Raw genomic sequence first — 531,331 nt, 5'->3', positions numbered from 1 at the left:
TCTCCTCAGAGACTGTAAACACTGCATCTCAATAAATGGGAGTTTATCTTTTATGCAGGAATCCCTAAGGAATCATAGAAACATAGAAAAACTACAGCACAAAACAGGCCCTTCGGCCCCACAAGTTGTGCTGAACATATCCTTATGTGCAAACTCCACACAGACAGTAGCCGAGGGTGGAATTGAACCTGGGTCCCTGGAGCCGTGAAGCAGCAGTGCTAACCACTGTGCCACCGCGGCGCCCAGTTCTGATTTACAGTTTTGAGCTAATGATGAAGGAGTGATGAGAAAAGTGAGCCAATGGGAAATGTTATATAAAATACCCAATATCATCAGAAGAGATTCTGCCCACTTTGCCTCCTTGCCTACCTATAACCCTCCATCCTATTAAGTCCCATGTACTCATCCAGGAGTCTCTTAAAAGACCCTATTGAGTTTGCCTCCACCACCACTGACGGCAGCCGATTCCCCTCGCCCACCACCCTCTGTGTGAAAAACTTCCCCCTAACATTTCCCCTGTACCTACCCCCCAGCACCTTAAACCTGTGTCCTCTTGTAGCAGCCATTTCCACCCTGGGAAAAAGCCTCTGAGAGTCCACCCGATCTATGCCTCTCAACATCTTATATACCTCTATTAGGTCTCCTCTCATCCTACGTCTCTCCAAGGAGAAAAGACGGAGCTCCCTCAGCCTATCCTCATAAGGCATGCCACTCAATCCAGGCAACATCCTTGTAAATCTCCTCTGCACCCTTTCAATCTTTTCCACATCCTTCCTGTAATGCCAGTTCCATTCTCTCCTTCATCTTCCATATCTGTCTGCAGTGATTCAGTTATCAGGTGGGGAGGTAATCGCAGTTTGCAAGGAGGCAAAGTGGGCAGAATCTCTTCTGATGATATTGGGTGTTTTATATAACATTTCCCATTGGCTCACTTTTCTCATCACTCCTTCATCATTGGCTCAAAACTGTAAATCAGAACTGGGCGCCACGGTGGCACAGTGGTTAGCACTGCTGCTTCACAGCTCCAGGGACCCAGGTTCAATTCCGCCGTCAGCTACTGTCTGTGTGGAGTTTGCACATTCTCCCTGTGTCTGCGTGGGTTTCCTCCGAGTGCTCCGGTTTCCTCCCACAGTCCTAAGATGTGCGGGTTAGGTTGATTGGCCATGTTAACTTGACCCTAGTGCGTGGGGGATTAGCAGGGTAAATGTGTGCAGTTATGGGGATAGGGCCTGGGTGGAATTGTAGTCGGTACAAATTCGATAGGCCAAATGGCTCCTTCTGTACTGTAGGGATTCTATGAACTAACTGAATAGGTGGGAAACATGGATCAAAAAAAGGGGAATAAGGCCAGAAATCTGCCAATGAAACATTACTAAAGACTTATGAAAACAACTAATTCAGACTCTGTCCTAAGTAATCTCAGACCCTAGGATCTGCATCAAATGTTCTGTGAAGCGCAGTGTTCTTAGACCCCCTCAAAGCACTAAAACCCCTTAGTGTGTATTTCCAAATCCCAGACCCCTTTTCAGTGCTGCCCAATACCAGAACCATCTCCACTGCTGATAAATCAATTTCCCTGGTAATAAACATTGCTGAACATGCCCCTGTCTACATCAACGGTGATGAAGTGGAAATGGCCGAGAGCTTCAAGTTTCTAAGTGTCCAGACCACCAACAATCTGTCCTATTGTTAAGAAAGTCCACCAACACCTCTACTTTCTCAGGAGGCTAAGGAAATTTGGCATGTCCGCGACTATTCTCACCAATTTTTACAGATGCATCATAGAAAGCATCCTTTCTGGATGTATCCCCGCTTGGTATAGCTCCTGCTCTGACCAAGACTGCAAGAAACTACAAAGGGTTGTGAACATGGCCCAGTCCATCACGCAAACCAGTCTTCCAACCATTGATTTTGTCTACACTTCCCACTGCCTCGGAAAAGCAGCCAGCATAATCAAAGGCCCCACGTACTCTGGACATACGTCTTCCTTCGGGAAAAAGATACAACAGCCTGAGTTCACGTACCAATTGACTCAAGGACAGCTTCTTCCTGCTGCCATCATACCTTGAATGGACACACCATATATTAAACTGATCTTTCTCTACACCCTAGCTATGACTGTAACACTATATTCTGCACCCTCTCCTTTCCTTCTCCCCTTTGTAGTCTATGAACAGTATGTTTTGGTGCGCAAGAAACAATACTTTTCACTGTATCCCAGTGCATGTGACAATAATAAATCAAATGAACTCATTGTTACAAACAGTGACAATGCCACGCACCATCGACTAATTATGTATGTAAAAGGTCAGTGGCATATGTGGATAACAGAAAAACATTTCTGTGTAGGAGTTTCTGACTAATATTGTATGCATTCTGCTTGCTATTTTGCTGCGGTTTCGTATTAGTCACCAATCTGGATGAGAGTCAGGGCATTGTTACCACAGATCGGGAGCTGGGTGGATACATGGTAAGATGAAAAGACGGTGGAAATGATGAGTGTACGCGTCATTCAATGAAGTGTACAACTGATTCACTAGGAACATTTACATATTTATCTGGATGATTTACTGACTGCTTGGAAACAAAGTACAAACATGTCTCAGTTTGCAGACATGAGAAGCAGTGCCAGAGGTTGGAATGTGTAATTTTGTCATCTGTGTCTGGTTTTGTCAATGGTGAAATGAAGATCGACTTCTTTGGTTTTTTTCCTCATTAGACCCCTTTACCTCCCATTAAAAAATAACATTCTCCAAATGTTCTTTTCACTGACTGTCCCTCTTGAAGAGTTGCAGTGTGGTATTCAGAGTTTGCATACGCACTGTGGTTTGTGGGTTGTGGTTTTGGAATCCACGCAATGTACCTGGGGTAGAATCCACTGTATTGGGCTCAACCGGACATTTTAAGGGATTACAGGACAGTTTCTTGTTGATCCGGCATGAACAGGACTTGGAGGGTGTGTTTCACAGGAAATCCCAGATGTGAAACCAATGGTTTTTCATGGAAAATCATAGACCGCACACCAGCAATTTCCATCAGCATGCTCGCTATGAGAGTTACTCACTAAATGGAAGTGTCACATCAATGCATTATCCCTATAATGAGGGCATTGATTGAAAGCCTTAAGTGTTGCTGAAGGACAGAGCATTAGAATTCTAACGTGGAGTACCACAAAGTGGTAGCATGTGCATCAATCACAGTAAAATCAAGACTTTGCTGAACCAGGAAGCAATGTAGGTCAGCGGGCACAGAACAGGTGTGTGTTAGGATAAGGGCAGCAGAGTTTTGGATCAGCTCAGGTTAATCATGGGGCAGCATGGTAGCACAGTGGTTAGCACTGCTGCTTCACAGCTCCAGGGACCTGGGTTCGATTCCCGGCTTGGGTCACTGTCTGTGTGGAGTTTGCACATTCTCCTTGTGTCTGCGTGGGTTTCCTCCGGGTGCTCCGGTTTCCTCCCACAGTCCAAAGATGTGCGGGTTAGGTTGATTGGCCATGCTAAAAATTGCCCCTGAGTGTCCTGGGATGCATAGATTAGAGGGATTAGCGGGTAAAATATGTAGGGATATGGGGGTAGGGCCTGGGTGGGATTGTGGTCGGTGCACACTCGATGGGCCGAATGGCCTCCTTCTGTACTGTAGGGTTTCTATGATTTCTATGATTTCTATGAATCAAGTTAAGTGGGGGAGTGGTCTGCCAGGAAAGCTTTAAAATAGTTGAACATTGAGGCAACAAAAGCATGGATGTGCTTTCAACATCTGAGGAATGGGGAGAGACGGGCGATGTTCTGGACATGGGAATAAGTGTCTTCATGATAGAGAGGATATGGTGTCAAAAGCTTAGCTCTATCAAATAGGACAATAATGTGATAGTGTTGTGAACAGTGGTGAGGAAAGAAAATGTGGTGATGGCCAAAGGCAATGCCTTTAGTCTTCCCAATCTTTAATTGGAGAAAATTGGGGCTCATCTAGGACTGGATAGTGGACAACCTGACAACACAAAGGCACTGGAGAGGCTGAGGGAAGTAGTGATGTGGTAGAGTTGAGTATTGTCAACCCTGGCATCACACATTTAGATGATGTCACAGAAATGCAGCATTCAGATGAGAAATAGGGGGGGGAGCCAAGCTCTCCAGAGGTAACAGTGTGGGAAAGAAAGCGATTGCTTGAGATTCTCTGGCTATGACTGGATAGATAGGGAGGGAGTGAGGAGAGGGCAGACTCACTCAGCTGGACAATGGAGAAGAGGTGTTGGAGAAGGATGGTCTGGTCAATCATGTCAAAGGCTGAAGAGAGCTAAGAGAAGAATGAGGAGACATGGTACAGCACTATCAATGTCGTAGATGTAACTGATGACTGCAAAGGGCTGTTTGGATGTTGTGGCAGGGTTGGAAACCTAATTGAAGGGGTCCAAACATGGAGAAAAGATGGACATTCATTTGGGAGGTGACCTTGAGAGGAAATAATGTTTGAGATGGGTGTTGGTTTGCAGACGGAAGGGTCAAGGGTACTTTATTTTGGAAAAGGTGATAGCAGAATTGAAAGGGAGGGCGGGCAGTACCTGGTGGGAGGGGCAGAAAGGAAAATTGCATTCTCAGCTGTTCAGTGAGAATAGATTCAAGGCGGCAGGATATGGGTCACATGACCAAGATAAGCTTGGAGAGGGCACATGGATAGATAGGAGAGAAACTAGAGAAGATAAGAGAAGAACCAGGTCAAGAGAAGGGTGCAGCAGAGAAAGCTAAATGACCAGTCTCAATCTTAGTGACCGTTAAGTCCATGGGATGTTGAAGACCTCCCAGTCTGCCAACTTCCACTCTTATGCTATTGGTTTGCCTGTAAAGACTCTTGCAAAGGTTACACCTTGTTGAATGAGGTGTAACTGGCGCAGAGCAGGGATAAATGGGTCTTTTTCAGATTGACAAGCTGTAACTGTGCAGTGCCACAGGCATCAGTGCTGGGTCCTCAACTATTTAAATCTACATCAATAATTTGGACGAAGGGATTGAATATACAGAAGCTAATGTCAGAGAAACAATCCTGGGTGAGAAGGATGCTTTTGGTAGAGGCAAATCCAGCGTATATATATGCAAAGTGCATGGTGCATGTTGAGTATACACCCGGTATTCAGGTACCGTCAATGTATAATGCATTCCAGCAAGCTGGAATGTGGAATGTGTTTAATGGTTTTTAAAGTAAAGTTTATTTATTAGTCACAAGTAGGCTTACATTAACACTGCAATCAAGTTACTGTGAAAATCCCCTAGCCGCCACATTCCGGCGCCTGTTTGGGTACACTGAGGGAGAATTTAGCACGGCCAATGCACCTAACCAACATGTCTTTCGGACTGTGGGAGGAAACCAGAGCACCCGATGGAAACCCACGCAGGCACGGGGAGAACGTGCAGACTCTGCACAGACAGTGACCCAAGCCAGGAATCGAACCCGGGTCGCTGGCACTGTGAAGCAGCAGTGCTAACCAGCGTGCCACCGTGCCACCCCATGGTTTGGTTACCATGTTATAAGATTTTTGTTTAACCATCAGTGGTGAACTTTTCCTGGGTCACTCCATTCTTTCTGCCCTTCTCTTTTCATAGAAACCCTACAGTGCAGAAGGAGGCCATTCGGCCCATCGAGTCTGCACCGACCACAATCCCACCCAGGCCCTACCCCCACATATTTTACCCACTAATCCCTCTAACCTACGCATCTCAGGACTCTAAGGGGCAATTTTTAACCTGGCCAATCAACCTAACCCGCACATCTTTGGACTGTGGGAGGAAACCGGAGCACCCGGAGGAAACCCACGCAGACACGAGGAGAATGTGCAAACTCCACACAGACAGTGACCCGAGCCGGGAATCGAACCCGGGACCCTGGAGCTGTGAAGCAGCAGTGCTAACCACTGTGCTACCGTGCCGCCCCTTTATAATACACCATGTCTCAGGGCTTAAAACTGTGGCCTGATGGGTATTGATAAAGGCACCAGCAAAGCCTGATGGTTAAAGGGGCCTAACTCTGTATCAGGCTAAGGACTGTGGGAGAAGCAAAGAACAGCTTGTGTAACTATGGAACAAACATGGGAGTTGACAGGGGTTGATTGGACAGTGGCTGTTGCTATGTCTTGAACAAACAGGGATTGAACACAAACCCCTGTGTGTCATGTTCCTGAGAGAATTATGATCCCTGACAGAGGCACGAATCTTCAGCATTGGTGATCAAAAATACAGTGATTAATTAGTGCCTGTCCTGTGAGTACATGACTGGAAGCATGATCAGTGCTAATAGGATCTGTATAAGAAGAAGCAGGGAAACATTGGCAGCAGCAACCCAGGATTAACCACTGCAGAAGAAGCAGAAGTCTGGGACTTAGAAACATTGGAACAAAGACCATCGGGAGGAAGTCTGATCAGTTTGCCTCACCTCAGGTAGTATCTTTCAGTCTAAGTCATGAGTTTGGATATTTTGTAAAGTTTTGATACCTTTCGAATACTTTATGTATAATGAAGTAGGTCAGAGGTTAGTTACTGTGTGTATAACAAAGTAAATCAGAGGTTAAATACTTTCTGTACGATGACGTTTGATGCCTGGTGTAATAAGGTTTTGTAATAGAGTTTGCTAATTTTGTGATAACTCAGTGGAGTACAATAAAAGAGATTTGGTGTGCAATAATTCGAGGGTTTGAGTGTCTTTGTTCACAGCATCAGCTGACCCGAGTTAGAGGGCAACAAAAGTAATCTACAACATCCTGTTTCGATATCCCAAAGCTCTCCTGATTTTTTTTTTCTGAAACCTCCACCTTAATAAATGCTCCTTGGATACATAACATTGTTAAAAATACCTTGGATTCCTGCCATAAACTAATTAATAAGGACTGTAGTCCCCAACCATCTGGAGCGTGTTTTTTGCATGTACTGCCCACACTAGAGCACTTGCCAATTTACAAGTTGACTGGTCAGCTAATAACTTTTGGAGCATTTTGTCAATCATGGTATGATTTCTCACGTATCCCATTGCTAAAAGGGACTTGCGACTCCAGTGTGCATTGGAACGACATTCAGATTTTTACACATACTCCCAAATTCCTCATTGCCAAATTCTCCATCGTCTGTTAAGAATTTAGCTGGTGCTCCCAGCCCCGTCCCTATATGTCCATGATTTTATCAGCAATTACTTTTTTGTCTTTACTAAAAGTTACCATTGACAGACTAAAGCTACTTGCTAGGTCTACAAAATGTAGAAGGATTTTTTTAAATCTCGTACTTTTGAGGTCTATCGTTAGAGTTTTATCAAGTCTCTCGCCAATGGAAGACTTACTACAAGTCACGATGACGTTCTCTTGTACTTATTACAAATATCACATTTTTCACTAATATCCTTGACAAGTCTAGTGTATTCCTCATTCAGTACGCCTGCATCCTATAACAGAATCTTCAACCTATGGCCAGAGGAATGTACAAATTATCAATGTAGTTAGGTAACAATTTGTTTTTTCTCTTTTAAGTCCCTTTCCTTAGCTATTATTAATATCTTTTTAACATTCTGCCAATAGGACTTAAAGGAACTTAAAGGGGCAGCACGGCAGCACTGTGGTTAGGACTGCTGCCTCAACAGCGCCAGGGACCCGGGTTCAATTCCGGCTGAGGATGACAGTCTGTGTGGAGTTTGCACATTCTCTCTGTGTCTGTGTAGATTTCCTCTGGGTGCTCCGGTTTCCTCCCACACTCCAAAGATGTGCAGGGTAGGTGGATTGGCCATGTTAGATTGCCCCTTAGTGTCAGGGAGATTAGCAGGGTAAATATGTGGGGTTACTGGGATGGGACCTGGGTGGGATTGTGATCAGTGCAGACTCAATGGACCAAGTGCCTCCTTCTACACTGTAGGGATTCTATGATTCAATGAACACAATAATATCCTGACTGTGTACATTGCAAATCGATAAATCTCCCAAAAACAATCGCTTTATCATGCTCCATGTCCAACTTCATTTGAGCCTATTTCATTGAAGGCTTACTTAGCAGATCACTCCCGATAAAGTGATTCACCTCTGCTATTTTACACAGAATTACTATTCTTTTTATTGATTTCAACATGCTGCAATCACTGAACACAATGAAGAATTTGGGAGAATGTGTGAAAATTTGAATATTGTACCAATGCACACAGGATTTGCAAGATCTTTTTAGCAATGGGATATGAACCTCAAACAAGTCGACCTGACATATTCTTTGACTTTACTTCAGTCTTCCTTGCTTAAAAGAATCCAAGTAATATTTTAGCCAGTCCAGTCCACATATTGTGGATATACATCCACCATCTAGAACTTATAGAACTGTGCAATTAAACAAATCTGTGACTAGGATATTCATGACCGGACTGAAACTTCTGGTGACTAATAGGATTCATTCTGATTTGTCAGTATTGTCCTCCTCGCATAATGTATCTTCCATATCACGTGTTGTCTCAAAAACCCTGTTTTCATTTTCGGGCAATGACCACACAATGATTAGAGTTGTATTTGAAACACCTGTAGACCACCCCTTGCTTATTCCTGGGGTTCAACCATCTTCCTGCCACCTGTCTATAGCTCCCAAATAGGGTCTCTGTCCTCATAGTGCTAACGTTTCAAGTCTGGATGACCCTCCACAGATGCTGTCAGACCCGCTGAGATTTTCCAGCATTTTCTGTTTTTGTTTCACATTCTAGCATCCGCAGTATTTCATTTTTATTTCTCACCTCATGCTTTGTTTGTAATTCTTTTGTACAGAAGCTTGGGCCCTATATTCAATCAGAATTGCATCCACCAAATTTGGAGTCACTTCTGAAGAACACACTTGTGTCATAAAGCTGCTGAAAATGAAAGCTTTCCCAGAAATCCATTAAGGCTTTGGACATTTGATCAATTAATGTTTCTTCCTCTTTGAAAGAAACTTCAGTTAAAACCAAGAGCCAATCCATGTTTGGTTTCCTCGCATGGTCCAATATTTTAAATGCAAGTACTGATTTCAGAATTTCCAAGTGCAATCTCTTATATGGTCAGTTAGACTCTCCTATGGAAGAACAATCCTTTTTCTAAATTTATCAAAGTCTGACCAAGCCTCTTATACATTCATAAATCACTTTTCATATAAATTTTATTCATTAATTTTACGAGAGTTTCCCAACCCTTCATCATTGTTCATTATGAGTGTTTAGTTCTGAGAACACTTTGTGAGGGATCTTGCTACCAGCAGAAAGTGGAAGTACCAGACCTATTTCTTGCTTTTGGTTCAGCAGACTCGTAACTCATGTCCATGTCTCAACTTAAATTTCCATTGATCATAAGGTTCTGTGTCACAAAATAATGATGGAAAATCAGATCCTGCCACCTCATAACCAGTTTCACTCATCTTTCTTTAAAGAGAATCCAATGCAGATTTCTCTCTCAAAAAAAAATTAATTACAATTCTAATCTGTCTGGAAGTAAATCTCAGTCTGCAATCTTCGCTTTCTGACAAACATCCTCTGCTACAATGGCAGGGAAACTCCCGACCCTGGCTATGAAGAAGTCACCAAGGGCGGGATTTTCTGGTCGTGCTCACCCCAAGACTGGAAAATCCCGCCCAAGATCAACGGGCTTTGCATGCTTCGCCCCCGCCCACGGCGATTCTTGTGGCGGGCGGGACGGGAAAATTCAGCCCTGAGACTAGGATGCTTTTGATAGAGTCTGCTTATTGTAGCGTTTATTTCCTCCATTCTAATGCAATCCCCCTCAGCACTGGCTGACTCTTCTTTATACACACACCTCAGTATAATTAATTAAAAAATCCCCAACACCTGTTAACATTATTACCTTAAACTGCTCGGAATTTAACACCCATCAATATAACCATTTAACAGCTAAATTTGTCAATGACACCAAGATGGGTAGGAAAGAAAGCCATCAAGAGGAGGTAGAGAGTCTGCAAAAGGATACAGACAAGGTGAGTGGGCAAACATTTGGCAGATGGAGTACAACATGGGTAAATGTGAATTTGTTCTCTTTGGCAGGAAGAATTGGAAAGCAGTATGTTATTTAAATGGAGAAAGATTGCAGAACTGAGTGGTACAGAGAGATCTAGGTGTCCTGGTACATGAATCACAATATTAGTGTGCAGGTACAGCAAGTGATTAGGAAGGCAAATGGAATATTGGGGTTTTCACTGCAAGATGAATGGAATACAAAAATAGGGAAGTTTTACTGCAGCTGTAACGAGCCGTAGTGAGACCACATCTGGAATACTATATGCAGTTTTTGTCTCCTTGGAGGGGTTGTCTTACAAAGAAATTAACAGGATAGACCCATACCCATAGGAGTTTAGAAGAATTTGAGGTGATCTTATTAAAACATACAAGACCTTAGGGAATTTGATAGGGTGGATACCCGAAGGATGTTTTCTCTTGTAGAAGAGACTAAAACTCAGGGATATAGTTTAAAAATAAGAGGTCTCCCTTTTAAGATAGAAATGAGGAGAAACATTTTTCTCCCAAAAAGTATTTGGTGTGTGGAATGGGGGCTTGGTCTTTGAAGTTTTTCAAGGCAGAGTTAGATAGATTTTTGATAAACAAGGGAGTAAAGGGTCAAATGACTTATCCCTGCTCCTGTTTCTATGGATTTTTAACAACCTACTAACTTCGTAATTACTATTGAACAATTTAATTGGCCCAGGAAAACTCATTTTATATTTATGAAATGCCAAATTTCTCCATGTGATAAAATATTTGGATATATTTAAAGTAATTTTTAAATTAGAGAATTCTTTATGAGAATTCAACTTCTATCTTCATTTCATGTGTGTATAAACTATTTTAAAATCTGTAAAATATTAATTAGAAGTGAAAATTTAAGTGCATTTGACTTCTGTTTTGCTGTATTGTGAGAATATTTCAATCTTTTTATTTATCCTTTGATAGGATGTGGGCGTCGCTCGCTGGGCCAACATTTATTGCCTGTCCATAATTGTCCCTGAGATTCTGATTGGCTGCTTACTCTGCCTGATGACATCATGGATGTCTGGAGAACCCCCTTGATTTGGCATCCGTTTCAAACTGATATCGAGCAAGGGGAATTCCACGTCTCAGCGATCATACTAGACGTTTGTGGGTAACTTTCTTTGAGGTCAATGATGAGTAGTGTAGCTTCACTATTGAGCATGAGGTCATTGTGTCAGATACGTGGCAAAGGTTGCTTTTTAAAGGGGCGGCATGGTGGCACAGTGGTTAGCACTGCTGCCTCACTGCGCCAAGGACTTGGGTTTGAATCCCGGCTTGGGTCACTGTCTGTGCGGAGTCTGCACGTTCTCCCTGTGTCAGTGTGGGTTTCCTCCAGGTGCTCCGGTTTCCTCCCACAGTCTGAAAGATGTGCAGGTTAGGTGCATTAGCCATGCTCAATTGCCCTTTATCATCAGGGGGTCAGGCTAAAGTAATGCATGGGGTTATGGGGATAGGGCCTGGGTGGGATTGTGGTCGGTGCAGACTTGATGGGCCTCCTTCTGCATTGTAGGCATTCTATGGTTTCTATGGTTAATGTTCTGTAACCACATGTGACTCCACGTGTCACCCAAGGCCGGAATTGAACCCGGGTCCCTGGCACTGCGAGGCAGCAGAGCTAACTACTGTTCTGTAACATAGACATAAATATATACTAAAAAGAGGTTACGTCTAGGGTGTTTTTTCACAGGATAATGATTTGTGCAACATTTATTTTGTAAGTGTAACTAAACACTTGGGTGGCACAGTAGTTAGCTCTGCTGCCTCACAGTGCCAGGGACCCGGGTTCAATTCCGACCTTGGGTGACATGTGGAGTTTGCACGTTCTCCCCGTGTCTGTGTGGGTTTTGTCCGGGTGCTTTGGTTTCCTCCCACAGTCCAAAGATGTGCAGGTTAGGTGGACTGGCCATGCTAAATTTCCCCTTATTGTTCCAAGATGTGTAGATTAGGTGGATTAGCCATGGGTTACAGGGATAGGGCAGGGGAGGGGGCCTGGGTAAGATACTCTGTCAGAGAGTCGGTGCAGACTCGATGGGTCGAATGGCCTCCTTGAGCACTGTAGGGATTCAATGATTCGATGGTAAACATCAGATCGAATCAGCTCTGGCTATGTGGTCCACTCCTGATAATGTGAAGTCACGTTCTGTTTTTTTAAAAAGTTGATTTTGAAATAATACACACAAAGTGGGGAATTGGTGAGTCCCTTGAATGAAGTAACTTCTCGTTAATGGTACAAAGGTAAAATACTGCAGATGCAGGAAATCTGAGATAACTGGAGAAAATACTAGAAACGCACAGCAGGCCTGGCAGCATCTACAGGGAGAGAAACAGAGTTAATGGAGTGAATTTTCCCGTTCCACCCGCCACGGGAATCATAGCAGGCAAGGGGCTGAACATGGAAATATCCGTTGCCCTCGGGCGGGATTTTCCGGTTTTGGGATGAGCATGGCCGGAAAATCCTGCCCAATGTTTCAGGTCAATGAACTTTAGAAGTTCTGATCAAAAGTCACTGACCTGAAGTGTAAACCATTTCTCTCTCCACAACTGCTGAATATCGCCAATATTTTCTCTTTTTAAGTTCTAATAGCAGATTGTCGATTCTTCTACGATTAAGCTGATTAACACCCAAACTGATATCTGTGCTCTCTGGGTGCTGCTCTCCTTCTAACATAGTTATAAATGCAAGTTCTTTCCAAGGATACAAATCAAATGCTTGACAGAGGACACTTTGCAACATGGATCTCTGCTTTGCCAGGAGAGGTTGCTGCCATGAAAGCATTTCAAATGTTCGAATTTGTTTTTAAAATGATTAATTCTAAATAGCATCTAGCTACTTTGTTCAGGCTATTCTCTGGTTTAACTTGTCAATAGCTAAAGAATAAATCATTACCGATATTTTAATAAAGAATCACATCATTTTGTCTGCAAAGGGGATGACCATTCTGAAGGCAGCTTGCAAAACATCATTAAACCTGGGTTTCGCTATGATACTGGAGTTCAAGGCTGCATCGTTCAAATTTGCCAAGGATGGCCAAAATAGAAACAGATAATGTTAGATAAAGTCAGCAAATCTGGCAGCATCTATGGAGAGAGAAACGGGCCCAATTCTCCCATCCTGATGCGCACGTTTTTTTGGCACATCAGGTTGGGTGATGCATGTGTCGGCCATTTAGCGTGATTCGCACATGCGTTCCCCACACATGCGCGTCTCCCACAGCTGGAGAGCAGGTGCAGTCGGGATTGCGCTGGAAACCAGCGGGAAGACAGGTAAGTGAATTAAATCTGTTTACAGTGCAATTTAAATGTCATTATCGAGCCCGGCACGGAATTCTCCAGACCCAATAGCATCTTCCACCCTGCCAGGAATATTCCACTTGCGTGAACTAGCGTGAGACCTCACCGGAGTGAAGGGGGGCAATCAGGGCCCCCCCAGAGGGTTGGGCGATGGGGGGTGGAGCCCCCTGGGCATGGGCACCCTGGCAGAGCCAGCCTCTGCTCCCTGGCACTGCCCAAGAGACAAAGTGCCCATGCCCAGGGAGCAAGGGGATGGAGCCAAGGGCGCGGGGTCAAGGGGATGCAGCCTCGGGGTGGGCACAATGATGCGGGGCCTGTTGAGGGTGGGGCCAAAGGGGTGGGGCCTATTGTGAGCAAGGCCTAAGGGGAGAGTGGGGGTCCCTAAGGTCGGTGAGAGTGGGGATCCCGCTGCCACTCTGTAGATAAGATCAGTTGGGGCTGGAGGAAGGCCAGCGATCAGGGTGGGCGTCTGTTTCCTGGGGGTGGGGTCAGCAGGGGGGGGGGGGGGGGGCTGGGGTGTAAGGTCTGCCAGTGGGGGGTGGGGGGAATCCTCACTGCTGGGGTGGGGGAGGTGCTAGAGATCGGGGCGCTCCGGGACTAGGACTGGAGTTGTGGCTGGCCCGGGAATACGTGTGGGGCTGTGCCCGGGCCCTGAGGGGGGGGGGCAGAACTGTGGGGTCCCGGGCTGGCCAGCGATTGAGCTGGCCAGCAAACTGCAAGCTAACAGTTGGGGGCCACTGCACATGCGCCGAGTTCCGGAACTGTCAGACTCCGGCGGAATAGGCCCCACCTCCCGAGCTTTTAATGATATTCATGATTGTGACCTCTGCAGTGCACAGAGTGTGGGAGATTCGAGTCTGAACTCCCACTGAAAAAACAATCGTGATTTCCACCATTTGTCCTGCCGATTCAGCACTTAGAATTTTTTTGGGAGAATCAGGCCCAGAGTCAATGTTTCGAGTCCATTTCAACACAAAACATTGGGGGGGATTCTCCGGCCGTTCATGCCAGTGGGATTCTCTGGTCCCGCCAGCATCACACCCCTGCCTGTGGGTTTCCCAGTGGCATGTGGTGGCTTCAGTGGGAAATCCCATTGACTGCGGCGAGACCAGAGTATCCCGCCAACTGTGAACAGTGTGCCACCTCCCGCCACCAAGAAACACACAGCTGGGAGGCTGGAGAACCCTGCCCATTAACTATGTTTCTCCCCCACAGATGCTACCAGACTTGCTGAGTTTATCCAGCATTTTCTAGGTGGGATTTTCTCAAAAAATGGCAAAGCGTCAACTTCTGATTGAAAACCGGCATGTTTCTCCTCAGAGACAAACCCAGGTTTAGTTTCCAGATCTTCTGATATTTTGTCAGAAAAATCAGGGGAGCATGTTTTGCATCATCATTCTTGAGGGGCAGGGCATAAAGATGAAAGAAGGTATCCCCAATCTCCAACTTAAGAGACAACCATTCCCCCCCCTCAACTCCATCCATTAATGCTGGCAATCTCCCCCACCCCCCCTATCCATTATTGGTGGCAATCTCCCCCCATTGTCGTCCCATCCCTGGCCCCACCCCTAGTAGTGCCAACCTGGCAGTGCCAAGCTGCCAGGGGACAATGCCAAAGCATTGCCTTGCCACCTGAGGACTGCACTGGCCTCTGTGCCCCAGCCTGGTTATCTCGACTGCTGGAGTGCAGTAACGATTCCTGCCAGCATGACATCATGCCAGCAGGGATAACATCTGACATTCCTGGAAGGTACGGCGTTACTCCATTTATTTAAATCCATGCAGGTGGATGGCAGGTTTATGATGCAGGTTTACAATGGGCATGAACCTGATTACATTGCCAGCGTGGAGGAGGACTGCAGGAAAGATCTCATTCTGAGATCTCTCTGGTGAAAATCCCTTAATGGCCCTCTTGTGAGAACAGCCATAACGTGATTTGTGCCCACAGCAGATATGCGCTGAGAATCGCAGCCTCTTTTTGTTTCAGCGTCTGCAGAATTTTGCTTGTACTTGTAGGATTTGGAGGCAAGTGGCCACAGTGTGGAAACAAAGCAATCAGATTGTAGATTTGAACAGATTGTTGTACTTTTTTAGCTCTGTTATCTAAAGTTAATTCTTCCTTCTGACATTTTCAAAACTGAAACTGTGGGGTTTCCAGTGTTGCAAACAGAATGTCTCTGGAGTTGGTCATTATCTCCTGAAACAGGGCAGCAGCATAGAAACATAGAATCCCTACAGTGCAGAAGGAGGCCATGCAGCCCATCGAGTCTGCACCGACCACAATCCCTCCCATGCCCTATTCCTGTAACCCCTCATATTTACGCTGCTAATCCACTTGGCACTAGAGTTAACTTAGCACGACCAGTCAACCTAGCCCGCACATCTTTGGATTGAGAGAGGAAACCGGAGCACCCGGAGGAAACCCACGCAGACACGGGAGAATGTGCAAACTTCACACAGACAGTGACCCGAGGCTGGAATTGAATCCGGGATCCTGGTGCTGTGTGGCAGCAGTGCTAACCACTGTGCCGCCCACGATGATCAGACTGATCATCTCACCAGCTTACTCCAACAGCAGTGGCCAGGTTGTGAATTATTTCATAAAGCTGGGTTATTTTGTTCCTTTTCTCTTTAACACTAAAGCAATCATTTACCAGCTATCAACGGCACTGCAGACAGTTCTGCTTGGTGTGATTCTTATCAAAGTGAACTTTGTGCTCTACACTTTCCCAAGTATAATCTTACAGCCCAGCTCCAAGAGGTGACAAGAACGCATACCAGGGGAAACAGAAACCACTCAGTAGGGGGTGAGTAGTATAATTTCTTTGTTGGGAATATTGAATTATATCTGGTCTACCTTGCCCAGCCTCAGGAATACTTTTCTTTCAGTAGACAGCAACACCAATAAGAAGGTATTACAAAGTGCAATTTAGAAATAGAATAACTAACCAAAGGAATTCCAGTAACTGACTTTCCATTGTGCAAATGTGTGTACCTGAGGTGAATTATTACAATAGTAACACTTTGCAATCAGGATTCTCAACACAAACTATTGTAATGGCGCTGAACTAACTTTCCATTTCATTCAACTGCATCAACTATTAACAGCTGACCATAATAATGTTGCATATATCTTGTCTGATTGACACGTACAAATCTTCATTCCAGACTTCAGTTTTTAAAACACAACTACTTAAACCAGGTTTTAGGCATTTCTTGGAACGACCCAGATTTCTCAGTCAAGAGAGTCAGCAAGTAGCCATCTCCTCGATATCCTGTCGATATCTCTCCAGAGCTCGCAGCCTACAAGACAAATTAACCGGGCAAGGAACCTTCCCTTCATTTTTCCCTCAGGAAATGGCAAACTTCTGCACCAAACCCTGACGGCTTAGGAAATCGTCTTGTGACGAACCATAGGTGTGAACACACAATCTGTCACTTACAAGACAACACATTGATATACCAATATTGTTTACTAAAGCTATAATCTAAATCATTAAGTACCTCACATTTGCTGATCTAAAATAATGCTTTCTTTTGGTAGGAGCAGCAGTTACTTGCAAACATAGGTACTTAGTAGTAGGCAGGTGAGCATCAATAAAGCTTATTTGAGTGACAGCCAAGCTAAGAATAGCAAACTCGCTTTGTAAGCCTTCTGGTTTTGTAGAATCATTGATTACTTACCAATTATCTTGCTCATGTTAAAAATCGCACAAAACATTCTACTTACGGCAAAAAGATCTTCACAGTGTCGAGGTCCTGGCAAGGTACTCGACTGCAGAACAAACGGTTCCTCCCACCTTGCTAAGAGGCGCAACCACAAGAGAGGCAGAGCCAGGGAGAGAAGGAAACAAGGAAGTAAATGTCTTCAGGAAATGAATGGAAATAAATGACCTGCTTTAGATTAACTCTTCAAGAACCTACACTATTGAGAGAATTTGGAAATAGTTACTAACTCTCCTTTGCTTTTCACAGCAGGCAATTAGACTCTATTAGATGTTGTGGAAAATTGAAGTTTCCTGCATTTTTGTAATGTATTGGAAAAAATGTAAATTACTTAAGGCTGAAAAAAGCTACATTACGATTGATACAATATTAGTATGGCCAAAGTCATGCATTGTTTTTCTAATAAAGTCACTCAGTAGGTTATTAAGTAACTGATTAGGGTGAGGCAAATATTTTTCAGACTCATGAATACTAATTTTTACTTGGCATTAGGGACAATATTGACATAGTGACAAGAAAGGTATCAGGCTCGCTCCAACTTGCCAACATGGGGTGTGGGCAATTTTAACCCCTAGGACTTGTTTAAGTAGACCAAGTCCAAATCCTGCTCCAACCTGATGCCAATAACGTGACTATCGATAAACCCTCCATAGGTGGTCTGATAAAGCAGGGTCAAAAAGGGAACTCCGGAACAAAGGAATGGATTTGAGGAGTCAATCAGGGTGGTGGGAGATTTAAAAAAAACAGGCAATTGTGGTTAGGGGACGGAAGGGGACACTTAGCTTTGGGTGACCTGAAGATTTCCTTCTGATGCCCAGAAAACTCTGTTCTGGAAGTTCCCAGGCCCACAAAGAAACCATGAAGAAATATAATCTCACTTTCTCAAATTTTTTCCGTTCCTTTTTTGCTGGCTTTCCCTGGCAAAGCCGGTACCACTGAAAACTTGTTACAATGGCTTCAGAGTCTGAATGACATTATCAGACCTTGATTTCTGCGGTTCAATGGGGTCTGATGTGAGGAACTGACAGCTGCCTGAAACATGTCTGTCAAAATGGTTTTGGGTGCAAACATGTTGTAGAGAAAGTGAACGTCACACTGCCAATAATTGATCCCTTCCTCGAGTGGTGGGGGGTGGCGGTGTTTGGGTGGGGGGTGGCAGCAGGGATGAGGGTGCATTAAAATCATTATAATTTACAGAACGGCAATTTGATACTTCATGCTGGTTTCTGAAAGTTATCCACACACCCATTCCCGAGACCTTTCCCCATATCTCTTTTTTTTTCATTTTGAAATATTTATCCATTTTCCCCTGAAAGGTCAATGCAAATTGTACACCCTCTGTTGTCTCGGGGGAAAGGCTTCTAACGATTGCTTGCTTCAAAAAATTCCCCATAACACTCCGTTCATTCTTTGTCTGATCTTAAATTTTGCACTTTAGCTCCTGACTATCAGTGAGCACTGAGTATGGGAATTGATTCTTTGACTCCTGATCCTAATCATGCAGTGTCTACTGACTTCTTTATAATTTTCAGTCATTGTGCAAAAAAGCATAGCACAAACAGAATAACACTATTCAATTTTGAAGATCTCTCAACTCTCTTGTACCTCTCTTCAGTCAAGAAGTTCCCTTCAGTCAAACATTAATGCATACGGCGCATATCAATCAATTTCACATTGCCTCTACAGTTTGAAATAAGCTGACGGCAATACATATGTATTTTAGATGCATACAATTTTAACCAGGCTAACATACCAATAAATGCACACACACTCACAGATTGACTCCAACGAAAAGAGATGCACAAGAGATACCTGGCGCACACACACACACACACACACACACACACACACACTTCATTATTATAACGACAATTTAAACAAAAAAATCTTACTGGAACAAAACAAGATCACACACAAATTATTGTAACACCAGAAACCAAAGCCTTTTCAAATCCTCTTTCAGATGCGACACAACATATGCATTTGCGACAAATTGCAGAGGGAAAAAGAAACTGACTGTGCAGCCAAAACAGTCGATTCCATTTTTAAAACCCTTTCTTCAAAATGCAAGTATTTTCATATCTGTCTTCATTCGAACCATTTAAGAATCACGCAGACAGATACACAAAAACGCACCTTATTTTTACCTTTTAAATAATAATCCTCCTTACCAAACCCAGTCATGCAGAATAATGCCAGAATTCAAAGCCTCCTGTAAGCCCTGCTGAGAAATTAAAGCACCCACACAGTGCTGTCAGCCTATCTGCTGTGCTTCAGTCAGGTTCCTATAATTGTACCATGGACTAGACTGTGCTTGAGATTGCCTGCACTGGGCAGCTTTTACTCACATTTTAACCCAGAGCTGTGGGGTGAAATACTGTCCTTTTTAAATTTCTGTTTGAAATATGTGCATTTATTAAATTATTTTATCTGACCATTGAAATGTAATCTAATTCCATCAATGTTTAAAACGCAGCATTGTAATTATTCTCATTTTTAATTTTATTGAATTTTTTCCTTCTTTATATATCTGGGGATAGATTTCCTTGGAGTGTTCTCCTGGTCTCCCACCATAACCTTTCTGGAAGATTGGGGAAATTCTTAAAGAAATTGGGTATTTGAATGTTCCTGTCTCCTAATGTTCCACCCAAGTTAGGGTAGGGCATTAGGCGAACTTCCATGGAACCTCTTTCCTCTAAATTCTCAAAGTCATTCCTGATCAGCTTTTACTGATTTTCACTATCTTGTAATTCATGGAACCTCCTGAAACCTAGCAACCTTTGATAACCTCATGAGATTTAGTTCCATGCAAATCTGCCACTTCCCAATCCTGGAAGTGGTGACTTACTCTGGGATACAAGTCTTATTAATGTGGGCAAACCTTTCATAAGGGCAGATATAGTTGATCTCTAAAATAACACAATAATTTGCATTTATTTGGCACCTTTAATATAGAAACATCCAAAAGTCCATCATAGAATCACAGAATCATAGAGTGCAGAAGAGGCCCGTTGGCCCATTGAGTCTGTACCAACACGTGAGCAATATCTGACCTCCCACCTAATTCTTTTTACCTGCACTTTGCCCATAGCCTTGAATGTTATGATGTGCCAAGTGCTTATCCAGGTACTTTTTAATGGATGTTAGTCAACTCGCCTCTACCACCCTCCCAGACAGCGAATTCCAGACCATCACCACCCTCTGGACAAGAAGGTTTTTCCTCACATCCCCCCTAAACCTCCTGCCCCTCACCTTGAACTTGTGTTGCCTTGTGACTGACCCTTCAACTAAGGGAAACAGCAGCTCCCTATCCACTCTGTCTATGTCCCTCATAATCTTGTACACCTCAATCAGGTTACTCCTCAATCTTCGATCAGCCGTGATCATAATAAATGGCGGAGCAAAGGGTCAAATGGCCTCCTCCTGCTCCTAAATTCCATGTTTCTATGTTTCTTTGTTCCAATGAAAACAACCCAAGTCTATCCAACCTCTCTTCATAACTTAAACGTTCCATCCCAGGCAGCATCCTGGTGATCCATAATCAGACAAAATGGGTGGTAAGCCAGAGAATGAGATGTTAAGAGTGATGACCAGAAGCTTTGTCAAAGAAGTATGGAAGTAGATTTTAGGATGGCCTTAAACAAGAAGAGGGTGGTAGAGATGTTTGGCATGGGAAGCCCAGGGCAAGGAACATGGACTGGTTGTCAATGGTGTGGCGAATTTAGTGTCAGTGGAACGGGAATATTGGGTTTATTTTACTTAAAAAAACTAAAATTTCCCAGTGATTTAAAAAGGTAGTTTAGTCAGTTTATGCAATCTTGAGTATCTCTGCCTCAGTCGGATATTATTAGTGTCTCAACCTCATTATTACACTGTAAGCTAATGTCATGCCAGGATAATGTTGCAATGTTGGAAATGGTAGAAAAACACTTTACTAATTAAAGTAACAGCCAAAATATGTTTTTTCCCACCACTGTTTGGTGATAGAGAAGTCATGGATTTAAATGCAACAGTTAATAATAGAAAGACAAATATGATTTGACATCCACAGCAATGGCTCAATTTTATGAGGCAACATTTTCAAGTCTCTTTAACAGAATTTGGTTTAGTACCTCTACGGCAAAGGCTATCAAATTGAGATTTGTAAGCCCCAGTAGGCTTGCAAAGGAGTTTACAAGGCCATCCATTGACTATGAGTGGGGGCTGAACCATAACAAAGGGTGAGCCATTCAGAAGTGCATTGACTTTGGTGGGACTGTAAAAAACCTTTGGCCTGAAATTCCGCTCGATGGCTTTGTTTTCTGTTTACTTATTGGCATCTCATTAATGTTTCTTGAAGCCTATTCAAATTCCTATTTGAGTGAAATAATACAAAAAGAATGATAACATTTGGGTTGCTGGCAAGTGTATCAGATGTTAGTTCATAGGGTTCTCAGGACTGAACCAATATTTACAGGAGGTTTCCAAACAGAGAAGTCATCATTCTGTTATCAAAAAAGAAAGAAATTTGCTCCGGAGAAAATTTAAATTGCAATAATCATCACCTCTTGAAGATTAGTCAATTCTGTTTTCCACATTTTTATACTATATTTAAAGGTAAAGTCACCATAGGCCCAGATGACCATAGACTGCTCTCCCCTTTGAGAGGGAGAGCTGACTGGGTGTGATTTAACCTGAGGTTCACCACACCTCAGGCGAGGGGTATGGTCGAAGAGGCTTCATGAATAACCTCAGCCGGGAGAGGAATCAAACGTGCGTTGTTGGTGTCACTCTGCATCATTAACCAGCTGTCCATCCGTGGTTGATCTTCTACCCTATTCCACCTTCCTTCTCTATCCCCAGGTCTCTTGAATCCCTTGCTATCTATCTCAATTTATATGAGCCTGTCTACAGCCCTCTGAGGTAAAGAATTCCATAGATTTACCACTCCTTGAGTGAAGACATTTTGCCTTATCTCAGCCCTAAATGACCAGCCCCTTATTCTGAGACTTGGTGGCACAATGGTTAGCACTGCTGCCTCACAGCGCCAGGGATCTGGGTTCAATTCCCGGCTCGGGTCACTGTCTGTGCGGAGTTTGCACATTCTCCCTATGTCTGCGTGGGTTTCCTCCAGGTACTCTGCTTTCCTCCCACAGCCCAAAAATGTGCAGGTTAGGTGAATTGACCATGCTAAATGTTCCCTCAGTGTACCCAAACAGGCGCCAGAGTGTGGCGACTTGGGGATTTTCACAGTAACTTCATTGCTGTGTTAATGTAAGACTACTTGTGACTAATAAATAAACTTTAACTTTAGATGCCCCATCCAATGGAAACATCCTCTCCTCATCTGCCCCATCAAGCCCTTTAAGACTTTTATATGTCTCAATGCGATCACCTGTCATCCTTCTAAAAGTTCTGGGGGAGGGGGGTGATTCTCCCAGCCTGCTGTGCTGCTCTAGCATCTTCAGCAGTGCAACGGGCCAGGAGACATCAGGGGAGGCTGTGTAGTGGACTTCCTGCCGGGCGTCACGGCCTCTGTGCGACTCCGGCCGCCGGCGTTGTCAGCTCTGCATCAGAAATAGGCACGGAGCTGGCCACGCCCACAGATTTTCAGCATGAGTCACACTAGGACTCTCTGTGATGCACAGAATGTGGGAGATTCATTTTGAAAATCCTGCTGCAAAAAGCAACAGGGTTTACTCCAATTTTTATGCAAATTCAGGACTAGAATTCTTTTGGGAGAATCCCACCCTGATCTATTTAGAGAACTATCCCCTCATCCCAGGAATTAGCCTAGTAAACCTACTTTGCACTCCCTCTAAGAGAAGTATTTCCTTCCCGAGCTTAAGAGAGTAAAATACTTCCAAGTATGGTCTCACCAAGGCCATGTGTAATTAGAGTAAGTCTTTTTTTACTCTTCAATCTAATCTCTTTGTCAGAAAGGCTAACATGCTAGATACTTTCCTAATTGTTTGCTGTGTCTGCGAGGCAGATTTCTGTGATTCATGTGCATACCAACAATCTGCAATCTCCCACTATTTTTTAAAATTCCAGTTTTCTGCTCTTATTTTGCCAGTGTATAACTTCACACTTCTCCACATTATATTCCATGTTCTTGCCTACTCATTTAACCTGTTTACACATTTTTGTATCCTCCTTACAGCATAGGTTTCACAACTAACTTTGTATCATCAGTAAAAATGAATATATTACACTTCAGGGCCCAATTTTACCAAAACTTCGCGTCTGTTTTCGGGCGTGAAATCGCGGTAAAGTTGGGCGTTGGGCGTACCCGCGATCTGCACCTGATTCCGAGCAGATCGCGGCTTTACCAACACCCAATTCGGGTGCAGGTCCGGCCCGCACCTGAATCGGGCGGCCCGACGATTTAAATGCATTTGCATGCATTTAAATCGACTTAATGAACCGCGCGCCCAACTCTACCACCAAATCCCACTTTACTGTCTTCTGGCCCGTTCCGCATCCGCGCTGTAGGCGAAAGTCTGAAGTCGTTGCTGCAGCTTCTGAAGAGCGGGGTCAGGGCCTCCAACGGCTCTTTGACCCAGGTCATCCTCTGTTTGGGGGGGGGGGGGGGGGGTGGGGGTGGGACCCAGATCATCCTCTGGTCGGGGGGGTCCGCTGCCAGTCTGCGGCCGATCGGTGGGGAGGGAGGGGGCAGGGGGGTCCGCCGCCACTCTGCGGGCGATCCCTCCTCCCCACCGGAGGAACAAATCCCTCCTGCCGGAGTGGACGTGTGGCCATGCCATCCCACAAAACCTTCAGGATGGAGCGATTCCTCGCTAAGAAGATGAAGCAGAACCGGCCGATTCCACAGTGGATCCGCATGAAAACCGGCAACAAGATCAGTACAAGTCCAAGAGGAGACACTGGAGAAGGACCAAGCTGGGCCTGTAAAGGGATACACCATCACTGGTACACTACCAGCCACAGATTACTCTTCCCTGCAGGGGCAAAAGAGCGGGAGAGATTCCAGGCGCGGATCTATTTAATGCCCGGATTCGGCACTTAGACTCAAAATGGTAAAATCTGGCCCTCAGTCTGCTCATCTAAGTCATTGATATTTGTGGTAAATAACTGAGGCCAAAACACTTTGGACACTCCACTTCTTTCCTCTACAGATTGGGAAAATTAAGGACAGATACGCTCCAATGAAGTATATATCTCCAGTTAAAATGCAGCACTGGTACACATATGAAATGCCAAATGGCTTCATCCTGTTCATCCACACATTTTTTTGTGATTTTTTTTGTTGACAAGTGCACAAAAGAAGACATGTGAGCCCTTCATGTGTGATGGAAGTAACAAATAAAGTAACTATTTTTGAATTTTCTTTAAGTTACAATGAATCAAATCTATACTTTGTCTTTCTAAATAATCAAAACTGACCCAAAGGAAACAAAACAAGCACAAATTGATTTTCTGAAGATGACTGCTCTCTGTAAATTAATTTGTCCTGGTCTCAAACTTGTGAAACAGAGGTATTTATTTCTTACATGATGAGAAATAGGATTGGAAGAACAGCTCTGTTAATGATTTTTGCTGTAGTCTGGAGCAAATGCAGCCATTTGCAGATGTATCTGTTCCTTTCAGAGTATGAAATTTGATAGTTCTGCAAAATGCCACATTTTCTCCAAGACTATTATGGACTTCATTGCTCACTCGATGTTAAACAAAAGTAATGCTTTTGACTTCTAACTCTGCATAATGTTTCCAGATGAAACCATTCAATTTCACTGTCAGGTTAATCAGGAATGACTAGATATCAACCTACAGTACAGTACTACAGGCACGGTGGCAGTGGTTAGCATTGCTGCCTCACAGTGCTAGAAACCTAGGTTCGACTCCTGGCTTGGGTCACTGCCTGTGCGGAGTCTGCACGTTCACCCCATGTCTGTGTGGGTTTCCTCTGGGTGTTCTGGTTTCCTCCCATAGTCTAAAAGAAGTGCTGGTTAGGTGCATTGGCTATGCTAAATTCTCCCTCAGTGTACCCGAACAGGTGCCGGAGTGTGGTGATGAGGAGATTTTCACAGTAACTTCATTGCAGTATTAATGTAAGCCTACATGTGGCACTAATAAATAAACTTAAAACTAATATGTAAGACCTATGTTCCTTCATTGTGCATTGGTGTTTCTAAGTTTGAACAGTTCTAAATAGTGCTACAAGTGCCATTGAATAGATAGAATTCAGTTGACTGGATGGCAATTTGAATGGGAATTCAATAGATTCTCCCAATTAGGTTAACTGGAATTTAGGATTGAGAATGGAATTGCATTGAGTGATCCAATGTACATAAGGTGTTTTTGTTTGCTTCTTGGAGTAATTAAGTTTTCAAATTTTAAAAATGGGTACTCCGATAATTTTCCAAGTAAAGAAACTGAGTAATGTGGTAATGACTGTCACAGACTAGACAACTCAAATTCAATCCCTGATCAGTGCTGCATTTATTGATCTCAGAAAGAGTAACGGGAGTGGGGGAGGCAATGGTTGGGAGTTGGGGGGATGGGGGGGGCGGTGGGGGTGGGTGTGGTGGTTGGACTCAGTACCTTAAGCTTTGAAAAGGAAGATTCAGTTTAGGTTTCCTTTCTTGGTTGTTAGTTAACAGACCCGCTGAAAGTCCATACTGGCGGCAAAGTAAGGTAGCTCAAAAAGTATCAGTAATGCACTATCAATCAAGCAAAGACTAGTTTGTATGAAAGAAAAAATAGGCTTTTATTAGCAAAAGACTTGGAGCACACCCATGCCGATGAACTGGTCCAGAGACTGAGGCAGGGGGTGGGGAGCAGTCACCTTTATACCTGGACCAGGGGGGGAGGAGTCCCAGGCAGGGCCGGCAGGGGCATGTCCAGGCATGTCACACACACACACAGGCAATAAGCTAACAGTGGTTTACCACAATCAGCACGTTGGCAAGATGGTTAAAGATGGCTCTTTGCAAGTACTGTCAGAGTGGAGCAATGCAAAAATGCAGTACATTAAATGAAGAAGGCAATTTTTTGGTTTCTGTTAGCAAAACAGAACAATCTGTTGACCACTTCTTGCCCCCATTACAGCATGCTGTTGAAGCCTGCTGCAGCAAACTTATGCCTCCAAAGTGATGTGATTCCTCAGGAGGAGGTTGGGGTGTCTGCCCCACACATGTAAATGACCCCAAGGCTGGAAATATGGCCAGGGTCAGTGAGGCATCACCAGGATGGGCAGAATTCCTGTCCTGCCAGAAATGCAGTCTAATTAAGATGGGGGCAGCATAGGCCTCACTACCTAGATTTACATGAGGGTCAACTGGAGGGCAGCTGAAACCCATGCCATTGCATGCATTCATTTCTTCAAGGCAGAAAGAGAAAAAACAGAAAGAAAATTGGAAAATTATTTTGATTTCTGATCCCGAGGAGTCAGATGTTTGCAGTTTTAAAAAAACAAGCTAGTTTTGTAAAGCCATCGGCAGCCTCCCCCAATTAATGTCAGCAGCCTTCCACTAGCCTTGCTGCAGGTACTGAGGTGGCACTGTGTAAAAATACTGGGACCGGCAAATACATCAACAAGCTAGGCACTAAGGAAATGCACAAGGTGTATTATTTTCATGTTCTAATGGAATAATTTTTTGCTGATTGTGTCCTTTAGGCCAAAATCCTGAAAAAATGCAATGTATGGATCACAGCAGATGGCAGATAGACTGGAAGGGTGATCTGGGAGCATCCTCCACACCAGAGCACACATGGAATGTCACGGTGGTCTGCTATGTCCTCCATAACCTAGTTATCATGGGGGTACAGCCCTTACTACAGAGCCTACCTCTGAATAGAGGTCACCTCAGGACAAGGATAAGGAGGAAGCAGGGACGAGGTATCGTTTTTCATTATTCATGTTGGGATGTGGGCATCGCTGGCTGGGTCAGCATTTATTGTCCATCCCTAATTGCCCATGAGGGGGTATTTAAGAGTCAACCACATTGAATCCCTACAGTGCAGGCGGTACCATTTGCCCCATCGAGTCTGTACCGACAACAATCCCACTCAGGCCCTATCCCCGGAACCCCACATATTTACTCTGCTAATCCCCCTGAAACTAGGGTCAATTTAGCATGGCCAATCAAACTAATCCATGCATCTTTGGAGAGTGGGAGAAAACCGGAGCACCCGGAGGAAACCCACACAGACACATGGATAATGTGCAACTCCATTCAGACAGTCACCCGAGGCCGGAATTGAACCCAAGTCCCTGGCGCTGTGAGGCAACAGTGTTAACCACTGTGCCGCCCTTAAAGACCCCCTGGTGAGTAGAATCATCTGTTGAGATCCCTCCTCCTCCTCTTTCTCCCCGTGCATTGCTTTCCCTCTCTGTTGTCTGTAATCCACTTCTATGTAAGAAGTCTCACAACACCAGGTTAAAGTCCAACAGGTTTATTTGGTAGCAAATACCATAAGCGACGAAGATCGCGCATATCGACACAGACAGATCTCCAAGAAGATCGCGCATATCGACACAGACACTACCTCCATTTCTATACCATGCCACATCCCATGAGGGATACGACTAGCCCCTATTTCTCAAACAGGCTTTCTCCTGACAGACTTTCCAACTCCTCTTATCCCCTTGTCAGGATCCAGCATCACGAAAATCATAAAAATAAGCAGAATTCATCCTTAACACTAATTTTATGCCAGTAACAGTAAATCAAAAGCACCTGACCTGGAAGCTAAATAGTTAGCCCTTTAAATAATTCCAGGAATGGGGAAGTTGTGAGCTGGGGGGGATGATCCCTCGTGCAGCTGAACGAGAGGGCATTAACAGGACCTGCACAACCCAAAAAAGGCAGATTGTGTGCCAAGTCAGTTCTAGGTGCTGTTTGGCATCACAACCTGTCCATTCCTCATGTTCCTATAGTGCGCACACAGCATGCCTGCTCCTGTGTCCTGTCAGTGAAGGGGTGCATTAATTTACTTGTCTTCAAACAAAAGAAGCAAAGAGCAATCTAAAATGAATCCACTGGTGAGTCATCCTACCAATGGCTTGAAGATAACTGAGAATTTCTGCATTCATTAAAGCTTTCCAGAATTACAATAATTCCACTGCTTTAAAATTGAAATAACCTTCAGTTCATCTCCCCTGACAAGATAATATGGTACTTCAATCAAGTTGGTTGCTTCATGAAGGAATTTTATAATTAACTTACAATTATTATTCATGCAAAACATCACTTACATAAGGCCAAGATCCCAAATTTTACACCTTGTTCAAGTCAGTAATAGTGTCTCAAAATTCAATTTATTTTAATGATGTGAAAGCCTCTAAGACATGGAGCATCCTAACAGTTAACAACTGGCTTGCTTATTTCCTTGCATTCTGGGGATTAATTCTATTCTCAGATCACACAAAAGTTTTTATGAGGCAAATGTTTATCATTCCCTCTTTCACAATTTTTCGTTTCTTAATTCACGTAATAACACAAGATATTTGCACGGATTTTATGACAGTGAAGCTGCTAGCGTTTGGGGTCATTATTCCTTTGAGGTTGAAAGATCCTTCTGGAGTTTGGATATGTGCAGGATAATTTGGAAATCCATAAGTTGCTGCCGGTGATTCCCTGCTTTTTCAAAGGACGCGTCATTGTGGTCTCCAGCCACGCAACCAACTAGAAATCATTAAACTGATGAGAGCTTGCGTTCTTCCACTCACAGGGTGGAACTGACACCCCTCCCCACCGATGTGTTTGGAAGTGCCTGGGTGGAGTTTGTACACTCTCCCAGTGTCTGCATGGGTTTCCTCCGGGTGCTCCAGTTTCTTCCTACAGTCCAAAGATGCGCAGGCTAAATGGATTGGCCACAGTAAAATTGCCCCTTAGTGTCCCAAGATGTAGGTTAGCTGGATTAGTCATGGGAAATGTGTGGGGTGACTGGGATAGAGTAGGGGAGTGGGCCTGGGTAAGATGCTCTGTCAGAGAGGTGGTGCAGGCTCAATGGCCTCCTTCTGTACAGTAGAGATTCTAAGAAGATGAGTGAGAACAGGAGTTAGCAAGTGAGTGTTGAGGATAAGTTGCATGTAGCATCTTCCACTACATGCTGCCAAAAAGTGATCATTAATCTTGTATTAAAATTAAGTCTGCAATATACCCACCATTGCAACTTGATATTGGATGCTGGACCAGTGAACACAGCTTGCCTTACTTGATACAAACAGATAGATAGGGTCACCACGACAATATCTTCTTGAGAAATGTGATAAGAGAACGAACAGTAAGTCTCAAAATCTAATTTGTGTGAATGAATAACTATGGATCCTGAAAACAACTAGTCTCCTTAATCATTCAAACAATTCTGAATTTGGTGCAACGGCATTCAAGCATAGTTTTTATTGCTCAATTATCATACACCCTTGAGAATTATTAACCTTGTACACAATAGGGCCTGATAGTTAATCAGCCAGTACTTTTGAGGCAATAATAAATGTGCAGGGAATGAGAACAGAAGGAACTCCTGAGCAAATGCATGAAGGGAAAGATAAAAGTCGTGCAACTGCTTTCAGCTCTTCCAAAGACCAAATGGGGTATTCCAGAAAAAGACCTGATGTTAACAAAAACTAATCAACAACTAGTGACACAGGCATCGTTCTACTAGCATTTGAACTGATATAAATACACTTGCCTCCTCTGAAGGGGTAAAAGCTGATTGTCAATTTGACTTGTTTGTGCACCATAACATGGGACATATTGGAATAAGCAAGCACAAAGGAAAAGCAACAGTATGAATGTGACAGGTGAAGAAAATGCCATTCTGTTTCCCCAGGAGCAGGGTGGAGCAAATATTCCAAGCATGAGAATTCGAGGAATGTAACATTTATTCTGTTGCCCGGCAACCCATGTAAACCTCTCATGTGCTTCAGGGGAAAGTGATCTTACATACAACAAACTGGAATTCTCCAGAATAGGCTCCAATGTGAATGCAAGATACCAATTCTGAATTTCTAGCTTGTTTATTACCATTGGCACGATTGCTAATACTAGAATGTGGGAGCAATGGATCAGCATTCACAATGCCAGCACCCAGGCTTGCCCGGTGAAGCTAATGATCCTATCAGCAGACTAAAATCTAAAGGAAGCTTCATGAGAAGGATCCACATGAGGTATTGTTGTGGGAAAAATGCCACTAGTCGTCAGATCTCAAGGTTCCAAAAATACAGTTTATTCAACGTAGCTCCGTGGAGACAAGGCACAAGTCAGTAGCAATCCTTCTCTCAGTAAAATGATGGGAACAGTCCATCTTTATACTTTTTACACATTAGATGGACCGGTGATTTGACATTTTCACATCGTTATAGGCAGATACAAGCAGATACAAACATTTAACATAGTATTGTTCTTATGAATGGGTACATTTCCTATGTCTGTGGCTATCAATGGTTGGTTTCGGCTCATTCAGGTGCTAATCGGTTTTCCTGCATTCATATTTTCCCGCTCTTTCTATGACTAATCTACTCCCTTTCTCTCGGGTTTTCCCTTATCTAAAAGATGTCTCGATCCTTGGCTGGCTTCCTGAGGTGTTTGTTAACTTTAAATCACTGTCTGTGATTTAGAAATGGCTTGTTTGTTGGGTTTGATTTCAAGTGATCTTTGTCTAAGTGGAAGCCGGTGTCTGTTTTATGGTTCCTTTCCCAGTTAACTCTTTGTGTGCCAGGCAGTCATTTTAAAGTGTGCTTTCCTTACGTTTTTCCCCTTACAGTATTCTTGTCAAAGTCCAAAGCTAAAAGGAACAATGAAAATCTGTCCACTTGGACAAATGAATGTGAATCGTTGGACACAATAAACAAGTATCTGGTCTCAAACGCAACCCAGCAGCTGCCTGGGTGGCATGGTGCCTAACACTGCTGCCTCACAGCACCAGGAACCCAGCTTCGATTCCAGCCTCTTGTGACTGTCAGTATGGAGTTTGCACATTCTCCCCGTCTCTGCATGGGTTTCTTCCCACTGTCCAAAGATGTGCGGGCTAGGTTGATTGGGCATGATAAATTGCCCCTTAGTGTCAGGGTAAACTTGTAGGGTTACAGAGATAGGGCCTGGGTGGGATTGTTGTTGGTGCAGGTTCAATGGGCGAATGGTCTCCTTCTGCACTGTAGAGATTCTATGATTCTATTCTATAGTTTCAACCTCCCAAGGAAAGAGTGGTCCACCCTCAACAGGTTCATGACCCCTGTGAGGCCAGCCTCCACAGTTGGATCATTAGTACCAGCCCCCTATGTGCCTGTGGGCGAGAGCAAATTATGCACCACATCATAAAAGAGTGTTCAATCCACAGACTCAGCAGAAGCCTATCTGCACTGAACACAGCAGGACTGGAAGGAACAGCTTGCTTTAGGGACTTTGTATTCGTTGTAAGTAAATAAAAATGACTATGTCATGGTGCAAAAAGTGTTTTCATGATCAAAAGCACCACGAAGCATATAGGCGAACTGTTAGCTCATACTCCCAGCAATGTAGTGTCTGCTCTAGCCTGCGGCATGGAGGAGGAGATGGCTGCAAGTAATTGCCAGTAATGTGGGAGCCAAGCCCGATTCCCTCAGGTCTCATGTAGATGAGTCATAAGTTGTTTTATTACATAGTTTGGGGATTTCTATCCATTTGGGAACAGAAGTCTGTTCATCTCTAATTACTATGTTTTTCTAGTTAATTACAGAAAATATTTGGATGCACTGTTTCTAGTACCTACCACTGGCATATGCAGTCCCAGAAAAAATAGAATCCTGCTGTTGGCATTTGAAGTGCTTCACAGATAGATGTTGGTGCGTTGATCTAATGTCAACCTTAACTGACACAGCAAGAAGGTTTATTTCTTGTCTGTTGCTGAGCATTGTGGCGACCATTGTGAAGAAGAATACAATCCTGATCATTCTGTAATGTTGTGGAACCTTTAATATGTTATTAGTAATTATTTCATCAATAGCATTACTAAAAGCATCAAAAGCATTAACTTAATGATTATTTTTTATTTTAATTTGAAATTACTCCTTCATTCTCTTGTGAAATGATTTAGTGTGAACTGTAATAAAAGTCCCAGCTTAATTTTACTGAGTTAGATGCTTATCCCTCTGTTGTGCATGCCAAATGTCATACCTTGCTTGGTAATAAGTGATGTATTTTTTGTTTCTCTCACTGGATGCAGATAAAGCAGCTATTACTAAGCAAATACTCTGTGCAACTGTGACAGAGAAAGGAAAAGAGCAACTGATCCCTCAACCCAGGCCATCCTAATGGGGTTCAACCTACATTCATCATTAATTCAATGCTACCTTATCCATTCCCCTGCCTGCAACCGTACGGTCTCCTGAGAAACAAAAAAGACAGAGAAAAAGTATGCCCAATTTAGGGGAAACAGAACAAGAAGGATTTCACCTTGAGCTCCAAAGACAAGTACTTCAGGAGTCTATAGAACTTGATTTATAAATCACTGCTATCTTTTTTTGCTTTGAAACTCATGACATCTTCCACTTGCAACAACCCATCCACCTGGAGAAATATGAGACTCCACAAACAAGTTTTTGAGGGCCAGAGAGATTGTTCAGCAATAGTTATGAATTTATTATGCCATTATAAACTCAGTTAAACCACATGATGGAAACTCTTCAGCTTGATTAATAGCATTAAAGTGAAAATTCATATCAATTCACATAATTTCATCAGAATTTGTGACAACAACAATGAATCCTTTGGAGAAGCAGGGAATACATGATACCTACTTCTGGATTTTTGTGTTTAACTACACGTCAGCATTAAGGTAGACAAGACCTAACGGGATCTATCCCAGAATAGTGAGGAGACGAGGGAGGAAATTGCTGGGGCCTTGTACAAAATCTTTGTATCCTCTTTAGTCCCAGAGAGGTCCCAGAGGACTGGAAGATAGCCAGTGTTGTTCATTTGTTTAAGAAGGGGAGCAGGGATGATCTGGGAAATTACAGGCCGGTGAGCCTTACACCAGTGGTAGGGAGATAATTGGAAATGATACTTAGTGACAGGATTTAATGTCATTGAACAGTGACAGTTTAGCTGTAACTACAATTGTAATATCCGGGCCAATAAAAAACCTGCGAATATCTTTAATAAAATAAACAAACATTTAAATTATTTTTAGATTTTGAAATACTTGCATTTAGAGAATATCGCAACATTCGATAGAAATCCCTCAACCACTTTGCACCGTGAACGCTCTTTGAATTTCAATAATTCTTGTGGTTCAACTTGACAGCTATTTTGTACCAGTGTAATAACAATGGCAATCGGGTCATCTGTTTTCTGAATGGGGAAGTTGACTAAGAACTTTCTGCTCCTTAGTTATGGCATTCTTAGCATCCATCAGCTCAGCCAAATGGTGCATTTTAATTTCACATTTTGAGAATGGCTGATCCAACAGTGCAATGATCCTCAGTGTTGTAAGTGTCAATCTTATTTATGTGCTCACATCCTACTATGTGGCTTCAACCCATACAAATCTTTGGTCCAAAAGTGAGAGTACTATCAATTGCACAAAATCAACATTGAAATGCTTTCTCATGAAGGTTTCTTTAAAGTGTATTTTGAACTTAAGAACTAGGAGCAGGAGTAGGCCATCTGGCACCTTGAGCCTGCTCGACCATTCAATAAGATCATGGCTGATCTTTTTGTGGACTCCACTTACCATAACCCTTAATTCCTTTACTGTTCAAAAATGTATCTATCCTTGCCTTAAAAACATTCAATGAAGTAGCCTCAACTGTTTCACTGGGCAAGGAATTCCACAGATTCACAACCCTTTGTATGAAGAAGTTCCTCCTCAACTCAGTCCTAAATCTGCTCCCCCTTATTTTGAGGCCATGCCCCCTAGTTCTAGTTTCACGCCAGTGGAAACAACTTCCCTGCTTCTATCTTATCTATTCCCTTTATAATCTTACATGTTTCTATAAGATCTCCCCTCATTCTTCTGAATTCCAATGTATAGCCCCAGTCTACTCAGTCTCTTCTCATAAGCCAACCCTCTCAACTCCAGAATCAACCTAGTGAATCTCCTCTGCACCCCCTCCAGTGCCAATATATCCTTTCTCAAGTAAGGAGACTAAAACTGTACGCAGTACTCCAGGTGTGACTTTACCAGCACCTTATACAGCTGCAACATAATCTCCCTGTTTTTAAACACTGTCCCTCTAGCAATGAAGGGCAAAATTCCATTTGCCTTCTTAATTACCTGCTGCACCTGCAAACCAACTCCTTGAGATTCTTGCACAAGGATATCCAGGTCCCTCTGCACAGCAACATGCTGCAATTTTTTACCATTTAAATAATAGTCCATTTTGCTGTTATTCCTACCAAAATGGATGACCTCACATTTACCAACTGCCAGATTCTCGCCCACTCACTTAGACTATCTATATCCATATCGAGTAATAACAAGTTATTTATTTACCAGAAATTAATGATAGTCAGAAATAAAATGAATAAATCATCAGTTAATATTTATGCATTTATTCTTCGTATGCAATACCCTTTGCACTGTGATAATCTTATCAAACAAAAGCTTTATTTGCAATCTACATTGACCTCAGTTAATTGTGAATACCTATTTGAACACAGAAAATGATAGTCAGCCCCAAATGATATTCCAATAAGGATAGGTTCTCTGCCTTGGTCTATTGACTGCAATATATCAGCAAACATAGAGCCAGACAGACATTCGGCATGGTGGTGCAATGGTTAGCACCGCTGCCTCACAGCGCCAGGGACCTGGGTTTGATTCCCAGATTGGGTCACTGTACAGAATCTGCACGTTTTCCCGTGTTTGCGTGGGTTTCCTCCGGGTGCTCCGGGTTCCTCCCACAGTCCGAAAGACGTGCTGGTTTGGTGGATTGGCCATGCTAAATTCTCCCTCAGTGTACCCGAACAGGTGCCGGAGTGTGGTGACTAGGGGATTTTCACAGTAACTTCAAGCCTGCATGTGACACTAATAAATGAACTTCAACTTAAGCACATTCTTTACATGCAAATAAATTCATCAAGACAATCTTATCAGATCCTAACCTTCCTTCCTCGGCTCAACTGAAGAATTTTATTCAAATTATTTTTGAAATGGCAACTATTGGATTCCCTTCATCCAAGAGCTTAGTTATTTACTCAAAGAATTCCAATTCAAGGCATGAACTATTTTAAAACAATGTCTGTTCTGACAATAATATACTTCAAGTGTTCATTTCTACAATTCTATGAAATTCTTATATTTATTTTATTTTTACAGTGAACCTTAAGCTAATTGATCTGTAATTATTGGGTTTTGAAGATTGGAACTGTTTTTTCTAAATATCCTTATTTATGGAACTCTGAAAATGTCCTCATATAGTTCATTTAAGATTCTCGGATGCATTCCATCTCATTTAGGAAAATTTAATTCTGTTCATAACACTATCTTTATTAACTTATGAAAGTGACTTATTCGTCCATTCCATTTATTATTAATGGAATTTGTCTGCAGTCATCCTTTCTGTAGAGTGATGTGAGGAACTGATGAATATATTTACAATTATCTGTAATTGTTTTATCCAGTTTAACCTTTAACAGAATAATCTATTTTTTGATCTTCCTTTTAATTTTTAACATAATTGTAAACCTGCTGCCCTTTTGACTTGTCACTTCCTTTCTAATAATGTCTTTACCTGTCCTTAATTGCCTTTTGTGAGCATCTATATCCTCCCAATCTTTTCAAACATTTTGAATCATTTTTGATATATATTTAAGTGGTTGCATGATTGCTTTTAGAAATGATTTGATGGTGATGTCATTGGGGTGTTTCGCAGGCTCCTACTCTGCACAGGTAACAGCTCCTGTAATAAATCTGTTGTTGTTAGTTTGAATCTGTGTGTGCAAGCCACTTACTTTTTGTGTAAAATCCACACACCTAACAAAGTTAGGACATTGCAATTTTCCATATTTATTACAGAAATCTGTTACAACAAAGCAAGTAGGAGTATGAGAGCAGTGGCCATTTAGCCTGTCCAGCATTTTTCGTCAATGAGAATAGAGCGACACAGTGGCACAGTGGTTAGCACTGCTACCTCACAGTGCCAGGGACCCAGGTTCGATTCCGGGCTTGAGCACTGTTTGTGCGGAGTCTGCACGTTCTCCGGGTGCTCTGGTTTCCTCCCACACTCCAAAAGATGTACTGGTTAGGTGCATTGGCCATGCAAAATTCTCCTTCAGTGTACTTGGAACAGGCACTGGAGTGTGGTGACTAGGGGATTTTCAGAGTAACTTAATTGCAGTGTTAACGTAAGCCTACTCATGACTAATAAATAAACTTTAAAAGATGAAGGCTGATCTCTGATCTAACTCAGTATTAGCACCCTTGCCTATATCCCTCAATATATTAATTTTTTGTTAACCAAACTCAGATCTAGCATCAACTGTTTTTTGTGTACAAGAGTTCCAAACATCTAACACCCTTATTGTACAGAAGTGCTTCCTACATTACAATAGTGACTATACTCTAAAATGAATTCATTGATTGTAAAGCACTTTGAGATGTCCGTTTGTGGTGAAAGATGTTTTTAAATACAAATCTGTATTTTTTGGTTTCACTCCTTTAAGATCTGTCTTTAATTTTTAGGCCATATCTCCTGGTCCTAGACTCCCCAATGATTGGATATAGTTTCTCTCTAAATATCCTATCTGTCTTACTTAATATCTTGAATACTTCAATCAAATCATTCCTTAAATTTCTATATTCCAGGGGGTCCTTAATTATGCTGGCTGCTTTGCCGAGGCAGAGGGAAGTGTAGACAGAGTCAATGGAGGGGAGGCTGGTTTGCTGACATGCCAAATTTCCTTAGTCTTCTGAGAAAATAGAGGTGTTGGTGGGCTTTCTTAACTATGGTGTCAGCATGGGGGGAGCAGGACAGGTTGTGGTGATCTGGACACCTAAAAACTTGAACTCTTGTCCCTTTCTACTTCGCCTCCATTGATATAGATGAGCATGTTCTCCTTTACGCTTCCTGAAGTCGATGACAATTATTGTCGCCGCACCAGTTCACCAGATTCTCTATCTCATCCCTGTGCTCTGTCTCGTCATTGTTTGAGATCCGACCCACTATGGTGGTGTCGTCAGCAAACTTGAAAATCGAACTGGAGGAGAATTTGGCCATACACATTTCCTGGATAACTATCCAGGTAAAGTCCCATGGAACGGTGCAAAGTCTCTGACTCTTAGAGTTTGAGACATTCGCAGGGGAATTACCCATTGAAAGGTCAGACTTTCCAGACAATTCCCACGGAAGTCAGCAATGTGCATCTTTGGTCTTATTCCTGGTCTATGACGATCTGGAGACTGGAAGATCTGGGCCATCATATTTTATAGATTGGGTGTTGAGTACAATAAATATTATTTCCTTTTCTTTTAAAACTTACAGGAAAACCTATGTGTGTATTTTACAGTCACGGCACTTAAACAGTTAACCACTCGTTGAATTAGTAAGCAAATTTTTTTTAAATCACCTGTTGCAGTCAACCCAGATGTGGAAAGAGAGGGGAACCATTCTATCACTCCTCCCCTGGCCGTGACAGTACCCTCAGAAGTGAGAAAGGACATACATAGAACGTACATTTTGAAATGTAATTCAATGAGGCACTTATACCCTTCTATCAACCTGCTTAAAACCAATTCATTATAAATTAATCTTGACAGAAACTCAAGCAGGCAACCATGGAATGCTGGTAAGCAACCCAATTAAAGAAAAATGACTGTGAACTTACATAGCTCTTGAAGCAGTTTACATGAATAATCAAATCCCAGTAAGCTGCTGAAGTGAACAAACAGATTAAATTTCCTTCTGGCAAGTAGATTCTACACAAGGATCAAAATGGAAAATGTCTAGAATTAGCTTGATTTAAACGTCATCTAAAATGATCATAGTTCAATCTAACATGTTGTGCTTAATGAAAAATAGATTTTACTAACCTGTAGACAGGAATACCTTGGCATTTGCTGCCTTCAACCCAAGAGTGAGCAACACTTAGTTCTTAGTGAAGGTCAAAGACAAAAGAGATGCAAAGTAGTTAAACTGGTTTGCCAATGACACTTTAAGGATCACAGATCGGAAAGGGGAGAAAAGTTGAACAATTGATGAAAAAATGGCAGCAATGTATGGTATGCTACTTTTACTGTCTAGATCAAAGAAAAGGACACTCTGGTACAACCTGTTCTTTCTTTCAGCTGTTTACTGTTCCAATCACTATATATATAGTATGGAGAACAAGGCCTAAGGGAATTTGGTGTGTAACTATTTGGACAGATGATGAAGCAACATCTTTGGCATCTTTTTCAGTTTCTCCCGGAAGCATTCTACATTTTGCAAAATCATAGAAATCATAGAAACCCTACAGTGCAGAAAGAGGCCATTTGGCCCATCGAGTCTGCACCGACCACAAGCCCACCCAGGCCTTACCCCGTATCCCTACATATCTACCCGCTAATCCCTCTAATCTATGCATCTCAGGTCACGAAGGGGCAATTTTAGCCTGGCCAATCAACCTAACCCGCACATCTTTGGACTGTTGGAGGAAACCGGAGCACCCGGAGAAAACCCATGCAGACATGAGGAGAATGTGCAAACTCCACACAGACAGTAACCCAAGCTGGGAATCGAACCCAGGTCCCTGTGCGGCATGGTGGCACAGTGGTTTGCACTGCTGCCTCACAGCGCCAGGGACCCAGGTTCGATTCCCGGCTTGGGTCACTGTTGGTGTGGTGTTTGCATGTTCTCGTGGGTTTCCTCCAGGTGCCCCAGTTCTCGTGGGCTTGCGTGGGTTTCCTCCAGGTGCCCCAGTTTCCTCCCACATTCCAAAAGATGTGTTGGTTAGGTGCATTGGCCATGCTAAATTCTCCCTCAGTGTGCCCAAACAGGCGCTGGAGTGTGGCGACTCGGGGATTTTCATAGTAACTTCATTGCAGTGTTAATGTAAGCCTACTTGTGACTAATAACTAAACTTAAAACTTTAGAGAACAACAATCTCCAGAGTGTCAGCCACAGCTCAGTGAGCTTAGCACTCTACCATGTGCTTCTGAGAGTAATACATTCAAGTCCTAATCCACACGCCTCAGCACACAATCTAGGCTGGCACTTCAGTGCAGTACTGATGGAGTGCTGCACAGTTGGGGTATTTCATTTCAGATGAAAGGTCAAACTAAGGGCCTATTCGATCTCTCAGGTAGATATTAAAGATCCCGCGGTACTATTCAAAGAAGGGCGGTGGAGTTCCTCTCCCTTGTGTTCTAGCCAATATCTATCCCTCAGCAAACACCTTACACAAGTCAAACTAAAGCAAAATGCTGCAGATGCTGGAAATCTGACATAAAAACTGAAAATGCTGGAAACATCCAATAAGTCAGGCAGCATTTGTGGTATATATCCAGGACTGATACAAATTATCTGCTCATTTGCTTAATTTCTGTTTATGGGTTTATGTTTTACACAAGTTGGCTGCAATGTTTCCGATATTACAATACTGACGACACTTCAAACAATAAACTTAAATACTAGTAAGGTGGTTTGGGATGTCCTGAGGTTGAAAGGTGCTAGATAAATGCAAGTTCTTCCTTCCTTTTCATTCTAAATATAAGTGTATAAATTAATTTAACCGGTCACATGGCCCAAGACACACATGAGTTGGGCCTTAAGCCTCATTTGATTTGTAACCAAGGGCCCGCTCACTGGGGAAGAGGGTTTAAATTTTAGGCTGACATGTGAATGACAGTAGGCTTCGAGTAGGTCCTGACAGGGGATTTGAATAATTTAGGAAGCAAAGAGGTAGCAACCGGGAAGGAAGGAGGCAATTAGGAGAGAGAGAGGAGGGCAATCGGAAGGAGGAAAGTGAATGGGATGGGGCTGAGTAGAATCAGTAGCAGTCGTTGACGTTGCAGTGAATCTGTGAGGAACATTCATAGAATCCATACATTCGACCCATCAAATCGGCACTCACCATCTCAACCAGGCCCACCCCTCGAGCTTCTGCATTCAACTCGTTTGTTGGAGTCATCTTCTTCCCAGAAGGTTGACTGTCAAGATCGCCACCTCGATCTGTCTGTGCTGCTTTTGCACATTCCACATAGGCCAACTTGCATCATCCATTATATCCACCATCCATTTTCTCCTCTGCTTTCCTCGCCTAAGTTTTCCATCAATATTTCTTTCCAATAATTATTGCTGTCTGACGTCTAGTCTAAGGTTGTGATCTTTCTCTTTTTGATGTTATTCACTAATTTTGTCTTTTCTCCAGCCAATTCCAACATGAGGAATTCTTCAAATAAGCTTGCCTTATTGTAGGTGGTCTCCAGCAGTGAGTGCTGTTTTAATGAGCAGATATGTCAAATTTTCCAGAATACAGCTGGCCCATATCATTTTTATTTGTTTTTCAGTGTTGCTGGCTGGCCAGCATTTATTGCCCATCTCTAATTTCCCTTCACAAAAAGACGTCTCTAATTGCCCTTGAGAAGGTAGTGGTGAGCTGCCTTCTTGAATCATTGCAGTCCATGTGGTGTATCTCGATCCAAAGTGTTGTTCGGAAGGGAGTTCCAGGATTTTGGCACTGTGACAGTGAAGGAACGGCGATATATTTCCTAGTCAGGTTGGTGTGTGGCTTGGAGGGGAACCTTTAGATAATGGTGTTCCTATGCTGCTCTTTTCCTTCCAGGTAACAGAGGTCACGAGTTTGGAAAGTGCTGTTGAAGGAGTCTTGGTGAGTTGCTGCAGTGCATCTTGTAGATGGCCAGTGTGCATCAGTGGTGGAGGGTGTGAATGTTTAAGGTGGTGGATGGGATGCCAATCAAGCAAGTCGCTTTGTCCTGGATGGTGTTGAACTTCTTGAGTGTTGTTGGAGCTACACTGAGCAAGGCAAGTGGAGAATATCCCATCACACCCCTGACTTGTGCCTTGCAGGCAGTGGACAAGCATTGGGAAGTCAGGAGGTGAGTTACTCTCCACAGAATTCCCTGCTTCTTACCTGCTCTTGTAGCCACAGTATTTATGTAGCTTCAGTTCAGTGTCTGGTCAATGGTAACCCCTAGGATGTTGATAGTGGGAGTATCTGTGATGGTAATGCCATCGAATGTCAAGAGGAGATGGTTAGATTCTCTCTTGTTGGTGATGGTCAATGCCTAGCATTTGTGTGGTGTGAGTTTAAGTTGCCACTTATCAGCCCAAGCCTATTGTCCAGGTCTTGCTGCAGTTGGACATGGTCTGCTTCAGTATCTGAGGAGTCACGAATGGTGTGGAACAATCAGGAAACATCCTCACTTCCAATCTTCTGATGGAAAGAAGGTCAATGATGAAGCAGGTGAAGATGTTTGGGCCTAGGACACTACCCTGAGGTACTCCTGCAGCAATGTCACTGCGCTGATTAATCTCCAACAACCACAACCATCTTCCTTTGTGCTAGGTATGATCCCCCCAATTTCCATTGACTTCAGTTTTGCTAGGGTTCCTTGATGCCATACTCATTCAAATGCTGCCTTGATGTCAAGGGCAGTCACTCTCACCTCTTGAGTTCAACTCTTTTGTACATGTTTGAATCAAGGACAGCAGATTTCCTTCTGAAAAGACATTAGTTTATATTGACAATGGTTTCATGATCACCATTACTGAGATTAGCTTTTATTTCCAGATTTATTAATTGATTATAAATTCCAGCAGCTGCCAAGGTGGGATTTGAACCTGTGTCTGTAGAGCATTGGTCTAGATTGACAATACCACCATGCCACTGCTTCCCCCTATGTTCAAGGAAGCCCAACTTTGCAAAGGGTGCATAGGCATAGTGCCCAGAACTGCATATTCATATACCAATATTGTAGGTGGCGCTCTTCAACCTCAAAATGAGTGTGTGCGCGCCATCTAACATATTAGCCGAGATGGCAATTGTATGATAATTAAATGGCCATGACCCCATTGAATTTCCAAGCCAGTTTTTTTAAATTCTTGTTCACATCTTGTGCAGCACTTCCTTATTGTTAACTTTCTTACGGTGCAGTTCATGAAGCCTGAGTAAAATGGGAAATGAAAAACACCTTTTGAGAAATAAGTTTTGATGATAAAATAGTAAAACCTACAATTTTATTTTTGAAAGTTGGAAGTTAAGTAAAAGAATCTAGGACTTTTACTGAACGGAATTTCCCAATTGTTAATTTGACTGACAAAACTATTTCTTTAAATAGTACAGCAATAATCTCTTTTGGAATGCATTCTGCTGTAACTTAAACCTAGAGCTTCAGAAATAGAGTCATTGAGTCATAGAGGTTTACAGCATGGAAACAGGCCCTTCGGCCCAACTTGTCCATGCTGCCCTTATTTGTTTTTTAAAACCCCTAAGCCAATTCCAATTGCCCACATTTGGCCCATATCCCTCTATACCCATCGTACCCATGTAACTATCTAAATGCTTTTTAATATGCGTTTCACTCAGGCAACAGCCCTGACAAACAGAAAATTATTCTCTTAATCAGTTATCACAAGCCACTTTTGAACAAGATCACCTTGCTTTTGAGGAAAATATTGTTTAATTACACGGTGGCACACTGACACAGTGGTTAGCACTGCTGCCTCACAGCGTCAGGGACCCAGGTTCGATTTCCGGCTTGGGTCACTATCTATGTAGAGTTGCACATTCTCCGTGTCTGTGTGGTTTCCTCCGGGTGCTCCAGTTTCCTCCCACAGTCCGAAAGACGTGCTGGTTTAGAAGCATTGGCCATGCTAAATTCTCCCTCAGTGTACCTGAACAGGCACCAGAATGTGGCGCCTTGGGGATTTTCACAGTAACGTTGTTGCAGTGTTAATGTAAGCCTACTGGTGACACTAATAAATAAACTTAATAAGTGCTTGATAATAAATAATTTGTGCAGAAGACAGGTGCAATGGAGAGGATATGATGTCAGAAGCTCAACTCAAATAGGATAGTGAAGATTCTGCTTCAGCCTGAAGAGTGGCCAGAATCAATGGAAATAGCTGTAAACATGTGAAACGACATCTTGGATCCATACTGCCTTTAACATAGAAAAACACACCAAAGTTCTTTACAGAAAGGTTATCAAACAGTTGGTGAATAAATTCAAGATAGATTGATAGAGTTTTAGGCACTGGAATGGGAATAAACTGGGAAAGTGGAGTTAATGTGTATGTTCAGCCACAATCTTATTGAATGGCGCAGATGACCCAAGTGATTATTGGACTACTCCTATTCCTTATGTGTAGGATTGGAGTTATAGAACCAGGGAGCATTTTGAAAACAATAATAAGAATTTTAAAATATAGGCATTGTGCTATGTAATCTATTCATTTGATTTCTCTCTGTGCTATGTAAGCTTGTAGTCTGTGCAGATTGTAATTTTTAAAAAACTCATTCATGGGATGTAGGTGACGCTGGCTGGACCAGTATTTAATGCCCCTTCTTGATTATCCTTGAACTGAATGGCTTGCTAGGTCATTTCAGAGGGCACTTAAGAGTCAACCACATTGCTGTGTATTTGGAGTCACATGTCGGCAGACCAGGTAAGGATGGCAGACTTTCTTCCCAAAAGGACATTAGTGAACCAGATGGTTTTTTATGACAATTGATAATGCTTACATGGTCATCATTAGACTATAATTGCAGAATTTTATTGAATTCAAATTTCACCATCTGCCGTGGTGAGATTCAAAGAGAGCATTAACCTGGGTCTTTGGATTACCGATTCATTGAAAATATCACTGTGCCACCACTGCCCAAGATGTTCCACTGCTCATTCTGTTGGAGTGATGTGATAGGTCACCAGATCAATTCAAGGGTCAGTGAACAGCATTTCTTGAAAGGTCAGTTTTTAGTCAGTCTGCCAGCGAGCAAAGATCCCAGGTAAGAAACAATGGAGGTGGGTCAGGGAGAGGTCCCAGTTAAGAAAAATAGAGGAGCAGAGAAACAGGCTCCAATTAGGGAAAGGGCAGCAGGCAGCAAACTTTGAGGGAAGTGGGCTTGAGAGAAGCCCAGAAAAACCACAAAAGGCATCTAAAGATTAATAACTTTGTACTGGGGGCCATCGGGGCCAAGTACCCCACGGCTGAAGATCTGAAATTGTACTTGTTAGTTGATGCTGGAGTGTACTTGGAAATGAAATCCAGGGGAATATAATCTCAGAAAGAGGGATTGAAACCCCACAAGGTGGGTTGTCATTGAAATCACCTGAGTTGGGGTGACCTTTGGGCAGGAAGGTAAAACAAGTTACAATATCTACCTTACATTCTATCATGCATGGTACATATGAAGTACACGCGAATTAACAGGCAAACTGTAGTCGAACACAACACACTACACAATAAATGACAGATGCAACCAAAACAGATTCCGTGGATTTCTCAACAACCTGCCCAGACGTTAGCCACACTGTAATTAGAAAAGAGGAGGTAAAAGCACTTAGCTGCTTTGAGGTTGCCTGAGCTGTCAGGCAGAATTAGGAGGCTTATCAAGAGTGTGGTTAAGAACAATGAGAGGTACTTCAGATGTATTCAACTGTGAAGGGAAAGATCAATAAACAAATCTGAAGCATGCTGTGCAAAAACTATTACTGTCAATCAAAGGCTAGTTCAAGATATTGGACTGTGAAATTGAATGGGAACAAAGACTAGTGGACGCGAAAAGACTTCAAAGGCTGGCAATGGATTTGATCTGTCTAGGAAGGCTCTGAAACTTGAAACAAATTCAGTGTTACAAGAATGGGCCTGAGTGAACAGCTATGGGGAAGGGAATTTCCCCCCCCTCCCCCAATTAAAATGACTTCTCCTGTGAGTCGGAGGACTTTAAAGGGGGTCTTCTGACACCTGCAGCTACTTAGAGAGAGAAAGGGGAACCCTCCTGCAGAATGGAATGCTGTTGTGATTTGGAAGCCTGCAAAGTGTCCAAGCGCATGCAGATTAAATTGAGCAGGCCACTTCAAAGTTTTCACAGTACACAGAGCAGAATGAAGATGTTGACCAGTGAGCTACCTGAAATCAACATACCAAGAGTCATGTTCAAGTTTCCTAGGGCTAGAAGGGGCAATCAGCCACGAGACTCCCGTCCCTGGGGGAGAGTCCTGAGGTCAACCCCTTGCCCCTGCCTAAGCACCCCCAACACCCAGATCCCTCAGGGTCCTTCTCTCTGCAGGCTGGCAGCAGCAGAGGGACAGATGGGAACTATACTTACTTCCTTGAACCCCCCCTTTGGGGTCTACCATGCCAGGCCCACAAATGTCAGGACCATCACCAAAGCCCACACTCGTGCAGTTTCTGCTGGGGAGGTGGGTGCATCAGGGGAGGTTGCAGAATCAGGTTTCCAGCCTGCTAATGAAATACAAATCAGCGTGGATCAGGACTGGCACAGGGGTGAGGGCGGATGCAGGTGAATGGCGATGGTTTTGCCGCCCGGCGGGAATCTTGTTTTAACCCGATTTAGCGGGATGTCGGGATTCTCACCAGCAGCAAATGGGGCCAGTGAATCCGACCCACCCCCATACCTTCATTTACACTTCCTCCAGGGTCTCTGTGAATCCAGTGCACAACATACACTTTTAAAAATCACATTATTAGGCAGTATTTGTAACAGATGGTGAGCTGGACTCCAATCCTTAGCAGTGTAAAGGCGATGGCTAATATTGCCCTATTTATTGCACACTGTGTGGCTGATAAAGCTATCAAGGACTTTAACATTATAAATGGTTGGACAGGCTGAGAATATTTTCACTTCACTTTAGATCCAAAACTAAGAGCCAAAAAATGCAAGGGAGTGAACAATAAGGGAAAACTTCATTATTTGGAAGTGGTTGAGGCAAATAGCTTTGATCCTTTCAAAATGAAACTTGGTAAATGTATGAGACCGAAGGAAATGCTGACAGGCTCAGATGAGATAGGTAGCATGGAAGGAGACTCCTATGGAGTATAAACACCAGCACGGACACGTTGGGCTGAATGGCCTGTTTCTGTGCTATGGATTTTATGCAGTTCTGTATAAACATTGCAGAAGTTCCACCAAAAAGAAAAGCAATCTTTGTACCTCACTTCATCCTCAGATTGTGATAAAGTTGTTATACCAAAACAAAGTTCAAACAAAGATTCAACCAGAGTTTCTAAATGCTACTCTTATTATCGACTTATCTAAATGGGGACAGACTTCGGGGTGCTCCAGAGCAGAGGGATCTGGGTATCCTCATTCATGAGTCACAGAAAACTAGCATGCAGGTACATCAGATAATAAAGAAAGTGAATGCAATGTTGGCATTTATAGCTAAAGGAATATAATATATAGGTAAGGAAGTATTGTTGCAACTTTACAAGACATTGGCGAGGCTGTACCTGGAGTATTATGCACAGTTTTGGTCCCCTTATTTGAGGAAAGATGTAGTGGCATTGGAGGCAGTTCAGGAGGTTCACTAGATTGATTCCAGAGATGAGGGGTTTGTCGTATGAAGAGAGATCGAACAGTTTAGGTCTATACTCTCTGGAATTTAGAAGAATGAAGGAAGATCAAATTGAGGTATACAAGATGATAAAGTAGACGTGGAGCAGATGCTTCCTCTTGTGGGGCATTCCAGGACGAGAGGTCATAGTCTTAGGATAAGCGGTAGCAAATTTAAAACAGAGTTGAGGAGAAACTACTTCTCCCAAAGGGTTGTGAATCTGGGGAATTGGCTATCCCAAAGTGCAGTGGATGCTGGGACAATGAGTAAATTTAAGGAGGAGTTAGACAGATTTTTAATTGGTAATGCGTTGAAGGGTTATGAGGAGAAGGCAGGAAAATGGGGAGCACATCAGCCATGATCGAATGGCGGAGTGGACTCGATGGGCCAAATGGTCTAATTCTGTTCCTATATCTTATGAACTTGTGTTACCTGATATTCTAATTGAACCATAAAGCTAAAATTCCCATGATTTCAAAATTCTGTTTCGTCCTTAAGCTCACAGGTGCAGCAGGAACAAGGTACAACTTTTATTCACATTTTCAGATCATATATCGCAACATCCTTCTCTAAAAGCTCCCTCCAGATGGTTAATCAATACAGCTTCACAACTGTGCTAATCATAACACATTACAGATAACATGAAGGGGATATTTTAATAAAAGCAATATGATAATTGGCAAAACTCTAGATACCTGTGCATTAAATGGTTACTAAGCAACTGTCTCATAAATTGAAGTTTACATTCAATTTACATCGCAAGTTGCTTACCTTCCTCTTTAACCCCGTTCATGTCTAGTTGACGTTGTTTCAGTTTTTTTATGAAGAAGCCAAACCTTTGGTATTTTATTTGCCTGATTCAAATCTCCTCTTGTACAGAATGTTCAGGATGTCATTCTATTGAAAATAAGCCAATTGATGAGACTTCCTCGAAGCAGTGATGTTCACGAGGAGCAAAGAATATTAGTTGTAAAGCTCCCTTGGGTGAGTCACTTGATGTGTCTGATGGAATAATGAAACAGGGCTGTTGAGTTCCTGATCTATTTCTGCTTTCAGCCACATTTACCAGTATTTTCTCACTTAAAGCTTTAATCAAGAGTGCTACAGTGCTAGCTGGTAATAAATTATAAAACCTTTGGGAGCATTGGAAAGATAAAGGTAGTCATCTGCTCCTCATGAATCAGAAGGTACATTCCTGGGAATGCTTTTATTTAATTCACAAACTACAATCCACTTTTGTTACTACAAATCATGGATAAAAATCAGTGCACAGGTTACCATGGTAGACAGCTGACTGGAGGACTATGAACTAAAAGGATCAATGACCAATATAACTGGCACAGAGGGATAAATAATAAAACCAAAGCACTAAAAGTAGTATCCTTTTCATGTGACAAAATCAATGTGACTTCGCGTATAGGCTGCTCAGAAAGACTGATATATCAGAAGGGACTTCAGAGAGAAAAGTAAGGGTGACTCTTTGGTAAATAGATCAAAAACATGTTGCATCTTTTTAACCTACCCTCCAACACTGGACAGTTATAGGATTGAAAGAATACTTAATCAATTTCAAATTAACTACAATGATATTTATTATTTCTTTTGTATTTCAAATTGAAATTTGAACAGTTCAACAAATTTCTTGAGGGAGTATTTTGGATGAAGATGCACTCGGCTGATAAGTTATAAAATGTAATAACTCTGCCTACAACACCACAAGTGACTACTCTTCAAACGGAATTAGTTGGTTCAGAAGCATATTTGAACAGCTTGAGGACAGGAAAGATGTTACATAAATAAATACATAAATAAAAATTATTCCCATTCCCCCCTTCCTCTCCAAACGGCTCACTCCAAAACATGTTACTGCCCAGGAATGGTCAGGCAATAACCAGCAGAACTCATTCTGGGTTGAAGAATATCCATACTTAGTAATAATTTCACAAAACCTTCTTACAAAGCTAATATCTTCCTTTACTTTGGAAATGAATACTTAGCAAAACAACTGGAGTGCAAGAAAACAAATTCCATACCCTAGTCTTATTCAATAGTAACTAGAAATGTTTAAAATCAAACAAAATCTACGGATAGAATCTGAGTGAAACTATCCTAAAATTAAAGATACAAAACTGAAGATGTTGCAATGATACTTTGATTAAAGCAGTTAATGATTTAACACTGTAAAATGGCATTAGTAGTATACAAAACTATATTTCTTCTTGTTGGTTTATTTCAGTGCTGCATTATAACCAAAGTCCTTTGAAAAATACTCCACTATCTGCTTCACCATTCAATGCACTCCTGGCTGATGCCCTATGTTCCATTGACTTCAGTTCATCTAAAACTCTGCTGTTTGTTTTCTAACTCACACCATGTCCCAGTCACCAATTTCTCCTGTGCTTGCTGACCCACACTGACTCCCTGTTAAGTAATGCTCTGATCTTAAAATATTCAGCCTTGTTTTCAAAACCCTCAGGTGGCCTCGCACCTCACCATCTCTAAGCTCCTGCAGCCGTATATACCCTCCAAGATATCTGCGCTTTTCCAATTCTAGCCCCCTAGGCATTGCTGATTTTTAATCATCTGCCAAAGCTCAAAGCTCTGAAATTCCGACTTTAAACATCTCAGCTTCGATTCTTTTTCTACTTTAAGTTGTTAATTAAAACCTACCTCTATGATCAAGCTTTTGGCCATCTCCCCCATACCTCCTTAAGTTGTGTGACATTAAATTTTGTTTGAAAGTGCCCTGTGAAGTGTCTTGAGATGTTGTACTGTGTTAAAGGTGGTATGTACATACAGTTGTTGTTGTTGCTGCTGTTCATGAGGTAGTGAATGAATGAATTAGATAGTGTGGTGTTAGGGGATACTCTGGCGGGGGGGGGGGGGTGCATTAACCCCAACTCCAGTGTTCCTGAGTTTGGGAGGGGTCGAGATAAGGGTGAGACTGCTGTCTATTCCTGTCTTGACAACACTGCTGCTACATATTGAATTACAGTGTAAATCTGACAGGCCAAGGGCATCAATCACCAAGCCCACATGTCAACTCTTTACTTTGCAAGTCTGTGTTCCCAGCCTATCCACCCCTCTTGGAAACATTCCATGTAAGGCCTGTGTTCAAGTTCAGAATCATACTGCTTTTCCTTGTGGAGACTGTGCGCTTTCTCACGACCTCCTTCATTAACTCACCAGAGTGCCAGGTAAGTGCCATTTGAGCATTTCATTTGATCATTACTTATTATAACCAAGCATTTGAAAAGAACATGCGCCCTTCATCACATTATTTACATTGTCAACAGCCAGAGGTGGCATGAAACCTGCTTCAAGTCACAAGTAATAAATTTAAAGGAATTACAAGACAGATCAGACACAAACTCAAATAACAAAAATGGAAATGAAGGCCGCGATTCTCCCATCCGCGCCCCCGCCACTTTTCTGGTAGGTCTGGCTGGGAGATGTGCGTCTGCGGCCTTGAACGGGGATTTACGCATGTGCGGGGAATGCATGCACATCTCCCAGAGCCGGCGAGCAGTCGCCAGCCAGACCATGCTGGAAACCGGCGGGAAGGCAAGTACGTAGTTTAAATCATTTTAAAATCTATTTTAAATATGTAGATTAGTTCATTATTAGGATCTTTTAGGTCCCGATTGAATGTCCCACCCCGCCAGGAGTACTTCATTCTGGCGGAGTTCAGACTAGCTCCCCACATTCGGGGAACTAACTGGAGAACCCGCCGGAATGAAGGGGGGCAATCGGGACCCCCCAGGGGGTCGGGTGGCGGGAGGTGGTGCCCCGGGGCAACGTGCCTACGCCCAGGGGGTAATTTAGCAGTGCCCACCGGGGTGGGGCCTATTGTGGGTGGGGCCTAGGGAGAAACGGTGGGGGTGGGGGGTCCCGCTGCCAATCTGCAGTGGGGTCGGTCTGGGATGGAGGGAGGGCAGCAATTGGGATTGCTGGGGGTTGTGGTCTGCCGGGGGGGGGGGGCCTGCCTCCGTGGGGGTCTGACCCTGGGGGCGGATCAGCAGTGGGGGGGGGGCTTGGTCTGCCGGGGGGCTGCCTCTGGCAGGGGGGTGGAGATAACCACTGCTGGGGGGTGAGGCCTGGGCATCGGGGTGCTCCGGAGCAGTGGGGAGGGGGCCAGGGCTGGCCCGGGAATTGTTGTGGGGGTAGCAATCGGGCCATGGGGGTGCTGGAGGGGCAGCACTGTGGGGGCCCCGGGCTGGCCAGCTAACGGGAGTTTGACAGTTTGGGGCCACTGCGCATGCGTAGAGCTCCAGAACTGTCAAACTCCAGCGTGAATAGACCCCGTCCCCCCTAGGTTTTTAATGAGATTCACGACTGGGACCTCTGCATTGCACAGAGTGCGGAGATTCAGGTGAGAAGCTGACCTGTCAGAACAGTCGCGATCTAGAACAGTTTTGCCACCAATTCAGCACTTTTGGGAGAATTGCCCCCGAAGAGTCTTTTCTCACTGTTCATGTCTAACATAGGACAGCACATTATTCACATCTGTCGTTAGACTAAGACTTGAAAAATGATAGATTTCTATACCTATTGTTCAATGCGGTAGTGTGCACATTGTACACCGTCAGACACAATAAATAGTACAATTTGTCCAAACCATTTATGAAGATGTTCTAATTAATATGTTCCTAAATTAGTTATGGAAAATTTCTAACTCGCAATTGTGCTTGATTATACTGTTTGCAGCTGTGAGGGATCTAAAGAGTTAAACATTTTAAAAACTGCGCTTTCCACAGAGAATTGAAGTTTGATGATTTGGCACGAAATGTGGGCCTTGGGGTCACGTGGTTGGCAAATGGCATGAAAATTGAGCCAGCATGTCTGGGCTGAGATAGCCAGGCCTCCCATAATCAAGGCATATGAAAGTAGGGACTTTAAGGCCCTCGTCAAACAAGCAAAGGCATTCAGGCACACATTCAGCGTTGCCAGGAGAGGAGCCAGAGAAGGCAAGACATTGAAGAGACAACATCAATTGAGTCCAGACAGTGTAGACTGTGCATTTGTTCACATATTGCTAAATGACCTGTGCTCTGGTGACCTATACAATGTGGAGGAGGGTGCTGAAGGTTACTCCCGTGTAACTACAGGCACGGCATGTAAGAGCAATCAAGGACCTTTATAATAAACTCTTGAAATTATCACTTTTGTCATCATTGTCTCACACAACAATATGTGGTGTTAGACGCACTGATCTGCTTTCTTTTGATAATGTGATAGATTGAAGGTGCCTTGTTGTGGTTCAAGGCATTAAAGCATTTATTACCAATGATAAATAGTTATTTACGAACAAGGCTCTGATAGAACTAAAGGTGCAACTATTCTCCACTCCCTGGCTTCTGTTGAGGATCCTGGCAAAGGCCCTTGCACCCGATTGGCTCGGCTTCTCATCTTGACGTTCCATAGGGTCCAGCCCGCTCACGTGGCCCTCAGGGATCATCCCCTTAAAGGGGCTACGCAATCAGAGATGAGAACAATCGCTGACAGCTGGAAAACATTGGAGAAGGATTGGAGTTTCTACTGCTTTGCTGGTCTGCTTGACAAGTCAAAAACAGTCCAAGTCTATATACTGCTGAACCTTGGCAGTCCGGGAGTCTGTGGAGAAATCAGAATCCTTCACATTCCGGGAGAGGGATTAACAAGAAGACCCTGAGGTACTATTTAAAACATTGAACAAATCAGCACACCTGTAAAAAGTATAATCATGGTTAGACATACTTTCAACACTGCTAGTCAGAAACCCAATGAATTGATGCTATCCTTTGTCTCAACACTGAAAATTCTGGCAAAAAGATGTCAATTCGGTGCTCTCACTGACAAACATGTAAGAGGCAATGTAAGGTATGGAATACCCAACCACAGTGTGCGTAAGCAGCAGCTCTGCAAAGAAAACTTGACATTGGAATCTCTCATTTGCCATTAATATTTGCATGTTCAATGAACAGGCCGAGAGAAGCCCTAAAGAATTAAGTCTTTTCAGAATAAAACACACCCCGCACAAACTGCAACAGCTAACACCCACAAAAAAGAGCACACGCTTTGCATTTAACAAGCGCTGCGACAACTGTGGTGAATGGAATCACTTTGCCAAGTGTTGCAGATCAAAGCCACATCAACCAACTACGATCACAAGACATACTGCAGCCAGCTACCTCTCCAAAGCTCAGCATAAAAAAACAAAGTTTTTGAGCTGGAGATAAATCAAAACCATGAGCTTCTGGAAACACTCTACTGAAAAAGTGTTGACCTCATCACTGAAAAGGGTGAGCTATTCACAATACCCAACATTGCTGAAAACAGTGTCAAACTGAAAATCAAAACTGAGACTGAGGGACCCGATGCACAGCGGGTGAGGAAAATGCCCCTAGAAATTATGGGCTTGCATATTTTCTGTATTTGAGTTGTTTTGGGGTTTTAGAATCCTTGTGAAACTCCTGTTTATTGGTTTAATGTTCTTACAGGGCTTGAGAGGATCTTTGGTACAGCCTTAAGAATTCGATCCTTTGCATCTGTACTGCGTCTCCCAGACAAAAAGATCAGTAACACAAATGGGAAAAAGGCTGTACAACAGACTAACATTTGCAGATTAAGGAATATCCTTTGCTCATGGATTAGTGATAAGCCCCCCTCCAAATCAGAATTGGTATAAAATCTGGATAAAAGCAAATTACTGCGGATGCTGGAATCTGAAACCAAAAGAGAAAATGCTGGAAAATCTCAACAGGTCAGGCAGCATGTGTAAGGAGAGAAAAGAGCTGACATTGTGAGTCATTCCAGGTTAAACAGCGTTTCACTTGCACCTCTTTCAATTTGGTGTGTTGCATTCGCTGCTCCCAATGTGGTCTCCTCTATATCGGAGAGACCAAGCGTAGACAGGGTGATCGCTTTGCTGAGCACCTTCAGTCTGTGCGCAATCAGGACCCTGACCTTCCGGTTGCTTGCCATTTTAACACACGATCCTGGCCCCATGCCCACATGTCTGTCCTTGGCTTGCTGCAATGTTCCAGTGAAGCTCAATGCAAACTGGAGGAACAGCATCTCATCTTCCGGCTAGGCACTTTACAACCTTCCGGTCTCAACATCGAATTCAACAACTTCAGATGATTTGCTCTACCCCACCTCCACCCCTTTGTTTTCATTCTATTTTACTTTTAACTGTTTTCTATCTTTTATTTCTTTATTGTCTTTCTTCATTTTTCTTCCCCCCCCCCCACTCTTTCCCCCTACTTTATCCCCCTTCCCTTACCTTTTCTCCCCCTTTTCTAAATTTTACCTCTGTCCCATCCATTCTCCCCCCCACCACCACCCTACCCCCCCCCCCCCCCCCCCCAACATCTTCATCTGTCACAGCTTACCCTCTCATTTCAGCTTCCCTGCCATTTGGCCATTCAGACCCTTTATTCTCTCTGTGGACAGCCATTAGCAGTCTATTCCCCTGGTTTCTGTGGCTATGACTCATCTTTCATTCCCTCACCCTGCAGTATAAATGTCTCCCACTTTCTCTGCCTTTTTGTTTTGACAAAGGGTCGTCTGGACTCGAAACATCAGCTCTTTTCTCTCCTTACAGATACTGCCAGACCAGCTGAGATTTTCTCTTTTGGTATAAATGGAATGTACATCAATTGAATTTTTGGCTTGTTTACTTCAAGCTAAATTGGATAGATTTTGTAAGGTTTGGGACCCTTATCTTAAGATTCTGGGCTCCACATTGTCAAGGTTTTCCATAAGTTCTGTCACCTGTGAGCTTGGTTGTGCAGTGCTGAGGCAATTGTGGCTGTACCCTGTTATCCTGATAGACCCCCATCCTTCGATATATCCTTTTATTACTTGTGTGATGGGAGGCACTGGATACAATGAATAATCTGATCCAACTGTGTTGGTAATTCTTTTTCTCTCTTCCTACTTGTATTTGTTTGAAAATGACCCTGCTGTGCTATATCAATCTTTGAGTTTGTTGCATTTTTTGGTATAAAAAGCAAACATCTTTAATTAAAATATAATTTAAGAAAAATATTCAAAGTCTCTCCACCTTACCCTTTCCAGCATCAATTTTTTAAATGTTCTGCTTCCCACCCATTCTTTTCTTCCACTCTCCTTTCAGTCTTTACCCTTTTCTCCTGCTCCGTTCTCAGTCTCACCTTTTCTCCTGAAACAAAATACAACTTTTAATGAAGATTTTGCTTTGCGCTGCCGCACACACAATACTGTTATTTATAACTCCATTAATGCCCAAGGACTATACGCTTAAATTGTTAAATATCCACAGGGCCAAACAGCATTTTGCTTCCTCTCAAAAAGATGTTTGCATCTTGTATAATACTTTAAGATAATGAACTGCAAGTCCATTTGGCTTTTGTATCAGTTACAAGTAAAGAGATTAGACAAAGATACAGGATTTAAAAATAAACAGATTTATAAACTTTTGAGATACCTTTCTTACTTTCTCTACCCTTCAGCCAATAGAGTTATGCAAATATTCAACTGAAAGCATCTCTCATTAGTAAAATAGAATTGAAAACTCACTGGCATGTTGTTCTACACTCCAATACCAAATTCAAGTTTTGATCTATTGTTTGTTTTTGTGACCAAGGATGTCTGTGTTGGAACACCAACCAAGCATCCTTAAATACTTAATTCCCTATCATTCACTTGCACCACACACAAGCAGATCTTTCGATGTATTTTCCATTTCCACTTCTTGTGCACAATGTCCTTATGATCCATCTCAATAACCATCACTGAATCCTCCACTGTCAACATCCTTGGGGTTACCATTGACCAGAAACTCAACCGGACTCACCACGTAAACACGTTGACCTGCAGAGCAGGTCAGAGGCTAGGAATACTGCGGCGAGTAACTCACTTCCTGGCTCACCAGAGCCTATCCACCATCTACAAGGTACAAGTCTGGAGTGTGATGGAATATTCCCCAATTGCCTGGATGGGTGCAGCTGCAACAACACTGAAGAAGCTTGACACCCTGTTATCCTGATAGACCCCCATCCTTCGATATATCCTTTTATTACTTGTGTGATGGGAGGCACTGGATACAATGAATAATCTGACCCAACTGTGTTGGTAATGAAGATTGGGCGGCACGGTAGCACAGTGGTTAGCACTGCTGCTTCACAGCTCCAGGGTCCCGGGTTCGATTCCCGGCTCGGGTCACTGTCTGTGTGGAGTTTGCACATTCTCCTCATGTCTGCGTGGGTTTCCTCCGGGTGCTCCGGTTTCCTCCCACAGTCCAAAGATGTGCGGGTTAGGTTGATTGGCCAGGTTAAAAAGAAAATTGACCCTTAGAGTCCTGGGATGCGTAGGTTAGAGGGATTAGTGGTTAAATATGTGGGTGGGATTGTGGTCGGTGCAGACTCGATGGGCCGAATGGCCTCCTTCTGCACTGTAGGGTTTCTATGATTCTATTCTGTGATTCTACCATTCAGGACAAAGCAGCCCGCTTGATTGGCACGACATCTACAAACATCCACTCCCTCTACTACCAACGCTCAGTAGCAGGAGTTGGTACTACCTACAAGATGCACTGCAGCAATTCACCAAAGATCCTTAGACAGCACCTTCCAAACCCACGACCACTTCCATCTGGAAGGACAATGGCAGCAGATACATGGGAACACCACCACCTGCAAGTTCCTCTCCAAGCCACTCACCATTCTGACTTGGAAATATATCGCCATTCCTTCGCAGTCACTAGGTCAAAATCCCTTAATTCCCTTCCTAAAGGCGTTGTGGGTCACCCCACAGAACATGGACTGCAGCGATTCAAGAAGGTGGCTCACCACCCACCACCTTCTAAAGGGCAACTAGGGATGGGCAATAAATGCTGGCCAGCCAGCGACGTCCATGTCCCACGAATGAATAAAAAAAATAAGATTGCTGGTGCAAACTGGTTTATGTGGCGAATCCACTCAAAACATTTTCAGGAATGCTCCTATTCATCTCACACAGGACCTCTACAGACAGTGTGTTTGTATTTGCGTGTATTGAACATTAGGTCTGAGAGCTGGAAGGGCCATTTAAACCCATTGAGACTGCCAGTCCCAGATGCTTGTTTTTTCTTAATCATTATCCCTCAGGCATTTAGCTGGAACATCTATAATTCAATAAAATAATATGCGTGCATACTTCTAGTTCACGTCCTATCATCACATTTCGTCATTATGAATTTCTATACCCATACCTACAATGTAAATTGCCTATTATTACAACCAAGTCCAAAGGGGTGAATAACTTGCTCTCTTTGACTTCTGAGGTTGTTATAATAGAGTTTGAATTTTTAAAAAGTTGTGTTTTTTTTTCAATTTACGAAGTACTTGACCATATGTAAAGTTACATGAAGAAATAGGTCAGCCAGATTTCATGTGTTATCAAGCGGAAGAGTTGGTTTGATTGTTAAAAACCCACTCAGGTAAAAGTATTAAGACTTATTAAGTCCATATATATATATATATATATACACACACACACATACAAACAAACATCACAACACACATCTACTGTTGTCAAAGTTATCAAGATCTACATCGTAATAGATAGGGGTTCCTCAGCACCCTCCTTGTATAAAGAGGTTTGTTAGCCCTTCTTTGTTCTGGGTAGTTTCTGGAGGAAATCTGGTAACCTACTGTCTTCACGTTTTGCAGAGTTCAAACAATGGCAGGTGTAAAGTCCACTGTGAACTGCGTAGACAAGTCCCCTGGTAATCCACATCAGAGCCTTCGAGAAGTTTGGCCAATTTATAGGTCAAGTGACTTCTTGGGGGAAATGTTCCCATCCCACCCGCCACGCAAATCGTGACGGGGGGTGGGTGCTGACCATTTTAAGGTCCATTGACCTCAGGCCGATTTTCCGGTTTTGAAGCGAGCACAGCCGGTGTCTTTGCAGTTCTAGGTATTTCTTACCTAGAAAAAAATCCAATCCATTGCACTTGTTGCTGAAGCCAATGATCAATATTCCACATGGCACATGATATATCGTCGTGACACTATACAACCTAACGGTCCATTCACAACCTCCCATCAGTGATGACACTGCAGCCTCCAGTTGCTAGAGGATGGATCCTAATATGTCGTTTTCTCCTCAAAATGATAAGATTCATAGTGTGAGAGGCAGATATTTGTAGATTATTAAGTGTTGTAGTAATTATTATTGACATTAAGTAAAATATACTTAACAGCACTTGAGTCTTCCAGCTGCTCTTGAGAATCTAGGTTACACTTGGAGAGATTATTCGAAGTTGCATTAAACCAGGTAAAATGTTTGTGGTTATGATGGTGTCACTGGAAGCGGGAGCAACTTGAGATGAATTGCCATTGTGCAACAATAAAGCTAACTGTCAGCTTGGCTCAGTAGTAGCACTTTTGCCTGAGGCAGAGAGTTCTGGTTCAAGCTTGAAGATATAATGTAAGATAATGCTTCAGCAGTGTGGGACCCTTGCACCGTTGGGAGTGTTGTCTTTCAGATCGGATACTAAACCAAAGCCCTATCTCCCTGTTGAGGTAGATGTCAAAGGTCCAAAATATTCCTTCATTCCTCAATCAACAACTAAAGCAGATTAACTGCGCATTGACCTTGTTGTTTGTGGGATCTCACCATGTGCAGATAGAAACATAGAAACCCTACAGTGCAGAAGGAGGCCATTCGGCCCATCGAGTCTGCACCGACCCCAATCCCACCCAGGCCCTGCCCCCACATATTTTACCCGCTAATCCCTCTAACCTACGCATCCCAGGACTCTAAGGGACAATTTTTTTTTTTTTAACCTGGCCAATCAACCTAACCCGCACATCTTTGGACTGTGGGAGGAAACCGGAGCACCCGGAGGAAACCCACGCAGACACGAGGAGAATGTGCAAACTCCACACAGACAGTGACCCGAGCCGGGAATCGAACCCGGGACCCTGGAGCTGTGAAGCAGCAGTGCTAACCACTGTGCTACCGTGCCGCCCACTATAGTCTACTGTATTTGACTGGATAAAGACAATGATTACACTTCAACAGTAAATAATGCATTGTTTGCAAAGTATTGAGGCTACAAACAGTACTGTGTAATGGCAAGCTTTTTTATGTAGTTTTATTCCGACAGTGTCTGAGTATTAATACCATAAATACGTTTCATAACAGTACATCTATGAAGGTTTATCTAGTAGTGCTAGTTTTATTCAATAGACTATGGCACACATGTAAGTTATATTTAATCTGACTTCATAACGCAGATGTGACTGAGAACTTCAAAGATAAAAAAAAGTGAATTTGGTAACAGTCTACATATCCATCAAAAGGTAAGCATGGCTATTTCTCAAGATTTATCATAGAATCTACAGTGCAGAAGGAGGCCATTTGGCCCATCGAGCCTGCGCCGACAATAATCTCACTCAGATACTGTCCTATCCCCGTAATTCCACATATTTACCCTGCTGATCCCCCTGATATCAAGGGGCAATTTATCATGGCCAATCAACCTAACCTGCACATCTTTGGATCGTGGAAGGAAACCCACGAAGACACGGGGAGAATGTGCAATTCTCCACAAAGACAGCCACCTGAGGCCAGAATTGAACCCAGGTCCCTGGCGCTATGAGGCAGCAGAGCTAATCACTGCGCCACCATGCCACTCCGAACTCACTACCGGACACCACGTGTATAAGTTTAATTAGAAAACCTAATGAAGATTTGTGTGGAAAGCAATAGTTTTTGAAGAACATTGTTCATTTATGCAATTGTACAGGACAAGGACTTTCTTCAGATAACGAAACATAATTACCCACTTTTCCTACACCGGACCCCAGAACTGCACCCCTCACCCCCTCCCCCCCTCCTTTCACAGTCTTAGGACATCATAGCCATCATGGTTTCTCAAGGACATGTTACTTGGTTGCATCCTTAAAAGAAGGCAGAGCATAATTCTGAAAATGACAGTATCATGATCAATATCTGAAATGCAATGCGTTGAAGATGCTATACACAGGTCTTGCTGATGTTTTAGGATTTAAATGGAAATTACTAGTATACTAATTGCATTTGCAATGATCAGATTTGCACCAAAGCAAAAGTAAAGGAAGAAAAACACAGAGAAACAATATATACAGCAGGGATTTGCATCGGATTGGGCTTGGCTGTACATCCTGCTGAAATGTTCCATTGCTATGGTTTCAGATTGATTAGGTTGCTAGGAAACAGGGTTGAAGCTGTCTCATTTTAAAACTTTCTAAGACAGCTCTGCAGGATGTTAATATGAGTGGAGGATATTAATTTTGTGCAGCAATTATTATCAAGGTGTCAAAATATTACATAACATGATTGAAAAATAAATTATGCTGGGTTAATAGGAGCAGATTTGAATTCAAAATTACACAGAATATACACACTTTGCAGATTTTGCAACACATGTATGTTACAAGGGTTCATATTTGGAGCTACTTCTGGTCACCAAAAATACATTTAGCTAATTCGCAGACCAGAACATGTACTTAATGCAACATAAAAGACCCCTTGTTGTAACCAAGGTCTCTTTCGCTGGATCATCTTTTCACTTCCAGGCTTGTATCTCTTGTTAACAGTCACGAAGATGCTTTGAGAACTGATCTCAGTAGTAAATCAAACCTACTGTGTTTCCTAGCTGTATTCCTTTGTGTATGTGAAAGTGACTTTCTTCAACTACCTCAAAACACTTTCTGATCTGTGCTATCAGCTGACTCATTCCCAATTAGTTCCATCTATTACATTGCCAGACCGATCCCTTCATATTTTCAAAAGCCACTGGATAATGAAACCTCAGTCTATATGATTAATTCAATCATTGCCATTGTTAACCAGCAACATAAACGTAAAGAAATATTAAGTCAGACTAAGAATTAAAAAAAAAAATCAAGATATCAAATGAGATGATAGATAGCTTCTGCCCAAGAGTGAAAAATTGTGTTTTAGTTCTTTTTAAAGTATGTTCACAAATTATGCTTTGAATACCTACTCTCAACAAACTGCATGTGTTATCAGATGTAGAAAGCCTGAATGTAACAATTCTATGGCAGAGCCCAATACACGATCCACATTCTTGCCAGGTGCTGAAGAAAAGATACAGATATCTTGGACCAATATTTTATCAATTGTCATTTTGTATGCAACAAGTACATTAATATTTGTCATATCTTTGTGTGAAATTCAAATCTGCACAATTTTGGTGATGGGTAAAACACATTTAATCTGACTTCATTAAACAGATGTGACTGAGATATTCTTTAAAAATAGAGAAATGTGAATTTGGTAATAAGTTACATAAGCAAAGGTATTTCTCAAGATTTAACTAAGAAGCAGAAACTATTGGTTAAATGTTGAAACTTCTGGGATGTGATGGTCTGTGTCAGAGATACTGATTAAAGATATTCTTAAATCTTTCTCCTTGTTCTTTTATAATTTTAAACTGATGATGTCTGCTCATTGACTCCCCAGCCAGAAAAAAAAATGCCTTCACTTATTCCACCTTCCCCCACCCCCCCAAAATTATTTCCAGTGGCACGGTGGTTAGCACTGCTGTCTCACACCATCAAGGACCCAGGTTCAATTGCTGGCTTGGGTCACTGTCTGTGTGGAATCTGCGCATTCTCCCCATGTCTGCGTGGGTTCCTCCGGGTGTTCCGGTTTCCTCCCGCCATCCGAAAGATGTGCTGGTTAGGTGCATTGGCCATCCTAAATTCTCCTTCAGTGTACCCGAACAGGCGTTGGAGTGTGGCGACGAGGGGATTTTCACAATGACTTAATCGCAGTGTTAATGTGAGCCTACTTGTGACACTAATAAATAAACTTTAAAACTTTAGCAATAAAAATTTATGTTTTCTTTTCGTCTTTGTTGTGGCAGTGGAAATAGTCTCAGAATCTCTCAAATATAGTTCCACATTCCTGGCATCATCATGCTGAATCAACACTTTGTTTGTGTTATGGTTAACAGGTCTCACAACACATGCAGACATAGCTGAGTCATTAATGTTGCCCTCTTCTTGATGCCAGCATATTTTTTCCTGTATTGGACTCAGACATGAGCAATTTGGGTGATGCACAGTCTCTGTTGGACAACCTCCCTGGCAGCTCTACCCTCGCTTTTTATTGCAAGTTAGCACTTAGCACCAAATAGGCATAGTCTCATTTGACATACCTTCTGGGGAGGACATTCACTGTTCAGCATCAAAAAGAAATGCTGACAACGTGAGAGCAACTGGCCAACCTTCCTGCCACAGCAGCTTTCCGTTTAGCAGATTACTGCAGCCTTTCAAACATAGCATCTGTGACTGCACACTTCTTGCTGAAATGTACTGCAGGACAAATATTTCAGGTTCTAACAGTTTATTCAAGTTGGACAAGATAGTTCCATGGAAAATCCAGTGAGAGCCCTCCTTCTGTGAAGCTGTAGCATTAATCTGATCAACACATTTTTACCAGTATTGGAAAATAAGGAGAAGAATGTCAAATAGATATGGAAGCAGAGATATAAATCACAAGTATGGCATATGATAATTATCATTTCTGAAGCAACAACCAATTCTTGAAATAAAAAAGAGTTGGAAAATGAAAGTTAAAGAAAAATCTAATATTCCCATATTTGCAAATATATTGTAAAATACCAGCAGACCTCTTGTGGTATTGCTCTGAATGACCTGGAGAATAGTTTTATTCCATGTACACTAAAATCTTTATATCTTAATGTGAAATTATGTTTTCATCCAAAGTGTTGTGGAAGTAGGTCATGATATTTTTAGTGTGATGTTAAGATAGTTTTTTAAAAAATCATGATCTCTGGAGCTCTCAGTTTCAGTGTTTCTCATTGTTACTGAGCTGTCTACCAGATGTCCTTTTATTGCTCCTTAAGTGGCTTAAATGGGGGCCTCCGGTATTTTCTGAGATTAGTTTTATGACCCTACATTGTCAGGAGGAAAACTGGCTTGCAGGTCAGGTGACAGGAGCCCTTTCATTTTCAGTTCTGAGCTGCTGGTTTTAGTTTTAGAAAGGACATCAAGCTGGAAAGAAGCATCTCTCTCTCCCCCTGGTCTTGAGAGGTTCTGCTGGTTTAGCTGAAAGCCTTTCTAGAGTAGAAAATCTGCTGCTGGTGGCTTGACCAGAGAGTCTCCCTGGTCTGGGAAGCTGTTCTGACTCCAAACTGTTCTGATTGTTTCAATAGAATTGCATTCATCCAAATGACTCAGTTCTAGTATCATGCGAGCATTAGTCTTTGCTGTGGTAAACATGTGAAAAACATTTGGTCTAAAGAAAGTTTTGGGTTTGATTAGAACATCTTAGATATATTTGTTAAGGGTTATACATTATTGTGGCTGTTTTGTTTTTGTTTGTAATTGATAAAAGTTATCTCTAATTTTCTTTCCATACATGTTAACTATATTCTTAAATAAACTTTGTTTGATAAAAGCTCCCCAATGGGTCATTCGAATTATACCTGAGGTGAACCATATTAGCCAAATTCAAGGTGCAAAACCTATGATCCAAGTGGACTTCATAAAGCACTGTGGAGTTTCTGACCTGAACCATATTAGGTTGTAATTTAGTGACAGTCTTCCACAATGTTTATTTACCACACCACCAGTTGCCAGTCCTTCAGACATCTAAGCCTCTTTGAAATGCCCTCCCACAGCACTTGTGCCTTTCCTTCTTTAAGATGGTCCTTAAAGTATACCTTAATTAAAAAGACCAAACACCAGAATGGCCAACTTTTCAATGTTCTTGAAAAATGTACGTATATTGACAAAAACATTCTCAGGTATTCATGCAAATAATATTGAATTTAAGTCTCCCAGATTTCTGACAGGTTGTTTCCAGCTATTTGAAATCTGAATTATAGACTTATTCCTTCTCCTGTCACTCTTTCACATTCCCCAATCCCTTCTCATATTCCAGTTACAAAAGCTCCCTTTGATTCAAACCAACCCTACCGTTTTTCAGAAAAAGTATCACATTGTTTCCTCTCTCACGCTTCCTGAACCTTGAATGTTAGTGGTGCTTGGGCTTTCCATGGTTTAACCATACAATCTGGTAATCAAAAAAGAGAAAAATTCATTAATTAAATCCCACACTCAGCACAGAAGCAGTGCTTGAAAGGAGTGTGGGTGGAGATAAGGTTACCACATTCTTAAATTAATTCTCTGGCTTGCATCGTGAGAATGCAGCTTCCTGATGTGAGCATAGCGAATTGCTCACAAACCTTAGCACTCACATATCTTCTAGGCTTTATTAAATGACTGCCATATTTCCAACCTATCTTTCCTAACAGCCAACTATGTACTCACATCTTCAAAACCGGCTTCTTATTTCTCTGCCGTAGTCATTGTCAAAGACATTTCTGCTTGACTGCGGCTGTTTGTTGTTCTTCCTCCACTGTCTCCTTTGACAGTGTTTGAGAACTCTGCTCGCCTGCACTGCTTTTATGGGGGGGTTCATTTCCATCCATCCAATGTCGCCATCATGCTTACTCAGATAGCTCACTTTGCCACACATGTGGAATTTTCATCCTTGTCCCTCTCACTTCAGTGTTACATGCTACCCGTCAGCAATATTATCCACAGGCACATTCAAGAGACAGTTTTTACCTATCTGATGACAGCTAACACTACTCCAGGGATGATTTTGCCTGCCCTGGATAAGCTAAAACTTCCCTCAGCTCAACACAAGCCAAAGTCAACTTGTCAATTTTCATTTGTTTCTGTGTGTCTCTGGCTCCATCGATCTCTCCATTACTTACTTTGGATGAATCCATTGATCTGCACATTATTTAGATTCATGTAGAACCATTTCCTGCCAGCTGGGTCATTGTCAAAATTGTGAGTTCTTTGATTCTTGGATCACTGCACTCTTAAGCTACAAGCTCCTTTCGCAGCTACCCAATCAATAAACCACATATCATTATTGCTGATACTTTTTCTTCACCTCTTTTCACATTTGAAGCTTTAGACTTTGCCTCCACGAAATCCCATACACAGCTTTGCCGAGCTGTACTAGCTTCCAATACTCCTGGGAATGAACTTCAAAATCATTATCTTTTTTTCAGGAACAGTACCTTGAAAAATCAAGGTTGCCTTTGAGATTCACGAGACAAAATACCAAGTAAGAATATAAAGCAGCAGCTTTGAAATAACAACTAGGAAGTGAACAGTTAATACAGGCCTATAACCAAATAAATCATGAAGTCATTTCTGGTTCAGATGCAAGGAAGCAGCATGTTGGGATTCTAATAAGATCATAATCATTCACAGTTATGAGAGTTCCTGTTAAAAGTAAGGGTTTGGGGGAAGGGGGTGGTGGTACTATTTAAACTTAAATTCCAATTTTGTTCTTTGAGACTGTAAACATATAAACAAAAGGAGACAGTTTGGTGAAGTAACTCAGGAAATTTGAATAAGTTGAAAATTAATACTTTTCAAAAAAGGGCAGGGCTTTACAAGCATACTATGGTTCATGCTTGCCGATTTAGCCTTGGACACAGGTTGACCTTCGGGCTCCGATCTCTCCCCGTTACTTCTGCTTCCCTGTGGACAGCAGGCTTTGCAAGCTTCAGTTTCAAACTTGATTTAAGCCTTTATCAGTAAAAGCTGCTGCTTATTACCTTTTCAAACCACAAACCACACCGTGATCAATTATGTTACTGCATTATGATTGGCCTAAATGAGGTGAGGCGATCTCCTAATTAGCTTAAGGGGTATGTGATCAATCTGCGATTGGTCTGGGTTGTGCATTATCAGTTTCTAACCGCACGGAGGCCTTTCCTGTACAGGCTGCTGCTGCACACCTTCTACTACCATGTCCTCGCCCATCGTCCAGACACACCTTGGTGGGCTTTGTTGCTGCTGGGCGGCGTTGGTCCCTCTACAGAGGGATCTCCCCCCCGTCTATCTTGGGGACCTGGGGTGGAGGGTGCTGCACGCAGCAGTACCGTACAATCATAGGTTATACCAGTTCATGGGCTCCCAAGCGTGCCCTTTTTGCAACCTTGTGGAGTCCGTGGACCATGTCTATGTTGTGTGTCTTAGGCTGCACTCCCTTTATGTTTTCCTAAAGAACCTTTTGTTGATGTTTTGTCTGCACTTCAGTCCCACGCTCCTGATCTACGGACACCCGGTGCAGAGAGGGGAGGGTCGGGATGGCGACCTCCTCGTGAACCTGCTCCTGGGCCTGGCGAAACGCGCCATTTACCGGTCCAGGCAGCGGGCGATCGAGGGGGCCGTCCATCCTGACTGTCTTCCCCTCTACCGCGGCTACGTTCGCGGCCAGGTGTCCCTGGAGAGGGAGCATGCGGTGTCCACGGGCGCGGTTGACGCTTTCCGCGCCCGCTGGGCACCGCAGGGGTTGGGGTGCATTATTGACCCTAATAATCACATTTTAATTTGATGTTTTTAAGTTTCCTTTGTACTTTGATTTCTGTTCGGGCTGTTCCCCCTCCTTTTTGGAGAGCTGCCCCTTTTACTTTGTCCTGATTTAATCTGAGTTTGTTTATTTGGTTTGACCTAAAAAGAGGGCAACCTTGTGGAGTCCGTGGACCACGTCTATGTTATAGATTGCACAACCTTTTCAGTTTTCTCAAAAACCTTTTATTGATGTTTTGTTTGCACTTCAGCCCCTGATCTACGGGCACCCGGTGCGGAGGGGGATGAGGAAGGAGGAAGACTCCTCGTGATCCTGCTCCTGGGCCCGACAAGATGTTCCATCCACAGGTCCAGGCAGTGGGCGATCGAGGAGGTCGTCCAACCTGACTGCCTGCCCCTCTACTGCAGCTATATTTGTGGCCGGGAGTCCCTGGAAAGGGAGCATGCGGTGTCCGAGAGCACAGTTGATGCCTTCCGTGCCCGCTGGGCACCGCAGGGACTGGGGTGTATTACTGACCCCTTTAATCACATTTTAATTTGATGTTTTAAATTTTCTTTCCGCTTTGTTTTTTGTTTTAGGCGGTTCCCCTCCTTTTAGGGAGCTGCCCCTTTTGAGTTGTCCCTAAGTTAAGTTGATTTTGTTTATTTGGTTCAGCACAAAAAGATGCATGATCAGTTTCTAATTAGTTTCATGTGGGTGATGGTCAAATATTGATGTAATTTCCTATTGTCCACTTACTGGCCCCCTAAGATGTCAATTACTGATAGGACCAACCTCCTCCTTAGTTTGCTTCTGTAACTATTTACTATTTCTTGCTAACATGAAAAGATGTTTTATGATATCTTTCTTGTCCATTTATTTATGACTGGAGGAATATGCTGATATGCCCTTGTGATTGAGCCCATTGTCCCAATCTTTTCTTAGAATCATAGAATCCCTACAGTGCAGAAGGAGACTATTCGGCCCATCGAGTCTGCACTGACAGAGCATTCCATCCAGGCCCTATCCCCGTAACCCTATATGCTTTCCCTGCTAATTTCCCTAACCTACGTATCTTTGGGACACTAAGGATCAATTTAGCATGGCCAATCCATCTAAACTGCAGATCTAATTGTAAAGTTTATTTATCAGTCACAAATAGGCTTACATTAACACTGCAATGAAGTTACTGTGAAAATCCGGCACCTTTTCGGGTACACTGAAGAAGAATTTACCATGGCCAATGCACCTAACCAGCACATCTTTCAGACTGTGGGAGGAAACCGGAGCACCCGGAGGAAACCCACGCAGACACGGGGAGAACGTGCAGTCTCCACACAGACAGTGACCCAAGCCGGGAATCAAACCCGTATCCCTGGCGCTGTGAGCCAGCAATGCTAACCACTGTGTCACCGATGGTGTGAATTCCTCATTAAATCAGACCCCTATCAGTGTCTCTGTTTTTAAAGTCCATTTACTGGGTGATTTTTTTTCTGCGTGGTTACTTGGAATGAGTTACTTTACTTCTAAAACATAAGATAGAGTGGTAACGTTGTTTATGGTCTTAAAATTAATAAAGACAATTACAAAATGGGCAATACTTCAAAGGTATTTAAGGTATATGTAGAATATAAATGCATAGCCATAGTCAATGTTTAAAGTCTCTTTAGACTGATTTTGATGTCTGCTTTATTTGAAATAAAACAGCATGTGATATTTAGGTACCTGGATTCATTGGTCAAGATGTTTAATTGATCTATAGGTATCAGTATGTCCTGTCGAACTTCATTAAAACAGGCTCTTAACAATGTGCTTTTGGGAGCTGTTTTGTCATAGTATGTTTTTGTTGTATCTTTTTGTGCTTGGTATAAGCCAACTAAAAATACAGAATAGCTTCACAAAACTTACAGAAATTACACAAAGTCTATATAAAATACATAAAAACCAGTGCTTGAAAGTGCTGAGGTGTGCTAAATATAACACATTCAGATAATACATATAAGTAATGAAAGTTAAAAGAACTATAGAGTTACAAAAATTAATTACAGAATTTAATTTTAAATTTACAAAATCAAAGATTGTTACATAGGCAGCTCACCATCATCTTCTCAAGGGCAACTAGGGATGGGCAATAAATGCTGGCCAGCCAGTGACGCCCATGTCCCACGAATGAATAAAACATACTGTGAAAGGAAGTTAAACATCGCTAGTTAAACTGCACAAATTCCATGCACAAGGCTGAATGTTTTAACACCCGTTTTTCTTTGCACAATAGGTCTTTGAATTTTGGGAACACAAATGATAAGTTTTAATTGCTAGGGAGATTGATGTTCTCATCATGACATCTTGCAGCACTGGCTTAAGAGTCATAGGGTTTTTCTACCTTGTCAAGAGTGTGAGAGATGCAAAGACCAAGTTATAAGATAAGCAAATGTCCCAGAATTGGGTTGACATACTTCGATTATTTGACTAATGCCCATAACTACAAACTAATTGTAAATAAATATCAAACTTAAACTTTTATATGGGGGCGGGGGGCGGTACAGGATTGGGTGTAGAATCGGTATGTTTAAGGTGTGCTTTAGTACTAACTTGTTAGAAATGGTTGATACAATATGTGGAAAATTCTCTTGAAATGCAGATCATTCAGAAGCAGTAGAAGCATCAGTCTTTCTTAATCTCTCTGTGTTAATCAGAGCACTTTAATTTTTTCTTTTCGTCTTCTGAAAGAACTTTTATCAGCACATATAGGAGAATATTAACAGTAAAATATTATTTGAAGGACAGGGTGTTCAAAGCTAAATTGTGGCCACATTAACCATGACATGGAATCTAAGAATATCACTTAATTGCAAGTAGTCCAAAAGGTGAGAGGAAAAACCAGCTTGGATATTATCACTCCTGTGTAAGGTAGGTTCAGGAAGAACATCAGATCCAAGTGAAACACGTAACTTGGCTGTAAAAGGGTTGATTGAATCAACACTCCAGAATCTAAAAGGAAGAAACAATACTAAATAGCCAGCTTGTGTGGATGAGGTCATGCAAGCTGCAGATTGACTATTGAAAGCTATTAGCCTATCTGATCACCGCTATTATTAATATTCAGCATTGACAGCATTAGCTCTGATTCACATTGGTGCATGGAATTGCCTGTTTGTTGGGTAAAGTAACTCTATCCATTAATGATTTATTACTTAATACTACGTAACTCTGATTACATTTGTGTATGTCTAATAAGTGATTGTGAACTATTGTGATTGTGATTTATAACCAATAGTGCCCAATGCACAACTTGTGCTCTGGTGCCTTCCTTGATGATTTGCAAGAGTGAATTCACCCACTCAGCAGCTTAAATGTAACCTAATCGTAATCTAGTTAATTTTGCTTGGAACTGGTCAATGTTAGAGAATTGAGTCAGACCTCATTCACCCTAAATTTATAAAAAAGGTAAACCCCAGTCAAAGAAACCATTTAAGGAGGGAATTAAAAATTCATCTTGTTCTTAAGCATGCATTTGGTAGGATACAGAAGCATAGCTTTCGTAAGTTATTTTCAAATCCCATCATGATTTTGCTCTGTTCCATAGAGGTGATTTTTCTCTGCTCCTCTCACTGCATTTCTTCTTATTCTTCACCTCCTCCAATTGATCAGTTTTGGGAGATATTCCTGTTTGCTGACCAGTTGTAAATTTTTCAGGCACATATTATGTAGAGTATTGTACTAATATGAATTATTGCCGTTCTAGCAAAAGTCTGGGAGCAATACACTCATGATGCTGTGAGCACTTAAGTCTGCCACAAAGGAAAATAGATCACAGACAACTTTATAAGATATTCCATCATAGTTAAGAGAAATATGGTATTCTGATCAGTTGAACACTAGTTCAAGATGTAAATGCTAATAGGCAGCATTAAGGGGCAAGTCTTCTAACAGCAAGCACAAAAACCATGGAGTAGTCATCCTCCATCCTGCTGAGTTCCTTCTCAGACTTGTGGGCATCTACTTGTGATGGTAAGAATAATTCATACAAAGTCAAGTTGTCACAAGCTTACTCTTGCATTTTCCATTATCTAGTCAAAGACCATTACTGCTAGAGGTCTAAGAAAAAATGGTCCAGCCATTCTCCCAGCAGAACATGACACAAAGCCTATTTAGATGATATCAGTGTTTGAGAAAAATAAGCCAAATTGAAGATTCACTATACATAAAATTGACTGATACTATCATTCAGTTGGGCATTAAATGGAAACAGTGAAAAGATTGTATAATGCCAAGTCACAATAAAAATCCTTCTCATATTTCAAAAGCCCTACAATTCAATAACAGATCTCTATATATTCTTATAAGGAACAAGGATTGATAGCAACAACTTGTATTGAAATTGAATCTTTAATGGCATATAACATTCCAAGGTGCCTCGCAGCAACACTGAAAAATAAAATTTGACACCAAGTCCCATAATCAAGTATGGGGCTCCCAGCTGAAAGGGGACAGTGCGAGTTAGAACATGGGTAGCAGAGTTTTAGATGACTTCAAGTTTACAAAGAGTAGAATATGGGAGGACGGCCAATTGTGCATTGAAACAGTAAAATCTAGAGAGAACAATGACATAGATGAGGGCTTAATTGGCAGATGAGCTGAAACAGCAACAAATTTGAACAAAGTTAAAGTTTATTTCTTAGTCACAAGTAAGGCTTACATTAACACTGCAATGAAGTTAGGAAATTCCCCTAACAATCTTACGCAGGTGGAAGGAGGTAATCTTGGTGATGATAACAAGGTTGTGAATGATCTGGTTCAGCCTGAGAGGATTGCAAGGGAGAGGGATGGACCAAGTGGCCAGGGACTGGAGTTTGTTTTGGAGATGCAAGCCAATAGCTTTGGTCTTCCCAATAATTAACTGGAGGAAATTTCTGCTCACCCAATACTGGATGTTGGACAGGCAGTCATCAGATTCAGGGGTTGAGAGAGGTGGTGGTAAGGGAGAGCTCGATGTTGTCAGGATATTTGTGGAAACAAATACTGTGGTTCTAGATGATGTCACTGAGGGGTAGACTGGAGATGAAAAATATTAGGGAGCCAAGGATAGATCTTTGGGGGAATCATTTGAGTTAAGTCTTTGGGAGCTTGAAGAGAAACTACTGCAGGTGATGCTCTGCTTAAGACCGAAAATAACAGAACCAGGTGAATGGAGTGACACCCATCTGGATGATGATGGAGATGTTTAGAGGAGAATGTTATGATCAATAGTGTCAACGGCTGCAAATGAGTCAAGCAAAGTTAGGAGGGATAGATGGATTGTAGGATGAGACGATGCAGCCAAACAGTTGCTAATAAAAGTAACTCAGCTTCTGACATTGACTGATTTGTGGAATTTTGCTGAATGAAAGAACAGAGTTAGCCTAGTATTTAAATTTATTTAAAAACAAAATACAAAAAAAAACAGAATTTATGTAATCTTGAACACCTGCTCCAATATTAAAATACCTATTTATTTTCAAAGTGTAATGCTCAGAATTCACCAAAAAACAAGTCTTTTAAAGTCCATAGTATTTATATGAAGTGTTTAAACAAACACTTATGGTAAAAGTACTTAATGAGCAACTGCTTTCATTTAGCAATTGTACGATAAGTTTTTTCAATGTAAAATACTTTCCTCTCCACAATATAGGTTGGAGAAGGAAAAATGCTGCTTTGCTATTCACCTCATGCCCTGCTGCTATTCTAGTTTGGAACTCACCATGGAACCCCTTTCTATAACTAAAAACCATGAATTCAGTCAGGAAAGAGCTCCATACTGTAAACAGAGAACCTTTTCAAACCAGGGTGCTGATCAAGAGGTTTCAAAAGCTGTTATCATGCTTCCTACCTCCCCCTGAAACATAAGAGAGACGCTCTTCCTTTTCCTTTGAAGCCATGTTTCATGCAGTGAATGGTGCTGAGATGCAATCACCCTGCCTCTACCAAACCCATGAAACTCGCTAAATTATCTGAACCCTCCAAATTATGTTTGGTTCCCAAGTGTGCACAAACATAACAGCCCTAAATGCACTGAAGATTTCATGTATTTGCACCAATAAAGTATGCATTCTGCTGTCAAAGATAACAATAATTCAATAGAAATGCATATTGCAATCATTCGGAACCAAATTGAGTAGTTGCATCTGTGTCAAAGTACTTAGATATTACTGCTAGCACAGAATCATATAACAAAGGAGGCCATTCAGCCTATCACAGCTGTGCTGGATTTCTAAAAGAGCCACCAATTAGTCCCTCCCCTTGAAAATTTATCCTTTATAAACAGAGATCCAATTTCCTTCTAAAATTTGAAATGGCTTCCACCACCCTTTCAGGCAATACATTCCAGATCATCATAGATTGCTAAGTAAAATAATTCTCATTTCCTTCATGGTTTTTTGCTCATTATTTTAAATCTGTGACTTCTGCTTACCAGCTCTGATTTATTTCTCAAAAAATACCAGGTAGAAGGAATTTTCAGTTCTGTAACATGCCATACCGTTTCCCAGAAATATCCCAAATTAGCACATAACAATAGTGACCACTCCAGTAAATAATTTATGTAGAACAATTTGGTTTGTGGGTTATGACTGGTTATTATTAACCTAAAAACACCATTTCTTAAAAAGGTAAATAATTTAAAATGAAATGCCTCCTCCAGTCATTAGAGAATATAAAAAAGCTCAATGCAGTGTACTATTAACTGCACAATTTGAAATGAAAAGTACCATTGATTTTAAAAAATACCTGGCAAAAAACATTGTTAAAAATGAACGTAAAGCTGTCACCAGATTTCCTGCTTTCAAAAAAAATCGACCCAATTAAAATGCAAGTTCAACTGCTGTCAATTCTTTTGCATAAACACTTGTGGAATATTCTTGAGGTACAAAAATCCAAAAAACACAAATTCGTGGCAGTAGTTAGCAAAATTACAATGTTGCAATAAATTAAATTAAAAATTGAATACCACAGATCTATTGACATTTTCCCAAGTCATTTCGGGAATCATCCTTCTGACTGCAACAGACCACAGTGAAAACAGCTGTCCCATAACAGAGATCAAACTATGGGCCCGATTTTACCAACGGGCGCGAAATCGTGGTAAAGTTGGGCGTCGGGCCTATATCGCGATCTGCACCCGATTCCGAGCAGATCGCAGCTTTACCGACACCCGATTCTGCGCACGAATCGGGCGGCCTGACGATTTGCATGCATTTAAATCGACTTAATGAACTGCGCGCCCAACTCTACCGCCAAATCCCACTTTACCGTCTTCTGGCCCGATCCGTGTCCGCGCTCTAATCGACCTGCAAAATAAAAGTCTGAAGTCGTCGCTGCAGCTTCCGAAGAGCGGGGTCAGAGCCTCCAACGGCTCTCTGACCCAGGTCATTCTCTGGTTGGGGGTGGGAGGAGGAGGGGGGGCGGGATCCAGATCATCCTCTGGTTGGTGGGGGGGGGGGGGGGGGCGCTGCCAGTCTGTGGCCAGATCAGTGGGGAGGGAGGGGGCAAGGGGGTCCGCTGCCACTCTGCGGGCGATCCCTCCTCCCCACCGGAGGAACGAATCCCTTCTGCCAGAGTGGACGTGCGGCCATGCCATCCCACAAAACCTTCGGGATGAAGCGATTCCTCGCTAAGAAGATGAAGCAGAACCGGCCGATTCCACAGTGGATCCGCATGAAAACTGGCTACAAGATCAGTACAAGTGCAAGAGGAGACACTGAAGAAGGACCAAGCTGGGCTTGTAAAGGGATACACCATCACTGGTACACTACCAGCCACAGCCAACTCTCCCGCTCTCTTGCCCCTGCAGGGAAGAGTAATCTGTGGCTGGTAGTGTACCAGTGATGGTGTATCCTTTTAGAGGACCAGCTTGGTCCTTCTCCAGTGTCTCCTCTTGGACTTCTACTGATCTTGTAGCCAGTTTTCATGCGGATCCACTGTGGAATCGGCCGGTTCTGCTTCATCTTCTTAGCGAGGAATCGCTTCATCCTGAAGGTTTTGTGGGATGGCATGGCCGCACGTCCACTCCGGCAGGAGGGATTCATTCCTCCAGTGGGGAGGAGGGATCGCCCTCAGAGTGGCAGCGGACCCCCCTGCCCCCTCCCTCCCCACCGATCAGCCGCAGACTGGCAGCGGACTCCCCCACCCCCGACCAGAGGATGATCTGGGTTCCGACCCCCCTCCTCCTCCCACCACCAGCCCCGCCCCCCCACCCCCCGACCAGAGGATGATCGTCAGAGAGCCGCTCTCTCCGCTTTTTTTTTCTTTCGCGCCTGGGCGCGCTCTGTCAGATTTTTTTCGAACTGCGCATGCGCAGTTCAGAGCCCCGATCGGTCCGCCAGCGCTAAGCCCCGCCCACAGCGCGAATCGGACCGGAGCCGACAAAACACGTATGGGCGCGTTGGAAAGAGGATTCCAGGCGCGGATCTATTTGACGCCCAGATTCGGCACTTAGACTCAAAATGGTAAAATCAGGCCCTATGAGTTTGTTGAAGACAGGAAACAGAGTGAGCCTGGCCACATTTTTGTAATAGTTCAGTGTAAGTTATGGTTGTCACAGACTCAAAGGAAGCCTGGCCTTTCAGCTCCCTCCACCTCCAAAAATATTCCAACAGACTCAATCAGAATTCTGTCCAAGTGCAAAGGATTCTCTCTGTATCATTCCCATCAATTCTATTTCAAACGATGTACATCATTTTTTTGCCAAACAAGTAATCAGAATCCAATCATACATAAATATTCATTCTTTCACCTTCTGCTAGACTTTAACCACTGGTTTACAATCACTATTTATTCAGTTGTGGAGACTTTCCTGGTAGAAGTAGATTTTGTTTCACTTTCTTCAGAACCAAGTAACTGTAAACTCTTCTCCCACTAAAATAGACAAATTCTGCAAAGTCAGCACCTGAGGGAAAAATGGAAAATCAGATACATGATATGAACAGAGTCACCTAATCTGTTTCTGCGTTCTTGCTTACTATGGAAAATTTGAAAAGAATACTTTTTATAGACTTAGCAATATAGAAGTGAATTTAACTCTTTTGAAGACACTGAAGCAGATAAGTCATTCAATCCGTGCAGATCTCAGATTTACCATCATCTTCTCCCTTAGCCAAGTTATCTTATCTCAGCCAGAGCAGGGTTGGGCTGCAACCCAAGGTTCGCAAACTGAAATTAACCATGATTCTCACTCTGGATCACTGTGCCATGATTCCAGTGTAGGGTGAACTCAAGCCTAATAGTGATTTTCCCCATGAGCATATAGGCTGCCAAAATTCACCGTCTTAGGTCATGCATTGGAAGATGGGAACTTGGGTAATAAACCATGAAGTTCCAGAACCCATGACACTATATCTCAAGCAAGGAGTTCATTTTCAGGAGAAAGTAAATTTATTAGGATGAGGAATACATGCAAACATTTTTCAAATCTGAAAATATATTTTACTGGTCTTTATCAAGATGTTTAAAATGCTATTTAGACACAGCACATGTCCTCACCTTTGTGTCCGTCCTGTAGGAGAAGTCTGAGATCCAGAATCCATTCACAGAAACTTTTTGCGGAGCAGATGGAACTCCAAACACAAAGATGCCGCCCAGTTTGAGGCCATCTATCTGACTGTTCAAATGGATTATCTCACTGATCAGCACATTCTGAGAGAGGGAAAATTGCAGCTAAACAATTATCGTATACTATCAAATGTCCTCATAATTTGTCAATTTCTCAAGATATAGCAATGGAGGGAGCATTGCAACCCAGTAAAAGTGTGCGAATAACACAATATTACTACTTGGTAAAAAGTTGCCATTATTATAGTTACAACCACTCTGTGCCCTTTCCATTTAAAAAATCCAAAATGAACTTAAATATTGCAAAAGAAAATATCCAGAAAATGCCTGTTTAATTACAAGTTAGGATCAGGGAAATCTGAAGGGTTAGCTTTAACTTGGGAAATTTGCATTAATTTAAAGTCTATTTCCCCCTCAGGCTTCCCCAAGGAATCTTCTATCGCATGTTCCTTTTTCAGCTGAGGGGCTGGACGGTAAGTCATTGTTTTTTGGTGCTGATGCTGATTTTGCTTTGTGATCACACAACACAATACAAGCTGCGGGGCTACTGCAGGATTTGTCCATTTCATTTTGATGAAAGGACATCAATCTGAAAAGTTTACAGATTCTTTCAAAGATCCAGATCTAATATTTCAAGCATTTCCTGTTTTATTTCACATTTCCATCATCCACAGTGTTTTGTTATGTAATAGGTCAGTCAGCTTTTGTACTGGCTGCATGTGGCTTACACTGGTAACTCAAACTTACTTCCTTATGGGTTTATGGTTTCATGTACAAACAAAGCATTAGAAACTCGTTCATTCAAAGAGATCGCAGCTGCCATTTTATGAAATCTAATCAACACAAATAATGAAGTGTTTGAAACCAGTCATACTTACATTTTTTGCTAGGAAGATAATTTCAGTGTAATCCCCACTTTCATAACTCAGCAGGCTGTCACCATCATCCCAGAAGAGTTCTCCTCTAGCAATTCCCTGATCAGACAGTGCGACAATCAGACCAAATGGGTTTCCTCGAGAGGCAGCAGTTGTGGTGTTGGGCTCCTTGATTGAATGCAGATTGAGGTATAAATATCATTTGGAAACAGCATATATGAGAATTGGGAAAACACGCAAATAATACTAAGCTGTCACTTCTGAAGGTATTTTTATATTGATAATGACAGAAGTGAATTACTTGTATAGATGCTCTCAGGGCCAAGGGGAATCTGGTCCTAAAATGTGTGCAAAATATGGGCTTTGCTCTTTCATATTGTTGACCAACAGGATGAGGTGTGGGAAAACAAACACCGTTTCTCTTTATGCCTTCCATCACTTGTGATATGTTGCGAAGTGAAAAAAAAGTCGAGAACTTAGAGATCAACTGGATCTCACCACCAGTGCTGCTTCCCTGGAATCCTAATGCGCAATACAAATAAGTACATTGTGATCAACATGCTATGCTCACAGCAGGTGGCTTCTGAATCCCGGCTGGGGGAACTAAATTTAGAGAATAACAATCTCAATGTAACAGCTCTGATGAAGGGCCATCCAGACTTGAACCATTGGCTCTATTCTCTCTCCACTGTCAGACCTGCTACGATTTTCCAGCATTTTCTGTTTTTGTTTCAATATATAGTATGTATTGGATCTGTTATGCCTCTGGATGACAAAGAAATAAAACAATAAAATAAAACAGAAAAAGGAGGCAAAGAGTACAGTAGGAAACCAGGCAGTGCAGAGTTTGGGGGATACAGAGGCAGAGATTGTTAGAATGTAACCAATGACAAATTTGTATTGGATGTAATGTGACCAATGGGAACAAGATATAAGGGTCAGCTGACCCAGTAAAACTTGGAACCAATCACAGAGTGATGTAATAGGTGGGGGAGTGGGGGTGTGTGGGGGGGGGGGGGTGTGGCAGAGTTGGCAGGGGCGGGGTGGGGGAGGGGCGGCGGGGAGGGGCGGCGGCAGGGGGCGGCGGTGCAGGGGGGGGCGGCGGTGGGGGGTGGGGCGGCGGCGGCGGGGCGTGGGGAGGGGCGGCGGCAGGGGGGGGCGGCGCGGCAGGGGGGGGCGGCGCGGCGGGGGGGGCGGCGCGGCAGGGGGGGGCGGCGCGGCAGGGGGGGGCGGCGCGGCGGGGGGGGCGGCGCGGCAGGGGGGGGCGGCGCGGCAGGGGGGGGCGGCGCGGCAGGGGGGGGCGGCGCGGCAGGGGGGGGCGGCGCGGCAGGGGGGGGCGGCGCGGCAGGGGGGGGCGGCGCGGCAGGGGGGGGCGGCGCGGCGGGGGGGGCGGCGCGGCGGGGGGGGGGGCGGCGGCGGGGGTGGGTGGGGAGGTGGCGGGGCAAGTGGGGCGAGTGCCACATGATATAAGCACGGGAGCGACTGCGTTTTTGTGGCCCTGTCTCTTAATCCATTTCTTCTGGCAAGTAGGTCACAGGGATGGGCAATGAGTGTTGGCCTTGTTACGGTGCCAACATGCTGTGAATGATGAAACTAAAAAGTACCAAAAGTCATGGATTTAAAATAATTGACAGAAGAACTAGAGGGAAAATTAGGATTTTTTTTTTCACACAGCAGGTTAAGTTCTGGTCTGTGCTACCCAAAAGAGTGGTGGAATCAGAATCCATGGGAATCATTGAATCCCTACAGTGCAGCGGGAGGCCATTTGGCCCATCGAGTCTGCACCAACTCTCCGACAGAGCATCTTGTCCTGACTCTATCTCCATAACCCCACTGTTTACCTTGCTAATATACACACTGGGACACGAAGGGACAATTTAGCATGGCCAATCAACCCAACCTGTTCATCTTTGGACTGTGATAGGAAACCAGAGCACCCAGAAGAAACCCACGCAGTGTCGGGGAGAATGTGCAAATTCCACAGTCACCCAGGGCTGGAATGTACCCGGGTCCCTTGCACTGTTTAAAAGGCAACAGGACATGCAGTTGAAGACATGGGATTTGTAGGGTTAGAGAATACACTGGTTGTGGGACTACATTTGACAGCTCTTTCCAAGAGCCAGAAAAGGTGTGAAGGGTCAAATAACCTTCTGAACTTGGAATTCTGTGATTCTATAGCAGCAACAGATATCAAATATTTTTGACCCTGTGAACTGGATACCTCTTCTTTACCTTGACCAGTTAGGTTTTCAGCCAACCACTATTCTACAAAGGAATTGTTCAATTTTTTGTGTGGTCAGAATGGAAAATATTTATAATTTGCACGTGTGCAATTCTTTCCCTGTTGTGGTGTTATTTTTAATATGCTCCACAATGCAAATTTGATGAATTGCCACTGGAAGCCACAGCGTTTGGCAGATGTGTCCAGTTCTGTAATTTGGAGGCATATGGCAGTGTCACAACGTCTCGTGACAAAACTGTGCCTGCTTTTTGCAGAGAAAATGTAAATCTTTGAATAAGTTCCAATATACACCTTGCAAATAAGTTGAGGGTAAAATTCAACATTGGCAGAAAAACAAAATGAGGAAGGAAATCGGACGGGCTGTCTAATGGTTACTGGTGTGCTACCACCTGTTTTGTACTCCCGCACAATTTAAATTTCACCTCCATTGAAGTTACTTATATAATACTCTTACCTGTATAGGCAAAATACAGCCTCCTCGTATGTGAACATTTATTGTATCCAAGGGTGCCTGCAGTACAACGTACTGACCCTTACTATAAATAGAAGAACCCTAGACATTGAAACATACAAGATTAGAGAGGTACTAAATTCACAGCCTTACTCACACACACACATATTGTCCATGAGGAATAAATTTGTTGGCTTTAACTGATCTACATATGATTTCCACATTGAATTGGAGTAGATATTTACTTGGACCTATGGTGAAGTTAAAAGCTCCGGTTGCTGAATTATCATTTCAACTGGGCGGCACGGTAGCACAGTGGTTAGCACTGCTGCTTCACAGCTCCAGGCTCCTGGGTTCGATTCCCGGCTCGGGTCACTGTCTGTGTGGAGTTTGCACATTCTCCTCGTGTCTGCGTGGGTTTCCTCCGGGTGCTCCGGTTTCCTCCCACAGTCCAAAGATGTGCGGGTTAGGTTGATTGGCCAGGTTAAAAATTGCCCCTTAGAGTCCTGGGATGCATAGGTAAATATGTGGGGGTAGGGCCTGGGTGGGATTGTGGTCGGTGCAGACTCGATGGGCCGAATGGCCTCCTTCTGCACTGTAGGGTTTCTATGATATAACTGTTCTGTGCTTCACAAGACCAACACTGGAGTAAAGACTTTTTCGGAATCGTCTCAGATTCCACATAAGCAAATCAATTTGCATAATAGTTAAACTGGTGCGGCAATATTGCAGAGCATGCAAATGGAACTGGAACAGAGGGATAAATGAGACCACTACACAGACAACAATGAGCTGATCTAAATGGGATGTTACATAAAGCAATGGCACAAATGCAGATTCAGTGACCATATGAAGCACAGATGTAGTATTCTACCCAAGACTATAGTAAATGCAGGATCATGTTCAAGAATGAGAATAATATAACACTTACATTGTGTAGATTGTACCAGGTTGTGGTGGGAAAATAGCCAGAGACCTCCACTGTTTTAGGTTCCAATACTGGAGTGATGAGAAGTGCCTCCCCCCACATGAATTGGCGATCAATGTTTAGTGTGTTTGGATCTTGGGGGAATCTAAAGTCAAGAAAAGGCAGCATTTACCTATTGGTGCAACTCTAACATAGCTGACAGAAAAGGTCAGATTAAGCTATTTGAATATTCCTATTTTTAAAAATGTTAAAATGGAAGTTTTGATACCTTCTGACAAAAAGAAATTGCAATGATAGCCATATGTACATTTACAAACATATGATGCTCTCTGGTAATTGGTGCTTCAAGAGTTTCAATATCTCACTGTTGGGTTCCTAAACTCAAGTTAGTTTTGCTGCTGTAGGGTGATGTCGAACAAAGGCTTCTCCTTAAAGGGGAGATAAGCAAGAAAAATATTGATGGAAAAGTCAGCTCTCGGCCACTCCAGTCAGTTGGCTCTGAGAAACATCATTAATGTTTCAGAGTAGGCTTTCTATCTGCCCTCTCATCAGCGTGGGCGAAATATACTGAATTACAAAGTGCTGAAATACAATATACTCTCAGGCTACAAAGAAATCACTGCTGTTTGTAGTTGGACCAATGATCTTAGGAACCGGAGTAAACCATTCAGCACCTGAAGTCTGTTTCACCGTACAGTTCGGTTATGGCTCATGTCCTTTTGTACACCTTTCTTTTGTATGCCTTAATGCCCTAACAACAAAATTCTATTGATTGATCTTGAACATTCTGGCTTGATCCTTTTAGAGGAGCAATTTCCAGATTTCCCTAACCATTTTGTGAAAGAAGTTAAACCTGACTTCACTCCTAAATTTTAAGATTATGCCCTCTTGTTCTGCATTTCACCACTGGAGGGAATAGTTTTTTAAAAAATCTACCCTACCAATCCTCTTTAATATTTTAAATACTCTGTAGCACAACCCACGTTTGTGTAACCTGTCCTCAAGTAAGAAATCTTTAAGACTGAAATCATTCTTGTGAATCTGCAGTGTACATCTCCCAAGGTTAATATCTCTTTTCTGAGGTCCTGCCCCCAATAATACTCCAGATGCAGCCTGACCAAGGGTCTATACGGCTGAAGCACAGCTTTCTCCCCTTTGTAATCCATCCACTCTGTCCCTTGAAAAAAGATCAACAATGCATTTGATTTTCTGATTAGGTTTTTGCATGAACGTTTGGTGACTGTGCCTGTGTATGGGTACCTAAATCCCTATCTCCTCCACAGCTCTTACCATTGAGAATATACTCCAATTTGTCTGTCTCAGATCTAAAGTAAATAAGTTCACATTTCTTCACTTTGAACTCCATTTATTATAATTTTGCCCACTCACTCACTCTGTCTGTTGTGCTTTATTCTTCATTCTCCCATCACGCTATTTATTTTGCCTCCTAACTTAGTGTCATCTTCAAACTTGGATATAAAAGTCTATTCCTTTATCCAAGTCAATAGAATATGTGGTGAAAAGCTGGAGCCCCAGGATCACTGCCATCAGAAACCCTTTATTTTTACTTTACTTCTCCTACTTCCCAACAAATTACCAACGCAAATCACAAAGTTACCTCTGATTCCATGTGTTCTCACTTTATTTATAATCTCTTGTGAAGATTGGAATATCACATTAGTCAATCAGTCCAAGTCTGGGTGAACAGGCCTGGACAAATGGAACCTCATTACACTCAAAAAAAAGTAATCATCGTCCAATTCCAGATGTGACCAGACAAGGATCTGGAAATGGTTAAAAAGGAAGGTTTTGCTTCAGAAGTAATTTGAATGATAAAATATGAACACATTAGATACCAAATGACCTAACATTTAGTTGTGGAATCAGCCAACAGAGAGAGTTTGAAGTTCCAATTAAAATATGACTGGATTATCTGAAACAAATTCACAAGGAAAGAAAAGATTGAATTTAGTTTCCGGTTCCTCAGGTACAGCCACTATTTTTAAATTTTGTTTCAGATAGTACTAAAAAAGATAACATACTCAAATGACAGTGGCCGAACAACCATCTCTCCAGCAGAGTGGGCTTTGTGGAAAAGCGTGTAAAGGAAAGGGAGCAGCATGTATCTGGTGAAAAGAGCTTTCCGCATTGCTGATTGTGCTGACTCACTGAAGACATATGGTTCCTGAGACTGAAAGACAAAGTATAGAGTTTTTCCTTTACAAGTTGCAAACAAATAGAGTGGTAGATATTCACTTGTGCCAAAAATGGACACACTGGGAATGATCCCTGAGCCTGAATGAACAGGCCCAATATTGGACCTTGAGTCTCAAAATCATCAAACCAATGGGCCAGGGATGTACCCAAAGGGCATTCACATACAGATCGTCATAGACAAGGCCTTGATGTTTAGGTTACTGGGCATCAGCAGAAACCCTCAGACAAGTCCTTAATGTCAGTCAGGAGAGCGAGTTAATCGAGCTGTATGTTTTACCGTACACCAATACAGTGGCAGAGTGTCTGCTTCCTGTCCCATTATTGCAGAAGTACACATGTATTCAGCCTCCTGAGAAACTAACATGGTGCCAACAAATACCTAGGCACTTGATTTGGATCAAGACACTTTGTCTTGTTTCCTTCTAATGGCCTCTCCTTTCTGTGTATTTAAATTTATGGTATAGTGGGTCCATGAGACATCAAGTCTAGCCATGACTCCCAACACAAACACTTTAATAAAATTGAATATTTAGGTTAAAAACGAGTTATATTTAAAAATCCAAACACTCATCTAAAATTCAACTCCAAGCACCAATTCTTTTTTTCTCGTGCATCCTGAGCTTCTACCAACAACTTGTATTCATATAATGCCTTTAACTTAATAAAACAGTTCAAGATGCCTCACAGGAATATTATTAAACAAGAATTGATACTGAGCCATGCAAGGTAATGTTAGGGCAGATGGCCAGGGGTTGGCCAAATAGGTAGATTTTAAGGAGCACTTTAAAAGCAGAAAGAGACGTAGCAAGGTTTAAAAAAGGAATTCCAGAGCCTAAGGCCTGGCAGCTGAAGCATGGTCAACAGTGGTGAAGCAATTAAAATCAGCTGTTCAAGGAGCCATAGAACTACAGAAATCCTATAGTGCAGAAGGAGCCCATCAGGTCTGCATTAATTTGCAGATGATACAAAAATTGGAAGAGTAGCGGATAGTGAGGAGGTTTGTCAGAGGATACAGCAGGATATAAATCAACTGGAGACCTGGGCCAAAAGATGGCAGATGAAATTTAACCCAGATAAAAGTGAGGTGATGCAATTTGGAAGGTCTACTGCAGAAGGAAAGTAAAATGTAAATGGTGGAACTCTTAGAAATTTAGGCTTGCAGATCCACAGTTCCCTGAAGGTGGCAACTCAGGTGGACATGGTGATCAAGAAGGCATGCTGGCCTTCATCGGTCAGGGCATTGAGTGTAAGGATTGGAAAATCATGCTGCAGCTATATAGACTTTAGTTAGGCCGCATTTGGAGGATTATGTACATTTCTGGTGGCCATACTACCGGAAGGATGTTGATGCATTGGAAAGAGTGCAGAACAGATTTACCAGAACGTTGCCTGGTTTGGAGGATATGGACTATGAAAAAAGTTTGAACAAGCTTGGATTGTTTTCATTGGAGTGGAGGATGAGGGTGGGGGGGAACCTGATAGGGGTTTACAAATTTATGACAGACTTGGATAGCCAGGGTTTTTTTCCCAGGGTCAAAGGGTCAATTACTCGGGGACATAGGTTAAAAGTGAGAGAGGGAAAGTTTAAAAGAGATGTTAGAGGCAGGTTTTTCCCCCACAAAGGGTGGTGAATGCCTGGAACAGCGCTGCTGGAGGAGGAGGTGAAAGCAGATTCTATAAAAATGTTCGAGACATCTGGATAGATACATGAATAGGCAGGGAATAGAGGGATATGGACCACATAGAGGCATGAAAATATTACATTAGAGAGGTATCTGTGTTGGCACAGACTTGGTGGGCCAAAGGGTCTGTTCCTGTGCTGTACTATTCTTTGGAAGAGTGAGGCAGCAGTGCTAACCACTGTGCCACGGCGTCAGAATTAGATGAACCCAGATATTGTGGAGGTCGATGTGATTGAAACAGATCACAGAGTTAGAAAGAGGTGAGGGCATGGGGGAAGTTGAAAACAATAATGAGAATTTTAAAATTGAGGCTTTGCTTGACTGGAAGTCAGGTTGGCGAGCATGGGTGATAAGTGAATGGAACGTGGTGCAAGTAAGGACATAGGTAATCTCAGTTTATGGAGAAGGAATGTTGGAAGCACCCAGGAGTGCATGCCAAGTGGATTGGCCATGCTAAATTGCTCTGTGGTGTCCAAAGATATGTAGGATAGGTGGAATAACCATGGTAAATCAGTGGGATTATGGCGATAGGGCAGTGGGGTGGGCCTGGGTAAAATGCTCTTTTGGAGAGTCAGTTCGGATTTGATGGGTCGAATGGCTACCTTCTGCACTATAGAGATTCTATGGTAATAGTCATGTCTACAGGTAATAAAGCCATAATTGAGAATTTCAGCAGATAAGTCATGGCATGGGCAGAGTCGGGACATGTCACAGAACTGGAAATGGGTAGTGTGATGGCACAAATATGTGGTCAAAACCTATTTCACCTATTGTGAAGAATTCTTTCAGACCCAGACAGTTGCCAGGGAGGGGCACGAAGTTGATAGTTAAGGAAGGGAGCTTGGAGCATAGATCAAAGACAATGGCTCCAGTTTTCCAGATATTTACTTAGGGAAAATTTCTACACATTCAGTACCGGATGTCAGATAAATTGTCTGATAAATTAGCAACAGTGGAGGAATCAAGAGAGGTGACGGTGAGGTAGACTGGGAGTCATCAGTGTACATGTGAAAACTAACACAGTGCTTTTTGGATGGTGTCACTGAGGGGCAGCATGTAGATGAAAAATAGGAGAGGGGCGAGGATAGATTCTTGTGGGTCAAGAAGCGAAGTCATTTTAAGTGATACGGTGGCTACATTTAGAAATGTAAGAATGGAAACAGAAGAGTGCAATCCTACCCAGCTGGATGATAGTGGAGAAGCATTGGAGAAGAATGGTGTGGTCAACTGTGTCAATGTTTTCAAACAGGTCAAGATGGATAAGGGTATTGAAATCACTACCTCAATGAGGAGGAATCTTGAATTTGTTTTGCATAATTTGTGATGAGCAATGTTGCCAGGCATGATGCTGCCACTGATGGCTAAGAAAATGTTTGAGATAATGATGGCTTTCAGTGAACAATATTGCAGAAGCAAGAGCTGCTCAACCTCAAATAGCACTAAATAGTTGTATACATCAACACAGGAGCAGGAGGAAGCCATTCAGCCAGTCAAGTCTGCTTTACCACTCAAACAGAACACGGCTGATCATCAACCTCTATGCTATTTTCACTCGACTATCTCAATATCCCTTGATATCAATGATACCTAGAAATCTATTGATTTCTATCTTGAACCTGCTCAATGATTGAACTTTCACAGCCCTCTAGGGTAGGAAATTTCAAACATTCACCACCCTCAGTGAAGAAATTTCTCCTTGTCTCAGTCTTAAATGGCTTGCCCCCTTACTCTGAGACTGTATCCCCCTAGTTTTAGACTCGATGTGGAGATGCCGCGTTGGACTGGGGTAGGTACAGTAAGAAGTCTCACAACACCAGGGTAAAGTCCAACAGGTTTATTTGGTAGCACGAGCTTTCGGAGCGCTGCCCCTTCATCAGGTGAGTGGTGTGTTGGATTCACAAACAGGGCATACATAGACACAGATTCATTTGCAAGATAATGGTTGGAATACGAGTCTTAACAGGTAGTCAAGTCTTGACAGGTACAGACAACGCGAGTGGAGAGAGGGTTAAGCACAGGTTAAAGAGGTGTGAATTGTCTCAAGCCAGGACAGTTAGTCAGATTTTGCAAGCCCAGGCAAGTTGTGGCGGTTACAGGTAGTGTGACATGAACCCAAGATCCCGGTTGAGGCCATCTTCATGTGTGCGGAACCTAAACTCACCAGCCAGGGGCAACATCCTATCTACATCTACCCTGTCACATCCTGTAACTTCATGAGATCACCTCTTATTCTTTGAAACTCTAGAGAATACCGGCCCAGTTTCCACAATCTCTCCGAAGACAGTCCCACAATCAAACATTTTTTTTTAAAAAAGCAGCAAGAAGAATCATACCGACTCAAAACATTAACTCGCTTTCTCTCCCTCCATAGATGTTGCCTGACATGCTGAGTTTTTCCAGCATTTTTTTTGTTTTTACATCAAAAAATGTTTTTTGCTGATGTTTGATGTTTTCATGCAAAATAGTTGCACAAAAGTATACAAATATGCATATACATGCACAAAAAGCATACAAAAGTGCACAAATACATTCCAAATTGAAGGACAATATATGGTAAACTTCTACTTTTCAGGTAATGTTCTTTTCCATTAAAAAGGGCATAAATAACCATCTGAAAATGTTTTCACATATTCTACTGATAAATAGTAATTCAACAATCAATCTTTGAATTTCACAATTTTATGTATTCAATGCTTTAAAATAATGAACTATAATTGAATTCCTTAAGCCAACTTTAATATTTACTCATCTCTCAAGGACTAACCGGCTGTTTCAGGCCATTGTGATTCCGCATAAACGGGTAGAACGACCCAAGTTGTGTCCAGCGCACACAGAGTTCTTCAGTGGTGCCACACCGGAAACCACAGACATCCGCTCCAACAAGAGGAACCCCAAACATGTTAAACAGCATTATTGCTGTGAAATACACAAGACAATGCACAAGGAGTTTTATATGTTTTTATATGATCTTTCACAATGCCATTTGACATTTAAATTGGACAAATAATTACCAATAAATAGTATGATTACTCTCATGAAAAACATTAAAATCATAGGTTTACATATAAAGGCTTTGTTCTGTGCTGGCATTATACCCACAGGGTGTTACTTTATAATGTATTCAATTCCACATAGGTTTGTATTTTTAGTCTCCAGAAGTGATATATGATGAAGGACATAATTAAAGAAAAAATAATGAGAAACACCCTATACTTCAGTCACTGATATATTCATGATCAGGCAGAGGCTCTGAGCAGTTGCCTGCCTCATTGTAAGACAAAGACACAGTGGTAGCCATGTCTGCCACCTACAAGATACACTGCAGCAACTCAACAAGGCTCCTTTAACAGCACCTTCCAAACCTGCAATCTCGACCACCAAAGACAAGGGAAGTAAATGCATGAGAACACCACACCTGCAAGATACCCTTCAAGCCACACACCATCCTGACTTGGAACTATATCATCGTTCCTTCACTGTCAGTGATTCAAAATCCTGGAACTCCCTTCCAAACAACACTATGGGCGTACCTACACATGGACTGCAGCGGTTCAAGGTGGCGCATCACCATAGCTGCAGTAAGATTGTATTCTTACATTTCTATCTCTTTGTAACAAGGCTAAAGCTCCATTTGTTTTCCTAATTGCCCGTTATCCTTTCAAGTTAACAATTCATGTACAGGTCCCTCCGACTATCAAAAATTCTCAGTCTCTAACTAAAACTATTCTGCTTTTTTTATTCTGTCTACCAAACTTCACACTTCTCTATAATTCATCTGCTACTTTCTTGTCCATTCATATTACCTGTCTATATCTCTTTTCAGCTTCTTTGTCTCATTACACTTATCTTAGCCATTATATAGATTGCATATGTTGTTCATAGTTGAGGTGTCAGGAAAACAAAGGTAGTTTTAAGGGATCTATCTTTGTATTGTTAAATATTAGAAATAAGGCGCAGTTTTAAGTAGGTTTAATATTGTGTTTCTGTGTATGAAAGGATAAACTGATAGTCAGATTCGCATTAGACAAACGTATTTGCATCTGGAGGGTTTTGGTTTCAGATATAACTGTGTTTCTATTGTGCTTAGAGCGGGTTATGGTGTGAAAAGTAAACAAGCTGTGAGAAGTGTAAAGTTGTTGCTTAATAACCAGGGGCACCTTTAGGGTAGCAATGTTTTTTGAGTTTAGTTTTAGCTTGATTTATATCAGTTGGGTATAGGCAGCTAGATAGGAACCATCTCTGTGAGCTCTGCTAGAAGAAAAGCCATGCAAAGGCTAATGATTAAGCTAGTTCCAGGAAACTTAAACGAACAGCTGGTAAACTAGAGAAATGAAGAGATGTTTCCAAGAAGTCTGAGGTTAAAGGAACAGAGGAAACAGGTACCAGAACAGAGAACAGTTCATTAAAGACAGACAGAACTGTGCCACCCCTATATACTGCATCCTCAACAATCCTGCTAGTTGCAACATAAAAAAACTCATCATTAGTTTGTAAAACAATTTTTCTTCCGCAAATCTGTTTTGACTCTTCCCAATCATACGATTTTCTAAGTTATCAGTGCCAGGTCTCTAATTATTGATGATATGATTTTCTTTTTGTGTGCTATCAGATCAACTGGACTATAATTTCCTGTTTTCCCTCTTCCTAACTTTTTGAATAACGTTTGTTGCCTCCCAATCCGCGTGACCTTTCTAAAATCTAGGGAATATCTGCCATTTCCTCATTCTGCATTACAATGCTTTCTGTCTCTGACTAGATAATCTGTTTTTGTGATGTTGAATAATAAATATTGGCTAGGACATTGAGGCTAATTCCACTGTTCTTCTTCAAAATGTTGGCAAGGGATCTTTTACATCTGGAGAGTGCAGACCTGGTTTTGGTGTAATGATTCATCCAAAAGACAGTGTGGCTCGCCTTGAGTATTGGATTGGAGAGTCAGCCTTGATATTTATGCTCAACTCTGCGAGTGGAACTTCAACCCATACCGTTTTGACCCAAAAGTGATGGTGCTACCACTTGAGCCACACTGTTGGTCACAACACAACTATTGAGATGTAAAATTTCAGTGTAGCAATTATACATTTTGCAAAGGAAGCAAATCTATAAAGTTTAAGTTCTGGATATTAGGATAGGAAATAGTTAAGAGTCAACAAGTGAATAAGTTAGTAATTATAGGTTAATAGGTTAAGCATATCACTGGATGCATATAAAGGGGAAACAGATTTTTAATTGGCAATGGGTTGAAGGGTTATGGGGAGAAGGCAGGAAAATGGGGATGAGGAGCATATCAGCTATGATCGAATGGCAGAGCAGACTCGATGGGCCGAATGGCCTAATTCTGCACATATAACTTATGGATTTATGGACGTATGAAAACGATGACCTGGTGAAAATTTCATGTGATTTGGAATAAAACTTTGCCTGGAAGAAGTAAAGGCTTGTTTTCTTTTCTTACCAACTAGCCACTGGAGTTTTACACTGGAAACACTCAGCAATTCAGGCTAATGTTTTAGGTTGGTGTTGAAAAGCAATGTTTATTTCCTTACCTGGGATGGTATAATACATGTCATTCCAGCTGCTCGAGATGTCCCCAGTCCAGTGCCCAGCATAATGACCATGACTGGGGAAGGTAGACCGCGAAATCACAAATGGACGTTTTCCTATCACCTTGATCAAAGCACTAGACATAAGCAAACAAGCAATGTTAAACAAAGGATGTCTGAAAATATGCATCAACTACTTATTACCAAGATGCAACCCATTTTTATTTTTTCACATGATATTTGGTTTCTCCTGAAACCACTTTTGTACTTTTCTCTTGTCAACGATGCATCAATCCCAATTTTTAAAAAGTTGCACAAGCCAGTTAAGTAATGGACTTTTAAAATTATTAAGCAACACATAGTACCCATGGTTGCTCTGGCATCTCTGTCATATTTATCCAGCTGTTAAAAAGACAGAAACTGGTCATTGGGTCTTATTAGCACCAGTGTTTTTATATTCCTTCTGGCGCCTTCTTAACCTTAATTTTAGAACATTACTGCTACACCAATGGAGCATAGAATCCCTTCAGTGCAGAAAGAGGCCATTTGGTTCATCAAGTCTCCACCGACTTTCTGAAAGAGCATCCTACCCAGGTCCATCCCTCCGCCCTATCCCCATAACCCATTGCATTTACGATGGCTAATCCACCTAACCTACACATCTTTGGACACTAAGGGCAACTTAGCATGGTCAATCCAGCTAACCTGCACATCTTTGGACTGTGGGAGGAAACTGGAGCATCTGGAGGAAACCCACACAAACATGGGGAGAACATGCAAACTCCACACTTGTAATCATCACAAGCATGACAATATTATTGTGTACCTGCTATGAGGATACTGATGTTGGAGAAACCTGAAGCAGCCAGGGATTACTGGATACCAGGATCAGAGTCAATCAGAGGCGTCTTGCATCAAGTAAAGAAATGATAGATGCCGTCATCCAAAATGGATTCTGGGGCAGTGTGCTGGCTCTGGCCTTTAGGGTAGCTAATTCACAAGCAAGAAATCTCTCCACCCACCCCCCTTCCCAATGACGCGGTGACTTTGTCGAATGAGTAACTGAATCTCCGAGACTAAGAAGATCCTTATTTGGTTTCTGGTTTGTGTTGAGCCAACTGATCCGAGCCAAAGCAATGGTACACGTGCTACAATTGAAATTGGTGCCCGAGTTAAAAAAATTTGTCAAGTGTTTGTTTCCTCCTGCTATTCAGTGATTAATGCTGGGTGTACACCCTTGTGCGTATCACGCGGTGTCAGGTGCAGGCCTTTTGCAGTGGACAGCCTGAAAACATACATTTTGAAAGCTCACACAGAAAGAACAGTCATTAGCTTAATATAGTGAAGATCAATCAACAACATGGAACTGGATTTAAAACACGTTTTGAAATGTTTAAATATATTCTGCACAGTCTTCAAAAAGCATTGGCTTGCCATACAGAACGCCACACCTGTGCCTTGTAAATTTGTTGCATTGATGTTTCAATTGTCACTCACTCATGGGAAGCAATGGCCTCAGTCAACCCATACATGTTGTGCAGGTTATAATGTGATGATAGATACTGTTTCCCAGACATACAGAGTGTGCGAGACCTCAAATTTCCTCCAGTCACACCTATAACGGACAAACAGAAAACAGTAATTTTCATAATGAGATGCTCAAATTCTTTGTCACAAATATCAGAGATCCAAGCACAATGAAGCAAAACGGAGAACAAAACACCTTTCTTCCAATTGTTCATAGGGTGTGGGGATTAGTGGTGAGGCCTAATTCCCCTCAAGGTGATGAGCTGCCTTCTTGAACCGTTGCACGATTTGGTGTGGGTACACCCAAAGTGCTCTTAGTGAGTTCCAGGATTTTGACCCAGGGACAGGGAAAGAATGGCTATATGGTTCCAAGTCAGAATGATGACTTGGAGGGAAATTTGCAGGTGTTGGTATTCCTATGATGCTGCTACCCTTGTCCTTCTGGGAGTAGAGGTTATGAGTTTAGAAAGTGCTGTCCAAGAAGCCATGGTGAGATTCCTGCAGTGCATTTCAGAAATGGTATATACTTCTGCCACTGTACATCGGTGGTGGAGGGAGCAAATGTTGGTGGATGCGGTGCCAATCAAGCAGGCTACTTTGTCCTGGATGGTATAGTGTGTTGTTGGAGCTGTATTCATCCAGGGAAGCGGATAGTATTTCATCATACTCCTGACTTGTGCCTTATAAATGGTTGATAGATTGTCGGGAGTCAGGTGAGTTACTCATTCAGTCCTAAAGGGCTTGGCCATCTCTGCCTCTAGTGGTGTTACTGAGCCACTCCTCATAATGGGCATTGAAGTCTCCCACCCATGCCATCCTCGTGCTTCCTCCAAGTGATGGTCTACATTTCCCGCTGCCTCGGCAAAACAGCCAGCATAATTAAGACCCCACGCACCCAAACATTCTCTCTTTCACCTTCTTCCGTCGGGAAAAAGATACAAAAGTCTGAGGTCACGTACCAACCGACTCAAGAACAGCTTCTTCCCTCTTACTGTCAGACTTTTGAATGGACTTACCTTGCATTAAGTTGATCTTTCTCTGCACCCTAGCTATGACTGTAACACTACATTCTGCACTCGTTTCCTTCTTTATGAACGGTTTGTTTTGTCTGTATAGCGCACAAGAAACAATACGTTTCACTGTATACATACAATAATAAATCAAATCAAATCAAATTAAATCACATGGAAGAGCACTGAGTAGGTAGGTGGTAATCAGCAGGAGGTTTCCTCACCCATGATTGGCATGATGTCATGAGACTTCAGTTGTCTGCAGTCAATATTGAGGACTCCCAGCGAAACACTGTGCTGCCACCTCTGGTAGGTTTGAGCTGCCAATGGGATAGGACATACCCAGGGTGTGAGGTGGTGACTGGGACAGAGTCATATTCACTGAATCATAACTTGATAGACAATGTCAAGCTGTTGCTTGACTGGTCTGTGGCACCACTCTCCTAACTTCAACATAAGCCCCAAAATTAGTGGGGAGGACTTTGCAGCATTGATCGGGTTGGGTTTGCTGATGTCATTTCTGGTGCCTAGGTTGATGCGCAGTGGTTCATCTGTTTTCATTCCTTGCAAACTCTGTAGCAGTTTGATATAAGTACATGCAGTATAATGTGGATAAGTGTGAGGTTATCCACTTCGGTAGGAAAAATAGGAAGGCAGATTATTATTTGATTGGGTGAAAATTGAGAGAGGTGGAAACTCAGCGAGACCTTGGTGTCCTCCCGTATCAGTCACTGAAAGTAAGCGCGCAGTTACAGCAGGTAGTAAAGAAAGCAAATGGTATGTTGGCCTTCATAGCGAGAGGATTTGAGTATAGGAATATATAGGATGTTTTACTGCAGTTGTACAGGGTGAGGCCACACCTGGAGTATTGTGTGCGGTTTTGGTCTCCTTATCTGAGGAGGTCCTTGCTAGAGAGGGAGTGCAGTGAAGGTTCACCAGGCTCATTCCTGAGATGGCAGGTCTGTCATATGAGGAGAGACTAAGTCGATTGGGATTGTATTCATTGAATTTAGAAAAGCGAGAGGGGATCTCATAGACTCATAAAAGCTTATAAAATTCTAATTAGACAGGGTAGATATAGAAAGAATGTTCCCGATGGGGGAGTCCAGACTAGGGGTCATAGTTTGAGGATAAGGGGTCAACTTTTTAGGACTGAGATGGGAAGAAATTTCTTCAGAGTAGTCAATCTGTGGAATTCACTATCACAGAAAGTAATTGAGGCCAAAACATTGTGTGATTTCAAGAAGAAATTAGATATAGTTCTTGGGGCTAAAGGGATATGGAGGGAAGGCAGGATCAGGATATTGAATTTGTTGGTCATCCATGATCAAAATGAAGGGCAGAGCAGGCTCACAAGGGCCGAATGGCCTACTCCTGCTCCTATTTTTAATGTTTTTGTGTTTCTATGTAACTGAGTGGTCTGCGAGGCCATTTCTGAGGGCATTTAAGAGTGAAACACACGCTATGGGTTTAGAGTCACATGTAGGCCAGATCAGGCAAGGATGGCAGATTTCCTTCCTTGAAGGACGTTAGTAAACCAGATGGGTTTTGTGGTCACCATTACTGAGATGAGCTGTTAATTCCAGATTTATTAATTGAATTTAAATTCCATCAGCTTCTATAGAGGGATTTGAACTCAAGTCCTCAGAACATTAGCTTGGGCCTCTGGATTACCCCGTACAGTGACACTGCCACTACGCCACTGTCTCCCTCCTGAGCAATCATGTACAAAATGCAAACAAAACCTGAACCATTACGGCAAAGAAATGGTACAGAAAGGTTTGGTAGGAGGCAGTTGAAAAAGATTTCTTGCTGTTGCTAATGAATTGGCTTTTACCTGGCACGTAAGGAGAGTTTTCCAAACTGTTGTTTGGGCAGCCATTTATTGCTCCAGTAACAAAGTTGGATGGTTCATTCATATCCTGTGAAACAAACAGTTTATTTTTATTCTACTAATCCAATGTTGCAAGCTTAAATAAAAAATGTTCATTTCAGTCAGGCCAGACAGATGCATCCTTCCTTTGCATTTCTTAGATCATTCCAAACTGACTGCTAGCTTCTGGCACTCCTTCCATGTTGCATTCTCCGACTCCATACTTGATACATGCTAATTCCCTGTCTAAATCCACAGTTTGTGCCAGTTTTTATATGTACCTTTTCACAAATAAAGACAAACGAACTACAAAACACTGCCTTGTCCTGAATAAATCCTAATGTTGAACATTCCAATTGCCTTCTTCTGAAGTTTACACTTCATTGCAATTTGTGCATTATACAGAAGCTGATAGTTCTCGAGGTAATAAAACAGAGGTTTATGATAATCTACACTTGGAAGCCTTTTCATTTTAAATATATAAAATAATGCAGTTCAACACACTCTCTTGTTCCAACTATTTTTTCACCATCTGATCAGACTCAGCTGTGCACAAATGAACAGACCCTGTAAAAAGGACTACATTCATACTACATTACAAGCGATGAAAGCAGTACTATTTAAAATACAAAAGCATGGCTTGTTTCTCAAAGAAAAATACCTTCAGTATTTCAATGTTACCCTTCAACAGCAATAACAAACCTGCATGTGGCTGTACAGATAACAGGGCAGAGCCTGGCTAACTGACAGACAAGACTAGTTTTCCAGTAATGCTCATTCTCTTGTGTTTTACTGCATTCATGCAATCCAGCCTAATAATTCAAAGTCACTTTGGAAGTTAACATATTTCCAAAAGTTAAGTATAAAATTAATACTAGAACTGAGTTATCAAATATTTTGAATAATGCAACTTTAAATGAAGAATGCATTTTAAATGAGAAATAAAATGCACAGAGCATTTACTTTGCACAGCTTTACCAATCAATTCATCACAAGACAGAATTGTTGAGTTTAGCTTGCATACTTACAATCCACATTCCATCAAAAGGCACTTTATCATGAAACTCCTTAATGTTCTCATACCACCAGGCATGGGTTTCTGGATTTGTAAAATCTGGGAAAGCAGTTGGACCAGGCCAAACCTAAATAAAATAGACCAGAACACAAATATGCTTTTAGAGACTGGGTGGTATGTTCAAATCCAGTCTCACCTAATGGGATAAGATTCTATCTGCTGGTCCCAAAGTGCAGTGAGTTTGGTCTGTCTTGTGCTCAGCTTGTTATGGTAATTAACCTCAATGCAGCATCATTTGCAATTTTATTTAGAGAAAGCTCAAAGGGTATGTGAGAATTTTAAAAAAAACGTTACATTAAAGGTGTGCTCAACTGAGATTATGGCTGAGGCACATTGCTGTGAGTGTACAGGGGAGATTTACGCTGCATCAAACCTTTTGATACTTGAGTGCTTAATGCTAACACTGGATGACTAACTCTCATTTTATTTCTATTGAAATTAAACTTCAGGTTTCTTGGTCCTGACCTTCATGAAAGGAATTCAGAATAACTAGTTTTACTCATTGCTGTCTTTATGCAACTCCAATGCTTATTTGTACGTCTCCTTATACAATTTATATAAAATTTTAAGATATAAATCTCTTGCAGAGGTACTTTATGACAATGGCATCTCCAAAGTATTTTATGAAGCCTGCCTGTATCATATGTTTTGCATCTTGAATTTGGCTAGGATAAGCATGAGATGTTTCACTTCAGGTATGATTCGAGTGACCCACTAGGGAGCTTTTATCAAACAAAGTTTACTGAAGAATATAGTTAACACTATAGTAAGAAAATTAGCAAGAACTTTTACCAATTACAAACAAAATCAATACAACCATGAACAAAGATATCCCTTATTAACCCTTAACAAAGATATCTACAATGTTCCAATCAAACAACTTCCATAGATTAAAGACCCCTTTCATAGGTTTAACACAGCACAGTCTAATGGTCACGTGGTACTGGGATCGAAGCCATTCGTTGAATTCTGCAGTCAAATGCTCTTGAGACTCAGAACAGTTTGAAGACAGGACAGCTTCCCAAAACTCCAGAGAGACTCTGATCCATCCCCCAACAACAGCAGATTTTCACCCTTCAGAAAAACAAGATCTTGCTTTCAGCTAACCAACAGAATTTTCAATAACAACAGGGAGAGAGGGAAAACGCTTCTTTTTAGTTTGTTTTCCCTTCCAAAAACTCAACTGCAGCTCAGAACTGAAAATTAAACCTTAAACTCACTGGGGAAAAAAATCCTGTCCAAAAACACATGACTGTCCTCCTAACAATGCAGATCGTAAAACTAATCCCAGAATAAACACAAACAACCCCATTTACCACGTAGGTAGCAATAACTGGACTCATCATAGTCAAACCTGCAACAATGACGTCACTGAAGCTTTGAGCTGAGAAACCACTGAAGCTGTGAGCTGCAGAAATCATGTTTTTAAAAAACCCTTTCTTAAAGGGTACACTTAACATCACACATCTATTGTGCATATTGACATAAAGTAATTGTCCTAGTGAAGTACTCATGCAACATAACTTCACACAAAACTGACTGCATAATCACAACTAATGGCAATAAAGTCTAATGGAATTGCACCCATGCACAAGTACTAAATTCAGTAAGAGTTTTAACAACACCAGGTTAAAGTCCAACAGGTTTATTTGGTAGAAAATGCCATTAGCTTTCGGAGCGCTGCTCCTTCGTCAGATGGAGTGGAAATCTACTCTCAAACAGGGCACAGAGACAGAAAATCAAGTTACAGAATACTGATTAGAATGCGAATCTCTACAGCCAACCAGGTCTTAAAGATACAGACAATGTGAGTGGAGGGAGCATTAAGCACAGGTTAAAGAGATGTGTATTGTCTCCAGACAGGAAAGCTAATGGCATTTGCTACCAAATAAACCTGCTGGACTTTAACCTGGTGTTGTTAAAACTCTTACTGTGTTTACCCCAGTCCAACGCCGGCATCTCCACATCACAAGTACTAAATTAGCAGAGTTTGAAATGATCAGTCTTTTCTCATGGATGAATGAAAGTTTAGGATAAAGGTGTTGTATTGAGATTGACTTATTTGTGACTTGCAGTTGATACTTTCAGAACCTTTAAGAGCACTTTCAGCAAGTATTTTTTTCCCCTGGAAGATTTATATATCTTTTTCATTTCTTCATGTGAAGGAGTTTTTATAAGATAATAATGTCAGTGCCACTTGCAATTCAACAAATGGAAAATTTAAATGTCAAATCCAAATTTCCCATTGTTGCACTGACCTTTCCTATCAATGGTTGGTCAGTTTCATTTTTGATAAAAACACCTCTCTTCACACCATCATCATATGGTTTGTATTTCCCTGCTGCCTGTGTACTGCTGATACCAGGATCCTGCAATGCAAAGCAAAAATGTGTCAGTGTTAAGAATCCTTAAGGAAAATAAAGTTGGAGAGACTCACCACAGATGCACACCCCAACTTCAAAAGAAGGTGACAAAGAAGTACCATAGCACATTGAGGTCACTTGAACATATGTCAATATTAGGCAAAAGCAAGATTGCCTGCAATATGATTGGATAATAGATCAATGCTTAACATGTCTCAATTCACATTGCAGGAATTGCCATTTAGTCAATGTGTTGGAGAGCAGTTGGCGCCCATAGAATTGTATTCCAACAAGAGTTGGTATCTTCAAGAGCAGAAATATTTTGTACTGGGGAGAAAAATGAGTACTGTACTAACATACTGCATTACAGAATGCCATCTGTATTTTATTATGAAAACAAAACCCCCATTTTAAAAAATAATTGTAACAGGAATTCTGGAAATATTTAACAGGTCCACCAGAATCCACATTTTTAAAATAGATTTGCAATTTGTCACACTTTTTGCTCATAAATCTGATATCTAGCATTTACCTGATACTGACAGCTGAAGTTCCCAACACATAGGCTGAGAAATCATAAAGGTGCTTCTATGCAGTCTTTGTCTTTCCTGAAGAATCAACAACATTTTACAATCCGAATTTCTTACACCTTATGCATTATATCATTAATAGGAGAAATCCAAAATTGAAAACATGTCACAACTGAATTTTCTGTTTGTAGAGAGGCATCCTAAGGGAATATATTGAACACATCAGCTGTATATGCACTGTTTGAAACCACCACCCCAGAGAGACAAACTCAATCTTTTGCCAAGAAACACGCAATGTTGTTCAGATTTGCTCAGAACTATTGCCGTTTTTACTGCCACTTGATGGTTTGAGAGAGCTAAGCCTACTGAGCTTCTTAACTCACATGCCATGTTCACAAAATCCTTGTTCTATTTTTTAACTTTCTGTACATATGGATGATTCCTTTCCCTTCCACAACCCCACAAGAAACACACACATTAAACTCTGAATAGGAATGTTTCAATCCCTGAGCTACACACAGCAGATGAAATGCAATCCAAATTAATCCCTCACTGCCTCACAACTTCATAATATGGAGAAGTCCACAGTACATACAGCCTAAGAATTACATGGTGGAAATAAAAGAGTATCCCTGGAGAAAATTTAACATCTATATATATTTTAAAAAATTAGTGAGCTTTTATGTTAAACATGAAAATTTCTATTCTTAATATTGGGATCAAATCAATGGTCAGAATACTTTTGATTCTTGAATGATTTGTGTTCTCACCACAATCATGACGTATTTCAAGCCCTTCTGATGAAACTCTTTCACCATTTGTGCATAGTCTCCAAAGTACCGCAAATTATAAGTGAAGTCCTTTTTCTGGTCCGCGTAATCTATGTCATTCCACTGCACATCCTGCAGGAAGAAAATCATAAACAAAAAAAACAATCATGCACCTTGTTGATAATCAGTAATGCAGAGGGCTACACCATGCATACCTTTAAAACTTCCTGTTCTGTTTATTATACTGCACTATCCATTCTCGCATGTGAAGCAGCAATGCTAATCACTGTGCTACCATGCCGCCCGTGCCATTATGAGCAAAGATGAGAGAAGCTAGGATTGTTGTCCTTATAGTGGAGAAGATTAAGGAGATAATTAATAGAAGTGTTTAAAATGATCATGCTTTGATAGTGTATGGCAAAAACAATTTCCACTGGCAGCAAGATTAGCTCCCAGAGACACAAATTTAAGATAATTGGCAAAAGATCTACTGCGGAAATGAAAAGAATTCATTTTATTCAGCAAGTCATTAAAAGTTGACGACAGCTCAGCCTTCAACTCCATTATCCCAACAAAACTCATCTCCAAACTCCAGGGCCTAGGGCTCAGCTCCTCCCTTTGTGACTGGATCTAGACTTCCTAACCCACAGACCGGAATCAGTAAAGATAGGTAACGACACCTCCTTCATGATTATCCTCAACACCGGTGCCCCGCAAGGCTTTCCTCAGCCCCTTACTGTACTCCTTACGCACTTACGACTGTGTGGCCAAATTCCGTTCCAACTCCATTTTCATGTTAACTGGTGACACCACCGTAGTGGGTCGGATCTCAAACAATGACGAGTCGGAGTATAGGAAAGAGAGAGAGAATCTGGTGAAGTGATGCGATGTCAATAATCTCTCGCTCAATGAAGGAGCCAGTCATTGGCTTCAGGAAATGCAGTGGAGAACATGCCCTTATCAACATCAACAGCGATGAAGTGGTGATGGTCGAGAGCTTCATGTTTACAGGTGTTCAGATCATCAACAATCTGTCCTGGTCCCTTCACGTTAACTCTATAGTTAAGAAAGCCCACCAGCGCCTCTACTTTCTCAGAAGGCTAAGGAAATTTGGTATGTCCACTACAACTCTCAGCAAGATGCATCACAGAAAGCATCCTTTCTAGATGTATCACAGCTTAGTATGGCTCCTGTTCTGACCAAGATCACAAGAAACTAGAAAGGGTTGTGAACATAGCCCAGTCCATCATGCAAACCAGCCTCCCATCCACTGACTCAGTCTATACTTCCTGCTGCCTCGGCAAAGCAGCCAGCATTATCAAGCATCCCACGCACCCCAGACATTCTCTCTTCCACCTTCTTCCATCAGGAAAAAGATACAAGTCTGAGAACACGTACCAACCGACTGAAGAACAGCTCCTTCCCTGCTGCCATCAGACTTTTGAATGGTCCTATCATTTATTAAGCTTATCTTTCTCTTCACCCAATCTGTAACTGCAACACTATATTCTGCACCCGATCTTTTCCTTCTCCCCTATGTACTCTGTGAACAGTACGTTTTGTCTGTATAATGTGGAAGAAACAATACTTTTCACTGTATCCCAATGCATGTGACAATAATAAATCAAATCGATCAGGAAAAGGTGGTGGAATCAACTGACTTTCAGAAACAGAAATGCATACACTTGAAAAAGAGAAATCTACAGGGAATATAAAAAACAGCTGGATGGTGGGACTATTTGGATAGTTCTTCCAGAGAGTCTGTACACAAACAGTGGGCCAAATGACTTCTTGGATTATACAATTAAACAAAAAAACTCAATTATTGAAGATGATAATCCAAAGAAAATATTGTCTGACATTTGCTGAAGTCAAGTACTTAGATCCCACAGAAGTTTTGTGGCGTATCCTTTAGGAGATTGTTTCATTTGGAAAACAAGTTTGTTTCGGGAAATGGCCTTTTGCTTTATATGCTCACCTGAGGCATGTTGGCTCTCGTCATATTTGCTACAACCTGCCGTGTAATGTTGGTGCTCCAGTAACCCCACCGACACAGGTGGAATCCCAGACTCCAGTATGGAGGCATTATTGGATAACCTACAGTCATAAAAATGTACATTAAGATGTTGTGCTAAGTAGCACTAGAAACAAAAAAATTGTATTTATATAGTACATTTCATGACATCTTTACAGTCTTTGAAATACTTCTTTGAAGTGCAGTCACTGTGGCATTATTGGAAATGTGGCAACCAATTTCTGCACAGTGGCAATGTGACAATTACTTGATAATCTGTTTTAGTGATAAATATTGGCAGGTTCAATGGGGATCATTTTACATCCAGCCTGAGAGGAAGACAGGACCTTGGTTTAACGTCTCATTTGAAAAATGAAACATGTGGGGCAAGGAAAGAGGGGAAACTGGGTAAAACTGAGATGGACATTGGCACGTCTGTTCTGGAACTTGGCATGAATATTGTTCAGACTGAGGAGTCTGAAGTCTCTTTTTGTTAGCAGTTGGCTACCACATGAAACACTTTTAAAACATTTCCTTTTGTGCATATGCTGTTAACACAAAAATGCCACAAAACTCTGAAACGTGCACAGAAGGATATGAGCACAGCTGTGTGGAAAGTGTAGAACGGTTCAGTCTTCTGAAGATTGACCAGCTCTTAAAGTATTGTTGGAAAGGTAAACACAAGGGTTATTGTTTCTAGACAACAGTGAAGAAAGTTCAAGTACCTATAGTTCCAGCACAAAAACAAATCCCTCAACAGAATTGGCACATTTTTTGATTTAAATTCATTGGCAGGTTTTGGGTGGTGGGAGAATTTCAAAGATTCAGGTCAGCAAAGCAACTTCTGTTCTTTATCAAATGTTCACTTAACTGTTTATAATAACTGTATTTTATAACTTTCTAACAACATTTGTTTTAAATTTTTTATGAAAAAAGCAATTTCCTGGAAATTTAGTAAATTAGAAAAAGGTTTTGTTCATGGCCATGGGCCATTTTTCAATCACATATTTTTAAAAATAAAAATATGAACATCTAGGCAGCATAATCAGAAGATTAAAGTCAAGAATTATTCTTCCGTGTGTAAATTCCAGGTCTTTGTTCAACTTAAATAACAAGTATTGGTTTCAATCTTACCGGTAATATCCATGTACTGTCTTATCACTGTTTTTGGATCAGGACCCAAGAACACATAAAAATCAAGGATTCCCCCAATGGTCCTCCAGGTTAGGGTGGGGGCTGGCTGAAGTAATATGTCTGGATGAAATAAAATTGTGTTAATTTCCTCAGCAGCATATTCTTAAATATCAGTACCACAAGATAATATAAACAGTATTGTTAACTCGGCCACCTCTGGAATGGTACAGAGAAGCAAGTAATTAAACATAGATAGGGTTTGTGACTTGCACAGAAGTCAAGAGTCTTGATCTAGCCAAATTGGAAAAAATAGCAGGCAATAATAGCTCGGTATAATCCCACAGGAGAGTGTGGTCGCAATTTTGAATATATGAATAAAAATTATGTATATATTCTGTATTTGATTTGCAAAAAGGCCAACTAAGGCAAAAGGTTTCAATAAAGCAGGCAGGTAGAAAAACAGAAAATGTGAAAGACAAAATGCAAACCAAAGTACAACATAGTAACATGACAAAAATGCTTACTTATATTGCAGTTCATCATCTGGCAGTTTAATATTAAACAGGTTTCGTAGATCTTCAATTTTAATTGGATTTGTCTTTCCAAGTAAGTTAATTTCTTACCCTTGGCATTACTGTTTAACAGGAAAACACCATGAGCTGATCCATCCTCTTCCATCACCAAATAGAAAGGGTGTGAGCCATATAAATTGGCATTTGGCTGCAATGAACAGGTTAGTGTCAGTGAGGATAAAGTTAATTGTGTACAGACTTGTCTTGTTTGAGTTCACAATTGATTCCTTAAATATTTTTGTAGACTATTGAGGTGTAAACTTTCAGGCACCTCTTTCCCACTATTCTCCCCGCTTCTCTGGGAGATAGGATGTGCTAGATTTTGTTCAAAAGGCATCAGGACTCCACTTGTACTTTCGCCAAGTGAATGGCATCAGTCAATTCAAGGAATAGGCCATCACCACTGCACTTTCCTGCAGGCTGACTGAATAATGATCAAAAGTGGGAACTTGATTTGGTTTCACTCTGTTTAGTTTCAGAGTAGATCAGTAAGAATCTAGGCTTTTTTCTACACTGGCCATCCTAATATTCTCTATACTGGTACCTGGATACAAGATTCATACTGATAAATTTAATTTGCCACTTTCTAGGTACTGATATCATTGGGAAATACAACAAACCATAATAAAGTATTGAAAAACAAAATAGTTAACTGAAAGTTATATTTATTAAATGACATTGCAGAGATCCAATAGAACAGGTTCAAGTCGACTTAGAGCATATTTTTCCTGCAATTTTGTACACAATGATCTCTTAGGTTTATCATTAAACAGACAGCAAACAGATGCTGCACATGGCTAGGATGGTAAAAGAGAAACAACAGAGTAGATGAGAAGGAAGAGAGAAAATAAAGAGACCGATATAGTGCTTAACAGTTCCAGAGCACAATGGCATGAGACATTAAATTTAGAAATATTTCAAATAAGGTCAGGTTTTGAGGAGGCTTTTAAAAGCGGAGAGAGATGTAGGAAGTTGAAGAAGAGAAATCCAGAGTGCAGGATCATGATGGTTGAAAGCTCTGCCACCACTAACTGAGAGGCTAAGGGATGGGAGAAATACATGGCATGTCAAAGTTAGAAGAGCAGTGCGTGTAAGCAAAACTAGAGAAAGTTGCAGAGGCAGGGTGGAGCATGCCCAAGAGGGATTTTGAAATCACAGATTTGGAGAAATGGGAAGTCAATGGAGGCCAATAACGACAGGATTGATAGGTGAGAAGGACTTGGTATGGAGGAAAATGCAGAGTCTTTGATGAGTTGGAACTTGGGCAAGGCATCTGATAGGGGTGGTGGTGGGTGGGATGGCAAAAGAAATATTGGAAAAATTGAGCCTGGTGATAGAAAGGGACTGTGGAATGAAGGTTATGTTGCAAGATTAAAATAGGACAATGTGACTTAATTTAAGACCATAAAGCGTAGGAGCAAAAGCCATTTGGCCCATCAAGTTTGCTCCACCATTCAATGCGATCATGACTGATCTGACATATAATCCTCAACTCCACTTTCCAGCTTTATGCCTATAACCCTTGATTCCCTTGCTGATTAAAAATCTGTCTATCTCAGCCGTGAATATACTTAACGACCCAGCTTCTACAGACCTCTGCAATAAAGAATTCCACAGATTCACTACCCTCAGAGAAGAAATTCCTCCTCATCTGTCTTAAATGGGCAACCTCTTACTCTGCGATTATACCCTCAGGTGCTAGAGTCTCCAAAAAGGGGGGAAAAAACCTTTCATCATTTGCCCTGTCAAGCCCCAAGTATACTATATGTCTCAATGAGGTTGCTCTCATTCTTCTAAACTTCAGTGGGTACATGTCCAACCTACTCAACCTCTCCTCATAAGAAAGTCCTTCCATACCTAGGATCAATCTAGTGAACCTTCTCTGGACTTCCTCCAATGCCAGTATATTTTTCCTTAGATAAGGGGACCAAAACTGTCCACAGCATTCCAGGTGTGGTCTAACTAGTGCTTTGTATAGTTTTAGCAAGACTTTTCTATTTTAAACCCCATTCACTTTGAAATAAAGGCCAATATTCCAATTGCCTTCCCTATTATCTGCTGAACTTGTATGATAGCCTTTGTGATAAATGCACGAGGACCCCCAAATCCCTGCTACAGCTTTTCTCAGTCATCCTCTATTTAAATAACATTCATTCATTAATTTATTCTTTCTACCAAAGTGCATAACTTCAAATGTTCCTACATTATATATCATTTGCCAAGTTTTTGCCCACTCACTTGACCTGTCTATATCCCTCTGTAGACCCTTTGTGTTATTCTCACCACTTGCCTTCCCTTCTATTTTTGAGTCATCCGCAAACTTGGCAATAGTACATTCACTTCCCTCATCCAAGTCATTAATATATATTGTAAATGATTGTGGCCCCAGCCTTGATCGCTGTGGAGAGTCTGGTGCAGACTCTTCTGCACTGTAGGGATTCTATGACTCCACTAGTTATAAGTTGCCATCCTGGTGTATCATCGCACACAGCCACTAGGTATTCAGCACTTACCCCCCAATTTCTTCAGTGGCAAAAATGGAATTGATCATATGATGTTTCACTACAGTGAGAATGATTTTTCTTTATATATGGAACAACATACGCAAGACACTTACAAATACTACAAGGTAAGAGACATAAGGGCATCAATTGGAGGTTCCTCATGCATTAATGGACTGTTTCGGTCGGTCTTGAACAGCCTTAAGCACAGCAATAACTGTGTTTCATATTTTTTCACTGTTCTATGAAATGTTCCAGAATAGAAATTCCTATGGATATAATCAAACACCAATACAAAACTATTCTGAGAGAAAAACAAAGTCAAAATTACACTCTTCTCCACAGGACCCAAGGACAAGGAAAAATATAACCAGCCACTTCTTTCTAGATAAGTATTTTTTTAACGTATGGCTCATCTAGCGCCTGCTGTCTTGGAAAGGGTTTGCCATTTGTTTCTCAGACAGAATTGGCATTTTGAATATCTCAACATCGCAAAAGAAACAAACAAGCCAACCAACTTACATGAGGTGCTTGATCTCTGTTCCAATGAGTTAATCGAGTCCAATTGACACTGAGGATCAGATTTGTCATGTGTTCTCCCAAACCTGAAATGTACTTAGAGGCCACAGAGGTGGAGATCTGTAGAAACTGATCAGCATAAAACAACGGCCCCACTGTTGTGTTCAGGCTAAGTAACAAAATAAATAGGATACATCTTATTCAATGAAATTACTGAAAAATGGCTAAAACATTTTAAAATACTGACTCATGGGATTGTTGTACAGAACTGCTTTTGTACAAAGTTTCATAGTTCACATTTTCTGACAATCATTTAGCTTGACGGCACGGGACCTGGGTTCGATTCCCGGCTTGGGTCACTGTCTGTGTGGAGTTTGCACATTCTCCTCGTGTCTGCGTGGGTTTCCTCCGGGTGCTGCGGTTTCCTCCCACAGTCCAAAGATGTGTGGGTTAGGTTATTGGCCATGCAAAAATTGCCCCTTAGTGTCCTGAGATGCGTAGGTTAGAGGGATTAGTGGGTAAAAATGTAGGGATATGGGGGTAGGGCGTGGGTGGGATTGTGGTCAGTGCAGACTCGATGGGCCAGATGGCCTCTTTCTGCACTGTAGGGTTTCTATGATTCTATGACAATGAAACAGCCTGGCTCTAAGCTGTTTAAGCTGCTGGAGAATTGCATTTCTACGCTTTCTCAAAATTTTAATTTAATTAACAACAACTAAATAAGCTGAACGCTAGACTTGAAAATTTCTTCCTTCCAGAACTGAAACGAATTTAATCCTTCCAGAATTGCCACAAATTGTTTCAGAATGAAAAGTCGAAACTGAAAATATAAATCACACACCCCCAAGTCTGTCAAGGTCTCAAAAAAACAAAAACATTTCTGTTATCGTTTGGTTAGAGACCCAGTACTACAGAGAAAGGTCCCTTGTTAATTTCCTTTTTAATGGACACCATGCACTGTATTAATTGGTCATCTTCATCCTATGTAAACATTTTTAAAATGTATTCTTCAATGAGATGTAGTTGTTGCTCTAAGACCAGCTTCTGTTGTCCATCTCCAATTGCCCTTGAACTGAGTGGCAAGTTAGCCTATTTCAGAGGACAGTTAAGAGTCAACCACACTGCTATGGATCTGGATTAATGTGGAGCAGATTGGGTATCGATGGCAGATTTCTTTCCCTAAAGGACATTAGTGAACCAGATAGATTTTTACACAACTGATGATAGTTGTAGACAGTGCGGAGGGAAGTGGCAGGTTACAGAGGGACATAGATAAGCTGCAGAGCTGGGCTGAGAGGTGGCAAATGGAGTTTAATGCGGAAAAGTGTGAGGTGATTCACTTTGGAAGGAGTAACAGGAATACAGAGTACTGGGCTAATGGTAAGATACTTGGTAGTGTGGATGAACAGAGGGATCTGGGTGTCCATGTGCATAGATCCCTGAAAGTTGGCACCCAGGTTGATAGGGTTGTTAAGAAGGCGTGTGTTAGCTTTTATTGGTAGAGGGATTGAGTTTCGGAGCCAGGAGGTCATGCTGCAACTGTACAAAACTCTGGTGCGGCTGCATTTGGAGTATTGCGTACAGTTCTGGTCGCCGTATTATAGGAAAGATGTGGAAGTGTTGGAAAGGATGCAGAGGAGATTTACCAGGATGTTGCCTGGTATGGTGGGAAAATCATATGAGGAAAGGCTGAGGGGATTGAGGTTGTTTTCGTTAGAGAGAAGAAGGTTAAGAGGTGACTTAATAGAGGCATACAAGATGATCAGAGGATTAGATAGGGTGGATAGTGAGAGCCTTTTTCCTCAGATGGTGATGGCTAGCACGAGGGGACATAGCTTTAAATTGAGGGGTGAGAGATATAGGACAGATGTTAGAGGTAGGTTCTTTACTCAGAGAGTAGTAAGGGCGTGGAATGCCCTGCCTGCAGCAGTGGTGGACTCGTCAACATTAAGAGCATTCAAATGGTTATTGGATAAACATATGGATGATATTGCAATAGTGTAGATTAGAGGGGCTTTAGATTGGTTCCACTGGTCGGCACAACATCGAGGGCCGAAGTACTGCGCTGTAATGTTCTATGTTCTATTACTGAGACTAGTTTTCGATTCTAGATTAATTAATTTAATTTGAATTCCACAAGCTATTTTGGGTTTAAATTAGTTCAGGAAGAGCTTTCCAGCAATCCCTGAATTCAGTCCTTAAATATATGTGTATTCATTCAGTGAAAAGATATTCTTTCTTTCCAATTTTCTCTTAAACTGAATGGCTCTTAACGGGAACATCTCCATGGCTGCAGTTACTTTTCTACTTTCTCAGAGTGGCTGTTTCTCATTTGCAAATTTTGGCATTGAAAATTCAAAGATTATTAATCTAAAGAACAAAGAAAAGAACAAAGAAAATTACAGCACAGGTATAGGCCCTTTGGCCCTCCAAGCCTGCACCGACATGCTGCCCGACTGAACTAAAACCCCCTACTCTTCCCTCTATTCCCATCCTGTTCATGTATTTGTCAAGACGTCCCTTAAAAGTCATATTCGTATCTGCTTCCACTACCTCCCCCGGCAGCTCCAGGCACCCACTGCCCTCTGCGTAAAGAAGGAACACTTCTCAGTTGATCTTGTTTCTTTTATCTCATGAGAAGAAAACCTCAGTAGGGCTACCTCCAACTGGATGATTTCAGCACCACATTTTAGAAACCAGGTATTAGGTCCACTACCCTGTCAGTTAGGGATATTGCACAGGGAGAACTGGGAAAAAGATTTTGTCAATTACAGAAATTGGGGGAATTTTCCTTATGTTGTGTATTTCCAACATTATAAACATAGTGGAAAATGTCTCTTCAGTATCGTTAGCAGAATATTAAAAAAAAAGAAACAACCAGAGAAGATCTTGTTTAATTTCAAAAGGAAATTGAATAATTTGCCCATGTTAATAGTTTACTCCTCAAGGTGAGCTAGTAAAATACTTTTGTGTTGTGGTAACATATAATTCTGATTTTTAAAAATTCTGATTTTATCCTCAGATTTTTTTTAAACCACCCTTGTAGCACTCAATGGATTAGGCAAAAAGCTCAACAATCATGCCGTATATATACAACACAGTAAATACATTAATGAAGATTAACTTGCACAAGTCCAAAGATGTGCAGGTTAGGTGGATTAGCCATGCTTAATTGCCCCTTAGTGTCCAAAGACGTGTAGGTTCGAGGGATTAGTGGGGTAAATGTGTGGAGTTACGGGGATAGTACAGGGATGTGGTTGGAGAGATGGTGCAGACTTGATGGGCAAATGGCCTCCGTCTGCACTGTAGAGATTCTATGATTCTAAAATATACTAAAGTATCAGCCTGGATTTTGCTGTGGTAATGATGCTGAAACAGTCAGCATTCACTGCCATTGTTCTGTTAAAACTGAGAGCAATCTTGGGTATTTGGATATGTGCAGAACCCAAAAGGTGCTGTCAGTGAGTCTGCGTTCCTTCGTAGGGTGCTCTGTAGACACTCCAACATAGACTTCTATCGCTCTTGCAATTATGATCTAATGAGAACTTCGACTCTAATGTTCTTAATCTCTTTGCAAAAACTCTGGGAGTAGTTATACCTTGTTGAATTACATGTAACTGAGTTTTAAAACGGCAAATGAACTGTATATCAACTTCTAAACACTCTTACCGGCCCTGAAAAGTTAATTTTGTATTTGTGGAATGTTCAGTTTCTCTATAATGATTATAAATTCCACATATTTTTAAAACCAAAAAAATTGTTTATTTAATGTCTGTTTATCACCAGTTTAGCCTCTATCTTATGTTACCACCAGGTGAGAAGGGATGAATTGGCTTCCCTCCATTCAATCTCTTAGTTGGTCACAACAAAGTTTTAAGTTTCTTTCTCACAAGGATATGCCCTTTTCCAAACCAGAATTATTTAACTATTTAAGCTGTGAGCAATAAAGAGCCAATCAAACAAGGTTTTCTTGAGTCAAAGAATGAGCAAATTCATCAACCGCTACCTGAGTAAAATAACAAAACTGCAACTTCAAGCATTTGGCTCTCATGTTGTCATTACACACACAAACACACATACAGGTATCAGAAATATGGGGAGTCAATAAAATATAAAAAGGTAAAGGAATATATGGTTAAGTGCACTTTGATTGCCCTTGAAGTGTAGATTTTTGAGGTTGTGGCCAATTCAGGTTAGCTGGTTTCTTGAATACAGTCAGATGTAGATGTTGCAATTGTTAAGAGATTTTGGTTCACTGGTCGGTTTCTGGTAGAGTTGGCTTCTTGAATCAAGCAACGTGCCAATTCCACAAGAATTGGTGGGATCGCAGGAATCGGTGCTGGGGCCTCAACTGTTTACCATATACATAGACGATCTGGAGGAGGGGACCGAGTGTAGGGTAACAAAGTTTGCAGATGACACAAAGATGAGTGGGAAAGCGAATTGCGTGGAGGATACGGAAAGTCTGCAGAGAGATTTGGATAGGCTAAGTGAGTGGGTGAGGATCTGGCAGATGGAGTATAACGTTGACAAGTGTGAGGTTATCCCCTTTGGAAGGAATAATAGTAAAATGGACTATTATTTAAATGGTGAAAAATTACAACATGCTACTGTGCAGAGCGACCTGGGGGTCCTTGTGCATCAATCGCAGAAACTCAGTTTGCAGGTGCAGCAGGTGATCAAGAAGGCAAATGGAATGTTGGCCTTTATCGCGAAGGGGATGGAGTATAAAATCAGGGAGGTCTTGCTGCAATTGTACAAGGTACTGGTGAGGCCGCAACTAGAGTACTGTGTGCAGGTTTGGTCCCCTTGTTTGCGAAAGGATATATTGGCCTTGGATGGAGTACAGAGAAGGTTCACCAGGTTGATACCGGAGATGAGGGGGTTAGCTTATGAGGAGAGATCGAGTAGATTGGGCCTGTACTCGTTGGAGTTTAGAAGGCTAAGGGGAAATCTTATAGAGACATATAAGATAATGAAGGGGCTCGACAGGGTAGAGGGAGAGAGATTCTTTCCACTTAGAAAGGAAACAAGATCTGGAAGACACAGCCTTAAAATAAGGGGGAGTCTGTTTAGAACAGAGTTGAGGAGGAACTTCTTCTCTCAGAGGGTAGTGAATCTCTGGAATTCTTTGCCCATTGAAGCAGTGGAGGCTACCTCGTTAAATATGTTTAAGACACAAGTAGATAGATTTCTGATCAATAAGGGAATTAAGGGGTAGGGGGAGCGGGCGGGTAAGTGGAACTAAACCACTATCAGATCAGCCATGATCTTATTGAATGGCGGGGCAGGCACGAGGGGCTAGATGGCCTACTCCTGCTCCTATTTCGTATGTACTTATGTACTTAAGAAAGAGAGGGAGAAAGGAGCAGCCCTCACCTCATTTCTTCTGCTGAAGATTTTCTTGACACTGCCTGTGTCACTTGTAATCTCTCTTTAGCAGCTGGCAGTCTTGTCTTACAATCCTTCACCCATTGTGTATTTCCAAGTGATTTTATGTGTGTAAGTCTGTGGCAGTCGTTGTGTCAATATCCAGTACTATGTATTTTTAATATCTCTTCCTTAGACAGTTATGAACTTTGCTGCGTGTCTGGGTTATAGGAAATGCATCTCTCTTCACACTCCTTAGAGTCTTAGAATCTTAGAAACCCTACAGCACAGAGAGAGGCCATTCGGCCCATCGAGTCTGCACCGACCACAATCCCACCAGGCCCTACCCCCATATCACTACATATTTACCCACTAATCTCTCTAACCTACGCATCTCAGGACACTAAGGGGCAATTTTAGCATGGCCAATCAACCTAACCCGCACATCTTTGGACTGTGGGAGGAAACCGGAGCACCCGGAGGAAACCCACGCAGACACGAAGAGAATGTGCAAACTCCACACAGACAGTGACCCAAGCCGGGAATCAAACCCAGGTCCCTGGAGCTGTGAAGCAGCAGTGCTAACCACTGTGCTACTGTGCCGCCCCAAATCATTCCCGAGGGTGATTTGTTTGTTTCTCACCTGCATTTTGGAATGTGGCCTTGTATTTTAAGTAGTTTTGCACTTTTTCAGTTCAAGCTGCAAAATTTCAGTCAGTTGCAAGTTGTAAACTCAGATTTTCAAAACTAAAGGGCCTTATAGGAGGCCACTGAGTTCAGCAAATTTATGGATTGTTCAAAACTGATCATAAATCAACTGCTCTCAGCAGATTGTAGGTGGGACTTTGATACATAAACAGACGGACATTGTTAAATTGCTGGATCTGGTCAAACAATGGCAGACAACTGATTGTGTTACTGAATCCTGGCACAATTAATTGTGTTACTGGTCACACAACTGGGTGTGCAAGTCCACAGAACCTTGAAGGTGACGTCACAGGTGGAGAAGGTGGTGAAGAAGGCATATGGCATGCTTGCCTTTATAGGACGGGGCATAGAGTATAAAAGTTGGGGTCTGATGTTGCAAATGTATAGAACGTTGGTTCGGCCGCATTTGGAATACTGCGTCCAGTTCTGGTCGCCACACTACCAGAAGGACGTGGAGGCTTTGGAGAGAGTACAGAGGAGGTTTACCAGGATGTTGCCTGGTATGGAGGGGCTTAGTTATGAGGAGAGATTGGGTAAACTGGGGTTGTTCTCCCTGGAAAGACGAAGGATGAGGGGAGATTTAATAGAGGTGTATAAAATTATGAAAGGCATAGATAGGGTGAACGGTGGGAAGCTTTTCCCCAGGTCGGTGGTGACGTTCACGAGGGGTCATAGGTTCAAGGTGAAGGGGGGGAGGTTTAACACAGATATCAGAAGGACATATTTTACACAGAGGGTGGTGGGGGCCTGGAATGCGCTGCCAGGCAAGGTGGTGGAGGCGGACACACTGGGAACGTTTAAGACTTATCTAGACAGCCATATGAACGGAGTGGGAATGGAGGGATACAAAAGAATGGTCTAGTTTGGACCAGGGAGCGGCGCGGGCTTGGAGGGCCAAAGGGCCTGTTCCTGTGCTGTATTGTTCTTTGTATCTAGCCTGTCTAATCCTGTTAAAATTGAAACACAAAGAACTGCTGAGGTGATAGAAAAAACATTTTAAAAATGAGATAATAATGTAACAAAAACCCTATTTAAGTTCACCTCCTCACACAAAAGAGAGGAAAACTAAGAAGAAGACATCAAGACAACATCAGGTCTCCAGCCAAGCAGGAAGTGACCGCAGGCTGGTCACATACTGTCATGGGCCTACTGAAAATTTAAATTAAAAGTGAAAGGTTTTAATTGCTTTTAACTTCATGGTTTATTGTGTGAATATTTCAATTTGATTGGTTGGTTGCCTACCTACTTGTTGATATCACTGTTGTTTTATGCCAAAACATTGCCTTGATTTAAAATGCCACAGAGCAAGGGAAATTCCTGCCACAGAGATCACTATATCTTTGTGGGCACCTTTCTTTGAACTCAGCGGTAAGTATCCTTGCAAAGTTCAGGCCGTCAAAGTCTTTCTTAAAGTAAGTTTGTAAATATAATAAGGTTTGAATGACAGCAACAACTGAACAGCTAAAAATTACCTTCCCTCATCAACTTCTTTACATGCACTTATATGTTTTAAAATTGTAATCTTTCTTTTCCTCCACAAAATAACTAGTTTGTCAAGTATGAATGGATTTTGAAAAAAACAGATTGATATACACTATGTTACAATCAATTTATATTATTCTATAGGTTTATTTCTAAAGATTTATGTCACATGTAAAATTATCACAGTTCATTGCCCCTGCTCATAAAATAATCTGATATTTTTATTGCAATTAGGGTACCAATGATTCAAGAAGTTGTTCAGACATAGTGGCAAATTACTGGATTAGTAATCCAGACTGTTGGACTAATAGTCCAAAGAAAGTGAGTTTAAATCCCACAGCAAGTTTCAGAATTGGAATTCCGTTAAAATGATTAAATCTGGAAGAGCTGGTTGGACTGTCATGAAAAACAAACTGGTTCACAAATGTCCTTCAGGGAATGGAACTTGCTGTCCTTATTTCTCCCCTGTGAAGAGCCTAGCAAGTGACTCTTCAACTAATTTGATTTATTCCACATGACATCAAGAAACCACTGGTCACAGGAAAGACCATGGACTCAACAAAACCCTGGCTGCAACGCTGAAGACCTGTGAAATAACTGTACCTCTGGCCAAGCTGTCCCAAAACTGTTACTGTGTTTACCCCAGTCCAACGCCGGCATCTCCACAAAACTGTTACCAAGCTGTCCCAATGCAGCTACAACATTAGCATTTACCTGGTAATGTGGAAAACTGCCCACATATTGCTCTACATATAACCATCATCAAAATTAGTCTTCAACAACACGAGCAACACTTACCACTAATCTGTGCATCAATGCCTAATTCTGCCAGGACCATTTAGCTCCTGTTTTGCTATATTCTAAGTTTTTTGAGTGAAATGTAAATTCTACGAGTGAAGATTACCATAGTAGGAGATACCAAGACTAATCACACTTACAGAACAAGGCCATTTGATTTCCTCTGTATAATTATGCCAAAGGGTCTGGATGAAAATTTAACAGTGTAGAGTTGAATTGAAGCTTTCTCAGTGACCTTAGGAACATCAATAGGAACCTCATACCGTTTGATCCTTGGATCCTTAAGCTGAAAGACAGAAAAATAAGGTTTACTGGAGTGAGAAAAAGATATCTGCTAAATGAATCTTACATTAAACATATTCACAGGTGTTATTATTGACCCTGAATTTCTTTGGTTTCCAATAATTATTTTACGAAGGGAGGGAGGCAGCAGACAGGAAATTATAGGCCGGTTAGCCTGACTTCAGTCATAGAGTCCATTATTAAAGATGAGATCGCGGAGTACTTGGAAGTGCATGATAAAATAGGACTGAGTCAGCACGGCTTTGTCAAGGGGAGGTCACGTCTGACAAATCTGTTAGAGTTTTTTGAGGAGGTAACAAGTTAGATAAAGGAGAACCAGTGCACGTGATTTATTTAGATTTCCAGAAGGTCTTTGATAAGATGCCGCATAGGAGACTGTTAAATAAGTTAAGAGCCCATGGTGTTAAGGGTAAGATCCTGACATGGATAGAGGATTGGCTGACTGGCAGAAGGCAGAGAATGGGGATAAGGCGGTCTTTTTCTGGATGACAGCCTGTGACTAGTGGTGTACCTCAGAGGTCGGTGCTGGGACCACAACTTTTCACAATATACATTAACGATTTGGAAGAAGGAACTGAAGGCACTGTTGCTAAGTTTGCAGATGATACAAAGATATGTAGAGGGACAGACAGTATTGAGGAAGCAGCGGGGCTGCAGAAGGACTTGGACAGGTTAGGAGAGTGGGCAAAGAAGTGGCAGATGGAATACAATGTGGAAAAGTGTGAGGTTATGCACTTTGGGAGGAGGAATGGAGGCATAGTCTATTTTCTAAATGGGAAAATGCTTAGGAAATCAGGAACACAATGGGACTTGGGAGTCCTTGTTCAAGATTCCCTTAAGATTAACGTGCAGGTTCAGTCGGCAGTTAGGAAGGCAAATGCACTGTTCAAATTCATGGTCGAGAGGGCTAGAATACAAGAGCAGGGATGTACTTCTGAGGCTGTATAAGGCTCTGGTCAGACCCCATTTGAAGTATTGTGAGCAGTTTTGGGCCCCATATCTAAGGAAGGATGTGCTGGCCTTGGAAAGGGTCCAGAAGAGATTCACAAGAATGATCCCTGGAATGAAGAGCTTGTCGTATAAGGAACGGTTGACGACTCTGGGTCTGTACTCGTTGGAGTTTAGAAGGATGAGGGGGGATCTTATTGAAACTTACAGGATACTGCAAGGCCTGGATAGAGTGGATGTGGAGAGGATGTTTCCACGAATAGGAAAAACTAGAATCAGAGGGCTCAACTTCAGGCTAAAGGGACGATTCTTTAAAACAGAGATGAGGAGGAATTTCTTCAGCCAGAGAGTGGTGAATCTGTGGAACTCTTTGCCACAGAAGGCTGTGGAGGCCAGGTCATTGAGTGTCTTTAAGACAGAGATTGATAGGTTCTTGATTAATAAAGAGATCAGGGGTTATGGGGAAAAGGCAAGAAAATGGGGATGAGAAAAATATCAACCATGATTGAATGGCCTAATTCTGCTCCTATGTCTTATGGTCTTATTTGTTTAACTTTTGGTATAATCCCAGTTGATGTTATAAATTGTCAGGAGGACCCAGAATGGAACCCTGACTTGGAAGTCTGTAACTTTTATTTTTTTAAATAAAACATGGAGGAAGAGAGTCACAGGAACACTAACTAATTTTAACAAAAGAAAAAACAATTATTAAACATGACAAGTTAGATTATTATACAATACTCCTTTACACACCCCTTAGTTTAACAATTATGCACAGATTTTAAGATTAACATGGATTACAAAGTACATCTTAAATGGTCTTTTAAGCACACAAGATTGGCTGTGGTCAAATATACTCACTCCACTCTGAACCCATTTTAGCATCTGTGGATTTCTCCTCAAAATCCCCCCATGTGATTGTCATGAGTGTGTCCAAACTCCACTCCCAAAAACACACTTTAAAATCTTCTCATAATAATGCATTCCCTTAGTGGTTAGCATTCCGAAATCTAGTCCAAGATTTTCAAATGACACTCTTAAACAAAGCTTTTGTTCCACTTTTAACAACAAATCCAGTCCAGGATTTTACACCAACCCCTTTAGGATTTCTTTGCCTTGGCTGCTGTACAAATGGTTCATAATTGCTTTAAAGCTCAATTCCCAGGCTCTTCTCAACATGATGTTTGATCTACCTCTAGTTACTGTAATTATCGCTTTAATTCAAAACACTTTGTTTACTCTTCCTTGAATTTCTTCTTAAACAGTCTTTCTGTCCCAATTCCCTGGCTATCTGGATTATACATTATTCCTTCGGAAGTTTGCATCCTTGCAACTCCCTTGCCCTGTCCAGCTTCTACAGTAAGAGTCTCACAACACCAGGTTAAAGTCCAACAGGTTTATTTGGTAGCACAAGCCACAAGTTTTCAGAGCGCTGCTCCTTCATCAGATGAGTGGGAGTTCTGTTCACAAACAGGGCATATAAAGACAAACTCAATTTACAAAATAATGGCTGGTATGCAAGTCTTTACAGGTAATCAAGTCTTAAAGGTACAGACAATGTGAGTGGAGAGAGGGTTAAGCACAGGTTAAAGAGGTGTGTATTGTCTCCAGCCAGGACAGTTAGTGAGATTTTGCAAGCCCAGGCAAGTCGTTGGGGTTACAGATAGTGTGACACTAACCCAAGATCCCAGTTGAGGCTGTCCCCATGTGTGCGGAACTTGACTATCAGTTTCTACTCAGCGATTCTGCGTTGTCGTGTGTTGTGAAGGCCGCCTTGGAGAACACTTACCCGAAGATCAGAGGCTGAATGCCTGTGATTGCTGAAGTGTTCACGAACAGGAAGAGAACATTCCTGCCTGGTGATTGTCAAGCGGTGTTCATTCATCTGTCCTCGTAGCATCTGCATGGTCTCCCTAATGTACCATGCCTCGGGACATCCTTTCCTGCAGCGTATCAGGTAGACAACGTTGGCCGAGTTGCAAGAGTATGTACTCTGTACCTGGTGGATGTGTTCTCACGTGAGATAATGGCATCTGTGTCGATGATCCGGCATGTCTTGCAGAGATTGCTGTGGCATGGTTGTGTGGTGTCGTGGTCACTGTTCTCCTGAAGGCTGGGTAGTTTGCTGCAGACAATGGTCTGTTTGAGGTTGTGCAGTTGTTTGAAGGCAAGAGGTGGGGGTGTGGGGATGGCCTTGGCGGGATGTTCGTCTTCATCGATGCCACGTTGAAGGCTCCGGAGAAGATGTCGTAGCTTCTCCGCGCTGGGGAAGTACTGGACGACGAAGGTGTCCACCTTCTGTCCACCGTTTCCCGTGTTTGTCTTCTGAGGAGGTCGGTGCAGTTTTTCGCTGCGGCGCACCACTCACCTGATGAAGGAGCAGTGCTCTGAAAGCTTGTGGCTTGTGCTACCAAATAACCTGGTGTTGTGAGACTTCTTACTGTGCTTACCCCTGTCCAACGCTGGCATCTCCACATCACAGCTTCTACAGACAGAGTTGAGAGCTGTTCACGCCTCAGTGACCCATCTCTAACTGCTCTGGCTTCCAGTTAAAACTAAGAACAAAGGAAAGCACTTTTTAATGTTACAAGGGCCTCCAGTTGCTAAGCAATGTCTGCATGCCTCTGCTGGCCCATTCATTCTTCATGCCGTAGCCCTCTCTCAGCACAATAGAAACCTAATTGGAACTTCACCAATCCCCACATATAAAAACACCTTTGTCCAGCATGAATCTAACTGTAGACACAGTTCTAGACACAGGAACATTAAATTAAACCCACTTAAAACTATTCCTTAATTCTAATATTTACCAAGACAACTATAAACCCCTTAGAACAACTTTTATTTTCTTACCATCAACTACATAAAATTACATAATCAATCTTGGAAACGGCAAAAATATATGAGATTTGGGGATCAATTCTGTTGACTAACTTCAGAATTTAAGGAGTGAATTTTCCAATCCAGCACAAGTGATCAAGAGACAATGCAACCATCTGAAGGAAACAACGATTTATATTTATTTTGCACTTTTAACATAATAAAATTCCCTCAGGTACTTCACAGGAGCATTATAGAACAAAGTAATACATGGATCCACAAAAAGGGGATATTAGGTCAGTTGAAAAGAAGCTTGATCAAAAAGATAGGTTTTAAGAAGTGTCCTAAAAGAGGAAAGTAAGATAGAGAGGAATAGGGAGGCTATTCCAGAGTAAGAGGCCTAGGAAACCGAAGGCATGGTCACCAATGTTGGAGATTAAAATCAGGGATTCATAAGAGGCCAGAAATAGAGGAGTGCAGATATCTCGCAGGGTTGTGGAGGAGGTTACAGAGATAGGGAGGGGCAAGGCCATGGAGGGCCTTGAAAACAAGAATCAGAATTTGAAAATCAAGATATTGCTTGGCCTGGAGTGATAAGGGAATGGAACTGGGCATGTATTAAGACACAGACAGCTGACTTTTAGATGACCTTCAGTTATAGAAGGTAGAATGTGGGAGACCAGTCAGGTATGTGTAGCAGTAGTCAATCTGGTGATATCAAAGGCATAAATGAAAGTTTCAGCAGCAGCTGAGCCAAGACAGGGGTGAAGGAAGTTGCTGTTACTGAGCGCCTAAAGGCGATGACACGAATGAGGCTGGAACTCATCTTGGGGTTGTATGTGACACCAAGGTTATGAACATTGGCTTAATAGAACATAGAACAGTACAGCACAGAACAGGCCCTTCGGCTCACGATGTTGTGCCGAGCTTTATCTGAAACCAAGATCAAGCTATCCCACTCCCTATCATCCTGGTGTGCTCCACGTGCCTATCCAATAACCGCTTAAATGTTCCTAAAGTGTCTGACTCCACTATCACTGCAGGCAGTCCATTCCACACCCCAACCACTCTCTGCGTAAAGAACCTACCTCTGATATCCTTCCTGTATCTCCCACCACGAACCCTATAGTTATGCCCCCTTGTAATAGCTCCATCCATCCGAGGAAATAGTCTTTGAACGTTCACTCTATCTATCCCCTTCATCATTTTATAAACCTCTATTAAGTCTCCCCTCAGCCTCCTCCGCTCCAGGGAGAACAGCCCGAGCTCCCTCAACCTTTCCTCATAAGCCCTACCCTCCAAACCAGGCAGCATCCTGATAAATCTCCTCTGCACTCTTTCCAGCGCTTCCACATCCTTCTTATAGTGAGGTGACCAGAACTGCACACAATATTCCAAATGTGGTCTCACCAAGGTCCTGTACAGTTGCAGCATAACCACACGGCTCTTATACTCCAACCCCATGTTAATCCTGAACTGTTGCTCGATAGAGGGTCCAGAGAAAGACACTGTGATCAACTATGTCAAACCTGCACTTGGATCGAGAGGATAAGGAAGAAACATTTACTAATTCCACACCATTCTATCAATTGCATGCAATTTGGACAGGTGCTCCTGAAAACTGCAGTCAAAGTTTCAGTTTCTTGTGAACAGAACAAAAATATATTAATAGATAAGATTTATTTACTGAGCCACATTCCTCACTCTTTGTGATGAATAGCAGCATAAATGTTTTGCATATCTGAAAGACATATTCTCTTCATTTGTCTCTGCAATTCTAAAATTTCAGCAGTTTAGCCATGGCCATGAGAAATTCTAATATTCCAGTAATGAAACAGGTGGCTCTTGGGCACACTATGACTGGAATGTGTTAACTCTCAAGTATAGCTGTGGAAGGATACTACCAGAAACGTGGGTGATCCAGTTGCCAGTCCTTTGGAAGTAAAATATTGCACTTAGGGAAGACATCTGATAAACAGAAATGCTAAAATTTGTTCTGAAAAAAAAATTGAATCCATTTATATTACTTTAATATATCAAGAGACTTTAACTGTGAAGGTCAAATATAATTATTTCAAATATTAACTGGAAATTTAGAGATTAATAATGGCTGTAACAGCATTGTTATCATCACATTTGGCAGTCTACAACCTTCTTTATGATTTCACTAAAATTAGCTTTTCAATTGCTGTTACTTACGGTAAAATGAAGTCTGCCTGCTGTCTCGTATATTACATTCAACTGAAGCATCATTATGTCATTCAGGAACAATGTCTTCTCAGTGCGACTTAGTGTAGCTGTGTAGCCAGTACTGGTTGGAGAAAGATCATCTATGTTGTAAGAAGGATAATTTAATGGTAAAAAACAAAGCGGGGAAGACACATTGGCCATTGGATTCCAGCAGCAGCCACGAGCCCGACATTTCTTCATGTCAATCAGCTCATTGAAAGCACAATCAAACCTACTATTAGTATCAATATCACACTGAGAGGCATGGGGTCGATTCTTATTCAATGATAGCTTGCTCAATGTTCTCAAGGTCTCTGTTCTGTTTTTATAATTTGCACATTGCCACAATAGGTCTAGTTTAGATTTCCCCATGTTAACAGATGTAGAAATGATCAGAGACCCTGGTGTCGAATAACTATGGTAAGTCATCACACCAACTAGAATAATAGCAAGGAGGATTGCTCCATATTTAAGTGCAGTAATTGCCTGTATCCTTGGTTTAGCCACAGATGAAAGTCCCATGAACTCCATTCCTTCACTTGCTGAAGCAAAAGCCCATTTATTTGCTTCGTAATGTGGTGGAAACATGATGAAAAAGCAGATGATCTTGAAGCTGTGGTTTAGTTTGTCCACCTAAAGGATAGAGGAGAAAAAGTATTGCTTAAAAAATGGAGGCCATAATTTGTGCTACTAATGCATCAGAATGTTAACAAACAAGCCACTTCACATTAAAACAGAATGCTTACAGGATATAGTTAGACATAATCAGGCTTGCAGAGTGGACGTATACATGACAGATAAAATTCTATATAGCAAATCATGAAGTTGTTGATTTGTTCCTCAGAAAATAAGAAACTCAATAAAGCAAAGAGATCTGAGAATGCAGAAACACAAAGCACTAAAAGTAGCAATGCAGGTTGATAAGGCCATAAGTTTCTAGGATTCATTTCTCGGGGAATAAAATACAGAGGCTGAGAGGAAATGTGACATGTATATAGAACCTTGGTTCGGCCACAATTGGAACTATTGTGCATGCAGTGCTCTAAATAATTAAAATATTATTAAAGCATTAGGGAAAATGCACAAAAGATTTACAAGGATGTTACTGTGATGTAGAGGATGTAGCTATCAAGAAAGATTGCGCAAGCTGCAGCTCTTTTCTCTGCAGAATCTTTAAACTTATGAAGAGGTTTCTATGTGGGGAAAAACCACTGTCATTTGTGGGCCAGTCCAAAATTGGAGAGTGTAAATATATGACAGCCACTAACCAATCAAAGAAAGTTAGGAAGAATATCTGCAGAGAGTGATGAGAAATGTAGAACTTGCTGTCATGTTGGAAGGGTTGAAATAGTGTTGATGTACTTAAGTGGTAGTTTGAAGTGTACATGAAGGAGAAAGGAAGAGAGAGAAATGAGTAACCTGGGAAAAGGTAAGTAGGTGAGAGGAACCAAGAGAAAAAATGCTGGAAAATCTCAGCCAGTCTGGCAGCTTCTGTAAGGAGAGAAAGGAGAGCTGATGTTGAGTCCAGATGAGCCTTTGTCAAAGCTACTGCTTTGACAAAGAGGGGCAGGTAGTTTCCCTTGGTACCTTTACCAACACTTTGCCAACTAATACTATCAGAAAAAAACCCCCCATTGTTTTCTGATTTGCTGTTTGTGGGATCTTGTGGTGTATAAAGGTTCTGATGCACAGCCTGCCGATCGAGAACATTTCAAAAGAAGGCTGGGACATTCCTACAACCTCAGTTTAAAAGTCAGTCTTTTTGCTTAATTTTGAAGGATTGTGTTGGCACATTTAATTTTCTTTGCATCTTCCTTAAGTTGTGCTCACCCATGTCTGTACAGGCACCCACTCTAAACCCAGTTGTCTACTGCATCAGCCTTTCTGCTCCGGCAGCATTTGTAGGCAGAAAAAAGAGCTGATGTTTTGAGTCCAGATGACCCTTTGTCAAAGCTACTGCTTTGACAAAGCTTCTATAGTGTGGTCAAAGCTATAGCTTTGACAAAGGGTCATCTGGACTCAAAACATCAGCTCTTTTTTCTGCCTACAAATGCTGCCGGACCTACTGAGATTTTCCAGCATTTTCTCTTTTGGTTTCAGATTCCAGCATCCCACAGTAATTTGCTTTTATATAGAGTGAGAGAACACTGGCTGAGTGTGGACACCAGCACAGCCCAAATGAGCCAAATGGCCTGCTTCTGTGATGTGGATTTTATGTAATCTATAGTGTGGTCAATTTTCTTCAGATGATCAAGTGCAATCTTACAATTATTGGAATATTTTGAACAGATCATCAACTTCTCATTAAAGTTACATGTATTTCACCACAGACTCTTACTCACCACTTCCTAAATCACTCACTTTAGTATCACCTCCATATAAGAAGCTCTGGGTTCAAATCCCACCAGTGACCTGAGCACATAATCCATATTGACAGTGCAGAATTTAAGAAATGCTACATTGTCAGACCCTCTTTTGGTTTAGATGTTAAATTGAAGGCACACTCTGTTTGCCGAGATAATATGTAAAAGATCCCATGGCACCAAGAGGGGCAGGTAGTTTCCCTTGGTACCTTTACCAACACTTTGCCAACTAATACTATCAGAAAAAAAAAACCCATTGTTTTCTGATTTGCTGTTTGTGGGATCTTGTGGTGTATAAAGGTTCTGATGCACAGCCTGCCGATCGAGAACATTTCAAAAGAAGGCTGGGACATTCCTACAACCTCAGTTTAAAAGTCAGTCTTTTTGCTTAATTTTGAAGGATTGTGTTGGCACATTTAATTTTCTTTGCATCTTCCTTAAGTTGTGTTCACCCATGTCTGTACAGGCACCCACTCTGAACCCAGTTGTCTACTGCATCAGCCTTTCTGCTCCAAATTCAGGTCAAATGGTCTTGCTAACATCTACTCCAGGAACACACATAATAAAATGCCCATTTGGTGAGGTTCTGCAAAGTTACTGAACCTAAGGGTATAAAATTAGGTTTTTAAAAATACAAGAGACATACACGGGAAAGAATGTAACAAATTTAGTTTGCCAGCATGTCTGTCAATTGCATAAAGGCAAATTACTGCGCATGCTGGAATCTCTAACAAAAATTGAAAATGCAGGAGAAACTCAACAGGTCTGACAGCATCTGTGGAGAAGTCATCCAGACGCGAAACATTGGCTCTATTCTCTCTGATGTGGAGATGCCCACGTTGGACTGGGGTAAACACAGTAAGAAGTTTAACAACACCAGGTTAAAGTCCAACAGGTTTATTTGGTAACAAAAGCCACAAAAAGCTTGTGTGGCTTTTGCTACCAAATAAACCTGTGGGACTTTAACCTGGTGTTGTTAAACTTCTTACTCTATTCTCTCTCCACAGATGCTGTCAGATCTGCTGAGTTCCTCCAGCATTTTCTGCCTGTCAATTGCCATTGCTTTTGTTTGTTCCCTGACTGCTCTCACCCACCCCAGGTCAACGGGACTATAAAGTCTCTTCTGATTCGTGTTGCTGGGAAGCACCTTATAATCATTTGACTGGTCCACAACATTAAGTACCTTCAAAATTAAAATCCATCAGTTTGAAACAAGAAATGATAGCGCTTACCCTCTCAAAAACTAAACGCTGAGATAAGATTCTTGTTAGTGGGATTAAAGGTTATGGGTTCAAGGGAGTCAGGTATCGAATTGCGGAACGGGCTGAATGGCCTCCTCCTGCTCCACCCCGTGTAGTCTCGGTGCTGCTGATTCTGGGGTTTGGTAAAAATGGAAAGTGCTGCAGGTCTGTCCCCATCTGTGGAGCTGCACCCAGCTACACTCCAACCTTTTGCAGCTATTCCGGGACCCACCCCCTGGAAAACATTAACAAAACAAGAACAAGTTCCGAGTCATTTCGTGTGTGTGCAAAAGAGAGAAGCCAATCCTAATTGGCAACCAGGAATGAAATAAATAATTCGTCGACAAAAGCTAAATAACATGGCGGCTGCAGCCTCCCTCAGGTCCGGTTCACAGCCCGGCAGGGGGAGGAGTAACTCCCCCCTCTCCACTACCAGCATTAACACCCCGAACACTACGTGCTCAAAACCCCCCTCCCCAGACAGTGGTACAGTCCGCCACCAGACTCCGGCTGCGGCCGGGGTTGTTGTTGTTGTTGTTTCTTAGCAACAGGGAAGATGGCGGATGAGGAGAGGTAACTGGACATGAGCATTCCTAATCTGTACACAATGCTTTCCTCTCACATTTAAATTTAAATATATATATAATGTCATTGTCATTTCATTGCTTGCCAAATCAGAGATTTCAGGATTATTTCGAGATTTTATTTCATATTTGTCTTTACATTCCCAGACCCATCAGAACTCAGTATCATTTGACAATGTCTGATGTCTATTTTAACTTGAGTTAACTTGAGGCATATCAAAATCATGATGTGGAGATATCGGTATTGGACTGGGGTGGGCAAGATGTGAGATCACACGACACCAGGTTATAGTCCAACAGTGAAGTCACCTGATGAAGGAACAGCACTCCTCGAAAGCTTGTGTTTTCAAATAAACCTGTTGGACTATAACCTGGTGCTGTGTGACCTCTCATAAAAATCAGGTGCTTTCTATAATAGGTGACCAATCGGCAACACCAGTTTCATACCCAGACAGTAATTAAAAATCTACCCGAACATAACTTTACAGAATAGATTAAAACAATATTCCCCCAGCGAGCACAGCAGAGGTGATTCACCAGTCGGATGGTGAGACGAATCATGGTTGCGTGTACCGAGGATATGTAATTGGAGTGAAATTAATCAGAGTGCAGCCTCCAATAAATTAATGTAGAAAGAGCTGGATGATGAATGAGTAAGAGATTAATGTGGAAAAGGAGCACACTGACTGAGAGGGCAGTCCCAAGATAATGAAATCTTTCACTTACTGTATCTTCTGGAGTCATTTCAGAATAAACCTGATCGCCATGGCTTAGGCATGAGTGATGATAACTTATTTAGAATGTAGAATGCCTGACTCTTCAAAACCTTTGGACTTGTCCCAGAACAATGACAATACCTCAACAAAATATTTAAGAATGAAGTCCAGGAGTTTTATAACACTTTTTGAATGAAACCAAGATGAAGAGCCAAGGCACCATGGGTAGGATACCAACAACAATGAAAAGAGATCAGGGAAAAAGATACAAAAGTCTGAGAATACATACCAACCGACTCAAGAACAATTTCTTCCCTGCTGCCATTAGACTTTTGAATGGTCCTATCATATATTAAGCTGATCTTTCTCTTCACCCAATCTGTAACTGCAACATTATATTCTACATCCTATCCTTTACTTCTCCCCTATGTACTCTATGAATGGTATGTTTTGCCTGGTAAGAAGTTTAACAACACCAGGTTAAAGGACTTTAACCTGGTGTTGTTAAACTTCTTACTGTGTTTACCCCAGTCCAACGCCGGCATCTCCACATCATGTTTTGCCTGTACAGCACTCAAGAAACAATACTTTTCAGTGTATCCCAATACATGTGACAATAATAAATAAAATCAAATAAATCTTTTTATATTGTGTCTGGCCTTTTGTTCCAAGGTGGTATATTAATCAAGGAGTTCCAACCCAGAAGGAATAAGTAAGCAGTTTGTCATGGTCATCTAAACTCTGAAATAAGATTAGAACCTTTAATCACTCTCTGTCATCAGTTATTTAGGAGAGAATTTATGCTGTTTTTGTGACAGTAGCAATTTTTATTGTGAATGTTTCCTGTTAGCACACTCCACATCTGAGATGCATAATGATTATCGATTGTGCCATCATTTTTTTGCAGACTTAATACTAATTTTTAGAAAAATCTATGTAAATGATGGACTCAAAAGAGAAATAAATCCACTGAATTGCATTATGTGGGAAGAATATCTTTCCAGTTGCTATTTTGCCAGCTGTGAAATCATGAAATTTTGCTCCAACAATATCGTGAATAATAATGGAGACTGTGGGTTGCCCTTCTCATTAAAAGAAAACACTTTGTAATGCCATATCAAGGGAGGGGGCTTCTGTACAAGATCTCTGCCTGTCTTTAACCAGCAGCGGCACTGTATAAAACATTTACGAGGGATAATAATTGTGCATTCAAAAACCCTTTAAACAGGTCAATTCTGGGAAAATTAACAAAATGCATTTACATCTTAATATTCTGCAGAGGAAACACTTTTCCCTCATGATGTTAGCAGGCAGAGCACTTCACATAGAAACTTGAGAAATCTCCATTTTTAGCTTTTGTCAGCAGTTTGATAAGTACATGCTCACTTAAATGAAAAAGCAATTTACTCTTTAAATGTTTTTTCATTAACATGGCTTCCGATGAAGTGCTTCTAGGAACTCTGAAAAACCACCTTTCAAAGCTATTGGACAAGCTAATCCTGGAGCTCAGGGAATAAATAAGTGCAGTAAAAAGCGCTTTTAATGCAACATGTGTAATCAAATAATATAAATTTTAATGCAGTGATTTGGCATTCAGCAACATTTGAATTACAGTTCTCCAACAATATTAGTTATGTACAAACAGCAGTAATGGAAACTTATTCATCAGAAAATTGTTTGTTAGATATAACTCTTGACTACAGATCTTTTGGCTTGCCTATTATTTGCAATCCAAACACTAAGCATTTTCCATATAGAGGAAGTGTTAGCAAGCATGACATCCAAAACTGAAAAAACACTCTTAAAAATTAATTATATATTTTATATTGGTTTTAAATGGGCACATCTCTTTTCAGCATTGCATTATGTAATTATTTTCAACTTCAACAGAATTCCGTTTCCTTTAGTAACCATGCTGTGTTTACCATTGTGTCCACAGTGTTTAAGTGATGAAGGGAAGTTACATTTCCATAAACACTAATTTGGTGTCCCAAAAAGTTTTCTTTACAGATTAAAACAAATTCAGGTCAGTAATTAGTGACCATGCTGTTCTGTCTCTAATACTTGGAGAATGAAAAAGCACACATGGAGCCTGGTTGCTGGGTGGGGTTTTGACACAGGAGCGATTCTTTAAAACAGTCTCTTGCCCAGATTCAAGTGGAACTTGAAAAATACCTTTGCTCATGAGTTTCTGCAAAGAAAAAAAAAGGATTATTTTGCAAGTATAAGTAAGCCACAACAAATAGGGAGCACGCAGTCAGGTTAATGGTTTATTTATTCATTTTCTACGGTTACACAATCAAAACAAAACTCTCATTGAAATTAGTGGCTTACCGGTTAAAGAAGAAGTTTCCCTGCAAGATGTTTAAATGTATTTGTTTTTGCCTTATATGTAGAAATGCAAATGGTGAGACAGACTCCTGATATTTATTTCACATGCCATGTTGGATTCAAATTAGGCAAATACACATAATTGGACCAGTTCTAGCTAGTTCTCTTCTACACATAACTGAACGAGGCAATTGAAATGAAGGAAGCACTTCTATTTCATACACAGTAACACTTTCAATAATTAGAGAAGAACATTCCAAGATAATTTACAGAGACATAATCAGACAAAAAGGAAGCCAAGATGCAGATTGAAATATTAGATTGGGTAACTAAAAACCTTGTTAAAAAAGTTAGTTTTAAGGAATGTCTTAAAGGAGAAGAGAGAAATAGAAGAGCAGAAACATTCAGGGAGCAGGATGACCCAGCCAGTGGGATGAAGGAAACTGGGATATAACATTACCATTAGTAGTTTTGAGCTTGAAGATTATGATGGTTGATCAAGCCTCACTGAATTCTGATACATCTCCTCCAGCACGCATTCTTCATACATTTAATCATGTCATGTTTCAGCATTACCTAATCTTCCATTCATGTTCTTTATCAATAACGTAACATTTACACACCTGATTGATCCTTTAATCGATCCTTAGCTGATAACAGTTATATAAATTCATGAAATATTGAAGGCCTTATTACTATCTGTGTGGGATGCCACCTTTCCACCATCCAAGACGGTATCCCTCTTGTCAGATATAGCCTATCAAGCTTGCCTTTGCATTCAGCTGTTTATGTCTGATCAATATGGCACTTTGCAGACATCTTATCGTTGAAATGTCACAGATCTCCTGGATCCCCTTGGGAAGTTAAAAGATAAATAGCTGTATTGTCACATACCACCCACCTGGAACATAAGCAACAGGAGCAGAAGTAGGCAATTAAGCCCTTTGAGCCTGCTCTGTCATTCAATGCGTTTATGGCTGATCTTCTATTTAACACAAGTTTTCCCGAACTATACCCATATTTCGTGATGTTTTTAAAAAAGTAGGTATCTATGGATCTCAGTCTTGAACGTATTCAATGATTGAACTTCCACAGGCTTCTGACATGGATAATTCCAAAAGTTCACCATTCTCTGAGTGATGAAACTCCTCCTCATCGAAGTCCTAAATGGCCTGTCCCTTATTCTCAGACTGCGTCCGCTGGTTCGAGACTCCCCCCTGTTGATCTCTAAGAATTTTGTATGTTTGAATGAGATAATGTTTCATTCTTCTAAACTTTAGAGAATAAATGCCCAGTCTATTTAATCTTTCCTTGTAAGACAATCTCTCTATCCCAGGAATTGGTTTAGTGAACATTCATTGTACTTCTTCTATATTTTTCCTTAAGTAAGGAGACCAAAATTACACACAATACTCTGGGCGTGATCTCACCAAGGCTCTTTTACTCCTATACTCAAATCCTCTTGTCATAAAGGCCAACATACCATTTGCCTTCTTAATTGCTTGCTGTTTCTACATGTTAGTTTTCAGTGACAAGGAAAAGTTTATTTAGTCATCACAAGTAAAGCTTACAGTAAGTAACACTGCAATGAAGTTACTGTGAAATTCTCCTAGTCGTCACAATCCGGCACCTGTTTGGGTCAATGCACCTAACCAGCACACCTTTCAGAATGTGGGAGGAAACCGGAGCACCCGGAGAAATCCCACACAGACACGGGGAGAACTTGCAAACTCCCACAGTGACCCAAGTCGAGAATCGAACCCGCGTCCTTGGCGCTGTGAAGCAGCAGTGCTAACCACTGTGCTTCCGTGCCGTCCCAAGTCCCTTTGAAATTCGACATCTCCCTGCCTCTCCTCATTCAAGAAATACTCTATTTCTGTTCTTCCTACCAAACCTCACATATAACCTCACATATCTCCACATCATGTTCCATCAGCCAAGGTTTTGCCCACTCACTTAGCCTCTCCAATCCCCATGAGATGTTTGTGCACCCTCCTCACAACTCTCACTTCCACCTAATTTTAAGTCATCCTGGAAATATTATATTTTATCTCTACATCCAAATTATTGATATAGATTGTGAATAGCTAGGGCCCAAGCACTGATCCATACAGTACCCCACTAGTCACAGTCTGCTGAAATGAGTCATTTATTCCTACTCTCTGTTTTCTGCCCATTCTGTTCTCAATCCATGCCAGTATACTACCCAAATTCCCATGTGCTCTATTTTTGTTCACTAACTTCTTGTGTGGGACCTTATCAACAGCTTTCTGAAAATCTAAATATACCATGTGTCTTCTGGTTCCCTTTTATCTATTCTACTAGAATAGATAAAAGATCCTCAAAAGACTCCAACAGGTTTGTTAAACATGTTTACCTTTCATAAATCTATATTAACCCTACTCAATCCTACCTTTATTTTCTACCTGTTCTGATACCAAATTCTTTATTATAGATTCTAGCTTTTACCCTACAACTGATATTTGACAAATAGGTCTCTAGTTCTCTGTTTCCTCTCTTCCTCTTTGTACTTTTTACATTAGTTACAGTAACTGTTATATCAAAGGAACAGTTAAACAGCTAGTGGGATCAGCTACAATTGAAAAGTTACTTAACATAAATAAGGAAGTGATTATTAAGAGAAATCTAGAAGAATAAGAGACCACCACCATCTGCATTTTTCCCTCCAAATCGTAAACTGTCTTGACTTGGAAGTATATTGTCATTCCTTCGTCATTGCATGGTCAAAATCATGGAATTCCTTTCCTGACAATACCGTGGGTACTTTCATCACGAAAGTTTCAAGAAGGCAACTCACCACCAATATCTCAAAGCCAACCCTCCAGGTTGGGCTGGAGTCTCCAGGAATTGAACATCAAAATCTAGGACACAACTCTGTTGCAACTCAGGAGAAGAATCATTGAGGTATTAAAATTGAATTTTTTTAAACCATTTTCTTTGAACATTTCTCTTTACCAAATACAAGAATGTTGAAAATTGAGGGAAAATGGTTCATTGGCGAACAGTCAAGCATCATCAAATTGGGTCGTCTTTTTGTTTTCCAATTAGTGTAGGAAGACGGTGTGTCACAGGGATGGATATGTTGACAGGTGAATGGCAGGAATGTAGGGACAAGTTATGTGATGACAGCTCCTGGAATACATTTAATCACAGTTTGGCAAACCTATCTGTCTCAAAGGCAATTAGGGATGGACAATAAATGTTGGCTTTGGCAGTGCCACCAACATAGACCATGAATATATTGAAAAAGTCAATTGCAGTATCATCTGATTAATCACTTCCTAATATGAATATTTGTTTAAAAAATGTTTTGCAGGCTTTCAATCCACTACCTTATTTTTACTTATCATGTTTTTGTCACACTTTTGTCCATTATAAATTAGTGTTTATATTTAGAATCATGCTACAATAACACCCTCCCCCCCGTGATGGTCTATCAGCTCCTCAGCCTGCTCTTGCAAATTCAAGTAGCAAGTGAAGAGAGTATTAGAAGTTGCATAAAAATAAAATATATTGTTCGTGGTTACTGATCCAGAAGTAGCAGTGGGAGCAATTTGAGATGGTTTAATGCCTTTGTATAACAATGAAACTATCAACATAGTAGTAGCACATTTTGCTGAGGCAGAGAGTTGTGAGTTCAAGCACCAGCATGAACTTAAACATATAAAGCAGGCTTGTCCAACATGCAGCCCATGGGCCAGCATCTAACCTGTATACCCAGTGTTCAAAACGCTGGTAAGTGAAGTATAAGATTCTGCAAGGAAATGAGCGGGGGTGGGAAGGAAGGGAGAATGACCACTAGGGTGCGGGAGGGGAGGGGTCGAAGAGAGTGACTAGTGAGCAGGTGGCGTAAGTATTTAATGGTGAAGGAGAGTGTGTTTGTTGGTGGAAGAGTGTGGCTCCTGGTTGGGGAGTGTTTGCTGGTGGAAGTGTGTGGCCACCGATTGGGCAGAGAACGGCTGCCGGTGGGACGGTGAGAGAGTGGCCGGATTATGTGGTGGTGGGGGAGAGCAGCTATTGGTGCAGGGACAGGAAAGTGGCTGCTGATGTGGGAGAGAGAATAAATGCTGCTGGGAGAGAGCATGGCAGCTTATGAGTGAGAGTGTTTGTGTGACTGAGTGAGAGAGTGTGTGCGTGTGAGTGAGTCAACGAGTTGTGTGTGCGTGTGTCTGGCTCACTTCCAGTCTCAGGGTTCGCACTCACCTTCACCCCCACATACCAACGCACGCATCAACTTACACAGTGTATATGGGTAAGGATGAGTAAGCACCTTAAGATTGGTGGTGAGTCAGACAAAACAATTTGACACCCCTCACACTCTTAATGACTATTTTTTTGAAATTGCTTTATTTTTGCTTAGCAAGTTGTTTCTTTTCTTTATGCCTACACACTTTATTGAAATTCATGTTTAATGTTTTGCCAAACCTTAACTTTCTGAAATTTGCTCATAGGCTCCTTGAGTGAGAAAAAAAATTGGCACCTTACGCAAAAAGGTTGGACAAGCCTGATTTAAGATTATGTTTCAGTACTGGGCAACTCTTGCATTGCCAGAGGTGCTGACTTTAAGATATGATACTAAACTAAAGCCTCAAAGAGACATAGAAAATAAGAGCAGGAGACCATTCGGCCCTTAGAGCCTGCTCCGCCATTCATTATGATCATGCTCTCCCCATAGAAAATAGAAGCAGGAATGTAAAAGATCCATAGCATGTCTTCATTTCAGAATCAACAAAACAGATTCACTGGCCGTCTCATTGTTGTTTGTGGGACCTTTGCAGACCACTGTGTTTGCCTAGATTGAAACAATTTCTATATGTAAGTATTGGCTTTAGGTGTTATGAGGACATAAAAGGCATTGTATAAATGCAAGTTTTTTATTTATAATTGCTATTATTCCTAGGATGTGTTGGTGTTAATTCCATCAGTAGGTTTCATGACAATGCCACAGGCAAAATTTTCTCCGATATCGGCAAAGTAGGCCCACTATGGCAATGGTGGCCTTTTACGCCATATAGTGCGGGACCTCATGCAAAAAGGCAGCAGGCAGGGGTTTCAGGACGTATCACTGGCGGGCGGCCTCTGAATCAGCTGCCCTGCCATCACATCAACACTCTAAAGATCTGGGTGCCATTTTTAAAGGCCCCCGCAGTGCACAGCATGCATACCAGGGAACAATCTTCACCCAGGTGCACCCAATGGCAGCATCCTCTGCCCCTGGGGCTGCACCATGTGCACATTGCTCTCCTCAGCGCACTGTTCATCGGATATACGCCTTCTGATACCAGTTGTGTATCCCACTGTTTTGACACCACACCCATTTTCTGACGTAGAGTGTGATTCTGGCATATTGGCCCAAAAATGATATGCGAATATATAACCATTCAGTTCCTGACATCGAACGGTGACAAACACATCCTGCCACTGATGGTGGGAGAGGACGATCGCTTCATACTCTTACGTGAAACGCAACTTTGGCCATCTCGCGCTATTTTCCATTCCTAATGCCAAACCCGCCCAACATGAATGGGAGCAGAAAATCCCGGCCGATATCTTGGAAAAATAAGAATTGAAGTACATAAAAATGAGATTGTTTACCTAGTCAGGTCCGGTTAATTTTATACAATAGACTATGGCAGACGTACAAATTTAATCTGACTTCATAAAAAAAATTGACTGAGTTATTCCTCAAAGGTAAAAAATGGGAAAAGTATCCACCAATAAAGAAGCATGGGAATTTCTCAAGGTTTTGGTATACACTTGCTATAAAACTCCTTGGGTGGAATTTTCTGTCCACAGTCGCTCCAAAACTGGAAAATCCCGCCTGAGGTCAACGAACCTTTCCATGGTCCACCCCCCGCCCACTGCGATTCCCATGGCGGGCGGGACTAGAAATTCGCACCCCACCCCCACCCCATGTATATAAGTTTAGTTTACAGAACAAGGATCAGAAAAAGAAACAAAATTATCACCCCCTCCACCGCTCCTTTTACAGTTTCATGGACATTATAATTGTGATGGTTTCTTACTGACATGCTATTTGTATTATCATATTCCTGGTTGCCTTCTTAAAAGAAAGCAGAGCATTATTCTGAAAATGTATTTACTTAAGGTCACCACACTGTCAAAAGGACGTGAAAGCTTTGTTGAAAGTGCAAAGAAGGTTCACCAGGACGCTGCCTGGTCTTGAGCATGTTGACTATGAGGACTAATTGAATAAACTAGGATTGTTTTCACTGGAAAGACAGAAGCTGAGGGGAGACCTGATAGAGGTCTACAAAATAATGAGAGGCATAGACAGGGTGGACAGTCAGAGGCTTTTTGCAAGGGTGGAAGTGCCAATTACAGGGGGCACAGGTTCAAGGTGAGAGGGGGAAAGTTTAAGGGAGATGTGCGGGGGAAGTTTTTCACAGAGTGGTGGGTGCCTGGAACGCAGTGCCAGAGGATGTGGTGGAAGCAGGCACATTAGCAACATCTAAGAGGCATCTGGATGGGTACAGGAATAGAGAGGAAATAGAGGATTATGGACCGAGATGGCAGATTTTTTTTTTAGTTAGGGCATCATGATGGGCACAGGCTTGGAGGGCGGAAGGGACTGTTCCTGTGTTGTACTTTTCTCTGTTCTTTGTATTCATCATAATGTGGTCAATGTGTTGATGTTGTGCACAAGTTTTACCAATGCTTTAGGATTTAAAGGGGAATTGCTTGCAATACCAATAGCATTTTCAAATAATAGATTTGTATCAAAGCAAAGCTAATTGAAAACACAGAGAAACCTCATATACGGCAGAGATTTGCATAGAAATGGACTTGGCTGTACATCCTGCTGAAATGTTCTATTGCTATGGTTGCAGGTCGATTAAGTTGCTAGGAAACAGGATTGAAACTCTCCCCTTTTAAACTTTCAAGGAACTCTACAGGATGTTTGTATGAGTGGAAGATATTAGTTTTCTGCAATAATTACTGAGACACGTTATTACATAACATGATTGGAAAAAATGATAATTTAGGGTTAATAGGATCAGATTTGAATTCAAATTGGCACTTAACAAATACTGTATAGATAACAATATATGTTATAGTTCATATTTAGAGTAATTTCAACTACCAAAAATACGTTTAACGAATTCTCCAAAATAGTTCCCAAGCTGGCTATTTAAAATGTGACCTGTCCGTGTCTTAAATGCAGAATACATTGCAGCTTGTAGTAATCAAAATCTTTACTATAAGTTGTCTCTTCCTTATCTTATCTCTTGTTACCAGTATCAAGGTGTTTTGAGATTTGCTCTCAGTAGTAAGTGAAAGCTATTGTGTTTTCTAGTCATACACTTTATATAAGTGAAATGACTATGACTCTCTCCTAATCTACCTGCAAACAAATTTTTTTGGTTTTCTGTGCTCCCAGATGAGTCATTCCCAATCACCTTCAACTATCCGCTTCATGTCTACTTGGGAGCCAAGCCGCACAAAGAAACCACAAAATAATGAAACCTTCGGAGGACTACAATGCCAAATCCAACTGTATTTGACTCTATGATTATAGCGTAATTGTTATCATTATTAACCCATCAACATGTAGAAATGTGAAATACTCAAGTAAGGCTGCTAAGAATTTTACCAACTTACCAAGTATGAGAATTGGTAACTTCTGTCTATCAATGGAAAAAAATGTTTCAGTTCTTTTTAAAATATGTTCACAAGAAGTATGCAGTGAATATGTATTCCACAAGCAGAAGGAATGGCCTGTGGTTGGGACTCATTATCAGACATACAAAGTCTCAATGCAATAATTCCATGGCAAAGAACCTTAGGATAGAACACATGATATGAATTCTTACCACATGTATAACAGATATCTCCTCCTCCTTTCGGTACCATGCGCTGGTACCATGGTGGATGGCCATGGACTTCCATTGGATTGATCCGTTATTATGTACAGCAAAGTTCTGCAGTAGTTTACTATTGCCTTCTGCAGTATGGCTGACTAGGAAACTCTCCTACTCTTTCTGCCGCCATATTGGAAATATTTACAGGCTAGTAATCAACCTGTTTGGCATCATTATAAACACAACTTCCATGGCCATCAAATCCCAGCATGGGATTCGAATCCGAGCTTCAGGTCCAGAGGTAGGGACACTACCCACTGTACATATCTTTATTTATTGCTATCCCATCTATGGAAAGTGGGTGTTACTGGCAAGGCCAGCACTTATTGTCTGTTCCTAATGGCTCCCGAGAAGGTGATGAACCCGTTTCTTTAACTGTTGAAGTCGCTTCCATTGCAGTCCTTGGAGGTTGTGAAAAAGCTTTAAGGCTCAGGCAGCTGAAGGCACACTCACCAATGGGGTTGTGATTAAAATTGGAGATGCTCAAGAGCGCAGAACTAGAGGAGCCCACATATCTCAGAGGATTATGGGGCTTGAGGATATTACAGAGATAGGGAGGGGTGATTGATCTTTCTAACTACTGTCCATGTGAAATCTTTTATCAGGGTTACTGCCCCCATCCTGGTTCCTGGCAGGGGTCACAGCCCTTATTGAGACTCCTGGTTGAGATTAGCAAACAGTATTACCCCATAGTGTCTTTACTACTACATTCCTTTTCACTTGTCCCATTTGAATGCTCTCCTTTTCCACAGTGCTATGTTCTGTTTACTCATCCACCATGCAAACCTTGATGTCAATAGCACAAGCTGCTTGCAGTAATCTTATGCCTGTTGGATAAATAAAGGCTGAGATTGTTCCAGCACTGCACCTGGGATCCCCTTAACTGCCTAACTCAGTACACTCATCTATCCCTGACCACTATCTAGGCTTGTATCATTTTCTAATCTTAGGAGACTGAGCACTGTGACCTGTCTCCTGGATCAAAGTATCCAGAACACACTCCCCCTCTCTGATGCCTGCAATGTCTGTACCTCGATCTTGCAGGTGGTAGTGCTCCCATATATCTGTTAGCCTTGTCCTTCTAGTGGGTAGAGGTCAAGGGTTTGAAAGGTGCAGTCAAAGAATGATTGGCAAGTTGATGCAGTGCATCTTTTATGTGGTGCCATGATGTCAAGGACAGTAACTCTCGTTCATGAATTTAGCTCTTGTCGATGTTTGCACCAAGGTTGCAATAAGGTCTGGAGCCAAGTAGCCTTGGCGGAATCCATACTGAGCATTGATAAGCAAGTTATTACTATGTAATGCTGCTTCATACTGCTGTTGACAACATCTTTCATCACTTCGCTGAAGATCAAGAATAGACAGATGGGGCAATAATTGACTGGATTGGATCTGACCTGTTTTTTATGAACAGGACATGCCTGGGCAATTGTCCGATGAATGCCAGTATTGTAGCTTTCCTGGAACAACTTGGCTAGGGATGCGGGTAGTTCTGGAGCACAAGCTTTCAGCACAACTGCTAGTATGTTGACAAGCCCATAACTTTTGCTGCATTCAATGTCTATATTCAATCAACTTAGCTTATAGTTGATATTAAAAAATGCACTCTACACTGTTCTGCAACCACATGGTGTCAGCAGATACTGTTTACTTTTAACATAGCATTTTAAACCACATCCAAGCTACAACTACTCACAGTAATTAGCACCCAGTCAGGCAATCACTTACAGTTGATTAAGTTAACTGCCATGGACAAGAAGTTTATTGACAAAATTGTGGTTTATCTTACAATTTTTAAAGTTCCAAGTTAAATTTGAAAAGTTCGATTAAATTTCAGTTTGACATTGTGCTTCCACTATTACCTACCCGAAGGTTTCACTTGCACCAAATTTTACTCTGCGCCATGTACTCTGTTCTATGACATGTTGATTTACAATGATGCACAATATTGTCTGTATAAACTTCGATACTCGTTTTAAGTAACACTGTCTATTAATGACTTACTATTACTCGACAAATTATTTTTGTGTATGTTTAATAAGCGATTATGTACCGAACTTTTAAGTTCTGATTTGTAACAAATAACATGTCTTTCTTGGCAAGAATTTACCCACTAGTTGAGGGTAACATAATCAAAGTTTAGTAAATTAAAATTAATTTTGATAGAGACTGGTTCGCGTAAGACAGTTTGGTGAGCTGAGCAGGGCTTCAATCATCTTTAAACTAAAGTAGGAAGGTAAAATCTTAAACCTTACACAAAATGAAATAAACATACCATCACTCAACTGGGCTACACCAAACGCAATGTAATAAATGAAAAAAGAGCAAAGCACAGAATAAAATGTCTTCTCATGTTTCAAAAATACAACAATCCAACAACAGGCCTCTGTCTATTATACAAAAGTGTCCTGTTTGCCCTGTTGTTGGATGCCCAGTTTGTGAACTGAAATCCCACTCACCTGATGAAGAAGCAGCGCTTCGAAAGCTAGTGGCTTTTTGCTGCCAAATAAACCTGTTGGACTTTAACCTGGTGTTGTGAGACTTCTTACTGTATTATACAAAAGACCAAGGATAGATAGATTGAATGTAGGATGAGAAAAAAAACTGCCAAACAATTGTTAAAGGAGGCCACTCAGCATCTTACATCGACTGTTTCATGACTGAAAGAACAAAACCATCATTGTATTGCAAATTTATTTAAAAAGAATCCAAAAAAATGTAAATGAATGCAATCTGTTCAATCTTAAGTATCTCCCCAAGATGCATTTTTTTACCGGGTAATAGTCAGATTTCACCAATAAAAAAGTCTCTTAAAGACCACTATATTACTCAAAGATATTAACTAGTGCTTAAATGTAAAGCTACGATGGGGTTTTTTTGCTTTGCTATTGAAGTTTGCAACAACTTTCATGTATATAGTGATTCTAAGAAAGGAATGCTTTTTCAATGTAAAATACTCACCCTCCCTACAATGTAGTTTAAACTGAAGAAAAATGCTATCTGCCTCATGGTTACCTGCTATTTAGTTTGGAATCTACCATGGAGCCCCTTTCTGTCAATGTGAACTCTTGAAGGAAACAGATTAATACCACAAACATAGACCACTATCCTTTTCAAACCTGGGCACTGACCATTTTCAAAAGCTATGGCAATTCTTTCTCTCTCTTAAGTAAAATATGGGAGATATTATTTTCTTTTGAAGCCTTGTTTAGTGCAATGAATTAGCCTGAGACGCAAATGTCATCTTGGCTTTTCCAAATTCATGAAATTCACTGAATTATTCAACCCCTCCCCCTCCCCAAACAATGTGCTGTTCCCAGATGTGTAAAAACATAACAGTCCTAAATGTGCTAATGCATTCTTTTGCATGGAGCAGTAAATGAGTACCTTCTGCTCTCAAAGGGAAGACAATTAACAATAATTCACTGGACACAACAGTAGGCACATTAGGAGATACAGATCGCTCTTTCAAACAGAACCGAAACAAGTGGTTTTGTCTGTGTCAAAATAATTAGCAGATTTTACTGTCAACATAGAATCATATAATGCAGGAGAACCTTTAAGCCCTGTGCTGCTTCTCTCTCTGAAAAAGCTATCAATTTCTCCACCTTCCTTATTCTTTACCCATTCCCTCACAAATATTTATTTAACTGGTCCAATTCCCTTTTGAAATTTCCATTGAAACAGTTTCTCCTACTTTTCAGGCAATATATTTCACACCGTAACTCGCTTGTTAAAAAAATTCTCATCTTCTCCATAGCTTCTTAGCTAATTATGTAAATCTGTGACCTCTGGTTCCTGACCATGCTTTATTTTTGAAAAAATGTCAAGTAGAAGGAATTGCATTTAAATAGCACTTCATTCAGTCTCCCAGAAATATCCCAAATTTAGCACGCAAGTTACTTAGAAAAATAGTTACTATAATCACTTAGGTGACCGTTATGGTTCTGTAGCCGAAAGTTATTTAATTAAATGATGTAGTGATTGATTTCTTTAAAAATAGGATAATTCATTTCTAAAAAACATTGTCTCTGCTGACACCAGCACTGATTTTAATAAATAATTCCCTTACCAACTGGCAGAAGACACTTTTAAAATAAATATTTCACATCTGAAGATAAGGAAAGCAATATGATTCACTGTTGTCAATCTCCTTGTTTTAAGAAACATTAAGCCAATAAATGTGGAAGACAAATTCCCGTTAATCTTCATCTCCTCCTGTCATGCAATACTTTTGAGGTTCAGAAAAAATAAAATGCACAGCAATAGTTCGTAAAATTGCTATAAATTAATATATCAAAAGAAAATCATCAAATACCACAAACTAAATCATTCTGGGAAACATCAGCGAATAGATTAAAAAAAGAAAATCCTTTCAACTGTGCATTAGGAAAAGTGAAAACGTCTGTGGCACAGGATAGGCCAAACAATGAGAATGCTGAAGAGAGTCAACTTCGAGTTGGTGTTTTCACATATTTGTGATAATTTTCTCGATTTATGACCGTCACAGATCTCGAAGAAGGATCATTTCCCCCTGATAACCACTTCTCCCCAATATTCAAATAACAAGACTTAATTGGAACTCTGTTCAAACACAAAATATTCTGTTTCCTTCTTATTAAATTCAATTTCAAATGATGCGCAGTAATTTTGCTGAAGTATTAATCACAATCCAGTCATAAACATTTTCTTTAAAACTTTTCCCAGACTTTATCACTGGTTAACAATAATCGCCTCTTCTTTTGTGGAGACTTTCATGGTAGGAACAGGTTCTGCTTCACTTTCTTCAGAACCAAGTAATCGTGAACTGTTCTCCCATTAAAATAGACAGATTCTGCAAAGTCAGCACCTGAGAGAAAAAAAAAGAAAAATCAGATACATGACATGAACAGAACCACCAAATTTGTTTGTGTTCTTGCTTCTGAAACAAAGGTATTTTTTGTAGATTTGGTACACGACATGATAAAACTGAATCGTACTCCTTTCAGTTAAAGAATTGAAGAAATGAATGATGTAAGTCACATAGAACTCAGATTTACTGCCTGAACTTGCCACCCACCACCTTTCTTTGCCAAGTTCGCTTATTCCAGGCAATGCAGAAACAGGGCTGCAATGCAAGGTTAGGAAGAGGAAACTGACAATGATTCTCATTCTGGATCATTATCCAGTGATCCCTGCATGCATGCAGGATGAAATCAACCCCAACAGTGATGCTCTCATAAGATTGCCCATCAAAGTTTATTGTCTCAGCTCACCATTGACGAATGAGAATTTGTGTAAGATACCCTACTGCCTATGACACTATACAACCCAGCAAGGGTTAACTTCTTCAGGAGACAGCAAATTTAAAGGAATAAGGAATTTATCCAAAACATTTTCATAACTAAAAATGTATTTTATTTGTGTTTATCAAGATGTTTAAAATGCTATTTAGACACAGCGCATATCCTCACCTTTGTGTCCGTCCTGTAGGAGAAGTCTGAGATCCAGAATCCATTCACAGAAATTTTCTGTGGGGCAAATGGAACTCCGAAGATAAGGATGCTGCCCAGTTTAAGGCCATCTATTTGACTGTTCAAATGGATTATCTCACTGAACAGCATGTTCTGTGAGGGGTCAAGACAAACAGAATAGGTGCCACATAGAATCAAATGTCCTCATATCACATGTCAATTTCTCAAGCTACTGTAAAAATAGAACGCATTGCAATCCAAAAAAGGTACATAAACAAAACATTGCTTTAGGACTGTTTTGCATCTTAATATAAAGTTCATAATTCTGTAACATTTCTAATTCAAAATTAATTTAAATATACAATCCTAAAAGGAAATATCTAGAAATTACATATTTAATTACAGGTTAGGGTCAATTAAGTCTCTAAGGTTGCCTTTAACATAAAGCTTTCCATTTATTTAAACCCAGTTTCCACCTTAGGATGCTGTAAATAATCTCCTATCATCAGCATTCCTCTTGTAGCTGAGGGGCTTGGCTGTAAATCAAGCAGATTTTTCTGGCTGCTGTTGATATTCTTACATGACTGCACAAGGTGCAGGGGTATTGAGAGGCATAGTTCAGTCCCGTTTCTACTGAACGCCACATTACATGTGGTTTACACTAACAACCTTTCTTATGGATTTGAAGTTTCAGGTATAAAAAAAGCATTAAAACTCTTTGATCATAGACTTATATGTTGTCATTTTATGTTATTCAGAAGATTGTTTCAAGCTTACATTCTATGCAATCAATATTAATAATGAAGTGTTTGAAACTTACATTTTTGGCTAGGAAGATAATTTCAGTGTAATCCCCACTTTCATAACTCAGCAGGCTGTCACCATCATCCCAGAAGAGTTCTCCTCTAGCAATTCCCTGATCAGACAGTGCGACAATCAGACCAAATGGGTTTCCTCGAGAGGCAGCGGTTGTGGTGTTGGGCTCCTTGATTGAATGCAGATTTACATATAATCAATGAATGCAACCATATTAGTGAGAATTAAGGACATAGATTTACATTAGTACTAAGTTGTCACTTCTGAAAGTGTTTTATACTGATAATGTGCTTTTGATGACACAAGTCACAGCTGCTCTCAAAACAGAGGAAAACTCTGGTCCTGGAAAATATGGAAATATAGACTTTACAGGCGGAATTTTCCCATCCCACCCGTCACGGGAATCATAGCGGGCAGGACACAGGCCGTGGAAAGGTTCACTGACCCTGGGTGGGATTTTCCAGCTTTGGGCCGAGCAATGCTGGAAAATCCCGCCTACATCTTATATATTGTCAGGTGGCAGGATGAGGTATGGAAAATAAACACATTTTCCTATTGGCCTTCCAAATGGGCTGCAATCACTTGTAACATGTTACAAAGTAAAATAATAAGAGCAACACTTGGTGATCAACAGGGTCTCAATGCCAGTGCTGCTTTCCTGGAATCCGAATGTACAATACAAATATATATTGAGATCAAGGTGCTTTGAACAGATGGCTGCTGAATTCTGGTTCAGAAGAAATAAATTTGGGAACATAAATTCCAAGAAAGCGTGCACTGATTGTTTTGAACAAGATGTGCATCTGCAGCACACTGCTGCCACCATCCATGTATTCGAGAAGGATTAGAAGGTTGTGGCCAGGATCAGCACCTCTCCAGTTTTTATCTTCATTTCCTTCAGTAATCTATGATATATCCAATCCAGATTGGGTGATTTATCCACTTCAATTACTGACAGCCTTTCCACCAACTCCTCTTTATTTTTAACTCATTCAGTAGCTAACAACTTTCTTGTTTATGGTAGCTTTGGTCAAATCCTCTCCCATAACAAACACGGGCACAAAGTACTTCAGACATGTCTTCTTCCTTTACTAATAAATTTTCATTTTGGTCCCTGATTAGTGCCATCATTCCTCTGAAAACTTGTTTACAGTTAACATATCTACAGAAGGCTTCGGGATTCTCTTTTATATCAGCTGCCAATCTATTTCTGTACTAAACACGCTTTCTTGGAATTTTAGTAAGTGATTGCCTAACTAAAATGACTTAAAAATCTGTTAGTTCAAAGGATAAAACATACTCCATGTCAGGCAGCGGGTGGGTGTGAGGTTCATATTACAATCCAACATATAAACTGAATGGGAGACTTGGCTAATAAATCCAAACAAACAGCATTTACAAAATGTTAGAATTTCAGACATGTAGCTATATAATGTGCCTGTTGTTACACTCAAGCTCAACATCAACAGGGTAGAAAACTGGAAGAGGAAAATCTAATGGGTGCCTGAGCTCCAACACTCGTTTTGCACCGCTTCCCAACTTAAAATTCACCTCAGCTGAATCACCTTCTTGGACACTTTTACCTGTGTAGGCAAAATGCAGCCTCCTCGTACGTGAACATTTATTGTATCCAAAGGTGCCTGCAGTATAATGTACTGGCCTTTACTATATACGGCAGAACCCTAAAAATTGAAATACATATGATCAGAGAAAGAGGTACTAAAATAATGACAAATTTATAACTACATACGCACATATAAATACTACATTATGCACTGAGAATAACTAGTTTGACTTTAGCTAATCCAGTTCATTATTGGTAGATTAGAATGGAGTAGATAATTTGGGTTGAGTTAAAAAATTCACTGGATACTGCACGTAAATTGTTTTGTACTTCAGTGGACTAACACTGGAGTAAAATATTTTTGTGACTGTCCTCAGATTTCGTACAAGGAAAATAAAACTGCTTAAAGTCTGGACTGTAAACTAATATTACTAAGCAGACAAAATGAAGTGAAGCAGAAAGATGAGCTGGACAGTTGCACAGACTGTTTGATCTGTTTTGAATGGTATCTCAGATCAGGCAGTGGCACAGTGCTAGAAGGTTTACCCGGTATCCTCAAACTATAACCCCTAGTTCTGGATTCCCCCACCATTGGGAACATTCTTTCTGAATCTATTCTGTCTAGCCCTTTGATCTGATTTGATCTGATTTATTATTGTCACTTGTATTGGTATACAGTGAAAGGTATTGTTTCTTGCGCGCTATACATAGCATACCAAGCAGAGAAGGACAGGAGAGAGTGCAGAATGTAGTGTTACAGTCATAGCTAGGGTATGGAGAAAGATCAACTTAATATAAGGTAGGTCCATTCAAAAGTCTGATGGCAGCAGAGAAGAAACTGCTCTCGAGTTGGTTGATACATGTCCTCAGACTTTTGTATCTTTTTCCTGACAGAAAAAGGTGGAAGAGAATATGTCTGGGGTGCATGGGGTCTTTTATCATGCTGGCTGTTTTTCCTAGAAATGAAGACAGTGTCAATGGATGAGAGGCTGGTTTGAGTGATGGTCTGGGCTTCGTTCATTTCTTGTGGTTTTGGCAGAGCAGGAGCCATACCAAGCTGTGATACAACCAGAAAGAATGCTTTCTATGGCGCATCTGTAGAAGTTGGTGAGAGTCGTAGCTGATATGCAAAATTTCCTTCGTCTTCAGAGAAAGTAGAGGCATTGGTGAGCTTTCTTAACTATAGTGTTGGCATGGAGGGACCAGGACAGGTTGTTGATGATTTGGACACCGAAAAACTTGAAGCTCTCGGCCATTTCTACATTGTCCCCATTGATGTAGACAGGTGCATGTTCTCCACTTCGTGAAGTCGATGACTGTTTCCTTCGTTTTGTTGACATTGAGGAAGAGATTATTGTCACCACGCCAGTTCCTCCATCTCATTCCTGTACTCCATCTCGTCATTGTTTGAGATCTGACCCACTATGGCGGTATCATCAACAAACTTGAAAATCGAGTTGGAGGGGAATTTGGCCACACAGTCATAGGTGTATAAGAAGTATAGTAAGGGGCTGAGGACAGCCTTGTGGGGCACCAGTGTTGAGGATGATTGTGAAGGCGGTGTTATTGACTATCTTTACTGATTTCAGTCTGTGGGTTAGGAAGTGGGCAAGGAAGTGGGCAGCACAGTGCTTAGCACTGCTGCCTCGCAGCACCAGGGACCCAGGTTCAATTCTCAGCTTGGGCGACTATGTGTGTGGAGTTTGCACATTCTCCCCGTTTCTGTGTGGGTTTCCTTTCGGTGCTCCGGTTTCCTCCCACAGTCCAAAGGATATGCAGGTTAGGTGCATTGGCCATGCTAATTCTCCCTCAAAGCACCCGAACAGGTGCCGGAGTGTGACGACGAGGGGATTTTCACATTATCTTCTTTGTAGTGTTAATATAAGCCTACTTGTGACACTTATAAAATAAAAATTAAAAAAAAAGTTCAGGACCCAGTTGCTGAGGGTGGAGCCGAGCCCGAGACCACGGAGGTTGGAGATGAATTTTGTGGAAATAATGGTGTTGAAGTCTGAGCTGTAGTCAATAAATAGGAGTCTGACATAGGTGTCTTTGTTATCTAGGTGTTCCAGGGTTAAGTGCAGGGCCAGGGAGATGGCGTCTGCTGTGGACCTGTTGCAGTGGTAGGCGAACTGTAGTGGATTCAGGCAAGCTGGGAGGCCGCAATTGATTCATGCCATGACTAACTTTTCATAATGATGGATGTCAGAGCCACCGGATGATAATCATTAAGGCACGCTGCTTGGTTTTTCTTTGGTATCAGGATGATGGTCGTCTTCTTGAAGCTGGTAGGGACCTCAGACTGGTGTAAAGAGAGGTTGAAGTTGTCTGTGAATACCCCCCATCAGCTGGTCTGCACAAGATCTGAATGCTCATTCGGGTACCCTCTCCAGGCCAGTCGCTTTCCGTGGGTTGACCTTAGAAGGCTGCTCTGACGTCTGTAATGGTGACCTCAGATACAGGTTTGTCTGAGGCTTCTGGGCTGGAGGGTGTGCTCTCGCTGACCTCTTGCTCAAAACAGGCATAGAATGCCTTGAGCTCATCAGGGTGGAGTGCATTGGTGCTAATTTTATATGCCTTCATCTTGTAGCCTGTAACATCTTGCAGACCTTGCCATAGTTGGCGGTGTGGCTAGCCTGGGACTCTAGCTAGGTCCGGTACTGTCTTTTGGCATCTTTGATGGATCTCTGTAGATCATATCTGGCTTTCCTGTATAGGTCAGGGTCGCCTGACTTGAACACCTCAGACCTAGACTTCAGAAAGTAGTGGATATCCCTGTTCATCCATGGTCTCTGGTTGGGAAATGCACGGATTTGCATCTTTGGCACACAGTCTTCTACACACTTACTAATGAAGTCAGTTACTGTAGTGGCGTACTCATTCAGATTGGTTGCTGAGTTTTTAAATATTGACCAGTCTACTGACTCGAAGTAGTCTCATAGGAGATCATCTGATACCTCAAACCAAAATTGCACGACTTTCTTTAACGATTCTCCTGCTTCAGCTTTTGCTTGTAAGATGGGAGCAGGAGCACAGCCTAATGGTCTGATTTGTCAAAGTGTGGGCAGGCGATAGAGCAGTAGGCATGTTTGATATTTGTGTAGCAGTGGTCTAGGATGTTTTGGGCCTCTGGTGGATCAGGAGACATTTTGATGGTATTTTTTAGGTTGCTCTTGAGCTTGACCTGATTGAAGTCCCCGACCTGTTAGAATTTTGTAAGTTTCCATGAGATCCTCTCTCACTTTTCTAAACGCCAGTGAATATAATTCTAACCAACTTGGTCTCTCCTCATATCACAGACCTGCCATCCCAGGAATCAGCCTGGTAAACCTTTGCTGTACGCCCTCTATAGCAAGGACATCCTTCTCCAGGCAAGAACACCAAAACTGCACACAGTACCCCAGGTGTGGTCTCACCAACGCCCTATATAATTGCAGCAAAACATCCCTATGCTCAAATCCTCTCGCTTTGAAGACCAACATACCTTCTTTACTGCCTGCTCTACCAGCGCGCTTACTTTCAGCGACTGATGCATGAGGACACCAAAATCTCGCTGAGTATCCACCTCTCTCAATTTACACCCATTCAAGTAATAATCTGTCTCCCTATTACTGCTACATTTATCTACATTATACTGCATCTGCCATGCAGCTGCCCACACACAGCCTGTCCAAATCATGCTGGAGCATCTCTGCATCCTCCTCACAGCTCACCCTCCCACCCAACTTTGTATCATCTGCAAATTTGGAGATAATACATTCAGTTGCCTCTTCCAATTCATTAATATATAATGTGAACAGTTGGGGTCTTAGCACAAACCCCTGCAGAACCCCACGAGTCACTGACTGCCAATCAGAAAAAGACCCATTTATGCCAACTCTTTGCTTCCTATCTGCTAACCAGCTTTCTATCCATCTCAAGACATTACCTGCAATCCCATGTGCTTTAACTTTACATAGTAGTCTGTTATGTGAGACCTTGTCGAAGGGCCTTCTGAAAGTCTAAATGAACCACATTCATTGGTTCTCCTCAGTCAACTCTACTAGTTACATCCTCAAAGAATTCCAATAGGTTCATAAAGCATGATTTCCCTTTTGGAAATCCATGCTGATTTTGTTTGATTATACCATTGCCTTCCAAATGTTGAGTTGTGAAATCCTTGATAATGGACTCTAGCAACTTCCCCAGTACAGACAGCAGGCTCACTGGTCTATAGTTCCCTGTTTTCTCTCTACCTCCCTTTTTGAATAGCGGGCTCACATTAGCTACCCTCCAATACGTAGGAACCAGCCCATCGTCCAAAGAAGTTTGGAAAATAACCACCAATGGATCTACTATTTCCAGGGCCACTTCCTTAAATACTCTGGGATGAAGATTATCAGGAGATAATCAAGGAGATTTATTCATCTTCAATCCCATCAATTTCCCCAAAACCATTTCTCTACTAATGCTGATTTTCTTCAGCTCCTCATTAAAACTTGTTTCTGTCAGAACTTCTGGTACATTATTCATGTCTTACTTTGTGAAGACTGAAGCAAAGTACGCATTTAATTCCTCGGCATTTCTTTATTCCCCATTATGAATTCTCTTGTTTCTGACTGTAAGGGGCCTACATTTGTTTTTGTCAATCTTTTTCTCTCTACTTACCTTTTAGAGTCAGGTTTTTATGTTCCCTGCTAGCTTATTTTCATACTCTATTTTTCCCTTCTTAATCAATCCCTTGGTCCTCCTTACATCATATAACATATGACATCATCTCACATCTTATAACACTTACATCATGTAGATTGTACCATTTTGTTGGGGGAAAATAACCAGACACCTCCACTGTTTTAGGTTCCAATACTGGAGTGATGAGAAGTGCTTCTCCCCACATGAACTGACGATCAATGCTTGGCGTGTTTGGATCTTGAGGGAATCTAAAGCCGAGAAAGAGCAGCATTTGCATATCTGGAGTAATTCCAACACAAGAAAAGATCAGACTGAAATTATTTAACCACTGCTTTTTTGCCATCCAAAGCTATGACAGGCATATATATATTTATAAACATTTGAGGGATCTCTCAATTGGCACATCAAAAATTGTAGGTTGAACAAAGGCCAGACATTTCTCCTTAAAGCAGAGATAACTGGAAAATCCGTCTGCAAAAGTCAGCCCATGGCTACTCCAACCATCTGGCACAGAACATAATTAAGGTGTTTGAGACCAGACGGTCCATTTGATGCCTCATTTGGTTTTTGCATTTGCACAGTATACTGAATTACAATTTCAAACACATGGAGTGCTGAAATTATATACACTTCCAGGCCACACCAAAAATAACTGTTGTTTGCAGTTGGACCAATGAACATAGGAGCATTATCACTGGAAGCCTGTTCTGCCATTCAACTTGATCGCTGATGATCTGTAGTTCAACTCTTTTTAAACAATTTATTTCTCATTCCTTAATATCCTTACCCAACAAAAATCTATTGATCAGTCTTGAAAATTTCGATTGACTCAGTATCCAATCTTTTGGGGAAGCAAGTTCCCGATTTCCACTATTCATTCTGTGGAAAAATTGCAATCTGATTTCATTCCTACAAAGCCTAGCTTTAATTTAGGATTATGCCCTATTGTTCTGGATTCCCCCACTGAAGGAATAATTTCTCCTTATCTACCCAAAAAAAATCCCTGTAATATTTTAAATAGCTCAATTAAACACCCTCCAATTTCTAAACTAAAGGCAGTTCCAGCCAAGTTTCTGTGACTTGTCCTGAAATATGAACCCTCCAAGATCTGGTACCATTCTCATGAATCAACAAGGTACCCCTTGTAAGGTCATTATATTGTTCCTGAGATCCAGTCCCCCAACAGTAAACTCAGTATTTCAGGCTTTGTATAACAGAAGCACAATTTAACCCTCATAAAGCAGCCCCCTGAAAATAGGTCAAAAATCTATTAGAATATTTTAAAATGATTTTTTACATTAGCTTTTAATGAGTTATGTGCATTAAAATTTGAATTACTGTATTCCTCCACACTTCTTGCCTCTCATCATTGGGAATATATTCCAATTTGTCAGACACAGATCCAAAGTGAATAAGCTCATGCTTTCCCATATGGAACTAAGTCCTTGTGCCATAATTTTCACTTATTTTATCTATGTCCCTTTGTTCGCCATCTTCCCATCACACTACTTACTGTTCCTCCTAATTTAGTGTTATCTGCATACTTGAATATAAAAGTCTATTCCTTTATCCGAATCAAATGAAAAGCTAAAGCTACAGCAACACCACTTATCATATCCTGCAATCAGAAAATAAAGATGAACAGGAGTAGGCCATATTAACCCCTCGAGTTTGTTCTGCCATTCAATATGAACATGGCTAACCTAACTCCATATACCCACCTTGATCCAAAATCCCTTGATATATTTGTTAACAATAATCCATTAACCTCAGCTTTAAAATTAAGAATTGATCTTTATAAATTGCTATTTGCAGAAGAGTTCGACCTTTCTTTCTAAGTGGAAGCACTTCCCAATTCCATCCCTGAAAGGTCTGCCTTCAATTTTATTTTACAATGTCTCCTCGCCCAAGACTCTTCAAGCAGCATATAGTTTCTCTCTATCTATTCACCTTAATATCTTGAAAACTTTAATCAAATCACCTCCTTATTTTGAATTCCAAGGAATACAAGGCTAGCTTGTGTAATCTTTCCTTGTAATTTGTCTCTTAGAGTATGGGCATCACTTCGGTAAATTCTCGCTCCAGTCCCTTCATAACCAACGTGGTCTTCCCAAGATGTGATGTTGGTTCCCAAAAACTGTGAGAGCACTCCAGCTGTGGTCTAACAAAACCCCCCATTCTTACTTTTGGTCTTTTACCTCCCAGACACTACTGACACAAGTCCCAAAGTTACCTCTGATTCCAAGAGTTCTAATTTTTGATAATAACATCTTGTGCAGATTGGACTGTTATATTGGTCACTCAGTCTAAATCTGGGTGAAGAGTGCTGGACCAATAAAGAGTCATTACATTAAAAAATAATTGTCACCAATTAAGAAACATTACTAGATAAGGACATGAAAAGTTTTTAGGGATTGTGCTTTAGATGCAACCTGAGTGGTAAATAGTAAAATATGAACACATTAGATTTCTGATGATCCAAATTTTAGCTTTGAAATAAGCTAACAATCAAAGTTTGAAGTTTGGGTAAAAAAGTAACCGAATCATTTGAAACAGTCCAACCTTTTTGCGTGGGGAGGCCAGATTTTGATGTTTTTCTCACTCAAGGGGCCAATAAGCAAACTTTGGAATGATCAGGTTTGGCACATTAATCATGAATTTTAAAAACAGGTGACATTTGAAAAGAAACAATTTATTGAGCAAAACAACAACGTCAAAGTAATAAACTCAAAATTTAAAGGAATGAATTATAAAGATGATGATTCTCACTCTTGCGCCTCTAACACTACCCTCTGTAACATAAACACACACTCCCCTCTCCCTCGCGCACACGTTCTTCCCACTCCTCCCCTCACATGCACACACATCCTCACTCTCAAACCCCATCTCTCTCACACAAACACTGATTACAGTCCCCTCTCCCTCTCCCTCCGAGACCCGCTCCTCCTCTCCCTCCCTCTTGCCCTGGAACTTACCTTGAAAACTTACTTTCCCCACTGTTTCCTGCTTGTCCAATTACAGGGTGTTTTTTTCCTGCATTTGCTCTCTAGCCTATGATTGGACAAGTAGTTTTACAGCATTTTCCAGACGTACATCAGTTGAAAGTCCAATGAGCTTGGCAAGCCGAATTCAGAGGCCTTTGAGGGCACAGTGCGGCCTGCGGCTGGAGAAATCTGATCTAAAACTAACATGCAGGCAAAACAAATCATGAACTATAAGACCATAAGACCATAAGACATAGGAGCGGAAGTAAGGCCATTCGGCCCATCGAGTCCACTCCACCATTCAATCATGGTTGATTTCAACTCCATTTACCCGCTCTCTCCCCATAGCCCTTAATTCCTCGAGAAATCAAGAATTTATCAATTTCTGTCTTGAAGACGCTCAACGTCTCGGCCTCCACAGCCCTCTGTGGCAATGAATTCCACAGACCCACCACTCTCTGGCTGAAGAAATTTCTCCTCATCTCTGTTCTAAAGTGACTCCCTTTTATTCTAAGGCTGTGCCCCCGCGTCCTAGTCTCCCCTGTTAATGGAAACAACTTCCCTACGTCCATCCTATCTAAGCCGTTCATTATCTTGTAAGTTTCTATCAGATCTCCCCTCAACCTCCTAAACTCCAATGAATATAATCCCACGATCCTCAGACGTTCATCGTATGTCAGGCCTACCATTCCTGGGATCATCCGTGTGAATCTCCGCTGGACCCGCTCCAGTGCCAGTATGTCCTTCCTGAGGTGTGGGGCCCAAAATTGCTCACAGTACTCCAAATGGGGCCTAACCAGTGCTTTATAAAGCCTCAGAAGTACATCCCTGCTTTTGTATTCCAAGCCTCTTGAGATAAATGACAACATTACATTTGCTTTCTTAATTACGGACTCAACCTGCAAGTTTACCTTTAGAGAATCCTGGACTAGGACTCCCAAGTCCCTTTGCACTTTAGCATTATGAATTTTGTCACCGTTTAGAAAATAGTCCATGCCTCTATTCTTTTTTCCAAAGTGTACGACCTCGCACTTGCCCACGTTGAATTTCATCAGCCACTTCTTGGACCACTCTCCTAAACTGTCTAAATCTTTCTGCAGCCTCCCCACCTCCTCAATACTACCTGCCCCTCCACCTATCTTTGTATCATCGGCAAACTTGGCCAGAATGCTCCCAGTCCCGTCATCTAGATCGTTAATATATAAAGAGAACAGCTGTGGCCCCAACACTGAACCCTGCGGGACACCACTTGTCACCGGTTGCCATTCTGAGAAAGAACCTTTTATCCCAACTCTCTGCCTTCTGTCTGACAGCCAATCGTCAATCCATGTTAGTACCTTGCCTCGAATACCATGGGCCCTTATTTTACTCAGCAGTCTCCCGTGAGGCACCTTGTCAAAGGCCTTTTGGAAGTCAAGATAGATAACATCCATTGGCTCTCCTTGGTCTAACCTATTTGTTATCTCTTCAAAGAACTCTAACAGGTTTGTCAGGCACGACCTCCCCTTACTAAATCCATGCTGACTTGTCTTAATCCGACCCTGCACTTCCAAGAATTTAGAAATCTCATCCTTAACGATGGATTCTAGAATTTTGCCAACAACTGAGGTTAGGCTAATTGGCCTATAATTTTCCATCTTTTTTCTTGTTCCCTTCTTGAACAGTGGGGTTACAACAGCGATTTTCCAATCCTCTGGGACTTTCCCTGACTCCAGTGACTTTTGAAAGATCATAACTAACGCCTCCACTATTTCTTCAGCTATCTCCTTTAGAACTCTAGGTTCTAGTTTCTACTTATGCTTGAATATGGCTACTACTAATTTCCAACCTCATTAGATGGCAGGTATTTTGTTTTACACACAGTACTAAAAGGTTACATACTCAAATGACAGTGGCCGAACAACCGGAAGTAATTTGAATGATAAAATACGAACACACTAGGTTTCTGATGACGCAAGGTTTAGTTGTGGAATCAACCAACAGAGAAAGTTTGAAGTTCCAATTAAAACGTGACTGGATTATCAGGAACACATTCACAAGGAAAATCTAAGATTGGAATTAGTTTCTGGTTCCTCAGGTACAGCTATGATTTTTAAATCTTGTTTCAAATAGTACTAAAAAAGGTAACATACTCAAATGACAATGGTCGAACAACCATCTCTCCAGCAGAATGGGCTTTATGGAAAAGTGTGTAAAGGAAAGGGAGCAGCGTGTATCTCGTGAAGAGAGCTTTCCGCATTGCTGATTGTGCTGACTCACTGAAGACATATGGTTCCTGAGACTGAAAGACAAAAATGCATTCCTTTTATAAATGGTATTCACATCTAAGGGCAAAATATTGACTGGCACCAAAAGCAAGTTCATTGGGATCTTGAATGAACAGGACTCACACTGGCCATCAACCTTTAATATGATCAAACCAATGTGGATCATGGGCATCCAGAAACAACGCATCAAGGAAAAGGCTTTTAAGTTTGGGGTGCTGCAGGAAACCTCAGGCAACAGGGAGGGACAGGGAGATCAAACTCAAACAAATCTTTTGCCTATACCAATATGGAAGACGTTGATGCATTTTTTGCTTGCAAGCAGAGTGTGCTTCCTGAAGGCTTGGGTGCTCATTTCAAAAATGGACACGCCACTGTTAAATTTCCAAGACCAATTCTCTGGTCAGAACATAAACTCCTGTTTCCTTTCTCAAGGCCTCTTCCCCACTTTGCTCCTTTAGAGATCATCAAGACTCATCATTATCTATGACTTCGATCACAAATGCTAATTTGCTTTAGTGAACTAAAATCTTTTGAGATTTACAATAAGCAGATAACTCCATCCAAAATTTAGCTCTTAGCATTCACTTTTCTTGTCTCATGCATCATGGGATCCTGCCACTCACATCCTTATCTCAGTGGAGGAAGCTGTTCATTGTTTTTGCTTTTCTTACCATAAGCAATGCCTCCAGTCATGATGCTCTTAACCCAGATTGTGGATTTGTGGCAAAACATCACACCCTCAAATAGCACTAACAACTTCCACACATCAAACAAAACAAGTACTGGTGTTATTACAGTGTTCTCAATTCGTGGAAAAACAATTAACGTTGTACCAAATGCACTATAAATTGCAGTACAATACAAGGTAAACTTCTGCTTCACAGTTAATGTCCTTTTCCATTTTGAAATGCTACAGATAAATATCTGAAAACATTTGCTCATGCTCTATTATTAGACAGAAGTCCAACAATTAATCTTTTAATTTCACTCCCCGCGTTCTAATGTCTGAAAATTAATTAAAATGGACAATTTCAATAAGCCAACTTCAATATTTACTAGTCTCAAGGACTAACCCGCTGCTTCCAGTCGTTGTGATTCCGCATAAAGGGGTAGAATGAACCAAGTTGTGTCCAGCGCACACAGAGTTCTTCAGTGGTGTTTGACCGGAAACCACACACATCCGCTCCAACAAGAGGAACCCCAAACATGTTAAACAGCATTATTGCTGTGAAATATATAAGATAAGGCACAAAGAGTTTTATATTTTTGATCTTTCACAATTCATATTTCAACTGTACAACAGATTATCAAAAACTAGTACAACTGTCCCAATGATAGGCTTTAATATAAAGACTTTGCTCTGTGGTGGTATCATACTCGCAGATTTACAATGTATTCAATCACAAAGTTTTGTATTTTTAGTTTTTCTACAGTGAGGACATGAACAAACAGTGGGAATTAAAAGAAAAAAATAAGGAAAATCATCCCGCATTTCCGTCACGCACATCCTACTGGCCAATGTACAGTTGCACAGGCAGAGTCTTATGAAAGCAAATTTACCTTCTCGTTGACAGCAGAGGTTGAGAACTCCAAGTTCAGATATGTGTGGACCGGGAGTGGGCAGTGCATGTGCAATTCAACATCTTACATTCTTTGGTCCTAAGATGGGCCGAAAGCGCCCTTGCAAAAAGGGTTTAAAAACCTGGGACATCCGACCAGGAACAGAGAACCATTGCAGACAAGTGCCCCAGGCAGGCAACCAAGGAGAGTTTCTATGAGAGGAGGCCCGGATGGGGACAGAGATAGGGTGAGGCCCCTGTTGAGAAGAAAGGGGAGCAGAGAAAGAATCCAAGCAGAAAAAAGGCTGTGGTTGGCAGACTTTAAATGGTGATGTCTTAAGAGAAGTCCTGGCAATCAAAGAGGACTCGAGAGAAACCCCAATGATCTAAGATGGCAGCAGTAGGTTGGTGACTCCCTGCAGTGGGCTGTTGGGGTGAAGGTATCAATCCGCTTGGAGCTCTGAAAAGCTGAAGTTGTGCATGTTAGTTGGTGCTTGTGTGCATACTCAGAAATCCAGGGGAACAAAGTCTAACCCTGCAGGGTGGGCAGTTATTGCGGCAGTCCGACTGGGAATAACATTTGGTGAGAATTCCAAAGTGAGATCTTTGAAGGTGGGTAAGAGAGTCAGAGTTTCAATGAAATTGGTTGACACAGTGTTCCTAACATCTGGGTGGGTTGTTGAGAAATCCACGGAATCTGTCCTGGCCAATCACAGTTTGCCTGTTAATTCACATGATCCTCATTTTAACCCTGAATATGATAGATACTGTGAATTGTTTTATCTTTCTGACCTTGTAAAGTTTTTTTTGTGTTTGTTCAAAACCTGTGGAATCCTGTGGTCTTATTCACTTTGCAAGTGTCTTGAATCTCAAATTTTGTCAACTTAAAAAAAATGTTATTGATCCCAAATCAGATTGTAGCAAACATTTGACGATCTCGTCCTGGATCAAAACAAGAGGTTATGAGCAACTGCCTGCTCCATTGTAACTTGGCCCATAGATTCCATAGAAAAATTCCAGAGTGAAAATTGAAAAAATATAAATCGTGAAAAATAAAAGAAATATCCTGTATCTGGCTGACCACAAACCTCAAGAGTCATCGAGCAAGAGTCAGTCTCCCATTTCTCTCATTGCTGTAATATCTTTGTGGTTCACAGTTGTGTTAATTTTACTGTGACATGTTTTGATACTTAGACATTGGAAAATATATTTAAATATTCCTGCAAACGTCAGAGAACAAAAACCTTTAAGAATGACTAAGTGATTCCCCTCCAAATGCTTCATAGCTTCTCATTTATTAGAGTTAAAGGAAAATTTTGGTTGATTAATCATGTCAGTAACATAATCATGGTAGCTTAAGAACATAAAAAAGAGCAGAAGAAATTCATCCTTTCAAAACAGCTTCACCAGCCAATAAATTCATGGCTGATCCTCTCCTTCAATTCTATTTTCCCATACTAACCCATATTCCCAATACTTAGGCATTCTCAGCCTCAAGGATAGAGAATTCTAAACATCCACAATTTTTTGAGTAAATTCTTTTCCTCATTTCAGTTGAAAAGGGTGAACCCCTTATTCTGATATGGTGACTACCATTCCCCAGAAGCCCTGCCGTCCTCTACCGCTGACACTCATGGATTCCCACCAGTGCCTGCACCATGTAGTCAAAGCCCTGCGCCATGGTGCGGACACCTCCTGCCATGGAGTGCATGTCCTGTACCAAGGTTCCACCGCAAATGCCAACCGTGCAGTGTTGGCCTCAATGTGCTGCAGTGACGGCACCATCTTCTCAGATAGAATGTGGTGGGACTCCTCCAATCAGCCTTGCAGTCCAAGGAGGGCTACCATCATCCCTTCCTGAGTTTCACGACTCTGCCTTTACAGCTCCAGCAGCTGTGAGCCAACCAGGCCCAGGGGCACATCATTGGCTTGGGCTCAGCAGAGCCCTGGGCTCTGGCATCCCTCCGAGTGCTGGTTCCATGGGACATCCCTGCCTCCACCTGCTGTGGATTGTCAGCTGTCAGTAAGTGACCCAGAAGCCTCCCTATGTATTCAACACACCGAAATATGAGTATCTGTGCTGATGCTGGGTGTGGGTGACAGCTGTGATGCCTCTTCAACAGTGGAGTTGGAACAATGCCCCTCTGAACTGCTGGAGCCTGGTGATTCCAGGGGGGCCAGAGGATGGTCTGACCTGTTCTGGTCGTCAACCTGCAAGGGAAGGCACATGGCATCAGTGCATTACAGGGGATACACAGGGGACATTGATTACTCACTTGAGACTTGACAACATTTGTATTGAAGATTCTCATGTTTTTTTGCTGCCCCACTTCACTAGCAGTGCAGGAATGGTCTTCCTCCTCCCCGGCCGGCTCGAGGGTCCACTCCTCAAAGTGTGCGAGGGTTTGCAACTCAGGCATGACTCCAGATGGCTGCGCCTGCTGACGCCTGTTGTGCTCTAGTTTGTCCTGCAATGACATAGTGCGGGTGGCAGTGTGGACATTTAAGATGGGGATGAGGTGCGGCAGACGTAGGGCTTGGGTGGGAGCTGGAGTGTGCAGAGCATAGCAGTTACTGGAGGAGCATGATGATAATGGAATGGGGTGGACCTGGTACCTGGTGTTGGCAGAGGCCAAGGTGACTGAGTGCATGAAGTGATTGGGGGTGCAAGGGGGTCCAGTGGGAGACTGGGGTGGTTCACTTGCCCCGGCTGAGTGAAGAGGATCATTCATCTTCTTTTAACACTGCTGCCCTGTCCTCTTTTGCAGTGTTCTGGCACTGATCAGGGCTGCCACTGCATCCCAGGTGGGGTGTGGTCACCCTGCTGGGTGGCCGTCACCTGGAGCGTGGGTATAGGGCTTCCCTCCTCTGCACCACTCTATCAAGTAGTCTGGTGAGGGGCCCCTCTGTGAAGCACGGTGCTGGCTTTTTGGCCGCCATCCCTTACAGTTGTGGAACAAATGCCTGGGAGTCGTTTATATGGAATTCCCCAGTGTTTGCAGCAGTTAAGTCCTTACACAGCAGGCGAATCAGAGGGAACGCACTGCTGGAATGGCGTGCAACATGTGTGAATAAAAGTTAATACCAATGAGCTGCAAGATTCAGAACAAAAACACACCAGTGCCGTTGGTGGCCAATACTCCGTTTTTCTAGCCAGAGCCAACACTCTGCCATTTTTTCTAAGATGTTGCCCAACACCTCTGATAGCACCTGAAGGGCTCCCTCACTGCTGCACTGGAGTGTCAAGTTTTGACTTTTAAGATCAACAGCAGGAATGGTATTTGAACCCACAGCCTTCTGACCAAGGAGAGACTGCATACTACCAACGGAGCCATGGCTCATACAACCACAGGAATGTATAGTTGGTTACATAATAATGTAACTTATTTTGAAAAATAATTTCCAAAGTCCCTGGAAAAACTCAGCACATTAGATAACCTTCCTGTAGAAAAACAAGTAGGTTTACTGGCAAAACCCCATTCTAATTTCCATACCTGGGATGGTATAATACATGTCATTCCAGTCACTCAGGATGTCACCAGTCCAGTGTCCAGCGTAACGACCATGACTGGGGAATGTGGACCGTGAAATCACAAATGGGCGTTTTCCTATCACCTTGATCAAAGCACTAAACATAAGAAAGGAGACAATCCTGAAACAAATGATGGCTGAAAATATTCACCCACTGATTACTTCCAATAATGATCCAAAATTTTCAAATTAAATAAATGAAACTATTTATGCGCCTTTGTCTTCATTGATATATCGACCTCATTTTAAAATATGTCGCATAAGCCATTTCAGTAATGGTTTTAAGATTAGTAGAAACACCCATTGTTCCTGTTAGCATCCCTCCACTATCCTTACCTTGTTGTCAGAAATTGCAGTTGGTCCTTTGTACTCCTTGTGGGACTTCAAAACCTGACTCTCAGAGCAATATCACTGTTTAGTTGCATAGGATTTATGGCACAGAAACAGGCCATTCGGCCCAACTGGTCCATGCTAGTGTTTTGTTCCAGAATTCCTGGATTCTCACAGGTCATACTACACTACACTAGGATCTGACAAGAGTCAATCAGAGGTACCAGATATGCACCTGTAAGCAAGTAGAACAGCAATAGAATCTGCGACCCAAAATGTTTTCTGGGGCAGGATATTCCCTGTGACTTTTAAACGGCAGCCAGAATGCTGCTAATTTCAAATAATGAGCTCCCCACAATGACTCATTGAATGTGTTCAATGAATACCTTAATCAGAAGCATGAGGAAGGTTTCAAGGTTGGTTACTGGTCTGTGTTGAGGCAGCTGGTTTGAACCAGAGCTACAATTGACATCAGTGCTTTGGTTTAGGGAGAAAACCACATGCCAAGATTTCTTCTGATTGCTATTCAGTAATGTAAACTGGATGTTCACATCGAATGAAGGCAGGATCAAGCTTCAGTGGATAGTCATGACAACATTCATCTAAAGCTCACACTTCAACAATATTCATTTGCTCAATATACTGGAGAGCAACTAGCAACTGAGTTCAAAAGATTTGTTTTTTAATAAGTTTTATTTATTAGTGCCACAAGTCGACTTACATTAACACTGCAATGAAGTTACTGTGAAAATCCCCTAATTGCCACACACTGGCCCTGGTTCAGGTACATTGAAGGAGAATTTGCATGGCAATGCACTTAACCAGCATGTCTTTTGGACTGTGGGAGGAAACCAGAGCACCCGCAGACACAAGGAGAACATGCAGACTCTGCATGGACAGTGACCCAAGGCCAGGATCGAACCTGGGTCTCTGGTGCTGTGAGGCAGCAGTGCTAACTACTGTGCCACCGTGCTGCCCATACTTTGAAGATATTTAGCGCAGTGTTCAAAAGCCTTGTCCCACTACACAGATTACTTCGGCATATCCAGTAAAAATGCACTGCTGTTTCAATTGTCACTCACTCGTGGGAAGCAATGGCCTCAGTCAAGCCATAAAGGTTGTGTAGGTTATAATGTGACGACAGATATTGTTTACCAGACATACATACTGTACAAGACCTCAGGTTTCCTCCAGTCACATCTGCAAACACAAAATAATAATTTTCATAATGAACTAAAGTCTTTCCCACAAAACTTGGATGTCCAAGAAAATGCAGAACAAAATCAAATAAATCAGCATATACTAAAGCAAAAGAACCTCAGTAATACGGCAAAAAATGGTACAAAGGACTTGGTAGGAGGAGGTTGGAAGACATTGCTTGCTTTTCCGAATTAATTAGATTTTTACCTGGTACATACGGAGGATTTTCTAAATTGTTGTCTGGACAGCCATTTATTGCTCCAGAAACAAAGTTAGATGGTTCATTCATATCCTGTGAAACAAAACTTACTTTATTGTTGCAGCTTAAAAAAACATTGTTCATGTCAAGTCAGGCCAGAGAGACGTATCTTCCTCTGCATTTTTTAAGCCAACTCTACTGACTGCTGCTAATGGTATATTCTGATCATCTGTGTTAAAGACTTTTCATTTTAAATAGATAAAATAATGCAGTTCACCATACTCTCTGATTCCAAATGATTTCTCACTTTTCCATCAGACTCAGCCATGCACCATTGAAAACACCTGGAATGATCTTGTAGTAAGGACTACACTCATGCTGCACAAGTGTTGAAAGCAGTGCCATTTTAAATACAAAAGCATAACTTGTTTTCTCAAAGAAAGAATTTTTCAATATTTCAATGGTATATTTCAACAGCATTCACGAACTGGTCTGCAGTTGAACAGATAATAGGGCAGTGCTCAGTTAACTGAAGGGCAGGAACAGTTATATATTCCCAGTGCCCTATGTGACAATACTGTGCCTTTAAGAAATGCATTTAATCATATTTCTCTGCAGGACGTTTCTAGCAGGCTCTGGAATTTGTCGGCACCATGTTGTCTGTAGTCGGTGTCCTTTATTGATGCTGAGGCAATATAATTGACATCATGTTTATTTTTAATCTGTACTAATGCAGTGTTCTGCGGTTTTAATGTGTCCCCTGGGATTGCTGAGTGGAGCTCGATTGATAGGTCAGGTGATATGCTTGGGGACAGTTTTTTTTAACCACAGAGCATTCCAGTTTTTAGTTTTGTTTCTCAGTTGCTGCCAGGAGCTGGTGGAAGAAAGTTTTCTGTGTGTGTCTCTCTCTCCAGAGGCTTTCTGAAAGTTCTACGACTAGGGAACCTGAGTGAGATTTGATCCAACATTCATAGGACCAATTCACAGCAGGTGTTAAAAAGCTGAAGATCCAGCATCACGTGAATGTATTTGCTTTTTGTGCTAAGTCTGAAGAAGGGTGTATGTGGAACAGCAGAGATAGCTAACTGTTAGGAGTTATACTATATCATGTTTAACTCTTGTAATTAGTAAAAGTTATGCTAATTATTTTTGTTACATTTTATCTGTGTTCTAAATAAACTTTGTTTGATAAAAGTTTCCTAGTGGGTCACTTGAATCATACTCGGGGTGAAACACTTTACGCTCACCCATGCCAAAATCAAATTTAAAAATTAGGGTCTAGGCTAACTTCATAAAACAATTTGGAGATTCTGGTTTGGGTCCTAAAACCTAGCACTGCTTATCTAAACCCTTGGATTTTACTGCATACATGCAGTCCAGCCCAATAATTTAAAGTTCTTTTATATGTTAAAGTACATCTATTAAACAATAATTTGATGTAGCGTAAGTTATACAGCAAAAGTGGAAAATTAGCTCAAAAATTATTTGAATCACCATAGGTCTTGAATAATGCAACTTCAAATTAAGATGTATTTTGATATGAGAAATAAAGTAGCTATCTAATACATATCGTATTTACTTTTCCATTCACCAGAACAGCTTCTTCCCTGCTGCCAGACTTTTGAATGGACCTATCATATACTAAGCTGATCTTTTCTTCACCCTATCGGCAGCCATATCTGTATCCAATCCTTTCCTTCTCTCCTATGTACCCTATGGATGGTATGTTTTGTCTGTATAGCACTCAAAAAACAATACTTTTCATTGTATCCCAATACATGTGACAATAATAAATTAAATCAAATCATATCATAGGACAGAATTTTTGAGATCACATACTTACAATCCACATCCCATCAAAAGGCACTTTATCATGAAACTCCTTAATATTCTTATACCACCAAGCATGGGTTTCTGGGTTTGTAAAATCTGGGAAAGCAGTTGGGCCAGGCCAAACCTAAATAAAATAGAGCAGAACATAATTTGCTTTTTGAATCCAGTCTAGCCCAATAGGATGAGAATCTAACATTGGACCAGAAATCCAGAGGTTCTGACTGACTGATCTAGGGTCTCAGGTTCAAATACCATCAGGGCAGCTGGTGGAATTTAAATTCAATTAATTATTTAATGAATCTGGAATTTAAAGTTAATCTTAGAAACGGTGACTGTGATGTTAGTGTACCTTTAAGAAATGTTTTTTGTTAAATCATATTCTCTGCAACTCTCCCAGCCTCAGCTGATGTCATTGTTGCTGAGTTGGCAGGAGAAGTCCTTTTATTGCTCCTCAAGTGGCTTAAATAGGGTTTGTTTATTTTTACTTTGGGATCTTTTATGACCCTGCATTGTTAGAAGGAAGACTGGTTGGTAGGTCATTGGTTCTGGCTGAACATTTTAGATATATTTGTTAAGGGCTGTACATTATCATGGTTGTTTTGTTTTTGTTTGCAATTGATAAAAGTTATTGCTAATTTTCTTTCCATACGTGTTAACTATATTCTTAAATAAACTTTGGCTGATAAAAGCTCCCTTGTGGGCCATTTGAATCACACCTGAAGTGAATCATCTTCTGCTTACCCTAGCCAAATTCAAAGTGCACAACTTACGATCCAGGCGGGCTTCATAAAACACTTGGGAGTTTCCAACCTGAATTATAACAAGACCATGAAACTAACAATGATTATTGCAAAATCCCATCTGGTTCCTTCCTTTAAGGAAGGAAATCTACTGTTCTAACCTGGTTTCCAGACACAGCAATATGCTTGATTTTTAATTGCCCTCTGAAATAACCTAGCAAGCCACTCAATTATACCAAACCTTTACAGAAAAGTCATAGCGGATGGACTGCAGTGGTTCAGGAAAGTGGCTCACTATTACCTTCCAAGGCAAATTAGAATGGGCAACAAATGCTGGCCTTGACATTGCCGTGACAGAGCAGATTTACACCGTACCAAACCTTTTGATAGCACCAGATGCTCAAAAGGAGCATTTTATTCTACAATCATTCTATTTTAACTGAAACTAAACCAGATTTCTTATTCCTGACTCTCATCATAGGGATTCACAATGAACTGATTCTTCACATTAAGTTGCACACATTGATGTTTTTGTGCAACTCTGATGCTCATTTGTATGTCTCCGAATACAGTTTAAAAAGATGAGATATTAAGACACATCGCCAACTCAGAGAGATGCTTTATGATGATGTTATCTGTTGCATAATATTATTTTGAAGTAATTATACCAGGGAAATGTGTTTGGTTTCAAGAATGCTTTCGATAGATCTAATGGCAGTCATTCTGGTATATCGCAAGATAGTATGGCATCCCAGAGCGGTAACATCTTCAAAGCCTTGTACACAAGAACACAACAGCTTTTTAATATGTAAAATATTTTCCTTATTACCTTTAATCTGAAAGGAATTTAGAATGGGTCATTCAAATTAGTTACATACCAATCAATGAGATTACTGTTTTCCTGTGATGTCACTCCCGATTGTTTTTCAAACACATCCAGCTGCCTCAGTACAGTGTGTCCCTCGCAGGCCACTCCTGGATGGTGAGTGAAGGCCCCGAACCTGGCTCTCTATTTCTTTTCTCCTCAGTACAGTGCGTCCCTCGCAGGTCTGGCTGTCTCCGCTCCTGGAAGGCAAGCGAAGGCTCTGAGTCTGGCTCTCTATTTATCTTCTCCTCTGTCCCTTGCAGGTCTGGCTGTCTCCTGGAAGGTGTGAAGGCCCTGAGCCTTGCTGTCTATTTATCCTCTCCTCAGTATAGTGTGTCTCTCACAGGTCCAGCAGTCTCCGCTCCCGGAAGGTATGAAGGTCCCAAGCCTGGCTCTCTATTTATCCTCTCCTCAGTACAGTGTGTCTCTCGCAGAACCAGCTGTCTCCATTCCCACAAGGGGTGAAGGCCCTGAGCCTGGCTCTCTCTTTATCTTTCCTCTGTACAATGTGTTCCTCACAGGTCCGGCTGTCTCTGCTCCCAGACGATGAGTACTGTGACCCCAGCTGTTGCATTAATATGGGCACCACAGATCTATTCAACATCATCACAGGAGTCGGGCGAGGCTGTATATGCTTCCCGTTCATTTTCCTCTTGGTTATTGATTTCATTATAAGGCAGTAATGGGTGCAGACTTTGGCATCCTGTGGAAACATCACCAGATGATGGACATGGATTTCTCAGACAACATCGCCTTGCTGGCTGAAGAATCGCACACTCTCCTAGACATGACCACCAGTCTTGAGTGGCAGTGCCAAGGTTGGTCTACAAATCAGCTACAAGAAGACCAAGACAATGATAGTTGGACAGCAACAAGGACCACTCATTCTCATCAGGCCACATCAAGGATGTAAGAACATAAGAACATAAGAAATAGGAGCAGGAGTAGGCCATCTGGCCCTTCGAGCCTGCCCCGCCATTCAACAAGATCATGGCTGATCTGAAGCGAATCAGTTCCACTTACCCGCCTGCTCCCCATATCCCCTAATTCCCTTATCGATCAGAAAACTATCTACCCGTGATTTAAACATATTCAACGAGGAAGCCTCCACCACTTCAATGGGCAGAGAATTCCAGAGATTCACTACCCTCAACTCTGTTCTGAACCGGCCCCCCCCCTTATTTTGAGGCTGTGCCCTCTAGTTCTGGTTTCCCTTCTAAGTGGAAAGAATCTCTCCACCTCTACCCTATCCAGCCCCTTCATTATCTTATATGTCTCTATAAGATCACCCCTCATCCTTCTGAACTCCAACGAGTACAGACCCAATCTGTTTAATCTCTCCTCATAAGCTACACCCCTCATCTCCGGTATCAACTTGGTGAACCTTCTCTGCACTCCCTCCAAGGCCAATATATCCTTTCGCAAATAAGGGGACCAAAACTGCACACAGTACTCCAGTTGCGGCCTCACCAGTGCCTTGTACAGTTGCAGCAAGACCTCCCTGCTTTTATATTCTATCCCCCTCGCGATAAAGGCCAACATTCCATTCGCCTTCTTGATCACCGGCTGCACCTGCAGACTGAGTTTTTGCGATTCGTGCACAAGGACCCCCAGGTCCCTCTGCACAGTCGCACGATGTAATTTTTCTCCATTTAAATAATATTCCAATTTACTATTATTTCTTCCAAAGTGGATAACCTCACATTTGCTAACGTTATATTCCATCTGCCAGATCCTCGCCCACTCGCTCAGCCTATCCAAATCTCTCTGCAGACTTTCCGCGTCCTCCACGCAATTCGCTTTCCCACTCACCTTCGTGTCATCAGCAAACTTGAATACCCTAGATTCAGTCCCCTCCTCCAGATCATCTATGTAAATGGTAAACAATTGAGGCCCCAGCACCGATCCCTGCGGCACGCCACTGGTCACCAACTGCCAACCAGAAAAGCACCCATTTATCCCAACTCTCTGCTTCCTGTTAGATAGCCAATCCCCAATCCACGCCAACACCTTACCCCTAACTCCATGTACCCCAATCTTCTGCAGCAACCTTTTGTGAGGCACCTTATCGAACGCCTTCTGGAAATCTAAAAACACCACATCCACCGGTTCCCCTCTGTCAACCACACTAGTGACATCTTCATAAAAGTCCAGTAGATTCATCAAACACGACTTTCCCTTCATGAATCCATGCTGCGTCTGCTTGATCGAACCATTCTTATTCAGGTGCTCTGTTATTTCCTCTTTAATAATGGACTCTAGCATCTTCCCAACTACGGACGTTAAGCTAACCGGCCTGTAGTTACTCGCCTTTTGTCTACTTCCTTTTTTAAACAGCGGCGTAACAGTAGCTGTTTTCCAGTCAGCCGACACTACCCCAGAGTCCAGCGAATTTTGATAAATTACTACTAACGCATCTGCTATTATCTCAGCCATTTCTTTCAGTACCCTGGGATGCATTCCATCCGGGCCCGGGGACTTGTCTACCTTCAGTCCTATTAGTCTACCAAGCACCACCTCCTTAGTAACAGTAATTGTATTAAGGACCTCCCCTCCCACCAACTCTCGATCTCTAATATTCGGCAAACTATTTGTGTCTTCCACCGTGAAGACCGACACAAAGAACTTATTTAAAGTCTCAGCCATTTCCTCGTTTTCCACTATTAAATCCCCCCTCTCATCTTCCAAGGGTCCAACATTCACTCGAGCCACTTTATTTCTTTTTATATACTTGTAAAAACTTTTACTATCATTTTTTATATTTTGAGCTAGTTTAGTTTCATAATCTATCTTTCCTTTCTTAATCGCTTTCTTAGTCGTTCTTTGTTTTTCTTTAAAGCTTTCCCAATCCACTAATTCTCCACTATTTTTGGCCACTCTGTACGCATCTGATTTTATTTTAATACTCTCCTTTATTTCCTTCGTTATCCACGTCCGGTTATCCTTTTTCTTACAGTCCTTCTTTATCACCGGAATATATTTTTGCTGAGTACTTAAAAAAATCTCCTTAAAAATCCTCCACTGTTCCTCAGCCGTCCTACCTACCAGTCTGCTCGCCCAGTCTACATTAGCCAATTCCACCCTCATCCTATCGTACTCCCCTCTGTTCAAGCAGAGGACACTGGTTTGGGACCTTACTTTCTCACCCTCCATCTGTATCAGAAATTCCACCATATTATGATCACTCATCCCAAGAGGATCCTTCACAAGAAGATCCTTAATCCTACCCGTCTCATTGCACAGAACCAGATCCAAGATAGCTCGCTCTCTCGTAGGTTCTGTAACATACTGTTCAATGAAACAATCACCTTTCTTCGTAGGTGATCACAAGACCTACGAAGAAAGCAACATCGCCATCACATCTACACATGAACTGGCAAAGTAACTTTGGTCTTCCATCTTCCAAAGGCTCAATATAGTCTGGGCATCCTACATCATGAACATGGCCATGAAGCTGTGACTCTACATATCCGCAGTAGTAACAACCACAATCTATGCCAGTGGGACATGGAAGAAAATAGCAAAGGTGTCATGTATGTTGGACATCTTTCACCAGCACTGCTATGTAAGATTTTGGGCATCACATAGGAAAGACTGCATCACTGATGAAGACGTGCTACAGAGAACTGGTCAGAGGTACCCACAAGACATCATGACAGTGAAAAGAATGAAGGGGAGGTCGCATATTTTGCCTCCTAAATGTCCAGACTTGCCAAAGTGGGAACAAGATGGACACCGCCAGATGGAAGAAGATGGGGCTGGCTAAAGAATTCCTAGTGAAGTACATGTAAGGAGGATATCCAAGAGTGGGGCACCATTTGGGCTGGAGTGAAAGAGATTGTGATAGACTGGGGCTAGTCGCAAAGTCTTGCTGTCCATTGTCCTGTATGGGATCAGAGGAACTAAGTCTAATTAAGTAACAGGAAGAAACGTAGTGAAAAATAACATCACAAAAAAATGACTGCATAATCAGGAAAATTATGATAGTTGCTAATTGCACCAATGCACAGATAATAAATTAGCTGAGTTTGACATTTAATAGTTTTTTCACAATGAATGAATGTTTTCAATAAAGGTGCTGCTCTAAAAGATATTTAATATAGGAGCTTGCAGCCGATATTTACACAAGTTGCATAAGCCAGTTAAATATAAAATCTGAACTTCCCACCGATGCACTGACCTTTCCTATCAATGGTTGGCTGGTTTCATTTTTGATAAAAACACCTCTTTTCACACCATCATCATATGGTTTGTATTTCCCTGCTCTCTGTGTACTGCTGATACCTGGATCCTACAGGAGAAATCAAAAAGCTATCAGTGTTAAGAATTCTTAAAGAGAACTGAACTGGAGAGATGCACAACCAGACTTCAAAACAAGGTTGACAAAACAATTTAGCATGGTCCGTTAAGAGCTCATTGAAAATGTGTCTATTTTGAACAAGGGCAAGATAGTCTGCAATATGTTTGAATAACATGTCAACTCTTAACAAATCAAGGCCGACCACTTGGTTGGTGTCACATTGATGTTGACAGTTCAAGTTCACAATATAGGCTCAGGGATTACAAAGGTGGCACCACGAAGTCTTTGGCTCTACTGAAGTAAATCAGTAATATTTTACATGCTAAATAAAAATACCAAAATTGGCACAATGTTACAACAAAGTGTTTTGTTTGTAGAGAGACATCCTAAGAGAATTTCCCAAGTACAGAATCAGAATTTAGTTCAAGACCACCATCGCAACTCGGCCAAAAATTAAGAATTTTTTGCCAAGCAGCAGACAAAGTAGTTTAAGTGTGCTCAGAACTGTCACACTACTTCTTGTCTGCCACTTGATGATTTTGTGTGTGCTAAACATACTTGATTATATTACTGGGCTCCATAAATGCCTTTGTGAAACATGTGCTCCATTTACAATAATCCATTTTCAACTCCATAAGTAGACATGGATGGCAATTTCCCCACTCGTTCCCAACACCATAAGAAACATGTCTTAGAGTCTGGATTGGAATTTGTCAATCCCTGCACTACCTTCAGACAAGTAAATGTAATCAATCCACCACCGCTTCACAGAGTTAAAAGCAAAATACCACGAATGCTGGAATCTGAAACAAAAACAGAAAATGTTGGAAAATCTCAGCAGGTCTGACAGCATCTGTGGAGAGAGAAAAGAGCCAACGTTTCGAGCCGGATGACACTCATTTTCTGTTTTTGCACCACTGCTTCACAACCTTATACTGTAGAGAAATTTACAGTACAAACAACTTAAGAGCTATACAGATGTGGAACATGAAAGGAAATAGAAAAATAGCTTAAATTATGTCAAACATAAAATTTTCCATTTTTAATATGGAAATCAAAGTAATGGTTAAAATACTAATTGTTCTTGAATAATTTGTATTTCCTTTCTTCTTACTACGATCATGATGTATTTCAATCCCTTTTGGTGAAACTCTTTGACCATCTTTGCATAGTCTCCAAAGTACTGCAAGTTATAGGTGAAGTCTTTTTTCTGGTCCATGTAATCTAGGTCATTCCACTGCACATCCTGCAGAAAGGAAAATCATTAAAAACAAAATTCCTGCTGGTCATCAATAATGCAGAGTTTGAATCATCCATATATTTTGAACTTCATTTTTTTTTTCAAATCGCACCATTCTTGGATGTTCAGTCTAATATGTACAATTTAAAAAGCATCCATCTCACAGGGAAAAAAGAATTATCTTTGCAGATTTTAACCCACTTTTTTCCACCTATGGGAGAGGCAATAGTGATTTTGTTCACAGTCACTTGTGCAGATTCATTTTTATTACCACCAAAAACTCCTGGGTGTGTGTACTAATCCATGCCGATATGCAAGTTTCCAAATTGAACTACTAAAAGATCGACAGTCAAAGAATGATTGCAATCTGGGAAATTTGTTGTTTATAGAACAACACTATTGCTTTTCAATTTGTCCTCAGGATGTGGGTATCATTGACAAGGGCAGCATTTATTACCTATTCATAATTTCCCTCAAGAAGGTAATTCTTGAACCACTGTAGTCCATGTGATGTATAGGTACATCCACAGCTGTTTGGGAGGGATTTTGACAGTGAAAGAATGGTAATATAGTTCCAAGTTAGGATGATGTGTGGCTTGGAAGGGCACCTACAGATGCGAGTGTTCCCATGCCTCTACTGCCTTTGGTGGTAGAGGTTGTGGGTTTTGAGGTGCTGTTAAAGGAGGCTTAGTGAATTGCTGCATCTTGTAGATGGTAGACACTGCTGCCACTGTGCATCAATGGTGGAAGTAGTGAATGTTTAAAGTGGTGGATGGGGTGCCAATCATGCAGGCTGCTTTGTCCTGGATGGTGTCAGTGTGTGTTTTGGAGCTGTATTCATCAGGGAAGAGGAAGAGTGGAGCATGTAGGTCCCTATCGCCCACTCAATCAACAGTCCAGGACAAATGCTCAGTCCCCAACAGACTATCAGGGGTCCAGGCTCTGAGTCTAGGGTGCAGCCTCAGAAAGAGAAAGATAAGAGTGGGAAAGCCAGGAGATAGACAGGGTAGGAAAGGAGGGAGAGAGTATGTATGAGAAAGAAAAGCAAGTAAAAGTTGAGCTGAGTTTCAGGAGTTGTGTAAGACAGAGAAGCAATGCTACTTGGGGTCTGTTTGGGCGGTTTTGTGTTATCCAATTTGAATTTATATAGTATTTGTCATATTCAGTGATTTATTTTACTTTGCAAATTATTCCAGTTAGAAATGCACAGTGCTACACAGGGATTTCAATTCATACATGTTTTTTCCAGGCAAGAAATTTCTAAAGGAAGCTCACTCCAGCTTTAACACTGATCCCTATGGAATTCCATAATTCACTTAAAGTTGTATTGTTTAAAGTTGTGATATTCAGGAATGCAGCACAACCTTAAGCGAGGACGTACTGCATGTAGATTTTAGTTTGTTAGTTACAGCAAAAAGCTGAGAGAGAGACAGAGTGGGAAAAGAGATCCCTATGTAGAGATGGAAATCTTGTCCTGCAGTAATTTCTGCTGGTTGCTGGGAAATTAAGTTATTGGCCTCAAAAAGGATCATAACATACTGTGTAATTCTACAAACTCAATTATTTAAGATTTTATTAGAAAAGAAAATACTGTCTGATATGTTGCTAAAGTCCATTGCTTAGATCCTATAGAAGTTCAATGGGATACCCTTTATGAGGTTGTTCTATTTAGTAAACCAGATTTTCTTTCAAAGCAAAATGACCTTTTACCTCATTCTCACCTGTGGCATGTTAGCTCTGGTCATGTTCTCCACAACCTGCCGGGTAATGTTGGTGCTCCAGTAACCCCACCTACACAGATGGAATCCTAGGCTCCAGTATGGAGGCATTATTGGATAACCTATACAGTTATTAAAAAATAGCACAAGATGCACATGACCGCAGACCATTTCTCAATCACCATATTAAAAATATACAAGCATCTATGCACCATAACAGATTAAAGTCTAGAATTATGTTGTGTGTGAATTCCCATTGTTCATTCAACTCAAGGATATAATAAATAGGAGCAAGAGAAGACCGTACAGTCCATCAAGCCTGCTCCACCATTCAATATGATTGTGGCTGATCTTAGGCTTCAACTTCAATTTCCCACTCATTTCCCATATCTCTTGATTCCCCGAGAGACCAAAAATCTGTCATTCCCAGCCTTAAATCTATTCAATGCTGGATAAATAGCAAGTCATAGTTTCAACCTTACCAATAATATCCATGTACTGCCTTATCACTGTTTTTGGTTCTGGACCCAAGAATACATAAAAATCAAGGATTCCCCCAATGGTCCTCCAGGTTAGAGAAGGGGATGGCTGAAGTAGTATGTCTGGATAAAACAAAAGTGTGTTAATTTCCATAACAGAATATTCTTAAATATCAGTATCACATGGATAATATCAATGGAATTGTTAGCTCAGTGACCCATGGAAAAATACAAACAAGTAACAGTACTTGGATAAGGATTGTGATTTCTACGCATGGCAGAGGCCTGATCTGATGAAAGGTCATCAACCTAAAATGTCAAATCTATCTCTCTCCCCACAGGTACCACCTGACCTGCTGAGTATTTCCAATATTATTTTCCTATCTAGCTGAATTGTAAAATGGCCAGCAAAAGCTAAGTATTACGATTCCACAAGACAGACAAGGAGGCAATTTTGGCAGAAAAATAGAAAGGGTGAAAGACCGAAACAAATATACCACATATCAACATGGCAAAAAGCCTACATATATTGCAATGCATTGCCTAACAGAGGTGATTTAGTATTAAAGAGGGCGAGCAGACTTCCAATTCCAATCAGAGTTACATTTGTATATCCAGACAAACTAGTTAATTTCTTACCCTTGGCATTACTGTTTAACAGGAAAACACCATGAGCTGATCCATCCTCTTCCATCACCAAGTAGAAAGGGTGTGAACCATATAAATTGGCCTTCGGCTGCAATGAACAGGCTTGTGTCATTGAAAGTACGTGAACAACATTCTCGTTTGGATTCACAACTGATTCCCTACATATTTTTGTAGACTTAATGTTATCCAGGTCAGAAACTCCCAAGGTTTTGTATTATCCAATTTATGAAGATAACCTAGACCCTTAGTGTTTTACCTTTGAATTTGGCATGGGTGAGTTTAAGGTGTTTCACTCCAGGTATGATTCAAGTGACCCACTAGGAAGCTTTTATCAAAAAAGGTTTATTTAAGAATACAGTTAACATACAAGAAGAAAAATTAGCATAACTTTTACCAATTACAATAATCAGCCATGATATAGTATAAACCTTCGTAGCTAGCCAACTATGATGTTCCAAGTCAAACAACACCCAACAAACATGCACCTCTTTCTCAACTTGGCACAAAAAAACAAGTATGCTGGGTTTTGCAGCTTTTTAACACCTGCTGTGAATTGGTCCTTAAGTGTTGGATTAAAACTCTAATGCTTCCAGTCCTGGAACTTTCAGCACGCCTCCAGAGAGAAAGAGAGACACGCAGAGACACTGCCTGCCTCCACCATCTTCTTAGCAACTTACAGACAGCAGAATTTTCAACCCCAGAGAGAGAGGAAACAAAGAGCCACTGCTCCCTGTCTCACATCCCAACAGCATCTGAGAAAAATGAAACTAAAACCTTGGAACTTTCTGTGGGGAAAACAAAACTGTCCCCAGGCAGCACCTGACCTGTCAATCATGCTCCACCCAGCAATTCCAGAAGGCTCATAAAATCCCAGAACTCTGCATTAGTCCAGATAAAAATAAACACGAGGTCCATTATATTGCTTCAGCAACAATTAGAGGACACCGGCTACAGACATTACAGTGCCAATAAAAATTTGCAAAGGAACTGCTTGGAAAAACCTGTAAAGAAACATGATTAAAATACATTTCTTAAAGGCACAGTATCATCCCACTTAATGAGTGGTAAACTTTAAGTGGTAAATCTTTCCCAAAGTTCTCCTCTCTACTCTGGAAGGTTGGGAGTTTATTTTCAGTGGGCAACAGCATGTCCTTATTCCTTTGCTAAGTGAATGGTATCAGTCAATTCAAAGAAGAGGCTATTAACACCGGACATGTTCCTTTCTTCACCTGATTTTCAAACAAATGCACTTTAGAGCAGGGAGGTTGAATAATGCTCAGAAGTGGGAACATGACATGGTTTCATTCCAAACATTTCTTTTCAAGGTGTGTCAGCTAGGATTCAGACCCATTCTGCACTGGCCATCCCACTATTCTCTTACTGGTACATGGAAATAAGATTGTACCAAGAAATTTGAAATGTCGCTTTTTGATGCCAACGTAATTGGGAAAGATAGAACACCATAATCAAGCACTGAAGAACAAATTAATTAACTAAAAATTATATTTCTTAAATGCAGAAGGACATGTCACTGAAATGTAGAAAATATTTAAGGGCTTGACTGGGTAGATACAAGCTAGGAAAATGACTCCTCTGGCTGTCGAATCAAAATCAGGGATCACATTATCAGAATAATGGGCTGCCCATGTCTTTTTATTTGCTCATGGGATGTGAACATTACTGGTTAGGCCAGCATTTATTGTCCATCCCTAATTGACCTTAGAATGTGGTGGTGTGCTGCCTTCTTAACTGCTGCAGTGCATGTGGTGAAGGTATGTACAGGGTGTAAGGGAAGGAGTTCCAGGACCCTGATCCAACTTCAGTAAAGAAACAGGACTTAGTCCCAGGTTAGAATGGTGTGCGACTTGGAGGGGAACTTGCAGATGTTCCCATTGTGTCTCCTGTTCTTGTCCTTTTAGTTAATAGATGCAGATTTGGGAAGGTGGCATCAAAGGAGTTTTGACAAGTTGTGCTCTGACTGTCTGGCCCCCAAGCACCATTCAGTTTGTTGGCCGTAACTCCAGGTGGAAGGTCAGATCTGCTTGTCTTGTAGATGCTACACGCAGCTGTCAGTGTGCACCAGTGGTGGAGTGAATTAATTTTCAAGTTGATGGATGGGGTGCTGATCAAACAGGCTGTTTTCTTTTGGAGGTGTTGAACTCCTTTAGTGTTGTGGAAGCTGCAATCATTGGGCAAGTGAGGTGTATTCCATCACACCCCTCACTTGTGCCTGATAGATGGGGGACAGCTGTAGAAAGTCAGGAGGTGAGTTACTTGCAGCAGAATTTTCATCCTTTGATCTGCTCTTGCAACCACATTTATTTACACGGCTTGTCCAATTAAAATACCAATCAATGGTAACACCCAAGATGTTGATGATGGGGGATTCAAGGATACTAATGCCATTCAACATGGAGATGTTAGATTGCCTATCACAGTCCAAAGATGTGCGGGTTAGGTTGATTGGCCAGGTTAAAAATTGCCCCTTAGAGTCCTGGGATGCGTAGGTTAGAGGGATTAGCGGGTAAATTAGCGGGTAAAAAAAAAAGGGATTAGCGGGTAGGGCCTGGGTGGGATTGTGGTCGGTGCAGACTCGATGGGCCGAATGGCCTCCTTCTGCACTGTAGGGTTTCTATGATTCTATGATTCCATGATTCTAACAACACTCCATCTCAAGACTTGTGCTCCAAAACTAGTTGCACCTTCAGGCAAGCAATTCCAGGACAGGTACAACATTGGAACAAGCTGTCAGAGGAGGTAGTAGAGGCGGGTACAATTTTGACTTTTAAAAAGCATTTAGACAGTTGCATGGGTATAGAGGTATATGGGCCAAATGCGGCAATTGGAACGAGCTTAGTGGTTAAAAAAAAGAGCGGCATGAACAATTTGGGCCGAAGGGCCTGTTTCCATGCTGTAAACCTCTATGACTCTATGACATTGGCATCTACCCAGCAAGGTGGAAAATTGCCCAGTTATGTCCTGTCCACCAAAAGCAGTGGAAATACCATAGATATACTTTCAATTTACTTTCATTAGTCTACTTTCAATCATCAGCAAAGTGATGCAGGGTATTGTCGACGTTGCTACTAAGCAGTACTTGCTAAGCAATAGTAGCACGGTAGCACAGTGGTTAGCACAGATGCCTCACAGCACCAGGGGCCTTGGATTGATTCCCAGCTTGAGTCACTGTGTGAAATTTGCACACTCTCCCCATGTCTGCGGGGGTTTCCTCCGGGTGCTCCGGTTTCCTCCCACAGTCCAAAGATGTGCGGGTTAGGTAGATTGACCATGCTAAATTGCCCCTTAGTGTCAACGGGACTAGCTAGGGTAAATGCATGGGTGGGATAGTGGTCGGTGCAAACTCGATGGGCCGAATGGCGGCCTCCTGCACTGTAGGAATTCTGTAAGCTGCTAACCGATGTTTAGTTTGGGTTCTGCCAGGGCCACTCTGCTCCAGACCTTATTGTGACCTCGGTTCGAACGTAATCTAAAGAATTGAACCCCAGAGGTAAGGTGAGAGTGACTGTCCTTGACATTAAGACAGCATTTGATCGAGTATAGCATCAAGGATCCCTAGCAAAATTGAAGTTAATAGGAATCAAAGGGAAATATTTTCACTCGTTGGAATCATAGTGAGCACATTGGAAGATGGTTGTGGTTGTTGGAGGCCAATCATTTCAATCCCACACATTGAGTTCCTCAGGATAGTGCCCTAGGCCCAGCCTCATCAATTACCTGCTTTCCATTATAAGATCAGAAGTGGGGATGTTCAGTGTTCAGTCCCATTCGCAGCTCCTCAGATACGGAAACAGTTTGTGCCTGTATGCAGCAAGACGTGGATAACATTCAGGCTTGGGCTGATGAAAGGCAAGCAATATGTGCAGCATGGAAATACCAGGCATTGACCATCTCCAATAATAGGCAATCTAACCATCTCCAATGATAGGCAATCTAACATCTCCATGTTGAATGGCATTAGTATCCTTGAATCCCCCATCATCAACATCTTGGGTGTTACCATTGATTGGTATTTTAATTGGACAAGCCGTGTAAATAAATGTGGTTGCAAGAGCGGATCAAAGGATGAAAATTCTGCTGCAAGTAACTCACCTCCTGACTTTCTACAGCTGTCCCCCATCTATCAGGCACAAGTGAGGGGTGTGATGGAATACACCTCACTTGCCCAATGATTGCAGCTTCCACAACACTAAAGGAGTTCAACAGTTTTTGATGATTCTAGTGCACTCAGTCTTTTCCTGATGTTGTGCAAATCAAATTTAAAACCAAGACGAGGAGAAATCTCTTCACTTAAAGAGTTGTGGATCTTTTACGTTTTCTGCCCCAAATGACTGTGGATGCTTTGTTGTTCAGCATTTTGAACACAGAGATTAATATGTTTTGGATACTAAGGGCTTAAAAGGTATGCAAGAACATGGAATCGAGGGAGAAGGTTAGTAGTGAATAGCAGGACAGGTTCGAAAAGAAAAATGTCTACTCCTGCTCAATTTTGAATGTTCAGCTGAAAACACAGAGCAATAGGGAACAGATATTTTGCTTGCAATTCTTCTTACAATGAGAACTCTTGATCTTGTATTATCATAAAGAAAACGGGGTTATCATCAAGAAATTTCAAAGAAAACAGCAAACAGAATGTTAGGTATTTCCAAGGAGGAAAAAGAGACTAACATAGTACTATACATGAAAATAAAGAGAAAGAGAAAACAAATAAAGAGACTGTTACAGTAGCAAACTGTGTGTGGACAATTCCAAAGCACAATGACACAATATTGGGGGAACCATTAGATTTAGATCTATTTCAAGTAAAACCAGGTTTTGAGGTGGCTTTCAAAGTAAAGAGAGATGTAGGAACTTGAAAAGGCTTAGGAAGATAAACCCAAAGCGCAGAGCAACGATGGCTGAAAGCTCTGCTACCAATGATTAGCTGAAGGATGGGAGAGACAGACGGTATAAAGTTGGAAGCGCAGTGGGTGTAAGCAAAGCTCAAGATACAGAGACGGGTGGAGAATGCCCAGAGGGATTCTAAAGTCACTCGTCAAAATGGGAAACCAGTGGAAGCCACTGAGCAATGGACTGAAAGGAAAGCTGGATCTGTTATGGAAAAATATGCACAGCCTTAGATTGGTTGGCATTCAGGACAAAGTTGTGGAGGGTGGCAAAGAGGACATTGGAAAAGTTCAGCTTAATGGTGATGAAGGTTTCAGCAGCTAAAAGGATGAGTTATAGGTGGAAGTGAATGGAAATAGATGGTTGTGATGACAGAAATGGTGTTGAATCTAAGTACAGTCAAATATGATATGAGGTTTGCAGAACAGAAAGGCGCCCTGTGGGATGGAGGATTATAGGGAATAGTTATAAATAGGAATGTCCGTACCAACTTGACAATGTTTTCTGCTACCCAAGACAGCCATCAGATCTTCTGCACATGTTCCCCAATTTCTTTAGTTGCACATGGAATTGATCATATATATGATTCCTCACTGCAGCGAGAATAACAATGACAATGCTACAAAGTAAGGGACACAAAGGCACCAGTTTGAGATTCTCAGAGCATGAACGGACTGAGCTGGGTCAGCCTCATGTGGCCCTCAAATACCACTGACCTTAAGCACAATAATGACTGCATTCCATATTTTCTCACTGTTTGAAATGCTCCAGAATGGGAATTTCGACGATCTAATCAAACACTGGTATAAAATTGGTATAAAACATTTTTGAAAGAAAGAGAAAGAAACTGAAAGCTACACTTGTCCCCACAGGATCCAAGGACAAGGAAATAAATATGCATGCATGCAATGGGTATGCATGCATGCATATTTATTTGTAGATAGGTGTTTGTAACTTACATTTCATCAGGAATGTGCTATACAAGAGTGGTCTCTTCTCAGGCCGGAATTGGCATTTGAATGTCTCAATAGTGGGAAAGAATCAAACAAGTTAACAAACTTACATGAGGCACTTGATCTCGGTTCCAGTGAGTTAATTGAGTCCAGTTTACATTCAGGATCAGATTTGTCATGTGCTCTCCCAAACCTGAAATGTACTTCGAGGCCAAGGAGGTGGAAATCTGCAGAAATTGATCAGCATAAAACAACGGCCCCACTGTTGTGTTCAGGCTAAGTAAAAAATAAATAGGATATATTATACAAATAAATGACTGATGCAATAAAAGTTAGAAAATACTATTCCATTAGATTGTTGTGTAGAATTGCTTTTTTCTAAAGATTCATACAATTATTATGTCTGTATGAGGGTAATGCAAGCTTTAAGGTAAAGCCAGGCTTTCTCCTGGCTTTGAACAATTTAAGCTGCTAGATTATTGCATTTCGTGCATTCTCAAAATATAAATTTAATTAAGTGGGCTGAAATCTGGGTTTTAAAATTTTCTTTTTTTCAGATTTGTGTTATAAAGGAGAGATTGATCCCCTCTCTGAGAACTAACACCAAAACACCCCAAAGAGGAGTACGTCACCCTATAATCTGTAAAAAGTGTGTGTGAAGTGGTACAACCTGCTCTTCAGCAACTTCTGGTGGATAAATAAAACAAATCCCTGATACTCTCTCTAAAATCAACATGTAGCAATTTATTTATCTAAGTGAACAAATTAACTAAACTATTAACAAACTGAATAAATCCCTTCTAACTATTAACTACTCCCGAATAAAACAAGATTCTAATGGTATGAATTCAAATAAATACTCATTAACAAAATAGAATTTAGTCACTCTCTGAATTACAACCAGGTTTTGTGTGTCTTCCAAAATATTCTGGGCCTTCTCTGTTGATTCTTCTGTCTGGAACTTCTTTCCTCTTTGGTACTTTTGCTATCTAGATGGTGCTTTCTCCAGGAGATAGATGAAGCTACGAGAGCCTGCGATTCTCTCTCTCTTGAGAGCTGATAGCTCTGGCAGGTGGCAGTTGCTCTCCCCTCTTTGTCCCATTGCCCCCTTCTTTTATACCCGTGATGACATATCAATATTTCCCACAATAGGATTGGTCCTAGGTTGTCAAAACCATCAGATTTAAATTTAATAGGTTTTTGGTATCTAAGTGCCTGATTCAAATTGATTGGCTAAATTCAAAAGCCTGTTGTCTTGGTAAAAGCTGCTGCTTGGCCTTTCAATACTAGTGTTTCAGTTTGGGCTCTCTATGTACTTGCATTTTAAATCTCTAAGCACAGAAACACCACCTTTTAACGGGACCATGCAAATGCTTCCCCCTTCTAGCATTTTACAAACACCAAATTCTAACTTCCTACCTCCCGACCTACTATTATTCTACCCAACTTCGCAACACTTGCTACCAATTGCAAGAGCAATTAAAAGTCAAAACAGAAAACGCTAGTCACACATGCCAGCATCTCAAAAAAAATGAGAAAATGGATATTACTGCTTTTGGTCGCAAAAGGCCCCTTCCTATTTAATTTTTAATGGGTGCTATACTTTTCACTGAGTCAAGATTGAATCATGAAATTGCTTGGTCATTTTCATTCCAACTAAACATTAATTAAATTGCTTTAGAAATACTTGTTCATGAATCCCTGAATTCAGTTCTTAAATATATGTATATGCATCGAGTGGAAAGTTTCCCTTCTTTCCAATTTTCCTTTGATTTGAACAGCTCATAATGGGAACAGTAATGTGGTTGCTGCTGCAGATCAGATCCTTTCTCATTTCTTACCGAGTGGCTAATATTCATCTGTGAATTTGGCAATGAAAATTCCCAAGCTATTTATCTGAGGAAATGCCAGGTATTTCTTTATAAATCTTGTTTATCTTATCTAATGATAAAAAAAACTCAGACGGTAGAGCTATTTCTAACTGAATTGTTCCAGCACACCATTTTAGAAACCTCAGATCAGGTTAGTATTCCTTTCAGCTGAGGATGGCATAGGGAGATCTGGGAAAAGGATTTTGTTTTGCAACATGTCAACATAGTTGTAATATTTCCTATATTTGATATTTCAAACTCAATCTTAAAATATACAAGCTGAGAAAGTCTTCTAGCTTACTTCCAAAACAATCTGAATAATTTATCCAAGTTATTTATCTAAAAAGAAACATAGTAAAATACACCTATGATGTGCACTTTTATGTTGGGATGGCATCTATCACTGTTTTGTTTTAAATTCTGATTTTTTCTGATGTTATCACCCCTGTGGCGAAAGACTTTAGTTGCAAAGCGAAACACATCATGCTGGATAAATGAACAACTTGCACAATACATACTAAAATAACAAGGCCTGCTCAAGTAAAGTTTATAAATGTAATAAAGGTTTGAACAGCAACAGCTGGACAACTAAACATTCCCTTTCTTCATCAACCTCTTTATGTGCACTTACACATTTTAAAAACTGCAATGCTCCCTTTCCTCCAACAAAATACCTAGCTTATCAGGTTTGAATAGATTTTAAGTTTATGGTCTACATTATACTGAAGTGTTGGACTTATAATAGAGAACGTGAATTCAAAACCACACTGACATGTTTGAGAATTTCAACCAAGTTAAATTAAATAAAATCTGAAATTAAGACTGAGAATTCATGAAGCTGCATAAAAATTAACTGATTCACCAACATTCCTCAGGAAGAAAATCTACCATCCTTACATTTGACTCTTAGCTGCCCTCTTGTGGTCCAGCAAGCAGGTCTTCAGCCATTTACTCCACTTGGAGCATGTACGAGACAGCAAAGACTGCAGGCCTCAACAAGAGGGTGTGCATGTACAAGGAATGGAGAAAGTTAGTATTCAGATGCAGCAAGCAACTAGGAAGGCAAATGGCATGTTGGCCTTTATTTGGAGTACAAGACTAAAGAAGTTTTGCGACAATTGTACAAGATTTTGGAGAGACCACATCTGGAATACTGTACAGTTGTGTGAGGTAATGCATTTAGAAGATCTATAAGAGATGGGAAATATACAGTAAATGGCAGAACGCTTACTCTTAAGCGGTCTGCTCTGATAGGCAGAGGGATCTGGGTGTACAGGTACACAGGTCACTGGACTTGGCAATGCAGATAGAGAAGATAGTCAGGAAGGCATACGGGCATGCTTGCCTTCATCGGTCGGGGCATTGAGTTTAAAAATTGGCAAGTCATGTTGCAGCTTAGTTAGGCCGCACTTGGAATATAGTGTTCAATTCTGGTCACCACACTACCAGAAGGATGTGGAGGCTTTGGAGAAGGTGCAGATAAGGTTTACCAGGATGTTGCTTGGTAAGGAATGCATTAGCTATGAGGAGAGGGTGGAGAAACTTGGTTTGTTCTCGCTGGAACGATGGAGGTTGAGGGGTGACCTGATAGAAGTCTACAAGATTATGAGGGGCATGGACAGAGTGGATAGTCAGAAGCTTTTGCCCAGGGTGGAAGAGTCAATTACTAGGGGGCAGAGGTTTAAGGTACGAGTGGCAAGGTTTAAAGGAGATGTATGAAGCAGGTTTTGCACACAGAGGGTGGAGGGTGCCTGGAACTCGCTGTTGGAGGAGGTAGTGGAAACAGATAGGATAGTGACTTTTAAGGGGCGTCTGGACAAATACAAGAGTAGGATGGGACTAGAGGGATATGGACCTTGGAAGGGTAGGGGCTTTAGTTCAGATGGGCAGCATGGTCGCTGCAGGCTTGGAGGGCCACAGGGCCTGTTCCTGTGCAGCAATTTTCTTTGTTCTTTTTGAGAAAGGATATATTTGCACCGGAAGGGGTACAGCAAGGGTTCTTTTAATTGGTCTCTGAGATGAGAGGGTTGTCCTCTGACATGAGGTTGATAAATTGAGCTTATGGTCTCAAGAATTTAGAAAAATAAGAGGCACAAAATTCTAATGGGGCTTAATAGACTAAACACAGAGATTGTTTCCACTGATCAGGGAATCTAAAACATGGAGGAATGGTCTCAGAATAATTTCGGACTAAGATTAAGAGAAATTACTTCACTCAAAAGGTGGTGAATCTTTGGAATTCTCTACCTCAGAGGGATGTGGATGCCCCATCATTGAATACATTTAAGGCTGGGAGGGATAGATTTTGTCTTGCAAAGAACCAAAGGAAATGGGGAACAGACAGAAAAGTGGAGTTGAAGATCAAGATCAACCATAAGTCTATTGAATGGCAGAGCAGAATCGACAGTCTACTCCTGCTCCTATTTGCATTCTTATGTTATTAACTTTGACTGTAATGCTGAAGAGTGATGCTCTCAGACTCAATGGGGCTCTAGCCAAGCTATTCCAATGCAGTTACAAAACTGGCATCAACCCAAAGGGGAAAAGTGTGTGAAGATACAAAACAAACAAACAAACTCATCAGAAAAGTAAAGCAAGGAGTCATCAACAGTACAAGAAAATGACACTTATGCACCAGTAGGGTGGTACTTAGATTAGATTCCACCGAGAGCATTCATCTCAATGTGGGCCACTTCAGCTTGTTCCGCTATTTACTTAGGTCATGGTTGATTTGCAACCTAACTCCATATACCTGCCTTTGTCCTAGACCCCGTAATACCGTTGGGCTAACAACTTTAAATATCAAGCATGATCGATTTTAACAATTGATTGATCTTCTATAGCTGGTTATGGAAAATTGTTCCAAATTTCCTCCACATTTTACATGTAGAAGTGTTTCCTAATTTCACTCCTAAAAGGTCTGGATCTAATTTTTTGACTAAGCCCCATTGTCCTAGATTCCCTAACTGGTGCAAGTAGTTTCTATCTACACTATCTGTTGTCATCTAGTTGGTAGCCTTTCTACCTGAGCCAGAAGCTCTGGGTTTTGACTCCCACTCCAGCACTTGACAGCTAAGGAAGGAGCGTTCAGAATGTAGCCAAACAGGTTGACGATAAACCTCCAAATCCATCTAACATTCTCATGGCAGGTGATTAGAGCAGGAAATTCCTGATCAGCCATGTGATGGAAACAACATTGGAGCCTCCCTCATCACGATACATAACTCCAGTGCATGTTGTCAAAGTACTCCGAGTGAACAACAAATCACCACCACAATATATCATCCATTAATAGTTTGAAATCTTCGATGAAGTCACCCCTTAACCAGGGATACAATACTACCTAGTGTAACCTCTCCTTGTATTTTAAGCCATGGAACCCAGGTCCATTCTGGTAAATCTATACTGCACTCCCAAGGCCAATGTATTTGTTCTAAGGTGCCCATTACTGCTTATAAGCACAGGAATGTTCTAACCAGGGTTTTGAATAGCTGAAGCGTGACTTCCAACACCTTGTTTTCTGGGCCCCAGGTCTAAATATATGAGTGTGTGACGATACTGTGCCTTTAAAAAATGTATTTATATCATGGTTCTTGTGAAGGGAATATTTAAAAGCCCATTCTGTTAAAATGCTGCTGATCTGTCTGTTCCAGACAGCCGACATGCTGAGAATGCATTATTGATCCCAGATCATAGAAATCATAGAAACCCTACAGTGCAGAAACAGGCCATTCGGCCCATCAAGTCTGCACCGACCCACAATCCCACCCAGGCCCTACTCCCATATCCCTACATATATTACCCACTAATCCCTCTAACCTACGCACACTAAGGGGCAATTTTAGCATGGCCAATCAACCTAACCCGCACATCTTTGGACTGTGGGAGGAAACCGGAGCACCCGGAGGAAACCCACGCAGACACGAGGAGAATGTGCAAACTCCACACAGACAGTGACCCAGCCGGGAATCGAACCCAGGACCCTGGAGCTGTGAAGCAGCAGTGCTAACCACTGTGCTACCGTGCCGCCCCAGATATTGTTTTAATCTGAGCTAATGTAGTTTTGACCATCTTTTGGGTTGTTTCCTGGGGTTTCAGAGTAAGGTTTAATTAAGTTGATTGACAAGGAGCAGAGTGCTGTCAATGGGAGGAGCTAGGGTTACAGAGACAAGCAGCAGTTTGTGCTTCGGTCTACACAAAGCAAGACGTGTTTTTGCTCTCTCTCTCTCTCTCTTTCTCTTTGGAGACTGCAGTTTCAATCACACCTGCTAGAAAATAGGTGCCTCTCTTGAGAGGTGTTCTGGAAGCTTGAGGACCAGCAGACCACGTACCAGCAGAGGGGTTTATGAGGAATATTGCTTAAATTGGAACTAATAGAGATGGGCTAGCAGTTAAGAATTGTTTCTTGTCATGTTTACGTATGTCAATTGGTAAAAGGTACACTAATTATTTTTAAGAATACAGTTAAATTGTATTGTTAAATAAAGTTTATTTTGATAAAAGCTTCCTGGTGGGTCAAGAGAATCACACCTGAAGTAAACATCCGATCCTCATACTAACGGCAAAATAATAAAATAGTTGGGGTCTTCAAATTATACCATGGGGTTTCTGATTTGGTCCCTAACAATTACACTAAACCTAGTGTAACAATCCCAGTCCAACAGAACTCAGATTGCGTGTTATGCTATAAGCCCACTGACTTCCACAACTTCCCTTGACTACATTTTCTCCAAGTGTTACTGTAAGTACTCTATTCCATTGTCCTCAGTTTCTCTGTCTCTGTTGCATCTGTTCTGATCATGCCATCTTCTATGGCAGTCCTTCTGAAATATCTTCTTTTTCCTCAATGGACAATTCTCCTCCACTATGGACAACTTGACCATGCCCAGCCTGTTTCTCACACTCTTGGTCTCACCCATTCCTCTCCCTCTCAAATTCATGGTAGAATTCCTCTCGTCCTTACCTTCTACTGCGCTCCCACCGTCCATGTTCAATGGATAATACTCCACCACCTGCAGCGAAATGCTACCATCAAATTCATCTACCCTCCCCTTTCAGCATTCCAAAGGGACTGTTTGCGTCCTGACACCCTAATCCACTCTTCAATCACCCCAATACTCTCAACCTTTCCCAGTAAGCATAGGAGATGCAACATCTGTCTTTTTACCTGCTATCGTACTCTTGTCCAGGGCCTCAAATGTTCCTTTCCAGTGAAACAGAGATTACCTTGTACTGCTTTCCACTTTCATTGATCTGCCTTTAGCCCCCTACACTATTCTAATGAAGCTCAACTAATCTCAAATCTTTCTATTTGGCTCTTCACAGCCTTCCAGACTCAGTGAGCTCAAAAATTTCAGATCATAACTATCCCCAACAACCATGACCATCTTCATTTGTGCTTGGTATGTTTCCAACCAGTGGATTTCTCACTGCATCCCCCACCACCCTAATTCCCATTGACTTCATTTTGCAAGGGCCCCTTGATGCCACACTCGGTCAAATGCTGCTATAATGTCAAATGCATTCTCTCGCATCTCACCTCTGGAATTCAACTCTTTAGTCCATGTTTGAACTAAGGCTATAATGAGGTCAGAAGCTAAATGGCCCTGGCAGAGACCAAACAGAGCATCAGTAGCAGACTGTTTCTGAGTAAGTGCTGCTTGATAACACGGTCGATGACTCCTTGGGGTTGCATGGTAGCGTAGTGGTTAGCACTGCTGCCTCACAGCGCCAGGAACCCAGGTTCGATTCCCAGCTTGGGTCACTGTCAGTGTGGAGTTTGCATGTCCTCTCCGTGTCTGTATGGGTTTCCTATGGGTCAATCCCATAGGACTGGTTTCCTCCCACATTCTGAAAGACATGCTGGTTAGGTGCATTGACCCGAACAGGCGCCAGACTGTGGCGATTGGGGAATTTCACAGTAACTTCATTGCAGTGTTAACTGTGACTAATAAATAAACTTTACCTTACTTTCTGTCACTTTGCTGATGATAAAAGAGCAGACTGATAGGGATATAACTGGCCGGGTTGGATTTGTCCATTTTATGATCAGAACATACTGGGCAATTTTCCTCATTGCCGGGTAGATGCCAGTGTTGTAGCTGTACTGGAACTCCTAGGTAAGGATGCTGTAGTATTTGCTCTCAGAGACATTCACTGCGGATCCCAGGGAGGAGGGGAATTGCCCATCACAAGTTGTAACTTCCCAGATAATTGCCACGGGGATATGCAGGTCAGAACTTCCACAGAATCCCAACGTGCACCTTCAATAACATTTCAGATCTCCGACAATCTGGAGATCTAAAGATTTAACTCTGTTTCACTCACCACGGATGTTGCCTGCCTGGATTATTAAGTATTTTCAGGATTTTCATTTTTAATTCAACTTATGTGTGGATCAGTATTGACCTTTTTTCTCATACTTTTGTCAATATGTTTTTAGAGTGAAGTATAAATTCTCCAAGTTAAACATAGCATCAAAGTAAACAGCAAGACAAATCAGACTTACAGAACAAGACCATTTGATTTCCTCTCTATAATTATGCCAAAAGGTCTGGATGAAAATTTCACTGTGTAGAGTTGGGTTGAAGCTTTCTTAGTGACCTTTGGAACATCAATCGGAACCTCATACCGTTTGCTCTTTGGGTCCTTAAGCTGTAAAACAGAAACACAAGGTTTACAATACTGAAGAAAAAAATTATAACTTCCATATGTATCTTACAGACAGGAAAGTTCATTAAGCATGTCCACTGGTATGATTATTAAGCTTAAGGTTCTTTGTTGCCTATTGTTAGATATGTTTTAACTATATAAATATACAGTTGAGTGTTGGAAGGAGCAAAAATACACTGATTGAAAATTAATTTTGTTGATAGCATTCGAATTTAACGAGTTTACTTTCTAATCCAATGATTGGAAGCAAATGCAAACAAAGGGGAGGATTACATATTTGGATGATCATGGGCCATTCTCACACATTTTCTAAAGCAGCAGTGTCAGACAGTAAACTGTCCCACTCTCAACCGACAACAGCACATACCATTCGGAAAGAAATAGGGATGAGCGACATCATCTTACATATGTTGCATATGAGGTGATCCATAGTAAACACCACCTTTCTGAAAAAAAATTATCTTGGCATTAATAAGCCATTGCCTTGCATTGTTTTAGTGGCAGCTATCAGTCAAGTTCAATCTTAGCTCCTGCTGCTGATTTTTTTTTGTATTCATTCATGGGATGTGTTCATCACTGGCTAGGCCAGCATTTATTGCGCAAGCCTAATTGCCCTCAGGAAGGTGGTGGTGAGCTGCCTTCTTGCAGTCTATGCAATGTAGGTACACCTATAGCGCTATTAGGGAGGAAGTTCCAGGAGTTTGGCCCAAGGACAGTGAAGGAATGGCAATATGTTTCCAAGTCAGAATGGTGAGTGGCTTGGAGGGGAATGTCCAGGTGATGGTGTTCCCATGTATCTGCTGCCCTTATCCTTCTAGTTGTGGGATGGAAAGGTGCAGTTGAAGGAGTATGGCGAGTTCCCGCAGAGCATTTTGTAGATGGTACACACTGCTACCACTGTGTCAGTGGTGGAGAGTGAATGTTTGTTGACAGGGTGCCAATCAAGCGGGTTGTTTTGTCCTGGAGTGTTGTAGCTGCACTCATTCAGGCAAGTGCAGAGTATTCCAATACATTTCTAATGTGCCTTGTACATGGTGGGCAGGCTTTGGGAAGTCAGGAGCTGAATTACTCGGGCGGCACAATAGTTAGCATTGCTGCCTCACAGCATTAGGGACCTGGGTTCAATTCCGGCCTCGGGTGACTGTCTGTGTGGAGTTTGCACATTCTCCCCATATCTGTGTGGGTTTCCTCCGGGTGCTCCGGTTTCCTCCCACAGTCCAAAGATGTGCGGGTTACGTTCATTGGCCATAGTAACTTGGCCCTTAGTGTCAAGGAGACTAACAAGGTAAACAAGTGGGGCTATGCGGATAGGGCCTGGTGGGATTGTGGTTGGTGCAGACTCGATGGGCCAAATGGCCTCCTTCTGCACTGTAGGGATTCTATACTCACCACAGGTCTCCTAGCCTCTGACATGTTTTTGTAGCCTTCAGTTTGTGATCAATGGTCCAGGATGTTAATAGTGGGGGATTCAGTGATGGTAATCATAGAATCCCTACAGTGCAGAGGAGACCACTTAGCCCATCGAGTCTGCACCAACAACAATCCCACCCAGGCCCTTTCCCAGTTAACCCATGCATTTGCCCTGCAAATCCCCCTGACACAAAGGGTCAATTTAGCATAGCCAAACAACCTCACCCGCATATCTTTGGACTGTGGAAAGAAACCGGTGCACCCAGAAGAAACCCATGCAAACACGGGGAGAATGTCCAAACTTAACACAGACAGACAGATACCCAAGGCTGGAATTGAACCCGGGTCCCTGGCACTATGAGGAACAGTGCTAACCACATGCCACCATGTCAACCCATTGAATGTCAAGGGGCAATGGTTTGATTCTCTCCTGTTGTTGATAGTCATTGCCTGACATTTGCGTGGGGTGAATATTATTTGCCACTTGTCAATCTAAGCCTGGCTATTGTCCAGGTCTTGCAAATTTGAACATGGATTGCTTCAGTATCTAAGGAATCATGAACGCTGCTGAACATTGTACAATCATCAGACAACATTTCTGACTTTACGATGGAAGGAAGGTCATTGATGAAGGTGGTTGGGCTGAGGGCACTATACTGGGCGGCACGGTAGCACAGTGGTTAGCGCTGCTGCTTCACAGCTCCAGGGACCTGGGTTCGATTCCTGGCTTGGGTCACTGTCTGTGTGGAGTTTGCACATTCTCCTCGTGTCTGCGTGGGTTTCCTCCAGGTGCTCCGGTTTCCTCCCACAGTCCAAAGATGTGCGGGTTAGGTTGATTGGCCATGCTAAATATTGCCCTTAGTGTCCTGAGATGCGTAGGTTGGAGGGATTAGTGGGTAGATATGGGGGTAGGGCCTGGGTGGGATTGTGGTCAGTGCAGACTCGATGGGCCGAATGGCCTCTTTCTGTACTGTAGGGTTTCTATGATTTCTATGACTGAGGAACCCCTACAGTGATGTCCTGGAGTGGAGATGATTGACCTTCAACAACCACAACCATTTTCCTTTGTGCTCAATATGACTTCAACTAGCAGATAGTTTCCCCAACTTGTTTTTTTCAGGGCTCCTTGAAACCAAACACAGTCAAATGCTGCCATGATGTTAATGGCAGTCATTCTCATTTCACCTTTGGAGTTTAGCTCTTTTGACTAAGTTTGAAGCAAAGCTGTAATGAGATCAGGAACTGAGTGGCCCTGGCGTAACCCAAACTGAGCATTGGTGAACAAGTTATTGCTAAGCATATGCCTGTTCATAGCACTGTTCATGACACTTTCCATCACTTTACTGATGATTGAGTGTAGATTGATGGCACGGTAATTGACCAGGCTGGACTTGTCCTGCTTTTTGTGTACAGGACATACCTGGGCAATTTCCCACATTGCTGGGTAGATGCCAGTGTTGTAACTCTATTGGAACAGCTTGGTTAGAGGTGCGGCAGGTTCTGGAGCACAATCCTTCAGCATTATTGCCAGAACGTTGAAAGTGCCTAACGTTTGCAGTTTCCAGTGCCTTCAGCTGTTTCACCTACATGTGGAGTGAATCAAACTGGTTGAAAACTGACATCTGTGATACTGGGCATCTCTGGAGGAGGCCAAGATGGATCATCCACTTGGTCCTTCTGGATGAAGATTGCTGCAAATGCTTCAACCTTACCATTTTCATTGATGTGCTTGGCTCCCCCATCATAGTTTTGTCATCTTTTGATACTATACTGTTGAAGCAAATATATTTGACATTAAGAGGAGGCTGCATTTTTAAATCAAAACTACTTGTAGCTATTTAGTGCCTTCAAGGTAGAAAACCATCCAAAGTGCTTTGCAAATTCATAAGAAGACAAAATTGGACATGGAGACAAAGAGACATTGAGACTAAAAGTTTGGTCAATAAAGTCAGCTCTAAGGATGATGTTCAAGAAGAGGGAAATGATGATGTTTTGTGAGCAAATCCAGAGTATAGGATCTAGACTGCTAGTCATATTCAACACTGGACAGAATGGAAATGCTTAAGAGGACAAAATCAGAAAAATGCAGTCCCCAGAGGAGTTGTAGAGCCAGGGGATGAACTAGAGACAATGTAGTTCTGTGAAAACGGGATGGAGGGGCGGGATATGGTATGGGATACGATACTGACAGTATTTGGATAAACTGAAATTTGAAGAATGTGTGAAGGATGGGAGGCCGTGGGAACATTGAAGCGGAATTAAATCTTAACTTTGGGGGAGGGAGTCAAAATTGGTAATCAGTGCACCGTGAACCATTCACTTCAGCAAATTTATTGAATTACAGGTCCATTGTTTTACAGTTATTTCAAAACCAATTGGGTGTGAATTACCAATTAATTTTATTTGAAAGCAAATAATATTAATGAAATTAGAATACTCAACCATCAGCAATACACACTTCACACACATAACTAAGGAGGATCCTGACTGGTCTCAAAGTTAAGCTGAATGGTTTGAAACTAGTTTCGGCTCTCATGTGGGTGTGTAGGTACCAGAACATTTTAAAAGAATTTAATGCATCAGCAAATTAAACACTGGGGAGCAATACACAAAAACAAATTTCAAGAAAAGATCATGAGCATCACTGCAGCTTTCAGTTATGCCATTTTAAATAAAGGGAATACAACAGTGTTCAGAACTATGCAAAAGGGTATTTAGATGGATGACAAAGGGTGGGTGCATGGGAATAAAATTAAACTACTGCAACTTTATTGAAGGAAACCATCAGACCGGAGTCCCTGTTAACCCAAGAGATCCAGGTTTTGTTGATTCTTGACATGGATCACCACTTTCTTGGTATCTTACAAGAAACAGATTCCAAAACCTCAAAAAACAAACTAATTCCAAGCATAACATTAACTCTGCTTTCTATTAATTATAAATGGCTGAAAAATTATGACACGTACGTCTGCAAAATGGCACCAAAGGGTTCTCCTCTTCTAAACAGAAAATACCCAAACGATACTGAGAAAGACTTCATCCAGTGAGTCATATTCCTCATCCAATGTGATGAATAGCAACTTTACCTGCATTTTTGAAAGACATTTGCCTCCATAAACCTATAAATTTAAGCAGCTTAGTCCCAACCAAAGACACTTATGTCAGACTCCTATTTATCGACTATAGCTCAGCCTTCCACACCATTATTCCTACAAAGCCCATCTCCAAATTCCGTGGCCTGGGGCTTGGCTCTTCCCTCTGCGACTGGATCCTGAACTTCCTAACCCACAGACCACAATCAGTAAGGATAGTCAACAACTCCTCCCCCACGATCATCCTCAACACCGGTGCCCCACAAGGCTGTGTTCTCAGCCCCCTACTAGACTCCTTATACACCTATGACTGTGTGGCCAAATTCACCTTCAACTCGACTTTCAAGTTTGCTGATGACACCACCGTAGTGGGTTGGATCTCAAACAATGACGAGACAGAGTACAGGAATGAGATAGAGAATCTGGTGAACTGGTGCAGTGACAATAATCTCTCCCTCAATGTTAGCAAAATGAAAGTTAACATTCTCTCTTCCACCTTCTTCCGTCGGGAAAAGGTACAGAAGTCTGAGGTCACGTACCAACCGACAGAAGAACAGCTTCTTCCCTGCTGCCATCAGACTTTTGAATGGACTTACCTTGCATTAACTTGATCTTTCTCTACACCCTAGCTATGACTGTAACACTACATTCTGCACTCTCTCATTTCCTTCTCTATGAACGGTATGCTTGGTCTGTATAGCTGTATGTTAATCAACTTCAGGAAGCGTAGAGGAGAATATGCCTCTTTCCACATCAACAGGGATGAAGTAGAAAGGGTCGAGAGCTTCAAGTTTTAAGGTGTCCAGATCACGAACAACCTGTCTTGGTCCCCCCATGTCGACACTATAGTTAAAAAAGCCCACCAATGCCTTTACTTTCTCAGAAGACTAAGGAAATTAGGCATTTAAGCTATGACTCTCACCAACATTTACAGACGCACCATAGAAAGCATTCTTGCTGGTTGTACCACAGCTTGGTACGGCTCCTACTCTGCCCAAGACCGCAAGAAACTACAAAAGGTCATGAATGTAGCCCAGTCCATCATCCAAACCAACCTCCCATCCATTCACTCTGTCTACACTTCCTGCTGCGTCGGCAAAGCAGCCAGCCCATTTAAGGACCCCAAATACCCCGGACACTCTCTCTTCCATCTTTTTCCGTCGGGAAAAAGGTACAAAAGTCTGAGGTCACGTACCAACCGACACAAGAACAGCTTCTTCCCTGCTGCCATCAGACTTTTGAATGGACTTACCTTGCATTTAGTTGATCTTTCTCTACACCTACACTACATTCTGCACTCTCTCATTTCCTTCTCTATGAACGGTATGCTTTGTCTGTATAGCTGTACGTTAATACATGTGACAATAACGGTATGCTTTGTCTGTATAGCTGTACGTTAATACATGTGACAATAACAAATCAAATCGAATTAAATCCACCAGGATAAATTCAAATAATCCAGTTGTATGACAGGTGTTAAGAAAGTTAGAACTCTGGGTCCACTTCATGTAGAACTGGAAAGTTAATACCACAAAACTGGAATCTAGAAGACATGTTAAACAATAGTTGTGACTTTTAAGAAAAATCTGAATCCATTTTATTTGTATTGGGTTAACATATCCAGAATTTTTTTCTGCGGTCAAATATAACTATTTCCAACATTAAATGGAAATTTAGAGGTTAATAAAGGTGGATAAAATTACAAGGGGCCTGGATAGACAGAGAAAACTTGTTTCTCCTAGCAGTGAGTTAATTACTAGAGGGCACAGATTCAAGGTCTTTGGTAAAAGGATTAGAGGGGATATTAGGAAAACATTTTAACGCAAAGGGTGTTAGTTGTCTGGAATTAACTGCCAGGATTGGTGATTGAAGCAGAAACCCTCAACTTATTTAAAAGGTAAAAGCAAAATAACCAGACTCGAAACTTAACTCTATGTTCTCAGACTCAAAATGTTAAGTTAATTTTCTCTCTCCACAGGTGCTGCCAGGCCTGCTGAGTTTTTCCAGCATTTTCTGTTTTTGTAATTTAAAAGGTCTACACCTGAAATGCTGAAACTTGCAAAACTACGGACCGGGTGCTAGGGAATGGGATTAAAATGGACAGCTAGATTTTTCCGCTAGTGCAGACACGATGGGCTGAATGGCCTCTTTCAGTGCCATTCCTTTTCCATGGTTTCATGACTATAATCTTATCACATGGTCAATCAACAGCCTCCTTCATGACTTGACTAAAATTAGTTTTTCAATTGCAATTACTTACGGTGAAATGAAGTCTGCCTGCTGTCTCGTATATTACGTCCAACTGAAGAGTCATTATGTCGTTCAGGAACAATGTCCTCTCAGAGCGGCGCAGAGTACCTGTGAAGCCAGTGCTGGTTGGCGAAAGGTCATCCATTTTGTAAGAAGGATAATTTGATGGCAAAAAACAAAGTGGGAAAGATGCATTGACCACAGGATTCCAGCAGCAGCCACGAGCCAGACATTTCTTCGTATCAATAAATTCATTAAAAGCACAATCAAATCTATCATTAGAATCAATATCACACTGAGAGGCACTATGATAACTCTTACTGAATGATAGCTTGCTCAGTGTTTCCGAGGTCTCTGTTCTGTTTCTATAATTTGGAGATTTCCACAATTGGTCTAGTTTAGTTTTGTCCATGTTAATAGATCCAGATATTACCAGGGAATCTGGTGCAGAACAATTATGGTAAGTAATCACACCAGCTAGAGTGATGGAAAGCAGAATGGCCCCATACTTGAAAGCAGCAATAGCATTTATTCTTGGCTTAGTCACAAATGAAAGTCCAGTTCCTTCATTTCCTGAAAGAAGAGGCCACTCATCTGCTTCATAATGTAGTGGAACCATGACAAAAAGACAGATGGTCTTGAAGTTTGGTTTAGTTTCTGCACCTGGATGATAAAGAAAAAAAATACAGTTGAAAAAAAATCACGGCAGTTTTGTGCAACTAATGCATCAAAATGTAAAAGAACAGAATGCTTACAGAATCCAGGAAGGCATAAAACAGGTTTGCAGAATGGGTGGATAAATGGCAAATGAAATACAATATTGTGATGCGGACAGGGAAGGGAGGCATATTGAATTGCTTTATTTTTCTCACCATCTGTTAGCAGAGGTGTTCTAATTTTTGAAATAGGCTATGATGTGTTTCTTCAAGCCCTATGTTTGGGAAGTTAATTTTGATGTAACTTTCTGAATGGTTAAATCAGAAGTATTGCTTATTCATACATTCATAATAATCATTCATAAAACAGGAGGACAGTCATCATAACTACATACAGACACACAAACACACAGGAAGGAAATAAGAAAGTTTTACAACCAGTGATAACTTTGAAAAAAAGAACAAAAATATGAATACTAATTCACATGAATGTCAGAGTCCAAAAAAGGCTCCTTCACATAGGATTTCAGCTTAAACAGTTTATGATCTCTTTATGTGTTATGGACATGACAATAGCAAAGCATGATGTTGTCAACTTTGGTGGAAGGATAAGGAGGCCATTTATCAGTTCCTTGAGACTCTAGAAACTGAATGAGGTAGAGAAGCATCAAGAATAAAGAATACAGATATATAAATTGTTAAAAAGTAGCAATGCAAATTGATAAGGCCATACAATTCTGGGATTCATTTCTGGTGGAATAAAATGCAAAGATTGGGAAGTATTGTTAAATCTACGTAGACCTTGGTTGGAGCACATTCTAGAGTGTTGTGTTCAATGCAATTCCTCAAACTTGGATGTGGAAAAATTGTTTTCACTTATAGGACAGAGGTGAGGAAAACTTTCTTCATCCAGAGTGTGGTGAATGTGTGGAATTCATGACTGGAGGAAGTAGTTGAGGACAAAACGTCATGTGATTTCAAGAAATTAGATATAGCTCTTGGGGCTAAAGGGATCAAGAGATATGGGGGGATCAGGGTATCGAATTTGATGATCAGCCATGTTCAAAATGAATGGTGGAGCAGGTTCGAAGGGCCGAATGGCCTACTCCTGCTTCTAGTTTCTATGTTAACCCAAAGCAAGTGGGACTAAGTATAAAGAAAACAAAATCCTGCAGGTGCTAGAGATCTGAAATAAAGACAAATTGCTGGAAAAGCTCAGCTGGTTGGGCAGCATCTGTAGAAAGAGAAACAGAGTTAATGGGTAGAACTTTACACCAGCAGAACTTAACAGCCACACCAAAGGAAATGGACTTTTGAATGGCTCACCACATTTTATGGCTGCACTCCCGCTGTGACGGGACTGTTAAGTCCACCCAATATTTCAAGTCAAATGTAACTTCGTTGGAATAAATACAAGATAGCCATTACCCAATCAAATAAAGGTAAGAATATCTATACAGAGAGTGACGAGAATTTGGAAGTTGCTGTCACGTGGAATGGTTTAAATGTTTATTGATTATTAATTGATGCAATTTAAGGGGCAGCTTGATGTGTACATGAAATAGAAAGGAATAGAGGGATATGAAGTAGACTGGGAAGCGGTAACTGGAGCGGCAGGAGACTCGTACAGTACAACACTTTCATATACCAGTTGAGCCTAACTGTGTTTGTAATATGAAATGGGTATAGTCGACTTCCTACAAGTGATCAACTGTAATCCCACATTAATGCAATATTGCTTTGAACAGATTTTTAAAAATGTTATTCCTTTCTCAGAGTTAGAAAGGCAATGCACAGAGTGAACAGGTGGGGAACTTCAATATCCATCACTAACAGTGGCTCAGCAGCTGGGCACCTCTGCAGGAGGCTCTGAAGGGCAACTAGGGATGGGCAATAAATGCTGGTCTAACCATCAACGCCCACATCCCGTAAAGACATTTTGAAAAATCATTCACTTAGCACTTCTGGCTTTTGCACAGATGTGATGGGCTCCTTTATCATTGAGGATAGAGATATTTGTGGAGTCTCCTCCTCCGGTGAGTTGTTTAATTGATGGCTGATGTGGCAGGATTACAAAGCTCAGATCTGATCTGTTGGTTGTGGAATTGCTTAACTCTTATTACTTATGATTTGGCATGCAAGTAGTCCTGTGTTGTATCTTCACCAGGTTGGCACCTCATTTTTAGGTATGCCTGGTGTTGCTCCTGGCATGCCCTCCTGCACTCTTCATTGAACCAGGATTAATCCTTTAGCTTGGTGGTAATGGTAGAATGGGGGATATGTCAGGCCACGAGGTTACATTTTATGGTTATGTAAAATTATTTTGCTGCTGATGGCCTACAGCACCTCATGGATGCCCAGTCTTGAGCTGCTAGATCTGTTCAAAGTCTATCCCATTAAGCATGGTGGTAGTGCCACACACCATAATGGAGGGCATCCTCAATTTGAAGGTAGACAGTTGCTAGAAGGACTGTGCGGTTGTCACTCCTACTGATACTGCAATGGACCAGTGCATCTGCGGCAGGCAGATTGGTGAGGGTGAGGTCAAGTATATTTTTCCCTCAACACATTCTGCAGTCCAAGTCTAGCAGCTATGTCACTTAGGACCCAGCCAACTTGGTCTGTCTTTAGCCAATTTGAGTCCCTCCACATATTAAGAAACTGCTGATGGCACTGGATACTGTAAAGGCCATGGGCCCTGACAATATTCCAGCAATAGTCCTGAAGACTTGTGCTCCAGAACTTGCCCTTCCCCCTAGCCAAGTTGTTCCAGTACAGTTACAACACTGGCATCTACCCGGCAACGTGGAAAATTGTCCAGGTATGTCCGGTACACAAGAAACAGCCAGTTACCACCCCATCAGTCTACTCTTGATCATCAGAAAAGTGATGGAAGGGGTCATCAACAGTGCTATTGTGGCACTTACTCAGCAATAATCTGGTTTTTGACACTCAGTTTGGGTTCCAGCAGGGTCACTCAGCTCCTGACCTGGGCAATATCCAGGCTTGATTTGAAAAGTGACATTCACGCCAGACAAATGCAAGGCAATGACCAGCTCCAACAAGAGAGAATCTAACCATCACCCCTTGACATTCAATGGCATTACCATCAATGAATCCTCCTGGGGGGTACCATTGACTAGAGATTGAACTGTGGCTGCCAGAGCAGGTCAAAGGCTAGGAATTCTGTGGTGAGAAACACACCTCCTGACACACCAAAGTCTGTCCACCAACTACAAGGCACAAGTCAGGAATGTAATGGAATACTCTTCACTTGCCTGGATGAGTGCAGCTCCCAAAACACTCAACACCATCCAGGACAAAGCAGCTCGCTTGATTGACAAACATTCAATCCCTCCACCACTGATGAACAGTGGCAGCATGGGTACCAGCTGCAAGATGCACTGCAGAAACTCACCAAGGTGCCTTAGGCAGCACCTTCCAAACCCACAACCAATACTCTCCATTTGGTGTTCTTTCACTGTTGCTGGGTCAAGAACTGTTGCAGATCTTGAGGTGTTGAGGAGGGAATGCCAGGGCAGATCAGCAACTTCTCAAGGGCAATAAATGCTGGCCGAGCCAGCGATGTCCACATCCCATAAATGAATTTAACAATACAAAATTTTGCAGATGCTGGATTTCTGAAATAAAAACTGAAAATGCTGGATATGCTCAGTAGGTCTGGCAGCATCTGTGGAAAGAGAAACAGCTAATGTTTTGAGTCTGCATGACTCTCCTTCAGAGTTTTCATCAGTTATTGGTCGGGAGTTTGCCTCAGGATATGGATGAGATGGAGCTGAAAGGATTTGCATACATGATAGAAGGTACTCTTTATTAAGATAAAAAATACAGGCTGGAGAGGAGACAGATGAGGTGCTCTACTTCGTACGGAGCACTTCAGCAGCCTCCAGCCAGCTCTGAAGAAAGAGTGAAGATGAACAAAGCAGCACTCCATTGCAAGGTCCAAACAGAATCCACAATGAGGGCAAGGAAGACTGGGGGATCTGATGCATCATATTACTTCACCCCCCCAATGACTGCTGTTGCTCAGAAAAACAACAGCCATTTGTCGATTAGCCTATCAATCAGGATGATCGACATGCCAGATTGGCTGCTTTAGATACTAATCATACAGATTGAGAGGCTAAAAGGAAATTACTGCAGATGCTGGAATCTGAAACAAAAACAGAAAACGCTGGAAAAATCTCAGCAGGTCTGACAACATCTGTGAAGCGAGAACAGAGCTAATGTTTCGAGTCTGGATGACTCTTCATCCAGCAGGACATAAATCAGCTGGAAACCTGGGCCGAAAGATGGCAGATGGAATTTAACCCAGACAAATGTGAGGTGATGCGATCGAGAAGTTCAACTGCAGAAGGCAAGTATACAGTATATGGTAGAGCCTTAGAAATATTAGTTTACAGAGGGATCTAGGTGTGCAGATCCACAGTTCCCTGAAGGTGGCAATTCAGGTGGACAAGGTGGTCAAGAAGGCATATGGCATGCTGGCCTTCATCAGTCGGGGCGTTGAGTATAGGAATTGGAAAATCATGTTGCAGCATGAGATTTTGGTTAGGCCCGCATTTGGAGTATTGTGTACAATTCTGGTCGACAGACAACCAGAAGGATGTTGATACATTGCAAAGGGTGCAGAAGAGATTTACCAGGTTTGGAGGGTATGGACTACGAAGAAAGGTAGAACAAACTTGGATTGTTTTCACTAGAGCGTTGGAGAATGAGGGGAGACCTGATAAGAGGTTTACAAATTTATGACAAGCTTAGATAGAGTGGATAGTCAGAGTCTTTTTCCCAGGCTTGAAGGGTCAATTACTCGAGTGAGTGAGAGGGGGAAGTTTAAAAGAGTTGGAAGGGGTAAGTTTTTCATAGAGGGTGGTGAATGCCTGGAAAGTGCTGCCAGAGGTGGTGGTGGAAGCAGATTCTATAACAACGTTCCAGAGGCATCTGGATAGATACATGAATAGGCAAGGAATAGAGGGATATGGACCACGTAGAGACAAGAAAATATTAGAGAGGCATCTGTGTTGGCACAGACTTGGTGGGCCGAAGGTCGTATTCCTGTGCTGTACTGTTTTGTTCATCAGAGGCATATGATATGCATAGGAGCTGGGATCATACCCTTGAAGAGTATAGAGGATGTCAGGAGGGCAAAAAGCAGCAGGACTTACTCAGTTAATGGTAGGGCATTAGGGAGAGTTATAGAATAAATATATCTAGGGGTACAGGTTCATAGCTCCTTGAAAGTGGAGACAGAGTGGACATGGTGGTGAAGGCAGCATTCAGCGTGCTTGGTTTCATTGGCCAGAACATTGAATACAGGAGTTGGGACGTCTTGTTGAAGTTGTATAAGACATTAGTAAGGCCACACTTGGAATACTGTGTACAGCACTGGTCACCCTATTATAGAAAGGAAATTATTAAACTAGAAAGAGTGCAGAAAAGATTTACTAGAATGCTACCAGGACTTGATGGTTTGAGTTATGAGGGGCTGGATGGACTGGGACTTTTTTCCCTGGAGTGTCGATGTCGGGGTGATCTTATAGAGGGACATAGATAAGGTACATAGTCAACATATTTTCCTGAAGGTAGGGGAGTCTAAAACTAGATGGCATAGATTTGAGAGAGGGGAAAAATACAAAAGGGTCCAGAGGGGCAATTCTTTCACACAGAAGGTGGTGAGTGTCTGGAACAAACTCCCAGAGGTAGTAGTAGAGGCTGGTACAATTTTGTCTTTTCAAAAGCATTTAGACAGTTACATGGGTAAGATGGGTATAGCGGGATATGTGCCGAACATATGCAATTGGGAATAGCTTAGTGGTAAGAACTGGGCAGCATGGACAAGTTGGGCCAAAGGGTCTGTTTCCATGCTGTAAACCTCTAGGACTCTATGAGAGCGATCAGATATTGATAGGCTACTTGGCCAGTAAGACCAGGGTCCCCCCTAGAGGAATAGGCCTCAGTGACTGACTGTATCCGCTTTCTTAGGCCTTGATGAATGTAGGAACAATTCACAGGCAAGTTGCACTGAGGGAATTACTGTTTCAGAGAGGCACAATGGGCCAAATGACCTCCTTCTGTGCTGTAATCATTCTGTGATTCTATTTGCACTTTCATGATGTAATCCTGTACGTTTCACTCATGTGCATACCGGCAGCCACTCTGGAACCAGGTTGGCTGCACAGATTGCTGGCCACCTCTGGGACCTTTCAGCTCTAAATCCAGACCAAATAATTGTTTATGTCCACTGTGTAAGCCCACACATATTAAGTTCCAACTTGTTGAGGTGCGGTAAGGTTTGGAATTAAGCATGTTCCAGCACAGTGGTGTTACAAAATTAGTTTAATATTAATTGTAGAAAAAGTAGCAAACTTAAGTCTGCCAACACAGTTATTATGTGGTGATGCCAGCGTGGACTGGGGTAAACACAGTAAGAAGTTTAACAACACCAGGTTAAAGTCCAACAGGTTTACTTGATAGCAAAAGCCACACATTGCCATTGCTTTCACTGTTAGAAGCTGTATCTCCAAGTGCCCTCTCTTCCCAGGTCAATGAGCCTATAAAGTCTCTCCTGATATGTGCTGCAAGGGAACCACTTTCTAATGGCTTAGCAAGACATTAAGTATCTTCGAAATTAAAATCTATCAACTTTGAACAAGAAATGGAAGTGCTTACCCTCTCAAAACTAAACGCCGAGATTGATTCTTGTTAGTGGGATCAAAGGTTATGGGTTAAAGGACGGGAAACGGAGTCAGGTGTCGAATTACGGAACAGGCTGGAGGGGCTGAATGGCCTCCTCCTGCTCCACCTGCTCCACCCCGTGTAGTCTCGGTGCTGCTGATTCTGGGACTTTGGTAAAAATGAAAAGTGCTGCAGGTCTGTCCCCATCTGTGGAGCTGCACCCAGCTACACTCCAACCTTTTGCAGCTATTCCGGGACCCAGTGACCCCCGCCCCCCCCGAAAATACTAACAAAACAAGTTCCGAGTCATTTCGTGTTGTGCAAAAGAGGGAAGCCGAGCCAAATGGGGAACCAAGAACGAAATAAATAATTAGTCGCCAAGAGCTAAATAACATGTCGGCTGCAGTCTCCTTCAGGTCCGGTTCACAGCCCGGGGAGGGGGGAGTTCAGTGACTCTCCCCTCCAGACTCGCGGTATTGACGCCCCCAACACTTCATACTCAAACCCCCTCCTCCCCAGACAGTGGTACAGTCCAGCACTGGACTCAGGCTGCGGCCGGGGTTGTTGTTGTTGTTTCTTAGCAACAGGGAAGATGGCGGATGAGGAGAGGTAACTGGACATGAGCATTCCCAATCTGTACACAATGCTTTCCTCTCACATTTAAACAATCATCTTATTGCCACCTATAATTGTTCGCGATATCAGGAAATTCGAAGTAATTTTGAAATTTTATTTAGCATTTTCGTTTAAAGATTCCCAGACCCCCCACAGCTCAGTGATGTGGAGGACCTTCGATGGGATCATTTGAAAATGGAACCGCGTCTTGAAAAGATTTGCTTGAAAACCTAATGTTTCATTAGGGCAAAACGCAGGGCAAAACCTAATGAAACATTAGGTTTTGCCCTGCGCGTCACTTGATCATTGTGAATTTCATTCCTGAATTTTCACAATTCTTGAAAGTGTCCTTACTGTTTATTTTTTATCCTCTAGTTATCAAACAATATAAATGCATTTGTTTCTGGTATAGAAACTGATATAAAAATATATACTGTGGATATTGAATGGCATGGTGGCACAGTGGTTAGCATTGCTGCCTCGCAGCACCAGGGATTTGTGTTTGATTCCAGCATGTTCTCCTTGTGTCTGTGTGGGTTTTCTCCGGGTGCTCTGGTTTCCTCCCACAATCTAAAGGTGTGCAGGTTAGGTGGATTGGCCATGCTAAATTGCCCCTTCGTGTCTCAAGATGTGTAGGTTAGGGGGATTAAAGGGGTAAATGCAGAGGTTATGGGAGTGGGGTGGGCCTGGGTAAGATGTTCTGTCAGAGTCAGTGCAGACTTGATGGGCTGAATGGCTTCCTCCTGCTCTGGAGGGATTCTATGATCCAGAACAAAAGTAGTGAAAAGCTCAACAGGTTTGGCAGTATCTTTGGAGAGGGATTCTGTATTCATGTTTCAGTTACCTGATTTTCAGCAGAACTAGCAAAAGTTGGAGGTGCAACAAACTTAAGCAAGTATAGAGGCAAAGAGCGAGAGAGGAACAAGGAATAAAAGGAAAAACTGTTGCAGGGTGGAAGACAAGAAAGATTAAATGAGGCTAAGTGGGCAAAAGTGCGTTCTAATGGGTCAGTGAAAGTAATAAAAAGAGGAACTAAAAGAACTGTAAATGACAACAAGGCAGCAGCTACTGTCGGAAACAAATTGAAGCAGTTGTAATGATCTGTAGTTGTTGCATTCAATATTGAGTACTGAAGATACTTTTATTCATTCATGGATTTGGGTGTCACTGGTTATGTCAGCATTATTGTCCATTCCTGAATTGCCCTTGATGTGAGTTGTCTTCTTGAACTGCCGCACTCTCATGTGTTGTGGGAACACCCACGGTGCTGTTAGGGAGTTCCAGAATTCTGACCCCCAGTGACGGTGAAGGAATGGCAAAATTGTTCCAAGTCATTAGCTTGGAGGAAAAATTAAAGGTGTTTGTATTTGCATGGATTTGCTGCCTGTTACGAAATCCCACTGATGTTCGGTGCGTGAGTGTTCCAACCTGAAACACTGGTTTTGCATGGTGTATTTTGTTTGGATTATTGGTGGGAAACGCTTAATTAAAATTAGTGGGAAACGTGGAAACAGTGAGAACTCAGACCTTTTTAAACAACAATTTTTTAAAATTAAAGATAATAAAACACTACAAAGAACAATCTTATACTTCGGCAAATTAACAGTAAGCGCTTAGTCCCTTACAGCCGAACGGCCTCCTTCTGCACTGTAGGAATTCTATGGGAAAACCAAAAGTACCTATTCCCCCTGTAATTCTGCACTCTACTAAGATCCAAACAACACCCATAAATCTGTTGGTCAAATCTAGCCAGTGACTGCCACACCATACAGCTTAAGTGATCAGGACTTGGGAAAGGTCTTCTGTTCAGCAAAGAAAATAATATTTTGCACAAACTGGCTTTTGCCTTCAATACTTCATTTCTGGCTGAGCTGCTTCCTGAAGATGGCTGCCCCTCTCTCTCTCTCTTGCTGTTGCTTCTTCAACACCTATACGGCAATTGTTTACTGCTTCCTGAACACAGCACTCTGACAACTAAAATGTGATCAGTTGCAGAGAATGCCCTGTTCCCTTATTTCTGCCCAGACAGAGAAAAATACATGGCAGTTTGATTTTACTTTTCCACAAAACAATACATTCATTTTAATAGTGTCCTAACATTTCATGACATGCCTTTTTTTCTAGGGAGTAGAGATTGTGGGTTTGGGAAGTTCTGCTGAAGGTACTTGGTAAGTTATTGCAGTGCATCTTATTGATGGTAAACACTGCTGCCACTGTGCTTTGGCGGTGGATGGAGTGAAAGTTGAAGATGGTGCATGGGGTTAAGTGCCTAATTGAAAATGTGATGTTCCTTGAGCTTCTGTAGCACTTCATTAGAACAGTTTAACAGATCAATTTACAGAAACACTTAGTGCTGCAACAGTAGAACTCTGGTTTTGTTTCTGTAATCTGTCACAAACTTAGTTAGATACAGGGGAAGCAGTGTTGTAGTGGTATTGTCACTGGACTCATAATCCAGAGACACAGGACAAGATCCAGGGTTCAAATCCTGCCACTGGCAGATGATGAAATTTGAGTTCAGTAAAAGTCTGAAATTAAAAGTTTAATGATGACCATGAAATCATTGTGGATTGTGGGAAAAATCCATCTGGTTCACTAATGTCCTTTAGGAAAGGAAATCTGCCGTCCTTACCTGGTCTGGCCTACATGTGACTCCAGAGCCACAGCAATGTGGTTGATTCTCAATTGCCTTCCAAGAGCAGCTAGGGATGGGCAATAAATGCTGCCCAGCCAGTGACATCCATGTCCCGTAAAATGAATAAAACAAAAGAAAAATCTGAAGGTTGGTTTGGAATTTTACAATTTCAGTTGATAAAAACAAAATACATGTGCATGTATTTAGAGCATTGGTATTACTCGTTACTGAGTCATATTCAAGCAAAATAGCACTTGGCTTTTACTATTGAAGCATCAAAATGAAGGGATCAGGCACCTAGTAAATGTGGAAAAAAGACAATGTAACTCAGGAAATCATGATTGAAGACTGACATCCTGTGTTTTTTTTAAATCTTAAGATAGTAGGAGGAATGAAAAGGGAAACAAGGAGTTGCAGGTTATGAGGTTCTGAAAAAGGACAGCACAATTCATTTTTTTTCCAAATCCAGCAAAAAGGTACGAAGGAAATATCTACCTGATTTGGCCGAAATGATGAGTCAGAAATAGAATTCAGGTTGCAACAGAGGATGCAGTTCAAAAATCCACTCCCTCCACCAGTGACGCTCAGTAGCAGCAGTGTGTTCTCTCCACAAGATGCACTGCAGAAATTCGTCAAAGATCCTTAGACAGTACCTTCAGAACCCATGACCATTTCCACCGAGAAAGACGAGGGCAGCAGATACATGGGAACATCTCACCATCCTGACTTGGAAATATAGCGCATTCCTTCGCAGTTCCTGGGTCAAGATCCTGGAATTCCATCCCTAAAGACATTGTGGGTCAACCCACAGCACGTGGACTGCAGCATTTCAAGAAGGCAGCTCACCACCATTTACTCAAGGGCAACTACACATCAGCAATAAATGCTGGCCAGCCAGTGACACCCATGTCCCACGAATGAATTTTAAAAAATGCTGCAGACTAGAATTGAAAGGGATCACCCATAAAATTGAGACATTTTATCCTGTATTAGAGATACATTAAAAGAGTCTCCCGTTGAAGAACAGTATTGAATGTTTTAAAAAGAGTTTCTGACATCTATTTCCATTCACTTCCACCTATAACTCATCCTTTTAGCTGCTGAAACCTTCATCACCATTAAGCTGAACTTTTCCAATGTCCTCTTTGCCACCCTCCACAACTTTGTCCTGAATGCCAACCAATCTAAGGCTGTGCACCAAAACTAGTTGCACCTTTAGGCAAGCAATTCCAGGACAGGTACAACATTGGAACAAGCTGCCAGAGGAGGTAGTAGAGGCGGGTACAATTTTGTCTTTTAAAAAGCATTTAGACAGTTGCATGGGTATAGAGGGATATGGGCCAAATGCGGCAATTGGAACTAGCTTAGTGGTTAAAAAAAAGGGTGGCATGAACAAGTTGGGCAGAAGAGCCTGTTTCCATGCTGTAAACCTCTATGACATGAAAGAGAAAACCATGCTTCTTAGAGGAAATTTGAACAATAAGTGGAATGTGAAAGTTAAATTTGAGATCAAGGGAGATAGTGGGGCTAAGGATATTAATAGATGATAGATGATAGATAATAGAACAGCTAAAAGTTGAATTATCAGAAGTAAAGACTAGCATGGTTAGACTTGCTTGACACATGAATAAACTGACATAGATTTTGAATGTGCCACCTGTTTATGAAACTGTCATTGAGGGCTGACCATCTGAAAGAAACAGCCTGATTTTCATTCCAAGGTCATGAAAATGGTGTGATTTCTGTATATAATAGGTGGCCCAGCCCCTAGGGCAGTTTTCTAGTCAGGTGACGTGTTAAAAATACATCCCAATATGATTTTAAAAAATTGATAGAAATAATGTTCATTAAAGAGAGTTTAGGAGACCCAGTTATAGTGGTTCACTTGTTGGACAATGAGAAGGATCATGATTATGCGCTTTGAAGGTATGTCTTTGGAGTGAACTTGACAGTGGAGTTATTGGCAAATGAGTAAACCGAGTTGAATAATGAATAAAGGAAGGGATTAATATGAAAATGAAGAACAATGACAGAGAGGGCAGTCTTGAGGCAATGGAAAGTGAACCAGATCATAAACTTCCAACCACAGTACACTTTGAGTGGTTTAAGAGGAATCATAATAAACATTTAGGTACATTTTTTAAATGTAGTAATAATTTCTAGTTTTGGTATTAAATAGTTATTTTCTATGATTATTTATTTCATTTGTTTATCTCTTCATAGCCCCAAGCCTGACACTGTTCAATCCTTAGACCATGGTGAAGATGCACCAGAGATTACACAGACGGTAAACAAGATTTTTGACAACTTGATTTTTATTGCATATCTGCCTATCCAAGTACTTCAGTAGGCAAATTTTACTGTACTGTAAAATTATTCCATAATTTCATGAGTTAATTTGCTTTATTGAAGATCGGCTAGCAGCTCAGTGCTGGGCATCTATGATGTGCTGTTGGCCATCAACAAGAGCAGAATTGTACTTAGCCACTAACTATTATCCCATGACCCAGCAAATCCCTCAATCCACTATTACCACCAAGTAAGGCGACCAGCCCTGGTTCAATGAAGAGAGTACTGAACCATGCCAGGAGCAGCAACAGGCATACCTAAAAACAAGGTGCCAGCCTGGTGAAGCCACAACTTGGGACTGCATGCATGCTAATTTGAATGCAATAGACTGAGCTAAGCAACCCCAGACGATCAGGTCAAAACTCTGCAGTCCTGCAAATTGAGTCATGCCACATTCAATCATAAAGGGTGGTGGACAATTAAACATTTGTGAGTGGAAAATCATGTCTCACAAATTTAATTGAGTTTTTTGAAGGGGTAACCAAGAAGGTAGATGAGGGCAGTGCAGTTGATGTTGTCTACATGGACTTTAGCAAGGCCTTTGACAAGGTACCGCATGGTAGGTTGTTGCATAAAGTTAAATCTCACGGGATCTAGGGTGAGGTATCCAAATGGATACAAAATTGGCTTCTTGACAGAAGCCAGAGGGTGGTTGTAGAGAGTTGTTTTTCAAACTGGAGGTGTGTGACCAGCGGTGTGCCTCAGGGATCAGTGCTAGGCCCACTGTTATTTGTCATTTATATTAATGATTTGGATGAGAATATAGGGGGCATGGTTAGTAAATTTGCAGATGACACCAAGATTGGTGGCATAGTGGACAGTGAAGAAAGTTATCTCCAATTGTAACAGGATCTTGATCAATTGAGCCAGTGGGCTGACGAATGGCAGATGGAGTTTAATTTGGACAAATGCGAGGTGGTGCATTTTGGTAGATTGAACCAGGGCAGGACTTACTCAGTTAATGGTAGGGCGTTGGGGAGAGTTACAGAACAAAGAGATCTAGGGGTACATGTTCATAGCTCCTTGAAAGTGGAGTCACAGGTGGACAGAGTAGTGAAGAAGGCATTCGGCATGCTTGGTTTCATCGATCAGAACATTGAATACAGGAGTTGGGACGTCTTGTTGAAGTTATACAAGACATTGGTAAGGCCACACTTGGAATACTGTGTGCAATTCTGGTCACCCTATTATATAAAGGATATTATTAAACTAGAAAGAGTGCAGAAAAGATTTACTAGGATGCTACCGGGACTTGATGAATTGAGTTATAAGGAGAGGCTGAATAGACTGGGACTTTTTTCTCTGGAGCGGAGGAGGGTGAGGGGTGACCTTATAGAGGTCTATAAAATAATGAGGGGCATAGACAAGGTAGATAGTCAATATCTTTTCCCAACGGTAGGGGAGTCTAGCTATTTCTTGATATAAAATGGAATGTATCAAATTGTCTGAAGGCTGTCCAAAGATGTGCGGGTTAGGTTGATTGGCCAGGTTAAAAATTGCCCCTTAGAGTCCTGAGATGCGTAGGTTAGCGGGATTAGCGGGTAAATATGTGGGGGTAGGGCCTGGGTGGGATTGTGGTCGGTGCAGACTCGATGGGCCGAATGGCCTCCTTCTGCACTGTAGGGTTTCTATGATTCTATGAAATGAGCATAGGAGCTGAACACACACAGTTCTATGATTCTGTCATATATGATGGTGGTGCCTGACATGCTGGGCTTCCCCATGATTGACAATGTGGATGTTTTTGGAGCCTCCTTCTCCAGGTAAAATAGAGTCATAGAGGTTTACAGCATAGAAACAGGCCCTTCGGCCCAACTTGTCCATGCCACCCTTTTTTTTTAAACCCCTAAGCTAATCCCAATTGCCTGCATTTGGCCCATATCCCTCTATACCCATCGTACCCATGTAACTATCTAAATGCTTTTTAAAAGACAAAATTGTACCCGCCTCTACTACTACCTCTGGCAGCTTGTTCCAGCCACTCACCATCCTCTGTGTGAAAAAATTGCCCCTCTGGACACTTTTGTATCTCTCCCCTCTCATCTTAAACGTATGCCCTCTAGTTTTAGACTCCCCTACCTTTGGGAAAAGATATTGACTAGCTGATCTGTGCCCCACATTATTTTATAGACCTCTATAAGATCACCCCTCAGCCTTCTACACTCCAGAGAAAAAAGTTCCAGTCTATCCAGCCTCTCCTTATAACTCGAAGCATCAAGTCCCGGTAGCATCCTAGTAAATCATTTCTGCACTCTTTCTAGTTTAATAATATCCTTTCTGTAATAGGTTCGAAACATGTAACATGTTCGAAAAAGAGTCTCACTGATGGGAAATAGTATTCAAGATTAAAGTTTAAACTGTTAGGGCCCATCTTGTGTGTGCATCTGATAATTGTTTACATTTTTTTCCAAATCAGGAAAAAACTACTGAAGATGTTGCTGAGGAACAAGATCAGGCATCCACTTCAGAACCTCTTACAACATCAGATATTGTTGGAGATCTTCCAGAAGAGACAGAAACAAATATAGTAAACACCTATATTTTATTATACCTCTAATTATTATTATTCTGTGGATTGTAATTTCTAGGCTGATTTCTCATACATCAAGAGATGTACCATTTAATCAATGTAGTAGGACGACAGGGTGGTTAGCACTGCCTCCCAGCTTGGGTCACTGTCTGTGTGGAATTCTCCCTGTGTCTCCGTGGGTTTCTTCCCTGTGTCTGCGTGGGTTTTCTCCGGGTGCTCCGATTTCCTCCCACTTTCCGAAAGATGTGCTGGTTAGGTGCATTGGCCGTGCTAAATTCTCCTTCAGTGTACCTGAACAGGTGCCGGAGTGTGGCGACTAGGGGATTTTCACAGTAACTTCATTGCAGTGTTAATGTAAGCCTACTTGTGACATTAATAAATAAACTTAAAAACTTAGAGTGTTGCTTTCTTCTCTGGGACTTAACTCTAGCATGGATCAACACATTTAGCTGGAGGAGAGAAAACTAGTGGAATTTATTATTTTTAGTTATTAAAAATTTAATTTATTATTGTTAAGGGTGGCATGGTGGCACAGTGGTTAGCACTGTTGCCTCACAGCGCCAGGGACCTGGGTTCGATTCCTGGCTTAGGTCACTGTCTGTGTGGAGTTTGCCCATTCTCCTTGTGTCTGCATGGGTTTCCTCCGGGTGCTCCGGTTTTCTCCCACAGTCCAAAGATGTACGGGTTAGGTGGATTGGCCATGCTAAATTGCCCCTTAGTGTCAGGGGGACTAGACAGGTGATGCATGGGGTTATGGGGAAAGGGCCTGGGTGGGATTGTGGTCGGTGCAGACTTGATGGGCCGAATGGCCTCCTTCTGCACTGTAGGATTCTCTGATTCTAATCGTTCATGAGATATGGACATAGCTATCAAAGACACCACTTGCTGTACATTCCAAATTGTCCTTGGGAAGGTCATGGTGAGCTGTGTTCTTGAACTATGGTGCATGAGGTGTGGATATGTTCACAGTGATATTAGGGAAGAAGTTCTAGATTTTGAGCTAACAACAGTGCAGGATTCCTGCTAAGTCCAATCATGCATGGTGGTGGAATATTAAATTAACCACTGATGAAGCATTAACTTCTATTTGAGGAAGAGCTTTTCAAATTTATACCAGCCTTTGTGTGCAGCAGTGTTTCCTAATTTCACTCATGGAAGATCTGGCTCAAAATTTTACACCATGTTCCCAACGAGTGGAAATAGTTTCTTACTCTTTGCTCCCCCTTAGAAATTAGAAATCTTGATCAGATCACCCCCTACCTTTATAAATGCCAAGGAATATACAACCATAGTTCTTTCACCTTAAGCAAACCGAGTGTCATTCTAGTAAATCTACATTGCACTTCCTCCAAAGCCAATATACATTCCAAAGATGGAGTGACTGGAATTGTCCATAGTACGCTGCAGGAATTCTTCAGGGAAGTAACCTTCAACTGCTTCATCAATGACTTTCCCTCCATCATAAGGTCAGAAATAGAGATGTTCACTGATGTTTGTGCAGTGTTTAAGTATTATTCGTCACTCCTTAGATAACTGAGCAATTTGTATCCACAAGCAGCAAGACCTGGAGACCATTCCTGCTTGGGCTGACAAATGGCTGATAATATTAGTGTCACAAAAGTGTAACATGTTGCTTGAAAAACTGGGGGTGAAATTGGTGGGTGCAGCAGTAGCTGCTCACGGTACTGCCTGACCCTTGGGAATTGTGAAGCTGCGCATTATTCAGCATTAAAGCTTTTATTATTAAGGCACCTCTTGTGAAAGCATCTTATAATTGGTTACATTTTCATGCAAATCAGGGAGAAACTACTCAAGCTGTTGCTGAGGAAAGAGATCAGACACCCACTGCAGAACCTCCTTCATCACTCAGTATTGTTGGAGATACTTCATGGGATATACAAACAATCATGGTAAAAGTTTATATATTTTTTTAGAACGTAAAATATATTTTTTTGTTCTGTGTATTGTCCTTAAAGGGTCATGCGATTGAAGGCAAATTATTTATCTGATTAAGAACTTGGCTGTGTGACAGGAGGCAGAGAAGAGACATGTAATTGGCAGTGACCAGTGCTGTCCTGCGACGATCTGTGTTGGGGCCTCAACTATATGTTTATAAATGATTTAGAAAGCCAAATATTTAAAATTACTGTGGTCGCCATTCCTAACACCCTTGCTATCCAGTTATTTTCACCTTTTGGAAAGTTTTGTTTGAGGTGCTGTGAAAGTGTTTGATAAGTGGAATATCACTTACAACTAAACAAAAACCTGCATTAAAGTTTTATTTGTTTGGGTATCTCCAGCACAATCATCAATCAGGGAGAACTCGATGTGGCTGAGCAAGGAAGTCAGATACCCACTTTAGAACCTCCCATATTATCAGAATTACTTGGCACTGTTGTAGGGGATACAGAAACAAAGATGGTAAATGTGCTCTTTTAATATTTGGTTATTATATGAAATTTAATTTAGGGCATTTTACACAGTATGTATGGAAGCAGGAAATTATAAAGATATATTGATAGATAAAACGAATTGGCAAAACTGTGGAAAATGGATTTCAGTGAACCTGAACAGGGTAGAGCAGTGTATTTTTTAAATGGTGAAAAAGCTAGAAACAGTGGAGGAGCAAAGAGCTTTATGAATCCAGATCCAAAAATCATTAAAATGCTATGAACAAGCCTACAAAGACCTGGTTAGATCACATCTGGAGTACTGAGTACAATTCCAGACACCCCACAGTTGGAATGTATGTTGGCCCCAGAGGAAGTGCAGCTTAGATTTATTAAAATGATCAACCTGCTTTAGCCTCATGTGTATCCTCCATCCTTTGATCAACAATTAAAGGCAGAACTTTTTAATCTTTGTGATCCCAAACTTTTTTTATTCTTTATTCATGGGATGTGGACGTTGCTGGCTAGGCCAGCATTTATTGCCCTCCCAAATTTCCCTTGAGAAAGTGATGATGAGCCACCTTTTCACTGCTGCAGTCTGTGATGTAGGTGTACCCACATTGCTGCAGGGGAGGGAATTCCAGGATATGGACCCAGTGACAGTGAAGGAACGGTTAGGTTCGTGAGTGACTTGGAAGGGAACTCGCAGGTAGTGGTGTTTCTATATGTCTGCTGCCCATGTCCTTATAGATGGCAGTGATTGTGGGATGGGAAGGTGCTGTTTAAGGAGTCATGGTGAGTTCTGCAGGGCATCTTGTAGATGGTACGCACTGCTGCCATTCTGCATTGGTGGTGAATGTTTATGGATGGGGTGCCAATCAGGCAGGCTGCTTTGACTTGGATGGTGTAAAGCTTCTTGGGTGTTGTTGGAGGTGCAGTCATCCAGGCAAGTAGAGAGTATTCTATCAACTCCTGACTTATGCCTTGTAGCTGGTGGATAGGCTTTGAGAAGTCAGGAGGTGTGTTACTCGCCACAAGATTCCTAGCTTTTGATCTGATCCTGCAGTCATAATATCTATATGGCTGGTTCAGTTCACTTTTTGGTTAGTGGTCACCCCCACTGGGGGATTCAGCGATGGTAGTGACATTGGATGTCAGGAGTGATGGTTAAATTCTCTCTTGTTGGAGATGGTCATTGCCTAGCGCTTGAGTGGTGCGAATGTGACCTGCCACATGTTAACCCAAGCCTGGAGTTTGTTCAGGTCTTGCTGCATTTGGACATGGACTGCTTCAGTGTTTGAGGAGTTGTGAATGGTGCTGAACATTGTATGATCATCAGCGAACATCCCCACTTCTGACTTTATAAAGGAAGGAAGATCATTAATGAAGCACTGAAGCTGATTGGGCCTCGGGCACTACCCTGAGGAACTCCTGCAGTGATGTCCTGGGACTAAGATGATTAACCTCCAAAGGCTACAACCATCCTCCTTTGTGCTAGATATGAATCCAACCAGTGGAGAGTTTTCCCACTGATTGCCACTGACTCCAGTTTGGCTTGGGCTCCTTGTGCCACATTTGGTCAAATGCTGCCTTGATGTCAAGGGCAGTCACTCTCACTACACCTCTGGCATCCAACTCCTTTGTCCATGTTTGAACTAAGGTTGTAATGCGGTTCTAGGAACTCAGTGACCCTGGTGTAACCCAAACTGAGCATCACTAAGCAGATTGTTGCTAAGCAATTGCTGCTTGATAGCACTGTTGCTGACCCCCTCCACCATTTTACTGATGATTGAGAGTAGAGTAAGGGGGCAGTAATTGGCCAGATTGGAATTGTCTTGCTTTTTGTGTGAAATCTGGGACCGGAGACAGCCTCTCTAAATCTTTATATCTTGCTATTTCTTTCCTTCCTTCAGTTGTACCCTTAAAACGCACCTCTGGGACTTTGCCTTCAGTTATCATACCAAATACTGCTTGTTTTTGCTAAATTATCCTTATTTTGTGATGATTTGTTTTATTCAAGATGCTTTGAAAGTGGGACTAGTTGTTAGAAAAGTAATCTCACTTAAAGAGAAAAAGGAGTCCCACTTACCACAAAAATATCTGGCATTAAAGTCATGCTGCATTCATTGCTGCCACAATGCTATGGGAGTGCTTTCTGCACATGCAGTGTTCGTGTTAGTCTCTGACTGTTTGAAGTGGGAGATGCTTTTAAATGCAACTCTGCTTTATGTTTCTGTTAAGTATGTTTTACAAATTGGTGTATTATAACTTTCCCCCTTAGAATTATTGTTGTTGTTTCTCTCCCCTCACCCATTAATGCACAGGGCAGACTTGTATCTTTTCCCATAGCAAAATCTTTTCTGGAATAGGTTGCTAGCCTATTTCCAGAGGCTTTAAGCTGCCATCACTCTGCATCGAGCATGGCTGCCAGGTATATCTCTTGCACTTACCACATGCCATTGATGTGTTGGAAGGATTTTGCAGGTTAATACTCAAACTGTTTAGCCACATTACGAATGCACCTTCCTTGGCCATTAAGTCCTGGGGTGGAACTTGAACCCGGAGCTCATGTCATCAGAATTGTAGGAAATGAACCAACAAATCATCAACACCTTCTAATGGAAGGATTATATGTGGATCATGGATTCTCTGCTTGCCTTTTACTCAGTTGTTTAAAATCTTTACTCCCAACATATGTATCATTCCCCAACATTTTTATGTGCGTCTTTAGCAAATGTTTCTCCTGTTCCTGACACCTTTCTGGTCAGTGGTAGGGGTTACATTACAAAGATTTACTTGTTTCACCAGCTCTGGTTGAATCTGACTATTGTTTCCAATTTCATGCAAATCAGGGAGAAGCTGATGCTGCTGTGCACGGAGATCAGACATCCATTTCAGAACCTCCCGTATCACCACTATTAGCTGAAGATGTCCCAGAAGGAAATGCGGTAAGTGTTTGCTAACGGTATGAAACACTGGGGGGGAAGTTGATGACAAATCCATAGAAGTTTTTTTGGGTGGCATCTGCCACTTGGTTTCTGGGCGTAGGGGTGTCTGACTACAGTTGGCCTATTGGTTTACATGGACTGTGTAGTTATTATTACATTAAAGTAGAAGATAGATTTTGTAACTTATGAGTTATCATTATGAATCGGTATATATCTGCAAAGGTATAGTGGGATGAAGGAGTAGTGTAAAATAGTTAATTTTGTCTGGTTTAATAAATGTTTTATTATTTTGGTAAAAGATCCTCTGACTCTGTTTAGTAGCTGCCTTCCACCTCTCGAAATAGAAGTTAGGATCTATCAAGCTAGATTCCACTCTGGATTCTGCACTCTCTTTTCTGCACTCTCTTTCCACAGTTTACGCTTGGCCTTCACGGACTGCACCTGATGATGCTCAAGGTGTTTGGTGCCTTCACAGATGCTTCTTCTCCAGTTTGTGCCTTCTAAGGCAAGGCAATTCGCAGGTGCCGATGGGGATGTTGCATTTATTTCGGGAGCTTTTCAGAGTGTTCTTAGAACATAGAACATAGAACAGTACAGCACAGAACAGGCCCTTCGGCCCACGATGTTGTGCCGAGCTTTATCTGAAACCAAGATCAAGCTATCCCACTCCCTATCATCCTGGTGTGCTCCATGTGCCTATCCAATAACCGCTTAAATGTTCCTAAAGTGTCTGACTCCACTATCACTGCAGGCAGTCCATTCCACACCCCAACCACTCTCAGCGTAAAGAACCTACCTCTGATATCCTTCCTGTATCTCCCACCACGAACCCTATAGTTATGCCCCCTTGTAATAGCTCCATCCACCCGAGGAAATAGTCTTTGAACGTTCACTCTATCTATCCCCTTCATCATTTTATAAACCTCTATTAAATCTTCCCTCAGCCTCCTCCGCTCCAGAGAGAACAGCCCTAGCTCCCTCAACCTTTCCTCATAAGACCTACCCTCCAAAACAGACAGCATCCTGGTAAATCTCCTCTGCACTCTTTCCAGTGCTTCCACGTCCTTCTTATAGTGAGGTGACCAGAACTGCATACAATATTCCAAATGTGGTCTCACCAAGGTCCTGTACAGTTGCAGCATAACCCCACGGCTCTTAAACTCCAACCCCCTGTTAATAAAAGCTAACACACTATAGGCCTTCTTCACAGCTCTATCCACTTGAGTGGCAACCTTTAGAGATCTGTGGATATGGACCCCAAGATCTCTCTGTTCCTCCACAGTCTTCAGAACCCTACCTTTGACCCTGTAATCCACATTTAAATTAGTCCTACCAAAATGAATCACCTCACATCTTGTAGTGTTTCCTCTGCCATCCTAGTGATTGCTTGCCATTGTGGAGCTTGGAGTAGAGCACTTGTTTTAGGAGTCCTGTGTTGGGCATGCAGACAATGTGGCCTGCCCATCGCAGCTGGTCAAGCATGACCAGTGCCTGGATACTGGTGACGCTCATGTTGGTATGCCTATCCCGCCAGTAAATTTGCAGGATTTTGTGCAGGCAATCTTGGTGAGATCTGTCCAGAGATTTTAGGTGTCTGCTCCATGTTGTTCATGTTTCTGGTGCATTCAGGAGGTTGCTGTTTAGACCATGAGCTTGGTGCTGGATTTGAGGTCTTGGGCTTTGCACGCTCTGTCCCTCAGGCGTCTGAAGACTGCACTGACGCACTGGAGTCGATGCTGGATTTTATTGTCAATGTTTGATCGTACCGAGAGAAGGCTCCTGTGGTATGGGAAATGATCCACTTTGTCCAGGGGCTCACTGTGGATTCTGATGGTCAGGGGGCATTGTGTGGCAGGAGTGGACTGGTAGAGACCCTTTGTTTTTCGGATGTTTAGTCTGAGGCCCATTCTCTCATATGGCTCTGTGAATGCGTCAATGATGATTTGTAGCTCGGCCTCTGAGTGTGCGTGTACACAGGTATCGTCTGCGTACTGCAGCTCAATGACAGAAGTTGAGGTGGTCTTGGTTCTGGCCAAGGAGACATCAGAGGTTGAACAGTTTCTCGTTTGTCTGGTAGGTTAGCTCCACTCTAGCGGGGAACTTCAAGGTGATGGGGTGGAGTGTTGCTGCGAGGAAGATGGCAAAGAGTGTTGGTGCAATGATGCAGCCCTATTTTACCCCAGTTTGCAAACGTATTGGGTCTGTGGTGATTCCCTTGTTGAGGATCAAGACTTGCATGTCATCATGGAGTAGGGGGAGGTTGATGATGAATTTCTGCGGGCAGCTGAATTTAAGGCTGTTCAATAATTCCTCATGGTTGACAGAGTCAGAAGCCTTTGCGAAATTGAAGAAGGCCGTTTACAGAGGTTGATGCTACTCCTTGCACTCCCTGGATTTGTCACGCGCTGAAGATTATGTCTATTGATGGGCGGAAACTGCACTGAGACTCCGGGAGGAACTTCTCAGCCTCTGGGAGGAGGAGATTGAGGAGGATTCTTGCAATGACCTTTCCCATGGTGGAGAGTAGGGAAATCCCTCTGTAATTTCCACAGTTGGACCTGTTTCCTTTCTTGAAGATGGTCACAATTAAGGCTTCACTGAGATCTCCTGGCCAGACAAGGGTGATGAGGATTATTGTCAAGTATGCCTCTCCACTGTGTTTTAATATTTCAGCGGGGATTCCATCTGCGCTGGAGGCCTGTTGTTTTTCAGCTGTTGGGTGGCTTTTTCAACCTCACAGTGAGCTGGGGTTGCCCTGAGATAGTGGCAGGTAGAGTCTCGTGGGATGGTGTTGAGGGCACGCGTTGAAGGCTGCATCTTGGTTGAGGAGGTCCTCGAAGTGCTTTCTCCAGCGGGCATTGACTACCTCTCTGTTTTTGGCTCTTAGTGGAATGAGTCCCTGGTACTCGGACTGCACTGAAGAAGCCGTGCATGTTGTGGTTGTCGGTGAGTTGCTAAGTCTCCTGCACTCTTTCCACCCACCATCTGTTCTTTTCTTCATGGGGTCTTTGTTGCACCTCGGCTTTCATTTGCCTGTAGGCTTGTTTCCTCTCACTCAACTTTTGGTGGAGCTGCCAGTTCAGGAATGTCTTGTGTTTGCGGTCAAGGAGATGCTGGATCTCCTAATCATTCTTGTTGAATCAGTCTTGATGTTTCTTGGCCGAGAGCCCGAGCGCCTCCTTGCAGTTGCAGACTATGGTGGCTTTTAAGGTGGACCAGGCACTGTGGGCACTCTGCAGCTCTGGCTCGTTGGTCGTTGCCAGATTAGCTGTGAGGCACCGACTGAGAGCAATAGCAGTCCTGCAACGTGAGTGAATACAACTGTGTGATACCACAGGTTATGATTGGTAGGTGAGTATTTCTCTCTTCTACCTTTTCTGACTTGTTTTAAAATTAAAGGCTAGATGGAAAAATTATAGTGAAAACTAAAGATCAGTCGTAAAATTAAAAATATAATTAAATAAATTAGGGATGCAAGGCTAGGCGATATATTGTAGCTGCAGTATGTGGGAGCTGGTGGACTCCATTGTGGTTCATCATGATCGCATTTATAGTAAGTGTTGGTTGCTCAAGGAACTTCAGCTCAGAGTTAATGAGATGGAGTCCGAGCTTCAGACACTGACACATCACACAGGAAGAAAGTTACCTGGATGCTGTGTTTCAGGAGGCAGTCACACCCCTTAGATTAACTACCCTAAGTTCAGTCAATGGTCAGGGACAGAAAGGTGTGACTATGAATGAGGCAGGTCGAGGGATCCAAGAAGTAGCAACGAAGGAGCCTCAGCCGTTGCCTTTGACCAACAGGTTAGGGATTCTTGCTCCTGTGTGGATGAGAGTAGGGAAAGATGAGCAAACTGACCATTGCTTCGTGGTACAGGGAGTCATTCAAGTGGGGAGGAGAAAAGAGAAATGTAGCCGGGGATAGTATAGTTCGGGGAATAGACACTGTTCTCTGTAACCAGGATCAAGAGTGCCGAAGGCTGTGTTGTTTACCTGGTGCCAGGGTCAAGGATATTTCATCCCCGGGCTGCAGGGCAACTTGGAGTGAGGAGGAAAGGTCCAGTTGTCGTAGTCCACATAGGTACCAACGATATAGCTAGAACAAGGAAAGAGGTTCTGCGTAGGGAATACAGCAGCTAGATGCTAAATTAAAAGCAGAGCCACAAAGGTAATCTCTGGATTACTACCTCAGCCACGAGTTTTTTGGTTTAGGGCTACAAAGATTAGAGAGGTGGCACAAAGATTGGTGTAGAAAAATTGGGTTTGAGTTCATGGAACATTGGTACTAGTAATGGGGTGGGAAATTATATTAGCAGTGGAGATCGAGAAGTGGAATCAGTCTGGGTAGAAACAAGAAATAGCAAGGCAAAGAAGTCCCTAGTGGGAGTAATCTATACGTCCCCTAATAGTAGTTCCACAGTAGGACACAGCATAAACCATAAATACTGAGAGCTTGTAAGAAAGGTACAGCAATAATCACGGGTGATTGTAATATGCATATAGAATGGATTAATCAAATTGACAAGGGTAGCCTTGGGGGAGAGTTCATTGAGTGTATTAGAGATTGTTGTTGAACCAACCAGGGAGAGGCTATTTTGGAGTTATTATTGTGTAATGATATAGTATTAATTAAGGATCCTTTAGGGAAGAATGATCATTGCATGCTAGAATTTCAAATTGAGTTTGAGGACAATAAACCGGAGTCCTACGCTCGTGTTCTGCTGTTAAACCAAGGTAATTAAATAGGCACGAGGACAGATTTGACCCTAGTGGACTGGGCACAAAGACTTAAAGGTACTGTTGTGACTGTATAGGGCATTGGTGAGACTCAACTTTAATTACATATAGTACACCAGAAAGAATTGCTTACAGAGAGCCCTCTTTCGCCTTTGAGTAGTTTTCCTGTCTTCTTGAGATAAACACAGTAAGAAGTCTCACAACACCAGGTTAAAGTCCAACAGGTTTATTTGGTAGCACAAGCCACTAGCTTTCGGAGCACTGCCCCTTCATCAGGTAAGCGGGAGTTCTGTTCACAAACAGGGCATATAAAGACACAAACTCAATTTACAAAATAATGGTTGGAATGCGAGTCTTTACAAGTAATCAAGTCTTAAAGGTACAGACAATGTGAGTGGAGAGAGGGTTAAGCACAGGTTAAAGAGATGTGTATTGTCTCCAGCCAGGACAGATAGTGAGATTTTGCAAGCCCAGGCAAGTCGTGAGGGTTACAGATACTGTGACATGAACCCAAGATCCTGGTTGAGGTTGAGGTGCCCTCTGGGGTTTTACCACAGTCCAATGCCGGCATCTCCACTTCTTGAGATAACCCATTGGAGTCCTGAAAAGTTGTTCACCTGGAGAAAGCACAGTAAGAAGTCTCACAACACCAGGTTAAAGTCCAACAGTATTATTTGGTAGCACAAGCTTTCGGAGTCTCGTTCCTTCTTCAACTAAAGAAGGAGCAAGACTCCGAAAGCTCGTGCTACCAAATAAACCTGTTGGACTTTAACCTGGTGTTGTGAGACTTCTTACTGTGCTTACCCTAGTCCAACGCCGGCATCTCCACACATGGAGAAAGCCAGACAATAAATGTCAGTGTAGACTAAGGTTGAAATTCTATTGAGTGTACAGAAGTGCCAAAATTCTCTGTTAAGGAAAGATAGATCGTGGGCTGACAATCACACTTGAGAATGTGTTCACCCTGTTTCAGAGGAAACACTAATCAATGTTTATCATATTTTCCAGTCTTTAAAAAAAATGTTCTCTGGGTTATTTTATGATCCTTTGTAATGTTAAATGTTAGGGAAGTGTTATGAAAAGTGAAGAATTATTTTTCAAGTCATTCCTTGTGGATTAGCGTTACTGTTAAAATAATGGATACAGATGATGATCATTAAAGTGTTTTGACTTATGATTTATTATTAATTATTAATACTGCAGACATTAAAGGCAATCAGTTATAACTGTATTCTTAATTGCCAATCATTTGATTGTTGGAAATGAAGCTCAGTTTATATTTATTTTAACCATGTATCACTGATCACAGATGATCATGGATGAGGTTGCATCAGGGACGAAAAAATCCTCACCAGAAACGGTGGCAGTTGATGCTCAAGAAGTGAAAACTGAAAGGAGCAGAGGAGCATCCACGCAAAGCAGTGTGCAAGACATTTCTATACCAGGACTACCAAATTTGGGTAAATCCCTCAATAATACCACTGATGATTTGATTTACCAGAAGAGTTCTGAACGTTGGACCTACAAAAATAGATAATTCATGTGTAAAAATCAGTAGTGAGACCCTGTAACCTTTGCCTGGGGATTAAACTCACAAGCTGTTTCTTAATTATAAGTTAATTTTTCAGGAGAGTAGGACTGAACTTTACAAAATCTAAGTACCAGATTAGAATGAATCAGCATTTTGCTCTAATCACTGTTTGCAGAAATATCAGTTTGTTGCGCTCCAAGTCAATCTTCATTCTGTTTTAATAAACCTATAAAACGGTTACAGCACAGAAGGAGGCTCTGTCACATCCATGGTGACTCTCTACAAGAAGCACTAAGCCAGCCCCCACCCTTTCCCCATAACTAATCATTTTTTCTCTTTCGGAGCTTATCCAAACTTCTTTGGAAAGCCCCAGTTGATTCTGCAATTCTAGTGCATCCCAGTTCCTAATCACTCACTCTGCAAACAAGTTTTTTTCTCATTTGTCATTTCTTCTTTTGCCAGTCACCTTAAATCAGTGTCCTCTGGTTCTTGACACTTTTGTCAATGGGAATAGTTTCTCTCTCCCTATTCTTTGTTAATCCCTGATAATTTTGAAAACTTCCATCAAATTTTCACTCAATGTTTTCTTCTCTAACAATAACTCCAGCTTGTCCCAGCTATTCATGTAACTGAAGTCCATTCTTGGAAATTTAATAGAAACATATTCAGTAAAAAATTACATTGAAATGTTTGTCTGTTGCCTGCAGAATATTTCATCTCGATTGCAAAGCTTCTTTTGAAGATACATAGTTAGAATACTGCACTTATGGGCAGAATTTAGTGCACACGTTAACCACAGGCACAAATCCTGTAAAGGCTGCTAAATATCACAAGGGGCCAAAAACAGGATTTACGCCAGCAAGGTTTCAGAATGTGATCTTTCCAGGCCCTCGGGAATCTCGGGCATCGAGATGATACAATAATTTGCATGAATTTGAACAATTATAATATACTTAGCGTGGTTAACATCGCATCTCCAGCCCTCATCAAATCTTCTCACCCACCAGGCGTGACGTCAGAACGGCGCAAATTACTACTGCTTTTTAAGAATGGGAACCAAGCGACATAACTTCTGAGAGGGAGACAGGTGAGGACCACTGTCTCCACCTAGCACTAGAGATTCCAAGGGGACAGAGCCCACTGGCCAGCTCCCAAGAGGGGGTGTGGTTGGGGGTTTTCTGAGATAGGGATCATGGTTGGCGTGAATGGTTCTAAAATCTGCTGTTTAAACGTTCTTGTAGGGCTTTGTTAGTCCGCTGCCTGCATTGTTTAAAAGTTCTTGGAGGGCTGCGTTAGTCTGGTGTCTGTGGCATGGAGGTATGGGGTGGCTGTGGCTGCAGGCCACTTGGGGTGGGGTGTGATGAGGATCAAAGAGCCGGCCCTAATGGGGCTGGGTGGATAACCCCCAGCCTGGGGCAGGGGGTGGCAAAAACTCTGAGCCTTACATGTAGAGGCATAACAGCAATGTGACTTCAGAAGGATGCAGCCTGAGTAAGAAGGGTGCCTAGCAGCTTTGTCCATCCCTGAAGCAGAAAGCAATTGTGCCTTCTAACATTCCAGAGACTCATGCTCGTCAAACTAATTGGCCGTCAAGAGTTAACCCTTAACAATGGCAGCAGCCCACAAGTCAAGGAATGGGATCATTACTCAGAGTTCCAGGCTAACCACTTGGGTGTATGGGATTGCGAAGCACCGGGCTTGCTTACGTGCCAGACCACAACACCTGCCAATGAGGATCCACAAACCCCCAAGGCGGACATCACCCTCCAGTTGACTCTGCCCATTAGGGATGTGCGAGCATATAATCCTCCTGTCAGAGCCCAGTGTCATAGAGAATAAAGGAGGGAGAACCAGATGGGAGCCCGAAGGTGACTCTGACTAGGTGAAGGCATAGGCCAAGCCCAGTCCTGTTCTGGAGATGGGAGGGCACCTGAGCTGTGAGTGAGCGGCAGCTGTCAGATAAGGTCAAGGACTGGCAGTTTCCAGGTACGAGAGATCAATGTGTTAGGGGAGGTACTGATGTTATCCAGCTGCAACACCAATCTGACACTCTCTCTTTCTTTCTCTCTCTCTCTTTCTTATCTTTCTCTTCTCTCCCTCATCCCCATGCAGGTAAACAATTGATATTGGTATGGACCCAATGCAGCTGGCCAATGTGCTTCAGCTGCCTCGACAGAACTGGTGGAGCCCTACTTATTAGAGCACTGGAAGAGCACAGACTCCAGCAACAATGTGCAGAGGCACCCAGGGAAGACCCAGCCACAGGAGACCTGGGGCCTGCAGGGCAGGTTCAGAGGCCTGAGGCTGCACCATCCATGCTGGGGACATGAAAGTGCAGAAGGAGATTGAGGGTGTATAGGACTTGAGTGTCGTTTATTTAGCTGTCAGACAACATGTGGCGTAGAAGACTCCACCTCACCAGGGAGACTGTTCAGTATCTGCGCCACATCCTTGCAGACTTGGTGCCACATGGCGGCAGAGGACACCTGGTCCCTGTGGCTGTGAAGGTCACTACAGCCCACAATTTTAACTCAATGGGATCGTTCCAGTACTCCACTGGTCACGTTTGTTGCATCTTGCAGGCAACCGCCCATGTGCATCCGTGAGGTCACAGATGCACTCTATGCAAGGGCTTTGGACTTTAGTCATTTAGACCTGGACCAGGTCCAGCAAGGAGACAGGGCTATGGGCTTTGGCAACATAGCTGATCTGTCACGGGTGCAGGGGGAAATCGCTTGCTCCCATGTCGCACTTACCGCCCCATGGCATCAGGGAGCCCCCTTCATCAACAGATCTCTGGCATTTTCATGGATCACCCCAGGATGCAGGGATGGCTTGTCGGGGCCAATGGATATCCTCTGAACTCTTGACTGATGGCACCAGTGAGAGGGAGAGAGACCGCATCAGAGGCACGGTACAATGAAGCTCACAGTGCCACCCAATCTGTGATAGAGCAGTGTATCGACCTCCTAAAGATGCACTTCTGCTGCCTCGACAGTACAGCCACCAGAGGGTCTCCCGCATTGTGGTGGTCTGCCATGCTCTACATTACCTGGCTCTGTAGTGGGTGACGACCTTTGAGGGAGATCTGGAAGAGCAGCACATAACCTCGGATGATGAGGACACTCAGGAGGGATTTGAAGAAGAAGCCACTGAGGATCCTGGTTGTGTACAGGGGGGTGAAGGTTGCAGAGATCATCAGTGTGCTGGGGCACTCAAGGACTTTGAGTGCCTGCTGCTCGGTTGATTTAGGAGAGTGATGAAAACTTGCAATGAGGAATGGTCTGTGATGCTCCTCAACTATTGGTAATGTCTGCCAGCATGGTGACTTCCCAGCTCCTGGCCGAGCGAGGTTTCAGCGCTACATTCCTTTGTTCATTAGCACTATAGGGGGATTAGGAGCGATGATCTATGGTTCACTGAATCATGCCTGAGTCTTATCACTGCGATTGAAATATTTGCAATGAATGAGCCTATCCACCTCTCTGACATTGAGCGCTAGTGAAAACAACTGTGTTCAGATGAGGAGTAGCGTAATGCAGCTGGATGGAGGGTTAAAGAATGTGAGGCGTTAAGGTGATGAAGAACAATAATGTTTAATTCAGTGACATGTGCAGATGTTACAAATGATTATGACTCCCAACTACCTGTGCCTAACTTTGCTCATGCAAACACTGCCCTGACAATTCCTTGCACTTGTGTATCCTCCAACTATATCTGGGTGTGTTCTCAGGATGCACATCAGAGGTGGAGGCAGCATGCTGTCTTCCATACCCTATTGCCAGAGATGCCCTTGGTGGGCATCCTGTGGAGGGCTGGAACTTGGAGGGGCCCCGGCCTACTTTTGAGTGGCACAGGTTGTTGCCACGTCATCCTGTCTGCCCACTGTGCCTGAATTGCGCCGGTCTCAGGAACTAATTGCTTGGGGACTGAGCCATACTTCAGAGCTCACCCTTCATGGATTTGACCACTTGTCCAAGACTTTCCAATATGTCCCTAGACTTGTATCTTGCACTACTTCAACATGTTACCAGGAACATACGTGATCGGACATCTTGTGGCTTTTTTGGCATTTTAACTTAAATCTCCTTATTATGCTCGAATAATTTTACAGTTTTCATTGATTTCTGTTTTTCAGGAGAAATTAAAATAACTCTCCTTCTTTCCTTAGGCTTGCAACTAGAATGTCCTAAAAGTGCGCATGACTCAGATGAAGAATCAGATATGGATGACGAGCAGACAGAATTGGTTGTGCTGGACCCAGATCATGTAAGAAATGTTTTAGTTTTGACCTTTGTCAAACCTTGAAGGTCATTATTTTCAAAATCAATACAGGTTTTGCACTTTAAATTTCAATACTAATATATATTTTAGTAGCAAAACTATGAGCTTTATAAACAAAATGTTGCCAATTGTTCATATTAGGGTGGTACTTCAATAAATTCCAAGCTAACAAATACTTGGCTATAATTCTGAAGCAGTACATTAAACAAGTAGTTTCAACACCGAACAGATACGTAAGCAGTTTAGAATGGTCATGAATGGACTCTGAAATAAGGTTAGGGCTTTAAATGACACTCTATCATCAGTGTTGTTGGTAATTTTTGTGGTTGAGGATTTATTCTGTTTTACTGCCAGCAGCAGTTGTCATTGTGAATGTTATGTGTTAATACACTTTACATCTGAGAAGAGTAACAATGAAGATTACTGATTGCGACATCAGTATTGCAGACTTAATACTAATTTCTCGCAAAATCTTTGCCATGTTATTGATTCCCAAATTAAAACATTAACTTGATTATAATGTTCATTACTCTACGTAAATTTGATTTACCTGTTAAAGAGGAAGTATATTACACTGAATTGCATCATATATAATTTCTTTACAGTTACTAGTTCTCTCTGTCGCCTTTTTTCATCATGTTGAAGTGTTTGCCGAAGACAAGAGAAAATGGTGTAAAACCTTTCTAGATGTGAAATCTTAAGATGTTGCTCCAGCAATGTCCTGAATAGTAAAATTGGTGATATAGTGAAGGAGAAACACATTAAATGAGATAATGGGATACAGTTCTCATTTAAAGAATTACTTTGTGATGTCACACCAGGGAAGAGGTTTCTGCACAAAATCTCCGTCTTCAACCAGCAGTTGTTTAGCATTAACCATTTAGTCAGGGATAACAGTTGTGTGTAGGTAATTCTGAGAGCATCTGATCAATTATATACAATTCAACATACTTACATTTTACGATTCTGTGGAAGAAACAGTTTCCCTCCCTCTGCCAGCAAGCAGAGCTTTGCACATGAAAAATGCTTAATTCTCGGCTTTTCAGTTGGATGAGTGCAGGGTCTCCAAAATAAAAAAAAAGGATAGTTACCTATGTTTTAAATATTTCTCTTTTTAATAATATAGCCTCTAATGAAGCGTTTCCAGGAAGCTCTGAAGAACCATCTTTCAAAGCAATTAGACAAGTTAACGCTGGAGCTCAGGGATTTGGTAAGTGCAGTAACGGCTATTAATGAATTCCAGATAATCAAATAATGTAACATTTAATGCAGTGATTTGGCATTCAGCAACATTTAAATTGTAGCTCTTCAACAAGAATAGTTATGCATGGCAGTAATGGGAACTCATTCTGCAGAAAATTATTTGTTAGATTATAGCCCTTATCTACAGGTAGAACAAAGAAAATTATAGCACAGGAACAGGCCCTTCGGCCCTCCAAGCCTGCACTGACCATGCTGCCCGACTTAACTAAAACCCCCTACCCTTCCGGGGACGTTATCCCTCTGTTCCCATCCTATTCATGTACTTGTCAAGACTCCCCTTAAAAGTCACTACCATATCCGCTTCCACTACCTCCCCCGGCAACGAGTTCCAGGCACCCACTACTCTCTGTGTAAAAAATCTGCCTCATACATCTCCTTTAAGCCTTGTTCCTCGCACCTTAAACCTTGCCCCCTAGTAATTGACTCTTCCATCCTGGGAAAAAGCTTCTGACTATCCACTCTGTCCACGCCTCTCATAATCTTGTAGACTTCTATTAGGTCTCCCCTCAACCTCCGTCAGTCCAGTGAGAACAAACCAAGTTTCTCCAACCTCTTCTCATAGCTAATGCCCTCCATACCAGGCAACATCCTGGTAAATCTTTTCTGTACCATCTCCACAGCCTCCATATCCTTCTGGTAGTGTGGCGACCAGAATTGAACACTATATTCCAAGTGCGGCCTAACTAAGGTTCTATAAAGCTGTAACATGACTTGCCAATTTTTAAACTCAATGCCCCGGTCGATGAAGGCAAGCATGCCATATGCCTTCTTGATTACCTTCTCCACCTGCATTGTCACTTTCAGTGACCTGTGTACCTGTACACCCAGATCCCTTTGCCTATCAATACTCTTAAGGGTTCTGCCATTTACTGTATATTTCCTATCTGTATTAGACCTTCCAAAATGCATTACCTCACAATTGTCCGGATTAAACTCCATCTGCCATCTCTCCGTCCAAGTCTCCAACTGATCTATATCCTGCTGTATCCTCTGATGGTCCTCATCGCTATTCGCAAATCCACCAACCTTTGTGTTGTCCGCAAACTTACTAATCAAACCAGTTACATTTTCCTCCAAATCATTTATATATATTACAAACAGCAAAGGTCCCAGCACTGATCCCTGAGGAACACCACTTGTCCCAGCCCTCCATTCAGAAACGCACCCTTCCACTGCTACCCTCTGTTTTCTTTGACCGAGCCAGTTTTGTATCCACCATGCTAGCTCACCTCTGATCCCATCCGACTGCACCAGTCTATCATAAGGGACCTTGTCAAAGGCCTTACTGAAGTCCGTGTAGACAACATCCACTGCCCTACCCTCTTCAATCATCTTCATCACTTCCTCGAAAAACTCGATCAAGATTGTGAGACACGACCTCCCCTTCACAAAACCTTGTTGCCTCTCACTAATATGTCCACTTATTTCCAAGTGGGAATAAATCCTGTCTCGAAGAATCCTCTCCAATAATTTCCCTACCACTGATATAAGGCTCACCGGCCTATAATTACCTGGATTATTCTTGCTCCCCTTCTTAAACAAAGGAACAACATTGGCTATTCTCCAATCCTCTGGGATCTCCCCTGTAGCCAGTGAGGATACAAAACTTTCTCTCAAGGCCCCAGCAATTTCCTCCCTTGCCTCTCTCAGTATTCTGGGGTATATCCCATCAGGCCCTGTGGCGTCTTTTGGTTTAGCTGGTAGTTGCAATCCAAACACTTGACATTTTCCACAAAGAGAAATGCCAGCAAGCATGATTTCAAAATTTAAGAAAAATCACGATTAAAATGATTTATCTTTTCTTCAAATTGCTTTTAAAATAGGGCCATCTTTTTTTGACTACTTCAGTATGTGGGCAAATGATTATTCCTAACCTCAACAGGTTCCTGAACCTTTTAATAAACCATGTTATATTTTCACCACTACACCTCATAAGTGAAAGGGTAGTTATATATATTAGTGTACTGCAATTCTGTGCTCCAAATAATTTTCTTTAAAGATTAAAAACAAATTGACATCAGTAGTTAATTACTTTTTTCCAAGATATGGAGAATGAAAAAACAGACAACTGAGCGTGAAGACACAGGAGTGATACTTTATGGAACACAGCAGTCTCTTGCCCAAATCCAAATGGAACTTGAAAAATTACATGACCGTTGCTCATCAGCTTCATCAAAAAGAAGAAAGGCAGAGGAAGATTTGGCACATGTTAGGAATCTTTACCAAATGTCACAAGCCACATCAAATAGCGAACGCTCAAAAGGTAAGCTTTAGAATTTAGTTAATTGTTTGGTACTGTTAAAAAATTGAAACAAAACTCTGTTTGAAGTCATTGACTTTAAGGTAACAGAAGACACCCTTGTAGTAGCTTAAATGTATTAGTGTTTGCTGGATATGTAGAAAGAAAAATGTTCATGCTGTACCTAAGTTAGATGAAACCACATAATTAGACCTGTTACATCAGGTTTTCTTCTGCATGCAACTATTAAGCAAGACAACTGCAGACAACTGTCCAGGGTGGGATCTGCACAGCACTGAGGCATAATAAACAGAAGTTCACAAAGGCAGAGTCAGGGGAAAAGAGAGGTCAGAAGTAGTTGTAAGGCCAAAGAAGGTTAGATGAACAGAAAGGGGAGAGGCAGTGAACGCATTTAAACAACAGGTTAAGAATTTTGAATTGGAGGCTTTGGAGGATCAGGGGCCAATATAATCAGGAAGAACAAAGGAGGATGAATGAGTGGGACTTGCTATATTATAGAATATGGGCCATAATATTTTGGATGAGCTAAAGTTTATAGAGTGTGGAGGATAAAAAGCCAGACAGGAGAACACTGCAATGGACATTCCTAAAGGTAACAAAAGACATGGATGGCAGTTTCTGCAAGAGATGGTTGAGTCAGGAGTAAACACAGGTATTATTATGGAAAGATGAATAGGTGATCTTTGTAATGGATAAGATATAGGGTCAGATGTTCATTTAATTGACTAGAACAATAGAATGAGACAGTAACTAATGGGGACCAATGAATGGGGGAATGATGAGTATATGGTGTTGTGGCAGAGACTAAGGACAATTAATTGAAGGAAATTGTAGCACATCCAAGACTGCATTTAGATAAGGATTCTGACAAAACAGATGTGGTGACAGTGTCAAGAAAGATGGTGTAGAAGTGAAGCTGGATATTGTCAACATACATGTGGAAGCCAGCCGCGAAGTCTGCGAATGATGCCCACATGGGGCACTATTTAGACGAGGAAAAGAAAGGGACCAAGAACAAAGACAACAATATTAATCAGTAAATAGTAATTAGGTTGCCATAATCTCATGTTATAAAACCAGCATATGGTTGGCGGAAAGAAGAAAATTGAGGAAGGTAAAGAACTACGGTGTTGCAGACAAAATGGCCTTAGGATATAGAACTAAGCACAACTGCTCTTTCGAAACAGCGCGGTGGCACAGTGGTTGCGGATATATGAGATATGGTCTCAATCAACAGAAGATACATCTCAAGTAAAGACTCTTCCTTTTGGCATTGATATGATATTGAATATTGTTACTTCATGTTGTCATGTAATCTTATCCTAGTTTCACAGCTACAAACAGAAGTTGAAAATATTGCACTGCGACATTTCTACATGGAGAGCTTAAAACATGATGTGTGTTCTGACATCATGGTGATGAAACGTGCAACAGAAAAATTAGAGACTGAAAAATTACAGGCAACAAAGCTGAAACAGAAGCAGGTACGGTGAATGATAAACTTGTCTTAATTGCTAACTACAAGTTCCTTATAACGATGGGTGAAATTTTCCCAGACCAGTGGAAGCGGATTTGGGGGCATGCATGGTGGAAGAATCGCAAAAGGTGAAGTTGGATCATGATAAAGATATGGTATCACCCCCCCACCCCCCATCTCCTTCTGACTTTCCCAGGGGCGGGTTGGCAGTGTCAGGGGTGGTGGAGGAAGTGAATGGCAGAAGCGCAAAGCAAAATTAAGTACTTAAGACAATTAGGAGTAACATGCAAATGCATTGCCTCAGGTGATCCATGCTGTGACTAGCTGGGCAGATTGGAGAAGGCAAGTTCACAGTGGGAAATGCTTCTTCAGTAAAACTGAGAAGCTGTGAGTTATTTGATCCATTACATTGAAGAGTTTCAATCGTAACTAGGTGAGAGACTGCCGTTCAAAGCACTCCCCCTAAAGGGTACTATCATTGCTTAACAGGTGATTATCAATTGCGTGGAAGAAATTTCACCTGTCCAGTATGTCACCCACCTTCAGCTGTACTTCCCAGCTGCCAGCCTTCAAAGCAGCACAGGAGTAACTGTTCCAACAACAGCAGGAACTCCAACAGCAGCACTGACTGCCTTCACCTCAGTCACATACTCTTACACAGGGCAGAGGCTTCAAAGATAAGGCTGGAATATAGCGAGACCCTTAGCACCATCTACAAGCTGATGAACAGGTCTGTCGACATAAGTACCAGTGCTTCAGGATCCTTGGCTCTTGGAGCAGGTCGCTGGTGTCATCTGCAACTTCATGGAACAAGACGGCGGCACGGTAGCACAGTGGTTAGCACTGCTGCTTCACAGCTCCAGGGACCTGGGTTCGATTCCCGGCTTGGGTCACTGTCTGTGTGGAGTTTGCACAGTCTCCTTGTGTCTGTGTGGGTTTCCTCCGGGTGCTCCGGTTTCCTCCCACAGTCCAAAGATGTGCGGGTTAGGTTGATTGGCCACGCTAAAATTGCCCCTTAGTGTCCTGGGATGGGTAGATTAGAGGGATTAGTGGGTAAAATATGCACGGATATGGGGGTAGGGCCTGGGTGGGATTGTGGTCAGTGCAGACTCGATGGGCCGAATGGCCTCTTTCTGTACTGTAGGGTTTCTATGATTTCTTTCTATGATTTCTAAGACCTTCTTCCTTGTAGAAAAGTTAGATATGTGGTGCCAATGGCTAACAAAATGCCTGTCACTGGTGACCCACTTCCCTCTTCTCCACCTGCTGTTTACTCCCATCCCCCATTTGTGCACCCTCTGGTGGGAATGGTTTGTGTGCCGAGGAAGGCAGGATATCATTCGTGGTGGGTGATAGTGAGGCATGGGTGCAGGAGGACAATAAGCTGAGTATAAGTAGGAAGTTAGCTGCTCAGTTGGAGATATGAGGTGTCTGCAGAGAGAGTAACCAATGGAGCTGCAAGATGTATTGACCTGAGGCTTGCTGAATAGGAGAATACTTGGCAAATCAGAGTGTGGAGATTGGCACCTGGAAATGTTATTCTGCTCACCTGTCATGTCCTCCTGAGGTCCTTGATCCTCTTGGTGCATTGTCTGCAGGTTGAAGGGAGCACACTCCAGCTGTTCACTTCCATCCCTGCCTCCTTGGTTGGACAAGCTGTCCTCTTCCTCCCAACCTTGGGAGGACTCAGCTCACTGAAGCCTCTAAGCTGGACACCCAGGTGAGAATGAGATCCGCAGGATTGGGCATGCTTCCCAGGTCTCCTTTCCATTCCTGTAGGTGCTGCGGGGTGAACAATCCAAGTGCTGAAAAATATTATGTTATGGTCGCGCTAAACAGAAATCCTCCCCTTGACAGAATGGATGAATCATCCCACTCACTCACTCTCCCAGCTGGTTGGGGAGTCAGGAGGTGGAGCCTAATAGGTTTCCTCTGGTAAAGAGCAACCGGATGGTCTGCGAATTGGGTAGCCAGACATGCAACCTAATAATGCTCTGGCCAGAGACTAAGGTTCCACCCCATGTCACAGATGGAAGAACATTGATATTGTAAGGAAGTAGAGTCATCAGAAATAATATGTTTTACATTAAATTGTCTTGTTACTGAAATTTGTTTGGTAGTTGCATTAAACTGTATCTGCATCTGTGCTTATAGCACTTTCAGCCAAGGGGACTGGCAGACAGTCTGCTGCTTGGATCTTCACTGATGTATTTAAGCTGATCACTGAGAACTAGACCACTGCAGCCTGGAGTTGACCATCCTCTTTTTGAAAAGTGTCCACAACTCTGGACAACTTCTTTGTCAAAAGAATATTATAATTAGGAACTCACCAGTTGGAGAATCAAACATTTAGAAATCGGGAGATAATGCTGCAGCATAGTATCGGACCCTGGTCAGACTCCACCTGGAGTACGGTGCCCAGTTCTGGTCGCCTCATTACAGAAAGGATGTGGAAGCCATAGAAAGGGTGCAGAGGAGATTTACAAGGATGTTGCCTGGATTAGGTGGCATGCCTTATGAGGATAGGTTGAGAGAGCAAGGTCTTTTCTCCTTGGAGAGGCGAAGGATGAGAGGTGACCTGATAGAGGTGTATAAGATGTTGAGGGGTATTGATAGAGTGGATTCTCAGAGGCTTTTACCCAGGGCGGAAATGGTTGCCACAAGAGGTCACAGGTTTAGGGTGCTGGGGAGTAGGTACAGAGGAGATGTTAGGGGTAGGTTTTTCAGTCAGAGGGTGGTGGGTGCGTGGAATCGGCTGCCGGTAGTGGTGGTGGAGGCGGATTCGATAAGGTCTTTTAAGAAACTTTTGGATAAGTTCATGGAAGTTAGTAAGATAGAGGGTTATAGGTAAGCCTAGTAGGTAGGGACATGTTCGGCGCAACTTGTGGGCCGAAGGACCTGTTTGTGCTGTAGCTTTTCTATGTTCTATGTCAACTTGCCCATAACAAGGCAGCACAGCAAAGGTGTTTTGCCATTTCTCTGGTTTGCATTTAAAAATATAATCTCCATGTTATCCAAATCTTGGCTTAATGATCATATTCAGACCTCTGAGTTAGAGTCGTTGGTGCAAGTTCTGCTCCGGAGGCATTGCATGGTACTGAGGGGGGTTCTGTGTTATTAAAGGTGTCATGTTTTAGAAAAGACAGTATAGCCATCTGCCTGATCAATATGTGAAAGATTTTGTGGTAGTATTTGAAGAAGGACAGAGGAGTTCTCTTAGTATTCTAATGAACATTTTCTCTCAACTAACACCACAATATAGTCAATATTACTGTTTGTTGGACTGTACCATTTTGGTTACGTTTTGGTCGGTTTCAATGAAATCATCAAAGATGAAAGAGGTTAACTGTAAGTCTTTATTGACTCTTGGAACGGTTTACTAATAAAGTAAAGGGTACCAATAGTCTCCATGTTTGGGTCTACATGTGGCACCACACTGACCCTGGATGGAGGTCATGTGCTCTCTTACCTCACTGTGAATAGTACCGTACTCAGTTCCACATTAGCCCAATCATAGAATCCCTTCAGTGCAGAAGGAGGGCATTCAGCTCATCGAGTCTGCACTGACTCTCTGACAGAGCATCCCACCCAGGCTCTCCCTTCGTAATCCCACACAGTTACCCCGCTAATCCCCCTAACCTACACATCTTGGGCACTAAGGGGCAATTTAGCTTGGCCAATCCATCTATCCTGCACATCTTTGGACTGTGGGAGGAAACCAGAGCACCCAGAGGAAAGACACGCAGACACGGGGAGAACCTGTGAACTCTATGCAGTCACCAAGGCTGGAATTGAACCCAGGTCCCTGGCGCTGTGAGGCAGCATTGTGCCACAGTGCTGTCCGATATGTGCTAGACCCTTATCTTACACTTACTATGCACAAATTAGCTACCACATTTACCAATAACACACATTGATTGTACAGAAGTGTTTGTTAAGATGTCTTTGGGACATCCTGAAAAAGTGGAAGGTGCTCTATAAATGCAAGTCTCTTTTTAGAAGCAAAATATAATGGTTGCTCCTTATTGATACTGTCTTAGCAGTGAGCTACAAATAATTCTCTTGTGCTCTAGGACATGTTTGTAGATCGTTTAGTATCACAGATAGATGCACTACGAGAACAAATTGCAATGTATGATGCCCAATATGTCGCACAAGCAGAAGAAACAAAAGTGGCTCGAAAAACAGTAGCAGAGGTGAGAAAATTCTTAGCACCACTGTAGCCATCAACATGTTGCATGTGTTTATCACATATGCAAATTACTGCTGTATGAAAAAAAAGTTGACACTTTCGCACACAGCCTGGCACTTTGGAGTACACTAGTTTGTTTTGGTGCTTTCATAATTATTTGCAGCTTTCTTTTGCTTTTATTAAATCTCTCAAATCCTTTCTCAGGCTACCACGGAGATTGAGGCAATTGGCTATGAGAAGAAACAACTATTAGAAGAGTGGAACAGTAGCCTAATTGGGATGCAACGGCGTGATGAGGCATATTCTGCAATGCAGAAAGCTGTCAGGTACAGTTCAGAGTCTAAATAAAATGATATTGGTTCTGCAGAATAACTATGAATTTTTTTATTAATTTGCCATATATTTAAATAATTTGTTTTGTTACTGTTCATGTTTGGTTCTGCTCCTCATCCAGTATAGCATTTCAAAGATTTTCACAGCTCTTGACTGATAACTATCTGACTGAAAAGGTGGTCATTTGTCATAAATTCCATTCGAACCATTTGCTGGCGGAACAACAACTGACATCAACTGAGTAGCTTTTTTCTAAATTTAAGCCCAAAAACAGAAGTTGCAATAGAAGTACTTCCTTCCAAGATAGTGTTCGCTTTCAATTTCTGACCTGTATGTCAAAGTTTATGTTTGCATTAACGTCAAGCATATACAAATGCATAAAGACACAACTTATCAGCACTAATTTGGCATGTGTAATTCACATGCTTTTAGACTGCACATTATAAGTGTTTGCAGATCTGATTCAGTTTCCACTCACCAGAGTACACAAAGGTACCAAAGAGTTTGGTGATCTATACTAACGAGTACATAGATATTTGATTCATGTCATAGTGTTTGCTTAGCAAAAAAGCATTGTTGAATCTGTGCATAATATTTTGAAAAGGATACCTAAGATATGAGTTCCCCATCTATATATTCCCTCCATCATGTATCCTAACTTTTCCATATTTTTAACAATTTACCATATTCTTCTGACTTACACATTTTAAAATCTCATACACATCATCTCATAATTAGTCCTATAATTGGTTTTGTGTCTATTGTTGATGAGCTAATTTCAGTTTCCTATCTTTGAAAACTTATTTAATTTTCCAGTGTTCTATTTTTTTCCTAAAATATCTGCATCTGAGCTACAAAGATTATTTAATAGCTGACAGTTCTGTATTCTGCCAATTTAGGTGAGACGCTAATGATTCTCCTTTTTTTATGCAGACAATCAAAGCACCAGTTGGATACATTGAAGACTGAAATGCACGCTTATAAAAATTTTATTATGAAACAAGAGGAGAAGAATGAATTTCTAACAATTTCACTGAACAGATTGACGAATGATGTTAATATGACCCAAAAAATGATTATGCAAAACCTGGCAAAGCAGGAAGGATTAAAGCATGAATATAGCACCTACACCCGAACACTACATGAAACAGAACGTTTGCTCAACAAAGCTTCATTAGTAAGCACATTGACATCATGAATACTGTTAAGAGTTTAACCAGACTAAATAGTAATCACCCTCTAGTTATCTTTGGTCACAGCATTGTCAATTTCCAAACATCCCCGTTGGGTCTTCAAGAGCTAGAGCATTATACCATAACAATCTGTAAAATGCAATTACGTTTTTCAACTGCTATTTATATAATATTCTTACCTAATAATGTTTAGTCAACCAGCAAGCCTACTGATCTTGCACAACATTAAAATAAAGACCCAGAGGAATGGGTAATATGCAGGTCCTGCTGAATTTAGCTGCAGGACCTTATTTGAATTTTCTTTCTCTGTTTCCTGCCCGGCTACTGGCCAGATAGAGATGCTGGCAGGAAGCCTGAAGTAGAAGGCTGCAGCGAGGGACTGGAAATATAGATGGAAGGGATCACAGGTGTGTGTGGAGATCACATTGGGGGCAGGTGGTGGTTGGCATTGGATCACAAAGGAATCAGTATTATGGGAAGGGAGGGAAATTGCACCGGATTAGCTTAGGGTTGCTGGGCAAAGCACTCCTGCTCCATCTGACCCACTAGCAGTGCCGGAAAAACACTTCCCAGCTTCATCTCCCTTTATTGCTGAGTCTCCTGATTAACCATGTTAAAACGACTGACCTGCCTTTTGCGAAAAGATTACTTGCCTACCCATTCAACCTATCTGGTTAAATCAGATATAAGTGCACTTGGGGTAAGGTTTTTCACGTTTAAGTATTTAATACCCTCTCCCAGGAACACACACACACCCCCCCCCCTCCACGTACTGGGATATTAAAATGCCCCCTTACTTTCTGACCTTAGTCATGTAATTAGGAGGACCTGCCAGGTGAAATATTTTGGCATAAAAATAGAAGGCATGAACCAGCATGCTTTCATCCACCTTCCATGGAAGTTACCAGAGTAGTGCCATGTTTTTGAAATAATTTAACACTGAATACAATTTTATAAAGCTAAAACTCATACAAATTAATTTTTGAATGAATTTTCAAATAAAAATGAACAGCAAAACTTCAAACTAATTGCTAATTTAGCGGTATTATTTATGCAAGCTGTTTAGCGCTTTGAGATTCATTACATTGCACCTTTGCACTGGTAGGATTTGATGAAGAGAAAATCTATTGAGTTTCCCATATCAGCCAAGCCCTCATGAAGAAATGCCCAGCAAAGGCCACTTGCTCCTGGAGGAGAAGACATGGATAATCAGAAGCTGGTTACTGATATCTCCTCTTCCTCGCTTAAAAGCAGTATTATCAGAAAGCTGGCTTCCAGACCTAGGTTTGCTGAGAGGTTCAGGATCGAGGAAAGAGACAAGACAATCTTAAAAATACAAAGAAACATATCCTCCCCCAAAGAATGTAACATTGGTAACTCTGTATGGAAAGACCACATATAAAACATTCTTTTAGCCTACCATGTTTGCTCTTTCGATTTTTCAATATAACGAATTTAAGACCCTCACTGTATTTCATACCTAGGACAAGAACACACGTCTAAGTGAGATCAAAGTACTACAGTTACAAACAGAAAAGGAATATGCAACAAAGGTTAAACTGGAAGATGAAATTACAGAAAAATTGGAGAGTAACTTGACCATGAACCAGGCAACAGATTACTTGAAACGCTTGGCTGACAAGCTTCGAATCCGAAAACGACAGTTGGTATGGAAAGACGTACATTAAATATTCCTAAGTATATAAAATGCTGCCGAGCTAACATTTTTCCAAATATGGCATTGCCAATTCCCAAAGTAAACATGTAAAAATCACAAAATATTGCATTATGAAAAGCTTTATAGCTATACTTTATACATGCATGGTGTTCAAATTGCTGCATCGAAGGTCTTATCTGCTTATGAAATTACTTTTCTTAATGAAATATCATACTGTCTTTTCAAACTGACTTTTGAATTATCAGTGGGCTAGAGTCTGTAATTGTTAAACACGGCTTGGCATATCTTGAAAACCGATTAATTTCCTTAATCTAATGCAGTATATTCATGTTATTCAGTCGTTTTTCTCTTTCAATAGCAATCATCTCCACTTATGAACATGGGGTCAGCCTTGACTTAATTGGAGCATTCTGACCCCGCGTCATAAAATTGTGGGTTCAAATCTCAGTTCAGATACATGAACACATAACGCCAAAGGTAAACCAAGGCTCCAAAGTGGGCATCAAATAGTACCCTGGGATCTTTTAAGGGGAGTTCTCCCACTGCCATCATTTGTAGCTATTCCTCAAGCAACATGACTAAAAAAGATGATTTCATTATGTATCTCGTTGTTTGCGGGATTTTTGCTTTATAAATTGCTGCCATATTTCCTACATTACAATAATAACCACATTTAAAAAAATACTTTAATACTATAAAGCTTCTGTTCATTTTCATTGTGGGCTAAATATACATGCTGCACGTACCGCTTATCTGCTATAAATATTGTATTTTATCCCTGTTTCTCTAACAACCCTTGAGCAGTGTCTTACCTTGCCTATGAAGACAAACTTAACCTACGTAATTATATGTGTTATCAGTGTATCTTTACATTATCAAAATATAAATGTACTTTTTAATATTAGTGAGATTCTAAAAAAAATCCTTCTAAGAAATTTTGATTTGAAGTTCAAATGTGGGTAAATGAGTGGTAAGCAACTGTCCGTACACATTATTCTCAAACAGGAAATAATTGTGGCAGCACTCTAGCTGTCCATTAAAAGTATAGAGAGTATTTTTACTTTCCTTATCAATTTTTCAAGTATTTGTGGGACATTCCTGCTAGGTGTCATGTTATGTTACACGTAGTACCAGATCTTTAAAAAGAATTGAAGGTGAGGCACACAGCCACAGCAAAAGTCCCTTGTACTGATGTCTCTCATTTCTCAAAGCCTTCAGTACACATGAATCATTAAACTGTGGAAAAAATCTTACTTGCAGTGCATGCATAGTTTGTACACTCCAAGTTCATTCATACATGTGAGGCCAAGCCCCTGGCTATCAAGCTTATTTCATACGTCTTACTGAATTTTGCAGGTGGTTAAACACTAATGAAAATCAACAAGGTAGTTTTTAACAGACACAATCCAAACCACTTTGTACTGCAATGGTCTTCAAATGAAACCAAATGAATTTTCCAGTGAGTGGTTTATAATAACTGAGTTGATTCTTTTAGCAAGTACTCTGCACTAGATTTGCAAGATTCTTGGTTCTTCAAACAGATAATACAAAAATTGAAAACAAAACACTTTTTTGGGGCATACGTAAAACAGCCTTCTAACCTCCAATTGGATACACAGGGTTTTGACTGAGACTAGCTGATCCATTTATACAAGTAATAGCAACGTGTGCGTTCTGTATGGTCTTAACTTTATTTGAAAAGATTACTCAGGATGGAAGTCTTTTTTAATAGCTCCAAAATTCTAAGTGTTGCTCAGCTGAAGACTCTCATTTTAGGAACCAGTGAATGCAATAAATCCTACAATTCAGAATTGTAGCATTACCCGTAATTAATAATACCACACCTTTTCCTCCTTTTGATTTCTCTATTATTCCTCAATACTTAGTTACCAGGAATATTAAGAACATATTCTCATCGAACTTTGAACCACTGCTTCTTTAAACAGTCACGTTATTATCCCATGCAGCAATCTGTGCCTGCAGCTCACCAACCTTTTACCCTGGTAACAAAGCACCACTATTTAGTACTATTTGGACAATCTTGCAAAATTGAATTATGCTCATTGATATACAGCTTCAGATAAATTTACCGTATCTCAAGCCAAATTTACAACAATGCAAGTCAAATAAATTTTGCCCGAGAACCAATTAATAAATCCTACTACTCAGAATTGTAGCATTGACTGTAATTAATAATACCACACCTTTTCCTCCTTTTAATTCCTCTATTATTCCTCAATTCTTAGTTACCAGGAATATTAAGAATATATTCTCATCCTTCTTTGAACTATGCTTCTTTAGACGGTCACGAAATTATCCCATGCAGCAATTTGTGCCTGCAGCTCACCAACCTTTTTACGTTACGCTATGGATATTGACATAGATACAGGTTAATACACACTCTGCCTTTCCATTACTCTCTGGCTCCCCTGAGCCCTCCCCAACAATATAGTTAACCTCTCAGCAAGAATTTTGGGCTGGGATTTGTTTAAGTGTAAGTTGTCTATTTGGTGCAGGTGCTCCTTGCTCCAGCATAGGACTCGATGCCCCAAGAGTCTGAAACACTCCCTCGTGCCCCACTTCTGTAGCCACGGCAATGACATCACTTTTGAATTTCCTTCTCAGTTTTTCACTTTTAGCTCAAACTCTGACTGATTCAGGGTCTGACTTTGACCTTTTGCACTTTTCCCCTCAGGCTCATTCTTTTTTCCCTAACTGACTGTTTGCCGCCAGTTCTCCCAATTTAATCAGTTGTCCTTTCACACTGTTACCTCTCCGGCTTGTTGTATCCCCTCACTGATTTGTAAATGCAACACTAAAAATAAAATATTGAACTACTGGCACAATGTTACCATTCATGGTTTTGCTCAGAGGAAGACCATCCTACAGTATGAGGGTTACACAATAAATTAAGAAGTTAAGCTGCAGTCAATATGAGGAGCCAGTTCTATGTCCCAGAGTGCCTCGTCCCTTGTGACCAGTATTCAACAACTGATGATGCACGATCATAACTTGTGTAGCTCTCGTAATATTTGTTACATGTCCTGCATTCTTTGGCTTTCTTTAAGTATTACATTACCATTAAAACTACCAATGTACATACACATGCCTGGCTCAAGGCATTCGGTATCACATAAGTGTTCTGAGATTTGGGAAATGTTGTGGTCTGGGGTGATGGGAGAAGGGGTTCAAATGTCAACATTGCTAACACCATGAGAACTATGTCAAAAACATTAATACAATGGCAAACTACACTGTTGGATAAGTTTAAAAGTGGGGTTGAGCACTGCACTGGGGCATTGCAGTGGGAGCTTCCTTTCTATAGTATTGGCTAGGATTTATAGGGCACCGGGGAATATGCCAACTGGAGTAGGCTTAAAAGCAGGTGGAATACCTTTGCCTGCTTTCCTGTCGCTGCTGACATTTGGCCATCTATGTGGCATGCCCTTAGGCCAACTTAAGCCCGTAAGTGGCCAGTTCAGGGTCATTGAAAGGCATCTTTTGATCGCTTCTGATATTTTACCTCATGATTGACCTACCTTGAGATAGAGTTTGAGATAGGTGTGCAAATATGAAGTTTTTTGCTCCCACTATTTAATTACATTGTGAATATCTACTAAAAATATTTCTTAACTTTGTAGGAAATCGATTATGCAAAAACAGAAAATGAATTCGCTCAAATAAATCTGGAAACGAATGACAAGAAAGCAGAACTGACCAGGCTGCAGAAAACTCTACAAGAACAGCACCATGAATTGAATGAGAAAAACAGAGTTGTCTCACTGAGTGAGAAAGAAATTGCTAAACGACTACTTTCCATTCAAAATAAGCAGTCAGTACTAAACATGCATAACAAGAAGATTGCACAGCTGATAGCAGAAATGGGTGTAAGTTTAACAATCAAGTCTCATTTCTTAATTACTATACATTTTGATAGAAAATAATTTATTAAACTTTCCAGCAACAGAACTATATGTTTGAAAATGGAATATTATAACTTTGAAGGTTAACTTGTACAGTGAGGGAACATTAGGATCTCTTTTATGCTAATATCTCTGGATGGATGTATTAAGATAGTCCTAAAGAGTTTTCTCATCCAAAATTATCCTGTGACCCTCCCCTTCCCCTCCTAATTTATTTTCTTGTTTTTGATTTCGAGGTTTTGTTTGCTTTCAAATTTCAACTGGAAATTGAATCAGAATGAGGGAAGAATTGGCATTTTATCTTTTCTTTCTCACTCTCTCTCTCCCTTTACAGATGTACGTTATCAATATAGATTTATTCCAACTAACACTTCTTTGAAAATTGAACTAACACGCTGTAAAACTGTATAGCATTATGCAAAGAAGATAGATACACTATGGTTGATTTTTAATTCAAAGTTCGTGCTAATGGCCTCAAAATGGAGTCAATACTCGTAGTACTTTATTAACGTTGATGATGCTGTTCTGCCAACTGCCATATTTATTGGGATCAATCTTTGAGGGGCCACAATGTTGTCTGTTTCTGGTGATAGATTGCTTTCTGTGTGCAAATTGGAGTCCTGTGATGGATAAACGACTCCAATTTAAACTAATTTGTTTGTGGGAAAAGGAGTTGTAGTCCAGAAGTCAGTGTTGAGGGTGGTGAGGTACTGGGGAAGGTACCAAGGTCAAGGGTGGGTACCGGTAGACAGGAAGGTGGGTTGAAGTGTGTCTACTTCAATGCAAGGAGCATCCGGAACAAGGTAGATGAATTTGGTACTTGGGACTACGATGTTGTGGCCATTACGGAGACGTGGGTAGAACAAGGACAGGAATGGTTGTTGGACGTTCCGGGGTATAGATGTTTCAGTAAGTGCATGGAAGCTGGTAAAAGAGGTGGAGGAGTAGCATTGTTAATCAAGGATAGTTTAACGGCTGCGGAAAGGCACTTCGAGGGGGATCTGCACACTGAGGTAATATGGGCTGAGGTTAGAAATAGGAAAGGAGCGGTCATGTTGTTAGGAGTTTACTATAGGCCCCCAAATAGTAATAGAGATGTGGAGGAAGAAATTGCTAAGCAGATTATGGATATGTGTGGGGGTCACAGGGTAGTTGTCATGGGGGACTTTAACTTTCCAAATATTGATTGGAACCTTTGTAGGTCAAATAGTTCGGATGGGGCAGTTTTTGTGCAGTGTGTGCAGGAGGGTTTCCTGACACAATATGTGGATAGGCCGACAAGAGGTGAGGCCACATTGGATTTGGTACTGGGAAATGAACCGGGCAAAGTGTTAGATTTGGTTGTGGGAGAGCACTTTGGAGATAGTGACCACAATTCAGTGTCTTTAGTTATTGCAATGGAGAGGGATAGGGCCGTATGGCAGGGCAAGGTTTACAATTGGGGGAGAGGTAATTATGATGCGATTAGGCAAGAATTAGGGGGCATAAGTTGGGAACAGAAACTGTCAGGGAAAGGCACTAATGAAAAGTGGAACTTTTTCAAGGAACAAATACTGGGTGTCCTTGATAGGTATGTTCCTGTCAGGCAGGGAGGAAACGGCCGAGTGAGGGAACCATGGTTCACGAAAGAGGTGGAATGTCTTGTGAAAAGGAAGAGGGAAGCTTATGTAGGGATGAGGAAACAAGGTTCAGATGGCTCGGTTGAGGGTTACAAGTTAGCAAGGAACGAGCTGAAAAAGGGGCTTAGGAGAGCTAGGAGGGGACATGAGAAGTCCTTGGCGGGTCGGATCAAGGAAAACCCCAAGGCTTTTTACTCTTATGTGAGGAATAAAAGAATGACCAGGGTGAGGTTAGGGCCGGTCAAGGACAGTAGTGGGAACTTGGTATGGAGTCAGTAGAGATAGGCAAGGTGATGAATGAATACTTTTCTTCAGTGTTCACCAAGGAGAGGGGCCATGTTTTTGAGGAAGAGAAGGTGTTACAGGCTAATAGGCTGGAGGAAATAGATGTTCGGAGGGAGGATGTCCTGGCAGTTTTGAATAAACTGAAGGTCGATAAGTCCCCTGGGCCTGATGAAATATATCCTAGGATTCTTTGGGAGGCAAGGGATGAGATTGCAGAGCCTTTGGCTTTGATCTTTGGGTCCTCACTGTCCACAGGGATGGTGCCAGAGGACTGGAGAATGGCAAATGTTGTTCCTCTGTTTAAGAAAGGGAATAGAAATGACCCTGGTAATTATAGACCGATTAGTCTTACTTCGGTGGTTGGTAAATTGATGGAAAAGGTCCTTAGGGATGGGATTTACGACCATTTAGAAAGATGTGGATTAATCCGGTATAGTCAGCACGGATTCGTGAAGGGCAAGTCGTGCGTCACAAATTTGATTGAATTTTTTGAGGAGGTAACTAAGTGTGTTGATGAAGGTAGGGCAGTTGATGTCATATATATGGATTTTAGTAAGGCGTTTGATAAGGTCCCCCATGGTCGTCTTATGATGAAAGTGAGGAGGTGTGGGATAGAGGGAAAGTTGGCCAATTGGATAGATAACTGGCTGTCTGATCGAAGACAGAGGGTTGTGGTGGATGGAAAATTTTCGAACTGGAGGCAGGTTGGCTAGCGGAGTGCCACAGGGATCAGTACTTGGTCCTCTGCTCTTTGTGATTTTTATTAATGACTTGGAGGAGGGGGCTGAAGGGTGGATCAGTAAATTTGCTGATGACACCAAGATTGGTGGAGTAGTGGATGAGGTGGAGGGCTGTTGTAGGCTGCAAAGAGACATAGATAGGATGCAAAGCTGGGCTGAAAAATGGCAAATGGAGTTTAACCCTGATAAATGTGAGGTGATTCATTTTGGTAGGACTAATTTAAATGTGGATTACAGGGTCAAAGGTAGGGTTCTGAAGACTGTGGAGGAACAGAGAGATCTTGGGGTCCATATCCACAGATCTCTAAAGGTTGCCACTCAAGTGGATAGAGCTGTGAAGGCGGCCTATAGTGTGTTAGCTTTTATTAACAGGGGGTTGGAGTTTAAGAGCCGTGGGGTTATGCTGCAACTGTACAGGTCCTTGGTGAGACCACATTTGGAATATTGTGTGCAGTTCTGGTCGCCTCACTATAAGAAGGATGTGGAAGCGCTGGAAAGAGTGCAGAGGAGATTTACCAGGATGCTGCCTGTTTTGGAGGGTAGGTCTTATGAGGAAAGGTTGAGGGAGCTAGGGCTGTTCTCTCTGGAGTGGAGGAGGCTGAGGGGAGACTTAATAGAGGTTTATAAAATGATGAAGGGGATAGATAGAGTGAACGTTCAAAGACTATTTCCTCGGGTGGATGGAGCTATTACAAGGGAGCATAACTATAGGGTTCGTGGTGGGAGATATAGGAAGGATATCAGAGGTAGGTTCTTTACGCAGAGAGTGGTTGGGGTGTGGAATGGACTGCCTGCAGTGATAGTGGAGTCAGACACTTTAGGAACATTTAAGCGGTTATTGGATAGGCACATGGAGCACACCAGGATGATAGGAAGTGGGATAGCTTGATCTTGGTTTCAGATAATGCTTGGCACAACATCGTGGGCCGAAGGGCCTGTTCTGTGCTGTACTGTTCTATGTTCTAATTGTTAGTTTATGACAGAATTGGTTTGAGCAAGAGCTATGCACTCTCTAACCAGTTACTGACAGTACAGCTGAACAGACTCTTGAAAGTTATTTTAAATTATTATTGTTGGACTAGAAAAAGCAACCTCATATTCATTCAATATTGAGTCAGCCAGTGAGCTGCATCGGGAAGTCTGTTTTGAATTATAAATAAAGTGTGGGTCTTAAGATGGCTCATACACTGTTGGAATTGGCAGGTTGCTAGTGTGTTCTGCTTGGAGGCTATCCAAAAGTTATAATTTGGCCCCACTCTTTTTCGTCCCCCTAGATCCAGTCTTTTATCTCCTTGAGTAACTTTTTTTCTTTCTCTCAGTTTCTAAAGTTTATAGGATAGTAACAAAATCTACAACAGGTAATCAGAATATTTAGTCTCTCTCTCGCACTCATGCACACAAGTTTTTTTTTAAGGAGTAAATATAAATTTTACATCACTACAGCTTTTGCAGTTTTGCCTTAAATTAAGTTTCTAAAATCTGATCAGGAACTGTTAGTACCTGGAGAAAAAACTATTTTCGGCATAGCTGACTAAATTGTAATGATGCATGTTGAGAAGTATGTTAAGATGTTATGACTGCATCATGCAAATTCAGCTCAGGGCAAACATATTCACTGGAATTCTCCAACTGTTCATGCTGGCGGGATTCTCCGGTTCTGCCGGCAGTGCACCCCCATCCGCAGTTTTCCCACCTGTGTGGGCTGACGTCAGTGGGAATTCCCATTGACAGTGGCAGGACCAGAGAATCCCTCCGCTAGCAAACAATGCCACCAGCGGGAAACACTCGAATGGGAAGCCGGAGAATCTCGCCCAACAACGCTAAGTCCAAGCTTCTACCAAAGGCTAATACTTAGAGCAAACATCTTAAATGAAGGCTATAAAAGATGCCAAAAACAATTCAATTAATTCGTTTAATTATGTTGATTCTTAAAAATGTTGGTTTCATCATTCTATGGATGTAGAAATGCATAATGGAAAATGTTGACTGGAAATAAATGTAGATTTAAGATTTAAAATAGATGGATAATGATGCATTGTATTTGAATGTTGGTGAACGGTGCTTGGGTGTTGCACGTAAGGTCAGATACTTTCTTCCAAGATGGTCTGGAGTTAGATAATTTCAAATTATTGAGAAGATTGTAACATTTGAATTTACAGAATGTCCACCTTTTATTCTTCAGGGGCGTGAAATGAGCCCTCTGGAGCTCAAGATCAAAACTTTGACAAAAAAGATTGAGGAACACAGCAAAGAAATTTCAACACAACAACAGTACTGGTTAAAACAACAGCATGAGCTGGTTAGACTGACCCAAGAAAGGGAGAAACAGACAGCTGATGTGGAACTGCAGAAGAAACAGGTCACTATACTCGAACAGAAGAAAATCCGCACTGAGAGTAAGCTAATGACAATGAGTACATTAATCGACGTGTATTACACTCAAATAATCTTTGTAGTTATCCTCCTTGGAACATGTGTAATTTACTATAAATGATAAATTTACTATATTCTAACAACAGTATACAAAGTAGGAGTACAGCCTCTCAAATCTGTTGAATATGATAATGGCTGAATATTGGCCCTAACTCCATTTGTCCGCTCTCTCCTCATAATGATTCCTGAAAGGCTGAAAAATGTTTATTTCAGCCCTAAATATATTCAATGATAGAGCACCCACAACCTCCTGAGGTAGAGAATTCCAATTATTCACAACTCTTTGAGTGAAGAATGTTTTCCTCATCTCAGTCCGAAATGCATGGCTCCTGAGACTGTGCCCCTGTGGTCTAGATTCCCCAGTCAGGGGAAACTTTCTCAGCATCTACCTATCAATTCCCTTCAGAATCTTGTATAAATCGAATCATCTCTCATTCTTCCAAGCTCCAGAGAATCTAGTTGTGGCCCTAGCAATGATCTTTGTGGCACTCCACTAGTCACAATTTTCCAATTTGAAAATGCCCCATTTATTACTACTGTCTGCTTTCTATACATTAATCCTCTATCCATGCTAATAAATTATGCCCTAACTCCATGAGCCCTTACCTACCTTTTGCCTGGCACCTGATTGAATAAGAACTTGGAGCAGGAGTAACCAATTCAGCCCCTCAAGTCTGCTCTGCCATTCAATGTGATCATGGCTGATCTCATCTTGGCCTCATCTCCACCTTTCTGGCCTCTGCCCGTAGCCCTTCATCCCGCTACTACGTAAAACCCTATCTACTCTTTAAATGTATTTTGTGTTCTGACGTCCACTACATTCTGGGGTAGAGAACTGCACAGATTCACAACCCTTTGAGTAAAGTAATTTCTCCTCACTTTTTTAAATGTGCCACCCATTAGTCTAAAAGTATAGCCTAAGACCATAAGACCATATGAAATAGGAACAGGAGTAGACAGTACAGCCCCTTGAACCTGCTCTGCCATTCAATAGGGTCATGGTTGATCTGACATTTCTCATGTCCACTTTCCTGCCTTTTCCCTTCATTCCCTTACTGATCAAAAATCTACCTATCTCAGTCTTAAATACACACAAGGACTCTGCTTTCTCAGCTTTCTGTGACAAGGAGTTCCAGACTCACAACCCTCTGAGAGAAGAAATTCCTCCTTCGTTCAGTCTTAAATTGGTGCCCCTTTATTCTGAAACTATGCCCTCTGGTCCTGGACTCTCCTATGAGAGTCTCAGCATTTACCCTGTCAAGCCCCTTAAGAATCCTTTATGTTTCAATGAAATCACCTCTCATTCTTCTGAATTCCAATCCATTTGTATCCCTCTTGCAACTTGCCTTTCCACCTATTTTTGTGTTATCCGAAAATTTGGCTACAGTGCATTCTCTTCCTTTCTCCACGTCATTAATATATATTGCAGACAGTTGTGATTCCAGCACTGATCCCTGTGAAACACTGCTTACAGATTGCCAACCTGAAAAATAACCCCTTATCCCCTCACCGTTTCCTGCCCACTGACCAATTCTGTATCCATGCCAGTATGCTACCTTCAACATCATGGCTCTTATCTTATGACTTAACCTTTTATGAGGTACCTTGTCGAATGCCACCTGGAAGTCCAAATACAACACATCTACTGGTTCCCCTCTATCCACTCTGGTTGAGACTTCCTTGAAAAAACTCAAATAAATTAGTCAAACACGATTTCCCTTTCAAGAAGCCATGTTGACTCTGCTTGATTAGATTATGATTTTCCAAATGTGCTGCTATTATTTCCTTAATAATTGATTCCACCGTTTTTCCAACAATAGATGTTAGACTAATCGGCCTATAGTTACCCATCTTTTGCCTCCCTTCCTTTTTGAATTGGGGTGTCACATTGGCAGTTTTCATACCTTCACCCTCATTCTTTTGGGTGAAGACGGATATGAAGTATTTGTTTAACACTCTATCGATGTCCTCGGCTCCAGCCATAGATTGCTCCTTTGGTCCCTAATGGGACCTACTTTTTTCCTGGTTATCCTCTTTCCATATCTTGAGATTTTCCCTACTTCTCAAGCCAGAGCTTTCTCATATCTCCTCTTTGTTCTAATTGCTTTCTTAAGTTCCTTCTTCATCCCACCCCCACACCCCAACCACCCATCTGCGCATTTCCATTTACCTGCTTTACAACCAGTATTTCCTCAACTTTGACAGTGTTATTTGACATAAATCCAACATTTTTCTTCCTGTAGATATCATACAACAAGGACTGAATGCAAAGAAAGAGATTGAGCGTCATATAAATTCTCTGTCTAATGACATGGTGAAACTCAATGAGCTATTAACAAAGAATACCTCCATGAAGACTTCACTTGAGCACATGAATGTACTGACGGAAAATGAATTTGTAACCGCTTTGAAGGTTAGTCCAGGCAAAATACATAATTGACAAAAATTTAGCATATGTACACCCTTTCATCATATATAAAAGTCAGTGAATCATCATTGTTTGTTTGATATTATATAGGTCCTTAGGTGATATACAGAGTATTGTACCCAATTTTCTTCTCCTCACATGGTATGCACTGGAGTAGCCTTGGGAAGGCTCTAGAGAAGAGCTGCAAGAATAATTCCTGTATTTTAAAATAAATAGCTAATTGGAGGCTTGAGAGCTGGATCCATTTGCTTCAGGGGCGCGTAGACTTAAAAGGTGAACTGATAAAGGCATATCAAGTATTGAAAGCGCTGGAATGCTTGTTTGCTGATAGACTTTCAGTTTGACAAATTGGGGAGGACCAAAGGACACCCATTTAACATGCACAACAGTAGGAATAAACCAGATGGTAGATGGTTCTGAAGAGCAGCTGAAATATGTGGTTTATGCATCCTCTCCACATATCTTCAAAGGGCATCTTGACTAGTTCTTGGCTGGAGCAATGATTGCACTATATAAATGGTTAACAGTTAACTTGCATGTGGTCCATGTAATCACCTCAACTAATTTTTATCATGAAATAGAGTTAGATAAGGCGTTCCAAATTTTTGTCCTCCCCACTTTGGCCCTGGGTTTCATTTTTCTGTTTCTGTTTCATTTTTCACTAACCCACAAAATTACATAGCTGTTGGGGGAGTTTTGGAAGTGTCATTATGATTAAAGTGTCATAAATTAGGTAGGCTTGATGGTCCAGCTGTATTTTCTTACCCATCATTTTTGTATTTTCAAATGATGCCAAAAGTTGCTGTGGATCATTTCCAATAGTGACTGTGCTTTTTCTCACACAGATTCTGTAATGTTAGTTGTATGTAACTAAGTTGGCCATATTAGACTTTCCAGAACAATGGAAACTAGGGGCGGAATTCTTCCATTTTAGTATTACTTCCTGTGGCAGGATGGGGAATGTACAGTGTTTCCCTCTGCGAGGCTGGCAGGAAAACACACCAAATCTTCCAGCTCTGACGTCATAAATTATACACCCAGATGTTTTACATTGTCTTCAGTGGGCAGGCCTCGATGGCGTGTATTGAAAAGTGCGCCTAATATCACTGACCCACTATTGAAGAAAGAAGGTGGACTGCCTAAAAATGAAGATAGATCTCCAGGAGCACTCTGAGGCCGCAACATAGACCTCCTGAGAAAGAAGATGGATCTCCAGGAATATTCTGAGGCCAGAAGGACCCCCTCCATGACACGTAACCCAGAAGGTCCACCAGCAGATGCATCAATGGCCTACATCTGTGGTGTTCCAGGGTCCAGAATTGTGAGCAGCCTCTATCCTAATCTCTGAAGGCAGCCCTTGTTCAAGTGAATCCCGACATCTGCACGCCAAGTTGTTCCAAACGTATTTCATGCTGGCATGTTTTCTCACCGGTATCACAGAAAATCTGGCATATGGGGTTAGGCCTTCACCTGCATCCCATGAACAGGATACAAATGAGGTTCACACTGGCCTCTGGTGGGTTTTGCGACCCGCTATGGTGGGCACCAATGGAAGATTCTGTTGTAAATTCATGTAGACATGAAACCAATTTCTGGACTTCCTGCAAATTCTCCCCCCATGCCCACCATTGAACTCCCCCATGGGGATTTGGGAGAATTCCACCATTGGACTACTTTTGACTGACAAATGCCATTATCTAGTAGAATTTGATAAGTGTTAATTTAGGTATCCCTTTGATAATTCATAAAAGAATATGCACGTTTTCCATTTTTAAAAATAATTTCTGATGCAAACATGAAAAATTGGTTACATTTCAGTATCCCATGAGAGACATCGTTCTATTTCGTATTTTCTTTTTTTTAAAAATGGTTCACAATTTTATTTTCCATATTATTATTCTATTTTACCCTATCGTTTTATTTTAAGTTACTTAATGAAACAAAAATTAAAGTTCAGGTTTTAGCAACCATTCTCCTGCCGGTTCATGGGTTCCATAGTTTAAGGTGAAAAGTCCATCAGTCGATGTTTTCTAACCCTCTTGATTTGTCATAGGTTTTTGCAACCAGACACTTCTCTGTCTTGATCCAGTAGGGTCCAATAATAAGGTAAATGAGCAGTCCGTTTTTTGTTGTCGCCGTTCGTCCACCAGTGAACCCAGACGGTGGCGAGTCTGGGTACCATCAGGCATCCGACCATAACATAGAAGCCGGGCAGGATCTCGAATCACATCCTGGGCCTTGATGGATATTTTTCTGACTTGTAGAAAGAGCTATTAATATAAATTAGCAACATTTGTAAAGCAGTTTAACCCATTTAGATTGATTCTGGCGAGGATTACTTATCCTTTGCTTAAAATTGAATAAATCTATTATCTTATCAATCTGTAATTATGTACTTGATGGTTGAAACTTAACAGTTTCATTGAAAATTAAACTGCCTACTTGTAAGTGGCAGCTAGCAAATTACACGGCAGACAATGGTGCACAACATGGGATCAAATCTTAAACTGAACTTGCCACATATCCAAGCGTTATTAATTTTTTTCAGGATGTTGAACGAGAAGCCATTGTAAAGCAGCAAAAGCTAGACCAGCTGAAGGAGGAAAAAGAACGGCTGCTTAACAGCCTTGTGGAAGCAGAGTGAGTAATGATATCAGTGTGATGTTCAGATTTTCAATGGACCCAATTGATGACTCAAAATTAATTTGAAAAAGCTTTTTTAAAAATCATGTATTTATAAAGTGCCTTAATGAACAAAAATATCCCAAGATGCTTTACATAATAGGACAGAAACTGGCGCCAAGTCAAAAATAGATATATCCAGACAGGTGATTAATAGCTTGATCAAAGAAGTAAGTATTAAAGAAGGTCTTACAGGAGTGATAAGGCTAAGAGGTTTAAAGAGGGAGGCCAAAAACGTACCACCTCGCCCGCTCCAGAATCGGGACGGGTGACGGCCCTAGAACGGAAATCTCCGCAGGATTTTATGATCTCGCCCGAACAAGACCGAAAATCCCGCCCAGAATTCCAGAGCTTCAGCCATCTGGCCAAAGGTTGGGCCTAGAACAGTGAGACAAAGGGAGTTGGGATATGCACACGATCCAGAGTTGAAAGAAAACAGTTAATTGATGATTGTGATACTGGAAAAAGGATTAAAACCAGGGAGGATTTGAACATAAATATGTAAATTTAAAACCAAAAGAGAAAATGCTGGAAAATTTCAGCAGGTCTGGCAGCATCTGTAAGGAGAGAAAAGAGCTGACGTTTCGAGTCCAGACGACCCTTTGTCAAAGGGTCTTTGAGCTTTGACAAAGGGTCATCTGGACTCGAAACGTCAGCTCTTTTCTCTCCTTACAGATGCTGCCAGACCTGCTGAGATTTTCCAGCATTTTCTCTTTTGGTTTCAGATTCCAGCATCTGCAGTAATTTGCTTTTATGTAAATTTAAAAATTAGTTCCCGGTCCAGCAACAACTTAATGCAGGTAATGAGTGCGAGGATAATGAGCGAGCCAGACTTAGTGAGGATTAGATTAGAATACAGGCAACAGAGTTTTGAAATACCTTAAATTCATAGCGGGTGCAAAATGGGAGGTTGGCCACTAGAACATTAGAATAATTGAATCTAGAAGTAAAAGGCATGGATGAAGGTTTCAGCAGCGGATAAGCTGAGGCAGAGAAGGTGATAGGTGATGTTACAGAAGAAGTATGCAGTGTGATGGAAAGGATATGGGGTTGGTCGCTCAGTTTAGATAAGATGACAAGACTGAACAGTTTGGCTCTGCCTGAAAATAGCCAGAGAGGGGAACGGGATCAGTAGCAAAGGAGGAAATTTGTGATGGCATAAAGAAAATGGCTCCGGTCCTCCCAATGTTTAATTGCAACTCACCCAGAACTGGAGAGGACTATCGAAGAGGAAATGTCTCAGCACAGAGGCAGTAAAGGGGTCAAGAGAAGCAATGATGCAGTAGATTTGGGTGTTGTCAGGCTATATGTGGAACGTTAGCATCATAAATTCAGATAATGTTCTGAAAGGCAGCATATAGATGAGATTAATTTGAGGAGTTATTAATTTAATAGCTCCAGCCAAAGGAACAAGCTTGCTAATTTTGCTGAGTTAAAACCTCCATGTAAGTATGTTTCATAACGGTATCAAGATTTAATAAATAAACAATATTTAAAGATGAACTGGAATACAGATAAAATAAACAATTGTTCTATTTAAAATAATTTCCGTGTTTGGGGAAACAATTTGCCCACTATACATGGTGGGAGTGTAAATAAATAATAAAGTAACAGTCTATGATGCTATATTGTATTGTTGCTAATATCTATAACTTGGCCAGTTATTTAAATACCAATATGGAAAGACTGCAGGTTGACTCAATATTTGGTAGACTTCAGGTATTTCTCATTTTGGTAAATTTAATGTTGTTGGGAGCAAAACTTACTCCTGTTATCAGTGTTCAACTCACAAAATGTCCCAACATCAGGGTTCCTTCATTATATTGACCAGAAATAATGCTTTTTCTTTGAACCCATGCACATCATTAATTTGGTTGTTATTTCGTTGGATAAATTTGATTGCTCTTTTTTATGCACCTTCTATTCCTGGACAGGGCAGGATGAACCACAATGGTTCCAGTAGATTCTACAAGTGTTCAGATGTGGATTGAACAAGTGTTAATTTTATTGGCATTGTGGTCATTTTTAATTAGCTACTACATGGCTTACAGAACACAAGGTTATTTATGGTGAACAAGCAATTAACCATTTAAGGTTTTGTTTGATCGCTGAACGGGTCTGAAGTATGTAGTGGTCTGTTCAATTTTGCTTCTGGTCTTTTATCTTTGTAAACAACAACTGCAGGCCACAGGTGGGGTGAGCATGATGGGGTTGTCAGAAAGGTTTCATGACAGGGAATCAATCACACTTTAACAAAGTCCAAACAGCTACTTAACTACCTGAAATAGCAGTCTGTTTAATACAGTTTCAACAGCATGTTTGTAATTGAGAGTTATGGCAATGGTCCAATGGGGAGGTCATGTCTGACAAATTTTAGAGTTTTTTGAGGAGGTAACAAGGAAGTTAGATAAAGGAGAGCCAGTGGACGTGATTTATTTAGATTTCCACAAGGCCTTTGACAAGACCGCATAGGAGATTGTTCAGTAAGTGAAGGCCCATGGTGTTAAGGGTAAGATCCTGGCATGGATAGAGGATTGGCTGACTGGCAGAAGGCAGAGAGTGGGGATAAAGGGATATTTCTCAGGATGGCAGCTGGTGACTAGTGGTGGGCACATTGTGGAAAAGTGTGAGGTTATGCACTTTGGAAGGAGGAATGGAGGCATAGTCTATTTTCTAAATGGGAAAATGCTTAGGAAATCAGAAACACAAAAGGACTTGGGAGTCATTGTTCAAGATTCTCTTAAGGTTAATGTGCAGGTCCAGTTGGCAATTAGAAAGGCAAATGCAATGTTAGCATTCATGTTGAGAGGACTAGAATACAAGGGCAGGGATGTACTTCTGAGGCTGTTTAAAGCTCTGGTCAGATCCCATTTGGAGTATTGTGTGCAGTTTTGGACCCCATATCTTAAGGAAGGATGTGCTGACCTTGGAAAGGGTCCAGAGGAGATTCATTAGAATGATCCCTGGAATGAAGGGCTTGTCGTATGAGGAACGGTTGAGGACTCTGGGTCTGTACTCATTGGAGTTTAGAAGGATGAGGGGGGATCTTATTGAAACTTACTGCGAGGCCTGGATAGAATGGACGTGGAGAGGATGTTTCCACTAGAAAATCTCCATTACAAGAGAGGAAGTGTTAGGTTTTTTAGGGAACTTTAAAACTGACAAAGCCCCAGGGCCTGATGGCATCTATCCTCGACTGCTCAGGGAGACGAGAGATGAAATTGCTGGGCCTCTGACGGAAATCTTTGTCGCTTCTTTGGACACGGGTGAGGTCCCTGAGGATTGGAGGATAGCGAATGTGGTCCCGTTGTTTAAGAAGGGTAGCAAGGATAACCCAGGAAATTATAGGCCGGTGAGCTTGACGTCCGTGGTAGGGAAGTTGTTGGAGAGGATTCTTAGAGACAGGATGTATGTGCATTTAGAACGGAACAATCTCATTAGTGACAGACAGCATGGTTTTGTAAGAGGGAGGTCGTACCTTACAAATTTGGTGGAGTTTTTCGAGGAAGTGACAAAAACGGTTGATGAAGGAAGGGCCGTGGATGTCGTCTATATGGATTTCAGTAAGGCATTTGACAAAGTCCCACATGGCAGGTTGGTTAAGAAGGTTAAGGCTCATGGGATACAAGGAGAAGTGGCTAGATGGGTGGAGAACTGGCTTGGCCATAGGAGACAGAGGGTAGTGGTCGAAGGGTCTTTTTCCAGCTGGAGGTCTGTGACCAGTGGTGTTCCGCAGGGCTCTGTACTGGGACCTCTGCTATTTGTGATATATATAAATGATTTGGAAGAAGGTGTAACTGGTGTAATCAGCAAGTTTGTGGATGACACGAAGATGGCTGGACTTGCGGATAGCGAAGAGCATTGTCGGGCAATACAGCAGGATATAGATAGGCTGGAAAATTGGGCGGAGAGGTGGCAGATGGAGTTTAATCCGGATAAATGCGAAGTGATGCATTTTGGAAGAAATAATGTAGGGAGGAGTTATACAATAAATGGCAGAGTCATCAGGAGTATAGAAACACAGAGGGACCTAGGTGTGCAAGTCCACAAATCCTTGAAGGTGGCAACACAGGTGGAGAAGGTGGTGAAGAAAGCATATGGTATGCTTGCCTTTATAGGACGGGGTATAGAGTATAAAAGCTGGAGTCTGATGATGCAGCTGTATAGAACGCTGGTTAGGCCACATTTGGAGTACTGCGTCCAGTTCTGGTCGCCGCACTACCAGAAGGACGTGGAGGCGTTAGAGAGAGTGCAGAGAAGGTTTACCAGGATGTTGCCTGGTATGGAGGGTCTTAGCTATGAGGAGAGATTGGGTAAACTGGGGTTGTTCTCCCTGGAAAGACGGAGAATGAGGGGAGATCTAATAGAGGTGTACAAGATTATGAAGGGAATAGATAGGGTGAACGGTGGGAAGCTTTTTCCCAGATCGGAAGTGACGTTCACGAGGGGTCACGGGCTCAAGGTGAGAGGGGCTAAGTATAGCTCAGATATTAGAGGGATGTTTTTTACACAGAGGATGGTGGGGGCCTGGAATGCGCTGCCAAGTAGGGTGGTGGAGGCAGGCACGCTGACATCGTTTAAGACTTACCTGGATAGTCACATGAGCAGCCTGGGAATGGAGGGATACAAACGATTGGTCTAGTTGGACCAAGGAGCGGCACAGGCTTGGAGGGCCGAAGGGCCTGTTTCCTGTGCTGTACTGTTCTTTGTTCTTTGTTCTAGGAAAAACTAGAACCAGTGGGCACAACCTCAGGCTAAAGGGACGATCCTTTAAAACAGAGATGAGGAGGAATTTCTTCAGCCAGAGAGTGGTGAATCTATGGAACTCTTTGCCACAGAAGGCTGTGGAGGCCAGGTCATTGAGTATCTTTAAGACAGAGATAGATAGCTTCTTGATCAATGAGGAGATCAGGGGTTATGGGGAAAAGGCAGAAGAATGGGGATGAGAAAAAAAATCAGCCATGATTGAATGGCAGAGCAGACTCGATGGGCCGAGTGGCCTAATTCTGCTCCTATGTCTTATGGTCTTTGCCTGGTCCAGGTAGCTATCTGGGATAAACAAGGAGTTTGTAATGACATTTTCACTTTGAAACAGGGATCCTGTTGGTGAAGCTTCCTCTTTATGAAAAATGCATTGAGATCATTCATATTTTTGCATCCATGTAGTTCCACAGTTGATCTGAAACTGTTTACTATTTACCAATGTACTTCTTTGATTTTGTACTTATAGGCGTCAGATTATGCTTTGGGAGAAGAAGATACAGCTAGCGAAAGAGGCACGATCAGCTGTTGACTCAGATGTGGGACAGAGTGAGATACGGGCCATGAAAGCTGAGATACACAGGATGCAAGTGAGTTAATCTTCAAAGATAGTGCAAGACACTAGGCAAAGATTCAACTAGTGGAAATAATTACTAGTTTTACGCACTTTAATATAGTGGGATGGCATGGTAGCACAGTGGTTAGCATTGCTGCCTCACAACTCCAGGGATTCCGGTTCAATTCTGGCTTTGGGTGACTGTGTGGAGTTTGCACATTCACCCCGTGTCTGCGTGGTTTCCTCCAGGTGCTCCGGCTTCCTCCCACAGTCTGAAGATGTGCAGATTAGGTGGATTGGTCATGATAAAATTGCCCCTTAGTGTCCCAAGATGTGTAGGTTAGATGGACTATTATGGTTAATGTGTGGGGTTACGGGGATAGGGCAGGGGAGAGGTTCTGGGTAAGATACTCTGTCAGAAAGACGGTGAAGAACTCGATGGACCAAATGACTTCTAATGCACTGTAGGGATTCTGTAACTTTAATTTAGTACGACTGTTACCATTAGCAATACTGGGACCACTAAAGTTAGAGGAAAATGTAAAAATAGTTGTAGTGAAATGCTCTACCTGTTTCTTTCCTCATTTTTAAACTATGTCCTTGAGTTATAAATTCCCAATTGATGTGATCAGTTTGTGAATTTTATGAATCAGCTTCAGAATTGTGAAAATGTTGCAGAAGTTGCTCAAAATCACATTTTCAAATGAAAAAGCAATCCAACTTACTTAATCTTTTAACCTAGATTTATGATCTTTACTGCTATACTGCATTTTCAAAAGAATATTTCTTCCTATGGGATGTGAGCACTATATATAAGTCATTTGTCCAGCATATCTATCATATTTGAAAATGCTATACTTGAAAGTGTCACATAAGCAGAAGTTTGTGTCGCAATGTACCTAATTCATTGAAGGTGACAGGACAAATTTAGGGAGCAATTAATAAAGCAATAGGATCCTGGGCTTGTTAAGAAAGGGCATGGAGTACACAAAAGCAAGATAAATCTGTATAAAACACTTGTTCAGCTTCAACAGTAATGCTGCGCACAACACTTTAGGAAGGATGTGAAGGAATTAGTGTGCAGAAATGTATTCAAGGCATTGGAGAAGGTGCAGAAAATATTCACAAGAATAATTCCACGGACATGGAACTTGAGTTACATGTGGAGAAATTGGAACTGTTTTCTTTGGAGAAGAAAAGATTGAGAGGAGTTTTGATAGAGTTATTCAAAATCATGAGGGAGCTGGACAGATAGGGAGAGACTGTTTCCATTGGTGGAAGTGTTGAGAACCAGGGGACACTGATTTAAAGTGAGTGACAAAAGAAACATGAGGAAAATCTTTTTTTATGCTGCAAGTGGTTAGAATCTGGATTGCAGTGCCTGAGAAGGTGGTGTTGACGGATTCAATTGTGGCTTTCAAAAGAGAATTGGATCATTATTAAAAGAGGAAAATTTGCAGGGCTACAGGGAAAAGGCAGGGTTGCAGCACGAGATGAATTGTCCTTGCAGAGTCAGTACAGACACGATGGACCAAATTACCTCATTCTCGCCTCATTCTGCGTTTTTAGTCAATTCAAATATGATATTCAGAAAGCAGCATAAACTCAACTGTACAGGTGAACAAGTAGCAACTTTTATATTTATATATAAAGCAAAGAAAAGCAATAATTTCCTGCTGTTTTCTTCTGACTTTGTGGAGGAGAAGGAGAAACTATCTGCCAATCTACTATGAAACTTCTGTCAGGGAGAGCAGGTTACTTCTAACAGACTCCAGGTTGTGCCTGTGTAACTCTGTGACCTGAAGAGGACAGGCTCCATTCAGTATAAATCTGCCTCAGCAGCAGAATAATTAATTGTGCATTTAACATGGTATAGCTGTGCTGTCTTTATAAACAATGTATCTATGACTTAACACAAGCAGTGTGATGGAAGATCACATGGAATATTACATATAATAGGCACCCCAAGGCTAATCACTGCTTAGTTCTGAATATAATTTTTAAGTATTCCACTTTTTTATTGACAACATATAGAAATATTCATAACTATAACTTCATTCAAAAGATATGACAGTAATTGTGACATATTCCCTTTGATTATTCTTTAAAGTAATCCTGCAGCAGTTTTATTTCTATTGTATTTGTGATTACTGAATTCATGGTAATTGGTGTCCTATCCTTTGGTCATGGAAATTAGCTAGATTCGTTTCACTTAATCCTCATTAGTCATCCAAAAATAGACATTTAAATTCAAACTAAGTTGCTCGAGTTAAAAGGTTCTATCATTCTGTTGTAAAATCACTGCATAAGATCTGTATTTTTGATCCAAAGATACGCCACAATCAGCTTGTGAGACAGCAAGAGCAAATGATTCGTGAAATGGAGGCTGTTGTTTCGCGCAGGGATACAATTGTGACACGTGGGGAAGCACAGGCCAAAGTGGGCAGGAACCAAATAACTAAACAAGACTGTCATAAAAAGATACAAGAATTGTGCAAGAAAATTGAAGATGTACAAAAGGTAAAGATAAAGGAGATTGAGTATCTGTATTTCTAATAGTCCATGCAATGAAATTAATATGCACTATCCATTTCTCCCAGCTCAAGTAAAGCTCCTGTGCTTATTTTAGCCTTTATTAAACGGCTTGAATAATGGAACTAACAAATGGCTCCAATTCATTCAGTCATTTGTTAATGATTCACCTGAACCCTGGTTAGGTGCATTGGCCATGTTAAATCCTCCCTCAGTGTACCCAAACAGGCGCTGGACACCATTTGCAGAGATGTGGTGGCATAAGAATTTAGTACTTTGATCCCTTTTAACAATTATTGACAAGGCCATGCTCCTTACTGAGCAGACAATCAGCAGCTTTCCAACAGTAGTCTCCTTATTTGGTATCTGGCTGAGCAATCCTATGGCGCGGTTCCTAATATCACATCGATATTGGCTCCTTTAGTCATGCAAATTGGTGGGAATTCTGGGGCTAGCTTGGCCATGCTTGTACCCATGTGCAGTGGGAGATCCAGAGTTGGTGGTAATGATGAATGGTGGTTTCCTGTGAGTGAAATGTTTGGCCATTTGTTGTGGCAGAATTGAAGTGGTAAGACACTCACTTTGCTTATTTTTGTAATGCTGCAGAATGGCCCAAAGGTAGTCTCTAAGGAAAAGAGACTAATCCATATTTGTCCCCATAATTGCCATAAGCTTTATTGTTAAACAGCAGGAAAAGCATTTTTTTCTATCTTGCTACTGTATTAGTTATTCAACACACTGTTATGCTTGTAGATGCACACAATAGTTTTCTACATGATCAGACTTGACGCCACGGTGGCACAGTGGTTAGCACTGCTGCCTCACAGCGCCAGGGACCCAGGTTTAATTCCGGCCTTGGGTCACTGTCTGTGTGGAGTTTGCACATTCTCCCCATGTCTGCGTGGGTTTCCTCCTGGTGCTCCGGTTTCCTTCCACAGTCCAAAGATGTGTGTGTTAGGTTGGTTGGCTATGCTAAATTGACTCTGGTGTCAGGGGACTAGCAGGGTAAATGTGTGGGGTTACAGGAATAGGGCCTGAGTGGGATTATGATTGGTACAGACTCGATGAGCCGAATGGCCTCCTTCTGTACTGTAGGGATTCTATGATTCAACTAAAGACCCATTGTGAAATTCAGTTCCTTCTATTTTGTTATTTTCAAATCTTAAGCAATCTGCAAAAAGATTATTTAGCTAGCTGTGCCAATCTCCTTTAAGTTGATTGATGTTGTTGGTGTTACTCATTCTAGTCATCCCATTTCTTAGAAAATTGAAGAATCTGACAAAACTATCGAAGAGCTGAGGGAATCACAGAGAATCGTGTATGAACAGTTGAGAGAAAAGCAGTGTCAGATTCAGGAGCGACAGTGTATGATTGATCAACTTGATGCAAACATAGAATCTCAACAGGAAAAGAAACAAGTGGTAAGACTGGGAGAACACAGGGAATTTATACATGACAAGAGAATAATTGTTATCCATTTTGAAAATCTAAGTACATTTCTCAAGCCTAGTTCCCTTAATGTGAGACATCCATTGCCTGCAGTGAAGCCTGTTTTACACAGAAAGCAAGTTGCAGCAACACAGCAGGATCAGAAGAGGCAGCAAAAAGGGACTCTACATGGTGGAATTCAGTACTAAATTAGTCATTTTCAGAAAGAGAAGCAAGGAGATAATCCTGCAAAATCCATCAAGAAAAGGAGATTCTTATTTGTTCCAGATGATCTCACTAAGGACCAGCAAATATTTTGCTTTCACACGAAAATGTTATTTAACTCATCAACATTAAGAGCCTAAGTCAGTCATAAAAATACTCATCAGACAAAGATTCACATGTATTTTCATTACATATCCTTTGAAAAGAATTCAGTTTCCTCTTCCCCCCTCCCCCTCATCCCACCTCCACACTTCTGAAGGCACTGTCTCGTGATATATAATCCATAATTGCTGCTTGCCTTTAAGTAATTTGGCCAACTGCCCATTATTCATGGTGGGGCTTTGATAGTCTCATGAGGTAATGGGGATATCACGCATCTCCCTCCTTGGTGATGTCCACACTTCCAAATCAGGAGCTAAATTATTGACCTTTTTCCCACATGCTGACCAGGTCACTGAATTTAGTTTTAGTGCCCCAATCACTGGTCTTGATATCAGCTCACTAAGCGCAGATGGATCAAAACCAGAGACACAATTTTATATATAATTCCAGGGATTTAGAGTGGCAGAAGTTTTGTATTTTTGTCTGTACCCAATTATTGGAGAGTCTTTCTCTCGAGGCTATGTATTGCTAAATTTAAACTAATACAAAGGTTCATGAAACGCAGTGTACTGATTTTAAGACGTGATTTTATTTAACCAAATGATCGAATGGGAGAATGATATAAAGTAGCCCAGCACTCCAGATAGAAGATGCAGGCTGCCTGATATCACTCTGAGACACAAAGCCCTCGCAAGGACAATTATACAGTTACAAAATCATTTCTCCCACCTATCCATCAATAATCATCCTGCCATTAACTCCAGCCAATAACAATACACATCTTGACCTCATGGGATTTCATTTGTCATCAATCATGAACGTTACCTCCCTTCTGTTGCCCAGTGACACAAGATGCTGGACCATGGGATGGGAGAATGATTCCCACCGAATTGAACCCAAGTGACACTTGTCCGACCCTGAGAAATCCCTTATGTCTGCCTTCCACCTGCATTATCAACTTGGAGCTGTATAGCTCTATTCATCAAATTGGCATTGGTAGCCATCTTGTTCCCGACCACTGCTGGTAACATAACTTCATTCGGTGAAACCATTGTCCCCTGGAATGCAGGCACTGTGTATACCTCCCCCATCAAGCCCTGCTGTATTTTGTCATTGAGTGAGGCTTCACAAAATTCTAAAATCGAACTACATTCATTTCATAAATTTAAAATACATGTTTTTTAAATGAAAAGTTAGTCATATAGATCTGTCTTCTGTAGCAGCAGCCTTGTCAGCGTTCCCATAGTCCAAAATCATTCACTCTTAAGTCAGTATTATGTTAGTGTTCCTAAAATCTGTGGTTATGTGTTTTATTAGCCTATTCCAGCCCCATATTTGTCCTTGTTAACCTTATTTATTTGTCAATTAGTTGATAATTTACACCAAAGTAATAGAACATTGCTCACCTAGCTTGGACATGAAGGAAGAAAACTCAACATGCACTGGAAGCTGAAATTAAGTAGAAAAAGAAGCATCTCTTTGCCCTTCTGAATTCCCACCTGAACCAATTTTCTAACTACACACTCTGGCATGGTCTTGTCTCACTGTGGTATGGTCTCCTCTCCATGTGCCCCATTATTCCATGCACTTTGGAAAAACAAACTGAAATGCAGTTTGAAAAACAAATGGGGCAATTCTCCCAGCCCGCTGCGCTGCTTCTGCCGGATTTCCGGCGGCGTCAGTTCCGCACCAGAAATCGGCGCGGAGTTGTATAATTTATTTAAATTAGAATTTACATATACTTTACATCTGATTAGCGGGCCCAGGACTGAAGTCGCAGACTGGTTACCCTCCCCCCACTCCCACCAGGAATGTTTCACTCTAGCGAGTTTTACAATAGCTCCCCCTCTGCGAGGAGCTAGCAGCCCGACCCCGCTGGAGTAAAGGGGAGGCCATCGAAGCCACTCAGAGCGTCAGGGGTATGGGGGAGTGCCCCCGGACATTGCCAGCCTGGGCCCCGTCACTACCCAAGGGGCAAAGTGGCAATGCCCACAGGGCACTTGGCACTTCCCACAGGGCATTGGACAGTGCCAAAAGGATGGACCTAATGAGGGTGGGGCCTCTGGAGTGCTCGGTATGGTGGGACGTCCTGCTGCCACTCTGCAGTGGGATCAGTGACAAAGGGAGGGAGGCCACCGATCGAGCTGGGCATCGGGGGGAGTGTGGGGGGGTGGTCGAGTCTGGCCTGAACACATACAGGGGGCCAGTGATCGGGCCGTGGGGTGGTAGTACGGCCAGCGATGGGGGGGTTGCTGTGCTGGCCAGCGATCGAGCTGTCCAGCGACCGGGAGGCCGGCAGTCCGGATAATGCGCATGCGCTTAGCTCGGCGCTGACATATTGGCGTATGCACAGTGGCCCGCTCAGCGCTATGCTGCCAGCCTCTCCAGCTGGAATAGGCCCTGCCCACTGATGTTTTGCCAGATTCATGCGAGTGCACTCTGTAGTGCACAGAGTGTGGGAGATTCATTTTGAAATTACCGCTAGTTATTACGCAAATTCGACACTCTTTTACCCCCCCTCCCGCCAAATATCTGTTTATAAAGAGTCTCTATGAGTCACTTCGAATTTAGCTTCCTGTTAATAATTGGTAATTAATACCAATTAAACCAACTAATTTGAGATGACTGCCAATGCTCATTTGAAGGTTGAAAGTTCTATGTCAGAGCCTGACTCTTGATCTGAAATGAAACTGAAAAAAAAAATTATCAGAACTTACCACCTGAAACAAATTCCCACTTATACACTGTTTACATCTCACTCTGGCGTAGTCTCCTATCTGTGCATCCCCCTTACTCTGCCCAAGGAATGTACCAGCAGGCTGTTGAAAATGTATTAATGGCTAGAGATAATGGAACAGTAAGTTAAATGAGACCATGTTATATAAATGAAACATTTCTTGTTTATTTCTTGTTCAGAACCTTACCAAAATAGTGGCTTTCCAGACACGACTCAAACATCTTCAGGCAGTGAAAGAAGGAAAGTACATACTACAGTGCAAATCTGAACAGTCACTGAAGAATGAAACACAGAAGCAACAAGATCGAATCCACACCATTAGCACTATCATTGCTCGTATCCAGGAGGAATGGCCCCAGTACCAGGGAGTACTCCGTAAAGCGACACTTTCACTAGCAGGACAGGGAACAGCATAGAGAAACTACCATAAAACGATACACAAAATTGCAGCAAACTAATTGGTGAATGAAACTAATGTGGCAGGGAAAGCATACATTAATAAAAGCAGTAGTGAGTGGAACTTCAATTAATTAATTCAGTACAACATGATATATGTTTAAATTACTGTGTCCAAGGGGTGGCTTGCACACTGTCTTAAAGAAAATATTTGAAATTGCTTTCTTACCAATCTGTAGATTCATGCAGATGTGAATTCATATTTTGAAATAAAAGTTGATTTGCTAATTTGATTTTGAAGATCAGATCATTTTACCGGAATCCTGATAAAGTAGAGAAGTCAAATTAAGAAGTAAATAACATGGTGACATTTGGGAGAAAACTGATCAAGAAAGTAAAAAAGGATAGAATGTAAACTGGGACTTAATGAATTGTGAATGGGATAATAATTTTATGGAATGGGAAAATAATTTTAGTTTAGTGTGGACAAATGCCACAAATACAAGAAAAAGCTGATAAACCAACTGGGGAGAAGAAAATCAACTGTTAATTGTATCGCATGTAGTTTGTTTTTCCAATTGGGAGACCATGGGAAGAAAAAAAATGAATGTTGTTCAGGTTTAAAGAGCTGTGTAAAAGATGATACCTATCTTTTTTTTCTGGAAACAAAATAATTGGGTGGGATTCTCCCCCCAAAAATTCTAAATGTTGAATTCGTATAGAAACTGGAGTAAATCCCGCTGTTTTTTTCAGCAGGATTTTCAAAATGAATCTCCCACACTCTGTGCACTGCAGAGAGCCCTAGCGTCTCGTGAAAAATCGGGGGGGGGGGGGGGGGGCAGTGCCTATTTCCGCTGGACAGGCCGGCAGCATAGTGCTGAGCGGGCCACTGCGTAAGCACCGATCTCTGCACTGACAGATCGGTTCATGCGCAGTAGTCCACAGTGCCGGCCTCCTGATCGCTGGCCAGCTGGATTACTGTCCCTCTGAACCCCCCCACACTCCGATCGCTGGCCCCCCAGACATGTTCATGCCAGCCTCGACTCCCCTTGCCCCGTCCCAGCAGTCCTGATTTTCCCCCTCTCCCCACCCTGATGGCCAATTGTTCGCCTCCCTCCCTCTGTCACTGATCCCAGTGCAGAGTGGCAGCGGGACCCTCCACCCCAACTATGTTATGGATGGGGAGAGGTGTGGGGTAATTTTATCCCCCTTTTCCCATTTCTTGGATGACCGTAACAAGATGTAATTTTGAGGAGGAATGTTTTAATCCCGAGTGCTGTGAACAAACAGGCTTCCTTGCATGTTTAAATCAAAAGAAAGGATAAACATTTATTTCCACAATACCCAAACCGCAAATACAACAACTGTAGAGCCAAAGAAATATCTAGAGATGCAATAAGCACTCAGATTACTGAAAATAAAAAGAAACAATTCATATGTGTATACAGTCCTTGCGATGGTGGTTGAAAACTTTGCAGACCTGAAGGATTCTCTCCTGATTCCTTGAAGACAAGGAGAGGTTGAGGTTTCTAACTTTTCAGGCAAAATTGTGGTCAAACCTCTGTGGTGAAGAAATATAATCTCGCAGGTAAATGAATTGACCCGCTTTCATTTACTGAGATGACTGTATTTTCAAAGTATCATCTTTTTACTGGGTGATTTCTTCCTGGTCCTAAACTGCCCTGCTGGGACGCGCTTGAGAATGAATGAGGTATCGGCCCTTTCTCCAGCCAGTTTCAGTCATGTGATGACAGTATTCCATTGTCTACACAATGGGTTGAAGTCAATATGATTGACATACATTGCTGAAATGTTTGATATCGCAACAAACATTACAGCTATGATCACCTAACTGAATGACTTTATTTGACATCCCATCTTCATGGGGCCAGCAGCTCTAGCAGCCATTGTCCTTTAAATGACTTTCATTGAAATGGTGAGGGATAGTCAATTAGCGCATTGGAAACCAATTTGCATTTTAAGTAACTTCCCAGAGGTATGTTGTCATGTTTGTCTCAGTCTGCAGAAACTAAAAGTAGTCACCTGACCATTAAATGACCATGATAACTAACAGTGTGAATATAATGGTATGGGAGTGGAGTTGGCAGAAGTTAGTAGCAACAGCAGATTTATGAAAGGCATTTTGTCAGGTAAATACATGAAGGTGATAGCAAGCACCAGATTCTCCTGGTAATTCAGTCAGCAACTCATCTTCCAAGCATACGGAAATAAATCTCTATACAGGAATATTTATTGAATTACTTCCTTTTGGTCACAAGAAATGGTTAGTATTATTTACAGCTGTTTTTGCAAGCTGTAGAGAACACACCTTCCCAACTGGAGCAGAGAGGCTATATTCGGGAAGACATGCATTGATTATTGCTATTGTTCTTGAATGGGAAATGGTCTCACAGATCATCCAAGTGTGTATTTTAATAAAAACTATACTTACCTCATTGCGGGTAGAGGTCGAGAAGTTCAATTCCTGACAGTCCTCAGACCTTTGTGCACATGCAGAGGGAGAGCAGGCTACACACATGCACAGTTCAACAATTTTTAAATCCTTCAGCACAAACCCAGTTTTTAGCCTCTTGCCCGATCTTACTGGCTCATTGTGCCAATTGACTGGTTTGGCGAGCTGGTAAGATCACCCCCACAGTGTTTACTGATATCTGGGTGGGTAGTTGAGAAATCTGTGGACTTTATCTTGGTCACACATCTGTCATTTATTATGCAGTGTGGTGCGTTCAACCATATTTGGCCTGATGATTCATGTAGCTAAATGTTATGTTTAAGTATAAGATAATTGTAAATTATTTTGGTTTTCTGATTTTAAAATGTTTATTTTGTTTGTTCAAAACCCATAGTTCTTGATACTGTATTCACTGAATAAATGTCTTAAATTTCAAAGTTTCTCTACTTTAAACAGAACGTTACTTGTCCCTGACACAATCCTGCCAAAAACTTAAGACCTGGTCAAGGATCGATAATATAAATTCAGGGCACTTGCACGATTTTGAATACTGTTATAATTCAGGTCAGAAACTCCAAAGCGTTTTATGAAGTCCGCCTGGATCATAGGTTTTTCACTTTGATTTTGGTTAGGGTAAGCATGATATGTTTCACTTCAGATATGATTCAAATGACCCACTTGGGAGCTTTTATCAAACAAAGTTTATTTAAGAATATAGTTAACATGTAAAGAAAGAAAATTAGCAATAACTTACATCAATTACAAACAAAACAACCATGATAATGTATAACCCTTAACAAATATATCTAAAATGTCTCAATCCAACAAAACTTCCCACAGACAAAACCCTTTCCACAGGTGTAACACAGCAAAGACTAATGCTTACGTGATACTGGAACTGAGTCCTTTGGTTGGAGAATTGAAACCCTGACTTCTCAGCCCTGTAACATCTAGCAACCCTCTGGATACACCCAGAACAGTTTGAAATCAGAACAGCTTCCCAGAACACCACGGAGAGAAAGAGACTCTCTTTAGGCAAGTTAGCCACTAACAACAGATTTTCCACTCCAGGAAGTCAAGTAGCCTTGCTTTCAGCTAACCAGCAGAATTTCCAAAACCAGGGATAGAGAGAAACACTTCTTTTCAGCTTGATGTCCCTTCTAAACTAAACTGCTGTCAGCCAAACAGAAAATGAAACTTTAAATTCACTAAGAAGGAAAGAAACTGTCCAGAAGAACTAGTTTTCCTCCTATCAATGCAGGGTCACAAACAATCCCAGAGTAAAAATAAACAAAACCCCATTTAAACCACTGTAGCAGCAATAAAGTGACTTATACAGACAACGCGACAACAATGAAATAAGCTGAGGCTGTGAGTGCTGCAGAGAACATGATTTTAAAAAACCCATTTCTTAAAGGTGCACTAACGTCACAACCCACAGACAAATATGAGTGCTGGTACTTGCTCGCTAAGGTTAACAATGGTGAGTATTACTATATTGATTGAAAAGCAGAATGGCTTTGTCAATTGCTACTTTTCTGGGAAGGAAAGAGTTTCCCTGAGTGATTTGCATCAATTAGCCAAGACTAGTTAGCTGGAGAGTTAGAGTTAAAAGTAGGGGCTAAGGAAACAGACATAATTGGGAGAATAGCACAGTATCAGGGATTGAAAGAAGGAAAAGTTAACCCATTTGGCAATTATGTTGAGTTTGATTGCAGATGAAGCGGTTTAAGACAGAAAAAGAAAGAAAAATGAAAAAGCTTGTAAAAACGGGAAAAAATAAAGAAATGGAAAGGTATAAATTTAAGATTTAATTCCAGGGATAGAGAGAAATTAAACAAAATGAACAGGCTAAAGAAAAGTTTTGGTTACATAGGTTAAGTGAAGTTGATCCAGTCAATAAAAATAATAGTGTCGAGAAGAAAACTGATGTAAAGAAACTAGTATGTTTTTATGTTCATAAGATGGGGCACATAAAAGCAAATTGTTGGAAGCTGAACCGTTAACCAGTAACAGTAATAAGGGCACTTAAGAAGTCTTCAGGAAAGACTCTAGCAAAAAAGGAATTAAGTAAAACTGTGTCAATGGTATAAAATGAAACAGGTTACCTCAACGTACTAGAATAGGGAATGCGGCTCAGGATAGTCAAGGGAATTATTCCTTGAATATGGCTAAAGTGAGGCAGATTGCTGAAGGTTGTTGCGGTTTTGTCTTGTAGGGAGACGAGTTCCCTTATTCCTCCAACAAAACTGAGCTTTCACCTACATCAAGCAGAACATTACTGTTTTTTGTCCCAACAAACTGCAGCAGTCACCAACCTTTAGTTGTACCTTCTTGGATCTTTGGAAATTCTCCTGAACCCTCTTCAATTACTAGAGCTTTCCTTGAGCCCTCTCACTTAAAATCTGCCACCTGTAGCCCTTTCCCCATTTGCAGCCGTTTTACTCTGCTCCTCTCTTAACTCAGTAAGAAGTCTAACAACACCAGGTTAAAGTCCAACAGGTTTATTTGGTAGCAAATGCGACTAGCTTTCGGAGCGTGCTGCTCCGAAAGTGCGTGGCATTTGCTACCAAATAAACCTGTTGGACTTTAACCTGGTGTTGTTAGACTTCTTACTGTGTTTACCCCAGTCCAACGCCGGCATCTCCACATCATCTCTCTTAACTTGACAGGGACACGAAAAGATCCCAGTTACCATTCCAGAACTCTACTTTTGGGACCTTTCCCTGTCCGCTCTTCCTTTCCCCTCCCTGGAACTCTTCTTCTTGATGGTGCTCCCAGTCACCTGATCCAGATTTTCACTCCATTTCCTTCTGCACAAGTGCGCTGGGCCCAGCAAAAAATGTAAAAATGCATGCACCAAAACTCTGTCGGATGTTTAAGTTCCCAGCCTTCGCATTCTTCAACAAAGTAAATTTGGTTACATAGCATTCACCATTTACTGAGTTTCAGATGTCCATTGCTACACAAGTTTCAACTTGGGCTTCCATTAAATCATGCCACAAAAAAATTTTAGTTTAAGGCTGTAGAGAAAGGATTAACTAAAGGACCATACCTCAAGATGCCCCATTGTTGCAAGACCTAGCCCAGTGTAAAAGTTACATTTGGCTAGATCTCAGTCATGATCATACTGAATGGTGGAGCAACTTAGACTGGCTATAAGGTCCAGTTATGCTCCTGTCTCCTGTGTTCAGGGCATATTTGGTTCTATCTCCTATAAAACCTTGAGGAGTACCAATCCGTGGGTTCCATGTACAATGTATGACCCTGTGTTCATATTAAAGAGGGTCCAACATCTCAAACTGGCAAGGGATGCAGCTGCCCAGGCCTCAAAGATTTTGAAGAGTACTTTGCTAATAGATCATAGAACAGTACAGCACAGAACAGGCCCTTTGGCCCACGATGTTGTGCCGAGCTTTATCTGAAACCAAGATCAAGCTATCCCACTCCCTATCATCCTGGTGTGCTCCATGTGCCTATCCAATAACTGCTTAAATGTTCCTAAAGTGTCTGACTCCACTATCACTGCAGGCAGTCCATTCCACACCCCAACCACTCTCTGCGTAAAGAACCTACCTCTGATATCCTTCCTATATCTCCCACCACGAACCCTATAGTTATGCCCCCTTGTAATAGCTCCCTCCACCGGAGGAAATAGTCTTTGAACGTTCACTCTATCTATCCCCTTCATCATTTTATAAACTTCTATTAAGTCTCCCCCTCAGCCTCCTCCGCTCCAGAGAGAACAGCCCTAGCTCCCTCAACCTTTCCTCATAAGACCTACCCTCCAAACCATGCAGCATCCTGGTAAATCTCTTCTGCACTCTTTCCAGCGCTTCCACATCCTTCTTATAGTGAGGTGACCAGAACTGCACACAATATTCCAAATGTGGTCTCACCAAGGTCCTGTACAGTTGCAGCATAACCCCACGGCTCTTAAACTCCAACCCCCTGTTAATAAAAGCTAACACACTATAGGCCTTCTTCACAGCTCTATCCACTTGAGTGGCAACCTTTAGAGATCTGTGGATATGGACCCCAAGATCTCTCTGTTCCTCCACAGTCTTCAGAACCCTACCTTTGACCCTGTAATCCACATATAAATTAGTCCTACCAAAATGAATCACCTCACATATATCAGGGTTAAACTCCATTTGCCATTTTTCAGCCCAGCTTTGCATCCTATCTATGTCTCTTTGCAGCCTACAACAGCCCTCCACCTCATCCACTACTCCACCAATCTTGGTGTCATCAGCAAAGTTACTGATCCACCCTTCAGCCCCCTCCTCTAGGTCATTAATAAAAATCACAAATAGCAGAGGACCAAGCACTGATCCCTGTGGCACTCCGCTACAACCAGCCTCCAGTCCGAAAATTTTCCATCCACCACAACCCTCTGTCTTCGATCAGATAGCCAGTTACCTATCCAATCGGCCAACTTTCCCTCTATCCCACACCTCCTTACTTTCATCATAAGCCGACCATGGGGGACCTTATCAAACGTCTTACTAAAATCCACGTATATGACATCAACTGCCCTACCTTCATCAACACACTTAGTTACCTCCTCAAAAAATTCAATCAAATTTGTGAGGCACGACTTGCCCTTCACGAATCCGTGCTGACTATCCCGGATTAATCCGCATCTTTCTTAAATGGTCGTAAATCCCATCCCTAAGGACCTTTTCCATCAATTTACCAACCACCGAAATAAGACTAACCGGTCTATAATTACCAGGGTCATTTCTATTCCCTTTCTTAAACAGAGGAACAACATTCGCCATTCTCCAGTCCTCTGGCACCATCCCCGTGGACAGCGAGGACCCAAAGATCAAAGCCAAAGGCTCTGCAATCTCATCCCTTGCCTCCCTTGCTATCATAAGTCTTTAGTTCTGGCAAGAAATTCATGGATATGCTGAGATGCATATAGTCCAAGTACATTACCATAAACCAAAGCTGACTGTTTCATCCAAATCAAATCACTTATCAGACTCAGTAAGAAATGTATTCAAAATATTAGCCTTTAATGATCTAATTTCAATTTAATGTTTTTAGGCAAGTTGTCTGAACTCGGGCTTATTACATTAGTGTATTGTCTGAACGATAATGAATGTTAACACTATATGTTGTTTGAACTCCTTTATTCATGAAAGGAAGGAGATAGAAATTAGGAGACTACAGTCCAGTTAGCCTAACATCTGTCATTATGAAATGCTGAAATCTACAATAAAGACGTTATTGCGGGTAATTAGAAAACCTCAGTACAACCACCCGGAATCAACATGGTTTTGTGAAAGGAAATCGTGTTTGACTAATTTGTTGAGAAAGTGACAAGCAATCTGGATAAAGGAGAGCCTGTGAATGTGGTGTACTTAGATTTGCAGAGGTATTTGATAAGGTGCCACATCAAAGGTTACAACACAAAATAAGAGTTGATGATGTATGGGATTATAACCGCAGCTGGAAGATTGGTTGGCTACCAGGAAACAAGTAAGTTTAAAGTTTACTTATTAGTGTCACAGGTAGGCTCACATTAACACTGCAATGAAGTTACTGTGAAAATCCTCTAGTCACCAATTGATGGTGCCTGTTCAGGTACATGGAGGGAGAATTTAGCATAGCCAATGCACCTTACCACTACGTCTTTCAGAATGTGGGAGGAAACCGAGCACATGGAGGAAACCCACGCAGACATGGGGAGAATGTGCAGACTCTGCACAAACAGTGGCCCAAGCCAGGAATCGAACCCAGGTCCCTGGCGCTGTGAGGCAACAAATCAATGTGCCACCCATAGGCATAAATGGATCATTTTTGGGTTGGCAAGATGTAATGAATGGAGTGTCACAGGGATTAGTGCTGGGGCCTCAACGATTTACAATCTATATTCATGATTTGGATGACAGGACCAAAACTATGGTTGTTAAATTTGCTGTTGGCACAAAGATTAGGGAAGTCAGTTGTAAATTGAATCATAGAATCCTACGGTGCAGAAAGAGGCCATTCGGCCCATCGAGTCTGCACCAACCACAATCCCACCCAGGCCCTATCCACATATCCCTACATATTTACCCAGTAACCCCTCTAACCTATGTATCCCGGGACACGAAGGGACAATTTAGAATGGCTAATCAACCTAGCCCGCACATCTTTGGACTGTGGGAAGAAACTGGATCACCCGGAGGAAACCCACGCACAGGGAGAATGTGCAAACTCCACACAGACAGTGACCCGAGCCGGGATTCGAACCCAGGTCCCTGGAGCTGTGAAGCAGCAGTGCTAACCACTGTGCTACCATGCCGCCAAATGACAAATGATATACATAGGTGAGTGGGCAAAATTTTGGCAGATGGATTATAATGTGGGAAAATATGAATTTATCCACTCGGGCAGGAAGAATAGAAAATCAGAATATTATTTAAATAGGAGAGATTGCAGAACTCTAGGTACAGAGGGATCTGGATGCCTTGGTACATGAATCACAAAACATTAATAAACATTATAGCAAAGAATTAGGAAGGCAATTGCTATCATAAATCTTTGGTTGTATTTTATTGCAAAGGGAATGGAATATAAAAGTAGGGAAGTTTTGCGGCAGTTGTGCGGGGCATTGGTGAGACCACATCTAGAGAACTGTGTACAGTTTTGGTCTCCTTATTTAAGAAAGGACATAATTGCATTAGAAACAATTCACAGAAGGTTCACTTGACTGATCCCTGGGATGGGGCAATTTAGCTTATGAGGAAAGGTTGGGACAGTTTGGGCCAGTATCAATTGGAGTTTAGAAGAATGAGAGGTGACGTTTTTGAAACATGTCAGATCCTGAAGGGACTTGACAGGGTGGATGCTAAAAAAATGTTTCTCTTTGTGTGAGAGACTAGAACTAAGGGACACTATTTTAAAAAACGGGTCATCCATTCAAGATGCAGGTGAGGAGAATATATTTTCTGAAGTTCATGTGTCTGTGGAACTCTTCACAAGAGAGTGGTGGAGGCAGGATCATTGAACATTTTTAAAGGCATTTCAAGATAAGATTCTTGATTAACAAGGGTGTTAAAGGGTACAGGGGAGTAGGCAGGAAAGTAGAATTGAGGCCACAATTATTTTCGCCATAATCTTACCGAATGGCTCAGCAAGATCAAATAGCTTACTGTTGCTTCTAATTTATTTGTCCATATGCATCTTAGAAGTGTAAATTTTGACTTGAAACACTAAATATGTCTCTCCAGATGTTTGACCTGCTGTGTGTATGCAACATTTTTTGCTTTTCTTCCAGATGTCCACCATCTGCAGTATTTGCCTCTATTTCAGCATTAACTACACTGCCTGAACTCAGGAATGTTAGCATGGAGTTTAAAGCTGACATACAGATTCCAGCCTGAATTGATCAAATTGCACAATCCAGGCAGAAAGCTGGGTGAGTAGCGTTTATCCAATTCTGCCCTACTGCTTCCCTGTATGCACAAATGCACCATTTACTGCTTTCCCCTATTGTGGCTAGTTCTTGATCCCTGGGTTTAATCACTCCGTAAGAAGTTTAACAACACCAGGTTAAAGTCCAACAGGTTTATTTGGTAGCAAAAGCCACACAAGCTTTCGGAGCTCTTAGCCCCTTCTTCAGGTGAGTGGGAATTCTGTTCACAAACAGAGCTTACAAAGACACAGACTCAATTTACATGAATAATGGTTGGAATGCAAATACTTACAACTAATCAAGTCTTTAAGAGACGAAACAATGTGAGTTGAGAGAGCATCAAGACAGGCTAAAAAGATGTGTATTGTCTCCAGACAAGACAGCCAGTGAAACTCTGCAGGTCCACGCAACTGTGGGAGTTACAAATAGTGTGACATGAACCCAATATCCCGGTTGTGGCCGTCCTCGTGTGTGCGGAACTTGGCTATCAGTTTCTGCTCAGCGACTCTGCGCTGTCGTGTGTCGCGAAGGCCGCGATCTTTAATCACTCCACCATTGGTGGCTATGCCCTGAGATTTCTAAGACTTAATATCATCTTACATGGGTCAGTGTCAATGTTTCTTCTGGAATCCTTTCTCTTGAAAAATAAAGGTAAAGATGCAGCTTAATCCGTGATAGTCAGCACGGATTCGTGAAGAGTAAGTCTTGCCTCACAAATTTGATTGAATTCTTTGAGGAGGTAACTAAGTGTGAAGATGAAGATAGAGCAGTTGATGTCATATACATGGATTTTAGTAAGGCGTTTGATAAGGTTCCCCATGGTAGGCTCATGAAGAAAGTAAAGAGGTGTGGGATAGAGGGAAATTTGGCCGATTAGATAAGTAACAGGCTATCTCAGAGAAGACAGAGGGTGATGGTGGATGGAAAATTTTCAGACTGAGAGCAGTTACCAGCGGTGTACCACAGGGATCAGTGCTGGGTCCTCTGCTATTTGTGATTTTTATCAATGACTTGGAGGAGGGGACTAAAGCTTGGGTCAGTAAATTTGCTGATGACACCAAGATTGGTGGAGTAGTGGATGAGGTGGTGGGCTGTTGTAGGCTGCAAAGAGACATTGATAGGATGGAGAGCTGGGCTAAAAAATGGCAGATGGAGTTTAACCCTGATAAGTGCGAGGTGATTCATTTTGGTAGGACAAATTTGAATGCGAATTACAGGGTCAACGGCAGGGTTCTGAGGAATGTGGAGGAACAGAGAGATCTTGGGGTTCATATCCACAGATCTCTGAAGGTTGCCACTCAAGTGGATAGAGCCGTGAAGGCGGCCTATAGTGTGTTAGTGTTTATTAACAGGGGGTTTAAGTTTAAGAGCCGTTGGGTTATGCTGCAACTGTACAGGACCTTGGTGAGACCACATTTGGAATATTGTGTGCAGTTCTGGTCACCTCACTATAAGAAGGATGTGGAAGCATTGGAGAGAGTGCAGAGGAGATTTACCAGGATGCTGCCTGGTTTGGAGGGTAGGTCTTATGAGGAAAGGTTGAGGGAGCTAGGGCTTTTCTCTTTAGAGTGGAGGAGGATGAGAGGCGACTTAATAGAGGTTTATAAGATGATGAGGGGGATAGATAGAGTGGACGTTCAGAGACTATTTCCTCGGGTGAATGTAGCTGTTACTAGGGGCCATAACTATAAGGTTCATGGTGGGAGATATAGGAGGGATGTCTGAGGTAGGTTCTTTACTCAGAGAGTGGTTGGGGTCTGGAATGGACTGCCTGCTGTGATAGTGGAGTCGGACACTTTAGGAACTTTCAAGCGGTTATTAGATAGGCACATGGAGCACACCAGAATGATAGGGAGTGGGATGGCTTGATCTTGGTTTCGGACAAAGCTCGGCACAACATGGAGGGCCGAAGGGCCTGTACTGCCTGTTCTATGTTCTAAAAGTCTACATTCTGCACTCTCTCCTTTCCTTCTCTATCAATGGTATGCTTTGTCTCTACAGTGCGCAAGAAACAATACTTTTTACTGTACACTAATACATGTGACAAGAATAAATCAAAGTGTTTTAAAATTATGAAAGATTTCTCTTCTGAGCAAAAGAACATAAGAAGTAGGAGAAGTAGGCCATTTAATTTTGCTAGTGTGCTTTGTTATTCGATCAGATTATGGCTGATTTGATTGTGGCTTCAACTCCACTTTATTTTCTGCTCTCTGTTAACTCTTGAATGTCCTTTTGGTCAGAAAATCTAACTCAACCTTGACATCCATCCTGTCAAGTCCCTTGGGATCTTACATGTTTCAAGAAGACTGCCTCAAAGCACCAGGGACCTGGGTTTGATTCCAGCCTTGCGGAGTTTGATAAGAATTGTGAACATGGAGGAAAATTCAGAAATGAAATTCACAATGTTCAAGTATCGCGCAGGGCAAAAGCTAATGAAACATAAGGCAACTGCCTTTCTTCAAGTTAGAATATATGGTTCTATCTTCAAATCGACGATCCCCCTCATAAATGAACCGTGAAGGGTCTGGAAATCTTTAAACACAAATGTTAAATAAAATTTCACATTTATTTGAATTTTCTGATTTTTTTTTACAGTCATTCATGGGACATGGGTATCACTGGCTAAGAGTTTTAACAACATCAGGTTAAAGTCCAACAAGTTTATTTGGTAGCAAATGTGTTAAAACTCTTACTGTGTTTACCCCAGTCCAACACCATCATCTCCACATCATCACTGGCTGGCCAGCATTTATTGTTCATCCCTAGTTGCCCTTGGAGGGCAGTTGAGAGTCAACCACATTGCTGTGGCTCTGGAGTCACATGTAGGCCAGACCAGCTGAGGACGGCAGATTTCCTTCCCTGAAGGACATTCGTGAACCAGATGGGTTTTTACAACAATCGACAAGGGTTTCATGGCCATCAGTAGATTCTTAGTTCCAGGTAATAGCGAACAACTATATGTAACAATAACATTGTTTAAATGTGAGGGGAAAGCATTGTGTACAGATTGGGAATGCTTGTGTCCAGTTACCTCTCCCCATCCTGTTGCTAAGAAACAACAACAACAACCCCGGCCGCAGCCGGAGTCCAGTGCTGGACTGTACCACTGTCTGGGGGTGGGGGGGTTTGAGCACGGATTGTTCGGAGCGTCAATACTGGGAGATGCGAGGGGGAGTCACTGACCCCCCCCTCCCCGAGTTGGGCTAACTGTGAACCCGTTCCCTCCCCCCCACCCCCCGGGCCCACTCTGAAAGAAGCGATGAATTGTCGGCACAAAGATGGCACTGAATAAAATAAATAAATAAACCCGTTGCGTTCATTAATACATCCTTGCCGATGAAATGTCCGCGATGTGGCTGCTGTAGAGTGGGCGTCGTTGCGGTCCCTCAGCCCCGGCCGCAGTCACTGGGCTCCTGGCGAGCCGTCCGCCTCACTCCACTCCTGCCTTCCGAGTGCAGCATCGGCCTCGCGCACACACAATGAACCGGAACCTCTTCCTGTTCTGCCCACGTCTCTCCAGCTTCAACGTGTCCCACAATAGCAGGAAAAAGGTCGGGGTGCAGCTGTGCGCGTCTCCAGTCCTCATGTGGTGTCTGAGGAAGGGACGTCGGGTGGGTCAGCGGCGCTGAGCTGTTTAAAACAAAAAAAAGAGGGTAAGATTCTCCCACTTGTCCTTCCAAAGTCGCTGTGTTTCATTGTCAGGGCGCTTGGAGTTGTTTATTCACATCACAACGCTCCACTTGCGGCTTGAGATGTCTCTGAGCACCACAACTGAGAGGGCGCTTTAAGAGGCGCACCTTTTGTCCACTGGGACGCTGAGTACCTGGGGGGTAGGGGGGCTAAGCCACTTCAGGCTGCAAAGGCAATTTCATTGATAAACACTCTGATAGACTGTAAATATGTTTTTAGTTTTTTTTTAAAATCCCACTTTCCTCATCATTGAAGGGATTGTTGAGTACAGTTCCCCAGGATTTCACCAACTAGGCACACTGTAGATGTGAACCTGGCCAATGGATGTTGACAAGTTATTTATTTGACCCTGGCTCTGGAGTAAGGCAGTTTTTTGATTTGAAGACCAGGACAAAGATTTTGAATTGCATATGTTGGGGAAGAGGAAGTAATTGGAGGTTAGCAAGGGCATTGATGAATGCAATTTAGCCAGGGGCAAGGTATGATCGAGTTGGAATTTAAATAAGGTGGAATTTGGGAGGGTGGTAAACAGGTCATTGGAAAAGTCATTCTTGAGAAATGTGCTGGTGAAACTAAAAGTGGCATGCTAGTCAATTGGTTTGAAGCTAGCTCAGGGCACAAATGAGAACAACAGTGTGTCTTAGCTTGAAGAAGCGGCTCTGAAGAGTTATGTTCGGGGAGTTCTAGCTGGCTACTTTTGATGTCAAATGTCAATGTGATAAAACTGAGGTATATGTGAGTCAAGATTGATGGTAGAAAAATGAAGTTGGAGTTGAGTATTATCATTATACACATGGAAATTGCCAGATCCCTTCAGATGACTTCTTTGAGGGGCAGCATGTAAGTGAGGAAAAGAAGGATACCATAGTTGGAACTATGGGATACTCCACAACTGTTGACGTGGGGTGAGAAGAGAAGCTATTGCTAAATGCATGCTGATAACATTGGAAAGTATATACAAAATTAAATGAGTGTGACCTCTACAAGTGTGCTATGCAGTAAAGACAATCGATAGGATTTGAGTGAAAAAAGGGCCTTCAGTTTATATTTATCCTTTCATGACCATAAGACATCCCAAAATGTTTTGCATCTGATCAAGTACTTTTGAAGAGATATTACTATAGTAATAGAGTGGTGTGCTCGAGATCAAATAACCTGTTTTAGTAAAATAAGCAAAATACTGCAGATGATGGAAAAACTCAACACATCTGGCAGCATCTGTAAGGAGAGTTGACATTTCAAGCCCTTCTTGCTCATCATCAGAACTGAAGGGAGGGAGAATGTGTTAGATACTAAAGTGTAGCTGTGAGAGATTGCAATAAAAAGTAGCAACTTTAAGAACAAAAGATGGCCTGGAAAGGGACAGGGGAGTGGTTTGCATTGAGGCAATAATCTTTTTTAGTGTTTAGTTGGGGCAGGATGGTGGCACAGTGGTTAGCACTGCTGCCTCACAGCGCCAGGGACCTGGGTTCGATTCCCAGCTTGGGTCACTGTCTGTGCAGAGTCAGCACGTTCTCCCCATGTCTGCGTGGACTTCCTCCAGGTGTCAAGTTATTTATTTGACCCTGGCTCTGGAGTAAGACAGCTTTTTGATTTGAAGACCAGGACAAAGATTTTGAATTGCATATGTTGGGGAAGAGGAAGTAATTGGAGGTTAGCAAGGGCATTGATGAATGCAATTTAGCCAGGGGCAAGATATGATCGAGTTGGAATTTATAGAAGGTGGAATTTGGGAGGGTGGTAAACCTCCCGCATCTGAAAGACATGCTGGTTAGGTGCATTGGCCATTCTAAATACCCCCTTAGTGTACCCGAATAGACACCGGAATGTGGCAACTAGGGGATTTTCACAGTAACTTCATTGCAGTGTTAATGTATGCCTACATGTGACACCAATAAATTAAATTAATTAGTTGTGGGATAAAGATTGTCTGGAACATCGAGAACTCCTTTAGTATTTTTAAAAGATCTATTTGATGTCCACTTGAGAGGACAGACAGGGCATCAGTTTAACATCTCATCTAAAAGTCAGCATTTCTGAATACTAATTGTCAAATATCAAGGAGTTGCAGGAAGTCAAGTAGGAATCGTACACCACAATTGCAAGTAAAGGGGGGAAGTCTGTATTTGAGAGTCAGATTTCAGCTAGGGGTGAGGAACATTATGTCGTGGATGATTTGATTTGATTTATTATTGTTACAGTGAAAAGTATTGTTTCTTTCAATACAAAAGTATTGTCACCATAGAAAGCATTCGTTTTGGCTGTTTGATATGGATCCTGCTCTGCCCAAGACTGCAAGAAACTACAGAAGGTCATGAATGTAGCCCAATCCATCACGCAAACCAGCCTCCCAACCATTGACTCTGTCTAACTTCCCGCTGCCTCAGCAAAGCAGCCAGCATAATTAAGGACCCCATGCACCCTGGACATTCTCTCTTCCAGCTTCTTCCATCGGGAAAAAGATACAAAAGTCTGAGGTCATATCAACCGACTCAAGAACAGCTTCTTCCCTGCTGCCGTCAGACTTTTGAATGGACCTACCTTATAAGTTGATCTTTCCCTACACCCTAGCTATGACTGTAACACTACATTCTGCACTCTCTCGTTTCCTTCTCTATGAACAGTATGCTCTGTATAGCGTGCAAGAAACAATACTTTTCACTGTATGCTAAAACATGTAGACGATAATAAATCAAATCAAATTCTTGTGCACTATATAGACAAACCATACCATACATTGAGAAGGAAAGGAGAGGGAGCAGAATTTAGTGTTACAGTCATAGCTATAGCTAGGGTGTAGAGAAAGATCAATTTATTATAAGGTAGGTCCATTCAAAAGTCTGATGTCAGCAGGGAAGAGGCTGTTTGCTCACGAGGCAGTGAACATTCTGGATTGTAGTGTTGAGCAGGTGGATGTTGAGAAAGTTGGAGGATGGATGAATGGAATGTTTGTCTGTCCCCAGTCAACAAACTAGAATTGTTATTCTAAGAAAGACAGTGACACAGTGGTTAGCACTGCTCCCTCACAGCGCCTAGCACTGCTCCCTCACAGCGCCAGGGATCCAGGTTCAATTCCAGTCTTGGCTGACTGTCTGTGTGGAGTTTGCATGTTCTTCTCGTGTCTGCATGGGTTTCCTCCGGGTGCTCCAGTTTTCTCCCACAGTCCAAGGATGTGCAGATTAGGTTGATTAGCCATGCTAAATTGCCCCTTAGTGTCCAAAGGGATGTGTGGGTTCAGTGGGTTGGTCATGGTAAATGTGTGAGGTTATGGGGATGGTGGGGAGGGGGGGGGCGCGGGGCGCTGGGAGGGATGCTGAGATGGTGAGGACTCAATGGGTTGAATGGCCTCCTTTTGCACTGTAGGGATTCTATGGTTCTAAGTGCTTTTTCGCAGCTGAACATGCCTAAAGTAGAGAATGCTGTAGCCGCATCCTTGAAGAACTTGACCCTGAAATGATGATGAAAGGAGCGGAGCTGGTAGTCAAGAGTTCAGGGTGAGATGAAGTGGTGGAATGTATGATCCTTTGAAAAGTAACTGGACTGATTAATTAATTAATCAATACTGTTGAAATAATTGTATTTTTTTTGTTCCTGTGAACACATCATATTGTCATTGTATTGTTGTGCCTCCAATCAGAAGGAAAATATTTTGCAGGGGGACTTAAGATAATGAAATACGCAGTTTCATTCTGTTCATTTTGAAACATCTGTAAATTTGAAAGAAATGTGATTTATATACTGTAATCATCATCCTTGGAATTTCTTAAGCCACCTGCTGGAAGAAGGGAAGTGAGCTGCACTTTTCATGAAGTGCCTTTTAATCATGGTGCAAATCTGAAGTTTTTGACCAAATCAGTGACTTTTTGCATGGTACAATTGACAGAGAGAACACAGTGAACTGGCATTTAAAGTTTCCATGATTCTCTTTACAGGAAGTAAGAAGTTGTAGTTTAAAACTGCCTCTTCATTGTTTGTGCATTAGTATAACCTTCTCCAATAATTTATACAGATTAATTATTTTGTTCCAGCTGAGTATAAACTCAATACTTCTAAAATATTTAGTTGCTTCACTTGGCCACCACTTCCAACATATCAGCACCTGCAATGTATACTAGGTGCTAGTTCGTTGCAAGCTTTCAAGGTATTTGATGTACGTGATGACTGCTGCAGCTCTTGACATTTCCACGGAATGCTTATATATAGAACTTGCAGAGACACAATTCTCTCCGGGACCATTATAGGGCTAACATCCTTGGAGCTTTGACCTGGGATTTGAGAGTTTAATGATGTGCATTGAGGAAGTGTTGTATTCTAAAGGATGTTTTAATTCTACTAAATTTTTGATTAATTTTAGGCACAAATTTTAAAGTCTTGCAGTTTAAAGGGGGCGCCTTAAAACTTGAATCAAAGTGAGTGTGGCAGGTGATAACTGAAATTTGTATCCCAATTTCAAATATATTCAGTGATATTCTTATAATGAATAGTGATTATGATGTGGTTCATGTTGCTTGTAATGCCAGGTGCAGATTCCACTTGTGTTGCTGACCTGTCATTTTATTATTGATTGTTGCTATGGCAGCAACTGGCTGCTTAATCCTTTGAGGCCTACAGGACTAATTCTGGATAATGGGAAATAGAGCAAGGTTTGAAATTATGTATGTTTTTTTTTTCTTTTTAAATAGATTACTGAAAAGATTTGGAGATTCGAGTGAATGAAGCAGTAGTCCACATCTGTGAGTTGAATAAATGCAGAAACAAAGGCAGACAGGAGATGTTAATTGGGCTTCTATCACAAAAGGGGAATAATAAAGCTACAGGGTGATAAACAAAATATTAATTACATGAGTAAATGTGAGAGAGAATTTTGTACTGACTGAGTCATGCCTAGCAATTGTATTCATGAATTTAGCATAAATTGCTTCACTAGCAGCACAGGGCACAAATTAATTTGTCCTCGCTGTAGGATATCAGTTTAATGCCGCTGGCCCCTTTCCCCCCACCCCCCCTTTAACCCCACTAAGACGCACAACCTGTACAATTCAGCATGCGCATAGTTATCCAATGACAATCTGAATAATTATACTTGGATAAGAGCTTCTGTTAACTTGACTCTCAGTCCCATGATTCTTGGCTTTAAGTTTAATTCTTGGCATTTGAATTTTTCTCTTGGCAGCATCAACATTTTGGTGTCTAAAATCAGCATTACCTCTGCCAATGTCTGCGTTAACATGAGTTTACATTTACCTCCAGGCCACAAATGCAAGCTGTAAATCCATCTGCAATCCAATCTGTACCTTTTTTATGGTCTTTTTGGAGAGGCAGCAACAATGGCCATTTTTTTTCGCGTTGTGAAATAACCCCACCTTATACCCTGGGATGTGAACAATATGATTTGGAATGTTAATAGATAACCATTGGGCATCTCTAACTTGGTTGAGAAGAGACATGAAAAAAAACCTGGATAAAATAATGTCAGAATGGCTTGAAGTGCTCTTTTTTTATTCTTTCATGCGACATGAGTGTCCCTGGCAAGGCCAGCATTTGTTGCCCATCCCTAATTGCCCTGAGCTCGGTTGCTTGCTGACGCATTTCAAAAGGCTGAAACACTACTGAAGTGAGTTTTCAGTTCCAGATTTTATGAAGTAAATTTAATAGGATTTGAACCTGTAGCCCCAGCGCATTAGCCCAGACCTCTGGTTTGCTAGTCCAGGGACATTACCATTATACCACCCCCCCCCCCCCCCCCCCCCCCCCAAAGTTTGAATGGGTACTGGTGATCTGTTACCATTCTGCAAGAATGTACTGTTCCTAAAGTTATGATGCTGTAGGAAACTAACCTCAGCGCAGTGGACGAGAAAGGAGTTTCTTTGTACCCCAATTCCTGCACCCACAATCTTGCTCCTTAATCACCACCATCACTAGGACCTTTTTTCCCTTGCACCTAAAGAAAATAGTTTGCAAAGAAACAATTGCCCTAAACTAGGATAGTTGAAATCTACTCTTTGTTTTTCTGGGAAATGGAAAAATAATATGCTTCTATTATTTGACTTTATTTTCTGTATCAGCATTAATTTTAATTGTTTTAGGAAAACTGGATAGGTTGGCAAAAATTAACATGACCAGGATCAATTAGCAGAATCAAATTTCATGTTGGCTGATCAGAATTAACAGGAGATCTAGCGTGGGTTGTTTTATATTACCAGACATATTGTGGCAGGAGGCAGGCAATACCCATATGTCAAATGCACTTAAATAACCAGGCCTATCAAATTTTATTTGGTCAACAGATTGTTAGTACCTTGGATTTCACATTGGCTACTTGTTCAAAATCTATCAAGGGTTGTTTGGATACCCCAGTGGATGATTGCACGTTATAGGGCTGAACCATAAAACCAGGAGAATCAGTGGTTAAGTCAGTCTCTGGTTCGTACTAATTCAATTAGTGCCAGTTTTGGTGGCGGTATGGTTGCCCTAATTGGGGTATGGATACCTGAGCTACAAATAAATGTCACCATGTTCCTATAGTTAATTATTATCAGGACTGGGAGCAAACTTTGCCTCCACAGTCGAGTAACTCAAGCATGTTTGCTTGAAGCATGTTTGCTTGAAGAATGTTCAGCTCGGCAAGCACCAGTGAAATCCCAACAGCTGTAAAACTACGGCAGCATAAATTATTTTCTTTAAAAGAGAGGAATACTGGAAAAAGTTGGAGAGAAAATAAATCAACAGTGACAACTGTGATACTCTATTGCAGGATACTGTTTCTAAGGAAGAATGAACTGTCTTCTATGCAAGAATTCTAATTGTTGCAAAATTGGTGTATCCCAGTCACCTTTAATGAGATGTACCATAAAACAGTTGAGCCTCTGGTCAAAGCACCCGGACTAACCACCTTTATAATTCAAGAATGCATTACCATCATTATTCGGACATTCTAGGTGCTCTTCAATCAATATAGCATCTAGGTTATTGTTGATAAACTGTTTTTTTTTATTCCAGTGTCGAATTTCTTTTATAAAGCTAGGCCACCTACTTACAATTATGCAGAGCCTTGTCTAAACTATTCAATAAAAACTCATTGACATACAGATGGTGTTTGTAGAGCTGGGCTTGCAATTTATCCACAATGATTTCTACAAGTTTGTTGGATAAAAGCAAATCACTGCGGATGCTGGAATCTGGAACCAAAAGAGAAAACGCTGTAAAATCTCAGCAGGTCTGTCAGCATCTGTAAGGAGAGAAAAGAGCTGACGTTTCGAGTCCAGATGACCCTTTGTCAAAGCTTTGATGAAGGGTCATCTGGACTCGAAACGTCAGCTCTTTTTTGTCCTTACAGATGCTGCCAGACCTGCTGAGATTTTCCAGCGTTTTCTCTTTCGGTCTACAAGTTTGCTGTTGGGATCTATTTTATTTTAAACTTTTTAAAAAAACATTGTTTTAATATTTACTTTAGTATCAGTTTCACATTACTTTTAGCTTCCTCTTGCCCTTAATTTTTCACTCAGTCTTTTTTTGTTTGTCTCCTCTATTGTTTTATTGATCTCTTTCGTCCAATTTTCAGTTCAGTTCATATTTCTTCCCTTGGCTGCTAATATCCTCTCCTTTTTGCTGCCACGTGAGAGGTCTCTTCTCTCTCATTCCATTTTATTTTCTCCTTGGTCTTTATTAGACTGTGTTTGACATATTGTGCACAATTCTGGCCTGTTTTCTCGACTGGAAGCTTGATGTAACTTTATAAGGTCTGCCTCTGTTGCATACAATACCACAACCAGCAGGGCAGATAGGTGGCCTTCTCTGTCAGTGTGGATTAGTTTCATCTGCATTAAGGATCATGTGTCAGACAGAGTAGCTGCTGCTAAGCAAGGTTCTGTTTTTAAAAAGCAGGCAGCTAGCTTTGTGGTTTTCTAAAAAATCACTATGAATTATTGAATGGTGAGCCACTTCAACTTTAACAAAATGTCTGGCAGCCAGACATACACAACTAACACGGTAGTTACGAATGTTGCGTTTACCATTAGATTTTAATTCTCAAGTGTGCGCAGTTACTGTTTAATAATAGGTTCCTAAGTTACGCAGCAGCAATTTCGAAATGTCCTGTGCGACAGATATATGAACTCACCCAAGCTTCTGAGAAAAATGGCAGCTACTCAACAAAGAAATCCAAAAGGGAATTGTGAAGAAACTCTTTCCCCAAAAAATGATGAGGATGTGGAACTCACTGCCGCCAGGAGTGGCTGAACTGAAGAGTATAGATGCATATAAGGGGAAGCTCGACAAGCATGAGGGAGAAGGGTATAAAGGATCATGATGATAGATGAGGAAAGATGGGAGGAGGCACCAGTTGAGTATAAATACTGGCATGGCCTGTTTCTGTACACATATCCTATGCAATCCCATATCTATCACTCAAGCCAGAGTATATAAATACGCTAATGCAGTATTGTAGTTCAGTGTTTATTGCAGTTTTTAAAATAGTACTTTTGCTCTTCTCTATAGATACTAATATTTATCCCTGGGAAACGCGGGCACCAAAATCTTGAATATTGAACAAAATTGAAAAAGCCATGTTTAAACAAATATGGAATCCTATGTTTTAAAAGCCTTAATTGGATTATGTTTGAGTAAAATAAAACAGTGACTGAAATAATGGTGTATAGGTTTACACTCTTCCACGGAGTATATACAGTGTAAAAACAGGGTAGGGTAATATATAATGACTCTCCATGTTCAAACACACACACCACAGGAGTGTCTGGACAATTTTAAGGATACACAAAATAAAACATAACTGCCCCCCTGTCCCCCATCCCCATTTGAAAAAGGTGGATCTTAACAAAGTGAATACTACATTCAGAAAGAAATGTTGTTCGCAGAAATTGACTGTCACCTTTTTCTCAGGTGTTTATGGTTCATTTTTGAGTTATTAAGTAAGAGTCTTGGTGGATTTAATGGAATTTTAAATGTAGTATTGCGCAATGAAGAGATCTCAAATTTGATCTCTAATTTATGCTGTATTAATTAATCTCAGCGAACCTGCAGTAATTTTTTTTTGATTTCTGAAAGCTAAGCAAGTGATACACATGCCAAGGTGATCTCTTGATCTCTATGCGTTGATGCTGACTGAAGAGTGCATGCATGCCTTTCAGAGAGAATATATTGGGCTTGGCTGCAATGCCTTTGGTTGCATTTCCTGCTGATGCTCACACTGGACTCAAATTTGTAGAACGGCTACTTGGTAAATTACTGGACGTCTTCCAATGTCAGTGGGAATATATGCTGCAAACAGCCACAAAGTCTTTACAAGGGAGGGCGAATGGAAGTTCTAAGAGTAATGTATAAGCCGCAGTGATATCATTATATGCACATCTACAATAAGTTACTTGGTAGTATAAAACTTGAATATTGCTGAAAAGATGGACATGTTGCTGAAGCTTTTCATCTTGCACACATCAGGGCAAATGCATTAATGCTAAATTTCAAATGATCACAAATTATACTACAGGAAGAAAGGGTGCACATTGGTTGGAAAATTACCTCTGGTCAAAACGTTGTTATGGAGAAAGCAGCAAGGAACTGAAGTGCTCCCCAAGCTCCCGGTTAATTCAAAAAAGTTGCAAGGCTTAAACATATTCCTTTTATTTGCAGAAAACAGATCTCTGCGTATGAATGTATGTTGCTTCTAATAAGTTTAAATGGGCCACGTTATCATCTTAAATCAGCATGTTCCTTCGGTTGTTCTTATTAGACAGAGTATAGTCTGTATTTAACCAACCTGTGTTTGTAAAACCCAAAACAAAGTGTCGACCATTAGATGTGATTCCATGATTGAGAAGCATCTGCTGAACAATCTTGAATGTGTAATAGATGGACTAACAACTAATTTAAGAGAATCAGTTGCACTCGTAACATGGCTGATTCACGCTTGCTAAAAACAACATACATTCATTAGCAGGAACCCTTTCTCTGAAAACAAAAAGAATATATTCCAGTCTTGTGCTTTATTTCAGTTATCCAGAAGCTTGGTGAGCCTATGGTTCCATGCTACTTTCTTCGTGGTGTTATGAAAGTCAAATTTGCCTTTAATATTGAGAGCGGAAGTTGGGAACTTCAACTGCCAGTGGGTCTCTGAGCTTTTGTGCATGTGCAAACCGCAAGTGGGCTGCACGTGCATATACCTGAATTTTTATGTTTGTTAGACTCAGTGTGCCTGTACAAGAAGAACAGTGCACCAAACCGGGTCAGGTGACTGGGAGCAGAGCACCATTGTGAAGTAGTGTCCCAGGCAGGGGACAGGGAGAGAGAACAGGGAGAGGTGCCAAGAGAAAAATTCCAGAGAGGAGACAGGCAAAGGTCCCAGTTCAGTTAAAAAGAGAGGAGCAGAGAAATAGGCTCCAAACAGGAAAATGGCTATGCAGGCAGAGTTGAAGTGAAGAGGGCAAGGGGAACCCCTGGTGATTGAAGAGGGCTCAGGAGAAACCCTGAAAATCCAAAAGGACAGCAGAAGATTGGAAACTCCGTGCTGCAGGTTGTAGGTGAAAAGGTATCTCTTTGCAGCAGGGTAGCCCTAGCAAAGGTATCCCTTTGAACTCCTCAACATTGCCAAAAAGTTGAAGTTGTGTTTGTGAGTTGGTGCTTGAGTGCATGCTCGGGAATCCAGGGGAACGATATCTCGGCAGATGAGATTGAAACCCTGTGAGGTAGGCCATCGTTGATCCCATCCAAGTCAGAGCGACTTGTGGAGAGAATTCTAAGGTGAGATCTTCAAAGGTGAAGTCTGGAATTCCTCATGACAGAGACATCAACTAGATAGGTTGACTCAGTGTTTATTAATGTCTAGGTGGGTTGTTGAGAAATCCGTGAAATCTATTCGGGTCGCATTTGGCATTCAATGTGTAGTGTGGTGTGTTCGACTACAGTTTGCCTGTTAATACACATGTACCTTATGTTAATCATGAATGTTTGAGTATAAGATAGATATTGTAAATTGTTTTATCTTTCTGACCTTTTTATAATAAAGTTATTTTTGTTTGTTCAAAACACATGAAATGCTGTGGCTTTATTTGCTGAGCCAAATGTCTTGAATCTCAAACTTTGTCCACTTTAAACAAGCTGTTATTGGTCTCCAACCAAATCTGGTAAAGGATCACTATAGTGGTCACAGCTTAGCTAATCAGAGCTGACTCGCTAACTAATAGGCAACCTTTTCTCCTAAAGTATTAATTATAATGATTTAAAATTTATAATTCCTTGTCCTAATGTGTGCAAAATAAAGAGATTTGGCAACATGTCTCTCTTCAGAAATATTTATATATGCCTCATTAGTAATGGGAAAATTAGAGTCCTTATTCTAAGATCTCTTAATCTTTCAAATTGTTCTTTGCAGAACTATTGAAAATATTACACTTTTCTCATTTGAACTCCAATTTCCAAAGATTACAAATTTATTTAGAACGTTGCTTGACTGGTTGGTCAAGTTTTCAATAGGAATCCAGAAACGGAAGTAGGCGATTTTAGCCCTCAAGCCTGTTCCATTAGTCAGTGAGATCATGATTTATCTGTAATTTAGCTCCATAACTTCCAAGCTAGTTCATTTGACAGTTTTTTTTTCTATTGTACTTGTCGTATTTATTCTTTATCAAAGCCTTCATGAATTTTATTTAATTTGCTTTAGCTGGAATGTCAAAGGATCTTTTATTTAGTACAATGTAGTCCAACAGACTACAGGTCTTTTGTGCTATCTTAATAAGAAGCTGAATGCATGCATGATTACTGCAGTGATGTCAGGGTTTCTCTCTATCTAAAACAGGACTTTTAGTTACTTCGCAGTTCATATTTACTTCGAGGGCTGGCCTATCTAAGGGTCCTTAGATAAAATTGATAGGAGAACTCTGGACTTAAATTATAGACTTTATCATAAAGTTTCTGTTCATTTTGATGTTCAATGTACCATCAGCATCAATGCTTTATCCTCACAAGTACGTATGTGCATAGATTGTTTTCAAGCAAGTAGTCACCAGACTCTCATTTGCTTAATTTTATAGATAAGTAAGGTGTTAAATTCACGTTAAGTCATTATTATAAATTCTGTAACCAGGGAGCCATAAGGTGACAAAAACAGAAAATGCTGGTAATATTTAGCACGTCAGGCAGCATCTGTAGAGAGAGAAACAGCGTCAACATTTCAGGATGTTAAGATGACCATTGGTGTCTAAAATGTTAAGTAGTTTCAAGAATATGATGTTAAAACGCTAAATAGTTAAATAAAAAGTGTAATGGAAACACACACCACTGGAAGTACTCAGCAGATGAGGCAGCATTTGGCCAGACATGAAACTGTTTTTCCTCACAGATGCTGCTTTGCCTGCTGCGTATTTCCAGCACTTCTGTTTTTATTTCAGATTTCCAGCATCTACAGTATTATGCCTTTGTAATCCCTGCAGAGACCAAAAGCATTTAAAAGAAAGGAATCCCCATAACGCCAACAAAAAGAAAACAGACGGACGAGATTTCACTTTTTAAAAATTTACTGTAACAAACCAACTAAAATCAACATAATTCATACATTAATTAACAGATGAAGGATACTTAAAATCAAAAGATAAAATTGCATAGTTGATTCAACAAAGATGAACATTTTGTTGTTACAACCAGTCGCATTACTTTCCACACAAATGTGGGATCACGTGTAATGTGAGAGGATCTCTCACTTCCAACTCCATTGTCTTGTGTTGCTTTCACCAGAAACTGTATTCCATCCAAAGTCTCCAGACTACCGCCAAGATACACACGTACGAACCCTCAATCACTTGGGTCACGACAAACCTGATGGCACACAATCCCCAGAGACTCTCCTCCTATCCCTTTGAACAGTCTGTGGGCCCTGGCAACACAGAAACAGCCACAATGGTTCATGCCAATCCACAACTGCTTGCTCCTTCCTGTTGTTAGCTCTCTGCTTTTTCTAAACTCGATAGTACACATCTTAACACAGCCTCTATTCTACTCTCAGAGACTTGTTTCAACACCAGAATCTTTTCGAAGACTGCTAAACAGGAAACTTTCATCTGTAGAGACCCTTGTTTCCTTGCTCAGTGTCTTCTGAACAGTTAAACCAATAACATCGGTTGACCCAAACCCACTGCAATTAGCGTCTAATTTACTTAGCTGCTCATCTCCGTGGAAACCTCTGGTCATAAATGCTCATATATCATAATCAGGGAACCAATTATCTCTCTTTCAGAATACTCCCCAGGACACTTGGTCTTAAAGGGATATTGCTCAAAAGAAAATACAGGGGTTTTCACAGCACCTAGTCTTCACAATTTTGAAATAAGCAATGCCCATTTCACTACTGATCCTTACCAGGCTTTGTCTATTATGTAATAATAAAATGCATTTTTCAAGAGTATTGCCTATTTGTTTACTTCATAACACAAGAAATAGAAGCAGGTATAGACCACCAGGCCCTTCAAGCCTACCCGTCATTCAATATGATCATGGCTGATCTATGCCAGCCTCAACTCCTTTTCTGTGCCGTTTTCCTGTAGCCCTCTATTCCTCGATCTATGAAATGTTTATCCACCTTCATTTTAGATACTTTTAATGATCCAGCCTTTATTACCCTTTGCAGCAGAGAATTCCAGCGATTCACCACACTCTGCAAGAAGTTGTCTGTGAGATGATGCACTCTAAATTGCAGCATTGCTCCATTTTCTTCTAAAAAAATTGGACATATCTGTGAATATTACATTTTGTATAATGTGCTTCCTCACAGTGGGACTAGAGCAGTCAATGTTGTGGTCCATACATGACTGCACACACATTTAATCTGTTTGCCGGTCTGAATCTATAGACGTATAAGGGGTTGGGACTTGTGACAATATTTGTTATGGGTTGATTTCAAAATGTTGCTATCTGCTTTAGATTCTGGAGTGTTATCGGCTGTAGCTGAAACCTAAGGTTGAAGCATGAATTTGTGCCATCAGCTAGATTGGAACTGATGATGCAAATTCATGCTTTGATTTTGGACTCACAAAGGAAGCTCTATAGGAAATTAGAATGTCGTACAATTGTTGTTTGTTGCAAAGTTTCCAGTTATAAAGCAGCATAAATTTGGCGTGAAAGATTAGAGTGTAGACAATCAAAGCACGCTGCTTGTGATTGTCAAATGCTTGCCTGATATCCAGTGCTAGATAAGCAGAAATTTCCTCCAATTAAATATTGGAATGATGGAAGTCATTGTTTTCGGTTCCTGATACAAATCCTACTTCTTTGCCACTGACTCCATTCCTCTCCTAGGCAACTATCTGAGACTGAAAAATACTGTTCTGGTGTGTGATACTTTGTGTTCTGACCACAGCACTTCATTAAAATTGCCTATTTAAATTGTATCAGTGTCTGTAATGGATATGTACATTTTTTTTAAATGGTGCTGTACTGTTTTGAAGATAAAGGAGAAACAAGAAAGCTCTGGCTGGTAAAAGTAGGGAAAATCCAAAGATATTCTACAAGTAGATCAATGGGAAGAGGATAACCAGAGAAAGAGGAGGGCCCATTCGGGACATGGGTGCAGTCTATGGGTGGAGCCAGAGGACATTGGTAGAGTGTTGAACAAATACTTCACATCCATCTTCACCTAAGAAAATGAAGATGAAGGTATAAAACTCGGAGAGAGACTGCAAGGTTCTTGAGCAAATTGACATAGGGAGTGACAAGATATTGGAGGTGTTGGCCAGATGAATATTTAATTTTCTGGAAAAATAACCATCTCTTTATCCTTTCATCATCATCATCTTGTAACAGTACAGCACCAATGACCACATCACTTAATGACCACCTTGAATTGCTTTGCATAATTTGGTTGCCAAAGCTGGTGTGATGGTTAACACAGTTTTTACTGGTACCAGTACTCTTTACAATTGCAGCAGTACCTCTTAACTTTTATACCTTAGCCCCCTTGAAATAAAAGCCAGAATTCCATTTGCTTTCCCTATTACATTCTACACCTGCTAGCTTTCTGGGTTTCATGAACGAGGACCCCCAAATCCCTTTGTGCTCCAGCTTTCTACAGTCTATTTAAATAGTCAATTTTCTCATTCTTTCTTCCAAAATGAATAATCTCACATTTTCCCACCTTGAATTCCATTTGCTAATTTTCTGTCCATTCAATTTTGATTGGGCAACAATGGAACACTTCCAGATCTACAGTGGGGTCAAACGGGGTTGCATTTTGGAGGCAACATTGTTTAGTATATTCTTACTTTTGTTGCGGTCTTCAATTCATCTACAAAGTGTATCTGTTTATATACCAGAACCAACGGAAAGCTGTTGAGTCCTGCTCACTTGAGATCCAAGACATCAAAGTGCCAAATCCTTATCAGAATTGTTCTATACTTATGATGTTGCAGTAGTATTCCATACTAAAGAATATCTTCAGCAAATGGACAGACACTCTCTCCCGTAAAATGTTTGATTTGACCATCAACAGGAAGATGAATGTCATGGTCCAGGATGTTGCCATACCACCATTAATCAATGTGCTTTGGAGGTTCTGGCTAATTTGATACACACATATATATATATATATATAGGCTCCACAATCATCAGCAATCTGTCACTCGATACCAAAATCAATAGGCACATTGCAGAAACTGTAGCTGTTATGTCCAAGCTAAGTAAGAGTATGGAACAACTGCAACAAACAGAGAACACCAAACTGCAAGTCTAACAAGCCTGCGTCCTCAGTGTAATCCTTTACAGTAGTAGAAATGGACAACATATGCTCGATTAGAGAAAAGGGTGAATGAACAGTTTCACCTTCACAGTTTCAGCCATATCCTCGGTATCTCTTCATGAGATAAGGTCACCAACTAAGAGATCCTGGAGCGTGCTAATTACATCAACACACACACATTATTTAACCAATGACACCAATGAGAGCTCGGCCACTTTGATCAGATAAATGAAAGTTATATACCCAGTAAACTTCTATACAGTGAACTGGCCACTGAGCCACAACCTGCTGGATGGACATACCTCTGCTACAGGGTCACTGCAAGTAAAATTGATGGTCATTGACACAGACAACTAGGAGCAATGGTCAGGAGCAGCAGGAGGCTGACTGTTTGAAGAGGCATTGGAAGAGATAAAAAGAGATAGAAATCTAAGTTAGCTGACAAGGTGGGTCCAAAAGAACAAGCGGTCAGTGAATCGCACACCTTCCTTCATGTTGCAGAAACTGCTAACCCAGTTGTGGGACTTCTGAACGGCCCCAAGTGATGTTTAATATAGGGTTGACCACCAAGGCACAAACCATCATCTCACAAGACTAAAGACTATCAGTATTGACTGTGCTGATTCTGTCACAGTATTTGATTGCCCTTCAAAGATGTGCAAAGTCCAAAGATGTGCGGGTTAAGTTGATTGACCATGTTAAATTGCCCATTAGTGTTCAGGGATACGTAGGTTAGAGGGATTAACGGGTAAAATATATGGGGGTAGGGCCTGGGTGGGATTGTGATCGGTGCAGGCTCGTTGGGCCAAATGGCCTCTTTCTGCACTGTAGGGATTCTATGATTCAGGGCTGCTGAACTTGAGACCCTGCAAAAAGATGCAAGGGTACAGCTCAGATCTGCCTGTAGTTTAACACTGCAATTGGGAAATCAGTCCCATTGATGCAACAGGAGATACTTTTGAGTTTGAGGTTAACAAGTATTTTGGATAGAACTGATTATTAATGTTGCATTGAATTTATTATAGGATTTGGGTTCAATACACATTTTCAAAAAGTTCTGATCTCCATATCGTCATTATATGTTTCTGTGATTTTTTTTCCTCTTTCTTTCTTACCCCACAAAAGGTTCTTCACACCACTCCACCACCACCCCCTTCCCTCGCCCCCAGCTCCCCTTACTTCCCTCAAGAAGCCTGTATTCCTAAGGTTCTCCAAGTGAATGTAGGAAGATTCCACTTAGTTAACAACAACATCTTGTATTTATGTTGTACTTTTTACATATTCGAACTCTCAAGGCATTTCACTGGAATGTTATGGAACAGAGTTTGTCACTAAGCCACATAAGGAGATATTAGTTTAGATGATCAAATGCTTAGCGAAAGGTAGGTTTTAAGATACATTTAGAGATCAGAAACTCGAAGAATATAGGGATAAATTACAAGGACTGCTTGATAATTTTTGAGCCAAGTTTGATGACCTGCAGAAGTTGAGATCCTGCTTCGCCTTCCTTGAAAACCCATTCATGATTGATATGGTCAATCATGGTTGGCCGATTTCGAATCTCTGATTACAGAAACATCTGTTGTAGAAATAAACAGTGGACTCCCAGGAGGGTGAGGGTGATGCACAAATCACAATCTACAATCAAGTTCTGGGAGCAAATGCTTGAAACAAAATATCCACCACCAATAAACAAGTGTGCAACTCATTTCAATTTTCAGGACAACGTACTGCTGTGAATCGCTGTACTCCATAATAAAGTTTGTCAAGTCAAAACATCATGCGTTCCTTACAAATCAACACTTGATGGAGCTCCTTCGGCTATGTAATGGAATTTGTGGTAGCTGCTGAAGACAATGGCTGGTATTTTCCAGCTGTTCACACCAGCAGAATCTTCAGGTCCTGTTGGTGGTGCATCCCCACTGCTGGTCTCCCAGAGGTGTGGGATACAGTCAATGGGAAATCCCATTGACAGCAGCGGGACCAGAAGATCTGGCCGCCGGTGAACATCACACTGTCTCCCGACTCAAGAAACATGCCACGAGAAGGCCAGAAATTCCCCCTCAATGCTTTTTCGCCTTTCCAATATTTCCTCGGAGAGAGTTTCTACTCATCCAATACTCTGTCGGATAAGCAATATGACAACTTGGAGACAATGAAGGATCAAGCCAGATGGTGATGTGTTAAGAACAGAAACAAAAGATGTGTTAGAACTGTGTATCATTTACGTACTTGTGAAACTTGGTTACCTGTATGGATGATTTTGCTGAGGAGCAGTATGTACATGAGAAAAAGGAGGGGCAAGGTGATCTTGGGTGGTCACTGGAGGTAATGGAAGATAAGCCATTGCAGATGATCCTCTGATATGATTAGATGGATAAGAATGGAACCAGGTGAGAGCAGCCCTACCCAGCTGGATAACAGTGGTGAGGCATTGAAGGAAAGATGTGGTGAACTGTATTAAAGGCTGCAGACAGGTCGAGAATGATGAGAGGGAGAAGGAGTCAAGAGTTTTTTTGGAGGAGAGGGGAGATGGTGGTAATTTTGAAGAGGAGGAGGAGGACAGTAAATGAGGGGAAGGTATGACCAATATCAGCTAACACATGGGGGCCAGGAAGGAAAGAGGTGGTCAGTAGTTTGATGAGAATAGCATCAATGAATGGTAGAGAACAATAAATTTTAAATGCAAGGCTTAAAGGGTAGAACAAATGAGATATTCAATGGAGGAGAAGTTGCCACTGAGTAGGAGGACTGATCAAGGTATGATTTAATACCATCGTGATTTAAACTGGGCAAGCAGTAGAAGGTGTATCTTTAAAGTGTTGGTGTCATCGACCTTAGGCCAGATTTCCTTCAAACTACTTTAATTTTATTTTAAAGAAATTACATTTTTGCTTTGCTCCAGGGTGAAGAATTCAGATGATGGAAAGATATTCCTGGAGATGTCTCTGGGTCAACTCCTGCGGCGTGCATCTTCAAAAGCCTCTGACCTCCTGACCTTCAGTCAGTCAAGTGGATCCTCCAGAATTCTGGATGGTGAAATTATTTACTCAAAGAACAATGTTTGTGTCCATCCCTCAGATCTGCTGCGAGGCCTTGGAGAACACCACCCAGGTATGGTACATGCAGCTGAACTGTTCAGTTTTGAACAGTCTTCAGTCCTTAAAATGTTTCCAGTTCAGTTAATGTTGATTTTAATGAACAATTAGATTGCAAACTCCAATTTCACCCAACCTGCATTTGACCATCTGTTAATTTAGATTGTCAGTCATTGCTCCCTTTTTAAAGGCTAGTTAGCAACCATAAAGTGATACTGATTTCACTCCTAATGGATAACATCGGGATGAATAGCTTGGTTTTACAAAGTGGAAGACCTGCCTCACCGAGTAAAAACGAGAGGCTATCATTGTACCACTTTTGAACATCTTTCTACCAGCTCAAAATGCCACTGACAGAATTTAAGAAACAGCACTGTCCTCCTGCCTTTTGGTCATGCAGTGGTTCATGATGCAAACAGGAAGGGAAGACTTGCATTAATTTTCTTTAAGGAGACTCTCAAAATCAAATACATTTCCAACTTAGCATATTGCTCGATGTTGCCATCAGTGCAGAACCTGAATGCTACCATTTGAGCATTGTTGCAAATAATGTTGTTAATTAATATTAATCACAACTCGGATTCACTGAAAGGGACAGAAATATGAATCGCGGAAGCTTCTGCTGTTACCTTTGTTTATGGTATGGACAATTTCAGTTTTGCTTCACTGCCACAAAATGCAGCTTTTCTTTTTTCCTGTCCCCCTACTTGCATTACACAGAAACATGAGAGTTGAGAGTTTTATGTTCGCATTTGCTAACCTCACTCACTATCTCAGAACCAGTGGGACTGAATGGAAGATTTTCAGATGGAAGATGTTTACTCCTTGATGAATTTTACAGCAACGCCTAGTGCACTTCAAATTATGAACAACCTACCCCCATCCCATTTTAATAATAGAGAATCTCTTTAAAATGTCAAAGCCTTTTTATTTTCTTTTTAATTCGTTTATGGGAAGTGGGCATCGCTGGCTGGGCCAGCATTTATTGCCCTTCCCTGAGGGCATTTGTTTAAGAGTCAAGCACATTGCATTTAGTGTATAAAATATAGAACTTGGGACAAGTTAGAGTCATAGAGGTTAACAGCATGGAAACAAGCCCTTCGGCCCAACTTGTCCATGCCACCTCTTTTTTAACCGCTAAGCTAGTCCCAAATGCCCGTGTTTGGCCCATTTCCCTCTATACCCATCTTACCCATGTAACTGTCTAAATGCTTTTTAAAAGACAAAATTGTACCCGCCTCTACCACTATCTCTGGCAGCTTGTTCCAGACACTTACCGTCCCATGTGAAAAAATTGCCACTGAAAACCCTTTTGTACTCCCCCCTCTCACCTTTTACCTATGCCCTCTAGTTTTAGATTCCCCTACTTTTGGGAAAAGATATTGACTATCTAGCTGATCTATGCCCCTCATTATTTTATAGACCTCTATAAGATCACCCCTAAACCTCCTACGTTCCAGGGAATAAAATTCCCCTACTTAAAATTCCTATTTAAAAATTGTAAGTAATGTTTCCAAAGAACAGTTTCCTGGACTCAAAATGTTCAGCTCTCCTAGCCATTCCTTTCTGTACCCTCCAGGTCTATTGTGGCAAAATTAGCCATTTAACTATTGTAAAACGTAGGTATTCTTGCAGTTACTATTTCAGAAAGAAAATTGCCAATTTGCATGCAATTCTACTTCTGCATGTTCAGTCCCCAAATTATTACTATCAAGAAATATTTGAGTTAGGATTTCATTAACCATAAATTAGTCAACTGGTATGTTGGCTGATTTGTTTGCCTAAAAGAACTTGTCTTCTTGTTTGCTTGGCGTTAAGCTGCATACTTTGCAGTGTTATGAAAATGTTGTAACAAAAAACAGACAGTAGAAGGTACTCATGCTCTGTTGCATGGATACAAGTAAGGAGATTATTGGGGGAATAAAACATTTCACAACTACCAAAGATCTAGTGCATGCGCTAATTTAATGGATTTTAAATTAGCTTTTGATCAACATCTGCTTAAAATCCACCACTTTTACTCTTTTCCGTTAATTAGTGTATCACCTTTTGCAGAAAACTGTATAACGTCTTGTGTCTATTTGTAAAGCTGCTTTGTGTTTTCCATTTTGGAGCCAGAAAATTTGTATGCAAAGAAAGCATGGGAAGGCTGGGGTGAGCGCAAGGATCTCGGATTGCAGTTTGACGTTATTCCAGTAATACATTAACAGACTGCTAAATAATTTGAATGCACCTGACCTTGAAAAGTTCAATCCCATTTACTGAAAATGGCAAATGGGTATTTCATGACAGCACTATGCCACTGAACTTGCCTTTAATTAAAACTTAGCCAAGGTTAATGTAGAGTGCCCTCTAGTGTTGAAGCCATTGCACTTGACCTGTCGAAATAGATGTGAGCAAACCAAAACATTTCAGGTATTTTCCATTGATCTGAAAATGGGCAAATAAGTTCATCAATAACTGGAGTAAAAATATCTTCTGGATATCAATATTTGAAAAAGTAGAAAAGATGATTGGTAGATAATACCAAGAGGTCTTTTCTAGGTCATTGTGCTGCAGCAAATTTGTATAGAGAAACCGGTTTAAAAATTATTTAACAAGCCATTGTTGCAACTGTGTTTAAGAACTGTCCCACTGAAGAGCAATTTTAAGAGGATAGTTTGTATATACTTTTAAAAGAGAAGTAGGCAAAGTGGTAATCCTTTAGTTGGCAGTCGTAAATTTATTATGCTGATTGTGATTGGCTGAGGAATAGTCATGTGTGAAAATAATATCAATGTCACCCAATATATAGTCAGTCAGTAACAATAGTAATTGACACTATCAACAACAGCAGTATGCATTTATATAGCATCTTTAACATGGAAACATGTTCCAAGGCATTAAACTGAAACAGAATCAGACAAAAATCGACATGACTTAAAAGAAATGTTAGAATGGGACCAAAAGCTTGGTCAGTAAGGTGGATTCTATGGTGGGCTTTAATGCAAGTGGGGAGGCAGAAAATTCAAGGATCAACTTCCCACATTCCAATAGTGAGACAAAGGGAGAAAGAGCATTGAATTGGAGGAATGTAGCATTCTGAGCATTGTAGGACAAATGGAAGTTATTGACATAAATAGATTGAAACATGAGAATGAGAAATTTAAGTTGAAACTATTGGGAGATGGGGAACCAAGATGGGTTAGCAAGGACAGGAGAGATGGGTCAGCAAGACTTGGTGCAGGATATGAACTTGAATTATCATTGTTTCGTCTAGATTGTCCAGCCAGGGGAAATATCCTCCCAGCCACTACCCTGTCTAGCCTCTTAAGAATTTTATATGTTTCAGCAAGATCCCCTCTTACTCTAAACATGGGAGTATATAGTACATAGCTCATCCTATTCAATCTCTCCTCCTAAAGACAGCCCTCTCATTCTAGGAATCAACCTAACTTTTGTAAGGAGTCCAAAACTGTATACATACTCCTATTTCATTGCAACAAGATGTGCTTACTGTTAGCCTTTATTGCAAGGGATTGGAATATAACATATTGTTTGCCATTCTAATTCATTATATCTACATGTCAGCTTTCAGTAATTCATGCACAAGGATCCCCAAATCCCTCTGAATATTAACATTTCTAGTCTCTCATTTTTTAAAATCTGATTTTTTAAATTCTTCCTACCAAGTGGATAATTTCACACTTCCCCATATTGTGCTGCCTAATCACTCAAGTAGGTCTTTATAGGAAGTTTAACTTGTGAACATGGGGAAGAGGTGAATTCAGCAGAGGCAAATAAATCTTTGAACTCCTCTCAGAGGTGAGAATGGAGGGGCCAGGGGAGGGGTTTAAGCAGAACATTGTTAGTGGAGAAAAGAGGCCAGGGATTGTATTGGTTCTTGAGGATAATGTTTCTTTGCAGAGGAGAGCAAGGCTTGATATAGTCCGATCAGTTCTTATCACCAATTTGTATACCAGATGCAGTCAACCCTGTACCCCTTGGACTTGAGGAAATGAAAATGGGGGCCATGTAGAAGTGGGTGGGAGTAGAGTAGAGGCTAATGGAAACAGGGATATAAAATTTGGTGAGGAAATGGCAAAGCAGCTTGACAGCTGTGCAAGTGTTGTAATGGGGAACCAAAGTGTAGGCAGTCGACGGGGGGTGGGGGCATGGAGTGGGGTTCAAAATACAGTTTTGTAGGTGACATAAGGGGAAGAGCTGTTTCAGAGGCAAGTGGAGATGGAAATAGATTGTGGGTGGTGAGAGATATAAAGAGGTTGTCAGAGATGGCGTTGTTGATGAGTCAGAACCTGGTAGTAGAAAGGTCATGAAATGGCATGGTTGAAAAGGTGATTGTGAATATGCGCAAGAACGTTTATGCAAATAATGTTATATACAATGGACAAAAGTTCTCTTGGAACTTGGAACAAAGAATCATAGAATCCCTACAATGTAGAAAGAGGCCATTCGGCCCATCAAGTCTGCACCGACAACAATCCCACCCAGCAAGCCCACATTTTTACCCTGCTAATCCCCCTAACACTAAAGGCCAATTTAGCTTGGCCAATCCACCTAACCTGCACATCTTTGGACTATGGGAGGAAACTGGAGCATCTGGAGGAAACCCACGCAGACATGGGGAGGATGTGTAAACTCCACACAGACAGTCACCCAAGGCCGAATTGAACCCAGGTCCCTGGTGTTGTGAGGCAGCAGTGCTATCATCAAAAAATTATTTTTAATTTTATACTCTCTCTGACAATTAACTCTCCAGCAGCTGAAATTCGCTAATACCATAGAAACCCTACAGTACAGAAAGAGGTCATTTGGCCCATTGAGTCTGCACCAACCACAATCCCACCCAGGCCCTACCCCCATATTCCTACATATTTACCTGCTAATCCCTCTAACCTACGCATCTCAGGACTCTAAGGGGCAATTTTAGCATGGTCAATCAACCTAACCCGCACATCTGTGGGAGGAAACCGGAGCACCCGGAGGAAACCCACGCAGACACAAGGAGAATGTGCAAACTCCACACAGACAGTGACCCAAGCTGGGAATCGAATCCAGGTCTCTGGAGTTGTGAATCAGCTGTGCTAACCACTATGCTCCCGTGCCACCCTGATCAGTGTAATGTCTATTGGTTTGACATCTATCAGTTCAGATTAGAAAGCTAAGTTTTGGAAAGATTTGTATTCCATTGGAAAAGCTTGGTTGTCTGATTTGAGTTGGGTAATTTTACACTGGAGACCATGCTTAAGTTCTTGAAGCACTGGGTTTTTCAACAAAGAACCTTCAAGGATGAACTGAAAAATTCTCTTTGTGTGAAAATTGCTAGCCTATGGATAAAACTAATGTAACTTGTTTTGAAACGATAAAATGTAATCCTGCCTTCCTCGATTAACAATTGACTGAAGCAGCCCTCAACTACAGTCAATATTTATGTTTTCTTTCCCTTTGTGTTGTACTTGAATAATCAAATTTTGGGCATGTTCTCAGAGTTTATTATGTTTCAGCCTTGAAAGTTTGCTCATCTAAAACTAGAAATCAATGTTAAATATATGAAGTTGCTTTCCTACTTATTTTAACGGGTTAATGCTTCTGTTAAAAAAGAAAAAGCAATATCATTCAAGCATGTGAAATATTCATTTTGTATAATTTCAAGGCTTTAGTTTTACCTTGACATGCATCCTCTGCACTGTGGATTATGACAATTTATTGGAAAATTTCCCTTTTATACTGTAAATTGGAAATGTTTTGAAACTCATTAACCAAAACAGACTGGTTGTGCATTTGAGTCCTCATAAATCCATAACCACTGTAGTTTGGCCAGGAATGTAGGCTGCTTACATAAAAGAACAGCTTATCATATTTATATCCCAATTCACTTAGTCACTTCTGACACAGCTGAACCTAAATAAAAGTAATGCAAATTGGATTTTACAGGTATTTGTTACTTCATCAAAGACTGCTAACAAGCAGAACTAACAATATTTAACAGTGGAAATTTGAATATTGTGAACAACCTTCCCCTGAATCAGGAATAAACATTTAACTGTACCATGGTCAGGATGGTGAGATAATAGGATTGCGTAGAGCGATTTGATGCATTTGAATTCACTTCAGTTCTATGTGATCATCTGGATTTAGCTACTGCTGTTAAGGGACACTAATTCTGTCATTTCTCGCGGAAGGTTTTAGCACTTTCATCCAAACAAAGTATCTTTCTAGTCTCAAGTTTAGGAGAATGTTTACATCTGTACTAATTCTGATCAAATTGTAAAATTCATTTAGTGGAATCTAAAACTGATTCTTTATATGAAATACACATAGAGACAGACACCCTTTTCCCTGATGCATGGTGTTTACTGAAATAGAATAGAGGTAACTGAATATTACAAAGAAAGTTTTTCAAATAGTGCTGTAATTTTGAGGGATGAAATTATAAGGGTTCTTTGATTTGATTTATTATTGTCACATGTATTAGTATACAGTGAAAAGTATTAAATATTTTGTCTTTTCGGTTTTAAACAACACGGGGCCAAGTAACATAATGCTATATGGAATAAGTATGTGGTCATCCATGTTTAAGCCTGTTTCTACAGATTTGAATTCCATTTGTTTTATTGATTCTTTCATGTGGGATGTGGCAAAGCTGGCATTTGTTGTTCATTCTTAATTGCCCTTGAAATGAGTGACTCAAGGCCATTTCAGAGGGCAGCTAAGAGTCAACCACATTACTGTAGTCTGAAGTCACAAGTCACAAATATGGAGGAATCCAGAAAAGTGATATTATAAACAATGGTAACTTTGTCATGAATAAATCTTTCCTTTTTATATATGAAGCTTAAATGAGATGAACTTTTACCCATGATCAATACAGCTTGAATGATCAGAATTTAATTTTTGGAATGCTGTGGGTTTAGATACAGTTTTTTTTATTCATTCATGGGACATGGGCGTCGCTGGCTGGCCAGCATTTATTGTCCATCCCTAGTTGCCTGAGAGCAGTTGAGAGTCAACCATATTGCTGTGGCTCTGGAGTCACACGTAGGCCAGATCAGGTAAGGACAGCAAATTTCCTTCCCTAAAGGACATTAGTGAACCAGATGGGTTTTTCTAACAATTGACAATGGTTTTATGGTCATCAGTAGATTCTTAATTCCAGATCTTTTTAATTGAATTCACATTTCACCAACTGCCGTGGCGGGATTCGAACCTGGTTCCCCAGAACATTACTCTGTGTCTCTGGGTTATTAGTCTAGTGACAATACCACTATGCCATTGCCTCCCCATTGCAGTAGAAGGAATGAGCTATAATGTCTTTGTTGTAGTTTCAATCTGTTCAGTGTGCTTCCAATTTATGGAGAGCGTTATGGAGGCACTGGAGAGGGTCCATGGATAATGCCAAGGCTGGACCATTGTGACTGTCAGAGGGTTTGAAGAAGTTGGGCTCTTCCTCTCTGGAGGTGGGTGTGGTGACCTAATGGAGGTCATTGGAGTTGTGGGGACTTGGTGGGGTGGACGTGGATAACATTTTTCCACTTGATGGAAGACCACAAATATTGAACTGAATTAGGTTTGTATTTACTGTGTATGTGAATGTTTTATTGTATAATGATATTTCATGCCTTTTTGCTTTTTCGTTTCTCTTAAAATAACCTGTTTCCTGGGCTTCTCTTCTTTTTTCCCCCTCCTTCAAATCCAGGATATTTATGCATACATTTGGAAAAGGATGAATTACTGGGAACAACCCTTATTATCACCTGGATCCCAAACACCCGAATCCAACGACAGGATGAAGAGGCTTTAAGATACATCACACCTGAAAGTTCTCCTGTGCGAAAGGTACAACGTAGGAGATGCCGACATGCACCAGTTGTACATCAGCCCATGAGCACTGCAGGACGAAAACTAGAATCGGTTCCACCGGAGGATGATGAGATAATAACTGTCTCAGAAGGCATGATTAACTCCATGCATATTGGCTCACCGGGGACAGAGCAGAGTGCATCACCACATTCCCTCACATTGCAGATTTCCCATGGTGCACTCCAGCAAGCTCACAGTGACTCAGACATTTCTTCAACAGTGACTTGCCAGGACGACCAGAAAGATCTGGAGGTTTCCGCAGAAGGTCAGAATGAGGTTAATTTGAAGAGGGAACTAGAAGATGAAGCATCCTATGATCTAACCACTGATGATGTCAGCAGGGACAGCACCATTGGCTCAGATTCTGATACATTTTCCTCTCCCTTATGTCTGTCTCCAATTGGTGACCCGATGGCAGAAAGTAGCAGATCTGTGTTTCTTGATGCAGAAAGCAGGTACTGTTGCTGGAAGTTCTGTTACAGATCTCACTGTTAATTTTGAAATACTTTATTGAAGAACTTGCCTCACAGAATAAAGATAACAATAATAACTATTGCTTAACAAAAGTAGGCATCTAGTGAAGCAGTCATTGACAATACAATATTATATACAAGTGTGAAAAAAATTAGATAAGATGGCATGAAACATCTGAACGTTCATTCTGAAAGACAAGGGATCTAGTCAGTCTGGTTGTTGCCAGAGGTGAAGAGGGAAGAGGTAGGCTAACCTATTTGTGTTGGCAAAGTGAATGCAGCGGGCAAGAAAAAGCATGGGAAAATGGAAGGAAATGAAGGAGCGATCCCTAAACTTGTTAAGTCACTGGCTGAGGTAGGTTGTAGGATTGCCAGCTTTTGCAAAAGAAAGACTAGAGTAAGAAACTGGTTGCTTACATCTGTGCTTCTGGTGCTCTCTAAAACATTCTTGCTGAAAAGGATCTATCCTGACCTCCCTATTTCAAATTTACATGGTGCACCTTGATGACAAAATCAGAATACACATGTACACTGACCATACTGAGTTCTACTTTATCAAAATCTCTCCACCCCTTCATTATCTCTTTGTTGTCAGACCGATTGTCTGAAATCCAATCTTGGATGAGAGAAAATTTTCTCAAATTATACATTGGGAAGCCTGAAGCCTATGTCTTCAGCCTCTGCCAGAAACACTGATCCAGAGCCACGGACTCCAATGTCACAAGCTCCAGATGAACCAGACTATGTGCAATCTCTTCAATGTATTTAACCTTGAGCTGAGATTCCAACCTCATATCTCCATCTACCGTAACTTTAGCTGCCTCCTGCCTTACCTACCTGCTGCGGAAAACCTCATCTGTGCTTTGTGTCCTCCAGACTTGATGACTTCGATGCTGTCCTGACTGGACTCACATCTTGACCCTTCCTTGGCCCTGAACAAACATGAGCCCATCCTAACCCTAATCTGTACCATGTCCTGTTTTCACCACCCCCAACCATGCTCACTGATCTACATTGACACCTATTTAATTATTTCCTCGAATTTAACTTTCCCATTTTTGTGTTCAAATCTCTCCATGGCTTTTCTCTCCTCTATCTCTTGAACGTACTCCAACTCTGCAACCCTCTGAGAACTCTGCGTTCCTGCAACTCTGGCTCCTTGTCCATCACACACATGACCCTAGCATTGGTGGCCTTACCTTCAGCTGCCCCTGTCCCAAGCACTGGAATTCTCACTCTGAACCTGTTTACCCCTTTTTCTTCCTCTTTAAGACACTCGTTAAAATCTGCCTTTTTAACCAAACGTTTGGTCACCTGTCGTAATATCTCTATATGGCATGATGCCAGATTTTGTATCAAAGCCCTGATGCAGCCTATTGGATGCTTTATTATGTTAAACGTGCTGTATAAATGCAGGTTCTTCTTGTTATTGGGATATCTGATGCCACCTTTACAGTGTTTTCTCTGCCATTAAAAAAAATGCTTTAATGACAATTTTGACCATGCATTTGATAAAGTCTTGAATTGATAGAATGCTAGAGTTGAAAATTGAGATTTTTTTTCATTCATTCATGGGTTATTGATGTTGCTGTCTAGACAAGCTTTTGTTACCCATCCCTAATTCCCTTGAAAAAGTGGTGAGGATCCGCTTTCTTGAACCATTCCCTGCAGTAGTTCAAGAAGGCAGCTCACCATCGCCTTCTCAAGGGCAATTGGGGATGGGCAATTAATGCTGGCATCGCCAGAGACACCCACATCCCATGAACAAATAATTTAAAAATTCAAACTGCATCTTTGTTTTCAACTGGTAGAATTCTATCAAATGTCACTCAAACCCTGTAACTATCCGGTATTTCCATACTAATACTGAAGGATATGGACTCCAGATTGTTGATAATTCAAGTGTGCTGTCACATACAAGTGAAGACGCAGTTGGGAATTTAAGACACAAGCTGTAAATAAAGATGTCTAAGTTAAGCATGTGTTTGACATTCTATCAGCAAATGAGGATTCTCTCTCTTCTCCCCATCCCAAAAATATTCTGAGTTTCTAAATGTTCAAAATATGATTCCAGGTTACTCCACAAATGAGGAAAGTGTGGCAGCCCATTTTCAAACAAAGCAGAATAAAGCCATTTTGATATAATTAAGGTGTCTCCTCACAGAAGGTGGTCCTGAACAGTGAAGATATATCAAAATGTAACTCAGTATAATTATCTGGAAATTACTTTTAATAACGGAGTTTTCCATTGAGTGGTGCAATGACTATTTCATCACTTCTGCTTGTGACTAAAGTAGAGAAGATGAACTTGTGTTTTTTTTTAAAGATAGTGAGGAGAAATGATTGGACATGTTGCTTATTCTTTCTGTTGTGGAATGTTATATGGTGCATGGGAATAATTCTAAATTAATGGAGAAAAATTTTACAGAATGGAAGGAAGCAAACTGTCTGAAAGTAAATGCTACACAAAATGGGGGAATTGGACGTGGAAAATGTGCAAGTGTTATACACGCCTTGCATAATCTTTTGAGAAAATAATTTGAGAACCATTTTGTATGATACAGGACAATTTGTACCTAGTTAAGTTGTGACTGTTTTAGGTGTATTTATATATCAAGTGTAGTTTATTTTGTGGATAGTTATGGGTCATTTGATATTAAACAACCATTTTGTGATGCTGAACAGGGTAGCAAATGAATTATTTTGGTGTTAAGGCTATTGGATTTCATTGTAATTGCCAAGATTGCTGTTTGAAGTGTTCCACATGCATCTTTATTTGCAGGTTGTCATGCAGATATGAAGCTGTATTAGCTGAACTAACATAAAAATGCTCTTTTGTAGCCAGGCTCTATTTTAAGTATCAGCTGCATTAAAGTTTCTTTTCCATTGGAAGCTTACAAAACAGATTTTTGACTACTTGTCAGTAACTCATTGGAAGATATAGTCCCATGGCAACGAGTAATCCATTGAGACAGCTACTTTGTTGCACTGTACTGTCCCTTAAGCTTTGTTATATTATTTAGCTAATCGGGGTTCTCTTGTCAAGTGTAAAGGAGTACTCCTGAGACTGAATTGGTATATGACAGCTCACATACCTTTGCTATGACTGCATCACCCAGAGGGAGATTTCAGGTGGCAAAGCTTTAGGTCCAAGATTGCAGCTATTTAATGACATAAGGTTAGGCAAAATACTCCTGAGCACTCTGTTGTTCTATTAAATTATGCACAAGAAGATTTTCATGCTTCTGTAAAGTGATTAATTTAAGCAATTAATACTGTTAAAAATTGATATGTGAGAAATAATACACTTTAGCTAGGTGACACATACATTATGATTATGATGTGTTTTTCGTAGTTGACTGCAATTATCAGAATATATTTCTAGCTCTTTTCCCCTTTCTCTCTTGCCCCCTCCCCCACCCTCCTGGACCTAAGCCATCCACACCAGTATTGGCACACGATATTCAAGTGATTATGCTACAGTGCCAGGACTATGCTATACTGTCACTGACTGTTTGGGGCTACATACAAATAAACCTACTCTTCACCTCCCAAAGAGTTGCAGGCGGGCATTGGATCTGCACTCCACCTTTCACTAGTGACCTGGCCAAGATCAGGAACTGGACATACAAGGATAAGTGCCTTGAGCCTGTGTTCGAACTATCCGGTTTAACATACTTCATCTAGGGACTTGGAATATGTTCTATAGTTTCCAGTATTCCATTCCAAAATTCTACTATATCTCTGATTTATCATTTTTAATTTTAAAATGTCTGTCTCACTCTATTATTTCACATCAATCCAGCGTTTGGCAAGCCTAGTTGTATGTGTTCAAATGTGAAAGAATAGTTTTACAACTCACTGCATATTCAGTCCTCTATTTATCATTCTATCTTCACTGATGGAAAATATATTGCATTGAATGACCCTTTAACGTAAGCAGTAAAAGACCCCGTGAATTTAAGTTTTAATAATTTGGGAAGTTCAAATGACATTAAGGAACAGCAGAGAACGTGTCCTCTTTAGTAAAGCATTATTCATAACTTTAATAAAAACAGAAAATGCTGGAAACACTCTGGTCAGGCAGCATCTATTGAGAGAGAAACAGTTCACGTTTCAGGATGGCCTTTCATCAGAACTGATAACCTGACAGAAGGTAATCGATGTCAAATATTAACTATGTTTTTCTCTCTCTTTAGATGCTGCCTCTGAGAATTTCCAGCATTTTCTGTTTCAAGTTAATATTTCTGGCAGCAGCAGTAGTTTGTTTTTACACTGGTGACTTTAGTATGTGCTTGCTGCACTGTTCGACCAATGATCAGGTTGTGTTCCATTTCCATTGATTTTTCCTTTGGTTAATGTTTGACATTTTTTAAAAGACCTTGACGGTACGACTAGCTTTTTTTAAACTATCAGTTTGAATTTTAAATGGAGGTGAATAGGCTGCCGATATCAAATTTAATTTTTAAAATCAACGCTTTGAATAAGTTAATTCAGTGATGGTGGCAAATTCAAAGTCATTGTTTAAGTTTCCCATCTAAAATATTTTCATTTGAGAAAATATACTTTAATAATCACTTTCTTTCCCCTTTTTCCTCATTATGCAGAGAGATGTGCGAAGAACATATGGCTAATTTGGCGAGCTCCATCTCAGACCACTCTTCTGATGCACAGTACACTTTGCAGTTTTCTGAGAATTATACACAACCGCACAGCACAAAATGGGAAGAGCAGCAGAAGGTGTTGGCACTTGAGCAACTCTATGGTGTTTTTAGAGTTGATTTGGGCCAAATGCGATCACTGCGCCTTTTTTTCAGGTTAGAAATCTAGCTCCCATTAATATAAGGAATTTCTCCATTTATGATTTCATTCTCACGTATGGATTATTTATTTATAAAGGGAAGCTTCAGATGGTCCAACTAAAAGATGTTTTCTTTAGCCCTGTTTTGACTGTCAATCTGGAATGACTCCAACATGCTGAAATGGTTTGATTGATAGTTCTGATAAGGAAGATACCACCACCTTTTCTTCAGGAAGGTTTGGTAAAACCTGCATGTTGAAACCTATTGTAATATATGTGTGTCATATTATTAATATACTGGTTCAGATTTAATAATGCAGTTGATGAGATAGTTGTACTTGAAGTGTTATTGAGCTTGAACTTTCACATTAAACTGATCCATAGCTCAGTTCTTGTTGGCTTTGTGTTTGGGATTATTAGTTTTGGAAAGGTTTCTATTTGGAGAGAGATTTCCTAGGGATTAATAATGAATTTCAGTTTTTCTGGGGAGAGTTCTTTTTAATTTAAAAAAAATTGTTTTATCCTAGATGTGGACAATTCTGAAACAGAATATTGTGTACTAAATACAAGAATGATACTGATCTTTGTTTTCTTAATGGTTTATCTGCAGTGATTGAATCTAGATTAAACTAGTCACATGAAATTCAATAATGGAACTCCTAAATCTGTTTTTTATTGTCATAACAGACTTCTACAAAAGGAACAACTGAAATAACTCCGTGTAACTACCTGTTAGTACACAATGCTCCAAATCTTAAGGTCCCCAGATTGTTGGGGCATGGAAGTCCCAATGCATTGATTCCATGGGAACTGCCCGGAAAGTTTGAACTTCCAAAGGGCAATTTTCCTGCTCCCAGGACTCTCTGAAAAAGTCTCCAATGCTGGGGTTAGAGTGTGAGAACTTGGACAGTTCTGATTTACTTACTTGAATAGTTACCCATGAAATGTTAGACAAAAAGATCCTAGTCTAAATCCAGGATAACTATACACGTGACCAACTCCCATCTCCCAATCCCTCCTCGGACCCCTTAACTCCCCATCTCCTTGACACTAAATTCCCCATTGCTCCCCTGACCCAATCCAACTAGCCCTCACCACCTGACTCAATCTTGCCACCCCTCTTCCCGACAACTCTCCTCCTCACCTGACCTGACTAGCCCCTACCCCCCAACCTTACTAGCCCTTGACTTGGCTACCACCTGACCCACCCCTACCCAGTTCACCCACCTTACAACCTCACCCACCTGCCAGCCTACAACCTCACCCAGCTTTCACCCTATCCCTTTGCCTGCCCTACCCTGTTACCTAACCCACCCTACCCCTTATCCACTTACCTCGCCTACCCTAACCCCTCACACACTTACCTTCTCTCAATAACTTTTCAAAGAAACTTTAGGATATTTAAACTCGTTACTTATCTGAGTAAGGCAGCTAGTGCTATTAAAGGGGTTGTGGTTTTTAACGTGGATTCCCTGCACTGATGTTTCTGAGGTTTCCTGTGCTGACAAGTTCTGCAGGATCCTCCATTTAAAAAATTGCCCAGAAAAATAGGAAGAAGGTAAGTGAGGTTTTTTTGTCTGATCAGGCTCGGAAATATGAATTCTGATCCTGAACAGAGGATTTGTTTGGATTCCAGATTCATCTGTTACTTTTTGACATTTTTTTGCAAAAAGAATAACTTGTTCATTTTCATGGTACCATCATTGGCTAATAACTGAGATCAGGGCACATACCTTTACTTAATGAGAAACAGAGGAAAGAGCCAAGATTCACTGAGCAGGAGACACTACCAAAATAAAAAGTTAGAGAAGACATTTCAAGTGTCTCCCTCATTCAAGACTTAAATGGTTTTGAATAGGTGTTAGAGAAAACTACTGAAGTTCATGTATCAAGTCTTCATTCTGTTTACCTAATTAATTCTAGAACTTCTGTGTGTTGAATGTGAACTATAGCAGACACTTGTAAGCAGTAAATTGCAGCTGTTTAAAATCAGTTGTTAATTGATCATGCGTAAACTAGATTGGACCAAATCAGTGAGAGGCAGATGCAAGCTGAAAGTTCTTTATCAATGCATGTTTGCTGCAGAGTCATGCTACTCAAGTTGTAGGTAACTAATTCCTAGGTGTCTGCAGTGATTTCCTCAGCATTTCTTCTTAAGATAATAGTCAATAGTATTAACACTTTATTGTATCATTTCCTATAGGGTTTTTTGTTGGAAATATTCAATATAGATTTATTTTTCAGCATTGCTACTTTTGCACATAATTTTTTTTTTAAATTAAGTAATTACTTTAAAATGAGTTCCTGCAATGTCAATGAAAATGAACCAACAGGAAACAGTTCTTGCCACCTCAGGGAGCAAGATAAATGCAATATTTAATAGAAATAGTTTGCTAAGTTTGATGCGGGTAATTTTATTATGGGTATAAAAGGATGATTACGGTGAGATTTCTTTGAAGTGAAAGAAGTTTAATGTAATTTTTAAATGTTAATTCTTGTAATTATTTCTTTTTAATGTGTATTTAAATAACCTATTTATCCACTTAGCCAAGAAATTGGACATAATGCAGCATTTAAAAATATAGATATGTAATTGCCAAATTCATATCAACATTAGGCGGTTTGGAATTTATGATTTTAATATAATATATTAAATTCCTGTCTGACTGAGGAAATGCCAACTCTTGCTTTGAAGTCAAGCATTGATTTTTTAAAAATCTCTTTCTTCCTTTATTCTTTTTTTGCGTACTTTGCATATCCCTTGTGGCACCTGAATGCATTAACATCTAATTATGATTGTTATTCTGCTGATGTATAAGATCTCAAGGATATAAAAGTGGTCCTCTGATAACACCACTGTGCTGTGGGATTACTGCCATGTTGTTATATGAATTAATGCCATTGAGTACTGAATGTTCTTTGCCATTTTAAAATATACAAGTTCCGTCCTTTCACATCTGGAAATAGTTCATTCCACTGCTTCTGACCATACTACTAAAAACAGTCATCCATTTCCCCAAAGAGTTTGCAGGCGTCCCATTTATGTTGCAGCTTCAGCATAATGTTATTTGATGATGCGAATTTGCTATTTCATGTTAAATTCATACTTTTGCTGGGCTGTGATCGGAAGCAGTGCCGCTTTCACCTCCAGTTTGGGAAAGAGGAAACAAGTAAATTTCAGATATAATCAAAAAATACTGGAAATACTCAGGTCAGGCTGTATCAGTGGAGAGAAAAACACAAATTAACATTTCAGATTAATGGACAAAAGTTAATTCTGTTATCTCTCCACAGATGCTGCCTATCCTGCTTGAGTATTTGCAACATGTTCTGTGCTTATTTCAGCTTTCCAGCATCTCTGGTTTTTTTGCAATTGTACATTTCAAATAAAATCTCTGTCTTGCATTGAATAAGAAATTGTACTGAAAAAGCAAATACTTTAATTAAACAAAATGCATTATAATGTTTATATTAGTTGCTACTGGAGTCCAGGGAGACATAAAAAGCTGCAAAGAAAGCTATTTTCTAAGACATGGGAATGCTCACTAAAAAATGTTTCTGTAGGTATGTACATCAAATTAGAAATCTCATTTTGGCCATTTAAAAGAAAATAACTAATCAAATAATGTCAAAGGTGCTGCAGTGTGGTCAGCATTTTCTGTTGAATGCTCAATAGATTCGAGAAAATGTATTTAAATTCAATTTCATTAGGAAAGAACTGTAGATTGCACAGCCTCTTTCCAGTTGCCTCTGGAGTGCAATGTTACGTGTGCTTCTCAGTCAATAAACTCTTAAGTGCTCTGTTCATTTCGTCAGTAGTTGGTACTTCAGAGCAATATCTGAATAGAAATAATGCAAAGAAAGGTTGGATTTCCTCTGAAGAAATAGAACAAGTATCTGAGTAAGAGGGCACTTCTTAATCAAATCGAAGAAGCTTTGCATGTTCGACGTGTTTCTTGAACAGTACAGCACTTTGCATGTTGCTTGCATTCCACTTTGCTTTGAAAACGAATGTATGTCAGACACCCCATCTGCCCCAGTTATGTTTTTTTCCTGTACTTATTAGCTTGATTGTTGCAAAAGTCAGAATTTCTCAGACAAGCTAGTGTAGCAATTACATTTAAATGTTTACTGTAATATGAAGCATAATCGTGGAATCATAGAATCCTACAATGCAGAAGGAAACCATTCAGCCTCAGTCTGCACCAACCACAATCCCACCCAGGCACTATCCCCATAACCCCATGTATTTACCCTGTTAATCCCCCAACATTAAGTAGCAATTTGTCGTGGCCAATCAACCTAACTCGCACATTTTTGGACCTTAACTAATGTTTGGTAGGGTTCTGAAATGTATTTAAAACAGAAACCTGCAAGCATGTGAGGCCTGTCAGCATCTGCGGACAGAACTGAGAGTCAACCCTTCATGTTCTTATTGTTCTTCCAAAGAAGATTATAAACCCAAACATTGACTTCCTGTCCTCTGCACAGATCCTCTTTGATCTATGTTTCCTACATTTTCTTAATTGTTTGATTTCCTGCATTTGTCATAGTTTGCTTCATAATGTATGCAACTAGTTGAATGTTCAATCAAATGATGATTCAAGTCTGTGATTTCCAGCCCAGAATTATGCTCGAGAAAAATATTTTGTTTTCAATGGACTCAATTGCAATAACCGCTATCAACTTGTCTCTGGTAAAACTGAAAATTGAAAGGAAAACTGTTCATAGATTTTGGCAATGTCAATCCATTCATAGTATATAAGAACTTCCATCCCTTACCATTAAAACATATGCATCCAAAAAAAAAATATGAAGAACTGGGAATCAGTGTATTGATATAGAATATAATCTTTTCTTTCTTACATTACTCCTAGTGATGAAGCGTGCACATGTGGACAACTGGTTATCGCTAGCCGAGAAAGTCAGTACAAGATTTTCCATTTTCATCATGGTGGTCTTGATAAACTTAGTGAAGTTTTTCAGCAATGGAAATATTGCACTGAGACCCACCAGAGAGATCAGGTATGTAATCAACATGATCTGAAACATTTGCATGATGATATTGAGTTTGGGAGTAGGCAATCTGGGATAATTCTGCTCTTCATCATTGAAAACTACTTACACTCTTCATGGTAATGTAACTACCTAGAAACTGATTCTGATTTTACTATTGCACACATGCAGATAACCCTAATGCTTTTACAGATATTGATACTTGCAGTAACACTTTGTAATTCTGTTGATAACTGAATTTAATATTGAAGGAAAGGTGGAAGTTTTATTATTTTTCCCTCTGCCATAGATTCTCCATTAATCTTCTGTCTAGATAAAACTGAAATTCAGTTGCATTATTCTAGCTTGCAAAGCATTTTGGGATGTAAAAGCATTTGGAGAAATCAATTAGCAGTTTATTCACAGCCAGCTTTTACACAAACTGGTAACAGACCACCAGTTAACACATCTCTGGCAGTAACTATGTTTTCAGAACAATCTGGTCCCTGCATGGTGACCTTGCAAACTAGATTCTGGTTAAGAAGTGTTCTGGCTTGCAAAGCGAATTGCTGAGGCCATTGGAATTCCTCTGAGTCAGTCTCTCCCTCCTTTTCCTTTTGTTTTGGAGGTGGAAAATGAGGATCTGAGAAGAGTGGAAGCCAAGTATGTTTATATTCGAGGCAGGTTATCTACATACACTCGTGCATGGAACTGTTCCACAAACTGAAGTATAGGTACTTGGGCATTACTCTGGGGAGCTGATTTTGTCAGCTCTACATAACAAAGGAGATAGTTGCAAATTTAAGGCATGTCCTCCAATCTGACCTTCAGATAGGATAAAACTGCTAGTGCCACTAAATATTTGTGCCTCATGTTCATTCCCAGCTGCCACAGGGAATATCAGCATCCTCAGTCAATTGAACGATGCATTAAACCGGACACTAATGATATATGTGCACAAGTGCATAAAAATTCAATAGTTTTCCTCCCAAAATCACAGCACCAGAGTGGAAGGTCTGACAATATTTTTCACATCAGATCCTTCAAAATTAGGGCATTATTGGAATCTCTTGTACTCATGATTCAATCCTATACTTTTCATGAACAATAAGGATTACCACTCCATCAGCCTTGTGACCACTTCTCACACCATTTCCTGCTAAAAACAATCCTTTAACTTGGTCCATTTTAAAAAGACATAAAAGGAGATGATCCTCTTCAGTTATGGCCTGCAGCAGAAGAGTAAAGATAGATGTGCCATCAAGATCGTTATTAAACACACTTTAGACATCTTTAAGTGGTGCTTCAAGTGATTGGACAGATTTGTAGATGTTTTACAATAAGCCCTGGCTCAATCTCGAAGATCATTCTAATCTGTCAACAACTCCACTTCTTTGCCATTTAGAGAAACCTAGTTATGGAGGAGGTGGCACGCCCACAGCTAAGGTTGCAGCATGAAAGGTAGAATCTATCAGAAAATTATTTTTGATGAAATAAGAGAGGTACAGCAAGCAGGCTGTTAGAGGAAACATCACCTGACTACCACTGAAACATATCCTTGGCTTTGTCAATGTCCAGCTCTAATACTCAAAGTACTCTTCATTCCTTCCCCCCAAATGATGCTGTTCAACTCATTTGAAAACATTGATTACATCCATTCCATGTTAATTCCTGCTCTCTTGTTGGAAAGTTTTATTATGTAGGCACCGCATGTGGAAGTCATTGTCACTTCAGCCAGTTACTTTGTTTTTTGGGCACTCTGAGGATAACTGGTGTGCATGGAAGTAGAATTGAGGGTGATGGCTGGATTGATGAAGTCCTATCTCAACTTTCTTTTCCAGCATGATGAAGTTTCATTAAGACAATTGTGGTCCTATGCCACTATATCATCAGTGTGAACATAAGACATAGTCCAACAGGGTTTAAAACCTCTGTCTTTGGAGATTTTGCAACAGATGGCCATGGTGTTGCCGCATGTTCTGTTGAATAATTGCACACTACTACTGACATGTAGGCAGTGAATTCCACCTTGTTATCAGACTTTGCAGAGTACTTAATCCTCAGATGACGTTCTTTCACGCACAAGTCTGTGCAATTTTCAACTTTAGCAGGTGAACCATGACAGCGAATAGCCCTCAAATGAGCCTGCATATACCTGTTCCTATACCGCTACTTCCACCTAATTCTGCTCATTCATGCTCTGTGCTCCCTCCTGAAACTGTTCCATTAATCCAGAGCCGATGTATCTGTCCTGGTGCTTGCAACGTTTGAAGACAATGATGATTCATAGCGTTGCCTTACCCTCCAGCATTGGAAACTATAGCTGCCTTTTAGGGACTATTTATAGAAATAGAAGATAAATGCAGGTTAGAAACCTGGCTGCAAGATGTCCCTTTAATTCAAGTCTGCATTGCACTATGCTACTTATTATGCTGTGGTGCTGCAGTGTTTGGTAGAGAGAGAGAGTGAGAGTGAAAAGATACAGTGCTAACTGTTGACAAGTTGCTAAGTGTTAACAGTTGAGAAGGCTTCTAATTATACTCCCCTTAACTCCCATATTACTTCTGTACCCTGAACTTATTTGTCTCTTCAAATTGACTTACAGGCCTGAAGTTGCACAGCACTTCTCCTGTGTGCTTTTGCTTTCTTCCTTTTTTATGCCTTCTCCTTTTGATATATTGGAAGTTTGAGTATTGTAATATATTGGAAGTTTGAAGAATACAGATGTTGACACTCCAGTGCTCACCCTGAAAAAGTAAATGAACATACACTGTGTGCGGGTATTGTTGGAAGCTTGCAAATGGGTCAGTCTACGTTTTATGAATGGCTACCAAGTTTCTCTTGCAGCAATTTGGAAATGCACATGAATCTCTGAAAATGTTAACAGCGTGGTTTACAGCCATATGGCCTCAATCAAGCTGCAAAGTTGAGAGGAAATTGATTTGGGCATGCATATTTTGCTTATTTAGTTTGACTAGGCAAGTGTTTGGTATTCTGTCTTGGCCATTTTGCTGATGTTGCCTTTGGCTTATTTTTACATTTCTGTGGGCAGAGGGGAATACATTTGCCTTTTAGACCATAGCTTTTCACATTGCATATGGCTGAGGTGGGTGCCTTTCTGTCCAAAATACAACAAGCCTCCTTTCCTGAACCTCCATTCCTTCATTTGAGAATAGGACAGCTTTCCTGTTGTTTTTTTTTTCTCTGTACCATTTAATAAAGTACTGAACTGTGCTGGAGGGGTTTTGTGGCTGACGCACAAAAAATCAACAGCAACCATTTGAGCTGTTTCTATTGCAGGACATTCCACTCTGCATTAAGTGAGCTGGCAGTTAACTGGGAGTTAAGTTGGGGCTGGAAGCTTATTGTGGACCTTTCATTAGGCCAAACTCAAGTTTGTGCTAGGTCAACCTTTTTGCAAATAGTGGGAAAAATATTCATTATGAAAGAAAACAAAGTCTGGAATTTTTTCTGGTTCCAACAACGTTATCCAGTGGTTGAAAAGTTGCGGCCAAGCCCACCTCCACTGGCCCAAGAAACCACACAACCGCTTATATGATCATCAGGCTGTTAACTGCCTGAGGTCGTGGTTTCCACTTCCAAGAGCTTCGTCAAATGGCCAGTAACTCTACAATCTCAGCAGAGCCATCAGGGCTATGACTATTGTTGGGACTACAGTCAGAACAGGGATGGAGGCTGGAGAAACAGGTAAGTTGGATGGCTTTGCCAGGGCCAGTCAGGCAGGCCCCACATGGGGCTTGACATTCAAGAGGCCAGAGTGGGAGACGGGTAGAGATGAGGTATAGGGTGCCTGAACATCACATCTCTTGCACCCCTTCCCACAAAGCCCACAGCCAGATGGGAGGAGGTCCTTAAGTGAACGTAAGTTGTTTGTGTAAGGGCATCGATTTTCTCAAGAGTGGGCCACAGAACGTCTACCCTAACCCTGGTAAAATCCTAGCGGAGGCAAGTTGATGGGAATGGCACTCCTGCCCTCTGTCAAATCGCCCAATATTACCCACCCACTTACCAACCTGCACTTGTATTGGGGATGTTAAATTGTGACCAAACACTTGCATTTATATAGCATCTTTCATGATCGAAAAGCATCCTAAAATACTTTATAACCTTTATAACTTCTCACCCTAAAGCCAGCACGATTGATAGTACGGCACATGCCGTACTAAGTGTCATTCAAGGTTACGTGCTTAAGTTCCTGGAGTGGGACTTGAATTCTCAACCTTCTGGCTTAAGAGATGAAAGTGCTACCAACTTGACCCATTGCTGACATATGATCCAAAGCTATTGGACCAGGGAGGGACAGGATCTAAAAATCTATCTGCAGAAGACCACCGACTCTTGTGGGTTCATAACCCAGTGTAGTCACTACGTTCAGGAGAAACCACCTTCCAGAGAAACAGAAAGAAAATTGGCAGAGTCAGGAGGCGTGAGTGGAGGGGGAAAACATTTTAAAAGATATTCTTGATGCAGATAGCTTTCGTTACACAATATGTTCTTGATCATAATTCTCCGTGGCAGTGTTCAATACAATTATACAACAATAGAACAAATAGGCTCCTTCCAAAACAAGGGGGCATCTTATAACCTATAATTTAAGAAATGTATCACCTTTTTTTCTCATCTCATCTGTTCATTAATTTTCTAATTTCACAGGAAATTGAGACAATGTTTTGTCAAGAAAGTGAGGTAAACATTGGAGCCAACAAATTCACTCAATAAATGTCAGTCCATATTGGCTTATAGAAGGTGTACTTTTACACGGTGGGATTGAGTGAAACAGTTTTTCTTTCCTTCCTTTCTCCACCCCTTTAAGCTGTTCTATCTAACAAACTGTGAAACCTCACCAAATGCTGTTAACCAAGTCCAAATATTATTTAAGCTGGGATTTAGACTTGGGGCATCTTAGTTAGCAGTCTGATGCTGGTGCTCCCTAATTTAATTTGCATCTCCCTAATTGATTTTAGGAGAGCAATCACTGAGGTGTTAAAACACAATTTTAATTTAGTATTTTGTGAAATCCCTTTGGCCTGAATTATAGCCTGGACCATCTGTGGCTTTGTGGAGACCTATTTAACTTTATTCTCTAGAAATATTTGCCCATTCCTTTGCTGTAATATTTGTTAGTATTTTGTTGTACGTGGACATCCAGTTTTTTGTTTTTAATCAATTTCTTTGTAGGGTTCAAATTGTATATTAGTATTTCATTAGTATTCAGGTGATGGGGATTTACTTGTGAAACTGATTGTTGGATTGGAAGTGCATATGTGAGTCTTTGCAAATAGAAGCTGTAAGTGTGTGAAGACTAGGCTCAAGTTCTATCCTGCATTACTAGGCTATCTGAGTTATAATTAGATCCAATGTCTTTAGAGACCTCTTTTTGTTCATTTGGTTCAAGGTACTTCAGATTGGCAAGGCTTCCTGTATGAATTCCCCACTCCCATCTCGGCTATCTAGGGTTGAAGCCTAGTAGAGTCTTGGCATTTCCTTGAAAGAACAAAATATGGGAACACCAGTATACAAGTCAAGTCATTTTTATGTAATTTCTTTGCATCTTTTAAAAACTAGCAAGCAAATCAACTGACTGTAGGCCATTTCTGTGTGTTTTATAGCTGGGTCACTTGACTCTGCTAAGTGCCCAAAAGCAGATAGACAATCTGCATATTGGATGTGGCACCTTAGAGTGAACAAGAGAGCCTATATTTCTGATGTCTGCTATCCTACTCGCACACGAGAATGGGATAATCTATGAGCATGTTGTATGAATACCAATCCTACAGATGTGTCCTGGAGCCTCCAGGAATTAAAAGATTAATCTCCTGTGCACTGCTGTGAACAAAACAAGAGAAAAATCAGCTGGGAACCATTTTTAAAAGTTTATATAATCATTGAGCACTTTAATTTATCAGTTATAAAAAGAATGAGGGGAGAAAGGCTGACCAGTTTGGGTAGTTGAGGTGAGAGGACATGTGCAGAAACCTCCAAGATTATATTCAACCAGAGCTGGCAATCCGAGCACGTAGTTTTTTTTTGATAACAAGAATTAATATTGCCTCCTTGCCAATTTTAGATCCTCTTTTTATCATCTTCCACCTCCCAAAACAAGATATGGAACATTTCACCTGTATTTAGTGGTGTCATGATTTGGCATGGGAGGGACCATTTGAAATGGCTGACAAGATTGCTTGGTGCATGCCATAGGATTTTTAATATCACCTAGATTCACATTCAAGAAGCGGAAATGAACTGATGCATTAAAGTCAAGCAAGAAGTTGCTGTTTGAGGTCTCACACCTAGAAAGGAGTTAGCAAGTCTGACAACTCAATTGCCAAATCTCCAACACGTAAAAGAAGTAGAAGTGAAAAATATCACCAAAGCGAGAGAGCTCAAACTCAGGGCCAACATATCCCAGGGATTCACTGGTCTTTGAAATGGAAGTAGCTCATTATCGAGGCGATCGTTTCATGCTTTGTTGTTTTCTAGGTCTCAAGGAACACTGAAATAGATTGAAATTGCCTGAAAACAGTTTCCTGTTTATTTGTGTATCATGGAAAATAAACCAACAGATTATTGGTTCACTGTTGGACTCATCTCATTCCTCTTCTTGAATTCACTGCCTGAAAGCAGGTCCTTAACGACTATTCACTAAACCACAGCAAAGTTCCATGATTTTTACTACAGGTAGGGTGAGGAAGTCAAACCCGAATCAACCTCAACTGGAATGGGGATCGAACTCCGTGCTGTTGGGACTGATCTGATCCACACACGAACCATCTAGTCAACTGTTTAACTACACGTCCTGATTCTCATTAGTGCTTACCATTCTGCGTGGGAGAAACACATGGAGGCGCATGTGAGATTGTAGTGTGGGCGGCATGGTGGCACAGTGGTTAGCACTGCTGCCTCATAGCGCCAGGGACCCAGGTTCAATTCCTGGCTTGGGTCAGGCTCTGTGCGCAGTCTGCATGTTCTCCCCATGTCTACGTGGGTTTCCTCCCACAGTCCAAAAGACATGCTGGTTAGGTGCATTGGCCATGCTAAAATTCTTCCTCAGTGTATCTGAATGGGCACCGGAGTGTGGCAACTAGGGGATTTTCACAGTAACTTCATTGCAGTGTTAACATAAGCCGGCTTGTGACACTAATAAATAAACTTTAACTTTAAAAAAACTTTAAACTTTAGGTTTTGTTTCAGTTCCTATCATATGGTTATGTATTAGGCAGTAAGAATAAGTTCCTGATCATCGTAGACTTGTTATTCGGTTAGAAGAGTGAGTGACAATGCTGATACAAGTGTGGACCTGAAATAATGAGTAGCCCATCCAAAAGAAACAAAATCCATTCACCTAGTCTCCAATTCAAATCCTGTGAATGAGAGTTTTCTAGTCACATTAAATTACAAATGGGCACTAACTTCTATCTTTTATTGCTATCTTATGTAGTAGATATTTTCCATTTGTATTTTGTGCATCTTATTCTGAGGGAGTAATGCAATTGCATTTTTTCACTTGTGTCAGGCAACATATCAGTCAAATGATGTAACTGCATTTTTACAGCTGCATAACCAGCATCTCTCATCCCATTTAGGTGTCTGATGTAAAGGCTTGCATGCAGTTCTCAATAAAACGCCCTAATTTGCCATCGTCTGAGACTCACCCAGAAGAGAATATGTACAAGCGATTGGATGTCACTTCTTGGCTAAACCATCTGAATCATGATGGGCAGGTGGAGGAGGATTACAAACTCCGCAAGGTTTGAGAGCTGCTTAACTATTCAATGTCTGTACTTTTAGCTGACCAACAGGTTAGGCTGGTTAAGGGTTCTTGCAGTAAGAGTTTTAACAACACCAGGTTAAAGTCCAACAGGTTTATTTGGTCGCAAATACCATTAGCTTTCGGAGAGGTTTGAGAGCAGATTTCCACTCCATCTGACGAAGGAGCAGCGCTCCGAAAGCTAATGGTATTTGCTACCAAATAAACCTGTTGGACTTTAACCTGGTGTTGTTAAAACTCTTACTGTGATTACCCCAGTCCAACGCCGGCATCTCCACATCATAAGGGTTCTTGCCCATGGCTTCCCAATGATTAGATCCTGATTTTTAGCTGGGTTGACAGCAAAGAATCTGAGTCCAGAAAGTTTCCTCTGGCATGCTGGTCATTCTTAGGAGCCATTTTCAAAGAAACTTAGGCAGAGGCCTGAGGAAATACGTTTTTTGTGAAATGGGAGTCAAGCATTTGGAGAAAAATAGTGATGGACTAAGAGATAATTAGGTGCATTTCATTTTGGGCATCAAAAGGGAGAAGTGGTATCATTCACAAGAGTATGCTGCTTCACAGTTCCATTTCATACTGGGCCCTAAAATGCCGGTGAGGCACCATGGTAAACCTTCAATAAGTTGAGTTATTGAATTTTCACCATAGTGAATTCCATGATCCACCAGAGTAACATGATGACGGAAAGGTAATCCAAGATAACCTTGAAGACCTACTATCAGCTGACTAGAATGACATCGCAAAACCTCAGAACAATCTGAGGTCCTTATCTGCTTCAAGAAGACGACCATCATCCCGGTACCTAAGAAAAACCAAGCAGCGTGCCTTAATGACTAACGGCTGGTGGCTCTGACATCCATCATTATGAAGTGCTTCAAAAGGCTAGTCATGGCACGAATCAATCCCAGCCTCCCAGACTACCTGGATCCACTACAGTTTGCCTACCGCCACAACAGGTCCATAGCAGATGCCATCTCTCTGGCCCTGCACTCAACCCTGGGACACCTAGATAACAAGGACACCTATGTCAGATTCCTATTTATTGACTATAGCTCAGCCTTCAACACTATTATTCCCACGAAACTCACCTCCAAACATCGTGGCCTGCGCCTCGACTCCTCCCTCTGCGACTGGATCCTGAACTTCCTAACTCACAGACCACAATCAGTAAGGATAGACAACACCCCCTCCACAATCATCCTCAACACAGGTGCCCCACAAGGCTATGTTCTCAGCCCCCTACTATACTCCTTGTGCACCTATGACTGTGTGGCCAAATTCCCCTCCAATTCAATTTTCAAGTTTGCTGACGACACCACCATAATGGGTTGGATCTCAAACAATGATGAGACAGAGTACAGGAATGAGATAGAGAATCTGGTGAACTGGTGCGGCAACAATAATCTCTCCCTCAATGTCAACAAAACAAAGGAAATTCTCATCGACTTCAGGAAGCGTAAAGGAGAACATGCCCCTGTCTACATCAATGGGGACGAAGTAGAAAGGGTCGAGAGCTTCAGGTTTTTAGATGTCCAGATCACCAACAACCTGTCCTAGTCCCCCCATGCCGACACTATAGTTAGGAAAGCCCACCAATGCCTCTGCTTTCTCGGAAGACTAAGGAAATTTGGCATGTCAGCTACGACTTTCACCAACTTTTACAGATGCACCATAGAAAGCATTCTTTCTGGTTGTATCACGAGAATGGCTCCTGCTCTGCCCAAGACCGAAAGGAACTACAAAAGGTTGTGAATGTAGCCCAATCCATCACGCAAACCAGTCTCCCATCCATTGACTCTGTCTACAGTTCCTGCTGCTTCGGCAAAGCAGCCAGCATAATTAAGGACCCCACGCACCCCGGACATTCTCTCTTCCACCTTCTTCCTTCGGGAAAAAGATACAAAAGTCTGAGGTCATGTACCAACTGACTCAAGAACAGCTTCTTCCCTGCTACTGTCAGACTTTTGAATGGACTTACCTTGCATTAAGTTGATCTTTCTCTACAACCTAGCTATGACTGTAACACTACATTCTGCACTCTCTCGTTTCCTTCTCTATGAACAGTATGTTTTGTCTGTATAGCGCGCAAGAAACAATACTTTTCACTGTATGTTAATACATGTGACAATAATAAATCAAATCAAAGAACAAGCTACCCATCTACCTTATTGCATTTGTGCACTCACCTTTTCTTTTCTTCTCTTGTCTCACCACCGCTTGCATTCTTGCATGTTCCTGCTCAGTTCTTCCTCCTACATGTTTTCTCCTGTTTACATTTCATCTTCTATAGGAAATACAAAATCTATAATGTAAGTGACTTAGGGAAGAAACTAAGTGCTCTATTCAGATTTAGCAGATAGCCCACAGTTGAGAATTCTTGTACTGGTAATATGCTGGAATATAGAATAGAAGTTTGATTGGAAAGCTAAATCTATACACTAGCAAAACTGGTAATGGAATGTATCCGTTCTAATATGTTGGCTGCATGCAGAAGTTACTCATAAGTGATTCTTATCTACTTGTGCCTGAATTCAGCTTCTTGAAATAAAGGAAATGCTAATATTCTTATTCTACTTGCCTTTTTTGTTCAAGAACGTCCTTCTGGGCTGCTTGACGATTTGTAATTGAGAATTGCCCAAATAAGGTTTCATATTTACTGTCAAAACAAAACAAACCTTTCATTTCCCCAAATAGACCTTCAATTGGGGAATAATAGAACAAGCAGCAGTGTAGCATGTTTAGCACGTCGTGTCCACGGGCTGGAAGATTTTTGAAACTTAGCCACAAGCTATGTTCCTCCAGGCAACTAGCTGCTGATCTTGGCTTTGTCATTGGACACGGCACTGAAATGAGGTGCCTTGTTGAAAGGAAGCAGGAAAATTTGGCTGTGCCTTGTATCACAATCTAGCTCTTGTATATCATACCAGCTGGCCACAAATGAGCATTGGCAGGGAGACCATGGAGAAGTCTGCAGTTTTCTACCCATCCTCTCACCCGGATTCTGCTGAAGCAAATATTGAGAAGTGCAGGATATTTTTTGTGAAGAATTAAATTATATATATATTTGTCCTGCATTAATTTGCTGTCTGCCATTTGTCGTCTTGGTGCCCTTTGAATGACTGCTGGAGGTAAGCAGTGATGTACTTGGCTACAATACATTTAGTCTTATTACGGTTAACCCAGTATTTATGCAACTTTATAATGAAACTTATACTTCATAGATCCAAGTATTACCCGTTGCAAGACTTAACTTTGGAAATGATGCTGAATTGAACTCAGAACACTTCGGAGCTTTTGACACTCTGTGTGTCAACTTTTTCTCATCATCATGCCTCATGTTCACATTTAACATGGCATTTGCCTATATAAACTGTTTCATTGTCAAGGCTATACCAGCTATTCATTTCCTCCAGTTCAGCATTAATCTTCTCCCTGCTGGTACACAATTCCCAGCTCTTGTTGTGGAAATGTAATTCCAATGTGCACCCTTTCACTGCTGGTATCCCTGCAGCACATCTCTATTCTTGTGCTCAGCTCTGCAGCTAGAGATGGTTCTGTAGCACCTGTTCCTATCTATGTAGCGTTCCCACCTCCCACTGCACAATTAATCAACCATGTTGCTGCGGATCATGCTGCAGAAGAATGATTATTTTTTTATGAAAAGTTGTTCATTTTTTTTAATCGAATGGCCTGACTTGGAGCAGGATAAAGTAGAATTTAATTACTGTATATCCAATAGATTCTGAGATCTACGTTTTTTATATAACAAAATGTATTTATTGATATTGATCCATTTTGAATTTCACCTTTTTTTTTAATTTTAAAAATAATTTGTATTAGCCTATTTAAAGCGCTAGTAGGCCTCCGTAGAGAATTCTTTTTGATCAGTCAGCCCTGGTGTTGTCCCATATGGCACAGTTGCTGGTCGCTGCCTTGCTTCATCAGCATGTGATGGCTATGGTGATAATTGGGTTTGGGAAAGCACTAATTTTCCACAACAAGACCTGGGAGTTCTACACCAGCAGGGAGAAGATTAATGCTGAACCTGAGGAGATGGATGGCCTGTGGAGTCTTGACAATGACACAGTGATGCATCTAGTCGCAGCTGAGGTCCCAGGCAACACTGGCAAAATTCTGGTATGTATCATTGCTGGAGAGTAACATATGGATTTGAAGAGATTCCTAAACATAAGTAATTAAGGCCAAAAATACTCTGACAGAGCAATTCATTTTGTAATTTAAAAAAAGAATTAAATCAACCTTGCCTCTGTCAGGTGAACCACAAGAGTGGTGAAACTCTGTAGCATTAAGTTTAATAGATCTCAGCACAGAATCTAGGCTGAATCTTAAGTCCAGTACTGAGGAAGTGATGCACTGTCTTTTGGATAAGATGTTGAACTGTCTGATAAGGTGAACAATAAATCTAATGACACACTTCACACACGGCAGAGCAGAATAGTTCTCCTGAAGCCTTGGCAACATTTATCTCTCTTCCAGCAATGTATTTATTTCAGCAGTTCTGTCTAAAACTTTGGAGAGAGAAACAGTGTTTGGACTGCTGAACATTCATCAGAACTCTGATGATGGGTGACCAACTTGAAATGTTAACTCTGGGACATGCCTCACGGTGGCAAATATGGTAGGCTGGCCCACTTAATCACAAGAGAAGCTTCGCCACTCTCCAGCAGCAAGTAAAACCTCCCTTGATTATGGCAGGGGGTCGAAAGGGTTGACATGGGATTCCCAGCCCCTAATCGCAGGATCTCTATTAAGCTCATAAATGAGACAATTGACACCCATTGTATTTAAGTCCACTGAAATTTAGTGATGGCCCAGGAATTAAACGGGAGTCACGCAGCTTTCAAATGGCCTTGGAATGCCACTCAATAAACCCTGTTGATCTTCCAGATCGGTGGGGGGGGGGACCCAGCATCGGGAATGGGAAGTGCACCGACTTCCCTGCCCCACTCCCGTGTGACCCTCATCTTGCCTTCACTCACCTCTGGACTGGGGTCCCACGATGATCCTGGACCTCTGGTTGGTGCTTTGCTGCCCACTGCCACCACTGACGTACATGGGAATGAGGAACTGGAGGCCTCTGATTGGCCAGCAGCTTTTGGCAGACTTCCAGCACCGGAGACCTTAATGGGAAAGGCTCAACGGTGGCCACTTGATTCCGTTGGGTTTTTGCCACGGAACTGACAGGAGCCTTCCGCCGGTCCTTTAACCAGTGATCGAGACACCATTCAACGAACGGAGTTGCGGGGTGCTATTTTACGACCTTGCTTGGACGAGGCTCATAAATTCCCACCCAAGGCCAACAGAGAATTCTGTTCTGCGAGCCTCACCTGCCCCGATTCGGTGCAGGCAAGGTGATAAAATTCCAGCAGCGGTCTCTGTTTCACTCCCTACATATGTTGACAGACCTGCTAAATACTAGCAATTTCCTTTTATTTCAGACTTCTAATTATCATTATTTGTTGTTGTCTCAGTGCGATGGTGAAATTTTCCAGTGTGCCTCGATGTTATGTTTGCCTACTTAAGAGAGACTACATTTCAGAGGTGATGCCTGTGAAGCCCTTTGAAAATGGCCTGAGGACATGAAGATGTTATATAAAAGCATAATATGCACTGTTATGTAGACAAATCCAACAGCCACTTTTCACCCCGAGGCCCTACAAATGGAAGTAGGATGAAGGATGAGTTGATCAGCTTTTTGAGGTGTTGGTTGTTGGAAGAATGTTTGTTAGGACAAAGGAAGAGTTCTGTGTTCTTCGTCAAAGTAGTTTTGTGGGACCTTTGGCCTCCACCTGAAGAAGCAGATTTTAAATAAATCCTGGGTCATATTGTTATGATGCACTGGGGCATTCTAAGTTTCATTAACAAGCACTTACATATTCCTCCAGGGACTCTATTTTAACTATATCACTTCTTTCAAAGAAGCATATTGACTTGTGAATGGCAGAGATTTGTTCAGACTAAATGGTTCAATTAACTCCTTGCAAATTACATCTAAACCACTTTATTGTGCTGTGTAATACTTAATTTGTATTGCATACATATGTATGCAATTCTGTTATTAAATAAAAGCAAAATACTACAAATGCTGGCAGTCTGAAATAAAACAAATTGCCAGAAGCACTTAGCAGGTCTCACAGCATCTGTTGAGAGAGAAACTTGATTTCAAGTTAAATTTGAAGAGTTTTTCCAGCACTTTATATTTCTATTTCTATTTTTAAATAAATCTGACAAATCATGTTACGAAATATGATGGTGACATTGTACGTATTATGTGATAGCAATTTTACTGTTCAAACTGTAGAACGTTAACCTCCATTCACACTACTTCTGTTCATGCACATTCTAAAATTGCAGGTACTAGTTCATGGGAGTTGAAAATTTGTTTGTCAGAATTTCACTTTTTTGTGAACATGGGAACAATGAGAGACCCTGTATTGTAAGAATTCGCATTAACCAAAATTTGTAACAGCTTGGATAGAACTCACTTCCACAGGTTTCATTTCAAGAAACTTTGATTCACTTTTCTTCAGTTAAAGCCCTAAAAGCTTGTATAGACTCCAAGAAAGCTTAATATAAGCACCCATTTACCTGTTTTATGTTTACATTTTCTCTATGATGTTACTATTGGGAAAGGAACTACTTTGGCTAGAGTGTAGTTCAAATAAAAATTATGATGATTTCTACATTTTATTCAAAGGCAATATTTTTTGGAGGTATTGATCCTACGATTCGTGGAGAAGTCTGGCCATTTCTGTTGGGGTTTTATAGCTGTGAATCAACATCAGAAGAAAGGGAAGCTCTGCGGATTCAGAAACGTGTAGAATATGAAGAAATTCAGCAAAAAAGGTAATTTATAACTTGATGTACGGCTAGCCAGCACTGGCTTCTTGGGCCTTTCTTCACAACACAGGAATTATTTGCTGTTGACTGTTTGCTCGATTATCAGCTGAGAAATGACCTGAGATTGGCAAACCCTAAAGCGTTCTGTGCAGTACTGCACGAGAGCTGCACTGTTGCCTTTTCGACTAAGTCATTAAACCAAGAGCACACCTCCTCTCTCAATTTTTTTTCTTCATTGATTGGATGGGTGGACATCGCTGCCGTGGCTAAGATTTATTGCCCATCCCTAATTGTGCTTGAGAGTGCAATGGTGAGCCACTGTCCCAGAACACTACGTTTCATGTGGATTTATTTCTTATAGCAGTTTTAGAAACATAGAAGGTAGGAGCAGAAGGAGGCCATTTGTCCCTTCGAGCTTACTCGGCCATTCATTAAGATCATGGCTGATCATCCAACTCAATTGCCTAATCCTGCTTTCTCCCCATAACCTTTGCTTCCATTCACCCCAAGTGCTATATCCAGCCACCTCTTGAATGCATTCAATGTTTTGGCATCAACTACTTCCTGTGGTAATGAATTCCACAGGCACACCACTCTTTGGGTGAAGAAATGTCTCCTCACCTCTGTCCTAAATGGTCTATCCTGAATACTCAGACTGTTTTTATTGCAACTGAGTGACATGCTAGGCTTTTTCAGAGAGCAATTAAGAACCGTCCACATTACTATGGCTTTGGTGTCACATACAAATCAGACTTGACAAGACTGGTGGGTTTTTTTAACTTAAGGATATACTTTTTTTCCTTCATGGGATGTGAGTGTTGCTGGCTAGGCCAGTATTTATTGCCTGTACCTAATTGCCCTTGAGAAGATGGTGATGAGCTGCCTTCCTGAACCACTGCAGTCCATGTGATGTAGGTACACCCACAGTGCAGTTAAGCAGGGAGTTCCTAGATTTTGACCCAGTGGCAGTGAAGGAACAGTGATATATTTCCCAAGTCAGATGGTGTATGACTTTGATAGGAAATTAGTAGATGTAAAAGGTACCATGAGACATTTCAAAGAAGAAAATGGGAGTTCTCTTTCGTTGCCTGGCAATTATTTATTCCCCAATCGTATCACAAAAACAGATTATCTGGATGTTATCACACTGTTGTTTGTGGGAACTTGCTGTGCACAAATTGGCTGCTGTGTTTCCGACATTGCAACAGTGACTGCACTACACATGAATCGCAGAAAGTCAGGTACAGCATGTAAAAAAAAAGCCAAAGGGAATGTTGGCATTTATTGCAAAAGGACTGGAGTATGAAAGTAGAGAAGTATTGTTACAATTGTATAGGGTATTGATGAGACCACATCTGGAGTATTGTGTCCAGTGTTGGTCGTCTTATTTGAGGAAGGATGTGGTGGCATTGGAGGCAGTTCAGAGGAGGTTCACTAGATTGATTCCGGGGATGTAAGGGTTGACATATGAGGAGAGATTAAACAGTTTGGGCTAATGTTCACTGGAGTTTAGAAGGATGAGAGGGAATCTGATCGAGGTACATGACATAACATTTTAAAAGGGATTGATAAAGTAAATGTAGACCAAATGTTTCCTTTTGTGGGGCAATCCCGAACAAGAGGTCACAGGTATAGGTTGAGAGACAGTAGATTTAAAACTGAGATGAGGAGGAACTGTTTCTCGCAGAAGTTGTGGAACTCGCTGCCCCATAGTGAGATGGAGTCTGAATAATTTCAAGAAGAAGATAGATATATTTCTAATTTTAAAAAAGCGATATGGGGAACAGCTGGGGAGGTGGATTTGAGACCAGGGAGAGATCGACCATGATCTGATTGAATAGCAGAGCAGGCTCGAAGGGCTGAATTTTCCTACTACTTCTCCTAATTCCTGTGTTCCTATGTTCAAAATTATTTCATTGACTGTAAGCACTTTGAGATGTCCTGAAAGGTGCCATATACAAATGCAAGTCTTTTTTCTTTTAATACTCAGACAAAAAGAACTGTACATTTGGGACAGTCTGCATGCATAACACACTGTGACCAAGATCCTGGCAGAAAGGATAAATAGAATTGTAGAAAGGGAATTGAGCTTGAAAAGGAAATGAGGGTTCAGGTGGACATAACAGTAACCTAAAGATAATAAAAAAGGGTGATATACAGTGGATTAGCAACCAAATGGGGAACTGGAGGAAGTAATTAGAAGAGATAACAAAAACATAGTGGCAAATAATGCAGGATTATGAGTTAAATATTGCAGGCTAGATTAAAAGATAAAAACACAAAGGGCCTAATTTTACCACCCCACCTACCACGGGAATTGAAGCGGCACGGTAGCACAGTGGTTAGCACTGCTGCTTCACAGCTCCAGGGTCCCGGGTTCGATTCCCGGCTCGGGTCACTGTCTGTGTGGAGTTTGCACATTCTCCTCGTGTCTGCGTGGGTTTCCTCCGGGTGCTCCGGTTTCCTCCCACAGTCCAAAGATGTGCGGGTTAGGTTGATTGGCCAGGTTAAAAATTGCCCCTGAGATGCGTAGGTTAGTGGGATTAGCGGGTAAATATGTGGGGGTAGGGCCTGGGTGGGATTGTGGTCGGTGCAGACTCGATGGGCCGAATGGCCTCCTTCTGCACTGTAGGGTTTCTATGATTTCTATGAGAGGGGCAGACCATGGAAAGGTCCATTGACCCCAGGCGAGATTTTCCGGTTTTGGGGCGAGGGAGGCCATAAAGTCCAGCCCAAAGGGTGGTGGGCTGGCACTGTTAATCAGAAATAATAATAAGAAGAAAAAATAATTAAAAAGGAGATGCAAACAGTATCACAGAACTGTTAAGGTGCAGAAGGAGACCATTCAGCACATCATGTGTGTACCAGCTCACGGAATGAGCAATTTGCCTATTGCCATTCCCCCTGCCTTCTCCCGGTAACCCTGTACATTCTTCTTTTTCAGACAGCAGTCTAGGGCCCTTTTGAATGTCTTGATTTAATCTACCTCTACCATACTCTCAGGGAGTTCATTCCAAAACCTTAAGCACTCGCTGCATGAAAAAGATTTTCCCCATATCGCTTCTGTATCTATTGCCAATTACTTCAAATCTGTGCCCTCTCATTCTCAATCCTTTCACAAGTGGGAACAGTTTCTTCCTATCTACTCTGTCCAGGCTCTTCATGATTGAGGATAACTCTATTCTCTCAGCCTTCTCTTCTCCATGTAAAACAGTCCCAACTTTTCCAATCTGTTTTTATAACTGAAGTTCCTTATTCCTGGAACTATTCTCCATCAACAGAATACATATCAATTGAAATAATGGATAAGACAAGGTGACAGATTGCCAAATAATGGTAAGGCAATGGGAGGTATGAACCCTTGCATCCCTCAGTGTAAAAGAAAAAGTGCCAGCAAAGTTGTTAAATGTGCAAAATTATAATGGCATAGTTGGTACTCTGAAACTTGAGGGTAACCAACAGGGTATCTCCTTAGCCAATCAGCTTTAAACACTGGGCAATAAGCATAGAAAGCATTGAGAAGCAGGTGAATTTGTGACATAGATTCGGGTATTAAAAAAAGAGTTAAGTTAGGAGGGAGAGAAAAGAAGGCACAGAAATGAAAAGTAGTACATTTTTAAAAGAAAAATATTATTTTTTTAACATTTCCCTGAAAAATTCAGAACCTAAAGGAATAAGACTTCACTTATGTAATAATTAGGTTACAATGATTTAAAAAAAATGGATGGCAGTCATTAACAATGATCACATTATTAAAAAGGTACTTCCACTCCTATTAAGAACTCTTAATATCAAAGGCGGGTTTAGCTCATATTGCCAGCAGTATGAAACAGGCTGATAGTGATTAACTTGCGTGGAAATGAGCATTTGGAATGTTATAATTTATTACAAGTTCTTTTTGCACTACTTGCTTAGACAAATTTCACCTTCAAGTTCTTTAAGAAGGTCAGGGAATGGGTGGCTTATTTGTTGGTGAGGACTCAGGTTCACAATACAAGTAATCTTTTGTTCCATACCTTTTTTTTCGCAGCTAGCTATAGTAAATATCTTTGGAACTGCCTGGTTGTCACTAAATCTTCTTTCTACAGTATTTATCTTCCTGTTATTCAATACAGCCTTTTGGAGTTTCAAAAAATAAGTGTGCCACAGTGTGGTAGAGAGTAGGTCTTTCATCTGTTGTTAATTTGAAATACTGCCTCTGTAGACCATTGTGCAGAATAATTTCTAAAGGAAAATGAAAAGTATGTCAACACAAGTTACTCTTAAACCTCTCAGTCATGACAGGAATCAAGAATGTCTATCGCTAGGAATGATTAAATTAAAAAGCAGGAGAGCAAAAATTATTTTAAAGTAGGGAAAATGCAAACGGTAAGTACTGTTGTAACTGTGGCATTAAAGAACGCGGCAGTTTGAACAAAGGTTTCCAAGTGTACCTTTGAACATGTACGTACCAAGTGTTTTCTCAGAAATATGGAATTTATAATGGGGAACAAAGAAATGACTGACTAGCTAAATACATACTTTGGTTCTGTCTTCATAAAAGAGGACACAAATAACATAGCAGGAATGCTGGGGAACACAGGGTTTATTGCGAGGGAGAAACTAAAAGAAATCAGTGTTAGTAAAGAACTGGTATTGGGGAAATTGATGGGATTGAAGGCCAACAAATCCCCAGAGCCCAATAATCTATATCTCAGAGTACTAAAGAAAGTGGCCCTAGAAACGATGGATGCATTGATGATCACCTTCCAATATTCTATAGACTCTGAACAGTTTCTACAGATTGGGAGGTAGCTAATGTAACCACACCAGTTAAAAAGGGAGGTAGAGAGAAAACAGGGAATTATAGACCAGTTAGCCTGATGTTGGTAGTGGGATAAATTCTGGAGTTCATTATCAAAGATTTTATAGCAGAGCACTTGGTAAACAATGGTAGAATTGAACAGATTCTGCATGGATTTACGAAAGGAAAATTGTGCTTGGCAAGTCATCTGGAATTCTTTGAGGATGTAACTAGTAGAGTTGATGAGGGAGAGCCAGTGGATGTGGTTTATTTGAAAAAGTCTCACACAAGAGATTAGCGTGTAAAATTGAAGTGCATGGGAATGGGGTTTTTGTATTGCGATGGATAGAAAACTGGCTGGCAGACAGGAAACAAAGAGCAGGAATAAACAGGTCTTTTTCTAAATGGCAGGCAGTGACTAGTGGGGCACATAAGGGATTGGTGCTAGAACCCAGCTATTCACATTATATATTAATGATTTAGATAAGGGAACTAAATGTAATATTTCCAAATTTGCAGATGACACAAAGCTGGGTGGGAGGGTGAGCTGTGGGGAGGATGCAAAGATGTTTTGGCATGATTTGGACAAGATGAGTGAGTGGGTAAATGTATGACAGATGCAGTATAATGTGGATAAATATGAGGTTATCCACTTCGTAGCAAAAACAGGAAGGCAAATTATTATCTGAATGGCCATAAATTAAGAGAGGAAATGTGCAACGAGAAGTGGGTTACACCTTACATCAGTCTCTGAAGGTAAGCATGCAGGTGCAGCAGCAGTAAAGAAGGCAAATGGTATGTTGGCCTTCATAGTGAGAAAATCTGAGTACAAGAGCAGGGATGTCTTCCTGCAATTATACAGGCCTTGGTAAGGCCACACCTGGAATATTGTGTGCAGTTTTGGCTCTTTATCTGAGGAAGGACATTCTTGCAACAGAGGGAATGCAATGAAGGTTTACCAGACTGATTCCTGGGTTGATAGAACTAATGTATGAGGAGAGATTGTGTCAGTGAGGATTATATTTGCTGGAGTTCAAAAGAATGGGTGGGATCTCATAGAAACCTGCAAAATTCTAACAGGGCTAAACAGATCAATGCAGGAAAGATGTTCCTGATGATGGGTGTGTCCAGACCAGAGATCATAATCTAAGGATATGGGGTAAACCTTTTAGGACTGAGCTGAGGAGAAATTGCTTCACCCCGAATGGTAAGCTGTGGAATTCACTACCACAGAAAGCAGTTGAGGTCAAAACATTGCAGAAGAAGTTGTTAGATGTAGCTCTTGGGTGCGAAAGGGACCAAAGGATATGGGAGGAAGGGGGTTTAAGTAGGAGATCAGCCATGTTCACAGTGAATGGCATAGCAAGATCAAAGGGCCAAATGGCCGACTCCTATTTTCTATGTTTCTGAACATTTTGTTAGTGATCTTCATAGAACCATAGAATCCCTACAATGCAGAAGGAGGCCATTTGGCCCATTGACCCTGCACCAACAACAATCCCACTCTGGCCTTATCCCCGTAACCCCACATCTTTATCGTACTAATCACCCTGACACTAAGGGGTAATTTAGCATCGCCAATCAACCTAACCTGCACATCTTTGGACTGTGGAAGGAAACCCATGCAGACACAGGGAGAACATGCAAACTCCACACAGTCACGCAAGGCCGGAATTGAACCCGGGTTCCTGGCCCTGTGAGGCAGCAGTGCTAACCACTATACCACCGTGCCGTTTTATTAAAATATCGAACTGAGGAAATGCCAAGAACTGCAGAACCCTTGCCTTGTTTATCTGAAATCATATTTTCCATTATAAATAAAAAATAAAGTCAAAGCTTAAAACAACACTGAAAGGAAATGTTGTTATATTTCATAAAATATTTCAGGATAGTTCTCCTGGGTTCAATTATGACTTGCTATAAAGGAGCAATTTTGCTTTTCAACATTTGTGTTCATTAGCTACGCCACTATCAACATTGTGTCAAAAATATAATTTATATTTTTTGACTTCTCGATATATGTTGGAAATTACTGGCATTTATTTTTCACATTTTAGTTCAAGAAGTGCAATCATAATTGTGATAGGTTCACTCAACATCTGTTGCTACACTAGATGTCTAGCGGGTCCGGGCTTCAGGGTTGCTTTGGGTCCGCTGCTGTAAGTATTCAGAGTCTGTAGTTTTGGCATAGAACATTGGGTTTGATTGAACCTTTGATTATTGTTTCAGTTTACAGTGACATTTTCAACTTTAAGGGAAAGCTAACAAATAAATGTATTGATTATGATAATGCATGCAAGAGCAAACCTGTAAAGGTACAGAAAATAGAAGGGCTGTGCCAACAGTCATACTGCAGTGTTCTCTTCAGAATTTTGGAAAAATGTAATTGTGGTCATGCAAAATTTCCATTCCACGTTGACTTACAATACCCCAGCAGTGCAATTATAGATCATGTCCATGGTTTGGGTGTTGAGCGTTTTGGGGTTCAACTCCTTAAGAATGTTGAAGCAATCGACAGGTCATTCACTGGGGTGCTGTCTAGGAAGTGTGTAAGTAAAAGATTTAGAAAATGTGGGACTGTTATCGATAGAACAGTGAAAAGTGCAAGATGAGAAACTGAAAGTTATGAAGCTGTGGAATTCACCAAAAAGCTAATGGTTAAAGGAGAGGCAATGTAAAGATTTAAGAATAGATTAAATGGGGGTTAAAAGGATATGGATTCAGGATAGGCACATGGATTAGCGACCCTGCTTGTGTGAGGGATAAACATCATCATTGGTTGGGGCTGAATAATCTGTTTCTGTGATGTAATTTTAATGTGGTCCTGTGAACTTGGATATTTGAAAAGAGCATTTTGAACAATATTTGGTAAATAATTGGTGATTATAGCTCTGTTAATCTTGGTGAGAGAAATTTGAGATGACACATTAAGGGTTATTGCACAAGCATGTTATGCTATTTTTATTACCTTTTTAAATGTGTTTCATCCCCAATAATGTAAGGTACTAATATGGTAAATATGTCTGGTGACAATCCTTGGCGTAACCTTGGCCAGAACATTCAAGGTGGTGGTTAATTTGATTACAGAACTTGCTGTAACTTTAGAAAGTGTGGATGTAATGGAAGTTGTGGAAGGGTAAAATAAATCAACTTTCTTAGTCGTTAAGTACAGGAGGAGATGTGGACTGGGTACAATGGCGCTGAGAAGGGATAAGTTCTGTGTGAAATAACTTCAATGTGGAGATGCCGGCATTGGACTGGGGTAAACGCGGTGGGAAGTCTCACAACACCAGGTTGGGGTCCAGCAGGTTTGTTTGGTGGCGCGGGCCGCTGGCTTTCGGGGCGCTGCTCCTTCGTCGGGTGGGTGGGAGTTCTGTTCACGGGCGGGGCGTGTGGAGACACAAACTCGATTTGCAGAGTGGTGGTTGGAATGCGGGTCTTTACAGGTAATCAAGTCTTAAAGGGGTTCTTGGGTTCATGTCACACTATTTGTAACCCCCAAGACTTGCCTGGGCTTGCAAAATCTCTCTAACCGTCCTGGCTGGAGACAATACACATCTCTTTAACCTGTGCTTAACCCTCTCTTCACTCACATTGTCTGTACCTTTGAGGCTTGATTGCCTGTGAAGACTCACATTCCAGCCATTGTTTTGTGGATTGTGTTTGTGTCTTTGTGTGCCCTGTTTGTGAGCAGGTTCTCCCACTTGCCTGGTGGGGGAGCGGCGCTCCGGGGGCTGGTGGCTTGTGCTGCCAGGTAGACCTGTTGGACTTTGGCCTGGTGTTGTGAGACTTCTTACTGTGAAATATCTTCCGTATTGGAGGAGTATCCTTCTATATCTGTGTGAAAGGTCCAACAGATGTGAAGGGGAGAGATTGGTGTCAATTATATAATAAAAATAGCATTAGGAGGCAGTTTACCAAAATGATAATGATTGGAAATCAGAAAATGCTGAAAATACTCAGCAGATCAGGCAGCATCTGTGGCGAGAGGAACAGTGTTAATGTTTCAAGTTGATGATCTTGTTGTTTTGAGTGATTTAAATGAATTGTGTTGCTTGGGTGTGATGGACGGTTTTTCCAAGACATTGGAATGGCAGATGTGATGTGCAGTGCTAGATTTAATAGTCAAGGAAGAATTAAATATCAAATCTTGCAAAGTTTACTAAAAACATTGTTACTATGTATGTTACTGGTCACTTCAGTGGCACAAAGCAGTTAGATTTGTGAGAAGGAATAGCAAAATGAACTTAAAAGGGGTGTTACAGGCTAATAGGGTGGAGGAAGTAGATGTTCGGAGGGAGGATGTACTGGCAGTTTTGAATAAACTGAAGGTCGATAAGTCCCCTGGGCCTGATGAAATATATCCTAGGATTCTTTGGGAGGCAAGGGATGAGATTGCAGAGCCTTTGGCTTTGATCTTTGGGTCCTCACTGTCCACGGGGATGGTGCCAGAGGACTGGAGAATGGCGAATGTTGTTCCTCTGTTTAAGAAAGGGAATAGAAATGACCCTGGTAATTATAGGCCGGTTAGTCTTACTTCGGTGGTTGGTAAGTTGATGGAAAAGGTCCTTGGGGATGGGATTTACGACCATTTAGAAAGATGCGGATTAATCCAGGATAGTCAGCACGGATTCGTGAAGGACAAGTCGTGCCTCACAAATTTGATAGAATTTTTTGAGGAGGTAACTAAGTGTGTTGATGAAGGTAGGGCAGTTGATGTCATATACGTGGATTTTAGTAAGGCGTTTCATAAGGTCCCCCATGGTCGGCTTATGATGAAAGTAAGGAGGTGTGGGATAGAGGGAAAGTTGGCCGATTGGATAGGTAACTGGCTATCTGATCGAAGACAGAGGGTGGTGGTGGATGGAAAATTTTCGGACTGGAGGCTGGTTGCTGGCGGAGTGCCACAGGGATCAGTGCTTGGTCCTCTGCTATTTGTGATTTTTATTAATGACCTAGAGGAGGGGGCTGAAGGGTGGATCAGTAACTTTGCTGATGACACCAAGATTGGTGGAGTAGTGGATGAGGTGGAGGGCTGTTGTAGACTGCAAAGAGACATAGATAGGATGCAAAACTGGGCTGAAAAATGGCAGATGGAGTTTAACCCTGATAAGTGTGAGGTGATTAATTTTGGTAGGACAAATTTAAATGTGGATTACAGGGTCAAAGGTAGGGTTCTGACGACTGTGGAGGAACAGAGCGATCTTGGGGTCCATATCCACAGATCTCTGAATGTTGCCACTCAAGTGGATAGAGCTGTGAAGGCGGCCTATAGTGTGTTAGCTTTTATTAACAGGGGGTTGGAGTTTAAGAGCCGTGGGGTTATGCTGCAACTGTACAGGACCTTGGTGAGACCACATTTGGAATATTGTGTGCAGTTCTGGTCACCTCACTATAAGAAGGATGTGGAAGCACTGGAAAGAGCGCAAAGGAGATTTACCAGGATGCTGCCTGGTTTGGAGGGTAGGTCTTATGAGGAAAGGTTGAGGGAGCCAGGGCTGTTCTCTCTGGAGCAGAGGAGGTTGAGGGGAGACTTAATAGAGGTTTATAAAATGATGAAGGGGATAGATAGAGTGAACGTTCAAAGACTATTTCCTCGGGTGGATGGAGCTATTACGAGGGGGCATAACTATAGGGTTCATGGTGGGAGATATAGGAAGGATGTCCGAGGTAGGTTCTTTACTCAGAGAGTGGTTGGGGTGTGGAATGGACTGCCTGCAGTGATAGTGGGGTCAGACACTTTAGGAACTTTCAAGCGGTTGTTGGGTAGGCACATGGAGCACACCAAGGATGATAGGGAGTGGGATAGCTTGATCTTGGTTTCAGATAAAGCTCGGCACAACATCGTGGGCCGAAGGGCCTGTTCTGTGCTGCACTGTTCTATGTTCTATGTAGATCTGAAGTAAGGAAAAGGTAACAACAGATCCTTCTCCAGCTTGTTGCCGGATGGCTGTGTAAAAGCAGCAATACAGAAATAAAGGAGACAAGCTGTTTGAATTACAGGAATTGAGGCTTGAATTATTTCCCTTCCGCAGATTGTCTATGACTGCAGAGGAACAAGAAGATTTTTGGCGAAAAGTTCAATTTACTGTTGATAAAGACGTGGTTCGGACTGATCGATCCAAACTGTTCTTCAAAGGGGAAGACAACCCCAATGTGGAAGCTATGAGGTAAGGCTGTTGTGAGTGACAATGTACATTTAGTAGTTTTGAAGGTAACTTTACAAAGTGACACCATGACACTCAAATTTGCAAGTACCCAGCGAGCAATAGTCGGAACAACAGAATGCTTTCAATTTTACGATGTCTGTTATTTAGCAGAGGATGGGCGGCGCGGTAGCATAGTGGTTAGCACTGCTGCTTCACAGCTCCAGGGACCTGGGTTCGATTCCCAGCTTGGGTCACTGTCTGTGTGGAGTTTGCACATTCTCCTCGTGTCTGCGTGGGTTTCCTCCGGGTGCTCCAGTTTCCTCCCACAGTCCAAAGATGTGCGGGTTAGGTTGATTGGCCATGCTAAACATTGCCCCTTAGTGTCCTGAGATGCATAGGTTAGAGGGATTAGCGGGCAAATGTGTAGGGGTATGGGGGTAGGGCCTGGGTGGGATTGTGGTCAGTGCAGACTCGATGGGGCGGATGGCCTCTTTCTGCACTGTAGGGTTTCTATGATTCTATGATTGAATTTTGCATTAAATTCAAATTTGACGCAACTAATGTCAATGCTATCTACGTAACATTGACTGTGTTTTAGAGGAATTTATTCTATATTGTGACACATCTGAAAAATTTGATAAACCAAACCAATGCAAGTCATCCCTTTTTATCTCAGATACTCCACATGATCGATGGCCTGGCAATTAGTGACATTTCACTGATTCATAGGAATGTCCAATATCTAGCTTTGAGGAGACTGTGGAAAATGTCACAAAGACTACAGGAAATGGGTTGAGTCATGCAGGGCTACATTGAAATTATGCAGATGGCCTCGATCTTTTTAAAAATAATGACTTATTGTTACATGTTCAGGTTCTTGTTTTAAATATTGTTTCGGGTATAGAGAGGTTCCATTCACTTCCATCAGCAGCCGGAGCATTTTATATTGGAGGGCATGGCTGTTTTGCCCAATCTCTAATTAAAGCGTAACCCAGCAGCGTAAATGGATATTCATGACTTTTGCACATGTTCTTCAATCTTTCCAAAGGTAGAATGAGCAAATACTTACCGAGACAAGGCCAGATAAGAATCATTAAGCTGCTTTATTTCACAGCACTGGAACATAGAGGCAAACATTATGATTGGATTCCTTATTTCAAACATATTTGTATTTTCATAATACAAATAATTAATAAACTATGCCTTAAACAGTAAATCATCTTGTTCGACTTAAAGTAATTTCTAACTATTCCTGCAATAACCTTCTCACAGCCTTCACTGTTTGATTTCTTTGCTGTCTTAGCTTTCATACACCTATCTGACTTCACAGCCTTTGCTGGTCCTGATTAACTGACCTCTCAGTATGTGGGTCTCTTTTGTTTCTGTCTCTTCCTTAATTGGGGCTTGGTTCCTGAATTCTGCACCTATTTGGGGTTGACCAGAATGCTGCCAATCATGACTATTATTGCACTACCCCCACACATTAAACCAGCTCCATGCAAACCCCCAGGAACGACCAATCCAACTCACGACATGTAATAAAAACAGGAAATGGTGGAAACACTCAGCAGGTCTGGTAGCATCTGTGAAGAGGGAATCAGAGTTTTAACATTTTGAGTCCACCGACTGTTACAGAGCTTTCATGGCATGCATATATTTGGGAGCACCTGTGTTTATTTAACAACCCACCTGTTTTGCATCAGTAATAGTTTCCATGTCTGACTACATGATCTCCAGATACCTGGGGCTTGCGGTCTTTTTCTCTAACTTGTGAAAATTCACAATACTTAAACATAATTGAATCCCAAATCCTTTACGTGAATAAAAAAAATGATCAAAATTCTGAAAATGTAGCACTTATGCAAATTTATTTTAATATCTTTACAGGAAGATTTTGCTGAACTATGCAGTTTATAGCCCTGAGATAGGATATTCCCAGGGAATGTCTGATTTGGTGGCTCCAATCTTGTCAGAGGTCAGGGATGAATCCGATACATTTTGGTGTTTTGTCGGACTAATGCAGAATACAATCTTCATCAGCTCACCACGGGATGATGATATGGAAAGACAACTGGTAGGTCCTAAATCAGCTGGAGAAAAATATTCTTTGAGTGACAATGAAAATGATTGAAGGGAGCTAAACTAGTTTCTGAAGAATTTTTAAATTCTAATATGACTCTTCAAATTTCAGGTAATACAAATACTCGTAGCAAGATTAGCTGCTGTCTTGAAAGTCCTTTACAATGTAGGATACTTGGGGACATATCACGTCTCATGAAGTACAGTACGGATTTCATTTAGTATTTTCTTAATTTCTCTCAGTTTTTATGATTTCTGATGAGAACTGCAATTAATTTTGGATACTTATAGCAGAACCAGGGGTCATAGTCCAAGGATTAAATACACGAATAGGATGGGAATAGAGGGTTATGGCCCCCAGAGGGCTCGGGGTTTTAGTTCAGACGGGCAGCATGGTCGGTGCAGGCTTGGAGGGCCGAAGGGTCTGTTCCTGTGCTGTAATTTTCTTTGTTCTTGATATGGGGTAAACTCTTTAGGACTGAGACGAGGAGCAATCTCTTCACCCAGAGAGTGGTAAGACTGTGGAATTCGCTACCATAGAAACCTGGTGAAGCCAAAGCTTTGTATGTTTCCAAGATGTAGTTAGATATAGCCCTTGGGGTGAAGGGAATCAAAGGATATGGGGGAAAGCGGGATCAGGCTATTGAGTTGGATGATCAGCCATGGTCATAATGAATGGTGGAGCAGGCTCAAAGGGCCAAATAGCCTATTCCTCTTCCTATTTCCTATGTTTCTATAACACTTAAATAACTGAATGGATCTTGTCACTGAAATTTAGCTTTATAGTTTCATGTATATGGTTTAGAAAGAATCGGGATTTCAATGATTAGGAATAAATCATTCCCATTTCTAGTTATTCCAGTGTTGGCATTGGTGTTCTGAATCCTTCATACAGTGTAAACAAAGGTAATTTAGAGCACCAGTAACTCTACTGCATCATGCATTATAAACGAGGCATGATTTATTAGGTTGTCTATTATATATATGACAGTTTTTTAAAATAACACTTTTTCTTAAATTATATGTATGCACTCTTCTTTGACCTCAATTTTTTTAATCATGGCAAATCTCCCTGTTTAAGAACATTGTACAGTTCATTTATACATTATGTATATATTAATTTAATATGCATGCTGTACAGTTCATTTGTACATGTACAATACATGTTTAATATGCATGTAGATATTTTTAAAAATGCAGTGTTTGTGTTTTTTTAAAAGCTGTACCTGAGAGAGTTACTGAGATTGATGCACCCCCGTTTTTACCAGCATTTGGTATCCCTGGGTGAGGATGGACTCCAGATGCTGTTCTGCCATCGGTGGATTCTGCTCTGCTTTAAACGCGAGTTTCCTGAAGCAGAGGCACTTCGCATTTGGGAGGCATGTTGGGCTCATTACCAGGTTAGCTTTGCTCTTATGGGCATTTAAGTCAAGTAGGTTGGTTAAATGCTGACTGTGAGAGTAACTAACCTATAATAGTTTTATTTTTAAACCCAAGGCATTTGAGCATAGTTTGTACCGATGATTGAATTGGACTCTTTCAGTTTGGTATTTACACAGCATCATTATGAGTGTTCCAGATATAATTATAATCTTTTGCTTTTACATGTAAAATCATAGTTAGAATCCTCCACATATATATGAGGGGATCATTAAAGTTAAAGTTTATTTATTAGTCACAAGTAAGGCTTACATTAACACTGTAATGAAATTACTGTGAAATTCCCTGAGTCGCCACACTCCGGCGCCTGTTTGGGTCAATGCAGCTAACCAGCATGTCTTTCAGACTGATATATATAGGTCAGGGAGATAATTAGCCATCATTTCTGATCTGTGCAGAAAGACACTATCCAGAAGTATTCCATGTTGTCCTACCCAGGAGTCCATTCCATGTGTTGATAAAGCCTGAGTGAAGAAAGATGTCTTGACATCAGACCTATACTTACCTAGATTGAACCAGGGCCCTACTACCCTACAGTAATAATTTAATTTGTAATCTTCTCAATCCATCCGTCCCACATAGTTTACAATACCCCGGGGCCACCTTTCGGACACCTTTTTGAGATTGAAAAGCCCAAGTTTCTTCATTCTCCTGAATCCTGCAGTTGGAGCTTGGTATCTATCACATACTTCTTTTCTGTGCTTTTTTAAGCTTAAATCTCTGAACAAAATTGGATGTAGTAATCAAGATGTCACCTAACCAGAACTTTGTTACAGCTCAACCTGCACCAAATTGTAACGTTCTGCCTGTATAGTTCAGCATTCTAATTGCTTCGTTGGCTATTGTGCTGCAATAACGCTTGCTTCATAGTTGTACTAGTTGCTTAAAGGACAAATTCATGTTTACAATGCTGTTGCTGTTTCTATAAACTATACTCTGGAATCATTGGATTGGTGGGTAGAAAATATAACACAATTGTTCAAGAAAGGGGGGAAAAGTTTTAAGGGAATATTAGGGGGGGCTTCTTCACACAGAGAGTGGTGGGAGTTTGGAATGAGCTGCCAGATGAGGTGGTGAATGCGGGCTCACTTTTAACATTTAAGAAAAACTTGGACAGGTACATGGATGAGAGGGATGTGGAGGGATATGGTGCAGGTCAGTGGGACTAGGCACAAAAATGGTTCGGCACAGGCAAGAAGGGCCAAAAGGCCTGTTTCTGTGCTGTAATGTTCTATGGTTCTAAAGGGAGAGAGGAAAAGGGGAACTACAGGGCAGTTAGCTTGACATCAGTCATCGGGGAAATGCTGGAATCCATTATTAAGGAAATGGTAACACAGCCATTAAAAAATCCTGATATGGTTAGGCACAGCCAACATGATCTAATGAGGCATTTTTCAAACACTCTTCCCTATTAGAATTTTTTGAGGATTTCAGTATATTTGGATTTTCAAAGGGCATTCAATTAAGTGCCATGCAAAACATTGCACAAGGTAAGAGCTCACGGGGTTACAAGTAGTTAAAAGTAGCTCACGGGGTTACAAGTAGTTCTATGATTCTATGAAAAGATGGAAAGCAGTGAGCAGAAACAAGCAGTTCTTTTTCAGTTTAGCAAACTTAGTAATGAGGTGCTATAAGAATCTATGATGGGGCCTCAATTGATTAAAATCTGTGTTAATGACTCCGATAAGAGGACTGAATGTAATGCATTCAACTCTGCTGATGAAACAAAGCTAGGTGGGAAAATAAGTTGTGAGGAGGTACAAAAGAATCTGCAAAGGGATATTTGTAGATTAAGTTATTGGGTGTCGTGGTGGCAGATGGAGTATAACCTGGGGAAAGGAAAGGTCATTCACTTTGATACTAATAGATAAGCAGAGTATTTTTCAATGGCGGAAAATACTGCAGATACTGGAAATCTGAAATAAAACCAAAAAATCTTGGAAGCGCTCAGAAAATCAGGGAGCATTTGTGGCGATGTTGTAATGGTATTGTTCCTAGACTAATAGCCCAGAGACCCAGGGTAATGCTCTGCAGTCTCAGGTCCGAATAACTCCATGGCAGATAATGAAATTTGAATTCAATAAAAAAAAACAATTTTAAAAATCTGGAATTAAAGGTCTAATGATGACAATTGTCATAAATACCCATCTGATTCGCTCATGTCCTTGAAGGAAATCTGCCATCTTTACCTGGCCTGGCCTACATGCGATCCCAGATCCACTGCAATGTGGTTGACTCTTAAAGGCCCTCTGAAACGGCCCAGCAAGCCAGTCAGTTCAAGGACAATTGGGGATTAGCAATAAATGCTGATCCTGCCAACGACACTCACACCCCATGAATAAATTTTTTAAAACCCTATCATAGACAACCTTCCTCCTTCTAATGGCTCAAAACCATTTCCATCTTTATTCATTTCTAATGAATGCTCATCTCAATCTGAAACGTCAGTTTTGATTCTCTCCACAGATGCTCCTTGATTTTCTGAGTGTTTCCAGCAATTTTTGATTTTATTTCAGATTTCTAGTTATCTGCAATATTTTACTTATGAACAATCAAATATTGGTGTTCAGAGATTTGGGTGTCCTTGTGCTACATTAGTGAAATGCAGGTACAGGAAGCATTTAAGAAGACAAATGATATGTTGACATTTCTTGCAAGTGGTTTGGAGTAAGGAACATCTGCTACTTTTATACAGGGATTTGATGAGGTCACACCTAAAGTAAGTCTTTGCAGTTTTGGTCTCCAACTATGGAAAGAATGCTTGTTATATAGTCGGTGCAATGGAGGTTAATGAGAGATTCCTGGAATGAGAGGGCTGTCCTTCTAAGGAGCGATTGCATTGAATGGGTCTATTACTGTATGGAGTTAAGAATGAGAGGTGATCTAATAAATAAGCGAGAGCTTGACAGGGTAGATACTTGAGAGGCAAAGGGACATAGTCTCAAGATCAGGGATCGATCATTTAGGACTCGAATGGGGGGAAATTGTTTCACTCAGAGGGTTGTGAATCTTTGGAATGCTGTATTTTAGAACTCAGTCATTGAGATTGATTGATTTTTGAACTCTTAAGGGAATCATGGACTGTGAGGATTGGATGTGAAAGTGGATTTGAGATTGTAGATCGACTATAATTTTATTGAATGGCAGAGCACTAAAGCTCGCATGACCAACTGAACATATTTCTTATGTTCCTGTGAACAGCTAAATTTAACACTTTGAAATTATCTGTTGGGTAACTGTGTTAAATGGTGTATTTACATTATAGTATGTTAGCCACCAGTGACACCAACTTTGGTAATTATATGGTAAGGTTAAAATGATCGTGGTTCTGCTTCTGGGTGCAGTAACCGTCTAGAACAGATTAGATTTGTTACTGGTTCACTGAGGGCAGCACCACCAGATAGATATTAAGTTGTGGATGGCCTGAGTGTTCAGTTCACATTCAAGCCAGCAGTACAGTTTGTCAGTCATTAGTCTGTGTGGACCACCTTCCCCTCTCTTATTTGCACCCACCACCACTCCCTCCTCCATTGCAAAAGGCCCAACAACAAAAATTTGCAGATTGCTGATTTTGGTCTTTAAACAATGATGCTGTTCTTTCTTTTCCTGGTACTGTAGTGGAAAGAAGGTGAATTATATAATGACAGCACCTTGAGAGGATGAGAGAAACTTTGTTGCTTAAAATGATTGTTTCATATGAATGTGGGATAAAACAACATTACATTCTGTCGATGTTGTCCTCTGGCCTAAATAGGATAATTGCTCAGACTGCTGTCCTTTTACACAGTGCACTCTTTAATTCTTGATTTACTAACTCAGCACCATTGAAATGCCAAAATAATTATACAAAAATCAAGCTGATCTGATTACTTTTTATTTAGATTTAATTAGTAAACCAGTGGATTTTTTAAAAAACAAATAAAATATTGGAAAAAGTGAAGTATATAGAGGATGATCCTAGTGTTTTTTTTTTATTATTTCATACCAAATTGTATATGTTCACTGAAAAAAATACCTTCCTGACGTGCCCATAAATTGGGTATTATTCACCATCAAATGAAATGATCATAATATTCATGATAATAAACTTATCCATGAATTACTCTGCCAGGCCCCATCTTGATTCACCAACCAGAACTTAAGTAGAATGAGCTGTCCATTACAATTTCTTGCCAAAACTCAGTCAACTGAGCTAAATAACTAAAGTGGTACGGGTCTAAGAATTTAACTTTCAACCTTTTGATCAGGAATTGATTTGCTCCTGCCAGTGTTTTCTTGCACTTTGTGCCCTTGCATCCTCCCCTGGACGCCACTCCCCCCCACCCCCATTCCCCCACTCACACGCACGTACATGCATGGCATCTGATTATATTGATGAATTCTCAATGATACAATCTTTCAATCCCTTCCAGTAGGGAAAAGCAATCTGGGTATGTTCAAGGTACTCTGTTGCAGTTCCAATGACTATTAAGTTAATATGCCGAATGGTTACCCTGATATAAATATGTGTATATGGCAGAAAAGAAGCAGTTGAAGCCATAAAATGCCTTTCCTTGCTTCCATGTTAACTGCCCACGCTTCAACTGTTGCCTATTGGTTTCCCACAGTTGCCAGTCTTTGATGATACTTAGTTACTATACCTGGTTTGGTTCCATTTCAATCAAAGCAACAATATTTTTCCCCATTATTATTGGGTGCAATGAATTTTAAATATTGCTCTGACAGCCATAGTTTCTGACTAGGATGACACACATCATTCTTGTCAATCCACGGTGCAACCAAGTGTATCAAATCTTTCCTTGATTCCAACCTCAATACCAACACTTCCATGCAATTCTCAAGGAACATGTGCAATGTTATTCCCTTTTAAATCGCCAACTGTTCTCCTACACAACCAAGTCTCAGACTTAGCCTGTCCATGAGAGGCTGCAGCACATTTCTTACAAGGCCCCTGTTCAGGCAGTTTACAGCGTAACCAATTGTTTTTGCTTCATGGTTATCTAGATCTATCACTATTCATTTTGTCAATTGAAAATCTTTCGACTCTCTGTCAAGGTTCATTCTAGTTTCATGGTTACCTAATTAATCATCCTTGGAGCAAGTGTCCATTTAGAGTACCTGTAAAATGCAGTTTTGGAAGCTAGAAAGAGCTTATATTTAACAGATTCTTTCTGACAGCCAGAGTCCTTGATTTCCCTGAAAGTTACCCATTCTCTTCACTACTTTGCCATTTTCCTGCAATGTATGGTTAACTCCAAGAATGAGCAAGGAAAGTACCTATCTAGTAGGCTACCTGCATTCTTGACAAATTAATTCTGTATGCAGTGCATTTGTCTCAACAATTTGGAATTATAGAGTGCCTTTAATGTAGCACAAAAGGGGCCGGTTAGCTCAGTTGGCTAGAGTGTGGTGTAGTTTAACATCAGCAGCATGATTTCAGTCCAACTGTACAACCCACTGTGTAAAAATGTTTCTCTTGTCCTCCACCTTAACAGCTTGCACCTAATTTAGTCTCGATGTTCCCTTGTTTAGATCCGTCAATCACTAAATATGTTTCTCTATCTAATGTGTCCAATTCCTTCACTTCATAAATTTAAACACCTTTTTATTCATTGAAGGGATGTGGGCTTCGCTGGCTATGCCAGCATTCTTTGCCTGTCTCTAATTGTGCTTAAGAAGGTGGTGGTAAGCTGCCCTCTTGAACTGCTACAGTCCATGGGTATAGGTGGGAGGGAGTTCCAGGATCTTGACCCAGCAACAGTGAAGGAATGGTGATATGTTTCCAAGCCAGGCTGGTGATTGGATTGGAGGGGAACTTCCAGGCGGTCTGTTCCCATGTATCTGCTGCACTTGTTCTTCTGAATGATAGTGGTCATGCGTTTGGAAGGTGCTGTGTAAGGAGCCTTGGTGAGTTCCTGCAGTGCATCTTGTTGATGGTACACACTGCTGCTACCGTTCATCGATGGTAGAGGAAGTGAATGTTTGTGGGACAGATGCCAATATGCTTTGTCCTGGATAGGTGTCAAGATTCTTGTGTGTTGTGGAAGCTGCACTCATCCAGGCAAGTGAAGAATATTTCATCACACTCCTGACTTGTGCCCTGTAGATTTGGGGAGGCAGGAAGTGAGTTACTCGCCACAGGATTCCTAGCCTCTGAGTACAAGAGCCAGTCACAGTATTTATGTGGCTAGTCCAATTCAGTTTCTGGTCAATAGTAAGCCCAACACTTTGATAGTGGGAGATTCAGTAATGGTAATGCCATAGTATGTCAAGAGATTATCAGATTCTCTCTTGTTGGAGATGGTCATTGCCTGACAATGTATGGCACAAATGTAACTTGCCACTTGTCAGCCCAAACCTTGATATTGTCCAGGTCTTGTTGCATTTGGACATGGACTGCTTCAGTATCTGAGGAGTATTAAATGGTGCTGAACATTGTGCAATCATCAGCGAACATCCCCACTTCTAATCTTATGATGGAAGGAAGGTCATTGATGAAGCAGCTGAAGATGGTTGGCCCTTGGACACCTCTATCAAACAACTCTATACTCTCACTTGTTCCGAACAACCTAGTTGTTAAAATATCTTTCTATATTTGTACTTCTTTACTAGACAGCATCTGAACGAATCCATATTGCTCCCTCTCTGTTGCCTCAACATCTTCCCTTAAGTGAGGAGCCCAAAGCTAAAAACACGACTCCATCTGTTGCTGTATTCGTGTTTCATGTAAATTAATCATTACACCTCAACTTAATATTCTATCCCTCTCGCCATAAAATGTTAGTATTCTGATGGCTTTTAAAAAATATATCCTATTTCACCGGGAGGTGCTACGTGTAAGTTCTTGTAAACCTGAGCCCCCAAATCCCTCTGCTCTTTCACATCACCCAACCTTCCTATTCAAAGTATAATTGTTGTTGCTTTGATCAGAAACATTTACTGGCATTGAATTTCATCTGCTACTTTCATGCACATTCCATTATTTTACCCATGGGCTGGATGGGGTCCATGATGATGCTGATGTGACAGGCTTGATGGGATGTATGGCTTGTCTCCTCCCATGTTTGCTGATTAAATTTGCCAATTCAAATTCTTTTTAATGCCATTTCCCATTTTAGTTTTTGATGCTGAAACCTTCAACAAATATCCCTCTCCACATGAATTGCAACTGTTGGCTGACAAGGCAAAGTTCAGTGAAGGAGCAATACAACCTAGCACTTGCAACAGGATTCCTTAAAGTTTTTTTAAAGTTTATTTATTAGTCACAAGTAGGCTTACATTAACACTGCAATGAAGTTACTGTGAAAATCCCCTAGTCGTCACACTCCGGCACCTGTTCGGGTACACTGAGGGAGAATTTAGCATGGCCAATTCACCTAACTGGCACATCTTTGGACTGTGGGAAGAAATCCACGCAGACACACTGAGAACGTGCAAACTCCACTTAGGCAGTGACCCAAGCCGGGAATCGAACCCGGGTCCCTGGCGCTGTGAGGCAGCAGTGCTAACCACTGTGCCACCGTGCCTTACTGCACCGCTGGAAAATCGCAGAAAGTTGCACTAATACATGTACTAGAAAACATCCAAGACTGAATAGTCTTCAGCCTCGTAACAGTGTTGTTTATAAAAGACTTTATAAAATATTTGTACAAATGGTTCAATATTATGAAGCAAATTATATTCTATGTTTGATGGTTAAAATGCAGGTAAAGATCAATGTCTTGCCAGGGTGAAGTCAAGTTTATCTCACTAATATATACCAGTAGGACCCATGTAAATTCCATTTCAATGCTCTGGTTTATATGAGTTGTAATTAGTTAAACATGTTCTTCATGATAGTTACTTGCAAATTTTAAGGATAACTGCCTTCCCTGTCTATGTTTTTATCCTTCCTATGTTTATTTTTTTGTTTCAAGAGTTGAGCTTACATGCCTTTCACAGAAGTGGAGTTGTGAAATATAATTAACATCACCATATATGAATTTAAAAGCTGGCCCAACCAGAAATGGCTGGCTTGTGTTTCAAGACAATTTTTTATTGATTATTTAAGTTTCATTCATGAGTAAACAGCTGAAAGATTTGCTGCATGAACGAAGGGGTGTATTTTGCACGAAGGAAGAAGGTAATTTACTAGTTATGTTATAGCTGTGCACAAAGCCTAGAGCCATGCCTTCTTCAAGGTTTAATAAAATCAAGACAAGTAACCTTCTCAAGGAGATGTTTGGAAGATTGCTGAACGTCTTTCCATGCACCCATCACAAAGAGGTCGCAGTAATTCAGTTACCGATAAGTCAATGAATTGGCTATCAGTCTTGCAGATCTTATATTTGTAATGGTGAATGATTAGTGTGTACCTTAGATTTTTGTCTGTTAGTGAAATCATTATGTATATGTGTCTTGCAGACTGACTACTTCCACCTGTTTGTCTGTGTGGCCATTGTTGTGATTTACGGGGATGACGTGATTGAACAGCAGTTAGCAACAGACCAGATGCTGCTTCATTTCGGCAACCTGGCCATGCATATGAGTGGAGAGATTGTCCTAAGGAAGGTAGGATCTCATTGAAATATTTTTGGTTATAAACTATGATTGAATGTATATCTTTTCAAATGGAATAGATTATGTTTAGCACACTGTTTAGATAAGTTAAAACCCCTCAATATAATCAAAGATCATGAAAAATTGAGAGGCCTATTAAGGGATTGTTCAGAAGTCTTGATACTTCTGTATTATTAATGCAATGATGGATTGTTTGTTTTGTTCCTTTGCAACATAAACTCCTTGAACAATGTCTTATTGGTAATGCCTTGTTCACTGTTATGCAACCAGAATTCATAAAAGCCATTTTGGTGGCAGAACTATAAATAATAATAAAATCATTGTAAATATATTTTTCTCAGCAATGTGAACATAGTGATGCTTTGACATGATGCTGGTGTCCTTGTTTTGTTCTGTCATTACTGTGTGTAGTGTTGTTGAAGTAGGGAAGAATCCCTTGCTTCATTTTTAAAAAAATGGTGGCAAGTTTTTTCTCTTTGGCAGATATTGTACACAAGACAGGGTGCATGATTTTAGAACTCTGTTCTATGCAGTGGGGAAAGTAACAGTTATTAAATTGCAATAATCACATTTTAGTAAATGTAAGCGCTGTGAGCCAACTGTGCAGATGTTTAATCTCATTTCATTTAGCTATGATATTCACAATGCATAGAAACTGAAATTAAGTGTGTTTAGCAAATATATTCTTATTAAAAGTGTTGGGAGTTGCATCATCTGTTTCTTTTATAAGTCTATAAAATGAGCAGGTTAAAATTACATACACAGACCAGATATGTTAGATTTTCTTTGATTTAATTTTGAAGCATGTAGGGCAAGCCAATAATTTATTACATTTAGTTTAAAAGAATTGATCACATTTTCCCTGATTTTCCAGAATATCTGCCTGGATCCACAATAGATATCCATTTTTCAAGCTGCTCTTATTTCCAGATGAGTTCCTTTCCTTTTTACTAGGGTGTAGTCCTTAACGTTTACCCAAAGTATAAAATAAAAATGTTTAAATGGCACTGCAGGCAGTTGACCGTGACTATCTTTTTTCAACATTGGAATCAGTGAATAGTTTGGACCGCAGCGATATGAAATTTGTATATCGATGCCCACAGGCTGTTACATGAGTCATCAAGCATTTTTTTTTTGCTCAGAGAGTGGTGGGGGCTGGGAGAGCAAAACCTAAAACAAGAAGAATATACATTTAAAAAGTGGGCAGGTAATATAGGTCCTCTTAATGCATCTCATTGCAGTAATTTAGAACCAGGTTGATACTTCATGTTCCTAATGGGTAGAATTTCCAGTAACAACTGAATTATCGGAAGATGAGGCGAGTAAAGACCAAAAAAAGGCATTCTGAATGAAGGAGAAGTGAACCTGAGGGTGCATTGATCGGAACTGCATTTTGGTAACTCCTCGGTTTCAGCAGTCTATGACAGTGCCAGTTGCATGCTGTCTGTGCTGGAGGCAAACACAATAGGAATAGGAGTAGGTCATTCAGCTCCTGAGCCTGTTCTGCTATTCAGAACGCAATTGTCTCAGTTGCAGCTACCTGTCATTGATCCACATCCCTTGATGCCTTTACGTAATAAAGATCTATCAAGTTCAGTCTTTGAAAATTTTGCTTGACCCAGCTTCCACAGACTTTTGGGAAAAGAGTTCCAGATTAGCACTACCCTTTGCCTGAAAAAGCATCTCTTGATTTTACTTGAAATGTCCTAGCTCTAATTTTCAGACTGTGCCCCTTTTCTCTGGATTTCCCCACCAAAAGATATACTAAAGTTAAGAAAAGCTTAAAGAATAACTTTTGTATGAATGATACTATTTTTTCCAATTTAAACATGAGCCTTTTGTGTTTAGGCCTCAACCTGGATTTGAAAGGAAACATTGTAGTTTAAAGCCTTTTTTCACAACAGTTTATTTCCACTTGTCTTAAGTACCAAAATATTGTTACAATACTCTTTTAAAAGACATCTTCAGTTTATATAGAGGATGACTTGTAACTCAGTTTTTAAAAGGTATTTATAATTACAGTGTTCTGTCGACGTTCTAGATTTACAGAGTGCAGTGCCCTCTTCTTCAGATTCAGTTAGAGCCTTGTATCTATATATTTATTTGGGAACATGATTTAGCAGCCTGTTTTTCCACTTTTGCTTGCCAACCCTTGATTTGTTTTGCATTTATTTCAATGGATTCAAAACTGCAGACTGCCAAGTGCAGTGGCAGAAAACCCCAAGCCAATGTTTCTACAATTGCTGTGTCTGCATATTGTCTGCAATATTTGTGTGGAAGTGTTGAACTGGATGTGGTTATTGAGGTGAGATATTTTGTTTTTAAATTATCCAAATATGCACAGGCTGTGCAGTAAATGTTGAATTCAGCTTTCCTTGAAAATAATTGTGGTTTTGGCAAAACAATCTTGTTTTTTTTGTCAATATTGTTCAGCTATTGGTGAATTAAGGTGAACTTAGTGCTGATAAGCTAAGCTGAATTATACTGCCATTTGATTTCATTAGTTATCAGTGTTGTCAAAGGCTAACTGCACCACTTGCATCATTCTGAATTTCAAAAATTGACAGCGAATTGTAGAATTATATAACTGCCACCATCATGGTTTTGTTTTCTGGTATGACAATATTTGGCGAAATAATAGACAGTGACTGGAATTTTCCAATCTCGTCTGCCTTGGTGGTGGAAATTTATGCCCGACGTCAATGGACCTTTGGCTGGTCTGTCAAACCTTTCATCCTGCCCGTGATGATTTCCGCCATGGGTGAGACTGAAAGTGTGCGTGCGTGTTTCGAGAGTTTAGAAGAATAAGAGATGTCTATTTGAAGCATAAAAAAATCTGAAGGAACTTTCCAACACACAAAACATGCACTTCAGGCCAAACGAAGAGATATTAAGAACGGATGGTGGATAAATGAGGCTGATGAGCTTCAAGCATTTCACGTGACTGGAGAATCTAGAACATGGGACCACTGCCTCAGAAAAAGGGATTTCCCATTTAGGACTGAGATAAGGAGAATTCTTTTCAATCAAGGGTTGTCAATCTTTGGAATTCTTCCCCGAAAGAGGTATGGGTGCTCAGTTGTTGAGTATATTCAAGACAAAGAGCAATAGATTTTTGGGTTTTAAGTGAATTAAGGGATTATGGTGATAGTGCAGAAAGGTGGAATTAAGCTACAAGATCAGCTATTGTTTTATTGAATGGCAGAGCATTTCAAAGGTCCAAATGCCCTACACTTGTCATTACATCTCTTAATCAAAACATCAGATATATCAAGTCCTGTGGCAATGGGGAAGTGACAAGAATAGATACAGGATGCTACTGGCAGTCTTCAGTCATAACCCTGCACACAGGCAGCTTCAAGGTGATGGTCGCACTCCACAGATCAGCACAGTGGTAGACCTTGTATCCTCCTGAGGTGACACAGCACGCCTTCTCAGGTTCAACGCTGATCTCCCCAATCCGGAGAAGGAGAAAAAAAGGAACCCTAAACTCAGCCTGCCCTCCCTGTGCTGGAGCGGAGAAGCTACGACATCTTCTCCGGAGCCTTCATGTCATTGATGAAGACGAACGTCTCGCCAAGGCCATCCCCACACCCCCACTTCTTGCCTTCAAACAACCGCACAACCTCAAACTGACCATTGTTCGCAGCAAACTACCCAGCCTTCAGGAGAGCAGTGACCACGACACCACACAACCCTGCCACAGCAACCTCTGCAAGACATGCCGGATCATCGACACAAATGCCATCATCTCACGTGAGAACACCATCCACCAGGTACACGGTACATACTCTTGCAACTCGGCCAACGTTGTCTACCTGATACGCTGCAGGAAAGGATGTCCCAAGGCATGGTACATTGGGGAGACCAGGCAGACGCTATGACAACGGATGAATGAACACCGCTCGACAATCACCAGGCAAAAGTGTTCTCTTCCTGTTGGGGAACACTTCAGCGGTCACGGGCATTCGACCTTTGATCTTCGGGTAAGCGTTCTCCAAGGCGGCCTTCACGACATACGACAACGCAGAGTCGCTGAGCAGAGACTGATAGCCAAGTTCCGCACACATGAGGACGGCCTCAACCAGGATCTTGGGTTCATGTCACACTATCTGTAACCCCCACGACTTGCCTGGACTTGCAAAATCTCACTAACTGTCCTGTCTGGAGACAATACACATCTCTTTAACCTGTGCTTAACGCTCTCTCCACTCACATTGTCTGTACCTTGAAGACGTGATTACCTGTAAAGACTCGCATTCCAACCATTATTTTGTAAATTGAGTTTGTGTCTTTATATGCCCTGTTTGTGAACAGAACTCCCACTCACCTGATGAAGGAGCAGCGCTCCGAAAGCTAGTGGCTTTTGCTACCAAATACACCTGTTGGACTTTAACCTGGTGTTGTGAGACTTCTTACTGTGTTTACCCCAGTCCAACACCGGCATCTCCACATCATGACTCCCTGTGCCTGCCAGGTTATTGTTCTTGGCTATGCATCCATTCACTACAGTCAAAATGTAAAGACAACTATTTATCATGTGAAGCTTGGTTCATTGAATATCACAACACCTCTAGACAACAATCCAAGACTACATCACAGAACAGCCCTCATAGCCAGAATGCTGGGCAGATACAACATCAACATAGCCATCCAAAGGGAAACCAGGCTCACTGGGGAGTCTTGACTTAAGGAGGTTGGTGAAGGGTACACATTCCACTGGACTGGCAAGTCCAAGGACCAACCGCAGTAGTCAGGCATGGCTTTTTCCATTCGATCTGAACTGACACACGCTTGACCCACTTCCTGCAGGGATCAATAATCAAATCTCAGTTCTTCTTTTAAGTTTTCCCAGTAACCAGCATCTAATGTTCGTTAATACCTATGTTCCAACACTGACACACATGAGGTAATAGACGCATCCTATGGCGACATCAGCAAGATAATTTATGATATCAGCAAGATAATTTGAGGATACCCCATCAAGACAAACTCATTATTCTTGACGATTTCAATGTCTGAGTAGGCACAGACTGTATTACACAGAGAGGAGTGCTGGGAAACCATGTTATTAGCAGAGTAAACTCGAATGGTCAGCTCCTTCTCTCCAAGTCCAGTGAGTGTGACCTAACCACCCCAAAAATTCTTTCAGCAAGCAGACAAACTGATGCACCTTATGGATGGGACCATAAGATATAGGAGCAGAATTAGACCATTTGGCCCATCGAGTCTGCTCTGCCATTCAATCATGGCTGATATCTCTCTCATCCCCGTTCACCTTCCTTCTCCCTGTAACCCTTGATCCCCTTATTGACCAAGAACTTATCTATTTCTATCTTAAAGACACTCAATGACCTGGTCTCCACAGCCCTCTGGCAATGAGTTCCACAGATTCACCACCCTCTGGCTGAAGAAATTCCTCCTCATCTCAGTTTTAAAGGAGTATCCCTTCACTCTAAGATTGTGCCCTTGAGTTCCAGTCTCTCCCACTCGTGGAAACATCCTCTCCATGTCCACTCTATCTAGGCCTCTCCGTATTCTGTAAGTTTCAATTAGACCCCCCTCATCCTTCTCAACTCCATCAACTATAGACCCAGGCTCCTCAACCGCTTCTCATATGACAAACCCACACATGTTTGGCAATGTTATTGTGCAATACAGAGATCTCAAGGACATACACTCTACCCACTCCCTTGAAGGTGTAGAATGCTGGTCTGACCATCGGCTTATTAGGAGCATTGTTTCTTTGAAGGTAGAATCCAAGACACTTCAGCACATGGTCAAGCCACAAAGGAAGCTTAATATTACTGATCTTAAAGACATATCCAAAAGCCAAGAACATATTAGTCACAGGATTTGCTAACATCCTGGAAGACAATATTACCATTTAAGATTCTTGGAAAAAATTAAAGACTGTTACTTACAGATCTGGGATACTAGGATTTGTTAAATAGAAGCACCAAGACTGGTTCGACAACAATGACCAAGACATAGGCAAGCTTTTAGTACATAGTGCTCAGAGAAATCACCAGTAAGGAATACCAGATCCCATCACACAAAATGTGACAGATGATAATTAGCTCCAAACAAATAGACACGCGATTCTTTCTCATTGGGCATGTTATGATCCTGCACCAGGCCTCCTAGATGTTTGGTAAGATCTGGTTAGGGACCAATAATGTTTTGTTTAAAGTAGAACTACTAAGAGAATAAAACCATAAGATTCCACGGGTTTTGAACAAACAAAAAATAAACTTTACCATACAAGATCAGAAAGATAAAGCACTTCACAGTATCTGTTTTGTTCTACATTAAAGGTAGATATAACGTACATGTGAATTAACAGGCCAACTGTGCTTGAACACACCATTCTGCACAATAAATGGCAGATGCAACCAAGAAAGAGTCCACTGATTTCCCAACAATCCATCCAAGCATCAGTAAACACTGAGTCAACTAATCTGGTTGAAATTCTGTCTCTTTCACGAGGGATTCCCGTCTTCAACTTTGACAATCTAACCTTAGAATTCTCTCTAAAGGTCACTCCACCTCTGATGGCATCAAGAGTGGCCTACCTTGCAGGGTTTCAATCTCATCTCCCGATATTTCGTTCCTCTGGATTCCCACAAGCACAACTTCAGCTTTTTGGCCAAGTGAGCAAAATACTAAATGCTGCTCTAAAGGTATACCTTTGCCCAAATGGCCCACAGCATGAAGTCACCAACCTTCAGCTGCCACCTTGAATCTTCAGGACTTCTCCTGAGACCCCTTTGTTTACCAGGACTTCTCCTGAGCCCTTGCTACTTAAAGTTTGCCACTTGCAGCCCTTTTTTTTGCTTAAAGCATACCTCTCTGCTCCCTGCCTGGGACCTCTCCCCCTCCTTGTCCCTGGTCTTGGACACCTGCCTGCAGTGATGCTCTTCTCTTGGTCACATGATCTGCGTTTGCATGCTGTTTTCCCTTTCTGTACAGACCCAAGGAACTTAAAATACTGAATTTCACATGCATAGCTTGCCCCCGGAATGCAGTAAAGAGTAAAGTAAAGTTTGTTTATTAGTCACAAGTAAGGCTTACATTAACACTGCAATTAAGTTACTGTGAAATTCCCCTAGTCACCACATTCCGGCGCCTGTTCGGGCCAATGCACCAAACCAGCACATCTTTCAGACTGTGGGAGGAAACTGGAACACCGAGAGGAAACCCACGCAGACATGGGGAGAACATGCAAACTCCACACACACACAGTGACCCAAGCCGGGAATCGAACCCAGGTCCCTGGAGCTGTGAAGCAGCAGTGCTAACCACTGTGCCACCGTGCCACCCCATGTGTGGAATGCGTGGAAATTCATGAGGTCTATCCGATCTTTGGAGTTCCTTACTTACCCTCTCGTCGAGAGTAGGGTAAGTTAACTTTCGTAACAGGCAGAGCATTTCAGCAATCTCCTAAATCAATTAACCATCATGAACAATTACCATAGTGGCCCTTGCATCATCACTTCATCATGGTGCGAGACTTGGGCAACCAAGCGGCACCACGTAAAGCAGCTAGAAACAGTCCATCTGTACTGTCTAAGATCTATTTGCAACGTGAGGTGGCAGGACAAAATCCACAATGCTGAGGTTCTTGCAAAGTGTTGTATACCTGGCATCAAGCATGCTTATTGGAGTTCAGCTTCACTGGGTCATTCATGTGGTTCCCAATGGAAGATTCGCGCATACCAAGGCGGTATTCTACAGCCAGCTAAATATGGGAACCTACACCATCAGATGTCTCAAACTTGGATATAAAGACAAGCTGAAAGCCAGCTTGCAAGCTGGATCCCAATAAATGGGAGAAAAAAACAATCCTGGCAGACCCAGATGTCTTTGTCTCAAGCAGTTTTGACTTTTAAGGAGAACAGAGTCAAGTATCTTCAGAACAAGTGAGTGCAGCACAAAGTCAACGCCTCCATTCATCTGACTCCTTATGCAAAATTTACAATTGGTTACGCAAATCGAGACCTGGTCTAACATCACTCACGAGACAACATCAAAATAGGCTGTAAACCTTTTTTGCTGAACAGCCATCCATCAAAGTGACGGAGAATCCATCACCCAGGCCCCAGAGATAATAAAACAATATCCTAACACAGTGCGTCACTCAGTCAATCCTTTTTGTTAAATGAAATATTCTTCATAACATTTATTTAAAAGATACTGATTCCAGCACTTATCCCTTTAAACAAAAAACTTACCAGTATATAGTATTAAACAAATGGTACCCTTGTAGCAACAAGTTGACATGTAATATTTTATTTTTATAGTTAGAAAAAAAGATGTCAAATCTTATGATGATGTACAGCTGTTGGTAGAATGTTGTTTCCTGCTGATTTCTCTGTATGAGGAAGTAGTTCTCCTTGTGGTATTTTTGTGCATTTTTTTGGTTGTTTACGAGTTTGCGATTTTCTTTTGTGGGGAGAATAAAAATGGGATCAAATTATATGATAAACATTGTCTATATTGCGCTCAGTGTCTGAATTACTTTGTCCTAATGTGCACTGTAGTCCAAAAAGAAATCGGTGCAATGACAGCTAGAGAAGGCTTAAAGACTTGTTATTAACAGCAGCTAGGCTCTTCTTGTCGTTCAATAGCTGAACTGACTTGGTTAGGCAAACAGCAATGTTTTTAAATGTTTCAGTTGGCCCTGTTAATCTCCAGTATTGTGATAGTGAATGTGTGAATTGCAAAACAATCCATTTAAGAGAGAAAAACATTCTTAAAACTTCTTTAGAAAAGTGACCTCTGCTTTATATTTCCATTTTCCTTTGCATGAGTGGGGGTGGGGTGGGGTGGGGGCAGTGGTTTGGTGCTACTCAGCGAGGAGGTGCAGTGTTGTCAGAGACGCATGTGACAAAGTAAGTGACAATACTGTCTTTCCCACCAATGGTGACATGCTGCTAGGCACAGCAAAAAAATTGGTCATTTGTGGACTGTTTACCTCAGCATTCCCCTCCGTCTCAGAATGCTATTGTAGGTTTTCCCCAGCCATTGGAGAACAATCATCACATTACACAGAGTTTTTGTGGGAAAAGGAGGTATCTGAAATGTGATTTTTTTTTTACTGTTTCCAAATAAAAGCTTTGAAAGGGACAAATCTCAATCAATCCTGTTTGTCTTATCTGACGCATTTTCTTCTCTCCTCTTACAGGCACGGAGTCTTTTGTACCAATTTCGTCTCTTGCCCAGGATCCCCTGCAGTCTACATGACTTGTGTAAGCTGTGTGGCACAGGAATGTGGGACAGCGGATACATCCCAGCTGTGGAGTGTACATTAAATCACTTGGATTTTGATGGTTGCCCATATGGAGGGACCTCTGCTACACCATCTCCAAGATCAGCACATGAAGGCAAAAGAGGGGCAAAAGATGTTTTCACTTTCCTGAGATAGTCTTTCCCATTGACCATATTTTGTGCTGAAAACTCCAATTACTAAGCATTGTTTTGGAGGTAGTTACTTGATAGGGGCTGAACCTGATTACTTAGTAACTATATTTTTAGTAACGATGAGCTAGTATCGATACTTCTCCTGATACAGTTTTGGGCATCCCTGGGATTGATCCAATTGTGCAAAATTGATTTATTTAATAGTTTTTCTGAACCTAGGTGATTTGAGTTGAAGTAGTAAAGGTACACAAGGGAGGAGATGATGGTGACCTGAGCACTTTAACTTACAGAAATGTAAATGGGCATCCTGGGGATTCCCATAAGTAGCCGAAGCATAGTGTTTGATTTGAATGATTTTTAGGGAAGGAAAGTCCATTTTCAAACATCTGAAATATTTATGACATGTTGCAAAAAATGCAGTTGACTCTTGGGAAAACTCTGTAAAGGTATAAATATGCTGTTTATTTGACAATTCCTATACAATGAAGCACTTCAGTGTTGAGTTAAATATATTTTTTAAATTGCTGGTACCCAACAAGCGACAGTATTGTCTGTAAATATCACTTAACCACATCCCTATCAAGAAAATGTTATACCTGAAAATGTATTGCCCTTAGCACAAAAGTAGCTAAATGCATTGCCTTTTCACATAATGGTGTTACCTAATTGTATACTGTCAGCTGAACTTTGGTCCAGCTGTGGATTTGTGACAGTTGTGAGAATTCAGATACTTCTTGCAAAGGTAAAGCTCGAAAGGAGCCACCTTTGGAGCAAACTAAAACACCTCATTTACTAGATTATCCTGTTTAAATTACCATGCCCTGATATAACCATTAATCGTAGGACCAGAAAGCACCTTGAAATCTTGTTAGTGTTTTTGTCATTTTACTGGACGCTACTTACCATTTTGTAAAAGCACCTTAAGTCAGTGGTCCTTGAGCTTCTTTGATTGAAGGACACCTTTTCAATAGATTAGTAATCATGGACTTTCCCATCTAAATTCTAATACTGCATAATACTCATGAAAATGCTGCATGTAAAGTGTCATTTAGCAATGCTTGACAAAACAGGTGTTTACTTATGGATATCAGAGAGCTGAGTGTGCTTGTTTCTCACTGCAGAGTCCATTCGTAAGTCAGTCTCCGCAATAAGATTGACCTGTAGTTTGTCTTGATTTCTTCCAAAGCAGCAAGTGATATTTAACAAACGCAAGTTGTTGGGAAAGGTAACAACACTTTTGCAGCAACAGATGATCAAAACTGTGAAGGTGTTTGCTCTTGTAGCTTAATTTTCAGTGAGGAGTCACAGGCGGTTCCACCCATTCATTCCCCTTTTGTTTTTCCATTTCAGCAACAAGTTGACATAGCAAGCATTGAAAATGAATCCTAAACCCAATCGTACTTATCTGTGTTTATATTTTTAAAAGTGACACTGAAGTACTCTGCCAATTTTGCAAGATGAGCAATTAGCTGTCATCATGTTTGCATCCAGAAACTCAGTCAGTAGCAGGAACGTATCTGAAACTCCATTGCTCAGTCTCATTTTCCTAAATGTCTCAGTATTGTCCCTTGGTTTGAGCAGGGTTTTATGGCCTTTGGATTCATTTGATTCAGCATCGCACGCAAGATTTGTTACCCACATGTGGTCAGAGATGTTTTCAGCTAATGCGCGATTGTGCTCCAGAGCAAAGCTCAAAAACCTTTGCTTTGCCAGAAGATAACCAATGTACTTCAATATGAAGCAATTGTCATGTCCTGCACCCATTTCTGAATACTGCTTTTGCAAACAAATGTTAATTTTGCAGGCTTGGACTTCATAAAATTCACAGCTCTCAAAGCTGTATTGAAAAGAGTATATTATTTAGATTCAGTTCATTTTTAAGTAAGGGCTGGGCATTATAGCATAGAATTTGTCACAATTACCTGCTGCTTTTTTTCTCTTGCAACACAATTTCTATTGCCTGCTATAGCATCAGCACCATCTGTGCAAACAGCAACACAGTGCTCCCATTTTAAGCAATTCTAGATTGCATGTAATTATTCAGTAGCTTGAATTTTTCCTCTGTTATTAATTCTAGTAACCCCTAACAAATTTCCCCAAATCAAACATAGTGAGCGTATACTAATAATTGTGCCATACCACCAGCATCAGTTGTTTCGCCCAGCTGAATTGCAAACTGCTATCATCCACAAAGCATTTCTGACAATTGGCATTTTATATCTCAAATCCCTTGATTTTTCTACCAGTTGTGCCGTTAGAAAGGGGTATAGCCTTCACTCACCGTCACAATCAGCTTTTAGCAATACCCGTTAAGAGGGATGTTTTCAGGGCCTTTTCCAGAACTGATGTAATATTTGTGACTTGAGTTTTCTGACTGTTATTTTGCTTTTTTCATTCAAAGAAATGCTTCAGTTTGCCCTTATATTCCAGCTGCTTTGATCTGAGGTGTCGCTTCTTCAGTTTTGTTTATTTCATTGCTTCATTGGATAATTTTTTTAGTACACAACATATTGCAGCCATCCATCACTGAGCAATGTAACATTCTCTGTTCTTCATCTGTTCCTCATTACAGGAATAAGTATTGTCCATGGCTTCAGCTGAAGCACTTGCAATGGTGCTATGAGGCCATTTTAAATACTTTTATTTTAAAGTAATTTACTCCTAGACTATCATCGATCTTTAAAGGTGTCTGTGTTGCACAGAAGATTGTAGTTGCCAGAATGACATACCACTAAATGTGTTCCAAAGGTAATATATACTTTTATTTGTTTTTATATTTGCTCTACTTGGCACCTGTGAGCTTTCACAGTGCAGTATCGCAGAGTATTCAGGTATTGTAAACAACAAATGGCTTTTACAGTTACACTAGGTAACATGGCTGCCTAGCAATATGGTGCCTTGGCGAACTTGTATTTTGGCATCATTTCTTTGAGTTTAAATATATAATACCTTGTTTTTACTTGAAGTAAGTCCCATCTCTTGAACAAGACTGAACTGACCTAAAGCCCACCACCAACCTTGGTAACTGTGATTCTGGATGGTAACAAAAACAGAAAATGCTGGAAAGACCTAGTCAGACCTGCTGAGATTTGCCAGCATTTTCTGTTTCTGTTTCAGATTCCAGTATTTTGCTTTTATTCTAGATAGCAACCTTGATGTGCTCAGCGCTCCTTTGTGCCTCAACCTCCCCAAGGTCGAAAATAGCCAGCCTGCTCCGCACTGCATATTTGATTGGTGCATTCGCTCCTGGCTTGTATCAGGCCCACCTCTGCCCACCGCTCATTCTTTTAACCTTGACCATGGCATTCCTAACCACCTGAGTGCTGGGTGATTGCTCACCCAAAGTCCAATCCTGTTTAGTAAGCATATTATTTTGCAAACCCCACAGAAAGTCCTTGGGGTTCCATGGACCCCAGTCTGAAAACCATTGTATAAGGATTGATCTTCCTGCAGTTGCAAATACTATTTAGATATTCAAAACTAATAGTTTTGCATGTGTGCTCTTGCCATTCAAATAGGTTGTCAGTGAAACAATAGACTTGTCTTCAGCTTGGCAAACCTGCTCCTGTAACCTTTATGTCACAAGCTAAAGATTTTTAGAATGTTGTTTCAGTTCTCTAGTATTTAATAATCTTTAAGCAGTTTCACCTTCACCTTTGGTTAATCAGGTATGGGATTTTAGCCCCAGTGTCACTGTGACATCTTCAGTCAAGTTCAACCTCCTTTCAATGTATTCTGGGGCATACTTTGCAGAAGATCAGATTTCAGATTCAAATAAGTTTTGGCTGACTAAAAACATCTCTTTTTATGACATTTTATATAAAAACGACGGTACAACTAAACAATTGATTCCAGAAATAATTTATTTGATGAAAAATGTAAATTTACTACTTGGGGAGAGATTGTAATGCCCACCAGCAAATGAGGAACCTGGAAATAACTGCAGCAGGTCTGTCAGTAACATTTTAACCGTGCTACTTTGTTTGCATATGACTTCTGGCTTTTCTGAGCAAATGGTGTGGACGGGCATGATGGCACCTGCATCATAGTATGTCAGCTGAACTATTTAAAGGGGATACTGAAAAGATGGTGAATTGTGGAGGTAAGGGGACACAGGAAGCAATTTTAATGAATTTCCACCATGGCGAGCCTGTGCCTCAATTCACAGATGCCTCCCTGGACTTCATGCTGCAGTGTGCAAGGGCCTGGAGGGAGATCCTCTTCCCTACAGACAGAAGAAAGAAACTTGCCTCAGAGAACGATTGCTGAGGTTAGCAGTAGAAATGTGGTGCCACACTCTTGGATGCAGTATAGGAAGCAGTTTAGTCACCAACTTAGGTCTGGAAAGGTGAGTTTGATGGCACATTCAACTACACCCTGTATGTGCATACAAGTCCAATCTCATTTTTTCTGCCTTCCAAAGCCTCTTCCTGCACATCATTCCTCACCCCAACTTGCCTTCCATGTGCATCTATTCCTGTCTGTGTACTGCCTCATAATATCCATTTGACAATTCACCACTGACACTCATCCTTATCCTAATGCTGTGTCATGTTTTTCCCTCAGTGACCCTCAAAAACTTTCGTTCATCACCTTTTGACACATTCCATCACTCTTACCTATAGGTTCTCCTTTCCCTCCTTGTTGTTGAAGAAAGCACCAAATACGCGATAGAGGCAAAGAACTGGAAGTGACCCTCTAGTCATCTCAATGCAGACAAGTGGAGAAGAAGAGACGAGGTGCTGGAGATAAGCTCGAGTTCCTGCATGAAGGTGGGGAGGGGGGTGTTGACTTGATGTCAGCAAGCAGTAGAAAACAATCATGTACATAATAGTCACTTAATGCATTCTCCCCTTGACAGTTTTAATTCACTACTTTTATGTTGCACTGTCTCATCAAGTACTCTGCAGGAAATTGTGCAAGATAAGGACAAAGATTCCTTCAAAGTGGTCACACACTCTGAAAGTACACTATTATTGGACTCTTGCAGACCACGCTTCGGCTCAGATACACATTTTGGTGGGATTGGTAAGATATAGTTATGCGCACAAATCAGCACGAGCTGATTTTGGGGACAGGGAGAGCAGTGAAGACTCCACATCAGAGAGCACAGGATACCCCAAGCTCTGTCCAGCCGGATGCATATACTGAATCCCACTGAGTTGAAGACAGAGGATAATTCTGGAGCAGCAGCAAAAAAATGTGAGGGGTACTGGAAGAGTCTCCAACCGTGCTGTGTGTGCTTGTAAAGTGATTGGAGGGATCTGTCTGGAGAATGAGTGAAAATCGACAATCCCTCATGTCAAGTGGGTGTATTGTTGACTTGAGCAACTGCCCCTCTTTTTCCATCTGTCTTGTAATTCTCTCTCAGTTGTTGATTAAAAGATCTTGACACCATTCATAATGATGGATCACCATTTTGGTCATGAATGGGCAACTACTTCCCATGTGTTGATGTTAATAGAGCAGTGGTTCATGGAGGCTTTCCAATTATCTTTGAAATGTTTATTTTGTCTTCTATGTGAGCAGTCTCCCTGGCATAGCACCTATTTGGACTGTCTTGAGTCATGCATGCTGATGACGTGTCCCATCCATCCCAGCTGATCTAAGATTATCAAGGCCTCTACACTTTGTGTAGCTATGACTTGGAGGATGATTATGTTTATTCTTTTGACCTCCCACTTGATTTGCAGGATCTTTTTAAGACAGTGTTGATAATGTTGTTCTAGGGCCTTGATAAAGCATCTAGAAGTTGTCCAAATGTCAGCGCCATGGAGAAATGTGGGGAGAATTACTGCCCATTTTACTTTTAAGTTTAGTGTAAAGTCTGATGGCATGATTCTTTTAAAACCCAAGTAGGTAATTTACCATAGGCTAAGCTAGCATATTAGGCAGACTTTCAGGATCCCAGATGACTTACTCCCATCCTAAGATGTGTAGAAAATGCTTGTGCATGATTTTTTTTGAATGCGCTTACTACACGAGACGAATGAAGGCCAGGCTCTGCAGTGAATATCTGCCTCGCCCACAAATTGTGAAAAGCATCAGTGGTGCACTTCTTCACCAATAATTTGGGACAGATAGATTCCAAGATATGGGAAGTGAGAGATATTTTCCAATGCTTCACCATGAATCACAACTGAATTGGATTTCATGATGATGGTGTTCAAGGCAAGTCCCCTGCTCTTGTAGATTCTTGTATGCCCAGCTAAACTCACAAACATCATCCATCAGCTACGTAGAATGCAAACACTTCACTATGGACACCTTCCCTATCAAAGCAGGCACCAAACAAGGATGTCATTTCACTAACACTATCCCCCCCCCCCCCCAAGTGTGGTAATGACATTTTGCACTGATGGTAAACTCTTCAAACTTAACTGGCTGAAGGCTAAAGCCAAGATAACAATCACTTCTGTAGTAGAACTACAGTATGCTGATGACGCACATATTAGTGCTCACTGAAGAAGAATTACAACATAGGAGAGTGAGTGTCGTGATAACAGAGCTCTTTGGAAAGGGTGACCTTTCACATGGAGTGACAAGTGTATGCAGGCTTCACCAATGGTTTTCACAATTTTTATGTTGAGATGAAAAAGGATTGATAAAACCCCAGTCTTAACTCTTCAGTGCCTAACTGCTGTACCACAAAGTTCTCTCCAGCTCATTGCAAGCAGGGCAGAGCAGTGCACCATGAGAAGGAAGATGGGGAAGGAAGTATGGAGTAGGTGGGGACTCTGCTCAAAGCACCTCCAGTCAGTGCCCATAGGCTGTTTGGTTTCCAAATATCTGAGTTTACCACTGTACGGATGTGTCTCCTCTAGCTCTGCTGAAGTGACAGGGGCTGCATCACTTTTGAGTAGCAGAAAAAGAGCAAAGATAGTTGCACAAGAATATACTTATGGATGTGTTTCACAATGTTACATTATTAAGTTCCTGTTTAGTTTTTTGAGACACCTACAAAGTACCTACACCAACTTCCCAACTTGCCTGCTTTTGCTTGCTGCCTGCCAAGTGGCGGCCTTACTTGTGATAAATGGCAAGAAAAGACCAAGACAAGCAATGGATGTCTGTGAAAGGGATGTTTTGTTTGTTTTGGAGGGAAGGAGGGTGCAGTGATGCGGTAACTGGGTTCAGCATATGTTTGCCAGGTGGCTACTGGTATAACCTAAAAGACTCTGCCATCATGGGGGGCATCCTGGGCAGCAATTTGAACTGCTGCTGGTGCCATAGGGTCATGTCTCGTCCCCCCTCTCTACATTGCTGCTCCTGCAGCTCCAGTCCTCACTGATTTGTAGTGTAGGGTGATTACAAATCTGTCGAGGCACCCGAAGCTTCATCATCCCAGTTACTTGCTCTCAGACACATCTCGGCATATTATGGCACTCATGGGTCTTATTGCTTGACCTCCTCCCAGGTGTCATCAACATCATTTAAATCTTTGTCCTTCAGCAGCCAGCTGGTAATTCTGTTCCAAGAACTCTGGGAGGGTGAGCAGGCAATGAATGCATCATGGCAGCTGCCTGGGAATCTTGCACATATTAGTGGTTACAAGCAAGCTGCACGTGGAAGAGTGGAAATCCTTACTGTTCACAAATTCATTTGGATGGCTTGATTGCCATGTGCGCAGGCAATGATGTCCTCCATGCCTGCGGGGACTGGGGTGCCTTATCCACCCCATTAATCTCTTTTTGATTTGATGTTTTAAGTTTCATTTGTGATTTGCTTTTTGATTCAGGCAGCATCCTCAAATACTGTCCCTCAGTTTGTTTGATTTATTTTAATTGATTTGCAATGATGTCCTACAAAACATTGAGAAGCCAGCCAGAGCTGCAAACTCGAGCATCACTCATTCTGATTGTTTGCATCAGTGGCAAAGTGTATGTGACTGTCTTGGCTGGCAAAGATGGCATTGGTCACTTGTGTGATACATTTATGAGCGACTGACTGCAAAATCCTGCAAATATTTCATGCAGATCCCTGGAAAGAGCCTGTGGAAAATAAGTTGAGAGCAGTGGTTACTTTGACAACCACCGGTAAAGACTGACCATCAGCTGCCCTTGGCAGCAGGTGGTCTTCCACCAGGCTGCTAATGTTTGCGACGACCTGACAGGATGCCCCAAGCTTCCTGAGGCATTGGTATTCAGACGTCTCTAGGATACTAATCCTGTGGCTATACATGCCCTGCGTTTAGGTCATCGCCTTCTGCAAAGCTGTACATCGGCGTTCGTCTGCATTCCAAGGTAAAGCAACATAAGCAGCACCCATTCTTAGATATAGTGAGAAATCTCACAACACCAAGTTAAAGTTCAACAGGTTTATTTGGAATCATGAGTTTTCGGAGCGCTGCTCCTTCATCAGGTGAGTGGGTCTTAGATCTTATTCTTAGATAAGTCAGATGAAAGTGGAGATCAGATGCACAAACCTCCAGTGCAGTGAAAGTCACCTCCAAAGTAGCGGAAGCCACTAAAAGCAAACTTTCAGAATGAGCCCTGTGAGCAAAAGCCTTTCACCAGGCAAGGAGGCAGGTGTGAAATCTCAGTACTTGGGGATTTTTGCCTGTTGTCTGTACAGCCCCTTCAATTGCTGCTATTATCTTGCTTTGCTTTCACTGGAGAGTTCCAAGAAGGCTGGGACACCTGTGCACCCACAGTTAAAGTTGAAACCCCCTGTTAAGATAGCTGTTAATTACCTCGTAACATATTTAAATTGACATCCTGCCTCTCCCAAGGGGCTTTCTTGCATGCAGCTGAGCAGGCTGCACTTAAATACAAATGTCGACAGGTTGGAACTGGCTTTCCAACACAGTCGATTAAAACATTTTTAACCACCCACCACTCCCGACCAACCTGCTCTGTGAAGTTAAAATTTCTCCACTTGTCTTTTAAAACGCTATTCAAGTTATTGTAAAACATTGTAAAATACTTTCCCTGTCACTATTTTTATGACTTTCTGGTATTTATCTTTCCCAATGCGATGATTCGTTTTAAAATTGTTTCTGAAATCTTGAAAGCTTTGGAAAATCGCTGGAGGTTTTGGACATTTTCAATTGATGGTTGTAGTTTAAAAAATATACATTTGTGGTTGAGGGAATGGGGGCAATGGCAAATGAATTTAAAATATCACTGCGGGTATTGATAGCTTCATGTTGTCGAAATTTCACAAATGTGCTTATCAAAGTCCTGCGGTTTCAACAGAACAATACTGGGCTATGTTGGCATCTAAACCCTCTGGCCATACCCTAGATATCAGAAACCATTGTTCCAATGCAGCGCAATTTACTCTCATGTCCTAACTAGGCTTTAGAATATTTCAAGGTTACATGTTTGAACTTCAAAAGATTCAAACACTCCAAGTATCACTCCATGATATCTCCAAATAAAAGTCCTTGCAAATTCTCCAGGGTTTTGTATTTTGATGTTTAAGTACTTCATTGTTAAAGTAGTTGTGGTATCAGATGGTTTGTATGTGGTTTAAAAGAGGTGGCTACTGGAACACTAAAGATGAAACGGTCATAGTAAATATTTAGAAATTAACGAAAGTGGTTTATCTCAGCTGCTTTAGTTTGGATACAGCAGTCACGTCATTGTCTTGTGTTACAAATTAGATCCTGTTCCTTTTCAAACCGGCCATTGAAATTGAGGGTATTAATTTTTCTAAACTTTCAAACTGACAACAATTTTTAATAAATCTGGCAGCAGATTATTTCAAATATAGCAAGCATTTCATTCTTTCAGTATGTTTGGTTTCCATAACACAAAGTCCTGTTTTTTTCAATAATGGTGCTTTTGAAATGTTCTTTTATTATTGATCTTATTTGAGTAACATCCAGGGTTATAGTGTATAACATCAACTTGCTATCCTATTACACCTCTTCCATTGCTCTCCAGGTAATAGCTGCAGAACTATAAAAATTATATTGATTGCTCAAAAATGGATGGAATGATGATCTTACAGAATTTGAAGCCAGTCTAAATGTTGCTTTAGGTCAGTAAAAGGCTTTAACGTTAATATTTAACATTAAAGGTGAATTTTGCTCTCATAGTTGAAAGCAGTTGCATTATTGTCTAGCAGAGTGTACTGGAACACCTTCAAACTGTGCACTTATATTGTACATCAAAGTGTTTTGTTGTTATATTGGAAGTCTGACTTTACCTTTCCAGTTATGAATCAAAATCTGTTATAAACTTGTCACATTAGGGTTTCGAGTAACATCCAGAGTTATAGGTTATAGTGTAAGATCAACTTTAGTGAAGAGGGGACTGGCTGCTTGTTTGTGTTAGAACATTGCTCTTTCATGTCCAGAATTTAGGTTGTTAGATGTGATGGTGGTGTGTAATGAAGGGCTGAGCAATATTCACTCCAAGAAGGTTGGCTGTTTTGTCTGATGATACCTGGCTGATGTGAGCATATTGGACCAATGCTTTCAACTAGAAATCAGTTGCTACAAAGGTTAGAAAGATGATTTGACTTGTCATCCGTGTTTGAAACTTCTGATTGTTTTTAAGCTCCCTGATTGAAATTTGTAATGAGTTTATTGTTTTAAATGGCAACAGAATCAGTGAAAATAGGAATTGGCAGTGAGCCCTAAACGATGAAGGGAAAAAATCAGCGGGAGCATTTATGCAAAATTATTCTGGTTTCAAAACATTTAATCTTGCAAAAAGAAGCTTTTAAAGGGATGCATCTAACAATCTGGGACCATTATTTATGTTCCTACTTTTAGATGCTGTATCTGAGCTGCAACTTGCAGTTATCTAGTGGTACTTTACATTTTTTTGATCATTAAAAACCTATCTGGCAATTTCAACATCTTGAAATGATAACAATTTTCCTACTCATAGAGTTTGTGGTAGTATTAAAGTATGTACTGAGTTACCACTTTAAATCCTGTGGATAAAATTTCAGTCAATATGCATTTATCATATATCAAAATGATGAATCAAGTATCATGTTACAGTCCATTCTATTTTTAAATGAATGTGGATTTCATATTGTACCTAATAAACACTCAGTACTGTACGATAAACCCTTCAGAATGCTGAAATTGGATGGCAAGCAGAGTGTTACAAAGAGTTTTTTTAATAAGGGAATAATAAATGATGTCTGTTTCAAGTGATAGTTACTGTAATTTTCCAGAAAGAAATGTTCTGTGAACCCCAAACAGTACTAACTTCATGTCAGGGTGTGGGGATCACCCTGTTTACCCTGGAGCCCTCAGGCTCCCATCCAAATGTCTGCTTCAGCCTGACAATCCTAACATCGCTCCTGGTTGATTGGCCTGGGAGTTAAAATTCCCTCACACAGAACATTCCATGTTTGTTTCCCTCCTACCTATCCAAGCAAACCCCCCCTGAGTTAAAGTCAAGCCATGTCTAAAACGCTTCTGCATTGTTCTTTGAAAATATGTTTGGATTTCTTTTTAAAAACAGTGTGAAATGTTGCAACCTTCCAGATTGAGGTCCTGTATTTGTTGAGCACTTCAAAATTACAGTGCAGTATTTATCTAGCTTGTAAATACCACTTACTTAATGATCTGCTTATATAAATCTTTAAGCCAGAGTGTCCATTCTACTCAGGAATTCCTACTTTACATCTGTTGTAGAAAATCTAAATGTACTGTCTAACAGTACTACTAAACCTTTAGACTGCCTTGTATTTTGTAAATATATTTGAAATCATGCAATATAGGGTGGTCCAAAAGTTAACTAAGATCCCAAAATGTGTTTTGTCAAATGGAAATAATTTCTGTGTTTCCTACCTTGCTCCTGTTGCCTTGGAGGTATTGCAAGGACATTTATTTAGGTCAGTGTGTAAATGCTGTGTGACTAAATGACAGTGTGTCTGTGCTGCACTGGCAACAATAGGAAATATAGAAATATGTTTTTGTAAAAAATAATTTTGATTCTGTTAATAGGCTGGATGCAATGTTGAAACATTGTGGAATTTCTGAATCAATTGAATTTTGATAAGTAGGGTGAAGGTGTTCTTTGTCAGATGGTTGTTAAGGGTATTAAGTGAAATGACTAGTTTCAATTCAGTTCCTAATGAACATGAGTCCACAGCATAAGACTGTCTTAGCAACCAACTGAGCACTGTGCTCAGAACGTGATGAAGTGCATGACGTTGCTAGGTCTTACTATTACACACACCTTCTGTTCATTTACATGGACTTCAGTTTAGCAGCATTGCTTGAAATGTTCCTAGAAACTACTGTTGTGGGCCTGAGAGAAGGCAGAGTTTGAATTTGGGCTGCTCCAACTTGTGCTTTCCCCCAGCCCCAACATGGGATTTTGTCAACATTACCAAGTATTATCAGATGCAAGTGCCAACTGGGGATTTATTTCTATAGGTTGTTGCCAGCATGCCATATTACATTAGTAGAAAGACTATTGCAGAGCAGGAGTCTATTTTGGTTTTCTGTGGGTGTTGGGGGAAAAACCAAAGAATAAAGATTTGGAGGGTGGGGGTGAGGTTTCCAAGTGCTGTGTGGATCTGGATGTTACACAAGTAACAATGCTGTACAACTCATTTTTAAATGACTTTTGTTTCAGAACACTTGTATTCCATCATAAATCTAAGAAGTTGTATATTAAAGCATTCTGGTTCTTCCAGCACAAGGAATGAATATTTTGCCCATACCCTACCCATTACTATCTCATCATAGCTACAATATGTATGTTTTTTTTAAACTGCTTTCAGCATAAATTGTTCTGTGAGCACATTTAAATAGAAGCTGTCGATGTTTAAAATTGTTAAACGGATAGGAGTAAATGTGTTGAGAATGACCCATTTTTACAACGGGGGATTTACTTTGTCCAGAAGACTGAAAACCCTAAAGCTAAACTTGAACTTACATACCCTGCCTGCTGGCTTGATGTATTTTACTGAAGTTTAATGAGAGACTGTTATTTTGCCCTTTCTCAGGGGAAAATTTAAAGCATGTTGAATTGTGGAGATGCAGATTTAGGCAACTAGACATGGATTTGACTTTGATGTACCTCCGTTTTAAAAATGGAACAGGTTTTGTATTTGATCATTCTTTTTCTTTCAAGCAAACATTGTGGTCAACAGACTGTATGTCTGTCAAATGCTGTATGGGGGAACCAAAAGGAAGCTAGTGGTTTTAACAAGTGGATACAGAAGCTTAAAGGAAGCCTGGCTCTTGATTCACATAAACATGTAGAAAGCTGTGACCCAGTGCTAATTAAGCAAAGGAGATTTTCTTTCATGTCCTAATGCCTGTTCCTCAAATTCCTTTTTAATCAAAAACATGGCAATTTATCTAACTTCGCTTCCAGTAAGTATCCCTGTAGGCAAAAAGAGATCTTTTTGAAGTGATTGTTTTGTTTAAAATAGCATTTTACTACATCAACTGTTTTTTTATATAAAAATCTAAATAATTGACACATCCAAACTATTTTAAATAAATTGGATAAATTGGCCTGTTGTTATTATTTCCCCTACACTTGCTTGTTTTTAAACTGGTGCAATGTGGTATTCCATTAGGAAGCACTGTGAAGTTATCTGTTTTGAAGTATATACTGTGTGTACTACATAACTTTTTAAAACCTGGCATTTATGGATCTGTGTATTCTCTGATTAGTTAACTTATAATGATGGATGACTCTGTTATGATATTCACCATAGAAATAATTACTTCTAGAATGTGATGGTACTGCACGTTTGAATTGCAAAATAATGGTATCAAGATTTTTTCATTCAATTTTCCATTCTACTTTTGCACTTCAATCAATTGTATAAATTGATATCATCGCAATCTTAGAATTCTTTGAAGAACTCATGCCTGTAAAGCTGTAATTAACATCATTTCTGGATTTATTGGATCTTGTCTTGAAGGTTTGCCTACTTGCTCAGGTTTAGTTTGCTTACAGCTGTACTTCTGAAATAGGCATGGTCAATTCACAATTAATTGTAAATTTTATGTCCTAATAACATTTACCCTAATAGCGTATAAGAAATGTGACAAAGCTCAAGTCTAGTTATGGTTCCATGATGGAATGCTGCTCTGTTCAGAACCTGTCAAAAGCAATTTTGACCAATTTCATTAATAGCAATGGTTTGAAACACTGGCTGGTTTTAATTGGTGCTAAAACAGTTACATCAATGAGTGAACGATCAATGCAGACTCTCTCTCTCGCTCTCTCATTCACTTGGTTCATCACTGTTTATAAAAGCAATGTTCTGTCTCAGTATCCACAAGTGCCTGCGGTTCAGTTTTATAGTGTGGTGTATAGTTATTGCAAAATTCTGGTATCAGTAAAAAAAAATAAACTCCACAGGGCAGCTAATATAAAGTGTAGTATTTGAGGTAGTGAATTTGTTCTCAATCTTGATCACTGACTTAATCTGGGAGATCTTAATTTAAGTTCAGTGAAAGATCACAACCGAATTCTGTTTAAGCAGTTTTTTTCCTTAAAGTGTGCTGAATTTAGTACTTTGATCCATTTCCTGTTAGGCCCAATATTAAAGTGGTACAGAGTGGAATCATAAAACTGATGCTACAGCTGGTGCTTTACTGTGGCAGAGGTGCATAAATCAGAACAATGCAAGGGAAAACAATTCTAGAAATAAGGCCATATGTATTTTGATTTTCGAAGACCTTGAGGTGAGATAATGACAGCAATCAACTTTGACTCAAACAAGCTGGTTTATTCGGCTATCAAACAATAATTTTATTGAAAAAGTATTTATGCTTACACCTACGTATTACACTTCAGAGTATAGGTTGAGCAAACTTTTGTTCTGAGAGAAACAGAGTTACTATCTTGTAGATGGTTCTCAGTACTGAGAAATTAATTACTACACATCAATATCATTTGCTCTCCTGCCCAGCTCTCTCAACTCACCCTCCTTTTATACCAGCTCGAGTTGTTACTAAATAAGGCAAGGTCCCTTTGCTCCTCCCAAGAATCTTTTGTTACCATATAAGTTGTTTTTCTGCATTTCTGATCACAACTGGCCCATTGGTTAAGGAGTTTGCTTTCGAGGTTTGCTGAACCGGTAGTTCACTCATTATTCTTCAGCTTCAGATGTAACATTGCTTATTATCATGTTCTTACAGTTCATTATCATGAATCCTGGCTCTTATACTTCTGCACCCAGACTTAGGAATGTGGCACAGAATGTATAAGGGGAAAGTGTTCTATTTTCAGAACTGTCATCTTTAATTTTGAAGAAAGCCACACACTAGTGAGATCCACAGAATCTGATGTAAAGCAAGCTGTATGAATATGTAAAGATAAGTACAATACTTAAAGGTTTAATGTACTTTATCTTACATGACCAACCTAATAAAACCAGTGATGGGTTATGATCTTTTTGAGCTGCCCAGTTTTGTACAGAAAAGTATGGTATGCATTTAAGTATGTGCACTAAAGCCTCATGAACATTGATTGTGTTGAAGTTTGCACTTCCAGTTTGTCTGCTGAAAGAAGGAATGCGATCTGTGTTATTTGTAAATTTGCATTAATGTTCATTGTGATGTTTCTGGTAAGCACAATTGTAAAACAAGTTCTTAACAAGGCTACTGCTCTTTCTTTGACCTACATTTGCAAGCTGATAATTCATGCATATTCATTTCTGTTGTATAACCTAGTTTATGGTGTTCTGTAATATAGATTATATGCATATGTTGAATCTGGGAGAAGGTTTGCCAAAGGTTTTTCCATTATTCATATTTTATGCCTCTGAATTGCTACTGAGGTAAAACCTGATCTAAATGCTGAAGGGAAACTTTGTTTACATTCAAAAGTGGTTTTGTTTACAATTGAAAAATCAATTCTACAGATTGTCCTTGCCCTCGATAGACTGGGTAAGACTGTGATATCTTCTGTTATGAAGTGACACTTTTTGATTCAGTGATGGGGAGCCGGCCTATCCATCTGTGGTAGAGAAAGAGGAGTTAGAAGCACAGAAACTTGGCAATTTCTCCTATGCTTCCAATCATTTCATCTCCTTGGTCCCAATGGAGTAGCAAGGCCCTTGATTACACAGTAAAAATCATATATTTCTTATTATTAGACATGCAACTATCCTTGATTATATTATAAATGATTTCAACTATTATTTGGTCTCCTTCGATCATTTTAAATTAGGACATTAATTTTAATATTTGCATTATATGTTTTGAAAGATTAAATTTATGCGCTGGTCAGCAATAAGATTCTGGTTTTAGATGCAACTTTTAACCATGTCAGTGGCTTGTTCTCTCAAGGGATTAAAGCGACATAACTTTTACACATGCTTCAATCATCTTTAAAATGCAGAATTACTTGTTCAATCTCAGGCTTTTTTCTTCCAAAGAATAATGTGAATCTTAAATTGTTTGATTTGAGAAATAAAATGATGGAAAACTCTACTGTCTTGGTAAACTTTTTCTTAGTGTGAATTTTTCCATTTATACAGCACTTAAAATGCATTAAAATACTCCTCCTGAGGGCAGCACCATGAAAATGTGCCTTTATTCAGTTTACAAAGGCATGTGCAGATGGGGGAGGTTATTCAACCTGCCTAGCTCATTCTTCCATAGAAAACAAAGAACAATACAGCACAGGAACAGGCCCTTCGGCCCTCCAAGCCCGCGCCGCTCCCCGGTCCAGGATTGAATCCTGAATCCAGGATCCCCGCCCAATTTTCCAGCCTATCTACATACCAATATCCTATCCACCGAGCTGTCCCTCACAGCTACGATGCTTTGTTCATTACAACCTATTAACTTAGCCCCACCCCCCCCATTCCAGACCATGTGATCTCCAGGGAGAGGCGAAAACCCAGAGTGAAAAACCCCAGGGCCAATATGGGGAAAAAAAAATCTGGGAAATTCCTCTCCGACCCCCTGAGGCGATCGAAACGAGTCCAGGAGATCACAATGGCCCCGATCGGAAAATGCTTCCCAACCCTAGTCATTTCCACTTCCACGAACACCATATGAATCCCCTGCCCCCGAGACAGGTTCCCAACTATCCGCAGTCTCACTCTGTACTGGCACCAGCAAGATGATCGTAGAATGAAGCCTTGAAACGAGAAACCAGGAACAATTAGCCCGCGCCGCTCCCTGGTCCAAACTAGATCACTCTTTTGTATCCCTCCATTCCCACTCCGTTCATATAGCTGTCTAGATAAGTCTTAAACGTTCCCAGTGTGTCCGCCTCCACCACCTTGCCCGGCAACACATTCCAGGCCCCCACGACCCTCTGTGTGAAATATGTCCTTCTGATATCTGTGTTAAACCTCCCCCCCTTCACCTTGAACCTATGACCCCTCGTGAACGTCACCACCGACCCGGGGAAAAGCTTCCCACCGTTCACCCTATCTATGCCTTTCATAATTTTATACACCTCTATTAAGTCTCCCCTCATCCTCCGTCTTTCCAGGGAGAACAACCCCAGTTTCCCCAATCTCTCCTCATAACCAAGCCCCTCCATACCAGGCAACATCCTGGTAAACCTCCTCTGTACTCTCTCCAAAGCCTCCACGTCCTTCTGGTAGTGTGGCGACCAGAACTGGACGCAGTATTCCAAATGCGGCCGAACCAACGTTCTATACATCTGCAACATCAGACCCCAACTTTTATACTCTATGCCCCGTCCTATAAAGGCAAGCATGCCATATGCCTTCTTCACCACCTTCTCCACCTGTGACGTCACCTTCAAAGATCTGTGGACTTGCACACCCAGGTCCCTCTGCGTCTCTACACTCTAAAAGCAGTGATGTCTTTTCCTCAATCTTGAATTTGATTTCCACTAATGGCCCTTTGTCTTGCAGTTGAAGTTTAAATTAATTTCCTATTCCGATTTCCCTCTCCTAGTAAGCTTGGTATCTTGCATTCCTTTATGTTCCCTTTCATTCAATTCATTTCAAGACTGAAAGGTTTGCATTTTTCTAGCCAATCCTCTTAATTCAATCCTCTGTCATTTAAAGTCATCTTTGTGGTCTCTTTCGGCATTACCTTCAGGGACTGGATGTTTCCTTCTCATCTGGATAACTAGACCTACACAACACTCCTCAAAGTGTGACCTGACTAAAGCACTGTACAGTGTAAACATGACTGCATCAGACTTGCCGTCTGGCAATATGGCTTAGCATTCTGTTTCATTGTTTGCTGGTCCCTAGCTGATTCAACATAGTCTGTTAAATTGTCCCCCGTTCTTGCAAGTATAATATTTAGTATTTGTTTAAAATGTTATCTTTTTGTAAATGTTGTCAAAAACCTGCTATACTTCCTTCACGTTGGTTACCAACCCACTAACTTCATATAATTTGTATAGTTTACTGAGTCAATTTGATTTCTAAATCAGGGTCCAATGTTGTTCAATGCATTCCATTCAGTATTTCTCCCCAACATCATTCTCTCAACTACTACCTGCCACTATTTCTCTTCAGCCAATTCCTTTTCCACACTCAGAAAGCCTACTTAATTTAAAATTTAATTAAAAGTTTTCCTGGCACATAGGTGGACGATGTGCCAGGAGAGACACCAGAGTCGAGTCTCTCTCATCTGAAACCATGCTGACTGCCAATTATTAGTTTATTTTTATTCTCCTAACCCTCTAGGTTGTTTATAGCAATTCTATTGTTTTTGCAGTGAACACAATGGCACAAATGTGTTCTGTTGATGCTGACAAACCAAACCCCTCTCCAATGGCACATTTCTAGTTGACGTGGATAAATGTGTACTCTCTTCAGCTCTGTGCAATTGATTCTACCTATAGGAAGATTGCAAATCTTTTTGTATATTGCATTTTCCTAACAGCATTGCTAAAATCAAGGAATTATTTCTACAATCCCATACTACGTTAACACCCTAATAACCTTTGCGTTTAACATCCAGTCCTGGAATTGCAGACCCTCTGTATTTGGTTCATGTTTTGTTTCATATGTTAATATGTTTTGTTCAGTGTTTTTATATATTTTCCAGTGGTCCTTAGAGACATTAGTCTAAATCAATAAATTAGCTCAACAATTAGATGCACATGCAAGCAATTCATAGTTACACTGGCATGCCTTCATTATTTTTATTCGTTTATGGGATGTTAAGGTCACTAGTAAGGCCAGCACTTATGCCCATCTTGAATTACCCATTGCCACCTTGAACCACTGTGGTCCCTGTGGTGTAAGTATACCCACTGTGCTGTTGGGAAAAAGTTCAGGATTTTTATCCATTATAAATACATCACTGAATATAAGAACATTATCTAGCACCTGGCCAGCTTCCCATCTTTCACCCACGGTAAATTTGAGGTTATCCAAAACTCTTGCCCATCCCCGAAATTGCAGCAGGTTCTCTTCTATCACTCCAAAGTTAGCCGACCTACATCGGCTTCCAGCGAAGAAATCCCTCTTTTTTTTTTAAAACTCACCTTGTAATTTTCAAATCCCTTCGTGGCCTCACCCCTCACTATTTCTGTAACGTCCTCTGGCATTAAAAATTAGTGTTCAATGAAAGGCATCATATGGGATAAGATGCAATATCAGGACTTCTTCAGGCCCCTTTGTTGGAAAAAATGTAAAGAAATTGCTATAATCTTTAAATGGAATGATATCTAATATTGCCAAATGTACCAAAAATAAGTACTGAAGAAATTTTTACTTTTCTGAAGAGAATTTGACGTGGATTCCAATAAATTATTTATCAGAATCAATTATTCTTTCCCATTTTTAATAGTTTCAAAAATACAATTGGGTATAGCACCATTCAGAACATTTGGTGATCTAGTAGAATAATTAATCATTGAAGTTCTGTAGTTTTAAAACATCTATACAAACTAAGGAATAAATATGACAAAAGAAAGAGACAATTCAGCTTGCCCCATTTTATTCCAATAAAAAGAGGATGCAACACAAGTACAACAATTTTGTTATTCATATTTATCCTGGCAGCTTTATATATCGAGTTATGAACGATTGCTGGGGATATAAACAGAGGTGCAGATACGTTAATAAAAATATAGAGGGAGAACAGACTGAAGAATATTTTACCACTGTTGCATCTCAAAAATGCAAAAGACCTATCTAATGATTATTTTTATGCCTAGAAGCCTAATGGTTTCCAGTCTTGTGTCCTTTTGGGGATTTCTAATGGAGAAATCGCATGGCGAAGTGGGTGGATTGATTTTTTTTTTGTTTCTCAAAATTGAAAACTATTTTTGAAATAAAGCTACTTGTTGCCTTACATTTTCAACTACTGAATATATAATAGATTCACAGGTCCCTGAGTCTATTTGTGTTCACATCACAGCTGGATTTGCACATTACTGAAAAACAAATGGCCTGGTTTTTCCTCATTTGTAGATTTGCTGCAGTAAATGGAGTAAAACGTCTTCCCAAAAACAGCAGCAGTTTTATTTTAAGGCCAGCCAGAAGCACAATCTATCATATATTAATAGGGTCAGCAGGGCTAGCCCTTCGAGCCATTTTCCTCAATTTCAGCTTCAAATAATTACAACTATTATATAAGCGGCAGTGGTAGCTGCAGTCAAGAATCCCTGAAGGAGGTACCACAGTGAGGAGACCATGTTGTGAGTTGTTATCAAAGGTTGGTGTTACTTTGCCTGCATATTATCTCATTAGTAATTTTGGAGGTTCAGTCAGAACTTTTGCTGCTGGTTTTACTCAAATTACTGCTTTACAGTGCAGCCATGGATTTACCCATGCGGATACCACTATTTTACCCTGAGGAGAAGAACATAAAAAATATTGGATATGAGGCTTACAATTCCTCACACAATACCAATTCAGCAAGGGCTACAGAAGGTCTGTCCTTCTTTGAATGTCAGCGCCTCAAAAGGCTGCTCTCCCATCTGAGAAAAGGTAAAGATGTGCAGTCGCCTCTACACAAGCAGAATAGGGGTGGCACGGTAGCACAGTGGTTAGCACTGCTGCTTCACAGCGCCAGGGACCTGGGTTCGATTCCCGGCTTAGGTAATTCTGTGTGGAGTTTGCACATTCTCCCCGTGTCTGCGTGGGTTTCCTCCGGGTGCTCCGGTTTCCTCCCACAGTCTGAAAGACAGTGCTGGTTAGGTGCATTGACCCGGACTGTGGCAACTAGGGGAATTTCACAGTAACTTCATTGCAATGTTAATGTAAGCCTTACTTGTGACTAATAATAAATTAATTTTAACTTAATTTCAGCCAGTAAATGCCACCACTGCCCTGAATTTTATTTTGTAGTTGGGTATCTCCAAGCAGTCCCTGCCCATTTTATTTTTATTCATATCATTCATAATAGGCACACAGAGAGCACATCAGTATTTCTACAGACTTATAGGGTGGAATTTTACATGATTCTTTCTAAGTGTCAGGAGGGCGTGAAACTGGGAGAGTTCCTGATTCAATTTTTGGGCGCATTTTCAGGCCCAATCTTATGCAGGCTGCAAAATTTTGGGCAAGTCCGTTTCTTGCTACAGAAGGCAGTGGGTGGAGTTTAACGCGCCCAAAAGCCTGCAGCTCTGATTGGAGCCTCAAACTGCACGTGTGCAAAAAAAAAAGGACTAAAATAAAACAGTTTTGTTACCAGATCCCCCCTTGGCTGGATAATACCTCCCCCCGGCCACCACGGACATTGGACCCCCCCCCCCCAGCATTACTTAGCACCCTCCTCCACCCCGGACCCACTTGCACATGGCCCCGATAGCTGTCTGACACGACCCCTTTTGCCCCAATCATTATAGAGGCACAAATTCACCCCCTCCCCCTCCATCAGCACACCTGCAAGTGCTCACTTGGCTTCCCCTCAATGGTAACAAGCAAACTGCATTTAACTTGCTGGAATGCTCACCCAAACCGCCTGCAGTGGACCTGCCCTAACAAAGGGCAGCTCCATAAAAACACCCAAGGATGGACAGACAGACAGACAGGCAGGTAGTGCAGAAAGAAATGGCATCGAGAAAGGCAGCTCCCAGATTTTTCAAATCTGACCTGGCCAGGTTGCTGGAGGCAGTGGAGGTAAGGTGGCACACCCTCTCCCCCCCCCCCCCCCCCCCCAGCAGGATGTCGTCCCAGGGGAAGTCCCAGAAAAACAGCCTGGGAGGCAGTGGACACATCCATGAGTGCCACGGAACTGGCCAGGAGAACCAGCAAGCAGTGCCGCAAGAAGATAAATGGCCTCATCCAGGCAGCAAAGTTGAGTGTTGAACCCATCTAGCATCTTCCCCCAGATCCCCCCAACCCCAGCACCCTGCATGTTTCCTGACCCCCAAGCATCCCCTTCCCCCCCCCCTCCACCCCCCCTCCCAAGAGTATCACAGCGCTTGCCCTCTGAGGGCCACCCCCTGATTCTCTGCAGGAGTCATGCCATCAGATTTTTCATGGCTCCTGTCCCCACAGGAGAAGAATGTCCATAATCGCCAGGAGAGGGTGAAGACAGAGGGTGGTGAGCTTGACCTCCGAGTCCTCACCTGCTTTGAGGAGTGGGTGCTGGAGCTTGGGAGAGGAGGACATCCGGACCATCAGTGACAGCATGGTCAGGCTGGATCTAGAAGTGAGCACCTGTCAATCTCCACTCAATTTGAGTCAATTACTAGGGGGCATAGGTTTAAGGTGCGAGGGACAAAGTTTAAAGGAGATGTACGAGGCAAGTTGGTGGGTGCCTGGAATTCGCTGCCAGGGAGGTAGTGGAAGCTGATACGATAGTGACTTTTAAGGGGCATCTTGACAAATACATGAATAGGATGGGAATAGAGGGATATGGTCCCTGGAAGGGTAGGGGGTTCTAGTTCAGATGGGCAGCATAGATGCTGCAGGCATGGAGGGCCGAAGGGCCTGTTCCTGTGCTGTAATTTTCTTTTTCCTTGTTCAATGGAGAAATGCCAAGTATCCCAGATTCCTCTCCCTTCCTTACACTTAACCTTGTGTCCTTGTTGCAGGAAGGGACGCTGGCGTAATCACGGCCCCCACAGTTGCTCCCACCCGGAAGCTCGGAAGAAGCACGTAAAGGGACCTGCGAGGGTGGCACCGGTTTGTCGTCAGCTTCCACCTCACAATTCACCATCCCAGAGACTCTCACATTGCTGGGTCAAGTCAGTGGCGAGGCATCTGGGTCACTCTCTGGTGCGCACAATACATCTGCTGATGTACATCGGGTGAGGAGGGAACGTCTGAGACCCCTGGCATGCGGGGGCTGCCAGAGGCGAGGACTCAGCTGCCCCGGGCTGCATGCTAGACCTCTGTGATCACTTCTCCCTCAGCTGCTGAAGATGCAGCAATAGAGCCAGGTAATGCAGGAGTGGCTGACAGCAGCACTGGCCCAACTGCGAGGCTGCTGGGGGGAGTCCCAAAGCTTTCAGGCAGACCAGCTATTGTTTGTCTTGCGTGGTTCCCAGACCAACTCTGCAAGTGTGGCGTCTGCGGTGGAGAGCCTGGGGCAGGGAATCCTCACCATGAGTGGCAGGCTCCAAGCGATGGCTGAATCACAGCAGGCCACAGCGGGGTCCCAGAAGGCCGTGGCTGTGTCACAGCAGGCCACAGCGGGGTCCCAGAGGGCCGTGGCTGAGTCACAGCAGGCCACAACGCAGGGCCTCAACAGGCTCTTCTAGATTCTGCGGCCCATGGCTGAGAGGCTCAGGAGCTTGCAGGAGACCCAGCGGGACAGCGCTGAGACACAGCCGGCTATGGCAGCAGCCCTTGAGAACGTGGCCCAGTCACAGAGGGTCTTGGCCGATGGGCTGCAGAGCGTGGCCCAGTCTCAGAGGGCACTTGCTGCTGCCATTGATAGGTGGCCTCCGACTCAGAGGGATATCGCAGAGGGCACAACCACCATGGCTAGAACGCAGGTGGTCCTCCAGGACTGGAAGACCTCGGTGACGCCGGAGATTCTGGAGCTCATTGCAGAAGGACTGGCATCCAATGGAATGATCAAGGGGCCCACAGGAATCCCGAGGGAGGAGGAAGAGCTGTGGCCCATGCCGGGGCCTTCTACACAGGAGGCTGTGGCTGCATCTTTTGACTCCCTCCTTCCTGACACTGGGGCATCTCAGGGGCAGCAGGATGAAGAGGGTGTCATGGAAACGTCCCAGACATCTGGAAGCCAGTCAGGGTCCTCAAGGTCCAGGCCCTCCAGAGGACGATCGCAAAGGGCATCACAGGCCATGGGGTGCAGTAGACAGCTGGCCACCTCCACCTCCAATGTACATCCTGGGGAGACACCAAGACATAGGGGTAGGCCACGTAAAGTTAGGAAGTTGTAGTGGCACTAAGATTGCACAGGTGAAGGGCAGCACCAGGTAGAAAGAATAGTTTTGCACTTTAAAGTCTCATGTTCACATGTTTGCATGTTATTATTTATCGTTAAGACACTTTTATTGGCACAAATAAATGTCATTTCACCACTCACCTGTGATTAATTTGTCTTAGATTTGTCTCCAACAGAAACGTCCTTGCCTCACAGGGACCCTGCATGTTGATGTCGGGGGAGGAAGCCCTCCAGCACTCTGTCATTGAGAAAATGAAGGCACTCAAAGAAATCATTGGCTACAGCAGGTGGCATGCATTGGCAGCAACTTACACCATCTGCCAAGGCAGCCCCAGAACCCTTGAGAGGTTCCCTGCACCCTCCCCCCAAACCCACACGCTCCACGGCCTTGCATGGGGATTTAGTGATCCCTTACCCACTACCCATATGTGGGTCCAGATTCCAGTGTGCATAGGGAGCACAGATAGAAGTCAGACTAGTTTGCACTAGGACAAGATCATAATGGTGCTTAGCGAGTCATTGTCACCCTCCTGCCTGCCACAGAAACTCGTTAACACAGCGTACCTAGGCCCACCACTTCGATGTTACAATTTTGCAGGAGATTGTAGGATTCCGGGGGGGAAGGTGGAAATGGGGAATCAAATCAATGTGTTGCAACAACGGCTCCTGGTGCCCAAACCGTATGTTGATCAGGGCTGCCCTCACATGCCTGACCCTTGCTGCCGCCAGCCCTCCAGCGCCTGGGTGGTGTTGCCATTCATTGTCGTCCTGCTCTTCTTCCTCCTCCTGCTAGGCTGCCTCCTCTCCAGCGACGCCCGGCTGGTCAGCCTCCACATCCTCCTCCTCCAAAACGTCTCCTTGCTGCTGTGCCAGGTTGTGTAGGGCACAACACACCACCACAATGCATGACGATATCAGGGGGCTATATTGGAGGCCCCCCCCCCCCCACCCACTCCAGAGTGGTCCAGGCACCTGAACCGCATTTTGAGAAGCCCTGTGCACTGCTCCACTATTTTACGGGTGGCAATAGGTCTCATTATATCGGCTCTCCGCCTCAGTCTCAGGCATCTGCACAGGCGTCATCAGCCAAGTCTGAAACGCATACTCCATGAGCCATCCCTGCACCCTGGGCTCCTCAAAGACCTCCGGGACATTCAAACTCCTCACGATGAAGCTGCGATGCACGTTGCCGAGGTGTCTGGAGCAGACGTGCAAAATGTTGAGCTAATGGTCACACGCCAACTGCACATTTATTGAATGGAAGCCCTTTCTAGTCACGAACCTCACTGGTTTCTTGACTGGAGTCCTGAAGGCGATGTAGATGCAGTCTAAAGCCCCCTGCACATTTGGCATCCCCATGATGGCTTCCTGCTGGGCCTGGTCCAGGTCAAATTTGATGCACTGGCCATCCAGGGCATCCATGACCTCCCTCACACACTTGTGGACAGATTCTTGTGAGATTCCTCAAAGGTCTCCACTGGCAGTCTGGAAGGACCCGGTGGTGTAAAAGTTTACGGTGGCCGTCAGTTTCACAGCCACCAAGAGTGGGTGCCACCCGCTCCACCCCCCCCCCCCACCCCCCCCGCCTCCCCACTCCCCCACCCACCCCTCGTGCCCCCAGGTGCTAGATCCTGCAACGAATGGCACAGATGTTGCACTGTCTCCTTTTGGAGCCGGAGCCTTCAGCGGCACGCAATGTCTGATAGCTCCTCATGCGGAACTGCCGGGGTCTTCGCCCCCTCCTTCTCCTGCCCACCCACCTGCCCCATGGCAAATGGCGGCCACGTCCTGCCTCCGGTGACCGACTCCCTCTCCTCCTGCGAATGATAAGGCCTCGGCCTCCTCTGCCCACAATTCACCCTCCTGCTCCTCCTCCTCAGCTCTAGCAGCAACCAAAAGAACAGCAAGATCAGTGGGTAGCATCGCAAAAACCATCTCGTCAATCTGGATTCGGAGGGTGGGTGGGAAACTAGTAGAAGAGGAGAGACAGATGGAGAGCTTAAAGAATGCTGCTCACCCCCCCAACCCAACATCATACACCCCCCCCCCGTAGCCCCCAGCTACACACACTCCCCACCCACCCCCCACAGCCCCCAGCTCCACATTCCCACCCACCCCCCCTAGCCCCCCAGTACACACACTGTCCATAAACTCCCACAGGTTCCAGAATAGTAACACAGCCTCTCCACCCCCACTCACAGGCAGAGACCCAGAACCCGTGCAGTAGTGGCCACAGTCAGTACTGCTTTAAAAGCCCCGAGACTGCATCACTGTCAGTTTTCACAGTTTTCTGCAAACCTCCACCTGCAACCGTGCTTCCAGCTGTGTGCTCTAGGGCCATGAGTGATCCCTATGATCCGAGCAAGGTCAGTGTTCCGACCTGGGTCTGTGCTGAAAGTCTGAGGTTGGACTCGCAGCGCCCCCCAACCCGAAATGCAACCTGGCCGCCACGGAGCAGTTTGGATGCAGAGGCTTACCCCCTCACTCGCCCACGCTAAATGCCAGACTCAGCTTATGTAGAGGAGGTGTTTTCCAGACCGATCCAGTTGCGGCGAGCGAGGTGGTAAAGGCAGATGAGTTGGGATGATTGGGCATGAAGGTCTTTTAATGACATTATGATGGATGCAAAAACACGTCTCGCCCGGCTTGGGCGGGCTCCCGATCACGTTGATTTTCTTACCGTGGTAAAATGGGAACCGGCGCCAAAACAGGCACCATTCCCAATAGACGCTTCACGTCCGATTTTATGACATTTCGGCGCCCAAAAACGGGCAGAGCGAGGTTGTAAAATCCCACCCATGAAGTTCCTGCAGCTGTAAGCAATGATTGACAAAGTGCAGATGGATTCAAACCCCAGATACTACCTTCCTCAATCTTATGCATAGGAAAGCTTTAGTTTTCTTAAGTGTGCTGAACCAATCACTTACATCTGCCTATTATCTTTGGAGGGAAAATGAAGCTTTTGCCATTGGTTTTGTTTAACTTGCATGTTATCCAGCAGGTATAAACCTTTGATTAGCAGTCTTGCCTCTGGATGATCAGTGTTCACATCTACAGAGAGGGCTGTGGTTCCAGCAAAGCTTTCCCAAACAGGGAAGTGACAAATACAACCAGTTGCAGGCCAATTCAAGACGTGTCATGTAGGACACAGTATGGTGAGAGATTGGGTTTGTCAGCACCTGCTTTTTAGCTAATGCAACTGCCCTTAGAGACCAAAATGTCTGTGGTGTATATGTATACACAAGGCAAATTGCCCTGGACACCATATTGATACAAGAGTTGGCTTAGTAAATATCCACCCTAAATATTCAGAACAGACCGATCATGATGATGTGGAGCAGCATATAACAAATGTGATGCCACCGATGCCATTTTGGAGTTCATGCTCCAACCAATGCCCCTCTAACCTGGCGCAGTTGAACATGTGTTCAGCAGCATGAAAGACACCCATCCAGCACCACCTAAAGGGATCATGACTGCTGATCAGTTGCTGCCTGATTGCTTCTGATTGTTGCCAAGATTCGACAAGGGTTGGTACTTTCTGTAGCTGTTTCAAATAGCAAAGGTCTAGAGGGAATGCAGTGGCAGGTGCTAAAGAACGTTTTCTTGTTGACTTCAAAGCTTCTGCACAAACCAGTTGCTTCCAGACATTGGAAAACTAGTCAGCAATTCCCTTGGTATAGAGCATGACTTGGAAAATAAAGAGAGATCACACAGTCAGGATGAACTGCTGGAAGAGGGAGGAGGAGGAGATGTCATCTCACTAACTCTCCTCCCGGGAACCTCATTGAGGAATCGGGTGTAATGATGCCCTCTCCAAAACCTGCCTCCTACATTGTAAGCTCAGAACAAGACAAAAACCACATTGCCAGTGGATGTGAAGGTGACAGCGATGATGAACGTCTTTGCATTTGGTTCCTTCCAGCTTGAACCTGGAGATATTTGCAACATCTTACATTTTGCTGCAAAATGTTACAAAGGGAAGTCCCTGAGGCTCCCTGTCAAAGAGTGCTAATGAAATGTTATTCTCTCCTGCCAGAAAAGTATCACATAAAACACCGGTTAACAAAATTGATGCTAATGAAATAGGAGGTGTCAGTGTTGGCTAGGATAAATAATTGGCTTAAGGAGAGAGAGAAAGTATTGAGTCATAGTAAATGTTTACTTTTCAGACTGGAGGATGGTAGAAAGTGCGTTCCCCAAGAGTCAGTGCTAGGACCACTGTTTTTGTTTCAATATATATATATAAATGACTTGGATATTAGAGTACAAGCGTACATTAATTACCCTAGTACATTGCCTAAGTACCTGTCTTCTGTGTACCTTGGTCTGTCATACTGATCCTCTGCAGTACCACCCCAATAGCTGCACTATCACTGGCAGAAAACTGCTGACACAGTTTGATTTTCCCAGTCCTATGGAATTGGAGATGGGTGGGCCAAGAAAATAGGGGGGAACCACTCTGGGAAGCATTCCTAAGGCAGAGATTGCAAATGCCCTTGCAGGATGACCTACAGCAGCTCTGGACCTATCTGTAGACTGCACCGTCTCAGCATGAGTGGCAGCAGTCTGAGCGGGCAGATTGACGGGCAACAGCAATGGTAGTGGTGGAGTGGTTGGGGGTCAGAGGGAGAATGCTGTCTTCCTGAATTTCATGCTCGTTGGAGCCACTCTCATTCCTGGGGTGGTAAGATGTTGGAGGAAAGATTCCCGAACTTCTGAGCCACTTTACACTGTATCCACAGCCCTGATGACTTGCATTGCAGCAAACTGATTTTATGGGACAGAAATTGAACTGTCACTGCTGCACTAGATGATGGATGCCTGCTTCTTGTGTTGCAATGGAAGCTCCAACATCAGCCATCAGACACTACATCATGATTGGACCCACAAGTAAGTAAAAACATTGGCTCCACTTCGATTCCAGAAAGGCGGAGCTCTGCACAAAGCCCTGTACGAGTCAGTGTTGGACTCCTTCATGGTCCCTGATGTGAACGCAATCATTCTTGCGGGCTTCCCAATGCACCAAGCATCCTATGTGCATATCAGTGAGTGTTCTTCTATAGGCTGCCCCATCAGTTGTCTTCATCTGTGTCTTTTGCAGCAGAACCTATGTCTGACCCCATGCTCCAGAGAGTCAGCACCTGTTTCTTTTAATGGAGTTCAATCTCTGGTATCTTATTCTTGCCTATCCAATTGTAACTGAAGAATCACCATCAATGACTTCCATTCCCACAGTTATGCCTGGTGTCCAATTCTCATCTGCCTGCTGCTTCTCATTACATCATTTAAAAACTAAAATTTCAGTTTCCACATATGTGCTGACAGCGCCCAACATTACCTCATCACCTCTCTCAATCCCTCCACTGCCTTCACATTGCCAGGCTGCTTGTCTGACAACCAACACTGGATAATCAGAAACTCCCTCACTTAAAACAATGGCTTCAGTCTTTCCAATGCTTAAGACCCTGCCAGAAAATCTGTTCCCTAACCACTGACTAGAGAGGAACCTTCAGCCACGTATCCATACTGTCATTAAAGCTGCCTATTTCTACTTCTATATTGGACTTCACTCCTGCCTCAGCTCTTTTGTTGCTATAATATTCATCCATGCAACTGTTGATTATTCCAATGTACTCCTCCTGGGCATGCATTCTAACCTCCATAAACTTCAGAGGATCTGCTGTCCATGTCCTAACTCGCACCAAGTTCCGTTCACCCATCACCCCTATGGTCATTGATCTATATTGACTTTCAATTAAATTTATTTTAAAATTTTCATCCTTGTTTTCGAATTTCTTCATGATCTGTAAAGTTCTCCAAATGTACAACTTTCCAAAATATCTGCTCTCCTCTAATTCCAGCCTCCTGAACATCCCTGATTTTAATTGCTCCTCCATTGGTTGCAGGCCTTTCAAATGTCTATGGCCTAAGGTCTGGAATTTCCTCCCTCAATCTACCTCATGTTCCTCCTTGAAACCTACCACTTCAACCAAGTTATGAGTAAAAGATAAAAGCAAATTTCTGCAGATGCTGGAATCTGAAACAAAGACAGAAAATGCAGGAAAATCTCAGCTGGTCTGACAGTATCTGTGGAGTCACAACCGAGCCAACATTTCAAGTCTGGATGATTCTTTGTCAGAGCTAAACCATCTGCCTTAATACTTCCTTTTGCAGATCAGTGTCTTACTTGGCTTTATAGTGTCTTTGTGAAGAGCCTTGGGATATCTTATTGTGTTAAAGGTGCTATTTAGATAGAAGCCATGCCTCTGTATTATTGGTTAGCAATACAAGCGCTACACTCTGCTATCCCATTTTAAACACTGAAACATTGAAACCTGGGTCTTTCTATTCCTCAGCCAAGAATGGTTGTTTTCTCCTGTTTCCATGATACCCTGATGCTGAAAGAGGATGAGTACAAGAGGTAGGGACATGAATGAAAGCTATATGCCTGATGATGTTTATTGGCAATAGCTTGTGATATTGATCATGAACATTTAACTTTGTATGCATTGTTAGTTGCAGATAACATTACATTCAATCGTTTGAGCAGCTTCTGGGAAACCAAAGTCTTTGGGGGGGGAGTATGGTTGCAAAGCTGAAACTTAAAGGAAGAACTCCAGACTAATAACCAGCAAACAGAGGGAAAGTAATAAATATACTTTATTTCAATTCTTATCATTTCTGATCAAACATGATTGAGAATGTGCAGCATATTCCTGCTCAAACATGAGGTGAAATGGGATGGTATTTCATGGGGTTACGATCCCAATTCCCTCTGAACTGAATTTCTAAACTCATTCCATCAAAGGAAGGAAAATTAAGAGGGTGAAATCAAAGCTATCTGTACCATCGATAAAAGTATCCTAAACAGATGTAAGTTTGGTCATGGTATTGACTCCAATGATTCTATGTGAAATATGTTTGGGAAAATTTAACTTGGTTCATCTCAATATCTGATTATGACACAGACATGTCTATAGTTCCTACATTAATTATCATTAAGTTCCCACATTAACAACAAGCTGGAAAATGCTGAAAAATATCATATGTTATTCACCTTGCTACATAGAAACCAAATGATGCTCAATCCGCAACAACTTCTAGCCATCAGAATGGCATCTTTCCAATTCTTCAGAATCATCAGTTTCTTCCCTGTCATTTCATATCCACTGCCTCAAAACCTACATCTACGCTTCTGTGATTTATAGACTAAACTCTCCAGCTTCGTTCTCCCCATCCTCCTGATTTCCACGCTGCATTAACTGCAATAAGTCCAAAATCTGCCGCCATCATCCTGTCCTGAAGTAGGTCCTGCAGTTCTGCACCCCAGCCAAATTAAATGTTAGCATTATCAAGAGACAGGTAACAACTACCATCTGAAACAATAGGACATGTTCAAATCATAGATTTTCAATTAAAATGTTGCAATTCTGGAATTAATGTCTTGCCTCTAATCTACAAAATATGAATCAGGAGTAGGTCACTCGGCTCCTCCCAAACATTCCCTGCCATTCAATAAGATCATGGCCGATCTGATTTTAACCTCAAATTCACATTCCTGCCTACCCCTGATAACCTTTCACATCCTTGCTTATCAAGGGGGTGTCCTAGGCCTAACCTTGAGATGTTGGAATCACAGGTAGATAGTTTTCTGATCGATAAGGGAATTAGGGGATATGGGGAGCAGTCGGGTAAGTGGAACTGATTCGCTTCAGATCAGCCATGATCTTGTTGAATGGCGGGGCAGGCTCGAAGGGCCAGATGGCCTACTCCTGCTCCTATTTCTTATGTTCTTAACCATCTTCAGCTGTTTCATCAATGACCTTCCTTCTTTCATAAGGTCGGAAGTGGGAATGTTCGCTAATGACTGCATAATGTTCGGTACCATTCGTGATGACTCTGATACTAAAGCAGTCCATGTCCAAATTCAGCAAGACCTGGACAATATCCAGGGCTGACAAGTGGCGAGTAACATTCGTGCCACACAAGTGCCAGGCAATGACCATCTCCAACAGACAGGATCTAACCATCACCCCTGGACATTCAATTGCATTACCATCACTGAATCCCCCAATACCAAATCCTGGGGTTACCATTAACCAGAAACAGAACTGGACTAGCCATATGAATACTATGGCTACAAGAACAGGTCAATGGCTAGGAATCCAATTGCGACTAAGTCATCTTCTGACTCCCCAAAGTCTGTCCACAATCGACAAGACACAAGTTAGGAGTATTACGGAATTTTCTCCACTTGCCTGGATGAATTCAGCTCCAACAACACTCAAGAAACTCGACACCATCCGGGACAGAACAACCCACTTGATTGCTACTTGTTCCACAGACATTCAATCCCTCCACCACGGCAAACAATGGCAGACATGTGTACCATCTATAAGATGCACTGCAGAAACTCACCAAGGCTCCTTAGACTTGGACAGCATCTTCCAAATCCACAACCACTACCATCTAGAAGGACAACGGCACCAGATATCTGGAAACATAGCCATCGGAGGTTCCCTTCCAAGTCACTCACCATCCTGACTTGGAACTACATCACCGTTCTTCACTGTTGGGTCTGAATCTTGGAATTCCCTCCTTAACAGCACCAGTACCTACACTTCAGGGTCTGCAATGGTTCAAGAAGGCAGCTCACCACCACATTCTCAAGGGCAATTTGGGATGGACAATAAATGCTGGCCTCGTCAGCGACGCCCACATCCTGTAGATTAATTTTTAAAAAATAATCTATTTGCCTCTGTCTTAAAGATATTCATGGACTTTGCCTCAACGACCTTTTCAGGAAGAGAATTCCAACATCTCAACCCTCTGAGAGATTTTTTTTTCTTCATCTCTTTCCTAAATATGTGACCCCTTATTTTGAAAGAGTGACCCTGATTTTTACGTCCTCCCACAAAAGGAAACATCCTTTCCACATCCAATCTGTCAAGTCTCCTCAGAATCTTGTATGTTTCAATCAAGTCAACTGTTACTGTACTAAACTCCAGCGGATATGAGCCTAGCACATCCAACAATTCCTCATAAGACAACCCACCCATTCCAGGTATTAATCTAGTAAACCTTCTCTGAACTGCTAATGCATTTACATCTTTCCTTACATATGGGGACAATTACTGTACACGGTATTCCAGATGTGGTCACACCAATGCCCTGTATAACTGGGAAATAATCCCTCTACTCTTGTATTCAATTCCCCTTGCAAAAAAACTGTAACATTCTATTAGCATTGCTAATTAATTGCTGCATCTATGTACTAACCTATTGTGATTCATGCACTAGGACACCCAGATCCCTCTGCATCTCAGATCTCTGCACTCTCTTACCATTTAATCTGCCTCCTTTTATTTGTCCAGCCAAAATTGACAACCTCACATGTTCCCACTTGATACTCCATTTGCCATATCTTTGCCCATTCACCTAATCTATCTCAATATCCTTTTGTAGGATATGTCCTCTTATTTTCCTGCCAATCTTTGTGTCATCAGCAAATTTAGCAACCACACCATCGGTCCCTTTATCCAAATCATTTATCTGAATTGTAAATAGGTGGGGCCTCAGCACTGATCCCTGCAGCACACCATTTGTTACATTCTGTCAACCAGAAAATGATCCATTTATGCCAACTCTCTTTTTGTTTGCTAACCAATCTTCTCCCACGCCAGTATGTTACCAGCTACGAGCTTTTATCTTCTGCAATAACCTTTGACGAGGCATCGTATCAAATCCCTTCTGCAAATCTAAGTACAGTACATCCACCAGTTCCTGTTTATCCACAGAATCTGTTGCAAAGAACTCAAATAAATATGTCTTATGAAAGGGAAATCATGTTTAAACATACTGACTCTACTTAATAACCTTTAATTTATATAAGTGTCCTGTTATAACATCTTTAATAAGAGTTTCTCTCATTTTCCCTGGCAGATGTTAAGCTAACTGGCCTGCAGTTTCCTGCTTTCTCTCTTTCTCCCTTTTTGAACACAGAAGTTACATTTGCTATCTTCCAATCTAATGGACTCTCCCTGAATCTGGGAATTTTGGAAAATTACAGCCAATGCAACAACTATCTTACTAGCCACTTCCTTTAAGGCTCTAGGATGAAACCCATCAGGACCCGGGGACTTGTCAATCCACAGATCCATCGACTTGCTATGTACCACTGCCCTGGTGATTGTCATTTTCCTGAGTTGAACCCTCCCTTCCATTTCCTGACTTACAGCTATTTCTAGTTAAATCCCCTATAGAGAGGACTGATGCAAAATATCTATTTAATTCATCTGCCATCTCCTTATTTTCCATTATTAACTTCCCAGACTCACATTCTATATGACCAATACTCACTTAATTAACTCTTTTATTTTTCAAATATCCATAGACATTCTTGCTATCTATCTTTATATTTGTAGCTATTTTGTTCTCATACTCTTAATTTTCCCACCTTTTTAATCATTTCATAATTCTTTGCTGTTTTTATATTCCGTCCAATCTTCTGACCTGCCATCCATATTTGTTCGATTATATGTTTTTTCTTTAAGTTTAATACAATTTTTATCACTTACTTTTATTTAACCACAGGTAGTGGATCCTCTCCTTGGAATTTTTCTTTCTTGTTGGAATGTATCTACTCTGTGCATTCTGAAATAACCCCTTAAATGTCTGCCATTACATCCCTGTTGACCTGCCCCTTAGCCTAAATTGCCAGTTTACTTTGCTAGCTCTGCTTTCATGCCCTCATAATTGTCCTTATTTAAGTTAAAAATACTGGCCTTAGACCCACTCTTCTCTTCCTCAAATTGAATGTAAATTTCAATTGTATTATGATCACTGCTACCTCAGGGTGCTTTCACTATGAGGCCATTTTAATCCAAACTCATTGCAAAATATCAGGTCTAGTGTAGCCTGCTCCCTGGTTGGCTCCAGAATATGCTGATCTAAGAAATTATCCCCAAAATATTCTATGAATTTGTTATCTATGCTACCTTAGCCCATCTGGTTGTTACTGTCCATATGTAGATTAAAATCCCCCATGAGAAACACAATACCTTTCTAATTGGCTTCCACTATTTCTTCTTTGATATCCTGTCCTACCATGTGATTATGGTTAGAGGGCTGTACACACTCCCACAAGTGACTTCTTCATTTATCATTCCTAATGTAAGCCTACTTGTGACTAATAAATAAACCTCATCAAACCACTTCTATATCCTGGTTTCCCGAATTTAGGTTATCCCACTCTGTTGTGTTAATGTCATCTTTAATTATCACAGCCACCTCCACCTTTTCCTAACTTCCTATCCTTCCCAAAAGTCAAATGCCCTTCAATATTCAGGTCCCAATTTATGTCATTCTGCTAACACATCTCTGTAACGGCATTTAAATCATATTTGTTTATCTCTATTTGTACTATCAGTTCATCTGTTTGTTCTGAACTCTATGTACATTTTGTAACCTCTAGCCTTATCTGTTGGTTTATTCTTAGATTGTACTCTGTCCCTTCCTGTCATGGTCTGTTTATCATTTCCCATATTAATACCTTCCTCTTACCTTGACGCTACTCTTTGATATACCACATCTTCCCACATTTGATCCATGGCCCCCACTATTTAGTTTTAAACTCTTTCTACTTCCCTAGTTATGTGATATGCAAGAACATTCATTCCGGCACGGTTCAGTGCAGACCATCCAAATGGTCAACCCCCACTTTCCCTCTTCCTGGCTTCAGTGCCCATGAACCGGAATCCACTTCTTCTGTGCCAGTCTTTGAGCCACACATTCATCTCTCTAATCTTATTTTCTTTTTGCCAATTTGCATGTGGCTCAGGTAATAATCCAGAGCTATTGCCTTTGAGGTTCTGCTTTCTAATTTAGTATCTAGCTCCTCATACTGACCAAGCAGAAGCTCTTTCCTCATCTTGCCTAGGTTGTTGGTACCTACATGGACCACAAAAACTGGATCTTCCCCATCCCACTGCAAGTTCCTCCCCAGCTCTGAGCAGGCAACACAGCCATCTGGATTTTCGCTTTTTGCTGCAGAGAACAGTGCCAATACCCTTCACTATACTATCTCCACGACAACTACATTGCTATTTTCTCCCCCCGCTCTCCAGCTTGAATGGCTTCCTGTACCAGGGTGTTACAGCCAGCCTGCTCATTACCTTTCATTCACACAGGATGTGAGCACCACAAACCTGTTTGGCAATTGCAAAGTCTGAGTTACTCGGTTCCTTTACCTGCCTCACTCACAGTCATATCCTCCTGTCCCTCACTGCTGACCTAAACAGACGATCCTATTCTAAGAAGTGTGGCCATCTTCTGGAACAAGGCGTCCAGGTATTTCTCCCCCATATGTTGTGTAGTGCCTGTAGTTCAACTCCCAATCAATAATTCCAATCTGAAGTTCATCTAGCTGTTTCCACTTTTTGCAGATGTGCTTGTCCTGTATCCCCTTCGCATCCAAAAGCCCCTACATGTCCTGCCACCATTACTTATGTTATTTATTTTGTTTTATTACTTTCCTAATTAACTTAGAGTAATTCCTATGTATGCTACAATCTACAATGCTTATGAAATGCTAACACCACTGACATTTACATGTTCTTTAAGTACACAGAAATGTGTTTTAGGAACTTATTTTAATTATTTTAAAGTTTTCATTATTTTTATTTACAGATCTACTTCAACTTTTTTTATTCATTTATGGGACGTGGGCGTCACTGGCTGGCCAGCATTTATTGCCCATCCCTCGTCATCCTTGTACTAAATGGGTTGCTAGGCCATTTCAGAGGCAGTTAAGAGTCAGTCACATTGCTGTGGCTGTGGAATCACATGTAGGCCAGACCAGGTAGGGACAGCAGATTTCCTTCCCTAAAGGATATTAGTGAACCAGATGGGCTTTTACGACAATTGACAGTGGTTTCATGGCCATCAGTAGATTATTAATTCCAAATTTTTTTATTGAATTCAAATTCTACCATCTGCCGTGGCGGGATTTGAACCCAGGTCCCCAGAACATTCGCTGAGTTTCTTGAGTAATAGTCTAGTGACAATACCACTAAGCCATTGCCTTCCCCTAACTGTTGAATCCTAAACTGGCTATTAATACACTGTCCCCAACACTAAGCACTTACCAACCAATCACCTTACTATCAGCCTACAGAAGTACAATTCCTGTACTATCTTAAACATTAAGAATAAAATAAATCTTAAACATTTATTGATACTCACCAGATATTCATTGAACAGCTAGTGATGATATTATTTGTTTTTTGCACTCTCATTTTGAACTCTGCATTGACAAGTTCCGAGCAGCTGACCAATGTGCCTCTCTGACTCCCAGGTAAGTGTATCGGCTTCGAACCATATTACCGATTTATTCACTCCTGTTCTGGCTGCACCCTCACAGATCCAACATCTCTCCAACTCCCAGATAACCTGCAGAGACTTTCCTTGCATACTAAATAATACAGTGGCTAATTATTTTGATTTGATTTGATTTATTATTGAGACATATATTAACATACAGTGAAAAGTATTGTTTCTTGCGTGCTATACAGACAAAGCATACCGTTCATAGAGAAGGAAACGAGAGAGTGCAGAATGTAGTGTTACAGTCATAGCTAGGGTGTAGAGAAAGATCAACTTAATGCAAGGTAAGTCCATTCAAAAGTCTGACAGCAGCAGGGAAGAAGCTGTTCTTGAATCGGTTGTATAAAATTATATAATTTAAATTATATAAAATTATATAATTTTGTCAAGGGGTTACAAATGCTTTTTTTCACATGGATGTAAATTCTCATGGAATATTGATCAATTGTGATAGGTCATTAATTCTGATATTGTTATCAACCAGTTAACTTCAACCAATGGCTATAGCGTGCATTAGAAGTACAATCATTTGCAAGCATCACCTTCTTCTAGGAGATATTGCTTCCACAACAACAGTGTTTTATGTTTCAATATAAATGCAGTTACAAAATGAATGTTAGATTAACCTTAAGCACCATGCAGTCTACAGCCAGTGCGATCCACAGTCTGAATTTCTTACCAAATCAGCTTTGTGAGTCAATTTAAATGCAGCAAAAACATCATGTAATTTGAAGCTGTTCCCATATAGATGCGTAGCCACTAGATAAAGCCATCCTGTTATGACTGGGTGAGGAGGGATTGAATGGCTCCCCCTCTTTGCCCTTTCCTCATTTGACTGCAACAGGTTTTTGTTTTGCTTGAAACGGATATATTTGCCATTTCAGTGAGTTGTCAACTGTTTCTGTGTTGGGAGCATAAATGAACACCCAGGGCAGGTTTTTGTGAGTTTAACAAAACAAAAATTAAGGTTTATATACACACGCACTTGAAGTCCACACACAAATACAGATTACAGAGTGGGGAAGGATAGGTTGTTCAAAAAAAGAGTCCATAAAAGTTGAAGGAATTTGCAATCTGTAGTTTGGTGACCCAGCTGACTTCAGGCTGAATCCAGTGGTCTTGCTTTCACTCAATGGTCTTCTGCTTTCAACATCGAGGTGGTTTATGAAGGATCTATCTGTTCTTCAGCAGACACCACTGTGGAGTTGAGTTTTTTTTTAAATCTCTGAGAGAGAGAGTCAAACAATAGCAGACAAGTCTCTGGTAAATTGGGTGGACAGAAAGAGAGAGGAAGGAAGGGTCTCTCTCAGCTTCTCAGCTGCTTGTCCTCAGTTCGGTTGAGAAAATAAGTGCTTCAAACAAGCAAATGATTGACGTTTATGTGACCACCTCTCCAACTGACCAATAATTCAAACATGATTGTGTATTCCAATTGTAACTTGATTAGGATAGGCCTGGGGATTTCCCTCCTTATCCAGGGTCCCATTGCTCAAGTGATTAGATTTGATGGCTTGTCTATACCCAGTTGAGTTTCTGGATGTTGTGCTCATGGGGTAAGAAATATGATTAATTCACATTCCTCAATGTTTTTGATGTGTTTTCCCAGACATGCTATCTCCATCTCAATGGGGTTGGAAGGTGCAATGTAGAATAATCCCAATTAGGTAACTATCTTGGCTGTGGATTAAGTAACTTCAGGTTGTGTTTTTAAAAAAGTTTGTTTTTCATTAAAGAAAAACCTACCCCAACTGGATCAATGGGAACAAGCGACACCACCCCTTCACAGAGTCTCAGCCCAAGTCCAAATCACAGTGGAACAGACAGTTCTGCAGAGTCTGACATGGAGATTATATCCAGTGAAATCAAAGAAAGAAGAAAACATGCAGATAGAAGACCAAAGACTCTGGTGTCAAGCTGGCTGTGAGGAGGCAAAGCGACGTGAAGTATCAGGTTGAGAAAGCAGTCTCAAACAAAGGCCAGCACCACGTATAATTTTCCAGGCAGAAATGTCCTTTCACCACAAAAAAAGAAAGAAGATAATAATAATTTTTCAATTATGTTTCCAAGTGATGGATTAAAATTGTGTTTTGGCATAAAGCACATCTTCATGACAAAACTTTTATATTTTTGATGGATTGTTTGTGCTTTAATTAATCTTCCTTAAAGAATAGGTTGAAAGGTTTGACAATAGATTGAGGGATTTGTTCTTTTTCTCAGTTTAAACTTTGTGTTATACCAATTTTGCAAATGATTGAATTTAATGTCTTTTTGCTTGACTATCAGATATCTTTTCTATTCATTTGTGGGCCATAGGCATCACTGACTGGCCAGCATTTATTGCCCTTGAAGGGCAGTTGAGCGTTAACCACATTGCTGTGGCTCTGGAGTCACATGTAGGCCAGACCAGGTAAGGACAACATATTTCCTTCCCTAAAGGACATTAGTGAACCAGATAGGTTTTTTTGACAATCGACAATAGTTTTATGGTCATCAGTGGACTCTTAATTCCAAATATTTTTTATTGAGTTCAAATTTCACCATCTGCCGTGGCAGGATTTGAACCCAAGCCCTCAGAACATTTGCTGAGTTTCCGGATTAACGGTCTAGCAATAATACCACTAGGCTATTGCCTCCCCTCCCCATGCAAGTTAGCAGATATAATCTAGTGTAGTATTATGTATGTTACTGGAAGGTCAATAATGAGTTACAAGATCAATATATACTCAAATAGTTCTGAAAACATCAGCAAACTTTAACAGAAATTTGGGATAGAATTACTACTTCAACATCACAACCAATTATTTGTTAGTAAACACAATTACATAATTCATATTAAATTTAATATCAAATACAGATTCATTTGTGCTAGTAAACACAATTATATAATTCATATTAAATTTAATATCAAATGAGAGATTCAATTGTCCCAAGATCCTGATGACAGTACCTGAAGGCAACTGAGCTTATGTACGGATACTAAACCGGTACAAAGTTTATCCTACCTCCACACACACCAGATTACCAGTAATTAAATAACTAAAGTCATTTTAAAACTTTAACACAGTCTCAGGGCTTCAATGACACTGGGAAAACTTAAAAACTGCAATCATTACATAATCAGAGCCTAAAGATTAAGTTACTGGCTGTTAATACACTTTAACTCAAACAACTTCACATTTAGTTGCACGTGTAAGTTATCTCATTTGATGTTCTTGGGCGATTGTACTACCTGGGTTTGTTGTCATGAAAATTCTCCTGTTAAAAAAATACATATTCTTTTAAAAAGTGTTGCAATTCCTTTCAGTGGTACTTGTTACCATCTAAGAAAATGGTCTGATAATGAAAGAAAATAAGAGACAGATTTGTGTGATTGTGTATCAGTTTCATTTGTTGCAGTGTGATGACTAGTATTTTAAGTATTAATCAAAACATTCTTCTTAAACTGACAAAGAGTAATAATAGAGTAGTGTACAAGGACTGTAACAAATAAGAAAGAATGCAAGATATGTCAAGAATAATTTTTATCCCACCCAACCCTAGCAGTCACCAAATGCGTTAAGTGTGTAGCTCAGTGGGAAACTCTAGGTTTGATCACCAGTCTGTGCTGATTTGATAATCTCAACCATGCTAGCACAACAATTACTGTAAAAAAGTACTCCAGGGTTAGGGAATGAGAAATTAGTCAGTTTCTGTTGCAGGTTGCTGTCTTGGAATTCCTGTCCAGGTTGCGTGCTTATGCATATTGAATGATGAAGACATCAAGTTTTGTCCCATTCTCAGAAGGATGGCCATCATTTAACGTCAAGATTTACATCTGAATATTGGTCAGTGGATGAGGTTCTGGAAGGTGACTGGTCCGAGAGGTGACCTTGCCCCTCCATTGTTCCTGAGCCTTTTCCATGCCCTACTCTTCACCTGCCTCACTCTTCACCCAGTTCTCAATGTCTCCTCTAGCACTTTTCTGCCACTAATTAACCATGGACAATTCCACAAAACATCCATCGATATTATATGGCCATATGTTTTCTTGAATTTGCTACAAAAATGAGCTTAATGATCTGGTAAGACCTATATATAAAATTGTGATTTCTTAGAATACTCACAGTAACTTCATTACAGTGTGAATGTAAGCCTACTTGTGACTAATAAATAATTTTTACTTTTACTTTAGGCTGGTACCACCTGCAGTATTCATCATAGAATCATAGAATCCCTACAGTGCAGAAGGAGGCCATTTGGTCCATTGTGTCTGCACCGACCACAATCCAGGCCCTATCCCCATAACCCCAAGTATTTGTCCTGCTAATCCCCCTGGCACTTAAAGTTGATCATGGCCAATCCACTTAACCTGCATGTCTTTGGAGTGTGGGAGGAAACCGGAGCACCCAGAGGAAACCCACACAGACATGGAGAGAGCATAAAACTCCACACAGTCACCCGAGGCCAGAATTGAACCCGGGTCCCTGGCGCTGTGAGGCAGCAATGCTAACCACCGTGCCAGCCTGCCATCCTGTAGGGTTCCAGGTCAGGCGATGAAGGTCGTTGTCTTGGAACCTTACCTCTGTTTTTCTCTCTCTACAGATGCTGCCAGCCCTGTTGAGTATTAATAGCATTTCTGTTTTTATTTCAGATTTCCAGGATCTGCTATATGTTGCTTTATTTTGGTCCTCCTTACACACATTTCTTTTTGGTCTTCATCGTTCGTTGACATTTGAACTTAGTACATACCAAATGAAAATGCTAGTCCACGTCATTTTATCAGCCTAATCACTTCAGTTCATTGTGTGAGAATGGAAATAGCTGAACCGCTAAGCTGATGCCACTTCCTTATTAGTTTCTGCTGTTCGCATCTGATGTAATCTGAGCAAAATATTCACTCGAGAGCGAAAAAAGACCTAAAATGTAATTATTCTGATACAAAAACTCTTTATATCAGCTTCCGCATGAGAAAATCTAACAAATGTTCGAGCAACTGAAACATCCAACACACGTCGAGCATTCAACCCAAACTACCTGTACATTAATGGTACCATTAATCCCTAACACAAGGCACGTAAGCACGTACCCCTTTTGAAATATTTTTCAAAATGAGCTATTTTATATTTAGAATTTCCACCTGGGGCTCAGTGTAAAATGCTACTTGAACAGCTTGTTGGCTGTCGGGGCATTTGACTTCATTGAATCTTGGATTGTGTGGTCAGTGTTATTCAAGGTCCAATTTTCCTATCACGTGCCCCCCCCCCCCCCCACCACCCCGCGCCCCCCTCCCTTGTCATTTACATCGTGCAAAAGTAAAAAACAAGGGTTTGTTGAAAAGTGAACTGTGTGTGATTTTAGCAAAACACTTACCCGCGCCACATAGTGCAAATAATTAGCAAATGAGAAAAAGGGGGTCCAAAAATTGAACGCATCGCCTATAGAAATAAAAACTTCAATGCTACAAAGCGCTAAATCTCTGATCTGTGGCTCCAAATGAACAACCGACCAATTTTATACCGGATAGAATGGGAGAGATCAGAGATTTAGCGCTTTGTAGCATTGAAGTTTTTATTTCTATAGGCGATGCGTTCAATTTTTGGACCCCCTTTTTCTCATTTTTCATTACATTTGGAGGGTTTACGAATGTCCATGGTGATGAGTACTGGTGTAATAGAGTAGATACATCTCATGATTTTCAGACTAATATTTGGACTCAACTTGTATCCTTGCTCCTCGAAGGATCCTTCATTCTTCCGTGTATGTTGCAATATATACGAGAAGAACTGGTTCACATGCATAAGCTTATGATTCCTTATGGATAAAAAATATTCTGTAATTGTTAGCATACATCATGCTTTAATCTTGGTTAGAAAGAACTGATTAATGTTATCAAGTCTGATGTATAATCTGAACCCATTCTACTTCTGGTGCAAGGTTGAGGATGATCCAAAGGGCTGCTGTCTACATGGAAAAGGAGTTTGGAAACAAATGGGTGAACGTCAAAGGCTGGAGGCCATTGATATTTAGTACGTCAGCCTCTCGTTCCTGTTGAAATTGTTGCCTTCTCCGGCTCTCCAAATTGGAGACATTTTTTTGTAAAGTCAATACCTTTAACCGCTTTGTCAGCAATGTCAAAGCACAAAAGATCCAGAAACTGGAAACCCCACTCACCAACAGAACCACCCTTCCCCCCCCACACACAAAACCATCCCTACCCCAAACACACACTCACCAACAGAACAACCTTCCCCAAACACCCACTCTCTCTCACACACACACACACTCACACAGAGACCCTCTCTCTGCCCCAAACACACACTCACCAACCGAACCACCCTGCTCCCCCCCCCACACACACAAAACCACCCCTACCCCAAACATACACTCACCAACAGAACCACCCTGCCCCACACACACACATACAACCAACGTTCCCCAACACACACGCACACACACACACAGACCCCCTCCCTGCCCCAAACACTCACTCACTCAAACACACACACACACACACACAACCACCCCGCCCCAAACACCCACTCACTACAGAACCACCCTGCCCCAAATACACAGTCACACGCAGACCCACTCTCTCTCTCAAACATCCACTCAGACACACGGACCCCACACCCTGCCCCAAACACACACTCACACCTACAACCACCCTGCCCCACACACACTCACCAACAGAATCACCCTGCCCCCCCCCCACACACACACAAAACCACCCCTGCCCCAAACACACACTTACCAACAGAATCACCGTGCACCACACACCCACACAGACCCTCTCCCTGCCCCAAACACCCACTCACACCTACAACCATCCTGCCCCACACACACTCACACACACAACCACCCCTGCCCCAAACACACACTCACACACACACAACACCCACTCCCTGCCGCAAACACCCACACTCACAGAACCAGCCTGCCCCAAACACCCACAATGTACCAGTGGGCTGGGGATACAGCCGGGGCTGTGGCACTGTGCTATGTGTGGGTGAGGCTGAGGAGCTCTGTCTCGGGGCGGGGCGGAATTCTACTTTCCACCGGCAGCAGCCCGGGAAAGAGCCCGATATGCTCCCGGCGGTGGCGCCGGAGCCCGGGCTGTGATCTGACGCAAATGGAAAATGTCTCCAGAGCTTAAAGAGGAATAATGTGCGTCAATGTCTGGCCTCATGCGAGCAGCACGGGCCACACCGAGCATAAATAAGCCATTATTATAGATGGGTGCGCCGTCTGATGTTGAGTCAGAACTTGCTGCTGAATTTGAACATTCTGAAATGAACGTTGTAAATAAAATCATGGCAACAATAGCATGTATTGACAAAAGGGAGCACATGGGTGTGTAGAATCAGTGAGACACTATTTTAGGACAACAAACGTGAATAATTCCAAAAGAGAGAGAGAGAGAGAGAACTGCTGAAACCAGATATTCTAGGATGTTGGGGAGTGAAGGGGCTGGTGTGACAGTGACACAGAAATTTGAAATTCAGAATAGGTGTGTTCTCTCTACCTGCTTTAATTTGACTAAAGGTTTCATTCGAAACGACAGGGAGGGGGTTTAAACTCGGCGAGGTGAACGAAATTTGCCCACGGCAGCGAGTGCACGGACTGGGCCAGGTCTGCTTTGACCTGTGTGTGGACACACGGTGTGGTGGGTGTGTAAATTGGGAATTGGTGTTTCAGAGACCACCACACCACCAACCCCCCCCCCCCCTCCCCGCCCCTCAATGCTAAGCCGCTAACTCTCTGCCGGAGATCAGAGAGATTGGCATCTGTACGCGGCTCACTGTTACTATAAATACACCACATTACAGCAACTGCGTCAGTCAATGCTGTGCACGAACAGCCAATAACACATTTCCACGGTCCCCAAATATATATATTAAAAAGACAGCCACATCTGGATAGAGTGTGGGCGGGGGTGATGGAGGTGGAGGGGGGGCGGTGTGGGGGGAAGTTTAAAGCGAAAGTGTTTCCCAACCCTCGCTCCCAGTAAACACTTTATTCATAACGAGATCAAATAGAATGAAGCTTAAAGACAAAAATGCTGGAAAATCTCAGCCGGTCTGGCAGGATCTGTAAGGAGAGAAAAGAGCTGACGTTTCGAGTCCAGGTGACCCTTTGTCAAAGCTAAAAGGCATAGAAAGTGGGAGATAGAGAATGAAGGTTTATCCCTGCCGCCACCTGATCCGACACAAGCCGAGTGCAACTGTCTTTCCCCCAGAACCCAAGCTGTTGCTGCTTTGATTTCTGTTCACTGAGACCTCACCCCCATCCCATTCCCCCTTTTCCAACCCAGCCTACACCCTCTGTATCCCTGAAGCTGCCTTCAAGGAAGAGGCTTCGTTAAAACAGCTCACTCCAGTGTTACATTGAAGTAATCTGGGGTTGGCTGCTGGAGACATGAGCTGTCACTCCATTAAAGAATCCGGATCTGGGATTCAACAATGGAAGTGTTGTTCTGAGATTAATCTTTGAGAAGTCAGACCTAAAATCGGCCGGTTTATTTGAAGAATGTTACATTTGCATCCACGTGGGTTCTCCTCAGATATCACAGCGGCTCCCAACCCAACATCTTGTGAGCTGGGGTCTGGCGGCGCAGCTGCAACCCTATGGCTGCTCATGTGTGCACAGAAAGTCTATTCTCGGCGTGTTTCACTCTGACTGGTGTCCATAGGGGCTAGCAGGGGTGACGGGGCGAAGTTTGAGTTCAAACCGTTTCAATGCAATGTTACCGAGATGTCGCCTTGAACTGCAAATCCAACATGAGGTGTGTGTTGTGTTGGGTATTTGCATTGGACCCAGTGAGGGATGGACAGGATGTTATTTGCTCCGGTGAGAATGCGGATTCAACATTCTGCCTGGTTCAATGCTGGTTGAACCTTCTCCTCGAAGCTGTAGTTCAGAGACCTGAGATTCCTTTTTAACCCATTCTCAAAGATAAGAAACTGGATTCACTTTGGAAACCCAAATGCACCTGTAAAACCGTTCCCAATGTCCAAAGGTGGAGATGTCGGGCGTTGGACTGGGGTGGGCACAGTAAGAAGTCTCTGATGTTGTGAGACTTCTTAACATAAGGTTACGTTATGGGTCAATAATTCTAAGTCTATTGACAGGATTACAACACTTGAGAAATATAACTGCATTTCCATCGACCAACCTAGGAACTGTCCCCAATTGATCGTTGTTGGAGAGAATAGCTACAGTTTCACAAACAGACTGTAAAATAGCCGTATTCCCAAAGGGACAACTGCAATAAGGGTTGGGACTACCTTTAGGGTTCTGAATTAGCCACTTCGGTTTAGGTTTTCGAATAATACTTTATAAAAAATACCGTCATATCAATGGGGACAGAAAGAAACTTAAATGAGGATGTGAAATGGAGGCACCAGTTGCTGTGCAGATGGTGTTGGGGAGGTCCCAAGAACTGCAGCGTTTCCGGTTTAACTCACGGTGCAGAGGGATTTTAACCGAAAGCGCACACTGGCTGGAGTCAGTGACAGGGCTGCCTCGGAGTGTGCTGGGATGGCGGGGGGACGGGACACTGTCACATTCTAAACCAGCAGGGACTTGCAGTTTTGCAAACGATTCTTTGTTAGTATCTCCATATTTAGAACAAAAATGTTGAGGTTTGTGCAGAATGCAAATAAGCACTCAGCCCTGCTCGGTCTATAGCCCAGCTGAGGAGCTTGGAAATGTTTCTCAGTGATAGAGAATCCGTGACATTGGATCAAAATGGCGGATATTGAAAGGTTAAATATAATCAAATCCTTCAGTGCTGACATTAGACACAACTGTTGTCCCTGTGCTTAGGTCAAGACTTGACATATATTGAACTTGTTCTTTTTTTAACTCATTCGTGGGATGTGAGAATCGCTGGCAAGACCAGCATTTATTGCCCATCCCTAATTGCCCTTGAGAAGGTGGTGGTGAGCTGTCTTCTTGAACCGCTGCAATCCATGTGGTCTACATAGACCCATATGACCCACCCACCATGAAGAAATGGCGATATATTTCCAAGTCAGGCTGTTGTGCGCCTTGGAGGAGAATTTGCAGGTGGTGGCGTTCTTGCTGCCCTTGACCTTCCAAGTGGGAGAGTTCAGGGTTTGGGAGGTGTTGTGGAGGAAGCTTTGGCAAGAAGACGCCTTGTGTACAAGTGGATTGGAGCAAGCTCGCCTCTTTCTGCAGATGTTCATATAAATAAAGTGTCTCTCTTAACACTGGAAAAGACAGGCAGTAGAAGATTGAAATTCACTGCCCAAGAAACGCAGCTCTCCCCATCTTCACGTCAAAACGTTTTTAAAAAGTAATTGTCAGACAATAATGCCAATTATAGCCGAGAGTTCACGGAGGAAATCGTGTCTGCGCCCAGGCACATTTTAACAATCGCGTCTATCGCTAATCTTTTAATTAAAACAAATACACACCAGAAACCATTTGTTGAAGAAAATTAGCATACTATCTCTGCTTAATTGCCCAATGTGTTGTGCATCATGTATTATTTTTACGATCAGAACTGGACACGTATTGATTAGTAATCAATATCTTTTAAATCCTAATCATGGGCTTTATTCCCCATGATGTGCCAGTGATGCACATTACACGGTAAATGCGAATGATCCTTTTTTCCCTCTGATTTACACTTTTCATTTTTATTGTGCCACTAGGGTCCTTTAGCTATTTAATAATGTTGACAAATGTCAAGTATACATATTTCCAACAACCGTATTAATCAAGCGTACAGATGATGATTTACAATGAGCGCGTCGAGAGAACGAGGGGAAAAAAGACTCAGATATCAACAACTGTCTGCCAGGAAATGATTGTTGATTGCAAATGGAGAAGAGTTTCGTTGTTAAGGTCAAACCGCTCAACCACAGCGAGGGGCAGGTGGCTCGCTGTCTGAGCAGTGTTAGTAAAATTAACGTGAACTCTGAGGACTGGGGTCGAAAATGAAGGAAGCTGCTAGACCCAGGCTTGCTGATCAAGGTGGCACACGGTCTGAAAGGGCAGAGGGCTGAATTTGAGGGTTAAGGTCTATAACCTTCAGCATTTACAGAAGAATTTGCTACACTATTGATTAGTTGCAAAATGGCCATGAACTAAGCAACAGACATGGCTATTGGTAGGTTGCTATAGCACCTATCTCCCATTGATTTATTGAAAACCTCTGTTTTGTCGATTTCAATGCTAATAACACGACTTGAACAAAAGAATACCCCCTCGCAAACTAAATGCACGAGAAACGGTATTTCCAATCACCTTGGCAAACTATATTGTTAGGCAATTGAACGGTGGACTTCTGAGCAAAACCGATTCCTGCGGCAAAGGCGTTCACCATGAAGACCTGTTTCCTTTATTCGGTGGAGATCGCAACACTTCGTCAGCTTGTGATTTTCCATGCAGTCCTACCTGCCGTCGGATGGTTGCATAGCTGACCCCAGGGAGGACAGTTTTGACCGGTGCTCTCCCGCGAACTTAGCTGAAGATTAGTCACTCAAATCACAAAATAAACTCAAGTCATTTGGATTCAAAGTCAGCAGTTGTCCCGGAGTGTTCTTAGCCACTGAGATACTACACCCTCCCCCCCACCCCCCGAAGTTTCTTTTGCAGATGTCGGGTGGATGAATATCGATGCACAGTCAAAAAGTCCGAAAGACGTGCTGGTTAGGTGCATTGGCCATGCTAAATTCTTCCTTAGTGTACCCCAACAGGCGCCGGAGTGTGGCGACCAGGAGATTTTCACAATAACTTCATTGCAGTGTTAATGCAAGCCTACTTGTGACACTAATTTAAAAAAAAAGTTAAAGGAGTCAACAATGCATCAAACTTAATTGCCAAGAATCGGTTTCGAAGTTCTTCCAAAACCAGACAACAACCAGAACCCATATACACCCTCAAGAATTTTAACACATGCAACCATTAGCATGCAATTAAAAGATCATCGTTGGATCTTTAATGCATTTGGTGTCCAATGCTGTTAAAAGTAGTGGAGGGATTATCACCAATCACATCTGGATGCAACCATTACACTAGTTGCTCACCCCTTAATCGCGCATTCACTCAGGACAGGCAAAGAAATTAGGCTAGTTTACGAAAAGGCAAGGAATTCCTTCGAGCTGTGGGTCACTATGGCCACAGTGACCTCCTCTCACCAGATCTAGCTCGCGTACCTTTTAGAACTGATAGGATCTCGTACAGTATGTTGTTGGCTTGATGGTCTTTTGCTCGAATGAAATATGAATATTAGCGCTCTTGTTAGACTTGTGTTGCACACAGAACCTGGAACGAAAGTATTGTCCAGTCCTTTATGCGAAAACATTGGAATTTTGCTCGCTGGATAAATCAGTGAGTGGCAGATCAACTGAGCCGGGGGGGGGGGGGGGGTGCGAATACTGTATCTGTTGCAACTGAAAGCCGCCTTACGAACATTCAAAATACATTGAATGTTTTGCCTTTTCTGAATTTATCAGGTTACCTCCTTGACAGGCTCTAGGTCCAATTTGCATATGCTAACGTACAAGACATGTACGGCACATACCGCTAATGATCAAATGAAATACAAGTGCTCAGAAAATGGCGGTTTCTATCTTGGCTGTTTTGCTGTCTTCTGTTAGTTTCCTAATGGAGGAGCTGTCTGGAGTGGTGGTGAAAAATAAGATGTCGAGAGACCACATTTTGATCTGGACACTGATGTACTTGAGATTATGTATGACAGAGTTGCTCAAACATATAAAAATGCATCAAATGAAATATTCACTCGAGATTTCACGTGTCTCGTTCACTTGATTTTAAATGGGATAAATGCTGATTTATCCCATTGTAGAAACAAGGGCTGTTCTATGGGTCTGGAAAGATCTTGAAATTAACCCCTTACGACTCGCTTTCCATAAACTTTCTTGTTAATAAAAGGTTGAATGAATCGAGCAATTGGAACAGCACATTCGGTCTCGTGTTTCTAGCCATCTTGAAAAGCTGCATGCATCATCAGAACTGGTAACATGACCCATATTTGTCGGATGGTGACACACTGATTGCTCAGGTCAGCAATTGTTACTGAAACGTTATTTTTAACACAGGAATTCTTCGAAGCTGAATAGCTTATTAAATAGTTCGCAGTAGATTGGTGGTACTGTGTAATGTCGGATTTAGGACTCCCCGTTATAAACTGGGTATGAAAAACATTGGTTAAATAATAGTTTTAAGAACGTATTGATCACAAAAACATACATTCCAATCAAAGATTATCAGATATTTTCGGTCAATAGGTTACCGTACTTCTTTTTGACGTGTTTTCAAATCAGCTTGAACAAACATTGGATCCTAATATTTGGTGTTTTACACGTCCCCTTTACTCGGCGCCCTACATGTAATCTCCTTTCCTCATGACTACACATTATTAAATAGTACCGCCATTGAACCCATCGACCTATTATCATTAAGTTCGAGTAATTTGAACGATAGTTTATGAATGGGTTTTCACATGGAACCAATGGATCCATTGAATAGTCATATTTAGATGTTTTGCAATTGGCTTGAAGTCTGGACTCCTACCTGAGAAAGAGAAACCCTTCCCCATGAACTCCTTCCCCTCTTTCATTATTTGGCCCATTGCTATTACCTGCAAGAAAACATGGTAGTCAGGTTATCTTCTAACATCGAAGTGTGATTATTTTTTTCACTTCCCCCGTCCCCGTAATTTTGGAATTGGTGTTTGCTGACTAGTTGATCCATTAACTAACTAAACAAATAGCAAGCTCAATATGACTCATTCCAACAAACAGTTGTAGCAATTTGTCCCATGTACCTGAAAGAAAATCAGCCAGATTCTCATTGGTTTGGGCAAGGCATCATGAGTATTGTCCTTTACTGCTTCCATCGGGTGCATTAACCATTATCTAAAACAACATTTTTGGAATAACATTGGACAGCTGGCGAACAAACTTCCGACCAAACTTTGAACTTGAGTATGTATGCACATGAACCTTCACAATGGAAGGAAGTTTATGAAGTTTCCGATACTCCACAGAAAAAATCATTACAGAAATTGCTATTTAAAACTAAAATGTTCTATGATGGCCATTGTCCATGCTCTGAAGATTAGCTGAGAACATCGGAGATCCAATCACACCATATAACATCGATCCAAGACCTTCAGAGAAAATGCTCACAATTGATGTTTTCACTACACAGTAGTAGCCATCTGTCATTACATAGTGTTAGAGTAGCAAAATTGACTGAAATGTGGAGTATAGTAGTATCTGATGTGTTATTATTTTATGGTAGACTGTAAGATGGTCAATATTGTAAACCTTCTGTTGGTCATTGATGAGTTGAATTCTGTGAAAATCTGATACATTTCATGATAACGATTACCTCAAAGCATAGATATTTTGTAATATTAGTTATTGCATATGGAGCCAGGTATCATATAGCTTCAAATTAACTTAATCCTCACATATGGCAAAAGATTAATCCATAGTCACCAGTTGCAACTTGAAGCAATGCAATTCTTTGCACTAAAGCAGGAGGAATTTCTATGTTCATATCTAAAGGCTTGACATTCTACAAGAGCTATCATCTCATGAAGCACCACGATAAATTTGTCTGAACTTCAAATTGCCTTCCAGGAATACAACATCCATTTGTTTGTCCTCTGACATCCTTGTCCAATGTTACAAATTGGATGAGTGAACAATAGTGGATCAGCCAGAATAAATAACATGGAATTTAATGGTATTTGGATCCTTAAACATTCCTGAGGAAACGCACACACCCCATGCCAAGGCTGTTGCACCTCAGGGCATTGATAATGCAGATGGAAAAACATACCATCTGTTTTATCGTAATGACTGAAACTGGGCAACTGTTTAATTTCCACACTGCAAAGCTATCTTTAACGGTTCAAGTTCCCCATGTGCAGTGGCAATGATTGTATTGTCACATAAAGATAAGAACACAAATGAAGCATTTAGTTGTTCCTTCCATGCAAATGGAAAATATTGCTTAGAATATGATTTACAATGCAAACAAAATGCCATTAGTTGGTGAACTATTTGTTGAATTGATGCTCAAACATACAGGGTGGAGGAACATGCTGCTCAATTACTTGACCCAGCAGGTTTTCTTAGAGAATGAGTTTGGATCCATACAGAAAAAAAAACATTGTGTTTCATTGTGGAATTATCAGCATCCACTGTAGAAATTGTGGATGCTGGTATTTTCCAGTTGGTCTATCTGCGTAATGGTGGCAACACTTTGCTCTGCAATGTTGAGCCAGATGCCATTATCTTTACTATTGTCATTATGATTTCACCAGTTTGAGGGCATCACTTTGAGATTGATGTATTGATGTGGGAATTAATCTGGGAATTCATAACTAGGAACTTGGAATTCATAATTTTTATGTTAATATGTAGGAATTTACAAGAAATGATCTTCTAAAGCATAAGAATGAATAAAACTAGGTCAAAATGTATTTGTGTCAGAAATTCTATACTAATCCCAGAACTCTTTTAAAATGTAGGCAAATAGTTTGTGTAAAGCTAATCATTGAGATTTAAAGAAAGCTGACCACTGTCACTTCTCTGGAAAAACATTGTCAACATGTCTTCTAGTAGAATCATATTGGTATCTTTTCTAACCTGCTGTTTGATCAGTTCAGAGGTCAATAAATACAGAGAAGGAATCTTCAAATGCAAGTTCAAGAAACATTATATTACCCACAAGTCAAAATTCTGGTTAATTATAGAAACACTAACCTTTAGTTTGTTGAAAGAAATCAAATTAACTAAATAGTTATTTAAAGAAGAATTTCTATGCTTCTCAAAATGTCCAATAATACATATTGTAATTCAATAGTATGGTGCAATGATACTAAAGCCAATATGGGGAAGTTGAATTAAGACACACCATTGTTTAAATCTTAGCAAAATTATATAATATTAAGAATGTAATCAAGGTATTCAGTATGATTAACATAACAAGTTCTTAGTTATGAATTCCCAGATTAATTCCCGCATCAATGTACCAATCTCAAAGTGATGCCCTCAAAATGGTGAAATCATAATGAAACAGTGAAGATAATGGCATCTGGCTCAACATTGCAGAGCAAAGTGTTGCCACCATTACGCAGATAGACCAACTGGAAAATACCAGCATCCACAATTTCTACAGTGGATGCTGATAATTCCACAATGAAACACAATGATTATTTTTTTCTGTATGGATCCAAACTCATTCTCTAAGAATGATATCGATGTGTATTGCCTAGGCTAATGACCAAACCTTGTTGTAATTCTGATAGCTAATGAAGTTGGAAAGTCTAGTTAAAATAAAGTCCCAATAGAAATATTCCTTTCTTTTCATTATTGAGTTGGGTTGGCACATGTTTCCAATTGGACATTCTATCTTTACTTCCTTGGGGAGTAGCCATTTTTGTTGCATTACCAAAGAATGTCAAGTTTTCAAGAATTAAATCACCTATTTTGTTTATAAGTCATTTAATTAGTACCTCAATTATTATTTTGCATAGATTAAGCAACTGACATGCTCTGGGCATTCTATTTAATGCCTTTCTTAGTAGATAATCTGAGAGTTAATAGATTTTAAAAAGAGGAACCCGAAGATTGATGGAAAGCTAATCACAGAAAGGCATAGAAACATGGGTATCAAGTTAGAAGAACTGCAATACATCACATGGATTATGACATTTTCTGTTGATCAGAAATCACCCAACACAATTGTCTTTGCAATCTTGGATCCATGTTATCTTCACACCATGAACCATGTATGAGTTGTGCATTACTAAGATGAAATGATTTCCAATCCAACATATTTAAGCTTGAGGACAATGCTGAAATGGCTTACACCAAATGTTATGTTTCCACATTCAACTCTACTGACACTGTTGTTTGAGATTACCCTTCAGACTCAATATCCATACATCCAACATGGCCAAAATAAAAGTTTTGAATCCTATCCCTGTGTATAAACAAAACAAATCTGAATGGAATAACTATTAAAATGGCCCACTCATCTTAACATATGTACATCAATGTTAGAAATTGTAATATTTTTGTTCCTTAATTTCTAATGCAAAAATATGTATACCTAAAACTAAGTTGTTATTTTAAGGGTAGTGGAGCCAAAATGCTGGATAATTACTACAAGTAATTTAAATAGACAACATATGGTTCATATTTACACCAGAGCAGGTACTTATTATATTATGTAACTGTCATGAGATAAGGAAGAATATCTGATTTGGAATGAGTCTACATATATTTATGAGTAGTATGGTTATAATATCCCTGGCAAGTTTGAATACTGCATAATGAATGCAGCAAACTTAAATTACACTGAGATTATACAGTTTACTCGTCCTCTTTGTGTCAGGTGGATAACTGCACAATATATTTCAATAAGATATAAACATACATTAGTGTCAACCATATAATCTATTTACTGACTTAAATACAAACAAACGCTACCAGTAATAAAAACAATTAATTCAAAAAACCTTTTGTATCCCTGGGCCTCTGCACTATTCTGGCACTAACAGTTGTTGACCATTCATGGTATTTTGCTTGGAGTGCGTATTATATGCGTGTTCAGCACTTTATTCTGTGTTTCTTTATTTGTATGCAAACTCAATCTTTTGGTTGTAAACCTTTTAGGTTGATGACTCCATGTTTTCCCTGCGGGTCAATTGTAACACACCACAAGAAGACAAGCTATTATTATAGTAACGCGTAGGTGCGTTGATTGAGTTTATCTGAATAATCAGAATACCAATAATATCAGAGTATCCCGTGTCAATGAGAGGATTTGCAGACAAGCACATGATATTCTTTAGATGATTACAATAAAATTCACAAGGTGCAAATTTCTCTTGGCCAGTTAGCCTTTCCCATCATCACATAAAGTAACAGTTTTTTTTCCAAGTCACCCAATACGAGTGAAATGTCTTATTCGGTTTAGAAGTGGGCACCAAAGTAGATGGTTATTCCATGTATCTGTTCTCTATTAAATGCGCGTACATATCGCGATTAAGTGCCGCAATCAATGGAAAGGATGTATAATCATTAAAGCATACTGCGTTTTCAGCGAGTTATACATTTGTTCCGTGGCCAATATCCTAATATGGGCATTCTGTGTCAGCAGCGTTTTGAGTGTTGATAAATACGAGTCGAGAGCAACGGGGAGGGGGATGGGATAAGCTGCGCTTTTTTTTCAGCGACTAGGTTGCCTCTCCCAAGCGGCTTGTCTGAAATGCTTCCATTTCGAATTTGTGCCAATGGGTTCCTTTCACGTTAGCTTTGCAGTTTTGAAAATCGACGCCCAGAGATGTGGACATCTTGGAAGTTGCATTAAAATCAGAACGAGTTGCCTTCAATCAACCATTCGAACTTAATGCCCATACAAGGTCTCTGTTTACCTTTTATTGTAACTAATTGTACAGCGGTTGTGCAAATCGATGCACATTGATTGATGTTACTCAGATTTACTTCTGTTAGACGAAAGACAAGCCGGCGGACAGGAGAGTAAAAGTTGTTCCCCGGTATTGTGTCCTGTAGGCTTGCCTGATTGAATACTGAACGCTGCCAGAGCTTGAAATTGGGCAATGCCCTACCAGAAGGAGCCATGGTCGCTCTTCGAATGGGGGAAGAGTATTGTGCGCTGGTTTCAAAGGTTCTCTCATGTAACACTTCACCATGGTGGAGGGCACTGAGTGACAAGCCAGTGAGACAAATGAACAGTGGCTAACAGGATACCACGGTGCTACAATCATCAATATTGCCATGGCCGTGCATCATATCTGCTCAATGTGAGGGGGAAGGGAGGGAGGGGGAGATCCAGCTGACTCACGGCACTGTCACACTTTGCAAAACGCACGGACAATAAAGGGCGATTGGAGCAAGGCGGCTTCTCTGGCAAGGGGGTAAAAAATGAAATAAAATAGTGACGCGCTTTGATGCATGTCAGAAACGAAGCCGCTTTCTCAAAGAACGCAAGACATTGCTAGCCCGATGCATAGCCAATTAGAAGAGGACACGAAAGAGATTTGCACATCGCGGTGAAACAAAACTGTGAGGCCGGGGAATGACATTGTTTAGATGCGAGGGAAGAGTCAGTATGAGCGCACAGAGAGGGAGGGAGGGGGGAGCGCGCCTTTCTGCTGTTCCATTTCATGCCGTCCTTTCTTAATTTGGAAAAATAGAATTTATCTTTCTGCCATTACCATACAAGGCTGCGTCTTGCCCGTATTTGGTGCTGTAGTTAGATTCTCCGACCTCAGGCGGGGCCGAATTGATTGACAGCTCCGGCTCCTGACGCCACAGCGTTGTGTTGCTGCGTTCCTGCGTTGCCGGCTCTGCAGCAGAGAGAGAGAGAGTGAGAGAGAGAGAGGGAGAGCTGTGACCACCGAGTCCAGATCCAAAGGGGGCGGGGGGAACGGAAAAGCCCGCTCGGAAAGGGTGCCAAAAATTAAATAAAAGGAGTAGTGAAAGGGAAAGCGAGAGTCCCCTGCAGGAGGTGGAGGAAAGGGGAGGGGGTTGCTCCGGGGGGGGGGGGGGGGGGGCTGTTTGAAGCGATCTGCAGTTAAGCAGAAGGTCAAGCGGCGTCCGAGCAGCTCCTCGCATCGTTATGGAGTTGCCAGCGGCGGGGGAGCACGTCTTTGCCGTGGAGAGCATCGAAAAGAAACGGATCAGGAAGGTAATGTGAGCAGCCCCGTCTCACCTCGCCACGTTATTGACCGGCTGTCTGTGCCTCTCACTGACGAACGCTGTCTTTATTTCTCCACAGGGGCGGGTCGAGTACCTGGTGAAATGGAGGGGATGGTCTCCGAAGTGAGTCCCATTTCTGTATGTTATTTGTGTGTGTGTTGGAGATGAACTACAGTGTGTGTGTACAGAGTGGAAGTCTTGCGGGACCCAGTCCGTGTCCCTTCCCTTGACAAAATGCCACCAGTGAATTGGCAGTGGATAACCAATGTAACACACACACACAAAATAAAATGGCCAATGGGAGTCCTGGAATGTCTTGTGGACTGTGAAAGATATGATAGTGTGTGAATGGAGTGAAAATGGCCTCCCTTTGCACACTGCTTGAATGGCAGCACTTTTAGTTCGTTTTAATTTTCCGCTTGTGTGTGTGTGTGTATTTTTTTGAGAGGTTTTAAAGTGAACTGCTGATGTATCTTTCTCCGCAGATACAACACGTGGGAGCCAGAGGAGAACATCCTGGACCCCCGGCTGCTCCTGGCTTTCCAGCACAGGTAAATGGAAAGGTGGGGGTGGGTGGGTGGATGGGGGGAGCAGGAGGAGCTGGAAGAACTCTGCCACTAGCCTGAACGCATACACCCAGTCTTGGGTTATAGTGTATGATGTGTATATATATATATATAGAAAGAGAGAGAGAGAGAGAGGACCAAAAGTCGAGAGCTTTCGAAAGTGGAGGGGCTGCACAGTTTCGTAATGAAACCAGAATAGAAGGCTGCAGTGCTTCGCTGCAGATGTGGTCGAAAGGATTGAAGAGTAGCCGGGATCGAGCGACTTAGCGAAGCACATCCACAGTGAAATGTGTCAAGTTAAGATCCCCGCTACTACAAGAGGGGGAAGGAGAGAGGGATCGATAATCAGCTGGTAGCGTTACGGCTCCAAATACCAGTATGTTTCCTGCCATGGTGGAAGTTGAATTTGTGCAGCAACATTTAAAAAAGCAATGATAAAATCTCAGAAATATCGGCGGAATAGATGCAGGGATATAAAAGTTTTTTAAAAAAACGTTTTTAACCACTGCTGCGGTGGTGATGTAAGTGTTGATGCGATGTTCCAGATCGTAGCTAGATGGTGCATTCATCTCCGAAGTGAGACTCGGGTAGGGAGGTTCTAGGCTGTCAGAAAACACAGAACGTCCTTCTAGCTATAACCTGTTTTTAATGGCTTTCTCTCTCCACTTCTGCTCCCTGATGCACCTGCGGGTGCATTTTAAAGGAGCGATGCTTGTTGTGCCTGACGCTGCAACCTGCATAAATGGGCAGGAGACGCGGGGTTAGGTATCCTCTTTAATTAGGTACACGATAATCGATCTGACGGGTTACCATGGCGGCCTGCAATCATGTGAATAAATATAGTGGAGCCAGGCTGCGTGAAACCGGGTGGGAGGGACAAAAAAAGTTGCTTATCACTGGACCTCCGTAGTACAGGGATAATTGGACTGACAGCGAAGTCGGGGATACGCGTTATTTTACAATAAGTTTAAATGTTTGCATATTAGGCGAAAATGACTGCATTATCTTGGTTTAAATGCTGTTAAAGAGACCCTGCAGGACAAGGGGAGGGCCAATGATTGCAACAGCAATATCCTTTCTCTCCCGCTGCCAGTTACAAGACGGTTGCAATTACTCAAAATTAGCTAACCAATAACTTCTGCATATTTTGACTGAGTTGCAGGAGCAGTGAACATATAACACCAATAAAATCCCCCCACTTTGTGTAAAAAAGGCAACTTTAATCATTGCAAGTGCACTTCTCAATGTATTGACTGCCAAAGTAACCCTGCACTTGGTCTGTTGCATTCGAGGTCCTTTTATGGTAGTAAGAATGCAAAAGTCTGATTTCAATTAATTCAACAGTACAGTTTCACACTGAGAGATTTAATACAAAGCATTGGAGTCCTATGCAGAAAAATCAATTATCAAAAACAACTGATGCATGCTCAATGGCATAATTGCATACTGACTTAAATTCATTTAACAATGTGACAAATGGATAGTATGAAATGTCACAAAAACATTAGTGAACTGTACAAGGGAGCCAAAGAGAAAAGGAGTGAGCTGTTATCCTGGCTCATAGTTGATATTCGATATTTTTTGAATGTGTACATTACATTACAACAAAACCACAGTTATTAGCAAACTGATGGGAATTAATGAATGTTTCTTACTTTTAGGGTTCATGTGCTGATATTTTGAATGTTCATTGCTGTGGAACGCTGTGGTACAGTTGAAATAGCTCTATGTGTTAATATATTGGACATTTCAGAATGTACTTTAGAGCGATTCTGAATGAATATTCCATTTATGTATGCAAAATTTGGCAATGAGTATAGAAAGACATATAATAAACTGGAATATGAGCAGTAAATGAAAAGTGGTGGCTTTTCCAGACTCTGTGGATATAGGAACAAAGGCTAATCTGAATATGTGAGCTTGTTAGGTCACACAAGATTTTTTCGGAGCCAGATTTGGCCACTGAAAAACAATTGAGATTGCCCTCTCACTAAAGGTTTACAAAGCATTACTATCATTATAGACCATTGTGTGGGCAGTTTACTTGTTATATAAACTCCTTTGTAGCACCCCTCTCCACAATAAAATGTAAAACTTGATTCTGCAACATTAGTGACAATCTAATCTCAGTTGGCTACACAAATGTGAACATTTAATTAAAATTGTCAGAGCACTTAGTGACTGTTTAAACTAAGAGTATGTTTCATCATATGAAGGTGTTACAGATAACTTATATAATATAGTGAAACCAAAGATTGCGGGTCTTTATGGGGTTGGGAGCAGAAAACATTTCTTAAAATGATTAGTAATTTAATTATTGTAAGTGACTATAATGCTAACCTCTCTTTTAACCAATGACCACAGGGAAAGACAAGAGCAGTCAATGGGCTATCGTAAGCGAGGACCAAAGCCCAAACACCTACTGGTTCAGGTAATATTATCCGTCTGATGCTCATTTGTGTGTTAAATATGAACCAGATTGGAGCAATCTATCACATGCTATCTGGCTTCATATAATCAAGTTGAATTCAGTTTCACAAATATATTCCCAGCTACACTGTGTACTTACTTTGAGCAGGCAGTTGTGAAATGTCAGTGTAATATTATAAAATAATGTTGACACAGATCCTAGAACACAAGGGAGCCTGTTGCTGAAAGGCATAAATAGATCTGGAAAAACAGATGCACATTTGAGTATAAAATTAACTGAATTTATTTTATTTCAACTATAATATTGTTTTGAAAATAACATATAAAGCATGTTTAAATAGTAGATTTCATGCTGCCAGATACAGTTCAGTAGAATTTCAATCTCTTAATGATCCCAATTTGCAAATGCAATCACATCCATCTAAAACAACCAGGCACTGGTTCATTTTTTTAAATGGATTCATAAATGAATAGTGAGCATTCAAAGCAACATCGACAGTAAGTAACCAAAAACAGCGTCCCCCTTCAGGGACACCAAATTCAAGCTGGTGTCCATTGCTGCAGGACGTTTGGTGTTCACGGTTGAATGGGTTAATAACAACTGTTGTGATGGAGTGGCTGCTGGTTGCTTTGATACAACAACCAAGAAGAAACCAATGGTTGACTCCACGCATGTGTTCCTCCCCAATATATAAAGCGTATTGACAGTGGAATCGACCTTGCCTCTCCTCAGCTGGGAATGGAATCTGGCAGGCGGGTGAAGAGAGACAGATAAAGGTGAAAATGTAACCCGTTGCAGGTTTGGGCCTTGCACCAGGGAGTGACACAAAGGCAAAACCCCCATTTCAATGACCATTGGATAAATGAAGATCTGCTCGCCAGATTTAAGTTGTAGTCTTGCCTTTTAATTAATTGACTGCTTACCAGAATTTGAAACCCAAATAATACTCATCTATTTATTCTTCATTTGCAGCTGCCAGCTTTTGCTCGTCGCTCGAATGTTCCCTCGGAACTGCAGGATCCGAGTGTGGATGAAGAGCGGTCCAAGAACGATATCCAGCAGCCCATCAAACGGCAATACCAACTAAACAGCAAAAAGCTCCACCAGTACAAGCCCTGTAACACTGAGGAACAACGCCAGCATCAAGCTACTAAACATTACTACCAGCTCAACAGCAAGAAGCATCACCATTATCAGCCGGACATCATGTACCCCAATCAACAGGCCGACCCTCACCGAAGCGAAACTGAAGTGAACCACGAACAGCATCAACCTATTCAGGAGCAGGAAGCAGAGCAGCACAGCTTTCTGAAGAATGGGAATCACAGCCCCGCTGTCGGCATGGAGAAGTCTGAAGTCAAGGAGATGGATTCGAAACCCGGGAACGGGCCAGAACTAGACAAGGAAAGTGTGAAAAACAATGGCATGAATGGTAGAATGAAGATAGTCAAAAATAAAAACAAGAACGGTAGGATTGTAATAGTCATGAGCAAATACATGGATAATGGGATCCAGTCGGCGAAGGATAAACACAGTAAGAACGGGGAAGGAGGGAATGAGTCAGTGGTGAGCAAGACTGGAGACCGGGAGCTGTGGATAGTTAAAAACGGATATGGCAAAACGGTTGCGGCGGAGGACAGAGTAGAAAGGGGCGAGGATAATAATGCTGCAAATGGGAGACAAGAGACCGCTAAGACTCGGAATGGCAACAAAGAGGCGGAGGCCGATAAGAATGGTTATTTTAGGACTTTGATGGCTAAAGAGGCGGTAGCTACAGCGCCAAATAAAAATATGAACGGGGAGGTAGCGGAGAAAGGAAGTGTCCAGATAGCAAGTGGGAAGGAGATGAGGACTCAGAAGGAAGCCTCGGTGCAGGAGCAACGTGAACCGGCAGCTCCAGTGCGATGGGCCTGTGATTCGGAGGTCTCCAGGAGGGATGGCTTATACTCCAAACTGTCCAAGTCCAGGAAACGCTACTTGTCCGAACCCATCGTGGAGAAAGAGGCCAAGAAACCCACGACGTGCAGAAGCATCAGTGTCCCGGGAAGCGCAGTCCAGCTGGAGCAGGAGGAGCTCATTGAGCTGCAGGGGATCGATAGTTATCGGAATGAGGGGATTGATGGCACTTTGCACTCAAATCCCGAGCAGCCAATCGATCTGAGCTGTGTAAAGTCCAGGCCAGAGCCCCAGAAGGCGGCGGCGGCGCAGCAGCAGCAGCAGCAGCAGCCGGAGAGTGAGGAGAAAGACGGGAGGGCGAGGGGAGAACAGCAATATCCATGGACTGGCCTCAAACCTTACCTGGGAAACCTGATAATCACAGATGTCACAGCGAACTGCCTCACGGTTACATTTAAGGAATATGTGACGGTGTGAAGGAAACTTCAGACGGATTTAGAAAGCAGGCAGAGATGTGTAGAGTAAATGCACTCTTTAACCCAAATCTCCGTTCTTGACACTGAAGATGTATGCAATTTTATTTATACACGGGCACATTATATATGTAGAAGTGAATATGTGTCTGGAGTTAAACTGGACAGACCGGCAGTAAGGAGCACCGAATAAACTGCTTCCTTAAATCTGGATTTTTAATTTTTTAAAAGCAAAATCTTAAAATAATAAAACCACATTATTAGATGTTTGATACATTATTTCAATTTTTAATCCAATGTCAGATATATTGAATATTTGTGATAATATGTGTGCTATTTAAATGTGCAGATTCTTTGTATTTCTGTCTGTTTGATATTTCTGAAGCTGGCGAGCTTGTGCTGCTATGATAGAAATGTATTTTTTTTGTGCTTGAATGTAAATATGTGATAAACGCCTTTAAAACACCGGACTCGCTGTTGCAGCAGGGCGACAGTCAATAAGGCCATGGAAGAATGTTGATATTCTGTTTTGTATCTCCGGGACGCCATTTTTGATCTGGCGTTTCTTATTACCAGCCGAAAGTGAATAAGAAATTCTATGAAATAAGACTGAGTCATATTATTAATTTGTGCCGCGCAATGTATAAGTCAATATAGTGTCATCGTGAAGCCACTCTCTCGAAGGACTCTGGTACTGTCTCTGAGTGAATGAAACTCGAACGTTTCCTTTGAAATCTTACTGCAAATATTTTAAAGTAACATTTTTTTATTAAAACAAGTCATACTGCGTGTAGCTGTGGTTACCAGCTGGCGTCATTTCTCGGAAGCCACAGTTTGATATGTGTCACATTGACAAACGGTGCAGATTAAAATAGTCAAGGAGGCAACATCCTGTGACTTGGAGCGAAGTAACTACATCAAAGTACCATTGCCCTTCAGGCCTCTGAGCCAGGAATTCATTGCTTCTTCACAGGGTGCGCCGTCGAAGTGACTGTTACCCTCTCGGGGCATTTATCTGAAAATGCAGTTATTGGGAATACACGGCTATCTTAATCCCGGACAAGGCGACCGTTTTACCAACTGATCGTGAAACTATCTTTAAAACAAAGTACCAAAGTACCACGTTAATCCCCACTTTGCATTATAAATACAGATCCAAGAACAAGGCATTTGTTTTTAACAATGATACTTTTGGAGTTTCCAGGAACCTATTCTCATTTAGGTCACTGCTATAGATAGAAACTGGGTAAGTGGCCATCTGTGATTATTGGAGTGTCTGAGGACCAGAAAAGGAAAATAAGTAAATTCAAGAGCCGTCTCAAAAAGAGAACATTATCGTGTATCCCCCCCCCCCCCCACCCCCCCCCCCCCGCGTCCCCTTATTAGTAAATTAAATATCGAGGCAGTTTTAGTGCAAAAAGTTTGTGGTTTGAGGTAAGGTGTTTTTGAGAAACACATTGTGAAAATCTTTACAAATCCTGCTTGGAAAGCCAAGAAGAGAAGCCGAATTTGGTCAGATGATCTAAGAGGGAGAGAGAAGTAAGCGAGATATTTGGTGTCAACTTGGTACCTGGATGAGACGTTTGTAAGGCTGCAATCGGTAGAAAGCCCCTAACAGACATAACAAATGAATAGATTTTGGAGTTTTCCAAAGTGTTGTAACAGACTGGCCAACTGGCCATGGCCTATGCAGCAGTAAGCTTGAAATTCTAGACACTTTGCCTCAAATAGCTGTAAGCTGGCCCTACCTTGGACCAGCATGAATTTAGCCATTTATACTCCAGCAACGTCTCTACAGATGCTTGGAAATTCCTAAGTCTGACTGTTGCCGACCTGTGTCACCATGTTCTGTCCTTAGATATGTTCTGTAGGGGGACCGAATCAACATTCCGTACCAGACAAATGGAAACGATTGAGTTGAATTCCTCGGTGTTTTGGTGTGGAAATACGGTGTGGAATTCCATATACAGGACGAGACAAATGGCATTGTCAACCAAAATCAATTCAAAGTGAAAAAGTAGTGAGAATAGACAAGACATATCCAACACAGCAGAGCCTGAGGTTCAAACTGTGGCTGTTAATCCTGACTCCCCAGGCATCACAGTCCGACATACGCTTATTTCCTGGCTCGTTCTGTTTGAATTTTGTGCTACATGAGATTTGCAAAGGGCTGGCTTCATGATTGTGCTTGAGAAATCTTGAATTTGAACACAGAGACCCACCAACATTAGCAGCTTGAGAAAGCCGAAAATTAATGCAAACATGGACGTAATCTATATATTCCACTCCTGAGAGCTTGTGGCAGCACCTCCGCAGCCCAGAAGACAACGACCGGAGGACTAAGTAGTATCAACACAGCAGAAATCTTCTACCATGCTCCTTTGGAAAACCAAATACACATTTGATAATGGCACACCAAATCATGTGTGAGGCTGATAGAAGTGTGTATACTCCTTTGAGTACTCTCTGACAGAAGTGCGTGCAGGTCTTTGAAGACTATCTGAACGTTGCCTCCAGTACTTTCTTTGGGAAGAAGCGCGACTTTGATTTCTGATTATAAAACTGCAGATCTACCAATCCATTGGATGCGAAGCAAAATGCTTTGGACAATTGCATCGTTGGTATGCAGCACGCTCGGTGCATACTGACTAATAAAGAAGTATCAAAGACTATTTCCTCGGGTGAATGGAGCGGTAACTAGGGGGCATAACTATAGGGTTCATGGTGGGAGATATAGGAAGGATGTCCGAGGTAGGTTCTTTACTCAGAGAGTGGTTGGGGTGTGGAATGGACTGCCTGCAGGGATAGTGGAGTCAGAAACTTTAGGAACATTTAAGAAGCTATTGGATAGGCACATGGAGTACTTCGGGATGATAGGGAGGAAATAGCTTGATCTGGGTTTCAGACAAAGCTCGGCACAACATCGTGGGCCGAAGGGCCTGTTCTGTGCTGTACTGTTCTATGTTCTATGTTCTATACAAATAGCATGAAGACGACACAAACCTACTCTTCCTAAATATAGAACAATTCGCACCATTTTCCTTTAGCCAGGATCTCCTTTTACACCAATCACCTTCAGCCACCTCTACACTGTGTTTCGTATGGTACTAAAAAGACGCTTGTGAATCTGTTGGATTCCAATTCTCTCACCAAGATTCGAGCTGGAAGTGAACAGGTGAAGGCAATATCTTACCCAGTCTCCCAGTCAAATTGGTGGAGACAGTATCACCCAGTCAAACTGGTGAAGACTGTATCACCCAGTTTCCCAGTCAAACTGGTGAAGACTGTATCATGATGTGGAGATGCCGGCGTTGGACTGGGGTAAACACAGTAAGACGTTTATCAACACCAGGTTAAAGTCCAACAGGTTTATTTGGTAGCAAAAGCCAAATCTTGTGTGGCTTTTGCTTCCAAATAAACCTGTTGGACTTTAACCTGGTGTTGTTAAGCTTCTTACTGTGAAGACTGTATCACCCAGCCTTCTAGTTAAACTGGTGGAGACAGTATCATCCAGTGTCCCAGTAAAACTGGTGGAGACTGTACCACCCAGTCTCCCGGTTAATCTGGTGAACACAGTCTCACCCGGTCTCCCAGTCAAACTGGTGGAGACAGAATTACCCAGTCTTCTAGTTAAACTGGTGAACACAGTCTCACCCGGTCTCCCGGTTAATCTGGTGAACACAGTATCACCCAGTCTCCAGTTAAACTGGTGGAGACTGTATCACCCAGTCTCCCAGTTAAACTGGTGAACATAGTCTCACCCGGTCTTGCAGTTGGTACACGCTCAGTTACCTCATCAATTTAAACCACCGGAAAAGCACGTGGCCATTTTGGTGGAAATTCAGTCGAGAGGCGGCGGGCGGACCGGCGGGCGGACCGGCGGGCGGGCGGGCCGGCGGGCGGGCGGGCGGTCAGAGGCTATAAGGATGGTTGACTACCCAGGTTACTGCTGGGAAGAAAACTAACACTGCTGGGGTAAAAACGAAACAACTGGGACATACCCTTATTTGACAAACGCGAATGGTGAGATTGCTCTCTGGTTGGGGAAATGTAAATTCTGCATTTCTCAGCAGTTCACTCCCAGAGTGAGGTCAGATCATGGGACATCACATACACATCTCACCTCTTATGAGATCATCTTTCAAGCATGCCACTTCGTATGAATGTTTGAGATGGTGCACATTTGACTAGTGTGTATGTAGCTTGAGACAAAGAGATTTTCTGTGCAGCGTTTGAATAAACTCTTGGATATTTTAATCCATTCCAAAAGATTTTTTTCAAGGGGGAGGGGGATTTCCAGTGGGACACGGAATGATTGCCAATGTTACAAAATCGGGGCAATGTGGGGTCAGTGTTTATCGTGTCTTTAGCATACCGTTTAAACCCATTTAAGCCAAAATTTGCCCACAGAAACATTCCTTAATTCAGTGCAAATCGTTCCCTTCAAATGTTCCGTAATAACATGGGTGAATGGCGGCACTGCGGACTGCACACGCTCGAATTTTAGCCGTGCAAGCGGGAGATTAGATGCGTGAAAGATACCCTGTAGATTGTAGAATGAAAGCGGGCGGTGTACTGGAAAACGAAGCAGCTACTGATCTTGTTGCGAGATATCATATGTCAATTCATAACTCAACATTTCACTTCCTAAGGTGGCATCAACACGTTTTCAGGAGCCCCCGAAGGCGCTTCACACTGGCTTACAACCGGACACGGCTCTCCCACAGAAAGCAAATCAAGTGAGCCGTCAGTGTGTGCTGAGTGGGTGAGCAATGTGAGGCAGATCAGTTGCTGATGTTGTTATCAGTTTAGTGTCATCCGCCCAGGTTTTAACCTGGGGGAGCAGGGTTCCCGGACGATGCAGCACCCCCCTCAGTGCTGCATTGGAGCATCGGCAAAGAGCAGGACCTGAAGCCGCAATCTCCCATATCACACAGTCACTGCAGGAAACAGGTTCTGCTCAGTCAAGTCAACATCTGAATTTGGACGGAGTTGATTAACGACAGTCTCTCTCCTCCGCCTGGAGTGGTGGTAAAGCCCTTCTGGGGGTTGGTGGGGGGGGGGGGGGGTGTAAAATGGTAGACATTTCCTAAAGGAGTTTGTGGGGAATTGTGTTTGATGGAGCTAGTTGCGTAATTGGTTGGAGGGGAGCCACAATCCCCGCTCTCCCCCCGGGAGTGGAACTGACCTAGCGAACAACAGGTACCCGCAAGGCAAGCTTTGAAAGGGACGAAAACACTGCGGATGCTGGAATCTGAAACAAAAACAGAAAATGCTTGAAAACCTCAGCAGGTCTGGCAGCATCTGTGGAGAGAGAATAGAGCCAACGTTTCAAGTGTAGACGACCCTTCGCCAGGGAGTTTAAAAGGGGCTTCCTGTTCACTGAACACCCGGTAAGTTAGGCTCCCACTCTGGAGAATTCATCGGGTCCTTCAGTTCATCTAACCTACCCCTTTCATACTTCACAATTCCACATGGACAGCAAACTCATCCGTTGCCCCAAACAACACTCACTGCCTCCCCGCTCATTTTCAACCACAATCTTGATGTAGCCCCGTGTGTAAACTAGTGTCCCACTACCCTCGCAAGAAGGTGCACAGTGGACTCGAATGGCCAACTCCCCTCTCTCTGCACAGTTACAGCCAGACCTGCTGAGAGTTCCCCAACACTTCCTGTTCGGATCCCACTCTACTCCCTCTCTGTATAAAAACAATAACATCTTTCCTCGATTAGATTCACAGTTTTGGGTTTCACACTGGGAGTTGGTTCAGAGTATTCCCCTGGTGAGAGGACATTCCCCCCAAAAAAACCTTCCTTGTTTCCAGCCCAGATTTTAGAAATGTTGTTCTTATCCCACGATTCCATTAAGAATCCCCATTGCAAACCTCTGACCTCGCAATATTGCACTAACACCTACCCCCTAACAAGGTATTTTTAAAAAAATTTCAATCTAGAATCTTCCCAGTTTCTCCCCCCCCCCCCGCCCTCCCCCACTCCCCCCGCCCTCCCCCTCACTCAATCTGTGTCCAGAGCTGATGTGTTGGTGGAAACGTGTCCCGTCCGACATAGCAGCCAACCAATGTTACCCTTTATAGAAAGGACGGTCTTTCTAATGCAGGTTCGGACCTGAAGCAACTTCCCCGCCGGTGTCCCTGTTGCTCAGACACGGATTATGTCGGAAGGTCGGTCGCCATATTTCGGTCTCTAGGTGTCTGTCTGCAACCGTGACTCCAAAACAGAGAGGCTTTCAAACCAAGGGAAGGCTCAGGGAGCTGCTGTGTAATGAACCGCGCAAAAAATGTACCTCACCTGATTATTAATATTAATGAGGCGATCTTTCCAGCACTGGTCTACTTTGCTATTTTGGGTGATAGTGTATTATGGAAACCGCGAATTCCAATACACTGGAACAATGGCCGGCTTGCTCGGGGCCAGCTTAGCTTTCTCTGCCCATCTCCAGCCATTTACTCTGGCTGTAAACTTATTTCATCATTTCCCCCTAATCATGATTAGATGTTGGAAATATGTCCGTCCAAAGCTGCCGCTTCATGGTTCCTTTGTGCGGCGTCGTAAAATAAACTGAATTCATGTTCTGGGCGGCGGAGGTTGGTTTGTTTTAAGTTAAAAATAGTACAGCTTTAAAAGGCGATTTGGATTTTCAGACATTTTCCCTCGATTCTTTCATGTCACGCAGCCCTTCTCAAACACAGTGGACATTGAAACATTTACATTCATGATTAAGTGCAATTGATCATAAAAAATATCGCGGCAAACCTCCGAGTCCCCTCTTAATAACAGAATTGTTGTGCCACCCTCAGGACTGGTGACCTTCACCTAGAAGTAACCGCGCCCTGTGGACAAATAGGTAACGAATCAATTCACAAACAATCGTGTTGTGAAAAGTCGTGGTGATTCCCATTTGACGTTACATTGGAACGGAAACGATTAAATTCACCTGACATAATGCTAAAGAAAATTCGCGTGTCAAAGACTTCTTTTTTTGAAATTCCCTTTGGGAAATAAACAGGTCGACCAATAAAGCAAATACCTGGAAAAATCAGTGATGTAACCAGTGGTCAGTTGCCAGAGGATGCTCAAATTGTGTAAATTGAACTCCATGTGGAAAGTGAGATTCTCATTAGCCGATTAGGAAATGTTTCCTCCAGTGTACCTGTGGTATATGTATTAGAACCTAAGAAATAGGAGCTATTTGTCCCCTCGAGCCTTCTGCATCATTCAATAAGATCTTTTACCTCAACCCCATCTCCTGACAATCTATCCATATCCCTGAATCCCTTAGTACCCCGAATCTATCTTGAAGATACCGAACCACTGAGCTTCCACAGACCTCTGGGTATATCAGAGGAGTGGTCCATATCTGGAGATACCATATATTAATCACACTTGTATATTTAAGGTGCATTGTATATCTGAGGTGTAAATACAGTAGACTATATCTGAGCCATACTGTGTATGTGACATTCTGTATTTTTGTATTGAATATATATTTGAGGTATACCATATATCAGAGTGAAGTATACAGTATATTGTGATGTCACTTAATATCATATATGGTGCTGCATCTTAGGTCAATAATGCTTGACAATCTACTATCCATTGCAGCTGGCAGCTTAATCAGTGTGAAACATGCCGGCCAAACTTGAAATCTGCTGGCATCTTCTGTGAATCCAGTTCAGCCACCAAGGTTAACATCATATTTTCTACATGATTCGTATGTTGGAGTCTTTCCCTTTTTGTTCCAATGGTGTCCATCCCATTGCCTGCAGGATATGTATTCCTTTTTCTATACCATCTGTCCAATCTCCCATTCCCAGCCCACTTTCTTTCTAATTGGAAATTTGATCATGTTCATTTTATCACTTCTAATCTCTACTCAATTGTCCTTAAACCGATACTTTCAACATTTATCATTGTAAGCTACTATTACCATCCAATTTACCCCTTAACTTGAAAGTTCTGATCTAATACATGATCACAGCAATACACTTGTGATCTTGTGACCTATGCCATGCACCTCTCGAACTATTGTCCCGAATACTTTGGTAAATAATCGATTATTACCTTAGATATCTCTAAAGTCTCTGACAGAGTTTGGCACCATGCACCTTTGAATAAGTTACCACCATAATAGCCACCACCAATGTTAATGTTTTTCCTGTTTCCTCGAGTCTAGATCATTCTACTTTTGATACAGCTGATGATTTGTGTTTTTCTGTGTTTGACGGCACCACCTTTTGTCCTTAGTCAATTACTATTTACCTCACCAAACCTTCTCATCTTTATATCCACCAATCTTCACCATTACCCACACTGTCTCCAGTAGCTTTCTACTTTAAAATCCCAAACTTATGTATGTCCAGCAGCCCAACTCTACAAATGCGGTGTCTTTGTAAGAACTAAATACTGCTCCCAAACCCGGGAGGACTCTTCTCACAGGTTCTTTGACTGGATACAAGAAATAGTTTTTCAACTGGTGCGTAGTTCTTACGTTCTCCTTCGCTTTCAGCCCCTCTACCCTCGAATACCCTCGTCTTTCTTTGCATTATCAATACTGTTATGATCAGCGCTCCTGAACATGTTTTACCATTGCTTCTTCAAGTAAACCTTTAAGGATGATCTTTCTGCTGCCGTGAAATCAGAACTACCACATTATGTAACCTGTGCACAGTGTGAGGAATTTGTAATTCTGTTCCAGCACCGCTATCCTTCATTCTAAAATATCCGGACTTTCAAAATCCAAGCTTCGGTTTTACCTATCCAAACAAAAGCAGAAAATGCTGGAAAATCCCATCAGGTCTGACAGCGTCTGTGGAGAGAGAACAGAGCCAACATTTCGAATCTGTATGACCCTTCCTCAGAGCTGAGGTTTTACCCATATTTGACCTCATTATTTTCCCGTTTTTCTTTCGGTTTTTCCCAACTTGGTGACATCCTGCATTTTAGGCTTTGGCCTAACATGGTTTCTAATTTTGTTATAAAATATTGGGGATAGATGGATGTCTGATACATTTTATGTAGCACTTGGTATTTCTGGAAGTTATTCAAGCATGAGTTACTGTCCAGTGGTAACCATCATTTTATAAGGAAGATGGCCACCCTTTTTCGTACAGCAGCAATGGCCAGTTAATCTGTGTTAGTGGGACTGGTTGAGAGCAAAGGAAATTGGCCGCTGGGAGATTCCCTTGTTTGTTTTCAAATAGTACCAGAGGTACCCGGACAAGCAGACAAGACACCGATTTCCATATCCCAAACAAAGGGCAGCATATTTATCATGGTGGTTACCTCATTGATCCGAATTACGTGCCTGAGAGGGGCTTGAACCTTATGCTCAGTCATAAAACTGAGCCAAGATGATGTTGACAGATACAGCATATCCAAGTTATATCTGTTGTTGTGTACTGTGTATCTGCGCTGCTTGCATATCTGTTGCACGTATGTTACCTGCATATCCATACATATTCTACAATGCAGTGGTGTACGTGGAGTATACTATGCCCCTGCAATATGCTGCACGTCTTCAATGAATACACACCCCTAGTAGAGTGTCTGTGTGTTGTGCATTGGTTTAGCCCTTGCAATTAGCCATTTGAATCGGAGTAACGGAAAGTTTGGCAAAACGTCGGAAAAGGGGAAGGGGAAATGTCTGTTTTCAAAACAACTGTAAGATTGCCATATCATGTGTAAAACTGCGGTAGTTGCTGCACTTTAGCCCTTGCTAGGATTGATTGCTTAATCGCGTGTATTTTCTACCTTTTTGGGAGTAGCAGCGTGTAACATCCTGGCAAACAGTTGGGAATTTGCAGCACATAAACAAATCCCCCCTTCCCAACCCCCAGCTTGGCAAGGGCGGTTTAACAGTCTGCCACATAGGCTCATCTGGAGAGAGCACAAACCTTAGTAGGTGGTGGAGACAGCTCATGCACAATGATAGAATTTAACTTCTAAAAGATTTCAGAGATAGGCGATCCGCGGGATATAAAAGAACAAAGAACAAAGAACAGTACAGCACAGGAAACAGGCCCTTCGGCCCTCCAAGCCTGTGCCGCTCATTGGCCCAACTAGACCATTCGTTTGTATCCCTCCATTCCCAGACTGGGTGGCACGGTAGCACAGTGGTTAGCAGGGGCGGCACGGTAGCACAGTGGTTAGCACTGCTGCTTCACAGCTCCAGGGTCCCGGGTTCGATTCCCGGCTTGGGTCACTGTCTGTGTGGAGTTTGCACGTTCTCCTCGTGTCTGCGTGGGTTTCCTCCGGGTGCTCCGGTTTCCTCCCACAGTCCAAAGATGTGCAGGTTAGGTTGATTGGCCAGGTTAAAAATTGCCCCTTAGAATCCTAAAATGCGTAGGTTGGGGGGATTAGTGGGTAAATATGTGGGGGTAGGGCCTGGGTGGGATTGTGGTCAGTGCAGACTCGATGGGCCGAATGGCCTCCTTCTGCACTGTAGGGTTTCTATGATTTCTATGATTTCATATGACTATCCAAGTAAATCTTAAACGAAGCCAGCCTGTCTGCCTCCACCACCCTACTTGGCAGCTCATTCCAGGCCCCCACCACTGTGTAAAAAACGTCCCTCTGATATCTGAGTTATACCTCGCCCCTCTCACCTTGAGCCCGTGACCCCTCATTTTCGTCACCTCCGACTTGGGAAAAAGCTTCCCACTGTTCACCCTATCTATACCCTTCATAATTTTGTACACCTCTATTAGGTCTCCCCTCATTCTCCATCTTTCCAGGGAGAACAAGCCCAGTTTACCCAATCTCTCCTCATATCTGAAGGAGTTGGCGCAGCAACATTATTATCTGCAGAAGCAATGTCAGCGAATGGACATCGAAAAAGAGACGCAAATACCTGCTTGCTCGTAAATCTAATTACTCACTGAAACACACACACCTATTTTAATGCACTTAGATTCTTTGGTAATCTTTTACATTCTTGTCACATATCTTTAATGAAACGCTCCCAAGTGACATGCATAGAAAAATCTACCAATGCAAACACAAGTGGTGCTGGGAAACTAACAGAACCACATGAAACCCTGGAAATCCCTGGCGGACTTTCAGGCGGGCGGTGAATCCGGTCTTTCTCTTTCAGATACTGACTAACCTGTGATGCATTTCTGACCTGCACACAGAGTTGTTCAGACATGTTTGAATACGCACTAATGGTTAACAGTGAATTCCGCTCCTTGGTGAGGAGGAATTGGGACAGGCCGTGTGCTGCAGCAGTTCAAGCGGGCGGGGGAGGGGGCTCAACACTAGTTGGAATGAACTCACAAACACTGAAGGTAAATCACACGGTAAGTGACAAGCCAGCAGGGGGAAAAAAGATCTGCTTTAACTCAGCACCAACTATTTAACACTGACGTTTTTTTTGCCAATACGCTAATCTTTTCAATGGTGAACTTTTTAAAAACAAGTTTCCGAAGAATCAGCATGTTTCTGAAATGGAAATTACTTAAAAAGGGTGCCACAGATTGCTTGTTGTGTGGTACACACACAATGGCCCTCCATGGTAAATAGGTTGCGGATATGTCTTGGGGTTTGCGGGCATTCATTAAAGCGACGTTTGGGAGTCAAGGTGATGTCTATTACCCTCCCAACCCCATTGTGCACATTGATCAAGCTGTAAATAAGTCAATCTTAATGAAAAGGCGTCCTGGCCGCGGATTGAACAGCTGCCACCAGCCAGGTGATAAAAGGTTAGAAAACGCCGGTGGCTGGACAGGAATCTGGACGGGGATCAGATATTCCTCTGATTAATCAACCATAAATCTGCATCGAGTGCCTGGCTTCCAACGACGGAGGAGAGGACAAAAAAAACCCCAAACTCTTTGTGATCAAAGTGGACTGCAAACTGAAAGCAATCCCTGCCCTCGGATAGCCAGCATTATGAGAATGTGTGGACTAGAGCGGCGGCAGCAGTAGCAGGGTCAGGGCTGCCTTTGATCTGCTGAAATGGGTAATGTGTGAACACAATGGCGGTGGTGTACCCTGGTCATTCCCTGGTGTAATGGACCGCGTGCTCACTCCATTAAACATCAAATTCATGCATTCAATTAACAGGTTTACAATAACCTTTCATTTTTCTCATTTGATTCAATTATTACTAATCCCTCCTCGTTTATCATTGCCTTTATTTGTCTCTCGCTTCATTGCTCCATTTCCTCCGTTCACCGTTACGCCATCACTCCTATTTCTAGACTCATTTTTGTTTCCTTTCTGCCATTTGCTTCCTTTTCTTCGCACGGGCTTGCAGAATGGCTAACATTACGGAATTGGCGGAGGCACTAGGGGAAACGACGTGGGTGTTGAGGCGGCGCACAATGAGATACCTTTCCGCTGTTAAAACTCGACATCCGACTCGGAAAATGGCGTTGAGCTTTGATCATTGAAATTTCCTTTGTGCCCAAAGGCGGGGATGTGGTTGGAAAGGTTGCTGTATGGTTTGGTTTTTTTTTTATATATTCTGTTCCATCTGTAAGTATGCCCTATGATCGTCAGGTACAATGTGGTTGGTGTTCCAGTGTTATACCGACGTTTATGTTGGTTTCTCTTCCACGCCAATCCACCAGAGACTCCCTTGACCGGATGACATAGGATGCAAGAAGACTTTGGAGTGACTTGGATGGGAAGGGGTTCCCAGATCTTTCAGGCTTCATCAGTAGGTTGTCCAGCTCAGATCCAAAGATTGGATTCACCAGCGATCATGCTGGAAATAATACTTATAAAAGAGAGATAGTTGAAAAACAAACATATTTGGATTTTAAAATCTTTGCCATGTTCTAGAAGCCGCACTGACAACCTCTGTCATTACAACATCACCGCATTGCAGTGTTTTTTCCACAAAATATTTAAATATAATTGGCACCAGATTTTTTTTTGAACCCCAGGCGTTACTTTTATAGATTTCATAGGTCTAATATAAGGGAAACTTTGGACTTCAAACATTGTATGTTTATATCTGTGTATCTGAAAGAAAACATAAAGACAGTTGGCCATAAGTAATGTTTTACTGAAAATGCCTCTTTCTTGCTCAGCAAGTATAGGGCAAATGTTTAAGGAACATTCTGGAAGCCAAACCATTCTCCAAATTAAGAGAGCAGTTATAAAACCCCTTCATTTTTCAGCAACATAACAGTGCAAAAGAACTAATGACAATGAATGTAATCCCTCTTTTTCCCCTAACCACAATAAACCCCAAACTCTAAATGGATGGAATAGTCTAATGATCTGACATGATCTATTTGGTCTCAGAGAATTTCTAAAATGCATTCTATTATAGAAAGATTTTTGTTAGTTAAGGCTTATTGCTGAAAGTGAGTCTGCCCAGTTTGTATTCTAGCTGACAGTGTTAACCTCACAATACTAATATACCTGGCTGAACAAAAGCAGTTGCTTTAACCATCCTGCGTTGGCAGCCATGTCTGATTGAGTTTGTTGAATGAGTGTGAGAAAATGATATTTGTACCAAATAAGTAGTGTGTCAGGCTTACATTCTCCATGTAGAAAGTTGAATTCTTGTCTTCATAGTGAAAAACTGAAAGTATTTTCTATCTTGATGACATGCAGGATGCACTGATACAAACACATGGTATATTTTAAGTTTTTAATTGAAATAAATTTGAATGGGATTAAAAAATAAATTTTGCATCTCCTTGGCGCAATCAGTCTTAAAATGACAGTGTTCCATTCTTCTTAACATTAAAATTACACTTCTTGCAAAAGTATTGCCAGAACTGCTTAATACTTGCTTCTCCCATTTCTTTTTAAAAGTTTTAATATTAAAGATATAACAATTTAGATGGTGAATTGATTTCACTAGAATGGAGAATTAGCTGAAAGTGATTCAAGTCTTAAGGACTATGTACCTAAATGCCAAAGATGGGAACTATTAGCAAGGGAAATAGATTGCAGTCACTGGAACTCAATGACTGTTTCTACTTTGAATACAAAGCATTTGGGAAATCCAATACTATAGGGGCTGATTACTGCAGATCAATTGAAACCTGGTATGGTAACATAACTGTTCTAATGGGAGAGCAAACAGATGCTGTGCCACGACCAGAGGTGAATGCAAGATAAATATCTTTAATTTCTATGAAGCAGGTTGGCACTAATTGGGTTTGGTTATTGACTTATCTAGTCAAAATCATGTATGAGAATATTCATTCATAATTCTCTTAGTTGCCTGTTTCATAGTTTTGATTAAAATGTAATATGCATTGCTATTTTGCCAAGAAGGTCGTAGGAAACGGCCCAGTGACATTTTGTAGTAATGCTATACCAAGTAAATCTGATAACAGGGAACATTCATCAGCATGTGCGTATGGGAATCTTTTCATGAGTATGACTCATGGTTGGCCAACGTCCAGGATGTAAGTGAATTTTGAGCAGGACTTCAGAAGTTAACCAAATCCAGAAGGAACCCACTATCTATATAATATTCAATTTAATTGTTTCTTAAATGTAACTCTTTTCAGGAATAAAATTGACATCACAAGGTTTTGGAAAATAGGAATGACTTCCAGGATTAAACAAAAAATACTGGAAATACTCAATAGGCCAGACCGCTTCTAGAGAGTGAGAAACAGTGTTGACATTTCAGGTTGATGACCTTTCGTCAGACTGACAAAACAGTTCAGCTGCAATGAAAGGTCATCGACCTGAAATGTTCATTTTGTATCCTTCTCCCTGGATGGTGCATGACCTGCTGAGTATTTCCAGTATCTTCTGCTTTGATTTCAAATTTCCAGTATCTGCATTATTTTGCTTTTGTGTGAATAACTTGCAAGTGCTACTTCAAAGGATTGAATCATCAACAGATCATTTGGATGGCCTGGGCATAAAGATTGATTGAAAATGGAGCAGTGAAAAATACATTGTTTTGTAATCACAGAAATCCTACAGAAGGAGGCTATTCAGCCCATCGAGTCTGCACTGACAACAATCCCACCCCTGGTCCGATCCCCACACATTTACCCCACTAATCCCTCTAACCTACATCCCGGGATACTTAGGCACAATTTAGCATGACCAATCAACCTAACCTGCACATCTTTGGACTGTGGGAGGAAACCAGAGCACCCGGAGGAAACCCACGCAGACACGGGGAGAATGTGCAAACTCCACACAGACAGTGACCTAAGCCGGGAATCAAACTCGGGTCCTTGGAGCTGTGAGGCAGCAGTGCTAACCACTGTGCCATCGTGCCGCCCTAGAAAAAAGAAGGAAGAAGTGTAGAAGGAAGAAGCTGAAGAGAGAACAAAAACACCGATCAACCTGCATAAAGGATGGTATTGGGTCCAAGTAAACTACGGGTTCATGGAAGCAATGTTTCTGACAGGAATATTTGGCTGAGGTATTCAGTCATATCTTCCAATGTCTGACTGGAAAATTATGAGGCCACATTAGCAGATTTTTGGAACTTGATGGCAACTCTTGTGTACAAAACAGTTAATCACATTTTATATCTTTTAATGATTTACATTTTATATTTGCAAAGTAATGCAGATAATTAAACATACCATGATGTTTTAGAACCTCAACCCTGTTATTTTTCTATTATTCTTGGAACATGATTTCCCAGAGATTATGCTTACCTTTTTGAAGTGAGTTAGTGATGGATTTGCTGAAGGTTTATTTTTCTGCACATTGTTTTACTTGACTTAAGATCACTAAACTGCCTCACCTGAGAAATTAAAATGGATTTCATCAAATTTGCAAAAACCTATCCTTACTTCAGTGCAAATTCTACATTACAGCATACAAACAACAGCTTCACACCAGTAATTTATGAAAGTTATTGATAGAATTGTCAACATATCAACAAAGCAATGAAAAATCTGCTTCAAATTTTATCTGAGCTGGAAAGGTCAGAGTGACCTGCTCTAATACAAGGTAAAGAATGGTTTCTGGAGAAGAGCCAATAGACTTTACATTGAGGATTATTTTTTACTGTAATAGTGGTTATAGACAATATAAAATCAAAGACTTATCTGATACACAGCACGAGTCTAATAAAATTAACATTACCTTGGGCTGGAAGCTGATCAAGAAATAAAGATTTACTTTTTTGTAATATCTTATCACATCACTCAATGATACATCAAAGAACTTAATACCTTTCATTAGGTATTATGCATGCAGCATTGTGATGAATGAACAGTTAGTTTGTTTTTGGTGACATTGCTGAATGAAAAAAACACCTAAAGAACTCTCAGTTCTTACAATTTTGTCAGGTGACCTTCAGTACCCATTTGACCCATTGGGATACTTGAAGAATGATCTCTTTAACAGTGCAGTTACAGTTTTGTAATTGTGGCCAATTATTACTTGGAAGGTGCAAGTCCACATGGGGAGCGGAGCAAAGGGATCTCAGAGTACAAATATACCAATCACAAAAAGTTGTGCCATACGTTAGCAAGACCGTAAAATAACAAGCAAAGCACTAGGTTTTATTTCTAGAGGGATAGAAAATACTGGTAGGGAAGTTTAATCTGTGTTGAACGTAGGTTAGACCACACTTAGAGTACAGTGTGCAGAACCGTCTCCATATTATAAAAATGGATATGGAGGCAGAGGAGTGTTTTATAGGTGATCACCCATTTATCGAATTAGACAGCAGAAGATATTCTGATGATCCACAATTGTTTTAGACTAAGGTGAGGGGAAATTTCTTCACTCAGGTGGTGGGGAACCTTTGGAATTCTCTTCCTTGGAGGGTACGGATGTTCAGTTGTTGAGTATATTGAAAGCTGAGCTAGACAGGTTAATGGAATCTGAGGGAATCAAGAGATGTGGGGATCAGACGCTGAAGTGGAGCTGAGATCGAGGAGCACTCATGATCTTACTAGATGGCAGAGTGGGCACTCGGGATCATATAGCCTATTCCTGCTCCTATTTCTTATGTTCTTAATGGTGTGTATATTACCTGCACAAAGCTGCATGGCCTGGGAGCAGATGAAGGAGAAGATGAAACGTTTTAAGGAATATGGCAATATAATGCAACTCAACAGTAACAGGTATTGGGTAGCAGGATCAAGGTTACATATCACAAAGTGCTCTCTGTCAACCTGTTTCATGCCATGGTTGCACAAAAATTTACAAGTCTCACATTGTATCTCATGCACACTCATACCACAATGGAAAGAAAGAAGAATGCAATTGCATTCATGCAATGTCCTTCATGACATAAATGTCCAACAATGCTTTACAGCCAATGAATTACTTTTTGAAGTGTAATCCTTATTGTAATAGAACCATAGAACCATAGAAAATTACAGCTCAGAAACAGGCCTTTTGGCCCTTCTTGTCTGTGCCAAACCATTTTATGCCTAGTCCCACTGACCTGCACTTGGACCATATCCCTCCACACCCCTCTCATCCATGAACCCATCCAAGTTTTTCTTAAATGTTAAAAGTGACCCCGCATTTACCACTTTATCCGGCAGCTCATTCCACACTCCCACCACTCTCTGTGTGAAGAAGCCCCCCCTAATATTCCCTTTAAACTTTTCTCCTTTCACCCTTAACCCATGCCCTCGGGTTTTTTTCTCCCCCAGCCTCAGTGGAAAAAGCCTGCTTGCATTCACTTTATCTATACCCATCAAAATCTTATACACCTCTATCAAATCTCCCCTCATTCTTCTACGCTCCAGGGAATAAAGTCCCAACCTATTCAATCTCTCTCTATAACTCAGCTTCTCAAGTCCCGGCAACATCCTTGTGAACCTTCTCTGCACTCTTTCAACCTTATTTACATCCTTCCTGTAACTAGGTGACCAAAACTGTACACAATACTCTAAATTCAGCCTCACCAATGCCTTATATAACCGTACCATAACACTCCAACTTTTATACTCGATACTCCGATTTATAAAGGCCAATGTACCAAAGGCACTCTTTACGACCCTATCCACCTGTGACGTCACTTTTAGGGAATTCTGTACCTGTATTCCCACATCCCTCTGTTCAACTGCACTCTTCAGAGTCCTACCATTTACCCTGTACGTTCTACTTTGGTTTGTCCTTCCAAAGTGCAATATCTCGCACTTGTCTGCGTTAAATTCCATTTGCCACTTTTCAGCCCATTTTTCTAGTTGATCCAAATCCGTCTGCAAGCTTTGAAAACCTTCCTCACTGTCCACTACACCTCCAATCTTTGTATCATCAGCAAATTTGCTGATCCAATTTACCACATTATCATCCAGATCATTGATATAGATGACAAACAACAATGGACCCAACACCGATCCCTGCGGCACACCACTAGTTACAGGCCTCCACTCAGAGAAGCAATCCTCCACAACCACTCTCTGGCTTCTTCCATTGAGCCAGTGTCTAATCCAATTTACTACCTCCCCATGTATACCCAGTGACTGAACCTTCGTAACTAACCTCCCATGAGGGACCTTGTCAAAGGCCTTGCTGAAATTCAGGTAGACAACATCCACCGCCTTCCCTTCATCCACTTTCCTGGTAACCTCCTCGAAAAACTCCAATAGATTGGTCAAACATGACCTACCACGCACAAAGCCATGTTGACTCTCCCTATTAAGTCCCTGTCTATCCAAATATTTGTAGATCCTATCCCTTATCACACTTTCCAATAACTTGCCCACCACCGACGTCAAACCTACTGGCCTATAATTTCCCGGATTTCTTTTGGAACCTTTTTTAAACAACGGAACAACATGAGCCACCCTCCAATCATCCGGCATCTCCCCAGTGAATACTGACATTTTAAATATGCCTGCAAGTTCAACACTAGCTTCCCTCAAGGTCTGTGGGAATACCCTGTCCGGTCCTGGGGATTTATCCACTCTGATTTGCCTCAAGACAGCAAGCACCTCCTCCCCTTTCATCTGTGAAGGTTCCATGACCTCCCTACCTGTTTGCCCTATTTCCGTAGACTCCATGCCCGTTTCCTCAGTAAATACGGATGCAAAAAAAACATTTATTATCTCCCCCATCTCTTTTGGTTCCATACACAGTCTACCACTCTGCTCTTCAAGAGGACCAATTTTATCCCTCACTATCCTTTTGCTCCTAACATACCTCTAGAAGCTCTTTGTATTTTCCTTCATTCTGTCTGCCAAAGCAACCTCATGTCTTCTTTTAGCCCTCCTGATTTCCCTCTTAAGTAGCTTCTTGCACTTTTTATACTCCTCGAGCATCTGATCTGTTCCTTGCTGCCTGTACATTTCATACAACTCTCTCTTCCTCTTAATCAGTGTTACAATCTCCCTCGAGAACCAAGGTTCCTTATTCCTATTTACTTTGCCTTTAATCCTGACAGGAACATACAAATTCTGCACTCTCAAAATTTCTCCTTTGAAGGCCTCCCACTTTCCATTTACATCCCTACCAGAGAACAGCCTGTGCCAATCCACACTTCCCAGATCCTTTCTCATTTCATCAAATTTGGCCTTTTTCCAGTTCAGAACTTCAACCCGAGGACCAGATCTATCCTTATCCATGATCAGGTTGAAACTAATGGCATTATGATCACTGGATCCAAAGTGTTCCCTCACACTCACATCCATCACCTGCCCTAACTCATTTCCCAATAGGAGATCCAATATCGCATCCTCTCTAGTTGGCACCTCTATATACTGATGTAGAAAATTTTCCTGAACACATTTTACAAACTCTAACAGTATGCGAGTCCCAATCTATATGTGGAAAATTAAAATCCCCTACTATCACAACTTTGTGTTTTTTGCAGTTGTCAGCTATCTCTCTGCTGATTTGCTCCTCCAATTCTCGCTGACTATTGGGTGGTCTATAATACAAGCCCATTAATGTGGTCATACCTTTCCTGTTTCTCAGCTCTACCCATAGGGCCTCTGTAGACAAGCTCCCTAATCTATCCTGCCTGAGTAGCGCTGTAACATTTTCCCTGACCAACAATGCCACCCCCCCACCTTTTATCCCTCTGTCTCTATCCCACCTGAAACATTGGAACCCTGGAACATTGAGCTGCCAGTCCTGCCCCTCCTGTAGCCAAGTTTCACTAATGGCTATAGTGTCATATTTCCATGTGTCTATCCATGCCTTCAGCTCATCTGCCTTCCCCACAATACTCCTGGCATTGAAATAGACACACCTCAAAAGGTTATTTCCACCACACTCAACCCTTCCATTTGTGATTTTGCTTGAACTAACCTGTCTTTTTACCCCTGCTCCACTATCTGCTGTGGCACTCTGGTTCCCATCCCCCTGCAAATCTAGTTTAAACGCTCCCCAATAACACTAGCAAACCTCCCTGCAAGTATATTGGTCCCCTTGTAGTTTAGGTGTAACCCGTCTCTCTTGTACAGGTCCCACCTGCCCCAGAATCAGAGACCCTGCCCCCTACACCAGTTCCTCAGCCACGTGTTCATCCGCCCAAGCATCCTACTCCTACCCTCACTGGCACGTGGTACAGGTAGCAATCCTGAGATTACTACCCTCGGGGTCCTGCTTTTTAACTTCCTTCCAAGCTCTTTGTACTCACTCTTTAGGACCTCCTCACTCTTCCTACCTACGTCATTTGTACCGATGTGTACCACGACATCTGGCTGATCACCTTCCCACTTTAGAACATAGTAATGTAGGAAATATGGCAGCCAATTCGAAAACATTAATTCCAACAAAGAAACAAAATGACTTGCTTTTATATGTTGTTGCGGAATTAATGTTGGTTGGGACATTGACAGAACTCCTTTGCAGATAGTGCCATGGGCTCACTTAATGTCCACCTGAGAGGGCAGATGGGGCCTTAGTTTATTGTCTCGTCTGAAAAACAGTTTGGTTCACATTCACAGTATTAAGTACAATTGAAAGCCTTGTCAATTTGATGCATTTCAAGGGGAAGAATTTCTGTGGAGTTTTCCTGATCACCCCCCATAATTTTGGCAGATTGGTGGAAATGGCCGTTTCTACCATTTCCCTAGGAGCACCACTAATATCCTACAGATAGATTGGGAGATTTCCTGCAGAAACTCCAGGGATGTACCTTACTTAATTCATTGTAATGCCTCCATGATGCATTCCCATTGTGATACTCGCCAGCCACTTGCCTGTTACAGTGTATTTTGAAATGTTATAATTATTGCAATGTAGGGAATATGGCAGACAATTTTCAAACAGCAAGATCCCATAAACTACATTAAATAAAGGAACTGCTCGCCCGCTTTTATGTGTTGATTCTGCATTACTTTTGTTTTTATTGGGGACATTCCCATGAGCTTGCTACGCTTGTTCTTCCAGGTGATAGAGTTCATGGATTTGAAAGATGTTGTCAAAGGAGCTTTGGTGAGTTGCTGAAGAGTATCTTGTGGATTGAATACACTGCAGCCAGAGTGCACCAGAGTGCACCAGAGTGCACCAGAGTGAATGTCTGATGCTGAATGGAATGCCAATCAAAGTAACTGCTTTGTCCTGGATGGTATTGAGCATCTTGAGTGTTGTTGGAGCTGCACTTATCCAGGAAAGTGGGACAGCTCTCCTGACTTTGGAGTGAGCAGGCTTTGGGGAGCAGGAGTTACATTCTGGAGAATACCCAGCCTCTAATGTGCTCTCATAGCCACAGTATTTTTTTATGGTTGATTCAAGTAAGCTTCTGGTCAACGGTGACCCCCAGGATGGCAGGTTGTAGATTCATTAATGGTAATGTAACTGAATGTCAAGGGAAGGTGGTTAGATTTTCTCTTGTTGGAGATAGTGAATGCTTGGCACTTGTGTGGCATGATTATTGCTTGTCACTTATCAGCCCAAGCTTAAATATCTAGATCTTGCTGTGTGTGGGCATGGATTGCTTTGAAGCATTGTGAACAGAACTGAACATTGTACGATAATTAGTGAAGATCCTCACTGCTGATCTCAAGATTTAGTGAAGGACACTGAAGATGGTTGGATCCAGGACATTACCCTGAGAAATTCCTGTAGATTTGGACAAGAGAAGTTCCCAATAGAATGTCCATTTTAGAGTGCTAAAAATCAGTTTTACACTTTCTGATATAATTTGAAAAGAACAACAAGAATTAAAAACTGAAGCAAAAAAATAAGTAAAGGAAATAGATCTGAGAAAATGCAAAAAAAGGAGAAAGTTTAAAAAAAGCAAATAAATTTTAAAAAGTTCCTGGACCAACATCAGCCAGTTTTAAAAACAAAAAACTCAAAGGACCTTTTACTGCAAACATTTCCACTGAAAACAGAAAACCACAGGCCAGCTGAAGTTAAATAATTCTGGAAATCTTAATGAAACACTTGTGTACCATCAGCAAGAGCTGGCTGCAATTGCAAAGCTGCCCGACAGTGAAATACTGGGCTGTGCAACGCAGGGACAGATTTGGCACAAAGCCTACCCCTGAGCTTTGCAGACTGCCAGCTCCACACAAATGTGCAGCCAGTATATTTCATCGTAAAGTTTCTCCTACAAATCTGCTGCCATGCACATTATGCTTTTCCCTTCCACACCAATGGCGCATTTGTTGTTGGACTGAACAGCAGTTTATTTTAAGTGACTTTCTCACCATCCCTAGCTAGGTGGACTGCTCCAAGTGCAAGCGAAAACAGCCACTGGAAGATGAGTGAGAGCCGCTTTGGGTAACTCTCTCATAATGAGGTATGAGGCAAATGGTAGAGGTTTGATGCATGCAGAAGACAATGGGTGCCAGCAAATGTCTGACCACTCCAGCAGGCAGTGTGTCAAGATGCAAGTACACTTACCATTGCATGACCTCAATGTAGGAAACCTTTGGAGAATGACCAAAATCACAATAACTGAAGACAGATGTCTAATGTAATACACAATCATTGTCAAATATGCAAATGGGCTAGAAAGAATTATGCTGGGGTGTCAAAGCGAAAAACATAGATTTCCCAATGAATATTCCAACATCCCTATTTTAGTAAGTGAAGTTTATCTGTATATTTTAGATATTTGATTTGATTTGGTTTATTATTGTCACATGTATACAGTGAAAAGTATTGTTTCTTGCGCGCTATACAGACAAAGCATACCGTTCATAGAGAAGGAAAGGCAAGAGTGCAGAATGTAGTGTTACAGTCATACCTAGGACGTAGATCAGCTTAATGCGAAGCATTGACCTGGGCCTCGGCTCCTCCCTCTGCGACTGGATCCTGAACTTCCTAACCCACAGACCACAATCAGTCAGGGTAGGCAACAACACCTCCCCCAATTATGTGTACAGTTTAAAGACTTCTAATAGTATTGTTTGGAATAGAGTTATGCCAACAGGAAAAAGGTTCTGCAAAGCTTTAGTGATAACTGTTTAACTTCCCAGATTAACCCTCAGAGAAATTGAGGATTTCTATTGTAAGAGTAATTTCTGATGTTAGATTTACAATTCACATGGGAAGTACATAACTTCCTTTTGATAGTGCCTTTTCAAAGTAGTTTCCCACACCCTAAACGTTAGAGCTATGTTATTAACTGAGATGTTCAACAGTGTCACATGGAAGCCAAAAGAATATGATAGAGGGGAGAGTCCTTCAGCATTGTGAAGCTTTTACATCATGCCGTATTGTCCATCATTATTTAATAAAAACTTAATGCTGAAGAAGTCAGAATTTTTAAAAACTATCTTTTTCTTAGGATGAGAAAAGTGTAGGTCCGATTTTACAAGAGTTCCCTACTGGTGGAAGGAATCGCCTGGAAATTCCTGCACATTGGGAAATTGCCCATGTTTGCCCAACCATTAAAATCATTGGATGGTAAACTTTGGTAATACTCCAGTGACTTCCTTGGTATGCATGACTGAGAGGCAAAGATCCATGCAGCCTGGACACCATGCTCTGAAATTCTTCACCTAAACTTCTTCACCTCTCCGTGTCCCTCTCTTCCTTTCAGTCTCTCCTGAAAGCTCCCCCAACACCTGCTCTATGACCAAACTTTTGGAAAACTCCTCTAAAATCTCCTTTTCTTTAAAAAAAAGTAATTTCTGATAATGCTTTTGTAAAGCACCTTCGAACATCTTTCTACATTGAAGTTGCTGTCTCAAGGAAAGAGTTGTGATGATTTTGTAAGGGTGCAATGTGAACCAATTCAACTGTAAAATACATAATTTCTGGGAAATATAGAAGGAATATCCATTCAGCACAAACTTAGATTCAGTGACAATGATAAGCATGATTGTTGATCGTGTGAACGCAGAGAGAAATGTGGCATGAACATATCCATATCAAATTAACTGTAAAGAGCCAGTACTCCAGGAGTCACTGTGGGATTCTACAGCTGGAGACATATCTGCAGGAAATTATCTGATTCAAAGAAAAGACTACTAACTTACAGGAGCAGCCATATATATATAGGAAACAGTAAGTGAATCAGTGTAAGTTACAGGTTGCAAAAGTTAAGTAAAATGGACTAGTTAATATATTGTCAGCTATTGTGGTGGTCGGTAGCTGAGAGTCTCCAGATACAGAGCGATATATTAAAATATAACAATCAGGTCTAGAATGGAATGCTATTTTTTGAATTCGCATCAGGTCATCTGGAAACCAGAAGGGGAGTGTGAAAGGAGAACAAGATTTTCTGCAATAAAAATCTAAAGTTGGTAAGAAAACGAAGTCAATGAAGACAATGTGTGGAGAATGTCCAAAGAATAATAAATAGATATTTATGATAGACATGCACAGGGTTGAGAGATGATTCACATTTCTTCTGATGCAGTGGTGTATTAGCTGGGAGGTCTTGCGTCGCAGTGGTGTTGTTGATACCTATAGGCCGGAGGCGCGAGGTTCAAGATCAAATCTGGGACTTGATGGCCTCAGAAGGTAAAAGCTCAAAATGTGGTCAGACAAGTAGATTGTCAACTTATAAATCCATCCACTACACCCAAAGGCAGGTAGTAAGAGTGAGTTTACTGCATGGTCAGTCATACTATCGGATGCAACAGCAAACCACTGCAGTATTTCACCAAGCATAATCATGAACCAATCCAATGGAAGTCCTTATGTTCACCAACATCCCCTGAGGACATGGTACCTGAAGGAGCCAAGCATACTTAGTCATGTTAACATGATGCTCATCTAACATAAATAACCGTACAGGGTACTGCATTATAGAAACTCTACCTAACCTTATACAGGACCAGTGTGAATGATGAGGGAAGGCAGTTTGTGATCTCCCCAAAGAGTTCTCTATTTGTCAGTTATTTTGGTACCAATCTCAAGAGCACTGCATGGAATCAGTTATAGAACCTTTGGCCTATCAAGTTCTCGCTGGACCTCTGCAAGAATAATTTAGGTAGTTCCACTTTCCTGCCCTTCCCCCATGTATTAATCAATCAGACATCTCACTACCTCTTTAATCTGTGTGCTTGTATTATGTGGGAAGATTGTGAGTATCCTAAACTCAACAAAGGTGTCAGATAATCTCGCTAAGTGAACTGAGTGCAGATCCATTAATTAACTTGCTACACTTGCATCCTAAGTAATGACAATGAAACTGTCAGCGTTTGCCGTCATTGCTTCTCTAAAACAGATAGTAACTTCTAGAACCTGCACATATGCAGAAATCCTGAAGTCAGTGATTCTACTTCTCTCCGTATGATCTACTGTTGAATTCTCCAATCTTTAGGGTTCATTGGTTTGACTTTCCACGTTTATGCTGTTGGTATCTCTGTATAAAAGTATCGAAAAGCTTATGCCTAATTGAATGGGGCGCAACTGGGTTTTTAATGATGCACTAAGTTTATAATTAGTGCTGAGCAGCAGGGTGAATTTGACTTGGGGGAGGTGGGGGGGGGGGTGGAATGGCAAATTGCTTGACTCAGGACAGTGAGTTGCAAACCAACTGTCTTTAAAAAGGCCTTCCCCGCAGCGATAATACACTGAAAGTGACCTTAACAAGCTCAGCATGGTACTTCCACTTCTCAGTGGATGGAACTCCTGCCCTTGAGAACTATTGGCCAAGACTGCAAAAAGTCCCAAAAGTCCCACAAAGAAGGCAGCATGGATATTGAACTGGGATTCTTGGGTGGGTGGAGGGGGGTGGTGGGGGGGTGTGGGGGGGGGGGGGGAATCAGGCACTCTAGGGAGGAGTGAGAAGAGGCTGTAAAGGAAGCTGAGAGGGTGACACAAAGAAGAAATACTATCTTGGGGTGGGGGTATCCCTGATGCACAAAGGACATCGCCCCCAAAGAAGGATCCCCCCCCTTCCCATTTTGTCACCAGAGTTAATGAAATTGCAGCCTGCCCACCCTCGTCCGCCTTTCAATACCAACCGTGTTATGATAGCTGAGGCAGAATTAAGCCCGTAATTGCCCCGGATTGGACAATATGGGACATCACTAAGCCTAATAGTGGGTGGCTAGTGGGTGCCTTACCCACTCACTGTTACATTGTCCCTGGAGGCAGGCTGTAACATTCAGTGAAATTCACCTATGGCCCTGGAAAACTAAGTTTTTATTTCTGGAATGGTCAAATTTCTCTATTATGATAAAAAAAACCTACAGATATTGAAAAAAATATTTTAAATGATTCTTTATTGCATTCCAACTTCCATCATAGAACCATGTGTATATCCCAAACATTTAATTCCATCTCTGTATGATATAATTAAAAATATAATAGGTGCATTTTATTTCCTGGTTTGCGATCCATGAGAATACTTCAATGTGATTGGCTGTTTCCTCTGCTGATGACATCGCTGTTGCTGCGTACCTGGAGATTGTCATTACTGTGTTGCCAGATTCAGATAATCCCTGACCTCAAAATCTGGGCCAGCAAGTCAAGAAATGATCACCGAGAACGATGAAGCCAAGAAAAGCTGAAGAATGACGATATTTACCAATCTGTACCATTGAAAATCACAATGAGAACTCTAGGTATTTGATATGACAGTAAAATACTGTGGATGCTGGAATTCCAAAATATAAACCGAAAATTCTGGAAATGCTCCAAAGCTCTGGCAGCATCTGTGGAGAAACTGGATTTACGGGCAGGATTTTCTGCGCAACCAGCCACATGTTTCGTGGCGGTGGAGGTGGCTTGCCATTAGTTGGCAGTGGGGTCTTCTGGTCCTGCCATTGTCAATGGGGCTTCCCGTTAAATGCTGGGAAACCTGCGATGGGGGTACGCTATAGGTGGGACTGGAGGATCCTACCAGCACGAATAGCTGGAAAATTCCAGCCAACATTTCCGAAAGGTTACAGACTTGAAACATTGGCCGAGATTTTTCAGTCCTTCCTACCAGCAGGATTTACCAGCTCCGCCAAAGTCAATGGAGTTTTGGCTGGCTCGACACATCTGCATTGGGGCAACCTGGCGCAATGGGCCAGAAAATTTCAGCTGTTAACTCTGTTTCTTCCTCCACACACTTAGACCTGATGAATATTTTGAGTGTTTTTCTGTTTTTTATTCCAATTTTCTGATTCTGGTGTTTGAAACGAAAGCACAATTTTTGTTGGATCATGACAGGCATTAAACAGACTTGACTATAACCAACAGCCTTTGGAAAATGAATAAAAATCCAGGAAAAATATACAAAGCCAACATTTTCTCTATCATTGGGAAAAGGTTATTTAACACAGTTAAAAAATTTTCAGCACATATCAGGCCAGATTCGCCAACCTCGCCCGCAGCTGTGATTCTCCAGTCCCACTGCTGTGAATGGAGATTCGGCTGAATGTCAAATTCTCCATTCCCAGTGGTAGCCATGGTGGGGCGTGAATGATCAGAGAATTCGGCCCTCATCAACATTCATTCTCACTGTATTATGTGTATATGTGTGCGGAAAGGGGAGAGGTATTATAGTAATCTCCTTAATAACTGAAATGTGGGATAAGGACAGAGAGGGTGGGGTGTATTTGGAAGCCAGAAGCAATATATGCTGCATGTAACATAACCAGGAGAATGTGAAACGCAGGAAAAGGCTGGAAAATCAGAGAGAATTTAAAAATGTGTGAACTTCTCAGTAAAAATCATCAAAAATTGGAAACACAAAGCCCAATCTCAAGGCTCAAAGATGCACTGCTGGCAAGGCACTGACAATCAAACAAGTTTATGGAAAATGTGCTGCAGTCTAAAATGCACAAAACGAAGTGTACATACCTACTGCGTATCCAGGTCCTCAGGGCCAGACTCCTGACATTGACCTCCGAGACCATCAGTTCCCATTCCTTTTCACCTGTGAGTCTAGAAAGCTTCCTAGTCCCCTTTGAAAAGTTGATATTTTTTCCATCTCATGCACTTGAGCCTCCAGTACTATACCCGTGGAACTAGGTACCCTCCCTCTGTCCTGTTGCTCCATTGCTTTAATTTCTATCCATTCAAGAAGCTCTTCCCCACCCATTTCCAATACTCGCTGCAGCCAATATGCACCTCATCTTTAAGAAGCTTCACCTTACAAACCATGAATAGAGTCTCGGTTGGGAATGGAACCGCTAGTCCAACTCTCAGAACCTTCTAACTGATAATGGAAGAAATCAGCTGGACATCTGTACAATTTGTAGGCGAGTTGCAGGAGAGAAATCAAATACTTGCTCATTTACTTACAATTGCATGTCTTATCTATGGCATTACTTTTGCTAATGTGAAGCAGTGACTTAATAGCTGCTAAAGATTGGCCATTTGGCACCATTAGTTTCAGCATTATGGGAGGTAAGAGATGAAAGTACGGCAAGGTTTCAGCCTCTGGTGACTTCCAACTTTAAATGCCATGTTTTGAAGGGCAGCAGCTTGGGAATAAATGCTGGCCTAACCAGCATTGCCCACATCCCATGAATGGACATAAAAAAGACATCCTGTGTGTGCATGTGGAGTGGGCAGATCGTGATGCACCTTTGCAGGTCCTGTTAATGCCCTCTCTTAAACCCACCACTGAACATGCATTCTGCATGACAGACATTCAAGTAACTCTGTTTGAAGGGATCACCACACAACTGTCAGGCACTTTTGATTTTCTTTTGCTGACGCAGTGTTGTGGAAGTTAACATGTGTTGTTGGAGAAGTTGACAGATGTTCTTTCAGCTCGGAAGGAGTGGTGCACTATTCTGTTAATGTTCATGGTCAATGACACCTCTTAACCATCTGAACACATGTGGTCAGTGCTCCTACAATGATAGTCATGCTGCAACTAGGAACATTAAGGAATAGGCTGTCACTGTCCTGAAGCAATGCCTTCACAGCAAGAACTACTTGGGGGGATGTCTCTAGTACCCCAAAATTGTAAATTCCAATTGTGTCGTCCACAAATTGACCATCATCAGTGTCCATGCCTTTGATGACCAGTTCAGGAGGAGAAGGAGGAAGAGGAGGAGAAAGACGAGGAAGAGAGAAGGGATATCAACACTCCAGACAATCTATGAGTGTCTCAACAGTCTCTGGTTATCCTGAAAAATATCACATTATTGCTCCCTCCTACTAAGTGCCATCTTGTCAAAAGAGAGAGAAGAGCGTCAGTGAGTATGTTGCAATGTTTTGGGGTGATCTGTCTGTCATAGCTGAATAGCTGGTAGTGTGCCAAAGCAGTGTCATGTGATTGTGAGGGTTGGAACAGTGGTAAGTGAGTGAGGAACACATGATTGTGAGGTATGAGTGCTAATTGCAAGAGATTGATAATGGGTTAATGATGGGGGTTTGAGGTATTGAGCAGTGTGTGAGGTTGGTGGTGCGGACCGTGCAGTTGATAAGAATGGCATTCGAACTTGCATTCACTGACCTTGATCCTTTGTGTGTGATCATTTAACTTTTTTGGCACGGTATCCAGCTTCTCAGGGCCAAACTCCTGACGTTGACCTCCTTGGCTATCAGCTCCCATTCCATTTCGCGTGTAAGTTTCGTGGTACTCTTTGAAAAGATGACCTTTTTTCCATCTCATGCACTAGAGCTTCCAGTACTATACCTGAGGACCTAGGTACTCTCGCTCTACCCTGCTGCTCCATTGCTTTAATTTCTGTCCACTTAAGAAGCTCTTCCCCACCCATTTCCAATACTTGCTGCTGGCAAAGTGCACCTCATCTTTGAAACATGCTGGCCAACTTTAACAGCTTTAACAGCCTTGCACAAATCTGGGCTCCCAGCTGAGCATGCAACTAAGCAGCTGCATGTTTAACATTTGGTCTTGAGGGAAAAGGCTGACTGTTGCTGACTGAAATCCACAGTCAATTGCATAGTCAATGTTGAGTTATTTTGTGATTCTGACCTTAAGTTTATTTATTAGTGTCACAAGCAGGCGTACATTAACACTGCAATGAAGTTACTGTGAAAATCCCCTAGTCGTCACACTCCGGTGCCTGATTAGGAATGGAGGGTACTTGAGGAGAACAAATAGAGGCAACAAATGCTTGATTCTTTGTAGAATCCAATGGAAACTGAAGTTGCGGTAGTTGCTATCAAGTTTTTTGCAGGTAGGGTTTTCGACTGTGCAACTTGTTGAAACATATTTATTTCCAGGACATGACATTATCCATCAGTGGCTTTCACGGTCAGAAATAGTTTCCTCACACATTACTTGCCACTGAAGTTGAAACAATTCTGTTACCTGCTGTTAGATGGGAGCTGTGGCCCTCCTCTTTCAGCCTTACATCCCCATGACTCTATTCTGCTGTAAGAGTTTTAACATCACCAGGTTAAAGTCCAAGAGGCTTATTTGGTAGCAAATACCATTAGCTTTCAGAGCGCTGCTCCTTCGTCAGATGGAGTGGAAATTTCCACTCCATCTGACGAAGGAGCAGCGCTCCGAAAGCTAATGGTATTTGCTACCAAATAAACCTGTTGGACTTTAACCTGGCGTTGTTAAAACTCTTACTGTGTTCACCCCAACGCCGGCATCTCCACATCATGACTACCATCTATTCTGCTGCTGATTGGCCATCTGTTTAACAAAATGGAACTTAACAAATAAATCTATGCAGTGATGCAGACTGAATCAATTGGGTTTTTCCTAGCGGTCTCCCTTACTGCACCACATGTTAGACCTTTGCTAAATTTCACTTCTCATTGTACCCTTAAAATGAATGATTTTAACATGATGTGAGCTGGAAAACAAACCTTCATATCGAGTAGACTAATGGAAGATAGACCACAGGAAAGGCGTGACAGTACTGACTATTATTCGACTTGTCTACAGCAATTTTGTCTTACTGTAACAAAAATATGTTTGATAGGGTTATACTTTAAGGCACTCTTACGCACTTTCCAATGTCACAATTCACAGCTCACAGAGCTTCATGGAGCACAGAGCTCTCTGTAACCTTAGGATGAGTTGGACACAACAGCACAATGTTACTTTATGAGCATATCCTCTCCCAACTGCACACAGCTCAAGCGGAGAGTAACTATATCCTTGAGAATGACCTCAATCAAAGAGAGGATCAATTACCAGAACAAACAGAAGTTGCGACAGCAATTTGATAAGGTGCTTTTCTCAAAGTAAAATAATCAATTCCTTTCTTATGGTGCAATTATATGACATTTAAACCTGATGTAGAATATCTGCACTGCAACAGCAAGATTTACTAAGATGCACCGAATATCAATGTCATACATTTATTAATTTCAAAGGTATGCTAAAGAATTCTATTTATTCTTATTTATAGTATAAACCCCTCTGTATCAACAATGATTAATTGAGTAATCAAATTAGTGAGGTTATTTAAAAGAAAATATATTGTATTAAACTCACTGTATTGTATTGTACAAAACATATATTTAGTGTGCTTGGATCCAAAACTGCAGCTTGATTAGTGTGATCAGCTACTCGATCATTTACATCAAATGCACAAAAAGTTAAATCAAAATTTCCAACAAATCTATAGAATCCCTACAGTGCAGAAGGAGGCCATTTGGTTTACACCAACACTCCAAAAGAGCATCTGACCCAGGCCCACCTCACCATCATATCCCCATGACCCTGCACATTTACCATGGCTATTCCACCTAACATACATATCTTTGGACTGTGGGAGGAAACCGGAGCACCCGGAGGAAACCCACGCAGACATGGGGGAGAACGTGCAAACTCCACACAGTCACCCAAGGCCAGAATCAAAACCGAGTCCCTGGCACTGTTAGGCACCAATGCTAATAACTTTGCCACCATGCTGCCTATTTGTTATTCAAGTTTTATAGTGAAATGCAATTCTCAGAAAGAACACTTAAATAAGATAAAAGAACAACCTGTCTGTTCTCATGGAATGTCCATATCAAATTTTTAACTACCTTTTCTCTTTTCAGATGTTAATGGATGCATTTTTTATTTCAGATCTCCACTTGCAGCTTTTCAATTTTCTGTTCTTTGTAATTATATCTCCAATTTAACTTGTAAATAATTTTTTATCTAAGTGACAAAACAGAATATGGGAACAGCAGTACAAAATGGTTGAGGAACAAAGTTATTATTTCAGTTAATGAAAACATAACTTGGCCACTACATCGAAACAAGTGTTCCCAAAGGTGATCTCATTAAGAAGAATACACTGTGTTATGTGGTTCGCGTGTATTGTAATGTTTTTGTAATGGTTCACTGGATCTCAAGGGGATAACTAATGTTTCACTGTATGAACTTTTTGAAAGCATTATGAATCATATTTATGCTTATTCTTGAAAGATTCCCCCCCCCTTTCCTTGTTGGGATTATTCCAGAATCTGCTGGCATTAGGATTTTTATGTATAGTGTTTCTGCGCAGGAAGTTACTTGAGCCTATTGGTTTAGGAGTGCCTCAAGAAATGATAGGATCTTCTCATGTAATCAAATGTCATTATATATCAGACAAACCTGAATTATGGATTTGTAGCATGTTCAAAATTAAATTTGAGAGTTAACTTGAGTTTTTCATTAATGACAGAGTTATGTCAAGGAATTAAGGCATCGCATTAATTTGAGAGAAAATATTTATTTCAAGGTTTCTAACTATTTCGTTTATTGGTTAATTGAAAAATAATATAAATGACCCTCATTAAAATGGAAGAAGCTCATGCTGGTAGATAATTCTGATAAACAAGGTAAGCAAAAAATTACCTCTGTGAGCATTTGGACTAGGCTATTACTCTAGTCAGCTATGAACAGCTGGAAAAGAAGCAATCTTCAGTCATAAATACACAAGCTTAGGAAGACAAATCTTGTGTTTCTTAGATTTTATATTTTGTTCTAGGTATTTCAATAGTCAAGCGTTTGTTGAAGCTCTCCACTGAAGGATATCAGGTCAAGAGCATACAGTTCCAACTTCTGAGAGAACACTGATTCATTCTCACTAAACAGAGTGCCAAATTCCAGTTGCACAATTACTACTAGATTGCCAGGTACTATATAGAATCATAGAATGGAATCCTAGAATCCCTACAGTGCAGAAGGAGGCCATTCGGCCCATCAAGTTTTCACTGACCACAATCCCACACAGGCTCTATTTCCATAACCCCACATATTTACCCTGCTAATCATGGTCAGTTTAGCATGACCATGATCTTTGTACTATGGGAGGAAACCAGAGCACCTGGAGGAAACCCACCCAGACACAGGGAGAATGTGCAAACTCCACATAGACAGTGACCTGAGGCCAGAATTGAACCTGGGTCCCTGGCGCTGTGAGGCAGCAGTGCTAACCACTGTGCCACCGTGCCACCCCAAATATGCATGTTTATCACCTGGTGATATAGGAATTGTCACAGTGGACTATCATAGGTTACATAAGAACATAAGAAACGGTAAGAGGTCTCACAACACCAGGTTAAAGTCCAACAAGTTTGTTTGGAATAATGAGCTTTTGAAGCGCTGCTCCTTCATCAGGTGAATCACCTGATGAAGGAGCAGTGCTCCGAAAGCTCGTGATTCCAAATAAACCTGTTGGACTTTAACCTGGTGTTGTGAGACTTCTTACTGTGACCTCCCAGTCCAATGCTGGCATCTCCACATCATAAGAAATAGGAGCAGGAATAGGCCATTCAACCCACTGAGTCTGCTCCATCATTCAATATGATCTATGTTAATCTTCTGTCTCATCATCACCTTCCTGCACTATTACCTTATCTCTTAATATCCTTCATATGCAAAAATCTAAAGATTTCTGTCTTGAATATACTTAACGACTGAGTATCCACAGCCCTCTGAGGCAGAAAATTCCACATTCCAAAAGGCAGGACCTTTTGGTCCCCACCAATAGCGCACCCTCCCTCCCCCTGTGGATTTCACGGCAGCATGGGGTGCACTCAATGGGAAATCCCATTGACAACGGCAGGACCAGAAGATCCCACCACTGGCAAAGGGCGCTGCTGTGAGAAACACACCACGGGGAGGCCAGCAAATCTCCCCCATCCCCCGCAAGTCTGCTCAATTCCTCCTCATTGCACAATCCCTTCATTCCAGGAATCAGCCTGGTGAATCTTCATTGCACCCCCTTCAGCGCAAGTATGTCCTTCCATCCACTGGCTCCCCCTTATCTACTTGTCTAGTTAGATCCTCAAAGAACATTTGTCAAACATGATTCCCCTTTCATAAACCTACATTGGCTCTGCCTAAGCATAGAATCCCTACAGTGCACAAGCCCATCAAGTCTGCACCAACTCTCCAAAAGAGTATTTTGCCCAGGCCCTCTCCCCCACCGTATCCCTGGAAGCCTTCATACTTACCATGGCTAATCCATTTAACCTACACATCTTGGGACATCAAGGGGCAATTTAGCATGGTCAATCCACCTAACCTGCACATCTCTGAATCATGGAAGGAAATCGGAACACGAGAGAAAACTCACTCAGACATGGGGAGAACATGCAAACTCCACACAGACAGTCACCCAAGGCCGGAATTGAACCCAGGTCCGTGGTGATGTGAGGCAGAAATCTGAGATGGAAAGACTGTTCGTTTTAAAAGTCATACTTCAGGTTTGAATGCCAAGATAGTGAATAATGTGGCTTAGACTGAGAGGATCAAGAAGAAGGGGGTGGAGTCATTGGCTTCAGTCTTTTCTTATGTTGAGCTGGAGTTGAAGTTGTGGTTCATCCAACATGACATTGGACGGGCAAAGTGATTGCCTGGAGGCAGCAAAAAGGTCATGAGAAGTGGCAGAGAGGTAGTGATGAGTATCATTGATGTATCTGTCAAAGGTAACCCGATGTTCATGAATGATATCATAGAGAGATGGTACGTTCACAAGGAGAACAATGCTGCCAAGGATGGAGCCTTGTGGAACCTGAAAGGTGATAGTTTGGAGAAGGAAGAGATTGCCAGACTCAAGCACATTTTTAAATTGAGACTGCCATGAGTCTGTTCCATAATTAGATTAATAATCACAACTAAACTGTTTGGACATGTTTTTAACCGACCTTTTCACTGTGAGGGATTCATTGGAATACTTGCCACTATGGATTATACTTTGCTAAGTCTAATATTTTAGTACAAAAGGGAACAATGAACAAATATTAGGTTCCTGCCCTTGGAATGATCAGCTTATTGAAATGTGCGTATCAAGACTGTCATTTTGATGGTGCAGGCCTTGTTCCAAGGCCATTATTGACAAATTCATGTAGCATTCTACAGCTGCACAGTTCAATTGAAAATAAACTACTTTCTTGAGGCTGAAGCTGGAGTTAGTGAGCTGAATAGGTTACACAATTGAAGGGGGAAGGGGGCTTCAGGAGAAAGACTCTAACCGTTGTGCTGAATATTCTGTGGCCTTGCTTGTACTCCAGAGAGAATCTTACCATACAATGTTCATTTATGCAATTCACCCTCAGGTTGTACGTACATAATTTCATTCACGCATCACAATTTTGAAATATTTTGCTATTTGTTTTATTGTTCTAGAGTTTTTTAATATGTGATAAAGACTCTGACGTCCAACCTGCAGTCTGTTCATTATTAATTACACTGCACGTGAGAGCTACTATTTAAGGCGTAAAGGAGATGCTTACAATGCAAGCAAAAATGTTGACATAGCACAGAATACAATCACGTTGGTGACAATACGGATAGCTAGAGAAAACTACGAATCATGAACTAAGCATGTAAATTTGACCGTTCACCATGTTTTTAGAGTAACTAAGCTCTTTTCCCATGGTGAATGGTAGAGTTAAGCCTTTCTCCACTAATATGCACTGTTTTATTATCCATCAGATGTGAGCTTGGCTAGAGTTTTGAAAGGTAAATAACATACGCTTTTTGTGAACTAATCCAACAGTACCAAATGAGACGACAGCATGTTGAAAAAAAGGTGACTGCATTGTACTTTACTTTGTAAAACTGCTACCACATTTTTATTTGAGGAATGTCACACATGGAGAGAAACGAATAATGAAAATGGCACATATTAACAGAGAGCAGCTCGTTCGACCAATGAGCAGTGATTACCACAAGTAAAAATATTTGGGGTATTCGGTCAAAGATAAACAGAAAGTTTATTTGAAGTGACAACTACATTTTCTGATGGAAACCATTATACTATAAACGGTTAAAACAGATATGTTTTTAAGAAGCGGCAGTTTTCTGTGATTAAATTGTTTTATCTCAATGGCCTTTCATAGATTATGAGTCTCGCATTCATTTAGTCGGAGGATTTAATTCATTTCAAAAGTAATTGTTTCTCTTTTTTAGGTCACTGGCTTAGAACACAGGCAATCACCGGGCACTCAAGCCACCCATTAGGACTGTTTTGCCATGTAGGAGTTGCCAGGGGAGACTCATTGGTTGCTTATGTCTCTATGTGAAGGTCCTTTAGCTTGGCTCCTATATCCAAAGTGAGTTTGACCATTTTCCATGAGGGAAATTATGGTTGCTAATCCATTTTTAACTCTCTGTTAATTCATTTCATAGAATCACAGAATCCCTACACTGCAGAAGGAGGCCATTCAGCCCATCAAGCCTGCACCGACAACAATCCCACCCAGGTCTTATCCCCATAACCCCAAATATTTACCCAGCCAATCCCCAACACTAAGGGCCAATTTAACATGGCCAATCAACTGTGGGAGGAAAGCAGAATACCTGGAGGAAACCCAAGCAGACACAGGGAGAACATGCAAACTCCACACAACAGTAACCCGAGGCTGGAATTGTTCCAGTGCTAATCATTGTGCCACCGTGCCACCCATATTGAAGAATTTGTAGGATATAAATTATTTTGAAGAAAGGTTTAGGGCTACATTTTTTTTTTAAATTGGGCAAGTCATTCTTTCCGTGATTTCAAATCTCAGTTAGTATTTTTTATTCATTCATGAGACATGCGTGTCGCTGACTGGCCAGCTTTTATTGCCAACCCTAGTTTCCCTTGTTCAAAGGGCAGTTGCAAGTGAACCACATTGCTGTGGCTCTGGAGTCATATGAAGGCCAGACCAGGTAAGGACAGCAGATTTCCTTCCCTTAAGGACATTAGTGAACCAGATGGGTTTTTCCGACATTCGACAATGGTTTCATGGTCATCAGTAGATTTTTAATTCCAAATATTCTTTGTTGAATTCAAATTCCACCATCTGCTGTGGCAGGATTCGAACCTGAGTCCCCAGAACATTAACTGAGTTTCTGGATTAATAGTCTAGCAATAATACCACTAGGCCATCTCCTCCCTGCTTTATTAAGTATCTTGCCAAAAAGGAGATTGCCGGTATGGAACTGCTGAAAAAGACTAGAGAGAATTTCAATCCTTGGTTCAAAACAGCTGGCAGGGGTGTTAAATACGTTTTCAGCTGCTCTGAAATAAGGAAGAAAACAATTCAGCCAAAGTTCTCATTCCTGATTGCTGCCAAGATGATAACTGCCAAAGAAGTTTTTTTAAAATTCATTGGATGTGAACTTCACTGGCTGGGCCGGCATTTATTGCCCATCCATAAGGGCAGTGAGGAGTCAACCACATTGTTGTGGCTCTGGTGTAGGCCAGACCAGGTCAGGATGGCAGATTTCCTTCCCTAAAGGACATTTGTGAACCAACAACCAACAATAGCTTTGTGGCCATTATTAGACTTTGAATCCAGAATTTTTATCGAATTCAAATTTCACTATCTGTCATGGTGGGATGTGAACCCGGGTCCCCAGAGTATTACCCTGGGTCTCTGGATTATTAATCCAGCGACAATACCACTATGCTACTGCCTCCCCGTAAGTAAAGTTAGTAAATAATGGATATCAGAAAAAGGATGCCACTGAGTTTGGCTGTGATGCTCACCATGATCAGCACACTGACATAATATCTGGGCTCAGCCATAGGAAAATGAGCATTTGGGTACAAAAAGACAGCCTGAGCATATGATACTGTACTATGAGTCTAGCATGAGTTAATGCTTTCAAGAGGGGAGAGGTCAAAACTGGAAAAAAAAGACGGCTTCAAACGACTTCTAGGAATAGGTCCCAGAGTTACTGGCCCCTGAAAACTCTACCAGAAAACTAACAGTGAAAAGGCCAATTCCCAGCAATAGAAGAATTCTTCGGATAATTGGGGGTTGAGTTACTTGTGTAATTAATGAGAAGGAGGGGGACAATAAACAGCATCGTGACATATAAATAATATGATGACTGCCTTGGATTGGAGACATAGGCCCTGCCCACCACAGAATCGGAGCGGGAGAGGGGGGGACAATGGAAATGTCCGTCGACCTCGGGCAGGATTCTACGGCTTTGGGATGAGTGAGGACGTAAAACCCCGCCCCTAAAGTACCAAAGAGGAATGAGTGAGAATGTCAAACATTTTCAACCATTATGCTATCAAGAACTGTCAAAATGTGCTTGTCCTTCTGTCATATTAATTAAGTTTTCATCAATAATGGGGAATAGCCAGAAAATTGGAAAAAAATGCATTTCAAGAGAGTCCTCCTATTCATAGACACTCTGCGCTGGTCTAAGGGGAATTCTTGACATGTGTTTCTAGAGATCAGCAAATGAAACCACAACCAAAGCTGAAGGAATTACAATGAGGAAATTCGATAGCAAGCTTGGAAAAATATGGGCAACTACTGAAAGTTTCTAGCCATAATGAGTATTCCCACTACAAAGAACTGTTTCAGAATATATTGGATCTACTTTCAGTGTACCAGTTTAAACATTAGGGGCTAAATATTTGTTTCCTCCCATTTACAGGATTGGGGTTCACCATTTGCAACCTGTCCATACTCAATCCCATGGAAACAGACAGCACGTGAACTCTGAGCTGCCTCCACACTGGAATGGTTGTGGTGTTCAGCTGAGCAGGAGCCATGCTGCCAGCTATCTGAATCCTCACTTGGGGGAGTAACAGCATATGTTCCAGCTGCTCCCAACTCTCCAAGGCAGTCTGTCTTCTTAAAGGGGAATTGCTGTCATGTTATGTGGAAGCTGTTGCTGGGTGTCAGTTCTTTGTTCGTCTGCAATTGGAAACGAAAGAAATGGGTGCGAGAGGGGACTCCTAGATTCACAGATGTAGTGCAGAGGTCTTAGTAATGAAGGTCAAGAGGATGAAAGAGACCATGTTTCCATGTTACCCAGGGGGAATTCCCTAAGAGAATGGGAGCAGGTGGTTATGGAAGTAAATTCCCAGAGTCTGGCTCTGGGGATCTGGCACCAGCATTAGAAGAAGTTTAGTGACCTTGCATGGGTGGTCTTCACATGGCACATTTTACCCACCACAGCATCAACTTGTCACGTTGCTCAGTGCACCACAACCCTATCACTCGCCCATCAGCAGTCCCAGGCACTCAGGCCTAACATCTTCATACTCTGTTACAATGCTGCCAGATTCACACTCTTACTGGCTCCACATACCTCCAGCTATTCAGCTTTGTCAGGCACATCACCCGAACACAGTGTAACACAATCACTGACATTCTCCCCCATCTCTTGCAGGACACAATCACTTATAACAGAACAGAGCAAAGCAGAACCAGTGGGGGACAGGCACACCTGAACCATTTGACGATGGTACTCCACAACACGGGGCCGAATGTGACAGATCCTGTTGCATCTGGTGTCACTGAAAGCGCTCAGGAGTGACAGTATGCTACCGCATTATGCTCCTTCTCCATTCCCCTCATTCTGCTATCTGGTGTGAAGTACAAGCTGCAGCTGGTGTGACCACGGCTCTCTTGCTCTCTATCAATTCCTTCACCCTAAATCTCCCCTTCTGGCTTCAAACAACTACCAGCTCAACCGTAGCCACCTCTGAAGGAAGAGAGGGAGAGTAACACCACAGCACTGTCGAAGATGTACATAACTTCATCAGATACTCAGTCACCAGCTCAATGTGTAAACGTTAGAGGCTAGTAAGAAGTTAGGATTAGCACGTGGTAAGTCACTAGGCATTAGTGAGCTACAGCAAGGTCTGCAACCTCACCAGCCAGTGTGCTTGGTCACTGGATGGTGAGGTTGTAGACCAGTTCTGCTATAGGAGACTCAGATGAGGACTCTGATAGGAGAACACTGATGAGAATGCATACTGAGCTGCTTGGTGCATTGACAAGCCTGTCAGACAACCTTTTGTCACCATTAAGGAGCATGGAGTAGACAGGCTCTACAATGACGTGTGGCATCATGCAGAGCTTGGAGCCCATCCTTTCCAGCATGGAACTGGTGCCAACTCCGTGACAACTCATGTTCACCCAGCTTGCTGTTGCCAGTCAGCCATTCAGCCCATCCTGCTACCACCTACATGGAAGTGGTGCAGTCTGAAGCCAGGCCCTTAGAGTCCAGAGTGGCTTGAGAGTGTCTTGCAAGGCTACTTGTAGCTTCAATCATTGAAAGTTAGCAGCCTTCCACCAGCCATGCTGCAGCCACTGGGATAGTACTGTGCAAGAGCACTAGGCCAGGCAAAGAGTCCCACCAGGCAGGCACTAATAGTAAATAGTTCATTCCTGTTTGTATAAATGTGTTTTGAATTAAGATACTATTGAAAATGGCTTGTATTGCAGGAACTTGCTATGATGGACTGTCCCATATGGCACGCTTGAGGCTATGTTTGCAGAGGGATTTTCAGAAGTGAGGTCTGAGCAGGACAATCCGTCTGGATCGAAGAAGCCCTGCATCTTCCCTGCCTCCTCCTCCTCTTCCTCCTCCTGGCAATGACTATACCCTCATGATGGTGATGTTGGAGAGAATGCAGCAGACCAGCATGAGTTTGGAGACACAATATATGTCGCTGATCCAGTTGAATTTCTGGTCAATGGCAACGCCCAGGATGTTAATAGTAGGGGAATCAGTGATGATGAAGCTATTGAATGTCAAGGGGTAATGGTTCGATTCTCTTTTGTAGGAGATGGTCGTTGCCTGGCATTTGTGTGGTGCAAATGCTACTGGCCGCTTGTCAGCCCAAGCCTGGATATTGTCCAAGTCATGTTGTATTTGAACATATTCTGCTTCAGTATCTGAGGAGTTGTGAATGGTGCTGAACATTGTGCAATTATTAATGAACATCCCCACTTCTGATCTTATGATGGAAGGAAGGTCATCGATGAAACAGCGGTAGATGGTTGGGTCTTGGACACTATCCTGAGGAACTGCAGTGATGTCCTGGAACTGAGATGATTGACCTCCAACGACCACAACAACTTTCTTTTGTTCTTGGTATGATTCCCACCAGCAGAGAGTTTTCCCCCTGATTCCTATTGACTCCAGTTTTGCAAGGGCTCCTTGATGCCACACTTGCTCAAATGCAGCCTTGATATCAAAGTCAGTCACTCTCACCTCTTCTGTTGGCTGACTAGCTTTCACTATGTGTCTGTTGACTTCACATGATCACATGGTGGAAAGGGGCTATCGACAAGGTATAGATGGGCCATCCATTGTCTCCCAGCGACAAACTTTTGGTTCTTCTTGGAGGTTCAAAGATGGCAGGAACAGCAGAATCCCACCTACTGCTAGGATGGTGGTCATTCACTGATGCTATGGCTTGTGCAAGGTCACATACCAATTGTACATTAATAGAATATTATTGTTCCCATGTCAGATTCTCAGAGCCACATGTGTGTAGTCAGTGGTTGCCTGCACCATCAGGATTCCTGCTGCCCTGGTAATGACTGGAGCCTTCTCATTCTGCTTCCCCCTGCTTAGAGAGGACACAGTGCAGTCTCCTCTCATTGTCTATAAGCCCTCTGTCACCTGTTGAATGCAGCGATAGACAACATACTGGATGCTACCCATTAAATCATGTAGAGGTTTAATGCAACTGTGGCTGCAGACAGTGCTGTCCTTGCTCTGGTCTGAGGCTGCAGGGCCCTTTGAAGGAAGGGGCATAGTTTAGCGACGTGTCCTTGCTGGATCACTCACATCAGGCATTGCTCCTAACTGAGGTGGAGGTATGAGCAATGCTCTCTGAAAACCTGTGCCGGACAGGGTCTTCTCTGGACAGACTTCTCCTCCTCTGAGACAATCTTGCCCTCTCTGCAGTTACTGACACATTTCTTGGCGATGTTTCAGATTCACAGACACTTTCGATAGTGCCTCGACATCTCTTGGTCTGTCGCAAAAAAACAATTCCCTTACCATCCCTGAATGGATGCACCAGCAGCCTTCCAAAAACAAGCCACAACATTCCCAAAACCCTTTCCACTGCAAAAGGAAGTCAAAAGAACCTCCTCTCCAAGTCAAATGGCTTGCCCTTTAAACAGTGCTGGTGTGGGAAGTCCCTTACTCAGCTGGACATTTAGCAACAAGTGATTAGGACTCCAACTGAAACTGTATTAAATTAGTCGCAATGGCTGACTGGCATCTCCTGACACTTCTGGGTCACACATGGCGCATCTGCAGTAGCCACTTCCCAGCAAGACATGTCAAGGCAGAAGTGACCAGCTGTGCAGCTCAAGCCAGGTCTCTGGAGCACTGGCACCAGTGGCCCTGCAGAACCCAATTTCACAGCCGACATCTTTTAGACAAAACTCAATGAATCATCACATTATTATCTAATAGGAAGGAGAAGGTGTTAAGGTCACCGGTTCCTTTACGCCATCTACAAAACGTGGTGTAATGTGGCAAGGTTACGACACCACATACAAACAGATGTAACATGTCAACGTGCCCTTAGATAGTGGGACACTCATTGTAAAACTCAAGTTCATTCTCTTGATCTTAAATAGAAAGAACAAGCAAATGTTGAATTATTACCAATTTCTACTGCATAGAATCATAGAATCCATACAGTGCAGAAGGAGGCCATTCAGCCCATTGAGCCTGCACCGACAACAATCCCACTCCGGCCCTATCCCCCGTAACCCCGTAACTGCTAATCCGCCTGACACTAAGGGGCAAATTAACATGGCCAATCAACGAAGCCCGCTGTTATTTCAGAAGGACTGAAAGGTAAAGTTCATTCCCATAGTTATGATGACAAAACATTGTGACTTGTGCAGTTACTACTGCTATGTTACAAACTGTAACACCCAAATGCTCTCTCCGGACTCATTCCTTGTCATAGCTTGGGGCGAATGCGGTGCCAGAAATGAGTGTGATTGAAGTGCTTTGTTGTGTTATAGATGTTGCACAATTTCACTTGCCTCTGTGCTCAGAGGCATTGCAGTACTCAACCAGTCTATTAAAAATTGGACTTAGATAAAACCCTTGAGCTCCTCTTGAGGTTTGACGGTGGGAAATATGTTGGCACCCCAGTTGCTTCAGAAAGAAATACAGGAAGGTACTTGCCAATCTTAAGTGGCAGTTGCAACTGAAAGATCTATTGCAAGTGAATGCATTTGACTTCACCAATTGCTTCTTCTCTTCTGGAAGAGGCGATCAGCACATTACGTTTTTAGTAAATGTTTTGTTATTTTGTTAATATGATGAAGACAGGGACCGTACTAATTGCCAACAACAGAGCAACTGAAAATCTCAAGAGGCCTTTGGGAGTACCCCTCAGAAAACATCTTCGAAACAGGAACCTTTCTCGACAGCATTAAGTGTGGAATATTTCCAAGGGAAGATCTGAATAACTGCAGTGTTACTGGGGAATTTGTTTCACAAAATAAAAAGCCCCAACATTTTCCAGAATTTCACACCTCCCTGTCCATTGCTAATTCAGGAGAATTTTCAAATTTCAGCTCTCGTTAGTACTGTCATGCCACAGCGATTGTGAAGCAGTAGAATGTGAATGTAACACTCAGGAACTCTCAAGCAGAGAGTTCTTAATTGCTCCTGATTAATCATGTGGGGACAGGGCTGGTGGGGAAACTGTTGAAGCCATGGGAGGGAAAAGCAAACAGTTAGTCACCCCAGACTGAAAGTCTGGTAACAGAACCCTGTGCAAATAAAATGAGTGTGACCATCGCAACGTATGGCTAAAGAGGCCAGAGTTCTGATCAAAGTTGGGCCTCATTGACACTAAACAGGCAAACCAATCTAGCATTCTCCAAAAACTTCCGGACCCTGGCGGAATGCCGCAACTCTGCCAAGGGCCCTCAGCACAGGATCGACAGCAGGAGCAGATGGATTAGCCACCTCTGATGCTAGGCCATTGCTGGCCCCTTCTTCTGCCTTGGCACTGAAGTCAGAGGTTCCCTTGGTCCAGCCCTGGACATCGAAACCTCAGATTCAGAAGCTGGTACAGACAAAATTTATACGAGGCCCACTTGTTTGTCTCCCGGCGTTCGTTGCCTCTACCTTCTTTTGCAGGTGGTCGACATGCTTCTTCACTTGATGGCCCCGTGCCTCCACCATAAATGAGACCGACCCCATCCTCTCCACAATCTTCCCTGGGACCCAGGCAGGTCCGCTGTCAAAATTCCTTATCAAACATTGTCAACATTAAACAATCTGTTTCCTTTCTGAGAGTCATGATACTCTTTCTGAGAGGCTTGCTCAGCCTACACCCTCCCTGACAAATTTAGGAACACTAAGTCTAAATGGGTATGCAGTCGCCGACCTATTAGCAATTCTGCAAATGTGACCCCATTGATGGCGTGAGACGAAGTGTTGTAGGACAGCAAAAAACTCATCAATCACACTGGCCAATAAGCCTGCTTCTTCTTAGAAGCCTTGAACATCTGCATGGCTCGCTCTGCCAACCCATTTGAGGCAGGATGGTAGGGGGCCAGGCTGACATTACAAATGCCATTAAACTTGACAAATGTCTGAAATTCATCAGTCATGAATGCCGCTCCATTGTCCGATACTAACACTTCGGGAAGACCATAGATCGTAAAGATCTGCTTCAGTTTATTGATAGTGGATGTAGCGGTGGTGGATCGCATGAGTTGAACATCCAGCCATTTGGAATGGGCATCTACTAGGATTAGGAACATGTGCCCCATAAAAGGCCCAGCAAAATCTATGTGAAGCCGTGGCCATGGACTGCCCGGCCATTCCCAGGTGTGCAGGTTTGCTATTGGCGGTAATGTTTGCTGGGTCGAATAACTTTCACATTGCCTAACCATTTCTCTGTCAATGCCAGGCCACCAGATGTAGCGTCAGGCCAACATTTTCATTTTGATCTGACCAGTAACCTCATCATGTAACTCTTGGAGAAGTGGCCATCGCCCCGAGAGTCGTACGATAACACGGGCCCCCCACAATAGCAATTGATTTTTGCAGGTTATCTTGTCCCTGCATTACAAATACAGCTTCATTTGCTCTGCCAACCTGTCAGCATCGTTTTCTTGAACTTTGACAGCAATGGGTCCCTATCTCTCCACAACCTAATGTGGGCTGTTGAGGCAGGGGGCCCAAGAAGTACAAAACCAAATTATCTCCTGCGGAACAGGCGGTTATGGTGTGGTCTGTGGCAGTGGGAGGCGGCTAAGTGCATCTGCATTTGAGACCTCTATTCCTGGCCTATGCCGGTGGGTATAACTATATGCCACCAGCAGCAAGGCCCATCTCTGCACCCTGGCCAAGGCACTAGGCAGCACTGGCTTGTCCTCACAGAAAAGCCCCAACCATGGCCTATGGTTCGACATGATGGTGAAACGATGTCTATAGATGTACTGGTGAGATTTCTTCACTGTGTAGAGGCTTTCTTTGTCGATTTGTGAGTACACTTTCCATCTGTCTGACAAAATCCTTGAAGCAAATGCAATTGGCCTCTCCACTGTATCTGTCATTTCTATGGGATAGACCTGCTCCAACTCTGTATGATGAGGTGTCACAAGTGACTACTAATGGCTAGGTCAGGTCGAAGTGAACAAGAGATGTTGACGATTGTAAAGCCTCTTTGACTTGGGCAAAAGCTTCTTTCTGCATGTTTCCCACTTCCAATGATGAAGTTTATTTTAAAAGCTGGCGTGGGGGCAGTGGTGGATTAACCATTAGGCTGAGTAGGCTTAAGCCTCGGGGCCCGGAAGGGAGGGGGGCCCGAGAGCAAAATAAAATTGCTTTAACCCTTTTAAGGGTGAATAAATTTTCATAACTATACCCCGTGGGTGAATTAATATAACAAATACCTATAAATAGAGGAGCTTCACCCCTGGACTTGTACTACATGCAAATAAATACAAAATAAATGCAACAAAGAGTTTATTGTCATACTATAACATGTATACATACTGTTGATTTATATGCTGTTATCGACACTTTTGTAAACCAAAAAACACGGAAGCTTTTTAAAGTACAAATGTAAAGAAAATGAAAAATAAATGAATAAAAGGGCAGTAATTGATTCATATAACTTTATGATATTATACATGTAGTACATTATACATAGTACAATGATATAAGTTATCTAACGTCACTTAACGTCACTTAATTCTATTCAACAAAGTAATGCATGCCTTACTAAAGCTCAGCCTAGGGGTCCAGGTGGTAATTAATCCGCCACTGTGTGTGTGTGGGGGGGGGGCACAATTGTTGCTACATTAGGTAAGAACCTTCCATAATAATTGACCATTCCGAGGAAGGACTTTAGTTCTGTCAAAGTCCTAAGTGCAGGTACTCCCTTAATAGCTTTCACCTTGCCTTCAAGGGGATGCAACCCTTTGCATCATTTTGAAACTGAGGTACCTAGTCCTATTGTCTTAAAAAATACACTTCTCATATTTTCTTCTTTAAACCTATTGAGGACCTTCTCCAGGTTTGCACCATGCTCCTCCAGAGACAAGCCTGTGATCAAAACATTGTCTAAATATACCACCACTTTGGGGATTCCTTGTAACAGGCTCTCCATGGTGCACTGAAAAATGGTGCAGGCTGACAAAACACCAAAAGACAATCGAGTGTGCTGATATAATATAACCATGCGGGTATTTATTGTAACCAGCTTCCTGGAGTCTTCTTCCCGTTCCAGCTGTTGATGAGCATGACTTCGGTCTAACTTGACATATTTGAGGCTACCTGCAAACCTATCATGGAGGTCCTCAATCCTCAGAATGGGGTAACAATCCAGCTGAACTCCCCTGTTTACCATTATTTTGTAGTCCTCGCAGATCCTCACTGTGTGGTCTGGCTTCAGGACGGGGATAATAGGTGCTGCCCATTTGGAAAACAGCACAGGCTTGATGATGCCCAGGTTTTCCTGCCTCTTCAGTTCAACCTCTTACGTTATGCATATGGCACTGGGGGAGCTCAAAAAAACCTAGTTGCAACCTCAGGGTTTAGGTAAATTTTAGCTTTAACCCCTGTATCTGACCCAGTTCTCTCTGGGATATCTCCTGATATTTACTTAGGAGCACTTGGAATCCCATTCTTGACATTAAATATTTTATTTGTTTTAACCAGTCCCGTCCCATGAGACTGGGCCTCTGTCCTTCAATTACCATGATGGGTGGCTGGGTTGCCCAGTTCACTCAGTCACGTGGGCCATCTCTACAGCTTTTTCTAGGAAAATCTTGATTTCAGCAAGCGGTTTCTTTTGGATGTTGAGGTTGTTGATCCCACAAACCAAACGATCCCTCAACACGTCTCCTAATGGAGAGCCGAACTCGCAGTGCTAAGCCAGTCATCGAAGTCTGGCAACGGAGCTGGAGACTGTCTCTCCTGGATCCTTAACAGCCGAGTGGAATTTATATGATAACAAAAGCTTGGGGGTTATAGTAATCCATAACTAAAATGACTGGTCAAAGGTTTTGGTGTCTGAAGCTTCGGGTGATGTCAAACTCCTTACCAGGTTGTAAGTCCGTGGGCCACAGATTGTGAACAGTATCGCCTTCTGTTTTGCCTTGATTGTTTTTTAATTTGCTGTGAAGAGATAATGCAGTCTCTCAATGTATTACCTCCAAATCTCGACTTCAGGATCATTTTCCCAAATAGCAGCATCTTTAAAATGGAGTCTGTACCTTTTCTCTTACGGGCATCAAGTGATCACTCTCCTCTCCCTCTGACTCTGCACTGCGGGCTTACAACGACTGAGCTGGTTTGTCCTCGTCGCCTGTGTAATAACTCGAAGCGACTCGATGTGGTAATTGACTAACTTGAAAATTTATTGCCTAGAAAGAACTATTTACAACTATAGGTTTAACAGCACAACTACATAGGTCTACTCCCAACAACTGCCCTGACTCCAGCTGCTGACTTCCAGCCCCGAGGATGCACATCCTCACTCCGATTGGCTGAGGTTTACGTGCACGCACTCCATTGGTTCCGGCCTGGCCATGTGGCCCATGAAGGATCACCTCTTAAAGAGGCCACACCACCACAGATGATTGTTGAGCATTTTCAGAGACAGCCATTTTATCATTGCTCTTTCAAGGTGCCTCAGTTGTTTTTCACCTCGCAGTTCATTCATTACCAGTTTCGTTTTTCTGCTGACTCTTACTGAAAGTAAGTAAATAAACAAAGTGTCATGGTAGCACAGTGTGCAGCTTATTTCCATCAGAGCGGGACACAGCTGCTTGCCAATGAATCCTCTCATAATGAGCTCTCATTCTGACCCATGCCAAGTGGGAGATGTGTGGGGTGGATTAGAGCTATTGGAAGGAGCAGTGCTTCAAAGATTGCATGGGCCATGTTGTGCCTCTCAGGATTTGATTACGAAGCCACGCTGACCAGTGTTAGGAGTTTCCTAAGATGCATTTACAATGCAGAAAGCAGTCTAAGATTACACGATGGATTCCAGCCAGGCAGAACTCTGTTTACATTGCTTGGCTCCTGCTTGGCTGGAACTTTAACTGTCCTGTTTGACAGACGGGTCTGCACCTGCCTGGATACTTGCGTAGGGCACATCCATCGCCCAAAACTTGACAAGTGCAATACTTAGAAAATGGAAAGGTGTGGGTGGGGAGCTGGCAGTGTGGTTGGCCAAGGGGTGTGGGCTTTCTGCAATCTAAACATTGAAATGAAGGTCAAATGTGCTTATAAAATCACTCTGCAATGTTTGACACTAAACTGGATTTACATTGCCCATGGTGTCAAGCCACGTTGGTATGAGTCTGATCCGTGTAACTACTGCCAGGCTGCATTGCTGTCAGTGGCTGTACTTTCCTTGTGTGGACTCACACAAAGGAACCAAGGAACCCACCTGACTCTTCACACACTGACAGTCACACAGTGTTCCTACCCTAGGTCAACTATTTACATCAATCATGAACTATTTGTTGCAATCACAGGCTCTCCCACTCTCTCTTGTTTTCATACTGTGAATATGCTTGCATCCCCATCACAAGCTTATGATGTGAGTTAATGTAACTAGATAGTGTGTGGCATTAACTGATGTGTGTATCGGGCACTCCGAGCCTTTCTTCTGAAATCCCATCCTGGCAGAAATGTCCCACATCCCATGGTAATACACTAGGGAAGTCAGCGAGCAGGTTAAAGGGGGTGGTTTCTGCCTCGGTGGAAAATACCTGAGGCTGCAGATAGGGTTGTGACCATGACTGCGAACAGCAGAGATGCTGCAGGACAATCCTAGGTTTATTTTTGTGTGGTTGCTTCTGACTGGCTTGGGGCCGCTTTAGTGTCAGTTTTAGTTTTATTTGACACTGATGTTAGATCTGCAGCAGTGGAAGTGCCCCCTGAAGTGTGTTGTCGCGTACCGATGCTGCAATTGTAGCCGAGATGCAGCCTGGATTGGGTGACAGGGCCAACTTGAAACCAGAACACCAAGGAGTCAAACGTCTTACTCTGTTTCTCTTTAGAGTAAACTGAACTTTCACACTTGGAATATTTATTACTTTTAGTGCAAGTTGAGTTTTGTACCGATGCTGATCTTGTGGAATGTGAATATGTCGTGAAATTGTTTACTTCGCTGGCAGTCTAACTGCTGAAGGTAGGACAAGGCGGATGTGTCAAGACTACATTCCAAAGGTCAAAACAATGTGCAACCCACCATCCCTCATCAGTGCTTATAATGAAAGTAATTTCTGTTCTTTTACAATACATAAAGGGATACTTTCTGTCACACTGATGCCAAACAGGACATGATTTAATCTATGAATTGACAAAGACAGACCCCATGCACAAAGTTCTCGGATGTAAAACTGGCCTTCAATGACATGAAAGCTATTTACAGCAAGTCGATAACCTTAAGTATACCACAACCCAACTTATTTTCTAATGGCTTCAGAAGGAAAGGAAGTTGGCCATCATGCAAATTGGTTGCCTATGAAATGTGAGAAATAGAAACAGAATACCATTTGGCCCTTCAAGCCTGGTTCATCACTTAGTACAGTCTGCTCCAATTCCACCTGACTGCAATATCCCCAGGTCCCCTAATCCCATTTACATCCAAAAATCTATTGATCTCTGAAATTCCATCCTGACAGGAACATCCCACATCCAATGGTAACACATTACGAAAGTCAGCAAGCAGGTGGATGTGGTGGATTCTGCCTCAGTGGAAAATATTGACTCTGATTTGAACATGCTCAACAACCAAACATCCACAGCTTTCTGGAATAAAGAATATCAAAGATCCAAAACCCTTTGAGTGGAGAAATTTCTCATTGCAATCCTAAATGGCTAACTCGTTATTCGGAGTCTGTGATTTTACTTTAAGACTCTCCAGCCAGGGGAAACATCATCCTACCATCTATCTTATAAAACCCCTTAAGAATTTCAATGTGATCTCCTCTCATTCTTCTGAATTCCATGGAACATAAGCCCAATGCACTAAATCTCCATCCTCTCATAGGACAATCTCTCAATCCAGGGAATCTGCTTTCATTGCACTGCACTCCCACATCATCCCTGGGGAATGATGATCCCTTGTAGGTGCAATTATCTTGCTGCAGTTAGATAGAACCTGAACATTGCATGAGTGTGAACACCTATTCATGAAGACCATGGGTTTGATATAAAGAGTTTGATGTTCACCTGTCCAGCTGGACCTTCTTTCTAACAGAGAAAGCGATGATGGTGTTGACCCTTGCAAACACAATCTGTGTCACAAGCTCAACACAGGTGTGTGCTGTAGGTTATTTGAAGTGACAGAAGTTGGTGACTTGGAAGTATTTTGCAGAATAAAATCCTCATTTTGCCGCCACAGGTAGAGCCGGCCACCTCCCTGCAGCAGATGGCACAAGTGTGTGTGGCAGCTCATCTCACGTAGAGGAGGCATTGGGCACTGATCTCCTCTGATGTTTCCAGGTACATGCAAAGATTTCTCCACGCATGAGCCCTATCTTCCTGTCAAGGGCAGACTGAATATTCAGGCATCATTTGCACTTTCATTTGGTGGTTCCTGCTGAACTCTTTTAGTCTATTGTCACATCCAGTGCTCAGCAAAGAGTGTCTACGTTGGTATTTTTTTTAGCCTTTTCATTTATTTATCTTCCATAATTGAGAATCCTGAAGTAAAGCAGTGGCACTAAAACCCTCCAAAAATGCAAAACCTGGTGGAGTTCCCACCTAAAGTTATTAATGCATGGATAAAATGCTGCAGTGATTGACCAGAAAATACAAAAAAGGTGTGTGTGTGTGTGTGTGCGCACGCAATGGGATTACATATGTCTGTGTTGAGCTCTGTGTGGAATAACCCAGTGACATTTATTGTTCACATTGGAACAATGGCCTCTTAGAGAAAAAATATGAAGTACATTTCAAATCTTTCAAATTTTGAACAATAACTCTTTTTGTCCATGTAACGACTTCAAATCAAGGAGCAATCTAAATACAGTGGAGAATACTGTGGTTAGCACTGCTGCTTCTCAGAGTCAAGGACCCGGGTTCAATTCTGGCCTTGGGTGACTGTGTGGAGTTTGCACATTCTCCCTGTGTCTGTGTGGGTTTGTTCCCACAGTCCAAAAATGTGCGGGTTGGGTGGATTGACCATGCTAAATTTACCCTTGATGTCCCATAATGTGTAGGTTAGATGGATTAGCCATAGCAAATGCACAGGGTTATGGGGATGAAGGGTCATCTAGACTCGAAACGTTGGCTCTATTCTCTCCCCAAAGATCCTATCAGATTTGCTGAGATTTTCCAGCATTTTCATGTTTTTGTTTCAGATTCCCGCATCCACAGAGAGTCGGTGCAGACTTGATGGGCCAAATGGCCTTTTCTGCACTGCAGAGATTCTATGATTCTATGGTCGGAATTTTACTGGCATAGCCACGAGGCTCGCAGAACAGAATTGTCCATTGGCCTCAGGCAGGATTTTACAAGCCTCGCCCTAGCGAGGTCGGAAGGTACCGGCCTATGAGAGCTACACTTTTAGCCCTCTGTCAAAAATCATATTTCACACAAAAAAGGATAAGATGTTGCTAAATTCTCATAGACAAGTGGGTTCATTTTAAAATGTTAATACTGATGAAAGCTGCAAAATTATCATGAGCAATATCGCACTAATGTGATCATTAAATATTTGTACAATAATGTCACAAATGGTTATTTCTAGGTTAATATTTGTTGCTCCAGTTCCATTGTAAGATGGTAGCTATTTGTTTACTCATTACAGAGAAAGATGTTATGATCTGCAAAAATGGTGGCTCATGTATGCAGGGAGACATTGCATTTAATTGAGCATGTGTAGTCCCATTTTTTAAAAGAGGCAAGCCACCCGAAACCTAAATGGTCCAAATGAAATAGAACATGGATCTTAGTGAAATTTGGACTGCTTCAGCTTTCTATTGATTTTATTGTCCTGTCCAGGGTAGTTCATCTTTATTTTTGGTGCTAATGTCCCAGTTGCACTGACAACAGATTAAAGCTAGGATTTATGGTTTACTGGATTCCATAATTTTGAAGAGAAAGACATTGTCAAAACATAAGAATTCAAACAACGTGGCAGAATGAAGATTTTTACTGTACCTTGGAGATCAGTAAATCAACGAATATTTAGGTTGTGCGTGGTGCTTAGTTCTAGATTACCAATGTCACTGTAAAATTCCCAGCACCATGTCATAATTCATATATCTGACATTCTTATTAAATGCTTTATGCAGTGGAAATACCTGAGATGAATTGCAATAGGGTCTGGCAATCTTTAATCCAGCATTTGTATTCTATGCACTATTCCAGTAGTTCATAGATTTGATTTAAACTTCCAGATAAGGCATGATCTCGATGCTGTGGATGATGAACTCCAATTATCCCATCAGACTTGGAGTGGAATGTTTGGGAGTGAAAGATCCACTTTGTTTGGGTTATGGAATGTGGTGAGGCAGTGAAAGTATAAGCTGGAAATTAGCAGCACAGGCTGAGGGAAAGAAATAACAGACCTTTTGTACTTATCAGTCTTGTATCGCCCCCATCGTTGCCTTTGCATTTTTGGCAAAGGGTATTATTTATGCACTTCTGGTCTAGGGAAGAGAGGAATGAAGGTCTGAATGTCACTGTTTAATACCCCGAAGAAAGAATTGATCTCCTGAACTGTCTATTATAAAATTTTGATTTGAATGTTTTACTTGATTCTGCCTGTTGCTGGGATTGAAGCGAGGTGAAGCTTGGGTCTAGTTTGTACAGAACTATTCAAGACAGGAGCTTGGATTTTTAAATCAGTAAATCTTAAGAATTTGCATCACTCAGTATTAATACACATGACAGAACAGGCTAGTTCCTGCTGGAACGGGGCATCTCATGATGTTCTTCATTAGACTTTTTTCTACAACCCTACAGTTCAAAATATGTTGTGCCACAACTTACTGGAGCTGAAACCAGCACAGGAGGGCATCTGGGACCAACAGTCTCCTTAACAAATTGAGTGTAAGCATTCAGAAAGAAACAGTGGAACAATGGAGAAGAAGGTGAATTAAAGCCAAACCATGCACAGAAAAGAGGGAAGGAGAGACTGTTTAAGAATGAGAGAAAAAGAGACAGAAAGGAAAAACATAAAAAATCTTACTGCAGTGAGTTTAACAAGCAATCAGTGTGAAAATCTAGAATTTAAAAAAAATAAATGAGGAGGCTAGGGGGCGAGATGTCATTTGGACAGAGCAGCATCAATTTAGGAGCAAGTTCTGGAGACTTTCAATTCATGGAGTATCTCTTAATCTGCCAAAACTTCTGGAACTTCAGCTTTAATGTCAGTGTGGCCCAATATAAAGCTTACCTGATAATAGAATGTATTTTTCATATCATACAAACTTCACGGTGAGCATGGCTGCCTCACAGTGCCAGGGACACGGGTTAAATTCCCAGCTCAGAGTCCGCACACTCTCCCCGTGTCTGCGTGTGTTTCCTCCAGGTGCCCTGTTACCTCCCAAAGTCTGAAAGATGTGCTGGTTAAGTTGTATTGGCCATGTTAAATTCTCCCTCAGTGCGCCCGAACAGTCACCAGAGTGTGGCGACTAGGGGATTTTCACAGTAACTTCATTGTAGTGTTAATGTAAGCCTATTTGTGACACTAATAAATAAACTTTAATCTTAAAAACTTTATCCTTAGACCAGATGAATGGCTTTCTCCCTGGACTATTTTCTTGCTTTCATTCTTCTGTATCCTTCATAACAAGCTGCTGAGAAGATTTCCAAATTTTGCTAAACACCTACCCTCGTGATTCATTTATTTTAAAAATTACATCTTCCGAAATGAATAAAGGTTGAATCTATTCTATTTCCTTGACTGAGATTTACAACATTTGAAAGCATACCCAAGGACATTTGGAAATTCAATCTCATCTCCAATGCAATACTAGTTGAAAGCATTGATGATGGGTTAATCTCACCTCACATTACAGAGTCTTGGAATGATCTTTACACCCCAGGGTGACTTTGAGTCCTTAAATTTCTTTGGAAACCAATGTCAATGTGATGGAAATTCAATTTACAATATTAACTAATGAGTTTGTCTACAATATCAAGTAATTAGTCCATGCACAAAATTAACATTTGGATGTCTACTTATACATTTTCTTCTACCATTTACATAAGTGCAAGTAATTCTCGAACTTAATTCATCTCTCAGGTTTTATGCTGTTGGAATATTATCTTATTTCAGAGTTATTTGTTTAACAGAAATTACAAAATGGGAAACATAGTGTAATTTATTTATGTAATAGCTTCTTATTATTAATGTTAAACATGATCTGAGATTGAAGGTTGTTGTTTAAAAATTTCTTTAGAACCTGTTAGTGACCAGCCCAAACTTAACTCAGCAATAATGTCTCGCATGACTACTAATGCTACAATTAACCTGTTTTCCATGTGAGCATATATTGTTCCGCCCAATAGTTTTAGCAATGCGCATTTGAGTGTCTCTGATTGTTGAGGTTCACCGCATAACTTCATACCTTGACATGTTCATATTAAAGTAGATGTGGATTGATCACCTGATTCAGCAGTAAAAGCATTCCAACAGTATATAAACAAATCTTTCTCTCCCCCTTTAACCACAGGCCTTGAATGCTTTCATTTATACTAATGGTCATCTCTAGAGAATATCAGAAAGAATATTACAAATAGCAGTGGAGACAGGACACATCCTTGTCTAGTGCCCATGCCTAATGTACACACAGAGCCCTGTTCTATTTAATTAAATTGTGTCTGAAACCAAATTTATGTCAATTCAGTAACAGGAGCTCACACTCTGCCCTGCTGAATATCTTTGTTGCTTCTAAAGATTTAGTCATTGCTTAAATTGCTGAGGAGTGCAGATCAGATCAATAAATGTAATGTTTTATCCAGATCAGATGAATAAATGTAGTGTTTTATCTTTTGTAAAACAGGGTCTGCTGCCCTTCATTAATCCTGGTAATGCACTTTCTAAATCTATGGCTAAAATTTGACAAAATGTTCCATAATCCACGCTCAGCTGCCAGCAGCCCCTGCACTTCATTATGTCTCTATTTTACTTAACATTAAAACAAAGAAATAAGACAATTGACTGGAAGCTCATAGCTTATGAATACATTTATTCAAAAAGAAAATCTGCTGAACCGTTCCTACTAGGAGCTTTCTCTCAGTATATGTCAACTTCAAATTTTCTTCTCCATCTTCTGTATGAAGCGCATTAGCACATAGAATCCCTACAGTGCAGAAGGATGCCATTCAGCCCATTGAGTCTGCACTGACTCTCTGGCAAAGCATCTTACCCAGGCCCACTCCCCACCACCCCACATATTTACCCCACTGATCCCTCTCAGCTACATATCCTTGGACACTAAGGGGCAATTTAGCATGGCCAATCCACCTCACCTGCACATCTTTGGAATTTTTGGAGGAAACCAGAGCACCCGGTGGAAACCCAGCAGACATGGGGGGGATCATACAAACTCCACACAGACAACCATTCAAGGCTGGGATCGAACCTATGTCCCTGGAGCTGTGAGGCAACATGCTAACCACTGTGCCACCGCGTCGCTCCAAACTTTTACAATGTTGAAAGTGCGACAAAAATGTAATTTGTTTGTGATGTACATGGTTTCTATCCATTTCAGACCAAATTAAGTTTTGCAAATGCTTTCAGAATTCCGCTCTTCAGATAATATTCTGCATAATACAACGAGTTTGACAAAACTATTTAGCTATTTGACAGATAAACTAGAATTTGGTTACAGGATATTGTCATTTGTATTTATTGACAGCTTTCAATGTATTTTTTTCTCTTAGTACTCAGCTATGCCTCTGCTTGTGAACAATATTTTCAGATTGAGTTTCCACTAACATATTCTGTGTCTGTGAAAGAGGTGCATCATGGGATTTGCAATTTTATCTTGCTCCTATGGAACCACGTCACAATGTGTGCACCATGACAACCCATGTCACATGGCAACCAAGAAATAATTTTTAAAATATATCTTATACAGTTTAAGCCATTATATAAAAATGCTTAGCTTACAATATTTGGGGAGTAATTTGCTATTATTACTAAAGATCTGAAATTTTGAGTCAAACATAGCCTGAGGGGACTCTTTGTGAACCTTTTTGATGTTAACATAGATGTTATAGCCAGGCAGGCTTGGAGGATGGAGAATGATTGCTTGATTCTGCCTCACAGTATACTTCACAATCATCCCATGAGTTAAGGCCAGGAGAGATCTAACAGATTGAATAAATATATATTAAACTGTAATTAGACTTACTTAGTGTTTCCTATAAAGTATATTTAATTGTAAATAAAACATGAATATTTTAACCACAATTATTTGGCAAAATTACAGTATAACAATTATCCTCTGGGTTAATACTAATATTGATATATGCTGATGGCAATATGTCTACATGTTTTCTCTCGATTTCCACAGTGGGATGTTATGGAAAATGCAGTAACTTGGGTAATTAATTTGAAGGACCTATTTTCTTGTATGATCATAACTTTCTCGGTGGCGATTGCCCAAACTCCTCTCCCAACAATTTGCTACAAGATTGGTATATCTGACCAGTCTCTCCTTGATCAAACCATGAAGTGCAGGGATGTCTTCAATCCTTAGTTAAGAGTTACTTTTCTGGATCCACTATATGTAGTGTTAATTTTTGCTGCAGTAAATTGGCCTTTTGGCTAAGATCAAGTGTAGTCTGCTGATGCTGCACTTGGTAGTGGTTATTGGGTCAGATTATAAGCTTCATATGCTTCATATGAAGCAATTTTTAAAAGCGGTATCTCGGCCTTTTGGCTGGGATGCAAATGAGATCAAGCCTTGGAGGAGGAATTCTCCGCCTGCTCCAATCAGCTTGGCTCATGTAGATCAGGCCCAAGACAGGGTAGAGGATTGCATGCCCTGTCTTGTCAGCCTGGATCGGAAATGTCTCAACTTGTTGAGACTCTGAATTGGACTTGATTTGATTGGAAAAGTATGTTAAAAAAAAAATCTGCCTTTGCAGCAACACAAGGGATTTCTCTTTTTTTTTATTCATTCGAGGGATATGGGCGTCACTGCTGGCCAGCATTTATTGCCCATCCCTTGTTGCCCTGGAGAAGATGGTGGTGAGCTGCCTTCTTGAATCGTTGCAGTCCATGTTCTGTGGGTTGACCCACAATGCTGTTAGGGAGGGAACTCCAGGATTTTGACCCAGCGACTGCGATGTTTTCTCATTGTCTTCTTCTAACTTAACAAAAACTCTTAAAAAGGTTTGATTTGTGTCATCAGTAAGCACTTATAGATTCATAGTTCATGGAATCATTTGCGCTTTTGCAAATCTAAAACAAAAATTCTTGAAAACACCAGGCTTGCAAAAGTTACAATTTTTCTGTGTCACAAGAACTTCAACAACATGTACAGGAAATGCGACCTTATTAAATCATCATTAAAGAACGTAAAAGATTTGGTAAACATAGAACAGGCTGAAAAACTGCTAAATGCAGTTTCGTTCTCACTCTTCTGTTCTCAGTCTACTTTCCAGGTTGCATGCTTATAAATAGCAATCTCACTCAAACCTGGACTTAAAGTTCACTTCCTACAGAATTTCACTTATCATTTTCTTCTTTCAGTTATTTCTTCACCATAACTTTTTAAGTCTGTTCAAAGAAAATACCATTCTGATTAGATTTTTGATTTAAATGTATTGTCATTGTTTTCGCAACAACTTCAGGAGCACAAAATTAAGTAACCCATGAATTTGGAATATTTAATCCCGATTAGTCACTATAATAGTTTTTAATCTTTACCAGGATTGCTTGCCAGTGTAGAATGTGCTAGAATTTAAGGTGTCAGCTTTATAAAATTGAGGTGAAATGAATAATGACAAAAGGAATTATTTTATAAAGGAAAATCTGATATTAGCTTATTTAGTAAAGCTTCTACATCAGTATATAGAAAGAAGCGGACAAGTGTCTAAAATAAAACAAGGGAAGGAATTAATTTAATAAAAAGCAATCCACAAAGGCAAGCAGCAGTACATGCTCCAAAAATAAAATCTAAAAATCCTCATTGAGTGCTTACATCATGATCAATTCAGAGAAAAACACTTATTTAATGTTACATTGCCTTTACCTTGGTCTTCACAAGCATTCTTTTTTAAAGCATGATAAAAATAAAATATGTTATGACCTTTTAAAAGTTAAAATATTTTATGCACTGTGTGTTGTTATAAGTTATCTTTATTTTTAAAGAAATCTTAGTAATTAATCAAAAAAGAAGTGGAATATAGAAAATGCAGTGGTGAAAAAGGAATAAGCCAAGTAAAGAGCACGTGAGAAAAGATTAGCAGGTAACATAAAGGATAACACTAACCTATTTCATAAATGTGTAAAAGAGTAGAAGAATAGTTAAAGGAAGGGTGAGGCTGATTAGGGGCCAAAAAATTATTTCTTTTGGAGGCAGATGGCATAGCTGAGGTATTGATCCATCTATCTTCTCAAATGAAGACGAGGCTGCCAATGGTACAGTAAAGGAGAAAACAAGAGAGCAATTAGATAAGATAAAAATATATAAAGCAGAGCTACTTGAAAGTTTGGCAACAATTAAAGTAGAAAAATCATTCAATGGGATGCATGGGATGTATTTTTGGTTGCTGAGAGGCTCTGGCCACACTCTTCCAATCAACTGGTGCCAGAGGATTGAAAAATTGTAAATCCTATACCACTCTTCAAAAAGAGAGAGGAATAAATGTGGTAACTACAGATTAGACATCCTCTCAGTGGTGACAAAACTTCTAGACACCATAATCCACAACAAAATTAATTCCAATTGAAAACATGGTTAACGACAGCCAATATGGATTTGTTCGAGGCAAATCATGTTTGACTAACTTTATTGAGTCCTTTGATGAGGCAAAGGAATGGGTAATGCAGTTGGATGTTGTGTTTCTGGTCTTTCACAAGACTTTTTATGAAGTAGCACACAATAGGCTTGTGTATAGAACAAAATTGAAACCTATGAATTTAAAGGGGCATTGGCAGTGTTGATTCAAATTTGGCTAAGAGATGGAAAGCAAAGAGCAGTGGTGAACTTTCAGAATGGAGGGAAGTAAAAAAATTATCTCTCCCAAGTTAGTATTGGGGCCACTTTATTTGTGATGTTTACTAATGGTCTGGACTTGTACAGATGCATAATTTCAGGATTTACAGATTATGTGAAAATTTGAATGATGTTAAACGGTGAAAAGGATAGTAGGAATCTACAGCAGGGCCTATATTCTTGAAATGTGCAGGTAAATGAAGTTTATTGCAGAGAACTGTGAATTGATACATTTTGATAGGCAGAATGAGTTGGGCCAAAATGCAAATAAAATTGCATAATTTTAAAGGGATCCAATAACAGAAAGATCTTGGGGCTCACATACAGAGAATCTTGAAGATGTTAGAGCAAGCTGATAAATCTGTTAAACAAGGTATAAGAATACTTGACTTCTTGAGTAGAAGCATAGTACACAAAAACAAGGAAATTATTCTAAATATTTATAAATCATTGGTTAGGCCTTAACTAGATTAGTGCATTTAATTCTGGGCACCACGCTATAGGACTGAACTCAAGGAAAGAGGCTGCAGAGTATAACTGGGTGAGAGGAACCTCAGTTATGTGGTGACCCTTTAGAAGTGTGGATTGTCCTAGTTGGAGGATTAAGGTGAAAGTAGAGGGAGGTTTTCAACATTACAAGCACTTTGAAAGGGCAAATAAGGAGAAACAGTTTCCACTGTAGGAGAGGCAGTAAGTAAAGGTTACAGATTTAAGATCATTGGCAAGGCAGCCAGAAGGCAGCTGAAGTTTCTTGGAAGCACCAATCATCATCCACAATTTACTGACTAAAAGGTTTGTAGAAGGAAATACAACAGTGACGTGAAAAACCAGAATTGTATATGAAAAAAGAATTCAGCAGTGGCACTAACCAGAAAAAGGAACGACCAGAGATGCGATAGGGCCAAATAGTGTCCATTTGAGCTGGAGGATTCTGTGGCTTAATATCCAAAACTTATGGGAATTTAAAAGGGAATCATAGCTTATTTTGATAATTATTTGCTTCCTTGTTAATAGTTCCCCTATACCATGTGAGATTCCTGATTCAGGAGCTAGCAGGTAACCTATTTTCAAATCTCTCACAATGCCACTCTGTATTGCAACACAGGAAGTGCATAAAAGATGTGTGTGAGATTTCTCTCTCTCATGGGGATGTACCTTGTCTCGCTGCTACTGTTCTTCTCCCCAATGAGTTGAGTCTGCCATCAATTCATTCCCCATTTGTCCCTTACAGCTGACCAAGAGAGGAGACATTGCTACATTTTTTTGCGGCCTGGTCTGGAGCTCAAATCATTGGAAAGAAAAATGTCCTGATGCAGCTTACCACTCAAGTCACAAAGAGTAGCTTAAAAAAACCAAGCTAGTGCTTTTTTTTTTATTGGGTATGCCGTATTTCTTGAACTCATCCTACAAAATGTGTAATGCTTTCTTGCGACCATGCAATGATAAAATGAAATATCAGATACAAACAGTATCTGATAAAATGCAGTTTACTCTTGAGAGTTGCTTGATTTAAATGTTCTTCTTCCAAGCAATAATCCTGATTTAGAAACCAGACTATAATGGTCAAAATAAACACTATCATAGACAATTGCCTTAGTAAACACACTGAAAATGCAAAATGCATTTCAAACACACCATGACAAGAAATAAGAGAAACCTATCCATAATGGCTCCCATTGAACAAATGGAATGTCTTCTATAATTTTTTGTCTGAATTATGTATTTCTATTGGAACTAGTGTCAATTTTTGATGACGAAGAGAGAGCCTACAATATACAGACACTGATATACCTAAAATCTGAATCAGTTTAGTTTGGTGTCACAGTTGTATGGTTATGATTTCTTAGCATAATCATCAACAAAATGGTTTGGCTTAATTGTTTTGATTTTCTTGCTGTCCTGGCTGGAGAGGTAGGTTTAAGTGCTGGTTGGGTGGAAGGGGGAGAGGGTAGGGGGAAACAGGGGTCAACCATGGGCAATTTTGGAGTGTTATTATGGAGGTTAGTGTTGATTTGTTTCACAGAGCATAAAATGCAGAAATTAATGAGACAATGAAAGGATAATATGAAGGTTCCTACGACATACTCAGATGCTCATTAACAGAAACCTGTTCAGGGTGCTGATGCTTTCAGAGGTAACAGATGTTTTTAGCAGGATCATTTGAATTGACATCTATATCATGATTAAATTTCACTATTTTATGACTCCCTGGAGCCATTTAAACCGTTTGCATTGTTGTTTAGTTGGTTCAAAGTAAACCCAACACTGCAATATCCTTCTTTGATGTAATGCCCAAGCTAATTTGTATTCTATTCCAAGAAGAATGATAAAGAATCGTCTCCTGAAAGTCGGATTATTAAATCTACATGCATCATCTATTTTGCCCCCCAAATCCGTTTTATGCTCTTAATCCATTGTCTAATTCCCCTGGGAATAAGACTCTGCGTTTTACAATCAATAGTCAGACCCCAATAAACTCCATTAGGAATCAAGTTGTTTGTAGCTTGTCCAGTTCCACGGCAGAGAGGAGAATTGAATCATTGAGTCTTACCTGTGCTAGGATGATGGTCAAATATTTTGTCATGATGTGGATAATAACAAATATTTTGTTACAGAGCAGCTGTAAATATCCCTTGAAAAGGAAATGTTTGTTAAATTGCACACTTTGAGTGTGCGCATGACTGGTTTAATCAAAAACTAATTACAGATGATATATCACTTACCATTATTTAACCACCCTCCGATGTTTCATGTACTTTAAAAAAAACTGTCTCGATATATGCATTAGTTGACTTGTTACACTAATTCTAGGTAAATAAGCTACGTATTCGTGTTTTTGTTTAGTCATATAACGTCGCCAATAGGCTCCTGACTGGTGTTTTGAATCTGATATTGATGATAGGTGAGTGTTAAAAAAGGGACAAATGTGTCAGTAAAAGCAGAGTGCAAGATCTCAGCTAAATAGCTCTGAAATGTCGGGACAGCACAGAATGCTGATTGCGACCTCGTTTCAGATTCTACATTCAAACAAACGATGTAATGCAGGTTAACTTCAAACGTAGACTCTCAAAAAAAACCGTAAATGAACGTTACAATCAACTCTAGCTGAAGTTTTGACCTAACATTCTGGAAACTAATTGAAAATATCTTGCATTTAAGGTAGACTGTCCCTGGTCTGATGGAATTATCAGCCCATGAGAAATAGCAGCAGGGGGTTGTTACGTGGCAGCATTGTGGCACACTCTGACTCCATCAACCGAACAACAAGCATGTCCAAGTACATTACCATTGTGTAAGCTTACATAACCGAACACCTCAATATATCGGGCGGTCACATGTCACAACAAGAATGGCTTCTCACCAGCTTCTGGCGTGCTGCTCTGTTTGTTTAGGTGCAGTGCGGAAAAGTAACTTGTCTTGGGATAAAATGAATCAGATTCGGAAATTATCTTTCTCTAACCTGCAGAAACATCCTGTCAAATACAATTCGGTAAACCGGGGCGGCTAAAACCGGGAGTATCACAGGATAAGAAAGTTAGCTCAGCTGGAGATTCGCTGTCGCAAGAGATAACTATGGTGAGGATTTTTTTTGAATTGTGATTCTGTGAAAGTTCTCCCACGTCAAAGGTGTCACATGAGAGAGGCTTGTTGTTGAAGTTTATATATAAATATACATATATACATCCTGTGGGTGCCCCGGTTTCCTTCCACAGTCTGAAAGACGTTAGGTACATTGGCCATGCTAAATTCTCCCTCAGTGTACCCGAACAGGCGCCCGAGTGTGGTGGCGACTAGGGGATTTTCACAGTAACTTCATTGCAATGTTACTGGAAGCCTACTTGTGACTAATAAATAAAGTTAACATACACACGGAGCACAGCTTTGAAGAAGTGTCATATTGGACTCCAAACGTTGGCTCTATTCTCTCTCCACAGATGCTGTCAGACCTGCTGGGATTTTCCAGCATTTTCTGTTTTTATTTCAGTTTTCAAGCATCCTCGGTATTTTGCTTTTGAACTTAGGGAGGTAAATTCCCATTCCAAGAATGGGGCCACAAAGCTAAAACCGACAAACTGAATGAAGAACGCAAACCGATGTGATGTTTGTGGAGACTTCAAATTTGTAAAGGTGCAACTGTTGTCCCAGAAACTGATCGAGGCGCTACAGCTAATGGAGTTCTGGGAATATCACCAGATAGCTTGGCCCTGAATCACTGGTGCCCTTATTTATCCGCAGAGAAGTATTCTGTGCGGATATTTCTGCTGGGGAGGGCCCTGAGGAGACATTGCTGAATGCGTGGTGCTTATTACTAAACTAGACTCCAAACAACGGGGCGTTTGTGATACACGCAGCAAGTTGACAGTAAGCTGAACGGTTTCTGTACAGAACTGAACCCATGGACAGAAGTCGGTGGAATTTTTCGGAGTTTGTTTCTCACTGCCTCGTTATTACTGAGCAGTTGCCCACTGCAGAACCAACCGTCTCAGCCAACTGGGGGGATTTTCCAGACGCTTGTTTCTGAATAATACCCCCCTCCCCACACACACTCATCTCTTTGCACCTCCTCTCCACCACCTCCATCACATTTTTTCCCCAGAAAGCAGATGCGGGCAGCCCACAAGGGTACATGATTATGAGGAATTCCCGCAGTAGTTAACACACTCCCAACGACCGCAACATCTGTTCACTGCAGAGAGTCGTGGCTTTTTTTGAGGGAAATTTATGCGAACTCTTAAGTCGCTATTGAAAAAAAAGCAATGGCGCAGAAAACTCTCTTGCAGGATACTTCATGCCAGTTTATGACTTGTTAACAGCTTTGACTGGCTCGCATTTAGTAGCCCAGACAGTCGAAATACACGGAGAAGTCGAGTAAACTCATTCCGGGTTTCCCGGAGGGAGTGCGTTCAAAATCACCTAACCAAAGCTGACAAATTGAGACACCCGGATTCTCTGAGGGAATAAGCATTAAAATGATAGTGTGTGCCTGCCGTTCATTTATAAAACAACGGAGATTGTGGTGGAAAATATCAAATTCACCAGAGAACTGTGTGTGTGTGTTTATGCGTGTCTGTGAAGAGAGCAGGAGGTCCCCACAGGGAAAGTTTGCAGGCAAGATGAAACCAGAATGCACTGTAGGTGCCATAGAAGTGAATTATTACAGGAAGGGGATTGGACTGAAAAAAAAAACTCTTGTGGTTGTTGTGTAACTTTTTTGGTCAAACGTTATGAGAATGTCGTTAAACCACCGAGAGAGAGTCTGACACTGGCATTCGATTTTAAAATGTACTTTTCCAAAAAGAAGTTGAATCAAAACAATATTTCTGAATGATTACAAACACACACACACACACATATGGTGTGTGATAAGTTAACGTCAATCATACATTAATAAAATCAAATTATTGTGGATGCTGGAATCTGAAACCAAAAGAGAAAATGCTGGAAAATCTCAGCAGGTCTGGCAGTATCTGCAAGGAGAGGAAAGAGCTGACGTTTCGAGTCCAGACGATCCTTTGTCAAAGCTCAATATGTATCAATCATACATTTCTGTTTATCCAGTAGTTCATATCCATATGCACAACACCGTACAAACAGAACTCCCCTCACATCAACTATTGATCAGTCAAACCTTGTGTATTTTCTACAACTTAATCCAACATAGGGGTTTCTATGATTTCTAATAATTACATCCGAACTGGTAGAGATGATGCGTGTCTCTGAAAATCGGTGGGTGGGTGGGGGGGAAGTTGGTACTGAGGTCATTAATTCGGACTGCTAGCCAGCTCTTGAATTCGAACCAGTAATCCATTGGCTGGGAGTCAATCGCGCCCTCACCCATGTCAAAACGGACATCCTATAGTGGTCCTGGAAAATGGTGAACTCCTTAAAGAGCTGGGAGGGCGGTGGGGCGGGGGTGGGGGGGGTGGGGGGTGGAATCTTACCAATTGTTGTATTTTCAGAATCATTTTACAAACTACAATTTCGTTTTAGTGTCGTGGATTTTTTTTTCCAAAGCACGTGTCTAGCTCAGAGCGGATTCAACACTGGAAAAGAGTCAGCCAGGAATGATTGAAGTTGGCAGTGTGAACACTGCAATGTGGAAATACCAGTCAGTGCAACGTTTCTTCTTTAATGAGTGCAATTACTGTATGCAGTAGGACTCAATAACCCCTCTCAACCTCCCAAACCCAGTGACATTTCCAATATCCATTACTCAAACGCCTATTTTAAACTTGCAAACAAAGATCATTTGATATTATTTCACGTTGGCTAATGGTTCCGGAATGATGTATAACTGGGTGAAGGGTTTGAATCAAAGTGTAAATAAAGCTATGGTGCAGATCATCAATGATCTAATTATATGGCAGAACAGGTTCGACGGACTGAAGAAAAAACAACCTACTCGTGTGCTTATGATCTTATTTCTTCAAAAATGTAAACATTTATGTTCAAACTGGCAATGAAGATGAAACATCGTTGTAACGTGTGGCATGTTCGGCATGAGGTGAGGGGGGAAATTGCTCGGTTAAATGTATTGCAATGTAAGACACTCTGGAACCAAAACCATCAATTGATTGCAAATCAAGTGCACCCACTGCCTTAACATTTTCTCCACTGATGGTCTACTACTGCTCCTATGCTGCCGCTCTTGGGCCTATGTAAATTCAATATAAAGATTGGTCTCGAAATGCCCGAGGTGCTACTGTTCCAACTCACTGCTGATAAAAAAAATAAAAACATTTGCATTTTGCATGAAGATAAAGGAGACGCAAATCCTTAGTTTCAATATGCATTGTTCAATTTCCTCCTGATCCCATTAATACAATGTAAACAATCATCCATGACTGTGCTAAGGGAGAATATACTGAGTTGGAACATTGACTTTTCATATTGCCAACTGGATTTAAAGCTGATGTCGATGAATGAAGTGACATCTCTCTGCCAAATGCAAGAGTCTTGAGTAAAATTGTATTAGACAGTCTAATCCAGTGCCGAATGGGCAAGTAACTGACAATACCATTTAACTACTTAAGAACATAAGAACATAAGAACTAGGAGCAGGAGTAGGCCATCTGGCCCCTCGAGCCTGCTCCACCATTCAATAAGATCCTGGCTGATCTTTTCGTGGACTCAGCTCCACTTACCCACCCGTTCACCATAACCCTCAATTACTTTATTGTTCAAAATTCTATCTATCTTTGCCTTAAAAACATTCAAAGAAGTAGCCTCAACTGCTTCACTGGACAGGGAATTCCACGGATTCACAACCTTTTGGGTGAAGAAGTTCCTCCTCAACTCAATCCTAAATCTGCTTCCCCTTAGTTTGAGGCCGTGCCCTCTAGTTCTAGTTTCACCTGCCAGTGGAAACAACCTCCCTGCTTTTATCCTATCTATTCCCTTCAAATTGTATTGACAATCTAGATGACAGAAACGATAGATATAGTTTTAGATGCAGATTGTTGATCAAAGCTCATAACTGGTTTCAAATTAGGAATGTGTGCGGTTTACATCCAGTGTGAGGGTAAAGGAACAGTGCAAAAGGAACTCTACTAGGAAAATAGTTGACAGTACACCTAACGTTACATTTTTATGTTTTTTGTTCATCTGTAACTTCAAGTTTCTAATTAAATATATCCATCGCTGTGAAGAAAATCGAGCTAACATAGAGTTAGTGGTGAAAAGTTATCAGGGATAGGCAAGAATGTGGAGTTGAGGTTAAAATTAGATCAGCCGTGATCTTATTGAATGACGGAGCAGGCTCGAGGGACCGAGTGGCCTGCTCCTGCTCCTAATCCGTATGTTCGTTGTCCTTCAGAGGACTATAGTCACAGTCCCTGTGAGTTTCTATCACCTTAAACAAAACTGTTGTACAAGTTCAGTTGGCCATCTTCTCCTTGTATGAATGGAATGCAATACAATGCTGATGATAGGAGCCCGAATCTCCCTTATGTTCTGCATGCAGCCTAAAGCATTGCCATTTCGATCCAGTTGTAGATTTATATTTATATGAATTTGGGTCATGCAAGTGGTCAGAGACAGGCGAATAACTATCAAACTATGACTATAAAGGGTGGTAAAGGCGAGAACCCTCACAACGTTTAAGAAGTATTTAGATGAGCACTTGAAACGCCATAGCACAGAAGGCTACGGGCTAAGTGCTGGAAAACTGAATTAGAATAGATAGGCGGTTGATGGCCGGCGCGGGCACGATGGGCCGAATAGCCTCTTTTTCCTGCTGTAAAACTCTGCGGCTCCAGTAGCATGGTGAACCACAACTATTAAACAATCACAAAGATAAACTTACTCAAACTTTAGCTGCGTGCTATACTTCCATTAACCCCTGATCTGAGTTAATCTTGCCTTTGTCACGCTATGTTTTCTTAAGAAAACAGAACAACTTTAGTAAACCGAATTCTAGTTTTGATGTATCATACCGCTGCATCCTATCTATGCATCTTCACTGCAGGACTATAAGGACCAACCCATCCTGAACCACGGATTCTACAGAGATGCCATCAGCACAGTGAACTGTTTCAGAAACGAAACTGACAACATAATCTGAGGTCACAAAGAGGCATCTGCCCTCTGCAAAGATTGATAGCGAATTCTCTACATTTGTAACTTAGTGACAAAACTGATTTTTTTTAAAACGACCACAGCATAATTGGAGTGCTAATGGATAGTGACTTGAAACGTAGAAAAAAAACTCCATTCAACCAAATGTTTAATCTTGAACTTCTTTACTCTTTCCATAAGCGAACACCCTATAAGAAATTAGTAACTTTTCAACCGTAAAGGATCTCAAAATATGCCGATTATGCCATACACGAGGCTCCAAAGAGGATCAGCGCCCATGTAACCTAAACGCTTCATCTGTTCCACACGTGTTAGCAATCCAACAGCCAAGGCTGATCTAAAAACTCTATCTCCTCACAAGCAGCATGGATGGATGGAGATACGGTTAATATTGATGGTTTCAGTGTTAATGCAATGAGTTTAGTAACTTAGCCAGGAGCTTTAGCTGCTGCGTAGGAATGGCTTCCTACATTTCACAGTTGAAAACGGAGTCAGGTAATTCGTCAGCCCCCTACATACTTCCTAACAGATAGTCTTACGCTCTCCTATTTATAGGAAATTGGGGGATGGGTATTTCAGCATCAGGAACGACTAATCAGCCTGTTTTTAAACCCTGTTATTAACAGACCGCCCAGGGGGACTCAGACCTTTTCTGAAAATAACTACCATGTATCATGTTCAGAGTTTAATTTGTTTGTTGTTTTCGAAAGAATTTCTAAAAGGTGCACCCGACACACAAGATCCATACCTTCAAAGGCCGCGTCAGTGTCTCCGATTCCAAACATTATGCCAGAATCTGATGTTTAAAGGTTGCAAAGACTCACAGAACTGCAACCACAGATTAAGCATGGGAAAGTTACCCAAGTGAATTCATTTGGAAGCGTCGCGATTCTTCGGAATTAAATGAGTTAAATTCAATCTAACATACACATTTATCACCCAGTGCATGTTTACTCAAGGTGTTTAGGGGGAAAAAAGAAGAAAGTCTAGATCTGATCACAACATTACATTCATACGCTGTATTTACTGCCACGCCCAAGAGCAATAGCAACAAAACAATAACCGCAATGTACACTTTAACTGAAGGAGGACGCACTGGACAAAGCAGTGAAAATGTCCGGAAATAGCACGTTACAACACACACAGGAAGGTCAATGAATGGTAACACACAAGTGCGTTCAAGATTGTTATGTATTTGATTGTTACAAACGAATGTCCAAATTGTTCCTGGAGAATCATCCTTAGAAATGTATTGCATCCCCTCAGCGTTGTTCAAACACGTACATGCCGTCAAAATTATATACCCGCTTTAAATGTACGAAAGGTGATGAATATCCACTTTCAGATTAACGGGAACTATTCTGGACCGTAATAAATTCCTAGTCTAATAATAACAACTCATTCTCAGCTCTTAACAGTCAACAGCATGCAATGTTATTATTGATGGACCAATCCTCCAAACTCTTGGAGAGTGAAACAGACTTGTGGATCAATATGTTGGATAACCGTAACCGGACTGTTCTAAATTAACGGCAGGTGGCAACAATACTTAAGACAAGAATGCTTGGTAAGTGCATTTGGGGATAGACTGACTCAAACATACTGTCAAGTTTCTGACTTAACCTTTTGAAACCTTCGTTTGTATGTTTTAGGGGGTTCAACCGATTATCATTTTTTTCCAACGCCCTTTGTTACACTACTGATGTCTAGTGTGATAACTAAGTCACCCAAAGTTTAAACCCGGCACGTCTTCTGCTCAGGTAACAGCTGCACTAACTGTATCATCGGCACCAGAGGCCTCTGCGGTTTCAAACGCTTGTCTTCTTCGCTCACCCATAGCGCCATCTATTACCACGAATGAAAGTTTGTACGAGAACACTCATGTTATAGTAGGTAATGCAGATAAAGGTTCCTGGAGTAAGGCTTGAATCTTATCCAAGGGTAACATCAATATATCAGATCAATTCCCATTTACCACGGTATTCCTGAAGCAGCAAAATGGAACATTGCTCGATATTGTGTGCCCACTCCTCAATTTAATCTAATTACAGAGCCACCTTTCACATGTTACACTTTTTTATTCTCGAAGATCATTTTAAATATCTGTTCTTAAAATGTCCTGTGGTATATTTTAATTCAGATTCAGTTGCAAAATAAATGATTGGACAAGCGAAGTCAATAAATTGATAGACCATCGTTCATTCGAATGGTGATGATATCAATGAATAGCAATTGATGCAACGTTTATACAACTTTATTTTCCATTTACAATTCATTTAGAAGCAATATTCGCTACCAACACATTAAGTAGCCGCTGTTGCAGGAATGTTGCTGATAACACCAAACGTGTAACTTTTGCATGCATCGAACAGAAGCTACCAGATATTAATGAAATGCAGGCATCATATTTCACAGAAATAGATTTCTCATTGCAGGAGCCTACTTTCCCCGGCTTTGTTTACTGTCAGATCCGCTGATGTTGCAAATTGTCGTGGATGTGGTAATTAATTAGGCACGTTGTCGTTGTGAACGTTTTAACTTGACTGCACAATGAGGAGACTATCGATCGCATTGTAGGGGCGGGTTAGAAATATTAGGACAGCCTTAGAGTATAAAAACTATTATGTTTATCGTGTCGTTTTACGGTATGCTGACATACCAACAGTGCCCTTTTCCAGTAATGTTTTATGGTACATCACACACCTGGACTACACATAAACAACTGGGTGGCTTGCTCAGTCAGTTTATAGGCGTTTATAATAAATATTGTTCTCTTACAAAGATGGCTATTTGAAGCAGCAATAGCCAATATTAGATGGAAAAGCGAAGTGCAAAATATTCGACAATAATAATATTATTCTGGATGCTGCAATAATGTGGAGGGTCAGCAAATTGTTCCAGAGTTTTAACATTGGCACCGACACCACCGGCACCTTTAGCTGATCAAAGGGCATCATTTGGTGATTGATTTCTATTTACCAAGCGGCGCTGCCGGCTCAATGACAGCCCCAACAAAATGGACCCTGCTGGCTATTCACCTCCTTTACATCCCACATCACTTCCTGAATGGCAAACCCCTCCCCCCCAGGGCGCTGCTCCACCAATCAGCTCCGGAGGTAACGTCAGCCTGACTCTACCCCCCTCCTCCCCAACCAATCAGCCAAACCCAACCCCGCCTCCCCCTAGCAACCCCTGCTGGTTACTAGGTGAAGGTGGGGGAGGGAGTTGTTGCACAAGTCGGAGCGGAGACTGGTCAGGACGTCAGCAGGGGTGGGAGTATTATGGGCTGGCAGCGAGGCTCCAGCTGAAGGGAAGCTCCAGCGTTTCCAGTGCTGCGTTCGGGGAAGCAGCGAGAGAGAGAGGGAGGGAGAGGGAACATCATGGAGCTGTCGGCCGTGGGGGAGAGGGTTTTCGCGGCCGAATCTCTCCTCAAGCGACGCATCAGGAAAGTATGTGAGCCCACCCACCCTCTGTCCGCACACCAACTCTGCCATTTCCAACCCAGGCAGCTTTTAAACCATGTTTTAATGACAGGTTTGTTGTGTGTTTTTTTCTCTCCCTCCTCCTCCCCCCCCCCCCCCCCCACCACCATCTCCTTCCTAGGGTCGAGTCGAATACCTGGTGAAATGGAAGGGCTGGTCTCCTAAGTAAGTATCAGCATTTCGGGGGCTTTACAACTCGCAAGAAGCGCGCATTGCATTGAGATGTCTCGTTATTTATCTCTTAAATCGCCTTTTAAGGTACAGTACGTGGGAGCCAGAAGAAAATATCCTGGACGCCCGTCTGATATCAGCCTTTGACGAGAGGTGAAGGCCTTTGAGTGACATTAAGATAAAAAAAAACAGATCTCTATAACTGGTTCTGCAATTATTTCAGAGATTTCTTCAAACGCTTGTTAAAGCCACAATATCCACGTCTTCTTGTTGTCTTCCAGAGAACGAGAAAGGGAAATGTACGGGCCAAAAAAACGTGGACCTAAACCTAAAACGTTTTTACTGAAGGTAAATGCTTTAAAATCAGATTGAGTGTAACTCTTTATTCTGAATACACATTTCCCTTCCCTTTAATGACACACACACACAAAACACAACTAGTACTTGTGCTCTTCTCTCCTGCAGGCGAAAGCAAAGACATATGCCTTCCGCAGTGATGTAGCGAGGGGACTGAGGATGCCCTACCCGGGCAGGTCTGCTCAGGAATCCGCCTTCTCTTCCACCAGGTCCAGGGAAGGACTCCGGAGAGACCCGGCGCCAGCGTCCCTGCAGCACGGCAGCCTCCCCCGGGGAGAGACATCCAAAGAGAGGGGTGCCCGGGTGGAGGAAATCCCCAGGGCCCATCAGAAATCGGGCTCTCACAAGCACCGGAAAAAGGGGCCGAAGACCGGCAAGGTGGACTACAAGGACGGGCAGGCTGTACGCGCGGGCTCCCTCAAAAGGAGCAGCCCGGATGAGGTGGAGGCGAGGACACCCACGTACCCTCATTTTAAACGCAGGAAATCCGAGGAGCTGGACTCGGGGAGTGATGAACTGGAGGAGAAGGTGGAGAGCGGACTCATCCACTTGCCCGGGAGACAGGAGGCGAAGCTGGGCAGTGCTGTGCCCAGTCACGCCTCTCCCAGGACTCAGATCCATCGCCCTTCCCTGGACTACGGGGCGAATAAATACAGTTCAGACTCGCACAGCCTTCGGACTAAGCCGGGCATGGAAAGCGTCACCTCCAAGAGTGAAGCGGGGCCGGACACCTCTGTACTTAAAAGTAAGCACGCTTCAGAGGGGGCGGTGTCCCGGAATAGTGTGTGTGTGGCCGCTGACAGGCCGGTTTCTAAGTCCCCTCTGTTGGCCAGGCACCAAGTCTCCCGGTTTCTGGCAGAACCAGAGGAATCCTGGAGCCCATCACTGAACAATCTGGAGAAAGTGGTGGTTACGGACGTCACGTCAAACTTTCTGACTGTCACCATTAAAGAGAGCAGCACAGATGAAGGATTCTTCAAAGAAAAAGTTTAAAAAAAGCAAACCAACCTTCTTTGACAATACGGATGGGAGGGCGTTGATCGTTATTAGTACCTGTCAGTCACAACAGAGTCGTGGCTGGAAGATAAATGGTGGTTTTTTTTTCTGAGTTGTATATAGTTTCCTGGAACAGGTCAAATCTAATATAGGATCAGCTTATCCGTCATGCTCAGTAATGAAGTGCCCATTTCTCTTAGGCCCATGTTGTAGGTTGTATGTCAAATGCAGTTAGCTAAAACTGTACTAAACACATCAAGGGGTTAACGCCAAAATAGTTAATGTTTTCACGTTTGCTTTTGCCCGGGTAAAGGTTGAAGAGGTGGTTGGTGGGATGGCAGTGAGTGCTCTGAATTGCCCGCCTCATCAAACTGCCAGGCAATGTAGCCCACCCATGGACATGATGCTAGTATTGTTAATTTGCTTCAATCCATTTGTAGATACAATCGCAGGATGCTTTGTCCCGGCACACCACCTAGATTATGGCGAAAGTCATAACAGTAAATAGCTTCAGAAATGAGTACAAATATTAAGTTGACTTTTGCTTTCAGTGGCCGGACTCTTGCCTCCTTTGCCATTACATTTTTTCTCTTATCTAAATGCAATATGTGTTTTGAATATACAATGCCAATTGCACTTTCTATTATTTCTGTAAAATATAAACAAAATAGTTGTTACTGAGCGAGGTGCTGTATTTCGTATTTCCTGTTCTAAATGTCGGCTTATATGGCTAAGTTATTTATCCATGTGCACACAGGGATTCCTCCCATGATACAATGACTTTTGAGACATGTTGTGAGGATAGCAAAACTGCTTAGAAATAGTTTCAGCCAACCCCCGTATCTGTTAAAACTCCTGAACTACTTCTGAAGGGAATTGCTCCCTTACTGTCTCCTCCACTTTTGCACCAGGGTCTCTTTCTGTGGGACACCTCTTAGATATACACCACATGTATGAACTAAACTGAACATATTTGACAGCCGAGTCCAATGCCTTACAGTACCTCCAAAATTGGTGCCAGGCTTTTATATATATATGGGGAGAGGTATGGGCGGATTTTGTTGGGTAAATGACCAGTAAATGTGCATGTCTGTGTGAGAACATTCAAATTGCAGATTGACTGGTTAGATTTCTGTTTTTGTTGATAGATTACCACAGTAGATTTGCCCCTTGACCCATTTGACTTTACCATTGAAAGCAGGGATAACAACTCTTCAGGTTAACGTTGCTGTGAATGCATTATGTCAACCATTAAGTGGTGAGGTCACTAGTTTATTTTAAGTAAGTCAGACCAAGAAAGAGGAAATGACATCAAAATGAATTCTTTAGGAAAAAAACTGTTGTCATCATACTTCATGCTCTTGTTTATAGCCTTACCGCTAATTCTGAATGATGGTTTATAGGGGTTGAGGCGTTTTGACTGACGTCTGCAATGTGTTCTTTTAACAAAACAATCCCCTCCATTTTCCAGCAACGTTTTCGACTAAATGAAAGTGTATTATTGATCCCATGTCTCCCGATCTTTGAAAATAAATTGCACATGAGCTGCTCCTGGATTGGGAAATCCATTGTGCTAAATTTGTTCCCAGGTGTATACAGGTGTGCTTCAACGTGTGAGCGAAAAAATAACTCCATGGGATGTCGGATGACAGCAGCACGTTTCCAATTTGAAATTTGCTTGCTGCTTTCGGATCAAATCTTTTCACTGCTTCCCACTGTAACAATTGTCTGGTCCATGCACCGCACACGACGTCTATTTAATGGTTTAAATGTGTGGGCCAACAGAAAGGCTGAAATCCGAGTTGTTGGGTGAATCTTAACACAGGTGGTGGAAAGAAAAGAGCGGTCCTGTTTTCAGAAGGTCATCTTTGATTAAACTTCTGATTAAAAAAAGAATTCGATCATAGAATTAACCCCACGACCGAGCTTCGTGATGCAAGCAGTTGTCATAAGATTGATCCAGTCACTTTTATAATGGTATTGTTTAAGAAAAACGCAAACTTGGAAAGGTATCCCAGCTTTATATAATCCAATGTGCTACCATTGTTGGACTACAGGGCTTGGAACATTCTTTAACGCAGGGCTACGACTCCAATGCCCGAGTATTTAGATTAAAGAAACCGGTATTCGTGCTTTAAGACCATTCTCTATGAATTTAGGATCTTTACTTTGAAAAAGTATTGAGACTTTGCATACACCGCGTTCATGCAGTTGACGCGACCTATGACTCTGCCATATGTAGGTGGTTATTTACCTTTGAGAATGTTTGCTGAAGATCAGGCACCGCTGATAGAGAATTGCGTTTGATACGATGCACACATTTACCAAAATGATTGACCAAAGGAAATGTGTTAGTTCTAATTATGGTAATGGTCCCGTAATTGTGACTAATAATACGACGTTAATGCGGACGGTTATATTCTTCAAAGTGGTTGATGTTTATGGGTGAATATTTACCGTCTATGTTTTTTCTAGCATTGGAGAATAAACAAAAGACAATACACACACCTGCAAGTTGTGTAAACTAAAATCCCTTGGTGCACTTACATGCTGATTGAATTCAAAGGACGCGTTACATTTGAAATGAGAGTACATTAGATCGTGTGTTAAACTGATCTATTGTACGTTGAATGTTTTGACTATTAAAACTTGAAGAGGCCGCGCCTGTTGCTGAATGTAATGTATATTAGTGTGTTCAGGCCGTGTCACTGGGATACTCAGTATTGTCAGATGTTGATTTTTTTTTTCAGAACTTGTACAATATATATCATGTTTGCAAGAAACTGTTGCCATAAAAGGTTTGAGTGGGTTGGCCTCCGAAGCGAAGCAGACATTGAATTCAGTTTACAGGTGGCATTTAAAGTTTATTATGAGCAAGACTTTTGGCGCTTGGGGAAATGATTGCTCATATGAGAAAAATTACATTGGTCAGAATTAATCTTCACTCTCCCCTCCCCTCCCACCCACCACCATGTGATACATCCACAAAGTTTGTGAACTGTAATTATTTTTCTGTAAAAATTATTCAACTGTCTAACCATTTTTGTTTAGATTTGAAAAAGAATGTATGGAGGGGATATAGCTATAAACTATTTTATGTATTCTACATAATGGACAGTGTTTTAAAACATTGCACTTAACTCTTGTTTCGATATTTGACTATAAATGTACTTTGCGAATAATGGTGATTAAAATGAAATAATGTTTTAAAATGTTTATAACATTTGGAGTCTTGTCATGCTCTATGGAAGCATGCATTTAAAGAACATGCAAGAGCCCCAAAATAAATGCGTTCCATTGATGTGTGTAGCGGTAACATTATCCAACGCAGATCCATAGCAGGCTTTATTGGGACAGATTAACGTATGCCTGGGAGCAGTGAACCCTTCTCTATTGAAGTAGCATGCACCCTTGTAAAAACTTTTAGATGAAGTCCATATGCCTTATCATAATAGGAAAGAATTATTTGTGGATGTCATCGTTGACGTCCAGTTTCACCGCCAAGCATTTACAAGCTATAACATTCACAGCCGGAACTTTAGCAGTAATAAATACTAACATTACATTCACTGAGTACCTTCCCCGTGTGTTAAGTTTGCATTAATTGGTGTTGTGGTCTTTTGCGAAGTGATTGCGCACTCCCGCACCCCAAACAAAGGCATCGCACATACCCTCTTGTGTTTATTTGCGTTCCACTCGGTAATGTGAAGACACGAATTTCCGCAGTGCACCGAACGAAAATAAGCGACATTTCCTTATGATTGGAAGAGGAAAACTGAACGCTGGAAAAGGTGCAAAGAAAGGCTGCCTCTCCCACGTTCAGCCGGTAGAACTCAACATTCAACTTTGCCTCCAACGACTGAAAACCCATCTCCCAGAATGAGAATGGATGCAACCTTTCTCCTCACTCAAATGTTATAATAATGGCACGGGTACGAAAACTGTGGCCATTTGGGTATTTTAGACACAGCAGGTTCGGTGTTCCTTGGAAGTACAATAGTCTTATTTCAGTAGAATTGGTGAAGTTTTATTTGAAACGCTGAATTTCTGGAATCCAAGCTACACAAAGGTTGGCCAGGAAGACAAATTTCCATAAGTCTGCTCGAACACGCGTACAAGCAGCCCTGTACATTGATGGGCTTTTGGGCCATTTGAAGGTCGCTGCGAAATTAAGATGCAGAACGGTGCCTTTTGAATATGTATGTTGTTACGGAAATCTGTTCACTAAACACCTCTCCTGAATAAGGCATGCATGCATTGATAGAGTTGGTTTATGTGGGGACTCCCAAACATAGTTGTTAGGGAGGTAGCTCTAAAGTAAGCCAAGTACGAAGTCTCACAACACCAGATTAAAATCCAACAGGTTTATTTGGTAGCACGAGCTTTCAAAGTGCTGCTCCTTCATCAGGTGAGTCTTTAAATGAAAAACAACGCCTGTAGGGCGGAAACATACTGAGGGGGAAGAAGATGGAGATCAAGATTTCCAAAATGGAAATGGCCTTATGCGCTTCACTTATTTAACTTATATTGGTGGATTGTGATTGACAATTTCCATCCGACTGGGCTAGAAGTTATCTAATCCGGTTCGAAACCTTCCATTTCTTTAATATCACTTGTTAATGGTGAGCGTTCGGGTAATTTTTCTAAGTGTTAGCAGTTTTCCCAGAAAGATGAGTATTTTCGAATGCTGTTTAGCTAAACAGATTGCCAAAAAGCCGAATATTTGTATGTGCTGTTTCCTTCAAATATCCTCCAATGTGAAATCAGGCCTGGTGCATAACAAAGAAAATCCACAAACGGTGCGATTTGTCATCTTTAATATACTTCCATTGATAAATTTGTGATCAAGGTGAAAAAGAATCGACGTCAGCAAAATATTTTCCCGCTGTCCCAGCGCAAGCGTTAATCCCCACCAACCCTGTCTCCTCCCTCATGGTAACCCATTGAAAGATGCTGACCGTTCCCCGGCCCTGGATACTTCTGCATACCCGAACATCACAGAACCCGGTTACTTGCATTGCATTCCTTTTTTTCTATGTGCTGTGCATCATTGTACCAAGGTTGGGTTGACGCCATTCGAATTCATTTAATGTGCGGCCCTTGTAGTTAGCACATCAAAAGACATAGGAAATTTGCGAGCTGTCCGTCTGCATTAGATTCCAGAGCGGATCTTAGGGTGGGAAGAACCATGGCAACTGAGCGCCTTGTTCAAATCACTGGACTTGTCGTCAAATGTTGTTACGGACATCTGAATGAAGAAACAGAAAAAACAAATGGGAGAACTGCCAGAATCACAAATCTAAATTTGAGCCGACTATGCTTGATTTAGCAATAGGTTACCATCATTAGCAATGCCTAGGGTGGATTAGATCAGGAAGTCCATCCTGTTTTCATGAGGCGTGGATGTCGGCGTTGGACTGGGGTAAACACAGTAAGAAGTCTCACAACACCAGGTTAAAGTCCAACAGGCTTATTTGGAATCACGAGCTTTCGGAGCGCTGCTCCTTCATCAGGTGAGTGAAGATTGATGAAAGAGCAGCGCTGGGAAAGCTCGTGATTCCAAATAAACCTGTTGGACTTTAACCTGGTGTTGTGAGACTTCTTACTGTTTTCATTAGTCTTTGATTAATGATTGATTCCAAACATCAGATTGTTAAATTAACCACGCCAATTTAGTTAACCGCATCATCAGTGGAAACTGTTGAATAGTCTTTTATCTAAACCCACGCTTGTTGAATAGAGCAACTTGAACAAGATGAAAATTGGATTGAGTTAACAAGTGTTTAGGCTTCAAACCATTTTGAATGGAAATATGAAAGAGGCAACAAATTGTGAAGAATCTAAGAACAGATCTTTGTCACACGTTGCTATTTTATGTTTTTTTTTCTAATGAAAGGGACAGTTTCTTTGGATGTGCACAACAGACTTTTTAAAAAGTTGCCATTATCACAGGGTTCTTCCAAATGGCTACAACATTATCCCATCTTTAGAACTTTAAACCTCCACATTGCTTCCTGATCTAATCCACCTCGGGTATTGCTAATGATGGTAACCTATTGCTAAATCAAGCATAGCCGGCTCAAATTTAGATTTGTGATTCTGGCAGTTCTCCCATTTGTTTTTTCTGTTTCTTCATTCACCATTCCCATTTGAAGACAAGTCCAGCGATTTGAACAAGGCGCTCAGTTGCCATTGTTCTTCCCACCCTAAGATCCGCATTTCAACTCTCTCAACGCCCCTTTACCGAAACGGCCAGACATTGTGGTAGAAGTAAAGATGAGACAAACCGCGCTCATCTCTATTTATTTGGAAATCAGGCAGCAATAGGCGCATGCACAGTTAAATATGGAATTCCAGATGCTGCTACCCATGGTGCTCTGCTTCACGTGTTGTTGTCCGGTTCTCCATTCAAATTCATTTCGTGTCAAGTTGCTGTGCCTGCCCCGCAGATATGGACTAAACTTCCCATAAACAGTTAGATTAGGGCTGGTCCAATCCAGTGTAAGTATCATTTCCTGGCGGGATAAAATCTTATTTTTGGTCAAACTATCGCTCTGGCATTGATCATTAACTTTACAAGTGCAGAGGCTCATTCCAGCTGTCAGTAAACGCTCAAGGGGAACATAATGTTCCTTGGCACAATTTCCAAGAGGAGCAGGGGAGTTCTATCTCATGTGCTAGTCGATATTTAACCCTCAACCAAGACCAAAAAGTCAATTCGTCCTTTAACATAATTTTCAACGCGCCTGTTACAAACCAACGAACGTGTACTTCATTTGTAGAAAAAATTTGTACATTTATCTGCACGGTAAATAGTCATAAAAAAGAGTTTCTGCAGTTGTATGTTATGAAGTATGGCTCCACTGTGATGAATGGAAAAAAAACCCTCTATATTTTAAGATAGGAACGTTGTGCAAGTTCTGAAAGACATTCTGGGTCAGGTGTTAAAAAAAGCAACATAAAGGCCTATGTTTATTGCACTAGTGAAACCAAAGTTTCCGACTGTGCGTCAGTAGGTCATATAAAAAAATCGAGGCCATTGCATTTCATTCTTGCAAACACACACACACACACATATATATACAACCAATAAAACTGCCATATCAAAGCAATAGAGGGGAAAGATGCAAACATTCTACCAAATGATAACTTTCATTGAGTGCTGATTGCCACTAAGACTACAAAGCGAACCTTTATTGGTGTCAATGTCTCACCAATGATCCAGTCAAAGTGAAACCAAAAACAACCTTCAGGTTTAGTCATCACGAAGTCCAACCTGTCCGAAGGCGCAATGCCCATTAGAAGAGACATCTTACCAAATTCCAAAGGAAATTATAAGATGCAATTGGATGCATAGGAAATAACCGCGAGTGGTCTTTGGACTCTTGTACTAGTGGCCCCTTCTGCAGCACTTCCAAAGAGAAAGCAATCTGTACTGAGCTTTCACTAAGACATTCTGCTCATTGCTGCATAGTATGATTTTACTGTGCTGATCTCGTGTCTGATCATACAATGTTACATAGCAAGGGAAGAAACCACGGGCCTACATGCACGAGTGGGATAACAATTATTCATATAGATCGCCAAACCATTTGCCTGCCTAGTGTCCCAGGTTGGCTGTCCGCGTTAATAATTTACCTCATCCTTTTTAACTTCATGGCAGGTGCGCGTGGGGCTGAGCAAGCATCTTTTTAACAAAGTGCCATGAAGCAGTTTAGTTGTTTTAAAATATATATCTTATGTACCTTTACGCTATTTTACCCCATTTTCTCGCTTTTCTATCATAGTCTCAAGAAATAAAAGTGAGACAATTCCTGTTGTAAATGAAAGGGGAAACGGGAGTAAGAGTTAGTGGATAAAAGCAAAATACTGCCAGTGCTGGAATCTGAAACAAAAACAGAAAATGCTGGAAGATCTCAGCAGACCCAAGGGTCGTCCAAACTCGAAATGTTGGCTCTATTCTCTCTCCACAGATGCTGTTCAGACCTGCTGAGATTTTTCAGCATTTTCTGGGGTTTTTTTGTCAGAGATAGCCTCGGAAACTGCGGATTTTGAATGTTGGAGAAGATGGCAGAAAACCGGCAGGAACCAGAATGAGAATGCTTACGGAGGCTTGTTCCATTTTAACTATCAGAAAACACGGCCAATCCCAGTGCTCGATTTGCCATGCAGTTGCTCTTGCATTCCACAATTCATGTTTGTCTATCGCTAGAACAACATGCTGGAGCCGCGGGTTGCACACAATCAGTGCCCTGAACATTCCTGGCATTGCATTCAAATGTTTAGCAGTTCCTGACTTCTCCCACAATTATTGCCAGGACTGGAGTGGATGTTTACGAACTATCACAATATCAGGGGTTTAGCCTTAAAGCACATACCATTTTTTTTGTCGCTGCCGCCGGTTCACTTTTAGTTTGCATTGTGCAGTCATTCATTAGTGTTTAGAGAGACCAGATTATACAGACAACCAGGAATGCAGGAATTAGTTTTTTTTTCCCTTTCAGGATTCGACTGGCTTTCACTACCAATGGTGCTTCAATTGTAACTTCAAGACTGAAAGCCGTCTTTTATTGTCTCACCCGAGAACCGTTATCTATATATGAGCAATGACTTCTGGCTAGGAGGGCATGGCTACCTGCTCTAAACAGCACACCTCGGTTCGGTTGAAACCCCGCGGAATAAGCCATCACTAGGCTTTCTTTTTTTGGGTACAATTCCGTCTGAATTATAATTCTTCACGCATTCCAGGGTTGCAGGTTTCTGCTTGAATGGAACCCTACAAAGCGCAAATCATTGGGTGATTTTTAGCAGAGTGTGTGGTGAAAAGAAGGAATGAATGAAGCGAAGGTCTCATGGGAACGTCCGGCCCAGTAACATTTCAAGTATAAAATTTGGAAAATGAATCCCATTAAAACGCAATCACAGCAATATTTTTTTCTTACTGTTCAAACTATCAGTACTATACTAAACATGGGTGTACTTGTACAACGTGCTCATGTGTGGCCATTTAAAAACAATTCCCGCTATATGTGGCACTGTTGGCAAGGCCAGCATGTATTTGCCCAGTCCTGGTTTCTCTGAGAAATAGCAGTGGACTTTCCTCTGGAAGATACTGCCGTCTCTGTGGTGAAGGTGATCATGCCATTGTAAAGATTCAGTGCAACTGAAGAGATTTAAAGGGCCAATTAGGAATGGTGGCCGCACAGTCAGCTATAAGCCAAACCTGATAAGAGTAGCAAGTTTACAGTCACTTATTGGTAATGTCAGCAGTTTATTCCCAAAATTGTTCAAGAAAATCATTTAATTTAACTTAATAGATTTCCATGCATGATTTGAACATGGTGGCATGGTGGTTAGCACTGCTGCTTCACAGTGCCAGGGACCAGGATTCGATTCCTGGCTTGGATCACTGTCTGTGTGGAGACTGCACGTTTTCCCTGTGTCTGCGAGGGTTTCATTTGGGTGCTCACCCGGTTTCCTCCCACAGTTCGAAAGATATGCTGGTTAGGTGCAATAGCCATGCTAAATTCTCCCTCAGTGTACCCGAACAGGTGCCGGAGTGTGGCGACTAGGGGATTTTCACAGTAACTTCTTTGCAGTGTTAATGTAAGCCTACTTGCGACACTAATAAATAAACTTTAAACTTAAAAACCTTTTTGCATTATTAATCCAGGTCTCTGAGTTTGTGCCTACTAGCGTAACCACTAACTAGCAAATATCTATCAAATAATTTAAACATGTATAAAACTGAGAGAATCAATGTTTAGCCACATTTTAACTTCTAATTACAAATAGGACCAAACACTTCAGATTTGTCAAGTTGATATTTTTCTTTATTGTTTTATAACATACCAGTTAAAAACTCTGACAAACTTTAATACTTGAATATACTTAAATAAAAGTCTATTCAGATGACATTACATTCATGAAGTATGGTTTATTAGTTTTAACATGGTCTCACGTGAATTCCACATGGGTGTAATTTTCCAAAAATCCTTGGATTCTGGGGCAGTATTGGAGGATTGGAAAACTGCCAATGTGACAGCCCTATCCAAAAAGGCAAAAAGTGGGTAACTATAGGCCAATTAGCTTATTGTTGGAAAAATGTTGGAATCAGTTATTAAGGAAGTAATAACAGCATATTTGGAAAATCATAATCTAATCAAGCAGAGTCAGCATGGCTTCATGAAAGGGAAATTGTGTCTGACTAATTTATTTTGAGGAAGTCTCAACCAGAGTAGATAGAGGAGAATCAGTAGATGTGTTGTACTTGGACTTCCTGAAGACATTTGACAAGATACCTCACAAAAGGTTAAGTCATAAGATAAAACACCATGGTGTTGGAGATAGTATATTGAAATGGACAGAGAACAAGCTAATGGGCAGGAAACAATGAGTCGGGATAAGGAGTTCTTTTTCTGGTTGGTGACCTGTAACTAGTGGGGTTCCACAGGGATCAATGCTGGGACTGCAACTGTTTACAAAATATATTAATGGCTTGGAGGAAGGAAGTGAATGTACTGTAGCCAGATTTGCAGATGACACAGAAACAGGTGGAAAGGCAAGTTGTGAAAGAACAAAGAACAATACAGCACAGGAACAGGCCCTTCGGCCCTCCAAGCCCACGCCGCTCCCCGGTCCAGGATTGAATCCTGAATCCAGGATCCCCATCCAATTTTCCAGCCTATCTACATACTAATATCCTATCCACCGAGCTGTCCCTCACAGAAAGGGATACAAACAATTTACAAAAATAAATTGATAAGTAAGTGGGCAACAAGATGGCAAATGGAGTATAATGTGGGAAAATGTAAAGTTGTTCATTTTGGAAGGGAGAACAAAAGAACAGTGTATTATTTAAATGGAGAAAAACTGCAGAAAGCTGCAACACAAAGGGATTTGGGGGTACCTGTGCACGAAACACAGAAAGGTAGCACACAGGTGCAGCAGGTAATTAGGAAGGCTAATGGAATGTTGAGCCTTATTTGAAGGGAGTTGGGGTATAAGAGTAGGCAGGGCCATCCACGGGCCTTCCTGCCACAGATTTAATCAGTGTCGAGGAAGGCCCCTCTCTTGCTTGATTGAATGTCCTCTGCTACCAAACCTGCCAAATGGGAGGGCATTAAATTCTGTCCTTTAACTCTGAGTGTCATTCTCTGATTTCATCCATTCCTGCCTCACTGCCAGCGAGAATTAAGAATTTGGTGCTCAGCCAAAACTCCATTCACTGCAGCAGAATTGGGGAATCCTAGCTGTGGATGTGGTCAGAGGTTTTCAGTGACTGTCTCTCTTCACAGATACTTCTTGACCTGGTTGGGTAGTTCCAGCATTTTCTGCTTTTATTTCACATTCCCTGTATCCACCGTATTTAGCTTTTATTTCATGTTGGGTTTTGTCTTTCAGATACCAGTGTCGTTCTTATTTCACTGGGCAATTAAAGAGGGCATGTTTCCAAGCTACTTTAGTAACATTTATGCCTTTATGAAACAGGTTTAATGTTATTCCTAGCATCTTTAAACATATAAAAGCACCATGACATCACTAAGTAACATTATGTTCCAGTGACTAAATTCAGGTTGATGGTTTAGTTACAATTAATCCTGCTATAGATTCTACTGCAGTCACTCAATTAGAAAGATCCAACTTTAAGAAGTTTTTTTTCTTTATTCTTTCATGGGATGTGGGTGTCACTGGCAAGGCCAGCATCTGTTGTCCATCCCTACTTGCCCTTGAACTGAATGGCTTGCTAGGCCATTTCAGAGGGCAATTAGGACTCAGCTACACTGTTCTGCATCTGGAGTCACATGTAGGACTGATCAGGTAAGGACAGCAGATTTCCTTCCCTAAAGGACATTAGTGAACCAGATGGGTTTTTACAACAATCGATTATAGCTGTCATGGTCACAATTAGGATCATAGAATAATAGAAACACTACAGTGCAGAAGGAGGCCATTAGGCCCACTGAGTCTGCACCGACAACAATCCCATCCTGGCCCTAACTCCATAATCCCACATATTTACCCTGCTAATTCCTCTAACCTACATATCCCAGGACACTAAGGGGCAATTTACCATGGCCAATGCACCTAACCCGCAAATCTTTGGACTGTGGGAGGATACCGGAGCACCTGGAGGAAACCCACATAGACATGGGGAGAACGTGCAAACTCCACACAGACAGTGACCCAAGCCCGGAATTGAACCCAGGTCCCTGGAGTTGTGAGGGAGCAGTGCTAACCACTGTGTCACCGTGCTGCCAATTACCAAGACTAGCTTTCAATTCCAGATTAAATAACTGGAATTAAGTGTTAAGTTGTTTAGTGTGCGTGATAAATCAACAACTTTATGACCTAAGATCTGCCACAAGTCTGATTACTGGGTTGATAAAGTGACATCAACATGATAAATAATTTGCAATTCCATGTAGCAACCATCAAACTCACTGCTGAGCCTTCTTGATGCTATCAGAGATGTATTCATAAAACAAATGAAACATGCACACTGCATCCCATGAAAGAATAAACAAAAGCTTCTTAAATTTGCTCCTTTAGAATTTTAAAACTTATTTATTAGTGTCACAAGTAGGCTTACATTAACACTACAATGAAGTTACTGTGAAAATCCCCTAGTCACCACACTCCAGCACCTGTTCGCGTACACTGAGGGAGAATTTAGCATGGCCAATGTGCATCTAACCAGTATGTCTTTCGGACTGTGGGAGGAAACCGGAGCACCTGGTGGAAACCCATGCAGTCACAGGGAGAAAGTGCAGATTGCACACATACAGTGACCCAAGCTGGGAATCAAACCCGGATCCCTGGTGCTGTGAGACAGCAATGCTAATGACTGTGCCACCATGCTCATTGAGTGGTGGCTGGTAGAATCTCTAGCAGGTTTAAAAGAACCAAACCATCAACTTACATCCATGTATGGGCTTCCTTATGCAAGGGTTTTGCACCAGATATAGCTATGTAGCTGAGTGAGAAGGGTTTCAAACAATGTATTAGATGCATCATGATTGGCTAATTTAATATCAATCCTGTTAATTAAATTATTTTAGCAAAATTGCTTGTGGCAAAAATCACTTTTACGTACTTTTATAATTCAGCGGATCGTTAAAATGTGCAAAAAAGAGTAGGGGACTATTAAAAAAGTGAACAAATTCTCCTTAGAAAAAAGAAAATCTTGAGGATAGATATCTCTTTTGGGGAATCAGAAAAGGGAGAATCAGGGATTATGTTCACAAGCAAGCAAGTCATTGATTGAACACAATTTGGTACTAATTGTAGCTAATTAATGGACTATGCTATGACCTGGAATGGTAATTTGATTGTTATACCCAGACAGCAAGTTGATGGAATCCAGTTCTACAGGAAGTAAAAGGTAATGAACCAGAGGAGAGATATGAACTTTGAATATTGATCTCAACAATGAGTAAGTTAGAAGTGATTAATGGCCCCTTCACATCTTTTCTTCTTAACGTAGGTCCATATGAGTTCATTTACGACCGTGTATGGATGTATGATGCTCACATGTCTGAAAGAACACATGGAATAAGTATAATTGTTGCTTTGACTGAAAAACGGAAAAAAGGATAAGCAGCACTGACATCCTGTTCAGGGGCGCCTGCACTGCAAAGGAAGTGATTGTAACTTTTAAAAAGTACTCAGGTGTTAGCACTGGCCTAATATCACAGGCATTACATTCCAACATCACTAAATGTCATAAGGAGCTACAAGAAACAAAACACATAGAATTAGGAAGTGTGCAGAGTCACAGAAAAAGGGATCATAATACAATTGAATTCCATATTAAGTTTGTGAGCAACATGCTCAAGTCTTGAACAAGAACCTTAAATATGAGAAGAGAGCTGGCTAAGATTGATCGGCTAAAGAGACTGAGAGGTTTGGTGGTAAATAGACAGTGAGGGTCGCTTAAAGAAATAATTCAAAATGTTCAACAAAAATACAGTCCATGCAAAAGCTCCACATGGAATATCCTTCTGTGGCTTACTGGGCAAGTTAAGGATATCATTAGGTTAAGAAAAAGAGGCTTAAAATGTTGCAAAAAAAAGTAGAAATCTGAGGATTGGGAGTATTTTAGAAATCAGCAAAGGGCGTCCAAAAGAAGGGAAAATATATAATATGAGAGTAATTCAGCCAGGAATATAAAAACAGATTGTAAGAGTCTTGCAAGTATATAAAGATGAGAAAAGTTAAAATAAACATTAGAGACAGGAGAAATCACCATGGGGAATGCACAAATGCCAGAGACATTGAACAAATATTTTATGTTTGCCTTCATGGTAGAAGACACAAATTACATACATAAATAGAGGATAGCCAAGGGGATAATAAGAGTGAAGAAATTAAGCTAATTAAAATTAGCAGAGAAACCGTATTAGATAAATTTATAGTCTATAATACAACAAAAGGGTATTCCATCGACAGGCTGCACTGCAGAAACTCACCAAGGCTTCTTAGGCAGCACCTTCCAAATCCACAACCACCACCATCTAGAAGGACATGGGCAGCAGACCCATGGGAACACCACCAGCTGCAACTTTCACTCTGTCAGTCACCATCTTGACTTGGAAATATATTGCCATTCCTTCACTGTGGCTGAGTCAAAATCCTGGAATTCCCTCCCTCACAGCACTGTGGGTGTACCTACACCACAAGGGCTGCAGCGGTTCAAGAAGGCAGTTCACCAACACCTTCCCAGGGGCAATCAGGTATGGTCAATAAATGGTGGCCTAGCCAGTGATGCCCACATCCCTTAAATTAATAGAAAGATAATCCTCAGAAGCTGATGTCCTACATCCTAGCATTCTAAACAAGATAGCTACAAAGAAAGTGGATGAACTGATTATGATTTTCCAAAATTCCTTAGATTCTAGATCACTTCTAGTGGATTGGATGTTTAGCAAATGTTAACCTACTATTCAAGAAAGGAGAGTGAGAGAGAAAATAGAGAACTGCAGAACAATTAGCCAGACATCAGTCACTGGGAAACTGCTATAATCTATATAAGGAAGCCTTAACAATGCTAGGAAATCATAGTATAATCAGATAAAGTCAGTATGGTTTTAGGAAGGGAAATCATGTTTGATAAAGTTATTAGAGTATTTTCAAGATGTAACTAGTAAAGTAGATAAAGGAGAACCAGTAGATGTAATAAACTTGGATATCCAAGGGGTAACAAAAAAGGTTAATGTGCAAAATAGAGTTGGGGTAGATCAGAAGGTGAAGAGAAATTTCTTTACTCAGAGGGTTAAGAACCTTTGAAATTTTCTACCTAACAACTTAGAGCATTGTTGATGTTTCATCATTGAGCATATTTAAGACTAAAATGGACAGATTACTGGTATCTCAGGGAATCAAGTGAAATGGATAGCGGGCAGGAAAGTGGAGTTGAGGCAAAGGATCAGGCATGACGATATTGAATGGTGGAGCATGCATGAGCAGCCATGTGCTATACTCCTGTTCCTATTTCTCAGACCACAAGAATTTATTATAATGCTAGCTGAGCCTCCATGGCATTGCTCCTGATAAGTCATTAGATTTTTAGTTTCTTTGTTTTATTTTTATTAACAATGTGAGCATTCTGATTACAAGCTATCAACAAAACAAGTGGTAGATTTCAAAATTTAAATAATTTAACTCAAATTAAAAAGAACAATTAAATGGGGATCAAATAACATGCATGTGATTCTCTGTCTGATAGCTGTTGGTAATTATAATGTTCCATCTTTCAACACAGAAGATCAGGCGAAATAGTTCAAAGGACCGGATTCTCTGACCTCGCCTGCAGCTGGGATTCTCCAGTCCCGCTGGAGTGAACAGAGATTTGGCTGAGCATTAAATTCTTCGTTCTCGCTGGCAGCAGCGGCAGGGCGTGAACGGCCAGAGAATTCCGGCCGTAATTGCTTTTGTAAAGAGGAAAGACAGTCTCTGAGCTTTAGAATTCCAAAGTTTAAAGAACATTAAGAAAAAGCCGCTGGTGTCTAATCAATAGAACTTTCTTCTCTGACTCTCTGACAGACAAACACACATTTAGACTCTCTGGCCAAAAAGAATGTTATAGTTTCAACACAAAGAGTTTTGAAGTTTATCTTCTTTAACAAGTTTATCTTCTTTAAACAATTGTTGAATTACCTTTGAACAGAAACTGATAGAAGTTAAAGCAAAATATTCCATCGGTACAAGTAATACATCCTGGGACATTAAACACACTACATGCTTAGCTTGTACAATGCAAATTTAATTTACTGAGTCACAGCTCTGAAGAATAGTATTAAGTCCAAGTCCAGGATTGGAAAAGAGTGAGGCCTTTAAGTAGAAACTTTAAGGTCTCAAATAAACACAGGGCAATTCAATACATGGATTTAATCCTATGATTTGGAAATATGCACTTTTCAGTTTTATTTAAACCTTTATTTTGAACACTAGGAATAGGTAGTGACGATGGTACCTTCAGATCAGAAAAGAGGGGAAGAGGTTCAATTAGGGCATTAACACTGGCATGGACTGCTTGGGCTGAATGGACTGTTTCTGTGCTGTATATTTAATATGATCCTATGATAATTAAGGGTGGACATGGAAATTTATAATGTGAAAATGTTGACTCAAACCATATGACAAAATCATTACAACAGCAAGTTGAACTGTCAGGAAGTGCATGCAATGGGATATAAATAGATGATATTCCACTCTTCTATACATATTTTATGGTTTATTCATAGCATATGAGTTTGATAGATCTGTTTGTTGTATCTTAATATTAGCTTTCTTAAGGTCTCATAATAATTATATTTTTGTTTTGTTAGCTAATGCAATATTAAATCAGAAGACTGCATACCTGTACTTTTATTGTTGTTTTGAGTTTAGCCATATTTATATAAAAAATGTCACTCACTACTTTGTACCTGCGAAAGCATCTAATGTAGTGATAAGTTTTAGAAGAATTAAAATGACCTATTGTGTTGACTACAGTAGGAAATTAGAATGGACCTTTGTCATAGTTGTATTGAAGTAAGATTTGCATTCAATTTGAAAGCAGGAATAAATGAACAAGTGTTCCCTTTTTCTAAGTTTGGATCAAATGTTTTGTGGAAATTCACTAGGGTAGATATCTATTTGCATAAGACCTGGAGGAGAATACTCCAGTCATCTTCTCTGATGCAACCTACTGTTCTACTTATATCTTGCAGTATTGTAGACTCCATCATTGTTCCACATATAAGCCTGTTTTCTTTGCATTGTGTTGTGCATTGTACCAATCTTTTAAGGTACTCGACTGTATGAATAAATCAATTGTTTAATCAAAAATATGTGTAATAACTGATGTACCATATTGAACTGTACAGAGCACCGATTTTAAACAAACTAGTTCTTCTATCTTTTTTATTTCTAAATTTGGAGTCTGCACAAATTTTGTTCTGCCATTTAGCATGATAAATTGAGTTATTGGATGCTGACACAGTGCCCTTATGGCAAAAGCATTCAGTGCGAAAACAGTGGTTGAATCAGATAACGACTTGTCATGTGTCTTAAGAACAGAACATTCAAAGTATTGTAATGCATAACACAAAACAAAAAATGGTGATTTGTTTTTATTAAGAATGTTCCTACCTGTCACATTTTGTTCCTCCTTTAAAAACATGTCAGGCAAATGATAAATGAGATGCTTCAGCGATTTCAGTATGCAGCAGCAGTCTTTACCAATGGTGCAATCATTTATTTAACTTTCAGTTCTACAGTCATTTTAATGCAGGATGAAAATTGCAGATGTAAATTGTCAGTGTCTGTTGTATAGCAGGAGAGAAAGGTTCTATTTGTAGTATCTATATAAACAATCTACAGATCAAACATCTTTGAGATAGTTATTGTTAGATTAAGAATTACATTGATTCATAATTCATTTCATATTGTCAGGATTGTTCCATTAATCAAAATCTATGAATGGAAGAGTTGTTTAAGAAAATCATAAATTACTGCAAAACCTAGTACTTACCTTTTCTTGTTTATGTTATATTTGTAAGTTGCTCAAAGTTTAGAAATTTTACATATAAACCATTTTCAAAGACATGACTCAGCAGATTTTTATAGTTTTTGGTTCAGTTTTTACCATTCCCCTTTTGTTCATGCAAGCTCCTTGACTTCACATACTTTTTTATAGTCTAAGTGCACACATGAATCAGGCAAAGGGCACTGCACAGTACCTTTCCTCCAGGTATTGATGTTTAAGACTTCAGTACGGAATATACAATATTCATTAAGTGAGAGATACAGATGTGGCTCAACAAACACCTAGCTGTTTATGTTACTGAGCCAGTCCGAAGGGTTCTATCTCCTTTAAATATTGTGGTTAAACTCCAACTTAAAACATTTTTGTAAATGTATGCATATTTTTAAACCGTAAGTCTCTTTATCCTTGTTATCTGCAATGCTTATATATTAACAAAGGCAAATCGATAAAAATGTTACACTTTGGAATTTCCTGCTGTTGTATTCTGATAAGTGTGAGAGTTTGTTCCTGTGCAAAATACACATTATATAAGAATTGACCTTAACCATTTGAATTCTGCTTAACTGGCTTTCTCAAGATTCAATCAAGATCAATCTTTTTCTGTGCTCCATTCCTCCCACATCATTCAGTGGAAAAAGTGCACATTTTATGTCTGCCCACACATGATGCTTTTCTTCCTTTTTTTTAAATTAAGCAAGACCATTGTTAATTTTAGTCATTCATATTGCTGGATTAATGGAAATTCGTTCTATTTTTGCTGTGAGAATGTTTTATGCCTAAAGCATTAGTATTTCAATGTTGTGTGGCTCATTAGGGCTCACCAGAAATTGTTTATTGGGCGTTAAATAGTTAACGTTACTTCAAATACATTGGGGTATTCAATCTTTACTTTTCATGACAAACTGTACTTCAAAAATACATTTTAGAGTCTGACACAAATGTAACTGTCCAAGTACTAAATATATGGAGGGTATCTGATGGCTGTTTGTCAAAAATCATTGTTTATATCAAGTTATTACACACAAAGGATGATTTCTGAATCTGAAAATGAATCTGTCACCTCATGATGCTAAGACAAAGTTCATGAGATAACATAATAATATTGTAACCCTTTGTCTTGTCAAATGCTGAGCAAGATCTTGCTGAGGATTAAAGTACAGATTGCTCACCACACATATAATACTCCTTGGATTGAAGTTCTCCTCCATGTATTGTACAGCACAGCTCATGAAAATTTTGAGTTTTTTCTTTGTGTTCAAGGTGACAAAATAAAAGCTGCTGCAGGAGAGAAATTTATCAAGGAAACAGCCCCTTGGACTTGAACCTGCTGGCTTTTGGGAGCAAACAAAGGCTTGTTAAAAGTGAGCTTGGTTGTTAATGGTGCAGCTGCAGCAGTTCCTGTTTCCTCAGTACATACATGGAAGTCAGGACTAAATATGCTCCAGTCATAATTTGCTAGATGAATAAAAGACTGAATAAATCTTTTTAAAGTTGTGCAGGGTGGTTGTAACCTGACCGCAGCCATCCCCATCTGGTCCACTCCCATGGCCTTGAACACTGAATGTGGTAGAAATTGGATCACCAGCATAGCATTGCCCAGCTCTGTCCCTGCCTCTGTTCATGTGCTGTTGAAAGCCTCACCCATGCCTTTGTTACCTTGAGACTTCACTATTCCAATGCACTCCTGGTTGGCGTTCCATGTTCTACCTTCTTTAAACTTGAGGCCATTCAAACTTCTGCTGTCCATGTCCTAACACACACCATCCCATTCACCCCTGTGCTCATTGGCCTACACTATCTCCCAGTTAAGCAATGCCTAGATTTTAATACTCCCAATAGGGCCACACACTCTAAGTTATATGTGTGAAAATAAAGGTTACAAGCACAGAATTAGGCCCAAATATCTACTGGGCATTTTCTTTACATGAATCATCTAATCATACTCTCCTCATTAATGCTCCTCTGGCACACTGGCCTGCTCTGAAAGCCGCCCAGAATGCTTCCAACCTGGGTCTGGACAGCTGTTGAAACATTTCTTTGCAACAGGTGATTCAGAGTCCATCTTAAGCAAGGGAGAAGTGCCAGGAGACAGCAGATCAATGGACTACCAAATACTCGGTGCTAACCCCAAACCTATTCAACATATAAACAAATGACCTGTCAACAACTATGTCCTGTAGGGTCACCGATGTCAATTACATCTGTTGTGCTACCCAAGCTCCATCCTTCCACGCACTGAACCAGATCCTTAATGAAGAGATTACGATGTTGACAAACTACTGCAGCACATGGCATTAATTCCCTCTAAAAACAAATCCAGTATATTCCACTTCCATAATGCCAAACAAATAATTGTTTACTTACATGGATGGCCAGAGACTAAAGCATTATCCCAACCCATTACCTGGGAGTGACTCTAAATAGGATACTGTCCTTTTGGGAAATCTGAAGAAAACAGCAGCAAAGCTCAAAATCAGGAATAACCCCTAGCCAAACATACTTGGATCAAAGTGGAACACTGCTGCCATAACACCCTGGATCTCAGCACTTGCTCTATCATATTCCACAGCAGAGTACTGTGCACTTGTCTGGCAAAGTCATCATACACAGATCTTGTTGATACTCAATTGAATGGAACAATGCAAATCATAACTGGAACTCTCCACTCAACACCCTTCCCTGGCTTCCCGTCCTTGCAAACATCATTCTGTCACACGCTGACTGACAAAACCCTCAAGTCGGTTGAGACGATATTTGCTGCACCCCACTTACCACTCCATGATGACCTGTTCAACCCCCACCTATTACCTACCTTCCACCTCAGCGCCCCATATGGAGAAGCTTCCTGAGCAAGATCTACCAGCAAACATTCTTTGGATCAAGGAATGGACATCACCGGAAGTCATCCTTGCGATAAGCACCATCTATCGAATGGCAGGCTTTGAGAGAGTGGTCTTTGCAAAACAGGTTCAGTAAAGGCCAGGGCCCCTGTGTAGAAAAGCTCCACTGTTGGGGCCTACGTGCAAACCCCTTTTGCACTTGTGGAAAGGCATAGATAATGCTGCCCATTTCCAAGGTGTGTTGCCTCTACAGACTAAGAGGAAGACTAATCACCTTAAATTAGCAAATGAGGAGGCTATTACTTGGCTTCAAGAATTTACATTTGCTAAATAAATAAAAGTGCTCTTTGATGCAAGAAAATATCTAAAGCCATTTTAGAAGAGTTTATGTGCAACAACAGTTTGTATAAAATATCTTGTTCCAACTTCCCATTTTTTGTGTTTCTTAAATTTGTGTTCTCATGTAATTGTAATGGTTTTTTTTTGGCAGGTTGACAAAATGGTTAAGACACTCCATCACATGGCAGATATAAGCTTTTGCACACTACTGCTGTTGCCAATGGTAACAAGGGTGGTGCTTTCTTGAATACTCCCAGTTTTTCAATCAGCTTTTCCATTTCGTTTTCATTACTTTGCTTCAGTGCGAATCAAATGCAATTATCCCCAAACAAGGGGCTGAATGTTTGTAACTGAGGAGAGCCTCAGTAATTAGAAAAGGCAAAGATGGATGGGCAATGTAATAGTCAATCTTTTCAAAGGTGTTATTGCTTTGTGCTTCTCAGCAGTGAACAACAGAAGCTAATTTAGCAGGATTGCTAATTATTTTAGTTATTGACCAATATGATGAGTCTCTCTCCATGGGCACATTTGGGAGGAAGGGTCTATCTGCTTTGCAATACACATTTGGCATTGAATTTCTTTATTTTTACATTAGTTTAACACTATTTTTATTTGTTATTTTTGGCTATGTGATGTAAATACATTTTCTGCTCGGCCTTTTACTTGCTACTCTTCTGCTTCACATTTAACCATCTTCTTTAGACACTTGAACTGTACAGTCAGTGTGCCACATTTGATTATGTTTTGTGATGAGGGAATAAAAGGCTGATTAATTTGCACAGGGGTCCATGTCCCAGAATGAATCAAAACAGAACCTTCCTTGTCGCTGGAAATACAACAAAACTTGTATTTGTATGGCAGCCTTAACATAGTAAAATAACATAGTACTCAATTTGATACTGAGCCACAAGGGAATGTTAAGGCAGACATCCAAGTCAAAAGAGATTTTAAGATGCAGTTAATGGTTAATACTTAATTTCTAAATAAAGTGAAAAGATTCAAATAGTTGTGCACGCAGTGGTAACCAGTTCAGTACATTTTCAATATAAATGAAGCATGTTATATCCAGGATCCATGGAAGCCCAGTTTCAATCCTTGTAATATGAGTCTTTTTTGCGATTTGGCAATTTAAATGTATAATGATATAATAAAGACATTTTTTTTGCAGGTTACAACATGACAGAAATGCTTTATGATAAATTGATTAAAAAAAATAAGGGATGGACCCAGAATTTGGGTCTTGTCAGAATTGAGTAGTGGAGTTTGATCCCCACTCCCACCCCCAAGTTGAATATTTCTTTTGCCCAGAAAACAGGCACATTGAGGTTCAAATCTTTCCCAAGATCTTTAAGAGCTAAGTATAGATTCTTAAAATTAATTTTAAATGTTTTATTTAATGATGCAATGTTAGTAGTGTACTGAATGTTTTCAGCAAACATATTAATATTGCTAAATGTTCTCCAGTTAAAATATTGTGTTCATTCCTTATGAACTGACACAAGGCCACCAAAATTGCAAGTCAATATGCTTTTTCTTGCTGCTAATAAAACCAGTAGAACTCAGTAATGTATCTATTAATAGAGCAATTAGGAAATATTAAAAATGTATGAGTTGTTTTAAGATTATAACATTCTTTGGGATTCAGATGCCATTGATGCAATTATGTTGTGATCTGAACTCAGTGTATTCCTGCATTATATATAAAGCTGATATGTAAAGTGTCATCATGTGAACAACTCACTGCAGGCTAATTTATGTAATTTTCAAATGATTATACCAGAAGTAGTTAGCTTCTTTGTAAATATTTTTTCAAGTTTCGCATTGGTATTACTCTTGTCCATAATGTTTCTGAAAATATCTGACTTACCTTCCAGACTTGAAGCACATCAATTCATTTTTACATTCACCATAGTGCAAGAGTTTAAAAAGATGCAGCAGCCTTCACAGATGCATGTTTGATAGAAATAGGAAAAAAAAATTCGGAGAGCATGGTTGACAGGAATTAAAAAAAGAAACAGTGGAGATAAACATAAGACTGAAAGTACAAAGGTAAAACTGAATAAATTTGAGGCAAAGTTTTAAGGAATTAATAGTGAGCAGTTCACTAAGAAGACACATGTAAGGTTGCTTTTATAGCATCTGCTTGATTAGCACTCAAAATTAATTCTCATTGATAGCAAAATGAAAATGCCAGTATAACTTCAGAATCAGGGTTAAATCACACTCTACTGACAGCAGGTGAAAAGTAACACCACAACTGTAGTTTCTGTTGTGAATATCCATCTTCCTGAACATTTTTTGAGTTTTCTTCTTCCATATTGGTCTTTTTTTCTTCCTCAATGATTAAGACTCCTGGGATCAGCCAGGAAGAACTGACAATGCCAAAGTCAGGGTCACAGCAGGACAGCTCCAGGGTAGTTACAGGACCTTTAGAGTGTGGCCATGCTAAAAATTGGAAACCACACACCAGGTGCTGAATTTTGTTCCTGAAACCCAACCAAGGAGATCCATGAGTAAAAGGTTTTTTTTCAGATCTGAACACTTATTTTTGTCCTGTGATCACTTCCACCTGCACAGCACAAAGGTTCGACATTTCAATCAAATGGAAGTGAAGCAGGTGCACTCTGCTGGTGTCTGGCAGTGATGCAAATTCTCACAGATCACCTCTATAATCAGGCATCAGTTTGTGTATTAGTGAGTAATGTATATCCTGTGTAGTGTTAGCAGACTGGCTGCTTTGCTTCTGCTTGATTGAGACAGCTATCGTGTGTGTTCTATGGGAACGTTCTTTAATTAAGACTTGGTTCAAAAAGAAAGAATGTTTCTAAAAGTGGTGACATGAAATAGGTAACCGGAAGTGGGATGAAGGAACACTGCAAGCATTCTTCCCAGTGGACCACTTCTACTTTAGCTGGCGCGCTAAGAACATTCGGTTGTCTGAGTATTTAATGTGCAAACTATTAGAGGAAATGTTATGCCTGCATCGGAATGATGAGCAGAAGTGACTTAGAAGATTGATATTTTAGTGTTAGACTAAATAGAGTATTTTCTGATTAAAAAGCAATATGAAAAAAATGAGAAGCCATATTTTGGTATTTATGTACATATACTCAACACTCTAACAAGTTGGTTTTGCCCTCAGTTACCTTTACAAATTCTGTGCACCAACTTAAAACACAGAGTCTTTTATGCGTGGCGACAATGATTCTAAAGCTGTGCTTATTTCTGTCTTTCAGGTTGCAGTGCCATATGTGATTACAAAACCCACCTTCCCATTGGAAAACTAGATGCACATTTATAGCAACAATGCTGAATAAACATAACTCTCCTGTTTCACTTGTGAGCATTCAAGTATTTAGCGCTTAAAACCCACCCATTTCTACAAACAAATGTTAGTTATCTGGAGATTGCATCGTGAATTCTTCAATGATTTAATATTTCAGATACGGATAGCAATCCATTTTGAACCCAACCTGGGAAAATTAAATTAACTTGTAAATTGGCTTACGTGTTAAAACTATAGGTAAGGCAACATGAAATCTTGAAAAATCGAAGGCCTTTACTATTTATAAGTACATTTGTAATGTTGCTTCAGCCAAGAAAGGCACTAAAATTCAATATAAAGCCCAGTTTGTATTTTGAAAAATGGATTTCTGAAATCATTAAAATGTAGAAATCTGATAAGGTCAGCTAAGGGAATGTCAAACCATGAAATCAGGTTTAAGCAGTCAATATCATTCATCCAAATCCACAATTAAATTACAGAATTGAGATCATTCTAACGTATCGGTTGTTAGAACATACAGCAATGTAGCTTTTAAGCAATGATGTTACTCTGGTTCTGTTCAATGCACTCTATGTGCCTCACCACAGTGACACCAGGGGATTAATAATTGAACATGAGGCAGGGAATTGGGATTAAAAAGACAGAGCCGACATGGCTAACAGATTGACATGGCTGGTTCAATAGTTGAATGGCCTATTTATGTTCCTGTTACAGCACCATAGACTTGGAAAAACAAACTGCAGCCTTCAATTAAAGCTTCTACATCCAGTTTTCACTGAGCTCACTTAATCTCAATGAAATGACAGTGACAATAGTACAGATCTGCTCTTGAAGATGTTACCTAATAGCAAAGAACTTGTCAATGTAGATCCGTAGGATTTATTGACGTGTATTTTTTCCTAGGGCACAATTATCAAGGCTGCTGAAGTGGTTTTCAAATGAATCAAGTATTATTTTAGACTATAGAAGCGTTTCTCAAAGGGTAGGTTATCTTCACGTTGTTTTGAGTCTAAAGCACGAGACATTTTATGTTTTCTGATCATTTATAACCTAGAAATTACAGTGCACATTTTTAGCATTTGAACACCATTGTAAAGGAGGTGTTAACCCATTTGAAAGGGAGTAAAATAATCAGACTAACACCATCATTAAACAAACAGGCAAAATAATTTTGTATAAATGTATTTAAGTGTTGGTACATTAATATGACATAACATAATTGCTAGGGTACTCAGTAATTGTCTAATGAACTGCTTATTATAAACTCAGATTTAGTTGAGCGTGGGTTGCAAAATAAGAGATGACTGATTCACAGTAAGTCACGTTTGGCGGCAAAGACAAATGTTACCATTTTCAAAGCTGCTTGGGTAACCAGCAGGGATTTATTGACCATTGAAATTTTATTTAAATACGTCTCATGCTTGATAATGGGACTTTCTCACTGGCAGCACTGCCTGTCCTTATGAAATGGTCACAGAAGCTTGTGGTTAGTCGTGTCCATTTGAGTGGGCTCCTAACAAACAGGAAGCATTTTTTTCTTAGTTAATTTTGGTAATTGTACTGTTTGATCTAGTTTTCTTATTTGCTGCTATGTCAGCCTGATTCCTTGTAAGGCAAGATTTGTGCTTTCATTTGCATTTCTTAGAATTGTGGTGTTTTTCAGCTGCCGTTTCGCTTGCAGCAACCAAAATGGGCAGGATCAGAATTCCTTTGAGGGCTATAATGAAGGAGAAAGAGCAATCATTGAGAGGACAAATAAAAGGCAGGTGTGTCTGACACTTTTCACCTGCACCTGTCCCAAAACCAGGACCTGCATTTACTGGCCTTGAAAGTATTTTCTGGGCACATCAAAGATGATGTGTCTTTGAAAATTTACTTAAAAAGAAATCATCACCAAGCTGCACCATAGTTTGCATATTGAAGATCAACTAACTAGTTTGCAGCAAAGGTGTGACTCTTCCCTTAGGCATTGAAGACTACCACAGCTGTAAACGTTGATATGACAAAATCCCTCAGTTCCACCGCCGTTTAGAAAATATTCCTATTTACTTGGATCCAAAGTGGATTCTCTTACAATTCCCCATGTTGAACTCCTTTCGTTTCCTAAAACAAACAAGAGGTTGGAAAGGAAATGCAGTCCTTGCCGGGGACATTGCTTTTCTGCACTGCTCGGGGGTTACATGTGGCAGGTTGATTAGGGTATATGAAAACTAATTTATAGACATGTGATACTGTTGGATAGCTTCACTCATCAGTAAGGCATATCTGGGAATTATGAGTATACTGTGAGTTTTCCTGCCTGTAGCACACAGCATCAAATCAACACATTGTCCTATTGTTTGATGATATCACTTGTGAGTAAGAGACTGGTGGAGGTAGTGTTCATTATTACAGATGTTACATGGATCAAACTCCAACTAAGAGTGCCTAAGAATCAACATCCAAATGTAGAGTATTAACTATTTTGCTAGGCTACAATCTTATAGAGTCATAGAGTTTTACAGTACAGAAAGAGGCCCTTCGTCCCACTGTGTCTTTGCTGGCCATCAAGCACCTGTCTATTCTAATCCCTTTTTTCAGCACTTGATCTGCAGCCTTGTATATTATCGTATTTCAAGTGATCATTTAAATACTTCTTAAATGTTGTGAGGGTTTCTGCTTCTACCAACCTTTCAGGCAGCGAGTTTCAGATTCCCACTGCCCTCTGGGTGAAAAAGTTTCCCCTCAAATCCACTCTAAATCTCCTGTCCCTTACCTTAAATCTGTGCTCCCTGATTATTGACCCTTCAACTAAGGGGAAAAGTTCCTTCCCATCTACCCTAGTGCAATTACATTTTTACTGTAGTGTGGTGACCAGAACTGCACACAGTGCTCCAGCTATGGTGTTTTATACAGTTCCATCATAACCTCCCTGCTCTGATATTCTGCGCCTTGATTAATAAAGGTAAATATCACATATGCCTTCTTAACCACCTTATCTAATTGTCCTGCTGCCTTCTGGGATCTTTGGGCATGCACCCCCAGGTGCCTTCTGTACTTCCTAGCCTCTGACCGTTTATTGTGTATTCCCTTGTTTTGTAAATCCTCCAAAACCACTCTTTTGCAGGGAGGTTATTGCATGAAGTGATGGAGTGCAGGCACGGTCCTGTGTTTCCTACAAGGTGATTTCCTGTGCCATTGTGCCTGTTGTCAGTTACCTCACCCTTTGTAAAACTGTAGGGCTGTGAGTTCTGAAGGGCCTTTTGCTTGCTTGACAGATGTTGCGCAGTCCTGCCTCCAAATAATATTTCCTTCAGGAAGAGAAGGAATTTAGCTTGCTTCCGCATTAGGTGTCAAACTCGGTTCAGTGCTGGCACCTTACCTAGGTGAGGTTGTAGGGTTTAAGTGCCACTCCAGATACTTTAGCGCATAGTACAAGCTGCCACTTCATGGCAGTAGTGAGGGGTGCTTTATTGGAGATGCCATCTTCTGGATAAGATGTTAAACCAAAGATCCGCTTGCCCTCTGATGTGGATGTAAAACATTCCATGGCACTATTGAGTTTGGGAGTTCCCCCCGTCTCCCATTCAATATTTAGCTTTGAATCAACATAACTAAAAACAGCTTATGTGCCTCATTGTTTATAGGGTCTTGTTATGTGCAAAGTGGCTGCCACACCTCTTACATTACAACAAAAATACTTCATTTTATTTGTAAGATATTTTGGGACATCTTGATGCCATGGAATGTGATATATATATATAAGCACTTCAGTTATTTAAAAAAATTCTTTGCTATACATTTCTTTAAAAAAAGCTTTGGTTTATATTTATTGAAATGCTAGTATAAATTTTTTTAAAAACTAAAAATATTGGACAGTAATTATTTGGGTTTATAGAATGCAAAAATGCCACATTTCTTTCAGGATGTCAAAAGGCCGAGAACTGTAACCTCAGCATGTCAGCAAAACAAATGTAATGTGAGTGGGGCCCATCAACATTGCATCGGTAGGTTCATTGTGAGCATTTTTGGACACGTTCCTATGTAAGTAGGAAATATTATGTATCAAATAGAGTGAAGAATAGCAATTACCTGGTAAAGATTTTAAATAAAACAAACTCGGCTGGCAAGCACTGCATGTAACTGTGCCAAACAGGCCAGAAAGTCTCAGATTTAATTACCAGCCTATTCCTTTCACTAATCTTTGCGGGGCGGTTTTAGGGTTGCTACGAGTGGCTTTAGACCAATTAACAGATGCAAGATGCACATGACTGCTATTCAGTGATACATGCTGGAAACGTGCCTCGCTGTGAACGTAAGGTTAACTGGCTTGGTTGTGGTGCTCTCTATGATAAACTAACTTGTGACACTCATCAAGATTTGCAAATTAAGAGCCAGCACTTGGGCAAGATGCCAAAGCAAACTAGCACCCATGGAACCATATCTCAGCAATGCTCGCCAACCTGCCTCCAATGTACTATTAACCCAACATGCAGGAACCTTTGTTTATACTTTTCTCCTTCTCCATATTATTATTGTATCAGCAACATCATTTAAAATCACTGACTTCCACATGCATCCCACACCTTAATTTCTCATGACTAATGTTTCGAGAAACATTTTGTATTCAATTTGCATCAGGAAAATTATTCCCATCTTCAGGTCTTCAGATATTAGACCCTTGAGTTACCACAGTCCAGGTCAGATTCACCAAGGTGAATTTTAAGTGCCCCTCCATATCTGACCATAGTGTAAATGAGTCAGAAACTGACCTGGGATCACTTACCGCTCTGTTTATGCTGGCACTACAGCCGCTGCCATTTTGCATAGAATGCTGAAGTCTCCACCTGTTTTAAATGGGAGGCATTTTGTGATACGCATATGTGTACTATTACAAACATAGGATCCTTATTACAATTTGAGGTATAGAAGGATGGAGTATTTGACAAATGATCCTTAAAAGGATTGTTAAAGGAATGGGCATTCATTCCCTACTTTCTATAACCCTACCTGATTGTGCCCTGCACTGGGAAATCTCTCTCCCTATTCACTAACAACTGCGTTTCCAAAATCCCAGCTGTCCAGGCTTTGGCCCTCCATTCACTGACATTGCTACAGCTAACTATCTTCTCAACCACACCATGACCTTCCCTAGACTCTATTAAAACCATTAATTCCTCTCACCCAGGTCATTCCTCCAGTAAGTTCTCATCTTTGCTCCTTTCAGCCCAACGGACAGAGACTTGAATGTATTTGGCAGACAGCTGGCTTAGCCATTTATCATTAAATCTGGCTGGATCACTTCAAAGATGATTTTGTTTCTGCTGAAACTATTCACGATTCCAGAATCATTCGGGACTGCAAAAATTCCCCTCCGCTTCTTTTCTCTACTACACAGCGGCTTTATAATCACTTCCCCTTGTCTCCTTCGTCCGTTTCTTCAACAAGAAGTTAATGGATCTCCTTGTTACTAAGAATAAGGTCATTCATTCAGCTGCCTCTACTGTTTACCTTTGACCGTTGGGTTCCTCTCTGCTGTCTCCCTGAACTCTCATCATTCTCTTGTTTCTCTCCTATCTTGCCCTCTCCAAGTTAATCTTGTCCACGGGACCACTTCCTGCTCCCTCTACCCTATTCCCACAAAACTGCTGACTATCTAACTTCCTTCCTTATCCCCAAAATCACTCTTGTTGTCAGCAATTATCTCTCCTCTTTGTATCTGTCACCTTAACCCCTCTTCCCAAAAGTCCTCTGCTCTTGCAAATTACCGTCCCATATCCATCCTTCTTTTTCCCTCCAAAGTCGTTTAATTGTGCTCTTCCCTCTCAAAGCAAGGCACATCTTTCCCAGAACTCCATGTTTGAATCCCTCTAAATCAAGTTTCCATTCTGCCAAAATACTGAAACAACTCTCAAAGTCAAATCTGAGGCTGTGGCAATGGTAGACTACATCCTTTCTTGTCCTTTTCAATCTGTCTGCAGCATTCATGTAGTTGACCACACAATTGTCCTCCAGTACGTCGCCTTTATCATCCAGCTGGGTGGAACTGCACTCACCTAATTCCATCCATATCTATCTAATATCCATTCAATCAATTGTAATGGTTTCGCTTTCCAGTCTCACCATTAACTTGGGAGTTCCTCCAGGATCTATCTTTGGCCCTGCACCTATTTCTCATTACATACTACCCTTCAGCAACATCATTCAAAACCACATTGGCTTCCACACACATGCTGGCAACGCCCAGTTTTGCCTCAGCACCACTTTTCTCAACCCCTCCATTGTCTTTAGGTTGTCAGATTGATATCTTCTACCAGATGAGTAAAAATCTCCTCCAGCAAACTAGTGGGGAAAATTTAAGCCATTGTTTTTGGTTCCCTCCACAAAGGATATTTCCTAAACACTGATTCCACCCCTTTCCCTGGCTGAATCAGAACATTGGCAACTTTAGTGTCATATTTTACCCTAAGATGAGCTCCTGACATCGCCAATATTGTCTACTTTCAACTCAGTAATAGAAAAGGAATTTGTAAGTATTGTGGACCTTTTACGTAATAAAATGTCCCATGGTTCTTCATAGGTACATGATCATAAAATGTGTCAACATAAGGAGATATTGGCCAGAATTCTCCAGCTGTTCATGCCGGTGGGATTCTCTGGTCTTACTGGCAGCACACTCCCTGCCCCCGAGTTTCCCGGTAGCATGGGGTGGCTTCAATGTGAAATCCTATTGATATTGGCGGGACCAGCAAACAGCATCCTACCTTCCATTGCTGAGAAACACGTGGCTGGGAGGTCGGAGAATCCCACCCATTAGTTCAGGTGACTAAAAGCTTGATCAAAAAGGAAAAAGATTTAAGGGATCTTAGAGCAGGAAAGTGAGGTGGAGAGCAGTTCAAGACAGAAATTCCAGAGATTATAGTCTTGGCAGCTAATGGCACGGTGAAGCTATTAAAATTGTGGAGATGCTACAGAGACCAAAATTAGAGGAGAGTACATTTTTAAAAAATTATTCATTTATGGGATGTGGACATTGCTGGCTTGGCCAATTTATTGCCCATCCCTAGTTGCACTTCAAAGGGGTTGTATAGCTAGAGGTGATGAATTTTAAAAAGAAGGCATTGCTTAACTGGGCGTCAGCAACCATTTAAGTCATTGGTAAATGAGGCTTTGCATGGTAGAACAGGAACAACAGAGTTTTGAGTAACCTGAAAGGATAAGGGTTTTGGCAGAACAAAAGCATGTGGCAGAGTCAAGCACTGACTCATTCCCTGACCCCACCCTTGGTCTGATGAAAGATCATTGACCTGAACCATTAACATGTCCCTCTCCACAGATGGTGCCTGTCTTGCTATTTTCAGCAGTTTCTGTAATTATTTCATCCCATCCTCAATAGCAGCACTCCTCTAATTCTGGCCTTTTCACCTTCCCAATTTTAATTACGCCAATGTTGATCATACCATTGGCTGCGAAGATCGGGGATTCCTTCCCCGTACCTCTCCATCTCACTTTCCTCCTTTAAGACAGTAAGTAGTCTCACAACACCAGGTTAAAGTCCATCAGGTTTATTTGGTAGCACGAGCTTTCGGAGCGTTGCCCTTTCATCAGGTGAGTGAAGAGTTCAGTTCATAAACATGGCATAGACACAAACTCAATTACAAGATAATGGTTGGAATGCGAGTCTTAACAGGTAATCAAGTCTTTACAGGTGCAGACAATATGAGTGGAGAGAGGGTTAAGCACAGGTTAAAGAAGTGTGAATTGTCTCCAGCCAGGACAGTTAGTGAGATTTTGCAAACCCAGGCAAGGCGTGGGGGTTACAGATAGTGTGACATGAGCCCAAAATCCCCGTTGAGGCCATCCTCATGTGTGCGGAACTTGGCTATCAGTTTCTGCTCAGCGATTCTGCGTTGTCGTGTGTCATGAAGGCCACCTTGGAGAATGCTTACCCGAAGATCAGAGGCTTGACCCTCTCATCTGATGAAGGGGCAACACTCTGAAAGCTTGTGCCACCAAATAAACCTGTTGGACTTTAACCTGGTGTTGTGAGACTATTTACTGTGCCTACCTCAGTCCAATGCCGGCAACTCCACATCATGACTCCTTTAAGACATTCATTAAAACCTTTGGTGATCTGCCCTGATCTCTCCTTGGTGACAAAATGCAATTTTTCCACCATTTGTAGACAATTCCAAGTTGCTAGAACACCCGAGTTATTTGGAATAAGCTTTTTCTTTGTGTTTCCTGTGGGGTACTAAGCCACAGAGAGGTTATACGTTGTGCTTTGGTGCTGAGCTTGGAGATCATGATGTCTGGAGAGGGGGGGTGGGGTGGGGGAGGGGGGTGCAGGGGGTGGGGTGGGTGGTTTGCACAGTGGGCTAAATTAAACTCCTAGAAAATGCCTTGGGACATTTTACTACATTAAAGGTGTGAGATAAATACAAATTATTGTTCCCCTTCATTCACATGAGTAAGGACCTAACTCCTGTTTTAGGCTCCCTGTGAGAAATTCAATGCTGCCAGCCATTGCCTACTCTTGACTTTTTCGATGGCTGTAGAAGCCACCCACAAAAGAGAACTTAAAAAATGTTATATTAAAATAAAACTAAAATAAAAATCAACCAGTCAGAATAGTGGTATCATCCTTGACCCCACAGTATCCACCCACACTCTCCCCTTTTCATCCAGTTGATCCCTCCCAAGCTTTAATTTTGGGCGGCTGCTGGATAGGCAAGCAGTCTGATGTCCATGCTCTTCAAATGGAGGAACAGACTGGAGGAACTCGCCCAGTTATTTTAACAAAGTCAGAGGTCCAATTTCATTTTGACCTTGAGCTAAGGTACCATCACCATTTATTCTCATCTGCACCTGAGTTTTAGGAATTTAAACTGTACAAGGTGATGGGAACTATAAATCCTTTTTTTTTAAGGACTGTCTTTGTTTATATTCATTCATAGGACATGGGCGTCGCTGGCTAGCCAGTGTTTATTGCCCATCCCTAGTTTGCCCTTGAGGTGGTGATGGTGAACTGCCTTCGAGACTTTGCAGCGATTGATACAACAGAGTGGCGTGCTAGGCCATTTCAGAGGGCAGTTAAGAGTCAACCACATTGCTGTGGCTCTGGAGTCATATGTAGGCCAGACCAGGTAAGGACAGCAGATTTCCTTCCCTAAAGGACAATAGTGAACCAGATGGGTTTTTCTGACAATCAGCAATGGTTATATGGTCATCGGTAGATTCTTAATTCCAAATTTTTTTAAAATTGAATTCATATTCCACCATCTGCCATGGCAGGATTCAAACCCGGGTCCCCAGAACATTAGCGGAGTTTCTGGATTACGAGTTATGCCACTTGGCCATCACCTTCATGGGTGCCCTTTATTCATTTTCAGCCTTGCTGCCTCATAACATGGGTTACCAGAACAAACTCAAAAATTAAATAATTTCATAAAGGAAAGGGTAAAAATGACAACTCTGATTATTTCATCGTAACAGGATTTAAAACTCCATGTGTGGTAGACAGTGAGGAAGGGTGTCGTAGTTTGCAGGAAGACTTAGACAGGTTGCAAAGTTGGGCCGAGAGGTGGCGGATGGAGTTTAATGCGGAGAAGTGTGAGGTAATTCACTTTGGTAGGAATAACAGATGTGTTGAGTATAGGGCTAACGGGAGGACTTTGAATAGTGTGGAGGAGCAGAGGGATCTAGGTGTATGTGTGCATA

At 41.5% G+C, this 531,331-nt stretch overlaps 6 protein-coding genes and 1 pseudogene across 8 annotated transcripts; 4 read left to right on the top strand and 3 right to left on the bottom strand.

The window, feature by feature from the left end:
* Positions 1-74,141: 74,141 nt before the first annotated feature.
* Positions 74,142-123,785, bottom strand: gaa (alpha glucosidase). 2 transcript variants are annotated; one of them, XM_078225590.1, is made up of 20 exons: positions 123,506-123,785; positions 119,881-120,543; positions 113,751-113,896; positions 105,256-105,421; positions 102,284-102,380; positions 101,661-101,780; positions 100,491-100,609; positions 98,513-98,644; positions 97,108-97,218; positions 94,803-94,916; positions 93,739-93,823; positions 90,862-90,979; positions 89,368-89,501; positions 86,586-86,737; positions 81,965-82,113; positions 79,926-80,067; positions 78,998-79,096; positions 76,305-76,469; positions 75,358-75,510; positions 74,142-74,764 (listed from the first exon to the last, which is right to left on the bottom strand). In XM_078225590.1, exons 2-20 carry the CDS (start codon positions 120,496-120,498, stop codon positions 74,702-74,704), a joined length of 2,883 nt encoding a protein of 960 aa, XP_078081716.1. In that variant the 5' UTR covers positions 120,499-120,543; positions 123,506-123,785; the 3' UTR covers positions 74,142-74,701. The 2 variants fall into 2 exon arrangements, with proteins under 2 accessions (XP_078081716.1, XP_078081717.1); XM_078225591.1 differs by lacking the exons at positions 119,881-120,543; positions 123,506-123,785 and adding an exon at positions 119,092-119,182.
* A 13,018-nt stretch (positions 123,786-136,803) lies between these two features.
* Positions 136,804-200,214, bottom strand: LOC144501672 (lysosomal alpha-glucosidase-like). Its single transcript, XM_078225592.1, has 20 exons — positions 199,946-200,214; positions 192,610-193,262; positions 185,684-185,829; positions 177,415-177,580; positions 171,438-171,534; positions 170,802-170,921; positions 170,323-170,441; positions 168,476-168,607; positions 167,242-167,352; positions 161,467-161,580; positions 159,632-159,716; positions 159,307-159,424; positions 157,858-157,991; positions 153,878-154,029; positions 152,670-152,818; positions 147,660-147,801; positions 142,902-143,000; positions 141,323-141,487; positions 140,503-140,655; positions 136,804-139,898 (listed from the first exon to the last, which is right to left on the bottom strand). Exons 2-20 carry the CDS (start codon positions 193,216-193,218, stop codon positions 139,836-139,838), a joined length of 2,874 nt encoding a protein of 957 aa, XP_078081718.1. The 5' UTR covers positions 193,219-193,262; positions 199,946-200,214; the 3' UTR covers positions 136,804-139,835.
* A 300-nt stretch (positions 200,215-200,514) lies between these two features.
* On the top strand, positions 200,515-263,499 carry ccdc40 (coiled-coil domain 40 molecular ruler complex subunit). The gene is made up of 22 exons (XM_078225589.1): positions 200,515-200,560; positions 205,425-205,488; positions 207,967-208,077; positions 209,880-209,990; positions 213,323-213,418; positions 219,465-219,615; positions 223,858-223,955; positions 225,097-225,180; positions 227,277-227,496; positions 228,820-228,977; positions 233,044-233,166; positions 233,367-233,488; positions 234,429-234,672; positions 236,173-236,355; positions 240,008-240,253; positions 245,116-245,329; positions 247,610-247,779; positions 250,343-250,434; positions 255,707-255,827; positions 258,125-258,313; positions 259,588-259,746; positions 262,997-263,499. Exons 1-22 carry the CDS (start codon positions 200,544-200,546, stop codon positions 263,231-263,233), a joined length of 3,210 nt encoding a protein of 1,069 aa, XP_078081715.1. The 5' UTR covers positions 200,515-200,543; the 3' UTR covers positions 263,234-263,499.
* Positions 249,811-250,024, bottom strand: LOC144501689 (NADH dehydrogenase [ubiquinone] 1 alpha subcomplex subunit 1 pseudogene; annotated as a pseudogene).
* Positions 263,500-276,356: 12,857 nt separating the features above from the next.
* tbc1d16 (TBC1 domain family, member 16) lies at positions 276,357-377,204 on the top strand. The gene is made up of 13 exons (XM_078225595.1): positions 276,357-276,750; positions 281,470-281,520; positions 295,426-295,634; positions 303,315-303,933; positions 308,559-308,768; positions 313,630-313,777; positions 321,352-321,516; positions 328,255-328,403; positions 339,216-339,350; positions 341,217-341,403; positions 342,629-342,808; positions 351,252-351,398; positions 360,595-377,204. The coding sequence occupies exons 3-13, from the start codon at positions 295,463-295,465 to the stop codon at positions 360,832-360,834; spliced, it is 2,352 nt and encodes a 783-aa protein (XP_078081721.1). The 5' UTR covers positions 276,357-276,750; positions 281,470-281,520; positions 295,426-295,462; the 3' UTR covers positions 360,835-377,204.
* Positions 377,205-417,710: 40,506 nt separating this feature from the next.
* On the top strand, positions 417,711-424,300 carry cbx4 (chromobox homolog 4 (Pc class homolog, Drosophila)). The gene is made up of 5 exons (XM_078225597.1): positions 417,711-418,134; positions 418,225-418,268; positions 418,631-418,696; positions 421,076-421,142; positions 422,115-424,300. The coding sequence occupies exons 1-5, from the start codon at positions 418,066-418,068 to the stop codon at positions 423,513-423,515; spliced, it is 1,647 nt and encodes a 548-aa protein (XP_078081723.1). The 5' UTR covers positions 417,711-418,065; the 3' UTR covers positions 423,516-424,300.
* A 71,044-nt stretch (positions 424,301-495,344) lies between these two features.
* On the top strand, positions 495,345-497,821 carry LOC144501686 (chromobox protein homolog 8-like). Of its 2 annotated transcripts, none has more exons than XM_078225617.1 (5): positions 495,345-495,579; positions 495,734-495,777; positions 495,871-495,936; positions 496,065-496,131; positions 496,249-497,821. In XM_078225617.1, exons 1-5 carry the CDS (start codon positions 495,511-495,513, stop codon positions 497,131-497,133), a joined length of 1,131 nt encoding a protein of 376 aa, XP_078081743.1. In that variant the 5' UTR covers positions 495,345-495,510; the 3' UTR covers positions 497,134-497,821. The 2 variants fall into 2 exon arrangements, with proteins under 2 accessions (XP_078081743.1, XP_078081744.1); XM_078225618.1 differs by having other exon boundaries at positions 495,465-495,579; positions 495,665-495,777.
* Positions 497,822-531,331: the final 33,510 nt, after the last annotated feature.

The sequence above is a fragment of the Mustelus asterias genome, chromosome 12 (assembly GCF_964213995.1).
Source record: "Mustelus asterias chromosome 12, sMusAst1.hap1.1, whole genome shotgun sequence".
In the NCBI taxonomy this organism is placed as follows: domain Eukaryota; kingdom Metazoa; phylum Chordata; class Chondrichthyes; order Carcharhiniformes; family Triakidae; genus Mustelus; species Mustelus asterias.
This window is presented reverse-complemented; position numbering and strand designations above follow the sequence as displayed.

Bases quoted from the DNA above. Each gene is read 5' to 3' on its own strand.
- gaa (XM_078225590.1), bottom strand. From the start codon at position 120,498: ATGTTTCCACCACATTACGAAGCAAATAAATGGGCTTTTGCTTCAGCA. The intron at 97,219-98,512 runs GTGAGAACACAA...TTTGCATTGCAG, and splicing joins TGAAATACGTCATGATTGTG to GATCCTGGTATCAGCAGTAC. The intron at 94,917-97,107 runs GTCAGTGCAACA...TATTTTATTTAG, and splicing joins ACCAACCATTGATAGGAAAG to GTTTGGCCTGGTCCAACTGC.
- LOC144501672 (XM_078225592.1), bottom strand. From the start codon at position 193,218: ATGGTTCCACTACATTATGAAGCAGATGAGTGGCCTCTTCTTTCAGGA. The intron at 185,830-192,609 runs GTAAGTAATTGC...TCTGTTTTACAG, and splicing joins CAGGCAGACTTCATTTCACC to CTTAAGGACCCAAAGAGCAA. The intron at 140,656-141,322 runs GTAAGTTTCAAA...GACCCCTCACAG, and splicing joins TTATCTTCCTAGCCAAAAAT to AACATGCTGTTCAGTGAGAT.
- ccdc40 (XM_078225589.1), top strand. The intron at 209,991-213,322 runs GTAAAAGTTTAT...CATGCAAATCAG, and splicing joins GGGATATACAAACAATCATG to GGAGAAGCTGATGCTGCTGT. The intron at 247,780-250,342 runs GTTAGTCCAGGC...AATTTTTTTCAG, and splicing joins AATTTGTAACCGCTTTGAAG to GATGTTGAACGAGAAGCCAT.
- tbc1d16 (XM_078225595.1), top strand. From the start codon at position 295,463: ATGTCTCTGGGTCAACTCCTGCGGCGTGCATCTTCAAAAGCCTCTGAC. The intron at 313,778-321,351 runs GTATGTAATCAA...CATCCCATTTAG, and splicing joins AGACCCACCAGAGAGATCAG to GTGTCTGATGTAAAGGCTTG. The intron at 328,404-339,215 runs GTAATTTATAAC...TCCCTTCCGCAG, and splicing joins GAAGAAATTCAGCAAAAAAG to ATTGTCTATGACTGCAGAGG.
- cbx4 (XM_078225597.1), top strand. From the start codon at position 418,066: ATGGAGTTGCCAGCGGCGGGGGAGCACGTCTTTGCCGTGGAGAGCATC. The intron at 418,269-418,630 runs GTGAGTCCCATT...CTTTCTCCGCAG, and splicing joins TGGAGGGGATGGTCTCCGAA to ATACAACACGTGGGAGCCAG. The intron at 418,697-421,075 runs GTAAATGGAAAG...CAATGACCACAG, and splicing joins CTCCTGGCTTTCCAGCACAG to GGAAAGACAAGAGCAGTCAA.
- LOC144501686 (XM_078225617.1), top strand. From the start codon at position 495,511: ATGGAGCTGTCGGCCGTGGGGGAGAGGGTTTTCGCGGCCGAATCTCTC. The intron at 495,580-495,733 runs GTATGTGAGCCC...TCTCCTTCCTAG, and splicing joins TCAAGCGACGCATCAGGAAA to GGTCGAGTCGAATACCTGGT. The intron at 496,132-496,248 runs GTAAATGCTTTA...TCTCTCCTGCAG, and splicing joins CTAAAACGTTTTTACTGAAG to GCGAAAGCAAAGACATATGC.